Raw genomic sequence first — 520,082 nt, forward strand, 5'->3', positions numbered from 1 at the left:
TATTTTATTCATTTAGTAAAGATTCATATTTCGGTTGCCTTTATATTTTTTTTTGGTTTACATCAACTCTTTCACGAGAAGACACCGCGAACGTATTAATTTATTAAGTTTTGTAAATGTTATATGTGTGAATGTATATAATGGTAAATTTTTATAATTTGAGAGCAAGTAAACAAAATATATTTCTATCGAAAAATGAATATAGGAAATTTAACTGGTTTGTTCTTCTTATATTATGAATATACTAGCTATAAATGATTGATCGTATAAAAATGTAGATCAATACTAAAAGAATCAATAAAAATAAACAAAATATAAACTAATGAAAACGAAGTAAACAAATCTAAATCCTGAAATATAAAATAAAACTTGAAATTAACAAAATTCCAATAATCAAAATAAAATGTTTATAGTAAAATATGAATACCCTAAAGAAGAGAGAGTTCCTAATATCAAGTTATGAATAGGATTTATACTAAAATTAATATGTATATTGATGTATGTAGTTATGTAAGTAACATTTAGAGTCGGTATTAAAGGTTTGTCTTCAATAGTATACGTGATTTTGTGCCGGACTGCTGGGTTACTCCGGGTCGAACTTATTAATTCGGAAGGCGAATTCTTACAATGTTTAACGCCACGCATCATGCCCCCACCACAGAATTCGCCTTCTAATTGTCAAAATGATTTTCTTTCTAACCAAGGTCTATACAACAAACCGTTCTTCGCCATGTCTACATCGGGAGTCATTCGATTATGTCGTTGGTAAGAGATGAGATAGTCTCCGTTCACCGCTCCATCCAGTCTTTTACAGTTCGGTCCTAGCAGATGATATGTTCCGTTTTTATTGACTTTGCAGACCGTCATGGGGCCAATCCAGACATCAGAAAATTTGGTCTCTTTATAATGATCATATAACAACACGTGTTCGCCGATTGTGAATAGTTTTCTATTATGTACTTTATAGTCATATCTTTTCTTCATATCTTTCTTCTTCTCATTGGAAATTAACCGGGCTTGCGTTCTTAATTCTTTCAACTTTGTGTTCATCATTTCAATTCTTTCCGATATGTACTTATCATATTCACCTTCAACGAAATCATAACGGGGAGCAGGCCATACACTGGGCGTCATTAAGTCTTGCCCATATAGTATCGTAGCGGGTGTATAACCGCTTGTGTCATTTTTCAGGCTTCGGAGGCACATTAGGGTCGCAGGTATCAGTGTATGTGATATTTGTAGTTGTTTTATGTGTAGTGAACGCGACTTATAACTTTGATATAACTGTAAGGTGAAATGAGTCTCCTTTAGTCCTTTTATTATACACTGTTGTATATGTTATACAGTGACCAGCAAAACTGTTCCAATGTTTTTGCCATTTTTACGTTTTCCTTCATAACTCAATGTAAAGTCATCGGAACAACTTGAAATTATAACCATTAGAGAGAGAAAGTCACGCTTAAAAAGTACAAATAAAAAATTGGTGAAAATTTTTTTTAATTTAGTAGGCTTTCATGCGTTAAAATTAAGATGTTTATTGGAACAGTTTTGCATGCATCGATCAGAAATCCAAAATAGCTCTTTATCTCCGTTTTAATACTTCGTCCAATAACCTTTGGCCTTAATGCAAGCCTCAATACGTTGTGGCATTGAATCAATTACCTTTTGGCATTCCTTGATATCGATTACCTTATACCAAACGTCACTTACACGTTCGTATAGCTCTTGCATACCTTTTGGTGACGTTTCGTACTCATTGAGGCGGATTTTCAACAACCGCCACATATTTTCAATTGGGTTGAGGTCTGGTGACTGTGGTGGCCAATCGATTACCTTATAATCCTGGTTTTTAAGGTAATCCTTGACCAAATTACTAGTGTGCTTCGGATCGTTATCTTGCTGAAAGACTATTTGGAGCTCTGAAGGTATATCACCGGCAAAAATCCAACTGCCTAATAAGGAAATTGGTACAATTTCGGTGCTCATATATTATTTGGTAAAAATATGTTTTTTAGCACAGCGTTTATAGCGCAAGCGGTAGAGCGCGAGCTTCTCATACTGCAGGTCAGGGGATCGAATCCCCTTGGGCGCACTTTTTATTGTTTGATTTTATGATCCCCTGTCTTTTTTTTTGTTTTTTCTTTCAAGTCTTTTTGTATTTTACTTTAACTACTTTTTTAAAGCTTGTCTAAAATGTCTGACTTTATCAATTTACAACAAGAAAACTTCGAACATCGCCGTGGTGTCGACCGTCAACGCCCTGGCAGATCTGCGGCGAGATCTGCACTTAACGATGTCAGTAATCGAGTGGAGATTCCTTACAAATCTGTTGCGATCAGGAGAGATTCAGCTTTAACACCAGCGGATTTTTCCCAAGCAGGAAGAATACATCGTCAAAGACGTCGACAGATTACAAATAGCCAGTCTGCCATCGCTTTGGAAGATGTCAATGAAGTGATCGTCATTAGTGACGATGAGGTCAATGAGGTTGGTAATGAGGAGCGAAATGGAAGAAACACCAGCACACACCTTTCTGGGGATGAGAATGAAGAGCTGGAGGGTTTAAGTAGTGACATTGACGACGAAGCAAACTTGGAAAATACAGGATCCAACGATAGTATAGATGAAGAAAACATTGTACCGATGTGGAGCCGTGTTATAGTTGTTGATAACTTAACAACGAGACAGTTTTGGCAAATATTTGGTACTGAGGACAAATGTATAAGGTACAATTGGTTTTTTTTTAAAAATTATATTATAGGATAAGAGATACAGTATACACAGTAATGTTTTCAACTCTCTGTGTGTTTACACATATAGATACCTTTTCAATACAGGGATATTTTATGGTCCTGAAGCAGAGATTCGTTGCGGCGAGAATTCTGGAAATCGTATGTACCTTGAGTACTTAAACGACCTTCCATACAGATGGCGTTGTAATGGCGTTGTGTCTAATAGAGGTGGACAGAAGTGTTGTGCAGGAACAACTTTAACAATTCGTCATGGCTCTTTCTTTTTCAATAAAAAGATGGATTTAAGTGATGTTATGCATATCTTACATCTTTGGTCACATAAAGCCAAGAAGTCAACTATGGTTGGGCTAGTCGGTTGCTCTTTCCAGGCTATACGGGAAACGATAAATGACTGGTACCAAGTTTTGCAGGAAGACATTACGGCAGAAAACTGTCGCATTGGTAGTGTTAAGTCGAATGGCGAGCCTATTATTGTTGAGATCGATGAATCCAAGTTTGGAAAGAGGAAATACCACCGTGGACATCGTGTTGAGGGTGTTTGGGTAATCGGAGGCGTTGAGAAAACTCCAGAAAGGCGTTGTTTTATGGTCGTTGTCAAGAATCGTAATAGACAAACCATTGAAGCTGTGATTGCAAGATATGTTCTGCCTGGATCGCATATTTATACTGACTGTTGGGCAGCATATAATTCAATTATGGAAACTGGTGATTATTTACATAGTACCGTTAACCACAGCATACAGTTTGTCAACGGAACTGTCCATACGAATACCATTGAAGGTACTAACATAATACTTTTTAAAAAAAAAGCAAATATTATTAGAGTATGTAAGTTTCAGCATTAATTATTCTTTTCTGTATCATTATCATTAAGGTACCTGGTGTGGCATCAAATGTAACATTCCTGCACGTCTGCGAACAAAGCAATTGGTTCCCTGGGCGTTAATTGAGTTTATTTGGCGTAGAAAGCATTATGGAGATATATTCAACGGTATAATGAAGTGATTGAAAGAAATTTCTTTCGATAGAGCTAGCAGGAATCCAGCATTTTTGACGGATTTTACATATACGTCAAGTAATCCGGATGATAGCAATAGTTTTATTGATTTGGATGACGTCGATAATCTTGATGATCTCGAAGAAATTTGATATTTGACTATTGAATACATGTATACTATCGTTCAACTTATTGAATTCCAAAAAATTTAATAAATTATGACCTTATAAAAGAAACATGCTTTACATCAAACCAAAATAAGATATTGGTAAGGAGATAAATTTAATCACAATTATGATTTAGTTTTTATCTATAAACCAGGTAAAAACATACAAAAATTGCCTGTTCTTTCTATTATCACATAGTATTGCACAAAAAAAGCAACACAAAGTCAATTCAACAATTAAAAAAGTGATAAAAAAAAAACAATTTCTACGCTGCTAACTAAATTAGGACTGCACGCACCATATTGATACATGAAAAAAAAGTTGCCACCAGGCGTCGAACCCACACCTTCAGGTTGTGCGTCAAACGCTCTACCTACTGCGCTACGTGCATAGTCCTACTTTGTATATTCTATTAGTTCTCTAAGTACCTCCCAATTGCCTAATTAGGCAATTGGATTTTTGCCGGTGATATACCTTCAATTAGCCGACTATTTGATCCCTTCGGAACCCCAATTTTTGGCATGCGAACTCAATTGTTTGCTCCTGTTCGTCTTTGAGGATCTCCTGGTAGAGCGTCTTGTCCATGTTACCAATTATTTGGCACATCCAACCGGTCCCAGCATAGGTAATGGTGTTGTATTTGCTTATTTAAAAAATTGATAACAGTTGTAAGTCGATGACTATGAACTTAGGTGTCTTTATTATTCTTCAGATGAAGTAGAAGGATTATTTACTTTGTGAGGTTTAATGGGAATTATATTATTTGAGGACGCGTATGCTAGTCACTAATTTCAGGTTCAGATGCTTATTGGGTGATTATTATACTTAGGCCTATATCTTGTTCTATGTTGTACATAACCTATATTAGATGCAATATAGATAGACCGTGGTAGAATGTATTCTCTACCTGGTTGTACGTACTCGAGTATTGTAGTTATTATCTCACCAAACACGTCATTACCCCCCTCCAGATGGAACATCGTCTGTTAAAAGTGGAGGTGAGGATACATATTTTGATTGTAGTTGCGTAATGTTTGTAGAAGTTATAATAAGGAATTGAGCGTGCACTCTCAAAGCCTAATATTTGATTCAATTTTGACGCATTTCTGTGAGCTTGCCATGATCAACCTGTATTCGTTAATTTGAGGACAGTGAATGAAGTGATTTGACATACATGTATGGTATGTTATCAATTGAGTAGTGTGCATACTATAGTTTAAAGTCAAACCAGATCCATTCAAGTTCATCTTGATGGGGATGAATGCCGTTAAAAACCCAGTGGGAAAAAAGGTACAACTTGAATGTCCCAATGATCTAATCACTTTATAGTTTACTGCGTTTGCTACGACGCATAACACGACTCTCTGATGTTGAGGTGTGCTTATTATTACATCTCCTGCGTTTTCCATTTCCTGATGTGGAATCTGTACGCATTTTTACTGTGTGCATGTCTTTTTCAAGATCATCTGCATCCATAATTCTCTTAAGCATCTGTGATTTCTTGTAATTTTTTGGAGGTGTATATCGTTCTTTTTCCTGATTCATATCTTCATGGGAGAGTTTAATTCCCAATCGTCTCCAGTATTCGTTGATTACTTCAGGATCAGTGAAGTTTTCAGGTGGAATCCAAGAGTCATCATCCTTGGTGTAATTTTTCCAGCGCACAAGATATTCCCTATTGCCTGGTTCTCCACGGTGATCTATAATTGCTTCAATTACATATAATTCTTCTGCAGGTATGATTTCCTCTTGTGATATTAACTTTAGTTCTTCAGGTGAATAGTTTCGAGACATTAATATGCCTTCTTCATCTTTTAACACATATGATCCACCTCGTGTTTTCCTGACTACAGTGTATGGTCCTTGATATGCAGGTGACAAATTATTGTACCTGTCTCTTACCCTAACCATAACATGTCCTCCTTCAGGGTAGTCTATTATTTTATGCTTACCATCAGCAATGCTCTTCTGCTTGTCAGTATACAGTTTAGTTCGTTGAGCAATGGCTGGAAATATAATGCTAGACATGTAGTCAATTCTTTCCATCAATTCTTCATGAGTCATATATGACTTTTCTGTAGTTTCACCATTATTATTAGCGGATAAAGTCATTCATCTTACGTGCAAACATAAGTGAGAATGGGGTAGAGTTCAATCTCTTGGACACTTTGTTATTAAGCATCAGTTGCACTGAAGGGACATAATAGTGCCAATCTTCACCGTTTCCTTCCATTATTTTCGCTAATACCTTTTTTGTGCTTTGCACAAACCTTTCACTTAAATTACTAGCTGGATGATAAGCGGTGATATAACGCTTGTCAATTGCCATAAGCTTGAACATGCTGTTGATTAATTCATTCTTGAATTCAGTGCCATTGTCAGAAATAGTGAAATGACGTGGGTATCCTAATAAAGAGAAGATCTTGATGAGAGCTTGAGCAACCACTTTGGCAGTTTTATCAACTAGTGGTTCCAGTATAACAAATCGTGTACAAATGTCTACTACAATGAGTAGGTAGGTATATTGCCCTTGATTGGATTTAAATGGGCCAGCCAGATCCATGGCATATGAATCACCAGGCATATAACTATACACTGGCTTCTGAGGGTTATATCCCTTTTTGTGTACATTGTACTTTTGGCATGTAGGACATTGGCTAACATACTTTACTGCATCTGCTAATAAGTTAGGCCAATGCATATCTTGGTTATGAATGTGCTTGACAATGTGATCAGCACCAAAATGCCCGAATTTGTGAGCATCATCTAAAATATCCTGTCTGTCTTTTTCATCGGGTGTAACATAATTTTTGTCTGAGAATTTTGACGGGTTCTGAACATAGAAGACTTTTACTTTTCCATCTTTTCTGACTGCTTTGTTCTTGCTTACTCTTTGCTTTTTGTCGAGATTGTGAGTTGTAAATGTCTCATCACCCCCCTCCAGTTCCAAGGTAGTCTGAAAAATTCGAGAGAGCTTGTCGCTGAGAATGTTCAGTATGCCAGGAACGTAAACGACATCAAAATCATAATCGAGAATCGTTCCCATCCAATTAATCATCATAGGATTGATGTTATCCTGTGTGAATAAGTATGTCAAACTGCGATGATCAGTGTGAACAGTGAAACGTCGGCCCCATAGAAATTTGTGAAACTTCTTCAACGCAAAAACGATCGCTAGCAATTCACGCTTGGTGACCGGATAGTTACGTTCTGAAGTGGAGAGCGAACGAGCCATGAAGCCATTGTAGACTATACGTTTAGTCGTGATGCCATTGGCATCAGTAGTAACATCTTCTTGATACAGCGCAGCACCAATACCAAAATTAGAAGCATCAGTAACTACATGCATGGTTTTGGTTGTGTCAACAGGTTTAAGTACAATGTTGGACATCAGAATGGCTTTAATGGCATCGAAGTGAGCATCTAGTTTTGGAGTCCAAGTGATGTGCTTAGAGCTTTCCAAATGGCGTAAACCATCCAATGGTGCAGTTAAGTGTGCAGCCAAAGGTAAATGTTCCCTGAAATAGTTAATTAAACCAAGGAATCGTTGCATTTGTTTGCCCGTAGTAGGCTTGGGGTATTCATGTAAATTGCTTAGCTTTCTGGGATCAAGAGATCGACCTTGTTCTGAAATACAGAAACCAAGAAGATATACGGATTTCATGCCTATATGACATTTTTCAGGATTGAGTATAAGATTACTCCGGGTGAGAGCTTGAATGGCCTGCTTAACGTGACTAAAGTGCTCTTCAACAGAACGACTAAAGATACAGACATCATCTACAAAGTGGTGAGTAAATTGTTTCATATCCTTGAATATGATATCCATTACACGGGAGAATTTGCTAGTGAGTGTTTTGATGCCAAATGGTGCACCAACATGGTGATAATGAACATTTCTGTGTGTGAATGTAGTTTTGTGTTGATCAGGTTCATAGATCTTGAAACGATTGAAGGCACTTTTTAAATCAAGTGTAGTGAATACAGTTGCACCTTGCATATCATGAAAGATATCGTTGATGAGTGGAAGTGGATATTTATCTTCCTCTATGAGAATTTTATTGAGTTCTCGAGGATCAAGGCATACACGATGAGCGGTGAGGTTGCCTTGAGCATCTTTTTTCTTGCTGATAGTTAAAGGGTTGTTAAAGCCTGTTGGTGTGTTAGACTGCACAATAGTGCCTTCTGATAACCATTTTTCTATATTGTCATCCACTACGGACATGAGTGTATCTGCAATAGGATACTGTTTCCTATAGGCTACTTTACCTTCAGGTGTAGACAAATGTACCACACTTTCAGGTAAATTACAAAATGAATTCTTGTCAATTTTCTGGTTTTCATCAATATACTTTTGCAATGCAGATAGTAAAGTTTTATGTTGCAATTCAGTGCCTGCATAAGAGATGTTGGGTTGGTATTCACGATCATCTATAGAATCATCATGGATAATCTTGTTGTCATCCCAATTAACAGCCACACCTGTTAAGGTTACGCCAATGTGTGGCATAAGATCTTTGCCAATTATGGCATCCATGCTATCATCATGTAATTCAAATACGTCAAAGGCATGCTGACAGACATGGCCATTGTACGAAATATTAAGCTTATTGGTTTGGCCTAATCTTTTAATAGTATTGTGCTTTTGTGCAAAGACAATATCGCCCTCAATCTCATTCAATTTAAGTTTTTGAAATGTTTTATTTGACTTCAGAAGACTTTTATTTAGGATTGATATATCCGAACCAGTATCCAGAAGAGCCATCAGTCTTTGACCTTCTATAAGGATGGGTGAAAGAGGTGTCAACGGGCTTTGTTTCATAATGGCTTTTGAGGATTTATGATCCATTATAGCTGCTATTATGTACTTACAATCATCAGATTTTTGGTTTTTGAGTCGATTCAATTCATCCTTGAATTCATCAATGTCGTCTTCATGGAATGATTTGACAGGATGATGGTCCATGTCAATCATGTCAACGTCGTATTCCTGTAGATTAATTCGCTATTTTGTTTATCATATGAAGGAGTATAATTCCTATGATTATTACCACGATTGTCATTTGTATGAGTCTTGAAATTGCTGTTCTGCAGCTTGATGTATGCTGCACAATTATTTCTGTGTGCCAAACTGAACGGCTCTTTGTTGCAATAGTGGCAAATATTGGTCGTAGACAACCTGTTATGAGGCGCCCAGCGAGATGCATTACTGCCATTAGGACTATGCCTGAAAGTCTTTTGCATCCGAGGATTATGATCATCAGCTGCATGCTTACGTTTTCTATCATGATGTTTGATGGCATCATGACGACTCAAAGAATTATATTTCTTATTGTCACTGCTAGCCACATCATTATCTGATGTTGGTTTCGCTTTCTTATCCCTTTTTAAACCTTGTGCGTAGCTGTCTTTGTTACCAAAAGACACATAAACCTTTTTCAGTTCATTGCTGAGCATCACCTTATGTTGGTTGAAGAGTACTGCGGTTTCTCTCCAGGTTGCGGGAAAAGGATCTGTTTCATCAGATTTGTTGCCAGTGATCATGTTGATTTTGTCATATATGACTTTCCTAAACTGCTTTGGTAAACTGTTAAAGAATAACATCACAACCAACTTATTATCATTAACTTCCGTAAGCTCGTCAAAAAGATTTGTGAATCGGTCAACATAGTCCACGAAATCTTCATCAAATGTTGGTGATATACGAAGTAACCGTAATCCCTTTTGAAAGTTGGTTGTCTGTATATCAAACCTTTCAGTGATGAGTCGCTTCACTTGCGTCCAAGTGAGCTCCTCCTTCTTTTTTTCTATATTTTTCTTGTACCAACTAAAAACTAAATCAGGACATGCTGTGAATGACATACGTAATGCACTAAACCAATTATGTTCAATAGACTCATCTGTCATAAAATGAGTGAAGACACTTTCAAAAGTATTGAAAAATGCTTCTAATGATGGATATGATGTTCCATTGTCATTTTTCTTTGGGTCACCATTCTTGTTATTATGGACAAGGGTGGCGTCAATGCTGGTAATTCTGAAGTGCGGTATAACGCCCACAGGAATTGACTTTTTCATCAGATTGGTTGGTATACCTTGCTGATGATCAGCATGGGCAGTAGGCTTAGCGCCTCCCCCGGATTGCAACATGTTATATTGTTGCAACAAGTCATTGCGTTGCTGCGTTAATATTTGCAGCTTCATGCTGGTGCTTTTTATATCAGCATCATTTATAGCATCACACAATTTTTCATTCAGTTGCATGATTTTTTTGTTGAGTACTGATATGTTACTCTGTATGTTGACAGTAACGTCTAAAACCTCTTTTTGAGGCTTAGCATTTTCTTCGACAGGGCTAGTTGCATTATCTGCATCACCCATGTCAACATCTTCCATGAGATCTTTCTCAATCTCTTCTTCCAACGTGAGTTCGAAGTCCAAAGGATTTTCGCTCCCACGCAGTTGTTGATCAATGTAGAACAACTTTGGTGAAGGTCTGCGACCAGAAGCAACGTCAACAAAGTTGGGTCTTTGATCCTCACTTAAAATGTTGTTGTTGTTGTTGTTGTTACGTTCGGTGTTCATCGAAAAAAATGTTGTATTTGCTTATTTAAAAAATTGATAACAGTTGTAAGTCGATGACTATGAACTTAGGTGTCTTTATTATTCTTCAGATGAAGTAGAAGGATTATTTACTTTGTGAGGTTTAATGGGAATTATATTATTTGAGGACGCGTATGCTAGTCACTAATTTCAGGTTCAGATGCTTATTGGTGATTATTATACTTAGGCCTATATCTTGTTCTATGTTGTACATAACCTATATTAGATGCAATATAGATAGACCGTGGTAGAATGTATTCTCTACCTGGTTGTACGTACTCGAGTATTGTAGTTATTATCTCACCAAACACGTCAATAATCGACATGGGCATTCAATGGTTACCATAATCGTAATGAAGATTATAAATTTACAATAAAGTGATCACCGAATCTAGTGTACCTCCTCTACGACCTTTAATAGGTGGAGTCTGGAATAGAATAATGTCTGCGGAATAGCAAATAAAGACCTCTCACTCTATAAGGTAATAGTTATAGAGGCTAATAGAAACTGGATAAGTCACCTCAATCAACAATGTAAATTCTAGACTGAAGTACCAATAGATCATGTACGTGAAGTAACCTGCCATTTAATTATAACTATCAATAACGAAGCGTACTTCGGTTTTATTATGTAATATTCAGCAGTGATCTCTTCATCGATACAACACGCGGCTACATAATGCTTGCTGTTGCTGATGCAGCTGGACTGCTCTCGGGTTGAAGCCATCAGCAGACAATAATCGCTCCAAGTGCTGTATTATTAAAGCCTTTGTAGCCGCTACAGAATGTTTGGCAGTTGCTACAGCTAACAGAGAAGAATCCTCTTAATTAGCTAATGAAATCGAAGGACAACTACAGTACCACTGTATGTACTACCTGCGAGTGAACCACTTGACATATAGGATTTGGCAACCATTGAAGGGCTTGCAGTCTTTGCGCGTTTTACTGATCGCCTACCAGGTCGTCCATGTCTCTTTATTGAAGCAACGCTACCGACATCTGTTTCTTGAGAGACAGTTGGCTCACCACTAACCGCTTCTTCATTTGTTTTAGTAAACAAACCGTGCAAGTTGGCCACGACAAATTTGGCAGTTTCTAATATAACTCGAAAGTTATTATACATCCATATAATTCACAGTTAATCCTAACATTAATTGATGACTTACCCACAGAAACAGACATCAACTGGTCCAAGGACTTGAGAATTTCATTCTTCTTCTCTGGGAGGAGACCTTCATCCCGCTCGACCTTCATCTTAAGAAGGTTGATTGACAAAGCACAGCTGTCATCGTGATTATATGCACTGTATAACAAATATTTCGTTATTCTTCCAAAATTCTAATGGCTTCATACGGTATACTGCTCCACAAATAATACATTACCTAGTATTGGCTTCCATTTTAATTATAATTCTCTATCAAATTAACATATGTTGGTCGTTTATTCATGTAGATAAATACTTTGTAAATAGTTACAGCAACTTACTTGAATAGATAGATGGTTAGATGGATAGATGGATAGATGGATGGATGGATGGATGGATTGAAGATTGAAAAAGAGAAAGAGAAAGACTAGAAGAAAAAAAGTTTTCACAAATAGGCCACATAAATTCCCCAACTGCTGCGCCCCACTTTTCAAAAAGTCCGGCGCCGGACAAGGCCACATTGCACCCAAGATCCACATTGTCAAAATGGTTAACAATGGCAATGAGTGGTTAACACCTCTGCCAAAATGACGGGAATGACTCAAGGTTTTTATACCATCAGAAAGAGTAAAAAACAAGCTTTAATACAAGGTCAAAAAAGTTGAAAAAAGTTCATTATTGCATGAGTTATTCCTTGAGCGACGCGTGTCGCTGGAGCATGGTTAACACCTCTGACAAAATAACGGGAATGACTCAAGTTTTTTATACCACCAGGAAGAGTAAAAAACAAGCTTTAATATAAAGTTAAAAAAGTTGAAAAAAGTCCAATATTGGATGAGTTATTCCTTGAGCGACGCGTGTCGCTGGAGCATGGTTAACAATTGCAATGCATGGTTAACACCTATGACAAAGTGACGGGAATGACTCAAGGTTTTTATACCATCAGAAAGAGTAAAAAACAAGCTTTAATACAAGGTCAAAAAAGTTGAAAAAAGTTCATTATTGCATGAGTTATTCCTTGAGCGACGCGTGTCGCTGAAGGTCCATAATTGTTGTATACGATCAGATAAAAGTATAAAGGAAAAGAAAACAAAAAGGAAATCAGTGAAGACCAAGTTATCTTCTTTTATTAGGTAGAATATTCTGATAAAGAATTCAATTAAGCATGAAGACAAAAACCATGTAGGAAAAAAGTACTTCTATTTATATTTGTGGATATTGTAAAAAACTTTTTCTATCGAGACTCTTAGGTACAAGATGCCTTGATGATAAAAGGAAAGACATACCCAATTGTTACTGCACGGTTCATCATGCTATAGCGGTGCCTTGACCGATTGGATCGGTGACAGGGGGTAAGTGGGTTGATCTAACTAAAGGTTCCTTTGACCCGTACTTCAGCAGTTTCATTATAACTAACGTGACGGACAGGATAAACTATTCCTTAATTCTGCCGACGTCTACGTTTCAGTCTTATTGAATTCTGTCAGAATGTAAAGGGTTAAAGTAAGGATCAACAAGTTAGAAGATAATAGCTTAAATAGATTAGATTTATGTATTGTGGTTTGATGTGCTAAATGAAGTTATCTGATTTAATCAAATCCAAATACTATAATATCTTACTTCTAAATGAAGTCAATTACTAATACAATGTTGTCTCGGATATACAGATGAAATATTCTTCCGTAAAAGAAAAGAATTGTTCTAACAAATCTATCACTCACGGTTATTCTAACCTTCATAAGGATCCGCAATCTCTTATTTCAGTATTATGTAATAATCCAAGAGTAATATGCTGTTGGATACAACACTAAGTGATATTTAACTCTCAAGTCGTCAAATACCACAATTTTTTTAACGAAGACCCTTACTGTAACTAAAATGTCTACTGCAAGCAACTACGAACCTTCTTCTCCTTCTCCTGCCGACCTCTTTGGTAACGACAGCTCTCTGTCCGAAGACACAGAGATGCATGACGCTGCTGTTCTTTCTGCCCCTTCTGCTTCTGGTGTTGGATCGTCCCAACAGACGGTTCATAAAACCATGGGACATGCAGAAAGCATGCATCCTTCCACTTCTGCAAATAATTTTGCATATAATGATGTTGGCAATGAAACTAATTCGCATCATAAAAACAATAGCATTAACATTAATGCCCCTGAGTTGGATGGTCATAACTTGACTATCATTTCAAACGATGTCTTGATCGCACGGTATAAGACTCAAATCAACCAGTTGCACCTAAAATGTTCAACGACTTCTGATGCTTCCGAAGTTCAGAACATGCGCAACACCATTGTTGTATCCAAGATACAACTATACGTCTTAAACTACAGAACGACTTCAGTACCTGCTTGACAATCTGATACACATCTACTTTGACACCCGCTTGCGGCTAAGATCTTATCATTCTCATGATAGTTTTAGTTCAGTTGTATTAATAGTTGAATACCCGTTAATAACCCCGTTTCTCATATAAAAGTATCATTCTCAACAAACTTGAATAAAGAGTATCTTTGTTGTGTCTGGTCATTTTACTGTCTTATTTTATTTTATTTTTATAAGTCTTTTAAAGTAACTGGATATATCATTTTTTTTTGACCTTATCGAAACAAGAAACTCTATAATATTCGATATCAAGAATACTATCAATCTGCACTTACCGAAATGTCTGATAATAGTCATAATAACCATTCTGGCGCTGCTACTGGAGAACCTTTCTCTTCTGTTGACGTTGTCATCACGTCTACGAGCTTTCCGGATGTTGTACCTGTCAACATTACTACTGCTGCTACCCCGTCATTTCAGGAATCCAGTTCTGCTGCTATTCAACATGAGGATGATTCCATGGTAGTTGATCCGACTCCCGTTGTTGAAGGTGAAGCTTCTTTTGAGGCTTTCATTCCTTCTGACACAACTGGGATGGTTAACTTGCCCTCTGCTGAGTCGTCTTCGATAGTAGCCCTCAAAGAAGGCCTACATCAAATGGTTATGGAAAACCGTAACTTGTCTTTGCAGTTGCTTGCTAAACGCAACTTGCCGGAAGAACAACTGTTACCTCTCCGTAATCGTTTGGCACAAAACCTAAGGGACATGGAGCAATTAGAAGCAATTTTGGCTCAGGATGCAAAGTGTATTGCTTTGTTGTCTAGCATTGGTTCGTCTTCTCCCTCTGTTTCTTCAGGAAATAGTACGTCTTCTGTCAGTGGTCAATCGTCTGCTGATATATCCTTGTCTTCGACTAACAGTAAGCCTGCTGTTCAAAAGGCGGTAGTTCCTAATGATCTACCTCTTTTTCAGTGGAGTGCTCGCGTCTATGACAATAAACTTTTTGTTTATGAGGATATTGAGGATTGTCTTCAAAAATTTGAAGATATTCTGGATACATGGCAACTTCCCCTTGAAGATCACTGGTATCGTCTTGTCCGCAAATGCCTTACCAAGGAAATGCGCGACTGGCTTCGTTCGTTTGTCAAACAACATTCCAAAGAATCTTCCTGGTCTATTTTTGTTGACGAATTTAAGAAGGAGTTTGGTCCTGCTGCTGAGGTTGAACGTACCAAGGCGACATCCGAATTGATGGATCTAAAAAAACACGCATCTGAAACTATGCGAGATTTTTGCAACCGTTTCAAGAATCTTCGTAAGAAATCAGGTGTCACTGATAAATCTGTGCTGTTGAATAGCTTCAACCGTGGCTTGGATTCCCAGTTTTTCCAAGGACTCTCCTTTTCGCTCAACTTGGCCAATGAACGCCAACGCAAGGATATCGACTTCGTTCTTGCTGCGGCTAAAACGTTAGCCATTCAACTCAATCAATGGGATGCGACTGATTTTGCTACTTCCGCTAGTACTCGAAATTCAGCTGGTGACAAGCGTTCTTCTTCTTCTCTGGAAGACTATGAGCGTAAGTTCAAGAAATCTAAGGGTCGTTCGAGTCTCAGCTCGTCCAATGAACGTTACCATTATGATCATTCTCCCGTCGTCCGTTCTCCTAACGGTACCAATGCTAGCAAGTATGCTAATGGAGCTAAAATTAAAAAACAAGGTGTCTATTGTACCTTCCATGAGGTCGATACACACAGTACGGCTGATTGCAAAGCCCTGAAGAAGCAGGCCCGTCAGGAAAATCAGCAACCACGTCGCCAACCTTGTTCCGTCTGTCGTGCTCCTGGCTCCTTTGAAGGCCATAATTGCCAATATGCCAAACGCTCTTCAAGTCATCGTCAGAGCTATGGTAATGGTGGTCCAGCCAAGGATTTAAAAGCGCGCGAGATGATCTTGAGTGCCATGTCTGATCCTGCTTTCCCCCGATCTCACCACGGTGCTTCTTCTGCTTGGACCAGCGTTAAGCAAACTGGTTTATCTTTGGATGCCATGGAAGTAGATTCTTCTGAATCTGCTTCTGCATCTGATAATGAATCTTTGCAAGAGCGTGCTCAAGCCCAAGAATGTAAGTACCATGAGCAATTCTCTGCTTTTCCGAGTAATAAGTCTAACTCACTTATTGTTCCTCTTGTTATAGAGAACATCGTAACATATGCTTTGGTTGACACTGGTGCTACTTTCTCATGCATTAGTCTTGCTTTCTTTGACTTCCTAAAATGCCCACTGTCTAGTTCAGGTGGTCGTGTTCAATTAGGATCTAGAAATGTAACAACCACATCAATTGGCTCATGTTTACTCAATGTTTTTTATAATAAAAAAGTTTTAAAAAACCATCCTTTTGAAGTCCTCGACTTTCATGTTGCTGAAGATGTACCTGTATTGATCGGCTTAGATCTTTTACCTAAGTTGAACATTGGCATCATTGGGTTGATCAGTACTCATTTCGATACTGCTGGTCCTAAACTCCCTGATCCTATCGATCCTGACATTATTAAACCTAATGAAGATCCTTTTGGGTCTACAGCAGAACGCTTACCTATGGTTCAAATAATTAATGATTTGCTACAGCTGAATTCTCGTATTGACATGAAGAACACTTACTGTGACCTTCCTGGTGCTATCATTTATTTGACTACTAAGCCTGGGTTAACTGCGTATCGTAAGCCTTATGATCTACCTGAATATTATCGCGAACCTATTGCTAATCAAATTGACATTTGGTTAAAAGAAGGTGTTATTGACAAAGCTCCCGCTAACACAGCTTCCAATAATCCTCTCCTTGTTGTTCGAAAAAAGGATGATAAAGGTCGCTATACTATGGATAAACCTCGAGTTGTACTTGATGTCCGTTCTCTTAATCAAATCTTAACTGTCGATAATCGCCATCCTTTACCCTTGATTAGTGACATCCATGAACGCATCGGCTTTGCCAAAATTCATACAATTCTTGACATCCATTCCTGTTTTACTAGTTTTAAGGTTGCACCTGAAGATTGCCACAAACTAGCCTTTACTTGCCCATTCACTCACGTGCAATACGTTCATCTTAAAGCTGCCTTTGGTATACGTCATGTTGGCTCTGTCTGTCAACGTGTTCTCACCAATCTATTTGCTGATCTTCCTCACGTGAACGTTTACATTGATGATATCGTTATCTCTACTGACTTATCTCTTACTCATCATACTGAATGTGTTGCTGAGGTAATTCGTCGTCTTACAAAGGCCAATCTCGTTCTTAATCCTAAGAAAGTTGTCTTTGCACAAAAAAGTATCAATATACTTGGTTGGACTATCGTCAATGGGCAACGCTTACCTGATCCTCGTAAGGTGAGTACTATCCATAATTGGAGTTCCATTACCACTGGTAAACAGCTTGCCTCGTTTCTGGGATTTATGTCTTTCTTCCGAAGTTCCATCCCGAATTACTCTAAACTTGCTGGTAATCTTGATGAACTTAAGCAATATAAATCTCTCAAGGATATCTGGACTCCTGCGCATTCACGTTCTGTTGAACGACTTAAATCCGCCCTGGTAAATGCTCCTGTCATTTCTCCAGTTACGCCTGGTGTTCCTTTGCATGTGGCTACTGATGCTTCTCTCACTGGAATTGGGGGTATCTTATATCAAGTCATTGACAACAAGGTTCACTATCTCAACATGGTCTCTCGCAAACTGACTGTGTCTGAATGTAACTATAGTACTACTAAGCGTGAACTGCTTGCTGTGGTCTATGCATTCTCGAAATTCCACAAATGGATTTTTATGAATCCGTTCACTCTGCACACTGATCATAAAAGTCTCATTTATCTGAATACACAAGAACGACCTAACGCTCTCATGCTTGGTTGGTGGGATTCCATTTTCTCTTATTACTTTTCAGTTGTTCATCTGCCTGGACTTGAAAACAAAATTCCTGATTATCTTTCTCGCCTCTACGAAGATGACCCTGATGTCACTTCTCGTCGTCTGGTGGGGGGTAAATCATCGTCTAACAAGAATTTTGGTAAAGGACAATTGAAGGTAACTAAGCAAAATAAAAAAGTGCGTTTCCCTGGAAATGTGTTGCGGTCGTCATCGACAAGTCTTGTTGCTGCCAATTCGAACTCCAACAAAAAGACCGTTACCCCACCATATCTTAACGAGGTCGATCACCTTGTGTCACCTCCTAATCAGAATGTTTCGCATTCAACGATTTTACAGCATACCATCGCTTCCATGTCAACTAATTCATCACGAATTTCTGATATCGCTGATCCTGTAGCTAAAGAATTGGTATTACGTTCCTTGAAGTTTAGTGATTATATCACTCCACCTCCTGAGGCTCGTGATAATCTGATTGTTGAAGCTCATTTGTTAGGACATTTTGGCCTTAAAAGCGCTGAAGACGCTCTTCATCACAATGGCTACCATTGGACTAATATGAGACAGGATATTGAGCGTATTCTTGGTAATTGCTACGAATGCAATCGATTCGTTATTGGTAAAGTTGGATATCATCCTCCTCGCTCTGTGCATCCTGATCAACCACTTGATCATTGGTGTATGGACCTTGGATCTTTTGATGTTACGTCTCAAAGAGGCAACAACTTTCTACTCGTAATGGTGGATTATTATACTCGATTTACTATTCTAAAATCCATCCCTAACAAGAAAGCCTCTACTATCGCAGAGCAATTGATTGATGTTTTCAGTACGTTTGGTTTTCCTAAAGCTCTCAATTCTGACTGGGGAAAGGAATTCACTGCTGAAATCGTTGAAGAACTTATTAAGAGTTGTGGTATTGATCGTCGTCTCAGTCTACCCTACAATCCTTTGGGCAACTCTGTTAATGAAGCTTACGTTGGCATTGCTAAACGTACTATTTGTGGTATTTGACGACTTGTGGAGTTAAATATCACTTAGTTAAAACAATAAAAAGTTAACGAGATCAAACTAGTACGTTTTATTTTGAATCAAGTCAAGTTCAAAAAGAAGAAAAATATCTACTGCAAAAATTTAAATATCTTCTTCATATTGCGGAACCTAGAAACTGGCAGCTGAGTTATTCTACTCAAAGAAGACGTACGTCTTCTGAACCGTAAAAGAATAGAATTCTCCCTTGAGGAGATTACGCATCTACCCGGAGCGGGTGGACTTGTAAACGTATCCATGGCTTGATCTAGTGATCATGCAACTAACCTATTTTCCCGTGCTAACCATTATGTAGCACTGCTTGCAGGAAAATAGTATTAATTAGGAAAATAGTATTCGTGCGTGGTGTTTGAGTTGAGTGAACAGTTATTGTAAAGGATGATCACAACCTATTATCTTGTAGTCATTCTTTATGCCGAAGGCAGAGAATAGTACTTATAACCTATTATACCTTGGTGTTGAATCAATACATCCTGCATGTCCATATATTAATTCTACTATATATCCTATGTCATATAGTAACGTATTATAGCAAAATAAGTAAACTATATATCCTAAATGACAACCTGTTCAGCCTTATACGAGGTAGCTAATCTCGTATAAGAATCATCACTTATTCTATATTCGTTTCCTACTCTACTTTATATTATTTCAGCAGTAATGAGGTGTGAGGATCTTGTATAATTTGTATACGAGTTCTCCACATCTCATATGATGCTGTCAACTAAACACAACACTTAATTCACGGTACTCATATATTAGAGTTTATGTAGTTTCTAATTATTTCTGGTTTGCAATATTGTATAATTCATCTTTATCCTTCATAAAGTGAATTATATCTTTAATATTTGTATATCATCTACCCTCAAATACGACATTGCCCCCCCCTAGACGGGTGTTGGCGGATTTAGGTACAACAACGTCGATCATAAGGAGTTGAGGTAGATGGTATGGTTTGTCTGATTTGTGTCGTCATCAACAAATGCAAAGTGTCATTCGTGTGACAAGTGCAAATGAGGATACCAAAAAAAAAAAAAAAAATTGTGTATTTGATTTTCTTTTCCTTTTCCAAAAGAAACGGAAAGAAAATAATCGAAATGCAATAGACGATTTGTCAACATCTACTTGCGAAATCTAGTTTTGTCCGTAGCAGGAGTATAATTATGGTTCGAGTTACCCTTAGATTTACGATTAAACGCTTTATGACCTGGACTACTTTGTACCGCCTTAGTTCGTGGTGAAGTCCTTTGCGAAGTACGTTTCGGTTTGGAATTTGGAGATGAGGAACTGGAGATGTCAGTAGAATCAGCAATCTCTTCGATCTGCGTCAACATATGACCTTTGTCCATCACATCGAAGGGAATTTCAGATTCCTCAGTCGTGAGTTTGTTCAATTGAGCAGCATCCTGTTTAGGCACACTACCCTTCAAACGTCGCCAATAGTTGATAATGGCTTGAGGATCTGTGAACATATCTGCAGTAATCCAACTGTCGTCGGCAGCAGTGTAGTTTTTCCAACGTACTTTATATTCTCTTTTACCGGGTGCACCACGATGACCAACAATGGCATCGAATTCATACACTTCCTCTGATGAGACAACTGCATCTTGAGATACCAATTTTAACTCGGATGGTGTAAATTCGCGTGGCAATAACAGGCCAATTTCATCACGAAGGGTGTAATTACCATGGTCTGTCTTACGAACGACTTCATATGGACCTTCGTAGACAGGAGCGAGTGATTTTTGAATACCCTTCTTGCGGACAACCACAAAGCTACCCACAGGAAAGTCAACCAGACGATGTTTCTTATCGAACTGCTCTTTCATCATTTTGTTATAGACCTCAGTGCGTTCCTTGATGGCAGGAAAGACAATGTCAGACATATATTCGATGCGTTTGAGTAATTCGTCAATACTCATCGGCTCAATGTCATCTTTGGGGTCATTATAAGAGGATATTCATTTGTCATTTTACGCGCAAACATCAGACAAAATGGACTGGTTTGTAAACGCTTGGAATTTTACAATTGAGCATCAATTGTACGGAATTGATTAACATATCCCAATTATCCTCAGAGTTACCTAGGATCAATTTGGATAACAATTTCTTTGTATTTTGGACAGCACGTTCAGCGCCACCATTACTTTGAGCATAATAAGCCGTGCTTAGACGCTTATCAATTTTCATGGCTTCACAAAGTAGGTCCAAAATTTGGTTTTTCCATTCAGCACCACGATCAGAATTGATGATACGAGGATAACCGATAAGGGAAAAGATTGATACGAGTTCACTCGCAACCGTTTTAGCAGACTTGTCAATAATAGGACGAAGAATCACAAAACGAGTAGCTACATCAAGTAAAACCAAGATGTATGTATTATTTTTGGAAGTGCAGGGGAAAGGTCCACACAAATCCATTTGATAATGCCAACCTGGAGTATAACAGTATAATGGTTTCAAAGGGTTATATCCACGCTTGGAAATGACGAATTTTTGACACGTAGAACATTGTTTGACAATTTCAAGTGCGTCTTTCATGATATTGGGCCAGTGCATACCTTCATCTTGTCGTATACGCTTAACAATGGCTTCAGCACCAAAGTGACCGAATTCATGTGCTCTTTTCAAAATATCAGAGCGATCTTCCTCAGGAGGAATGATGTAACTGTCATCCATATTTTGGGCGTAGTTGATTTGAATGTTTTCATCCACATCACACAGGTAATTGAGTTGTTCATCCAATGTATCATGGATGGTGCGGATTGACCATTGTTTGATGCGAACGCTATTATTCGCGAGAGGTAAGTCATCATCAACTAATTCGTTAGATTCGACTTCGTTATCATTATTGCCGATATGACAATAAAAGTTTTGAAAGTTGGGAATTCTTTCAATGTTGATTAGTTCATTTTCTTCAATGAACTTGTCTTTGTTTGTCTTTATGATTTTATTGCCACTCTTCTTTTCTTGAGAGCTTTGGCCTTTTGATTACGGTTTTGCTGAAATAATTCAGGAAACAAAGCTTTCTCATCTTTTTCGAAGAGAACACGATCCTGTTCCTGGGGAAACATACCAGGCAATTTATCGCTCATTACATTTTCAACGCCAGGAATCCAGACAACTCTTATATTTGGAAAGGAGAGGATAATTTCCATGTAACGTATCATCATCATGGACAGATGTTTGGTAGTAAAAAGATATGATAAACTTCTGTGATCCGTATAACATGTGAATGGTTTCGATCCATCCTGTATCCAACAGCATATTACTCTTGGATTATTACATAATACTGAAATAAGAGACTACGGATCCTTATGAAGGTTAGAATAACCGTGGGTGATAGATTTGTTACAACAATTCTTTTCTTTTGCGGAAGAATATTTCATCTGTATATCCGAGACAACATTGGATGAGTAATTGACTTCATTTAGAAATAAGATATTATAGTATTTGGATTTGATTAAATCAGATAATTTTATCTAGCACATCAAACCACAATACATAAATCTAATCTATGTAAGCTATTATTTAACTTGTTGATCCTTTGCTTTAACTCTTTACATTCTGACAGAATTCAATAGGACTGAAACGTAGACGTCAGCAGAATCCAGGAATAGTTTATCTTGTCCGTCACTTTAGTTATAATGAATCTGCCAAGGTGCGGGTCAAATGAACTTTTACTCAGATCAACTCACTTACCTCCTGTCACCGATCCAATCGGTCAAGGCATCGCTATAGCATGATGAACCGTGCAGTAATAATTGGGTATGTCTTTTCTTTTATCATCAGGTCATCTTATACCTAAGAGTCTCGGTAGAAAAAGTTTTTAACAATATCCACGAATATAAATAGAAGTACTTTTTTCCTACATGGGTTTTGTCTTCATTATTTATCAGAATATTCAATTAATCGTATACTACAATAGTCCACACCTACAATCATAGTATTTATCAGTGTTTTTATCTGTTCTTCTCGGTATTACATCTTCCTGTCGCGCTTTATCTTCAGTATAGTGATCTGATAGTCAGCTAACAGATTACTGCCTTTATGACATACATACATGCACACATTCATACATATAATAGTTTCAGTATAAATTCTATTCCAAACGTAATACTGGAGGAGGCCTTTCTTCCGGGCAATCTGTCATTTTTCACAAATGTATTCATCTGGATGATAGGAATCCTATTAAATAATATTCGAGTTTTTTTGGTTTTTTTTTTTTTGGTATGAATTGGGTTTTGGAGTGGAATGAGATTGTGATTTGGTTAGTTTGATTTATTAGTTATCTTATCATTATATTTTTGTTATGATTCAGAAATTTGCACGATCAATCATTTAGATATAGTATAATCACAGTAAAAGAGGAACTTCGTATTTATTTATCTTTTTCTTGTATTCACGTCACCGTAGAACTCATTTCGTTTATTTTTCCACATAATCATTTATTTATCTGAGGTATTTGCTTAGTTGAGACTGTTAACTGTTATAACGTCCTTCTGATCACTATCTATCTTCTGATAGGGCTCAAAACTTCACATCCATCTTTATATCAGTCAGATCTCATCAACCTAATGCATTTAGGACGATCTCAAGTAATAAACTCTCTATGCTCAAGACACTTTCTGGAAACTAACACATAAAGCAACGCAATACTACATGCTAAAAACATAGCATTTACTTTCATAAATTAATAAGCCTTCTATTTTTGTTCTTAAATCGAACTTAGATTCTGAGTGTTTGTTTTTACCATAGGGCGTAACTTCAAATTACTGACCAATTGTAAGTAGCTCGTTATTTTTGCTCACCACATTTTTGTTTTTTCACCTTTGGCGTAAATTCAGGGACGAATTTACAGTTGCTTTTCTCCCTCCTTTTTCGCACATTCTGATTCCGGTTGTTATCATGTAGTCTATTCTAACGATGATCTTAATAATTTTACATTTTATGTGAGGGTGAAAATGGAAAAAGGAAGGGAACGCTATCCAAAAAGGGAGAAGCATCATGAGAAGAGTGTGCTCAATGGTTAGTTACACACAGCTACGATAACGTGGTGTTGTACCTTTATTCCTTATTGCAACACTTTCTCTCTCTTTAATTCAGCAATATATGATTCAAAGCCAACATTCAAGACACTTCCCATCCTTTGATCGCCATTCGTTTGATTCATCTCCATCCACCGCTTTTAATAAAGACACCAACCCATTGCGACAACCACCGATCCAAAGACAATGGAGTATACGACAAGCTAATAGCAGACTAGCCCCTCATGGACTAGAAGCAGCATTAGAACATGATCTCAGCAAAAAGCTGGAAATTGACGAGAAAATAGTTCAAGGTTTAGCGATTCCATTAGATGAGCTAAATTCTCCATCTGACAACTTTTATCAATATGTATCAGCTAATAACGATGATCAAAGCAACAGTCAATTCTATCTTTCTGGAACACCCATGATCCAACAACCAAGTCGTACACATATTTTCAGAAATTCACGCCAAAAGGTATATGGTTATTCAGATCCATTTGCAGTGGCGCCAAAAGAAGCATGGCAAGAAATACGAGATTATAATTTACGAGTCAACGGAATACCAACACTAGATCAAATGATGAGGTTACATACTTTTACACCATTAACGCAGTCTAATTTTGCCACATTTCTTCGACGACGAAATGTTCATCAGAACTTGAACTTTCTAATGGAACTGGAAACTCACAACAAATTATGGAAAGCATATATTCAAAGCGTTGATAGGCAAAATCGACAGAGACTCTCTCGATTTCTGGAATCGGCGGCAGAAAAAGAAAACTTTACCAATTCAGAGAAAGATCAGCACCACTATTTACCACAGTCAGTGACAGTCATGTCATCTGGAGCGTCTTACGTGGAAACACCAGAAACAGACGATCTTTTAACACCACTACCACCACATCCATTAACATCTCGCACATCTTCAGATGATACATATGCCTCCCGAGGAAACAAGTCTTTGACTCATCATGATCTTGTACAAAATGCTACTCGAATATATCGTACATATTGCTCCCCGCTGATGGATGCAGCACAAACAATTCATCTTCCCGATGATCATAGAAGAGCACTGGAAGAGTTAATTGAGATTAATGAAAGGCCAGAACCAGCTGTATTCAAATCAGCAAAAACACATGTGTACGAAGTGTTAAATGTATTTTATTATCCGTTATTTGTTGATGCTATTTTACATAAAAATATCTCGCCTGGATGTACTCGTCTATGTTTGATGCTTGGTATTCTTACTTTGACAGTGGCCCTATCATTGGAGTTATCTTTCATATTTTTGGATGTAGGCAGCAGATACGCAATCCGATGGATTCCTATAGTATCCTTTCTTGCAGGTTGGTCGTTTTTACTGAGTAGTCTGACAGAATTTGCCTGGTGGTTGGGAATTTTTTGTATACGGTAAGTTGTGTCTGCCATTTGCGGTTGATTTTCTCATAATCATATACTGATCAAATTCCTACTCTTTGTGTCCATAATATGCAGCGAAAGTCAGCTCTTTGTAATTTCTGAGATCCAAGATATAACCGTTAAAAAACTACACCGTAAACGTGGATGGATTTGGTTGGGATTTACAATAGCTCTATCCCTAATTTCAACACTTATTTTTGTCTTTATTCCTTCACATCATCTCTAATTCAATCTCTACCTTGCAACGAATTCCTATAGTTGTATCGACTATTATGTTCATATAATTTAATAACTAATTCCCAAACAATATCTTCATAATAATTTGCTGCCATGTAGACAGGTACATATGAGGAAATAACGCCTTGACAGATGTAAGTAAAATATTGAATTGCAATCTTTCTCCTTAAATCATTATTAATCCAAAGGTGTTTCGTCCTTTTTTTCATGATCCTAAGCATATGGCTCAAGTTAGATCAGTTGCTCTTTTCTTGAAGTTTCCTAAACGCTTACGTAGTACGCTTTCATTTTGTAATAAAATCTTTTGCAAGTATACAGTGATTCGTTTTTAATCAATATCATACTGCCGTCCATACGATAATCACATGAATTCATGCTTTCGTTAAAAGCGTGGCAAACAACTTAGTTAAAGGTCTGTGCTTTCTGTAGCCACCCATTTGTGGTCAATTCAATATAAAGGAGCACTACCATCATAGTCTCCTAGGCTATCTATTGGTACATATAGTCTGAATGAAGCATTTTAATGTAAATTATTCAAATTAGTCATTTTAGCAAAAAAATATACGGAGAGGGGGAACAAATTAGGCTATAAATCCAAATAAAAAAATATTATAAAATACAAAAACAGAAAACATGAGTATAATGATAGCAAGAGGTGGGGGGGGAGAAGAGAAACAACAAAATGATTAAATTATAGTTTACAGTCTTCATATGTAGGAGTCCACATGCGAGATTGAACGTAATCGACGTATTCGTTAGGTTTGACTGACAAAACCTCATTGGCAGTAGCAAGTTTGTCTTTGACAGCCTGATCCACGACAGCAGCAGCAACGGAAGCGGAAACTTCACGAATACGGGAGAGTTCAGGATACAAAAGACCTTGCTCATGCTCTTCGGATGTGAGAGAATCAGCAAGAGCCTTGGAAGCACGGAGAACGATATCATCTGTGATATGCTTGGGACGAGCAAGAATAGCACCCATACCAAGGCCAGGGAAAATGTACATATTATTGCCTTGACCTGGTTTGTGAAGTTCCTTGGTTTCAGAATCTTCAATAGCGGGGAAAGCAGTACCAGAAGCAAAAATAACTTTGTTGCCTGCATATTTCAAAGCGTCTTCATAAGTACACTCCGACTTTGTAGCAGGGTTAGAGAGAGGGAAGATGATTGGTTGATTGTTGATATCCTTCATACGTTTCAAGACACCTTCATTAAATGCATTATGTACTGTCGAGAGGCCAATCAAAGCAGTGGGTTTGATATAGTCAACAACATCCTCTAGAGATTTGAATTGTTTACCCTCATTGTCATGACGAGCATAGTATACTTTATGTTTAGGAAGTTTATCACCACGGTCCGAAGTCACCAAACCTTTAGAGTCGCATAAATAGAAAATCTTCTTTGCTTCTTCTTCAGACAATCCGTGCTCCTTTTCCATATAATCTTGAATCTGCTTTGCAACACCTACAGCAGCAGAACCCGCACCATGGAAGACGATACGGTGGTCACGGATAGATACCTTTGATTCCTTTTCTACTCTTCTAAAAGCATTGATCATACCCGATAAAATGACAGCGCCTGTGCCTTGTATATCGTCGTTGAAACAGCGGATGTTATTCTTGTACTTGGCCAAAATTCCAAAAGCGTGATCACTTGAAAAGTCTTCAAATTGAATGACAATATCAGGATAGTGACGAATTAAAGCTGCTAATACTTGGTCAATGGCATTGTAAAATGTGTTATCATCCGGTCTTTTTTCTCTAACACCAAGGTAGAACTCATTCTTTAAATTGTCCTCATTGTCTGTACCGAAATCCAATACAATCGGTAATGTCTTACGGGGCTTGATTCCCGCACCAGCTACGTACAGCTGTAATTTGCCCATACTGATAGGCATACCATTGAGACCGAGGTCACCAAGGCCTAGGATACGTGAGCCGTCTGTGATCACAGTAATGTCAGCATGATCACCCACTCTATGCTTATATGTTTCGATTATTTCATCTAAATTTGGTAAATCCGCAAGTCGAATATATAATCCATCAGGTGTGCCTAAAATGTAACAACGATCGGCAGTCAGACTAGACCAGTTTCCTGCTGTTTGACATCATTGCTATCCTCTATCTTACCTGGTGGAGCGAGGAAAGGATAAAGCTCGGAATATTTTTGGCAAGCTTCACCCACAGTTGGAGTGTAAATAATAGGTGCAAATTCCTGTTTAAAATTCAATTACAATAAGTCTTTAGGTAGGCTTGCTAATCACTTGTTTGCCGTAAAAAAACGTCAGCTCACCTCTATATTCTCATTGACAATCTTGTAAAAGAGACGGGTATTGTTGTTACGCAATTGAGCCATGAGTGTATATTTCTCCAGTTGTGTCTCCTTTGACCTCAACAATTTTAAAGCTCTATCGGTTTGCTGCTCAAAGGTTTCCACGCGGGATGGTATCTGGCCAACTAATCTCCATTCTTGTCGTAAGTTTGTCGGTAATGCGGTACCTTATTGATTTATAATCAATTGTATAAGGAGGTTAATGACCCCGCTATTAGCATACCTTAAAAATAGATTATTACTTACCTATATTTTGATATGCGCAATGTAGAGCTTCACTAGGTTGAATATGTTTTGAAGTTTCAGTTTGAGGAAGCTTTTTCTCGATTTTGAACATAGTGGCAGCAGCAGTAGAATATCGCTTTTGAGTAGTAAGAGAAGAAGAAGCGGTTTTGCGAAAAGATCCGATAAAAGTTCGACTGCTACTTGACCTTGAAAATAAATACTGAGGTCGCGTCGTCGACATTACGACAGATTTATGCAAAGTTGAACTAACGGACTTTCCAATACCCATGTTCTACTGGTTCTTTTTTTTTTTTTCTTTCTTAGAAGTGGGCAGGTTGTCAAATACAAAAAGGAAAAAAAAAAAAAAAAAAAAAAGTTAAAAAAAAGGACGCAAACTGTTCGTAATGCCACCGATCAGATAAATAAAAAAAAAGTTAGATAAGGGGGAGGACAAAAATTTAAGACATTTGTAAGCTTTGACAGCAAATGAAATAATAAGGCTGAGAATGATCCAAAGCTGTGCTGGAGTCATCATGATAATTTTTATTTCATTGCCTTTCAGTCGGTCAGTCATAACCTGAGTTTGGAAATTGATGACAAATATAATTGATTTCTTTCGTTCGGTGGACTGTATAGTTGTATATAGTGTGAAAAGGAATTGATTTTAATCTACAAGACCTTTCAAAAGCCATTTTAATGATAAATACGCATCTATAATTTCGATCTGCTTTGTTGATTTGGTAGACGAACTGAAGGATGTAAATGCATGTCTATTACACCTACTGCGTTCAGTACAAAAACTACAATTGAATTCTTGAGCTGCAGAAGATACCGAACATCTGTAGCAAATACACAAATCTTCAGTAATTTGCTTAATTTGATCGCCCACACGCCAAGCTAACTTTATCTGCTCGTTATCACCATCCTGAGCTGGAATATTGATCCATCGTGAGCAATATATCTTCATAGATTGAAATTCAAATTCATTCTCTTCAGTCAATTGCAATGGAAGATAGCAGCGTGTAATAGTTGGGGATGCTTCTTCGAACCTTAAATATTCTGCTTGACTGCAATATCCTTTACAATTTAGACTAGCTACCGGTGTTAATGAAAGAGCGGTTTCTCGGTTACCAAGAATTTCTAAGTAGGCTGACGGGGTATAGAATGAAATATTCCATCTTTCTCTTTTAGCACGAGATATGATTTCTTGTTTGCACAGTGATTCTAGGTAGTGGTTCGTTAATTTATTTGGAAGAGGAATTTCGTTTGTATGGCTGGCGGCATTTAAAACTTTACAAATAGTGCAAAGAGACGTGAATGACAATATGTGTAATATCACATCTGTAGGTAGGGCAGACATTAGAATGTTGGTGTTTAATGAATATGAAAAGGGAATTGTAAAGAGAAATGTGTTCAAATTTTGGTTTTTAGTTTATTATAATTGTTATTATGTCATTTGCATTGATTTCTATGGTTTTGTATCAGATAAATCGCAATTGTAAATGATCAAATCGATAAATTTTAGGCATCGAGCTATTAGACTCAAACAGACTACAAAAAGGAACTACTGCATTTCTAATTGGCTCATTTCTCAAACAATATTCTGTTCATCACGATGAAGCTACCAATATTTTAATTGCGCTTGAAGACTTTACGTTATACAGTATGCCCTTCAGCACTAATTTTGATTGAAGTAACGTCGAACTGTCTCATGGTATTTTTTGGACCACGGTTTGAGAAAAAGACATGGCATTGTCATCAATATATCGAGAGTTAAGATTGACTGGTAAATACATTAAAAGCACTCTATTACCAATTTTTTCACGGCATTTACAGAAGACAAATGTATCACAATTTCTTCTAAGCAAAAGAGCTTACTCTCAGATGGCAGTAGTTGGTGCATTGATGCCACTCATTGTACCACTAAAAATCGAGAAAGAATTTTTGTATTATATTGTCATAAGATATCCTATTTCAGGATCAGGTTATTCAGTCGCTTTTCTCTTCACTGCCAATGATTCTTTAAGCCCCTTGCGTCGCTTCTTGACCTTCCTGAAAACGAGTATCCTGATAACGGCCCCTCAGAAAGTAACCATTGATGTTAGACTCAACTGGTTGATGCTTTGTCGAGTATTTATCCTTGAGGTTAGATACAATGGTATTGCTTCCATGTGGCGAGGGCTTGAACGAGTAAGCTTCGTCAGTATATTAAAGTAGGCAGCACAAGCGAAATCAAGCTCTCCGTAGAAGGATGATGGCAGTCTTAAAAAGTATGAAGTGGGAAGGAAGCTCAAGTAACTTTCGTATCAAGTTATCCGCATTTATCGCCAACAATGAGTATAATGCAATTACAGCATCCTTCACGTATGTCAAACAATACTATCTTGAAACGATGCTTTGATGCGTTGGTCCACCGCCTTTCAGCATCAAATGTTTACTAACCTAGAGACCAACGATTCCATTGAGAGTTGGCATAATCAACTCGAGACAATGTAATTTAAAAGAAAAAGAAATAGACGAGTCGATAGAATCTTATATATTCTTGTCAACGATGTCGAGTTTGATTATATTAACAATATTTCTCGAATCTCATTGAATGTTGGGCGCATGAGACCCGAAGAACGAAGTAGACGACAAAGAAAACTGATGATAATGATACAGTTTTCTAACTCTTTACAGCAACGGATGTCTCATGAAAGCTCGCTTTCAAAACGATGTCACTGCCGGTTATACCTGCCAGGTCTGTTATAAACAAATTCCTTGTAAGCACATGCATTTGGTAAAACGTGCAGGGTCAGAGTTAACGATCACGACCCCAGATAATATCAACTCCTATTCTCAAACGAAAACGTAGACGAGATTGCTGCTGGTGACAAGGTTGAAATAACCTCTGCTATCAATGTTTTGAATCTCATCAATAAAGTACAACACAGCTTATCTTTGATAAAAAAAAAAAAGAAACAAATATCTCAGCGAAACATCGCTTTTTGCAGTGACAAACGACGAACTTTAGATATACTGATATAGTATAAGAACTATTGAGACCCAATTTCGAGACAGACCAATGAAATATGATAAATGTATATGGTATTCGTACGTGAAGAGGCACAAACAAAAAAAAAATAAATAAATAAAGAAATGCTGTAATACTTACATATGAGATGTAAAGTCAAAAGTTAGAGCTGAGCAGACTGACACATTTGACAAAAAAAGTAGTGTTATTGAGGGGTTTTGACAGTCCCTGTTCAATTCTTTATATATCTTACCTAAAAGGTATTACAGCCATCGGCTGTGAGCGCATGTACCGTTTCTGATTAGGAAGGTACGGCATATACATCTGGTAGTAGCAAGTTCGAACAACCCGGCCAGCAGAAGAAACCATGAGTTAGAACAAAAAGAGGCGAACCATGACACTAAAACACAATTGTATGATAGCCAGCATAAGCAATGTCCAGAAAAGACATAAGAACGAATAACAAGTTACCGGTTCCCTTTTTTTGAGAAAGGTGAAGGAAAGAGCAATGCAACCATTTCTATCTCTGCTTTATATAGACTTTATCTACTCATTGGTTGTAATTTGCCCCTTTAGGTCACCAGAAGAAAAAGAGAATATACTAGTATCAATCAAGCTCAAGTTCTAGTCATAACTTATGTATCACCCAATAAGCAGAATGGACAATTTATGCAACAATGAATACAAAAAGTGTTAAAAGAGCTCTGATTAATCAGCCTTATACATAATCTCGAGAGCACTCTTTTTTTTTTTTATATCTATCTCATCTAATTCTACAGCATAATGCGTAGTAGAAGAAAACAAGCACAGTTTTACGAATCTGATACACCAAATAATATTGTTCTGTTATTGAATTGTACAACGCTACTGCGATGAATCTAGATTACCAGTAAGGTTGAAGTGTGCCTAAAATCTTATTTGTTCCAGTGCACCATAATTCGGTTTAGACTGTACAGTAAATCTGAGTATTTTAGAAAGATTTCATGAATTAGATGTCAGAACATGACAATCGTCCCAGTTCTTGTTCATTACTAAATTTAAGATGTATTATCTGATGTCGTTGATAGAGAGTCAATGTTTATATCACGGATACAACAGCTTACAAGTGTTTTATCCTTCATAGAAGAACCTAGTTGTCATATTAAATAATCGTATCATCGGCATTGACCCGAATTGAGCAAGCAGCAAAATTGATTCGTATCAAAATGTTAACCTAATTACTTGCTTTTCTACGTGTCGCGACATTATCTGTGCTGTATATTGTAGCGAGGGGAAGCTAAGGAAGAACCTTACAGTCGATTAGCACTCGTTTATTTTAAGTAATGCATTGTATAGGCATATGACCAAACATTCTTTTTCATTGACAAAGACAGCCAACCAATGCCGTATACCAAAAAAGAAATCGCCTATCAATAATAGCGAGCGCTTAAAGGTGTAGATCAACAGTTGTGAATCACGCTATCGCGTTAATTCAGGCTCACAGGACTCCTACTTCGTTTAAAAAGCCGTAAAGTATGCACTATCCAGGAGACTACAGATTTGATTCTCAATTACAGCCAAGTATAACATGTGAATTACCATATAATCTATACCTGTACTAAATATAGCTCTACTGACTATTGAAAAGAATTTCATCTTCATGAAGTATTAGCATTGTGGTCATAAAGGTTATGTATTCTAGCATATAGTTGGCCTACAACTTTGGTGCCTGTGTGCTGGCCCATACTGATATCAACGAATTATATAAACCGCTCGCAGCTCAACGATTACATCTAGGATTAGTCATATAGAAGAAGGTTAAGGCGACAACAAAAACAAAATCCACAACAGACACATGGCCACTTCGAGCGTTTGACGATAATCGACAAACTGTAGTGGCATACGACGATGCTAGCATTGAGAACGTACAAGAGGCACACTCCTATACTCGTCAAAATAAAATCACAATTTTTGAAAGTGAAAGAAAATTTTATTTTGCTCTTACAAATAGATTACAGATCCTTATAATGATTAAGTTAACCTTAAAGTGATAGATTTGTTAGAACAATACTCTTTCTTTTCCGGAATCATATGCTACCGGAGACAACGTAATATTAGTATTTGACTTGGATTGGGTATGAAATTGAATTTGAGTACTTTATGTTGCAGAACAAAACATAAACTCTGCTTTAAGCTATCGACTAACTTGTTGATCACTCTAACTCTTAACACTCTGACAGAATGCATATAATTTGAAAGGGAGGGATATTATGACTATGCTGCAAGAATCAAGGAATAAACTATTCTATCCATCCAATTAAACATAATAGATCCGCCGAGAGTACTGGTCAAAAGGACCGTTAGCTAGATTAGCTCACTTAACGTTCTTATACCGATCCAATCAGTCAAGGCACCGCTCTAGCACGATCAACCGTGCAGTAACAATTAGGTATGTCTTTTCTTCTATCATCAGGTCATGTAGTACCTAGAAGTATCGAAAGATTTAAGTTTTAACAGTACCCCCAAATATAAATAGAGGTATTTCTTCCTAATGGGTTTTTGTCTTCATCTGAATTTGATATCAGAATATACCAATACTAAAGGAAGATAACGGAGCCTTCACGAAATCCTTTTTGTTTTCTTTGCACTTTGATATTTTGTCTTTCTATATCTACATATACAAAACGATCGGATGATCTCAACTATGAAGGTGTTTTAATTATAGTGTCTCATCAACATCGATCCATCGCTCAGATTATTCTTAACGAGCCTGTAAATTTCCATAGTATAAAGAGCGTAAGTCTCGCAGGCGACAGACCCATTTTGGGATCGTTAACGTTCAAGATGCTTTGACAGCAACTTTACGCGCTCGGCCTCACAAGCTTGTGGCCTCATACGCAGCCTCGTAAAAATCAATCGATAACATAGATTCCTCGATTTGATGCTAATCAAGTATTAGCATTTCAGTTACTTTACAGTTACTCATCGCCTCTTCTACCCGCGGAAAGCAAAAGTTTTGTCAACAGTGTTCAGTTGATGGACGATGAGTAAAGACATTCAGTATTTTAATACAAATCGTCCTAGATAGCTTAATGCTATACTGTATATCCATTTAGGACTAAATGGATATGAATGCTGTTTGTAACGTAAAATTCATCCCGACAAGATATCTAGACAGCAATTTTAATTTGCCCTTAAGACCAGAAGAGCTATCCAAAGGTCGATATGATAGAGAAAAAAATCAGGATGTCTGGAAGTACGTTTACAGTGACTTTGCTATACCGGTCGATGTAAGTACAAAAAAACCTGTCGCAAGCATAATTTCTTCTTGACCTTTTCAGTTTCTGCGATTTTCGTAACTATTTCAATCTTTGAATATTCTATTGTCCACACTTCAGTCAGGAAATATTCCAGGCCTATTCTACCGTTGGATCACTATTCTCGGACAAAGAGCTTTATAACAATCTCTCCTTACTTCAATACGTGAGAGTAACCTGCGAACTTAACATTCTTAAACTTGAGACACACTTTGCCTTGCAACTCTGACTTAATATCTCAAACAATTCGAGTATATGTTGATGGCAGCTTAGTTTTTAACAACTTAATTGTATACCTATTTTAGCTGATTAGACATAAAAAACCTAGTTCTCTGACTAGCAAAAGATTATTTGATCTCTTAATTGACCTTTTCAAACTCCTTAAACCTTTACCCCGCGTTTTGACTCAGAAACCCAATTATTTTACTTTTTTACAACGTCGCTTATATGCATGCGATTTACGTACTGCGTTCGTGCCTGAATTTAAAAGAAAATTGGTTCCTGAATTTTTGAAAAAGTAGTTTCTTTCGCAACCAACAAAAATTAAATATTTAAACCTTCCAATACACTGTCGAGCAAAAAATACATCAACATGGCTAACTTCCGTAAACCTAAATGTCCTTCAACCCTTAAAGGAAAAACCATTAGCAATGATTTACGCGTGATGCTTGAGCTCCCAGAATTTTTATTGCTGTCAGACTATTCTAATTGGGATATTTCAGCAATAGTGGACGATTATTTTTTATTCAATCACTCACCAGACGAAACTGGTCATAATCTGTTTCAATTGACAGTTCGATCCCTTCAAAGTTTTATTGATAATGAAAACAGTACAAATTCTGAAAAAAGTTTCGCTAAAAAATTCTTGGAATATATTAAGCAGCCGAATAGCAAGAAACAGTTTTTGTACTATTACAAAGATTGTGAAAGGAAATCACGCTTGCATAATTCAATTGTTCGATTAGAAGAAGAGGTAGAAATTGCCGGTAACGAACTTGTTGGTGACCATCTGCGTGATGAAGTTGAAAAGAGAAAGGTAAAAATATCACGATGCAAATGGAACGCCTTTCTCACTATTTTCACCTTAGTTCTCTGATTTAGCCGCTGATTCTGATACAAGACCTATGAAGATTCAGATAAAATCCAAAACTTATACCATTCAGTCGCCACAAAACGCTGCTGTATTGGATTCTCCATTAATTGAAGAAGCCAATATGAGTACACTGAGTAGGAGGGTTGACATCTGCTTGCGGAACAGCAATAAATTCGCTTCCCCAGAATTACTTGAGGAGTACAAAGTACCTCAAAATGATCATAGACAAGATTTGAACCTTTCGAGAATGAATCATTCTTTGAACCTTTTCAACAAATTCCAAAAATTTGAAGAAGACAAGCTCCTGGACAGTTTAGCGGAAATGACTTACGAAGGGTCATTTAACAGATTTATGAAATTCTCGTTAATTGACTTTGCTGTCAATATAAAAAGAATAAATCCCATGCCTATCATGGATGAACGAACCATTTTTGTTGAGACAGTGTCTCAAATGTTTAAATACTTTGGCAATACTACTGGATTATTATCATTTAAATGGTAAGTATACAACTGTAGAGAGAAAGCTATATTATTAAAATCATTTCTAGGTGCGAAAAAAAGAATAGTGTGGTATTTCCATACCTCCTATAATATATAAAGACGAATTAGACACACCTTCAAGCATTTGACTCGTTATTATGATCATAGAATCATAATAACACTTGTACACGTCATCTTGTATTTCTAAAGACGCGCATATGTAATGCTGCATTATTACTGGTTGAGAAATTCAGGTACAAGTATTTAACTCCTTTTTTTTAATGTTTCTCTTTCCTTTCCTTCTTTCTTTTGTTGTCAATACAACATCCAATTCGCTATGAACGCTCCCCTCTCTGATTTTCAGTGTATGATAAAAGGACTAAAGGAGACTCATTTCACCTTACAGTTTATATCAATTATAAGTCGCGTTCACAACTACATATAACCACAAATATCACAAATAGGCAATCAGCAGTAGCGATCTTTTTCATGCAACAAGAAAAACCTGGTACTTCCACGCTGCTGGATGGAATTGGAAGCAGTGAGAATGATAATACTGTCATTGTAATCGAATCATCCGGGTATAGTTTATATTGGTGTAATAATAGAAGAATACTTTTTAATGTATCTTCACTTTAGGTTAAATTTAACCACCAACTTCGACCACACTCTTGAAGATTCGATTAAGAATGTTAAAAGTGGAACAGACGCAATGAAAGGGATAATGTGTAGGTATCCCAATGCGTCAAGGACTACAATGGAGAAAGTACACGTGTATTCCATACACGTTATACAAAAATCCATAACTTTGGTCAGGTATTCGCTAAAGAATGAAAAATCTTGGAAAGCTGTTGAATGTGGTTCCGTCACATTGCCGCTGGTTTACAAAGACAGAAAACAGCTCATTCAGGTGTATGATCTTTTTGCGTTGTTATATGTAAGCCTTTTTTATTGCTTAAAGATCTTTCAAAATACTTACAACGTACGGACTTTGTATAGTCTCATAAGTTAATTATGCTAAATCATTTTGAATTATACAGGCTGACCTTGAAGAACAACGAACAGTTTTTAGAACACTTGAAGATGAACAGTTGGGGCTCCTCAAAGTTGAGGAGAAAGATATGATATGCTCCTGTACTTCATTATAAATAAATGTTGTAACTATAACCTTACTCTTAAAGTGATTAAAGATTATGCAATTATTACTTTTCATGTGTGCAAAATGAGTTCGGTTAGTGTACAATCAAACAATTACATACTTTTGGGTGGGCAAGTCTTTTTCAGGTAGTGTATCTTCCAATGCAATTCTTACGGCGGCAGGTACCAGTTTTTAAAATGTAAACCAATTGGAAAGGTCGAATATGGTTCGTCGATCAGACTTCATTGAACGATGTTCTGATGGTGCTTTGGGACAGTACGGAATCCCATTCTCAGCAGGCGTAAGGAAATATTCCAAAGGGCTGAAGATAATACCTTGCACATCGCGCGAAGAAGCTGCCTGAAGATTGGACAAAGAAAGATCATCATTGAATGTGCCGATTGATAAATTCGAAAGAGTCGAAAGAAACCTTTATCAGCAATATCAATTCAACGAACATTCTATTTTATACTCCAGTCATCTAATCCAAATGTTGATTATGTTGGTTGTATAATGCTTAATTATTCTTCTTCTGTCTGCCTTTAGCTAAACAGATTTCGCCCTAAAATACACTCTCTCCGCAGCTCTAATAGAGATTATATCTTCTAATGTAATCACGAGTTTCAAGTTTGAGATTCGCTCCAGTTAAAGAAAAAATACCCTCTCATTTTTTTTTTTTTGTTTAAATTCATGTGACATTTATTCAATAAAAACGGACGTTAGAAGTAAAAGATTAGGAAGGATATATAGGTTAAAAAGGGATGAAAGGCCTTGTTGATAAGTAAAACCTGATTATAGACGTGCCTCAGCTAGGTGGGTTAGCCTGTGCCCTCCTGAGACAATGAATCGACGCTCCTAACAGTAATCTGTAAGGTAACCGATGATAACAGCCGTTGGTAAGCATTTTCAATGGACCAAGTGTCTTGACTAATAACGGTAGTCCAATGATACTTCCATAGATTTTCCAAAAGGAAACCTAACAACTCTAGCGAGTAGGGTTCAATATATTCATCAGTATTTGGCAGTCGTAAATTAAGCAGGGTATGCATAACATCTGCTGGTGTTCTTAGTACATTGGAAAGAGAAACGTGATCCAGGGCTTTTACCCAGTATGACCATTTATCATGGCGGCCAGCAATAAAGTGGTAGTCATCTTCGATGGGTGCTGAACACAGCTTACACGCTGCCGAAGGCCATCGTCGTGGCCGTACACGGTGCAACGAAGCTAAGTACTTAAAGAGTTGCGAAGCAAAAGCCACCAACAGGTGGTAACTTTATGTGGTAGTCTCAACGACCAAAACACCTTCCAAATCCGAGGATAGCAAAAGCCCGGCGGATATATATAAGGAATTTGTGGGATGCCTAGCAATGATAATGGACCTGGTAACTTCTCCTGAAGATAGCGCTGCGACCAGAACTGTCTCAATATACCAGGAGATAATTTTTCAAAGAAAACGGTTAGATTGTCACCGAGTTTGATAGTCCAATGAGTAAATGAAGGAGTCCACACAGATGTATCAATGGTAACTATTTGTTGGAACGCTGATTAGCATTCTGAAAACGTTTATCAGACGGTGGAACATCGTTACGAGCATCCGGAGCCATGAACTTCTTGATGCTATATCTCCATTGAATGGGAGGAATGTCAGATGTTATTAAATCTAGTATCTCGGCTGCCTTAGTAAATTTCGGACTATCTATCCGCAAAAAATTGGTGAACATATTATACGGATATGACCAAGACACTGCGTTTGCTAAAGTATAACACAAAGGTATTTGAGTGAGATTGTATTGCTCATCAACTGATAACGAGGTGACAGGAGCAATAGCAAATCGTAAAGGGGTATCCGCATACCAACGGCCTGGCCTAGTAGCATGAGACGGGAGTGCCGGAAGTTCGGTAAGAAGCCTTGTGAGGAGAAATAAAGTAGGAGTTTTCTTGAACAGTGGCAAAAAAAATTCGTGCATGCTGTAACCATGGGGCAAAGGAATGATGACCAGTACATAGATGGATACAGTAACCGATCAGTGGGGTAACGAATCACTGTTGCTTTTCGGGCGAAGAATCCGTTGAATGTATATAAGCTGGAGGGCCAAATGCTGGTGATGTATATCAATGACTCCTAGGCCACCAAGAGACTTGCGCAGACAGATGGATTGCCAAGAAGGAGCCGGCCGAAAAGGTAAAACAAACTTACAGATGACCGTACGAACTTCATTCAACCATATCTTAGGCACTGGCAAGTCCCGCAACAAGTGCCATATCTTGCTGAAAATTTGTGAGTTGGCCAACAAAGATAATCAGCGGACGAAAAGACCTCTATCTTTCAGCTGACTGCAGTGAATTTTGAGGACATTCGTTATACGATAGATGTAAACATTCAATTGCCTGGCCGTTGAGTAGAGAGGATAGCCCAAGTAACGAACAATCGTTGCGTTATGCTTGGTATAGTATCTGATACTCTCAGAATCAGCAATAGCAACCCAAGATGGCCTACTTTCACCTGATAAGGATACAATGTTGGTCTTGTGAAGGTTAACTTTGGCATTACTGGCTGAGCCATACAAGGATAAGATCTGGCATCAGACGGGCCATTCGTCGGGCAATGCCAAAAAAGCTTCAAGATCGTCAGCATAACTTAGAAGATGGAAGACAGGTTGCTCTGACCATTTAATAATACTGTCGGCCTTTCCAGTATACGGATGTCGGATAATGGGCATTTTAGCCATGGAATAGACTGGTGTGGATAAAGGTAACATTGTAATTCCCTTTAGTGAAGAAGCCAGAATGGTACGCAGTAACGGCTCATACATCAGATTGAATAACAAAGGTGAGAGACGGTCCCCTTGTCGTAATCCACGACCTTGTAGCAAAGGCTGTCACAAATACCCATTGATCGACAGAGAAACGGCGGTTGAGAAGAATAAAGATATCATAGCTGAAATAAGATGACCCTAGAAGCCGAAACGCTGCAGCACTAAACGGAAATATTGTGGATTAGACTCGATCATACGCCTTTTTTTAATCCAACAGAACGGCTACGGCTGTAGAAGTCCGTATGTCTTTACAACGTCGGTAATTTTTCATTAGTGTCATATTAACCCATCCATTATCAGATACCAAACGATGGGGGCATAAAACCCTTCTGGTAAGGGTTGATCAGGTTCGGTAGGGTAGTATTAAAGCGGTTCGCAAACAATTTAGTGAAAATTTTCGCATCGGTATTAATGAGTGACAGAGGTCTCCAATTGCTTAATAATGTCGGGTCACCTTTTTTGAACAGGAGGACCATTCTAGTCTGCTTCCATGATCTTGTCGTGTAATGTCTCATTTAGGACTGCCAAGAATAAGAATTTTGCGTTGGGAAATTGGTTGAATAAGAATGTGTACACTTCGAAAGGCAGACCGTCTAATCCAGGAGATTTTTGAGTGGGAGCATGATTCACAACGTCGATAAGGTAAGTTACAATTAAATCTTTCCCCACCGCACTAGCAGAATGGTCCGATAACCCAACATCGTCTGGCGCATTGGTTAAAAGAGTGTGAATGGCTTCTACATCTATACCCTCTGAAGTATAGAGCTGGCTGTAAAATTTATGTACTTCTTGTAAAATCTCTGGAGTAGTCTCCAAAAGTCTACCAGTGTCGCTGCATCGTAAAGCATGAATAGTCTACTGATTCTGCCGTGACTTGATAACTCGATAAAGATACTTGGTATTTCTTTCCCCTGGTTCATGCCATCGTGTAGCAGAGTGAAGATAGAGTTTGTTCATTGTTGTCTTGGTTTCTTTTTCCAATATCTCATTCATTTGCTGGATAAGTTCCTGTTGTCGTACCGCAGCAGGAGTACCACTTGAAGCAATATTGCCAGTAAGTAATGTTGAAGCTCTTGCTGTATGCGTTGAGTTTCACTTCGCCTGAATTTATGGAAACCCGCTGTAAAGCGTTCACAAGTCTCGGAGAGCCCGCTTGAGGCTTTCTCAGGTTGATTGAGCAGTAGAGACGACTAACGAATCAACAAAGACAAAGAAAGTGTTTATCACGTCCGTCAGTATACTGATAAAAGTGTCTTTGTGCAATAGGGACGTGTTGAAACGCCAGAATCCCGGTCCAAGATCATCCCTGTCCGCATTGAGATCAAATCTGGAGCAGTTGGTGATCAGTCCATGAGGAAGGTATGTACGTTTGCTGATTGTTAGGCTTGTGGATGATAAAATTTGCTGCAAAAAATATAATCGATGAGGGAAATTTGGGTACCCCTCCTAAAAGGTAGGTTGTCCGTTGGGTAAAACAATTTTCAAAGTGCTCTTCAAGCCACTAATGCCAAGCGATGAATTGACTAGCATCGCATGTCTCTACGAGTTTGACAAACATAAGTTAAAGTCGCCTAATAAAATAGTTGGTGTTTCTGGAGAGATAGTATAGTGGAAAGGTGAGGACATGAATTTGTTTAAAGAAGGTAAATTGTGCTCAGACTGAGCAGGACCATAAATGTTAATGATAGAACATTCCACTTTTTTGAAGATCTTGATTATAAACTGTAGCACGAATACACCGTTCATCAAGGGAGACGGTAGCATCATAGAGTGTCGGATTCTTGTTTAAACATATAATGGCGCAATATTTAGTGAAAAGCACGGAACATTGAGGATATAGGTATGACTGAAAGTAGTGGCATTGGTCGTGAATTAAGTAAGCTTGCAGATGAAAAGCTGAAACTTCCTGTAAACATAAAATATCTAAAGAGAGAGAAGGTGATTTGAGGTATGATAAAAACACCCTTTGAGTGCTTTTATCAGCATCCTTGAAAATGCTACGAGCATTTAAGGATGCAATACGTATGAATTTGTTACTCATTACCCTTACGGGCGGGAGCAGCAGAAGTGGAGCTGGAACTAGCTAACTTTGATTTTGATTCAACAAATTGTTCATCGGGAGGTAAAGGTGCGGTGGTGCGCTTCAAGATCTTTTTGGGGATGAGTAAGGGAGAATCAACATCCATGGTTAAGCGGTCTGCCATGGGGGCATATTTTGAGTATAAAGTGCCCGAGCGAGGGAGGGCCGATGTGATCTCGTTGTCAGCCGTAGACAAGGTTGTTTTAACGCTGGGGATTGACGCAGAAATGAACTCCTCATCATATTCATTCATTTCTTAATCGGGGTTACCATCCTTGCCGATATAACTGCTATCGGTGGTGGGCTTGAGCTCAATGTCGGAAGATGGGATAGGCGTCAAAACGTGCGATTCAGCAACGGGCTGTTGAGACGTAAGAATCTCATATCTATCTAACTCCTTGGCGAAAGTTGTTTCGTTCGCCTCAGTTACTTCATCAATAGTCTCAAAAGGGACACGGTAGCGTCGCTGAGTATGGCCATGGCCACCACAGCGGAAACAAACAACTTTTTGGAGGGTGGGGTAGTCCTTCTTTACATGCCCTTCTTGACGGAAATAATAGCATATGGGCTTCGCTCCCTTATAACTAATGGGAACAGTTATATCCCAAGCTTCTAAATACAACATTCGCTGTAATTCTTGATAAGGCGCTATGCCGTCCGCTGACTGTCGGTCCAGCAAGACGGACACATCTCCTTCCAAAAAACCGTGGTTCAGGCGTTGTTTAATTTGCAGAACCCTGCCGTAATGGGACATGGATTCTTGCAATTTAAATTGCAACTCGTTTTGTTCGGCACGGATAGGCAAAGTTAATGTCTCTAACATGATCATTCGCTTCGCAGTTATCCTTATATGGAACAGCTTTATACTGCACCTATTGTGAATAATGCCCTCTTCAATAGCGACTCGAGTGAGGCTATCGTCACGAAAGCGGGTGTAAAAAATCAAATCCCCTCTAGAGCGGTTACCCCGAAGAGAAATTGAATTAAAGTAGTTGCCTACTACAGGACCAATTTGGTCAACTACCAATCTAAATGCTCAGATTGATGTAAAAATAGACGACTAGGAAGAGAAAAATGATAGCCCCAGGCTGAATTGCCGTTTGGACAATCGAGTGGACACGTTGTGACCTGAGGTATTGGGCCACTTCAGGTTCTTCAAATATCGTTTCCACACTGTACGATTCTTTATTGCCAGAAATGTCAAAACGGCTTCTTGGAAGAGGAAATTTGGTCTTCAGACCATTAGTAACAATGGTCGACCAGTTAATCCCATGTTTAGTTAAAATTCGATCGTTATGGGCTGATCGATGACTAGAGATCTTATTGTGGAGATGTAGTTGTTGTTCGTAAATGTTGCAATCTGATTGGTCTGTTCAATAAAAGTAATGAATAGACGAGAAGAAAGGCCCACCTTCTCAGTAATTCCTCTGAGCTATTCCATCAACTCTTGGAAGCTTCATACACCTTATTCGAAAGTTGATTTATAAGTCTGCAGTTGTATATCGAGAACTGTAGACTCCCAGAAACCATCGTGTGGCTGATAAGAAAGCAAAATCTATCGCTTGCTTATGGTCTTTTTTTTTTTTGGGCAGTTACAAATTGGTTATTAACCTTTTCTGGAGTTACTTTGCTTTAAGAAAAATATTGCTTAAGATTTCACAGTGGTAATTCGGTTGCGCCATCCAGATATGTTTATGTGGGCAAAGATCTTTGTGGGGTTTATTTCCAGAAACAGTGCACAGTGCAAATGATGAATAAAGCAGTTGCGGTAGCTTTAAATCAGATGAATCACACGGAAAAAAAATGTCTCATTGATTTTTTTCTTTTTTTCGGGCGCGAATAAGAGAAAGCTTACACCTAATGTTTGCTAAATTATCATGAAACCAGTAACAAACAAGCTTTGAAGGACAATCAAGGGTTTATGAAGTTTATAAACAAGGATGAATAGAAGTACAGATCAATACGTTAAAATGTCAATTTTTCTGGGTACCATGAAGGTTAGTGTTTTTTTCTTCGCTGAAGAGATGCAATTAAAGACTCCAAAGAATAAAGTGTAATAGATTGTATAATGAATGCTGCTGTATGAGTAATTTTGAGAAAGAAAGGTTGTCCACATTTTTTTCCTTTTTTTATGGGTATATATGCTTTTTTGATTTTTTTTTTTTTTGCACAAGATTGTCCAACTGAAAGTAGACCCATGCATACTTAAATGAGCTGAATACTTGTAATACTGGATGGACTGGGGTATATGGCAATGTCGTTGTTATACTGTATAGACCTGCTGATAGTAACTGAGGCTCTCCTTTCATGGTTAAAAGAAGATAGGAAGGGGTCTAATAATGGAGAGGAAACAAGAGAGGTGGAGGGACTTTGGTCGAACATAAACGGCGAAACGTAAGCCTTTTTCTGCTTGATGTCTTGCGTGCGGCACGTTTCAGAGCAATATAACTATGCAGAAAGATGCTGATGAGTGAGTTGATCCATGGTACGAAAATATTATATATATATATATCTTAGGATACTTACATTGTCTCCAGTACAATGACGATCGCAAATGATACACCAAGAGAGGTCCATGTTAGAAGTTGGTCGAAAATATGATGGCGTTGATCAATTTAATGATGATAATATAGATGAATGAAATAGAGAAAGAAAATCGAAATCAGTTACTATTTATATATCCCACACAGCGCTAGCATAAAACCTAAATAAAGAAGGGTTTCGGTCAAATAACAGATCCACGAGAAACGGGGATTTCCCGCATGAGCAAATGCCCATCTCGCGGAGATTACAGATGCTGCCTGAATAAACAACCCATCCAATCAAGACCAGCAAAAACCCAACCGTTGGTATCTTTGTAAATCACCAATCGATGCATTTGAGAACGATTAGAAGCTTATCATCAACCATATAAAGTACTTTAAGGTGATTTTTAAAAACGAATGGAGCTCTTTGAAGAATATTAATCTTTTCATTGAGCATCTTCGCACATGGCTGATGATCTCAGAACCAAAAATTGTACCAACTTTAATACAGTGTATTAGGAAAGTTTTCCATTGGCTTATTTACGAATTTAATAGAAAAGTCTGCAAACAGTCTAAGAATAATCCTTGGTTATTCAGCCCTAGCTCGAAAATTGTCGGTATGATTGAGCTTTTTACCTACTTGAGTAAACAATTCTCAATACACTAGTTTGCTACAGTTTTTTTGCAGTGGAAAGTGTAGAATAGTATGTGAGATTACCATACATGTATGCGAATATACTTTGAATTGTTCTCGTACAACAAAATGGGCATGAATTTTGAGACTGAATACAAAACAAGGGGTTAGAAGAAATGTGGCGGACATTTAAAAGGACAGATCACCATCATTCAATCTCCAATGGAGAGAGACATAAAGAAATGACTCTACAACAAATTAAAAAGATTTAATTGAACTTTAACCTTCTGTTCAAAATGAGTATAATAATGCTAAGTTGCGAAGATTTCGGATATCTGGTAATTGTAGTATTCTATGCCTATGGAATTGAGCGCACTTCTTCTATGCTGGGTATAATTTTTGTATCGGAAAATTGTTACTGCACGAGCCACCTTCAAGTAACAATAGACCCTGTAAAAAAGCAAACAGTATTATATGGATATTATCTTGTTTCATATCACTTACTTAGAACTGGGCATCAGCTCCCAAAATATTTATTCTTTTTGGTTTTTTTTTTTTTTAAACCCATGATTTTTCACTACAATCTATATGTCTAGTAATCAACGGAATTGCTTATAACCGCATGAAAATGGAGTTTTCGATGTGCCTAGCCAAGCATGTGCCTAGCATTCTGATTCCGACAATATTATGTAGGTCTCATTGTGTATTACAATCATGTCTTTCAGTTCTTTCCTTCCCCATGTGCAGTTTCTGACATTTTACAAACTAGTATAAACTTGGTAACTGCTGTGAGTTTGATTCGTATGAATGAGTATCATGAGATATTTTCAAATTTTAATATATTTTGCTGGCATGCATCATTTGGATGTTATTGATAACACAAGCTTTACAAAAGCTGCATTTGCAAATAATACCACGCCTAGCCATGTAAAGAAGAAATTCAAAGGGAACATCCTAAAATCTATAATCAATATTCAAAGACGTAAAAACGTGCATTACATTATAGACTTTCCAACACTCGCTAAGAGACTGCCCATATTCAAGAAACCGACTTACATTTGTCGATTATGACACCAAGCGGAAGTACAATCCAATGCAACTTTCCAATTATGCTAGGTAGTTCATATAACCATTATATTTGATACTAGAGCATGTTTGAATGACTGAAGGACACCATCAAAAAACGACCAGAGTCAGTCAGGTAATCCAAAATTTCTTGCTTGTATTCGGATGATTAAGCCCTTCTTTCTTTGCTTTCACAAAACATTCAAGCAGGAAGTAATTGATTCTGATATACTTCTTAATCTCCTCTGCAATGTCACAATTGTCTATCGAGTGGCTTACACTTATAACCTTTTAACTGTTTGTGGGAATGTATTTGCAACCGAAACTAAATAAAGATGGAAGTGTTTGCACTGCGAAAGAGAAAAGTTGTTATATTAAGTCAAACCACTACATCTAAAGTAGCCTATCCTTAAGGATAAGAATGTATGAATTACCAAATGGGGGCATAATAGCGGCCACTTATCAATAGTAAGCTCTATTTTTTTGCTCGATGTACAATGTATCAGCTGCTCACATCATGTTCGTTTGAACTTTTAAGAAACCCCTCGTATATTAGCTTTCATCCAGAATTTTCTTTAATGCAGGGCTTAAAGATATAGACTTAATAAGATCCCAGGCATAGTAGAGAAACCTATGCAGATATGTGGCCTTGATACATGTGAAGAATTATGTGAAAACATTTTATTCGTACGTGTGTGATGCTTGCAGAAGCTCAAAATCAGGATAGCGAAACCACAGCGGAATGCTTATTATGTACTTATACCCTAGAGAAACACCCTATTTCTGGGTTTTCTGAAGGATTAGTAGCCGAGATAAATAGAAATGATAAATAGTGCAAGCGCATAGAGTATAAAGCCTCACGCAAAGCCATTATCTATTATGGATTGGCGGCTCTCTGTTGGATTTCAATTCACAACTGTCGTGGCCTTTATTGATAGAAATGGTTGCCAAAGTGCAATAGACAAGCTAAATTGATTATTGCTGGGTAACATATTTTTGCTAACGCTGTTAAAGACTGTTTTTGGAACATCTAGGGATCAAATGTCCATGGAATAAAATAAATAAGACACGTCAAATGTGATTCGTATATCAAAGGTCTTGTCAAAATAAAGACGCGAAGAATAGGTTCCTTTGTTTACAAAGCTTTTTCTAGCAAATCGGAAGTCATGAAGTAATTAGCTTACTTAAGAAAGAGTGTTAGAAGCGAATATCTATAAGTAACAACGTCCATTATTAGTCAAGTTTGTTTATAATGTAATTCAAAATTCATTTAAACAAACTTCAAAACCTCAATAAAACACTACAGTTTTTCCTATTATTCCGTTGTTGCTGGGTGATTTTAGTCGTACCTTGAAAAGTTCAAATAACCCCGGATTGACTAAAAGCAGCTCTTCTTTGTTCATTTTATACGAAAACCAAAAGCGATAAATGGAGTCAGAAAACAGAGTTGAATCTTGCGATTATGTTCCTCTGAAAGAATGTCTTGAAAAAAATAACAATGACCGATCGAAATGTTTGAAGGAATGGGAAGAATTTCAAAGAGCATGTCGGGAAAGAAAGTAAGTTCTTTTCATGTAGTAATCGATATCAATTTATACTAAGCATGATAATCGCCTATCATTGGATTAGATTAAAGTCAAAAGACACAAGCGATTGTATACCTTGCAAGGAAGGAAATAATTAATCTGTGCCTTACTATTGCCTTTTATTACAATAATACCTCCATCCGTGAACAAAACTACTATTTGTGACAGCTTATCATCGATACAATAAAGATATGCCTAATGTGATCTTCGTTGGAAGAGACGCTTAGTGTCCTTCTTTTTGTTGAAATTATCATCTGGTCGTACAATAATAACGGTGCATGGACTATGATGACTGCAATAGTCACTAACGCTGCCTAAAAAGGCTCTTTTGACAGACCCCAGTTGACGTGAGCCCATTATCAACACATTGGCTTCTAGCTCGGTAACTTTGCGAATGACTTCTTCTCTAGGATCACCCGTTAAAGCAATGGCCCTGACAGCAATCTATTTGAATATGAGTTAAATCTGACAGTAATTTGCTAACAGATCACTAAATTACATTAAAGGGCTTCAATCGTCTAGCGTATCCATCCAGTAACTCATGACTTTTCCTCTTTTTGGTTTCGTCAACTGCGCTTGTACTTGCTGTTGTATTTATGTAAGGCGCTACGGGAAGTTCAACTGGACGACAGTTTAAGAACACTACCTGTTAACAATTATATCGACTCTTATATTTGAATATATACTGTCAATGATTTTCAGTTATATTGTGAGAAAGTTACCAAATCAGAAGTAGGGTTGATGAAGTTGTTAACAGCCCAATCATACACATATTCAGCGGAGCCTTCGTCAATGCTTATGGCAACTACACGATGATGTGCTTGCTGTTGAAGCTCTGAATATTGCGGTGGGTTATCAAAGTGAATTGTCTCGTCAATTGTAGGAATATCTGTCATATTCTTTTTGCGAACTAAGAACAATTTGAAGAAAATGAATACCCTGGGCTTTCTTAATAGAGCGAAATTGAATAAATTGGATTTCTAAATTTATCAGGAATGCTTAAACAGTCCAATTGATCAGTGGTTTGAATTCCAACGGGAAAAGTCTTACTGTTTTGCAAACAGGAAAAAACTGAATAAAAATTTGGTAACAGTAGATCAGAACGAGTCAATAAATAGCTACTCGATAGTTTGGACTGAATATACGTCTAATTAAATCAGTTATTTACTTCATTATCGTACTTCCAGCATCTTAGCTGAACGCGTAGCTATCTATTAAGCCCTTGCCTCTTGCGAAACTTCGACACCATATTCCTAGAGTCAACTTCAAGAAAAGATGACTGTGCAGTGTACGCTTTTCTTCACAGAACTTGCTTTTGGTAATTCCATGAGTATGCTTCTACAGTTCTTCCATATTTACGTCTGAGTAATCAGCGCAAAGGAACATACATGCGTAAAAATTTAATCTCACCTACGGAACTTGTCAATGTTCACAATAGCTACCGAGAAGCATACTCTGTCTTTATACAGTAAAAGGTTCTTATACAACTTACTTCTTACATTTGCTGTGTAACTATCGAACTTTGTGACATCCTTCCCTTCATACCATCATCATTATGAAATTAATTTTTGGAAGAAATGTTGTTATTTCTACCATAATTGATAGCGTCGAAGTTTAACGCAAGTACTACTTCCATTGCTGACTGCTAACGTTTTGCTTTGTATTTTATTCAAGCTTGAATAATCCCCTTAATTTCGTCTTTTCAAGATTATAGAGACTTGCAATTCTCCGCCGAAGCCTCCAATATCAAGACAGTTTATCAAGATAAGATCATATCGACGTTTTAGAAAGGTAGAACCTGCTAGTTGGACATGTAGCTCTAGATATACTCACAAAGGTGTTAAGAAAAAAAATGTAACAAAGACAGTTAAAGACCGGAAAAAGGCAAAAAAAGAGATAAGAAATAGAGTTGCAATGCAAATCACAGAGTCGATTCAAGGCCTATCTGCGAATTTAAAAGATGAGTTATTATTGCTGTGTAATGCTGAAAAGCAATCTGATGCTTGAACCGCAACAGCGTTTTTTTAACTATCGTGCTGTTATGTCAGCACGAAGTAGCCAATAAAAGCTACCTACCATTTGGAGATTGAAGAAACGCAAGTCCTGAATTATAGACTATTACAGAACCTTAAGCGCGATATTATAGCAGTAATTTCTTTCCATTAACACTAACTAATTATATATTCATTCTTTTGGACGTGTAGCGTTTGTAATCCAACAGAGGGTCCAATGATCAGTTTACGACAGCTGCAATACTTTGGAAAACGTGATCATGCGACTGCAAAGAATAAGATGTATATTTTATCAATATTCAGAAGGAACTTGACGATTCGCTAAAGTCTTTCGTCTATAACAACAGGATGCCACAAAGAACCGTGATTTACTCTTTCTCAAAAAGGACGCGAAAGTTTTGCATGTAAAATAGTATTCGATTTATTTTACAAAAGCTGTCAAAATATGCATTCTTACCTAAAGCCTTTATTTTCTTTCTAAACTATGAACGTCTTATCTTGAACTAAAAAGACTCTGTTTCTCCATCCAATCAAAATCAACTAATGGGTCTAGATTTTCATGCAGGTTTGTCAAGCTCAAAACGCGCTTTCAGAATTGTTATTTATAGTGTATAATGTGTATGGTTTAAGCTCATATTTCAAAAGACATTAAAAAGGTTGATGAAAATATCATGTATATATACGTAAGGATATCAACAAGAAATATTTTCATATGTACAGAGCCTTATATACTTCTCTACATTACGTCAGTTTGTTTTGTAAACTAAATGGCTGACGGGGAGATTTTCATTTGCTCAAGTGGAATAGGGTCAAAATTATGAATGTCAATACCCCTCGACAGAAGTTCTTGTTCACAGTGTGGAGGCACTAATCTCGTAATCAAATCGGGTCTTATGGATAACTCTATTAACGTTCAGAAGAATAGTGTTAGCTCCAAGATTCACAACTTGATCAAATAGATGCTGTGTTCCTACCTTCTCTTGTAAAGTTCAATACTGGCGGCAAAGGTTGTCCACCAGGTAATCTTGTGTTAGAATCACGAATCGGATCAAAGAATGAATGAGATAACGCTTCAATTGCGCTAATTCTTTGTTGTGGATGATATTGCAACATGCGTGATAGTAAATCGACCGCTTCGGGAGTTGCATGTGTAAAGATCTAATTGGAATCCGTTAATATAGAACCCTTTGAGCGCACTTTGCATGTTTATAAAGACACTTACAGTTGATAATGGATGAGGCTTGATCATTGGGAATCTATGTTCAACATAGCTTGCATTCATTGCAGCAATTTGTTCTTTTGAAGGCGTACCCAAAATCTTTATAATTTCCACTAACTGATCGATCCCACTCTCTCCAGGGAAGAAAGGCTGACCTAAGATCAACTCTGCCATAACACAACCCGTTGACCAAACATCAATATTAAGAGTATAATTTGTTGCACCAAAAATTAACTCTGGAGCACGATAATAACGAGAACAGATATACGATACGTTAGGTTCGCCAGGAACAAGAATCTTTGCACTATTTATAGATTACAGTTGGGTTGTTGAGCCATCCCATATCCTGTTATTTTGAAGGCTTTAAGTTTTTAAACACATCATCGTTATTACCTGCCAAAATCACACATTTTACAAATACCACGAATTGGATCTAATAATACATTTTGCGGCTTGATATCGCGGTGACAGATACCCAAAGAATGGATATAGGCCAAGGATCGTAAGACTTGATACATGTACAATTGAACCAATATCATAGGCATGTGTTGTTTTGCTTTAGCGTAATGTCTCGTTGCCCTGTATAATGTATCCGGTACATATTCCATCACCAAATTTAGATATACTTCGTCTTCCTTGTTTTCCACTTGATTATAAAAATATGACTTGAGTTGACACACATTAGGATGACTAACAAGACGCATAATTTGTAGTTCACGATTCTATAAAGCCCAGTATTTAAATAATTAAGATCCTGTAAAATTCAATTTTTATTTGGATTTTTACCTCACCCCCCACGACTTCCAACAACAACCCCACCTTCCACCTTTTTACAGCCTTCAAAAGTATATCTTATGCTTACCTTAAATCTACGGTCTTGCAGCACTTTTTTGATAGCAGCTTCCTCATTTGTACCAATCAGCCGCGTTTGATAGACGACACCAAAGGACCCATTCCCGGTGATCTTTTTATTTACATATTCCAATTTGATTTGTTTACCGGATTTTGCATCCTTGGCAATCACTTTTATTGTTTTATCGTGATGAGCTAGAGATTGAATACTTTAGTATATGCTGCTTTTTCTTTTCTGAATTGCCCTTTCTTATATACCTGTCATGACGATTAATTATGTATAGTTGTTGCGTGATTCAATAGAAATTACTACACGAAAAAAGAAAAAAGTAAAAAAGGGAAAACAGAAAAATGGGAAGAAAAAATGGGTGGGATCTTCGGGAAGAGATGAGTCTAAAATTAGTTTCTTTTCTTTTTTCAAATTGGCATGGAAAGCAAGCAAATAACAAACACCAAGAATGAATTGCACGCTAAAGAATATTTTTATGCTTGTTGAGCAGTGTTTGTCTTTTGATGCCACTCGCTCTATTTTTACAAGTATCATCTTACCGAAAACGCCAGCGCATTGTTGTTGGTTCTTAGGCTACGTCAGTTCCAATGAAGCCATTGGTTTGTAGTGTTTTTGTTTTCGACTATACAAATGCCTAAAAATTCAGTTCAAACATTTTAAACCAGATATGGTCTTTTGGCATGGATAATAAGCCCTTGATCACTACTCATATTACTTTGACTGGCGCAAGGAATGATCTATTGTTTGAGGGGCAAAGAAGCGAGAGTGAAGTTTTGAGTTGGTGTATTTTTACTTCTATGCGAGATAATTTCCAATTTTTTAGTGAACAATCTGAGTTTTTATTTGGGGGACGTTTCTAGGTAAAACAGGACACGCATGGAAATACTGTACGATCTTTAACACTTTAATTGGAGACATTGCTTTGAAGGTTATTAGATACTTTTTAATTAATAGTGGCACTACGTCTAAAGCACTACGAGAAGTATTGAAACTTTCAGCGCGCGACACAGATCTTATAAGTAATAGACACAGGGTTGTGGTTTACGAGACGTTATTTTTTGGATCAGATAATTGATCTACGCGTTCTTCCGCCATATACGTAAATAACGGTTGTTGTCAATCGTTATATATAAAAATAGATGTTGTCAAACTCGAAGCATTTAGATGTCTTTTCTTTAACTTTTCATCATCATCTTCTTCTTCTATACTTTCTTTCCTCATCCTGCAAGCCATTACTCACCATGTACAAAGCCAAAATCTTGCAAAAAATCAAATCGGTGGCAGAAGCCCATAAGAATAAAGTCAAAGATGAGTCCTTCCGTAAGTAACACATGAGCGCGCTGCCACAAATAGGTTATAGTGGTAATCCTCAATTCATGTTTCGTATGACTAGTAAGCATCGAGTGCAAGGATTGCAAAACACGCGGACATTTCAACAAGGCATACCATGAATGCAAGTTTTGCAAAGCAGTTTCTGCGCGTGATGGTAAATATCATGATCTCACTGCAAGACAAGTTTATGTTTGCTTAACGGAAATTTAGTTGGAAGTAGCGGCAAGAAACGTAAGCAATCAGCTAAAACCAAGGAAGGAAAGAAGCAAACAACTGGAGATATTAAGTGCATCAGTTGTGACTTAAAGGGTCATTCTACTTCTCGTTCCCTCGAATGGAAAAGTTGCCAAGTGTTATACAGCTCAACTCGAACAATTCCGTAAGGTCTTCGACTTCAAAAAGTTAGGCTTCAGAAGGTAAAGTTGATAACATCCTGCTAAAAGATTCTGTTCTCAAGATTATTCTTTCACTTTTATCGTAGTGTTGCTGAGCTTAAGACAAACACAAGTGTGCTCTTCCGGAACCTGATTCGATCTGATGGCTTCACTGTAGACTTTTTATTTAATCGTAAGAAGAAACCAAAAGAAGACGAAATCATTGATCATCATGACTTGAAGTTGGAAGACTTTTTATATGAAGAGATAACGGCAAACTACAGACCCGCAGTTGTTGATCCTGGTCGAAAGACCGTATTTACAGCAGCAATCGGGTTAGAAACAGAAAGACACGAGATACGACGCTGCTCAACAAAAGAATATTACCACATGACGGGTAGTACTCGTATCAATACAGAATAAGAAAGGAAAAATGCTAGTTGTACGATAAAAGATATAGAAATTGATATACCGAGTTGGAAAATAGGCTCGCCTGAACAGTATGAAATATATACTACTTATATACTGCAAGATTTAGAGACTCTGTTCTCATTCTACGGGTCTGGTATGGGTGAAACAAGATTCCGTCTGTATCAAGGGCAGCAAGCGTGCTGCAGATACGATGGTGAATATGCTTGTTGATGGAGGTATCAAATATGACAAAGAATTATGAAAAAAAAGAAGGGAAGAACAGATGAAATGGCCAAAGAAAGGGCAAACCTAAGCGTAATAAAAGAAAAAAGAAGAAGAAACAGAAAGAGAAAGAAGAAGAGAAGCAGAAAAAAGAAAAGAAAGAGGAAGAGAGCCACGTTCGGTAAGTCCTGTAGCGATTAACTGCCAGCTGAATTTGTGTATATTCACTCTACTATCTTGTTTCAACAAGACGATGGACCCCTGAGAAATTCAGGTTGAGTGATAGCAAAAAAGTTCCTCTGATTGTATTTGGTGAGGGCATGTTTAACAAATCCGCCGTTCATCTAAAAAGCCTTAGAACTGGTGTCGCTGGTGTTCTTTGGTGTGCCTTGAAGCGAAGAGAGGCTGCTGGTGATTTACTAGTGATAACCATTGATGAGTATCTAAACTCTCGAACATGTAACAATTGCCGCTCCAACACCGTTGAAGCATTGAAGACTGTTCAAGGCCAAAGTATCCATGCCTGTAAAACCTGTTCAATACTTTGGAACCGGGACGTCAACGCTGCAAAAAACAGGTTGGCAATTAGCGTGTCGATTTGGAAGTCAACTGGAAGACCTACTGACTTTTGTAGAAAACCAAGGAAGACACCTGCATCAACCGCTTAACAGCATCCTCTAATCGCCAGAACGAGACTGGCTCGATTTTTACAGGTAAACCTAAGTCTAGAAAATTGTAGTGACGGCTCGTAAATTTGCTGTGGAATTGTAAACATCAATCTTACTTCGTCTGTAGTGATGTGTTGACCCGTATCCACCACGAGTAAAAACATCGTAGTCCTTCATACCGCCTACGACTCCCCCATCAGTCTGTGACCCAATATCGCATGTTCTCAGCCGTCTTCCTACGCATCCGATTAAAAGCCCATCCCAAAGACAAGCCTGGCATTTTCGATGGCCAGTATGTTGTCACATTTTGTTTGAATTCGACTACTTACACCACTCTCAAGAGCCGCCCACAAATCCTTGGTTAAGGCATCTATTGCTCGACTGGTTACCCTTTTCCCCTCCCCCAACTCTTTAGTACATAATCCTTTTTACCCTTGAGCCCTAAGGGGTTTTTAGATTCTACTCAGCCTTTGGAGCTGCCAGGGCAATTTAGATAAGTTTCATATCTCGTGTCCATTGGGCTTTAAAAATTAATGTTATGTTATAAAATTCTTGTTTAAACGTAGTCCTTCAAGTAAAGCTGGTCTTCAGCTCTAATTAAGTCTCAGATGATCAAGTTAACTTTAACAGTGTTCTCCTGCTGAAATACAAATACTGCTGTTTCACTCCGCTAGTTTTGCCCGAGATTTTTGATCTCTTTCTGACAGGAGGGGTGAAACCCCTTTTCTTTCCTTGTTTGTTTGCCCAAGTCGATAAAAATCATCTTATATAGCAATGAATAATTATGATACTGTCATCCTTGATATTGAAGGAACAATAACTCCAATAACGTTTGTCAAAGCTACATTGGTTAGATATATTGTATTTTTTTGAGGCAGTCTTGTCAGAGATTTAAAGTCTTTAACGCCCATTGTGTATTTCAGTTTCCTTATGTTATTTCAGGGCTTGAGTCTTTCTTAAATAGAATGTGGGGGTCAGCTGAATTGCAAGAATATATTGCATTGTTACGAGAACAGGTAAATCAGAACATGGCATATAAACTGATATAAGCTGGTTACAAGGTATCTGCTTTTACCTACCATTAATACGCTGCATCTTCCGCATATTATCAGGCAAAAAAAGATGTAGAGGGAAAAGCCTCTTTAGAAGCAGTCTTGATACCTACTGAATCAGAGGCGTAAGTTTTAATTTCCAGGGCAAACCGTTTTTATGTGCTAATTATCCATGACTCTGCATTAATGATTTTTTGCTTTTGCCCGCTGTCAACGTATAGCTCCGCGGATGAGATAAAAAATGCAATCAAAAGGAATATAAGATGGCAAATGGAAGCCGATCGTAAGATAGGGGCTCTCAAATCTTTCCAAGGATACATGTGGAAGGAAGGCTATGAGGCCGGTATTCTGCGGGGAGAGTAACATCAGCCTTTTTGATATATAGAATTCTAATGTCGCTTTAATGCCCTTCTTACATTGTTTTATCTTGTCGTTATGCTGTAGGATTTATGATGATGTTATACCTGCATTAGATAAATGGAAGGCTACAGGAAAGAAAATCTATATATATTCTTCCGGAAGTGTTTCTGCTCAGAAATTATTACTCACTTTCTCGAACAAAGGAGATTTATCCAATGTAAGCTTATCAGTCTTATTAGAATTCCTACGAAAGTTATAATATGTACAAAATATTAACGCAGGAAAACAGTATTTCGACGGCTATTTTGACACAGCTGTAGGTTTAAAATCCGACACAAACTCTTATAAGAATATCGCCAAGAGCATTGGAAAGGAGAACGATACCAAAAATATTCTATTTGTTACAGATAATATTCAAGGTAGAGCTTTGATATAAGCGGCAGATGGGGTCTGAATGGGATTCAGTGTAATCCGTTTTCACTGAACGCACTATTTGTTTATTGTAGAGATATTTGCTGCAGAAAAAGCTGGATACCAGGTCGTTATTTCTGATCGTCCTAATAATGCACCATTGTTGCCTGAAAGTAAAAATTACAAAATTGTTTCTTGTTTTGATCAAATCTAGATGAAATCCGTTCGATATTCGATAATAAAGTGATTGCATGTTTTAATTACTTATTGTGTAGTTGTTTTAATAAGACGTGAAGTAGCTAAGGAAAATGAATCTGTCTTTTTGGTTGTCTTTTCTAATTAAAGAGTAAGCAGCCAATAGGTTAAGTCACAATGTTGCCTTTATGTAATAGAGCAACGAAGTATATTCTAAGTTTTCAAAATAACATGTAATGTAAAAAGTAGTAGCAACAGTACATCGATGAATTATTGACATTTCGTTTCAATGATAGATGGACCAACTTCTTCATACTCTTTCTTAGAAATCCATAATTGATTGAAAGTGCCTAGTGATGCCAAAATAGATCCACCCAACCAGCTACTACTCTTTCTTTCAACTTGTGTATTGAAGCCATGAACCTTTACTTTACTCTAAATAAAGATTATAAATGCAGGTTAGTTCATCTGTTCTCTTCGTGTACTCTGTACTACCAAACTTACTCCTGGTGCCATTGCTGGTAAATCGTTACTGAGTCTTTCGGTGAAGCCAGGGAATAATGTGTTCCCGCCAGCCACAATAACGTTATTGAACAGTAAAGGACGCAGATCGATATCACATGCATTTATACTATTGAACACAAGCTGAGATACACCTGCAGAGTGTTGTATCTGACTTCTGGTAACATTTAATCCGGGAATAGGTTCAGTTTCCTTTCCAGGCTCTACGGGTGGCTAGTAATCGTAATAAGAAAAATCAAGTGAGTACAAAACCCTTCAGTAAATCCGGCTATGCTTCTCTGTTATTTGGTAATGCAATCGGGTTCTTACCAATCGAACATGTTGTGGATTGAACATGATTTCTGGCACTCGGTATCGTTCAGCACCAAAAGTATTATTATAGCCATCAGGGAATTCAAATGGTTTTTGTGGGCGTTGTGACATTATATTTTCGTCGTAAGGGATCTCGGATATCTGAGAAACTGATTCTTTATACTCATGTATGATTTTCTATTGGCGTGTGTCAAATGTAAGGTGATGGATCAGTATCTATGCAAAAGAAGGTGGCAATCTTTCATCCCGAATACTTTTTCTTTTTTTCAACGGTCTTACAGAAATTTGAAAATCATCAAAGCTTTTTGTTGTATTAGGCCGATCGCGTAGTTGAATTTGAGGAGACTGGCCCGACGAAACTGTCTTTTTACTCGCAATTTTATATAGCGGTGTCACTTCATAGTTTAGGTCGGTCTTCAAGTGATCTTTGATCTGCTGTGTCAGTAGATTGCCGCCAATAGGTTGGTGAAGTATACCCTTCTTCAATACGTAACCATCATAAACAGGTACCGCACTTGTTACATCTCCTCCAGAATCTAACACTAAACCTGTTGCTCTACCCACTGAAAAACTACGAATTAGACATCAAAGCAAAAAGAATTTAGTTTGCACGCTCTAATTGAAGCACTGTCAGCAAAGATATCTGTGCTCGTCGAACATACGCTGTAAGAACTGCATCTTTGGAAACATAAAATGCAGGTACATCGAACTTTTCGAAAGCTAATTGCATCATCTTTTCTCGGTTCTCTGGAGTATTCCAAGCGGGCTCAGTACATAATAAAGGATGTTGTGAAGAATCGACACGTAACATATCATTGTAAGCTGCTTTCCATAAGTATTCTACTGCATCCCAATCTTTAACGAGGCCATCTTCCATTGGATTTTTTATTTCCATATCAGGCCTCCATGTATTGATTTTATTCTCGCCAATATAGTAGTTGTTGTCTTTATCGATACCGTATGAAGTGGGAAAAGTTGCTTTAGGGACGTCTTCACCTGCGAAGCCAACCCGGAATGAGGTTGATCCCATATCAAACACAAGCGCGTTTACTTCGTCTATTGTACGAAATTCATTTTATTCTGTCAGTTGGTTTGATCTTTCTGTAGTATGCGATTTATACTTAATGTCGAAGAGGAAAAGAAAATTTACCTCCTCCATAGGTGACCATCGTTAAATCTATATATGTATTGGTTGTTCTGAGTGTAAGAGGATAAGGAAAGTGTAAATTGTTAAAAAGGGTTTCCAGCGAGAAATTGGAAAAATCAAGACTAAACGAAAAAGAAATGAAAAAGAATAAGTCCTGTTTACTCGCAATAAATTTATTTTGTTATCTGCAAAAAAATTTCTCAAAATTGCTCTGAAGCATAAAAATGAAATACATTAAAACAGATTAGAAAAAACTATGAATTGCTTCTCTTTTTACCACTGTACGCGAATGGAAAAGTGATATAATCAAAATAAACACAACCAAAAGAAATGCTTTATCTTGCAAGAGTCGCGGGAAAATGGAAATTTATTCATAATTTATATAGTTATAGAATTGTAGGTAATGACACGTATTCGAGCGAGTGTGCTACGTGTATAAAAATAATTGTTCTTAAATTGATGCAGCCTGTCAAGTACAAAAATACTGCTCGCCTTTGCAATAAATGGAAATGTCTGCTTTGTTAAAGCATTATGACCTTTGCTAGAGATATTCAAGGGCAACATTTCTTTGATTGAGCGCTATGCTCCTTGTTTTGACAAGTTCTTTGCGTGCATTTATGACGATAATTCTTGGTTTGAATGCGAATGCCGCTTGGCCTACCAGAGGAATAGCTGGCAGAGTTTGTGCAGTTGACATTAATTGTAGAAGTTGAGTTACCAGCAGTAACATTGGTATTGGAGACAGTATTAAAGGCCATCGCAGAGTTCGTGGCAGAACTAATGACAGATTTAGTGGCAGAGGCAGTTTTGGAGACAATAGTAGAGGTAGAAACAGATGGTACCATAGGTAGCACGGAAGAAGTAATGTTTTTTGGTGAATGGTCATGGTGCGAAAAAGGGAAGACACAATGGAACCGTCGTGTAGTACTTCCAGAGTTGATGGCAGAACCTTTCAAAGTACAGGGTATGGTAGTATTCATGATGTTCAAAGAAGGAGAAGCCGAACCATTAACCAAGTCGAAAGTATCAGAGAAAAATTGAGCAACGAGGCCATTGCAGCCCGTAGAGTTTCTTTTGATAAGAGTTAGGGGCAATGTGGAGAGTGATTCACATCCATAGTCGCAACCACCAACCATAGCACAGATGGTATTGCTTTGATTTTTTAATTCAATCATGGAGAGTTTAATATTGATCGCTGATGCATAAGCGATAGTAGCAGCAAGGAGAACAACTAGTCTAATATTTCTGAATGTCATGGATACAGTATGCAACAATGAAGAAAAAAATTGAGGTATATGAAGAGAAGTCAGTTGAAATAAAATAACACCTTTTATACAAATCTAATGTTGGCTTTGGAGTATGCTGTGATAAATAATTTTGACAGGTTGATTTGTGTAATGACTCCTCCTTCAAAAAAAATAAAAAAGCCATATTGCATTCTTTTTGTGATGGTTCACACAATTTACATTATTCAATTGCGTCCACACAATATTGTTCGGTCTAACATCAAGCGGAAATACCTATATCTTTCAAATCTAGAAGTACTATATAAAAAAAGTAAAAAGAAAAGAGCAATATTGTACTACGACTCTTACTTTAACAAATCTGGACATCATACAAGATTTATTGCAGACACTTCTACTTCATAAAAAAAGAGCTATTGCGCAATTAATATTTTATTAATGGCTCGATGCTTAGACCTGAAGTTTGGATTGCCCAAATTTAAGAAATTGCGACTTAAAACTAATTCTCTGCTAGCTATTTTGGTTGAAGGTGCATTCTATTTCCTTTGTGAATCACCATTATGATCGTTTGCGTCTCCTTTAAAAAGATGGTTATGTCTAACTAAATTAGATTTCTATGTTTGCAGCATTAAGTTGCACAATAATTCATCTCTGTTGATGAATAGGCCGCCCTGAGTTGCTCTACAAAAAAATCGTGCAAAGAATAGCGTAATTAATTGACTTTAATGTGCCCTAAGAAATGGCTAACGGTTTGTGCTTTCTAACTCTAGACAAAAATCAAATGTAACATTTTCTATTGAACAAAAGACCAGCAGCAGAAAGGAGACTTTTTCTTTTCCTTTTGCTGAATAAAAAAGTAGGTGTAGACTGCAAATCTTAATTTGTAGAAGAAAAAAAGCCAATGTTAAGCGCAACCTTACACGCGCAAACTCTTTGTTGTTTTATAGATGGTGTAATCACTAGCTTTACTTCTATATACACCTGGTTACTCAATTGATTTTCAACCTGCAAAACAATTCGAACAACAGTGTTTAGTCAAGATTTTTGGCCAATTTGGTTTTAATACTGATGTCTGGTAAATATAAATGTTGAAAGCCTGTGATGATGCAGACTAACTCTTCTTTTGACGGCAGAGCTAATCCGTGATAGCAGACAATAGAACCCTCAAGACCTAGGGAATCTCCTTAGGTTTGCGCCTAAAGAATGGAGGTACTTTGACAAAAGACTGTTGGAAGTCAACCACAACAGTTGGCCAGCTCCAAGGGAGACACGTCCTTTTTCTGTAATATCCGTAATATATACTTTACAAGAGGGCGTTTGATTTCCTGCAGCTTAATGGATACACTTGTCAATTTGACTTCCTTATGGAAGCCGAAAGGTAGTGGAAAAAAAAAAAAGAAAAAATAACAGTTTAAGGCAGTGATATTTGTGAGTTACTTGAATTGATGACTTTTTAATTAATAAAAACCCTACTGTAACCAATGCAATACAATTTGTGCGAACAAAGATTCGGCTTATGGAATAATTCTATCTCCTTAAAATGAGCATAATAAAGACAGTTTTTTGAGCTCTCAACGTGCAACTGAAACTGCTGCAAATATACTTAAAGCTACCCTCTTCATTTCCGCATAAGCAAAACAAGGATCCAATTCAGAAACGTAATAATCCTTATGTCTACTTAAACAATGTATCGCCTCATTCACAGATTTGAAAGCGGATGTTTTTTCAGTTATATGGTATAGAACAAAACATTTTAATTCTTTTGTTTAGAGTATAAAGGCGATAATAAATTAATGCTTAAAATCATCAAACGTAAGCATCGTAGACAGATATATACATCAATACATTAGTTAATGTATTTCAGTGGCACTAAGCAAATTCCTGCATATCAAAAATGACGATAGTTCCCAATTCAGTACCAAAGACTAAAAGCTCCTCCTGTGGAGAAATAGCTGAACAAATCACCGGACTATCAAAGCCTCCTACTTTAAATCTCGTTTTCGGTGACTTCAAATCCCATACAATAGCTGTTTTATCTCCTGAAGTACTGACCAACTTTGAATGAATAGGTGCCGCTGATATAGACCAGATGGTATTAGAATGCACATTAAGTGAAGCGACCTGTGCATCTTCTAGACTAGGCACCGCAAAGATCGATACTGCTCGATCTGATAGCGCAGCGTAGGCCAGAAAAGGAGGTACATGAATGGGTCTTTTTGCATACACGTAACAGTCGAGGGAACCATATCCCAATTTTCTTCTCATTCTCAGGTGCTTATCCTCATTAACATCCTCATTAACATCTTCTGTATAAAGAAATTCATTGTATACGGCCATTGCTGAGATAGGACCGTGTGTTTTCATTATAGAGCTTAGAACCTCTGGCTGATCTTTGACGATGGTTTTCTTCAAATCCCATAAGAAAATATTTTGATCGCTGGAACCCGAGATCAAATAGCCGGCTTTGTTACCTTGAATAGCATTTGATTCTGTTTTAGACCTGCAGAAGTTGGGAGGAAGGTAGGGTATATAAATGATGGAATTGATAGTGTTGCTTTGTCCATTAAGTATGCGCAAACATACCCCTGCCTTAGTATCCCAAATACGTATGGTTTTATCAACAGATCCGCTGATGAGTGGTGCAAAATAGTCCTTCTTTCTCGTGATTGAATCTATTGTTGGGTTGCGTTGGGTGCTGAAAGCAAGTGCTGTTACTGGTTTTTTATGTCCGCGTAAACACATCTTATACTGAAAAGTGACCAAGTCGTGAATGACAATAGTATGATCAACCGAACCCGATGCTAGCAATTTTTCGTGCCTAGTGGAGGCAGCAAGACATGATACATGTCCTTTATGGGCTTGGATACAGGTGATATACTTTTGGTTTTGTGAATCAAAGACGTGTATTTTTCCATTGATGTCACCTGTAATGACACGTGTAGGATGGACTATTAACAGAGAGAGAACCGGTCCTGTATGATAATGCAACTCTATCCGTCTGCATGCTAGATTCTTCCATGTTTTACATGCAGTCATGGCTCTGCGAAAGATGTCGTGGTAGATAGGTACTGTTGTGTTAAAGTTGCCCGCTAGGCTTTTTGATGGTGGGATGACACTATATTCCTGACATTTCCTTCTCCAAACGGAGTCATGTGTTACTTTTCTATTCCAAGTTCTTGATACTAAATATACGGATGTAGTAATGGTTCGTATAACGGCACGATTGACAATGGCATTATACTTAGAATATATATGTTTACAAACCTAGCCTTAAAATAGTCAACTCTTCCGGTTTAAAATAGCCGAAAATAAGAGTAGTGATATCCAACGGTAATTTCTCGATGAGATCAACTGTAATGGAGCAATTTTGTAAGAATTGCAGGAATTCAGCACGTTCTTTCAAACTTAGATTAGAGATTACTGTCCTCTTTAACACCGAAAGAGTTTCCTTAGGGTCTCGAAGCTCTGGTAACAAAGAGTGTTGCATGACTTTCAGTTGTGAATACAATAAGAAATGCTGTAAAGAATAAGTATAGCAAGATGTATCAGAGGTGGCCTCAGTTTAAGGTAAGTGGGCCTGAACAGACAACATTCTGTGTTTCGTATCTCGTGATTTTGATTTGATCGTAAAGCTCTGTGTCCCTGAGTTTTTCTTATCAATTATCATTTAGCAAACAGCATTCTAGAACTCACATTTTGCCCATGACTAGACTTCCGCCATGAAGTTTGTCGAGAGCTAATAGACTACATGTCTAATTGCAGTATGTTATATGTGAGATTTTTTTATAGTCTATGATAGTAGTAAGCAGATAAGTGCCAGCAACGCGCCAGTTTTAGGACCTGTGAGACAAAGTAAGCAAATGTGCGGTGTTTTGATGAGTGAAACCTTCCCCTTTTGTACCTATCCTCCTCGCAACTGCTGCTTCCAACTTTAAAATATTCATTTAAAAGATATAAATTAGAATGATATAAGTTTTGCACGCTGTTTTCTTCGTTTCCCTTTCCTTTTTGCTCTGCTTAGTTTTTGCTTCAACTTTGAACGCAGTAAATTGAAAGAAGCTGTTGCTGCTCTCCTTCTACGCTTTTCATTCAGCTTTTAGCCAGTTGTACCCCTTTCAATAGACCTCTATTTATTTGTATTTATTTCCTCTCCTCAATTTTTTTTTTCTCTGGTTAATTTATTGATGCTATTTTAAATTAATTCCAAGGCTTTTTTTTTTTCCCTTCATCCTTTTCAGAAAGAAACTCTCTTTTCCTTCTTTGACTGCAGACAGATCGATAATCTCTTGAAAAAAAAAAAAAAGATACAGCAGCACAAGCATTAAGACTGTTTCAAGAAAACAAGAACTTCTTGGCTTAAAAACCGAAAAATTATACAACAGAATGTGGATCATATCTCGAGTTGTAAAAATATAATTGAAGTGGAATCGTTATTGGAAGAAAATATCTATTGTAACTCTAATTGTTTTAAAATAAAAATAGTTTGGAGAATCACGGTGGACAAGAGCAATATTCTGTGCAATCATCTTTCAAGCGATATTGGCTATTGTTTTTGAGGCTGTGATATTTGCATTCCATGCCAATGAAGTAAACCAAATTGAGAGTCTTGGTCTATCACAAAAAGAACTATCGGCTGTATATACAGCTTACGCAAATGCCAGATCACTCTTAGTTTATTTCATCCTATTTATATTAGCACAGATCTTCACTGTTATACTCGTCGTAGATGCTGTAAGTGTAATTTGAAAAAGAAAGGGAAGGAAAAAGACAAACTAATAGCTTCACGTGCCAACAGATATATCAGCGAAATACTATTCAGCTCATTGCGCTGGTCGCTTTTGAGTTGGGAATGAGCGCTTATTCCATTATACAATTTCATCAATCCTCGACCTTAATAGACGATAATACAACAGGCAAATCGACCATTGTTTTAGAATACTTGATGAATGCTTATCACTCAGCGAAATGGGCCGAAATCACACAGATATGCATCATGTTTGTTAGCACAATCATCTTTATATTTTTAGCCTACAAACTGTATTTAGAATTCGGTTGGCATATTTATAAAAAGATCGGCGCAGACTTGGCTATGCGAGGTAATTGTAGATCATTAAAAGGCAGTCCTTCTCAAAAACGAACGACGCTCAAATCTGTATTGTCATTTACCCCTAATAGATCGCTACAAAATGTATCAAATCTTCATGATGCTGCTGAAGTTTGATTTTTTCTTTTTCTTGGGATTTTCGATACAGTACTTGGCATTATTGATCGTAGCATGGTGGCCCGATGCTGAATCCCAGGGGACACAATCACAAATTGTAAAAGAGCTAATAGAGCATATAATATTAAGTTGTATTATCTCAGTAACCATGTTGATATCAGCTTACTGGGGTGTAGGTTCATTTATTTTGAGAAATTGAGTCAATTGGCAAGAATCTTGATTGATATTTTACATTTGGTAGTTACGGCGCGAGAAAAAAGTGCATATGTATATTTTTTTGATTTCATGTGCTGTGAGCATGGGCTATTATATTTACATGCTGATACAGATTTCAAAAGATCCGCAGAGGTTTTTAGGCTCAAAAGCATTTTTAACATTCTTCTGTAAGTTGCTAACCCAGACAACAAACTTTTTGTAATTGCTGTTACAGATTTTGAACTAAAAACGAATTCTTACACAAATTAGTATGCGTGGATATGGTTTTGATTTTGGTAGGTCACAATAAAGCATCACGCCAACCCGCCCATACAAGATGCCATTGTTAACCCTTCCTTCTTTTTTTAAGGCATCTGTACCTACTGCAATCATATGCTTGAGAAATTTCAATCTTGGTTTAATGAATCATAGTAAGTTGTAGATCAAAAACTACAAATCGTCTTCGTTACACGGGTATTTCTTGTGCGTTATCAACAGAGACTAAAATTGATTTCCTTTATAGTCTCACATGCTACTGCATCAGCTACTTCGGCACACTCCATGACTCATTTGGGTATAGAAAAATCGAATACTTCAAGGCGTTGGTCAATTGAGTAAATTCGTATATGGTATTTTATCACTTTCTGAAACCGTTTGTTCGTGCACTGACGAAGGACTCTACTTTCTTCTGCGACTATTGTTTATTCTTTACACTTCAAAGATATAGCTAGCGATCTACACCTTACTAATCTCCCTAATTTTATGGATTTCCTTTAGCCACCTACCCCCCCCCCTCCATTATTGTAATATTAATAACTATCACTTAATAATTGTTCTACTGTAATGAATCAATCCAAAATATGCTGTCGTATTTTCATAATACTACCTTTTTATTGACAAATCCGATTATAACTCAAAATTACAAATCTTTGTTATGCCTTATACAGCAAAATAGTAGTACGTGGATCGTAGTGGAGCTGAGTATATTGGATTTATTGAGACAGCGATAAATAAAAGTTATCATTCGGTAGTAATATTGCTTGAATTCCACATTGCAAATAAAGACTAAACGTGCAGATAAGAATGGACAGGTTTACGTTAAGAATCATGGGATTCTCCCATCTTGAGACTTGTTTTAAAGGCACTCACGTAGAATCGCGCGTGGTACAATTCCGCTAGTAAGCGATCCATGGAGTCAATAAGACATTTACTCGGGAACAAGTTAAGGGCATTTCCGTAACAGGTAGGATATTGCGTCCAAGGATATCGTTTTCGCCCGTAATGAGCTGCTTTTTAACCTCAGGCAAGGCCCAAATAATCCCTTGCTGCTTTTATCGATACATACCGTTTTCGTATCGTTACTGCTCAAGCTAATACAGGGGACAATCTTTTCTTGTGTAATCCTTACATACGAAGACTTTTCAAAATAAGTAACAATAGACACAGCAATGATGGAAAGAACAACCATCTGATATGCCCACAATGATGTTGCCCTGCAAGCAGAGAACAAAAAAAAAATGTATTTCGTGGATCACACATGGCATCACCGTACCTGAAATGGAACGAATTTCCCACGTTCTTTAATGCACTAGCAGAATAAAATCATCAAGATTGCTTGAGCTGTAATGAACTTCTCCCTAGTCAAGATCGTCCCTCTACTGTAAATAGATGTGCAAAAAGTTACCGCGTGGGTTTTGTTGCTTTAAAGTCCTTTGATCTCTACGCAGCTAACGAGTAATAGTTTAATGGACTAATTTTCGGGCCAATAAAATTCGAAAGAACTCTAAAGACGACGCATAATAAAATGCATCGTTTAAGAAGGTCATATTATCTTTTCAGAAAACGATAGTTTTCTTTCTTCTTTTCTATCTTTTTTGCACAGCTTCAATTTCTCTACAGAAAACTATGTCAGCTAAAAAGCAACTCGATTACAGCAACGACCCTAACAGAGAGAATTTAGACCTTATTGTTCGAAAAAAAGCACCGTTTAATGCCGAGCCAAGACCAAATGATCTGGTGAAAAGTTATATAACAACCGAAAAGTACTTTTTCTGTCGAAATCATGGCCCAATACCAGACCTTGATGAAACAAAACATACCGTCAGTATACAAGGTATTGGCTGTAAAGAGCAGACGATAGAGTTAACTATGCAGGATTTGAAAATGAATTATGAAAAGATATCTGTAATGATGGTTATGCAGGTATAAACAGAGCATATACATGTTTCTATCGCTACATAGTATTCTTACTTGCAATTTCACCAACAACTAAATGGAATTTTATTCTCAAACAGTGTGCAGTAAGTGTGAGAATAGCGAAAACCTAAATGTAGTTCAGTCAAAAGGATCCTTACAAACAAAGAAATTCATTAGGGAAACAGAAGAGATGGCCTTCATAAAGTGAAACATACCAAAGGTGTAAGTTATGCATTCTAAATGACATATATCACTCTCTAAATGGGCTGCTCGTTTCTGATAATGTGTTATAACACATCATTGCAGGTGATTTGGGGACCGGCTGCTTTAGGGAATGCAATTTATAGTGGCTGTAGGTTACGGGATGTACTTGCCACGATTGGTGTCACCACAGAGATACCTAACATGTCAAAATTACATGTTGCATTCGAGTCTGTGGAACAGGTAACACACGCTGCGATATTGTTTTTGCCTATCCAATACTGAGTGACTTCATTTTCATCACTGCTGCTATTAGTGTGAAGAAGATAAGTGTTACGGATCTTCTATACCGTTAGCAAAAGCTCTGTAAGTTTCGCTACCTCATTCATAGGGTACATTGTGGTGCTTTGAACTGCCTAACTGAGTACCTCATTCTATAGCGATCCATTTGGAGATGTTTTGCTAGCCTACGAAGTAAATCAAAGTACTTCTGAATTCTAAACATTATGCGTTTACTGAAGTCTACTCGTCTCATTTTTCCTTCTAGATGAACTATAAGCCTCTATCGCGTGATCATGGTTTTCCCTTGAGAGTCGTAGTTCCTGGTAATTGCTTTATATTCCAAGGGCTATATCGAGGATGAACACATTTACAAATCTACTTTATCATTTATTACAGGCTATATTGGTGCAAGATCAGTCAAGTATCTGAAAACAATTACTATTCAAGATTATGAATCTATGTCTTTCTTTCAACGCAGAGACTACAAAATCTTGCCAGAACAGGTAACATTGTTACAATCGACTGTTCTACCCATGTTGAGAAGATAAATTCTAAATTGTTTTGCAATTAACCCTATTTTACACAAGGTTACTGATGAAAAACAAGCAGAAACGTACTGGTGTAAAATACCATCTATTGGGGAATATAACGTACAATCATACGTTTGTGACCCTGCAGATGGAATACATACTAAAAAAGATAAAGAAGCTCAGATAGCTGTGCAAGGTTATGCCCTGTCTGGAGGAGGGAGAAGTATACAGCGCGTAGGTTAGTAGCTAAGATTAGCCGTGTAAGTGACTCACTCATCAATCCAAGGCAATAATTATTTCTGCGTTTGATTTTTGAATAGATGTATCTGGTAATGATGGAAAATCTTGGGTAGTGGCAGAACTCTACCAACCTGGGTCAGACGGTGGTAATTGTAGATTTTATGGATGGTGTTTATGGTATGCAAAAGTCAACGTGAAGCCGGGTGTACGAATTGTAAGCCGTGCAGGTAAACAAATACTCTCTACTAATTATAAGGGAAATATCAGCACGTGTGATTCATAGTTTTGTATTCTTACTACAGTTGACTCCTCGGGAAATGTGCAGCAGGAATATCCAGTGTGGAATTTCAGAGGAGTGATGAACAACTCTTGGAGAACGGTGGAGCCCAACGCTGCAGCAGAGCAAGCTCACATTTAATTTGACTCTTGCTTTGGAATTATTCATATCCCGCAATAAAACTTGAAACTGAACGTTAAAGCAGACTTCTCTTTTCTTATTCTGTGCACATTGCATAATCTTTGACGCATTTGTAATAAGCTGTCGCCACTATGACACTAAGTGCTCGTAAAGACCATTTAAATAGCCTACGTGAGAGATTGGAAAAATATAGACAAAAGAGTGAGCTGATCGTAAGTTTCTTTTCTAACTTTTTCACTCTTTTCCACCTGCATAAAGTCTAAGCCTTTTCATTCATTTACAACAGAGTCAACAGGAAAAAGAAGAAGAAACCAGAGCAAGTGAATTAAACAAAGTTCGAAAAGAGAAGAGAAAGCACAAAAAAATAGCTACACCTGCGTCTGACATAATAGCAGCAATGCCACTGACACAGGCATCAGTAACCTCACCAGCATCCGTAATCGCAGAATCACCCATAATAAGTAAATACTAATTACTTGTCGATTGCATATTTCTATTTCATTGATGTTTATAATTATTTCTTTATACCTTTTTAGAAGAAGAAACAAACAATCAGCAATTACAAGAGCAATTAGCACAGCAACAAATATCAGAGAAACAACAGCAAGAATATGTTCTTCTACAACAAGAACTGCAGCATCAACTATTACAACAACAACAACAACAACAACAACAACAACAACAACAGCAGCAGCAACAGCAGCAGCAGCAGCAGCAAGCTTCACAATCATTACAACCGCAAATGAAAAAAACGCAAACTCAATCCTTCTTCTCGCCTGCTCATTTTGGCTATTCAAACATTACAGAGAAAGACGCTATTGATTGGCTAAAACATGGTCTTTAAGGCTTCTCCTCTGCTATTTATTGTTCGACCGAATAAATAAAAACCTACTATACCCTTGTGTCGTTCGATCAGGTCGATGATTGCTTGTAAGAACTGGTATCTAAAATTTGCTTTCCACACATGGCGCAGATCCCCTTTTTGTAAGCACAATCTAGGTCCAATTTTTACGATTTAGTTTCCAATGAACAACCTTTTTCACCCAAATACATTTTTGAAGGTGGTGCTTTCCTTACCTTGACAGTAGTGTGCTTTTTCCTGATGAACTCTGGTTTTGCATAATCTACATTTTGTCTCAATCGGGTTGAATCTATAGAAAACTAGCCTCGTCAGACACTTCCGATGTTTTAGCACTCAACAGAAATCACATACCTCGTCTTTGAGCTTTTTGATAATAGTTTGTTTTGATTTAACTTTCTGCCGCTTGAACCCGCTAATGTTAATAGGTCACAAAATCGTCAAGTTTAAAATGCTCATTACAGACGTCTAGATGTGCTATATTCGTACCCACTGCATTTTTCGAGCCTTCTTTCCATTTATCAGGCGCTGCTAAAGCCGTTAATTTCTTCTCGCATTTTTTACAAACCATGTGTATAGATGTTCAATGTTGAAGTATAATTTATTGATAAAAAAGAAAAAAAGAGGAATGAACAATTCTAGAGCAGCTCCCCCTTTTTTCTTTTTCTACAATTACTTTTTATGGCAAAAATTTATGCGTAGCTGTCAAGGCGTTTCAAAAATGTCTCTACAACTTGACAGAATTGAGTTTGAGATTCTTTAAGGGTAATAGAGTGATCTCCTTTAGCGATAATATGAGTTTCCTTGATGGCTGGGCAGACGTCTTGGTATCTTTTCATCACATCAGATTGACTTGCCTCGCTTGTTGGTACGTAATATTCATCGTTTTCAGAATAGACCCAGCAAATAGGTCTCTTCACATTTTCATACAATTGAGCTATGCGCTCCTTAGTGAAATCAGTGGAAAAGACGTCATCATCACCACTATTTGCTCAAAATTAATGTTATGTTCTTTGGGATATCGATCGAATTAAGTACGTGCACAAGCTTACCCAACAGCAGTAAGTGAAAAAAATCGGTTGGCGGTGATTGGAACGCCATCCAATGCCTTACGAGGCATTAATTCTTCCCCCTTATTTTCCTTTTGGCTTAGCTGTGTGGCCATTTCAACGTATGCTCTAAAGTTTTCAAGGTTCGCTTCGAAATATTGTCGGTCTGATACAGGTGCTTGTAATATATACCCATTTACATGCTGATTGTGTTTGCCATTCTTGTTATGCCAATAACAGTCTTGGCTACCTAAAAGATAAAGTGGAAATGAACATTTTTATGATTTTATCCTGTCTTTTGCCTATCCTTTTTTACCTGTAGAATGACCCAAAAATACAATACTGTCTTTATGTCGTTGGTTTTTCAAATGGCTTACAAGACTGTCCAACTCTTCACTATCTGTTTGCAAATTGCTTGTGCCAAAGCCTTGATAACTCGAGCTTAATTGAGCCTGAACTAAGCCCCACTGATTTTTGAACAGCATTTCTGAAAGTGGTTCAAGGAAAGGAACTGCGTTAAATCCGTCTCCTAATCCACTAATAAACACGACTACTTTGTTGAAGAAGCCAGAAGAAGAACAACGGCCGCTTTCAAAGGCTGTCAACCTTTTCTCGTCATTGTAAGTAAACAGTTCTCCAGAAAATATCATCTTTGAAAAAGCGAATAACAACAACAACAGAGAAAAGGGAAACTCATCAAAGGATCAACTCCGGTTTTATAGGCTTTTGAAAAAGTTCGGACAGCAATTGGCGCTAAAGCCACACTTTTCTTCTGTACCACAATCGGGAAGCTTATTCATTGGGTGTCAGGGCAGAAAACATACACGTAAGTAGGCACCATCAAACATAATTATGGCAACAGATAGAGACGCTACTGAGAAAACGACTGACGCGAGATTGGCAAGAGACATCAGATAGCACAATAGTAAACAACTACAAGGTATGTCAATGATAGAAAGCGTACTATCTGTCGCCTATTGAAGCTATCTGTTCTTATCGTCCAAGTACTTTCTCTTCAACTTAGCAACGTTTGATTGAGGAGCGTACAATTTGCAATGATGCAGCGGTTGCACACACTATGTATTGTATAGTTCACAGCACCCTCGTGCCGCTACTTTAGGGGTCTTTTAAAAGCATATCAAATAATTAACATTTCCTGTCCGTCGTAGTAAGAAAGCATTAATTTTGCTTTGCTTGGAGTACATAAAAAAATAGTACACTTTTAAGCACGTCAGATATTCAAAGTTGTGTAGTCCTTTTAAGGCAGTATCTTTCCTCCTCTGTGAAGATTCCAAATTGCTATAAACAATTGCCGTCTACAATGGTCATGGTAGCAAATAAGCAATTCATTTGATCAGAAACTGCTTCTAATGCTTAAAGAACTTTTAATATGTAAACAAACTATGCAATAATTACAAGATAACATTTGGCTATGATATAATATTGTCAGCACATTAAAGTTACTACAACGTATACGAAATTTATAGACAATGCCCATTGAGCTACAACTGACATTTTTAATACTACTCAGATGCTCACTCGTCATTTGCATACGGTATCTTTTCAGCGTGAAAATGTACTCTTTATGGCATTAGTAAGGCTCTGTCCCTTAAACATCGAGCGCCTACTTCGTCCCATTCCTTTTGTCCTATCCACATATCTTTTGCTGAATCCAATTTGGCCATGACTGATGCCCCTTTCCAAACAAGCACCTCAGGATCTAATTCTCTTGGAGCGGGTAATACCTCGACAATAGTAATACCAGCTCTTTGAGCAGTAACAGTGGATAGAACACTAGATACACAATGGACTTGCCGTTAGAATTGGAAACTAAGTTGAATGGTTTCTGAGATGTAAAACTTACCGATCTTCAAGCACTTTGCTGAAATTTACAATCTTGCCACCTCCACCGACGAGTATAATGCTTTGGAAGTATCTTTTCATCTTTTCTTCGGAGCCATTTGCACCACTTTGAATTGATTGGGCAATTGCTACATCGATGGGATATGTATCATATTCACGGGTCTAAATGAAGAGAACATCAGTAACAGAAGTGAGGACACTGCAACATTCATTTTGTCACATTACATTATCCATATCATCCTTTGGAGCATCCTCTACTACTTCGTCTGTAACGTCCTTTTGTTCCCAAGCATATTCTTTTTTCTTCTTTTTTAGCACATTGGGATACATTAAACAAAGCGGTGCCAAGAACACCTCATCATAGACTTTGCATTGATATTTTAGAGTGGGTTTGAAGGGTGTACGTGCAAAGAAATCATACACCTGCACACTTATATCCGCTTCATTCATAGTGCACCATTTCTCCTTCAATGTCTCTGCTAGCTTCCAATCATACGAGGTGTTCAGATTCATAGCGGCATATGGAAATTTGTTTTCCATCAGAAAGTATGCAAACGTCTCAGTAATGTCGTCACCACCCATATTAATGGCTATTCGTGAATTCACTTGGCATACGCCTTCCTCAATACAGGTAATCTTTGTTGTTTGAGCGCCAATATCGACCACGACTGCACTAGATATGCCTGCACCATAAGTAGCACACACAGACTCTTGTTGAAGAATAACGCCTTTAAAATTCATATAGCGCAACATCATTGTAGTAAGATCACAAATATAACTGTGATCCAAAAGATCGGGTATCACTAAAACTGCATTGCAATTCTATGTAAGGAACAATAGATCGATGATGTTATGTCGACCTGCTTGCTTGAACTTGTCCATCCTTTGTTTGGCATCCTATGTCCTTACCTTAAAGTCACTTCTTTTTACTTCCAGTTCGTTTACAATTGTCTCTGTCCAAATCGCTTCTAAATCATTCAAAACTGCTTGTACGCTGTCATAATTTTGATTATTCAAAGTTCCATCTTTCCAAGGGTAAAATAAGCGCCAATTCGACCCCTTTTGTGAAATGGGCACCTTCAACGCTTTTTCTCCCACATAATAGTCCTCGGCTGCATTATTAATATCTGTCCATTCCACCTTATATGGATCATTATGATCGGGTATCATTTCTTTGTAAGCACTGGCGTTGAAGCCAATCACTTGTTGTTCAGCATTAGGTACGGCACGACGTTTGGCACTTTTCATACGCCATTTTAGTTCGCCTCTGATTTCTTGAAGTGCTATTTCGTATTCCTCTTTCTCATGTTGGTCTTTTTCTTCTGAATTATCAATATTTTTGCTACTGTTACTCATATTTGTGTCTTTATCGTTCTTATCGGTTTCTGTCGTATCGCTTACGGCAGACGAATTCACTTTAAGCTTTCGGGCAATAGCATGTGGTATAGAGACTGGAAAAGCTTCTGAAGCAAGTCCAATTCTCAAATTTCGTGAACCAGGATGAATAATAATTGTATCTCTCCACTCTTCTTCTGGCTAGAATGTAAATAAAATGTAAGAAGAGTGTTCATCTATCTCACACAGGATGTCCTTCGTGTTAAAACTGTATTTCAAATTATTCTTACATTTGGTGATATTTCTTCTGCGCCTGATTTATTTCCAGGTAAATAAGATTGCTCGCTCTTCGCAAAGGTACTCGTAATATTACGTGTCGGTAAAATGTTATACCCTTTCACTGGAAAGATGGTATATTTGAATGACGGTTGTGGATGTTGTGGTCGCTTTGCTGGTTCCTCCGCTGGTTGTGTCTGCGTTGGCCGTTGTTCCTGTTTCTCTAACTCTTCATTCTGATTATTGCTCGTTTTTCCTGCCTTTTTATCAGCGTCTCTCGAAACCATATTATCTGTTGCTGTGGTCATTCGGGATGCATTCTTTACTGAGGATGGGGAATCGTTACTACGGGCTGATGAAGTCGATGTAGCTGGAGTAGATGCGTTTGGAGATTTATTGTGTTGTACGTTTAGTCTTTGCTTCTTAAACAATTCTCTATCCGGCGAAGCGGGTCTTGGCTTTTTGTGTCCTTTTTTGGGCGATGCGCTGCTACTTGGCTGGCTCTCTTTCTTAGGAACATTGTTAGAAGTCGTCGATGAGGTTGAGAGAGGTGGAGACGGCGATGCTATCGCTTGTTCCATCCATGCATACTTTTTTTGTGAGAGGTTTTTGAGAAAGCTATTTGCTGTACGATTAGAAGAATTACCGTTATTATTGCTGTTATTACTAGGTGAGGTGTTAACGGTAGAATTATTTGTCATTATGGAACGATTGTTAAAAAGAAACGTGTCTTAAATTAGTCAAAAAACGAAGAAAATACAAAAAAAAAAAGCCAGATCGGCACTTAAAAAAAATTGAGAATGATTTGTTTTAAAACGACTTCCATAAACCGACAATCGGGGGGAAATGGCATTAAAAATGTTTGGATGGAAAACGAGCCTTATTGTAAACAGTCAGGAAGGATCATCCGTGCAAAACGAGATTTGCTTTATCAGACGAGTTATCTGCAGACAAGAAGCTTTATTTAACTGTTTGTTGAATACATCAATTAAAGCATCAGTCATACGAATTATATGCTTGAAATTGAAATGCTGTGGAAAGGTTGCTGCGCGCTTATTTGGAAATTTGGGCCCGTCCCTCTTTACATACCTCTTTTTTTGGCTCTTGTCTTCACCTTCTTTTTTTTTTTCATTCTTTCTCGCATTTGCGGTTTTATAGGTCGGCTTTTTGGATTGCTATTTGATATCTTACCTCTTTTCTCGACCAATTTTAAATGGAAATCAACTATATCTCAATTTATGACAATACGGCACAGGCAAAATTCTTATTCGTATCAGAGAGTGTGACGGAGGTATTAGGGTTCCGTCCACAGGAACTCATCGGTGAAGATGGCTACGATCTAACGCATCCAGACGAAAGAGATGCTCTCAGCCTCATTCACAGCGTTAATGTAAAATACGAACGCATGTCCACTATCACTTCTTATCGGTCGCGACATAAAGATGGACATTATGTGCAATTAGAAACAGTAGTCCATTATTGTTACGACGTCTTGATTTGCACCAACTTTGCCATAGTCTCTCCCGATTGTGTCAAACATAAAATGCGACAACATTCAGCCGATGAAGCATTCATCATACATCCTGACGGCACACTACAAATTGATGGTGTGGCATGGAATGATACTCAAGATCGTATAAAGAAAATTCTCATAGAAAAATACCCATGGGATACCACCAACAATAAAGTAACACACATTAAACAAGAACCACGATTCTGTTTGTTCATTAACCGATATACCATAAAATCCACCATCGTTTTTGCTACAGAGATGATCGAAAGCATGGTGGGTGGCAGCCAAGTCGATTGCATCGGTGAATCACTGTATAACTATATCGCGCCTAAAGATAGAGAGAATGTTATGAAACTAATTGAGGTGTCAAAGTCAACAGATATGATTAATAGAATCCGATTCGATTGGCTGAAATCTGACGGAACATCTGTGCCACTGGAAGCAGTGGTGAGTTGCACTTATGATGGCTTGGTCATGGTGGCTCGTGTTAGTACATCATTTATTACAATTAATACATCAACATAACCAGCGCGATCATGCAAGGTAATATGTTTATTACAGAAAACAAAAAAAGAAAAAAAGCAAAAAATAGTAAATAAAGCTGTTGATATCCTACAGTTGTACTGGATAAACCCACTTATCAACGCTTGGTTTAAAAACTTGATTCACTGTATGCCTTGTCAACTACACCGTTTTCAGTGTTTAAGAGCTCGTGAATTTTGCTACTCCAAATTCAGACGATGTTAGTTTTTTCTTTAACATGTCAAAAGTATTTTTCAGATTCTTAGCTTACATTTTGTGGATAAATTAAAAAATTCAGATTAGACAAAAAAACTTTAGTTGGAGACGAATAGTAATTTATGTTCAGACTTTCTACCTGTAATGATCTGCGACGTTCTCACCACTTACCAAATGATGCTCTACTAACCTTACTGCACCCCTACATCCAATCCATCCAGCAAATCAACCTATTTTCGTCTAAGCCGCTCTCCTATTTGGAACCGAGCTCAACAACAACAGTCTATTGATCATAAAGTCCTTAACGAATGCATTCGTGAGTTTCGAACAGAAACCCTACATGAACTGCAACAACCACACCAGAACTCAAAGCTACTCTCTGCGTGTCGGACATCCATCAGCTTAGACCCTATACTCTGGCTTCCGATGACTAGCGAAGAGCGTAACCGCTGCCTCCGATGGCGTCTCGGATGGCTACCTGGTGGTCATTCCAACTCCGGCCATTTGCCACATTCTTTATGGACTCGACCATTTGTTTTATGGATTGGATCAACCTCTACCAGACCCCTCTCTAGGCTACGCCCTATTACAATGGTTGAACCAGCCCTCATACACAACAACAACTGCTTAAATCCTTTTTTACCCTTGTTCCCGAAGAGGTTTTTAGAAATACATAGTCTATACTATAGAAACTTTAGGATCTGCCCGGGCAATTTTTGGTGCTCATTGGGTTTTTAATATTGTAATAAAAGATTTCTTTAAACGTACTGCAAAAAGCTACAGCAATGTTTACAAGTTGTGCTACAGGTTTTGAATTTCCGGTTGATTGTCATTGGGTAATATTCTCACGATGGCTGCTTTGAGAGAGCGCAAAAAAAAAAAAAAAAAAAAAAAAAACGAAGAGTGTCTTTTTTCTTTTTTCTAATCTTACATAAGAAATTGGCATAGAAATCACTGTGACACCAGACAGTAAACTATCTTGGTTTTTTACTTTTCCTCTATCCTTATTGTCACTACTCTTGGTATCGTGTATTAAACAATAATGTCCGTCTATCAGCATTCCAGGCGGACATTTGGTAGTAAAAGTGTCCTACCAACAGCACATGTTCGCCAAAACAATAATAGTAAACTCCTAGGTAATCTCATCAAATCTTTTGATCTTCATCCTTTTTCTTCATTTCACTTAAAATCATTATGATGCAACTTGTAAACCTATTTTTACTGTACCTTTGTCATTGAATCAACCCAAACTTCCGACATTAAACATCATTATCGTTTTTGGTCGACATCTTTCCTCAGCCCAGCCTATTCTATTTGGGTTAACTCGAAGACAACTATCACTCATCACTCTCGTTGTTCAAAATAGTACACTTGTTCTCATGATGCGGTACTCACGAGTAATTCAAAAACCTGGACAAACGATGTATATCGCCTCTACTGCTGTATTTTTAGCTGAAGTCCTCAAAATTATTGCCTGCCTTCTCGTAATGCGGTATCAGCAAGGCACCAACGAGCGGTTTTTGTATCTGATCAAGAAAGAAATCTTGGAACGACCTACAGAGACCTTAAAAATGTTGATCCCTTCAGGTTTATACGCTTTACAAAACAATCTGCTGTATGTAGCACTGAGTAATTTAGAAGCTGCAACATTTCAAGTCACTTACCAATTGAAAATCATGTCGACAGCTGTATTCAGTGTCGTTCTATTGGGGAAGAGTCTCAGTCGCGATAAATGGTTTGCGTTATGTTTGTTGATGATTGGTGTGACATTAGTACAATCACAAAGTATGACTACAGCATCAACTTCAACAACCTCTACAACAGCATCAGAAGCAGGAGCACTGGAAGCGGATGTTACAGGGACATCACCAACAACATCAGCTTCGACAGCAGTCATGATGGCTACCCAGAATCCATTTATTGGCTTTATTGCAGTGATGACCAGTTGTGTTTCATCTGGATTTGCTGGTTGTTATTTTGAAAAGATCTTGAAAACATCGGAAACGTCAATGTGGGTTCGTAACATCCAGTTAGCCATTTCAGGATCCTTCTTTTCTTTAATTGGAATGTTGATGTATGACATGCAAGCCATTCGAACGGGCGGGTTATTACAAGGATATAATTGGCTCACATGGATTGTGGTTGCCAACCAAGCGTTAGGAGGTTTACTAGTAGCTATTGTTGTTAAATATGCTGACAATATCTTGAAAGGCTTTGCAACTAGTCTCTCAATTATTGTATCAGGAATTATCAGCATATATCTGTTTAACTTTCAGCCGACGATAGTCTTCATCACCGGTGCATTTATTGTCATGGCATCCTCGTACCTGTATGGTTCGCAATTGAATATCTTCAGCAGCAGTCGAAAAGATCGAATCAAACCACTTTAAAAATATTTCATTTTTCTATTGTTTAATATTATAATATTAGTTTACTTAATTACAAAAACCTGTATATAAACCGTTAAGTTATTTCTTATATGAATAAAATTTTTTAGACTGTATATTTTTTTTTGATCTCTTTACTTTTTTTTTTTTTTTTTTTTTTTGGTAGCCAATAATGTACCTAATTCATGCGATAGTAAAGTCGGGTTGAAATTTTTCGCCTCGTATGCAATCTGCGAATCTCTTCTAAACCTTTTTTGAACAGTTTAGCTATTTGAAGCAAAATGAGTCATTGTCACGACGAGCATTGCGATCATGATCATGATGATCTGCCCGAATCCGGAGAACAATTTTTGCTATATTCAAAGATTGATTTAGATAACGTACGTTGTCTAAATGAAGCTGAACCTGAAAGCATCAAAAAAGTAATTCGTCCTTGGAATGAACGCTTTGACGACGGAAAGGTAGAAACCACCGCCTCTCATATACGTGTATTAAGGGAAAAGAATTTTTGAAAGAACATTTTTATGGTTTGTAGTATACAGAGAGTGATGCCGATGAACAATTGATCGTCTTTGTTCCGTAAGTTGCATTGCTGTTCCCTCTGATTACTGCCTTGTTTGAAACTAACAAATTGCTATACTGCATTTTTTAGTTTCACTGGAAGTGTCAAATTACGTTCCATCTGTTTACGTACAGATAGAACAGAGTCTGCCCCCTCTAAAATGAAAATGTAACCTAAGCAAAAATGAAAGGCTTGAGTGAGCTGTTTACTCATTGCTAGCACAAATTACTATTAGCTTTATCAACCATGATGCGATTGATTTCGATGCAGCCGAAAGTCAAAAACCTGTTCAGGAATTTGAGTTAGTACAAGGATCGAATGATGTTATTGAATATGGTGTTAAAATAGCAAAGTTCTCCAATGTCAAAAATATTACTTTATTCTTTCCTGAGAACTTTGGTGAGGACACAAGTATCATTCGATATCTAGCATTTAAAGGCGAATGGACAGAGGTAAGTTATTTGAATTAATGAACCGATTGGCAATAGATAAGGTTGCGAAATTAAAGGGTTCTTTATAGGTTAAGCGCGATCCGATCATAACTGGTAAAGTGAGACACCAAAGTGCCACAACGACAACCTAATTGTAATTATTGTTTACTTTTTTTTTTCTAGTTTATGAGGCAAATGCAAATCCAGCAGATCATAAAAAGGTTCCAGGTACAGAAAATCAAATGGGCCACTCAATTCAATAAAAATTTACATTTGGATAGCTTTATAAATGTTTATTCAATCAAAAAATAATCAAAGAAAGAAACTAAACAATTTGAATATGTATAAAATTGGGAGATAAGAGATATATGTATGATTAAACGAATAAATTCAGATATAATAAATATGATAAAGAACTAGTACATTACTCAAAGGAGTTTAGAATAAAGCATAACCTGCTGCTGTCGCTGTGAAGATGAAACCTAAGCTTGCTAAATTCCATGTAACTGAAGTGGCAGAATTCATCGTTTGAGCAGCTTGATGAGCATTCATACTGCCACTGATCATGGCTCCACTATTAGAAGCTGTAGGTGCAGGATTCATACTGTTGAGACTATTATTGGGAGGAGTAGTGGGTGTTATAGGTTGATTACTAGCAGCAGGACCAGAGGGTTGTGCGATAGGATTATCCAATGGAGAAGTAGGAACACCAGAAGGAGCAGCAGATGGAGCAGCAGATGGAGCAGCAGATGGAGCAGCAGATGGAGCAGCAGATGGAGCAGCAGATGGAGCAGCAGAAGGAGCAGCAGATGGAGCAGGAGCTGCAGTCATTGAGGGCATCATCGGATCGGAATTTGTTGAGTTGTTCGGAACGTTGGAAGCAGACTACACATAACCGCACGGGAAAGGATGCGTTAGATGATTCGGCAGATTGAAAAATCCTCAGACTCATAATACAAGTTTATAAACTTACGCAAGGCTCGGTCATACAGACGCAATATTGTTTTCCGATATCTAAATTATCACAATCCTATATCGTGGAAAGTTGATCGTTTACTTGATTAGTAAAAGTTGAACAGCTTAATAAACTTCCTTGCATTAGGTAAACTCGATTACATACATGTTTGGCGCTGTGATGAAGTCCAGGATTCTGTTATAACGAAAAGATGTAAGCGTGAGTCACCCGTCATCAATCCTAATTGTTGGTGCTTCTGACGTGATATTTACCATATTATAAAATTCCTTCTCGTTAATTCCATATCTTTCAGAGACTGCAACACATGTATCAGCCTCAACAACTATATATTCAATTGAGTAGCGTTACTAACTGTTTCTGCACCAAAAGCAATTTGTCATTTCTTGTACTTATATTTACCTGTATACGTTTGAAGACAACCTTCTGCAGGCTTCGCTAATGTACCGCACAAGGTTGAGAGAGCAATGGCAGAGTAGAGAATAAAAAACTTCATATTTGAATAGATATATATTTGACTGTCTGCTTTTTTGATATGTAGAATTTAGTTGAATAAGATTGATAGAAGAAAAGAGCAAACCTTCAAGGAGATTTGACAGTACCCTTATATACCCAAGTTTTGATGAAAAAGAACCTACCATTAACCCGCTTTAGTGGTCATAAATCGTCACGCACATAGTCAGTGAACATGCATATTACAATAATGCCTACCAATTACGGAGAACATCAGTTAGGTTGTGTATTTAGTATCGAAACGCAAAAAAAGAAAAAAAAAAAAAAAAGAAAAAAAAATTGCAGGGAGAGTAGAAGAAAACTGTCAAATAACAGCAGATAAGGAGTAATACAACAGTCTGCTGCCTTACGTTTAGAGCTACTTCTTTGCTATTTGACGAATATTAATGGAGGACTTCTTAACATTTTTTCATTGAGAAATTTTGAGGAGAAAATCATGTGAATGGATTAAATATCGGTTAGTTACTAAAATTAAAATCATTGTTGACTCGGAAACTCGGTATTTGTCTTCCATGAAAAGATCCTATTGTAGTTTCGCTCAAGCAGCTTGTTTAATACTACCTTCACGCGAGTGAATGGACCCTAAGACCCTGAAACCATAACTATAACAGTCTGACGAACATATTGGTTTACTCATGTCACTGAAACTGCAAGCTTGACTGGTTAAATACAAAAAGGCAGCTTAATATATCCTCCCTTACATTGATTGGAGAATTTAAGTTATCCTAGATCACAACGATATTCAGTGATAAGCATACGCTGCTGACTAGACAACAGTTTTCTTGATGTAATGGTCAGACTCTGATATAATGCTTACATTTGTGCGCAGCTCTCAGAAAAAAAAATATATAATAAAATAAAAGCTACTACAATTAATTGCAATCATCCTTGTCGATGAGGTCAGTTAGCCGAATTGCTTGAATTTTGCATACAGCACATACATACTATATAATCTGAGCTTTCAACCATCATGCCGACTTAGTGATAATTCCGGGGCAAATGGCTAAATATGATGTATTATCGACTCATTCACGGGTACAAATCTGACGTATAGTGCTATCGAACTCTGCTCATGAGTCTCATAGGCGTAACTTCGTCAAATTTCTCTCAAATGCAGAAAAATTCGAAGAGGACACTAACGTTTTCTGTATTCCAACTATATACTCTTTAACATTTCCCCCACTTTTTCTTCCATTTTTCATACATCCGAGAAGGTTTTCTCAATGCACATAATATCAACTTTGCATCAAACCAACGAGCCGCGGAGTAGGAAAAGAGATGACGACTTTGCTTCTACAGCTTCCAGCAGATGGTTATTAACATATGACATATCAATTCATATCCATTCAGAAATTCGAAGCGCATAAATCATGATAAAAAAATTACATACGGCACAAAATTATTACATAAAGTCTTAACATCATTTTAACACGTGTTTGCACCAATCTTTGATATTGGAGGGGATCAAAACGGTCTGTCTAAAAGAAGACGTAAACAGAATATTTAAAGAACGAGGGACAGCTCAGAAAGAGTTGAGAGTGAGAAAAGAGCCTGAAACCCGCTTTTAGTCTGGTTTTTTTTTTTTTTTTCCTTTTACATCTACGACGACAAAGTCGTTGTTTGACCCTCAATGAGGAGAAAAGGAAAATGTTTGAGTGAGGCACTTTTTACAACACGACGAAAATCGCATATAAAAAGAGTACGGCATTGTTTGTATTCGGATTCTGTAAATTTCAAAGAAACATAGAGTAAAAATATGGATGTTAAACCTTCTCTTACAACTCTACCATCAATAAAGCGTCTTTTAAGTGAAGCGCCAGGTATTGCAAAATTGAAATATACTTCCTTTCATTTTCACTTAAACTAAAAAATATAGCCTGAATTGTCTTGGCCATAGTGAGGGAAGCCCCTCAAATTGTAAAGGATGAAACGATTCAAAATATCTGGCAGGATACCCCTTATACAGAGCAAAAAAGACTCATGAGCCTCCGTACCCTTATTCACCCAATACCCCTTGAACCCTCCATTCCCGATTTTAACAACACTATTGCTGCAGCTGGTCTGGCAATGAAACACAACTATCATATGAGAACTCAATCCGATGTGACATCAAAAAGAATGTCTAGTAATAAGCGAAATAAGCACAATGCATTATATCAAAGTGACCAACACATGAGTCAGTTTTATCACAGAAGGTCCTTGTCCGAACAAACATTTGAATTCGTGCAAAAACAAAAACAACATCAACAGCAGCAGCAGATATATATTTCATCTGGACAAAGTCCTTTAACTTCAACCAGCGCAAATATTACCACTAAAAATATACCCTACTTTTACCACGAGGAAGTCGAGGAGACCGGAAGCGATTCAACCAGCTCGTCTAATAGCTCATCGACAAGTTCACCAATAATTCCATCATACTCAGATACGTGTAAACGTCTACCTGGTCAGCTTTCGAGCAAATACGTATGCCCTCAATGCAACAAAAGGTTCTCGAGGCCATCCTCATTGAAAACGCATACATATTCACACACGGGAGAAAAGCCGTACGTTTGTGGATTTCCTACCTGTAACAAAAAATTCAGCGTACAAAGCAATATGCGAAGACATATGAAAGTTCATCCGTCGATTACACATCACTAAAAAATATTGAATGCGATATATTCATTACATATACGTAGTTTTCAATCCATAAAACTATATACCACTGAGGTCTTTTATCACTCTAAGCCTTGCTATTTTTAGGCTTCATCTTTTCATAACAGGAATAAATCAACAAAAAAATTATTTGGCTGTTATTGGCCAAAATAACTTTATTACACAGATAAATGGTATGAGATCAGGTATATCGCGGTGAGATTTATATTTTACTTTGCATTCTTCTAAGGACCATTTTTTCGACTTCAATAAATAATATAAAGAAGATCACGCTAACTACAGTCATTGTCCAACATTCCCAACCGACAGGAACAAGTTGAAGCCAACTTGAGATACCTGTAGATCGAACGATGTAATGTAAGTTAAACAGCAGTTTGAGATACAATTTGAACAATTTGTAATACCTGGCGCGTAGACACCGAGGATCATCAAACTAAAGGATAGAAAGAATGCACCAATCATCCAGCGGTTACTGAGTATACCAGTTCTGATAATTGATTGGTGGACACTTTTCGCGTTAAATGAATGCATTAATTGCAAAGTCGTAAGTGTCGTAAATGTCTTTTCATTGTTGAATCAAACAGGATCGTTCGAACGGCAATCAGTTTTTTTTCTCTTAAGTTTGAAAAGAAAAAGAGACTTACCATTGATCTTGCTGATTGTAAGTCAACCTTCAAGACATACAAGCTGATAGTATAAGCTGCAATCGATAAAGCAGCAATGAGCATAGAGTTGATAAATATCACGAGCCAAGTAATTTTTGTTATGACATTCATTTGTGGATCCCGCGGTTTTCTTTTCATTAAATCCATTTCTTTCGATTCTACACCTAGAGCCATGGCAGGCGGAATATCGGCTATGAAGCACCATCAGAAGATTAAAATATATGTTAATCATCAGTAAAAGGTAGGTATAACATAAAGTCGGACTTTTGAAACCATCCTTTTAGCGTCGATTTTTAGATTCTAAACGGAAATAACCATACGCTATACTTTACCGATAATATTTGCCCACAAGATCATCATTACTGATAACGGCGCCTCAATATTTGCTATGGTGCAGATCAGCATTAAAAATATTTCAGCGCCGTTGCAGCTTAAAAGGTACACGATGAATTTTAGAATGTTATCGAAAACGTGTCTTCCTTCTTCTACTGCTTTGACAATGCTGGTGAAATTATCATCGACGAGTACAATATCAGCTGCTTGCTTAGTAATTTCGGTACCCGCTTTTCCCATCGCTACACCGACATTTGCTTGTTTGATAGCAGGTGCATCTAGAATAATCAGAGTGATAACGGAGTACAATGCTTTAGTCATGTTTCACCTTTGCAAAGAAAAAAAACAACAACCAGGGAACTCACCATTGACACCATCGCCAGTCATCGCTACTAATTCTCCTCTACTTTGAAGTGCTTTTACAATAGATAATTTGTTTTCAGGGCTGACACGTGCAAACACAGTAGGACATGGATTCAATTCCATTATAGCATCATCCGATAGCAGATCAAGTTCACGACCTAAAATTGCCCGGTTCTAGAATAGATAGAGGTGATTAAAAACAGGCTTTTGGTATCATTGTGCTGTTTGTGTGGGGCGGGGGGGGGTTGATCATAAAGATGGAAGGCAATTGGAAGGCAAATGTGTTCGTCTGGCTCTTAAGCAATATCATCGAAAATGAAGGTCTTATTAAATCTTACCTTTTTTGAATCGCTGCGTTGGAAGATGCCAAGCTGAGTTGCGATGGCTGTAGCTGTTTCAATATGGTCTCCTGTGATCATTATGACCTGGATTCCCGCCATTTGACAAATATCAACTGCTTCTTTCACGCCCTTTTTGGGCGGGTCGATCAAACCAATTAAGCCGACAAAAATTAGATTGGATTCAGCAAAAAATTGATCTTTTGATAAATCATTTTCATCTAACACTTCGTTTTTGTCGCTATTGTTGCTGTTATCGATAGAGCCATGAGTTCCTTCGTTAGCAAGATTATCAAAGGCACCTGGCGGAATTAGCTTGTAGGCTAAACCAAGAACACGTAAGCCTTGCGAAGCCATACGAGTATTCTCATCATAAACTTGGGCCACAAAATCATCGGTTAATTTAGCATAACAATCTGGAACCAACAGTGACTTTTCATCTGCATGAATTTGTTGAGTAGCTGATGAAGATGACAATGGATTTGTCATAAAATGTGTACATCTTCGTAAGAGTTCCTCTGGGGCGCCTTTGCAAACCATAACTACTTGAGAACAATTACTGTCCATGTCGGGCATCGCTGAAGTTGATGTAGTATTAATAGTATTCAAAGCAGCTTGGACACTCGTATCAGTCATTCTATAAACTGAGCTCATCAATTTACGTTCACTATCAAATGCGTGTTCAAAGATTTTTCGGCTATTTCGATTACGGATCCAATGCGAACGGCCCAGACCAGCCTTTTGAGAGGATACTAATAGGGCAATTTCAGTAGGATCGCCGATAGTCTTAATCTCACCAGTATTTTCATCCTGATGAATGGATGAATTATTGCAAAGGCTAGAAATCATCATAGCATAATAAAATTGCGAGCTATATGAGTCCGGACAAGTAGTATCGACTGTTTTCAATTTTAGAGCTGCGTAGTCGATCGGCTTATAACGATCTTTTCCTGTTGAGCAATTATCCTTATCAGTCGAGATTGTAGTAGTAGTGCGTCTGTTATGAACCATCCGTCGCCGCAAATCAGAATGTTCTAGGATTATTTGGCCGTCATTAGGATCGACCGAAGAAGGCTCCGTAAACTTGTATAAACAATTATCAGTAGTCCATAATTCAGAAGTACCCATTTTACCTTCAGTCAAGGTACCTGTCTATATTGTAAGCAATTATTAGCAACAATGGCAACAGCCCAAAACAATATTAGCATACCGATGTCATATTCAAGATTAAATAAGTCTTATGGATACCTTATCTGAACAGATCACAGTAACACTACCTAAAGATTCTACTGCAGGAAGAGTTCTGACAATGCACTTACTATATGAAGGAAAATCTATGTCAGATATATTGTATTGATAAGTGCAGACATGTAATAGACAAATTCTACTTTGCTGTCATTCGTCTCACTCCTATAGCCATTGTAACAGTGGTAACAGCTACCAAACCTTCGGGAATAACTGAGACTGCCAAACTGACAAATATTGAAGTCAGTGTATTAGAGCGTCACGTCTATGATAAAATGCTTTTATTCCTATCCTTACCTTAAACCTATATTAACCATTGTACGTGCGTCATGCTTCCAAATAATACCAATAACAACAACAAGAATACAAAGGAAAATTGCTATTGCCACCAAGTATATTCCCAACTTTTGAAGCTTTTTCTGAATGGGTGTCTTGCCTTTGTGCTGACTCCCACTCTGAATTGCTGCACTAATTTTACCAATCTAAAACAAGAAGAAATTAACACGAGGTATCTCTTTACTCCCAAGAAAAAAACCATACAATATTACTTCAGTTTTAGAACCTGTTCTAACTACAATTCCTCTTCCTCGACCCCGTGCAACAGTAGTCGACATAAATGCATTCCCTTTACAGTCAGCAAGAGGGATTCGGCGCGTCTGATCCATGAAAGAGTGTTCCTGATTAGAATATCAAAAAAGCTTCAACTATATAATATTATGAATGCGTACCTTTGCTTTTATAGCTTTTGTTGTTTTATGTACAGGAAGACTTTCACCTGTTAATACACTTTCGATGACGCCTAATTGAGATACATCGATCAATCTAACGTCTGCTGGAACTGCATCACCCTCCTCCAGAACGATTAGATCTCCTGGTACGAGCTCCGCAGATTCGATGAGCTTTTGTTGTCCATCACGAATCACTGCCGCGTTCGGAACGGACAGATTCATGAGTGCATTCAAGGTTTTACTTGCTTTCCATTCTTGAGTAAAACCGATAACTGTATTCAATACAACAACAATCAAAAGAACAATCATACTATCGAATTCTTTCTCTGCCGCCTCAACAACAGCCGCTGCAATTAAAATAAGGACAATAAAATCAGTCAGTTGTTGCCAAATCATTTTGAGTGCATTCTGCTTTGGAGGTTTTGGGAGCTGATTCCAACCATAATGCTCACGAAGAGCAGGAATAAGAGCATTGGGTAAACCATTGTCCTTGTCAGTTTGATGGAACATAGCCAGGAGTTTTTCTACAGATCGATCAAAATGAAGCGCTTGCGGTGGAGGAAGTACCAAAGCATTGACTAATTGCGGGGCTGTTGGCATCTTACTGGAACTATTTTGGTCTCCTAGTTTGATCTCTTCTGCAAGTGGAGAGTTTAACAAACGCTCCAGATCGTCTTGTTCACTTTCCTTGATCAAATCACGCCAATCTCCAAACTGGCTCGGAAAGAATCGCGCAAGTTGCATAACAATAGCTAATGCCCCACGCTTTTGTTTCATCGTTGATGAAGGCTGGCAACGATAATGAATCTTTAACTGTTGGCGCAAGTCAGATATATCCATTTCGCTGATAATTGAACGGAATTCTTCTACTTCCTCGAGAAAATCACCGAAAAGATAGAAGGCAGTATCAGCAGCATCCGTTGTCTTTTTCTTTAAGAAACTACCCTCTGTATGACCCATATTTAAGAAAAGTCCTTCGGATAGGCGTTTCATCAATTGCTTATCAAGTCGAGGTTGATAGCCGCCTTTAATTCTGAAGTCCATGAGGTAACGAAGTCCTTCTAAAATATCGTTAAGAGTCACTGATTTGTTGTCTTGAATATTGAACATATCATTGACTGCCATTGCAATGAGTTAATATGTTGCCATTAGGTAGCAAAAGCATTTATGTCACAAAACGTACCATAAACCTCAATCTGTTGCTCTATTGAGAGCTTGCCATCGTTGGTTGAAAATACATCTATAACAGCATGTTGATTTTCATCTGCTAGAGGTGCTTTCGGTTCCATAAATTTAGATAAACGTTTTGTTGAAAAAAATAAAAGAAAAGAAAGAAGAAGAAGAAGAAGCAACTTAAAGAGGGAAAGATTTAACTTTTTTCGATCTGAAAAATCCTGTATGAGAATCTCTGAGTACTTACCAAACTGATGCTGATATATGTCATGCTATACTATTTTAATCAAGATTCAATTGTACACTCTCGACTGAGCGTATTGATAGTAATTATGAAACTTTTTTGGATCAGTGCTTAGCTGTAACACAATTAACTTCTTGTTCGCATGAACAAATCAATCTGGAGACTACTCGTTCATGCATTTAAAAATGTTCACTTGAAAAAAAGTATTTACGGAAATATAAGGTACTGCATCTAGAGTAATGCTATAGGGATAATTTGTAATCTGTCTGTACATAATCATCCGCGAAAGAAAAGCTTGATTCAATCCGGACTTAAAACGTTCATTTGTAACACAATATTGCTGGCATTTTAGATTGCTATGAGTTCTTTTATTTACTGTACTTCTGAATTTCATTTTACTTTTCGAATAAAGGAAAACATCCATCTCTATCAGACAAATATTGTAGAATATCAACGTATCAACGGTAGCATTTATCTGATCTAGAAAGCTGACCATGTACATCGTAAAGGAGAGAAGTATCACATCTGTTGCATTGTCTAACCTATTGCTATTTTTATTATATTTTGTTTTTTGTTTAATGCATCGCATCCTTTTGTTCATTTTGCCCCGCATAAATCTGTCTTTGCTGCTGCGGATTTTCAAAAGCCATAATCAGTTGTAGAAAAAATGCGCCGTAGTTCGAATACTTGGATAATGCACCTTCCTCTGTTGCCTTTCTTTTTTTGATTAGATTATGAGTAAAAGGAGGTTTGATGGTAACGATAGCCGCGTGATGGTGCTTTTTTATAACAATGCTGTGATTATGTAAACTGAACGTTTTGAACAAGATACTGTTAGTGACGATGAGGACGATGTTCAATTAGATGCTGACCTTCAGTCAAAATTATATGGTGAATTACGATTGTTTGTTGTTTATGCTTGGCATCAAAGCCATAGTTCTAATAAAAATATATTGAATAATTTTCAGTACCCAAAAACGCAAACCTCGAAGTGAAAGCATTAAAACCAGCCAATGAAACCATCGATGAATCACTTAAGTCAGATTATCTTTCACACATTTTCGGTCGTGAAGATTATACCTACCTTCCATTGAAACAAGATCATGCTTCACGACCATTGTGGATCAGTCCCGAAGATGGTCATATTATTTTAGAGGGCTTCTCGCCTATTGCTGAACAAGCACAAGATTTTTTAGTGGCTATCAGTGAACCTGTCAGTCGGTAAATAACTATTTGGGTTATTATAGCGCAACGTTTTGCTTTTTGGAAAAAAAATTGTAGTCTCTGACATAGAATCTGTCTATTCATAACATGATAGTCCTGCGCACATTCACGAATATAAATTAACACCGTACTCATTATACGCCGCTGTATCTGTGGGTTTGGAAACCGAGGATATTATTGAAGTACTAAATCGTTTGAGCAAAGTGCCTGTTCCTGATTCCATCATTCAGTTTATTCGTCAATGTACTCTATCATACGGCAAAGTCAAGTTGGTGTTGAAACACAATCGATATTTTGTTGAATCTTCTCATCCAGAAACTCTGCAAATGCTTTTAAAGGATCCTGTCATTAGTGTAGGTCGAATTGTTAGAGATGAAAATGATCAAGTCATTAGTGCTCCTCCTGGGTCTGCGGCACTTTTGGTCAATCAGAAACCAACAGGAAAGGATTTGATGATTCCAGGAGTGAAGCCACCAGCAAAACCAAATGAAGGCGAGAACATAGACAAGCCAAAGGAACTCACTGCAGAAGAAATAGAACGTAAAAAGGAGGAGGAGAAATATTTTGGAGCCGTTGTCGGCATTGATAAAGAGGATGAAGAAGACGATATCGGCGGCGAACAGGTGCATGCATTCGAAATTGCTGCTGAACATGTGGAGAATATTAAGAAGAGATGTAATGATATTGATTATCCAATGTTGGAGGAATATGATTTCCGTAATGATACAGTAAATGCCAATCTTGAAATCGACTTGAAACCTACTACTACCATTCGTCCTTATCAAGAAAAGAGTTTGTCAAAGATGTTTGGTAATGGGTAAATAATCCTTTATACTTTTTCACTTTCTTTGGAAAAAAAAATACCTCAATAGATTTTTATATTAACCTTCGTTCTGTATAAATACTTGTAGACGCGCACGTTCCGGTATCATTGTGCTGCCTTGTGGTGCTGGTAAGACACTTGTTGGTATTACTGCTGCTTGTACAATCAAAAAGAGTTGTCTTGTCTTATGTACTTCATCGTATGTAATCAAAAGTATTTTGGTTTTACCCCTATAAACTAACATATTCTTATGTATCAACACTTAGTGTATCTGTTATGCAGTGGAAGCAGCAATTTCTGCAGTGGAGTAGTATTAAGGAAAACCAAGTTGCTGTGTTTACATCTGATTGCAAAGAAAAGTTTCTTGGCGCATCTGGTATTGTCATTTCAACATATTCAATGGTAGCCAACAAGCGTAAGCGTTCATATGACGCTCAAAAGATGATGGATTTTCTTGAATCAAGAGAGTGGGGCTTTTTGCTTTTAGATGAAGTGCACGTTGTGCCTGCCAATATGTTCCGTACTGTTGTTACTACTATTGCCGCTCACGCCAAATTAGGATTGACAGCTACTCTAGTTCGCGAAGATGAAAAGATTGATGATTTGAATTTCTTAATTGGTCCCAAACTTTATGAAGCTAATTGGATGGATCTAGCGAGCCGTGGACATATTGCTAATGTACAGTGTGCAGAAGTATGGTGTCCTATGACTCCCGAATTTTATAAGGAATATTTGTACGAAAATTCTCGAAAACGTGCACTACTTTATGTCATGAATCCAAAAAAGTTTCAAGCTTGTCAATACCTCATCGGTTATCATGAAAGACGAGGTGACAAAATCATTGTTTTCTCGGACAATGTTTACGCACTTATTGTAAGGAATTACCATTATTTCTTTCTATAGAAAGAGCTATTTTGTTCGTATTTGCTCATATTTACTTTGTTTAGGAATATGCGAAAAAATTGGGGAAACCGTACATTTACGGTGGTACTGGTCAGCAAGAAAGAATGCGTATTTTACAGAATTTCCAATATAACCCTCTCGTGAATACAATTTTCTTATCGAAAGTCGGTGATACCAGTATTGATTTACCGGAGGCTACCTGCCTGATTCAAATATCATCTCATTATGGTTCGAGACGTCAAGAGGCACAGAGACTTGGTCGTATTTTGAGAGCCAAAAGACGTAATGATGAAGGCTTCAATGCATTCTTCTACTCATTAGTGTCTCGTGACACTCAAGAAATGTACTACTCTACAAAGCGTCAACAATTCTTGATTGATCAAGGCTATGCTTTCAAAGTTATCACTAACCTCGAAGGGATGGAGAGTGATCCAAACCTTGTATTTAGAACCCATCAAGAACAGATGGATCTGTTGAAGGCTGTATTGCTAACGAACGATGTGAGTATTTCTTGTGTTCTCCATGATATTGCAATCGTTTAAATTAACAGAGTATTTCTGCTTCACTATTATTAGAACGACTTGAGAGATGAAGAGCTAGTAAATGTTGATGACGTTACTAAGATTACTGATAAAAAGATTGCTGCGAAAAACCGCGCTACAGGGCTCGTTAAAAGACAGACTACTACCTCCAAAACTTTGGCTGGTGGTGATAATATGGCTTATATCGAATATAATCGTAATGCAGAAGGACAGTTCACTGGTCGCAGTCGGAAAAATGCTGCTCCCGCTAAAGAACACCATGCTCTTTTCAAGAAATATATGGGTAGAAAATAGATATCATATTGTTCTTTACTTCACTATGTATGCAAAAATGCTGGATTTACGTTCCAGGCAATTTATTTTCTTTTATTTTTTTTTTTTATTTTTTGCACAATATCTCGCTTTTGTTTAGAAATTAATCTGCATATATAATGGTGATCTAGTGAACAAGTATTATAAAAGATATTGTCAAACAGTTTTATTTTGAATGGATGCTTTATTGCATCATTTTTGAACAACAAGGCTTTAGAATAAGATGAATTGTTAAAGGGGGCATATGAATTTCTAATTGTCTCTGCTAACTATTTATTATCAGATGTTGGTTTCGCTTTTTTTATACTTTTTTAATCCTTGTGTGTAGCTGTCTTTGTTATTAAAAGACTCATAAACCTTTTTGAGTTCCTTGCTGAGCATCACCTTATGTTGGTTGAAGAGTTCAGCAGTTTCTTTCCAGGTCGCGGGAAAAAGATCTGTTTTATCAGATTTTTTGCCAGTGATAAAATCAATGTAACTTTCCTAAACTGTTTAGATAAAGTGTTAAAGAATAATGCTACAACCAACTTATTATCATTGACTTCCGTAAGCTTGTCAAAGAGATAGGATAATCAATCAAAGTCACTAATTTCAGGTCCTGATGAATTATAAACTCTTAGGCCACTATCTTGGTATACACTTGTATATAACCTTTATTAAATGCAATATAGATACACCGTGGTAAATTTTATTCTCTACCTGAGTATATGTACTCGAGTATTGTAGTTGTTATCTCCTCGAACGCCTCACCAAAAACACATACCGATAAACGCGCACAATTTATAAATACCTATACTGAATGACGGTGGACCCTTGACGCATCTTCTTTGTCACACCAAATTGTGAAAGACTGGCCTTGCTTATTTGCTAGCCAGAGCAATTGTGTTCTCCAAAGAGAACATGCTGCCGAAAAAAATATCAAAAGATCTTTGCTTGTATTGCGTTGATTGTAATAACTTTCATCATTCGCCGTTGGCAGTTACGCGGCCATGACGCATGAAAAAAAAATAAAAATGAGTGAACGCCGCCTTGCCTAAGGTTATGACTATACAAATAGATCAGTTTCTCACCCCCTATACGAGTAATTAGTTTTGTTATCAAGCTCCTCCTCGTCTCCTTCCATTGTTGACTGTGACGCCTCTTCCTGGGTTTCTTCTATTGTCAACTGCAGCATCGAATCCACGGTTTCAATTCCAGTTTCTGCTGATGGAGTCTCTGTGTACTCGGGAGGCGCTTCTAAAATTACAGCACCAGAACATTCAATCCAGAAATCCATGTGTGAGAAGGAACTTTCCTTCCCTCCCCCAATCTATCAGTGTCCAGAAGTATGAACTATCTTTTCGTAAAATGTTCTGGTACTGCGGTTTTAGAACGACCTCCTCAATATAGGATAACGGATTACAGGCTGCGGCATCTTTGCCAATTCAAAACGGCGTTTGTTGTCTTGTGTCAGGGGCAAACACACCTTGGATATAGGTTAGGCGAAGGAGCAGTGTAGCATGTACAAACCCTTTCCGCGTCTTACCTCTTGCAATGACAATGAAAAGGAGCAAAAATATCTAACACATAGTTTAGATACATATTAGTAACAGAACGATGGCTGTATGTCAATAAAATGGCTAATGCAGCAATCTACTTCTGGTATGATCGACCGAAAAGGAAGTATTGCAAAACGCAGTAAAACGGGGATGTTTGGGATTATTTTTATGAAAACAATACAAAACAGTAATACACATTTCTCAAACAGCAACCGCTATATTGATGTCTACATCCAGGACTGTCGGGAAGTATTCTTTCCATGTTGTAGCTGAACGGACGAAACCAATTTATAGACGAATACATAGCACTAAGTATAAATTAAATGCCGTCGAGAAGTAGTAAAACTATAGCTTTTTATAGGCTACTAATATAATTAAAAGCAGTGCCTTGGTATAATATCATTCGATCGAAGGATACTATCTACCGATGTTATATGCTATGAAACATAAAAACCTAAGAATTTACTCATTCTTTATGCCGATATAGCTTATCGTATAGCTTGTGTGCGATGAATATCAAACCTATTAGAGTTGCTACACCTTGAAAGATTGCAAATATACAGATATAACACCTAATGAAAAAGGTGTCTGCATCCTACTGAAACTTATTTTTACTGGCTTGCCACATTCCAGAGTACGAGAACAGCTTAAAAGTTTGATATTTGGTAAGCTATCAATTTTATTTCTTCGAAAGCGCCGCTCTTCTACTATATGGAGAGAGAGATCGTTCCTTTATTGGAGAAGGTGAACGCAAAGGCGATCGGCTGCGGCTGTATGAATGGCGTCGTCGTTGTCTCTCTCGATCGGTTTGATGTGGACTGGGGGATCTGTTGTATCTATTTCGTTTACTATGATATCTATCATGTTTGCTACTATATCTGTCTTCCCTTGTACTATGACTAAAATGATGATGTCGTGAATCGTAGTCATCATATCTATCAGGATTTCTTTCCCTTCGATGGCCGTCACTGGTCTCCCTACTATGGCTTCTATCCCTTTCATGATGGCGATGATAGGATCTTCTCCTGCTATTACTGTCAGTTTTCCCATCAACGTCACTGTCATCACTATCTTTATGGTGACGATGACTACGGTGTTTTTTTGATTTCCTTTTTGCACTTTTGTCTTTATGATGCTTCTTTGATTTTCTATCTTTCTCTTTCTTTGAAGACTCCATATTTTCTTCGCTATTGGCTCTAAAAGAAGGTTGTTCTACTCTGTCTGCTGCATAGGAAGGGTGTTGATGATAGCTGTTGTCGCCAGAAGAGCGACTCATCACTTCCACATCTCCTGCCATTGCTTGTTGTGTCATAGGTACTCTTTTACCATAGCCAAGACCTTTTTCAGTCGTATCTACTCGTCGTTCATCATCATCGGATTCATCATCGTTTTTATTGAGAGCATGCTTTAAATCGTCCTCTGTTACATTACTTTCCAACTTTTTTTTCTTTCGCACACCACTAGTGTATGATGCTTGGGTTAATCAACGGTGCTTCATAAGGGATACTCGTGTTAGCAAACTTACAGTGCAATAGCCATTGCTTCAGCTTCAGCTTCTTTTATTTTGGCAATTTCCGATTTCTGTGCCTTTGTTTGAGTGTCGTCTTTTTTATCCTTTGCATACCAAGTAAGATCCTTGCCTAATTCCACCATTCATTCATAACGCATTATTTAGGTTTAAAGAAAAAAGAAAAAAAAAGCTCCTATATAACCTTTCAAACTTTTTCTTCATACCTTGCTGCCAACGACCCACTGGAGCCATAAGTGAGTGACCAAGATAATATTCTCGGTATTTATCATCTTTTACATCTTCCCATTTAAACTGAGTGAAGCCGAAAAGTAACGAGTAAGTGATCGAGCTTTTTTCCCTCATGTCGACTTTAATTAGAATAGTCGTTTTCTTTATACCTGATCTCTACCTCCACGGGTGCCTTTAAAATTCAGCGTAAAAAAAGATACGAATTAGCTACCCATGACCCAGCTGGGTACTCAAAGACTTGTGCAATCCACTTTACCTCCTCTCGTTGGGTGGAACATACTGTTACGATATTAAACAAATAAAAGAAAGGAAAACGGAGATAATTGAAAACAGAAAAGTGAAGATGGACTTGTACAAATTGAAAGGCAATGATCCCGCCAATCAAATCTATTTATTCTGGGTTTTGTCAATAATTCATGACGTTTTTAATAGCATCAAAACATCTTATCATACTAGGTATGTAGAATTTTTCATAAACCAGCGGGAAGGGTGTATCCCAACCACACACTCTTTGTATCGGCGCCTCCAAATTCAAAAAACAATGCTCCATTACTGTAGAAGCAATTTCTGCTCCTACACCGCCTGATTTGGGTGCTTCATGTGATATCACCAGTCTTCCTGTCTTCTTTACAGATTCAACAACTGTATCCACATCCCATGGTAAGATGGTGCGTAAGTCGATCAGTTCACAGCTAAGCCCGGGCATCTTTTTCTCTGCAAGCTGAATCGCGTTTTCCAAAGTATATATCTGGGATCCGTAGCCAACGATGGTTACATCCGTTCCCTTTTTTATAACCTCAGCTTTTCCTAAAGGAAGCTCGTAGTCTGCTACAGGCACTTCTTCCACAGCAGCACGGTAAAGTATTTTGGGTTCGAAAAAGATGACAGGATTGCGATCTCGAATAGAAGCTAATAAGAGGCCTTTTGCTTGAATCGGGCCTCGTGGTGTCACTAACTAAAGAAGAATGAAATCGGGGGCATCGTGAGAAAAATAAACAAAAAATGGGATGTTTGGGTAGGTTTGACAGAAACCATGATACCTTTAATCCGGGACAATGACTGAAGAAAGCTTCAGGGCTTTGTGAATGATAGAGAGCGCCATGACCCACTGCAGAGCAAGGTGTACGAATGGTTAATCCTCCAACGTTGAATAAGTTCCCTGATCTATATCTGTATTTAGCTGCTTCGTTGACGATCTACAGCGAACAGGGTCAGATAGGCTATGTACAATAAGGAAAAGCACATGTATAAACTGCCCATACCTGGTCAAAAGCTGGGAATATATAATCTGCAAATTGTATTTCGGCGATGGCAGTGTGTCCTACTGATGCCATACCTATTGCAAATCCTGCGATGCCTTGCTCTGTGAGAGGTGCATTGAATACGCGTTCTCGACCAAATTTCTCCGCCAAACCAGTCGTTGTTCTGAACACACCGCCAAAGGAGACATCCTCGCCAAAGACCACAGCTTTATCGTCCGTAGTCAAAGCAATGGACATGGCGTCATTGACAGCTTGGAATAAGTTCATCTTTTTCGTCTCACCTTAAAAGTTAGATACTTTACTTTTTAATATGCACACACGTTCCTACTTTTTAAAAATAGAAAATTGAATGAAAACCTATTTACTTACTGCTGAAAGTACTCAGTTGCGCTAGTTCAGGTGATCGAAAGACTTCTTCAGAATTCTTTTTGAGCAAAAATGAATGTGCTACACCTTGTTGGATACCATCATTTACAGAAGGAGTTGCAGCAGCATACGTTCTTTTCAACTATAAAATGGAGTAGAGTGTTCTTTGAGCAATCCGTAGTTCAATTTCCGATTGCCATCCTAGTTGTTTCATTCTTACAATCAATGGTAGTGCTTTACGTGTTGTATGTTTGAAGGAAAGCATGTGTTGTGTGCGAGTAAGGAACAGTAGGAAAAGAAAGGCAAAAGAAAAAAGTAAGGGAATAGAAGACTTTTTGGTTTAAAATGAGAGAGACAATGACAGGTTTTGATCGTGGGAACAAATTATCGCTACTGCTGATGCTGTTGCTGTTGCTGATGCTGCTACTGCTGCTGCTGCTGCTGTTGTATATGACGTTTCTACCCCAAAAAAAAAAAAAGATAAAATCATCCCAAAAGGACAAAGACCCTTTTTTCTTTTTTTTTTTTTTCTTTTTTATTTTACACTGTTAAATCGTTGAATTCAAGCTTATCCACAGATTTACAAACTAGTAAAACTGCTCCAAATTGAATGTCTTTTTCCCAAAACTGTTTTTCTGTATACGTTTTACGTCTTTGAGCATTCCTGGCCGCTTTCCATTTCTTATCGGTCATTTCAAAATTGGCAATCATGGCTGCTTCTTCTGTATTTAGTCTTCTTAATTGTTTATTAAGCGCTTCAGTAGAAATCGGTAACTGCTGGTGATCAGAATGAGTATTATTTTTATCTGTCATGGTATCTGTAGTATGCTTGGTAGTGGTGGTGGTGGTGGTGGTGTTGTTTTTGTGAATGTTCGGCTTATATACATGGTAAAATCGCCACATTTCAGGTGCCGATATACTTTTTCTATGGTGTGGTGAAGGGTCGCTTGTAGAGGCATCCAGCTGTTCTTTGTCTTTCACGCTCTTCTCCCTTTCTATCTCCTTTTTTCGTGCAGTCTGTAATCTTTTACTCTGCTTCTCATACCTCATCGACTCAAAGAGCGACAAAAGCGTCATGTTGGCTTCACATTTTGCCTTGGGTCCACCCGGGTTAAGATGTAACTGACTTAATTTAATATGTTTAAATCGATGCTCCGGCATACGTATCACTATAAACGATGTTTTACGTGCTTTTTCTTGCACACAGTTCGTGATCCACAACTCGTTTAGTTTTGAGCAATCGTGCGCCAAGTAATCGATTAATCGGTCGCCTAAATAGACATGCTTCATCTTTAAACTCTTGAGTGGATTGCTGCTGCCCTGTGGAGGAGGGTTGCCTGCTATGTCTATGCTACTATGACGGTCACTTATCGTTACCAACGCATTGGACAAGCTCACGTTTTGTAAAACTTTACAGTTATCTAATAAAAGGTCTAGTCGCAATCCATGCCGTAAGGGTATATCACACTCCAAATTCAATTCAGTAAGATTCTGACAGAATCTCAAACTTTTAAACAAATGTGTATCGGTTTTTTTGCCTGTCCATGAGAATTGGATGTGTGTTTTGGATAAAAGTCCAGTCACTGTCGTAGCTGTTTTAAATGAAGAAGCAGGGTCGATCGTAGCCCACCACGCTGCATCAATCATTTCAATAGCAACACACTTTTGACATGGATGTTGCTGGTAATGCACATGATCGCACTTGCGTAACTCTGAAATTTCATGAAAGAACGCATCATAAGCAAAGGGAAATACAGATGTATTCATCCTTCGAAAACGTACTGTTTTCAAATGAGTGCATAGTTGAGCAAATCCCATGAAGGCATCCATACACGTTTCATACACTTCCACTGTCACGTCGTCTTGATAAAACCAATCCAATGTCAAATGTAAATCGAGTACTTCGATGCGGTAGAATGCTAAACTGAGTAACGTGATCATTCGCCAATCTTTGACATGCACGTCCGACAAGGTGAGGGACAAAGTCGATGTGAATAACGGCAGCATGGTAATGGAGTTGATATCGTCGTCTTCTAAAGGAAGAGTCACGTTGACCAAGGTGAAATCCTTCAACGAATTGAGTTGTGCTCCGATCGACATGATTGTTTTTACATTGAGCTCACACGCACTGTTATTACCTGTGATGACGAGTTTCTCTACACGAGGCACGCGATGCCAAAAGGATGTTGTCAGATTCTCTTTGATCAAAAATTCGGTGACTTGACCGCTCAACGATAAATAAGTCAATTGAGATAGGAATGCCCTGTCTGCGCTCATGGATTTGGTGGTCAACATTGTACTGTTGCTTTGGTCTTGTTCCACGTCCTGTTGTTGAGTACTACAATAAAATAAAGGCTGAAAGATGGCTTTTCTATTGAGTTCTGGTAATTGCTGAAGAGATGAAAGCCGTGACAAGCCAACAGGGTAGCGCATATACTTCCATAGTTGTGGATCAAAATCCAATATGCGCAAGTTGTGAAAATAAGTCGCAAAGCTCTCTAATTCATGACGACTGAATCCTACTCGATGTTTCGTAGTTTTATTGTATGAAAACCGTAACTCTTTAACAAGCGTACCTAATGAATCGTCCATTTCTGAAGAAGCCTTAATGGTTTGATAAAATAAGCGAAATTGATGGCGAGAGTGGATTTCGACGGTGGTGTACAACAGATCTAAGAAAATGGAGTACCACTCATAACATACAAGAGCACACGCTGCTTGGTCGGCTTTACTTAGATAACCCCCCACATCTTTGAGCAATTCCGGTGAAAAGTACATTGTCGGGTTGTGATGGTTGTTGATGTGTCTTTCAGAAGGCGTGGATCGAGTGTAAGAGAGAAAGAGAGAGAAAAGAGGTTTGGTATATAGGAGGGTTTGAAACTCTTTTGTTATCTCTATGGAACTGTAGGACGAGTATCTAAAGAGTCGGAAGGGGATGAGGACTATACAGGTAAAGGGAGCGGGGTTGGGTGGTGGGTTAAAGAAAAGCTATGATACAAAAGTTGAATGGAGAAAAAAAAAAAAAGTTTTGTTACGCTCACCCTCCTTTCATGATAAGAGTCTAGCAAAATGAAAAAATTTTGACTCAGCTTTAAAAGTAGAGAGAATTAGCTACAGGGATTTATGCATTTGTTGGAACTGAGATATAGTACTGTATATGTTAAGCATTCCAATAACCCGTTCACTGAGACACCCTATGCAAATCAATACAAAGTTGAAAGGCTGCTATCTCAGTCATATAATCTCAATCTATGCATACAATTTCTATTCGTGTTTTTTACTCTACAAAAAGGATCCGCAATAGGATCATCCTACATAAAGTTATCATCAGAAAACTACACAAAATCTCTATTATCCACGGTTTTTCTGTGCCATCAATCGCCCTCCAATGGCTCCTCCAGTTGCTGCGCCATAAAAAACGATGCCTGCTCTGGCTAACAATTCAAACCCTAATTTCAAGGTTACTATACGTATATTGCTGTTGGCGGGTGCTTTCGCGAAAAACAATCTATGTCGAGTAGCTTGTGGAAAGGTTAATTTGCCCAAAAGACCTGCTGACAACAGTGAACATCCTAAGGCAAATACTGTAGATGTTGGGAGCTTTTCATTCGATTGCACTATGTAAATTATTGATGAAAGAGCCGATAAGTTGTCAATGCTTTCAGTACTGTTGTAGACATTCCGTACCCTCTGATTTATGTTGTATATCACCACCAGCTGTTGTTGTTGTTGTTGTTGTTGTTGTTGTTATACGAGGTAGACTTGGGGCGGCGTTGTTGCTATTGGCTGATTGTGTGATTCGATAGACACGATCGTCAACTGCATCAAACACTTTTGACCAGGTGAAATAACCAATAGGAGCACCTAAAAGAATAGGAAGGAATAAAGCCATTGTTTACAATAATTGATAAAGAAAAAGTGTAAAAAGAAGGCTTTTGGCATTTACCCCACAATTACGTAATTTGAAATTATTTTTAATTTTTTTTTTTTTGTTAGAAGCATGATAGAACTTTTTTATTGCCAATTAAGGTATCTACAAATTGCAAGAAAGACGTCAAATTCTTCAAATAAATAGAACTACAAGAAATTATATGTATGTAAATAGAGATACAGTGGAAATGATATCAAAAAGGGATATGTTATATGAATTGATGATGAACGGTAAAGAGCATGTAAAGAAGTATGAAAAACATTATGTCAATAACTGGATGGGGGGCGAGCTTCTTTAAGCTGCGGGTGCAGCAAAACCGCTAACCCAGTTCATTGAAGTTGTGTTTGACCAGCAACTATCTTCATTACCCACACGTTGGACTATATCAGAAGCAGAAGCATTTTCGAGGCAGTAACGTAATAGAAGTTGGCGAAGACGTTGGTAAGAGTTACTACAGCCAGCCTATACGTGAACAGATGGATACCAATGTCATGAATTGTGTTTATCCAGATAATAGCACTTTGAAAATAATAAATAACACTTACAGATGCCGCCCGCTCATACCAATGAATAGCTTCCTGTAAATCTATATCTGTGCCCAAGCCTCTTTCAAAACATAAGCCCAAATGATATTGAGCAGATACCTGTCCTTGATTGGCAGCACGAATGAATAACTGGAAAGCCATTTCGAGATTTTGTCGACATCCAAGACCAGCCTGAAGATGAACGCCTAGTTTATCTTGAGCACGAGCATGATTTTGCTGTGCTGCCTTACGATACCAATAAATCGCTTTGGCAGGGTTTTTAGCGATGCCAATACCGTTTGCATAGCAGAAACCAAGGTTACATTGTGCCCATGGATTCCCTTGTTTTGCTGCTTTCAAATACCAATAGACTGCAAAATTAGGGTCTTTCTTAATTCCAAGGCCCTCTTCATAGCAGAAGCCAAGAGAATTTTGCGCCAAAGGATTGCCTTGAAGAGCTGCTAAACGGAACCATTTCACAGCCTCGGCTTCGTTCTTCTGTACACCTAAACCGTTGCGGAAACAGAATCCCAGCGAGAGTTGAGCTGGTGCATGGTTATATTCAGCACTACGGAAGTACCAGTACACTGATTCACAAAGATCGACTTCGACACCTAAACCGTTCTGATAGCAGTAACCTAGGGAGTGATAGGCAAAGATGTTTCCTTGCTGTGCGGATTTCTTATACCATGCAACCGCCATTTCTAAATTCTTACTGACTCCGATTCCGTTCTGATAGCAAAAACCGAGGTTATGTTGCGCACGAGCATGTCCTTGACGAGCCGCTTGACCATACCAGTAAGCACCCTCCATCGCATCCTTTTCAGTGCCAATGCCATTCTGGTAGCAGTAGCCCAGATTGCACTGAGCCCACGGATAGCCTTGCTCGGCTGATCGTCTATACCACAGTACGGCCATCTGTTTGTCTTGAGGTACACCAATCCCATCTTCGTAACAGTAACCTAACGAATTCTGAGCAAATGCATTTCCCTTTTCAGCTGCCAGTCGATACCATCTCACCGCTTCGACAGGGTCTTTGGGACATCCGATGCCATCTTCGTAGCAATAGCCTATGTTATAAATAGCCACCGTCTCACCTTGCGCAGCTGCCAATCTGTACCAGGCCATGGCCGTCTTTTCACACTTTTTGTCCACTCCGAAGCCTTCACCGTAGCAATAACCGAGTATACCTTGTCCGCGAGCATTTCCTTGTTCAGCACTGAGCTTGTACCAATGGAAAGCTTGATGTTCGTCTTTCTCCACAGCAATGCCATCGTGGTAACAGACACCAAGGCAATACTGACTAGAAGAACAATGATCCACTTCGGCAGCCCGACGCATCCAGCACAGCGCAGCGGTAGGACCAATGCGACGTAATTTAGATTCCCAGTAATCAGCTTCCACACGGTCGATTTGCACACCAGGTCGACCGTATTTGCGTAAAAAGCCAAGTCGTGCCATAGCCATTAAAGTGGCCTCATGAAACTCAATCCCTTCCATTTCTTTGTCGTTATCGTCTTCATCGAGATCGCTGTCGTAGTGTTTAAAAAGGTCTGGACTCTCTTTTAAGGCCGTGCGAATGGATAATGTATAATATTTTTCGGCAGCTGGAAAATCAATTTCGACTCCTAACCCAAACTCGTAACAAAAGCCAAGCACTGCCTGAGAAGGCGAATGATGACGTTTATCAGCGGCTTCTTGAAGGCATAATACAGCAAATGGCTCATCTTTGGCATAATTGCTTCTTCCATACAAATAGTTCAAGGCTGTCGTGTAAAGCTCATGGCCCGTTGGGTGCCGACGACCTCGTTGCTTTCCAAGTTGCGAATAAGAACAGCTTTGTTGATGACTACTGTGCCGACACTTATGGAGCTTGAGCGAGAATAATGGATTACTACCGTTACTGTTGTGTTTATTGTCATGATTCGTTATTGTAGAAGTGGGTAGGGGTAAGGTGACTGTGCAATATTGCGACGGCTGTTGACTACTATCATCGGGAGGGAATGTTGAAGAACTGCTAGAAGAGGAGGAGGAGGAGGAAGACAAAGAAGCTCTAGTAGCATATTGGGTGGATGGTATCTTTTCATTGCTGTTGCTTTTACTGGGTTTGCTTCGTGCATTTTGATGTGAAAACTTTCGATTAATTTTGGTGAAGATTCGTCGTGAAGCTACTATAAAATGTGACATGTTAGTTGCTGCCATTGTCATCTCTTACACAGAACTGAACAAAGGGAGAGAAAAAGAGATGATGACTAAAGAAAGGAAGAGGAAGAAGAAGACTTCAATAAGAGAAAGGAGCGTAATAGAATGGAAGGTTGCAGTAAGAAAGACTAAGTGAAGAAAGAAAGATACTAACTTCAAAAAAAAAAAAAAGAAAAAAATATTTATAAGCACGAAAAGGCAATGAATAAACAGATTGGCATTTAACCCAAAAATCCCAAATGTGGGGTTTCATTAATCTTTTATCGTTCAATCCTTTCCTTTGCGCACTTGTTGGTTCTCTGCTTCATCTGATTCACTTATTCTCGCGTGTAATTTCTGCCACCATTCCACAGCATTAACATCGAATTCAATCTCCGACAACCATCCATGTGCAGTAGCACACGATCATGCAAACTTACAGCAAGTGTTGAAGCTATCCGTTATATTACAGCTTGCTCAAGCCAGTAGTTTCTTACAGCTCTTGATACAACATTTTTGTTTTGTCATAAGAGAATTTTCCTTTTTATTTACATATTCCTACTTATAAACCGTTCATTTCAACTTTTCCCTTTTTTTCCTTTTTTTTTTGTTGTTGTTTAGAAAGGCCCTTTGACTAAATTTGGAAAGGCAATTTTTCTATTTCCGCGGTTTTATGCTCTGCAGAGAAAAAAAAAAGGGGAAAAAGGGAGCACCAAAGGTCTGAGACCAACCGTGCGCACGAGCCTCCTTATTGTCGGATACGGACCGAAGACGGGTCAGTTGATAAAACTCGATTCTGTGTAATTGTAACAACCAGGCTACGTTTTACTATAACAGCAGAAAGTCTTGGAAAAGAAGAAGCTCAGTCTGTTGGTGGCATCCATGATGGCGTATTCTTCTAAAATGGAAAAGAGCCTATTACTCATTGAGCGGACTTCTTTTGAAGTGAGTATCATTTCAGATGGTCTAACGTCATCACATTTATCAGATTAGATTATGTGCTTTTTTTTTTTTGGTTTTTGGTCTTATAGAATAGATTTGCTTTACGAAGCGAATTGCTGCAATGAACCCACTTTCTTTATTCATCATCGGATTGCACTTCCATGACAAGCATTTATCCACGTTCCATTAATACTCTCTCCGCTGTCAATGACTCACAATTCAAAGACTTGTTATCAATATGGATATATCTTTCAGTTGGTCTAGTTCTGCTTAAATCTCTTAGACAGACAATAGGGAAATGTGACTTTTAGCCAACGTTGCTAAGCAATAAGATAATCATATAGTATTTGACAAGTGAATATACATGTCATTGAGGTTGAACATCCTTATAAAACCACACCTTCTTAATGCAATATTATTATATTCGGTTTTATTGGGTCTATACACTCATTACATGAATGAGAAATCTTAAAATGACTGACACTAATGCTGTTTACTACATAACATCTACTAATTGATGTTTTCGTCTAGCTAGTGCGATCAGCGTATCATACTCTCCACTAGTTTCACACATATTGTTGAAAATGGAGCCTGGGGTATTGAGGAGCTCTAAAGGATTTGCAAATTCAGCAATCTCTCCTTGATCCAGGACTAAAATCTTGTCATATTCTATCACTGTTCGGAGTCTGTGGGCGATACACAATATGGTACAGTCTGCAAACTCGCAAGCGATCGTCTTCTGAATTGCTTCATCCGTCTCAAAGTCTACACTAGCTGTTGCTTCGTCCATAAGAACAACACGACTTCTCTTTAATAGGGCTCGCGCCAAACAAATCAATTGTCTTTGGCCTTGCGAGAAGTTCAACCCGCCTTCACTCACAGGCGTTTCCAAGTCTGTAAAAACATTAGAGTTCAAGTCTTCGTATCCGTCACCTTCTTCTGGAACATCAACGTCTAGATCATCTGGTGGTAACAATTCAACCCGCCTCAAAGCTGCCTTTATACTTTCTTCATCAAACTCGTCAAATGGATCGAGATTCGACCGGAGCGTACCAGAAAACAGGACAGGGTCTATAAAAAAGATGTAAACAATCATCTTTCTTATGTACACCATAGGCTTGAAAAATGATAATTTCTGCTTAACTTACCTTGGGGTATAATGGTTAGACTACTACGAAGATCGCTTGTACCGATTTTACAAATATCAACTCCATCAATAAAAATTGTGCCCTCGGACGGCTCCACAAACCTAAAGAAAGAAAGGGCCAATGTAGATTTACCACTACCCGTTCTACCGACGATGCCAACTTTTTCCTTTGCTTTGATAGTAAAGCTTAAGCTTTTCAGCACTGGATCAAGCTCTGGTGCATAGCGAACCTCGAGCTCTTTTACTTCAATATGCCCCTCGGTTGGCCACTACAATGAATAAAATTCGCAAAGTTCTAGATAAGTATGACTGGCGGGACTCAACTACAGCAGTTGTCTTTCTTTACCTCTGAAGGAGGTCGAATACTGGTAATCGCAGGTGCTTCCTGCTCTATTTCCATAAACTCTGCTACTCTTTCAACAGCATTGAAACTCATTTCAAGCCTTGTATACCGCTTGATAGCCATTGTCATCTATGTTCCAGTTGTTAAATAAACAATTCATAAGTTTTGGAGATTTTCAAGTGCAGTAATTTTCATAATGTACCTGACTTGTGTATGATAGCACGAAACTCATACAGAAACCAGCGAGTGATGCGTCCATGTAACCAAGGCTTAGCAGAATAAAGATACCAGTACAAAAATTAACTGCAGCCCCAAGGAATGAGAAACGGACGCCCACCCAACGATTAGCCAACCAAACAAAATAAAAGGGTCGAGAATTCTCATCGATTTTTCTAAGCATTTCGTTCATGAATTGACGAGTAACTCCGTAAGCACGAATGGTAGCTACACCAACAATCGTTTCACCAAAATGAGTGAATAAGGGCGAGCGAGTAACTGAATCCATTCTTCTAAGTTCGCGTGAGGCAGTACTGAACCGTTTACCAATTGCTATATTCAAAATTGTCACAAGTATCATTGGTAAGATGAATACTGGAAGTACAAAGCAGACGGTCAATATAGCCGAGACAATCACCAACCATTGAATGAAGAAATACATTAAATCGTTGGGAACACCTGAGTCAACGAATTCAAAGTCTTTGGAGAAACGATTGAGTATACGGCCGATGGGTGTAACATCAAAGAAACGCATAGGTGCATGCAATATTCTCTTTAACAGGCGTAGATACAGCTTCCTACTTGCTCGTAAAGTGCCATAATATAAAGCGGCAAATCGACATGCCCCCACAAAAATATTAGTAGTTGTGATAAGTATATAAATAGATAGATACATGTCTAATTGACTCTTTCCATTCGCACTTCCAAATGCAAATAACTTGAAACTATTGCTACCAGTGTTGGCCACATCGAAAAGCGCTTCCGACGAAGGCTGTGAGTTGAGAATATTCAGCTGTTGATCCATAAGCATATACTGTGCTTTCGGTGTAGAAGCTATCGTACTATTGACAATGTCGTTTGCTTCATTAGAGTGAACCCATTTCTTTATCCACCAGCTTTCGGCAACATCCAGTCCTCTAGAACCGAAAACAAAAGCGAATACGACTGCCCAATAAAAAGGATTGCCTAAGGCTCGGAAATACCTCATGTACAAACTAAATTTCACGTGTCCCACCTCTCGACCTAGGATCAAAACAAAAAATAGACAATATTCAATATTCGGTAAGAAGACAGACGCCTTATCTCATGCACTTACTTTCTTCCTGGACAAGTGACTTGGGCGCAATGTTGCTGATTTTTGACAAATCTACCAAAGCGTCAATATCTTCAAGCGTATCAGTTTCATTTTCAACAGTTTCGTCATGCTTGTCGTCACCATGACTTGTTGTATCATCCAATATTGTCTCCAGAATCCCGTCTGCTTCAAGCTCTGTTGGAGAACCACTGAAATGGATATGACCATTATCAAGATGAATCACATAAGCGGCCCCTTGAATACACAATCCAACATGGTGGGTGATCAAAATACGAGTGCGACCCTGCATCAATGGTCCAATAACACATTTATTGTATAGATGTTTCGCAGTATGAGCTATATTTGATGTTACGAAATACGAATGAGTATGGGATTTTACTCACAGTTTGGATCGTGTGTTTAACTTTACCATCAACAGCACTCAGCACATCGTCCATGAAAACATTCCTTGCTCTCGAATACACAGCGCGCGCTAATGCTACACGAGCTTTCTGGCCTCCAGATAGAGTAATTCCTTTTTCGCCTACCTCGGTTGCGTCTCCATCTTCCAAATAGGCCAAGTCCTTATGCAATGCACAGGCGTAAAGCGTTTGTTTATAACGACTTTCTACAAATGGTAGTCCAAACAGAATATTATCACGAATACTGGCATTTCTTAACCAGGCTGTTTGTGACACGTAGGCTACTGCATGATCCAAAATCCAATCCTTCTGAGAAATCCTAGCCGTTGACGTAGAATCAAAGTCTGGCTCCAGAGTATCTGCAACTGGTGTTCTGGGGCAAAAGCTTTCCCCCTCCAATAATACAGTCTCGCCAAGTAAACTCAACATCATTAACGATTTACCTGAACCAGTTGCACCACAAATAATACTTAATTCGCCGTTTGGGAATCGAGCATTGAGATCATGTAGTATAAATGTATCGGCGTCTTCAAAATTACTGGAGTGAATAGTCGAGGATGAGGCAGTCAAAGGTGTAGCAGAAGTGGGAAGTGCCAACAAATTATTGTCGACGTTACTGCTGGGCGTTGGTTCTAATACGTCTTCCTCATCTTCATAGAAATGCGGTACATCTACCCATGAGACTGTTGCGTTTCTAAATCCTATATTTACACGGCAATTGGGATTGAGGTTTGTTGTAGGAGGTGAAATTTCCTTTTCTTCCAAATAGGACTCGATACGTCTTACACTATAATATACTTTATGAATGCACTGTACCATCCGTTACTCTAGAATATCGAAACCATTTACCTAATGAGAGCTTGCAATACGTCAACAACCGTTTCAGGTAAACTGTTTAAAGCCGATCTAAGCTCTGTGAAAACAGTAATGGCTGTAAAAGCAATGGGGGCTGTTAATACTTGACCTTGCAGTTTTGTGAAAGCAAAAAATGAAACAATAGTAACTAGCAAAGGTGTTCTATCAATTGAAGTTAATGAGCATTTGCAGGAAGTGATCATGTAAAGTTGTTCCTTTCTTAGGTAGGTTACCCTTGCCACAAAAAGTTGAAAAGTACTTCGGTTTGAAAGGTGGTACGTAAATGCTTCATTTCCTCGTCTCTTGCCTTAAGCACACGCTTCTCCCATTCAGCTTCCCAGGCAAAAAATTTGATCTGACGAATGCCTTGCAATACTTCGTTCATTAATGATACACGCTTATCTCTAGCTTCCATCAATTTTTCTTGAGTTTTAGCAAACAAAACTGAATTGAAGTGGTTCAGCGGAAGTGTGATAATCATTACTGACAAGCCCAATAGACAAGAGGATCCGAGTAATGAATATAAGAATGAAATGCCAACGGACAATTCAATAGGTGCTTCAATAATGACAAACCATGATGTGGTGAAATCAGATATACGCTGTGAATCTGTACTCATAAGATTGACGATGGTACCAAGTGAATTATGGCTGTCCTCATGTGCTGTCTCAGTTTTGTCTATACTTTTGTTATCGTCTTTCGCAGCATTTACATCTGTTCTTTCTTCTTCTTCATCTTCTTCGTCCTTGTCTCTGTTCATCGCCAAGACGCCTAGTCTTCGAAGTGTTTTGCGGTAAAGTTCAATATTTAGCATAGCCTTGATGCGAATACGCAAAGATGAAGAGCCTAAAATAACGCAAAGATCCTAAGTTCCTTTTTCCTAATTTGAGTTGGCACAGTCTTAAGTTTATTACCCCAATAATATAATTGACCGACAACAAGACTCAATATCATCAATGACAATGCTAGACCAGAGACGTACACAAGACCTTCCATAAGGTAGTATTCATCTTGTTTCCCGGTATCAATGTCTTGTATGAGGGATAAAAATTTGTTTAAAAAAAATGCTGGTGCATAATACAAAGCGGCTGAGATTGCTGTTGTTATAGATTGTAATATAATGGCTGTTGAATTAGCATGGAGAAGACGGTAAATAAGCGGTCTATCACGTTCTGCGCCGAACATATAGAAAAGATTGTAGCCTCTATAAACTGGTGGCAAGCTAGGTAGATGTATCTCTTTTGGATTTTTGTAGACAGCATTCACAACGGATGTTCCCCAGCTGAAATACAAAAAACTAAAAATAGATGCGACCGTAGCTTCTGCTACTACTACTGGTTCGTCTATCTTCTCTCCATCGTTGTCCCCATAAATATCCAAATAAGGTGGTCCTTGTTCAGCAGAACCAGTGGTATAAAAGAGATCGGCAGAGAACAGTATGTCCAAAATTAATGGTAAGCCTTGCGCCAAGGTAAGTTGACTGTCGTAATGGAGCTTTAGACCTTCCCAAAGTGAATAAAGTGCCGTAATAAGTGATATTGTATAAAAGGCGAATAAATGAATGTTGAGTATAAATCCCCATTTATTAGGTAATTTATATCGTTTTGATATAAATGCTAGGGTGAGTGCGTATAACCATGCTATGCATATCAATGATTTGGATATAACGTCGTATACTGTGACAGTATCTGGATTTTGTTTTGTTTCAGAGATGCGAATAACAGTAACATACAAATTGTAAAAAGCCAAAGCTGTCATAAATAATGTCTCAAAAGATATTCTTACTAAGCGATTGACATCAGAGAAGGGAACGGTATAGTCGCGTACATAATCAAATTTTAGTGGAGATGCATCTTGCGCTTGCTGCTCTTTGTCGTGCTGTAAACGACGTTGAACTGTCAATGCGACTGAGCTAATACAAGCTATCCCGGCTAGGCCTCCTGCTGACCATACTGATGCAGGTAGTTGCTGGTCCATTTAACTTGCTTCTTGTCAATCAAGATTGCTGTAAAGAAGTGAACGCTGTCAATTCACAAATGATGAAAATGTAGAAATTTGTGTGATACAAAGAAATAAAAGAAAGCTGCATTGCATCCTGGATAGAAAAGTAGCTATGCTGCTGCTGCTGGCTACAAATTCAAGCCGCGAAATGAAACTTACTGAAAAATGAAACCCACCTTTGCACTGTACATTCTTTTTTCTATTAAAAAAAAATTATTGTGTAATGTTTGTAAAATACAATAAACTAGCGTGTAGTTTGATAGGTACTTTTTTTGCAGTTCTAAGCTCAATCTTGGCTTTTGTTCCTAAGTCTGAAAATCTCGTACTGTGATCGGTAAAGAGAGTGCTATATCGTCATTTGTCCGTATAATGTTTGTTTGCATAGGCATAGAGATGCTTGAGTCCTAATGGTAGATAAACTCGCAAGCTTTTCTAATTAACTACTGTAGTCGACGAACATTTACCGTGATATACAATGCTGTTGACAGTTATTTGAAACAAAAATTCTACGAAAAAAGTGGTATGATTTTAATTGTATGTTCGAAAAGGACAGTCAATCTATACAATCATTGCAATGATAAGCGATGGTATACTTGAAAACCAGAGAAAGAACTGAAAGCTATTCTTACATTTGCGAGTGTAGTAAGCAACTCAATAGACCAGTAGAGGCATTTTAGCAACAATACGGAGGCACAAATGTTCAGGAGCTCCGTAGCAGTTTCTTAAAAGAATGTGTATATCATTTATACATCACTTTCAGAGAGCGTACAATGTTCTATATCTCCATTACATAGTCGACTTAATGGTACCATCCGGCTTTAAAAGATTAGGGTCAAGATTTGAAAAGAGAGCATTGTAATGCCGCTTGTTAATCTAAGTTAATAATAAAGGCAAGACGCAATAGAGCACACCAAACTTTCATTCATGAACAATATGGCAAATTGAAACGGTAACTATCACAGCTTATTTTGACTAATTTTCTCATTGTTTGAATACGAAAACTTCCTGCTGAACCGCTTCAATGAGACTGATTGAGCAGTACATATTTCAAAGATAATCAGCAAAGAATTAGTGCTCACTTACATTAGACTTTTATGGCTTAATTGTCCCACATTACGGAGACGATAGCATTAATAAGCTTGCAGATATTTCGCATCAAAATAGAGGGCCAAAGTTTACATTTAATGGATTAAGGAGTATATTTAAAGCGTTGTACTCGGTTTGATTTGAAAAAAACGCGAGTAAAATTTCTGAATGATGGTCAAGTTGTTTCGAAGAGGAACAGCATCAAGAGGTGCATATCTGCAGCTCATCAGGATTGTGCAACAAATTATTCAACTTACTTAAGAATCGCAATAGTTCAATTTTCTGCTTTTCGTAACCGACTGTAGATTAATCTTGGTATTGGTCTGAACAAGCATAGATCTCCAATAATTGCGAAACTGATAAGACGGGATAGAAGATTTGCGAAAGACTGAATCTACTCATGGAGATAGGCGCATTAAATTCTTCGAATTGAAAAGCGTTTAAAATGCTGCAGTGTCAAGTGAAGGATTCTTATACAAAGGAAAGCTAGTAATCGAAAGAGATGTGCTTCGTCCATTTGGCTGAGAAATTCCTGAATACCTTCAGTTCCTAAACTTTTATATAAAAAAGGCAAAAAAAAAACCAAAAAAAAGAAAGAGGACAGATGTGTGCTTGTTGAGTCAACATTCAAAACTCACTGCTAATTTCGCAACGCAGAAGCTACCTGCAGACAGTTAGCACTGCAAGATTTAGTAGAAACTCTTCCGAATCCATCAGTTGAAATAAGTGTGAGAAGATAAGCAACTTATGCCAAGCATAAACAAAAAATGAAGATTTCTAATACGTTAATACTTTTTGTTAGTTTTATTTGTATCTGCGGCGTTCCATTACGGTGTCTATTGCTTGAATCAATGAAAGCATTACCAATACAATGTTATTCAGTTATCGATTGCTGTTAGCGGAGAGCTGCATGCCTTCTTTGGAAAAGTCTTGCTTCCATATAAACTCTTCGGCAAAAACATCGTCTCCAACTGGACAATTCTGCTTACAGGAAAAGATATACAACGATCCCCAATCCAACGAATCAAGCGCCACATGATCAATACCAATATAATTTAACAACGTGGATAGAATTTGAAATTCAAAGGTCCTGGGTCCATGACAGCGATCGCAATTGGGTATAGTCGCTGGTTTTTGATGTGCTTGAACCCATAAGGGTTCTAATGCTGGCATATCATATTCAACGCGTTCATAACGAAGAACTTGGTCTGGATTAGCTTCTATCTTCAGCTGAAAATTCAAAAAGGCTTCATCTACAGCCTGTGTGTCTTCTTCTGCTTCGTCTCCTGCCAGCACTAAGGCTTTAGAATCAGAACTCTTTTCTTCAGGATTGTTGGCTTTGAAGAACTCGGCTTGTTTCTCCTCCTCTTCTTCATCTTTGTCTTTTCCTTCAGGCTCGCTAACAATTTCTTTTTCTGTGAATATTCTTAGCGATCGTAAATGATTTACTGTCTTCTGTTCTGTTTCGGTTAATGTTGGCTTTTGACAAAATTGCTTATGTTGACACAAATTCCAATCGACCATCTGATGCTCTTTACAGCAGTAAGCTGCATTGCCACATTGGCCGCACAGTTTTGCGCCTCCTAACCCACATATACTGCATTGAATTGGAGGTTTGAATGACTTTGGCGTGAAAGATTCCAACACTTTTTCATCGGCAATGCTTTCGTCATCGTCATCCGCGTTTGGTGTTGCTGGATAATAAGGGTTTTCACGGGGAAGTTGCGATCGGTAAACTTTAAAACTATTGACCGTTTTTAATGAATTGACAATTTCTAAACCAAGAACCAAACGAGAGCGATGTTTTACCTGTTCTTCCAATCTTGCTTGACACAGGAACCATTTCTACAACAGTAGACGTAAACTGTTCTGTGGAATGCTTCTTCTGGTTCATCCTCAGGTGTATATAACTACTTTTGAGACGTTCAATGTTAATACTAGACGATTGTGTAGGTAATCTAACTGAGCGATCTAACCTGTAACAATAAACTCATAGGTTGACTGCAATTACCGCAAGTTACGTCCTTAACAGTAAGGAATTTTTCAGGGTTGAGCCAAGCCTAAAGACAAAACATGAATATACAATGTGCAGTTTTTTCGTTGGGCTTATAGTCTATGCTTTACCGGCTTGCCACCCGATTTGCTTGGAAAAGTATCGGCTGTCAAAGGGCTTTCAGGATCTTCCACGTAGCCAAGTTGAGCAGTATATTCCTTGGAAATTTGAGATTGACTCAACTCAGGGTTGAGGTCAGATACATCGCTATTACTATCAGCTCTTTTGGACATACTTCAATTAAAAAAGAGAATAGGTATTGAAGAATAAAAAAAAAGTTAAATTAATTGGAGGTAAATTTTGGGTGGCTTTTTATGTAATCGTAAGTAGCAACCCATTGCTTGCATTTTTATTAAGGTCATTCCCAACGCCAAAGGGCTGTGGTTTTTTCTAAAAATCTCTAAGCTGCAGAATGTAAACCGTACTGCATACAACTGGTACAAGAAGGTGTCAAGCGATTATAAGGAACCAAACTAACAGACACTCTAGTCAGCAAAAAAAAAGAGAAGAAGAAAGTTGGTCGCCCTAAGATTTGCACGATGAACATGAACAATTTTTATTGCAAAAGCACGGTGAAGGCTCTTGAGCTATAGTCAAAGAAGTAGTAGAGAGTCTCCTTACACAGTTTATTTGAGTTTTTTATTGTGAGCAACGTTTTACATACTGATTCAAAAGACGCTTGGTACAAATGAACTCTGATGCAAGAGCAGGTACTTTGATACATGTGATAGTGTTCTTAATTTGAACTTGTCCATTGAAGATCCTAAAAATGGGGTAATTGACCCATACCTGTGAATATATCCAGCAACAACCAACAATTCGTATTGACCAGCAAATATTGAGATTTGCATAAAGTGTTTTTCTGTGTATGTTTTGCGAGATACCTTAGCTGTGGCTACTCGGTCAATTCTGCTCATGGAATGGGCACAATCGTCATAAAACCTGTGATTATGGTAGAACACATCAAAGCTGCTGATTAATAATGAGAATCCATTAAGATTAATGATACAATTGAGGAATTGCTGGATTTGAGAAAATGCTTCATCAAAACCACAGTAAAGAATCTTGAAACATTTATAGTATCTGTGTACGTAATGACATGGCTGATGGTAGCGAAGGGTTTTCAACATAGCTGTTTGCGATTGACGGGCCTCAATTTGACATATGTAGGTGCTCTAATAGAAACTTCTGGCTTAATCTGCGTATTGTCTGAGGAGAAATATCATACCCTTGAGCACGTAGGCTTCGGGCAGCCTCTACAGCTGTCAGAAAATGCCCAGTGTAGGAATATCTCATTATTTTCCTACCGAGCAATTTGCTGATTTTAGATGGTCTACCACCTTTGTTGTCAGAAGCCGATTGATGATCTTTAGCAATGCGGTCGACTGTTCTGGTTGAGACTCCAAAAGATTTGGCAATACATCTGTTGGACTCAGTACCATTAAGTCTAGGAAGAATATCCATCATTTTATCATAAGGAATCAAACTCACCGCTTGAATTAAAGGTAATCAGTTGTAAATGTGAAGTACTGACTATGAGGTTGGAGCAGATGTCTAAGTTGTACGAAACAAAAACGGATAAATGCATTTAAAGCATTAAATGAATGGTACGAATATTAATTGACACTCAAAAATCCCTTCGCTTTTCCACAGGCAAGTGATCTTTCGACATCACCCATTTTATGCGTGATGTCCAAAATTCGCCCATCGGCCAAATTTTCTAATTGATGGGAGATCGTTTCATGCAAATGCCCAAAGTATATATGAAATAAGAGCTTGAAGGCTCCTCATTCTATTACTCGTTTTCATTTTGTATGCTTACTAAGGAAAATTGATGGTAGACTTGCGATTTATAGAAAATTTGAAAGCATTGTCGCAGTTTTGTGAGTCATTGAACCAAAAAAAATCTTACATTTTGCGTTCTTTTCAAACCTTCATGGTCTAAACTGTGTTGAAATAAATGAAACTTATGAATTCGGACTTTCATACTTTTTTTTTTTTGTATTTAATTCACGTACTTTATTAAAAGCGACTATACGGACAATAAATTATATTTTGATAAGTGGCAATAAAAGAAGTGAAGAAAAGGCATACATAAAAACTACGACAAAGAAACCATTAAATATACTACGAGCTCGTATTGAGTGTTCTGAATCGAACCTCGTCTTGGTAGACGGTACGAACTCCTGCTAGGGACCAAGAGATGCAATCAAAATGGCAGCGCCAATGATATTTCCAGATACTTAAAAGTATCAAACTAACCTGAACGATTGTGTGGTCAGGCAGAGGAGAATTATCTAACGGGGAACAAAGTGTTAACAATATATGCCAAATGCCAGTAGGTGTGGCAGGAAAAGAGATAATTCTATTTTCCTCCAGTGCCGTGATCCAAAATTGCCATTTAGGTGGACAACCAACGAAAAAATGAAAACCATCCTCAGGGGAGTCTCTGCAATGGCGGCAAAGAGGGGAGTCAGCTATGACAGGATTGATGGAAAACAGCCAAGCTCTGTACCCAATGCAATTATGCCATAAACGCCACCATGGAGTTAGCACTGCATGAGGGATTGAGAGTGACCAGAACCGTTTCCATTGAGCCGGAGGCCGATACCATAAAGGAAACACTTGAGGAATCCGAGGAGGGTCACTAAAAACGGAATAATCAGGATGCCAGTATAGCCGTAGCATACCAAGCGAAAGCTTTAAAATGGTGGTATTGTTCTGAGAACCAGAAGGTACACGCCACTGGGACATATCAGGCAACCATAAGGTGCTGTAAGATACATTAGGCCATCGTGAAGTGGGCGTAGGAGCAGCAGCCGTAGGAGGGGCCCGGACATCAATCAATCGGTTTTGAATAAAAGGAAGCCATTGTATTACACCTTGGGAAAGCAAACTAGGTATCCTTTTCAGTTTCGGATAGTCCTGAAAATACGTATACCCTAGCGTGTAGAAGCAGTTAGTTATCGAAGACCAAAGGAGAACAGTAGAGACGATTAAATGCCGTGGGTGGCTATTGAGATCCACGGGTAAGGGGCCTACAAACGAAGGGGAACGCTGTAAGGCACTACGAAGGGGCAAATCAGCAATCCAGCGGCCATGCCATGAGGAGGAAAGAGATGATGAAGGAAGTTTCATCAGCAGAGAACATAGGTGGAGCATATTCGGAAGGAAGCGAAATGATGAACGATAAGTGGCAGTCGATAAAATCCATGGTAGTAAGGACAACTGACCGGTGTACACTTGGATACAATGTGCCAGTAATGGGGAGACAAAATCGGTTGATGAAGGGGGCTGTAGAAGGCGCTCAACATACACAAGATGAAGAGCTAATTGTTGTCGGTGCAGATCCACTAAGCCTAGACCACCAAAACGTTTAGGTGAGCACAAGCGCTCCCACGATGGAGCAGGCCAGAAAGGAACCACAAAAGACCGGACAATGCTACGAAGCTTATCAAGCCAGTCCACCGGAACAACTACAACACGCAGGAGATGCCATAACTTACTAAGTATCAAGGAATTAGCAACTAGTGAGGCACCTCGGACAGACAATCCCCGTTGTTTCAGGAGGTTACAGTGACGGACTATTTTCAGTTCAAGGGAAGCTAGATAGTGTTTTAGTTGAGCATTGGTTGAGAAAAGAGGATAGCCAAGATATTTGGCAGCAGATGGACTTTCAGCTGTATGAAAGGTTACAGACTCCTGATTAGCAATATGGAGCCATGCCGTATGCGGATGACCAGAGAGGGAAACAATTTCTGTTTTTGTCAAATTGACACGGGCATTACTAGCGTTACCATAAACTGTAAGGAGGTCTTTCAAGACACGCCATTCCGTAGGTATGGTCAAGAAAACCTCTAAATCATCTGCATAGCTCAATAATTTGAAACGAGGGGTGTCTTGCCAGTCAAACAAAGGCTGTGGTTCAAAACGGACACTCAGACTGCGAGCTAGAAGTTGTCCATATCGACTAGAGGAGGCGGAGGTTGAGAGCAGTGAAACGCAGAGCTCGACAAAATGGTACGTAGTAAGGGTTCGAAAGCTAAATTGAACAACAGTGGTGATAAGGGGTCTCCCTGCCGAAGGCCACGTTGTTGGCGAACGGGAGCACTTAACCATCCATTGATGTGAAGGGATATTTCTGTGTCAAGAAATAGGCTAGATAAACAAGATACGAGGGAAGCAGGAAAGCCGAAATGCTTCATAACCATCTGAAGGTAGGTAGGATGTACTCGGTCATATGCTTTTTCTTGATCAAGGAGGACAGCAACAGCAGGGTAAGACATACCACAATGGCTATAATGTGACATTAGTATTTGGTTAACCCACCCATTATCCGAGATTAGTCGGTGCGGTAAAAGGCCAGTCTGATAGCGATTAATCAGCTGTGGTAAAACGACATTGAACCTATTAGCTAATAGTTTTGTGAAAATCTTCGCATCAGTGTTGATCATCGATAGAGGCCGCCAGTTCTGTAAGAGTTCAGGATCTCCCTTTTTGTACAGTAAGACCATCCGAGTTTGTTTCCAGGTGGCTGGGAAAATATTTTCAAAGGCGTCAGCATACACTTGAAGGAAGAGTTGCTTAAAGCTCGGAATGTTCCAGGAAAGCAGATGGCGGTAAACCTCATACGGTATGCCATCTAACCCAGGACTTTTTTGTGAGGGCAAGTGGTTAACTATAGAAATAAGTTCTTCTGACGTGGGCGGTGCTGTAAGATCATTCTGTTGAGCGTTTGTAAGACCAATCGCCTGCGGAACATTATCGAGTAACGTTTGAACTGCCAACAGGTCGATAGGATCAGGGCGATAAAGGTTGCTATAGAACATATGAGCTTCCTCAAGGATAGCATTAGTACTAGTTAAGACAGGGCCATCTTGACCACTTTTTAAAGAGTGAATCGTTCGTTGTGCTTGTCTTTCTTTGATAACCCTGTAAAAGTATCTATTATTGCGCTCTCCTTTCTCATGCCATCGAGTGGCTGACCGTAAAAGATGTTGCTGCGCGGATTCTTCCTGCAATTTGTCTAGTTTCTGTTCAATAAGCGACACTTGTCTGTTGGTTATATTGAATGCTGGCTTATTTAAGGAAAGCAGGGCTTCCCGTTGGTGTTGAAGTTCGGCAATGGTTGTCTGCCTTTTAGCAGTAGATCCATGGGAGAATAGGCCTGCAATGTGTTTTAATAATTGTTTTAGAGCCTCCCAGGTACTTTGTGGGTTGGAGGTGATATTATTACGGACTTCAAAGAACTCAATGAGGGCAGTCTTTAATAAATCCACAAATATATCGTTAGACAGCAGCAAATGGTTGAAGCGCCATACCCCGGGTCCTACGTCCAAACGATCGGGTGACAGGTCAGCCATCATGAGGACATGGTCTGTCCAAGCGCTAGGTAGGTACCGTTGAGTTCTGTTAAGGACTCGTGGGGTAATACTTCGGTGACAGAAGAAATAATCGATGGTACTGCGAGTGACACCACGCTGGAAAGTAGGAATGCTTGCAGAGAAGCAGTTATCATAATAATGAGTGAGGTGACGATACCATTCATGAAAACTAGGATTGGTTGAAGTGGTTGATAGAGAAGCTAGCGACATATTAAAATCGCCAACAATAAAACTGACATATGGAGCCTCCTTTGTAAAAAACGGTTGTGACATCAAGGAGGCGAGGAAAGGCATTCTATCATGGGTAGTTGCTGGAACGTAAATATTAGTTATAGAGCATATAAAATTACGGGTAACTGTATCGATGATGGTCGCTTGTAAACAGCGTTCATCGAAAGTGACAATTTCATCTGTTAACAATAACGTCGGGTTTAAACAGATAATGGCACAATACTTAGAGAGTAGGATTGCACACTGGGGAAAGAGGAAGGAATGGAAATATTTGATTTGATCGATTGTGAGGTGGTCTTGTGAATGATATGCGGATACTTCTTGGAGACATAAAATGTCAACAGACAAAGCAGGGGAACGTAAATGGGATATATATTGTTTCTGGGTATATTTGTTAGCATCCTTGAAAATGCTGCGAGCATTTAAGGATGCGACGCGTATTGGTCGATTATTCATTGCCCTCCTGGGCGGTCATGACTATATTGGGAGGAGTGGTATCCGCATCTATTATCAGATCCATATCATCGGTGTGAGCAGGAGTTAAACGACTATGAAGGGGTGTAGTTGCCGAACTAGTGTTGGCATCGGAAGGCGCAGGTGTTGCAGGCTCGTCTAGAGCCATACTGGCAGCAACAGTGATACTGGCATATTTTGAGCCGGCAGTACCAGTGGGTGTATTGAATGGAGACAAAGTATGATCTACAGAAGCCTTAGCGGTCGTTGATCGGGTAGCATATCGTTTTGCCTTTTTCGGGATGATAAGGCCAGACTCATCATTGATGGTAGAGGAATGTGTAGGGCTATCGGTGGGGCGTTCTTTATGGGTGAGTTCACTCAGGACTTCATATTCGGCAATGGCGTCAGTATCACTTTGCTCATTAACGTTTAAAACAGGAACGGGGACGTCTGCCATGCGGCAATTTCGGCGAATATGACCCTTGCGATGACATTTATAGCAGGTCAAATTTTGCAAAGCAGGACAGTCTTTACGAACGTGCCCGGCTTGGCGACAGTAGTAGCAGACAGGAGGTGCGCCTTTCCAGCTGGCAGGGGCTAACGTATCCCATTCAGACAAGAACAGTTTACGGTCCAATGGTTGTACGGGGGAAGGGTCATCGTCATCTCTACCGCTGGTGTCAAGCAAGATGGAAAGTTCGCCCTCAAAGAAACCTCGATTGGTAAGCATCTTGATCTGGCACACCTTGCCATAAATGGCCATAGATTTCTTAAGCTTACTTATCAAGGTTGCTTCATCCTCAAATTGAAAGAGGGTGAGGTTGACACGCGTGAAAGTGGTATCAACCTTATCTACGAAGCGGCTGGCTTTGTAGGTGACATGCTCAACAGTTACGCCATGCGAAATGGCTTTGGTGTTGGCATCATCGGACTTGAACTTTGTTGCAATAATTAAATCGGAAAGGGGACGTGTACTACGTAAAGAGATAGGATTAAATCCCCCAAGGACAGGGCCAAGCTGATCAGTGATCAATCTATACGCGTCGGTATAATGATCAAAAATTTTAGAAGGAAACTTGAAGATAACCGACCCACTCGTAAGAGTTGAGTGGACGATCGACGTGATTTGTTGTGAACGCAAATAAGCAGCCACGTCAGGTGCCTCGTAAAGCAGCTTAGCAACGAAACGTTCACGTTGGCCATCATGAACCTTTTTTAATGGCGCCGGGATACGGCTGGCGCTTTTCCGAGCAGTTACAGTTGCCCAGGTAGCCTCAGAAGATGAGGATGCAACACTCATTGTCAAATGGGTTGAGATGGTGTTGGCAAAAGTGGTTACGGGTTAGGAGGGGTATGTCGCGATTTGATTGGTGGATTTAGTTGAAAAACAAAATACACGGAAGAGAGCTTTTGGGGACTTTCATACTGTTTGCTTCAGACGAACAGAAATAATTAGATTTTGGAAATACCATAAATACTTTTTAGATTTTGATAATTTTAGTTTGATATGAATTTTTTAGAATCTGAACTCAGGGCCAAAAACATCTTTTTAACAAGACCTACATGTCTGATTGATATCACTCCTTTACACATCCCTACAGTGTAAGTTGTAATATATTCATAGAGTAACGAAAAGGCCGAATGCTTACTGTTTCGTCCTTATTTACTCAACTCACAATTCGATAACAATTTAGGTAATTTCTGGTAAGTGCGTCTGAATCCATGATAAAATTTATCTAAAATATGTAAATAGTTTTTCTCATAAATATACTCCATTTTTCCAAAGTTGCATTTCCGATTTTAATCGAAAAAAAACTGGGTCAAAAAACTTGTATGAATACTTTTAAACAAGGATTTTTATTCTGACATTTTTTAAAGCCCAATGGACACGAGATACTAAAGCTTATCTAAATTGCCCGGGGCAGTTCGATTTTTTGAGAATAGGGCGATACATAGTGTCGGTCAGGGTGCCGTGGTGGGCGAAAAAGCATACTATCTAAATGGGGTAGGGGGAAGGGGCTAAACTAATCATTATAATTGTAATTGGTAGGCTAAGACTTTGGGCGCGGTTCGGGATCTTGCTTAATTAAGTCTGGGCGGGCACCGCAATTATTCATAACTTGTTTAAACACCAACACCGACCGAGAACCACCTTGATAGCGGCATTAAAAAACGCTAGGAAGCAGAGAGAAAGGGATCAAAGCTGAAAAAATATCAGCGGCGTACAGGAATCGAACCAACAATCATTGGTTTGGAAAGCCAAGGTGCTAACTACCTCCACCGGGGGTCTGTATGAATACGATTAAAATAGATTTTATTGACAAAATATTTTTAAACCCAATGGGCACACAGATAAACTACATATCAAAATTGCCCTGGGCAGAACAAAAAATGGAATAAGAATTAAAAAACCCTTAAAGGTGCAAGGGGAAAAAAGGCAGTGGTTCTTGAAGCAGACTAGGAGATAATGGGATCCTCAAGTATTGGTGGTTGTGGGCGCATAGAGCCAATCTAGGAAAAGCTGTCCTAATGTTTCTGACGGGGTGGGAGGCATTTTCTCATGTTGAAGGTAATCGACTTCAAAAAGTAGCAGTTGGACAATTGGCCAGACTATGCTCCAGTTGACGAGAGCATTGGCGCGCTGTTTTATTGGTCGGGTTGGAAGCTGGTTCAACAGGTGAGAAATGGGATCAGAGATGTCGTGTGGCAGCTGTAGACGGTTGTGCATATTGAGGCATTCGATGGCATGGTCTTTCGTGAGAGTGCGTGATGGGTGATGCAGGCAATGGGCGGAATAGTTGTTTGGAAGCCAGCCCAGCCTATATCTAAGGCAGCGACTACGTTCAATAAAAGGCATGGGAAGCCAAAGAATAGGGTCAAGAGAGATGGTTGGACGGCAGCATTTAATCAGTTTCGAGTGAGGCGCGGAGCGTGCTGCATTGAGATTATCTTGACGGTATGCATCGATGGCCTGTCGTAGCGTTCGGCTATCGTTGATCGACGGGTTGCACTTCCAGATTGGATTCGCCATTGACAGTTGGTACCATAGGGAGCGACTATCAGCTCGGGTGATATGGGGTAGAAGACAGTGAAGTAGAGCATTTTCAGGCAGTCGGTACGATCGTAGCAGAAATTTTGCCTGAAGAATGTGCAGTCTTTCTCGTATCGTCGGGAACTTCAATAGGTGGAGCATAATAGTCACTGAGGAGGTGGAGGAACCACCAAAGAGTCGACGGATGCAGGTTTTCTGGGCCTTTTCCATGTGGTCGATAACTGACTTTTTGTACTTGACGAGAGCAAGGCCGTATTCCAGTTGAGGGCGGACAATTTGAGCATAGAAACGAGCAGCGAGCAGTCGACTAAAACCATTGGGGTTGACACCTATCGCAGTCAGTTGATTCAGAGTTTGGAGAGCCTTCAGTGCGTTCTGGGTTGCTAATTGCTTATCATCGATAAGACCACCAGGCTTAAAGGGGACACCCAAATACGGAAAAGTGGAGGCGTGCGGTATCACTTGATCATAGAGTTTGTAAGTCGCTTCACCAATAGTGCTGTCCAAGATCACACATTTTTGGGGGTTCCATCTGAATCCCAGCTCAAAGCTGTAACGTTCACATTGGCTAAGTAGGTTGCACATTTCGTCTTGAGAGGCTATCAGGACAACATCATCGGCATATAGGAGGCAGTTAAGTGCAGAGGCAAGCTGTAGAGGACTAGAGTTGTCGGAAATTTCCTTTGTTCTCAATGTTCGTGGTAATCCATTGATGTACTGCGAGTACAGAAACGGGGAGAGAATGGAACCTTGCAATACACCAGTAGCTGGATGGAAACGGAAGGAAGTTGCATTTTGGAGTAAGACTTCGATCTGCACTTCATCAAACAAATTCCGAAGAAGAGCTACTAATGGTCGAGGCGTGACGGGGTCCAACATATTCCATATTACATTGCGGTCTACGGTATCGTATGCAGATTTTATATCTAAGAAGGCGAGGACTGGCTGGGTGCGGTACTCCCGGCGAAAGATGTTACAGATTTCAGCAAGACATAATGCTTGGTCTAAAGATCCACGTGCTTCTCGGAAGCCGCCTTGAGCAATATCAATGGGTGGACTATTTTCTTGGAGAGGATCCTTAAGACAGCGCTCTAAGATCTTACGGAAGGTAGACGTCAAACTAATTGGCCGGTAGTTGGTAGGGTCCGTAGTGTTGCCTTTCTTGTAGATAGGGACCACTTGAGCAATACGCCAGGACGATGGGGGTATACGCCCAGGTCCAGCAAAGAGTAAACAGTGCTGTGAGAATTGGTGCTAAGTCCGTAATCAAGGGTGTCAGCATTTCGCGTCGGACATGATCGATTCCAGGAGCTTTGCGGTTGGGCAGAGACTTGATGGCTACTGTGACATCTTCGATGGTGATTGGGCATTCCTCGACAAAGCCTGCCGGTGGAATTGGGATCTGTGAGGAAGTAGTTGTTGAAGGAGGGGGCAAAAAGCGGCCTGAATAGGTTGTTTCCAAAGAGGCGGCCATAATGTCAGCTGCATGCTTCGGCCCTTCCGCTGTCGTGAACGTAGGTTTCAAAGCTCTACTTTTCCGTATTTTGCTAAATCGAGATATAGCTTTGCTGTATTCACACGTGTCCATTTGGTGGCAGAATTGCTGCCAGGTTTCACGGTCTGTATGAATACAGTGTTTTAACTGCTTTTTCAGACTTTTCACAAATTTATTGGACACTATTAAATCTTAATTTAGACAACTTTCATTTATTTTACGATGAAGCGGTATATCATTCTTGGACGATTTCGCTGATAATCAATTATCCAATATCATCCAAGCAGCATTAAGGATGGCGTACAAGCTAGTCCTAAAAATGAGTCTTCATAGTAAGGAAGTCGCTAAGAAAACTCTTATTGGCGTGACTTTGCAATAGGACGAGCTACAAAAAGCTTGACAACTTTTTCGTCAAATGACGATGTGTTATAAGACCCAACCAGATGTTCGTCAGTGCCTTTTCCGGAACTTTGCCCAATGATAAAGACGTGTCTTTCTTTTCTCGCGTTTTGTTGTCAAAGTTAAATTATAATGAAGAGGTTCTTTTAAACGAGAATAAGATCCCTTCTTTTCCGTATTTCGCTTTTTTTGTAACTTACAGCTCTATTCATGTACAAAAGTTTCATTATACAGAAGATTAGATCTATTAAAGAAAAGCATAAGAAACAGGTTAAAAGGAACCCATTTGGTAAAATGCTTGATAATTGTAGGAGAACCGTCAGATCAAGATATAAGGATTCTGATATTTGTTGCAACTTTTTAGAACATACCAAGTGTCGAGACTGCTATGAACCAGGTCATTTTGACAAGCGTTATTACAAATGCAAGTATTACAAAGCCGTAAAAGCTGATGATGGTAAGCAATAAACCTAAATCTATCTTACACACAGCACTTAATTGCTTGTGAGTAACCTCCTTAAAGTTGGTAGCAGTGGCAAAAAGAGAAAACAGAGTGACCAAGTGAAAGAGAAGAAGAAAGCAGTTAAACGGAAAAAGACCACCGCACAAGCTGCAAAGTGCCTCAGCTGTGGACAAGATGGCCATACCACTGCTCGTTCGCCGCAATGCCTCAAACACACGCCTTCGAAAGAAGAACTCATTTCATCTGTTCTTAGTGATGATGCTACTGTATTCACAAGAAAGCTTCCCATCGACAGTGCGGTGTTACCAACCTTCCGCGAGAAATTCAGAGAAAGAGTCATTTCGTGCTGCAATGACATTAGGGCTATTGTGTTTCGTTCGCAACTATTTGTTAACGCTTATCTCATCCATAATAAGAAAGACACACCAAAAGAAATTTTCACCCAACAGTTCTGGTATTCGGTTGGACAACTTGTAACAGGTAAAACAGTAACCAACAAGAAAGCAATAAATGATTCCATGAAAAACTTCTATAAGCAGTTCAAAGAGAAGCATCCAGCTGTCGAAGTAAGTTATAGCTTCACCAAAGGCTATAGCCAATGCTTGACAGAAGCTTGTAAAGAGCTCAGCATCACATATACAAACAGCATTGTTGAGCTTTTTGAGCAGCGAATGCTCAAATATCTATACTATACCTTGCAGAATATGTTCCCGGTAAGGATTAACTTTACATTAAACCAAACAGCAGCAAACTCAATATTCTTTTCTCTTTAGAGCATGGTAAAGCGCGATGTTGACGAAATCGCAACAAAATACTGCTATCAAGTGATTTGCAAAGGCGAACCCGAATGGCCTGGTAAAGTCAAGTTAAGCAGTGATGACAAATTAAGAATAGATAATTTGTGCAAGAACTTTGCAGACCTTGTGGAGGAAAAGGTTACGCTTTTATCATTGGCGGCCGATCCGGTCAAATTTGTCAAGCCCTTGTGGTTTATCCAAGACTACTACGAAGAAGAGCATTCTAATTATCTTGCCTACGATGTTCGTAGATTACCACTACCTCATCGCTTCTTCCCTTTTCCAACTCCCTCAGTATCATGGCGCTTCATTACCATCAGCATAAACGCCCTTACTCCTTTTTTATTTCCTGGAAGACTTGTGAAGGGTTATTAGAATCAACTTGAACAATTTTGTAAAGTGTTCAACTTCAAAAAGTTAGGCTTCAGAAGGTAAAGTAAATAGCACTCTGCTAAAATACTCTGTTCTCAAGATTATTCTTTCACTTATATCATAGTATTGCTGAGTTAAAGACAAACACAAGTATGCTCTTCAGGAATCTCATTCGATCTGATGGCTTCACTGTAGACTTCCTATTTAGTCGTAAGAAGAAACCAAAAGAAGACGCCATCATTGATCATCATGACTTGACGTTGGAAGACTTCTCCTATGAAGAAATCACGACAAACTACAGACCCACATTTGTTGATCCTGGCCGAAAGACCGTATTTACAGCAGCAATCGGGTTAGAAACAAACAGACATGAGATACGGCGCTGCTCGACAAAAGAATATTATCACATGACGGGTAGTACTCGTGTCAATGCAGAATTAGAAAGGAAAAAGGCCGGTTGTACGATAAAAGCGATAGAAAGCAATATACCGAGTAGTAAAACAGGCTCGCCTGAAAAGTATAAGAGATATACTATTTACATACTACAACATTTAGAGATCCTGTTCTCATTCTATGGGCCACGTATGGGTGAAACAAGGTTCCGTCTGCATCAAGGCAGACAGCGTGCTGCAGACATGATGGTGAACATGCTCGTCGATGGAGGGATCAAATACGACAAAGAATTACGGAAGAAAAGAAAGGAGGAACAGATGAAATGGCCAAAGAAGAAGGGCAAAATTAAGCATAAAAAAAGAAGAAAGAAGACGAAACAGAAAGTGAAAGTAGAACAGGAAGAAGAGAAGGTGAAGGAGAGCCGGGAAGAAGAAGAGAGAGAGAGCGATAACCACGTTCGGTAAGTCTTGTAGCGATTAACTGTCCACTGAGTTTGTGTATACTCACTCTATTGTCTTCCTTCAACAGACGATGGGCCCCTGAGAAATTCAGGCTGAGTGATCGCAAAAAAGTTCCTCTGGTTGTATTTGGTGACGGCATGTTCAATAAATCCGCCGTTCATCTAAAAGGCCTTAGAACTGGTATCGTTGGTGTTCTGTGGCGTGCATTGAAGCGAAGAGAGACTGCTGGTGATCTCCTTGCCGTTACAATTGATGAATACTTGACATCACGCATATGCAATTGTTGTCGCTCAGACACATTGAAAGCATTAGACACCGTGCGTGGCTGTAGTATCCTTGTTTGCAAAACCTGTAAGATACTATGGAACCGCGATGTCAATGCAGCAAAAAACATGATGGCCATCAGCATTTCGGTATGGAAAGACAAGGAACGTCCTATGGAGTTCAGCCGGAAGACAACTTCTTAGTCTTTTGATATTTATTATCGCCAGAACGAAACTGGCTTGATATTTACAGGTAAATGTCTCCATTTTAGTGTAGTTCGATCTTCAAACTCTAACTCAATCGTCTCAAAATTTGGTCATTCCAGTTATTTTTAACCTGTGTCTAAACCCGCAGTTAAAAAAACTGTAAGTTTCATTACATTTCGTTCGTTTTAATTTTTTTTATTCTTCAAATTTTACAGTCTTCTTACAAACTCGACATGAGCGTAAAGCAGATGAACGCTGACGATGTACTTAACCTAGAAACAATAGTCGATCATGAAATAGGGCCAGAAAATGAAATACAATTACTGAAAAAGTTCAAAAGATTTCAGCAAATGTATCTGATAGTCTACCTTACAGTGATGGGTATATACATTGATATAGTTCTCTGTGTTATCGATAGCATGATTAGATGTGCTGAGTTGTACAATTCAAACTGAATATGACATAACCATAAAAACGACGATAATGTTGTTAATAGGTGCCGACTGGCTTCAAGGACCTTACTTGTATAAATTATATAATGATTATGGTCTCAGTTTGACAGAAATAGCCATGTTGTTTCTGACAGGATTTGTAAGCGGCGCATTTGCTGGTACAGCAGTTGGCGGACTAGCAGATACATGGTTAGTTACAATTACTGGACGCACATAATGGCTTGAATTACTTATATACCTTAACTATGCTGGTGATTTAGGGGCCGTAAACGTGTTTGCATTGTCTTCTGTTTTACGATGATTATTGCACTTCTGCTACGTTTAATTAATATTTACCCGCTACTGTTCATATCACATTTACTATCTGGTTTAGCTACCGCGCTCATGTATAGTGTATTTGAGTCCTGGTATGTTTCTGAGCATACCAGCCGTGGATTTCCTGCTGATTGGAGAGCTCGTACATTTGCTCTCAGTACTTTGCTCAACAGTATCGTTGCGATTTTCGCAGGCGTAATTGCTAATGAATTAGTAGGCCTTTGGGGTTTTCGTGCTCCGTACATCGGATCAATACTCATGGTCTCAACTGTGGCAGTTATGGTGCTTTCGACGTGGACAGAAAATTATGGCAGAAATGTTCAATCGAATGTAATTTAATAAGAAGAAAACGGCTAAAGAATACAAAATCAAATCTCTGACAACCGCTTTCTTCTCTCGTTATGCGATATATAGATGCAAAATGACAACCTTTTGAAAACTTTGAAGACGGGACTACGAACGATGCTGAGCAGCAAAAATATCGTTGTTCTTGGATTAGCACAAACCTTATTCGAATGCTCCATGTACATATTCGTGCTTCTCTATACGCCAGCTTTCGAAAACGTGATATTTAACAACATTGGCCAAATACCCGCAGATGGATTGAATCTAGGCTATCTATTTTCCACAATGATGATGGCTGTCATGGTTGGCTCTTTGCTTTTTCAAATTGTTGAACTGGAGATAAAAAAAGGACCCAACAGAACATTTGCAAAATTTTCGGAAGAGAAATTACTGATAGTGGCACTTGCAGCAGCGTCTATTTCATTTATATTGATGGCACGCTACGGTGAGACTTCGGTAATATATAGAGAATACTATGAGCTGTAACGAGAAGTGTTCAACCATATTGATATATGAAATTTATAGATCACAACTTTGCTGATTGCATATCATGTATTTGAATGTACAACTGGTTTGTACTACCCATCTATTGCCTCCCTAAAAGCGGAAGCTATTCCAGAAGAAACAAGAGCAGCCGTGATGACATTAATAAGAATTCCTATGAATCTTGGTGTAGGCTTTATCTTGTATCATGTAGGTAGTAATAATAATAGAAGGTAACAGCAATGTTTGGTTTTTTTTTATACAGTGTATGACCTTTTCAATGTTAGGTGGACGACGTTTCAAATTCAATGCTATTCGCTATTTGTGGTATGATGACCTCCATTGGTGCCCTATTTGTCATCATTTTCTATCAGCGATAATGGTAAAATTGAATGACAGTATAGCCCAATCAAATACCACCAGCATACTATAATTCTTGATGATTTTTATTTCTCGCTTCAAAGGGGCTTTTAAAATTGTATGTTCATACAATCACCACGACGCGAGCTATTTCTCTAACTTTTCAATTGTATATTAGAGTTTGATGTATCAGTCTGCTAGCTTTACTTAAAACTGTCAAAGTTCCTAAATGAAATGGATTGGTATTTATTACAAGATAATTTTTTTTCGGGTCGCCCAGAATGTACATCATCGAGAAATTTGAAAAATAGAAAAACTATGCTGCAAATAAATAGATATCCTTTCGCGAAATTTGTATTATACCCAGAAGTAAAATAGCAGTTGTTCATATTGAGTTGAATCGGAAAAGAGTAGAAACCTACTATCAACTGCATTTTTAACTCCATTTGGCTTTTGTTGGAAAATTGTCCGTATTTGCTACTTTCAGGAAGCTCACTTTCCGGATGTAATGGATTGTGCGCCTTCAAAAACCATTGATTTTGCAGGCCCTCCCATCCTAACATCTGCAAGTTCAGTTTCCAAATGGCAATCGAGGTATGTAGATAGTTAGAATATCTGGTAAAAGTGAAAGAATTCAAGATTTATAATAACATAATGATAAAGTAAGAAAGGGAGTGGTATAAAACAATATGAATGGTATCAATTAGTCAATAAACTGCTATCGTTTGTTTAGACCGGCACACAAATAAGTTGAAGGACCTCTTCTACAATTTCAGACGGTACCTTAGAACTCATATCCTCTTGTTCCATTTCATCGTCTGTAGCACTGATTGCTAGAATATGTAGACGATGGCTGAATACTTTCCCTGCAGCAATTGAAACAAGATCAGGTGTGAGAAAGCTGCTTTCGAATAACGTAGCCAAAGATCTAGTGGGAGGAGGGGGGGGGTAAAGAATGAGAAAATGTTAGTTTTGCAATAAAGAGATTGCATACACTCCTGGTCTCTGGGAGGATATGTATTAAATATTTAAATACGTTACTTCAAAACTATAACAAGGTCCTGGCTGCATCGAGCAGTAAGTCCACCTTTCACAAGAGGATGAGTGCGTATGCCGACAACAATATCCCTAATGTAGCGATTAATATCAATACTGACGTGCACTCTATTGGCCTTTTCTGAGAGAGCCTTGATTTCCTATTCATAGAAAAAAAATGGACGAAGGATGTATGGGCTACTACTTGCAATACTGATCATCCAACTTCTAATTTGATGTAAATAGTACTGAAAAAGGTTTTACCTCATACTTCATCAATGCAAATCTTCTGTTGTTGATGGATTTTGAAATAGTGCTCGACTGGGGCGGATAAGAAAACATATTCTCTTCAAAGCTGTAACTGACAAAGAATCTATCCATCTATTTATGCATATAGAGGAAATTGTCAGGCTATGGGATACAGTATGGCTCACATTTGCAATCATGACAACGTACCAACTGTGATGATATTGCTAATCGATTGTATCCATGAGGCAATACTGCAATAATCAGGAAAAAAGGTTTTGGAATATTGTATCTCACGTTTGCTATTCTTAGTTCCTTTGCAACAATCAATTCCAGTAATAATGCTTGCACAGATTCATGAGAATTATTTAATTCTTGAACAATGACAGCTGAAGCTATTCTTGTGGGCAATGTATTTGATATTGTCCAGTAACCTTTTTCTTTTCTACTATGGCTCAATAATTCTTTTTGCGAGATAGAATTAGCGTAAATAGAGGGCGTGGATGGATGGCCACGGTTCACGTGAAAGGGTGGCCTACTATCTCTCTTTTTCAAATTGAAGTCTATAGGATTGACAAGTGGGCTATAAGAAGAGCTGTACTCATCATTGTTATTACCAGAAGAAAACTACATTAAAAAAAGAGATATTTTTAAATTCTGCACTTCTACGCTGATTGTAATGAAATGATGGCCACTCATGGTTACTTTAACACTTGTTTTTTTGCTATATAGTCTATGTGAACTGTCTGGTTGTGATTTATCGGAGCCATTTGAGTTAATTGTATGCAATGAATGGCTAGGTATTTGTATAGATGAACTCTGTGCTGGAGTGTAAGTTTTATTATTCTGGTTATTAGCAGCAGTATCAACGTTTTCTTTTAAATTGAATAGTGTATCAATCAAATCTGCTCTTGTTTGCTCAGGTGTGCAAGTTGTTGTTACTGTAGTAAGCCCAAATATACAACGACTGATCTATTCAAATAACTATTGTTATGATATAATTCAACGCCTTCTTCAAGATTATGAAAGCTTTTACTTGAGTCGCCATCTGTGAAATCTCGTTTACACGATTGGGGGGTGCTGTCAAAACTAAGTGTTTATTTCGTCCAGAAATGAGACACAATAAAATAGAGATAAACAAATCATGATTGAAAGCAAAGCCAGCTTGCTTTTTAAGAATCGCCATTCGATTCCTAATCCACACTCTGTTCCCTTCTGACATATCAACAAAGCGAAGAATTAAGCTGCAACAAAAGGTAAAATCCCTTTTTTTTTGATTTCATATTCTGTATTAAAAGAAAATTAACACAAGGTCCGCACACCCAATATCTAAATATATAATCGAACAAACACAACACGTCCTCATTGATTCTCAGTTGTTTACGCCCCTTTATCTCAATGTAGTCATCACAGCTATGAGATGGCCCAAACGACTGGTGTAAAGACCCTTAGATTTCTGGAACTTCAACACTTGAATCATAAATACAAAACAAAAGAACATTCTTTGAGGCGGCAATTTCTTTGACCTCTCAAATTTATACATTTTACGCGAGAGCTTTCCAGAATCCCTTTAATACACCTTCAGACAGGTTTAAAAAAACAAAACATCTAAAGATATGCCAACAACAGGCTTATCTCGCAGGTACAACGGATGCAATCCTTAATAGAATCAGCATTTTACAACAGCTCATCAATTAACTGGAATCACAGTATTAATGTTGTGCCTTCTTCTGGAAACTTTATCTCATGGTTGTTTCTCTACTAGCTGTTTTTTCATCTTTTCCTAATTCAATGTATAAAAGAAAAACCATGAATAAGAACAACCAGATATAAAATTGCTTTCCTCTCTCATTGACTATTTAAGTGTTGATCTGCATTCACTGTACAAAATTCATGAGCAAATGGATCTGGTAACAACAACAAACATAATAATTAAGCATTGCATTTTATTGATAACTATTTAAAAGAAAATACATTGGAGGAGCACGAGATTTCAATCTTATTTAAGCTACACAACGAAAGTCTCAATGTTCAAGACCAACGAAGCCCTTTCGGTTAAACTGAAAAAGAGGAAGGGAAGTGAAGACCGTATTGATAGGGGTTATGGAAGCTACTTACGACATTATTGACGGCGAATGGCGGACATAGGCATTTTGGTGGCGTTGAAGGTAGCCGGATTACGATAAAATATGATAAAAGGCGAGCCAAAGGTGTTATCAGGTTGGCTCAATAATTGAAATGAAACGAGTGGATGAAAAGACAATGAATGATATAAAATAAGGGGAATGGAGAATGACAGGCATTGATGTTTGTGTATGCTATGTATGTGATTGCAATGAACCGGAGAGGGTTGACTCAAGGAACAGAAGGAGATAAAACTCATCGAAACACATACACCTTTCATCAAAACGGCCATACCACTAATATTCTGTCATTACTTATCCTACATCTGCCGAAATCAAGACAAGCTCCTTATGTCCACACTTTAAAAACGGCGCAGATCAAATGGAAGATTTCTAATAGAGGACAGATTGCGTTAGGCGTTGAATATTACTATTTGAGTTAAGATAATGAGTATCATAATATTATGGTAAGATGCCGCACATCTTTAGTCCTTGGTATTGCTCTGCCCGTGTTTTATGCATGGATATACCCTATCACAAACTTATGTACATGAATTTTGGCAAACAGACCTGATAGATATGGGCTGTTAAATAAGGAATATGAAGGTAGATTTTCGGTAAGTATCAAGTTAAAATAAGTTGCCCAAACTTGAAGCTAGTTGATCATTACTCCTCCTTTATCAGACTAACGAGTAACTTCAATAGTCATACCTCTGTACCATTTGAACTCTGCTTCAAATCCATAAGGAAAGATACACCTGTTAACTCCAAACACCCGTCTATATTCTCTATACGAGTAAATACTTCTCATGAGATCAGCATTAATGCAAATTTGTATGTATGGATGACACTAACAACGAGCAAATCTGAAATAATTGAACAAACTCTTGTTGTAGTCTGCAAATAGTCAATAACACTAAGTAGCTTAATCTTGGTCACTACAGACTTAATTGTGAAAGCTCATTACGATTATCATTTGCATTATTGAGGGATATAATGGTAGCCATAGGCTTAAAAGTCTCGTTACTGGTAAAAAAATTCTTTTAGTATTTGCTCAAGTATCTAATTGGTAACTATAAATGAGTCTATGACCATGAAGTTAGCGTCAATTATTCTTTGGAAAGAGGAATAGAACGTATAAACATGGTGATGGTGAAACAGAATATTAATATTGACATGGCAGATAGGCGAAATTGAAACTCGAACAATTAAGTAAGAATCCATAATAGGGCTTTTGCAATTTTCTCTTTGCTGTGCCATAGTTTATCACATAGCGCATTAACGATATTGTTATCGCTTGCTAGTAGATGATAGTATAGCCTGATACCAATAATGCGTGATTTTGAAAATTATTCTACAAAAGCGACATAAGTATTGCTGTAAGATTCTGCTGAAGGGTGAACTATGCCCCATTGAGTCAAAGATTCCATTTAAATTCATAGAACAAAGAATCCGCAGCTTTTTAAATGATATATGAATTTATTGTATATATAATGTACAAATTACATGGAACAAGTATTAAGTTAAAATAAAGTTAGGATGATCTATTTACAAACAAATTATACATATGCAGGATATTGTGCATTAAACAATATAAACAAAAGAATAAATAGTGAAAAAAAACCAGTATAATATTGAAATCTAAATCATGTCTTCATCTTCATCACGATCACTATGGCTACTGGAACTGGCACGTTCCCATTCCTTTTGCTTAAAGTCATCTAATCTTTCCAGCATGGTTTCTGCTCGCTTCACCAGAGCCTTACGTTCGTTTCTGATACTCTCATCTCCCTCTGAATCAATAGCATCCAACTTCAACAATATCTTCATGATTTGGTCTTCATAACCCAAAAATTGACGATTCTCAGCAGACGAAGCACTAAGAGTATCAGGCAAAGTCGTACGAGTATAATCTACCACATTTGAAAAATCTAGAGTTGTATGGTGAAGAATATGGTCCTCATGTTTCTGACGAATTTCATTGAGCTCTTCTTCAATTTGATTCAAGGCTTCGTATTTAGCAAGCTTAGCAGGATCTTCTTCAGGAAATTGTGTAAAGCCACGTTCCTCATTAGAGCTATTTAAATCATCGCTCATATCAGTATTACCGAGGTATTCTTGTTGTGATGACTCAATACTGCTTTCTTCATGATCATCAATATGATCTATAGCCATTTCTATGATGCCATCGTCTTCAGCATGTACTTCCTTGTCATCATCCTGTTCTTGAGAATGGGTGGACTGACTATCATCATCTAACTGTCTGGCTTTTTCGCGAATATGATCAATAAAATCATCAAATAAAATTGTATCTTTATCGGTGACTTCCTCAGATGCTCGATCATCCTCGCGGGTGTCAGTGCTTTCTTGCTCTTTCTGCAGTTGTGTGTTTGGGTACTGTTGCTTGACAGAATTCATACCAAACAGGAGGTTCAAAAGCGGATCAGTCTTTTTTTCTTCTTGCTGCTCTAGTTCTTTTTGACGTTGTTGACAGAGAGCAGCATAATAGGCTTCCTCTTGCTGTTGTCTTCTTCTTATTGCTTCTTGTTCACGCTTAATGGCAGTATAATAAGCTTGAAGCTCTTGTTCTTGACGACGGCGTAGCAGCAAAATATTCCTAATGCGTTCTTCTTCTTGTTGCTGTTGCAGTCTTCTTCGTCTTTCTTTTTCTTGACGTACGGCAGCTTGAAGAATGGCTTGTTGTTGTTGCTCATTTAGTATGGCGGATAGATAGTTGTCCATCATTGAGTATGGACGACGTTGATGATAGCAGGAGGGAATTTGTTGTTCAAAGTAGATAGGGTACATGATTGTTTTAAAGTAATAATACCGTTCAAAATGGGAAAAGTTAATGTGATTTAACGAATTCAAAACGTAAGTTAAAAAGACAAAGGTATTTCCTTGAAACTGCTGTCAATGGAGGCATATTTAATCTAATTTAACAGAAGGTTCGCGCATTTGCTCGATTTCTCTAATTGCTCAGCTCTGGCTTAGAAATTCGACCTTCGGTTAGCCAACCAATCAGATTTCCTATGATTACGGTAGCTTTTCTGGAATTTGCTCAAGCCTACTGGAATAAAAAAGATTTCCCAAGGCTTTACAAAAAAAAAGATCTACACTTTTCAAATTGATTGGCAGCCAGTAAGTATAGCGAACAATGCAGTCAAAAAAAAAACCTAGAATAAAAATTACCTGCATTCCTTAGGTTTAGCAAAATAGTTAACCACTGTTCGCTTTGAGGTAAATACGAGAAACTTTAGCGGGTCTTTATGCCCTCTTATATAAAGATTGATGATTTTAGCGGCCATGTGGTGCTACGATGAAAAATATCGCAGTTGTTATAAACTAACACTTGATTGATTGTTCGATATCTAACAGGCCATGAATAAGAGCACGTAGTGCCAGTATGCTATTATTCCTTGGATATTTACTCTTGAGGCTCGAAACTCGATAATCATGAGCAAACTTAACTGGCTTTGCTTTTCTTAAAATTCAAGTGCTTTCTAAATTTGTTTCCCTAATTTTACAAAGACCTTTGAGTTCGGTATTATTCTTTGCTCATTGAACCATCACAAAAAACTATTGCAGACATTTTATCTTTATCAGCATACTGATGTATTATATTGCTTTTCAAGATTGTAAAGTTATAGCAGTTTACTATAATTGGATGATTACTTTAGCTCTATATGGTGATCAACATTATAACTTCGTCTGCTGACCATTCATCTCGTTTATTCTTGTTATACTTACGGAACCATTTACCATAACGACATACAGTTATCCAAATAAGACAAAAGGCTACAGTATGTCGGTTGACAACCATAAATATCTATTGTCTGGATATTCTCGGCTTGCTACGACTGCGTTTCATATCACAGCTCACTTACGAGGATCGATTTGCTTTTACACTAAAAGTAAAGTTGACATTGAAGTGAATCAGAAAGCAGGTAATAGTGCTTGGACGCTTATAAAAAAGACACTAAATATATACAATGTTACAGTTAAAGAATGTAGCTGTCAAATGTTGGCTTTCAGCTAAAGGGAAAAGCTTGCATTTTTTAAGATGATGGGTCAGTTTGTCGTCATCTGCAATACCAGCCAGGGCTTTCAACAGCCTTTGTTATTTCTCTTATTGTGGTTGTGGTACTGCTTCCATTTGTAAATTTTTTAAGGAAAAGAATCTACCCTTCACGACAATTGTTGTAGTTGGCACTAAAAAAATCGGGTTGAAAAATTGTCACTACTACTGTATACTATTATTGAAGTTCTTTGTCTATGAGACATACAGAGGTTTTATAATTGAAGCACTTGAAGTGTTCTTCATAAATTTAGTGATGCAGCGTAAATTGATCTGTAAATGCTACTCAGGCTTAACTGCTGAGCTATAACACCCATTAAGGCCGTAGACCGATGGATAACATCGTATCCGTTTGCATTTCATGCCTACGACCTTCGAACTCTACATCTTGATGGAAGCTTATTGGGCAGTTACAACTGCCCTCCGGAAACGCATTATCCTTGCTTTCCTGAATCGAAGCTGACAGATACTTTCTAAACGAATTATTTAATTCCATGACAACCAACACCGTTCCGGAAAGGTTGGGTTACATTGTTATCTATCTATGAGAACATTATTGGCATAATGCCGAACCAAAATAAGGTATAAATAGCAAGGCATCATGAAGTTTGGCAAATTACCAAGTATAACCTATCCAGATAATTTACCCACAACAATTTAAAAGGCTTTAACACAAGGCATTTTCAGTGGCTCATGCAGAGAGAATATATCTTTTATTACAAACTATTTGCAATAGTTTAACAAACTAGAATCTAATTTGAAAATGTAATTATAAATGAAAAGGGATATGAATGCTAGAAAGGATTAAAACACTGGATAAATACATATATGAAGATAAATAAAAAAGTGATATATACAGAAGGAAGAAATTAAATCAGCTGGTTTAATCAACCTCTTCCATCTTGGAGGTTTCAGAAACTTCCTCGGCAGGGGCTTCAGTACTTTCAGCAGGAGCTTCTTCAAGTTCTTCCTCGTCGATACTGAGACCAAGAGAAACCATACGATTAATACGAGTAGCGAAAGAGCTGGGGTCGTCCAAAGAGAAACCAGATGTCAAGAGAGAGGTCTCGAATAATAAGGTAACAAGATCCTTGACAGTGCGGTCGTTGGCGTCAGCACTAGCCTTCTCCTTAAGAGCCTTGATGATGGGATGAGTAGGATTGAGTTCGAAAGTCTTTTTAGAAGCCATGTAGCTGGACATTGAAGAATCACGAAGAGCTTGGGCCTTCATGATACGTTCCATGTTAGCGGACCAACCGAATTGACCAGTAGTCAAGACGCAAGGGGAGTCAGTTAAGATTTGAGAAAGAACGACCTTCTCAATCTTGTCACCGAGAATGTCTTTTACAGTCTTACAGAGACCTTCGTATTCCTTTTTCTCTTCTTCACGAGCTTTCTTTTCTTCTTCATCTTCTTCAATTTCGGCACCTTCCTTGGTAATGCATACTAACTTCTTGTCCTCATATTCTCTTAACTGAGTGATAGCATATTCGTCAATAGGATCGGTCATCAAAAGAACTTCAATACCCTTCTTCTTAAAACCTTCGAGGAATGGAGAGTTTTCAACAGCAGTACGGGATTCACCAGTGATATAATAAATGTTCTTTTGCTTTTCACCCATACGTGTGACATAATCCTTGAAAGAGGTCATTTCATCACCAGACTTGGTGGAATAGAAGCGCAACAATTCAGCAAGCTTGGCACGGTTCTGAGAATCTTCATGGATACCAAGTTTGAGATTCTTGCTGAAGGCTTCATAGAACTTGTCAAATTGTTCTTTGTCTTCAGCAATTTCTTGGAACATTTCAAGGCATTTCTTGACAAGATTCTTACGAATGACCTTCAATATCTTATTTTGTTGAAGCATCTCACGAGAAATATTGAGAGGAAGATCTTCAGAATCCACAACACCCTTAACGAAACCGAGCCATTCAGGGATCAACTCTTCACAGTCATCCATGATGAAGACACGACGGACATAAAGCTTGATGTTGTTTCTCTTCTTCTTGCTCTCGAACAAATCAAAGGGAGCACGTTTAGGAACAAAGAGGATAGCACGGAATTCTAATTGACCTTCAACGGAGAAGTGTTTGACAGCTAAATGATCTTCCCAATCGTTGGTAAGGGCTTTGTAGAATTCAGCATATTCTTCTGGCTTGACATCTTCAGGATTACGAGTCCAAAGAGGCTTGGTCTTGTTGAGCTCTTCGTTTTCAGTGACCTTTTCCTTGATGGTCTTCTTCTTTTGTTCCTTCTTTTCATCTTCATCGGTAACTTCTTCAATCTTGGCACCTTCAGTGGTAACTTCTTCAGCTTCGTCATCAGAAACTTCCTTTTCAATTTCCTTTTCAACAACCAATTGGATAGGATAAGAGATGAATTCAGAGTGCTTCTTAACAATATCCTTAATTCTGCGTTCTTCGAGGTATTCCAATTGATCTTCCTTCAAGAAAAGACGCATTTCAGTACCACGACCCAAAGAAGGATTTACTGTATCTCGGGTAATAGTGAAAGAGCCACCAGCAGCAGATTCCCAGATATATTGTTCATCATCATTATGCTTGGTGATAACCTGAACCTTGTCAGCAACAAGGTAAGCAGAGTAAAAACCAACACCGAATTGACCAATCATTGAGATATCGGCACCAGAGGAAAGGGCTTCCATGAAGGCCTTAGTGCCAGACTTGGCAATAGTACCCAAATTGTTAACCAAATCGGCCTTGGTCATACCAACACCTGTATCACGAATAGACAGAATGTTATGTTCTTTATCGGGAATGACGCGGATATAAAGATCCTTGCCAGATTCGAGAACGGATGGGTCAGTCAAAGATTGATAACGAATCTTGTCCAAGGCATCAGAGGCATTAGAGATCAATTCACGCAAAAAGATTTCCTATTAAAATGGGTGATAAGAAAAGTAGTATTAGCAACATCCTTCTTTGCATGGCTAATGGCAAGTTGTAAATACCTTATTGGAATAGAAAGTGTTAATGATCAAGCTCATTAACTGAGAGATTTCAGCTTGGAATGAGAAAGTTTCAGTTTCGGCGCTCATGCTGGTCTATTGCTTTTCCTTAGCTTGATAGTATAAGAAGAAACTAACAAAGAGTTTGATACTTCAGTACTTATTACATATTTATACATATCATATGAACTCCGCTGTTGAAATTCAGATTTCGAGCAATTTCCAGTACCTAAAAGAAACTGTGCCTTTATTTGTTCAAAAGAAGGTTGGAGAAAAAAAAATCATTGTAAATGTTTCTCGGAAATAGAGAAATGGTACATACCCACTCTTCTAGTAAGTTCTACACAAAGTATCCGCAACTCTGCCGGTTTCGAACTCTTGAACATGGTACCGATAGAACAGTGTGTAAGAGCAATATTCCGGGGAAAGCAGTGATAAAGAGAAAAAGGCCCATGATTTGATATTGATGTTGTTCACAGAAAATCCCTCTCAAAGAGCACACATATGAATCATTCTTAGTAAATGCATCATTTTGTTATAAACAAGCAAATGAATTCCTTCCCTTTATTCCTTTAAATCACTTCTCTTTGAGAAATAAGAAAAATACATCTATAATATGGACAAGAGAATTTTTGGATGATAGATACATTTTGGTTTATTCCCTTTACGTTTTTGTTGCTTCAAATATAGAAAAATAAAACGGTGTTATATTTATGCCTTGACAGCATACTTGCGAAGAGGGAAGTGAGCCAACTTCTTTTGTTCACGAACAGTCTTTTTGGACTTTTCGAAAGGAGTCAAAGCTCTACGCATAGCACGAGTCTTCTTGACACGAAGATCAAGAGGAACGAACTTCTTCTTGTGATAGAAGAGACGGAGTTGTTCACGTTGAGTTTGGTTGATGACGGTTAAAACACGGGCAACGTTCTTACGAGCTTCACCACTGTATTTTATAGTAGCAAAATGAAGATGTACAATAATAATCTTAGTGAACAGTCCTTCTATGCCGATAGTTCAACTCTCATTGCATATATTCCAACTTACATTTCTTGAAGTCTACCACCGGCAACCTTTTGAACACGAAGGTTAGCAAGTTGTTGCTTTTGTTCGTCAAGGATCTTGAGGAGTTCAGCCTTGTTCTTGTTGCGAAGTTCGTGGGCTTTAACGTGGGTAACCTAGAAATACAAACGTTTTAATATCTTAATTCTTCCTTTTCAAAATGCTGGCACTTCCAAAGGATCAAAATCAATGAATCTATAAGTGGAAAATTGAAAAGTAGCGCCATATCGATGCAATGAGTCGCTTTAAAGATGAGCAATTAACGTCTACAGTTGTAGCAAAACATAACTTTGGCTGATCTACATCATCTGGAAAAAAGCGGGCAATCCATATGACATCCTTTGCTGAATCCATTACGTACTGGCATTGCTGATGGCTCATCCATTCACATCTTTATAAAAAATTCATTGATTTTGTTTCCTCTCTTATCAAGTTAGTGTACTAACCATTTTATATGGATGTGTATTAAGAGGAGGATTCCTCACTATTGCCCTTTTCCACTCCTCTAGTCATTTTCCACCCTTTTGAAAACAGTACAAAAAAAATCCCTTAGTAGGTGAGCATCATACAAAAGCCCGGTACATTTCCGGTCCGGAGTATTTTATTTTTTCTTGGTATACAGTTTTGCATGAATTGTGTGATAATTACTATTCAAGCATATCCTCATCATCTCCAAAGTCTCTATCGTTTAAAGCATTCCGCTGGTAAGGCTGGTACACAATTGCGGCGTTATTAGGGGTATCATTCCATATTTGCAACAAAATTGATTGTGGCAGCTGACGAAAAGTAGTCGTTTGAACAACTGCGCCAAAATGCTCGAAAATGAAATGTAAAGAAGCCTGTAGCAATCCTCTTTGTTCTGACAAACTAGCAGCATGATATATCTTGCCAACATTGTCAACATTCATTTTTTTGAAAAGATGCCGAGTACATAAGGCCAGCAATCTACGTAACATGTATTTGTGCGCCATTACCATTACATCAGCTATTGTCTCAGTTGTAAAATCCGGGTGCTCCAATGTATCTGTATATAGAAATCGAACAAAGCAGCCAACAGTGAAGATGGGTTCTTCCATTGTTAGCGTATTAGAGACAGACTCTGCCATGCCTGAGTTTATCATATGCTCAAAATAAGGCCAGCGCGCCAACAGCACTAAGCGATGAACGTGTATTGGGGTTGCATCTGGTTCTGCTGAAGAACAAATTGTGAAATCGGTTCCTTGTTGTAGTTGTTGATTCAATAGTAGTGCAACAAGATCTTTCCCTAGCTGTGGTGGGGGGACTGGTACAATGCCTAATTCCTCCAACTCAACTTTTAACACCGTTCCATAAAATTCGTCAGGATCATCATCTGTTGTGCCAAATAAGAAGAAAGTTGTACTGTGTTCTGCCATAGAAAAGCAATGCCAACTGCAACTTTCATATCTTGTGCCCAATTCCTTACAATGCCATTGCATGGAGGGTATATCTAAGGTCCAAAGCCCTGTCACCGGTGCTTCCATTAATGCTTCTCTAAATGGTAAGGTGACTAAAACGATTAACTGATCCCCACATATCTGCGCAAATCGTTGCCCTAATAAAGACGGTGCGGCTGGTGAGCTGATATCTAGCTGAGTTATATCTTCCGTTTTATTCAGGTCGATAAATGCCAAGTGATTAGATCTACTCATATCTTCCCTTAATCCACCAAACACATAGAGCCTAGAATTGTATATAAAACTCATATGTTGCACCCTTTTAACAAACGGTATTGGTGGCTCCCATTCCCAAGTTTCTAAATCAAGAATTAACAGTGTATCTGCAAATTCTGACATAGTTGCACCACGTCGAACACCTCCTGCAATATATAATTTGTTTCCGCATATAGATGCTGAATGCCGGATACGTCCTTCTGGTATAAATCCGTGCACTACTGGATGCAGCCAACTCATAGTTGAAAAATCTAGTACAACAATATCATCAAGATATATATCCTCTTCTTCTGAACTACCTCCAAATATTATCAGTTTGTCTTCATTCCATAACGTCGCTGTATGATCGGTTCGTTTTGCAGGCGGATCACCTTTTATGTAAATGATCTGCTTCCACTGACAGTCATCTTTATTATACTCTAATTTGTACAGTTTATTATAAATTTCGTCTGTATACTGATCGAATCCACCAAACACATAAACAGTTTCGTTAATGTTTGTAATGGACGCACCAACGAGCGAGGCAAGACGTTCACCTGTAGTGCGAATGGGTTTTGTATAATTTTTGACTGGCACACCGTTTGATGATGGCGTTCTGTCTCTTGTAGGTGTATTAGCAGTAGTGCGAGGTGATTGTGGGTATGAGTTCATGACCAAGCACGTACAATTTCGTGAAGCGTTAAAGAAAAGAATATTCAGAGAAAAGAAGAAGAATAAGCTTTATTCATTTGTTTCTATGTATAATTGGTGTACTGAAGAGAGAAAAAAAGCGAACTGACAATGAATTTGCTTAATGCGTGCTGTCAGCCGAACCATTCATTGTTAAGTTTCATCACCAATGAACTGAAATTCAAAGTCAGAAATGAGAAGCGTAAAACTGTATCGATCTTGAGTACTAGAGGGTAGAGAAAAGGAGAGATAAAAAGGCACAAACTCAATATTTCAAACAACGGTACAACGGAGCCCTTCATAATAAACTGTTCGTCGTGAAATTATGTTAACTTCTGTCGAACAGATAGAACAGAGCATAACTCCAAGCTCTAAGTGATACCTTCTATGTATCATAAACACTCCTTTCACTTTTTAATAACTAAAATCACTCGTAAATGCATTCGTATGGAAATACATCGCTCCTGCTGCACTCATTTAGCTGTGCCCCAATGACTTATAAGTTTCGTCCAACACAGCAAAAAGTTTTACAATAAAGGACAAAAACTCTAATACAAAATTGACGTTTAGGCAGATGACTCGTTAACACTTGAGAAAGCAAGATGATACCCGGCCACTCACAGAATTTGCTTGGAATTCTTCCTACTTCACATTTTATTGACAATCAATTCTTTCACCCTTGAAAACAATTTAATGATGACCCTATAACATTAAATTCGTATAGGCCATTGTGAGTTCGTATGTAGTTGTAATGGCAAAGATCGATAAACCTTAAACGAAGTGTTAAGAAGCACATATAAAAACAAATGAAGGCAACAGCACAGCGATCCAGGTATGACCTCCTCTCGTCTATTCAGACTTACTTTTACAGAAATGTAAGTGTTGATCTCCAACAACTTACCTACTGTTTTCAATTCAATTCTTTTTTTTTTTTTTATTTTGTTGGCTCTCTTTCAGACAATGACTAATATGCACGATTTGAATGTAGTAGAAAGCACTCGAAGTTAATCTACTATTACAGATGAGCTTAATTTTTCCTTTACATGTCATCTAATTGTTTGTTAATTTCCTCTAATTGCTCGCTTAATTCTTTATTCTTCTGTACAAGCTCTTCATTCTTCTTTTCCTCTTCGGCGAGTTGAGTTGTTAACTGTTCGACCTTCTTTTCAAGTTGTTCAGCCTTGACATCAGCTTCACGGAAGCTTTTGTATAGAAAAAGTGTTGTTAACTTTCATTCTATAGCCGTTATTATTTCTTCTTAATACTTACTTGGACGTAGTTTCCTTCAAAGCCTTGTCGGATTCTTCCAACTCCTCTTCGAGCATGGCAATCTTACGCATGGCGTTTTCGTATTCCTTCTTATAATCGTTATCTTCGGCCTCATTACCCTTTAACTCTTTAATGGTATCTTGGGCGGCTTCTAACTCACTTTCAAGTTGTTGGTTTCTAGTATTTAAGGAAACAATTTCACGTTCTTGTTGAGTATGTTCCTGGGTAATTTCCTTGAGCTTGGCTTCTAAATCATCAGCTCTGGCATTAGCAGCTTCGGCTTCGGCACGAACAGCAGCAATTTTCTAGATAGTATAAAAGAAGGACTCTGAGTTTTCCGTATATCTTTCTGTACCAAGTGTAACGATCCACGAGCCCTTTGTTTATTCATTGCTACCTCACGAATTTTATCCATCTTACAGCTCTCTTAAAATAGGCGGAAAAAAGAAAAAGAAATTGTATAATATGAGAAAAGTATTCTTTGTATACTATATTGTACTCAGCTGTTTCTTTGGGGTGACGTGTCGCGTGATAATTAAAATTATGCCTTAATAGTAATTTAAAGATATTCATGCGCACAGACCTTTGATAGCTAAAATGGCTTTTCATATTGCTATTTTAGTTTATAAATTAAAACTTCAGTGAGTGAGTTGAAGGTTCTAACTTGTATATTGTAAGGGTATTGAATAAATAAGGTATCGTAATCAAAGCAAAGGCTTAGACGAAAGAGAATTTTTCAGTTTGTAAATGATGATCTGTTTAAAACTTTTTCAATCTGCCAATAGTTTTAATAAAGCTTTCGTTGTTTGGAGCCGCTGATGAATTGATATTTGACGTTGATGTGTTCGGATTGGAATGGAACTTGGCAAATGGAGAGGCTACGAGTGTTTCTTCAAACAGTTGTAACAATAAGCGCTGTTCATTTGTCAAATGACGAATTGCTTCGCGTTTCGTCCAAGGCTTCATAAATTGCTTTTTGGCAGCCATCCATGGTAAGGCAGGTTTGATGCCCATTGATAGTTGAATTTGCACTATAGAGGTCATACTTTCGGCGTGTAGCACATGTAGAACGGTGGACGAAAAGGCACCGTCTGCATTCGAAGTGTTCAACGACTTTTGTGCAGGTACAGATTTTGAAGAAGAGTAGGTTGTTTCAAAAGAATGTTTGTATTTGACAGGTGATGGTGGTAAGGTGATATGACTGCCACTACTTGTGCGCTCTGTTGCCGCTACACCAGTAACACCATCAGTGTGACTATTAGATGCATCATTATTAACAGATGATGAAAAGGACGTGGCAGGATGAAGCCCTGGAGAGAGTTGAGCCTTTGATGAATTGTTTGAGCTTTTCAAGCCTAATCCATCAAGTTCGGTTTCTTCAGCGTCAATATGTTCGATGTTCAGCTGCGGAATGATACCGAATGGTGATGACTGTAAAGAGGATTGGTTGCTTGAGGTTAAATCATTTTCAGAGCTTCTTCCCCATTGTTTACTACTTCCTTGAGCTCCTCTCTGTATATTGGCGGACGTTGGAGGGTTCATGCTGGTACGAGGGCTTGGACTGGGTGTATAGATTGTTTGATTGTTATTCATGACTTTTAGTTGAGTAGCCTTCTCATAAATGAATCCTTTGAGATATATATATAACGGGCAACGATAGTATAGAATAAACTCCATAAAGCGCCAAGTAGTGAAGTCATATATCGTGCTTACACCAAATGACGCATCAATTGAAAAGGCGTTACGATTTTCCGTTGAAGGTGTGGCTGCTGTCCAGTTTCCCATCAAGGGAGATGCACCGCCAGCAAAAGCAGGAATAGCTGGAGATAAAGCACCTGCTAAAGGCGTGGTTGGTATTATAGGTGATGAACGACCAGATTTCGGCTTCAAGAATTTTAAGCTTTGGCCGAATATCAAAGCATTCTTTATAAAGTAAGCGATACTAGCCCATGCTCCTTTCAGTCTGACTAAATCAGCATCAGCTCGCACCAAAATAATCTTCAACGCAACGAAACTAAGAGAAAACAATAGTGCGATGGATAGTGGCGTTTGTTTTGGATCCTTTATATCCGAATAGTCGTTTGAATTAGCATCCATTTGTGTGGCTCCATGGCTCATATTTGCTGCGAAATGAGAAAGTGAAAAACCATTGGATTTCATTTTTAGTAACGATGCCTGACTGCAAGCAGCCGTTACGTAATTTAATAAGCGCATCCAGTTACTGAGTGAATCATGCTTGCCTCTTGAAGTTTTTGAAATGTTTGCGTAACCTTCGTTCCTATTGTACTTCAGGCAAATAGGTATCAGTATGTCAATCATCAAACACGGTGTTGCTACTTGTTGTTCTATAGTGCTCAGCATGTCTAAAGATGAATGCTCGGTAACTGCTAATATAACACGGACAAGAGAATTGCAAAATCTATTGTGCTCTTCCTTATCGACTCTATTTGTAACTGATCGAGCTGCTATACTTAAGCCAAATGTTACAAATTTCTCGTTGACAACAGCTGCTACATCGTACATGTTCATCGACTTCTCTTGGCCAAGCTCTATCATAATTGCTATTCCATCATATAGATCAGATGCATCCACAGTTTTATATTGAGAGCGGTATTGTAAAAATATTTGACTAAGAAGTTTTTTCAAAGGTTTCGCAAAATTTCGTAACGCAGCCATCGAAGGTACCGTATTGACGAGATATTCTTTTATCCAGTCAGTTTTTAAAGTAAGATTTTTGAAGTTGCCGTAGTCGCGCATGATATTGCGAATGATGGAAGCCATCTTTTCATGGCATACTTCGTTCAGAGATCCATCAAGTTTTAAGTACGTTTGCACCAGCCGTACAAATTCAAGTCTAATCGTAAGTCTATCATTTTGTTGCCACTGCTTACCGTAAGCGTGTTGTGCCGCCTCAGCTCGTGGAGTATCAGTTTCAGGCATTACGCCTTGATACCCCCCACTACTAGACTGGTGTGTAGCAGTTGAAGCATTGCTTAATGTCACTTTTGCATGCTTACCGAACTTGTTAAAAACGTCTACGAGAGCTGCGACACCTTCATCTAACAGACTCCTTAAACCTGCTACTTCTTGAAACTGAGGAAGCAAACGGCGGAAAATTATGACAAATTGTTCGGCACGCAGAGAACCAGGGTCATAGGCAATAATGGTCAAGAACAGCTTGATAAAATTTCGTAAATCAAAAGAGAAATTTCCAAAATTAGCTACGTAGTTGGCGACTATAGGCATCGTCATACTTCTAGCCAAAGGTTTTAAAATGCCTGTAGATAAGGGCATTACCATAGGATTGCTAGCAGCATCAATCCGTTCCTGTACGCTTCTTTCATGGTCATCCAATTCTACTTGAAGCTGTAACCCTATCACGTCTGATGTTGAGCCAGGATAAGGAGGGTCATGCAAGGCTTGCATTAATCCGAAAAAATTATCAGACATCCAAGACCCCAACTCTTCCGATTTATGATACGCATTTAAAATTAAGGGCACAAGTGCTCCTAACATTTGAAATACAAATGATTCTCCGTGAACAGCATAAAATCGACACCACGCAAAGATGATAGCAGACCGAATTTGTGGGAAGCGTATGACTTCACAATAAACTTTAAATAAAGCAGGTAAAAACGTGGGATAGCCTCGATTGGAAATGAACAATCGCTTGAAACGAGTAACAACTCGTGTATAAAGAATTAATGCTTGGCCAACGATATTAAAGTCGTAACTGTGGTTTGCTATAATCGTATTGATACCTTTTAGAATTTGCTCTAGTTCTTCGCGATCATTGTAGTTTTTATTCAAGCCGGTCAGTAAGATATCAATGAAGCGAAGCCAGACACGAGCGCGAACACCTGACAACATTTCGATATCAATTGTTGACTGACTTGACTGTCGTTTTGCTGTTTCCACACAGATTTTGTCAGCCGCAGTATTCTGATTACTGCGCTGTGCGATATCAGGGAAATAATCTTCTTGTGTGGCCCATCTTGTAGATTCTTTGACGCTTGGTATCGGTAAAGGTTCATAATCTTGTAGCATTTTTTTAACGGCATAAACTTCCCTTGGATACCGAATCAGATAGTTAGTCAGAAATTGTATATGACTGATACGCAAAACAGCCACAGAGAATATTTCTTGAGGTATATCTAAGATAGTGAATGGTGTACGAACATCAGATAAATACCGAGGGAAAATTCCAGCGGGTTGTTCATGAGTGAACCAAAAGCGGCCCGTACTAATCAACAAGTGTTCGATTTTGTTTTTCCTCAAGTCGCGAATCGATAGATCATTAGTCGAGAGAATGAGTTCCGCCAATATAGGATGAATGAGAGTCATGAGGATAAGCCCGTCTTTCGATCTGTTCTCTCGTACCAACCATTTCAGCATACCAGCCAAGTAATTGAACAATATATGTGTGAATTCAGGCGGTAATTTGCTTTGTATGCTTACTAAAAACCTTACACGGGTCAGAATGTCCTTATGACGCTCGAGTTTGAACTTGCCTAGGTTGTTTAAAAAGGTGCGCAGAAAGTGTGAAGGATCATCACGTAAAAAATACTCTAAAAGCTCGTGTAAGCTGTTGAAAGTGCCACCATAATCATCATTTAGCAGATCCACCATACTTAAAAAGGATACTGTCAAAGCTTGGACAGTACTTGCTCGTTTTCGGCGGTTAATAAGTTTACTGATATCCGCTGACTTTCCATTTCTTCGAATAAGACCAGGATTATCGTCCTCATTCATACGCTCTTCTTCTTTTTCTAGAAACAGAGAAGGCAAGAGAGCCAAGGGTGTCAAAACCTTTTTTAAAGCTTCTTGTTCTTCACCGTTATCCTCATCATCCCAACCCAGCTCTTGGATCTGCCGTTTCAATTCAACAGGAAAGTTGCTAGCGTTTTTCAATTTAGCCATCCAGCGAGGTTCATCTAAAGTGAAACGGTTGCTGCCCAAATCTGTGGGAACGAATGGAGTGGAGAATGCTCCGCCATCTCCTCGAAAGGGTCTCCGACGACTAGAGATGGGAATATACTCCTGGCCCAAAACATTAAATCTGAAAGCATTGAGAGCAGCATGTCTGTGAATGACTGATAAGCGTTGTAGTGGATCATCACTATGTTATAAAGAAGATATTAGTGAATCTTTCTCAACTCTTCCTACGGTAGATATAATTCTACCTGTAAAAATCATGAGTACAGGTCTCAATCATCAATTTTGGAATTTTTTCTCCACACTGCATCAGTAAAAATGCGGCGGGAACCAAAGCCTTGGGATCTTTGTCATCCATAAATCTGTCCCAGAGAGGCTTAACAAGGCGTGCAAATTCTTGGGATGACAGTGTTGAAAAAACAGCACATAACAATGAGAATATGGAGCCAAATGGGTGTTGGTTGATTTCACTTATATGTTCAAATCGATATTTGACCAGCTTTAAAGCTGTGTCCTCCGACTTGCTAGAATCCTCGCTTTCATTATTGAGAACATTTTGAACGCTCGCAGGCGGATCTAATGTAAGCGCAGTCAATACTGCACGACTCATTGGGTACATAGTGTAGATATATTTCTGTCGTTTATGACGAGGAGCTTCAACTGATTGTGCGTCAGACTCATCTATTATTTCAAGATTTCTCGAACCCACATTGAACATATCATCAACTTCAAACTGGAATTCCCCTGTGAGGGCGCCATAGATAGCCTGTATCTTCCGATACATTAGAGAAATTTGTTCCAATGAAGGCAGATCAAGAACAGCCATCCTATTTTCATGATGATGTGTGGTTGACTGTAATGATATATCAATTTCCGAGGCAGCTGAAGTTGCTTGTAGATCTACAGGTTGGGTTGCCCAATCAATAACCCTAGTTAGCCATCCAGGACGATGAGTTGTATTGCAAAAAAATCGTATGTCAATGAAAATATTGCACAGAATATTCCTCAATGGCATAGGAATCAGTGTTTTCATTTCTTTTGCCGTCAAAAAGACTGCTAGTCGTTTCTCCAGATCAATGAGAAATTTTTTAGCGATCTCATCTTCCTCCATATTACGAGTAACATCGTCTTGTTTATGTCTTAATTCTTTTACTGCCCACATGAATTCAGTCGCTATTATGCACTGGCCCAGGGTCGTACTGCCCCATTGTTTTATCTGTTCGTGCTCGGTAAAGTGCTTTGTTTGAGAATCGCTCGATTGAACAGTGTTCGCATTAATGGAAGGAGCAGACAAGGTGATAGTACTGTGTTGTTGTTTACGGTTTTGACCCGTATTGCTTAATAAAATAACATTGATCATCTCAGAATCGTGCATCCAAAATTGTACGCCAGAGAGATATCGCCGTAAGCAGAATATAAGTTTCATCATATGGGTAACCTTACTCTCGTCATCAGATGCTGCGCAAGCAATGACAGGTTTATAAAAGGTAGTTGGGAATTGTCTTGATAAATTATACAATAGGTCACATAAAGGTTGAATTGCCGGTGGATGTGTGTCTAATAATCTCTTGAATAAACTTGGTAACGTTTTCTTCGAGATCTCCTGTCCCATACTTTGATTGACATTGAAAACAAGGTTTTGATAAGCGCACGCTACTCTTTCACTTGTTGCATCTTGTAGCATAGATTCTGTGGCTTCTAGTATAAATTCTTTATACCCTGTATTCCAATATATTTGGACGAATTGCTTTATTGCGAGCGCAACCTTATGTTGAAAAGTTGTATCTGTGAAGTTTATATTTTTATCGTCAACGGTAAAATGTTCCTCTTCATTTAAATTGTAATTATAAGTGTTTGGCGTTGAGGGCTGTTCAGTGAAATTTACAGACGAAGCAGAATTATGCCTCTCTTGCTGATCGTCATTCATATTCCAGATTGTCAATAATGCTAGCAGCGCATTGGTCATACTTAGAGCTACTTTTCTTTGTGTTTCTTCTGTATGTATTTCAGTCAGAAGCTTTTGAAGTTTTCTCGGTGACAGTTTTTCAAGTACCAAATGAAACAATAGAGATACCGTAGAGTTTTCGGCTTTAAGATCCCTAGCTGTCGCTCCCAAAAAGGTTTCGCAGGCAAGCTCTGATAGTAGAAATATAATCTGCAAATAAGCCGGATTTGTAGTGATTTCAGGCTCTATCCAGAAGCGTTGCAGTAACTCCTGAAAAATAACCTTATCTTTTCGTCGTTCAACAGAGTTAGCGCTAGCCTGCTTTTCTTCGCCTTGATAAGGGTCGTTTTGACAACAGTCGCCTACCATGGCTGACTTTAGCAATGATTCAACAACGCAAAATTGTGCTACAGATATAGGTATATTGCTTCCTGTATGATACGTTGTCCACACAGCGCCTACTGGTGGTATAAGTGTACCATCAGCTAACTTGTCAAGTAGTTTAAGCAAACCGTATCTGACCTTGTTTTCATCGTTTTCTTCATTTGATCCTTTAACATAGTTGTCACTTGTCAATTTATCATCAAAGGTGAGCTGGGCAATTGCAGTTGTTATGGTATACACAAGCGATTGATACGCTTTTGGTGAAGATGGCAAATCCATTGCCGAGTCTCTGCAGGCTTGTATTTGAGCTTCTATCGATTCTAACAGACGTATCTGTTACCAAAGATTTATTAGAGTTTTATACAACTTACTATGTTGTGATGTTAGTACCTTAGTGTTAATGCTACCAGCGCTCATTAGATGACATGAAAACAAAAGTTGTTCAAAGGATTCCTAGCACAAAGTATGAAAAGAAAAATGAATAACAAGCCAGAATTCGTCACCTTGTTCTATCCTTACTGCCGCATCAAGTTGCGTGAACCTGTATCTGATGTAATCAAAAATATCCAAAGCTTGGTCACATTCTGACTCTACCAAAAAGTGGATAAGTAAAGCTTTCAATTAAAGAAAGTTGATATGTTGATATACCTAATAGTGGGATTCGATCAAAAGCAGAGGCTAGAATAGCAAAAATTTCTTTTCTTAGTGGCAATCGACTGGCTGATTTATGCTTTTTAAGAGACTCCATTATCAAATTCATGATGTGGGATGTTCTTGTTACTCCCGAACGTATATTTTCCTTCAAAGGAGGCAGATCATTGACAAAATTTGTACTTGTATGGAAAATATCAGCTATGGATGATCGTCTAAATACAGATCGCTTGGTATAAGTGTTCCCTAAAGGATGAGTTGATATTAGGCCGCTTTCAGCATTTGTACTAGTTGAGACGAGGGTGGATGCAGACTCTGCAAAGCTCGCAAGCCGTGATCGAGAGTTCAACTGTGATATAATTTTCTCTAGCTCTCTCTCTAATTTATATATATCCTGCTGCACAGCGGTAGAGGTGGCATAAATAGCACCATTATGGTGTTTAATACCTCGAAAATTACGAGCAAAGTTGGTCATACCAGCAGCTTGAGCAGCGACTAGTGTCGTGTCTGCCAAACTCATATTTTGTCGACAGCCCTTCATATCGCCTCCATGATTGTTTATGAGGTCTCCAGCAAATGACCGTAGGAACGGATTGCTTTGATGCTTTTTTGAGTGTGGACTGAATGAAGTGGCGATGCTGGAATGTGAGGAGGCAGGAGAGGAGACATTCGAGGAAGACGGCGAGCCTTTGAATGCACCGTAGTTGTTGACATTTCCACGAATTTTATCCCAATTGGAAAATGGATTCTTTTTCTTATTGTCGTTAAATTGCTTATTTATCACTATTTGTCTAAGATTATCATCTTTTTGATTCATGGTTTTATTATTGCTGAAGTCGTCATTATACATGTTCCAGTACGAGGTCAGATAGACTGCATTCAGCGGTACATTATTGAACAGCTCCTCGATTCTGCTTAATTTTTTTTTGGGTTTTTTTTTTTATTGTCAAAAAGTTTAATTATTGTGGATATGTTTGGCCAATCATCTTTTGAAAAATCAAGAGAACGCGACCAGAAAATTTATCCAGAGACCGTGCCTTTTGACTGATATAAAGCTAGAAATGATCAACTTTTCTAAGGTCGATATTGAAATTTGGTCGAAGCCCAAAGTACACAATTATATGACTTTGACCATTGATATTTTCATATTTTATCATTTTATTGTTGATGATGTATAATGTGAAGAATGTTTACATATAATGATGCCGCTATAATTTTAAACACCTCCTCGCTTAACAGTAAAGAAGTTCTTGATAACGAAGACTTGCAAACAGGCCATTGTAACAATTGCAGCACTTTCTAACAAGGCGAACCAGAAAATTCTGCTTTCAGTGGAGTTAACGGTGGCAGCATTCCGGTTTTCTCGGGTACGGAAGTATTTTTGTGTACGATAAATATTGGTGACAGAGCCTGAAATACGCATTAATGATTCTTCAATGGCAGTGACTTTGGCAGGTTGTTCATTGCTGTTCTCTTTGTATTCTGGACGTTGTTCATATTCAAGCACAATTTCGAAGTCAATCAACTTTTCAGCCCAACTTGACTTTTGATTAAAGAAACAGAAAGAATATTCTCCCATCTGATTTGCTGTGAAGACATAATCGCCCTGCTTTTCTTGCTCGCCCTGCAATACAGTTTTGGAATTAGGTGCGGTGATGTCGAAATCTACGTCAAAAGAGCCACCTTGTTGGACCTAGGTTAACAAATTAGAGATTATGTATTTTTGGACATAGTTCTGTTCTATAAGGTAGCTTATATTTCGCAACATACGGCAAAATAAAATCCAGCTTTCTTTCCTGGTTTGTCATTCCAGATGTAAAAGCAGGCGTTTTCGTTGCTGCCCAAACGATATGTTAAGGCAGTAGCTTTCACATAGGTTGGCCAACCTAAGAATACAAAAAAGAAGCTCAATAAAACTGATAAGAGTGGTGTTGAGGCGATTCTCATTGTTCAACACGTAGAGCTACAGAAAACAGTGTTTAGCACAACTATGAAGAAGGAGGAAAATGACTTTGGAAATAGAAATTTCAATTAAGCCAATCCTTGTTGTTTGCGTTCGGATGTCGGATCCAATAAGACCTTCCAAACCGCGCTTTTTTATTAGAATTGTACATATCCCCGAAGCTACTACAACACATTGAATGAGCGAGCAAACAGGGTTTAAATGTAGCACTCTGCGTTACAATACTAATAGTGAAAAGTTTCTATAGGAGGCATCTTAACTATCCATTATCGAATACGAGCTGACATACTCTTCTTAAGGGTTTTATTGGAAGTGAGCCATTAATTAGTCTTTTTACCATCAATATTTTGCTTAATTTTCACAGCAAAATCTGAAATATCTTTAAGAAGTAACTCTGGCGCTTCTAATGCAGGGAAATGGCCGCCCTAAAATTTACAACGGTAAAAATGAGGATAGCACCTGTAAGCCTTCAGTGGGATAATTACCTTTTTATGGGTTCTGTATTGCACTAATTTGAAAGTAACATCCAGCCAATCTTTGGGCATCTATAATATAAAATTTGCTGTTTCAGGATCCTGTGGTAGGCATATATCAGAGAGTGTACAAACGCGAACCTTGAATGCCTCGTTTTCGAAGTAAGACACAGCAACAGGAACTTTTATGGAAGATTTACCCAGATCGATTACTGATTTTAAATCGTTCTTTTTAGTCTCGTAGTAAAGACGATAAGAAGAAGACATTGTATTGGTAATCCAGTAGATGGTAACTTGAGTTAGGAATTCATCAACTGTAATAGTTGATGGCAAAGCACGTGTCTCATATTGCTCTTCGGAGTCGAAATAACTCCAAGCATGGTAAGGTTCTAGCATCCATCCAAGCAGTCCTACTGGGCTATCGGTTAGCCCATACGCCAAAGTATAAGGCCTCGTAGACTGAATAGCTCTGTAGCCTGCACTATCATCCTTATCGCAATTAGCAAAAGCCCTTTTGCTTAAATTTTTTGACTCATCCTTGCCATAAATTGCTTCAACACCCATGAAGATAGACAAGATGAATAAGAAAACTCTGTAAGGACGTGTGATCAGATTTCTAAAGTTAGGCAGTGGAGGCATTGCAGAGGGCATATTGGTTAGAAATCCCATACAATGCTCAGGATAGGCATTGGCCATCTGCGTTCCTATCATAGCTCCCCAATCGGTTCCGTATACCACTATCATATATTAGATTACCATCAAAATTGTACGTATAAGGTAAATATCTTACTGTATTTTTCATAGCCTAATCGTTGCATTAATTCATGAAACATAGCAGCCATTTCAAACAAGCTGCAGCTACCATCCAAACGCGGAGCCTCCGAAAAGCCATAACCCGGCAAACTGGGCAAAACAACGTGAAAGGCCTAAGAGGTGTAATTCAGCGTGACGAATGAGATAGATAGAGTGAAGTTTTGATAGACATCTTACTTGAGTTTCACTACTTTTCAAGGGCTCTACCAATTTGTGAAATTCATAAAACGTGGAAGGCCAGCCGTGAATAAGAATAATTGGGATTGCCTCACTTCTTAGAGATGGCTCATGGACAAAGTGAAGGTTTAAATTTTGAATCTCGGTAACGTAATGTTGTAGTTTGCTTAAATCTTGTCTCTTCCTTTCCCAGTCAAAGTTATGACGCCAAGCAGAAATGAGTTCCTTGACAGCCCAACTGGGTGTACCACATCGCCAACCTACCTGTTCACTATCTGCGAACTCATTAGGAAATCTCACACTGGCTAATTTGCTTTTCAACTCTTGTTCATCGAGTTGTGGTATTTCGAAGACTTTTATCAAACCGCACATTAAAAGATTATAGTAGATAAAGGTGCAGTAAAGCAAGCTTTAAGCACCGGAAAACGTTGAATAACAGATCTTCGTCTTCTCGTAAATTTTTAAGTGTATGTCTGAGCCTGTGTGAATATATTCCTTTATGACTGATTGCCTAAGGTTGCTTACTTTTACTTTAATGCATAGCTTGTGAAACGATGAATGAGAACAACCAAAAAAATCATTGTTATGACGAGAATGCATACACTGTATATCTGCAGCTTGCACGATAGTTATCATCCTTATCAGCAATAGTACTTGTAAGCAGCTTCATTATACGAGTTGCACGCTTTTATTGTATGACAACTGTATTTTACGCACTCGCTTATAAGGATGAAACTTTGCCATGTTTTTTTGTTCCTTGACGTTATATTTCGGCCGCTTCTATTTCGGACTTGTGTCTCCCCACTTTTATTTTTATCTCGTCTGAGCGATATTATAATCTGCAGTTTCCCTGCCATTGTCCCCGTACCTCTTCTACATTTCAATCGAGCAGTTCAACAGAAGAATAACAGCACCTGGGATGACATCGTCTAATTTAGCCTTTGAGCTATTTACTCTTCCAGTTCATGTCGAAATCAATACTTTTTGGACGACCTTAAAAGAAAATAGTTACTTCCTACTTCAGCAAACGAAAACGCAGAAGAATGGGCTAATGAGGAGTGTTTTGGGTACTTTACAGAATGTGTAAGTTGTGATATTATTATAATGAGGCCGTTTTGATGTATTGTAAAATTTTAAGTAATAATTAAACTGATATTTCAGCCTAGATACGAAACAATCTCCTTATCGTATACTATTTCGACGCCTCGATGGTACCTTTTTACAGGTTGCTGTAGCGGAAACAGAGAAGAAAATTGATGTAGCTTGGCTATGGATTGAAAGTAGGAGATTTTTTATTGTACCATATCTAAAAACATTAGCTGTAAATTGATCAGATAAGCGTCTTTAGCCAATTTGAATCCTTTACTTGGTAATCTGGAGGAAGAGGAAAGAGAACCTTTCGTTACCACGAAGATAAATTCTATTGTTACACGCAGAGGTATAAACGTGCTTTGTTGAGGAATCAGAACGCTATATTGTTCTAACTACTATACTTTTCCTAGGTGCTATCACTGATGAAATATCAGAAGATGAGAAGGTTAGAAAAGTTTCTAGAAGCTTTAGACAAACTTTTGAAGTCGCTCCAACAGAGCGTCTTGTGAGCTGTAAAGTTTATAAGCATCATATATAGATATTGTCCTTTGACTTACTCTACCTGAAAATTGCGTGTAGATTATTCAGGCGCTTATCATACCAATAGATTCACCAGCCAAGGGTGGCTTTATATCAGTGAGAATTACTTAGGATTCTATTCCTTTTTGCTGGGTTATGAGACCAAATTATTGTTAGAATTGAAGGATATCCAGGATATAAAGAAAGAACGTTCGAAGCGTGGTGTTTTTTCTGACGCGATTAAAATCACAATGAAAGATAAGGTTGAGGTAAGTACAGCTTCATAAATCAGAGCTTCTGTGCTTGGAATGGCTGATCTCTTTGCAATAGCATTTTTTCTCCAATTTATTTAAAAGAGATGAAGTGTATGATACTTTAGTGCAACTTACAGGGCTTGCAATGCAAAGGGTGCTTAAAAATACAGCTTTGGAACATGCACCTGGAGGAGATCTTTCTATTGATATCAAAGATAGTGATATTGAAGCTGCAAAAGACGGTAACAAAGCTTTGGTGGCTGTAGATTTGAAGAAGCTGATGCAACCTTTAAAGTCAAATCTTGATGCGCAAAAAAGGGACGAAAGATTCAGAGCAAAATTCAGACTGCCGCCTTCTGAGCATCTACTGTATTCCATAAGCACTGCCTACCCTGCAGAAGAGGAGATGATGGTTGACTCCAAGCCAATGAGGATAACAAATAATTACACTGGTTTATTGAACCTTTCCGAAGCATACATTACTTTCGATTCGACAAAGCAGGGACATTACTACGAAGTTGTTATGCCTTTATACACCATTCGAAGAGTTGAGCGCATCACTAATCAACCGACAGAGTACTCGATAAAACTTGTTAATTGGCACCAAACTGAGTTCATCTTTAATCTAAATGCGTAAGATTTTTCTTCATCAAGTACCTTTCTATACAATTATTTACAATGCTCCTTAATTTCCTATAATTTAGCTCTAAGAAAGAGTATGAGCAGTTTTCGACTTTATTAACAGCAAACTTGAGGAATCAGATAAAATTCATGAAGACGATGAAACAATTTTTAGCAACTTGTGCATCAGAATGGCTGGTTGCTGATAAACCAATTGAAGGCCTGAGTTCTATTCCAGGAGGCCTGGGATTACAATATGAATTTCCTGGAGACCCAAGGAAATTAAAGGAAAAAAGTAAAATGAAGCTTTGGAAGAAGTACTTTAATGGTAACGGCCATACAGTAACATTCTCTAGCGATTATAATGTGCGTAATTGTTGACATCTATTTTGTTGGGTAGAGTATGGTAGAAACTTGGCTATTCCAAAGACATCTCGTTTTTCCAAATTGATTCGTGTTGGTTTACCTAACTGCTTACGAGGTGAAATATGGGAAGTTTGCTCTGGTGCTATTTACGAAAGATTTATGAACCAAGGCTTGTACGAGCGCATTTTGAACGAAAACAAAGATAAAACATCGCTCAGCTTAGAGGAGATTGAGAAAGATCTAAACAGGTCTTTGCCCGAATATAAAGCATACCAGCAATCCGAGGGTATAAATCGTCTAAGAAGAGTTCTAAGCGCTTACTCTTGGAAAAATCCAGAATTAGGTTATTGTCAGGCTATGAATATTGTTACATCAGCTATTCTCATGTAATTTGCTTGTTCCTTCCTACAACAAATGGCCTGGAATCTAATCAATGATTTATTTATAGTTATATGAGTGAAGAACAGGCCTTTTACACACTAGGTGTACTATGCGATGATATGCTGCCAGGTTATTATAGTACATCAATGTACGGCGCTCTTCTGGATCAAATAATCTTTGAAAACTTGCTTGAAAAGATGATGCCAAAACTGTACAACCATTTCAAATATACAGATATACAGCTTTCGGTTGCTTGTCTACCTTGGTTTTTGAGTTTATATATAAACTCTATGCCTTTGTTATATGCGTTTCGAGTATTAGACTGCTTTTTCTTGGAAGGACCCAAAATTTTATTTCAGATTGGGTAAGTAAGCTGCTGTCAAATATCTGATACTTGGTTGAAAATTACTAACCAGTTGTAATAGTCTAGGTAAATAATACTTCACTTACGACTCATGAAGCTGTAAGGATATTTCACTAACGGTCATTTAGCTATACTAAAAATTAATGGTGACGAGCTTATGGAGGCTGCGGATGATGGCACTTTCATGAACATATTAAAGCATTATTTTAGCAACTTAAATCAGCCACTTTACCCCAATTCAGATAATACGAAAGCAAAAAATTTGACGGTAAGGCTTCTTAAAAGCATGAGAACACGTAAGTCAATTAGGCATATTAAATTGGTTGGTTTTTTTTTACTCTTAAAAGAAATTCAATGAGCTACTGCTGGTCGCTTATCGAGAATTCGGTGGCGTATCCGATGAGCTCGTTCGTGAATTGCGACAAACTCATCAACTTAAAGTGGTGGCAGGAATCGAATCGTTCACAAAACGCTCAACAGTTCGTAATATTGAAGATTCTGCTGGGTTGGACAAAACAGAGCTGGGCATCTTATATGATAAATTCTATAACGTTCTCTACTACAAATCGAAATCAGACTCTTCAAAAATGGATTTGCAACTATTTGAAAAGTTTATTGGAAGCGTAGCAACTTGGGCAAAGATTGATACTGAGGAGTATGACGGCGATGAGCGACGACTTAAAGTAGCGAAAGGATTCATATATCGACTATTCAAAGCATTTGACCGGCAAAATCACCAGAAGTTGAATTTCCAGGTTAGGAAATACCATCATATCATCGCTTAGAATATTTCCCTACTCACTATGCAAGACTTTATTATCTATAGGACGCCGTCATTGGAATTGGTAATATATGTAAAGGCGATCTAAATTCACAAATTAAGTTATTCTTCGACCTTCATGATATAGACCAGGATGGTTTCTTAAACAAGGAGGAAGTTGTCCAACTTTCAGAAACATTATTGTGGATTTTTAGACACTCGCAGGCTGAAGATTATCTAAATTCCGTATCAACATTTTTGCATAATGCATTTGAATATTCAGAGAAGAAAGGGGACGAAAAACTGCTCTCTCTGGCTTCTTTAAGGTAACGATCATCCAAGTTTCGTAAGCTTAAGATTTTGACGACTTGTCTGCGACCTAACTGACGAATTGCAATAAATTAGGATGATCATTTTAGCAGACGAAAATTTCGAAAAATTCTTCAATTATGGATTTGCAGAATCCTTCCAACTCACTGAGAAAGCTGTTGAGCAACAACGAAGCCTTGGTAGAGAAATCTTCAATAACTTGTTAGCGACAGGCTCTAAATTAGCCTCGACAACCCGTCCACAATTTAGATCCAAAAACTCTGACAGCGACCAAAATTCCTCAGAGATTCAAGATACTATCAGCACACTAAGAAACATAAACTTAGATGAAGCCGTGACAAAGATACCCCCAGATCACAAAGAGGTCAAAGAAACCATTGAGAATGCTAGCTTGAACGGCAAATCAGAAACGGAAGTGACTGAGAATGAATTTAAAGAAAAGGTGGAGAAACATGTTCTGGGTGACGATAGTGACATTTCTGATCAAGAAGTTGAGGACGAAGAGGAGGAACTGAGTCCCGATGTTTTGGAGGAAGTTGATCGACTATTGAAAGAGTACGATGATGAAGATGAAGAAAATGAAAATGAGAAATAAATGCAAATTGCTGTAGCGTAAAGGAAACGATATTGTGTACATATTGGAATTTTCATAGTATTATTCAAGGATGATTTTAAAAGGTGTCAGCTTGTATGAGATTGCATACTATGCTTCTCTTTCCTCAATTTTCTTTTCTCTTTCTTTCGTCAACAACTTTTTTTGAGAAACATTTAGTATCATTCGTTAGAAGTGCAATAGTAAAAGTTTTTCCCTGATGGATTACTGGTGGGTCTACCGAATCATATCTTATCGCAGTACCCTCTTGATACTGTATTAAATGCTCGAACAGACGGATATGTGCAACATTTACTAAAACATCCGGATGAATGCCCCCTTTTTCCATGTCGATGTTTGTCTTGATCATAAGCTCATATGTATACCTACACCTTCACTCCGAGGACAGGAATCAAAACGAGATCTCTCTATTCAAGAGTTTTTTTTTAGAATCAACCTCTGTTTCACTGGTACACAAATAACAGTATTTAAGCCTATCTATTTATCCTCAGAAGTGCAGGATATAGCCAGTACAAAATTAATGTTACTGAGTTCAAATGATTTTACTAGCTCGCATAATTATCCATCTACGACCATTGCATTCAATGGATAAGCATTTCGAGCTCGCAAAAAAAATTATTGAAATAAGAGATGGACGGATAAAGATCACGAAAACTGTCAAGCACATTACTATTTCGCCTATTCCTAATAGCAAATCTCAACTGCTTTGATAATAGGTCCTCATTGTAATTAGATACAAGAAAGTGTATTCAGTTTCCTGCTTGCCTATTTAGGATTTACTTTGTATATTGATAAGAAAGGCAGTAGAACATAGCATGACTTCGATTGAATGGAGGGGGTCAACTGTATTTGCATCGGGGACAGGTCCCATACGGCCACCACGACGGATATGGATACGGTAGATGACATAAACTTGCTTGGTCTTTTCACTACCCCTATGTTCTAGCGTTCGAAAACTATTTTGATAAAATACGAGATATAAATGTTGAACGTGCTCAACACTCTTAACGAGTTGATAATAGTTTAAAAGACAAAAAGTTGGTTATGGGGACGGTTACAACAACTGATGTATGGTATAAACTTCTTATGCTTGCAAAATGGGCACAAATCAGAAGATCCATACATCTCAAGGTACAATGCTGATTCTACAAATCCAGCCTATCAATTTGTATGTAACAGTACTTCGCTTTGGTTTATCTTACATCCATCGTATAATCTTCCCTTTTCCCAACGCTACACTTCAATTTTTGTTACAGTTTTTTGTCTTATGTTCCTAATTCATCCAGACAAACCTTCTAACTTTTCAGTCACATTACTTGAAACCATCCCTACTCGACTTTGCACAATATTAACTGCAAAATGACGTGTACGCTGCTGCATAAACTCTGTCTGCTTTAATGGTACGAAGCAAACATACCTGTTCTGGTAAGCCTACTGCTTTACTAATGCGTATTATACACGACTCAGCGAGTGTTATGTAGAGGTCTATGTGTCTAAACGGCTTGTTATTACCAAAGAGTACCTTTATGTATAGAAGCAAATAGCCTTGATCTTTTGAAATAAAGTGCATGAATTGTTTGACTTTGCAATTTTAAAAATTCTAAATTGATCCGTTCCACATCTTTATTATACCTGAAATATTGGGAAGATCCTAATATTTAGTATATCAAGTCAGCAAATCAAAATTGATACCAAGGGTTTTTTTTTATGACTTCAAAAACACAGATTAAGCGAAACATCGACTATCATAGCGACGTTACAAGTATGTCATGGGTTTACATCAAAGATCAGAGGGTGAATATAAAAGGAGCAGAAAGTTTAACAATCTCGTATATAACTTTTTATCTGAAATACAATAATTTCAATACATCAAAATGGATAGAATTTCTGGAACTTTTAAGAAGGCTGCCGGTACTGTTATGGGTGATGAGCGTATGAAGGCTGAAGGCGACGCTCAAGCCGCCAAGGGCCAAAATGCTAACCAACAATACGGTGAACATGTTCCTCAGACTCAGGCTTCAAGTGGTCCTCAAGCAGCTAACAACCAAAGTGTTGATACTAATCAATGTCAGAACAACACTGCTGGTAATAACACTACTGGTAGAAACACTGGTCGTACTCAAAATGACTGGGGTACTTTATAAATTCCAATATCACTCTAGCTTTGTGAATTTGTTGTAAATTTGTTATGTACATATATTTTTTCCGTTTGTAATTACACATTGTTTCCATTTTACTTTGAAATGAAACCAACCTTATCAAAAATCCATCAATAAAAGAAATGCAATTTGAGCGACTCTATCAACAAACAGTATCTGTCTGTGATGGCTATCATAATGTCTGAGAGCAATGACCATGCAAAAAAACTGCGCCCGAACGGAAGCTTTCCTAGGCAAAGTAAAATAAACAGCGGGCATAAACACAAGAATGAGATTGTTGATAAATCCACAATGAAATAATACTCATATCGCTGTTAATTTTCACAGTAGGCATGTTATATTAATGAATGACGGCATTAACTCTGATTTATTGCTGATAAATATTACGTTGATCAAAGTGTAGGATTGTAGATAGAAAGTTCAAACAGACGTTAGTCTGTTTCCTCTGTGTGGTAACCGCTACGTCTACAAATACAAGAGGGGATTGTCAAATTTTCTATGCAAATAAAGTTTAGCAGAAACAGTAGTCTTACCTCATTTCAGCCAATATGCGACGAGCATTAGTTAATTCAGCATCCAGTTTCAAAATTTTGACTTGTTGTTCCATTTCTCTACATTTGAATTCATGGACAGATAACTTGTTAAAGTCGATTTCATCGGTTTCATCCTTATTTTGTTGAGCCACAAGACTCTTGATTTGTTTCACTAATTCAGCAGCGGCATCCTTTACGCCCTTGGCAGCCAGTTCCAGACGTTCTTGAGTACGCGACATAAAGCTAGATTTCACACGAGAAGCGGACACCAACTGAGCGGTAGCAGCTGACACTTCGTTGGAGGCAACAATAAGCTGCTCAAGAGAATGTGTCTTACTTATCACACCGTCTGCAGCTTCTACTAACATATTTGTGGCGACAGCGACAGCTTTCGCAGCCGAAATCAAACCTTCTGTCCATCTGTTATGTTTTTTATAGAATGCAGCTTTGGAAGCAGAACCTCGACCTTGAGCGACAATTTCTTGCTGAGAGGCAGTGGCGCATTTAATCAAATTAGCAATAGCATTGGTAAGAGCTAATACAGAGTTTAAAATCAGCTGATGGACTTGAATATCAGTAGCAGAAAAGGCAGGATTAGCGGGTCGTTGAAGTAGTTGTTGGATTTTAGCAGAAGCTTCCTCAATGGTGCGAGCAGCACGGCTCATTTCTTGCTCAACAAGATCGCCTACTTCTCCTTCTGCCATCTTATTAACATCAGCGGCTCCAGTCAAAATCAAATCTTCCGTCTTTTGGGATAATTTCGTCAAAGCTTCTTGAACACGCATATCCCCTTGAATGACCACCTCCGGTCTTTGAGCATGTGGCAGCATTTTAAGGTAGGTAGACATGACACTGCTAAAGTAGTGAATACAGGCTTCAGCTGTATTTTTACCAAGTTTAATAAGCTCTTCTCCGTCTTCATCTTTAGTAGCATATTGAGTTAAACCTTGTGCATGTTGAAGCACATCCACAATAGTATCTGAAAATTCAAGAGTACGAGTGATGGTGCTTGTATGATCGCCTGTATTACTTCCATCCAAAAATTTGCTGAATGCCGACATGAATTCAACTGATGTAATACTAGCCCTTTCAATCATGGATAATGCTAATTCTGGCGTTGCATTTTCGTTACCGTGCGATCCAGGAGCATCCAATGCGTAAATACTGTCATTGATTTTCTGAATGCAAGTACTCAGAATGGAATCTTAAACAAAAGCCGGTTAGTCATCCTCACCACTAACTTCTATACCTGAAAAATCTAAAGTTTACCCAAAATTTGGTTCAGTTTGTCATTTTGTTCAGATTCCAAACGATCAAGTTGACTTTGAAGTTCTTGCTGTCTATCATTCTGTAAAGTGCGCAAATAGTCAAGTTTTTAGCATGTAAAAAGACCCAAAAACTCTCTCGCTTACCTGTTGAAGTTCAGCAAGTTGTTGAAGGCATTCATCCATACCAGCTTGTAAAACAGCAATTTCTTCATCTTTTTCCTAATAACTATACGTGTGAGTAAACGTTCTTATTCAAAAATATGGACATGTGAATTTACTTGGCGGATATGATCGGTTTCGCCTTGTTGCTCTTCAATTTGCTTCAAGAATTCATCAATTAAGGCTTGTTTTTCCATTAAACTAGCTTCAAGTTCTTGCTTTTCCTTATTGAATTTTGTTAAGAGAGCACTAACTTCATCACCTTTTGATCTGCCCATATTTGAGATTTGTTCACGGGCACTGTCCAATTCGCGACGCAAACGATCCATATCATCACGCTGATTCTATACCGTGCATAGAATGTTGGAAAACAACTCTTTTTTTTTTTCATAATGGCTCTTCACATTTGTCTACTTACCCCTTGTATACGCGCTAACTCGTTACGGGCTCTATCGCGCTCACGGATTAAATCAGCAAGCTCGACATTCTTTGCACGCATATCAGCTTGAATTCGTTCTAGCTTTTCCGTAGTTTCTTGTGCTGAATTGGCCTTTACTTGTAGTGCCTTGAACTTATTCAATAAATCAATATGCTCCTTTCTCAACTGACTGTAAAGTTTAGCCAATGCCTCATATTTGTTCTTCCACATTTGAATTTCACCTTTTCAATTAAATTATATGCGTGAGTTTTTTTTATAGCTAACATACCCTTTTACTGAAATGGAACCTACTCTGTAAAGAGCGAATCAACTCATCCTTTGACTGATCTCTCTGCTGAGCATTAGCCGTGACAGAAGTCAATTCTTGTTCAAGAGCCTTGACTCTTCTATCATACTGCTCTAGCATCAACTGATTTCGCTCCAATTGGTTGCGACTATTCAACAACTGCATTTCTAAATCATTGATTCGGCCATTTTGCTGCATTTGCATTTGTTGTCTCAATAACTCTTCTTGTCTTTGTCGTTCGAGATCGGCCATACGACGCTGCTGTTCTTCGTACTCTCTTTGTTGTTGCAATTGCATTTGTCTGATTTTTTCTTGTTCTTCGGCTCTTTGCTGAGCTAAGCGCTGCTGCTGTTCGTCATATTCACGTTGTTGTTGAGCTTGTTTCTGGGACCAAAAATCAATGACAGGCTCGGGAGAAGCTTGAGCAGGTGGAGCTTCGATGGCACGGGTCACCTCGGGTCGTTTAGGAAGTTGAGGTGTGCTCGAATCGGTGAGAGATGGTGGATCGGGTGAAAGTTTTGGAACATTGATAAGACTGGTCAAATATTTGAGGTTAGAGCATTCATAATAGAACTTTAAAAGAGCATAATGTTGCGCATTGAACTTTTGCTTCAATGGAGTAAGAGCCTCTGACGAGTCAGTCCCTATAATAAAACCCCCCTCCCCTTTTAATCAGTCTTTTCCTTTCCATTTTGTTGCTCGCTTCATTGTAGCTCTTCATAACTTACTCTGATACATAGCTCTCAACATGCTGGTGATGAACTTGTAAATACCATAACTTTCTTCAACAAGAGGTACAAGAGCAGCAATACGACATTCGTTGTTCGAGTGGTGTCGGAAACTGTGGAATACAACTTTCTGAAATCTGTCGATATGATCTTGCAGAGTCATCAAATCGCTGATAGTTTCAAAACTGTCATTAAGCAACATGGTATTAGTATTTAGAGAAAAACGAGTTTTTCATTCAAGCGAAGGCTGTATATGTTACCCTTCATTGGGATCATCAATATTTTTCAAACTGATATATTCCTCATAATCAAATGAACCATTGAATTCAGGGTGGGTACGGTGATATTGAAGTTTATGTAATAAGAAATCGACGTAGGAACGAATCAAAGTACCATAACCCCGCATGCCGTCGCCATTGACGCTGCGAGCACAGGTTTCTAACCAATTCGTTTCGCGAATGGCATCTTTAATTACCTACATAAAGTCAAATGGTTCCATGAGTTAAAGCTTTCTATCTGGGAGCAAGCAGTAAAAGAGGTGAAAAACCAAGTGCATGCGCCTTACGTTAGGATGTCCATCCTTAATGATTTTGTGAACCAAGATAAGTGCTTTAAAGGCTTGAATTTCGTCAGAAAGCAGAGGCTGAACTTTCAAAATATTCCATATAATAGCCGAAGTTCTATGATCCCAGGTATACACAATGCATTCTATGTAAACAATTAAATGGTTATTCATAAGTAGGACGTCATTCAGTTACCCGACATTGCTCTCTTACTTCTAACGTGTTTTTGCTTTGGTGCGGTTTCTTCTATGCTACAAGCTTTTCTAATACTTTGAGCAAGCTCTGATTCTGCCTTTTCAGCAGAAAGGTAGGACATAGTTTAGCTGTTTCGTAACCCAACAAAAGAGAGTAAGGAATATTGAACTTTTCTCTTTGTCTTTTTTCCCTGTCTGTTAATGTGTGTGCTTTTATGCCCGTTTAAGTACTGTTATTAAATCCCCGCATATTTTTGCTCCAAAATCCCATTCCATCACCAAGACGGTTTAAGGACTTTATATGAAACTGCAGCACAGCCTCTCATACAAAACAAAAAAAGATGCTACAGCCTTGAATCAACTACAGTACTAATTAAGAATTTGAACAATTCACAGATTTCTGCATGTGCATGCTAACTCTTCGCTCAGTCAGTGAAAAACAATCGTCTTATTCTTGAACATCCGAAGCTTATTTTATCCCGAGACCCATTTTTTGAGTTATGTGTTCAGTGGTTTGAGGGCATGGTGTTTCTTTGAGCTATATAATGCTTACTGAGGTTATATTTAATTGTAACGGACTGCTTAACGACAGCTTTTGACTACATAAATTGCTCAGTGTGATGATCAGCTTTTGAGAGCTTTCTGAATATAGCATAATCGCTGTAGGTTATAGAATGTTTAACCGTCCCGCCCAGCTCAGATGATAGAGGAAGGTTCGTTGTTCAAATGAATGTACACCAATTATATATGTAATCGTACCAAAAATAGAGAAATGCTTGCATATTCGACCACGGACTTGTTACACAGATGATGGCATTTCTGTTTGCATTAAACGCGTTACAGTATATGTAGATAAAGCTTTCTTTTTTTTAAAATACAATAATATATCTTAAACTTCAATGATTTTATTCGAATGCTTCTTTAATGCTACATGTGGTAGCATAGCAATTTAGTTAGTTTGGATTTTTCGTATAGGATATTTTGTTGCTGAGTTGGGTTATACACTAATTTTGCGGCAAGTTGGTGCACAAATTTCATGTCGCTGCAATTATGATTACTTGGTTTGTTGGTGTTTTTTCTCCAAAGCTTCAAGATCTTTCTTGATAGCCTCTGTATTCTTCTCTTGCTTGGCTAAAGCTTCACGCAACATTTTGATTTTATCAGCGTCCTATATGATAGAGCATTCAGTTTGAATTCAAAATTTCCTTCCCCACATTTTTAATAAAAATTACAGATCAACTTATGTATAGCTTACATGCGAACGGGCCCACTGATTTTCGATCGCCCTTTCCTTTTGACCGAATTGACCAGAAGATGCCGTGGCACCTTCAGAGCCAGACTGATAAGTGGTGTATCTTTTCGATGTTAAACGAAAGCTTCTGAATGGAGCTCTTGAGACGGATTTTGTAAGCATAATAGTTTGTTTTAAATTTTGAAGGAAAAACAGAAGGAAAAAGACAAAAGAAAAAAAATTTGAAACCCCCTGCCTTTTTGTAATTCAAGTTATAGACAATTAATTCATTATTTGCTTGTGTGTGTGTGTGGTTTTTTTTGTTTTGGTTGTTTTTTTTTTTTGGTTGGCGTCATCCGTTTTTAATTGAGTTAGAGTTTTTAGATCGTTTAGTCAGAATTTGAAGTGATAATTTGAGACTCTACTTCCATACGCAAGTCAGTCGTACAATAATCATTTACTTTGGCTGTTTTGCTTTAAGTATTTCCTAGCTAATTATTACCAGCCCAACGTTAGAGAACTATGAATAGCTAGAAGCGTTTACAACTTGTCATCCACTTCAGGAGATACGTAAAACGGCGCTATTTATTACTTAATAAACATTTGAATTCCTCTTGTGAAGATACCAAGAGGTTTCCGGAAAAAGCAAAAAGCTTATGATGTAGGGTTATCAGGCTTGCAAATGAAATGAACAGCTTTATGTCGTTTCAGCAACATGAGAAAACAGTTGTTAATATCCTATTGTTGTGGCTCTCTCTGATGAATTGCGTATTGAGGAGCTAGCCTAATTCCAAGCTGCTTTCTGAATGTATCCATTGGGGTATGGAAATGTTCTTCATAATAAACGTTCATTAACGGTCCACATGTACTTCCGCACTGGATGGCCCATGGAACATAACCGCCGTATAATCTTCGACGTTCCGGCCATGTCAATCTCAGAGGGCCAAATAGAGATGCCAGCATGGTCATTGGGAGACCTGTTTGAGCCCACTCGAACCATTTGAGGGCCACCTCTTCCTCTACCGTCACTCCTAATCCAGTCAATACATGGAAGAAATCATGAATTTCGCGATAACGCTTCATCACGTAAGCTAGCTCTTCATCATCGACGTAGTGTACGTCACGCCTTGTATCGGGCGTAACTCCTTGCGCTTCCAGCCAAGTGATGTACTCGTGGCCAAAAGTGCCCGGTGCACATGTCTGCTTCAATTTGTCAAAGTGAATGGTTTTGGTATTAATGATGGGTCTTTCACGTAGAATACGTCTGCCGGTAGGTGATTGTAGCATCTGGTCTCGTAAGCGCCTCAAGAATAGCTGACCGGTTGTTTCACCTAATGTAGCTACCATATCTATCATTTCCATGAGCGCATACACACACACACACACACGGAAAGTTCGTTAATGCTTCCGTTCTAGGTTTTTGCTTTTCTGAATGTCGGTTTCATTTACCTCCACGTAGAGGGTTATTCAAAGCAGTAAAGGCAGAAGCAACTGTCAAAACTGCTCTCTCTATTTTTGAGATGGGTCTATGTGTATCATACAACTTCTTCTTCGTCGCTGGCATGAAGTCTAAGTTTATAGTTTTGAATTGGGTATCAGTTGAAACATTATCCCGTTGCTCTTCTTTTTTCGAAAAAGACAAGTCCATCATTTAACCTTGTGGGTCGACTGTTTCAATAGTTGAAAGTCCACGAGTGAACACTTGCACATGGCAACTTGCAATGACTTGTCGTTTTAAGTGTTGTTGGACGGGTCGGTACGCGTGCTTAAGCATAAGAAAGAAAGAAATGGGAAATGCACAAAAGGGAAAAATGAAAAGAGCGCTCATCCCCGGGGATTATGCAATTTTATCAGGTTCAAATTTTCTCTTCTCCAAATAAGTTGCTGCCTCATTGGCCGATAGGCAAATAGGTCTCCTCACATCTTTTAGAAAACGATGCATCTTTGAGGCTGTGCTCTTTACAGGCGAGAGACGTGTATTTCCAGCACACAAGGATGCCCCCGATTTTAAAAGGCAGTGGTAAAAGGGCCGTTCCATTATGCATGAAGCAGGCGTTCCACACTTTAAAAGAGGACTTCTCAACAGTCACGATGCGATTTCGCTCTGGATATAAATACGCAGTAGAAGTTTCATTCCATTGATCCTTATTTACATTTATCTTACTACAGTATACCTTTGAATAAAAAAGCATGAGTGGACCAGCAACAACACCAGCACCAACCATGCAAAAAAAGCCTATGGCCACTTCCACACCAGGAGCTACTTCACAGAAAGATGCACAGCAACTCTCTCCAGCAAAAAGAGTGCCTCGTCGCCGAAAAAAGAAACCACTAACGCCTAGGCAAAAACTTGTACAAGACAGTGCACAACAACGATTTAAGATAGAAAAATTAGTGTTTGTATGGCAAGAGAAACTCTTTTCGCAACCCAAAGTGACGATGGATACGTTACAGAGAGCAGCGACTTATCTACAACCTAAAACGTACGAAGAAGTCGTTGAAGAGCGTGTAGTGCAAGAATGGTGTGGTTATCCCATTTGCGATGATACAGCAAGAACAGGTGTACTCAACAAGTTCAAGATATCTTTATCCGAACGCAAAATAGTCGACCAGACTGAGCAAGCTAATTACTGTTCGGAGGAATGTTATCGAAAGTCAAAGTATTATATATTGCAATTGTCTACGGAACCTGTATGGTTTCGCGATCTGAACGTTCCGTCAGACGTTCATATTATAAAAAAAGAAGAAGATTTCAGGTAAAGAAAGGGAACAGTTATATTTGTTATTGAAAGTTGTACTTGGTTTACTTACTGATGTTGTTTATTCCATTCCACCCATCGGCAGATCGGCCATCGATCGACAAAGAAAGCGATTAAAAGCCAAGAAGTCAAAAGAGGAGATCAGAAAAGATTACTTGCAGAAATTATTGGGCCGCCTTCCAAATGATACAGACAATCAATTTCAAATTGTTGAGAAATCGGGCATTCCAATAGCAGTTGATACGCAACAGGCTGGGTTACATGATTGTATTGAGGGATATCGGATAGAATTGAAAAATGACAGTAATAAACCAACTACCATCATTTTAAAGAAAGAAAAGAAGAGCGAAAAAACAGAGGCCAGTAAGGATGAAGCGTATAAAGTAGATGGAGAGAAAAAGATGCAGGAAATCGATTCAGTGGATCCAGAAGATCCAGAGGCTCTTTTTGAGACAATGATGATGTTAAAGAGCATGGATTTGGATAAAGAAGATCAGACGGCCGAAAAGATGGGTCAGCAGCCTGTCAAAAAGAGGCCAGCTGCTGAGGAAAAGATGCCCAAGGAAAATAGCATTATCAGTAAGCCTCTTCAATGCTTAGACACTGGTCATGGTGAGCCGCAACAAAACTTAAAGTCACAATCGCCTGCTAACAAGGTACCCACAAAGGATACGTCAAGCAATAAAACCACCCATGCGAAAACGGCAAAACCCAGAAAAGCGAGTAAAAAGAAGCAACATCGCAATGTTCCAGAACTGTCTTTGTTCGGTACCATTTGGACCTTGTTAGATAGGCTAACTACAAAGGCGACTCGAGTATATTTGAATGAATTGGAGTCAACAAAACAACGCCTAGATATACCCGCATTATTGAAAGAGCATGATTTAATAGATGAAGAAGCAGCTCTTTTAAGAGCACAAGTATTTAGTGAGCAAATCATTGAATCGTAAGTAACATGATGTATATGTTCTTCACTTTCATAGCTGAGCTCTCACAATAGGGTGAATTTAATAATTAGTTACCAGATGATTCAAATACAACTGGGTATCAAAGAAAATCTACAAGACGACATATTGAATGTCATTCGAACGTTCCGTTTTTCAGACGCAACCATGGCCTCGCTGAATGCTGCCCAATGTTATATGATGACGTTAGTTATCATGAAGCCAATAGCGGATAGCTTATTGGATGATGATCGCTGGATAGAAGGATTCAAGGATTGTTGTAAAGTGGTTGATCAGTCTGTTGATATGGTAGATGCTTGTGTGCGGGTTCTGAAAGTTGCTAGTACATAGAAACATCAATAAAAAATGGATTTGTAATAGAGTCCAACAGATGCGATGACAAATCGGTCAAGAGTTTCATGTATATTTTCGTTATGAAATCAAATGGTTCCCCATCTGTACATATCTAAAGATGGACCATGTCATTTAAATGATTAGCCTATTCATATTGGGCACAATTTTGAAAGAAGGGCTATGGAGAATCACCTATTGCCTTGTATGTGTTTCAGATCGAGAGGGTTGTTGCAGATGAAATAGGAGCAGCATCCCGAGGCTTGGAAAATTTTTAATGAAAGCTTAAAGCAGTCTGAATTAAGAAGTTATTCATTCTATTTGTAAACGAGCCATTGTATATACAGTAGGCTTCTATTAGACTGGATGGGGGAAGAACAAAATTTTTCTGCTGAACCCGAAAAGAGAGCCAGTAGGTGCAATATGAAATGAGTGTAGGCTACAGCTGAAAAAGGGCACTCTGTACAAGGCAATGATCGTAGAGACTCACATGGGTGCAAACCAGAAATCAAGATCTGAATTGCCGAGTATTTGTTATTTATAGGAGGAGCAACAAACTGTTCATATGCAAGCTGATACAACTTTGTATTTTGTATAATAAGAGGGGCTGGCCTTCCCATCATTTTGCTCTTTGCGTATTTCTATTTCCTTTCTATCCTATTGTTTTATTATTCTTTTCTGTGTATTATGCTAGAGCCATTTTCGGATGGAGTCAATAACCACAGTACAACTGCTGTCATCAGCACCGCTACGTATACCTCTATCATGACAACCTATCAAAGTGACAGCCTTATGCTTGGTCCGACTCCGTTACTAGCAGCGAACAAGCTCTACAACAGTTATCTGCTTATTGTCACCGTTGGGCTTTCGGTTACCTATGGACTCACTATCTGTCTGCGACTTTTTATTCATTGCTGTCGACGATATCATGACAGGCTACAGCAACAAGAAAAGCGAAGATTACGGTCAGCCTGGGCTAGCAAAATAAAGAGAATGAAAGTACAGCAAAAGATACAGAAACAACTGCCATCCACATTATGTCGATACCCTTCAAAAACGCTTCAACCTATTCCCTTTTCTGGGCAACAGCAACGCATTCAACTACCTCTGTCTCATCATTCGTCCATATCGTCCTTGACACTGAAAAACACAACCGCTTCGTCATCATCGTTCGACCATGCCCATAAACCCCTCCTTCGTATCGATTTTATCAAGGATCTTATTCATATGAATAGTCATAGCAGCAGATTAGAGAAACTGGAAGAAGGGGAAGACTGCGAAGAAGAAGAAGCAGAGGGTCATAAAAGTTATTGTTCGTTAAAGCTAGAGACCCTCAGACACACGAACAGCAGTAGCGGTAGTCAACAGCAATACAATGTGATGAAAGTCCCGCTGGACTCGTTGGAAATTGCAGATTTTTCACAGCAGGACAACAGATCTGCCAAAGCGGATTTTACACGCAAATTCAGTTTGAAGAATAAGATTCATAGAATTTCCAAGACGAAGAAGTTAGATTTATTATGGCAGTGGAGTATATCCATGGGCTACTGTGAATATACTCATGCAGTGGCTATGAATGAAATGGCTCAACAATTGATACAACACCATCGAACAACAGCACACGAATAAAAGTAAGCTTATACATAGATAGGATGTGCATTGTCTCCTCCTCCTCTACAGAGGATGTCTTAATAAATAGAATAGAAAACCAATGATCAGCATTATTCGAAGGGGTTACCTTCTAAGACAGTGATATATCTTCAGCCGAACCCAAGCCATCCAGTTTCGTAATGCATAGTTTGCTGTGCATCCAATTGTCATCATTCTTATGCACTCAACTGAACTTTTTTAGAAGAGAGTTGAGGGTGATGTTTTGATAGCGGACAACCCGATTAGTTCAGATAGTTGGGGAGGGTTTCCTTTTTCATCATAGAAAGTAATGACAAAACAGCTCTTCTTTAACTATTTTTGATGATGTGCAGTTTTATCAAACGGCAAAAACAGTCCTTTTTATTCTTCTTTAGAAAGGGGATCGAAAATCCTTTTTTTCCTTCAATGATAACCTTATCTATCAACAATGGAGAGAAAAAGGGTTTATCGACGATTTCTGCATGACGTTTTTGATGGAATAATAGTGATATTACGCTTTTTTACGAAATGACAGATTTTCCAAAATTAATTTTGTTCAGTGATCATACGCGTGTACATGCAACTTAAAGAAAAAAAAAAAAAAAGTAAAAAAATTTTACTCCTTAGTGATGTTGTAAATTCAAGGGTTATTTCGTCATAACGTATAATGCACCTGCATATATTCTACGCTTGATCATCCTCCAATAGAGGAAAAGTTTAAAGAATTGAATTTTGTTGGTTTTTCAAATTAGACAACATTACTTCAAAACGATGCCCTTCTTTTTGGGACAATGGCACGTAGATAAATGGAAAAAAAACAATAGCATTCAATGAAGTCATCGCACTTATTGCTAGCTTCGCACATAGGCATCACATCGTTCTTCCACTTACGGCCGCAGCAATGTGCGAAATGGATGCTTGATAGATTGAATGCAGTTTGTAATTATTTGAGGAGTACAGGGAGTGAGGGGGGCGGGGGAAGAGAAGATAAAATGATCATAGTAATAGTAAGGTTACGTCAAAATAGAGCGGGCTATTTAGATATAGGGTTTAGTACAGTAATACACGCTTTTTTACATTGAACAAAAAAAAAAAAAAGGGTCAGAAAAATCTTCGTAACAAGTTATTAATGCTTGTATTTTTAACGCTCCATCCTGTGATGGGGAAACTCATGTGTCCGGGTTCTTCCTGCTGTTGACCTCGCGTCGCCTAACAATAGAATAGCGCGCTCAATGAGCAGATGAATAAAACTCTTCGCCCTGTAGTAAACACTCATGCTCTACCTCATTCTCGTTGAGCCTCTGCTCCCGGTCGTCCTCGTCGTTGTTCTCCCTATTATATTCATCCACATCGACCTCCATCGACTCATAGGGTACCATGCGTAACCATTGCATCTTGGGCGCTGCGGGAGACAATTCATTAATTCTAAATCCATAAATACGTGGTTGGTATATACGAGGGTTAGGCTTGGTGACAAGCTCAGGGTATGTTTGAAATAAGAGATGAGCATAAGTAGTTCCAAAATGGGCTCCGTCCACATTCTGATAAATTGAGCTGGGACATGCATAAAGATCCATACAGCATGGGCAATATAAGCGGACACTTTCGCGGGCTACCTGATCAAAACGCCCGCATGGAATGACAGGGCATTCAAAGCAGTAATACCGAGGACAGACGCCAAATTCCTCGAGGGAGTAACGCTCTGCCATCATCCTTAAGCCATTGCGAGTCAGCAAATATCGTTGATGGATCAAACCGTAGAGCATGATCGCATAAGGTTCGATGACATCGGGATCTACCCACGTCGTTGGATGATCCGTTTGAGCTTGTATTAGGCGAGAAGAAGACGATGAAGAAGGATCGTGTGTGATTCTATTTTGCTGCTGCTGCTGCTGCTGCTGCTGTTGCTGCTGTTCGCCATGAACCTCCACTTCGGTGGGTATCACCAACACTCCTCCTTGGCCTTGCCCATGGTGTACGTCTGCACGCTTTCCTACACCTGCACTCGTACTATCTTCAGGATCGATATCCAGCAGCATTTCCAGCGCTTCATTATAAAAAGGAACCATACTTGACAGTCCTGTCAAGTTGAATTCGTCTTCAATGAATTCTTCCGGCACTTCCAAATAAAATTCATGTCCTGACAAGGAACAAAACCAGTTGATCCAGCTTTGCAGTGAGCCTTCTTCGTCACTGTTGGATGGAGAATCATTGTCGTTTGCTATATTTCGCATAACACCGGTATATATATTTTAGATCCAAAAGAACTGAGTTTAGAAAAGAACGACTGATACATACATATTATGCAAAAGGAGTAAAAATTGGCATCTTCATTTTACCAAGGTAAGTCATTTGTACATTTTCCAATCTTGTTGGCTTGAATAATCTACTCATCAAGGATGTCAAAAGTCCAGAGTTGTTGATTTTGTTTTTAGCTTGAAGGTGATGTGAAGATGAGATGAGAGGTTGAGGGAAGGGGAAATAAACAAATGGGTCTGTGTGTGATTTAAAAAAAAAGTTGTTCAATTGGAGTAAAGTTGCTTAACTCGACTCTGATTGGCTAAAGAAGGATTCAGTTACCCATTCCTTATTGTTCTTGACTTGGCCGTGGCGTCTGGAGTTGGAAAAGAAAAAAAAAGGGGCGTCTTTTTAACGTGTGCAATTTTTTTTTTTCAAAAACTTCACTGTACAAGGAAAATAAGCAATTCTATTGTTTGCTCATTTCACGACACTTATAAAGGAGATCGGCATAAAATAGCAATGGTATCTCAAACGAGCATAGTAGAAACGACTGATGTTTGGGACGATGCACGCAAACTCAAATACAGAAAGATGAAAAGAAAGTTGATTGATTTTATAGCTGTATGCCACATAAGCTTTGAATACAAAAAAGCCTGAAGCTCGAATGCTAATCCCTTCCTGATGACGATAGCGACAAAAAGAAGCACAAGCGGCATTGGATAGGGCCAATCGTAGAATACAAACATTGGAGAAGAAGCTACGGTAAGCAACACTTTGATTGTGTTTTATGTATCTGTTGGCTTCAAGATAACATTGAACGGTAAAAATAAATAGTCAAAAGCAAAAGGCAGCCCCAAGTATACCTGCAGCAGTGACAAGAACAGCCTCTTCATTATCGTTGACAAAAGAGGATCTTATGGAAACAAGCCAAGCTGAAGAAGAAGAAGGCGGGGAAGCGCATGCTACTGATATGAAAAGTGATAAAGAATTGGAACCAGAGGATGAAGATGATGAGTTGGACGAAGAGGATGAAGACGAAGAAGAAGACGAAGAGGATGAATTGGAAGAGGATGATTCAGGTAAAAGAAAAAGAGTATCTACACATTTTCTTTGTGCTCCTTCGTGCTATAGAAAGTAATAGCAAATCAAACTTTTCGATAGAACCTATGCCAAAAAGACAACGCGTATCACGAAGGAAACGAGTGGTTGTACCCAGGGATGAGAACGGGAATATCCAATTGCCTTTCCAAATAGCTTCTTTAAATGTACTTGATCTTGGTAAGATCGAATGGAAAAGACCTGCTTATCATAACGACCGATATATATTTCCTATCGGATATACAGTAGAAAGGTAACCCAGGACAGAGTAGAGTGAGTATACTTGAGGGGTGCAGGCTAAACCATTGTCTATAATGATAGAACCTATATGAGTATGGTAGATCCCGATAATCAAACAACATACACGTGTAAAGTTGAAGACGGGGGCGATGGACCACTGGTAAAGTATTGCTTATAAATGAAAGCTTCTGTTCCTTTAGCTTGAGAGCTAATTTTTTTTTTTTTAATTTAACCCAGTTTACGCTTAAGGCAGCAGATGCTCCGGATATTGAACTATCCGCTCGTACAGCAACAGGAGCATGGGCGTTAGTTATTAAAAGGGCCAATGAAGTCAGGCAAAAGGAGTCAGCAAATGCAATTTCAGGCCCTGAATACTATGGATTTGCGCATCCTTTAGTACTTGAAATGATTGAGAGCTTGGATGGTGTAGACAAATGCGAAAGATATACCCGTAGACATCATGACTAAATGTTTGTATACTTGCAGCTTCTCCTTTTACATTTAATTGTTAACCATATTTAGTTAGGAAAGAAGAATCGCCTTTGTGTCATTCTTTTTCTTGAATTGTGAAAGTTGGTGTTTCCTATTCCTTTTTTTGCACAAAAAAAATAAAAAAAATAAAAAAATTTAGCGATCTCCCCTTTATCCCAAAAAAAAAGAAAAAAAATGGTGATCAAATATGGTAAACCATGATGTCAATGTCGTTTATGCATAAAAGTTTAAATCATTAATCGCCTCCCTTCTGAGTTTTAACTCTTTTTTTTTTTTTTTTTTTTGTTAATGGTTACGCGAGAAAGGAAAACCTTGGAATATATATAAAGGGTCTTGACTTCTGCCCATTTTGCTCTTCTTCACATCTTCTGCTTGTCCGAATTCATTTTTATCTTATTTATTCGTAATTTTTTTTTTTCTTATTCTTTGTACATAATTCTATTATTTACCCTTAAAAGCAACATGAATAACGCAAGGAATTGCATGTCTATTAATGCACTTGTAGACCATAATGATACCACTACTATGAGTAGTAGTAGTAGTGCTACTGCTGCTACTGCTGCTGCTGCTGCTGCTGCTACCACAATCAATGACTTACCTCTCACACCACCAAGTTCGTGTAAAAGCCGTTCTCCTACGCCTAGCTCAACCGAAAGAGACGATATACAGTACGATACTAGAGAAAGAAGAAGTAGTCTGCAACTCCCAATGTCAGTGGAAGAGAGACGTTACCGAAATAAGTTAGCCTCCGCCAAATATCGCGCAAAGAAGCAAGCCAGCATGAAATCCATGGCTAACAAAGTATCTCAGTTGATGAACAGTAATACGACACTGCAAAAAGAACTTAGTCGAGTAAAGCAAGAAAACGAGATATTACGTGCTATGCTCTTGACTCAACAAACCGCCACCAATATTGCCTCGGGTACTGTTCGCTCTTCTTCCGCATCTACACCCTTACATTATCACAGACCCACTGCAGCATTCTTTTAAGTTTCTTTTTCTAAAGAACGTTTTTTTTTTTTTTTTTTTTTTTTTTGCCTTACAATGATTACTCTTACCTATCAGCCACATAATGAACCCCTTTTGTACAAAGTTCCTCCCTTTTCCAGCGCGCTCACATCATTTTTGTAAAGAGAACAGGATGCTCTTGTTTCCCTGCATTTCTTTTTTTTTTTCTTTTCATGTAAATTTCTTTGGTTTTTTTGTTATATAGTTTATTTCTTCTCGTTATACCTTTCTCTATACATAGTGAGAGATATATATATATAGATATGTGTATATATCCTCTACGTTTTTTTTTTCTTTTCTTTTTCAAAAAAAATAAACGTCCTTCTTTTTTCTTTGGCAAACCGTTGTTTGAGTAACAGTCCTGTCTATTGGAGTCTTTTTTAAACATAGAGTTTCACTAAAGTTCAGAAATGATATAATAGAGTACAACCTTTTTGTTGTGTGCCTCACATCGCAAGCAAGCCGTGCATCCTACGAAGAAAAAAAAGTCTAATTCTCAAAGCCGAATAGTCGCTTTTTGGATAAAACTCGATTTGAATCGAAAGAATTATTCGAACGTTGTGTAACTTGCAACATGTTCTGGATCTGACCATTTTTCCCTTTTGTTTGGAACGGACATAGACACTGTCAGGGAAGAAGGGTCATTTATTGTACTGAGACATTGACAGACATTGATCAATGGAAAGACGTTGCACCGCAGGCAATTTTGATAGACAAGCGAGCCGACAAAAAAGAAACTCCTCAATGTCAGCTATTTCCGTACAACGGGAGCTCAAGGGGATGAGAAAACTGTTTTGCTATCATTGTATATATCCAGAAAAGATTCATTTGCTCTATCTGACAATAAAATCACGATGACGCCACTCTATTGTCCCCTAGTGCATTGGTCGTTTTTCCCTACGATTGTCTTTCTTTAACCTGGAAACTGAGAATGGTTGTGAGATTACTAGATGTTTCTTACCATCCCTTTTTTTTGTTTTTTTCTTTTACAGACTAGAAAAAGAGCTTGAAACTGGAATGTGACACTGTTTTTTTTGCACAACTCAGTACGATAGAACAACTTGAATGAACCAAACATCGAAGTAACAATGATTTAAGATCTAATTTTAATCCTAAACAAGTAAGGCTTACTCTCCCCATAAAACGCAGCAGAGAAACAAAAAAAAATCGTACAGGGCTGATCATTGTTTCATGCAGCGCACACATGGAAAAATTAAAAAAGAAAACCATTATCAAACAAAAATTACTCTTTTCTAGAACAAATGCATACCAAATATGCTTTTTGGCGTTCAAATTGAGATCCGAGCCGCCCCGCAGGCTCGGACAGGGCTTTTTGGTTTCTCATTCTTCAGTTTGATGTTGGTTGCTAGATAGGGCTTTCGTTCAACATGTCATTACGCTTCTCTGATCTTTTCCAAGAACATGAAAATAGCATAGTATTGACGCAAACTGTGATTAGGATATATCGTCACTTTTAAGAAAGGCGTTTTTTTGTTGGATCACTTCCTTTCCCTTTTATAGATATCAACCTTTTCTGTCATTGGACGGTTTTTGTCAATAAGTTAATGCCGCCCGATGAGCACTTACAATGTACAACGAGGGAAATATCCATAGATTTTATACATCATTTGCAAAAAAAGTAACGTCGATAAGCTAATCAGTAAAACTGAGAACATAAGAAATTCTAACATTCCACAGATCCTGTCTGGCCTTTAAAATTCTGCAAAAGACGATGGAATAAGCTCTTTTCGTACGCATACATTTCTTACGTGAACGCGTTGAGCACAATTCGGTAAGAATGATGAATATCGTTTCTTTTGCTGTTATGCGCTTTTCACCTTCTTAAAGCTTCATGCTCTCGTCAGTGTTATGATGAAACGCATCGTTATTACATAATCATTGTTATCTCATAGAGGGTGACTTTTTTTTTTTTTATTTCACCTCTTGAAAGCTGTTCTCATCACTTTAGTGCAGCACTAAGTACAAGTCGCATTTTCCATGAGAGAGCCGACCAAACCCCTAAATCTATACAGAAGATGAAGCCTCATGAACAAAAAACAAAGACAGTAAATAGTCGAGGAGAACGGCATCTATTTTTTTTTTTTTTTTTTTTTTTTTCCTTTATTTTCTCGAAAATGAGTGAGTCATGGGATGATGAAGTAGATCATAGAACAATGGGTAAACTGAATAGGGAAAGTCAAATAAATAATGTTTGGCAGAGGAGTATAGCTCTAACGATGAGGGAATGATGGAATGTATTATTAACAGGAGGAACGAGCACCATTTGTCCATATATATGTCCCCAATATAACAAACATAAAGCATTGTCCAACGACTACCGATAGGATACCGTATATATAGCTGTGTCTTCTTGGAAGCGTTGTCAACTCCACCATAAATGTTGAAATGGTGGTTAAGCATCCACAAAATCCATCTCCTAAGGCTTCCACAACATTACATGAAATGGGTGTCAGCTGAGGACCTGATCTTGACAGTATCAAAGCAGCCAATACCGCCGTACCAAAGATGTTGGCAATATACGTCCCTAAAGGAAAAGTCACATTTTTCTTGTTGACAAACGACAACATCCACCGTAACAGTGCACCCACAGGAGCAAAAACACAGGCCAATGCTAGCTCTTTCTGATTCTCCGTAAAAATAGCGGCTAGAATCACGCCGATCCAACATGCAATCCCAAATAAAATTGTACAGTAATCTTTTCGTGTCAGAGATCGAACGGACCAGCCCTTGGGTACAATTTTTTCTTCTGACATCATCTTATTCTCTTCTTGTCTGCCAAAACACCGTGTAGGATGACTGTTAAGAATGCCTGTTAGCCATTCACCTACATGCTGTCCGAATTTAAGACCGTTGAGAGACATAGCCAAAGTGACTACAAACTCAGATATCGCTGCCAAAATGTTTTTGCCTCGTGTATGTGGATAAGCATTAAAGTTGGCAAATTCCTGGAATATCCCTAATTGCCATGATGAAAATGTCGTGATTGAACCACATAAACCAGTTGTAATACCCGGATGACATGGTTGGTACCTGAAAAAAAAAAAAAAAAAAAAATCGCCGTGTCAGATCGACATAAAACGATCATTTCCTAATCTATATAAATTAAATTTCCAGATCGTTGGAAGGAAAAATGATTACCATAAGCTGATAGGGCTCTTTAGCTTGCCAGCCATTCCCATGATAAAGCAGCCAATCCATTGTGCATAGACAAGTGCAAAGACAGGCGCCCCAGGAAAAGTTTCAAGTCGTTGGAGAGCAAGACGTATCAGAACCCCCGCTATTGAAAACGGGATGATCGCTGCAGCTATTGCAATTCTGTTTTCGTTGACTTCAATCGCCTTTAATGTTGTGCTACTCATTTATTTGATTCACAATCTGAAGAATCTGTTTAAAGAATCGCTTTTGAATAAACTGCACTGCACTATGGTAATACGTTATCAAGCTTGCGGAGCAAATAAGCTTTCATACAATAAAAGAATATAGAGTCAAAAAGATGAAATAAAAAATAAAATAAAAAAGGAAGCGTTTTTTGTATACAATTACTATAAATGTGGATTATGTAAAGAAAAGTGACTTTCTTGACAGAAACCAAAACAAAAGAAAAAAAAAAAAATTGGTACTCCTTATCACAGCAAAATCTGTTCCTCTTTTTGTCCTTCCTTACCAATTTTTTTTTTTTTTTTTTGTTTTTTTAATAGCTTTTCAACTTTATTCTCATCTTGTCAAAGATGACTAATTCCAACGATCTATATACAGTTCGTGCAGCTAGAGAAACCGATATACCACAAATCCTCGATATTTATAATGAACGCATTCTCAATTCTACCTGTCTATTCATGTACAATCAAGTATCCCTTGACAATCGTTTGACATGGTTTGTGGAAACAAAGGCAAAAGGCTATCCAATTATTGTGGCCACAGAAAAGGAAACAGATAAAGCAATTGCATATGCCTGTCTTGGCGGTTTCAGACCTCATACTGCTTATGTACTGTAAGTCATCCTTTAGTACCTTTTTTCTTTCACGAGGACATGTTCATGTTGAAAGCATTCTGACTACGGCATGACTAATGTTTGGTTTTTTTTTTGGGGGGTTCTCTATAGTACAACAGAAATTTCGATTTATGTCCATCAGGACCATCAGCGTAAAGGATTAGGAGTACGCTTATTGAAGGAATTATTACGTATCGGCACAGAAATGAAATTCAAGAATATACAAGCATGTATAACATCCGAAAACGAAGGGTCAGTCGCTCTCTTTTCTAAATATGGATTTAAACATGCGGGTCATTTACGTGATGTTGGATATAAGTTTGGTCGATTTTTGGATGTGGTGTTCCTGGAATATATAACAGATGTGCAAGTCGAAAAAGATAAAGCTGTACCAGCCTTCAAGCCTTTTCCTTGGAAGACTTATGTATATACCGAAAAATTGTACGATAATTGAATGGACAAGATATCTCCCCCATATTATTTAATGAGAATCATTTAACCCATGTAATTTATTCGATTCATTGTTTCTGCCTGCAACTCCATCACTTTTTCTTTTTGTATAAAATTTGTTTCCTATTTGACTGCTTGTACTCGTTTTCTATTTTTTGGCTATTCATCGGCAAACAGTGGACAGTAAGGTAACGCTGCAGTTAGCCCGCCATCGACTTTGATATCCTGTCCAGTGATGAAAGATGCTTCGCGACTCGCTAGATAAGCTACTATAGATGCAATCTGTTGACAAAATTTCGTCTTGTTTTAACGAAAATGACATGATGAAGGGGAGTACATATGAGCCGTACGTTTCATTACCTCGTCTGGTTCACCATATCTTTCAAGAGCACTATTGCGCTTCATTAAATTCACTAATAACTCATTACTGCTGACAGCTTCCAACACTTTCTTGGTCATTTCAGTTTTAATCAAGCCCTGACATCCGAATAGAAAAGACATTGTACCATTCACATATTGGGAAAGAAATGTTAGATTCTATTGTACACTTCAAGCAAAAATATCTTTATATATACTCACACGACAGATGGCATTCACCCGTATGTTTTTCCCATGAAGCCTCCAAGCGGCAGACTGACATATATTGATCACTCTATAGTATACAATGTCAATCCATACCATCTCATCTTTCGTTTTACTTTAATGTTTGTACAAATTGGATTCTATACTAACGCAGCCTTTGAAGCAGAATACGACATGGGACCAGCACCGGAGCGTACACCAGCAACTACTCGATAGGGTAGCAAATCCCTCAGTGAAATAATAAGATATTGTCATGTGGTCCAAGGGGGCCATTTACCTGATGCAGTTGCTATAATCGATCCACCACTCTTTGTTTTCTCAGTCGACGTCTTTTCCATTGCCACTGAAGCATACTTAATAGCAGCATACACACTGTAGCGTATAATAGCAATAGAGTGTTATGATTTATCACAACGATAAATAAAACTAAAAAAGCTCATCGTATACAGCATAATACAGATGCTCCCTCACCCCCCTATACAATAGTGGATTACCTCCAAGCATTCACTCGCATCATGTTTAAAAACGCCTCCGATGTTTCAGTAGCCATAGGATGCCGGCCGGCCACGCCAGCATTGGCAAAAAATACATCCAACCTACCAAAAGTACCCAAGGCATCTGCAATGACATTCTGAATATCTTTGTCAGCTGCTGCATCCATGCATTTAGGTATACACTCGACACCTGTTGTGCTTGTTATTTCTTCAGCGAGCGGAACAAGATGGTCACCATTGATATCTGTAACATAAATGGCACGGGCCTTCTTTTTAGCAAACGCGAACGCTGTAGCTCGTCTAAGTGTCGTTAACGTGCAATACAAAGAATCAAATTTAACACAAAGCTGAGTTGCCATGAACCATAGGGTAAATAGATCGAGAATGGCTGCTTACCCAATACCACTCAGCGAATTTGCGCCTGTTATAATGCAAACGAGTCCGTCCATAATTGATAATGTTAGATAACTTATATAACACAGAAAATAAAAAAGTGAAGAAAGGATAGGAGAAGAAAAAGTGCTCAACCATAACTTTAGCAATATCTTGCTGAAGATTTATAGTGTGGGAATATAAATATGGATACACCGTGTACGAACTCTTTCATATTGTATAATTGTAATATTCGTTGAATGTTACTCTTCAGAATAAATGCAAAGAGCAACACATTTAGTCAACTGCTGAACAAAACACTGGCATCTACGAAAAATAGACCTATGGCTACCCAATACTAGACAGATATTTTGAGATGTAATTGAAATCTCTCTTATTACGCTTGTATAAGTCTTATCCTGATTCCATAATTTGCACTATAAAGTCTCACCTGAACTTTATATAACCTATTCACGATAATTAACACATCATCATAATACGTTCGCGGTGTCTTTGCGTGAAGGTTCTATATAATCTCAAAATATAAAAAAGAATTAAAGGCGAATGAATTTTCCAACTTTACTGACTATAAAATAATAAACAATAATGAACAACAAAAAAAATCCTAAACTTGATTTTGAAGATGATTTGGTTCCTGCTTGATATTTATACTATAATTATGGAGAGGGTGTGCATTAACATTATTAAAGTCCGAACCTGATCTATCGCCGGTTAAACTTCCGGCATCGGAAAAACGTTTAACCTACAAGTCGAATTATATCCATTTTCACCACGTATAAATCTGTTATGTATATAACTTAGAATGGAACTCAAGAGTCCAGGTTCAACTTAATATTAAGTATTGTAAATATGGAGAAGGGTCCTGTTTATTCTTTCGATCAAAGTGACATTTAAATACAGTTAACTATTATACATTCAATTTCCGCTTCACAACCTGATATCACATCTGAGCAATTATGAGTTCCACGCCCCAGTCTATCATATCCGTTTCTGAGTTCGAATTATCTCTTCCTACTCATCCTTTAATTAAATCATTACAAATCAACTAAGTGTCTCTGTGGCTCAGTTGGCAGAGCGTCAGTCTCATAATCTGAAGGTCGCGAGTTCGAGCCTCGCCGGAGGCATTTCTTTTTATGTGTTTTAAAATGTGGTGTGCGTAAGGTTTTTGTGATTTTACAGTTGCTGCGTACATGTCCTTTTTTAACACCACCACCACCCCACCCCCATACCTGAGGTGCGTCTATAGTATCAGCTTTTACCCATTAACAAGACCTTTCTTCCCTATTTAATTTATATATTCTTCCTAATCTTTTACTTCTGACGTCCGTTTTTATTGAATAAATGTCACATGAATTTAATCAGAAAAAAAAAACCCCTTTTTTAAAGTCTTTAGTCTCTATGACTATTGCAAATGTTCATGTGCGTTGGTTCTGTTTACTCAAGAGCTTATTACTCACTCAGCATTCTATTAAAAAAAATCACTTATTTGGGGTCTCTGTTTTGTCAGATGTTTTCGGTTGCTGACGACGATCTCTTTCACTTCACTGTTGGTTGCTCTATTAAGTAGGCATACTGGATTGTTGCTCTCAGTACGTATTCCTTCTACTATTATTGGCATCTCTTGTGGAGGGAAGACATACTCTCAATAATCTCCTTTACCAGAACACCCCTCATTAGAATTACTTGAAAACAGTTTCGAAACTTTGGAAAGACCATTGACACTGTATCACTTTCAAGACATCAATGCCATTCAGCGGTTTAAACCTTTTTGTGCTCCATGACCCACGCTTGGTTTCTTATGTATTGATATCTGTTGATGAGTAAAGTTATTTGGCTGATGCTGCAATACGTCGGACAATATTGAGTTGTTGACACTTCGGGGCACTATAACCATACTCTCCTATTCTTCATGATTTTTGCACAATTATAAGTCAACAGTAACTTTATTATAGACCATAAACAAACAAACAAAACATTCTGATGTGTATAGGTGTTCTGCTCGTTGCTTGTATTATAGCTTAAATATAAATATTGTGATGAACAACCGAGGATCAGCTCCAGGGTTATCTTTTTATTGTAGAACATACGCAAGGTTTCAAGTTACAATGAAATTTGAAGCCTTAATACTGCATGTGACATACAGCTTGATTGTTGTAATACACTAACTTATTATGAACATCTTTTTTACTACAATCTCTGAGCATGCTAGAGCCAAAGGTGCTAGATCACTACAATGCTATTATATTTTTTGTTGTTGAATTTATACTGCTTTGCTTCTATAGGGGGGTTTTTAAAAAGAAGCATATTTATTTGTTAAAGGCTGTTCGGCATGTCATGTAATATCTTCTATTAATTATTCTTCTTGAGGTTCGTTATCTTTTCTGTATCCTCCAGTAGCTCTCACTCATCCAGTGGAAAAAACCACAAACCACGAAGAAATGCATAATCATCCAAAGCACCACGGTTAGATCTCGCTTTTATAACCAGATCGGACGCGGTAATTTTATATACTTTTACGGTGCTTTAACAGCGGCCACTGACTCTTCTCGTCGTTTTTATCAGACACGCTTGAGCACTTTCTTTCCTCCAGTTAGCCGCAATCACGATGCCCTATTCTCTTCATAGCCACTCCGGTCAGTTTTGCAAACATGGTTACGGGCTTTTAGAAGATGTCGTCAAAGAAGCGATCCGTAAGGGATTTTATGTTTACGGTTTAACTGAACATATGCCTCGATTTGCCGATTCAGAACTTTATCCTGAAGAAATCGAAGTAAGTACATTAGAAACTAACGGGCTCAATCTTTTTTTTTTTTTTTTTTTTACGACGGCTCAAAGTACCCGTTGACTTTGAGTGTTTTGTGAAAGAAAGATAAAAGAAAGGATGGAAGCAATGCAAAACGAACAAAATCATTGACGCCTCACCTTAGGCTAAATGCACTCCTTCCTCATTAGCGACAACGTATAATGATTTTTTAAAGGAAGCTAAACGATTACAAGAGGTTTACAACGGTCAAATACAATTAATTATCGGCTCCGAGATCGAGTTTATCAACGAGGAGTACGCAAAGTATGTTCATCAATTAAGAAAAGACACGATTGACTATGTCGTAGGATCGCTTCACCACGTTCAAAGTATACCTGTTGATTTTTCACCTGAACTGTATCAAAAGGCACTCCAAATAGCAGGAAATGGAGATTTGAAAACACTATTTGTAAAGTATTTCAATGAGCAGTACGAAATGCTAAGGTCTGTCCGACCTGAAGTAGTGGGCCACTTTGATCTGATACGCATATTTTCTGACCCGGTAAAAGCTGAACAGCTTCTCACTCCATCATCTACGGAAGCAGCAGAGGACAAGGAAGAGCATAACGATGTTTGGGATTGCATCATTCGTAATATAAAATACGTTATTGAGTATGGCGGCTTATTTGAAATCAACTCCAGAGCTTGGAAGAAGGGTTTACGCGACGCATATCCTCATCGCAATATTATCAAAGCAATTTTGGTTGAAGGTGGAAGACTCACGTTGTCGGATGACTGTCATGGACCAAACGATGTTGGGCTATTTTACGAAAAGTTGCCTGATTATTTGAAGGAGAATCAAATCAATAGTATCTATTATTTGAAACGCGATCAAAACATTGATGCATTATCAGTAAAAGAGCATAGCAATATATTAGACGATAAATTTTGGCAAAGCATGAGCAAGTAAATAAAAAAAAAGCATTGACAGTTTATATTAATACAGAATATGATGTTAAATGATGATGGAATGGCTGAGCCACGGAGATTACGAGGATATAGGGATATACTAAGGTAAATGAGATTGCAAGTCTTGGACGAATACATAATTCGTTGTATAAGATATTAAAGAGAGTTAGCTGGACAGAAAGTGACTTAGGCGACAGAGTCCAAAGCCGCTATCCTTCTTCTTTTACGAGCAGCGTGTATCGAATCAAACACTGAAAGACCGTCTTCGTCATCGTCTTCTCTAGATGTTTTATTGCTACTTGAATCGCACAGCAACTCCTCATTCTTCATCAATTTTCGAGCCAGCATTCCTCTCTGCAGCTTGTCTGAGCGCTGTATCTTCTTTGTCGATAACAATTCTCCCTGCAAGCCTAAATTTTCCTTTCCGATCAACAATTCATGTACATGCTCAATTGACTTGAAGTATTTTACAGTCTACAAATGACGACATATAAGCAACAAAATACTAATTCATTGTCTCTGAAAACTATGAAATGAACGAAATACCTTAACATGAAGCTCTAGTGTCGCGTCTTCATCACACACTATTAATCCTTTCGGATGCATTTGTATAGCTGATACTGTCCACATATGGTTGATACCTTCCTCAACCGCTTTAGCCAAAGCAATACTACAGTTGTAAAGTATTTAGTTTATCTTATAAGTAGCTCTTCTTTCCATATCTAAGAAAGAGCATGAAGCTTGAAATATATTTTTCTTTTCTTTTTTTTTTCCTTTTTTGTTTGTTTACCTTCTGTGCGCTCCTGTTATGATAACGCATACTTCTCTGGCATCCATTACGGTGCTAGAATGAATCAAACAGAATTGAATTGAGTATCTATTTTGGAATTGTCCTTACGTTGCTCATATTTGAATAGCCAAAAAAAAACTTTGCTTAGAATCTGATGCTTACGCTACTCCCACAGTCAATGCTAGTTTGGGCACTTTAGTAATATCTCCTTCAAAAAACCGTGTATTGGCAATGATAGTTTCATAAGCTAAAGTCTTTACTCTCGTTCTGGATGTCAACGAAGAGCCAGGTTCGTTGAAGGCAATATGTCCATCTGGTCCAATTCCTCCAATAAAGAGCTCAATGCCCCCTACCCGTGCGATCTCAGCCTCGTAACGTCTACATTCGGCCTCTAAATCGGGAGCATTACCATCTAGAAAATTGATATTTTCTGCTGGGATATCAATATATTGGAATAAATGTTTCCACATGAACGAATAGTAAGACTGCTTATGCGACCTAGCAGACAGTTGAAGGAATATATTGAATGGGAGCAAATCTATGATGTAAGAAACGTTACTGAATTTTCGACAAAACGAGTAAAAGCAGGGCTTTACCGATTCAGACCAACATATTCATCCATATTGAATGTTATTACATTAACGAAAGAAAGCTTTCCCTCTCTAACAAATTCTGCAAGTCTTTTATAAACATTCATGGGTGAGGATCCTGTGGGTAAACCAAGGACGAAAGGTCTTTCTTTGGTTGGTGCAAATTGGTTTATGCGTTCCTTAATATAATGCGCTGTTTGACAATAAGCAAGAATATCAGTACAGTGGTAATATCATATTCAGTGTCTAGTGAATCTTACCAACCCAGTCAGACACCTCATCATAATCATTTCGTATGATAAGTCTCATAATTGCTCGTTGTATGAAAGATAGATTAGTTGATTTTTCACTCAAAAATGAAGAAGAGAAAGAAGAAGCAGAAAAATTCATGTAAATTTCTTCTATTTTTCCGTAAGCTTGCTGAGAGATCCGTACTTTTCATGATCCCGCGGAAAGGGAATAAGGACCTATACGAAAGAACCTTGTTTCTTCGAAACATTGTGCCTTGGAAATGAAAGCTTGTTTTTATTAAGAGTTACACAATAAGCACGACAGTAAGGACACTTACGTGTAGATACGCTTGATTCTAGTAAGTTGCCTAAGTTGCCTGAAGAAAACACCACATTGTTAACAAGTCAGAGATGTGAATCAAAAGATTTCTTGGTTGCCAGAAGTGTAACTGTTAGTACAACAAACTACTAGCTACTTTAGGACTGAAAATAGCCTTTATGGTATTTGAAATGGGATATTGAAGACTAATAGCGACATTTACGCACTTGGTCGGTTACTATAGTACTTTGTACAGAGCAAACTTTCCACTCCATTCGTTTCAAAAGTTAAAAAATCGTCCTGAGTATGTCTTCTTTCCCTGAAAAATTAGATTGATCTTTGTGACATAAGCATGTTGTGAAGACATACTTTTTGCATTAAGAAAGGAATTCCAATTTTTTTCTTTTTAGGGTGATTCTGAAAAAGAAATTGACAAATGAAATGCCCAGGATTTTTTTTTGGGACATGGGCCTATGCAAAAAGGTTAAAAATAAGCTACTGATGAAGCTTTTCTCTTTTTCTTTACATTTTCTTGTATTTATATTAATCACATACGGTATGGTCAAACTTGAAGAAGTCTCTGCTGAACAATTCGAAGAAGTTGATGTTACCAGTGAATCTGATAATGACTATTCCGACTTTTCTGACGACGACGATTATGAAGACGATGAAGACGAATCTGTGTTGGATAGATTAGTGGCTTTAAAAGATATTATTCCCTTGAAACATAGAACAAAGATCTCCAACAGTGTATCGTCTTTGACCTCGTGGGGTAAAACAGGAATCACATTTGTCGGTAAAAGCGCTTGGGTGATTACTACATCCATGTTCTTGTTGGTTTTACCTTTGGCTTTGGAAATTGAAAAAGAGCAAGCTTTGGTTGCTTACGAAAAAGAAGCTATGCAACAACAAGGCACACAACAGGTTGGAATTCTTTAACCGTTGTGCAAACTTGCAAAAGAATGATCGTATGTTGACTTGTTTTTTGTTCGCGTTCTTATAGATGCTAAATAGCGGCAATCCTTACGGACAAGCTTTACTTCCCGGCGGACAGCCACAACAACAACAACAACAGCAACAAGTAAAGGCGCCTGGTTTTTAATCATCATTAAACGGATATACCACGGCAATTGTCAACTGTTATTGTTAATCGGGTAGAAAAAGAGAAATGCAACACCACTCATGTACACTACTATATATACACAACTCACGCTCAGTCACCCTCTATATGTATTTCATGTCTATAATAATGAGCGAGCTATCTGAAAATGTTACCACCATAAAAACTGTTTTATTAGCTCTGATAAAACATAGTATGATTTTGTTTTTGGACTGCTATTTGAAGAATCTTACAAGTAAATTTGCAACAAACCGAGGGATGAGGATGTCACTTCTACTTTGAAAATGATAGTTTCTGTTTGAACTGAGAAGTCTGTATAGGGTTACTTAATTATCGAAGAATGGTCATCTTTGTGTAATTATGTTGGTTAGAATAATCTTGCAACAAATTGTACAATTAGAAAACCACTCAATAATCACTTACAGTTGATGGTTAAGAATGAGCTATTATTAAGCACCTAATCTTTCTTCCATGGGTTTCAGGAGCATAATGCAAAATCCTCTTTCTCATAGAATCGGTTAGAGATCCAAGATGAATCTTTAAGGTGTCAGTGACTTATAACAGCAACCAGACCGTTAATGTGCTCATATTATACTGACAAGATTTTTTTCGATGGTGTATTATACTGAAGAATTCGACTAAATCAAAGAAGCTACAACAAGGAGATTTGAAAGTAGCCAAAGATTTACTTTATCTTGAGGCATATTAACTGATTTGCAAGTCCAAAGTACGAATACTTTATTCAATATTCTTTAGATGGTATTACAGGACCACTGCGCTACCACATACGAAGTGCCATTACTGCAATCATGATGATTAGCTGATATGAAACAAACAAGTGTCCATTTACCAGTTTCTGATATGGTTATGTTTCCATCGTAAGTTTGGTCTTGAGGATAGTACATCAGTTTACGCAGTTTTCCAGTCGGGCTTTTCAACGCTAACTTGTGGTGAGAGGGATGAATAGTAGTATGCCTAATTGTACTGTGATTGCACTTTATACTGAACTGGTAAGTCTGGAGTGGGTACAAGTAGTAACATTGAGGCTGCTGAATATAATATTCCTGGCTTAAATGCTTTAAAGGAAGGTGGTAGAGTTGAACAAATTCAAATGATGATGATATTGTTTGGTCTGCTTGTGCGGAAGAATTAATATCCTGCTGTTGCTGTTGATAAACAGGTATACACATGGTTAAAGCGTACCGCCATTTTTGAAAAGGCTTATTTTCTTCAGTCATTATATCTGCTGTTGACGCGAAGTAGACCTTCAGCCAGCCTTTTTCTTGATGTGCTGGTAGAACGGCTTTAACATCATATATATTCTCTTGCTGCCCAGTTGCTGTCGAGCGTTGAGTTAGGCAGCGAGAATATCTTTTCCCATTATCAAATTCAAGTTCTGTATAGCAGTGAGCATCTGGCTCTGATGACTTTAGACGCAGGAACAAAAGATTGCCCGAATGGCTTTTCTCTCTGCCATCCTTGTTGTAGAAATTGACAATGCGTACAGAGTATTTGAAAAAGCTGGGCCTAACATACGGCAGCTGAAGGAAGTCTGGAAGAGTTATGTGCGCACTAAGAAACTGCTCATGGTAATCCCTTGGATAGTGTGTCAGTATCATGTCGGACGGCTTCGTTAAAAACCAATGTGTCTGTATTTGGCTACTGTTATGAGGATGAAAGAGCGACGCCAGCCAGCAATCTACTAATCGATATTCCCCTTCTACTTTCACTATTGTTTTAAATCATCTCAAAAAAATTGTTAGTATGCACTGACCAAGTTGATTCTTCTTCTTTTTCACAAAAGATATACCTGCACACCATGCATGATTGATTGGCCATAACTTCTTCTTTGACAGCGTAACAGTGTCTGTAGGACCTATATATTAGAAGGATTTGACAAATTAGAAAACAGTTGTGTCCGTACCTCGGTTTTACAAACCCTCTTTACAAAGCTAACGCCTTCATATAATAATAATAACCTTTCAAATAACCATAAATAACACGCACCTCCTGTAGACCTGCTGCTAAAGCCATTGCATAAAAGAGATGCGCCATTTCAAAAGCTGTCTTACACAACCTACTGTTGATCAGTTCTTGATCTACCATTTTTTGCTCTTCTTCTTCAAGCTTCAATTCTTCCAATGAACTGAACGATGGTGGCAATAAGCTGAGATGTTCTTCTTCCAAGAGATGCATGGCGTCCAACGTAATAGCCAAAGAATTGTTCGGGTGTTGATTACTACTGAATTGCTCAAAACTGTCATTACTCGTATCAGCATAGCGGTTATCACCGTAAAAGATTTGCTTAAATTTGTTCTTCTTTTTAATGTAGTTACTATCTTCTATTGGAGAATCTGGTAAGGATTGCTGCTGTTGACGCTCGAGTTGTAATTGCCGTTGTCTCTGTAACAGTTTAAGGTCATATCTTTTTTGGTGGTATTCGGGACGAAGATTTTTCACTATCCATATAAATATCGCACGTAACTTGTATATGTCATTGTTTGGAAAAGGTCTCGCTAAGAATTTCCGGGACAAGAGACTTGGAGTTAACAGTGGTCCTTTCTGCTGTATAGAGGATGCATATTGATCCACAGAAATAAAAACATCATCTTGATGGTGGATATTCGCATTACGTTGACTATTGTAGGTATCTTGACTATAAGATGATTCAACAATGACGAGATCGTATCAATACTAGTATAATATCTCAAATTAATAACAGGGTTACAAGGGAGGTTTTACCGATAGATCACATCAAACGGATTAATTTCGTCAATGTCAGAGGCTATAGGTGTTTGACATTTTTCCAAAGCATCTCTACAAAGCGTTTCATATTGCTCGTTCAATGCTTTTGTTTCAATATGAGTTCGATGGGGTTGCAGTAATCCTCGAATTTTTTTGGTTAAGTTTTCCTTTAATGGCAACAAAGATTGGTGATGTATATCCGTTTTTCGTGGATACCAAAAGTTAGTATTGGCCCTCGTTTGGACAGTTGCTGATGAGTCGGTAATCAAGGACGGGTAAGTTGTAGCAGTCGCTGTGGTTAGAATAGAACGTCTGTTATCCTTAAGTATTATGGGCGAGGATTTGCCTTGAACGTCGTGTTCCTCTGCTTGCTCTTCTGCCACAAGCGATTTCCTCTGTATTATAGTTGGAGCAATGCACTCAAACAGGATGTGGTCATTGTTCGTGGATGGTGCAACAATAGTCGAATGATATCGATTTCTTCTAGTTGCTTCTCTCTCATAAGCAGACATAAAAGGAGTAGCGACTGTAGTTGTTGTAGTACTGGTTGGAGGAGGGGATTGAGTTTGTTCTTTTTGCCTATGGATCCTGTTGGGATGAACGGTATCAGCAGCTGCATAATTTCTATTTTTGAGCTGTTGTAAGTGCTGCTGACATCCAGATTGCTGTCTTGGAGCACAGTCGTTACTCTGTACTGTTGGATGGGAAGCTACAGGTTTTCTTGTTACTTTCTGATACTTGTTTGCCGTTTGTTGTTGAGCTCGTGGATTTACAATTTGAGGATATTGAACTCGGTTTACAGATGATTGGTAAATGGACACAGTATCCAGGCTTCCCCCACCACTTGTAGTGGTAGTAGCGCTGCTGCTACTATGAGGGCTTCGACTAGTATGCCGTTCATTATGATAATAAAGATCGTCTACAGTAAGGTAGTAGCCATTCTTTTGGTTGAATGTGTAACAAGGTGCGTGATAATAAAAAAGGTTACTGTCGTCCATGAGTTTGAAAAATAGCAGAGATGAGAAAAGAAAGAAAAAGTAAGAATAATGCCATGGCTTAAAGTCAAGAGACTGTTTCATTGAACATGAGTTCTATGATGCAGACATAACCGAAAAGTGCAAGAATGTTTACTTTATTGTTTCCTTTTTAATCACCATTATTTATTATAACCTTTATAGAAAGGGAATCCATATTGTTACACCAGTAAGGGGAAAAGGTAGCGGGTTTACTGAGTTTTCTTTCACAGACGTTTCTTGTTTATTCAAATGCATGAACGGCATCTTCCATTGCTTCATCCTCTCCATTCACAGCCGTTCGTATTCTACTATCTATCTCCTCTTTTAGCAATTGATCCTTTGCTTCACGCGTAGGTGGCAGACGTTCGTTTTCCAAATCAGAGCGTTTAGCTTCTTCGAATGTTGTAATTGCTAAATTCAGAACAAAAGTTAGCTTATTCCTTACTGAAATGTATACGAGCTACATGGACTTTACCTGACTTCAATCCTTCTACACCTAATGCTAATGTGCCTAGCGGTAATTTACCAGTAGGGGATAGCGATTTTAGCTCCATCACACGCTCTGAATTTTCACGTAAGACAGAGAAGACACGCGATATCTTGCCGACTGCCATAATTTTATTTCGGATCACTGTTCTACGCTGCTCTGCATCATCCATTATATTACTTGACATGCCGCTGCCTGATTCTAATAACATATCCTCGTCTTGCAATTCTTCCTTGCTACAAACATTCAACACTGCAATCAACATGTCTGTGACTGTATAAATGTGTTGAATCAATACCGATATCCATCATTTACGTTAGTCCTGAATCTAATGTATAACTTACTCTTCTCTCCAACAAACGGTAAACTCCAAGAGAAGACATCCATAAAATTAGGAAGCCAATAAGGATGGGGTGAGCAATTGAACTGTCGAATGTTCATGACGTTATTTTCGTACTTCAATACAGCAGCTTTGTTGTTGTATACATCCAAATAATTGGGTGCTGAGAAGATAGTCATAACAGAAGGGAACGACGTTGTCTTACTTTTGCGATACATTCTATATCCAGCATCTTGTGCTTCATGTGCTCGAATAATAGATAGTAAATTATTACGTTCCAAAAATTGACATGCTGCGTGGTAGCTGAAGAAATAAGAGCATCCTCTCACATGATTATGTACAAATGTTTCATTCGTCTTTTCCTGTCCAAATTCTTCCAAAGGATCTGCCCATAGTAGGTCGCACATTAATCCATGGGTGGGTGGTTCTCTGAAACGATCAATCTAGTAAATATCAGAAAAAGGTCATGTCAATAACACTTTTAGCTAATAATTCCTTTTACACATATTTATAGATATACCCTCTTCAAATCTTCCAATGTCTGTAATTCGGGTGAAAGTCCACCGTGAATACATAAGAATTGTCTATTCATAATGGCAGCTAAAGGCAACGCACAAAAGGAATTCATGCATGCTTCATATACCTCTTCTGTATACTTATGTCGACCTAAAGTGATTATAAAAAAAACAAAATGAGTATTTTGATCTAATTGATTGTTTCCTTTTTCATTGTTTATCAGCTTACATTCAATTTTGAACGTGAAATAATCTGTCAAGTGCCTGCACTCATGATTACCGCGTAGTAAAAAGAAAGTATTCGGATACCACATCTTTAAGGACCATAAATATAGCACGCACTATAAAGTATAGTCGACGAAAACTATTAGCTGCAGAGTAATCATTTAGGATAGTAATCCTTACACTTTACTTCGATTGAGAAATACCCTCTGTCGACGTAATCACCTAGAAATAGATAAGTTGTATTTGCTGGGTCGCCACCCACTTCAAATAATTTCATCAAATCATAGTATTGACCATGTATATCTCCACTGACTATTTGATTTGGATGAGTAAAGGTAACGTCATTTCATTACTGCGATAGATGCGTACCTGTAATAGGCGCTATAACCTCTAGTAAATTCGGTTCGTTTCTCAATAACTCTGTTCCCTTCTCCAGAATAAATAATGCTTGTTCTTCGGTCAGCCTTCCTTCTCTGTAAAAATGATCTTTTAAGAATTTGATGTCAGGTAATCCAGGTCTGTCTTTGCTCCAAAACTCTTCGTCTGTAGGCAAACTAACAGCAGGTGCTGGGACATCTAATAGAGTATCGAATAATAGTAAAACGGGCCAACGAGTGAGTAACAAAACACTCATTTCTCTATTCTCCTTCGTCATTCTACCTTTGATAACGCGATCTTTTGTACTAACTACTGTTCCATCGTCTTGTGTGAACACGCTGAAGTCAATACGTGGTGCTTCTGGTTTATTACGGAGCCTCATTAAAGCTGGACTGACGGATTCTTCCAAATGACTGCTATGACTACTAGTACTACTACTCATTATTGCTGCTGATCAGTTGATGTATGGATTAGAGAGACACTATACGAAATTCGTTACTGATGATTAAATGACGATGCAATTTATAAAATAGGAAAAAGAATAAAAAAATTAAAAAAAAGAGGGGATGGTTAATGAGGGCAAAAAAGCTCTTCTGCATCTGTAACACCATTTAGTTCTGGGTAACAAATCAGAATTGGGTTTACTAAGGAAGGCTCCTATTCGCTATCTCTACCAAATTACTATCTGTGTGTAGTATGCAAACATACAATACTAGCATTAACATCTTATTCTGTTATTGTTATTTTCGGGGTCTTTCAAGTTGTCTCAGCAGAATGATTCAATTTCCCAAAAAGAACCGAGGCTGGCGGAAAACATCATGAAACCTTAACAACTTTATTACCACTTTCAGCAGCTAAAGGAGGCAGCTAAAGGAGGCAGCGAGTGTCAAGCACAATCAACAAAATGAAGCTTTACATCACTGTGCCTATTGATTGGAACTTTACTAAAACAACACGGGCTAACTCATAGCTCCGTAAGATGATTTTCTCGACTGTATCTCGAGGGATAATGCATCTTGATGGCTTTTAATGCGTGATGTATGTTATCTGTGAGGATTCTAATATAGGAACACTATTACTGATATATTCAAGTCGGCTGTTGGTGATCAATATTACATCCATGCAAAGTGTCACTGATGTTTCGTGGTGATGGCTGCATTAAGAGGAATAAGTTCTTATCAGATTCCCGCCCAGCAATTTAAAACGCGCCATAAATCAATTTATTCCTTTTGTGTAACCAATCACCATACAAACATGGTGTTGCCTTTTTTTTTTCCTTCCCTCCCCTTTTTTGAAGAAGCTGAAAATCGTGAAAATGACAAAGCTTTTAGTATTTGTTTGATATATTTTAATTTTTTTCCTTCGCTTTTTTATCGTTTCTATCTCTTAATTTTTTGCATATTATGAACACTTCATCTTTTCAAGCTTATGATGGCATCAAATTTATCTATAAACTGATCACTACTGTCTTCTTTCGAGAAATTAAAGTCAGGTAATAACAGTGTACAATCCTACAAATATAGAATGAAGCGTATCTTGAATACCAATTTTATCCGATAGTGGAGCTCAATATATACCTCAAAACGATCCATGCATCTTCATTGTTGCGCCCCATGCCAATCAGTAAGTTCTCGGAACGTATAAGAAACCAACTTTGCGAATTGACAGCTTAAGCAATGCTATTATTTGACATAATTGCAGGTTTGTGGATCCGGGAATGGTGATGATATCATCCCCACGCTATGCCTCGCCTTTAATGGCAGAATCTTCTTTTAAGCGTAAAATAATAGGATGGGGCGCCAGGGCTCTGAAAGCCAGTAAGTTATACTGAATGTTTTGATAGGATGCGTAAGATGTCAAAGAATTAATCGCCGCTATATTGATCATTCTAATAATGACTAGTACCCGTTATCCGTCCACAAGATCTAGCTTCAGAAGGCGTTGGTAAATTGATTGTCAAAGCAGATGATAAATTTACTTTATATGGAGAAGGCACACAATTCAAACGGCAAGTCGCACCACGAGATACCATTGTTATATCAAAATCCAGATCCATTTCTTACCAAATAGAGCAAGTTATATCAGATACTGAGATCAAATTGAAACAAGAGTTAAGCCAAGAAGCCATTAACTTTATCACCCACGCCAACAGTAGTAGCCCCTCAAAGCAGATTAAACCTTATAAAATCATACCTCATGTGGATCAGAGTGTTTTATATGAAAAAGTGACTGAAAGACTGACGAAAGGTGAATCCATAGTTATTTTCCCAGAAGGTGGTAGCCATGACAGATTAGAAATGTTACCGTTAAAAGCCGGATTTGCCATCATGGCCCTAAATGCTGTGGCCAAGAACGAACATTTGAATGTTAAAATTGTACCCGTGGGGCTGAATTACTTCCACCCTCATCGCTTCCGGTCTCGAGCTGTCGTCTCCTACGGTGCGCCCATTTCTGTTTCTCCCAACCTTGTCGAGGCTTACCAACGAGGAGGAGCAGACAAACGGGCAGCCATTGCTAGCTTGTTGGATGAAGGTTATGAGGCACTTAAAAGTGTTACAGTGAATGCCCCAGATTATGACAGACTGATGATCATTGCTACGGCTCGCCGATTATACAAACCTGCAGATGAACATAAATTAACTATCGATCAAGTTGTAGAACTGAACCGCCGATTTTTATTGGGATATACGTTTTTCGAAAAGGATCCTCGCCTCGTTGAACTAGCACGATGCATTCAGGCCTACAATAATACACTCAAATATTTTGGATTGCGTGATTATCAGATAGCTAAAAGCACCTCAATTGCATATAATGATGATATGACAGTTTATTCAGCCTCACTTATATTGCTATCGCGCGTTATGAAGCTGCTATTTTTGGCTATTTTTGGCTTTCCTGCGTAATGTATTCACACTTCACTCAGGTCAAAATATAGTAAAAGTACCTCATCGCTAACAGATGGTCTTTTACTTTTCGGCATGTGTCGTTATAGCTTATTGATCAACTCCCCTATCATCATACTGTCTTTGATAATCAGTCAGAAAAAGCAGAAAGAAGCACTTGCCGGGTCTTCTGTCAAAATTGCCGCACGTGACGTATTAGCCACCTGGAAGATATTAGTGGCTGTCGTTGGTATACCTTCTCTCTATGGCTTCTATTCCGTTTTATTATTTGCCTATCTCTATGTACACGAATACAGCCATGCCTTCTCTTTATCCTTGTTAGTCTGGGTCCTATTACCGTTTGTCCAATATATGTGCGTATTACTTTTAGAGAACAGCATTGATATATACAAGTAAGTGTCTTCATTCCAATATGCACGCTCATCATTTTACCTTATGTAATATTTGTTGCAGCACTCGAGATTTTATATATATGAAGAATGACCCAGGAAAAAAAGACTAACATCATTATTCTGACTGTCTATAGGTCATTGTACCCTCTGTTCCTATCCTTATTTAACCCTGATGGGTTAAATACAGTACGTAAAATGAGAGAAAACCTCTCGGAAACGATTACTAAATTTATAGATGAGAATGGATCGATTGCTTTAAAGGATTTCGACAAGAACAAATTTGATAAGCTTGAATTACATGAGAAGGTCAAATCCAGGAAATTGATGAAGGATATGGAAGAGCCTGCGACCAAAGGATTACTACGAAGATGGTTTGATGACAAATATCTTTTCTTCAGTTCTAAAAGAAGAAGATATAGCTATGAAGATAATGGCAGCAGCAGCAGCGATATTAATAGTGGCAGTAGTAGTAGTGATAGTGAAACTAATTTTTGAATTGTAACACAAAACTGAGGCACTTTTTTTTTTTTTTTCATTTGTTCTTTGTACTTTTTTGCCCCTTAGAACACAATAAAGCACACCGAAAATATAAAAATGAAATCTTTGATTCTGTATCGCTTCTCTTTTCTCTCTCTTTTCTTTTTGCTTTGGACTGTTTGCTGGTAGTCCTTTCTGTTACATCTATCTTGATCTATTTTTGTATTTAACACCTATAAAGAATTCCAACAAAGATTGGCCTATAACAACAGCAACATAGAAACGAATTAATATAATTCTGGGATAAAGTTATTGTTTCATCCCGATCGACGACTTGCCATATCATTCTGAACAGCTATTATTGAATCCGACATCGACATTTCTTTGTCTTGTAATTGTACATTAATACCTTCTTTAAAAGATATGGGGGGCGGCAACATAAAGGTAGTCGTTCGATGTCGACCGTTAAACTCAAGAGGTAAGACTATCACAGTGATCCCGACATAGTACGTTGAATAAGACCACTCACAGAGTATCAAAACAAAATCAACAATCCTACTTAGAGCTTGCTCGTGGCGCAACTTGCCTGATTCGAATGGAAGGCGACCAAACTATTATCAGCAAGCCAGCAACATCCGACCAACAGCAGCAACAAAAAGAGGATATCAAATCCTTCACATTTGATAAATCTTATTGGTCTTTCGACAAAAATGATCCAAATTATGCAGATCAGCAATGTGTTTACAATGATTTGGGTGTCGATTTACTCAATCATGCATTTGATGGATACAATTGTTGTATATTTGCCTACGGGCAAACTGGCGCTGGTAAATCGTATTCAATGATGGGCTATGGCGAGGATAAGGGTATTATTCCTCGCACTTGCTCTGAATTGTTCACTCGCATCGCTGACAATACTGACACCGCTTTGACTTATCGAGTCGAAGTATCCTACATTGAAATTTATAACGAGAAAGTACGTGATTTACTAAATCCAAAAAACAAAGGCAATTTAAAAGTACGTGAACACCCATCTTTGGGTCCTTATGTCGAAGATTTATCTCGACTAGTAGTGAGATCGTTTGATGACATCAATCATCTAATGGATGAAGGAAATAAAGCAAGAACAGTTGCTGCTACAAACATGAATGAAACGTCTTCCCGGTCACATGCTGTTTTCACCTTGTTCTTGACGCAGACGAGGTTAGATGAAATGACCAAGCTGGAAACAGAAAAAGTGGCTAGAATTAGGTAAGACTTGAAAGTTAATTCATCCCAAGGAATACATTGTAAATAGTCCATAAAAGAAACTAAAGAGGCTTCCTTGCAATTGCTTTATCGTTTATAGTCTTGTAGATTTGGCAGGTAGTGAACGCGCCAATAGCACCGGTGCAACAGGTGCTAGGCTAAAAGAAGGCGCCAACATCAACAAATCGCTCACAACGCTCGGTAAAGTCATTTCCAGTTTAGCAGACCAATCATTGGCTTCATCAGGAAACGGAAAGAACAGCAAAAAGAAAGATGTTTTCATACCTTATCGTGATTCCGTCCTGACGTGGTTACTCAAAGATTCATTGGGCGGTAACTCTAAAACAGCCATGATTGCTGCTATTTCACCTGCAGATTACGATGAAACACTCAGTACATTGCGTTATGCCGATCAAGCAAAAAAGATCCAAAACAAGGCAGTTGTTAATGAAGACCCTAATGCTAAAATGATACGCGAATTAAAAGAGGAACTGACACTTTTAAGAGATCGATTGCGTGTATACGCGCCTGAAGTAGTAGAAGAATTATCGGGATCAAAAACATTGCTGCAACAGTGCTCGACGTCCAATGAAGGAGGACGTAGTGGTAGTAGTAACAATGGCAACGTACCCAATCCTGTACCTTCTCAATCCTCAGCATCCAGTCAAGTACTACTCATCGACGATGGCAAGGGTAATAAGAAAAAAATGACGAAACAAGAAGTCGTCGAACAACTTCAATCTTCTGAGAAGCTGCTAGCCAATTTAAACGAAACTTGGGAAGAGAAATTAAAAAAGACGCAACAGATACAACTTGAACGCGAGCAGGCATTAAAGGAGCTCGGTATTACCATTGATAAGAATGATATGGGTATCTACACACCCAAGAGTATACCCTACATTGTCAACTTGAATGAAGACCCACTCATGTCAGAATGTTTGATGTACCAAATTAAACCTGGAAAAAAGACTATTGTAGGTCAAAAAGAGAGCAGTTGCGATATACGACTGAGTGGCGCAACAATCTTTGACGAACATTGTTGGTTCGAGATAGAAGAAGAACGACGGCTATCACCAAACTCTGAAGATGGCGCAGACGGAGATGTCGAAAAACAGCAGCAAGAGAGTATTGACATAGTCACACTTTACCCTACTGATAATAAGGATGCTCTTACCATGGTGAACGGTATACGTATTCATGAACCTACAAGGTTGAAAAATGGGTACAGGATTATTTTAGGCCACCACCATATATTCCGATTCAATCATCCGGAAGAGGTGCGACGCGAAAGAAGTAATGATGCGCTGAGAATGACTGCTGCCAGTGCATACAGTACGGACGGTTCTCTACCTTCATTGGATATAGCCGCTGCGAATAATGCAGGCACCTTTACTGGGCTAGATACATCAGTTGTGTCGTCACCATCTCCTTTGCCTCCACTTACTCCTACAACAGAAGTCATTGATTGGAACTTTGCTCGTTCAGAGGCCATGAGAAATAGCAGTAGTTACTATAATGTCGCTATTTCTTCAGAGAAGAACGATTTTAGCGGACTGAAAGATGAAGACATCGAAAAGCTGTATGATGATATTGGTCGGATTCGTAATAGTAGAGGACGTTCCTCGAGAACCAACAGCCGCATATTTGCTGGCAGTGTCACTGACAGTGACGATATTACATCCTTATCCACTATGAATACAAACTCGCTTCATAGGTTGTCAACAGCTGCTACCACAGTTGTGGATGATGCAGGAAGTATTTTTACTGATTCAACGCTGCGTTACAACGGAAGCTTAGTAAGCTCGCCTCTTCACCAACAGACTTTCAAAATTCATGAGGAAAAATTGATCAAGGATGTTCAAGAGAAACATCAAAGAGAACTCAATCAGCAGCGTGAATTCTATGAAGCTAAGCTACACCGTATGTCTTCCATGCTTGTTCATAGTCCTACCAACATTGGCAGCAGCATAACATCCGATATGAATGCAATGGATCAACTACTCAAAGATAGTAACGTTTACACCTACTCAACTCGCGAAAAAGAGCTGATCCAAAAGACAATATATTGCTGGAAGCGGATACGCAACGTCAGCATGGCAGAAACAGTTCTAATGAATGCTGCCTTACTGAAAGAAGCTAATATTATCTCTTGCGAGTTTAAAAAGAATGTTACATATCAGTTTACCATCATAGAGGAAGGATTTTCCAATTTGAAGTCTTATTGGGAGCAGAAAAAAACCGGGCTTTTGCATCAATTCGAACAGGAGGATGAATATGCATTCTTTGGTCAACCGCAGCAAGAGCAGACGAGTAATAATGTTGAACAGCACAAGTTGAAATCATCCCCACCAAAGCCATGTATCGGCGTCAAAGTTATTGATCACAAACACCAATGTGTATACACATGGTCACTGGAGAAAATGAAAGAACGCTTGGAAAAGATGCGTAATCTACGCCAATTTAGTGATAGACCTCATTATCGTCAACATTTAAATTTTGAAGACCCTTTCTATGAAACACCGTGCCCGACTTATTCGTTTATAGGAAGTGCAGCTGTTTCTATGCGCAATTTAGCTTTTTCTCATCAACCACAAGTTTACGAAAGTGAAGTAAGTATTGTATGCCGTCAAACAGGCCAAGTAAAAGGCAAGCTGGTGTTGCTCGTGTCACCTATTGCTCAAAGTGGTTTCCTATCCGAGGAAAGCAGTAGTAATAGCTTAGCAGAATATCTGACAGAAGAACCTTTATGCCTGCGAACAGAACCAGGCATACATGGTGATCATGAAGAAAAAAACAAAGAAAATAGCAACTCTCCACGAACAGCTATCAGTTCCAGTCGCAATAATGAAACAAGCATTATACAAATCGGCCAACAGTTACTATTTGAAGTACGACTATTAGAAATAAAAGGCATGAATGAACAGGAGTTTACAGATATTCATGTCCAATATCGACTTTCTTCCTTTGGCGTGTCTTCATCTCAACAGCAGCAGACTGAAAGATTGTTCGCTTCCAAGCCTGCAAGCGGATTTGGTACGAGTTCTATCCTGCTGAATTCAAGTCAAACATTATCCATCATGGTGACTGAATCAACCCAAGATGTATTCCTTAACAAAATGATTAATTTTGAGGTGTATGGCAAAGTAGCTGCTGCCACCTTAAAATACATGGAAAGATGGGATAACCAACGAGAGATAGAAAGGCTACCACTATCGTCTGTAAATCCGGACAACAATAGAGCTGAGCAGCAGCAATCTCACACTGCGTTCGAGCGTAGGCCTGAAAACGAATTATTAGGAACAGAAAGACACGATGTTCTTGCTTGGATTCAAATTTGCGAACTTATGCCAAACGGAAATTACAAACCCGTACTTGTTCGTTCACAGAATTCTTTAGATAGAGGGTATTTCATACTCAAACAAGGGTTGCAGCGGCGCATTGTAATCACGCTCTCGCATACATCAGGCCGGCAATTTTCATGGACAAAAATGTCGAATGTTAGACTGGGTCATATACGTCTATTGGATGCCAAAGGGCGTATCATTCATCATAAAAGCAAATATCCGATTTCGAGTGCATCAGTGTCAGCCAATAATCATTACAATGGCGATAGCGAAACATATAAACATAATGATGATCATATCGCTATCAGCTTACTACCTCAGCAATCCATAGTATACAACAACGATGGTACGAGCACTTTAGTAGCCCAGGGTGCTTGGGATTCATCGCAACATGATTGCTTATTCTTGAATCGACCCACAGCTTCCCAGACTCGAGTTCTCATGAGCCTGTCATGGGAAGTTGAAGTACCCGGTAAAACTTCCAAACCTATTGAATGCCAGATGGATATATCTGTGTACATCCAGAGCCGCGACACTTCTTCCTTGTCCCTTTCGGCTTCAGCTTCGTCTTATCAATTTGCATTACGTAAATTATTATCTTCTGTAAGTACCAGCACTTCGTCGTCTTCTCCCTCGTCATCATCTGGAAGAAAGAAAAGTAATGGCTACTGCAGTAGATACATGACAAAGTGTAGCGGCCTCTTTCTAATCCAACTTCGACCTCCTATGACACGGCGTGTAAGCCAATTGTGGAGACTGAATACTACTTCCAAATACATACCGGGCGAAGAAATACTAAAACAGGATAATGATTGTTGGAAACCTCGCGGTGTTAGCTTGATCAGCGATTTCCAAAAAATTCAGGAAAGCATCATAAAAAAAGAGAAAGTAACAGCTACTTTACAAGCTCTTATGCTTCATACAGCAAGATCCCAGACAAGCTTAAATGCAACAACGTCCAGTGCGTCATCAACAGCTATCAACTCGTCGGTTGATAATAAATTGACCGCACGACAAGCGGAGTTGCTACGAAAAGTGCTTGGACTGTGGACCAGCCGATGGGGTACGAATAAAGAGGTAATGAACAAATGGTTAAGAACATGAGACATTGATACTAGATATTTTTCAAAAGACTGAAATGTATTTGGTAAATGTAGATAACGCTTAGCCAAAGCCCTCCTATTTCTGCTACTGAGTCCTATCACGAAAGAATGACAACACATAACAATCAACATAAAAATATGAGTCTTGCTACTCAGAAGTTAATAGCAGAAGTCAAACTTGTTACTGAATTGTGAGTTTCTGGGGGGTTTTTTTTTAGTATTATGCAAAAAAAGGAGGAGCTACTAATATCAGTTTTGCACCTTTATAGTGATAATATAACGAAGAAAGGTTATTTAACCTATCAAGAAAATGCCTTGGACGACCGATGGACAAAAAGATGGTTTGTCCTACGCAGGTAATTTCAGTGGGCTTTAATATCTTTGCATAAGCTTTGGCTATTATTTTGTGTCACTAAAAGAACGTATCCGCATTTTAAGACCTTACATCTATATTTACAAGAATCAACGTGAGACTGAAGAAGAAGGAATTATTAACGTCTCCAATGTTAGAATTGACTATAATAAAGCGCTTGAAGAAATGATCAAGGTAATGGAATGAGGGAAGGCCATCATCACTCAAAACATAAAGTTAATCATCCGTTTTTTCGACTTTTACTCGTATAGCGTGATAACGTGTTCTCGTTATACACGAACAATAATGCTTACATTTTACAAGCAAATACGAAAGCTGACATGATTGATTGGATGAAGAATATTGACAAGCTTTTTAGCATTGACAAAGTGCATTGAAAGAAAGCTGATAATGCACTAGTATACAGAAACAACTATAAACCTATGCCATCATCACTTAGCAAACGTTATTTTGTTTGTATATGCTCTGACTACGGACAACATGAACTATGCCGAAAAACGAAACAAGGACATTTATGCTTATTCAAACTCTTCCAATCTTTTCGATACCCCTTTCCTTATACACATACTCTTCGTTATACCCAAAATTTTCATCACTCATTTTATTTATTTTGATTTTTGTTTACCACAGTCCTTATCTATTTTGTAACCTCCTACTTTAGTCGTTTGTACATTCCTTTCATCAAAAATCAGCCTATTAACCAAACTATACCATTCATTTTCCCTTTATGAAAACATGCAAACTATACCGTTGAAATTCCAAACGTCTTCTTCTTTCTTTAACAATTACAGCTTAATAAGATTAGAAAAAGGACAAGCAAATGTCCACTAGAATTCTTGGAAGAGTGCATAAAACGACATGTTTTTTGTCACATGCAAAACAAAAGGAACAAAGTGTACAGATTTACAGTTTTCCGAGTGTGAGAGAGGCACATGAATTCTATTATCAAATCAGATCAAACAAAGTTTTGTGGCTTAATGCCCTATCAAATTTGTCCGTTAGTGGGAAAAGATTGAAATTAATGCTTATGTGTGTATATATCCACCTGATTCCATTCAATGCCCTTTTCTGGCCTTCTCCTTGTTTAACCGTCACTCTACACTGTGTGCCGAGTACGAGTGTGTGCGTGAGTACAGACTTGCAAATCATAAATAATTATAATATTAAGTTTGACTTTTGAAGGGCCAAAAAAAAAAGGAACTACTGATAATTTTTCCCTTTTCTTTTTTCTTTCTCTTTTCTCTTTTCAAACCAATTTCCTTATATTATCTTTAACCAAAAAGGCATTTTTACTAGTCTTTTACACTTGATTTCGAAGCATGTCCCTTAATAATCAGATCATCGTGGTTGGTGGTGGCCTTTCAGGTCTTTCTGCTGCTCATACAGTACTTGAACATGGTGGTAATGTCTTATTGCTCGATAAGAATCCTTTCTTTGGGTAAAGTCATCTTATTATTTTCTATTAAAAATTTCAATTTTTGAATTTATTCTCAACCAACCCTGTTTCCACCAGTGGCAACTCCACCAAAGCAACTTCTGGTATCAATGGAGCCCTCACACGCACGCAAATTGCACAGGGCATTCAAGACTCTGTTGAACAATTCTATCAAGATACTCTTAAATCTGCACGTGATTTAGCTCGTCCTGAACTCATCAAGGTTTTGACTGGTCGTTCAGCATCGGCTGTTGAATGGCTTCAGGACAAATTTGAGCTCGATTTGTCGCTTGTCGCTCGTTTAGGTGGCCATTCATTCCCACGTACTCATCGTGGTAAAGAACAGTTCCCGGGTATGACCATCACTTACGCCCTCATGGAGGGTCTTGAAGACTTCGCCGCTAGTCAACCTACTCGTGCCAAGATTATAAAAAAAGCTAAAGTCACTAATCTCATCAAAGATAACGACAACAACGTTATCGGTGTTGAATATGTGATGGTCAATAACGGTAAAGAAGACGGCCCCGTGAAGAAGGAGTATGGTCCCGTCATTTTGGCTACTGGTGGTTACGCTGCTGATTTCACTGACAACTCGCTCTTGAAGAAGCATCGTCCTGAGCTATTCAATTTGTCCACCACCAACGGAGACCATTGTACAGGTGATGGTATTAAAATGGCCGCTATTGCTGGAGCCAGTACAATCGACATGGAAAAAGTCCAGGTTCACCCTACTGGTCTGGTGGATCCCAAAGAGCCTGATGCTAAAGTCAAGTTTTTAGCTGCTGAAGCTCTTCGTGGATGCGGTGGTATTCTTTTAGATGCTGATGGTAACCGTTTCTGTGACGAGTTAGGACATCGTGATTATGTCACTGGTATGATGAATAAGAACAAGTTCCCTATTCGTCTTATCTTGAACACAGCTGCATCCAAAGAAATTGAGTGGCATTGTTTGCATTATGCTGGTCGTGGTTTGATGAAGAAATTCGCAGATGGTAAAGCATTAGCTAAAGAAATGGGTATCTCACCTCAACACCTTGAACAAACTTTCGAAACCTACAACCGTATTGCTGAGGGTAAAGAGAAGGATCCTTGGGGAAAGCGATTCTTCCATAATGTTCCTATCAAAATGACTGATTACTTTTATGTTGCCCTCATGCAGCCTGTCCTTCACTACACTATGGTAAGTAGTTTATTGTCACACACTTTCACAAAGCTTGTCTATGAGAGCGGGTTCCTTAACAGATTTGTACTTACTTTTAGGGTGGTGTCGAAATTACCCCTGATGCTGAAATCAAATCTACCCAAGGCCAACCTATTCCTGGTCTCTTTGCAACCGGTGAAATGTGCGGCGGTGTTCACGGTGCCAACCGTCTTGGTGGCTCTTCACTTTTGGGTTGTGTTGTATTTGGTCGTGTCGCTGGTCAAACTGCTTCCCGTTACTTATTCTCTAACTTGGTGAATAACAGCAACCCAACACAAGTTGCTCGACAGCGTTTGGGTGCCATTGGTCAGCATTTGAACGGTGGTATTGGTCTCAATATTGTCGTCCATCCTAATAATGTCATCAGTTTGGATATCGCTTTACCTCAGCAACAGCAACAAGGTGGTAACCAAAGCATCGAGGCAGCTCCCAGTGCTATTGCTGCTGCCGAAGCACAACAGCCAAAGGATGAGGAAAAGAAAGCAGATGAACCCAAGAAAATGGGCGAATATACACTCGAGGATGTCGCTAAACATAATAAGCCTGACGATTGCTGGGTTGTAGTAAACGGCCAAGTTTTAGATGTTACCAACTTCCTTCCTGATCATCCCGGTGGAAAGAAGGCTATCTTGATTTATGCTGGTCGTGATGCTACTGCCGAATTCAATATGATGCACAAGCCTGATGTTGTTCAAAAGTATGCCCCTTCTGCTATCATTGGCACCCTTAAAAAGTAGAATAATCTCGTCCACATATAAGTATATTATGATAAAACCATTGCTCCATATCGGTATCCTGTCTAAGCTTTATTCTATTCCCCTCTACTCAAAAGAATGACCATCAATAAAAAATATTATTCCCCTTTCTATTGCATGCAAATCACACATGGATCAAAGTATTGATTTATACAGTCACTCTTTTTAACACTTGATACTGTTTGTAAATGTAACGTACAAAACAAAGATGAGTTGAAGATGGCTATGGTCGTAGCGAAACGAATATTGATCATATAATTCAAAACTAACTTGAAGACGATTGTGGCTGAAGCTATAAGAAACAACTGTTGTATACAAAGTGCTACATCAAACTGAAAAAACCTCAGTATAAGTTTTATAATATGGCACATATCTTACATTGCTGCCTTCTAATTATCTCGATCTTGTTTCGTCAGTTGAAATGCTATAGCTCAATCAAGGAAATAGTTGGCATCACTCTTAAACATTCTTTAAACGTTAATTTCTTTCTTCTATCTGGTCCATTTTATTATTTTAATTCTTTATTTATAGGGTGTATGTCAGCAGATATTCAAAGGAGCATTTTAATCAAAAGCGAGAGGGTGGCAATGTTTCTCAATGCTGTAGCAAAGATATTTTAGATATAGGTATTGCCAACTTGTTTTACGTAGTTTGATTAAATCGAATCATATGTTTTTTCAACCGAAAACGATTGGAATGTTTGTAAATATGATCAAATTGACTTGAAAAAAAAAAAAAATTAAAATAAAAAGTAAAAAGACAGTAAGACTAAACAACACTTCAAAAGTTAATCATTGGAAGTACGAGTTTCTTTCAATACTTTTTCGAAGGTAAGCTGAGCTGGTAGAGGATCATAAAAAGATGTGGCTATATCCAGCAAGTGCCGCTAGTATAAAAGAGAGGTTTTCATTGCGAGATGGCTATTATGTGAATGTGAGCCATTTTCACGTACGTATAAATATAATTAAAAAACCGTATGTATTCATAGTTAGTTTGGTTCTATGTTCAACGCTTCAAATATGACAAGGTTACATGAAATGCTCCTTTTTTCAAGTATTGCACTTTTGTTACTAAATCCATACATCTCTTTACGAAAGGACTAGGGGGAACCATTTCACATAACTTCTTAAACACCTTATTTGTTAAAGCAAATCTATAGAAGCACAAATCTCATAGTGTCCGTTACAATACAATTATTAAAGGAACTGAAGTTGAGCCAGTGACGTTGTCTACTTATGTTTTTGAATTTCGCCATGCTCATAATAAAGCACCCTTTATCATTGCGGATACTGTTTCGAACACTTTATAGTATTGCTCTCGTTATCCATGATGATGCTGGCTTCATCGACGTGACAACGAGATATATGACAGTAGAACAGAAAAATTTTTTAATCGATGTATCCATCATGCTTACCTACTGCTATTCACATATTTGTAGTTGGTGTTCGATGAACTCCCGGGACAAGCATAGCAATAAATCCATGCTCGAAAGGATACTAGCAACTTATACGATCAGCTGGAATTACTGTGGTTGCTAGTGTCGAACTTGCACTCCAATTAGTACCCTTTTACGAATTTGAATTGTACTCATCTCATTCCTGTTGTGAATCAGTTGTACCTTCCAAATAATTGTGTACAGAGCTTGGATGGTTCGAAAGAGAGTTCTATGTAATGTAATTAAAGCAAATTCGATGGTGTTTTATTCAAGGCTAGAAAAAAGGATAGTCTCAGTACTTGTACAATTCACAAAAAGTATCAACGACAAGCTTCGCCATGTAAAGATTCCAACGATATCAGAAAAGTTATAACGCCATATGACTTATGTCAAGAAAGATATTGGTAACGATAAAAGGTCTTGTATGCGATGCTATGATAATACTTTGTCATTTCTTTTTAATGGCTAAACATCAAACTTTATCTTTTTATACTTTAAGAAAGGGCTTTATGGATATTTCGAAATACTCATAAAAACGATCGTGCTATGCATAAAAGCATAAGTGTAACTGAGGTACTATATATGCGAAGAAAAACTGAGAGCATTTACTGAAGAAGTCCCCAAGAATACTCGCATGGTGTTACTCTATCATTGACCATGGCAGCTCTTGGAACTTGCCCTGATTTAAAAATTATCATCGTACTTATTTTACGTTCGTTTTATAGTGTGCGCTTTTTTGCAACTTTAGACCATTTATTGCATATGGTGCATTGAAATATTAAATGTAGGGTTATATCGATTTTACATTGAGAAACATGTGAACCGGAATTTGATCAAATGATGGCTTGCAAAATTAAGCAAGTAGCTTCTAATTGAACCAATGGCTAAAGTACTGTATTAAGAATGTCAGGCGTATATGGTATTCAGCATACTGAAAATCATCCGATCTGTATTCACCTGCACCTTGGAGCTAAAATTGAAAGGACCATAATACCTCGCGAAGAAAGATCCACGATAACACCTTTGCCATATTAATAAGCACTCTGGATTGAAATTACATTATTGTTCCAAAAAAGCGCGACTAACCAATTGTTAGTTTTCACTATTTGATCAAGCAAAGTGTGCATGTGCTCAAAACGGTTCGATGACACGGTTAAATTACTATAGTTTGCCATAGATTTCGGTGAAGGGCCCTTGACATGCGGCTCTCGCAAAAAAAGATTAGCCTTGAGAAAGTTGACGCGATTTAAAAACAATTGCTTAATATTCGGATTTAACCGTCCGCAAAAATTCAATACTGATAAAGAGTCTACGATTGATTGCTGTGACATTCGCCCAACTCTGACCATGACAGTAAGTTTGAAACCTACTGAATAGCTTTGATACTTCATAATGCATCATAAGTTTCACTAAACGATGCTTTTTGTTTTCTATAAAGAAGATGGCCTGTAGCACAAAAATCTAGTTTTTTCGTTTAAACCTTTTCTGTATCTTCGAGCCAAAATGCACTTAATATTGCTCTAAGCGTTCTGTCAGATGAGCGTCTATTGTTCACAAAAACACAATGTCAGTATTCATTCAGGATTTTTATTCCAAGATTTGCAAGTCAATTTAAAACTATATTGAACAATGTCTAGTTGACAATAATCCTAATACTTGGACCTGATTGTTACTGTCCTTTCGATTGGATATTTTTACCATAGCCTTTTTTTTGTCTAATATTTTGCTCCCAGACCCCGGAGAGAGAAAACTGCTGACCGCTCTTATGGAACAAAGACTAAAATTCACCAAGCAAAATCGAATGTGCACTTTAGAAATATACATCTGAGGACTGAATTCACACATCGCTATGAATTAAAGTAGGACGAAAATGTTGATAAAAAGGGCACTATGTATGTGATCGGTCTGTTTATGACTATAAATGTATATGTGTGCATGTGCGTGTGATTGTAATAGTGCTTATTAGAAATCAGAGTTGATCTTACACTTTAAAGCTGTTTCAACCTGCACGCTTTTGTTTGTAAATTATTTTAAAACGTGTAACATCCCTTCAGTGAAATATCCTGGAAAATGTCTTGGCACTAAAAGTGTAAACCTTAGAAAACAGGACAAGGAAATAATTTCACCAAATAAGGCAATTGCCATTAATAAGGTTGACTCTCCCCTTTATTGCTAAATTAAGAACATGGTAACCTTTTGTAATCAACTGTAAATCTTCAAATCATAACTCCAGCAGTCCATCCTTCATAGATATGTTTAGTCTTACTATTTACTGTTCTGTTCTTTCCTTTTTTTTTTCTTTTTGCATCTTTTCTTTTACATTACTCTCTTGCTTATTAAGTTTTAACATTTCCCATTCCTTCATTTTGCACCTACTCAGAAAAGAACCTACTGCTTAATTGAACGTTGATTCTAATCATGAACCAACAGTCAACAGTAAACCACAGCAACAATCATAACAGTAGTAGTGGCTGTACCTATCGCTTTATCGATAGCTCCCTTGCAAATCTTTCCCCAGAAATGTAAAAAGAGATATATGTCTACTTAAAAGAATGAAAAAAACCAAAAAACTAATCTATGTACCCAATAAACCTATCACTCTATCTATCTTATAGCAAGCGTGACCTTGAAATTAGACAGCAACCGAGGCAAGCCAAAGTCAGCATTATCAATGAGAGAGGTACGATAAGCAGCTCGGTTTAATGGTGTGAATCGCTAGTTCTAAAGATTTAAAATTGATAGACCGCAGACCTATCGAGCCTCCACCTATACTTCAAATTCACTGGAGTGGATGCTCAGAAGAGGAGTTAAAGTATGTGTGCATTTCATAGACACACAAAAAGTATATATCAGCCTGTACTGATATTATTGTAATTATTAGAAAATGTCTACAAAGTCCTTTTTATTACGTTGTGGCAAATCTTGTTACCGAGGATAAACCCGACATTCCTCTTTTACCTGCAGAGAAGTACCTCTCGGGCTCACCCGTGTCATCTCTCCATAGACTCCGCGACATCGATAATTCAGGTAACCTTTTTTTTTTTTTTTTTTTTTTTTTTTTTTTTTTTTTGCAATTGTCTCACATATTGACATCATGTTGAATTCTCGGTAATTGTTTCTAACTCCAATCAATCAATATAGAGGGCGGATACTTTGTCTTTGGTGACCTTGCTGTTAAAAAAGAAGGCAAATTCAAGTTACGTTTCTCTCTTTTTGAGATGATAGAGTACGTAGTGTCTTTAATAGAGACGTAATTATGATTAGTGCATACACACTGACGCAAATTCATTTTAGAGGCGAGGTCCGTAACTGTAGAACACTATTATCAGATACGTTTACCGTGTACATTCCAAAGCATTATCCGGGGTCTGTTGAGGCAACTTTTTTATCGAGAACATTTTCCGATCAAGGCGTAAAAATGAGAATACGTAAAGAACATAGACTCCAGAGGTAGGCAAGCAAATGCTTTCAAGCATCAATCAGTTGTAGAGGTGTCTAACGCATTATCCCACAATAATCGCTCTTGAACGTAGTAGAAAACGCAAACACGATATTAGTAATGATGCTTCCTCTATAACTTCATTGAGCAGCGACAATAATTCGCAGCAGCCAATCAAAAGAGTCTCTCCAAAACCGAGCAGAAGATCAACCGTATCATCCTCGATACCAACAACCAGCTCGACTGGTCATTTTGGCAGATGGCAGGCAACGGCGCCTCCCTCTACCCTTTCGAAGGTAAAGCAGCAAGATCAGCGTTCTACAACCGCCATCCAAAGTCGACAAAATACTGTTACACCTTCACCCCAGCAGCAGCATCATCAAACCACGTTTGCGTACATTAATACGCCGACCAGCAACTTCATTCATGACCATCGTTTTGAGAACGCCAAAATACAACAGTTACAGCATACCTCTTTCCCAAGCCCTGAAAGCACTATTTATAATACTACTACTACCAGTGTCGCGTCAAGAACTTCGACCCCTCAATTCTTATCTCCGCGACATACAGTCAATGAAGCGGGCACTAACCTTACACAGACATTATATCATCACGATCCTTACTTAATAACGCCAACAAAAGTCTCAGCAGATCAATTACCAAAAGATCGATCTCTGGCACAATACCATACTTGCAATGATAGACATACCACATCCACAAGAAATAGATTACCATCACCGCCTATGCCCATAACAAATCTTCATCTACACGCGACAGGGACACAGAATTGGGGTACGCGCTTACCACCCTTGAAGACCATTATGAACGATGACAGTAATACCCACAGTTTCTCAACACCTACTACTACTGCTACTCCTTTAATACTACCGCCTCCACCAGCTCTTATGGCAAAACAAACTTATTACTTCCAATAATATGATCACTGTTTATCCTTAGCATATTGACTTATTCAGTTCATCTGTTGTACATTGTATATTTATTCACGCTTTTACTGCTTTGATTGTATATCCCTTTTCCTTCCTTGTCTATTTCATATATATACTTCCATTGATGTATTCATCTGATTTTTCTGCTTTTAAACCAAATCAAAAAGACAACGTATATCAAGCCTGTATTTCATAGGTCATCGGTAATATTCACACTTGTTTTTTGGTGTAACACCAAAACACAATAATGATAAAAATCTACCAAAATAGTTTATAATACTACAAAAGTACTTTAAAATAAAATACTGTACTACGAGGTTCTTGTTTCACAAAGAAGGGAACATGTTGCATCGCCTGTGTTAAAATTGGCATATTCCTCGGTTTAGGGATTTCCTTTACCCTTTTTTCTCGGGTTAAGAATTAGTCGGTTTACACAAGCGTATAAACTGGAAATGTGTTTAAAAAAGTGGCTTGTGTTTTACGTATGGTTAGTGACTCTAATTAATCGAGCACAAAAAAATCAAAGATGTATCGATACAAAAGAAAAGTTGCAGCCCAAAATAACAAACAGAATTACAATTACAAAATAAGTTAAAGTGTTTATAAATGCTGTTGTAAATATGAATGAATATGTCACAGAGAAAGGCGAGGGTATGAATGGGGGCTCTCGTGAGTATAGTTTTGAAACACCTATCTAGTTGTTATTCCATCACTGTCAATTGGGGTAAGTTCAAGAGGGTAACACCTTTTCTACTGTCGCAATCGAAACCCCAGTCTTTCCAGTGATTGGCCTTGCCATGGCAAGGATAGCACATAGCGCAAACAGTCGTTTTGAATCCATGACACATTTTCCGTCCCTGTCGCAAATTATCCAGCATATCATACATCGTACCGCCTATAGCATCCGGCTCTTCAAAGTCTCCGAAATGCTTAGCGATCATATCGTTCTCGCATACATCAATCTGTTGGATACGACGGTCATGAATGGGCAGGATATTGAACGGGAACAACCATAGTCCTAAGTTTTGATCTTCATTTTTCACAAATAAGCGTTGCCCCTTTACACCTGCGACTAAGTGAACAATATCTCTTGATAAAATATAGAGTGCACCTGCTGTAAATGGAGGGAAGATAGGTAGTGGATAAACCATTTCACTATTTTTATTACCCGTATCGCGAATTGGAGGTATATTCCTACATTCATTTCTCCGTTAGTAATTCAACGATGACCTTTGCTACTCTGTATCAAATCTAACATTTTTACCAGTAAGCCAACCCTCTCCAATATCGGTTTGTCCTTCCAGCTAACTCTAATTCTTGACTGATAGTATCCCATCTAACAAAGATATCATCATCCGTCTTTATAAAGTAGTCGAAATCATACTGATTCGCCCATTCAAATGCCGAGTACACTTTTCTACTAAGGTCTTCATAGCGATCCGAGCAATCCAATATCAAAAGATCCCCAAATTCTTCCATTTCTTTCTCAACAATAGGCATGACGTTCTTTTTGACGAGTTCATTGTCTTTCGGAGGTTGACCCAAAATGAATTTGTAAATGTAGGATATTTTCGTGTTATCATCCTTTGGCATCAGTTGGAGTGTTGTCTCACGAAACTCTTTTCTTTTGACAACTCCTTTTGCCGTCCAGGCAGATAGAACAAATACCATCACACGTACTTCGGCGTCATTGTTGAGCCCAGGATGAGGTTCAGCCACAGGAACCACCATACGCTTTTCTGCTAGTACAACCGATTCCTTTCTTAATTGCCCCACTTGATAAAGTAATGCAAACATGGTGATAAAGACAACAATCGTCAAGGGCAAAATTAGAATACGGACCATCGTGGATCGTTGATGAGTGGTTCCACGTTTTTTACTATCTTCGAAATCCATGGTAATCAAACTACCAGTAGCAGTAGTACTCGTAGTATTTTCCATTCTTAACGGTGTTGTCGTAGCAGCAAATTTCTTTTTTAACAGATTGGATACCAAAAAGATAAGGCATATGGTCATCCACTTCCAAATAGGCTGATCGATGCCATAATGAGAGCCAAGAAATGCTGATACAGACCAATTGATCACAATGAGGGTGATGAGACGAACGATGACACTACTGATCTCATAGTGAAGAAGCCATCGATTCAACATGCTTGTGGTGAAGATCCAACTCCAATAACCTGCTAGTAAGCACTGGATAAGTAGACAGAATTTGTTTATTTTAACCCTTTGTTAAAGTCATACAGCTATAGCTTTTGTCTACTCGTTTTCAAGGACTCACTTACCCATAGTAAAGCTACTTTATGAATGAGTGGTGTACTTTTGTGCTCAAATATGCTAGCTGAATGTTCATTAGGGGCGATGGTACTTGCGAATGCTTTTGATAGATTATCAATCACGCCAATAATAGCAGGTATCAAACACAATAACTTCAGTATGAACAAAGGTAGTTGAAGACGTCGAGGAACAATAAACGAAAAGGTTCCTCTCTTTTTAAAAGAGGTGTGACCCTATGATAGGTATTTGTTATGCCGGAAAGCTTGTAAGGATAAGAGATTTTTATGCGTGCTTACAGATGCCATACTGATTAATTGCGTATATAAGTATGAAAGTGTTCTTCCTACTATCAGATCTACTTATTAATACAGATACAACTGCAAACTGAACAACCAAGAAACGGTTCATGTCAAGTGTCTTACAATTTGAAATTATTCGGCAAATTTGAAATGGCGCTATTATTTTTATTTTTCCCTTTTGAAACGGGCTCGGTCAGGGCAATCAATTTATTGACCAAACTGTCTTTTGCAACCGATTACACAAGAAATTGTGATCAAAAATAACATGCCTTCTTTTTCAATGATCAATGATTATGTAAATGTTCGTCGATATCGTATCGTGTTTACTATGTCCTATTCTCAGCAGCTTGTTGACGCACTCTTCTTTCATATTCTTTCTTATCCTTTCTAAACAACATATAAGCTTCCTGTTGGGCGGGGCTTTCAGGGTTGGGATCATTTAATAAATCTTGCACGCCAAGAAGAATCTTCATATTTATAAAAGAAAGAGGGTGTTAAAATGGACGCGTTCTTATAAGTAAAAATGAAAACGTGTGTCGTACCTGCTTCACTGTGATAGCGGGTTTCCATCCTTCGTCTTCATTTAAAATCGATAGGCAAACGGTGCCTGAAGGATAAACGTTAGGATGGAAGAGTGGTGGTGAAAACCTGCCTATAAAATTATGGAACTATCAGTTAAGAAGCTGTTTTTCCTTTATTGCAAACGGATGCTGAACTGCGCGCAAAGAAATTGGTCTTACATTTTGGTGGTTTACTGGGATAATCTATTTAAAATTGATGATTAGTCCGGTTCCCACCAAGCAAATAGTAATATGCTGTTGAATGGTTGTGTTCTGTTACCTTCAGGAAATGACATGGTGAGTTTATAGGTTGCTTTCTCCCAAGGAGTCTACCAATACGAAATAGAACAAAGGCATCAATATGTCGAATTCTACAATTCTATAGCACTGGATGAAACCAAAAAAAGAAGGCTTACTCCATCTTTTCCTGGAATACCGCAAGTCCAATTCATTAAATCGAGCGAGTTATCTGGATTCTTGCCCGGTCGAGCCCAAAAACCCTACAACAACAAAAAAGAATCTTGTCGATGAGCGAGATTCTGATTTCTAACTGAGCCTCGTCGCGCGAATTCTACACTTGTCGAAAGAGTGGTGAAATTACATGAGGATGATCTTTTCTCCATTGTTTTCTTTCTTCCATTAAACGGCTTCGTGATATGCCTGTACTCATTTTGTAGTATCAATAAATAGCTGGTATTTTATTAGAAGAAAAGAAAAAAATAATAGCAGAAAAGAGCGGAAAACAATTTAATCTTTCTAAACCAGAACAATATTGTCTCGCATAGTCACGACACTACAGCCTTTCCTTTGTTACTGGGTTTTGAAATACGTCCAAATGTTTAATTCAAAATCCAATATTGTAAAAGCGTCAGTTATTGTTGCTTGGTAGCTCCATAACGTCGATAACTGTAAGAAGGACAACAGTTAATTATAGCTTCAGTGCGATTACCTCTTTATATCACTTACTGATAAATTCGGCCAACTTGTACCATACCCGTAAGGAACACACTGAAATTTACTGCTGCCACCATATAATTCTTGGGTATGATAACGAACCCATACCTTGTCCAGATCAAGCCAGTCAGCGCTAATGCTACTCATATAAACAGCTTAGCCCTCATCTCATACTAGAAGGAAATACTTATTATGAAACACTTAGTATGCTTACAAAAGTTTTGTCGTACGCTTAACTGATCTGCTGGCTTTTTTAGGTCACTTAATCCAGCGATCACCAGTCCCTGATATAAATATAGGAAATATATCAGCTCATGACGAGAGCAGAGAGTTTCCATGTTTTGTCATTCATAATAAAACTGTACCCACTTCATAGTAGGCGCCCAAAAATGGATTGTTTTAGGTCCTGCAGGTGAATTCAAGAATCTTGTGAAAATGGATGGTGAAGTGGTGACAGCTGCAGCAGTAATTGACATATTTGTAAAACGGAAAGTTGGTAGAAAAGACAAGGAGAAAAAAAAAATAGAAAGAACGTACGGACTAGTTTAAAAATAAGAGAGACAGGATTGTATGTGTGTGTGTGAATTCAATGTTTCGTCAGACTTGAAAACAATAATAATAATAATAGTTGTAACTGGTTTTCTTTATTTCTGGTTGCTCAACAGTACAATTTTATAGTGTCAACTCTGTAAAAAATTTTTATTGTAATTTTCTGAGCAAGGTGCTGGCGGTGAGGAAGGCCTTCCAAACATATTACTCGCTCTATTCTTTAACTGTAAACTGGCACGATTTAATCTTGCTGACAGCCGTTTATTTCGATAAGGGGTGCTCAAGTCATAGACGCCATCATGATATATTTGTTTGTAATACGCAGAGTCTACAAAATTCGTATAAATCATGAAATATCAGACTTTGACTTACGGACTGGGAAAATGATGCATTCAAGCTTCTTGATTTACCTTTGGAATCAAATTCAGGTAAAAAGGATCTTCGTTTAGTATATTTCTCTAACCTCCACAACTCAATTCTGTTCTTTAGTTTTTCTGTAATGTGCATTGTAATTATTAAAGATAGTGAGGAACAGCAATAGACAGGAATGGTATGATATTCAAAGTAGTGTTGTTGAGGACTCTACTTGTCACTAAAGCAATAAGTAAAAAAAGAAGGAAAAGTATAGCAGATGAACAAAGGTACTAATAATATATATCATTGTTTACGCGGAGTTCATGCAAACAACATAATACCATTACTGTATACCTACTTACCGTGAATTGCCAGCACTGAAAAAGAGTAATGGTTTCTTCTGTTTGAATCTTTTTTGATTTGAAACTGTTTTACCAGCGGGCAACACGTGCATTTTTATTTAATTTTGGTACTATCTGCCTGCTTCATAGACACTATGTTGAATCTATCTAAAGGACAAAAGTAATCATCCTTCCTGAGCAATTTGTTGTCCATATGGTTACTTAGCCTATTATGGTAACTGGGCGTATTTGAAAAGAGCGGAAAGCAGTTGAAAAACTTCAATAATAGAAGGGCTATTTGTACAATATAATGCTTAGCATAGATAACAGCAGCTTTCTTAATTGAGGATATGCAATATTAAGTACAGTATAATTGACTTTCAAGTTTTTGCTTTTTTGCAATTGTGCTAGTTTAGTGGAAGATAATCATTCCGATATTCCTTTGACCTATCCATTATGCCAAAAAAGTCGGAAATGGAGCATTTTAAAAATACAAAAGATAAGCATGTATGATGTTGATCAATTTAGTGGCTACGCCTCAAGCCCTATAGGAAACTGTAATATGGTCCACACAGAGGCCAATTTGTCGGAACTAAAATTAATGTTTGGGCAAACTTCTCCGACCGATTCGTGGTAGATAGCTTTGATCTTCACTGACCTTTTGGTCAAGGCCCAGCTCTTCGAACAGGGTCGGTCTTTGCGTTAGTGTCGGGACTTTGAGTCAAGGCCAACTTGAATGATTATCGAAATTATATATCAAAAGTCAAAAGCATGGGTCAAGATAGCAGCATCGAAATTTGATGTTATTATACTATCGTACTGTGTATTTTTCCTTAATGTGAAGTTGACTGCTTGATAAAAGGGATGTTCGAAAGCACAATAGACAATTGCTGTTCCATATAACCAGATGGAAGTGGAGATTCAAGTTTCTTTATTAAGTATTATTTGAATATAACGTGACGATAAAGAAATGGAGGAACAAACGAGAAACTAGTCTTCTACCAATACACAGCTTTGTTTTTGATGTCCAATGCAACAAGTTGAACTTTGGTGATGCATTAATGCCCGTTAATATATCAGCTTTCGGAATAATATCGAACAAACAGACCACATCTATAGTACGCTCCACGGATCTGCTTAGATTTTATAACAGAGTTGTAGGCATCTTCAAATTTCGTGGAGGTACCAGCGTAACCTTTCTGACTGACTTCAGATTGCTTGAAGGTTGTTTGGAAATATACTCTGAAATGAGTGGTAAATATTACCAAAACTAAATATTGGCAAGAAAACAGACAAACGTCAACTTGAGCGGTAGCAGGTGAACACGTGTTCTACGGCTTCATTTTCATACGACTTTCGAATACAACTAATGGTTACTACAACTGCTTCTTTTTTGAGATGTCTATTAATGGTTTAAATGTTTATGATAGCATTGTAATGTTCGAGAAAGCGGTAAAAACTTAAAACCGTAGTAAATGATAACTGACTTTGAACATTTATCTGCGAACAACACAATGGCATGATTCGTAGCAAGGATAGCCAATATTGAAGGGCTGTTTTTGACGACATATGAACAATCTCAACCTTTACGTAACAGTTTTCTGTCCAATATTCATCTTTATTTCAAGTTCAACTCATCAGACTTACGAACCTTTGCCTATAACGAAGGGAAGATTTGCACGTCTTTAAATAACAAACTTCTTACAAGTACATAATTCTGCAACAACAAAATACGTGGAAATACATCTATAGATCAAACAGATCTTGAAATAATTCTTATCATAGTACTTCCGTCAAAGAATGATCTTCAAAAATTGTTTTGAATCATACGTTCAAATAAGCCCATATTCATGAAAATCTCACAGTAGGACGCTAGAAAAATCATTAGAAAAGATCAAAGAAAAAAGAAAAGATGCAGCGGTTGACATCATATCATTAACGCCAACACCAGCGCCATGGACAATCTTTGAAAAGACTGCAGCACAGTTGAGGCCAAAAGGTGGATGATTCAGTTTCAATGGCCGCTAAAAAATAAGGTATGAGCGTTGTTGCGTCATTAAAATTTCGTGGTGGACAAATTGGGGACTCCTCCTCCCTCCCCCTCCTGCAAATCTGGATATTTCAAAACCCCACATTTATTATAACTTTCCAAGTTCCCTTTTTAACGCTTTTTCCAGAAAACTCGAAACAATAAATATGTCAATCGCTCGCATGGCCCTTCGCTCAGTTGCTGTCAAAGTATATATTTCCTCAGAAGGATTGATGCGAACATTCATCAAATGGTCGAAAACTTACAACCATTTTACTTAACGCCATTTAGTCTACTCTTCCTTCCATTGCTGCTCGTTCATATAGCGCTGCTGTTATGCAGAAAGGTAATTTCGTGACCTTTTTCAATTGAGTTTATTCATCGACTCACTCTTTCCTTGTGCTTTGGATTCAAATTTAATTCACTCAGACGTGCTTCAAGATTTGTTCATTAAAGAATTGAAGGCTTACAAGCCTCAACCTGTTGTAAGCTATGCAAAAGTTTAAATCCACTTTCCGACGAAATAAGCATGAGATGATAACCCAATGTTATTACTGTTGTAGACTGCTGCTGATGAAGCTCCTGCCAAGGATTTCAAATTTCCCCTTGCTCCTGCTGTAAGTTGTACACAGATTTGATGCTTGGACACAGTGGATAAGAGAAGAATGTTGATAAGTCTAATCAATAAAACATAGGTTCCTGAAATCGATGCTGATTTAGCTCAACAATTGGCTGCTTACGACGCTGAACCCGAGGAAACCTCTCAATAAAGCAATAGAGAAAATCACAGCTCTCATCTTCGACCCTCACCCACAGACACATTATAGTAATATGCTATAATATATATCTTTCAGCCCAAAGACCAGACTTGAATCATGACAGGAAAAAAAAAAAGAAAAAAAAAAAAGAAACAGATTTAAAGTAGACTTGATTCTTTTTTTCATATATAAAAAAAAAGATGATAACAGCTCAAAGGCAACATCGTGTATAAATAAAACTTGATTTTTGCTGCTAAGTTTGAATGCAATATCAAAGACGGCATCCAGATATTTTTAATTCATCATAGATGTTTGCATTTTCTTCCCCCGCTCTTTGTTTCCTGTTCCTCTTTTATCTTTTTTATTTTTTTTTTTAGAAAATTGCTGTAAATAATTACTCTATGTCCATGTTTCCTTTCCCCAAAGTAAAAAATATAATATACTTTATTGTATTGACGCCTGTCATCGTCATATTATTAACCATTGGTTGGTACCAACAGGCCATTCATCATAATGACATTCCACAGAAGATGTTGCCGCCGAGACCAGATGACTCTTATGTCATTGCAGGCTATTTTGTCAACTGGTAGTAAAAAACTGTCTTTTTTATTTTTTTTTTTGGATCGCTGCATTAATTTTGTTAGAAACCTAAAATTATCATTGATTAGGGGCATTTACCAAAGGAATTTCAACGTTGTTGACTTGAAAGCAGACAAATTATCTCATATCTTGTATGCTTTTGCTAATGTGAATGCCGATGGCAGCATTCTACTCGGGGTAGAGAAACAGATAAAATGTCAACTATGGATCCGCTTAAAACTTCTCTTCAGGATTTTAATCTCTTCGGTTGTGTAATTATATTAGGATGCCTGGGCGGATACAGATATTCGATTCACACAAGGTAAATCGACTTTTTTGCCTGTGAAAGCGGAATCATCGTCAATAAACTAAGCAGATTTTTTTCTTTTTTAACAGAGAAAACAGTGGATGGTGTAGTCGATGGTTGGAAAGAAGTAGATGAAGATTTGCATGGTAACTTTAAGCAACTTGCTCTGTTGAAGCAACGCAATAGACATTTGAAAGTGTCACTCAGTGTGGGTGGCTATACTTGGAGCGCCAACTTTTCAGCTGTGGCCGCCTCACCGAAGGCAAGGGCTACCTTTGCGAATTCAGCCGTGACTCTTTTGAAGGATCTTGGTTTGGACGGTATTGATATTGATTGGGAATATCCTGCCACGAGCGCTGATGCTGACAATTATGTCCTGCTTTTGAGAGAGGTGAGAGCAGCATTGGATGAATATCAACTGAAGTTTGACCCCACCGATGAAAAGTTCCTACTGTCTGTAGCCGTGCCCTGTGGACCTGAACACTATCGTTTGCTGAAATTAGAAAGAATGGCAAAGTATGTGGATTTATTTTATTTGATGGCTTATGATTTTGCTGGTAGTTGGGATAAGGTGACAGGGCATCAATCGAACCTGTACGGTGGCGACTTCAGTGTCGACCAAGCTGTAAATCACTATGCAAAGTCAGGCGTACCCACCAAAAAGATAGTGATGGGCATGCCTTTATACGGTAGAGGATTTTTGAACACCGGACTGACACCTGGTTCAGCTTATCAAGGTGTTCCCAAAGGAAGTTGGGAACCAGGTAACTACGACTACAAAGACTTGCCTCCTGAAGGATCTAAAGAATATTATGATGAAAAAAGGGTAGCTTCGTGGTCCTACAATGAAAGAACGCGAGAATTTGTCACATATGATTCACCCACGGTAACAAAGGTGAAATGTGACTATATTAAGCAACGTATGTTGGGTGGCGCGATGTTTTGGGAGTTAAGTGGTGATGTGCCAGACAATAGCCAATATAGAAGTCTGCTAAGCGCGGCTTATGACTTTTTGGAACGAAAATTAAATAGGAAACCCAACCATATCCTATTTCCACAGAGTAAATTCAAAAACATCCCCCATTCCCTATAAATAGAGCCGCTCCATTTGTATAGTACTCCATCTTTGAAACGAAAGATATTGTTATTGTTATTGTCTAAAACGCATAACTACTGCTTTTTACATCATTATCAGCAACGATTTACTCTTTCTTTTTTCTTTCTTTCCCAGGTTTCTAACTGAAAAGAAAGAAAAGGAGTAGTACATACAACGTACTCATATCCAATAACTGATGACACTGGAGTGTGAATTAAACCATATATGAATTGCTGTAAGGGGCGAATCGATAGGCTGACAGATGGATTTGCCAGTTCTTGACTTTTCTTATTCTCTCCATAATTTTACTGATACTGCAGAGTATAAGCACTGCATGAATCGAATAGTAAATATTTTTTTTTATCGGATAAAGAATAAACAAAAAAGAGTTTGGATCATTTATCATCCATCGTAATGAAGAAAGCAGCTGAACGCCGTTATCAAAAACTGTAAAATAACAATAATGGACGTAGAATGATAAAAAAATAAGACACAGCATCGTTTCCCAGCATTTAAGCTATGCGATCAAAGTGGAAGTAAAAGCTATGTTGCCTTCGGATATAAAGACATGCCATGCTATCTGTTTTATTTTCCTATGCTTTTATTGGTATCAGACACCCAAGATTTTAATCTTTTCTTGAGTTGGCACTTGATTGATGACAATTCTACCAGCATATGAAATAGAAGCAAATGTCCATGTATCTATTGCACTCCATGCAACGCTATAGACACTATCTTCATGTTGATCATACGTACACACTAAACCATCCGTTGGTTTCATTCTGTAAGAAAATAAAATAAACATTAGAACATGTGACCTAGTTTTTTCGAGTGGACCGTTGTTTTGCTACACTATGCTATGTGTTCAGACTTATTTACCTCTCCTTTGTGAGAGCCCTGCTGTCCCCCTCTTCATCTGTTTCATCGTCATCCGCACTTAGATAATCTTCAAAATAAGCAGCTGACGAAACGGATACTACGTTATGCAAATTCACAACGGTATCTGAACTGGATGTCAATAATAACTGGTCTTGTAAAGAGTTGAAAGCAACAGACCAGACCCAATGAGTATGGCCCTCAAGTGTCATGACTGGATCCTTTAGTTGCCGTGTATCCCAGATTTTGACGAACGCATCATCACCACCCGTCGCCATATGGTAAGGTTTATTCGGATTGTAGTCGATAGCTCTCATCGTACTCTCATGCGCTTTTCTACGAGTAAATGTGTTACTGCCTGATCTGAGGTCCCATCCAGCGAAGGTGTTATCAGCAACAGCAATGAGTTCAGGCTGATGTGGGTTCCATACGGCGTTTTGCAAGAGTTCAAGAGAGGGCAATTCTGTTTCGTCTGTGAATAATGAGGATGCGTCGATGGAAAGTATACTCTACGATTCGATGGATGTTCAATAACATAGCGCCTACATTTTGGGTACAACGCTCATCCTGCGTCAACATGTGAGATTTTTTTTACCTCGGAGGTATCGCTTTCTATCGATGATAGATAGAGATGGGTTCTCCCCATGGCTATGATTTGGTGGTTTTGTTCTTGAGGACACCAAAGAACTCTGGAGTGAACAAAAATTTTGGATGAGGGATCACCTTCTATCGACTTTGTTATCATAGACATACACCCATTTTATTCCGTTCCTTTCTCTGTTGTACCTTACTTTTTCACTCCCTCATATTCTAGCTGCAAAAGATGGTTTAGCTCTTGGCGCTGGTCGTTGTTGTTGTAGTTTGAGGTATCTGTGGTCTCCTTTCTCTGCCACAACGTCGCTTTCCTACTCAATGGGTTCTGGGATGCTACTGTTTGTTAGTTTCAAGTAGAAGCCAAGGTGATATTTAGAGAGTCTTCTTTTACCGGAACTATGACAAGTGAAAAATAGTTGTTCATCGTATGGACAAGAAGCAATGTCCCACACTTCATCGGGATGGTTATACAATGTGGAAGCAATAGTATTGTTATCATCGTCATATGCCAACAAGCATACGATATTGTCCTTGGCGCCAATGGAGCCGGCCATAAATTGACTCTTGTCTGAATTGCTCTTGACGGCTGTCAAACATCTTGCCTTTTGTCCGCGAGGAAACAACACGGTCAGTATTTTTCACATCGTTTCGTTCCATAGACAGACAGATAGGGTGTATGGAATGAACTTACTTGATGACGAAGACCAAACACGGTTGAATTGTCTGCCATTGGGGACCCAAATCAAGAATGTATCCAGAATAGAAATGATAGATTCATACACGACCCTCCTCCAAGTGTGTGAACCTGTCCTTCATCTCCCCGACCTTCAGCATTGATTACACTTTTGACAACCCGATCCCGTCCTCCTTTTTTTAATTTACTTTGTTTGGTTATTCTCCCAGTCACAAGCGGCAACCACCAAGCATGAAAGGCCAACGCGTATTTAGATTTCTGCCCCCCCCCTTCTTCATAACAAAAAACATTTCTAAAAAATGGCTGATATATTGGCCTATTTGGATACATTAAACTATAAACAATTTGTTATAGGTTTTCAATGTATTGTCTATGTATTTGAACAATATCTCAAGTAAAAAAAAAAAAAAAAAAGAAAAAAGAAAAGCCTTTGTTTTTGTCTATGAACGCTTCAAGCTTCTTTAGGGAAACTAACAAGATGAGTTGATCGTTTACTAGTCTTCGTCAGCATCGTCGCTACTTACTGCGGGATCGTCCAACGGAACTAGCAGATATTGTCACAGCAGAAGACTTCAAAAAGGCGCAGGCCTATAATTTGGATAAATCTCGTTTTGGATTCATTGTAGGACTTTACAAGCAGATTGAAACAGTTTTGATCATTTATTATGATGTGCTTCCTACTCTCTGGAATATATCAGGTTTTGCCATGTACAAGGTGTCAGGTTATGGTCCTGAGCATGAGGTAACTACTAGGAAATAATGGCTATTTGCGTGCGAGACGAGCGTCCACGAATGGGGAGCGAGGGCTGCTTCTAATCTTTAGAGATCTATGTATCATTTTCCATGGATAGATTATTCAATCTCTCGTTTTCCTTACCCTCTTCAATATCATTTCGACTATTACCAACTTGCCATTCAGTCTTTACTCGACTTTTGTTATTGAAGAGCGTCATGGTTTCAATAAGCAAACGATTGGCTTGTACTTTACCGATTTGATAAAGCAACAAATTCTCATGGCAGTTTTGATGTATCCATTCATGTCTCTCTTTATATGGATCATCAAGTCTACTGGTGATAAATTCTATTTCTATGTTTGGTTAATTGCGTAAGTGAAAGGGCACAGTAGGAAGGAAGGAGGATGATAAAAGCCAAAAAAGTACGTCATTAACCAAGAGGAAACCCCCATTTTCTATCGATATAGCGTTGTTTTCCAACTCTTTATCATTACCATCTATCCTACGTTTATTCAACCCTTGTTCAACAAATTGACACCTCTCGAAGAAGGGGATTTAAAGAGCCGTATTGAAGCGTTGGCGGACCGTATCCAATTCCCTCTCAAGAAATTATATGTGATTGACGGATCCAAGCGCTCATCTCACTCTAACGCTTATTTCTACGGTTTTGGCAAAAACAAGCATATCGTTCTTTTCGATACGCTCCTCGAACACTGCAACACGGATGAAATTTGCGCCGTGTTGGCTCATGAGTTGGGTCACTGGCAAATGGGCCACACGATGAAGCTTTTGGTGGTCAATCAAGTCTATTTGTTGACCATCTTTTGGCTGTTTTCCTACTTTATCCACAATCCCAAGCTGTATCAAGACTTTGGTTTCGAGCAAACGATGCCTATCTTGATTGGTTTCATGTTGTTTTCGTTCATTTATGCTCCTGTGGAGAGTGTGATTGGATTCTTGCAACATGTCTACCAACGCAAGAACGAATACGAGGCGGACGCGTATGCTTTGAAGTTGGGTTATGCTTCTACTTTACGTAGCTCTCTGATCAAATTGAGCGTGAAGAATTTGGGTGGTTTCAATATTGATCCTTGGTACTCGGCTTGGAACCATTCTCATCCTAGTCTGGTGGAAAGATTAAAGGCATTGAACGTCAAGCCTACATCCGATCAGCCGATCGTAGCAGAGGAGAAGAAGAACGCATCCGAGGACAAAAAGGATTTGTAAAGAAAAAAAAAAAAAAAAAAAAAAAACCCAACCAAATATCAAAACCATAATGGAATAAACCCTTTGTTGTTTTCTCTAAAAAAAGTTGAAAGCCCATGTGGTTTCCTTTCCATTTGAAAAAGAAAGGCCTCTTCTCTTTTTCATGATTTACCATCAAATAAGTTCGAGATCAAACATTCATGCAAACCGACTTGTATAGCGAAATGGCATAAGCCCCGAGCCGTATTCATTCGACCCCAATGAGGCACGAATAGAAAAAAATAAAAATTAAAAAAAAAGGGGTCTACTGCTGTGGGTAACTGTCCGAAAATCAAAAGGCAAAAACGACTACTATCCTGGGTGCAAACTTTCCCCTCTGGTTTGATTCAAATGCAGCTTAAGACTTCCACAGGTTTTGAACAGAAAAGAAAGCGAGCAAATTCTTCAGAAATTATGAACAGAGGAACTGTCACTGGTCACTTATCTTAATTTTCTTAAGGTTCTAATGGATGAGATGATAAGTATAAGCACGTCCTTTATTTGGGTCATGAAGAATGCCCCTCTTCATGAAGCTGAAGATATTTCTCGGTATATTGAATCTAGAGGATATCGATGTCCTTATCTTCCATCCTATTCGCCTGAACTCAATCCTTTTGAACAGTTTTGGTCTGTTCTCGAAAGTAAATTCAAGCGTAACAGGCTGTCGGAAAGCGAGACGTTGATGCCATGATTCAGCGACGCATCAAAGTGCTTGGAGTTGAGTGATTTTGAAGGATTCAATTCCAAATGGATGACTGGTCAAAAACACGACTTCTCTTTTTGTCAGTCACTGGCTATTTTCGGCAGAGCAAGACCTTTTTCATTTCGGAAAAGAGTGTATAAAAAGCAGGCTGGAAACAAAAAAAGAAAAAAAGGGAAAATGTTGATTCTGTAGCCGGAAACGAGTGTCTTCCGGAATGAGCCCAAAAGGGGCAAACAGCAAATGAAAAATTGAGCCTATTGTTTTTTGCCGTTGTCGTCTTTTTAAAAAAGAAAGTAGGGAAAAACTAGGGCCATTCATTAGAACCGTTAACAAAAAAAACAAAAACAAAAAAAAAACGTGCCCCTCTCTCGCACCCTATTGGCTTTTTGAATGATATCCTATGTAGATGCATGTTGTGTATTTTCATGAAGCCATCATCCCATTTTTGAAAAGACTGTAGTTAGCAAGTGAAGAGAATGAAATATGTCCCGAAATGGAGATAGTCGGGTTGGTTCATCTGTTTGTTACAGAACAGTGGTGTCATATTTGTCAATTTTAGTGGCATTTACCGTAAGACAAAAAAGAAAACCAGAAAAGCTTGGGCCGTTCTTTTTTTTTTTTTTCATTTATGAGATACAGGAATGGGCATACAAGGGAAAAAATCATGCGATGGAGGGTGCCATCCAAACCTTACGGGATACACACACACCTTTTCAAAAAAAGTATCGAACCACATTGAATAGAGTCTTTTACAACCGGGAAAAAAAATTGGGCTGAGCGTGAGTGAACATAGGGTCCCCCTTGGGTTAATACAATACGTTTCGTATAGAACATTTTGGGACATTCCACAAAACGAAAATTGTCGGGTAAAATGCCGAAAATAAGAAATGGCATATTGACTCAAAATAGCATTCCCAATTTTGCTAAGCGCTAAATAAGAAGCTCAATCGAGCGTTTATTTACTTTGGAGGAGCGATGGACGAATGCAAGTAAAGAAGGGTCATCAAAATTACGATTATCTGTTTTTGATGGGATTGGAAGGAGACTGGCGCGATCATTAATCAGACTCACGATGAAGATTCAATGATTCATCAAAGATGGATTATCAATCGACGAGCCAATGAGCGTCTCTCAATGGACCTCGTCGAATGGGGGTGAACGTTCGAACGGGAGGCTGCGTTTCAAATCCCTTTTTTATGACTAATTTTGACCATCCTAAAAAGCCAAGTATAAATAGAAGGGGCAATTTGCATGAATGCTGTTTCTTTTACTATCAATAGAACAAACCAGACAACCACACAATCAATCTAAACATACATACACACTTCTATTTTACTAATGGATCTCTCTTGGTGTATCATTTGCGATCGTCACTGTGCTGACAACGACCTTTATTGTTCCGAAGTCTGTCGCTTTCAAGACACGGATGGCCAAAAGCCCATGCTGGAAAACACGACAAGTATGTTTGACAAGGCACCATCACTTGTTTCGCCACCTGCCTCTCCCATCATGTCACCTTTACTCTATTCTTTCCAACCCGTCTACCACGCTGGTCGTCGTTCAGCAGCCACAGCAGGCAACATGATGCATGCATCTTATTCCACTTCATCCGCGTCTACCTCCACGATGGCCACCAACTATCATTACATTCCTTATCAACTCTCTCCAAGCAGTTCTCTTTCTTCTTTGCCTTCCTTTTCATTGTATGATGAAGACACCTAGGGGAGTCGGCTTCCTGAAGACTTTTCTTATCACTTTTAATTGCAATGATTTCATCTGTATTTCAAGAAAATGATCAATGACCACCTCCAGCACACACCCCCCAGTTCTTTATGACAAGGAGACGGAAAACAAGAGATGCTCCCGGCTGGGTGTCCTTCCGATGTCGCTTCAGAACAGCAAACCTATGTAGTATAGAAAGACATAACTTAGATGTAGATACATTACTATAGTTTTTTTTTTTTTTTTTCTGGTTTAAAAAAAAAAAGCAATGTAGTCTCTCTGACTGCGATGATCCATGGTCCGTCTTTTTTTCCGAAAAAAAGTTTCAAATTGTTTAATTTACATACATTAGACTTTTTCATATCAATGATTATCCATGAAAAGGCTATACATAATGCCTTTTCGACTCGTATCGTTGGATAAAAGTTTTTATTCAATAAAATAAATAGAGTCTTGCCATTTTAAAAATGTCTTTTTTCTGTTTCCAGTATAAATTTTCGAAAATTTTTTGATGTCTTTCTGCCTTCTACCCAACCTACTGAATCCAAAACCTATTTTTTTTGTCGTTCAGGAATTAGTTTAAACGCTCTTTTTTCCCTTTCTCTTTTCTTTTTTTTTTTTCAAATATAAAAAAAAGAAAATTTACATGTATCTGTTCCCTTTCTCTCTTTTATATATTTGATCCTATTGATGCAAGACGATACGATCGTTTTACATTATCATGATGTTGTTATACGTCAATCTGTAAAGTAGTCGTCGACATGTGGGGGCTTGGGGGATCGAAAGAGAAAAAAAAAAAAAAACCAAAAAGAAAAACGTCACTCATAAGGATACCTACGGTTTTATAGGATTTAGAGACACTGACACCAGGACAATGGCTGAATGATACGATGATTGAATTTTATATGGAGTTTTTAGAGCGAACGTTTGTACCAAAAGATGCCAATTATCTATTCCTTCGACCTGGGATGGTCCATTTAGTGACCTATGCTGAAGGTAAACGGGAAAGGAAAAAAAAAACCCAAAAGTTCAATGCCTACGAAACTTATCAACTCAACCCTATAGGAGATGTACAACAGCTGTTACCGGCTTTACCACCCAAGTTGCATGACTATGAAGCGATTTTCATGCCCATCAATGACGGGAGACCTGATGAAGCCTACAGTGGGACTCATTGGTCCATCATGGTGTATATTAAAGCAGCCAATGCATTTTATTACTACGACACACTCAAGTTTAACAATTTACGACACGGCGATTTAGCTTGCAAACGTTTCAAGTCTTTATTGAGACTACGAAAGCCAGCACAGTTTATACCCAGTAGTACACCACAGCAAGAGAATAATTCAGATTGTGGAGGTATTGTAGACGAGATGGAGGAGGGGGGGAGTGGGGCCGAGAAGGGCGTTTCTTCTAAGAGTGACTATTAACACATACACATCTACTAGTATGCATTATTGCCATTCTAGAACACACACTACATCAACTACTTAAAAGCAGGGGAAAGAAACAAGAAGATATTCAATACAACAAAATCATGATGCTCAAAGAAAAGAATCTGTCAACACCAAAACAAGTACGCGATAACATTAACGGCATGATCAAGCGACTACAGCAACGGTTAACGCCAAAGGTTGCACTGTCCTCCTCTTCTTCGCTGTCCTCTATGTCCACCTTACCTTCGTCCTCTTCCAATGTCACTTCCTCTTCTTCCGCATCCTCATAAAATTTGTCATTAAAAAAAAACTCTTGTCATATAAAACACTGCTTTTTGGTCTTTTTCTCATTTTTTAACCCAATAAGAATGAGTTGTTTACGTAAATTTTTTTTTCTTTTTTGGCGGGCATCTAACAAAAACTTTTTTTTAGACGCACGAGATTTTCCTCTCCTTTTTTTTTTTTTTTTTTTTTTTTTTTTTTTTTTCTCCTCTTTCTCCCTCTCTTTTTTATTGGAATAGGTGCGTATCAAACTTTCATCTCAAAGTGAATGTCCAAAACACATTCTTTTTCGTCACTTGCTGCTTTTCTTTTTCCTACTCTCTCGCAACACTTTGGAAACGACGACATGAGTCGATTCTTTTACATTAAAAGGAAGCCTTGGGTTTTTTAAGAAAAAAAAATAAAATATAAGCCACCCATTTCCCCAATGGGGCCATGGGCAACATGCACGGAAATGGCTGGAGATCGACGTCGACCACTTCAGCACTCAGTAGACTATGGCAACCCTCACCACCACAACGTGTTGGATACAAGTCTGAACGTCACCTGATTCGTTAGAGGAAGCAAAGAAGCATAAAAAAAAAGCCATTTTGTCCCGTTTTTCACGTCGATTGGCAAACGAGATGTGTAGGAATAAGGATGGCACAACGCGAGCGACAGAAATAGAGTTGGTTTTTTTTTTTTTTTCTGCTCTCTGTATTAACCACTCTTCTTTTTCCCTTTCTTGTCTCTCATGGACTACCCCCTAGCCAGAAATAAAAAATGAACGCCGAAAAACTCGCCAAGCTCCAAGCTCAAGTCCGTATTGGTGGTAAGGGTACTCCCCGTCGTAAGGCCAAGAAGGTCTCTGGAAAGTCCTCTGGTGATGACCGTAAGCTCTCTGCTGCTCTCCAAAAGTTGAATGTTCAACCTATTCCTGGTGTTGATGAAGTCAACATGTTCAAGGATGACGGTAAGGTTATCCACTTCAGTCACCCTCGCGGTAAGTATCTTAGTAGGAATGAATGCATGGGAAATCGGGGTGGGGAGAGGCATCGAAAAGATCGATCACTCATATTTGTTTTTCTCTCTCTCTCTTCATTAGTTTCTGCTGCTCCTAGTGCCAACACTTTTGCTATTCACGGTCGTTCTGCCGAAAAGGAATTGGCTGAACTTATTCCCAACATCATCAACCAATTGGGTCCTGACTCCATGGCTGCCCTCAAGAAGCTTGCTGAATCTTTCCAAGCCGCTCAAGGTGAAAACGCTGGTGCCGCTGCCGGTGCTGATGATGATGAAATCCCTGACTTGGTCGAAAGCTTTGAAAAGGCTGATGTTGAAGACAAGGCTGAAGAAAAGAAGGAAGAATCTGCTTAAAAAAGAAGGAAAAAAAAAAACCATCAAAAACCAAAGGGGGGAGGGTTGTCGTGTTTTGACATGGACACCTCTCTCTTTTTTTTAAATCCTTTTTGTTTGTCATGAACGAAATAATATAAGGGCTCTTTTTTTTTCCGCTTTTCGTATTCATTAAATCTGTATATCACTTTTTATACTTTTATTTTTTATTTTTTTTGATGTTGTTGGTTTTTGACATGATGATGAAAAAACGAGTTTCTTTCAACACAATCTTTCCTGTGGGTGCATCGCGCCATGGAGTAGGCTGTCCTGCAGAATGAAGAAAGTCTTTTTTACCGACTTTTCGACGTGATCAAGCTAGATGAAGGCGGCCTTATTGAACGACCTTAAAAGTTTACCTCCAAGTGACGCGTACAACAGTGGCAGAAAAGAAATAAAACAAGGCATTCTTTGTGACCTGCCTTCAAGGGGGACAAGGTCAATACACAGTGTTTTAAAAACGACGACGTTTTCAAGAAAAAAAGAACCAAAGTAAAAAAGAAAGACGATAGTAGGACCATATGTTGAGTGCAAAACAGATATTTTATTTTAAAAAAACAAAAAATGGACTAGATATTTCGAAAGATACACGAGGAAAGACCAGGAGTAGAATCTAGAGTCAAAAAAAGCAAAACGAGAATGAGGTGTTTGTTCAAAGAGAAATGGATATATTCTTCTCTTTTCTAGTCTTTTCTGAATTTTTCTTTTTTTTTTTTTTTTTTTTTTTCTTTTTCAGCGGTTTATATTAGGTAGCTAGGGTTTTTTCGTCAATGTCTAGCGACTAAAGTCAAATGCCTGAGTCATCCTTACAGAGAAAAAAAAAAAAAAAAAGGGCAAGCAAATCACCCACGAAAAACCGAGAAAAGAAAAGAAAAGAAAAGCACATTTGCCTATAGCTGTCATAAACACTTACCGAAAATCTAGTTCATGTGGATAGTAAGAATAAAAAAATAAAGTAAAAAGTGGTAAGGAAAAAAGAAAGCACTAGCATTTTTCTTGTAGGAAGCGTTTTTTATAGCTAGTGGCGGGCTAAAAAAAAAAATTTTTTTTTCTCGAGATGAAAAAAAAAAAAATTTATTTTGTTCCTGCTTTATCAAAAATGAACAGTCAACTTCATTCATGATCTTGTAAGTTCCCGACTTTCCCCCCAGCAAGAGTAGACACTTGGCCTTTGACATGTCACTTGAGATAAGGGTCGTCGGGTTAAACGAGACGAGCCAGAGCATAAAAATATATCCTACTTTTTTTTTTTTTTTTTGTTTTTCCTGAAAGTGGGTTATTTCGTCATGATTGTATCTATTGGCTGAGACAGATACCATAAGTAGAAATGAAGAGCTGATCTATTTTTTTGACAGACGAGGAAGAGTAGAGTGTCCTTTTGTCGCGCTGTTGGATGTTGTTGCCATAAAGACGACTACTAAGAGGAAATATATCTTTGGAGTACGACACAGCATCCAACGGACACATGATGATGCTTGATCAAGCCTTGTTTATTTGCTCACTCTCTGGCTCGCTCCAACGTCATTATGAGGTGGGTTTCGGATATTAAGACACTCAAACGAGCTTCTTTTTTCTTTTTCTTTTTTTTTCCTCCATCAAACAATCGATGGCTCTGTTCTTTTCTTTTCTTTTTTCCTGTTGACATTTGCTTACAAAATGATGGAAAATAATCTCAATAAAGTGCCGCCGCCTATTTATCAACAAGGCGTAGGTGAATATGGTAACGCCGGTGCAACAACAGCAGAGGCAACCGCAGGACAAACGTATTATCAACCACCCCCTCCGCCTGAAGGAGGCTTCTCTGAACCTCCTCCCGTACCCGCGGCTCCCAACACTGTAGGACAGCGATTTACACAATTCTATGCACCACCCAATAATCGAAAGCTAGGCTTGATGCGCCGATGTTGTTCCATCATTTGCTGTTGTATTGTGATTGGTTTGGTCGTTGGATTAGCAGCAGGTTTAACTACTCGAAACAGATACCGCTATAGTACCATGGGGTCATCATGTAACTGGTAATGTAGTTTTTCTCTTTCACTTGTCTCTACATGCCCCCCAAGTGTGTGATCGCGGGGTTCTAAAAAAAAAGACAAAATACCACACCCTTTCGAGAGAAAAAGGAAAGTTTAGCTCAATAAGGAAAAATTAATTTTTTCAATTTGTCTCTATTTTTTAGTCGCGTCAATGCGGATTGCACTCGAAGATATGGTAAAAAAAAAAAAAAAAAAAAAAAAGAAAAGACGTCTGTTGAATCGATAACGGGTTGTTGACTCATCTTATTTCCATTGTGTCAAATAGGCTTCAACACCTTTTGCTATAACGGCTGTCAATGTGCGCGTCGCGGCTAAACAAAAGACGCTTCGTATTTTCTCCACTCTACGTTGTCACTTATTACTACTTATTATTACTACTACTACTCATCTATTTTTACTTTATTCATTTTTGCATTGTACTCACAAAAAAGCTCAAGATAAAGATCAAAAGACTCCATGACCTTTTTCTCATGCTATCCTGGCTAGTTTTGTAAGGTTTCTTTTTTCTTTCTTTTTGACCTTCATTGAAAGACCGTATAAATTAAAAAAGAATTCTTTCAAAAAGATCATTCGCTCCCCTTTTTTGCATATCTATTTTGATGTTCAGTCAATTCTAAAAAGATGTCTTTCTCCCGCTGTGTTTTAGAAATAATTTTTTTGTGGGGGTTTCTGTTTAATGAGATGCATATCCTCCTATCCGACCTATGAGGACTCGATACTACGCCACTTGTTTCTTTTCAGTAGATGCTATATTTTTAACATTCATGCAGATACAGGTTACAAAAATAAGTCTTTTTTTTTTATAATAGCTTGTGTCGAAAACGCGGAAAATGCGACGTTTTGTTTCTTTTCTTTTAAAGTAGGGTTACAGTTCTGTTTTACATTATCCATGCCATGGAGAGGATCCGGCAGCGGTCATCCTCTTTATTCGTTCTGTGAAAAAAAAAAAAAAAAAAAGTAGGGACAATGAGGATGGGAAGGGAAGGAAAGCGTGGTGGTGGTGGTGGAATAACAGAACATGGCATGTTAAATTTCGTCCCAAAAACTCACACTACAATATTAGGATTGTCTACGCTTTTTTTTTTTTTGAAACCTACAAAAATTTTCATGCGCTTAGGTCAAGTTGATCTTTTCTTCACCCGGCCGAGTGGATTTTTGATGGCCCAGAACTCATCCACCACTCAACGGCATGCTTTTTGCTTTGTCATCATCCAACGGTCGGTTAAACAACCCTGATTGTCTTTGTCACACTTACATTGGGGGTTTTCTATAGCAGTAATAGAGAAAAATCGAAAGATACTCTATTGCGAAAATGACATGACAAACAGTATAGATGATGCTTCTGTAGTCGATCTAAAAGTTTCAAACTTTTTTGTTACAAAACTTTCTTGCATTTAAGGAAAGGGCCCAGAAAGCTAAGAAAGCCAGTTTTGTTGAGGAAAAAACGCCACTCACATCATCATTTGCCAAGCGAGCCAATTTAGAGTTCTTTCCTTGGCTCCTTTGTATGTTGGTTTCATCAACAAGCACAACTCTCGTTTTTTATTTTAAAAAAAACATCATTTCTTTCAAGCAACGTTCTGGTCCATAAGAGAAACAACAGGCAACACTTGATTCTTCTTTTTTGTTTAAAGAAGCGCTTTCTAGAAGCGTTCGGACAATGGAGCAAAAGCTATCGAAAAGACAGAGCAATACATTTCAAAGACCTTAGTAAGAACAAGATAGAAACGTCTATTTTCTAATGTTAATCAAATTAACCTTTTTCCTTAAGGAGCTTTTCATGCTTAAAACACAAAACAGCCGTGTCAGCCGTGTGTCAAAAAAAAAAAAAAAAAACGTCTGTTCTTTTTTTCTTTATTGGCACAATGACCGTGTCAGTCAAGATGAGATGAATGCATGTCTGGTCAAACATAAAAATAAACGGTATTTTTATGACAATTAAGGAAGCGGGTTTTACAAGCGCCGAAAGAGGGTCAAGGTGTTTCCAGTTATATGGATGTCGTTTGGCAGTAGATCGATTTGTACTTCCTTTATGCATTTGATTGTGTGTAACCTGTTTTCTTCTCAAAAATGACAACATACTGCTGTAACAATGAAGGCCACTTGCACTATCCCTTACACAAAAAGTAAAAAAAGCTCTGACGGCTGCTAATAAAGGGAGCGATTTTTATTTGATAGCATTTTTCGTAAAAACGTTCGCTTGTTCAAGCGCTTGTTCAAGGGGGGGGGGGTGCAGAAAAGTCCCCCATTTAATCAACCTGGTTTTTTTTGCGGTTTTGGAAAAAAAGATAAAAAAGAAAAAAAAAAAAAAAAAACCTTTCTTCACTACCGCTAAACCTTAATTCACACGTATCTGATGCGTCATGTTGAAATTTTTCAAAGAGATATAAAAAGGCGAATCATTTTTTTTTTGCCCATTTCCCCCCCTATTTTATAGCACACCCATTCTTACTACTTGACTATTGTTATTTCTTTTTTAATTGCATACACACACACATTCTCATACACACATACACACAATGACTACACATGAAGTACATATTCCTTACTTGAGTGAAGACGAAAAGTTATTCCTAAATACAGCAGCCACTTACAGCCAAGCAAGAAGATTATCTAATACCATTGAAACAGTCAGACCCACTATGGAAGATAATTCGTCACATCACAGAAATAGTCGCCGCCATCAAATTGTATCGGTGTCTTCCCTATCCAACCTTTGGAAACGACGAGGTTCTTCTGCATCCTCTTCCACTACCTCTTCTGCTGGTTCAGTCGAGTCTCATCACTATTACAGTGGCATGTCCTATGTTGAAGAACAAGATCACCACCACCACCACCACCACCACCACCACCACCACCACCAATTGCACTCACCCAAAGCAAGAGAATTAGAATCGTTGATATTTGATCAACCTCAAAGAACTGTCAGATTAAGCTTAACACCTCGTTGTGCAATTTAGGCTCCCATCTCCTTTTTCTCCATTATTATGTACATAATATCCCACTGCTACGATAACCACAACTATTTAATATCTGGGGCTTTCTCCTTTTATCTGCACCCTCCCTTTTTTTTTCAATTGCTTTTTCTCCGCATCTTAATCGCCCCTTTCTATATACCTTCTCGTATCTTATTTATTTGATCCTTTACTTGGATCACTTGCTTGTTGCTTGTTTACCATTAGCATAATCATAGTCTCCCTATCTCTCTTTTCTCTTTTATTATGGATATCATCTCTATTATGAAAGATATCTCCTTTTTGTAAATAAATTGTCTTTTTTTCCATTGCAACTTTACAATCTTTGTCCTATGTATGCGACCTGTGTATGGATGTACGTTAGTAGTGCGTTATCTATAAGCTCAAAATGAAAACAGTATATGCAATGGAAAAGGGTTTAGAAGCAGCAATAATTTAACCTTAATCTTGAAAGGACTATCGTTTCAATCTTAATATATGCACAGGTACATGTAAAATACATAATATAGGATTCTAAAAGGACTCCTATACTTTCATGTCTTTCTCTAGAAAATCGACATGTTCAATGCCCCTCACGCACATACTCATACTCACTTACTTACACACACACACACACACACACACACATTGATATGGAACAGGGAGATTTAAAAAAAGATGGCGTGTGCATATTTCCTACCATCTGGCATTTCCAAACATCTTCAGCATCCCTACATACAAAATTCTGCATCCAATTTCTATAAGAACGGTATTAGAAATGAAGGGGGTGCGAGGGAATATCGTATCATTCTGTATCCTAATTTGATAGAAAGGGGATCATCATCCGATTCTTTTTTATTTTTCAAATTTTTTTTTTTTTTTTTTTTTTTTTTTTTTTTTGTTTCGTTTGGTTGGCAGATTGTCTATCATGACTAATATCAAACGAGAGGGGGAAGAAGGAACAGCAAATAAGCGGGAGGTGGGGGAGGGAAGAAAAATCCAAGAGCATGAAACAACGAGCATGAATCGATGGGATGTCGTACCCGCTATCATTGATGTCATGGTTCAATTGAAACAGACGAACGAGGATGAGGGGCGATGGCGATGGCGGCGGCGGCGGCGGCGGCGACGACCACAGCAACTACGGCAGCAACAGCGGCAACGGGGTGGTGGGCGCAAATGGGGGTGAGTGGGAGTGGGAAAACACGAAAAAAGGGTAGCAGCGCCTAAATGTCATACCGAAAAAAACCAGAAACATATGGATAAAAAAAAAAGTGGGCTAGTTCATTCAAACGCCAAGCGTCTTGGATGTAATCCGCGCGAACGAACCCTCACATCGGTCAAGTTTTTGTTGCTGACCCACACTTATTTCCGATGGGGTCAGTGACTGAGGCTTTACAGCAGCAGTAAGGTAACGCAATGGGGGGGGGGAGAAAACAGCAGCCACCTCTTTCTCACACTTTGGACGAGATCTCCATGAGCCCTCTCCTGTAAATACTGAATGCTTTCTATCCATACCAGACGTATTCCGTGTCGTCCTGGGTGCTTCCCCACAGATTCGCAATGCAAAAAACAAACTCCTTATGTCTGTTGTATTCCCTTTTTGATAGCAAACCAACACCTGTTAGCAGTCCTTCATTTTATTGAGCAACTGAACATCCCCACTCTTATCAAAAAGCAGGACGAGCGTCAACAGTGTTCTCTCATTCCTCATGGAAATTCATGTCCATCTTCAGATTCCCTTCTTGGACAACAGTACGTACATACTATTATTCAAAAGAATGGAAACAGCGTACTCCATACAGTGCATGGGGATAGCCATCATGGTGAACAGCAGGAGCGTTGAGTAGGCTGATCCGTTTTTAGTAATGAGAAATACACATGGGTGGATCGGGGTTGTGGCTAACCCTTCCATCCTCTGATCCTATTTGAACTTGTTCAATACTATGGTGATGGCTGTCATAACAACAACAGAAAAACGCAATCTTTCCGTTCTCTGATGATGCATAAAAATGGGATACAGTAGGATGAAGCCTCCCCATTCAATAAATGCCTGTTTATCTTTTATTGTAAATACCAAACAACACATCCTCCTATGTGGAATAATGAATAAAAAACCTGTACGAGTCGAAAAAAATAAAAAAAAGACCAGCATTCAAATCGACGCGTTCATTGACCGAAAGCACTATAGAACAATGCACGAAAGAAAAAAACTAGCTTGTAAGGGGCCCAATGAGTGGACGACAAAGATCCATTTGAATATCAGGAATGACATAAGAAAAAGTGGGGCTACAGGGAAAGAAGGGAGCAATCTTGAGTCAGTGACCGTTATTTTTAAAGGAAAAAGCCCAAATGATATCTCTTGAATGAGGGAAACATTGACACTTTTTTTTTTTTTTGTTTACCTTTGTCACTGGACCCGTATTTTTTTTTTTTTATTTCGGTTTAATTTTTGCTTTTTCAAAAAAGAAAAAAAAACCAGCACAGCGTACAGCTTTTTCAACTTTTGTGTGCTGTATTTTCAAACTAACACCTCGTTGAACAATCTATTTTTGACTACAAGTACTTACAATGTCACAAAGCGATGAGGAGCTTTCCAACTTGTATAACGACGAAGAAAACAGCATAAATCACTCTGATGAGGAAGGAGAAGACATTGCGTATCATCGTAGAGGGAATCAAATAGACGAGGACGACGACGACGACGACGACGATGATGATGGCGAAGACGAGGAAGAAGAAGAGGAAGACGAAGAGGAAGCACGAAAAGTAAGACTTTCGATGACCCCCTTGTTATCATTCTCTTACCGTTTTGGAATAACCATTGAAAACGGACTTTTTGCATAGATTGCTGAAGGATTCATCGTAGAAGACGATGAAGAATCGGACGCTTCTGAAGTTGCTGTTCGTAAAAAGAAGAGAAAGAAAGTGGAAGACTGTAAGTGTTTGGCTCCATGCATCGCTTTTTTCTTTTTTTTTGTTTTGCTTTCACATTGGACAAAGTAAAATACTAAATAATACCTACATCAGTCGACGAAGATTTGGATGAAGAAGATTTGGAATTACTAGAAGAAAATACCGGTATCAAAATTGCCCGGTCCTCTGGTGTATGTATAAAGTATTCTCCTTTTATTATTCTGTTGGGACAATGTCATTAACGGTTATAACGTGACATTGATGACAAAAAAAATCAAATTAGCCCAAATTGAAGCGTCTCAAACGTGGACGTGAGGAACAAACCTATGAAAAAGCAAAGCATCAAAGTATCTTTTCAGATGAAGAAGAAGATGAGGAAGCTGTAGGAGGAGAGGGTGCAGACATGCGCGGCGACAGACATCAAAACAATTATGCTGATACTTACAATGAAAGAGCCAGATATAGACGTCGTGATGCCTATGATGACATGGGTGACTTTATTGCTGATGAGGATGAAGACGAAGATGACATTGGTCAAAATATCCATGACAGAGGTCGTGCTCGTGATGAAGGTCGAAGTAGACGTGGAAAGCCTAATAAAGAGATGATGGAGATTCTACCCGAAGGCATGAGTGAAGAGTAAGTTTACCCTTGTTTCTTTTCTTTCTTTTTTTGCTACATTTACAGATAGACCAGCTCGTTTGCTTATACTGTCCTTACAACAGTGTACTAGCCGATATGTTTGACATTTTTGGTGATGGTGGAGACTATGAATGGGCTCTGTATGATGAAGAGGTAAAATGAGGAGCAAAATGCCACCTATCGAAAGAACCTTATTCATACGATATTCTTTTTTAAAGGAAAATGAAGAAGCCAAGGACCATGAACCTCAATTGGAGGACATTTTCGAACCGAGTGAATTAGCCGAACGTATGATGACGGAACGAGATGAAGCAATCCGTCTACTTGATGTTCCTGAGCGTTTACAAGTGCGTTATGAAGGTGTCAAAGTCTTCCCCAAAGCTAGCAATGACGCAGTTCAGGAGGAAGGTGTATGGATTGCTCGTATGATGGCTCGTCAGCGAGGAGAAGAACAACCAGCGGAGGAGTATATATCGGCTGTAGCCTATGTTGTGAATTTCTTGCGCAGAGAATTCCTCGAAGTGCCTTACATCAAAGACCATCGCCGCGATTTCTTCACGGAGGTCAATAAGGAGACGGGTCTTACAACTGAGATCTTGACCGAAAAAGATCTGTGGGAGATTTATGATTTGGACTACAAATATCACAGTTTTGGCGAGCGTCGCATGGCCTTGAGGGACTTTATCACCAAGTGTGACATCGAGGACGACTATGTCAATCATATGCTGGATCGTGCAGAGAAGGTAGAGGAAGTAACGGATATAACAGATTATGTCAACATGAAGTACTCGGAGCACATCAACAGACTACAGCAGCAGACGCGTGGGTCGAAACGACCCACGAATAAATCACTCAGAGACCTCACGCAAGGTGCAAGACTTCAAGAACTTTTGCCCATCGTCAGTATATCCCCTCGAGAATTCGGCACCAACTATTTAGAAGGCAATCGTCGCTATGTGCCTGATGATCCCACCGTAGATCCACTCGTCCATGCCGATCTTTACACTGACACCCACTTTCCTGACACCACGAGAGTACTCAAAGCGGTACGATCTATTTTAGCTCAGGAAGTGGCATTGGATCCTCAAGTGAGAAAAGCAATGCGCAGAGATTGGGAAATATACGCCACCATTACTGTCAGGCCGACGGAACAGGGATTTACAGTGATAGACGAGCTGCATCCTATGTATCCATTCAAATTCATCACAGAAAAACCCATCACCGCCTTCACCGACGGTCAATTCTTGCATATTTTGAAAGGTGAAGCCGATAAGCTTTTAACAGTCCATGTGGGGATGACAGACTACGACGTGTGGTCCTCCAAAATTGCCGACTATTATCTATCAGACGGTTTCAGTGACACCATCGTCCAATGGAATGACCAAAGAAGAGAAGTGATTCAGCAGGCCCTCAACGAGCATTTGATACCCCTCATCACCAAGTATATTCGTGAAAAGTTGCGTATGGAAGCACAAGAAGCCATTTGCCAAGCTGCTTTCCATAGTCTTTACAACAAAATCAATGTTGGCCCGTATAAACACCCCGAAGCACACTACAAGAGCCCCTTACCTCGTGTCATTACCTTGTCTTCTGGAAACGGAGGCATGAAAGACCCCATTGTCGCTGTCTGTCTTAACCCTCGCGGTCGAGTTGTCGATCAAATAGAGGTGCCCACGCTCAAAGAAGAACGTTATTGGACGGAATTAAGCGAGTTTATCAAAGCGAAAAAGGCCCATGTGGTCGGCGTAGCGGGTTATAACGCAGAGACGCGCCGCGTCATCAAGCATATGCAAACCATGTTGAGCGAAATCAACCAGTCCAATGAACAAAACAGTATTCCCAAGTTGGATATGGTCGTGGTCAATGATGAAGCGGCTCGTTTGTATAAGAATTCGCGCCGTGCTCAAGAGGAATTTCCCGAATACTCTGAAGCAACACGTTACTGCATTGCCTTGGCCCGTCGTCTGCAGAACCCCGTGCTTGAATACGCTGGTTTGGGCCGTGATTTATTAGCCATCCACCATCACGACCTTCAACATCTCGTTCCCGAAGAGACGCTGCTCTTCTATCTGGAGCGGGCTCTTATTAGCGTTGTGAATGACCTTGGCTTTGATGTCAACGCAGCTATCCAAAATCCTTACGTTGCCAATGCACTTCAATATGTGTGTGGTTTTGGCCCGCGTAAAGCACAAACCATGATGAAGAAGGTCGAAGCGACCGGTCGTCTCGAAAGTCGCACTGCCCTGGTGATGCGTAAATTAACGGCAGCCAATACCTTTATGAATTGTGCGAGCTATATTCGTATCCGTGATATGGAGGGTGCTGACATTTTGGACGATACCCGTATTCATCCTGAGAACTACGACTTGGCTCGTAAAATGGCTGCGGATGCATTGGAGATTGATGAAGATGAAATGGACGACTATGACTCCAAAGTGGCTGTCGTCACGCGTGTGATCAAAGAATACCCAGATAAGTTGAACGATTTGATCTTGGACGATTATGCCGTTGTTCTGCGAAAGCAATACAATGCACCCAAACGTCAAATCCTTGAGCATATCAAGCTAGAACTACAAGGCCCCTATCATGATCGCCGCAACCGATACTCCCGTCCTACGCCTGAAGAAGCCTTCACCATGGTGACGGGTGAAACGCGACAATCGCTCAGCGAAGGGTTCATCATTCCCGCCAAGATTGTGGCGATACGTAATCGATACGCCAGCTGTGTCCTTGATTCGGGCCTGGACGGCACCATTTTCATTGACAATGCTTCCGACGACCGTGTCATGAGCATCAGCGATGTGCTTCAGGTGGGCCAAACCGTTACTTGTAAGGTGCTTCGCATCGACAGAGAGCGATTCATGGTGGAGTTGTCCTGCAAACCATCGGACACCAAGCCAGGATCGGATATCCCCCTTCGTCAATGGCCGCAAGACAGTTATTTTGACCGCCTTGAGGAAACCAAAGTGCGCGAACAACTCCATACGAGCCGTCGTAAACAAGCACGATCTACGCGTGTCATCAAACATCCTTTCTTCAGACCCTTCAATCACATCGAAGCCGAAGACTACCTTACCTCCCGCCAGCGTGGCGAATATGTCATTCGACCTTCCTCTCACGGACGCGACCATATTGCTATTACTTGGAAAGTGGCAGAAGATGCGTTTCAACACGTTGATGTGGTGGAAGTGCGAGATAAAAATGACATCCATGCACCTGCTCAATACAGAATTGGAAAATATGTGTTTGAAGATTTAGATGAATTGATTGTCAATTACGTCGAAGCGATCGCACGGAAAGTGGAAGAATTAATGGGACACAAAAAATTTGTCGATGGTGGTTCGCGTGCATTGAACAATCATCTCACGGCTCTCACACAGGCGAATCCAAAGATGTCAGCCTATGGCTTTTGTTTGAGTGAAAAGCCTGGATATTTTGATTTGGGATTCAAATTGAATGCACGAGGTCCTCCGATGCGTTGGGTAAAAGCAGTTACAACTTTCTTACTTTTGGATGCTAAGGTGAAAAAAAAAAAAAGATATTAACGCGTTTCCATCCCACCCTTCTTTTCTATCATAGATTGTCAAAGTGTTGCCCGACGGCTATCGCCTACGAGATGTATTCTATACTCAAGTCGATCAACTCATCAATGGTTTCAAACAACTTCAAGTGACAGAAGCACAGAAACATAAACAAAGAAGTAATCATCATCATCACCGTTAGATAAATTTGTATAATAATAAGATAATCAAATAGCATCTGCTTTTCTATTTTTCAATTACAAAAAAACAAAAAGGACCCTTGCTTTCAAAATGAATATGGTTTCGAGAGAGACGTAAAGAAAACCAAGAGCTAAGCTATAGAAAATGTGAAAATACTACAACTACGAACATAAACTTTGTGTTGCACAGTTGTCCTCTCGTAGTAGATCTTTTATTGCTTGGTCATTATCATTCTTGAGAAGCGCATTGTGTAGGATGATGTAAAATTTCCAATGGCCTTCTCACTCAAATGATACGTCATGTTGCCCAAAGAAAAATAATAATTTATCGATAGATGTAGATATTCGAAACACTGTAAAAAAAAGGGCTCCATCCGTTTTCAATTGGATACGAATAATAGTGCATGGTATCTGTGGAAAAAGTTCATATGTGATGGTTTTTTTTTTTTTTCTTTCGTTAATCAGTCCAACGATGTCCACACCTTTTATCTCCACAAACATAAAACAAAGTCATCTTTGCATCAGCTCGTCTTGAAGAGGACTGAAAGAAGACTGCTTCTGGATGTCCACAGTTAGGACAAGTAACGTTTGCACGAGGCTATATGAGAATTATATAGTTTAGAATAAGAAAGGAAAAGGTGGAAAGGAGAGGGGGATGAGTGGCAGCAATAAAAATGCTGCGAGATCTGTCAACTTACAAGTGTTGGATCTGTGCTCAAATCAGCTAACATCATGGTTTGTTCTCTTTAGAAAGAATAAAGTCAGGTCATCCAAATACTGCAACTACCCAGAATGTAATGTTGACATATACATACGATGGTGCATGCACAATCTCATGGCGATAAACGCAAAGGTTCTCTGCAGCTTCTTCATATTCACAATTACGACAAGCAAACATTAGTTTTCGATTTTCTTTATCTTCTCTGGGGTATAATAAATTGTTGCTAAGACGAACAGTTAAAACATCAAGTCATAAGTAGAAAAAACAACAAGCCATCATGTTACCATTCTGAACAGTATCTGAAAGTAGCCATGTCAAGAAGAAAAAAAAAAAAAAAAAGAACACAAAGAGAAATCTAGAAAATTTGAAAGTTTGGATGTATTATGTAAAAAAAAAAACAAAAAAAAAAACGGCTCAAAGTCACATCGTTTCTGTGCCTTCTTTACGGCATATGACAATGATGGGAATAAAGATGGAGCTCTTAGCCAGCACATCAAAGATAAAACGTGAGGCTTTCAGAAATAGCTTGTTTGAAAGACTAACACCAATGCCATACTGTTTTGTTGTGACATCTAACTGAGCAAGTGTATTGGCTAGACCTCCAAAAACGACTCTTCTGTCCAACGGTTGAACTTGCACGTTTAAATAAGCAAGATCACTGACGATCCTTTTATACTCTGTCACTGTGACCAGATTTCGAATGGGCACATGCATAGCCTTACAGATGCATTTCAGGAAAAGTGTGGCAAATGGGCTTCTGGTTCCATTAGCAAAGCTGTCATCGAGGGCTAGATCGTAAAGGCCGACCACTCCGCCTATGTTGAGTTTGTCACGAGCGTCTTTTAAAAAGCTCCAGCGTGTATTGTAATGATACGCAGAATCGATGCTTAGGATATAATCAAAGCTTGTGGTGGGAGGCAACCATTGATGAATATTATCAGCAGAGCCGTGTATGAGCTGGATTTTGTTGCGCAAATGCTCTTGACTGGAAACTCGCTTTTCAGCTATCTTCCATTGAGATAATTCATTGGTTAAACCCTAAGTCGTAATATCATCCACAGAAAAAAAGCGAAACATGAGTTGGAATGCATCTATTGTGTATGAAAAAATAGTTCACTCTATTTGCGTAATTACAGTAACCTGGCAATGATAGGTCTCTATGTCAAAGGAGAAATAATCTCACTTTTCAGCGAGGGGACTGAAAAAAAGAAAAAATCATTGCATGAAAGGGGCTCAACATACCTGCTAAAAGTATACAAGAATCCCCGCATCCAAAGCCAACATCTACATCAAATCAACGTTAGTATAGAGCAGCAAAAGGTATCTATCCATGCAGGGTGTTGACTTGGTTCATCTCTCCTAACCGCCCCCCCCACTTTACCCAGTACACTTGAACCAGCCTTCATATCCATTTTACTGACGACTGCGTGAACAAGATTTTCGCAGGCGGTAGGAAAGCGGATGCCTTTTTTATCCCATAAACCCATATTGAACCACATTGTCTTTGGAGGAAGCTCCACGTTGAATAAGATATGTCGTAATCCGTAGAGATCATTTGTCTTTTGCTCAGCTAGGGTAGCAGATGCGAAGAACAGAACGTACAGTAAAATACAGACGCCGACAGCATGAAGGTAGGTCAGCATCATATTGAGCGAGCCATCTGTCGACCAAGCTATCCATGGGAGACAGCTGAGGTATCCTATCAGCACACTAAATTTAACAAGCATTCAGAGTACACAGAAAAAAAAAAAAGGAAAGGTGTATTAAAAATAAAGCAGCAGGGCATGATCCATTTAAGTGACACAAATTCTGGGCTAAAATATTTTGATTATCAGAATTAGAAAATACTTTAATTACAAGATAGTTTGAAACGAATGAATAAAAAGAGTGGAAGAAAGTAATAATAAATGCTACAAAGGGTATCTAATGTTTTGTTTCAGCATGCTGAGATGGCAAAGACGGCTCATGTACGCTTGAATGCAATTCCTGTGTTGTGCCACGGGTTTGCTCCTCGTCGTGAAAGGACGATTGCCTATATTTATGAGAATAAGGTGGAGGTGGCGGCAAGGGTCTATCGTATTCATAATACTGATAGGTCGATCCACTGGCATTATCATATCGTGAGACAATGGCTGGCGGCGGTGGTGGTGCTGCTGGTGAAAGCGGTGGTAATTCTTTGCCAAGTTTTGGTGGTTTGTCCTGGAGTTGTTGGCTTCGCCTTCGCAGGATGCTTTGAGCAAATTGGCGACTCTTTTCTTCGTAATTGGGTATCTTGGCTACAGCCGCAAATAAGTCTGGACGTGGCTGATGCTGGTTCTCTTCTTCTTCCTCTCCCTCTCCCTCTTCCTCTTCCTCCTGGTCAGTATCATATGCAAATTTCCTTCGTCGAATACGGAACTCGGGAGAGGTAGAGCTGTGTTGCTGCAATATGTTTGTTTTAGGCGTTTCCGGTGAGGTATTGGAAGGTGAGTACGAGCGAGAGGCGCCCAACATCAAAATAGTTCTCGCTGCATCCTCTTCTTCTTCCAACAAGTCGGTGCTTTCTTCTTGTATTTGTTGTTGATGTCGCACTCTTTTCTTTCGTCTCCATGAATTCTGGCTGGGTGTCATTGCTGAGAGTAACATTCTCTTCACTTTACGTGATTGTGGGGTCGACGACTGCGGTGTGGGAGGGTATTCTGATGGAAGGGGTCTGCGGGGTTGTCGGGGTGATGTGATAAAGGAACGCTCGATCTGTTGTAAATTCTCCGTTGATAATCCCGTCTCTAACTTGATCTGTGCATATTGTAATCTAGCTTGCAGTAATCTAAAAAGCTATAAAAAAAAAGAACATGATAAGCTGCCTCTCCATTACAATAGGGTTATTGATGGGGGGGGGTTTGTCGATTGTACGTTACATCTGCTGCATTATTGTAATTTATCGAAAGCGATGACGATTCCTGTTCTTCACCTATCTTCCGGTCATGATCCTCACTAAACTCATCGTCGTCATATTCCCTGGGTGGTGTCAATTCGTCGACAGGACCAGGCGTTTGTGAAGCTGACATAAGGTCCAAAAACAAAGTACGATGGATACGAAAAACACAATAAAAGATATAAATATTAAAAAAGAAGACAAATCTGATTGACTAAAAGCGAGACGTTTGGCTATATTAGAATCTGATAATAAAACTTTTTTTAATTTTAAATAGACTTATTGGATAAGTTTTCCGAAAGGTATTAGCCCTTTAACAAATAAATGGCTGGGTTTTGGGTGGGTATAAACGCCTGATGACAACACGGTTCATACGGGCCAATTTTCTGCTGCGCGGAAACAAATATGTCTAAAGGTGGCCCGACGGTTGCATAGCACAGAATGATTTCAGTTCAAAAATGTGGTATATTGTTCTATCAGAATGAGGAATATAGGGCGTGATGTTTTCTTTTGCACACTCATCGATAGATAGTGGAAGTGATAATGACGTTCACAACCTGTCTCGTCTGAAGGCATAAATGATTTTGTCGTCTTATGAACATAAAATATTTATGACTATGTTGCATATGCAAAAACGAATCAATATATTCAAACTGACAAAACAAAATTTTATACAGAAACAATTTTATTTACAGAGAAAAGCTTAACTTTGTTAAGCAAACAAAAAGAAAATACACAAAACTTATTTACATAAGGCCCAAAAGAAAAGAAACGAAGAGGCTATTCATTATATACAGAAACTGATTTGATTCAATTATTCTTGGTAATCAGCGTCATCAAGGTCTTCATCGAGGCCTTCATCAACCTCTTGTTCTTGTTGGTTAGATTGAGTACGACCTGAGCGTCTACCACCCTTTTGGCCTGCTTGTTTAGCACGTTGGCTACCCTTTTCGAATTGTCCAGAGTTTTGTCCGCTCTGGGTAGTACTTCTACCACCACTCTAAAAAAGAGAGACGAAAGAAAATATCGTTTGATACGAGAGCTACACAAGAGGAATTTTGAGAATAATAACTTACTTGTTGGCTGGAGTTCGTGTTTGAGCCACCACTACCACTGTGGCTAGCTCTACCACCCATAGAAGCAATCTCACGTTGCTTATCGGGATCCATGGAAGCAAAGCCTTGGTTACCAGTGTTGGGGTTGGAGTTGGGGTTCTTAGGCATGTTGGCAAATAATTAACAATGTATGTAGAATTTACACAGCAAATTTGTTATTAAAAATGGGATTTGAATGATAGTTTGATGAGAGTATTTATAGACAAAAAGTAGAATGATGGTGTCATGGTTAGAGAATATTGATCTCAAATTTTCTTGCACCAGACGCCTATGATTTTACAGGTTTGATTAACATAGGGATCATGATGATGGGAGTGCGTCTCCCGATCGTGATCGTTCCATTCGCATTGGGCTGTTTTATGCAGCCATTTTCCATGGAATGTCAATCGAACGTACTAGACCCATTTCACTCAAACCCGTAAAGGCTCTCTCGGGTTCGATGTCACGGAGGAACTGTGCTAATAGAATGCTCATTCATGGGACATTGCCCGCAGGATACTCTAGATGATATAGAGTAAAGCACGTTCTTTTTTTTTATTTATTTTTTACGTAACTATTAACAAGTTGCGGATTAAAACAAAAGCAGAAAAAAGTTTGACCAAAGTATGATTCGAGACTGGTGAAAAAAAAAAACTGAGCCATTATTACTGGCGGTGCGTGCGTTATTTGATTTTAGTCTATTCGTTAAGCACGCAGAGTGAAAGATGGGCTTTTATTTATGTGTAACAGCATAGCAAGAAGACAGATCAAACTTTAAACCAAGTAGCGCACACAATGGAAGATTGCACAGAAATGGACGCGAAATGGTCAAAGCTTCTTTAGCATGCGTGAGGATCCACCCTGTACAATAGACTCACTTTTTGTTGCTTGACAACATTATAAGCTGAATGATTTGCTCCATGCGTTCTGATCTGCATGAAAGCGGAATCCTTCTATTTGAAAGGCCTTTCCTATGCAAAACCATTATCGGGGGTGAAAATGCTTTTAAAGCAGCCCACCTACCCTTTTAGCTTACATTTCAGACATCAACTTGTCTAAAATGAAAATATGAATCGTCCAAAATAAAAAAACTTCATCTAAAATATTGGTCAAAATACTGTAAGTCTATACGTTCCAAATACAGAATAAAGCCTAAAAAAAAAAAAGTCGCCCGCATAATCGGGGGGAGGGGTGGATACGCGCTTTGTCAAAATAAACTTTACGGTTCTTTTTTCTTTCTCTAAATGTTTTTTTTTTTTCCCTTCTCTAAATGAAATATAATGATGCAACAAAAATGACATTTAATTGAATGCAATTTAAGCGATCTGATGCGCGCGACTGCTTATCCAGTCTTCTTTTGAAATTAAAAAAAAAATAGACTAAATTTGACCCAATGATGAATGATTTATATTGAATTCTTAGTCCTTGCATGAGGTAGCTATGGAGTTGTGAAAAAAAAAAAAGGTTATCATAATGAACAATTCTGATCGCATCTTGCATTAACACGGTTAAATTTGATCTGGTCAACCAACGGATTATAAAATACAAATCGGATGATCGATCGATTTGAAGGAAAATTGAAAATGCAGTTAATAAGCTTTTTCATTTTCCTCTTTCGGAGGTGGACATTTTTTCCCACTTGCATTACTAGACCTCATGATCGAGTGCGTGCATCGACAAGCAGCACGCCACTGTATGATTGAAACCCAGCAACTGCCAATTTATTTGTAAAAGCTACAAGGCCTCTTCGATAAGCAAGTGATTCATAATGAAAAGATATCCTACTTTTTTCCAAAATCAACTTTCTCACATGAAACGCGAACGCGTCTACTCTTGCGATAAGCAATGACTTGGAAAAGTTGCTTTATCCTGCTTTTATAAAAGAATAAAAAAAAAAAGGCTCAAGAGAAGAAAAGTAGCAAATTCGACGTAGATAGACGAATCGCGCTAAATACACACATACAATTCATTTATCTACTCTTTGTCTATATTTACGCACAGGCTTATTTAGAATTCTTATAGACAGGGAGATTACATATCATGGCCGGACGTATTTTTAGACTGTTAACAAATAAACATAAAACTTTTTTTTTTTTCCCCACTTTTATCTCAAACATGATTTTTTCTTAAACATGGAAAAGAAGCGTCGAAAGATGTCAGTTTCAATATCATCTGTTTGAGACCCTTTATTTGTTTGTTCTTTTTTGCTTTTGTGATCTTGCTCTCATTCTCTTTTTTATGTCTACGCAATCAATGACATGGAAAATCATACCAACAAATCGTCTATGTCATGTTCCCATTTCCCAACTTTTTTTTTTTTCTGCCTGATTTTGTAACTTTATCCAGCTCATCTATTGGTAAGGAACTGTCCAGACTTCCTATTTGGAAGATAACAAAAAAAGGAATGCCTTGGAAGTGGGGGGAGGTTGAATAGCCCCCATTATTTTAAAAGGGCGAAAGAAGTTACTTTTTATAGCTATGAAACTTTTTTTTTTTTTTTTCTTTTTGGTCTCTGATCAATAATACGAAAAAATAGAGACCTTTTAGAATTGGAAAAAGAAAAGAAAGAGATTCTTTCTATACACATAACTTTCCTTTGTTGATCTTTATTTTAAAAAAAATTAAAATCAATCTATCAAGTAGATGTCTATTCACATTTTAAAAAAAAATTTGTTACGTACAAATAGGGAAATAAAAAAGAACCGGCGAACATTATGCTGATGATGTAAAGATAACCATTTTTCTTTTATATTACTAACTAAAAATGGCGCGGTAGTTTAAATGGTTTTCCCCCTCCTCTTTGATTGTTGGCTGTTTTTCTATTGGGAAACCGAGTACGAACTCTACTGTAATTTTTTTTTTTTTTCGTTACATGCTTGTTTATCAAAATTGAAACGTTTACACCATTTTATAGAGAAAGGGGAAGGAGACCCACAGGATTGAACCAGTGACAGATGAAAGTGGAACAAAGGGACGAGAAACCCTTTTCGCATGCATTTTTATTCTTTTGTTTAAGGCACAATGTTTCAACCCACGAAGGTGGAGAAGAGAAGGTAGTCGCTTGAAGAAAAGCTAGATAGAACAGAGTGCAACGTTGAGAACAAAAAAAAAAAAAAAAAAGAAAAAAAAAATCTGGCAGAGGAGATTATCGGGATATCTTTGGAAAAAGCCCCAACTCTTTCATTATTTCCGTTGGATTTTGTAAGCAAATCCTTCGATCTGATACAAATAATCATCAACGCGTTATGTGGTTGACAGTATCAAGGGTTCTCTTTTTTTTTTTAAAATGATGGGTGTGCGTCTGCTATCCGTTTTTTTCGTTGGATTGAAAAGTGGTAAGTTGATTGTGCAGTTTGAAGGGCTCTTTCGGATGTCTCAGCAAGTAGAAAGAAATTTGGATTCGTCTGGCAAAGGTTCATTCAATTCACGATTAAGTTGCCGCCAAATCATCCACAAACATGTGGCTAATAGCCTGAAACTTTGTACACAAAAGCGGCATAATGCCTTTTCTTTTTTTTTTTTTTTTTTTTTTTTTTTTTTGCACGATTCCTCAGGAAAGAATGGATTTCCCGCTATTATTATGGAAATTCTTATAAATACTTTACATTTGGGTTTCTTTTATTTTTCGTATTTTTTATTTTTCTCAATAGAAAGTAATTTCAAATATATCGTTTTTATTTATTTCCTTTCCCTGCCTTTTCTTATATTTTGGTTTTTTATTTCTTTTTTTTATTTTTTATTCTCTATTTATTTATTTTTTCAACTTTCAATCAAGCATATTACAATTAGATGGACTCAACTCAACTTTCTGACAGTAAGTTAACAGAAATGACTATTTTTATTTCATTTTTTTGTGTTCAAGTTGCACCAGTTTTGACAGTTTTTTGTTTCCATTTTTATCCAGTTCCGTCTGTGCGTCTTGCCTCTGGCATCGAGATGCAACAAAGATGGCCCTCCACATTAGCCAATAATCAACAGCAGCAGCAAGCACAAAAAGAAGGACAAGCGCCGCGTTTGATCGAATTGACACCCACGAAGGGTTCGCAGGGAATCGTCGTCACTGTTGTGGTACAATCATTACCGCATCCTATGGTCCCTGTGAAGTTAGCATTCAACAGTTTAGTGGTCGATACTAAGCAAATGCAAGCACAAGGCATTACCTCTCTTGCTGCTACTGTACCTCCTTTTCAACATACACACTCTACTTCAGTGAATGTTCCCATCTCTATCTGTATGCTTGATGGAGATACTGTCACCGAGACATGGCCAGTAGCTCAATTTATCTATGAATTCGAACCCAAAGAATCAACCGTGTCCACTGCGACCACTCCTTTACTTACAAGTGCGCCTACCACAGCCTCTACCCTCACAGCGAACACCGATCAAAGCGCTTTTCCACTGACTAAATTGGAGCATCCTCCCACCCCTTATCAACCTACACCCTCCAAGGAGGAAAACTTTCTCGGTGGCACCACTTCCACAGCCACTTCTTGTTACAACAACTTTTATGAGCAACCTGTGAATGACTTTAACACTGTTCAAAATCAGTCTTACAACTATTCGTATCAAAACAGAGATATTTTCAACAGTAACAGTATGTATTTTTTGAGCTTTTTTGTCTTTTTTCTATTCCTTCTTTTCCCTGACGCTCATTCAAAACCTTCTTTTTTCTTTCTTTGAAACTCAGAGTTCAATTCATATAACCCCAACAATGACACGAGCCGCTCCAATAACCAACAACAACAACAACAACAACAACAACCACCACCATCCTCCTTGAATTTTGATAACGGCACTACACCCTTCAGTCTCTTTCAGTCGGGTCATGCTGGCTTTACCAACGTTTTAACTGGCTATGATCAGCCTGATGCTACTCAAATTTTACCTGCTCCCACTGCTCATTATTCTTCGATGGTGCAGCACGAGTCCACACAGCAGCAGCAGCGATCATCTGCTCCTGTCACACCGTCCATCTATAGCTATAACAAGTCTTATAGTCTTCCCTCTACTTCTGTCGCCAATTATCAGCCTTATCCTGGCCTGATCAGCCGTGCCAACCTGAAAATCATGGGTGATCTCGATTCGATGGCGAAAAGCTGGTCCAACGAAGAGTGGGAGCATCGTCGTCGCCTCGTTCAGTTTTGGCGCGAACAAAACGGCAACGAAATCCGCTGCACATTTGAACCTGTGGCTCAAGGCGACCGAATCTCTACAAGCAACGGTAATATTATTGTGTCATGCATCTACTGGGCCGAGCGCAACGATTGCTTCATCACCTCGGTCGACTGTATCCATCTCTTGGAAAGTTTGATGGACATTCGCTTCAGCGTCGAAGAAAAGAACCGTGTGCGTCGTAATCTCGAAGGCTTCCGTCCCTTGACCGTGAGCAAATGCAAACCTGATTCTGCTGAATTTTTCAAATTGATCATGAGTTTCCCCAACCCCAAGCCAAGGAATATTGAAAAGGATGTCAAGGTCTTCCCTTGGAAAACCTTGCCTTATGCCTTGAAAAAGATTGTCACGAAATATACCGCCTCTTCTTACAACGCCATCGGTAGCCATACACAACAACAGCAACAACAACAACAACGTCGAACCCAACTCAAGAACGCGCTGATCACTCCTACCCCTGCCCCTACCCCTACTCCTCCCGTCACTACCACCACCACCACCACCACACATACGAACCCTGCTTTTACCGCTACCTCTTGTTTGGGCCAACCTACTCCTTCGCAAGACAATACTCCGTCTTACAATTTTTATCCGCAACAGACATACCCCTCTACCACAGAAGCTTATCATTCTTCTCCTCCTTATAACCCTTATGCAAATTCTACGCCATCGGGTCAACCACAGCAAAACAGTTATGAACCAACCACCACCACCACCACCACCACCACCGCCGCCACCACGACTACTACCATGAGCGCTCCCACTACCATGTCCTCTCTATATCAATCAACATCTATTCCTGCATTTTCTTCTGCTGCTTACAATACAACAACGGATGCTTATTCGCTACAACCATTGCCATCATTGCAACCACAACAACAGCAACAAGATCCATACACATTATCCCCATCGGCGTCTTATGCTCCTACTACTACTACCACCACCACCACCACCCCCTCTCCAGGAAATATTTAAATTCTTTATAAACCATTAAAAAACCATACCATTTTTCTTGTTTGTGTTCAATAGTCATTTTGCTTTCTTTTTTATTATTTTCTTTTTTTTTTTTTTTTTAATTTATCGTCTCTATCATCAATAAACTTTTTCTGTACATATTTTTGGGTAAAAAAAAAAAAATAATCTATCCACTGAATTTTAAAAAAACATCGAGGCATCATTGTTCTGCTTTGTTGTGTGCTACAATGGTTTTATGCCCTCAGATTGCCCTCTAACAGAGATTACGTCTATGCTTTATCCTTTCCCAATGATCATGGACCCGGTGGAGTGGTAGTAAACTCAACAGAGCATTGTGGATGGTTCATCCAAGATGACAGAAAAAAAAACAGAAAAAAGAAAAATAGAAAAAAACCTTGTTGAATAGAAACAAATGTTGTTTCTAGGTCGCGACCTCTCATAAGAGTTTATTGTATTCTGCCTTTTTGGTACAAAAAAGAATTCTGTAAAATACGTCATTTTAGCATTTCTTACATAAAGTGGTGTTATCATCAACCTAACCTTAACGCTTGTCTGGACACTCCCCCTCCCCCCCCCCATTTTTTCCTTGAAAGTAGAGACATCTTTGTGATCAACACACAAAACTTTCTGTTGGTGACAGTGAGTGTGTTCTAGGCTCCATCTCATCCTATAGGCCATTACGATCACAGTGAAAAGCTTTCTGTTGATAGACCAACCATTTATTCAGAGTTGCAATTGTAAACCTTTTTCATTGAGCGTAGAGCGTTCCAACATGGCGAACAAAAAAAATAAATAAAGAGGGATGATACTGCACACTACTCTACGCTCAACTTGAAAGTCCCGTCGCTCTCAAATGTATACAATAAAGATAAAGGCGGGAGGAGATTCACGGACATTCCATAAGAAAAAAAAAAAGTAAATTCAAAGAGGTTGGTATGCAACACTCTCGCTTCAGTATCGTCTGTGAGATGACTGTGGATGATAGATGGGCGATCGTTGTCTTGATCCTCTTTGTGATCCATACATGGATTCGCGTGTCGAACCCTCCTGATGCGAAGGTGCTCTATCCGATGCAATCACTGTTCGAGAAGAATATCTTGGCTTGACAGGTAAAGTAGCCTGATCTTGAAGCTTCACATGAAGCACGCGTCCTATCATTTAGTTTTAACATGTTAGATGGATGAATAGAAAACGCGTTTCTTTTTAGTTTGGTTTTTTTTTTTTTTTACCATCAGCAATATTCTTATCCAACTTGGCTACACAGTCTCTCGCTGATTCTGCATAGAGAAATTCAACTTCGGCCTCGTTCAGAGGTCTACCCATCGTATCCACTAATATATCACAACTAAGTATAGGTCCAAATAGGCTGCACGCCTCCTGATAATAAAATAAAAAAGAAGAATGGCTCTTTTTAAGAAAAAAAGGCCGTGCTACACAACGAAAAAAACCAACCATCTTACCCCCACATCCTCTGCTGTTGCCCTTGGATCCAAATTACATATTAAAACTATATTTCGCGTTGCAAACGCAGCATTTGAAGTAGTCCCTCCTCGATCCGTATCGTTCACATCATCCTCTCGTACGGGCTTTTCGTCAACGGGACCCCTTCGTTTCTGCACATGATGGCTTCGTGGCAACTTGGAGTTGATAATAATGTCTTGCGCTCGAGGAGAATGCATGGACGGCTCACTTGTCGCTGTAGCTGAACGTGATGGCCGAATGGATGCTGTAATCACAAGTTGTGTTGGGTCTATCTTGATCTTTTCTGCTTTGAGCACGCTCGTATTGGCTACAGGGCGATCGTTACTCATAACCAATCCACTTTCACTTTTCTAAAAAAAAAAGCGAGCATAGAAAAGAAACAATGGCTCTAGCACTTTCTGCTCACTACTTCTTTTGTTCAACCTATTGAACCCTATTACCTTTCCTGCTGCCCTTGCTCCTCTAAGCGTTTTTAACGAAATACGCTCAGGTTTAGAAACGCCTTGGTAAGAACGAGCGTTTTTATTCACTTTGCCAAGTCGATCATGAATAGCATTCCCTCTACGATCGCTCGTGCTTTCTCGATGTCTGTTTTTTTGTACGGAGGCTCTGTTGTTGTTACTGTTACTGTTACGGTTGGTTTTATTTCTGTCCGATCGCTGTCGATTTCCTCCACTCGCTTGGCCCTCTTTTCTCAAACTACTCGACATCCCCGCACGTCCTTTTTGAAGTTTGGACTTTTTTTGCTTTATAATATCTTCCAGTGGTTTATCGAGATCTGTAAAGGCCATGTTTTGAGGTTGAATTTTCGAAACAATCAAAAAATAAAAGAAAAAGGGTGTGTTGGCATAATGAAAAAGGAAAACAATTTTACCGAGCACACGTTAAGAGACGAGTCACAGAAGGTAAACCAAAAAAGCTCATTTTCCTCCTCACTCGCTCCCCCCCCTTTTTTTTCTTTGTTGACAAGCCAACACCATGTCGAACGATGGCAAAGACATTACTTATACGGTCGACGGGTTGACCTGTCACCTATTAGCAGGCGGCCAGGTGTGCGAATATATCGTGCACTCATCACAGAGTGCCTCCAGTGTCATCGACCTCTGCATCTGGGGTATCTTGATTTTTCTATTTCAGAAACATTTGTATCTATACGTTGGCTTGCTTTTGATAGCTTGGATTTTCATAAAGAAAAAATCGGTACGACAAGGTAACTGCTGCAGCACGAGATGCCTTTTATTGCTAGCAACTGTGAATGAAACACAATTTTTGGATAGAAAGTATTTTAGCCATCAAAGACGTTGGTATTCAAGTGCGTACCATCTATTGGGGCGGATCAAGCGTCTCAAGGTTCATTAGTAAGAATAGAATTGAGGATATCATTATCAATGAAGGAATCAGTTTTTGGCAAATCAAATCTTACATGGCCATCTTGGTGAACGATGAAGATAAAATGATTGTTGTTTTCGAGGTAAACGATCAATAGACTTTCTAGACTATAAACTGTGGCCAGAAAAGAGCTCATCATGGCCACCTTGATTTGCCGTCTATAGCATTTATTGCCTCGTTTACGACCTATTTTATTGGAAGCATATAAAGGAACACGTAAAATCATATTTTCACAGTAAAGGCAACAGCAGCAGCAGCAGCAGCAGCAGCAGCAACAGCAGCAATAGCAGCAGGAGTAGGTTGCGTATTGGTATATAATGGCACATGGAGAAAGTCACTCCATTTACTTTAGAAATATTCAACAGACAAGTCATTCAACGCAACACAAACAGCAGCTTTATGATGACCACTATACTGTCTTATCGCCTCACCGTTCTGCAGCTCCCAGAGCTTGGCCAAGTGGTCTGAAGAGGCTGTCACTAAATAGGCCGAATCTGCCGAAAAGGCACAATCCCACACCCATCGTTGATGTCCTTGTAATGTTAGTAATAGCTCGAATTTCTTTTCCGTGCTCCATATTTTGACCGTTGTATCAGCCGAACACGTTGCTAGTAGTCTACATAGGATGTTAAACACTTGGAACAGAAAGAAAGAGCCCCTTTTTGAATAATAAAAAACTTACTTTGTATCAGGGCTCAGCATGACTTTGAGTATATACGTGTTGTGTGCCTGAAATTGATGAATAGGCTTCACTTCATTTGATTCAGGGTCTGTAGAGAGTTTCCAAACATAACAATTCCCCTACGATAGAACAAAACACCCGTCAATGCCGCCATTCCAAAACAGATGCCGAGACACAAAAAGCAAAGAACAAACCTTATTATTGACAGCTACCAACATGGAACCATCCGAAGCAACGGTTACTGATCGCATAGGCACATCTTCTTCAGGAACCAACTCGTGTGTACAAGCATGCGCTGTCAAATCCCAAATTTTTACTGCCCCATTTTGATCGCATGTAATCAACTCGCCCTGATTGGCATGCATCACTGCATCAGTAATCGGTGCTCCATTATCAAAATTTCTGGTTAAAACTGGATTACGACCTGAGCGTGTGTCCCAGATTTTTAAATGGCCGTCATCACTTGCTGTAAACATCCAACGTCCTTCTCCATGAAATCCAAGGGCAATAATATTGCCTGTATGCTCACCAAAAACAACAAACTAAAAAAATGTCATGATGAGTGCCTTTTCTTTCTTCTACAAAAGTTTCTTGAGATATTTACAGGACTATCATTATTGCTTCCAATGTCGTATAATCGTACAGAATGATTGCCTACGCCGAACCATCCGAGAATTGAAAAAGTGAGTTACAGCAAAAGCCTATACCGCCTTCCCCTCACTCTTACCTGCAGCAGCAAGGAGTGTTTTGTCAGGTGAAATACAAAGACGATTTACTTGCTAGCACACAAAGGTAAATTCCACTGAGTTAAATTCAGAACCCCACTCTTTCCCCTCCTACTTGTCCGTTTGTTTTCAACTTTATAAAAAGGACTTACTGAATCTGGATGTTTTATAGTCCTCGAACAGATACCACTGAGAGCTTCCCAAAAACGAATGGTATTATCATAGCCAGCAGTAACTAAAATGACGGAATGACTATCGTTTTGTAGAGGCTCTTGTTGTTGTTGCTGTTGATAAGATTGCATATGGGCAAAAGAGGCGTCGTCTTGTGGTGGTTGCTGAGAGTCTGTCTGTGCCTGTTGCTGCTGTTGTTCCTGTTTTTGACGTTGTCGTTCGGCTGCCATTGTAATGTGTTTACGATAAAGAAAGGAAAGCGTAAAAGTTGGTCCTAAACCTCTTTTCTTTCAAGCGTTGTCGCACTTTTAAATTCTCAAAACGTCGCATACTGCTTTTTTTGTCACACATCAAAGAAAATTATGTCAGCATTCTAGAAAGCTTTATGTGGATTGTAGGCTTAAACCATCATTACTTTGTGTTTATTGAATACTTAGTAGAGCCCTTCATCGATAGCTCTTGAATAACACGTTCACATAGCGTTAAACGACATGGCATATTCTAAAAGCTTCTGATATACTTTTGTAGGCGAAACGTTGAATATTTAATTGGAGACAAACACGTACACACATACATATATACACAAGAATTTATCCGCTTTTCTTTTTTTTCTCAAAAAAAAAGAAGCGAAGCGAATAAAAATGGCTAACACACACCTTACCCACCCACAAAAAGCAGGTAATTCAAAAAAAGCCTATGAAAATGACCATCCACAAAAATTAAAAAGTTGAAGAGTCCTTCAATTAGAAAATATAGTGGCAAGTGTGGCATAATGGAAAATAAAGTGGAAATCAGCAGATGGTAGGTGGTTAATGATAGCTAGAAGACAGAAAATGGTTTGTAAAAAGTGGTAAGGGTCTTTTTCTGGTGGCAAGTGGAAAATAAAGTGGAAATCAGCAGATGGTAGGTGGTTAATGATAGCTAGAAGACAGAAAATGGTTTGTAAAAAGTGGCAAGGGTCCTTTTCTGGTGGCAAGTGGAAAATAAAGTGGAAATCAGCAGATGGTAGGTGGTTAATGATAGCTAGAAGACAGAAAATGGTTTGTAAAAAGTGGTAAGGGTCTTTTTCTGGTGGCAAGTGGAAAATAAAGTGGAAATCAGCAGATGGTAGGTGGTTAATGATAGCTAGAAGACAGAAAATGGTTTGTAAAAAGTGGTAAGGGTCTTTTTCTGGTGGCAAGTGGAAAATAAAGTGGAAATCAGCAGATGGTAGGTGGTTAATGATAGCTAGAAGACAGAAAATGGTTTGTAAAAAGTGGCAAGGGTCCTTTTCTGGTGGCAAGTGGAAAATAAAGTGGAAATCAGCAGATGGTAGGTGGTTAATGATAGCTAGAAGACAGAAAATGGTTTGTAAAAAGTGGCAAGGGTCCTTTTCTGGTGGCAAGTGGAAATGGCAAGTGGAAATCAGCAGATGGTAGGTGGTTAATGATAGCTAGAAGACAGAAAATGGTTTGTAAAAAGTGGTAAGGGTCTTTTTCTGGTGGCAAGTGGAAAATAAAGTGGAAATCAGCAGATGGTAGGTGGTTAATGATAGCTAGAAGACAGAAAGTGGTTTGTAAAAAGTGGCAAGGGTCCTTTTCTGGTGGCAAGTGGAAATGGCAAGTGGAAATCAGCAGATGGTAGGTGGTTAATGATAGCTAGAAGACAGAAAGTGGTTTGTAAAAAGTGGCAAGGGTCCTTTTCTGATGGCAAGTGGAAATGGCAAGTGGAAATCAGCAGATGGTAGGTGGTTAATGATAGCTAGAAGACAGAAAGTGGTTTGTAAAAAGTGGCAAGGGTCCTTTTCTGGTGGCAAGTGGAAATGGCAAGTGGAAATCAGCAGATGTAGATGGTTAATGATAGCTAGAAGACAGAAAGTGGTTTGTAAAAAGTGGCAAGGGTCCTTTTCTGGTGGCAAGTGGAAATGGCAAGTGGAAATCAGCAGATGGTAGATGGTTAATGATAGCTAGAAGACAGAAAATGGTTTGTAAAAAGTGGCAAGGGTCCTTTTCTGGTGGCAAGTGGAAAATAAAGTGGAAATCAGCAGATGGTAGGTGGTTAATGATAGCTAGAAGACAGAAAATGGTTTGTAAAAAGTGGCAAGGGTCCTTTTCTGGTGGCAAGTGGAAATGGCAAGTGGAAATCAGCAGATGGTAGGTGGTTAATGATAGCTAGAAGACAGAAAGTGGTTTGTAAAAAGGTTATTTTGTCTTATGGCTTGTGAAGGCAGTGAAAATGTTAGCAATATTTTTATTTATTTTTTTTGAGTATGATGTTGTACATGTGCGAAGGGTATGAAGGGACTTGAACAGAACATTGGTCGAGTGGTATAGGTTTAGGTCTATTTGGATCTCTTTACGTGGCCCTGGCGACAGTTGAATTTGCGAATTATTTCATCGCTGTGTAGAAGTTCGTGTCGTGTAAATACACTTACTTTGTGGCCCTCATCCACTGTGACTTCAAGAATGCGTTTGTTGGTTTTGACAAAATGTCGCAAATCATCCATGTCGGTAGAGAGACCGGCAAAATCAATAATGACCAATCGTACTTTACGATTTGTTTCTGTCATAAAATCAATCATGGTCTGCATGTCACCACTGTACCCTACAAATTGCTGATGCAAATGCTCTTTTTGTTTGCAATCCCGCGACAAAATTGGGGAATTTGCATTGGAGTCAATAGACGCGAATACTTTTTCACACAAAAGCTTCTTTTTCAATTTATAAATCTGAAGATTAACAGATTTTTATCTTGGCAGCCATTGGTTCCTTCGTATTACTTTTTCTTGCATAACCAATGGTACAAATAGTTGACGCGGTTGCTTTTACAGTTGAACGAAACTGTTGCACATTAGTAATGTGCTTCCAAGTGAAATCTCGGAATGGTTCTTTGATGACATTATACCAACGGCCACTCTTCCGTTGTTTGTTGATTTGCTTGCGTTTGGTGGGCCCCCAGGCACCATCTTTTGCCATCCATTGAACTAAATCAGCAGCCTTTAGGTCACCGTCAGGCAGATATGATTTTATCATCATGAAGATTTCGTCTTCCGTTAAAAATAGTTGTTGTGTCAGAGTAGGAACAGGATTCAGAGGCATGATGTGCTTGCATAAATCTATTACGCTAGATCGCGATGGTGCAATCGAAGCACTACTTTGGCTAATATTACTACTGCTGTCACTGGATTCTTCAAAATCATCAGTAGCAACAGTTGAAGCTTGAGGGTTGTTGTGGGATGTTTCAGTATTTTCTAAAGTTTGATGGGTGGACACCAAACGTTTAAACTTCCAAGGCTCCATATTTATTCTTTTTGTTGACATAGCAATAGCAAAGGCTGGATCGCCACTCACGATCGTAACTGGTTCAAGACTAGCAGACCTTAATAATTTCATTGCTAATGTGCAATTGTCAGGGGATACTTCAAGACCATATATTGAACACGCTGCTTGCTCTGCTGTTATATGCATTTTACGCGAAATAGCACGAAATAAATGAAAATAAACATAGATATTTAGTGTTCCCTTGCCGATTATTCTTTCATACTATGGAACTAGGGAGTACTTAACAAAACTTATAACTATTAGGTAAGCTCGAAGTAAGCCACGTCACTATATGCACAACCTTTCACAAACTCAAACATCTCAAAGCTTTAGGACTCAACAATAACACTCTTGTCTATGATAGACAATTATTAACAAAAATATAGAATACGATCTAAATGAGTTAGTGCTAAATGAAAATGACACTAAATGAAACTGAATTTCCCACTTCTCAATCTATTCTCCACCCATTACTTACCACCTACCATCTGCTGATTTCCACTTTATTTTCCACTTGCCACCAGAAAAAGACCCTTACCACTTTTTACAAACCATTTTCTGTCTTCTAGCTATCATTAACCACCTACCATCTGCTGATTTCCACTTTATTTTCCACTTGCCACCAGAAAAGGACCCTTGCCACTTTTTACAAACCACTTTCTGTCTTCTAGCTATCATTAACCACCTACCATCTGCTGATTTCCACTTGCCATTTCCACTTGCCACCAGAAAAGGACCCTTACCACTTTTTACAAACCATTTTCTGTCTTCTAGCTATCATTAACCACCTACCATCTGCTGATTTCCACTTTATTTTCCACTTGCCACCAGAAAAGGACCCTTGCCACTTTTTACAAACCACTTTCTGTCTTCTAGCTATCATTAACCACCTACCATCTGCTGATTTCCACTTGCCATTTCCACTTGCCACCAGAAAAGGACCCTTACCACTTTTTACAAACCACTTTCTGTCTTCTAGCTATCATTAACCACCTACCATCTGCTGATTTCCACTTTATTTTCCACTTGCCACCAGAAAAAGACCCTTACCACTTTTTACAAACCATTTTCTGTCTTCTAGCTATCATTAACCACCTACCATCTGCTGATTTCCACTTTATTTTCCACTTGCCACCAGAAAAGGACCCTTGCCACTTTTTACAAACCACTTTCTGTCTTCTAGCTATCATTAACCACCTACCATCTGCTGATTTCCACTTGCCATTTCCACTTGCCACCAGAAAAGGACCCTTACCACTTTTTACAAACCATTTTCTGTCTTCTAGCTATCATTAACCACCTACCATCTGCTGATTTCCACTTTATTTTCCACTTGCCACCAGAAAAGGACCCTTGCCACTTTTTACAAACCACTTTCTGTCTTCTAGCTATCATTAACCACCTACCATCTGCTGATTTCCACTTGCCATTTCCACTTGCCACCAGAAAAGGACCCTTACCACTTTTTACAAACCACTTTCTGTCTTCTAGCTATCATTAACCACCTACCATCTGCTGATTTCCACTTTATTTTCCACTTGCCACCAGAAAAGGACCCTTGCCACTTTTTACAAACCACTTTCTGTCTTCTAGCTATCATTAACCACCTACCATCTGCTGATTTCCACTTGCCATTTCCACTTGCCATCAGAAAAGGACCCTTGCCACTTTTTACAAACCACTTTCTGTCTTCTAGCTATCATTAACCATCTACATCTGCTGATTTCCACTTGCCATTTCCACTTGCCACCAGAAAAGGACCCTTGCCACTTTTTACAAACCACTTTCTGTCTTCTAGCTATCATTAACCACCTACCATCTGCTGATTTCCACTTGCCATTTCCACTTGCCACCAGAAAAGGACCCTTGCCACTTTTTACAAACCACTTTCTGTCTTCTAGCTATCATTAACCACCTACCATCTGCTGATTTCCACTTGCCATTTCCACTTGCCACCAGAAAAGGACCCTTGCCACTTTTTACAAACCACTTTCTGTCTTCTAGCTATCATTAACCACCTACCATCTGCTGATTTCCACTTGCCATTTCCACTTGCCATCAGAAAAGGACCCTTGCCACTTTTTACAAACCACTTTCTGTCTTCTAGCTATCATTAACCACCTACCATCTGCTGATTTCCACTTGCCATTTCCACTTGCCATCAGAAAAGGACCCTTGCCACTTTTTACAAACCACTTTCTGTCTTCTAGCTATCATTAACCATCTACATCTGCTGATTTCCACTTGCCATTTCCACTTGCTACTATATTTTCTACTTGAAGGACGACATCGACATCGACATCGATATTGGGCGCTGCTAAATATTCAGTAAACGCGATGGAATGATAAGCCTATAAATGTATTAAAAAGTAAAGCTTTCCTCAGAAGGCTGACATGACTTTATTTGATGAGTGATATATTTTCTCCTAAAAGTGCGACCACATTTTGAGAAAAAAGGCATCTCATTTAAGCGTTCTCATAAAAATATAAGATGATACATACATACAAGTGCATGCATATGAAAAGGTTTCATTATTATGCAAAGACTCTATTGCATTTTAGTTTATTAATTGATTTACGTGCTGCATGGGTTGTATTATGCGCTTTACGAATGAGCCAGCCTTTTTAAGACTCAGGAGCAAGTATCTTGACGTAAATACTGGCGTAACTAACACTACTGTCTTCGTATCTTTTACAACGACTACTTTGTTCATATCTCATACACTTCAGGGTTTGATTCGAAAATTCATCCTTTACACGGAGCTTTTCAAGGGCTGCCAGTAAGACAGAAATAGGATGCCGTCCACAAATGGTATTGTCTGTTGCCTTTAAATATTCTTGAAACTTGGAGAAGCTTACATCCTCCAAAACATCAATTGCTTGGTGATCTAGCTCTTCGATCGACTGATAAATAGGGCGTTCGATTTCGCTCTTATTGGCTGAAGTAAGGAAAAGAGGACGATTATCCTCGCTTGATTTGGTATAATAGGTATATCTGAAGCGTGCACCCCTAAATGACGAAAGTGTTTGATGAACGGATCCTCTTGAGGGTTTTTCATTTCTTCATGTATATTTATAGATCTCTTTTAGAGCCTTACCAGTGACAAAAGTCTGATGAAATGATGAAAAAGTTTTCAGGATTCTCCAAGTATTTAGCAAGTAATTCACCATACCTCTTTTCTGTGGCTTGAGAGGTAGCACCAACAAGAATAGGAACGACCTTCAAATTGGCTGTACTATTGGAGAGGATTTCCTTCAGTCAATAAGGTAACTTGTGAACAATGATGATTCTATCTGTTGGCTTCACTCACTTTTCAAAGATTTTATACACAAACGGTAGATGCATTTCAATACTGTGTTCATCTTCGTCCACCGTTTGTCTCATGTATTTGAATTCTCCTGTCTCTTCCAATTCCTTGATGACTGCCCAAGAGGGTGGCAATAAAGATAGAAATAACAAGTTTGAGTAGGACTGTCTCCACATATTTTAAGGATTTTAGACTTGTTGATGGCTAATCATACCCGCTTTATCCAGATGTAAATCACCCAAAGGCGTTTGATAGACATCGCACATGGATAGTGCACATCCAGGGAGATAAGCATGATGAGAAGGGCCCAATATAAAGACACGTTTTCTTTTACGCACACAATGAAGCAATAAGAATAAGCTTTCACTACGTTTAATAATTGAAATTATCTGCTTACATGTTCGTAGTATCAATTGATTTATAGGCGAAAGCTGCAGTTGGTCCACTGTATCTGAATCCTGCATGCCTAGATAAAGATAAAGTAAGTGCAGAGGGAGATTTATTATATCAGCCTTATATCATTTAAATTTTTAAACTCGTAGAGATAAATATATTACGGTCCAATAATAGCTCTGACTCCTTTGATAGGTAAGCCTTCTTGAGCCTCTTGAGCTGCATTTTTCAAATAATCATCCAGTTCTTCATCTAATTGCTGGGCTTCATTTGGTTCATTTTTTGTATTCATAGAAAGGTACAAGGAAAGTGAGTCGACCTAAATAAACTCAACTGCCATCTTGAGTATTAGCTATAAGAACTTACCATCAGCAGTGTACCAACTGCCTGCATGAGAAGCGTCTCGTCTCATTGGTAATAGTCGCGAAATGTAAAAAAAGAGAAAAAAACTGTTGAGAAAAAGAAAGAACTCAAACAGAATTTAGTAGGATTTAAGCAATTTTTTTATTTCTGGCTGCTGCATGAAATTGATTTTGGTTTGAGTTTCCGATAGTCGCTGCAAGTGACTTGAACGGGGACTACTTAATCTTCCTACTTCATTTAAGGAATGATAAAGACACCAAGCTCAAGGCCATTGCCTTCCAACAGTTACAGTGACAAACATCTCAAACTCTTTAGCGTTGAGTGGACTGTATATGGGTTTTTTTTTAAAAAAATCATACTTTTGGTATTGATATGATATCATGAGAAATAGTTAAACATAGATAAGTAATAAAAGTATACTAAAAATACAGTGGGTGCGTTATTTACATTAAAAGAATAAATACTGAAAAGAAAAATAATGTATATATATATATAAGAGTGGTTTTAACAAAAGGAAAGCTTCTTATAAACTTTGATAGGGTACAAAATAGAGAAAGGCCTTTTTTGGGTCTGTCTATGTAAGGAGATTTTACAATTCTTCTCTCTCATGCGAAAGGGTTGTCTTTTTTTGATCAAATTCTTCATCGGTAATGCGTTGAGGAGCTTTAGGAACCAAAATACCCTTCACTTGTAAATAGTAAGCGGCAATACACATAAAAACCATAGCAGCAGTCATAGCCATGGTGACGATTTTACCGAGTCTGAATTCAGGAGCGTCTACAATGGACCATACTTCTACATTGATGAAGTTGGGGGCAAGATTGCCAATAGAATTGATAATAGCGATGGCCAAGGCACGCGACTCTCTGTCACAAGAGTATATTTCGTTGGCCCAAGACATCATAATGGGAGAGATGCCGTAGACGGGAGGCACCATGTAAGCACAGACAAGTAAAAGTCCCACAGGCACGTTTCCTCCATTCACAGCCACAAGAACAATATACCATACCAAAGTGAAAAGAGCACCCGCGATAATGTGGTAAGCACGATGACCGAACTTATCGGACAGCTTACCTTGTGTAATGATCACAATACCAACCCAACACCAGATAGGAACCATCATGTAGTTTGCAAATGAAGCTTGGTATCCAAGTGCCTTGAGAATAATAGGAAGATTTTGCAAAATACCCATACCCATTTGCATACAAATAAACATACAAGTAAACAAGTAAATGAAAGGTGTTGTGAACAAGTTGCGGAATGTCGCCATGTTTAAGCCGGTCAATGCCGTACTTTTGCCTTGACGCTCCAGACGCTTGAGAGCCAATTCACGAGCTTCACCTTGAATGAAACGAGTATTGTGGGGGAAATCTGGAAGAGTAAAATAGCCAGCGGTGCCAATGACAACAGCAATAAGACCTTCAATAATGAAAAGCCACTTCCAACCACGGATACCATGAGCACCATCTAAGCTTTGGGAAATAGCACCTGAAATCAAACCACTAAAGGCACCAGAAATTTGTGAACCAGCAACAAATACAGCGGTACGCGTACCTAATTCTTCTTTCGTATACCAAGAGCCAAGCAAGAAAACGATACCAGGATAGAAGCCAGCTTCAGTAAGACCCAGACAAAAACGCAGACCGTACAAACCTTGGTAATCCTTAACGAGAGCCATGAAGCACACAACAGCACCCCAGCCAAATACAATGGTAGGTAACATGATACTAGGGCGGACCTTGGTAATAATGTAATTTGCGGGAATTTGTAATCTGTAGAGTCACACAAAGGAAATTCATTAGTTTCTCGTCCTAACTGCTTATGTGGTAGCTGGCTGAATAAAACCGTGACTTTTTAAACATACACAATATAACCAATGAAAAACATAGTGAGCGCCCAATTGTATTGGTTGCTGACAAGATGTAAATCCTCGCTTAAGCCTGTTGTTTCAGCGTTAGGCATATTATTTCTATCCAAACCATTTGCAAAATAGCCCCAGAAAGCCCAGATCATTAAACGATAGTCCAGTGTGCGCACTAATTTCTTTTGCACTGCTAATTCATGTTCTGTGAAATCTTTGTTACTGTTATCTTCTATGCTAATGACCTCGACATTGTCTTTATGATTTGGATCGAAGTGAACGTTCGATACCTCTTGCTGTTCCTGCAGCGTTTTCTCGTGCATTCAAGCGAAAGTAGAGTTGCAATGTATAAAAGTAAAAAAAAAAAAAGAAAAGGTGAAGATCAATATAGTGACCCTTTTATATGCAAATTATGTCTGACAAATTGATTGGCCTCTTTCCCCACATTTTCCCGTCTACCATGATACTAAAAATGATTGGAGTGAAATTTGCGGGGTAAAATCTTTCATTTCCCAGTTTTGAAATGGTTTACATTGGTTTCCGAATTTTTTCTTTTGCATCCGCAAATGAAGCCCAAAGACTTTTTCGTTGCTTTCCGCTGGCAATCAATTGCGATACCCAGTATTTGAGTTGTTTTTGGCTGTTAAGAAAGTTTATAGAAATTAGACAAATCCAACTTTACTAAGTGCATTCCCGAGTGATAAGATGAGGTAGGTACTATGGAGAAAGAAGCGTAATACAATAGCTGAATTTTTTCCCGACGGTGCTACGACAATAGCCAACTGTTACCGTGAGAAGATACAAGATTCTTTAGCCACTCGTATTGAAGCTGCCAAACGTCCAATTTACTGCGATCGTCTATGAACCAGAGAGATCACTAACAGGTACTATAACAGAGCAGTTTGCATGACGTCTTGTCCTTTGCTACCGTATACTACTCTATCTAAGCAATAGCGTAGCGTAGTAACGCATAAACTACTCGTCCCCGGCGATCCATTTTGCTATTCATCTTATTTTCTGTTTGTTTCACATATTTTTTCTCATTCTTTCTATTCAGAAATATGGATATACATGATAATGAAAGCGCTTAAAACGTTCTTAAAAAGCATCCAATACACTCAGCCCGTAATGGAATCAAAGAAAACCAACTCGAATTTGTCCTGTACATTGTGGCGACGATACAGATGCTGCTGCACTCCATCAATCAAACTCTGATCATCAAAAATCAAAAAAATAAAGATCCTACGCTTGCCACTCCAAGAACAGTTGAACATTCATTTGCAGATCCGTTGGCTAATTCCTGGATAAACTACGACCTGAATCATTTGTAGAATCAATAAAGCAATTGCATGAAATATTATTGAGAGTTTCTGTGATTGTGCATCTATTTCTGTAAAGATTTGTTTCCCAAGGCATTTAAACGGTAGGGATATCGATTATAATAGAACCAAACGAATAACAGAACGAATAATTTGACAATGTAGTATAATATGGACCTAGACTGACAAATTTGCTTGTATGGTGCTTTTTGATCCCATCTCGAATGGCCTATTTGTTATTGTTTGCTTGAGGTCATAACATGTACCTCCAATGTATATTTGCTCTGTCGCCTTGAATCAGACAAATTATCACCTTCAGCTGAATATCAATAATTGTGGTTAATAGGATGGTATGTTTATGCTGCTTACTCATTTTAGGCTCATCTGCGTCACGCTTGACTAATATTGACACTTGGGGTCTCGATCTTGCCATATATGCTGTTCTCCTTGAATGTTAAAGAATGAGCATAGTGGACTGTATAATCTATCTACTCGTATACACCCGGTTATTGTCGTTGCTAGCTTATGAAACACTTACGTTGAATTCGTGTTCTACCATCACAAGAATTCACAGACATTCGTTGATTGGTTGAACGGAAATGTTGCATTCTAAACGCTGTGGTAGCCTCAAATGGAAAGTTTCTTTCGTCCAACGCTTTCCCTCATTTTTCTTCTTGATAATAAGGGTCCCTGTTTGAAAAACTACTGAGCCTTGTCATCCCTAAGCTCCTTTTATTCAGGGTTCTGCATCGTTTGCACTACTTTCTTCTCTTGTGTTTTTTTTTTGTTGCAGCATTCGCTCTATGAAATCGTGCATTTCAAATTAGTGTTAAAAACAAAATGCGGGGTAAGCTGATTTTTAAACCACTCAAGGAATACAGGGGCTATCCTTTTTATATTCTTTGGCTTTCAGAAGACTGCTGAATTTTTGAACAAATGTCATACAGCTTCCGTAGAACTTTTTACGAATTGTTTCAATATTTGAGGTATTTAAATCTTTTGGTTCTCTATGACGATAAAAATCTCGTTAGACCGTCGTGAATTCGGCAAGGGAGTCTGCTGTCATACAATCCGTTCTACGTGCAAAAGTGATTTAGAAAAAACCAACTCTTCGGTAAAAATAACTCTGTCTTTGGTATAGTCTGCTGGCATAAATACTCTTTACATAAAGTACAAGGTCGCAGATTTTCTATAAGAGCCCAGAAAGACATTTAGAAATATTGTCTTTTACTTATTGACCCATATAGAAGGCCCCTAAGGCTTATAATACAGTCACAGTCTCCTATCATATGCTTTGAAAAGTCAGTCATACAAGATATAACTTTATCGTGATAGCAATTCATGTCAATTAGCATATGGTGGTTGAAATCAAATACAACAATATATTTACATTGTTTTAGCCCATTACACATTTTTTTGGACATGTGGGTTATCAGGGATATAATGTGGAGTACACACGAATGCAAAAAGGACGTCAAAATTTTGAAAGGGAATAGGGTCGAGTGTTGGGGATTGATAAAAGTGTGTTGACAATGATAGACAAGAAATAAAAAAACAATTTATACAATTTAGGATTTTCGTCTTGTGGATTACTCCCATGGCTTCGTCACTGTAGCGGCCCATGTTCCTTCCTCTTCTTTTCCCCATGCATCTCTAGCATTTTTACTCGTGTCTTCGCCCCATCCTGCGTTTGGGTCATCTTCACCCCATGAAGCGTAGGTGATGTTGATATCGGGATTATCAGGTCGTTCCCAGTCTGTTGCTGGCTGCCAAGGTACTTCATCATGCTTATGCGAATTCCATCCAATTCGTCTGTGGCGCTTTCTATTTCTGGCAAGCAATTTTTGGAAAGAGGAGGGTCCTACCAATGTCTCATCAGTTGCAGTATGGTTAATATTATTATTGTTATTATTCATATTGTTATTTTTGCTGTTGATGTTGACGCCAATGGATTTCCCGAAATCACGACTTGGGCGTTTATTGAGTCTATAGCCATTGTTGTTGTTATTGTTGTTGCTATTATTATTGGTATTGTTATTGTTGTAAGTTCCTCTATTGAACTGAGACGTTCTTTGAGAAATTTTGGAGCCAACGTCGTCGGGTAAATTGTTCGTTAGGTCGTCCATAGCAAATACATCTGCATCATCATTATTCTGCTGCTGCTGTTGAGCAAATTGGTGCTTCGGTCTGGAAAAGGGTTGATGAGATGCTCTTCTTTGACGCGGTACTTGTTCCTGAGCTGCTGGTGCAGAGGTTATGTTTTGGAAGGGTGCAAGTTCGTAATAATGTTTGCCCAAAGGGTTCACTTTTGAATTGGGTCGTCCCATTTCTGCTCGAGTGACAGGAAACGTCTCCTTTTCGATGTCCTGTACCCATTTACGTTCTGTATGGCCTCCAAAGGGAGATTTTACAACCTCTGCATATTTGCCATCATGAATGGACCCTGATAAAAAGCGTCTCAACAAGTCGTAATTTGGCTCTTCTGCAAATTTTAATCGTCGCGAGTACTCTATGAATTTCAAAAATCCTTGCGGTAAACCAGCACATAAATCATCCAGAAAAGTATCCTGCTTGATTTGACGCATTCTATCCCAACCCATGCGCGAGTTACGTGCCTGGATACCAGTCCATGGCAATGTACCAAACATCAAATCCAACAACAAATAACCTATACTTTCAATATCATCCCTGCGTGAATGCGTTTTGCCTCGATGTACATTTAAAGACGCATATCTTGCTGTGCCTGTCTTATTCTTAATCGTCTTTTTCGCCTCTGGATAAGGCTTATCCGTATCAGGGTCGCGCCACCATGTCGTTAAACCAAAGTCAACGATGTGTAATTTGGGTTTCAGTTCTCCCCACTTTGCAAATACCTCCTGGCATTTTGGATAGACGTATTTGATATGTGGCATACCATGATCATCAGGCATTTCAACCATTTCCGGCTCGGGTAAATAACATTTGGATGAAAACAAGAAATTGTCTGGCTTGATGTCTCTATAGATGAGCCCTCTTTTATGGATGTGTTCCACAATAGAGATCTGAAGCGAGTAAAAAAAAAAAAAAATGGCCGATTGCTTAGCGTTCAAATAACATATATCAGTAGAGACCTTATCATCATCACTCACCATTTGGCATCCAAAATCAACCACGACTTCCAGGGGAAATTCATGAACTACTTCTTTTAGTTGATTTAGGTTTGGCCCTAGTAAATCAATAATAATGCAATCAAAATTATCATGATGACCATGCCAATGGCATTGAGGGATACCGGCTATTCAATGAAGCATGTCAATAAACACCAAAGATCTCTAAAGACTTGTTTTGAAATCTAAATGACTTACGTCCTCCCGCCAACACATCATAAATGATACTTTCATGTCTTAGTTGTGGGTGACGCATTTTCAAAGGCTCTCTCTTGATAGCATAGCGTCTAAACGTGTTTATATCCTCAACTGATGATTGAAAATTAAATACATTGAAAAAGTAGGGTGAATACTAGTTGTCACTGTCCGTTATTTTTTGATAGCGTACCTTCGAAAACTTCACCGAATGACCCTTCGCCAATTCTTCCTAGTACCACCCACTGATCTGCAATAATGACATCTCTACTGTTGATACTCAAGTCTGTACGAATACTGTCATAAGAAGCATATTCTAAACCAAGATTATTCAAACCACAGGAGGCGCTCATAGGTTGTGCTGGTATAGAAGAGCTGAGATGGCTGTAAGCTATTGACCGCGGATAAGAGCAACCCTGCTGTTGTTGGTGTTGTTGGTGTTTTGATCTCGAGATTGACTGTTTAATATAATGAGGGTTGGCCATTCAACGATAGCGTTCAAAAAACAGTGGGAGGCTTTGATTTTTTATATAAACAGTTAATCAGAGAAGGAATTGGTAAGGAAGGGTAGTTTATTCAGTAGGGCTTTTCGATGTTTGAGCTTAGGAATAACGTTCTTTCATTCACTGAGATAAAGGGAAAAGGAAAATTGGTAATGAAATCAATGCAAGAAAAAAAGTAAAGACCTAAAAAAAGCACGAAAAATTGTAATTCAGCAGCAAACTCGAAATTTGACTGGCGAAATGCACAACATGATGAATGTTATTTACCTGATCCAATAGGTTATTCTATGGCATCGCTATTGGTTAAAAGCTATTCTCAAACAGACAAGTTATTCTAAATGTGGGAGTGATTTCCCTTAAATTTTAACGACGCGCTTTAGTGTTTAAGTGTGAGGGTGAGCAATAAGTGATATACCGTTCGAATAAAATCACATTTTTTGGTAAACCTGATGCGTCAGGACGTTATGATTCAGGCAGTCATTTTTTGAATGCAATCTCATGCATTCACAATGGCTTTGAAATCGATAGTTAGTAAAATAACCGATTATAATTTTTAGTTTAACAACCAAAAAAAGGACTTTATCGATAAAGCAACGGATTGCTTGGAATTCAGAGGAATAATCAACACAAAGAGAAATTCAGTTGACTGTGCTTCTCCATTATGCAAAGGCTAAAGCACTATGAGGATTCATCTTTGGTTATCACAGTGAATGCTTATCTCAACATCCATAAATATTATTGCAGATTACTGTTTTCTTGAAAGCTTTTGCTGAGGCTACAATGTGCCTTTCAGGGCACAGTAGAGCGAACCATGTAGCTTTAACCTTCAAGTGTATTCGATTCCGCACGCTAACACTCCAAAGGGTCCCTCAACTGAGGAAATAAGGCCGAACAAATACTCCAATTTTGACATTGTACAATTTAGTTTTTCCTTATCTGTAATAGTGTTGAGAATGAAGGTTGACTTGTTGCTGCATCGTGTATTGTTAGGGTGAAGCTTGCCAAGGGCTGAAAACCTACAGAAGCTACAAGTGAATATTCGTTACTTATTCATTCTTTCCTTTTAAATTGCACTCCCTTCCTCTTTAACTCCACTCCTATTTCAGCATAATTTGTAATTACATACCTTTTTATCTTTTCTTCCCTTAACCAGTTGTTTTTCTTTTGCTTCCCTATTGATTTTCGATCAAAAAAACCAGAAATCAGACAACTTCATCAAATAAAATGTTGCATGTTCAGGAGTCCTTCTCTCATAGTCCAAGCTTATTAATGTCAACACCAGTATCTGTCATTATACCGCAACCGAGTACATCTTCAAGATCGACAAAGGTTATTGAGCATCTTAGTGACAAGTATGAATTTATTCAGAAAGAGATCGCATCCACCAAATCTCAGGTATTATTTACAATAGTGTCAAGATGGGCTTTTGTGTCTGTGCCATAATGAAACTTTAACTTACTCTTCTCCTCTCTCTCTCTTCTTGCCTTATACACATATCAAAATACTGTTCCCGTCTTACAGCTAGATTTAATGCGTCAAGCTAAATTACAATTTGATACAGAGGCAATCAATCATGCCAACTCAAATAAAATTTATAGGGTTAAAATCAAAGAGGTCATGCAGGTTCTAGAGTCCAAACAAAAGCTGTTAGATGGCACTAAGGGCACTTCAGTTCAATTAGAATCCCGAGTCAAGCAGTTAAAAGATGAAGCCCTCGCTTCTCGTAGACAACTGGAAGACCTTCGAAAGAGAGAGCTTGTCCTGGAGCATGATCGAGATATGGCTATCAAGGAAAGAAATCAGACCAAGCAGAAGCAGCAAAGCATGCAGGATTCAGTGGAGCAACTCCGTATCCGCCATGAGCGAGAAGTCACCGCTTTGCAAAACGATCAGACACTATTATCTGATCATGCTCGATACCTAACAGAAAGAAACGAACGCCTGGTTAAGTTGGTCACTATGAAGATGAACACTCGTCAACAATCTATAGAACATTTAACAAAGCTGAAAGTCCAACTTCAAACAAACACAGCTGCATTTGTCAAAGAGATTGATGTAGCTTTACAAACACTGAAGTTCATTGCAGAACAGTCCATATCAGAATCTAGAAACTATACAGTGGCAGCTTATCAATGTCGAAGTGAAGTCAATGCTTTATTTGCAAGAATCAAAGCAATTGCGGCTGAAATTACCGCTTCTCAAAATTATTGATGATGAACAAGAAAGTATATTGATACCTCTCCTTGTCTTGGGTTTTCCCCTTCAAACATAATTTTAAAGCCTTAAAAGCAATAATAGCCCATGTAGTAGCTTTCTCCAGTTCTCTTTTCGTACTGCCAATCATTTGAGCCTTTCTTCTTTGCCCCTCTTACCCATTCAATGCGTACGTTTGCTTTTGCTTTTTGTAATCGATTTCTGCTTTCTGTTTCTTCTTGTTAATAACTACCATAATTTATAGCCGATATAATAAACATTCTCTTTGATTCAAGCTGGCTTGCCCCTCAAGCGAACACCTTAAAGTTTAACTTTCTTTTTCTGGGTTTTCAGTGTGATGTTACCTAGAAATTCAAAGACCCTGCTGTCTCCTGTGTGTGTGCATAAAGAGAGTGATGTAAGGGTCGGTTTTGTTTTCTTTTGTTGTTTAGAAATAGATAAAAAACAAATGCTGCGACAAGCAAACAGTTATGTTTACAAACACTTTACGTTACTATTACTTTTAGCTATATTAAAGAAGCCTGTCTCTGCTAGTCCTTTTTTTTTTGAAGAAAAAGAAATAACTCTATCAAAAAGGAGATCAATTGTATGCTCACTGTTATTTGAATGGTTAGTGTCAACTTTTCATTGTCTCCTGTAAAACGCTACAGTAACTTTATGCGAATGTTTGGATGTGTTGCGCAAATAATGAGTTTGCATCGTCACATATATCTTAGCCGTTGTAAATAGATCAGCAGGGTCTTTCGTGCAAATTGCTCAATACAAGCCTTTCTCAAATGGAAGATGTCATATTACTTATATCCTGTGCTTGAACCCTGAAAAAGATTATCTTCATAATCTAACAGTGCTGAAATTTGATTACATAAGGTTAGCTTTTATGAACAAATGCCTCGAGTCAGTTCGATTCCGCTTCCGTTTTAAAGATTTGTTTATTGTTTTCTCTTATTCAAAAAAAAAAGATGGGTTGAAATTTCACTGTGCACAGAAAAGGTATTGTTGAGAGATAGGCTGACTTAACTGACTTTAAATCGATAAACTGTGTACCTGACTTCAACCAATAAGTAACTTTTCTAAGCTAAGACTTAAATTTTTTCAAGATCAGTTAAGAAAAAAAAAAAAAAAAAGTTCTTATAAAAAAAACAGTTACGACCTTGCCATTTATCTGACGTATCTTTCAGCTTTTTTCCTCAGTTTAAACGTTCGTATATTATCACCTACACTTATCCCTTTTTCCTTGAGTCATTTGCTTTTATACCCTGGACTGGAGAATCTGAAAGGTTAATAACGCAGAAAATGGACGATATTCCACAAGCGAATCTGACTTGGTGGAATGTCCTTCAAGCTTCAACAGCAGTATTCATAGCAGGTACTCGAGAACAGATGATTGTTCGGCATAAGTCAGAGCAAGCATTCTTACACCTACGCATACATCATTCTATTTTTTATAGCTGGCATCAGCATATGTCTAGGCACAAAATTAGAAATATCCTTGATTATATCCGCCATTAGATGCGTTGTACAACTTTCACTTATAGTACGCTATCTTTTATCAGATCTATGAATTTCCAAACCTTATTTTTCTCACCAGAAAGCCTTAACCCTTTCATCTTACTTTCGTTTTTTACTTCAATAATCAGGGTTTGGTTTTGGATGACGTCCTTAAAACACAGCATATGAGCGTAGTCATAGCAATGTCTGGTAAGGTTATCTTTATTCAATATATTATGCAACATAATTACATATGTTTGTACTGCAAAACACATATCTGATCTTAGAATACTTCTTCTTTTTCCTTTTTTCTGCCACTCAAAAACAATATATAGTTTTACTGGTGTTCTTAGGTGCTTTTGAAACTGTATTCAATAGGACAAAAAAGTCATTCAAAGGATTGGTAAATAATATTAATTAGAATGGAAACTTCAATATTAGATACTTATTCCTTTCTTTTTTTGCATGGATGTGTAGTTTCCGCTTATGTTGATAATTTTGTTTTTGAGCAATTTCGTGATAGCTTACCTTGGATCAGCCTTTGTACTGAAAGCAGACCCTTTCTGGGACCCACCGACATTTGTCCCTATCATAGGCATGTTACTGGGTAACTCAATGAGTAGTGTGGCTATGGCTACAGAGCGTTGTTTAGATCAATTCAGGTAAAATGCGGATTCATACAAAATAGCTAAGGATAATATTTCGCTAATCCACTGAACATGGACTACAGAATTCACACACCTGCACTCGAAACGCGTTTATCATTTGGCGCCTCTCGATATGAAGCGACTTTGCCGCTGGCGGTAGAGACAATTCGTATGTCACTTCTTCCTATCATTACTCAACTCAGTGTGATGGGTATGATCAATATTCCTGGCATGATGACTGGTCAAATCATGGCAGGAACGCCCATGAAAGATGCTGTGATTTATCAGCAATGTATTATGTTTATGGTAGCAGCAAGCAGTACTTTAGGAGCTGTCATGTCTGTTGCAGTAAGTATTTTTCAAAGTTTTAATTATTTCTTTTACTCAGCACTCATCATCAACTATGAATAATAGGTCTGTTTGTCTGTACTTATTGATAAGGAACAGACTATGAGACAGGATAGAATTCTGAATAATAAGCCTTTGCTGGAGTATTTCCCTTTCAATAGACTCAAGTATAAGATTCGATGTTCTTGTAAGTGTGTAAAATGGTACATAAAGAAAAGAGGAAGGAAGTCCATGTCTGATGAGGCCTAGAATTATATCAAAACCACCGTCAAAATTCTGCTGATCGCTGTCATGCCTTCTTTGACAATCCTTTATGTAAAGAAAAATATTATACCATCGTTTTATCGTAAACTTTGTTTTTCACACTTCTATATACTTTATTGTAAAATACCACTACATACTTTTACGCATACACTCTCCTTTTATTTATTGTTTAATATATAGATCCAGAATATATTTTGTAATGGCTATAATGGCAGATGTTCCTATCTCAACACCGTGCAGAAAATGCTCCAGTCTTTCGTGGTCGTTACACAATGAGATAAGCGTCAAGGAATTAAGGGTTTTGCAGAAATTATATACAAATGCGCTTCAGTCTATGAAAGCGTCGAAGACGGCCAATGAATGGGTCGCGACATGGTCAGTGATTGCGAGTGTCCGGCTCTTGGAGATAGCTGCTATTTAGTCTTCGCCAAAAGGCTATAGGCATATTGGCGTTACTAATTAAATTCTCCCACAGTGCTACTAAAAAAAATGCGATAGTTTCCATCTAATTGCTAATCTTAAATCAAAATTGTGTGAGTGCTTGCTTTAATTTTCGTTTCTTCCCCTTTTTTCAATTCTTCATACCCTCTTTGCATTCAACAACAACTGACAAAGAACTCAAAATGACTGGTGTTACGTCTTTACCAGCTGATGAAGGGGGTGATGTTTCAGTAAATCCAGTCCAAAAACAATTACGTAAGGCACGTCAATGGTTCGCACATAATTTGGGCGTAGGAGGAGTTAGAAGCGAAGCCGAACCTCTCTTGCCACTCGAAGAAAGAGCTTTGGCTGACAAGAACAGGAAACAAAGAATTGGCAAACTAGCTGCTGCCAGTACCGTCATTTTGGCATTGTTTGCTTTAGGCGCTGGGATTGGCATTTGGCATTATTGTTCCGAGCACAAACATGATCCTATTGATAATGGTAAGTTTTAAGTGGAAACCTTCAGGCTCGTAAAAATCGTGCTTGTAAATTCTATATCTCATACTCATATTACCCTCCTCCACAATCTTCACCCGCAAGTACCTGAATCTCCGTCTCCTGCATTCCCCTCTCTCACTGACCAAGAAAAGTTCGCTTTAAATTTCCCGTCCAATGACAGTATTCGAGATTATCTAAAGATCTACACTTCAGAAAGTCACTTAGCAGGCACTGCTAATGACAAAAAGCAAGCATTGTGGACACGCGATCAATTCGAAAGCTTTGGTTTGAAAACGCAAATAGAAACCTACTGGCCATTATTGAATTATCCTATCTCACGTCGACTCGCACTTGTGTCCGGACCTAAACACTTACAATTTGAGGCCAAGCTAACTGAAGATCCCGTGGACGACGATGAAACCAGCAAAAACCCAAATGAGGTCCCTCTTTTCCATGGTTATTCTAAAAATGGGACAGTGAAGGGTCGCGTCGTTTACGCTAACTACGGACGAGTAGAAGACTTTCAATACTTGAAGGACCAAGGCATTGAACTAAAGGGAACCATTGCTTTAGTACGGTACGGTGGCGCTTTTCGAGGGCTCAAGGTGAGAGCAGCCGAGTTATTCGGATGTGCCGGAGCTCTTATTTACTCTGACCCGATAGATGATGGGCCCTTGAATAAAGACAACTCTTCCAACCCAGCTAAATCTTATCCTGATGGCCCTTGGCGATCCAAGAGTTCTGCTCAGAGAGGCTCGGTGCAATATTTCTCTTTGATTGCCGGCGATCCATTGACACCCGGTTACCCTGCCACAGAAAATGCTACCAGAATTAGGCCTGAGGATTCCAAGGGTTTAGCTAAAATTCCTTCCCTACCTTTGTCCTGGGAAGATGCTTTGCCGCTTTTGAAAGCCACACAAGGTTTAGGTGTCCGCGGAAAGAAAGAAGAATGGGTTGGTGGTTTGACTGAAGTTGATTATTATAGCGGACCTACTGAAGGTGAAGCGATCTTAGTCAATCATATTGAGAACAAGATTACGCCCATTTGGAATGTGATTGCTTGTATTGAAGGTAAAGAGGAACCTGAAAAAGCAATCGTATTGGGTAATCATCGTGACGCATGGAGTTACGGTGCTGTCGATCCTTCCTCTGGCTCTGCTGCTTTCTTGGAGCTTGCAAAGATGTTTGGTAAATTGCTTGACACTGGCTGGCAACCTAGAAGGACTATCATCCTCGCTTCTTGGGATGCTGAAGAATATGGACTGGTTGGATCCACTGAATGGGTGGAAGACCATAAGGAAAGGCTCGGTAAGGAAGGCGTTGTATACATCAATGTGGACACAGGCGTATCAGGCTCTCACTTTCGCGCTCAAGCCTCGCCTAGCCTTAACCAACTTTTATACTTTGTAACAGCCCATATTGAAGATCCACGTACAGGAAAATCTGTTTTTGATGCTTGGAAATTGGATAATAAGGTCTCCAACGGCGGAAACCCACCTGTTTATTTATTGGGCTCTGGCTCTGACTTTGTGCCTTTCTTGGATCATATTGGAATAGCCAGTATTAACTTAGCCTTCGTAGGTGATTATGGTGTTTATCACAGCAATTATGACAGTTTCCGTTGGATGGAGAAATTCGGTGACCCGCAATTCCTCTATCACGAAGCACTCGTCAAACTCTGGGGTCTCTTGACTCTTCAGCTTGCGGATCCACCCCTTCTTCCTCTCTACCCCAAAGATTATGCTACAGAACTGCAAAAGTACACTGATAGTTTAACGGCATCTGCTGCCCCTCATTCCTTCCCGCAATTGCAGAACGCGATTAAGATGCTGGAAAAAGCCACAAGAAGATTTGAACGTCGGAGACAACGCCTTCAGGACAGACTCTCGGAATACGCTTCTCTGGAGGACATTCCTGAAGTTTTATTAAAGCGCTTAGAAAAAGTCAATAACTGTTTAACTTATTTTGAGCGAAGCTTTATTGATGCAGCTGGGATTAAAGGCCGAGAATGGTTCAAACACGTTGTTTACGCACCGGGCCTTTGGACAGGCTATCAATCTCAAATATTCCCTGCTATCTATGATAGTATCAATGATAATGACTTTGAAGAAGCTTTACTTGCTGAAACGAGAGCTGCTGAAGCTATACAAAATGCTAGTGAACGATTAAAAGCTGCTTAGAGGTTCCATTCGAAAGCTTACCTTTTCATTCAGAATACATATAACTTATGAGAATTCATAATTTTTAGTTTCACGTAATAAAGACTTACTCTACAATCGTTAAGATTAATGTATGGTATCAAAAAAAAAAGAGGTGGTATTTAAATAAATGGATTAGTGGGAGGACCCGACTGATAGTTAGAGTAGCTGTTAGGATTGTAAAAGTTTAGAAAGAATGGACACTGTTCCTGGATTACGGCTAGAGTCACGGACGTGTTGCTGATATTTGTTCACCGTTCATTTCCATCTCACATACAATCTGCTCATAGCCCTTGTCAGGAAGAACCATTGTGCAGAAAATCCTCTGCGCTTGAGTCTTGTGACCATTGTTTACGCATTTGATTTGTTTGCCTTGGATAATTTGCTCTATTGCTCCCTAAAAAAAAAATTTATCATCAGACCATAATCTTACTAGCCAAAAGATGAATTTCTTAATAGATACTGACTGTATGTACATTGCGAACTTCAATAAAATTTGGATCGAAACCCAAAACAAAAGGATAAACGAACGCGAAGGCTTCCGGACATCCTTCCCAGGCAATTAAGAAATGATTAAACAAGCGATCTCCTTTGCTATTGATATAAAACGCATATTCTAAGTTTTTATGCAATGTCAGTAACAATGTTATTTCCAAACGAGGCATATGTTGCCCATTTTGTAATACATACCATCATAGCAGAGAATATAATGACTTTGTTGGGTTTTGAATATAGCCATTCGTTTTATCGGCTGCTTTAAATTTATTGTAGGAGATACTTGTCTTTCTCGTTCCAAAATAAAAGCCAAATTCTCATCCTTAGGGTTGAGTAACTCTGATAAAAGAGGGATGGAAAAAATGAATAATTTATGGATATATCCGCGTCATTCGACCTGGCCTGTACCAGAAACTTACGTTGGGGATGATCTGTTTTCATATCTATCATGATCATCCCTCTTGAAGAAGTAATCAACATCATTGTTGGAGTCAACTCAATCGCATATGCTTCACACGGCACATAAGTATCTTTTATCTTTTTTAAATACGTCTCGCTAAATGGCTGCTGCTTTGAATTCTGAAAGATTGAAAGTAGTAGGATGCTTCTTCTTTTAGAGGTACTCGTGGAAAAAGGCACGGAGCTTATAGTAGTAGCAGAGGCTGAAGTGGTGGAAGTAGCCGCATGCTTATTCTCCGTTCGTTTTACGGCTTCGTAAACGCTGATAACAGATTTCAAAGAAGAAACTTTGGGAACACATACCATAGTTTTCCTCATACAAGTGCCTACATGGAAGAATGGTACATTGGATTGAAGGAGTCGTCCTTCAGACTGCGTTTCAGGCTTATTGTTAACCACAGTCAAGGGGTATTCCCATAGCATCCTATCTGCTAATACTAGTAACCTTTCTGTACTTTCTATAACCTGTACCTGCGAAGCTCGAGGGAGCGAAAGTACTTTTTGGGGAGTTGTATCTGTATTTTTGGATTGACAATGTCCCACATAGACACCATCGTCTGCAGCCAATAGGTATTTCTGCCCATTTCCTATATCCATGTGATAGAGTCAGGAGCATAAAAATGTTCATTATCATAGATAATTTCTGTTTAATTTTAATATAACCTACCAAACGTTGTAAAATGTTGGATTCTATTATATATTGAAAAATTACCATCAACAAAAGCTGGAGCAAGCCGAAACAAAGGGCGTCGTGTATTTTTTTTATCTTGTTGCTGTTTGATCTTCGTTATCCAGGCGTTTCTGGCAGCGGATGAAGGCGCGTAAAGTATACACTGCCTCAAAGCAGTATCTCGACCAAGGTGTTGAAATGTGATGGGAAATGCATGTAAACTATCATTATTGTCCTGATTAGTCGTTGATTCCTGTTGACGGCGATAGACTTCCATATCTGTTGCTGCCCTGAGTGGTGGAATTAATGATGTATTGGAGTTGTTTGTTTTTATGTAAGGTAAAGTTAATGTATTCGATCTTTTATGATGTTGCGTGATAGCAGCATCGTCTTTTATGAAGGCTGATAAAAGCTCTATAGGAATTGGCTAAAAAGTGAACTGTAAGCTCGAGGTTAGGCTAATTACGAGTGGTACAATAAATCCTTCTTACTCTTTGCTGGATGACATAAGTCTCTACACCGTTATTAAACTTTGCTTTTGCAATGACAAGATAATGGTCGAATAAGAATACTTGGTACTCCGTGGAGTTGGGTTGAACAGATTTTCGTAGTACTGCTTGCTTTATAAGGATTCTGTTTTTGTTGAGAAGATCAAGGTTCTATGACATTAAACAATTATAAGTTTCAGAAAAAACCAAAGAATGAGCCAAAGAATAGCAGCTGCATGGATAAATTTGAGGATTACTATCATGTCAGCCTTGTATTTGAATCGTAAGCTGTGGTGAATTCTTTCCAAGTCAAACCGATTTTTGGCTTTCCCCGTTTCCTCGTTGATTTTGATCAAGAATCGTTTCACAACTGCCATCGCTTTCGGTAAGTCTTCAGCGTCTACATTGTCCGGCGGTGTATGTTTAAGTATTTCATTTATGAGCAGAGTATATCGTCCAAGCCTGGTTGTTGGCTTGGTTAAATAGCCATTAATTTCAAGCTTCTTTGAAGTTGAATGTCTCTCCACTCGCTGAATATGTATAAGAGGAGTACTTAAGAGCTGTTTGTTTCTCAATTTTTCTTTGTTTTCACTACGTACCTCAACAAAAGCATTAAAGTGGGGGTTGATATATCTCTCGTTTTCCAACACAAATTTGGCTTCGTATTGCTTTGTTCCATAACTAATGTAAGGTTCAAAATTAACCACAAAGTCTAATAAAATATCGCCTATTTGAGGAATAATGGCATGCTGACTCTGTCGTATCTGTAGAGCATTCAAAAGTTGAAGGTTGACATTGTGTATTTCATTTAGACCACCAAATACTTTTTGAATAAAAGGTGCTCGTCTAGACATTGGTATGACCATTTGTTCAGATAAAGGCTTGATCCACATCTGTATAAAGATTTGTTCAATAGAAGTATTCATGCACTTTTTCAAGTTGTATTATAGTGCACTTACTTCTCGTAAATAGTTAAGGCTTTGAACATAATCTTCTTCTGTGTAAATCAGCTCATGAATATTCTCCTGTCTTTGTCTTTCTATTTTCGGGATAGACTCGTAAAGCGTTTTATCGATACTTTCCTTCCAGTAACTATGCTGAGCCGTTGAAAGTTGTCGTGGTACTGTACCTATCGGAACTTCAAAGGCAAGCAAGTTAGATACAGAAGATATATCTTTGCGAGCATCACCTATCTGTAATGTCTTTATAAGTATGAAGTAAGTGTACGATGTTTGATAGATATTTTTGTTACAGACAGACCTTCAATAACCGCTTTGGACAGATAGGACTGTAGCAAGGTTTCATGTCAAAGCAAGTCGGTGAGTAGCAACGGGTCAATTCAGTGACAATTCCGTTTGGTAAACTATTGCCATTACAAACTGCAACTGCTGTGGTTTTCACGTGTGACGATCCAATAAACCCAATCTCATGTCGTGGCTGCCGTAGATCCGTAATATAAGACACAAAGTTGGTAAACTCGTATAGATAAGCGGTAGAATAAACTAATTGGCATTCATAGCTGACATCATGAAAGAAACGCTGTGCGCTTAACGATCTACCGATTCTTATTGCTAGGTCTTTATCTGAGGTTTTGATAATCGCTTTCAATTTATCCTTTACTCATTAAAAAAAGAATAACTATCACATAATTATGAAAGACATGGTAAACATAACAGATATCACTTACCACAATCTCTTTTCCATTAAAAGAGTTTTTGTATTCAATATCATCCTTGACATTATCAGACAAAGTAATTCGTCGCTTCAATTCGTCTGCAATTTGAGATAAAAATGCAGGATATATAGTGGGTGTTTTGGAGGAAATATCACTGTTTTGGTGATTATGTTGAATGCTACATTCTAGCCTTCGTGTTGGCATTGCTGCAATTGAAGGCGGGGATGAAAGTGCAGTATCTTTTTTTTTCAACAAAAAATTAAGACAGGTACAGATCAATAAGTATACATTTGTTTTGATAGAATTGCAGGTTTTACTTTTACTTTTAGAAGATGATGAGGTATAAATATCAATAACATTACTACGTTTTGGCTTTTTCCTTTTGAATGGAATCTGAGTAATATGCGATTGTTGCATAGTTTCTTAATTTCAGATACAGGAAATTTCTGAAAGAATATGAATAGAAAAGGTAGACTATGTACAGGAAAAGACTCAATTTTGTTTTTAGTTGTTCGTTTCCTGGTCTTCAAATTATCGTTGGTGTAACTTTCTCCCCTGATTGAGCTTCATTTTATTTATGGTATTATAAATTGACCTGGGCCGCATAAGAAAGAATTACAACGAAGGTACTGCATTCTTCGAAAAAGAGATTAGACGTCAATCTTTTTGCAGTAGAGTGAAAGACATTACGTGCAAAATCGAGAAATTTTGCAGATAGTAGCACGTATTAATGGCTATAGCCTTCATTTTTCGTCCTTTTCCACACGTCGAGCTACTTTCAGTCACAATTTTCCGCAAACCTTCGTCTTCTTTTATTTTGACAAACAAAAAGCCAGTCGATCTAACTTTGGACGAATAAGCAAAGTAATTGCATGTATAAATCGTCCTGGCTTTTTTTTTTTTTTTGGTTAAGTCTCCATCAACCTCTACAGTAGCACTAAGACCAATGCAGAGGCAAGCTCTTCGACGAAAACTTCTACAATCGTCAAGAGAGTTTTTTATATATGCTTTGACCTTCATGCCTAGCGATTAAACAATCTCTTTTAGCCTTAATTGATTAAAGACGGAGGCATTCATTTGAACAAGCAACCGTTTAGTTTTATTATAGTTTTGGTAGTTGCGTTTTTATTCGTGAGTGATATCATTGTATAAAACCCATATTAGCGGCCTTTGAGTAAATGTGCGTCTATTATGCCTTGTAAACCATAAAAGATCACAATATCTTACCAAGGTGCAGACAAATCTGTATATTGTAAAGGAGTAATAGGCAAATACCACATGATATTGTTTTCCGATCAAACTAAACAATATCTTTTGAGGCACCGTAATATTCACGTTTGACTGCGTAATAGACTTTGATAAGCACAGGTATACTTTGACATTTTAGAAATAGATGCTTATCGAAACAGCCCAGTGAGAAATGAAAACGATGAATTGAAGGCAGGGAAATGGTGAATTTAACTTGCGAAAACGGTGATTTGTGGGGGGGGGGGGCGCGGAAGAACTGGGCTCTTTTTTTTAACTATTTGCTTTTGGGTAATAATCAAAGAGCGATCTATGACGAGTAGACTACTGCTAACTATTTTCTCCTATGTAAGTGTTAAACAGTGCGGCTGTTTTTGTCAGACAAAATATTACTCACACTAAAGAATTTGGCGGAATTACATTGCCCTCAGACGAGAGAAATTGTCATTTCTTGCACATTCTTTGCCATTATCTATTCACGATCTCTTCATGTCGTCTATTTCACCATTTGTGCTATTCTAGCAACAGTTGTAGCAAAGATTCTCAAGTCTATCATCCGACAGCCACGCCCCATACCAAAGTTACTGAAACATAATGGAAAAGTGATAAAAGCTAAGGTCAAAAAAAGTTATGGCATGCCCTCATCTCATTCTACGGCCATCAGCTTTTTCGCCGCTTACATTCATTGTCTCATAATCTATGAGTTACATCGAAATAAAACTGCAACACTATCGTCGCGAGCGAGTGAATACTGTGCATTGACTTTGTTTCACTGCTTTGCATGTGGTGTCATATGGTCCAGAGTTAGACTAGAACATCATACAAGAGCGCAAGTGATAGCAGGAACCTTACTAGGCATGTCACTAGCTATATTATCTTATATACTGTGGAAAGACCTTTTTGCTGCAAAACTTGAAAATGTTCATTTTGCAAATTGGTTCTAGAATTATTTCAGCTAAAGAATAAAGTGTTGAAGCAAGCATTTATTGCAATTAGCTTGAATTTTATTTGCTCATAGACTCCTTCACGGTGGCGACGAAATAATAATCTATATACGTCCTTTCCTCCTTTTATCAACCCATTCTAAATTCAATGCTTCAATAGAAGTGTCACAACAATGGTTGTATTGGACTTTATTGATGGTTTAAAAAATAGAAATAAAAATACAGCATAATTTGGTGATGGAATGCGACCTTGTCTCGTTGCCGCCGATAGGCTAAAATTACACATATTGCTTTCTGCATGCAAGCAAAAAGATTTTATAACAATTAATGCTTCGGACAAACAGGCTTGCCTAAAAGCGGACAGCATGGATCCGGCGAATCTGACGATAAATGTAAAGTTGGTCAACGGATAGCTTAATTAAAATGTTTGTTCATTTCAATGTAGATTACCGATATATCCGCAAGATAGAGGGCAGGCTTTGGGACAAGGTTTAAGCTTAAGAGCGCAAACGACTTGACTGCAATCTTTCTTTCTGGTTGTTGTCTTCTTTTTAACATTTTTCCTTCTCTCCGATGTTTTTCGCTTATCCAAATGGCTAACAAATACCAATGATTAGTTGTTTTCGGTGACGAGTCGAATAGCTAATGTGAGCCTTTTTTTTTATTTTTCTTTTTGGCAAACAGCTTACTTGACTAAAAAATCATGTTCGTACAAATTTGGCTGGTATATATTGATTTTGTCAGTATGAGAAAGCGCTTGTGTGAGTGAACAACCTATGACGAGAAGTAATGTGCAAATAATAAATGTAGCGAAAGTCGTGCTAGAGAAAACTCTCATGATGAAAGCTAGGAAATATAGATAAAAAGAAGAAGGAGTGAAAGCATGTATAGGATGGATTGTCTCTTTAAATAAGAAGTTTACGGCTGACAGAAACAGTGGAAAACTAAGAAGACTTACAGGTGTTAGGCTGTAGTTGTAAGTCGTGAGGTACCCATTGTATTTACATGATTGAAGAAAATAAAGGGGAAGGGGTGCTTACCTTTTGATCACACTGCTGTTGTGACAATATCAATGATTTCCTCCATAATTTGGTTGTTTCACTCACAATTCGAAGAAGATTCAGGAGTAGAAATAACGGCCAAGCAAGGATGAAACGCAGTCATGAAGAAATCTCGTCGTTGTAGGCTGTACGTACGATTATCACCATTGTTATTTGAAGATTCCCGCTTATTCACTGCTGAATTCTGATAATTTATGTAACTCCTGTGAAGAAAAAGAAGGTTTCAGAAATGGTTCACGTTTAAGCGAACTGTAACCAACATAGTACGCGCATTGACGGTAGCCATTCGTGATTATCTGCAACTTATTTGCGTTGACTTGAAAAACAATGAAGCACCGTTTACGGTTACAATGAACAGAAGAGTATTAAGGAGATGCTATAATTTCCAAATTTCATTTTCTTCTTTTTCAGCCACCACATTTAAAGTCATTCTTCTTACGGACAGTATAAATACGTAAAATGGTATCGAATGAAAGATTTTGTTCTCCCTCTCCTTCCATTTACCTTTAAAATTAAATCTTAACTTAGTCTTCTCCTGACCTACTTTCGTATTTCCTATTGTGTTTCGCTGATGTTGGCGTGCCTGCTGTCTTTGAAATGAGGTTTTTTTTTCTGTCATTGTCTGGTTTGTATGCTAGGAGTAAAACGGAATACGCTTATTTGAAAAGCCGGAGAAAGGAAGAGATCATAGACAATTGCCACGATAAAAATATGATTGTTCTGGAAAATTTTATCGTATACTGCAATGTTTACATAATGAAATAAGGAGCTAAAAAGCTTAAGCGAAAAAAAAAAATTAAACGCACGATAGGATGTAGGCAAGGGTCTCCCGTATTTTGTTCTAAATGTGTCGCCTTTTGAAGGGTATTTATTTGTTTGGACAAACAATGGGTTTTTCGAAACGCTAGGTTGACTACCAAATTACATATTCTGCCAAGTTGGCAATATGACAATACTTATTTATTCGAATACAAAGGAAGTGGAAAATGTCTATAATTAAAAGTGATATCTACAAGAAAATGAAAATAAAATAGAGTTGGGAGGCAATAAAAAATCTATGTTCTGTTCGTCAATAAAGTAACAAACAAATTATATGACTAAGTTTTGGATATCACCATATAGCACTTGCTTGTGCTTGTTGTTGCGCTGCTTCTGAGGAGGGTTGCGATGATGGATTCATAACCATTTGAATTGAATCTGTAGGTACGACGCTACTATTACCGCCTCCCTGTCGTTGCTGCTGCTGCTGCTGCTGTTGCTGTTGCAGCGTGTTTTGATTACTAAAGTAACTGTTCCATTCATCAATATCAAACGACATAGGCACACCCCAGAAAGCTGTCCCAATGGGGTCAAAGTTAATGTTGGGTGTGGATGTAGTGGTATTAGTTGCAGAGGGTGGGGTTGAATAGGCGTTATTGAGGGGTGAAGTATTGGCTGTATTAGTGGTATTATTATTGTTTGTAGTAGTAGTATTAGAAGTAGTAGTGTAGCGTCCGGGTGTTGATTGTGCGCTTGTCGATGCTGTAAAGGAAGGTGACTCTGTCACACTGGTTGTGTCTTTATTGAAACTGACAGGAACATTGTTTACGTATTGAGTCAAGTATTCAGGGAATCTTTGTTCGGTACCGCGTCGCGTATCGATGGGATTTCTGTTGAACTCAAGCGGTGAAAGTGGTATAGTCTGCGCAGGGATACTGTTTGTATCTGCTGATGCAGAAGACATGATGGGAGAATTGGGTACAGCAATGGATAAGGGTTCAGAAGGACGTATTGATTCATTGATTTGCGTTGGGCGGGAATGATGTTCATCGATATTTTCCAAATTGATGTCTCTCAGGCCTGCTAACTCTGCCAAAATATTGCAATGACGGGCCGATGTGATCCAGGTCTTTTCCACCTCATCCATGGCTCGAATAATCTTGTTGATGCTAATTTTCGCTTCAAAAGCAAACATGGAGTCTGACGAGAGAGCATCGTTGATAAAAATGATGCCGGCTGTAAACATGAAATACAGTGCATAGTTGTTGACATTTTTTAATCGTCCTTCTGCCATCAAGCAAACGACAATATCTAAAATTTTGTTGGCTGCAAACGTACAAATCGATGCTGATGGGAATACAGAAGGTGTACCTTCTTGAGTAGGCCCAGGAATGAAAGGACGATGCAGTAGAATAAGTGAAGTGTAAAAAAGCATGTGAATTTGACAAATAGCTAAAGTAGGTGCAGGTGCAGTTTCTGCCATGCGGGTATTTGGTGGTCTGTATTGTAAACAAGGTGGTAGCTTGGCCATCCATTTGTTGAGTGCTCGATCAAGCATCGATATAATCGAATCGGGTGATGACATTTGATGAATATGTTTTCGGCCTTTCACCATGTACAATTGACATAGAATATCACCCAATATTTCGCATAGTTTGATAAGTTGATGAAAGTCTTCCATGATTGTTTTACTTTCTTTATCGTCTCCATCGAGCTGTGACGGATACGGCGCATCCAAGTCACGGTCATCAATCATAGGTGCTCTACCATGCATGGCGCATGTTAGTCTGTCTACTACAAACGAGCAATAAAATACGCGTTTTCGTTCTTCTTTTTCATCATCAGACAAATTCCAAGAATCACAATTTCTGTTTAAGCCTAGATTTTGACCCATTCGGAATGCCTGTCAAAAGATAAAAGCCCAAGGATCGATCAATGTGTGATCGGCCAATCAGACAGTTAGTTTCAAGTTTGATCGGGCGGACCTTATCTCTCTCTCTCTTTTATCCACCTTCATTACGTATTCTTCCATGCTTTTTTCTTCAAAATAAGGAAAAAGCACGTAGTAACAAAAAGTTGAACTGAACTTACCAAACCACTATATAACCAGCCACGAATATTCTTTAGAGCACCATTTTGATGACTACTCATCAACAATAAAGACTGGACGGTAGATACTTTGAAGTCATCCCATTCGTAGTCCAATAAGATTCTTGCCCTTTCGAAGAAAATATCGCCAGCGGTGTCCCTTGAATTCGGATCCGATCTCACTCGAATATCGGGTGATATACGGGAAGCTACAGCGTAGATAGCATTCAACAACAAAGGCGGAGGAGCGTTTTCCCTGGACTGTAGGGATTTCAAAAATGACTTTTTGTGAATCAGGGGCAGCAAAGGGTAAAAATGTGTAAAGTAAAGATCTAATAGATGTTGAGATAAATCTGGGGGAGGCAAAGCGTAAGGGTCAACGACCATCGAGGCAAGGCTTCCGTTGAGATTAGGCGACGACGCTGCAGAAGAAGAACCACAGGGTGATCCGGCAGCGCCACCATGATAGTGATGGTTTTGGTGATGTTTGCCGGTCAAGTTGAAATGGAAGGCACCATTTTGAAAATTCTTACTGCCTCGCAACATGTAAAATCCAGAGGATTTACCATAATAACGTAATTGCCCACTCTCGTCAATGGATAAGTTGCCGAGATTGTCGTTGGCAGATTCATCGCCGTCAGATTTCGAGGCATATGAATCCCTGTCTCGTTTCGTTGAACCACTATGGTTGTGATATTCGTCAGGCGTAGCTGTATCGCTCACGTTAGCTTCAGTATTTCTGCTAGTAGGTGTGACGCGAAATTGTTGATCTTCTGGAGAATCCTTCTTATGTGCTGGACGGGGTCGAACAAGTTCACCGTAAGCTGTTTCAAGAGGTGCATTCAGTTCTGCAATAATCGCTTGAGAGCGTGGGTCATCTTCCTGTATTATACTGCCTAATAAGGCTTCTAATCGATGTAGTCTGCCTTCAATAGCTTCTATATAACCCTTGGGAGGTCCTCTCTAAAATTGATTTAATCGATCAGGATTAGAGGGGGAAAAAAAGTAACAAGTGCACTATGAATATCAGCATACCTTTTTCGTTGACTCTTTATAGGTACAAGCCAATCCTAGAGCAGCACAATTACTACAAACAGATTGAGCACCATCGCATTTCACCTTCTTTCTTCGACATTGTTCACTAAGCCGAGGAACAAAAATTTAGAGTTACAAAATAAAGAGCGTGAGTTTCAAACCCGTTGTGAAGCAGGATAAACGAAACAAAAGATTGCATAAAATTCGCTTAATCAAATTACCATGCTTTACTGACTCTTTGCCGTTTGTGTGTTTCCTCTGACATATTCGTTTAAACTGAGGTTTTCGTAAAAGTAGATGATAGGAAATGAATGTAAGCTTTTTTGCTGATTTGAAAAAAAAAAAAAAGAAAAAATAGATGAAAAAACAAAACAAAACAAAAAAAAAAAACCAAAAAATTAAAAAAGAGAAACACAAGCAGACAGCTTTTTTTTTTAACTTTTTTGGCCCCTCAATAGGATGCGTTAATGCTATCAACGAAAGACGATCTTGATCAATCAAATTTTCGAATGAGTTTGAAGTGTCAGGCTCTATATTGTATATCCGATTATCGTGTCTTTTTAAACAACAGCGCGCCGTCTGGTGACAATTTTCAACGCAGAAAAGATTAGCAGCTTCGTTTACAATGGTATCTTAGTAACTGTCAGAACCTACTAAACACAAAGCAAACTGATATTGTAGATCATTTTACATAAACAAAGTTTCAGAAGTCTCCATTGATAAATTTAAGCCTAAAAGACCCTGTTTAACTTGGGCCCTGAATTTATAATAAAACACTATACAAGAACATCTATCGGACGCGTTCATCAAAGCAAAAAAGGTCTAGAGCGCATCCTTCATGGGTGTTTTCAACTGATTCGGATGTACAGTTATTGGTGGCCCCATTTTCATACAGCCATGGCAGAATTAGTACTGTCAGCCTCAGTCTCGATGTAAGTTCTTATGTTGGAATATTTGTCGATGAAATGGCTAAAAGTGATGTTTTCGGATACTGGCTGGTCACCCTGCCATTTGCCTTACTTTTTCGTTTGTCAGGATGATGCAACAATGGAGGATCACGGTCCGAGTTATTGATCTGCCTACTGCTTCCGGAATTAATTTTTTGCCCTTTCCACGGGTTTATGTTTCACGATTCAATTCCTTTCACAATCCTGATTCGTTCCTTCAAAAAGAATTCGGAATGGCGAGCACATCATTTATCAGCAAATGATGACAAAGAATGATAAACTTTTAATCGAGACGCTTCCCTTTTATGTAGAAAACCTTTGGAGAACATTTTGGGGATTGGGGATAAATATATATATATACGTTTGGTCACAGTGTGCATTTCACGAGACGAAAAAAGCCCAAATTTGTCATTCTTTTTATTTTCTATGGTTTCATATCCTCACCAGAGTACTTATCTCTTCTTATCATCAAAAAGAGCTTCAGTTTGTTCTGTAAATGCTTAAATTTACATTGACTCTTACTGTAAAGAATTGAGAACGTTAATAAAAAGTAGTTGGTACAGCACAAGAAACCTGATGGTAGGAATAAGTCAGGGGTTAGCAACGTATATGTATTAAAGGTCAGTAGAGCATATTGCTCTTTAAATGCTCATAGACAACCTGCCAAGACGATGAAACTGAGCAACTTTATGTTGAGCTCAGCTTATCCTCGATATAGTGCTCTTAAGCACGAATACCACAAACATTCTCAAATAATAAAGATTTGCCAAGAGATTGACGTTTGTAAAAAGCGACGAGGTGCTTGTAGGTCTATCATTATGACAGTTTCTCTGTGTAGCCTATCATCGTTCAAAGTACCCCTCTGTTCCATTCATTCAAAAAATAAAGACGTTAGAGCGTTTAACGACAATTCAAACGCCAATCCTTGTTATAAGGGCTAGCCAAAAGGGAAAAGTTGATTGCTACGTATCAGCAACTGCACCGTGTAGTTCTTGCCAATAGCATTCAAATTACCCCTAACGTTAGCAGAGCCTTTTTAAAGGAAACCATCCTACAACAACAAGAAAACTAAAGCGTCCGATAATGAAAACAAGGCTACCATAGTATGAGTAAAGTTATTAATGATTCTAAATATCTCAACCACGCGTAATGATTTGCAAACAGGAAAAACCACTGTGTGTCAACTCATCATCTATCTCTGTCTCGAACTTAGAGTAATCTTTTCCGACGTGACAGTACTATTCCATCAGAAGGCGGCCGCTCATGATGGATACCTTAAGAAAAAAGATAGCTCAAAACAGCCCGACCCAATCGTGAAGCAGCCGATTGGAATACAACCAACCCGTTCCTCAGTTTGACAAAGGTATGCTCATTGTTTATCACAAACTTCCTATAAATAAGCCCTTTGCTACAAAGTCATACAACTGGGCACTAGAAAAGCTTTTGTTGATTTTATTGTGCGTTTTAAGAAATAAATAATATACAATAGCCAGATGCTTCCTTTTTGACATTGGCGAATATTACTTTGAATAGCCAGCGCAGGTCCACATAATAATTTTCCAAAGAATAGCTATTGCTGCTAATCCGGCCACAACAATACCACCATAAAACATTCCCTCATGTAAGACTTTACTGCATATGGTACCACAGGCACTTTGTACCTGTTCGAAATTTGCCGCTATCTGTGTTCCCAAGCATTGACTATTGCATTTATCTGTCACTACCTTCGATGCAATAATGAGCGCAATGCCTGCAGCTAGAAATGCGATGCTCACCAATAACCAAAAGAAGGAGCAACAGGTAATAGCAGGATTATAGCAACAGCAAAATGCTCGACAACAACTTCGGTGCTGTTTAAACTCAGCAGGTCGATAACGATATGACTCTGCTTCATTTTCTGGAGGCGGAGTAGGCCGTACATAGTGAGGTCTGACCATGGGTCTCTTTTCTTCTTCTTTTACTGGTAACGGAACTTCTTCATAGGACGTCATGTTCATGGCTGCGGCCATTGGCTTAGTGTTATTGTTCGACTCATCGTGTCTGAGGTATTCTTCCCTTTCTCGTCGTAAATAACTATCAAGTGAGGAGGTATCTTTTTCATCGTCATAAGTTGTAGTAGCATTATTTTGATACAGCATAGGTTGATGATGTGGTTGTGTAGGATTGTGGTAATACTGCTGAGGAGGGGATGAATATTGTAATGAATAGTCATTCAACACTGGAGGAGGGGCTGTTAAAGGAAGGTATATTTCTGAATGTGGCTGAGGAAGTACTGGTTGTTGTTGTTGTTGTTGTTGTTGTTGTTGGATTGGAGGTGTAGATGCAGTCGCATAATTTGAATAACTTGGGTATGAATTGTTATTAGGTAGATGACTATTTGAATAATTTATAGATGACATTCTGTTATTATGAATGTTTTCATAATGATCAGCATGAGCGGTATTAGTTCCAACGTTCGTATAACTGTTTACATTCGGCATATTACTAAAATCTGTTGCTACGGGATAGTCTGCTACTGTGGTATTTAAATGGTATGGCGGGTGTTGTTCCGTCGCTGTCACTGTGGTTGTATTGACTGACTGAGGCTGATTGCGTTGTGCTTGTTGATCAGTATGAATATCGTTGGTACTCGCTGATATGGACGGAGGCTCAGCTACTGGTGATCTAAGCGGAGGAGGAGGAGGATATTGTCCAGCGAATTTATCTGGATGACTAGCATTATTTTGGCCATACATTGCCATTCAAGTTAAAAATAGAACAAAGAAGATGAATAAGTGACTTTAAAGGGTTAGGAAAGCCAGTGTCTCTTTCTAGGAGATGATAAAAAGAAGAAAGAAACGGAGAACTCAGCAGCTATTAAAACTGAATGAATTAAATGAAAAATTTAGGCCCTTTTAAATTCTTGGCCAAAAGGAAACAGAAGGCAAAACTAAACAATTGGATATTTGTGGAGGTGACTTTTTTCCTGCGAATGTTTTTTCGAAAATTGCTAAATTAAGCTCCACCCAGCTTCTTTTTATATTTTACATCAGCAAAGACCAAAAGCCTTTCCAAGATTGTAATGCTGGTACAGTCATTTCAGAAAGAAAAGTCGTTAGTTTTACTTGTCGCTTAGTCATTATCAATAAAACTCGGCATTTGTTTTTATTTTATAAACACGTTATTTCTTTGTTCTTTTTTTTTTTTTTCTTTTCAATTTATTTTACGAGCATTAAAATGAGTATGCAATTTTTTTATGAGGATGAACAAGGACGTGTCGTTGATGAGAATGGAGTTGAGCCTATGGACCTTATTGTAGACGAAGAGCTATTTGCTATTGAAACGATAAGTTCTCGTACTCAATTTCTAATGGATAAACCTCCAGAAAGACCACTTCATGCGATGGTTCCAGCTACAGCTGAAAGGCATAATGAAGATGTTGCAATGGAGTTATTCAATAAGCGACGATATACATATTACTCGGATGACGAAAAAACTAGAATTTTTTCATTTATTTTTTAACAAATGCCTGAGTGCTTCTGCTGCTGCAAGATAATTAGGTATTCATATCCGAGCAGCACAGAGATGGGTCAAACGTTATCGTGAAGATCCCGAAAGTATTTTCGAAAAAAAGAAAAAATCAGGTCGACATCGTATTCTAGGAGAAGAGCATAAGCATTTTCTTTGAAACTACATTGATGAGAATCCTTCAGCTGGTTTAACTGAAGTAGTGGAGCATTTATTGCAGAATTTTGTAGGTCTTAATGTATCTCGTAGTACAGTTTACAACTTCATGACAACTCAGTATAATCTTTCCATTAAGCAGGCGCAATTCCAACCAGTGGAAAGGAATAGTGAGGAAAGTTCAACAACGGTACGACTGGGTCCAAAAGTGGCAGCAAACTGACCTGGATTTCACAACAAATTGCATCTTTCTTGATGAATCAGCCTTTCACATTAATTTAAAACGAGGTATGGCAGTTACAGTGCCCACAACTAAAGCGACTGCAACGTCAATTTTAGGCGCCATATCCGCCAAGGGTCTGATGAATGTTAGTTTGAGAGTTCCAAAGCGCCTAAAAAAAGAGAAAGCTTGGGAGTGAGACGAATACTTACAGCACAGGAACTGTGACAGGGCATTATTTGAGCTTTTTGAAGGCTACTCTTGATGAAATGGGTAAGTATCCAGAAATGAGGGGGCATTATCTTGTTATGGATAATGCTCCTATCCATAGATATCGGTAAGTATACCAACTCTCGAGGATATCGATACGCTTATCTTCCTCCATATTCTCCGGAATTAAATTCAATTGAACAATTCTGGTCGGTTGTCAAGAGTAAAGTAAAACGAAATAAGTTCCTTGAAAAGGAGACACTGATGACTAGAATTGGCGAGGCATGCAATAGTTTATATTTAAGTGACTTTGAAGGTTTTGTCTCTCATTCTGCGAGATGCTTTATTAAGTGTCTCAACAAGGAAAAGCTATAAGACGGCTAAAAAAAAAGGGATATACTTGGCGCAGACCCTTATTGCAGACCGTCTGCCCGTTGTTTCCCCTTTTGCGGAAATACCTACAAATTCATTAATAACCGATTTGAAATGCTTAAGGAGATCACCAATTCAACCTTTGAAATGCAACAAGAGTTCCAAAACACGTTTCAAAAAGGCCGTACTTTCGAGTCCTCAATGACACTAAGGAAGTTCGTGGTGGTTGCAAGGGGTGGTGGCAGGCGCTTGATGTTGAATATTCGCTGGATGTGATCATTGACTGCACGCCAGTCATCCTGGCCGAAAAATGGCTTTATCTCGTTCGAATATTTATGAGGATCCAGGAGTAATACTGATGTCGATGCGAGGGCCAGAATCAAATTGTCCTCTAAAGATTGCTTCCATTCGTTATCTACTATAACGGGTGGATTCCGGTGGTTTGACGTCCTGTAATATCAGGAAGGTCCTTGTGGCGGGCTGGTGTAAGCAAGGAAACATGAAAGACTGGGTGTATTTTCATTGCTGTAGGCAATGCTAGTTTAAAGGCTCTACTGCCGATCTTTTCTAGGACGACGAATTCCCTGTACATGGGATGAAGTGAGCCATCTTAGTTAAACGATCAACTACTACCTGTGATATTTGTAGTTGTTTTATGTTTAGTGAACGCGACTTATAACTTTGATATAAACTGTAAGGTGAAATGAGTCCCCTTTCGTCCTTTTATTATACACTGAAAATCAGAGAAGGGAGCGTTCACAGCAAACTGAATGTTTGTATTTAGAAAAAAAGTCCTCGTTCCTTAATTCCTCAGCCGGTAATAATGCAGCATTATATATGCGCATCTTTAGAAATACAAGATGACGTGTACAAGTGTTATTATGATTCTATGATCATAATAACGAGTCAGATGCTTGAAAGTGTGTCTAATTCGTCTTTATATATTGTAGGAGGTATGGAAATACCACAGAAGCAAGAGGCGATGATCCGACGGGAGGTTGGTGTTGCTTATAACTCTGAACGGAAATTACAACAAGATAAGCTAGACTACACTTTTATTAGAACAAGAGAAAAGTATAGTATGCAGGAAGAACAGATAAAAATCACTGAAATGCCAACGGTTTTTTTTTTTCTAAGCGACAGTAAAATTAAACAAAGCTCATGACATGTGATCACGACGTTATTGGTAGTTTTTGCACGACTTCAAACTTTAAAATCCAGCGACTTTTCATTCTGAAATGACTGTACTGTACACGTCCAGAAAAATGACTCAGCCATCCCTTTTTTTGCATATTTTTTTTTTTTTTTTTTCTGTTTTCCAAATTTCCAAAAGTGGCGAGTTCCGAAAATAGCGCATGCCTTCTGGGGATTCACTCCAATAAACCAAAGAGATAGAGAGCCTCGAAAACAATAAAAGACAGAAAAAAAAGAAAGGCCTGTTTGTTGTTAAAGCCATCAACGACTTTTAACGATCAGCATAGAGACTACCGGGTTACGTTAAGAAAGTACGCAAAACAGTGCTAGTGTGAATTGCAGAATTTAATTGGCCGAATCAATTGCTGTGAAGCCAAGAACAAAAAAAAAAAAATTTGTTCTGACCTGGCTTTTTTTTTTTTTTTTTTTTTTTTTTTTTTTTTTTTTATCATACAGGAACAAATAAGAAAAAGAAAAATAAAAAATATGGTAAGTTTTTAAACTTTCCTGTTCTCTTCTCAATAGTTTTAGTTTGCTTTTCTCACTACACTTGGCATCAGTTTAAACGATGTTTAAATCTTCCCTTTTGGACGATTTTGGCTAAATTCACACTTTCTTATAAATTCTCCTCAATTTTAGCATCAGCAATTGTATGGCGGGTATGGCCAAACCTCACAATCACGGCAACAACCACAACAGCAAAGTCAGCCAAACCAGCAACAGTCACCTCACTTCCAAGCCAAGCAACAACAACAACAACAGCAGCAGCAGCAGCAGCAACAACAACCTATTTCATATCCGTATAGTACTACTACTACTTATTCGCCAGTCCCCGACAATCGTAATTTGCCTAATTTTAATTCCTACATGTCGGGTCAGTCCGTCAATAGCCCCAACAACTCTTCTTCCTCACAATTGACGCCTCAACAACAACGACTAAGCGCTTTGGATAGCAGAAGTGGTAATAGCCGTAACAATGTCAGTGCTGGTTCTCCTCAATTACCACTAAAGTCGAAATCATCTGATCCGTCACCCTCACAACCACAAAGCACCGATAATAAAGCCAATGTCAGGTCGCCCGTTCAATCTCAAAACCAAGCGAACAGTGCTCACAATAATTATCGCAGCTCTACTTCTCAGCAACAAAAGCAACAGCAAGCTTATAATGATAAACTCAGTTCTGTAAGTACCTATTTATCATTTAGAGGCCTTCTTCCTTGCATCTAAACGCAGCACTTTCACGTCTCATTTGGATTTTTAGCAAAGCATCGTTGCTGGTTTGACCCAACCTGTTACCTCAAATCAAAGCAGTGAAAAGAATAGTATCAATCATTCCAAAGACATTGGAAGGATAACGAATAGTAGTATCGGCAACAATCCTAATTTACCCACTCTTCCACCACTAAATGCTCCTACGCAACAAAATAGAGTGAATGCGGGTGTCACTAATAATAGTAATACTATGAATGGAGATCCCGCTGAAAGGTGGATAATGGAAGAAGCAAGGTACAATCGACTACCGCAGTTGCTAAATGAAAAACTCGTGTTCAGGATCATTCAGGTTGACGTTCCCTAACTTTGCCTTATATCATGTACTAGGAATACTAACCCAAGGCTATCACAGCTTCAACAGCCGCCATTACCGTCACAGTCCCCACAGCATCCAATGCAACCTCTTCATCACAATCAATCATCCCCACAACAGCCTGATAATTCCGTGCTGATTCAGTATCAACACATCGCTAGAGGGGATAGTCATAGATATTCACCCTATCCGCAGACTCCTGAACAACGTCATCAACTACAACATATGCAACAACAAATGCAACAGGTACAGAGCACGAACAATATGGCGATGATGACTCAACAACCTCCCCAAGCTCATCCGCCATCACAAACACCGCAAGGAGCCCCACTCAATCCAAACACAGCAGTACCACCACCAAGTAGCAACAACAACAATAATACCAACTCTCTTGGCGAAACGGGTGGAGCTTATGGATGTGGTATGACGAATTGTTTTGCTACTTTCCAACAATCCAATGGATTGTTTTACCATATGAAAAATGCTCATCCCAACATAGAAGAAGTACCCAAGCCTTATAAATGTGCTATGCCAGGTTGCCCCAAGAGGTATAAAAATATCAACGGATTGCAATATCATCTAAGAGAAGCGAAAGGATCTTCAGGTCATGCGCATTTGCTAGGCGATGGTGAGCAGAATTCAAAACCGTATCAGTGTCAATTTGCAGGTTGTAAAAAGGCCTATAAAACTCTCAATGGATTACGCTACCACCAACAGCATAACCATAATATGCCACCGCCTCCCGATTCCCCGTCCCAGCAGCAGCAGCAGCAGCAAGCTCAAGTACAGGCACAACAAGCGCAAGCTCAACAATTACAACAACAACAGCAGCAACCATTGGCTGCTCATACGCAACAGCAAATGATTGAAGCGATACAACAACATCAGCATCAGCAACAGCTGCAACAACAACAACAACAACAACAACAACAGCAGCAGGCTCACCAACAACAACAGACGCAACAACATTTACAACAACAAACTGCGTCTCCTCATCTTTTGTTACAACAACAAAGACAGCCTCCACCACCACAACAACATATGATGACCCCCGCTCAAGCTCATGCTCATCAAGTTCAACAACAACAACAACAACAACAACAGCAAGCTCAGGCTCAAGCCCATGCACAGCAAGTGGCAGCGGCACAAGCTGCTGCAGCACAACATGCTCAAGTTCAAGCGGTTCAACACGTCCCGCAACAACAACAAGTCCCACAGGGGCAAGCACAACCACAACAATCATCCACTTTATCTGATTATAGGTACATATATAAATAGAATATGTATGCTTCGAATAAAATGCATGTATTATCTATATCATTTTTTTATTTCACAATCGATATAACCCCCCTCCCCCCTTTCTAGCTTGATATGTATGCGAAATCGTTCTTTTTATGATACAAACTTTTTAAATATACTCTTTTTTTTTTCCCATTCGCATCACAATACAGACAATAAAACTTTCTTCAATGAATAGACGCAAATACCCATCGAAAGTCCATCGAGCAAATCACATTATACAGAGAATGTTTGTACAGAAACCGAAGAAATTTATTGCATTTTAAATACATTGAGAGAAATACATATACAATTTCTTAGCGATCAGTCTGTGTTGAATCAAAGGTGAGAAAAGTTGTTCCAATGGAAATGACTTGATGTGTTCAAAATAGAGACTTCTTAATCGAAGAGACCGAAACCCATATCATCATCAGATTCTTCCTTTTCTTCAACCTTTTCTTCGGCAGCAGGGGCATCACCACCGGCAGCAGCAGCACCAGCGGCACCGGAAGCGGCAACAGCACCACCAGTAGGGACGGAAGCCATCTTCTCCTTACCCTCTTCGATGAGCTAAAAGTTCAAAAGAGGAAATGACTTTTTAATAACCACATCTCTAAAAGATCAAAATGATCGATTAACTAAATTTACCTCTTCAATGTTCTTTTCAGCGAGAGAAGAGACCAAAGAAGAAACACGTTCTTCTTCGGCTTCAATACCGACAGAGCTCAAAAGAGACTTGATGTCTTCGGCAGCAGGGTTGGCCTTACCACCAGCGTTGAGAAGAAGATAAGCAGCGAGATACTTCATGACTAATATAATAAAACAATGATAGCATATTAGGTCAAGCTCGTTTTGTATGTGTAAACTTAGTATGTTGACGTATGGAAAGACTTGAATCCTTTCGCCCTTTATTTCAATTTTGAAAGATTGAGGGTACAATGCTGTACACTGCAGCATAATCCATCCATCCATCCATCCATCTATTTTTCTCATCCATCCATCCTCATTGAACCGAAAGGGGGATACAAGATTCTAACAACCATACTTTTGTTTTTGTATATTTACCTAATATTTATGCGTAAGTAACGATTTAACTCCTATGAGATACGAAACGCTTAAAGAGAAAGTTATACTTGAGCCTTTTGCTCAATTTTTTAAATAATCCCAAATTTCTGATTTTTTTTTTCTTTTTAGAACTCCCGCACCATTTGGAGTAAATTCAATTGCCGCAAATACCTTAGCATGTCTGCTAAGTTATCGATGGACATGCATTCATATCGTTGATGAATGCCTTGAGAATAGCATACACTTTTAACAAAAGTAAAGAGATTTTATGCATATGGAAGGCTTGTTTGTACGGCAGATACCATGCTTTTGGTAAAATGATTTGTTTTGGTTTGAAAATTCGGATGGTGGCTAATTAACTATTCAGATACTTCGTGTGGAGCTAAACCTACGAGATATTCGATTTCTTCGCTCCTTGCTTTGTAAAAATAATCCATGTATGCTATTAAATATTCTGATCCATAGTGATATTTGTTGAGTTTAAAAATGGGTATGAGGTGCAATTATCATTTTCTGGCAATCTACACTTTTATTGCATTATTTTTCCCTTTTATCGACAGGTTCTGGATGGAAAGCCTTAGTACGCAACAGAGAAGGATATTAAGTGAATATCAAGTGAGTTAAACATTCATTGAACTATAACGCAGTAAACGTTCACTTTATATAAACTGAAACGTTTGATACGTGCTTTACTTTTATAGTCTATAACACATTCTGAAGATGTTCCTAATTCAATACGCATCCTTGATGAAAACGATTGGGATCTAGAGGTAAACATAAGCAACGACACATTCTGTAAATAGAGGCATACATGATGTTGATAAACAGTCTTCAATTGTGCTTATTAACTGATTCGTGTCTACGCAAGACTTCTGTGCAAAATAGATATATACCAAGTGGTTATAAGAGACAACGTTATAAAAGAGATGCGACTGAAGATTATGACGAAGACAACGACTCTCCCTCTTCCACTTCAGCTTTGTTGGGGCACAGTGGGTCTTCTACTGCTTCTTCGTCAACAGCTCAAAGAAAGCCTAAATGGCGTATTTTAACAGCTTTCATGTGGCCTTTTAATTTTGTAGGCAAAATTACTTGGCATATATTCCACTATTCAGGTGCGTGAGCGACATTATTCTTTCCTTTTCAAGCCTAGTTCATAAGTGAATATTCATCGTTCCCCTTGTATGTTGCTTTTTAGTCCGCTTAATTTATAGACCAACCATTACACCACCCCGCCGAAGAGACCCTAGATCAGAAGCAGACCGGTTTTTACAAAACTTTGAATCGACGTATGGCACGATACACCCAGATTTTTTCAGCGACGGTGGTTATATGCAAGCACTAAAAACAGCTAAGGATGAGCTGAAGTATATGATGGCTATTTTATGTAGTGAAGAGCATGATGACAATGATACGTTCTGCAGGTACAAAAGAAGAGACAAGAGATCCCCCACCTTTGATCATTTAAGAGAAAGCGATTAATTGAAATTACCTCCCCATCTTACTTTGCGTTCGTATGGCAGGCAAGTTTTGGCAGATACAGAGTTGTTGGAATTTCTACGCCAACATGAAGTAGTCGTATGGGCAGGAAATGTCCGTTATGCAGAAGCATATCAAGTCAGCAATATATTACAGGCTACGACATACCCCTTCGTGGGTATCATTGCTCTACAGCCTCCAACAAGTAACAGTACTAGCAGCAGCATGAACTGTCAGCGAAAGATGGTTTTGATGGATCGCATAGAGGGGCTCACCAGTGCTTCCAGTATTGTTCGTCGAATGGAAACTGTGATGCAATTAGTTGATGCTTCACTCCAAAGTTTGCGTGAGGAACAGGAGCAAAGAGAGACAGAACGTAGATTAAGACAGCAACAAGACGAAGCTTACCTTGAGAGCTTGAGAGCTGACCAAGAAAAGCAGAAACAAAAAGAGGCAGCAGAAAAGGCGCAAGTGAAACGTGAGTTGCGTGCGCGTCTTCGTGAACAATATATCAAGTACTTGTGTCAAACTATACCGGAAGAGCCTACAACGGCGCCATCATCATCAAATTCTATCAAATCTGTAACCAAAATCAACTTTAGAATGGCGAATGGCGAACGAGTGCTACGCAAATTTAAAGCTGATGACACATTAAAGGATATATATAATTTTGTCGAAGCTTATCCATACCTAAAAGAAATGGAAGAGGGGCGAACGGTTAATTATCCATCAGAAGCAAGTACTAGCAGCAGTGCACGTAAAAACATATCTCCTATTGGTAGACCGGAGAGTTATGTACATCGGTTCAACTTCTCCATACATACATCATTTCCAAGAAAGGTATATGAAGCTGACGATAACAGGAAGCTGGCGGATGAAGAGGGACTTTGGCCAAGCGCGACATTAATAGTTGATACCATTGATAATGAAGAGGAAGACAAAGATGATTTTTGATTTATAACATTAGATATCCCTTTACATTGTATAATAATAAAAGCGTTATTATTTATTTATTTTTTTTTGTTTTATCTGCTGAGAAATGAATACTTTTGAGGGGAGCAATGTGTTTATACACAAGCTAGTCTGTTTAAAGTAAACTTGACTCGAACTACTTATGAAATAATATCATATGGCAAAGTAATAGAAAAAAACAAACAAAGAAGAAAAAAAATACTATTTTGTTAATGTTACTCTCTACAGCAGATGATTATTGTTCATTATACTAATCGCGCAAAAATCCGTACCAAATAACTTCAAATAGCTAGAACACAGTAAAAAATATCTTTGATATTCATACAACCAGTTTATTATGTTTTCGAGTTAAACCATGAATTAATATATATACGTGATGAGGAATTCATATAGAGGGGAAGAGGAAGTTTTGGGGATTGACAATACGTAAAGAAAAAAGGATATATCTATGAAAAAAGAAAAAAAAAATAAAAAGAAAAAGTAAAGAAGAGAAGAGAAAAAAGAAAGAAGAAAAAAACTACTCCAGGAGCAGCTCCTCCAAACGCTGCTTTCTCTCCAGCAGCTTTTCGATCTCTTCTCGATAGGCAAGCACCATGCCATCAATCTCTTGGAGATTTTTTCTTATCATGCCGTTGAAGGCATGGTGCTGCTGCTGCTGGAGAGAAGACAGCTGTTGTTGTTGTTGTTGTTGTTGTTGTCGCGAAGAAGGGGGAAGAGAAGGAGGAGGGGAAACTGCGGAAGGTGGTGGTGATGGTGAAGGTGAAAAATCCTCGAAGAGGTCGACCTCATGGCCTTCGTGTTGTTGCTGTTGCTCTTGCTGTTGCAGTTGTTGCGGTGGAGGGGTGGAGCGGCGGCAAGGAAAAAGCAGAGGACGTTGTGCATAGTGCACAGGCCGGCCATTTTCGAACGATGGCGAAATAGTCGCCCTTTGTCCGTCAATTTGGGCGTTACCACGGGTGTGGTAACGCACCGAAGCGAACACATCGTTCCTGAAGTGCACGAATGTACAGCTAAGTAATGGGCAATTAGCAGTAATCATTAAAAAAGGAAGTTGTTTTGACTTACTCATGCTCCAGTTTCTTACAAACATGGAGAACTCCGTTCCATTGATTTGTGAGCTTTGACTCAAGAACGGAAGCATCAATATTTCTAAGGTAAGCGCTTCGAACGCAAACCTAGTTTTTTGGTACTCGGCAAGATTTACAGTTGTACGGCATTTAAGTGAATTAAAAAATTTAAAAAAGAAACGAATTGCTTTAGTCTTCTTTCCTCTTTTTATAATTAAGCCTTCAAAAGAAAACGCTCTGTTTATTCCTTCGTATGCTTAACGTATAGACGGACAAACCATGTCTGCTCACTCATGTGACAGGAAGGTCGCTTTTTATGTAAACTTTGCCAAAAAAGTTTCTAGTAACTCGCTGATTAAGGGGCCTACCAACTTTAAAATAAAGAACTAGGATTTCTATATTGAAGTATTTCATATGAGTAGAGCAAAACTCGATTAAGTTAGGAGGAACTGACATACGCCTTAGACAGCACTAACAATGATGTACCTTTTGTGTCAGTATATAAATACTGCATGATCTACATCCTATAAGCTGAGTCATTTGTCGTATTTGAGGGTAGATGATATACAAATATTAAAGATATAATTCACTTTATGAAGGATAAAGATGAATTATACAATATTGCAAACCAGAAAAATTAGAAAGTGCATAAACTCTAATATATGAGTACCGTGAATTAAGTGTTGTGTTTAGTTGACAGCATCATATGAGATGTGGAGAACTCGTATACAAATTTTACAAGATCCTCACACCTCATTACTGCTGAAATTATACAAAGTAGAGTAGGAAACGAATATAGAATAAATGATGATTCCTATACGAGATTAGCTACCTCGTATAAGGCTGAACAGGTTGTCATTTAGGATATATAATTTACTTATTTTGCTATAATACGTTACTATATGACATAGGATATATAGTAGAATTAATATATGGACATGCAGGATATATTGATTCAACACCAAGGTGTAATAGGTTATAAGTACTATTCTCTGCCTTTGGCATAGAGAATGATTACAAGATATTAGGCTGTGATCATCCTTTACATAACTGTTCATTCAACTCAAACACCACGCACGAATACCATTTTCCTAACTAATACTATTTTTCCTGTAAGCAGTGCTACATAATGGTTAGCACGGGAAAATAGGTTAGTTGCATGATCACTAGATCAAGCCATGGATACGTTTACAAGTCCACCCGCTCCGGGTAGATGCGTAATCTCCTCAAGGGAGAATTCTATTCTTTTACGGTTCAGAAGACGTACGTCTTCTTTGAGTAGAATAACTCAGCTGTCAGTTTCTAGGTTCCGCAATATGTAGAAGATATTTAAATTTTTGCAGTAGATATTTTTCTTCTCTTTGAACTTTTAACTTGATTCAAAATAAAAACCTACTAGTTTGACCTCGTTAAGCTTTTTATTGTTTTAACTAAGTGATATTTTACTCCACAAGTTGTCAATTCCACATGTACAAATCACCGAACTTCGTGACGTGATTTAAAGTACGCAGCGGCTTGAGATGTATTTCTTGTGAACTATTTGATGATCCTGGTCCAGACCCAAGGAACCTTGCGAGATTAAATTCAGTCGTAAATTCATGGCTGCAGTTGCTATTTCTTTAATGATGCTTTCAATATAATATGCATGTCGGTATAAGCTTAGTTTCGGACATTCTTTCCATCTTTCAATATACACTAAACAGTTCGCTGAATAATGGAGAGATGTCCCGTTGTCACAAGCGAAAAAATTTGGTTCTTGTTGTCGACAAAAGGTGTGATGACGTTGCTCACACCAATAATGCGCAAAACCAGTGGACAACATGACCATGGGATTTTGAAGGTGTAGTACACGTTTGAGAATAAACCTATCACACTTTTCCGAACGCATTGCAGCTCCACTATATAAGATAAAAAACTTGAAGGCTCTCTGGAACATACAGTAAATCACGACTCGTACTTACTGAAAATGAAAATGCAATTTTGTATGTGTATACGTTTAGCAGAATTTAAACATTAAGATCGATCCCTGGCTGCCTAATTTGCTAATAATATCAGTTCATGGTACGAACGCAAAAGGTACCTGAAAGTAGAAAACAATGCAATTTTCTTCAGGTATAATAAATTTCACCAAATATACTGATAGATTGTGGATCTCTCATGCTGCAATTCCACATAAAAATATTTGACATTTCTATTGATTGAGAAACGATTCAATTCTTTTTTTTTAAAAGAAAAAAAAAACCAAAAAAACGGTGGTTATAAAGTCGTGTCTAAAGGTTTACTGCACTGTTTTTTCCCTTTACATTTCACTTATTTTCGTCATGATTTTACATTATATATTACAGCTTCATTTCGAAGCCCATGCGTATTTGTATAAATCAATCTTGCTGAAGAAAAAACCGTTGAAATCTTTAATGATTGTGTATTTGTTGCTTTACAAAGTACTTAGAGAAATGTTACCATGTTTTATCTCAGTATAGCGTCAGATTAGTATAGCTTTTTCAAAAGCATTATTTAGCATGCATTCTCTATTTATGCTATCTGTATTGCAAACTTTTGTTGAAAGTGGTATTTGCAAATCATTCATTTACTTATAGTATATTAAAGCTTTGGGAACAATAGATTTTGCGATCAAAAGCTGCCCTTCAAGTATTTCGAAAACGAAATAGGACAAACTGCGGAAAAGATTTCCACCAATATAAAAGTTTATGTAATTAGTATCTTTTGTCTCATAACGTAAGTAGAACAAAGGTGACAAGGGATCAAACCACTGATCCAGAATGAAAGACATAACCTTCATAGTAGCAAGCAACTCCTGCCCTTTGTAAAAATCGAACTAAATCATGCGTGCTCAGACTTGTTGAAATCAAAGAAAAAAAGAAAAAATACCACTCGTAACACAAAGCTGGTTTTCTTCTTCTTACTAAAGGCATCCCTCTCTTTCTTGTTCTTCTTTCTTCATTATAAGTTTCTTTATTTGGTTCGACTGCGCTACAAAGCACTCCCCTATTCCAATCTCTTTTCCCTAAATTATCATTCTCTTGGTTTGTTACGGTCAAAATCTACAAATATATTTAAATATAGATTTGACACAAGGGTAGCTAAAAGGACAACTTTCAATGTCATCTTCTTTCTTCCCTTCTCATCATCGCCATCAGTACTACCAAGCACATTCTTCTTCTATCTCTGCTGAAAACACTTCCTCTGTCAATACTGACCACAGTAGGTACTATTCACATCAGCAGCAATACTACAATCAACGAACTAAGTTATATCCACCACCAGTCATAATGGAGGGAGCTATTGATTATCAATGTCAGGAGGACTTTTTACAAGAGAAATTGTCAATGAAAGCTCATCTATCATCAACTTTGACAGCAGATAATACTACGACTCATCGACTAGAATTTTTGATATCGAAGATCGAAGATAAATCTTTGATGGATATGTTACAACATGAATTGCAATTACTAAATTTTGAACAACATCGCCTCGTAACAGCTCTGGAGCAACGGATGGGTATAATTTCATCTGAAAATGAAGAGCTAAAGATAATGATAAATGAAAGTCAAAAACGATATGAGAAAGCCGTGAGAGAAATGCAGTTTTTCAAAAAGAAGTATGACAAATTTATAACCATTCAACAACAACAGCAACAATTGCCACCGCCACCGCCAACCCCACCCGCTACAACGAGCTCTGCCACTTCTGCAAGCGCATCACCTATGACGAACGAAATGCTAATTAATTGGCCGACTTCACCTACTTCTTTGATAACGTCTTCAACTACGACTGATACTACTACTGTCTCATCAAGAAGAAGAAAAAATTCAAACACAACAGGAAGTGTCTTCAGCGCGTTCTCCAGCACCACAGCAGATTCAGCTTCTGAAATAATACCAAATATGATAAACTGTTCTATATCCTCAGCATCTACAACCACTTCAAAAAAAATGACCGTAGCAATGAGCGGGTTTTCACGTAATAACTCAATGATGTCTTCTTCTTCTATACCTTCATCGAGTGCTGGATACTCAAATAATGGTAGTAATAACAGTTGTGCATCTTCTATTTATTCGTCCTCTGCTTATCAGTACCATTATCAACAACCACTACCGATGATGACTGCACCATCTATACGCTCGACGCATACAGGTCATACAGTAGCAACCACTGCCACCAGTAGTAATATTACTAGTAGTAGCATGATTCAACAGAGGAGAACTGACCCGCTCGTTTTTGGAGGTTCAGATGCTCTATGGGATACAATTAGCAAAGGACAAGGGGGAGATGCTACAGTAGAGAAAATAATCAGGTATAGTTACATGTCTGTTTACATGTATAGCATGAATGGAGTTGTTTTGATATAGGAGGCAGCTAACAAAAATACCATTTTGTCAAATTTAGTAACTTCTTACGTCGTGGAGGATCGCCTAATACAGCTAAGCAATCACCTACCTCGAGCACTTATCCCGCTGTCAAATATGGTTATGGTATGATTCATGCTCTTATTGTCACTAAAGCCCCTATTTCATTGGAACTGCTCCTACAACAAGGAGCAAATCCCGACGTTGTCAGCCTTGGACAAAGTGAAGAGGATAAGGTATACAGCGGACTAACTCTTCAAAGGCAGAGAATACAGACGGTATGTTAACAAAACTTACATTATTCTTAAATAGGTATCACCGTGTTATCTTGCTGCTAGTGTAGGGTGGTTGACAGGACTTCAAAAACTAATTGCTTTCGGTGGCGACTTAATATCTGCACGCGGAGCTGGCAGTCTAAAAAAGACAGCGCTTCATGTCGCCGCTGAACATGGACATGCTGCTGTTACAGAATATATTATCAATATGACGCAAGGTGTTCTCAATTTGGAGACGGATAGTTTAGGAGCAACAGTTTTACATTATGCTTGTGTATCAGGACATACTGATTTAGTATCTTTCATTATCAACGTTTGTGAAGTGCCTCTAGATCGAGCAGATTGCAAAGGCGACTGGCCTATTCATTATGCAGCACGACATGGTAGATTTGAAGTAGTCATTCTATTGGTAGAAAAATACAGATGTGATATTAATGCTTATACACCGTCTGCGCTCAAAAACAGTAGCAGTAAAAAGTTGCACAGTACAAGCACAGGTACACCCTACGATATAGCTAAATCATGTGGACATAAACGACTTGTAGAATATATAAAATCAAACGGTGGAGTAACAGCAAAGAAAATGGAGAAACGAAGAGAGGAGGAAATGTCACAGAAAATACCCGCTCATTTACAGTCAGCACTTGCAAAAAACGGCTTGATGAGCAGCTTTTGAATTTGAGTAACCTTCACTATCCTTCAATTTATTATAGCAGCAATTCTAGATGAAATGCTGTTGTATTCGAACCACACCATCACTCTCCTTTTGAATTCCCTTATGTAAAAATTGCAATTGAACTGCCCTCTATGTATTTTTGAATATTGTTTCACCTTTGTCATTCTTTTAAATCAATAAAAATGCTACCCTTTCTCTTTTGTACACAAGAAAATATCTTGTGAGGAGTTCAAATGCTTACATTAAGTATCTTATTACTCCAAACAATTGTCTACTCTAAATTTTGCTATCAATGAGTGAAGTACACACTCTTTTACTTTTAAATAAAGAAGGCAATGATACAAAAATTGCTGACAGAAGAACGCAAAGGAAAACAAATTGTGACTAGCAATAGTTGTTGAATCTCTAATGAAGCAGCCATGCGCTACTGTGGTCCATTACTTGTCTATATGAAAACATTTTCAAAAACAATATGATCGGTTAAGAGAGAGACGCTCTTCTTACGTATCAACAACTCAAACACATGCAAACTATAGGCTTCTGTCGTTATACATGGACCTCTGGGCATTTGTATACGACGACCGATAGAGGTGCTTTCCTTATTAATAGGACAGCGAAGAGCAGTCCATAGATCAATCACTCTAACGTTACCTTTTTTTTTTTTTTTTCTTTTTTGTACATCAAAAGAGTATTTCAACAACTTCACATAGGCTTCTTTGTCGAATATGTCATCATCATCATATTCAGGAGCATTGGAATCCTCCAAAAAGTTCTCAGTGTCTTCAGGCAATTCATGATGTGCTCTTGTAACTGGTCGATTTCCGTTAACAGGAAGAAACGTATCCTTCTGAAGACAGCAGTAAACTTTTCTTCAGCTGGTTTTTGATGTGTATTTGCTACTACAATGCTTTTTTGAATAGTCTAAAAGTCATGGCGATATATGTAAGATTGATTGAGAAATAGAGGGAAAACAGCAAGAAAAGAAACACAAAACTAGATACAGAAGAGGCAAGTGAACGTGCTGTTTCCGTATTTTTATATTTTTCAAAAACTCATCATTACTAAGGACAACCCTTTTATTGACTCTTTATTGATACATTCTCTTCAAAGTAAATGATGGTGCATGAGTTGTAATTTCTATCATTTTTGGCACAGCATTTACAATTTAGAATCACGCATTTTCAATACACTATCAAGAAACAAAACTGGTAGAGATACAAGAACATTTGGTTTTTTTTAATAGCAGAAGACGCATTTATTAAGCAGTTGGCTGTGGGTTTGCACAGTATCGTACATATTGACATATGTACTTGTATTTTGTATGTTTTCAAACAGGATGACTCTGCTACAATTAATGACGGTCAGGAGGAGTTCGACTGTAATACTTTGAAAAGTCAAACCATAGTTTTAGGATTGAATATAGTATATCAGAAAACAAAATTGCCTTTTGTATTATAGTGCTCTGTTCGGTTCCTCTGTTCTCGATTTTTAATCACGAACATTCGAACTCGATATGTATAATACAGTTGGGCCATCTAGGGTCGGTAGAGAAACACGATTTAAGACAGCCGTAACAAAAAAAAAAAAAAAAAAAAAAAAAAAAGCAAAACAAGGAATTGAAAAAGCATATCTGTATATAACGTTTCTTTTACTATCCTTAAAATTAAAAAAGTATGTAACTAATAAAAATGCCGGGTTCATGCAGTCTTCTCTTTTAATATCTCACTATTTCCTCATACAAAAATCAGGGAAAGGCGATCATGGTCAGAGCCCAGTGGACTTGACAAGAGAAAAACCAAAATTATTTTTGTGCATCGAGCCCACTTTTAATTCTGGAAATTTTGAGAATTTTTCTTCAGCGGGGCAAGCAATCAAAAGACCTTTGCTCTCTCACAAAAACACTTTAATTTCTAATAATTTCATATGCATACAACCGGCGGTCCAAGTTATAACATTTAGGCTCTCACCATACACTGATTACTATTTATTTATAGAATAAAAATGCACAGTTGCAATAAATGCCCTTTGGCCCCGACAGATCAAATAATTAAAATTATAAACATAACATAACACTGTGGAATTTTGCATTTTCCACCTTTTCTTTGTCACATTTGCCATTCAAAAGAGATGAAGGAACATTACAGAAAAATATGTGAGTAATTGGTTATATCTTTTGCCCCTTTCATTTTTATGGAAACTAATTATAATGTGTTTGGTGATTCCACAAGTACTATTAAGGCTTTCGCACAAGGTAAATTGACCAGATAAACAAAGCCATATCTGTGAGTCAAAGCCAAAGGTACTTATTAAAGTCGATAAATAGATGATACATTGAAAGTTATCGTTTAGATACAGTACTTAGATATAGTTCGAATAGCCTTACGAATATAATTGTATTATTATACGAAAATTAAAGGATGTATAGTGTAAGTTTATTGCGCAATTAAGTGAGTCATGATTCCTATAACGAAGCATATGAACAGTCTAAGGCGAAGTAATTAATTTGCACGCTTCCACGCAAAATGCGTTTCTTTATACCACAGATTGGCATCCTTCCACGTCGTTCTATCTATTTGCAACGTTTCTCGGAAAATTGCATGAATTTCAATCAATCGCGTCTAATGCAGGTTATGAAATGAACGATGTTACTATTACAGATAACTGACCTTTACCAAGCACTATGGACCTACTAAAACTTTATAAAATGTTACTTATAGCAGCGCATTTGGCATGCTCAAGAGATATGTCAGGTGAAGATACACAAGGACTGTGTATTTAAACTTATTCTTGCCCTTCATTTTATATGGACTGAGGAATGCGGTAAGTCAAACACTGAAAGGGGCTACTTCTTGATGCATTGGCCTTAGGTTTCCCTGATCCTTGTACGCTTTTTAGATAGTACACACACGCCTTTGACATTAGTGTCGGCGTTCGATCATCCTAACTCAACAACGACGGAGAAGAAAGACCATTAAAAAGGAGCTACTATTTGTAATCTATGCTTTCAAGACTTAGAAAGTACCTGCTTGGTAAAACGTTTACTCTGCTTTACAAATAACTCTGCAGTAACCTATTTATTCACAAAGCATTTACAACGCTGGATCTTAGCAGTCCAAGAATTTTCTCTCACTGTCAAATATATCTATTTGGAAAGAATAATACCATAAGTCATGCTCTATGAAGCTTTCCGGCTGCAGAGCTTGACGCTAACGATACCACCATAAGTAACTGGGATTGAGGACAGCAAATATTATGAGCTACGGCTTCAAGATTGATCACTACAATGTCATGCTCACACCATCAGTTACGCAAAAGGTTCAAACATAATTCAAGGTTCTAAAGCTCCCTCAAGAGAAAAGTAATCTTTACAGTTAAATCGGTTAACATTTTTGTACTGCTCGCACCTATCAAAGATAAGATAGCGAGTTCTGACTGAAGCACACGATGAATATGAACACTTGGGGCACATACATTTCATGACGTGACTCTATTTAAGCTATTGATGGTCCTATGCAATTAATGATCTTCCGAGCACCTCATCACTTGTGGGCCGTGTCAATGTTTTGCTACTATTTTCCGAAAGGTCTGCTATCTCATCCATCTCTGTTTAAGATTGCCGGAAACAATTTTTCACCCTTCATTAGTCTCTTCTGTCACGTTCTGACATCTAATTTATTTTAACAATTTGAGAAACAATCCAAATTTACTGCCTTTACCAGTTATGGTGTACTGGAACAAATAAGATTTCAGGCACACTGGGAAAAATAAGATTTCAACAGGCACACTTCAACCTTACTGGTAATCTAGATATCTCGCAGTGGCGTTGTACAATTCAATAACAGGAACAATATTACTCGGTTGTCACTACTACTTTCTTATTTCCACTATAAGATCAGTGTTTTATTCGCTAGTTTTAGCTAAAGGATTAAAATAAAGAACTGAACAAGAGAAAGTAAACACGAAAGCTTAACGAAATCAAACCACTTTATTTCTCTTTCAAAAACAAACTAAATAGAAAGAAAAGAAAAGTAAGATTACTGCTATTAATAAAGACTTATACTGTTTGCTGTCTACGAAATGATTATATCGGGATCTATAGCTGACACTGATGTATTATGGTCAAATAATACTCAGTGAATCAAAGGATTCCGTAAAAGAATAGGTCTTTCCTTTAAGTGGATAATTACTCGTCCATCCCAGAGCGGATTGATTTGTAATGCGCTATCCTGACAGATCCAGGGTGATCATGCAGCTACATATATAATCCAATATCGATCGGCCACCAGTTGTGTAGCTCAGATACTGTGGGAATGATTATAGATGTTGGCTAGGAAGAGATATTCGTGTGTGGTGTTCTTTTGATTGCGTGAACAGTTGTTGTATTAATAAAGAGTGATTGAGCCTTTTTTATCTCCAACCATACTTTATTTCCAGAACAGGGAGCAGTACCGCGACCTACTATATTCTGGTTGTTGAATCAATATACCCTACGAGTGCATATACCAATCCTGCTATATACCTAAACGTCATATAGCCATAGATAAATAAGTAGAATATATTTCATAAAGATAACCTGTTCTATCTTATGTAAGATTGGCTATCTCACATAAGAATTATCCTTAATCTATCTTTTCATATTTTATCTTTATTTGTTAAGACATTTGATCTAAGTATAATGACCGTCTACCTAGTTGGCTACGTTTCGGACGTTGCCCATATAAATATTAAGTCAAATCCATTTATCTGTTCTGCCGTGTTTTGATCTGCTTTACCTGTTCTTTAACACTATCTGAACTCTACCTGTAATAAATCTTATCATAAGTGTTGATTCTTTTGTAACTTCTCTGTTCAGAATATTTTTAACACCACATCTAGTCTCGTTCTGGGCAAAGATCTTTCAGTTTAAATACTAGATCACTGCCATTACACTAAGGTTCAAATGTATGCAATCGAACACACCGCTTATCAAACGGGAATGAAGATATGAGCAGTACTCATATTTGAGATAAAGTTATATTTTTTACATTTCGTTAGACGTTTTGAGTGATTTACTCTTATATTATATTGCCATCGCGCCTCAAATACGACAAGGTCTAATAGGAATTATATTATTTGAGGACGCGTATGCTAGTCACTAATTTCAGGTTCAGATTCTTGATGTGTGATTATTATACTTAGGCCTGTATCTCTTAATATGTTGTACCTAACCTCTTAGATTTAATATAGATAGACCGTGGTGGAATGTATTTCCACCAAGTTGTACGTACTCGAGTATTGTAGTTGTTATTTCACCAAACACGTCACTGCCACTAAGTTGAACGATCCGAATAAACAAAAACAATAACAAATCAGGAGTACATGCATGACATGTATCCATCTTACTTCTTTGTTTCCTTTTTTCAAACGAGTATGAAGGGACAGTCCTCTTTCATTTTTTATATTTTTACGCCGTTAAATCAAACTACCTTAGTTTATTCCTCCTGCAGCATCGTTACACCAATTCCTTTACATCGTTCTTGGTTATTAAAGCTAATGTACGGGTCTGCGTTGCTATCTTCTAATAAATACTAAAGTTGGTTTAATTACACAAGAACGACCTTAGTGACTCCTGATTAAACCTTTTGGCCGTAACACTAACGTCACCGAAGGGATGATAGCACCCAATTTTACACTTTCTTATTTCCTTCTTTTTTTTCCCCATTCGTCTTTTTCTCATTTCTTTTTCTTATTCTTCATTTTCTGTAACTGTTTCATTGTATTTGCTCCTTTGTCATGTCTTCCAGTTTTATTTACCCTCATTTGTCACAGATGCCTTTATTGACATTTACTTCATTTGTTGTACTTTCCAGTTTTTGTTCGCCTTCATTGGTGTTAGCTGCTTTCACGGGTGGTTAGCGTCTTTGGTGGTATTTGTAATTGCCATTTTTGATGTATCTTAGCTTCTGCCCCTTGGATGCTGGCTTCCTTTTCAGGTGGTTAGCGTCTTAGGATCTCTTAACTTCTGCCTCATTAGTTGGCTGCCTTTACGGGTGGTTAGCGTCGTTGGTAGATGCCAATTTTTTGTTCGCCTTCATTGGTGTTAGCTTCCTTTTCAGGTGGTTAGCGTCTTTGTTCGTTTTGCTCCTTGGGTGCCGGCTTCCTTTTCAGGTGGTTAGCGTCTTTGTTCGTTTTGCTCCTTGGGTGCCGGCTTCCTTTTCAGGTGGTTAGCGTCTTGGGTGGTATTCACAAATTGCCCCTTTGGTGTTGGCTGCCTTCACGAGTGGTTAACGTCTTGGGTGGTATTCACAAATTGCCCCTTTGGTGTTGGCTTCCTTTTCAGGTGGTTAGCGTCTTGGGTGGTATTTATAACTGCCTTTCTTCGTGTCTCTAAACTGTCTTCCTTGACGTCTCTGAAAAGCCCTTCTTGGTGTTTCTTAACTGCCTTTGTTGATGTCGTTCATCTATTGGTGCTAATGTCTCTTAATTACCTTTGTTGGTACAATATAATCTGCCAACTCTGTGCATTTTGAATGAACAAAGCGTAATTTCTGGGATACCTTCGTCTTAGGCCATGCTCTTTTAACAATAATCCCGTAACCTAGGCACCTTCCTTAACGACAATATCCTTACTTCCCTTTCCATCCTCGTTCAAAACATACTCTGCTCATAAACCTACTCACATTTAAATAGAAACTCTATAGTTGTAGTTGATGCTGGAGAAAGTGTAGTGTCAGTTTGGCAAATGGATCTTCTATGAAGAGCTTAAAGGAGCAGTTTGGTACTATATGGCGCAAAGATCGGAAGGAGTCCCGTTTTTCAGTAGAAGGAAAGAAGAATTTGAGAAGAAAGCAGCTGAAGAGCGTATATCTTGCGAAGAAGCCGCTAAAAGATTGGAAGAACGAAAAGTATACCTAAAAGTATCAATTGATACACTTTCAAAATTAATAAAGGAAGAATTGACAAATCAAATATTTCCATCCTATTTTCTTACGCTTATTGTATTCCTTTTGATACTGTGCAAAAATGTTGCTTATCTTTCTCGGCAGTCTTATGACCTGAATAAGAACAATTTTCAAACAACTGTTGCTATAATCAAATCTAAACGCTTTTCGCCTTTACTTATATAATATGACCAGTCTAACAATTGCTGAATTGGTCTAACGAGTGGGCGAAAACTCTCAAGCAATGAAGGTCATTGCAGTTGTTGTCATTCGATTAAAGTATCAAATATGAAAGTATACATAAACTAACTGTACACTTCTTGAATAAGAAATGTAGATGATATAGAAAAAGGCAAATGCACACGCATACACATATTCATTGGCACCGTTAAACAAAAGTAAAAGTTATACTGGTTTTTTTTCGATTCAAGGGCACCTTTTCTTTGTAACTTGCACTATCCGAAATCCAAATTTTTGTATTATCCTATTGAGTCTCGATCGGCTTTAAAGAGACAAAGACTCCAGGCCAATAAAGAACTTTTTTTTGGCAGATCCAGGTTTCAGATTTTCTTTTCCTTACTCTTCCTTTACAGTACTACAGTACTATGTGCTATTCTATAATTGATAACGAATTATTGAAAACAAAAGAATATTCCATACTGATATAATCGTCCTGTTAACTTTATTGGGAATAATGAGCTTTATACCGTCAGTGCCAACGATTCAAACAATGAATCTGCAAGGTCGTCTGGCAAAAAAGTTAACTATATTAACAACGTAGAGTGACTATTTAACTGTACAGCTTTGAGTTCATCGAAGCAGCATCTTTACCGTTGTCTGTTTGAGTTAAACTGGTCGCTAGCAATTGGATGGGACTTGTTAAAATTTGCCTGCTAGAGCAAAGTGAAGAAGGATGATTTTGCTATAAAAATTGATCTAAGCAAAGAAAGAAACGCTGTGCACACGACTGATAGACAGAATGAACTTACCAAAAAAGCAGAAAAAGCAATTTTTTGTAATTGTCATTGTTTACCGTCTACTCTACCCATTTTTATATGTAGATGCGGAAATAGCAAAAAAATGTTGAAAGTAAAGAATCGTTAATATAATGGATAGAAAAATTGCCTCGAAATGTGAAAACCAAACAGACAGTTAGAATTGACACACTGAAACCTTGCTTTTCTAGAGTACAGTCAGTAACTTGATACCATTTGCAACCTTGTCGATGAGCAGTTTATACTATTGTAACTTCGTAAAAGCTTGTTTCGAGTCTCGCAGCCTGTTTGTATGAATTCATCATTACATTAGAACTCTAGTACAGCAGTCTTAAAGACAGTGTTCTAACAAATTTACACCAGCTGTGATACATTGTCTAGCTTTCTGTTCGCTAACATTTATAATTTTCTGCACTGATTACATATACAACTACACTTCTTCCCATGTAAGGGGTTCATAACAGAGGAAGATGAAGTCGTAAAGGTATCAAATTATAGTAGAGCCTCCATGAAGACTAATTCGTACTTGTACTTGACAAAGTAGAAATTAGATCCTATTAGATAAACTTTTAGGGTTTCTTTTTTTTTTGTTTGTATACTTTCAAGTTTTTTTAGGGCAAAGAGTGTGGACGAGGTGTTGGACATAAAATGTGATTGAGCGACCAAAAGGCAGTTTTTTTTTTTTTTTTTTTTTTTTCAAAAACTTACTTGCAAAAAAGCTCATTACTTCAAGAAAAAATTATGGATAACGTTGCCATTAATGGTTGCCCACCGAAGTTACGTGCGGGCTGCACTCTCAAAGGAATCTCAGTCTGGTATTAAGGAGGGAGTCTTCTACTTTTTAATAGAATATGTGTAGCTTAGACACTGAAATAAAGTGCATTGAGTTTATCACTTTTTATGGGTATTCCTTAGATTTCTTTATTGCAACTGTATGTTTTATGCTGACTGAAACAATAAAAGCAACAGTTTGCTCTCAAAGGCAGGAAAATGTAAACGGAGTTGAAGAAGCAGCTGTAACATTGTCTTGAAATTTACCTTTCTTCGGGTTGTCCTTTACTCTTTTTCTCCCCAACAGCAACATATAAGCAATCAGCCTCTTGACTTCATTACTGAGTCTAGCAAATAATATTCTTTTAAATATGGCTATGAAATAATGAAAGACATTATATTAACCATAATCGCTTTACTCACCGGCGGTCACATTCAGCGGCTTCATTCTACTGGGGAGATTCGAATTTTGCTTAAATGGCAGAACTGTATTGTCTCCATCATGATTGTAGTTATCAGTACTTATTTGATAATAAGCAATATCTCAACATTTTTTAGATGGCACAATAGAACCAAAGATTCCTATAATGAAGAGAACATTTTTTTACCTTTCACTTCCCGTAAAGTGCCTACAAAATGGAAAAAGTACATCAAGACTTATACACCATCAGCTACACTCGCTTCACCTTTCTCTTCGAGCTATTGGACACAACAGCATACTCCTCAATGTATAGTCTTTTTAAACAGTATTATTGCGTTATTAGACTCACATGACTTGCTTACTTTTCCACTTCTGTATAGTATATTATCCTCGTTATTGTCCATATGTCTTCAAGCCGCATTATTCGCAAAAATCCTGTGCCAAACCTATTCCTTCTTTCATTTTCGCAGGAAGTGAATTCTCTGGCTCAGATATAGTATTCGATCTTTTAAGAAATTATCATCCTCAAATATCCACGAGATCAGTTGACAACAGTTTCTCGCGTAAACAGCAGCAACAACAACAACAACAACAACAGCACTACAACAGCAGTATCAATAAAAGCAGCAATAAAAACACGTACCGCAGTAGCAATCGTGGGCTATTTATTAATGAAAACAATGACGATAATATCTTCACTGAAGCCAATGACTTTGATTTGTACATGTCACAATTTCCGTTTCTACAGCAGTTGTCGACTGCAGCAACAGTATTTGATCACGAGGAAGAAGAAGAAATCGGAGAGGTTAAAGAGTCAACAAAGACCGAAACAGGCGATAATGTAGGCAAAACGCCAAGAGAAGTTAAAACCACTGATGGCGGAAATGATGAAGAAAAGAAACTTATCGGGGAACATGCGCCGCAATATCTATACCACAGTTACTTGACTGCTAAAAGAATTAAAGATACTCTACCCCACATTAAGCTTGTCTTCATTTTGCGCGACCCAATATCACGAGCATATGAGCAATATCTATTCGATAAAAGGACCATGGAAGATAATGGTCATACTACCCTACTAAAATCACTAGCTTTTGAAAACTTGATCGATTTAGAAATACCTATTTTACGACGATGTGGCCACACTAGTACACAAACGGGTTGGGAAGGATTTGTACGTTGCCATCAAGGAAGTGAAATTAGAGCCTCGTGGAAAGTACTTGCGGCTTCCTCTTCAACAACGCTCAGTAATAACAACGAGAATAATAACAATAATGGCGACACTTATGCTTTTAATATGTTGGCAAAAGGAATGTATTACCCTTCTTTGATCCCCTTTTTGCAACATTTCCCATCATCTCAGCTTTTCATCATGACAATAGAAGACATTGCTCAACAACCTATGCTGTCGTTACAGAAACTAGCAAATTTCTTAAACATCGACTTTAGTCATTTTCTGAAGCATGAACATACTATCCGGTCACAATTGCAACTTTATTTATTGCAGCAGCAAGAAAAAGAACTAGAAGGCTTGAGTTTATCGACCAGATACAGATTGCAAAAGGTTTATAGACATCTGAATGATCAGTTATTCGAAATATTCAGTTGTGCTAGTGCTGCTGACAACAGTTTCTCAAATAACAAAGGTTGGGTTTATGACGTTGACCGGGGCTAATTAGTAGTGATAGTTTATAGTAGGCGAGTACTGCTTGCTACAGGTGCAGTTCTCGTAGAATCTGGTGTTGAAGTACTCTCATTTCTATTTGCTGTGTCTATAACACTGGCTGGCGAAACCGCTGCTGGAATAGTGATCGTGGCTGTTCTTGGTTCAGCTGCAAAGGAAGATGTAGTCTTTGCAATGTATTCTCGAATCCAACTAGAACTTATCTTCAATATGTCCATATCTTCATTTTGAGCAATGGAAGCATCATTGGTTGAAATCACATCAATAATCCTCAATTTCAGTGGCGATAAACCTCGCATGTCTCTTTCATTGTTTACTACATTATAATCCTTCATTAGTTTACCTATCAATAAAAGATAATAGACAGATTCATTTTTCTCAAGCATTTTATCATTACCCAAATCACCGCCTTTCAATGTTTCTTTAGATACAACCAACGCGTCTATAGTCGAATCTGTCACAGTGGGACCAAAGGGGTCTTTAATAGGTACTACATCATATTGAATATTTCTTTTCACAATCGTCCGAAGGTAGTGCTTCACTTGATGGACACGATCCATAGTGGGTGCAATCAATTCTCGGTGCTTTTTTTTGAGTAACATACAATCATCTGTAACGCCTACTACCATACTTTGTTGTGCTAAAATAGCTGTCATGGTTAAAAGAATTTTATGACCAGCATGAAGGTGATCAAAAGTGCCGCCTACTGCAATGCGCTTAAAAGAACAAGGTTTATTGTTAATCTCATCCTCATGAAGGAAGTGTTGTTGCAGCGGCTGTTGTTGGGTATCCTTTCTTTCGTCTTCTTCATTTCCTGCTAGTGATAATTCGATTCTTTCAAAATTCTGCTGTTGAGATTCAGGTATCTCCCGTATTTGTTGGGCATTTTCAGCTGAGGAGCAAACAATAGCCGTAATGTAGGGTTCCTTTTCGACTTTATATCCACAGAGATCTTCAAATATGATATGGCAATCGAAGAGTGGTTCCTCGAGGGCATACGCTGTTTGCAGTTGCCTGACATAAAGGCGGCCTAACACTGACTGTATTCTGGCCCATATTTTATCAATGCAATCTTTATTTTGCTGTATTTCATCGCAGGACACACTGACGATAAGGTTCTTTATATTGTTGTGTTCATCCTTGTTGGATTCTGTTTGACGCTGTCTTCTAATGACAAACTTGACAGCTTGCTCAATGTAATTAAGGTAGATGTGTTGCTCGGTACCTAATTGGTGAAGCGTTTCGGAATAAAGAGGTAAAAGCAAAGACATTTATCGCGGTGATATTCTGCCAGCTCGATAAACCAACTTATAAGCAAGAAAAAGGATGAGATAAGACGCAACCAGACTGACGTGCTTGTCCGGGATAGACGTGATGGCGGAAAATGAACCTTACGAAATTGTACAAACAAAAGCTACGGCATTCCCATTACTACAGAAATAAGCGGGGTTGCCCTTTTGATCAATTGTTTATTTTGGTTGCCTCTTCTCTTCCCTTTTGCACTTTCTATTTTTGCAGTTCTGCCCACTTTTTTCTTTCTTTTTAATTATTAATGGATGCTGTGTCTCGAAGACTTTTGAAAGAATTGCGTGAGATAGATAAGGAAGCTGAAGCTCATCCTGAAATTGTAGAATTAGCACCTGAATCTGACGACGATCTATTACGTTGGAGAGCAATTTTAGCTGGTCTGCCAGACACACCTTATGAAGGTAAGCTATTCTCGAAACTCAATTTTAGCAAACACTCTCCATTCATTGACGATTAACTCTACACAACAGGAGGACAATTCGAACTTGGCATTGAAGTTCCTTCTAACTATCCCATTCAGCCGCCCATCATCAAGTTCATCACTCCCATTTGTCACCCCAACGTGCATTTTAAAACAGGGGAGATCTGCCTCGACATTCTGAAAACAGCTTGGTCACCTGCTTGGACCTTAAAATCAACCATTCTAGCCATTTCTGTCCTTCTCAATAACCCCGAACCTAGCTCACCACTAAACTGCGATGCAGCCAACTTATTGAGATGCAAAGACAAATTAGGTTATGAAAGCTTAATCCGCATGTATACCCAACTCTTTGCGGTCAAACAATAAGATTAAGCTCTAATGCTTACAACAAACCGTAAAAATGTTATTTAAGAATTCTCATTATTCTACTTATTTATTTGATTTTAACTTGTGATAAACCAACCACGAGGAAATAAAAAACCAATAAACACTGTAGCCTGTTCCTGTCCATATAGCCGCATCTTTTCCGGATAAAGTAGCATTTGATAGAGAGGGCTCATCATTAGTAAAGAGAATACTCCAAATTTGGCTAAGCAATTAAAAAAAAAGTTAGATCAGGTACCCATATATTGGAAGAGCAGCTTACCGGTATTCCCAATACGGTATCCTCTTGAACTCATCTACTTACCTTAATAAACTCCAGGACTGTTGCTGAGATTGTCTAATTGTATGAACTAAGCTTTGAGCCAACTCAGGCTTTGCAACAAAAAGCTTTCGAGAATAATCAAAGATCTTGGATAATTGAATAGCGCTGGTGAAATGAATAATCATCAGGGAAATGATTTGTTGGGAATACCTTGTGGCATAACGTTTTAAAATAGTAAACATCAGCAAGACATAAAGAGCTGCGATACAATAAAGACAAAGGGTTACTGAAATGTAAAAGCTGGACTGACTCGAGATCAGTCTCTGTTGAAGAAACAGTTAATAGCTTTTTCAACAGAAGCATGCATATCCATAAACAATACGCCTTACCTGACGTTTTATGATATAGCATTGAATCTTCGATAGCTTGGTAGAAAATGAAAAAGGATGGTACCAACAATTTCAAGAACTGTACCGATTTCCAGGTCAATGCTGAAGGTTCACGAGTCACCCGGTATATTGTCTGCATATGCTTTATATTACTACTACTAGTGCTGCCACTGTTGGGGTATACAAAAGGTTTTTCTTCTTCTTCAAAATCAACTTGTTGTATTTGCTGCTGTGCTAATTTTTCGTTATTATTGCTATTGCGCCTTACTATACTTAAGCCAAGCCATGTTAGACCAATAAATAGTATGCTGGAATTGATCAGTTGTAGGATAGATTTATTTCGCATCAGCCATTTTGCAAACAAATTCGATCCAAGTAAGAGAGCGGTTGTAAACTGTAGTCCAAAACCAATCAAGATACCAATCGTGATCAGATGATGCTGCTGCCATCGTAAATAGCTCCTTTTCTGTCGTTGTACCAGATACAAACTGGTGAATAGGATGGATGTATTGTAGAGCTTTGGGAGAAGAAATGCCAAATAAGCTTTCTGAATATAGTTGACGACCATTTTATTAAAGTTCGTGCTGACCAGGTTATTGCTCAGAAACGAAAAGAAACAACTATATAAAGACAACGGCTCGCTGAAAGATCCCAAAAAAAAGGTCAAGGGTGCCGACGGTTTCATATTCGTGTTTTAATAATAAATCAAGCCATTCACGACTACAAACAAATAAATATTATCAGATCGTCTGGTTGAATCGTGAAACGACCGCGAGCCCCCGAAAAAGTTGTGCTAGGTTGCTGCTAACAAATGAGGTTGGTAGAAATCTTTTTTTTTTTTTTTTTTTTTTTTTTTTGGTTTTATTTTATCTGATCCACATAGGAAAGGTCAGAATTTTTAATTTGTTAAATTTACGCTTTCAATAACCGTCTTCAGCCCCGAAACAGTGAACGAGAAGTATTGATTTTTTTAACTTTTGTTCTTTCTTTTTTTTTTTTTATTATATTAGCTCGCTTCTTGCAATCCTTACATTATTAATTTATCAAATCACCACAGACCTACCGACCCATTAGATGAAGCAGAGCCACATCTTTTTATGGGCCTTATTTTTTGGCTCTTCAACAATTTGCCAAGCTAGAAGAGTAGAACTCGATTGGAATTTAGGATATGAAATTATCAATCCTGATGGACTGCATGAAAGAAGGGCGATCACCATTAATAATCAATGGCCGTAATTTTCAGTTCACACTTTCCCAGCGTATCTTTTAATCTGTTCCATACCTAACCTAATTTTTGCGTTTGAACAATTAGACCTGAGCCTGTCAAATTAACCATCAACGATACACTTGTTATTCATGTTCAAAATGACCTTAATGAACCAACAACACTTCACGCACACGGCTTATTACAAAACCATGGTACTAATACGCACGACGGTGCAGCTATGGTGACTCAATGGTAGATTAATGATCCGAAAAATGGACAGAATTGATAACTAAAAATGCTTGTCTTTTTCTTTTGATGATATAATATAGTCCCATTCCTCCCCATTACAACTTTACTTATGAATATCCTGTGACACAAGCTGGGACTTTTTGGATCCATAGCCATTTCAAAGTGCAGTATATGGATGGTCTACGGGTACCTTTAATAGTAACGGACCCTAACGATCCTTATAGCTATGACGAAGAAGAGATTATTACAGTGTCAGGTACTTTTTTTTTTACTTGATTGAGTTTTTGTGAAAAAATTTTCAACAATACATAACGTTCTGTCTTCACAGACTGGTACCATGAGGACTCCTATACAAATCTTGAACAATATATGAACGAGGAAAATATTGAAGGTGTTGAACCAGTGCCGCGTAAGCGTCTAATATTCATCAGGTTATCTTTGTTATTATCATGCATTCTCATACTATTTTCTTTTTTGGATAGAATCCGGCTTAATCAACGACCACATCAACTCAACATTCCACTTTAAACCTGGAAAGACCTACCGAATTCGCTTGATTAATATGTCTGGCCTTGCTGTATTTAAAGTGGCAATAGATGATCATGAAATGACTGTTATTGAAGTCGACGGTGTGAGTAAAGCATGAGTTATATGTTGACATGTATAGCTTCACACTGAAACAAATGATAATTTCTTTGACTGTTTTTCGCCAGGTCCTCACAGAACCTGTCGAAACAGCCATGGTTTATATGGCTCCCGGTCAGCGTATTTCCGTTTTATTAAAGACAAAGGATACGACTGATGTTAATTATCATTTACGTGCTTCCATGGCTCCTGTTATGTTTGACTATATTCCCGAGGATCTGGATTTAACTGTAGTTGCACCTGTTTACTATGACGATTCCCACAGTAACTTTGCTCCAAAAGATGACTCCAAGCCTACCCGTTATGACGATGGTGCGATTTTCCCCTTGAAAAAAGCACCCTTGTTGTCTCCTGTCAATCGTCAGATCAACATGACTATCGCTTTTATGAAACATACTGACGGTTTGAATCACGGATTAATTAACGATCGTCCTTATTTACCACCGTTAGTCCCCACATTGCATACTGTCTTTACCGTGGAACCTAAATCTCTCGTCAATAATACTGACATTTATGGTCCTCAGACCCAAGTCTCCCTCTTGGAGCTGAATGATATTGTAGAAGTGGTTATCAACAATTTAGATGATAGTCCCCATCCTTGTAAGTCATTATTTTGTCTGAACTGTGGTTCAAGTGAACCGAGGAACTTGTTACTAATAGAAAGATTGTTTGTTATTTCTTCCCTGGTAAAAGTCCATTTGCATGATCACATGTTTCAAGTGGTCGCTCGTGGCTCCGACGGTGTTTATGATCCAAATCGCCATAAAGCCATTTATCCCGAAAATCCCACGTTTCGTGACACCATTGGTGTTCCCAGTAACGGATTTGCCGTCTTACGGTTCCGTGCCGATAATCCAGGCGCTTGGATTTTCCATTGTCATGTAGATTGGCATGTACCGGCTGGTCTGGCTGCGGTCTTCATTACCGCTCCACAGACAGTGCGGGAGAAAATGACTTTTCCTCACGAGTTAATCGAACTATGCAAAGTAGGTGGACAACCGGCCAAAGGCAATGCAGCGGGCAAGCAAGGTCTGGACTTGGAAGGCGCACCTGATGGTGTCCGACCTATCGATGAATTAGTGAACAATAGTAAGAGGGATTGGATGATCACAGGTCTAATAGCTACGCTGATTGGTGTTAGCACGATTGTCTGGCATACTTGGGTAGACCCAGGCCCAGTTGATGAAGATAGTGAGAGAGAAGACGAACGCAAACCCTTGATGGCAGAAAAAAGAAAAGACGATCAAGTATCTTCTCTTTAACACAGTAACATGAAGCCGTATCTTCTTTCATTACTATATAGCCCAATTAGAATCCGTAATACAAGTACATTATCTGTTACTACAATTTGTAATAACGCAATTTCCTTTAGTATTTAATATAAGCGCAAAAACTACCTGATTATTTTTCTGCTGTTAAGATTAGTATAGACAAGAATGAGAGGTGAAATACGCGGATTAATTTGAGACAGAGGCGTCAAATTAAATAAGGGAGTGGTGATTCATATATAATATATATAACGCATAGCAGGAGACATTTAAAGACGAACAGAGTAAAGGGGCACAAAGGACGAGACAAGCGAAAACGAGGATCATATGCGGGGTATATTTATTACACTGCAAATTTGTGGTCACTAACATTCACTACCTTCGACACTACTGCTGGATTAATTTTGGTCGTGCACTGCTTCGCCCCATTTCGTAGCAAAAAAGGTTACGGGGCTGAAGATGAGGTTCTTATATCCGTTGTTTCTACCATGGATTGCCTCCTACTGTAATGTCTGGATTGATCGAAGTGCTGTCTCCGTTATTCAGTGTTACTCAGCAATAATGCCTTTTAGAAACGCTTTCTTAACGAGGCAAACAGTTTACACTCCTCATTATTATATGACCGTGGACGATCCATTATGAACCGCATTATTGTCGGTCATATCCCTTATCTGTAAATGTTGGTCGAATAATACTAATCATAGCTATACATAGTAGACTGACTCAAATGGAAAAACAAAACCCTGAGAAGAATGGATGCTAACGAACTTTTCTTTTATTCAAACATTAGCGATATAAGTATTCAAGCCTACAATTACTTTGCGGGAATGCGGCAAAATAAAATACTAGAAAGGGGTATCCAAGGTATAATGATGAAAATCATAAATGAAAAGAAAAAACTTACTGTCCATCAACCACGTACAAAATCGTTTATAATGTCTCAAGATCCTCCAATATGTTGGACAATTCAGTATGAAGAAAGCTGGTGTCAAAAGCTTCTGAAACAATTTGGTTAAAGGATATCTGTTGTTGTTGATGTTCAGGAGATTCAGTAGTAAGAACATTGCTATTTTTCGAACTTGACATAGAAGTCTTTAATATTTTCGTCTTCGGAGAGTCAGTTGGAGATGCTTTTCTTTTAAAAATCGTGTTATACTCGGTATAAACAGTCGATACATCGTTCATGTCTTTAGAAAATGTACCCTTTGCTGATTGAGAGTGAGAGGTGACATTCTGTATTGGCTTTACGGCTGCTGCTTGCTGCTCCTTCGAAGTATGAGTAGAAGGTCTGTCAGTATCGCTACTGCTACTACTATTCACGGTACTGATGGCGGAAGCAGAAATGACCTGCTGTTGAGAAATGTCAAGTGAAGAAGAAGGAGAGGCATTAAAACCTGACCGTGCTTCTGCTGCAATGGCTGGTGTGACTATACTAGCATTAGACACGTTTTTCGATAATTCAATAGGTTGTTTATTCGATACATCTGCTTGCTGGTGATTTTCCATTGTTGGTTTCTTTAAAGAAGTTATAAATTTTTTGCTGCTACCACCGTTAGAACTTCTTGAAGGAGAGAGCGTCCTTCTGCATTCAGGGTTAGCAGCGGCAGTAAGATGAGATGCGATGTTAAAATTAGAGGACGTTGAGACGGGCGGTGTTGGTGATGATCTGCTATTTGTAGATGATGCAGACTGAGTACCGGGAGGAGTGCGGATTTGCAACTCTCTTACCAAGCACTGCTGCTGCTTTTGTTTTGCTTCATCTTGTTTATGAGCCATTATCTTTTGACTGTGCTGCTCTCCTTTTTTGCTCTGACGTAAAACCTCTGCTTGTTTGCGTTGTCGTTCAGCTTGCTCCATTCTATTTAACATTTGTTGCTTCTCTTTTGCTTCTTCTCTTTTTTTACGCTGGATTTCGGCGTCTATCCGCTTTCTCTCTTCTTCCAGAACTTGCTGTGCCCTTTTCTTCTGCTCTAATTCAGTTTTCTTACGTAGTCGTTCCTGTTCTTCTACTCTTCTTTCTCTTTCTTCCTTTTCCCTCAACATGCGACGCTTGAAAGCACGCAGTTCCTCAAGATGTATCTTTTTGGTTATGTTGCGAGGGAGTTTCAAACAATCGTCTGGTGATTCTTCTGCTTCTTTTTGTAATAACCGACAAATAAACGAATCTTGCGTAGGAAAGTTGAATTTATAGGGTATATTAATGAATTCTTGAGCCCAATCTGCAAGATCAGCAGCTACCCAGCGACTCCATCTCCAACATTCATTGGACGATCTAGGATGATAGTTTGGCAAATGGAAGATAAACGCACGCGCGCCGTTCGTCATACGCCTGTACTGGGTGTGCCATAGAGTTTTCCGGTTCTTAATTTGCTGGGCTTGATTCAGCAAATAGCAACGCATATCTGGCGTGAACATGGCTGACAGGTACACTTTTTGTGGCGGATTATATGTAATACCTTCAAAGACCATGTCCAATTCTGACTCAAAGCCTCCTCTAAGAGCAGCTGAATCAGAAACAATGATAAAGTCTACTTCAAGTTTGCGTACATAACTTGCCTATGAAAAGAGAAGCGAGGGCAAGTCAATATATTTTGTTAAGGGCGAGGGTTTGCTTATGGTTGTATAGACAATCGGGCCATCGAATTTGAAGAAGAAAAAAGAAAAGGAAAGAAAAGGTTGGTGCTGTCGCAGAACTTTTTAAAAACTTAGAGAAGTTTTATATGAAGCTAGCAAGGATGAGGTTCTAACATATCTCTTGCGTCACTGTCCCCATTTTTTAAATGTGCTATTCGCTTCAAAGATCTAGAACAGTAAAATACATCATACTCGCTCTACTTTCCAAATCTATTTGGTAATAACTTACCCTTTTCCCTGATTTTCGTATTTTCATAATCACTCCATAAAACCTACGGTCTTCTAATGATTGCCTTACGACCCTGCCAAGTGGTGCGAACCTCACTCTGTTCTGACAAAACCCCCAGAAATCCAAAGCACTGATTATGGCCTTTTCTGACGTTGCATTTGTACACACAATGGCGAAATCTAAGTCCTGAAGAATGCGCGTATAAATGGTTTTTTTGTTGTTGCCAGTCGCGATTTGTAATAAAAAAAAAGGAGTAAGTTAAATCCCAAAAACGAAACACTGAACAAAGAAAAAACATTCATACGCTACAAAAAATGTTGTATTTTATTACTTACGATTTCATATTTCAATACCACTTTTATAAAGTCTGCTATAAATACATCCTTGCTATTTTCTTCTAACGTGATATCATTTGATTGAGAGAAAGGCTTTAACAGTTGCTCTACTGTCGAGTTCTCTAATTCAGCAAGTGTTTTTGACTGAATGTCTTTTTCATACTGAAGAACTTCGAGTTGACTTGGTATAATGGGCACGAATTTTTGTTCAGGAATGAAGGTTAGATCGAATTGCCGAATACGTTGAAGCTCATTGTCAGTTGAATCAGTAGTGGTTGTAAGAGCACTTTTAGTAGAGGAGCTTTCTGATTGCGTAGATGCATCAGTATCTCCTTTTTCGCTCTTACTAGCCATGCTATGACCGCTGACAATGTCACTGCAGCTATTATCCAGACAATTATCATGATTTTGAAGCTTGACCATAGTATTTCGTTGAAAGACTTGTTTCACAAGTGCTTGGTCGATGGTTTTGACTTGAGTGGAACCATCTATTGGATCGAACATCCTCAGACCGAGTTCGCTCGACATTGAGTTTGATAAAAGCACTAAGTTATAGAGATATGTTATATATGTAACAAGAAAGAAAGAAGCAACTTTCCTATTGATCTGATTTTTTGTATTATATATTGTAATTTTTTTTTTTTTTTTTCTTTTTTGCTCATTGTAAAAAAAAATTTGAAGCAAAAAGATTCCCCCGCTCACACCCTGCTCTGTAACTGGGAGAGCGGAGGTTGGAAAAGGAAGTGCCTGTGTTACAAGATTTGCTTCTGCTGCAAACAAAAGGTTAAAGTATACATGTATCATCAGTTACATCAGGTCTCTTTTTCGCTTTTTCTTTGTTAAGGTTTGCATTTTTATTCAGAAAGAGATTCTAAGTTCTAATTGAAAAACAAGTGCAATTTCCCAAAATATGTTTAATTCAACCCGTCTTAAAGTTCAACTCAAACTATGCATTAACCGTCTGAAGATGTTACAGGCGAAAAAGACATCGCTCAATCAACATAATCGTCGAGAAATTGGACAATTGTTGGAAAAAGGAAAGGAAGAAAGTGCCCGTATTCGAGTAGAGCATATTATCCGTGATGACATGTTAATAGAAGCAATGGAAAATATTGAACTCTATTGTGATTTACTGTTGGCAAGATTTGGATTATTAGAGACTTACAAGTAAGTGAATGTTACTATTTCTGTTGTTGCTAGGAGAGGATTAACAAATCCCATCCTATTGGCTATAAGGAACTGCGAGAAAAGTATTGCTGAAGCAGTGAACACAATTATATGGGCAGCACCAAGATTGGATGAAGTGAAGGAATTAGCTCTTGTACAGTTTACTGAATGTTATTCAATTGAAAGCGAGGTATTCATACTGCATATTCCTTACATAGGTCAGAGATCAGTTAGCCTCCAAATTTGGAAAAGAATTTATGATGCAAGCTTTAGAAAACGAAGACGACAGAGTGAACCCAAAGGTAACCTTAAGCACTAAAGAAGACGCCTGGATGAGACTCTGATGTAATTGTACTTTAGATTGTCATGAAACTGCAACCAGATGCACCAGATCCTTTCCTTGTTGAGCGATATCTGGAAGAAATCGCTCGGATATTGAATATTGACTGGAAATCTGATAAAATTGATCATGATGAAGATAATGACAACGGATCAGAGGGTAGTGGCGGTGGATTGGAAGAGTTACTTGAGGAAGAAGGAAAGACAGAAGCAGAGGTAATAAGCATCACACTCACCTTTAGAAATACCAAGCAGCGTGAACTGAACGTGAAAATATCCTTTACTTGCAGTTATTGCCGCCTTTACAAAACCCACCCAGCAGTAACATTTATATACAACCAGAAACTACTGCATTTGATTTGCCTGAAATACCAACGAACACGCTGCTGAATAAAAAGTCAACACCATCGTCTTCTAACACAGGCATAAAGCCAACTAACGATAATAACGATGATTTTGATGCGTTGGCAGCGCGCTTAGATGCTTTAAAACGGAAATAAAAAACCAAAAATGCAATTCCAAGCAACAAATTTGCTTTTTTTCTGTAGTGGTACTTGTCAAATCCGGGGACAGCGGGGACGGAACTGCTGCTGCTGCTGCTTGAATGAACTCTACTCCGAATATTCCAAAAATATCAAAATCACCAGATTGTTTTATCAATGATAACATAATAAGCTTTACTTTTTTTTTTTTTCTCAATGAACCAGGATATAATAAACAACAACAACAAAAACAATGTTGAGGATTTAACAGATATAGCTACAAGCACCACAGCGATCATTTCACTTAGTCAAAACGACGACCTAGAAGGAGAGGCGACTGAGCCAGAAGCCAGTCAACCAGAAATACAACAACACCAAAATTTAGCAGTTGATGATGCCACATTTCAATCGACATCGGTTGCATTGATTGAGAAACTCCTGCAGTTCAGCTCACCAAGGCTCGACTCGAAGATAGTAAATGTTCTATTTCTTGAAGGTAAAATTGTGAAAGGGTTTCTAACAAAAAAAAAAGTGAATTGACAAGTTACGCAACGAACCAACTTCTTGTTTATACCTATCTTTATTTTTGTTTTCGTGTATGAAAATATCAGGCATGATGGATATATTCATGTCCCATATCACTCAACTCCATCCAAATGATATAATTCCTGGTACAATGATTCAACCTCCCATCGAGGAATCCAAAGTTGTTCACCTACTTGAAAACAGCGATTTCAAGACTAAATTACAACTGTCACTCCACCCACGCGACCGCCACGACCATGAAGCGATGAAGCGATCCTATTTTGCCATGGAACTACTTTCAGGAACGACCGCCAATCACTTATGGGTGCAAAATGCGAAATTAGACACAATTGTACATCATCTCTTTCGAGTTTTCTATCCACACTCACATGGCAATTTGCACCATTTTCATCGCATTTTTAGCCATTTAGTACGCCGACACCCTTGTGAGTTGTTGGATTTTGTCATATTACAAAACAAAGCATCGGTTCTTTTCAGTTACTTGCTACCTTATTTGCACCACAGTGTTGTGATGGATTCCATCCTCAGCCTGATTTTTGTGAGAGATATTAACAAAGAAACAAAGAAAGAACGGCTAAAGAGTTATCGAGTGTTGAATGAAGTAGGATTAGTGGACTGGTTAGTGCAGACAATGATAGCGCTACAACAAAACAATGGAGGGAACGATACTACAGCAGAGGGCCCGTATGATTTTTATGTGGACAGTATTCAAGAGTTTCTGATAAGATTGATAGAAGAAGCAAGCCAAGTGGAGTTTGGCGATGTCTTATTCAGCAAATGCTTTTCAGAGAAGGAGGAGAACAATATCATGAAATTATTAGTAGATCAAATAGCTTTCAACGCCAAAAGAAAGAGATACAAACGTGATACAGCCCTAACTGCGAGACGACAGAGAACAATTTCTATACTTAAACTTTTTGTAAAAAGTGGAACGTTAACTGCGAAAGCATCTACCATGTCACAGCCTGTGCAGGGGCCTCTTTACACGGTCTCCTTGAAAGCACAAAAATTACTCATTGACCATGTCCCGGCTATCTGTTCTATGCTTGTTCAAGAGCGCGACACCAAACAGTATCCGTTGACAGCTACGGATATAAATCTGTTAGATATTGTTTACACCATACTTGTTGATGCCACCCATACCAGTTTTAGTGACGAATATATTGCCACTCCAGAACAAATTCACATTTTATCTTCGATACCCAGTGGATTCTGGAAACTGCTCGTTCAGTCTTTCTTTGAAAAATCCAGTAGCAGCATTTACCATACCTTATTTTATAAATTTACCTATCTCGTCTTGAAGATTGGACATGAACCTACTGTCTTAAAATTGGTTCAAGAGCAATGCTTGATTCCAAGAATGATAGACGCATATGAAGCATTGATTCCGTCGGAAAATGGGGGGTTCATACTTCTCATACTGAATCAATTACGGCTGTTAGCAGATTATCAACAACAAGTAGTTAGCGATGGTAACTTTGCACTCAGATTGCTGACAAATCACAAATATCAGAATTTTGTTCCAACGTTGAGGAAGGATACCCTTTTGCAAGTGCAGGGATCAGAAAAAGCAATGAAATCATGGAAATTGAATGCCTGCCCAAAACCGCCACCGCATTTGGGTCCTTCGCCTCCCATTCAACAACCTCTGACAGCTCAATACTTTTCGCCTTACTCGATAGCAAGCTCAACCATACCATTAATGTTAAACGACGATGATCCTAGTGAGAACGATGTGAAGAACGGAATAGATTTAGGCAGTGATTGTAAGTCTCCCATTGTTAGCTTAAAAAGTAATTTAGTACACGAAGCATTCTAAAAAGTACACATGTAGTCGCCTATTGCTTGGGGTTCAAATATGCACCAACAATATCCAGTAATAGCAACTCTTGTACAACAGCGTCTTCTACAAAGAACGATAACAACATCTTGGTACCTTCACTAACAGCAGATGATGATGCTAATAATGCAGAAGATGAAGAGCAAGGCTTCCCAATGGATATAATATGGAGTAATGATATCAACGATGACAATAGAAAAGAAGACTTCATCTCTACACCCTCTAATACAATTATTGCAGATACATCTATATCTAAAAATACTTTAACTGATACGCCACAGGAAAAAATCGAGAACACTAACAATATAGCAGCACCGAAATCTACATAATATGTTAATGTAGAAAAAGCAAAGAAGGCGATGCCCTTAGAGCAATTATTAAATGTACAGTTGACTATTTAGAAGAGATACGAAAATAAGGAATATGATTGCATTATCTACTATATAAACCCAAAAGAAAATCGTTTAAGAAACATTTCAACACATATCATGTACCTTTTGATCTGTACGAAATCAAAAGGGAGGGAATCATTGTTTTGACGGGATATCATTAGTATCACTGTAAGAGAGATACCATGGTGTAAGTACCAATATTTTTTCAGAGTACGATAAATTTTGAATACTTTCTAAAATCGTTGTTTGCGTAAAACTGGTGCACTGATCATTTTTTTAGCTACATCGGCCTTATAATTTTCCCTGGATCAAAGAATTTTTGTCCGAGTTTTAAATTTTTGAGGAACCAAAAAACGAGACGATAACTTGTTTTCCTCCTTCTCTGAACTTTTATATGATAAATTGAGTAGCTTAATACTCTTTAATATTTTAAACAGCTCTCTATTATTTATAAACTCCATTATCACTGAAGGATATTAATAAAATACACCAGTCATGTATATCCATTCGGAAGAATATGACGATTACGACTGCCCCCTTTGTATGGAAGAGTTGGATATCGCCGATAAGAATTTTAAGCCATGTCCTTGTGGTTACAAAGCAAGTATTTCAGATAGTTACTATTATCGTAAATCCACGGTTCTAAAATTACGAACGAATGTAGATATGCCGTTTCTGTTGGCATCATATTCGTGAAAATTTAAATGGTCTTTGTCCCGCTTGGTAGATTCCAATATAGACAGTGCATTCCCTGCTCTTCACGACTTTGTAATGTTGTTCTTTAACACCTTTCATTAAAATAGTCGCAGAGAATATTCTGAAAAGATTGCAGAGTTTGAACCTATTAGTACAGATGAGTAAATATCCTCCTTTTTTTTTAATATACACATAAAAACAATAATACTGTGACACTGTGCTACAGTTATTTATGCAACTAATTTGTTTATACTATCGTCATTAATTAGAATTGCTAGGATCAAGCGAGAAAAGAAAGAAAAAGAAAGACAGCAAAGAGATATGGATTTGGCAAACAGACGCCATCTAGCTAACATGCGGGTGGTGCAAAAAAATCTGATCTACGTCATTGGTCTTCATCCAAAATTAGCTACAGAGGAGGTACTATCATGAGCAAGAACAGGAAAAGAAGAAAGGAACTGTAGTGGCTCATAACTGACTAACATCATTATGATAGATCGTTCGCTCTCAAGATTACTTTGGTCACTTTGGGAAAATTGCCAAGATTGTTATCAACAAACGTCAAACTGCTCCTACTTCCAATGCTAATGGCACTACGACATTGCAAGCAAGTGCAGCAGTTTACATTACTTATGTAAGGAAGGAAGATGCCACTAAAGCCCTTCATGCCGTAGATGGCAGCGTTGTAGCCGGTCGTATTCTGAAGGCTTCTTATGGCACAACCAAATACTGTACTTTCTATTTACGAAACATGGCATGTCCAAATCCTATTTGTTTATATTTACATCAACCAGGAGAAGATGCAGATACAATGTCGAAAGAAGAATTCTTGACTGTCAAACACCGAGATCAAATGCATTCCCATCAGTACAGTGACAGTGAAAAGCGATTATCAAGTTCAGCACAGCAATCTGTCAGTAATAATCGTAGTAGTAACGTTGTTCCCAATACTCACTCTTTTCAGTATCATCATGAACACCAACAACGCAGCCCTACAACTACTACTACTACTACTGGTAGTCGTACTAATTCCTTTTCAAGCTCTGACTTTTCACCTTGGACACAACAACAACCCTCATCCTCTTGTAGCCCCACCACGCAGCACAATAGTGGCGCTAATGGCAATAACAATAGCTCCGCTTTACCAACTACTGCATCTTGGGGAAGCGGCTCACCTTTGATGGTAAAGAAACTATCAACAGACGGATGTGGTGCTGATGCTATCTATATTACATCTGATACATTTGGACCACCTTTATCAGTAGCAGTAGCTACTCAGCAGCAGCAATCATCAGTAGCTGTCCAGCAAAAACCATCAAAACGAAAATCCGAAAAGAAAAAACGCAAAGACCAACAAAAATTAAGCCAGAAAGATAAAGAACAATTCGAAAAGGAGCTGCGGCAGACAAAGCATTTGACAGCCACTTTGATGAAGAAGCAGCAACAGTATTGTCCGCAATTTCCTGGATTGTCTTATGATTTGTTTCGAGCAAGTACGACTGGAATTGCGCGATTTGTTTTGGGTGATGCTTCCAAACAGATCTACTCAACAACCACTTCACCAACCTTAACTGCGGATAATTTGGGTGATGATGAAGAGGACGATATAGAGTTGGATATAGACATAGACAGACTATTCGATTATTGCAGTCGTGACTATTATTATGATGAAATGGCTACAGGCAGCACAGCCAAAGACAGTAGCGGGCAACCGGTTGGTGTAAAGGCTCTGTATGAGGAATCAGATTATCCATTGTCACCAACAGAAGAAATTAAAAAAGAACCTCGATTGCTGGATCAGACAAGTATTGCTACTGACGCTACAGAAAAGAATGAGCCATCGCCAATCTTGCAATTATCACTTTTGGACTACTTAACCAAAGCCTACCCAGCCGCCATTATTCATTCGGATTCATTCAACCCTTTCGCCAATCAATGGAAAACAGCCTCTTCCGATAGTAGAGGTATGACTTCGGCATTCGCACAAACATCACATTTTAGTACACTAGGCTCAGAAGCTCTCACTACGAACACCTCCAATAATGGCATAAATGGCCATAGCATGTTGATGAATTCATTCTTCATATCTAAGCATTTGCCAAGTATTTTTAATACTACCCCATCCAACTCTGTATCTACTATTGCCACAATACAAGCTACATTCTCAAACATAGCTGCATCACCAGAATTACCTTTGACCCCTATTCCATCTCTTTGTGAGAGAAAAACCTCTCGATTTGGTTTTGCTCAGTTTTAATACTCCCTAAACCACTGTTTATGCAGCAAGTAAAGGATTAATCATCTTATTACCTCAAAACAGACAATCGTAGATATTTAGTGGAGAATCTGAAACTACTTAGTTTAATTGTTTGCTCGCTACAGGATGCATTTATACAGCCTCAATTGTTTGGATTTGCTCTTGAGACTATCGAAATGTCCTTTGGTGCACTTTTCAATGATAACCATAATTCAGACTAGACATTGTTTACAACCAGTGTCTGGAGCCGTATATTGTTGTATCCTGTATATACGTGGTGTAAAGCCACAAAATAGTAGCATTTTGTATAATCTTCAATAATTGTAGCCAATTGCTGACTTATTGATTTGAGTGATATATTGATAAAAGCAACTTCTACGCTTTTTCCATTTTCAAAACTTGCACCGATTAAAGGCTATAAAGAATGGTGGAATTCCTGATGAAACAGCCAAAGTTTTAATGTAGGCTGCTTCAAATTGTACTCTTCAACCAGAGGTTTTGCTCACAAACATTGAGATATGCTTAAATTGGCTGATTGGAAGAGAAAAGAATACTACAGAAAAAAAAAAAAAACAACACAAGATAAAGGCTAAACAAAGACGTCAACAGCCGTCTAACCAAACCATTAATCTGTGCACATCTTGTTATCACTTAGGCAAAAGTGTGCAACATTTGCAATAACTTTGAAACCATGACTCAATGGCTGCAAAAAAAAAAGATATGAAATATCAATGACTACTTGGAATGAGCATGGAAGGCCCTCTGCATCTATTGACTATACAAAGCGCCACAGCGAACCGTGGTCGGATCTGCTCAAAGAGACGCTACATAAATAAGTATTCTCCTTTTCAGTGAAGTTTCTCTCACCAGTCATTTTAATTTTATCTTTCAATTTTTGTAACTGTCTCTCAACTCGGATTTAAAAGACTCTGGTACCTTATTCCCTTTTATAAACAAATATCCTATTCAGCTCCCCACTTCTTTCTCTTGTAGCATCTTTTCTAGCCAAGCATCTATGAGTAGTTACAACAATAGTTATGATTCTTTCTTTAATAAAAATAGCAACGGCAAAAAAAGTATCTTCATTCTATGCTTTTCACTCACTGAAAGAATGAAACAAGCAAGTGGTTATATCGCTGGCATGTTGGTAATGTATCCTGAAGCCCCTTTAAATTGTTTTATATGGCTTTGTCATGCGCGAAAAAAGAGCGTTCTGCACACACAGGGTTGGGAAGTGATGGAGTAATTCGACTGTTTACAAATGAGTTGTCTTGATGCACAAATGTTCATTATTGACGCACATACCTTTTCTGTTGTTTGAAAGTTCGCTTTAGCTTGGTGGATATTTATTGATGGTCTAGTAACCAATATCAATTTACCTGATCGTCAAGTTATTCCTGGCATAGAAGATTGGGTTCCTGGTCTCATTACCACTATTGGCTTGATCCTGTAAGGAATTCCTTCACCCTTCCATTTCAAAAAGAGGCAATACCAGCCACAATGTTCAGTGTACACTATTTCCCTTTTTCGGGATTATTCTGACATAGAACGAATATCAAATCGTGTAGGGTCAGTGTGATTGATAAAAATAGTTTGTCAGGCACCAATGCTGGGGACTATTTTGATGAAGATTTTGTTTGGAAAGTGAGATTATTTTTATTCTTTGGATTCGCCATGTTAGCAGGAGGATTCTCAGGCTCCGTTGTAAGATTACTTTTTCATATTTGTCAGGGTTAATGGCTTTCCTGACAGTCCAATTATTATTTGTTAGGCCGTGCTAACGACAAAGTACAATGATTCAGCAAATATCTGGGAGCAGTATTTGGGTATTGCTCTAGTCATTCAGTCCTCATTGATTCTTATTAGGTAACTTTGAATGCCATAAATGATGTTTATATAAAAGAAGCCCGAGAAGAATAACCTTTTTTTTTCGTGATCTAGTACGGCTATATTATGGCTGAAGCAAACCTCGCATCATGACGGATATACCGCCTTATAGGAAACAATTTGAGCGCAATATATATGCTCTTTCTCAATATTCATCTCATTCGGTACCTGCACCTCATAAAGAAAACCAACTCTTATGATTTTTATCTGGTTTAAAATCATACATCACCATAAGAATACAATTTTGAAGGCATTTCCATATTTAAGTTCAGCTGACAGCTACTGATTTTTTTTTTTTTTGTAAGAGAGACACAGACAGAGAGGAAGCTTGACAGGGTCCCTATTGATTTTTTTTTCCTTCTCCACTTTATTTTTTTCTGGTTCCCAAAAAGATAAAATATCAAAAGGAAAGGGAACAGCAGAAAGCGATTTTTACCCTCGTTATGTCTTCCCTCGGGCACGTGTTTCACTCTAAGTATATTGCCATTGCTGAAATTCTACGTGCTATTATAACACGGCCTATTTATCCAAACAGCAAACCTAATATCTACAACAATTTACTCAGTTTGTCAGTCAAGCCGTTATTCGTTAAAAACCACGATCTTCTCTTCGCATGGAGACATTCAGCATATACCAGACCATATACAATTCAAACAATATCACCAACTTCGACATCTGTTAACCTACTCACGCATTCACAACCGTCATTAAGGAAAACACCCAAACATTCTCCTGCGTTATTGCCTGAAAGTCAATTTTCGAAGCGACGTTTTACCACAGCGAGCATTACTTCTTCGCTTAATAACCAAGACCAAAACAATACCCCACCCGCATCACCACCCCTAGTTAATGAAGTAAAGAAGAAAGGCCGATATGTGCTTGTTCATGACAGTAAAGGGAATGCCCATTGGGCTCGTAAAAATATTCTAAAAAAACCCAAGCGTAAACCTTCCACCGTTGCCGAATACAACAAAAACATCATGAATATCACTCTTAACCACCAACTCAATAAGGCCATCAAACTTTTTCGCGAAATGCAACAACGCCATCTCTATCCTGACGTTCAGACTTACACCATTATCATCAACGGTTTTGCCAGGCAGGCCGATATGACACGCGCGTACAAGTGGTATCAAAAACTACTTAACAATTACCGTACGCACCATTATGCTCCTACCCTAAAACCCAATGTTTATGTCTACACCACATTAATTGACGGGTATATGCGAGAGTCTAACGTCGACCAAGCTGAAGCTATGTTCCGTGTCATGTTACAGAAAGGCATTTCGCCAAATATCACTACTTACAACGTTCTCATGCACCATTCTGTCGTGCAATTTAACACAGAGGCCGCTTTGAAGTTTTGGGACAGGCTACTAAAGGCAGGCCTAAGGTCGGACGTATATACCTTTGCCATCATGATTCATGGGCTTGGGAACGAATCCAGGGTGGACGAAGCTTGGCGTCTGTTTGAATTGATGCAAAAAGAAAAAATTAGCTTGAATACGGTGCTGGCAACCACTTTAATGAATATGCACACGGACCATAAGGATTATCAATATGCAATTGAACTGTTTTATCGCTTTTTCAGTAATAATGGTGCTCTCAAGCCTTCGGAAAGCACGAAAACAGTGTTATTGAAGGCAGTTTTGCATAGCTCGCCGCTGGCTAAAGTGTATGATTATTACAGCCAGTATAGGGAAAGTCTGAAACAACAGCAACGACAAAAGCAAAAGATGAAAAAGAAGGCGAAGAGACAGGCAACCAGACAGCTTAACGATAAGGAAGGTAACAATGCAGAAGCAACAGCACCCCCACCAGCATCGAAGGTTGAAAGCCCGTCACATGCCCTGTTTGTAGGCGCCAGCGTTTATACTTTTACAACGTTTATGCGAGCTTTCATCAAGTACCGTGATTTCCGTATGGTCAGTACTGTCTATGCTGATATGCTGGCACATAATGTTCAGCCTAATTTAGTCACTTATTCTGTCATGATGTATTCGTTCTCTTGTTTATGTGAACCAGAAACGTGTTACCGTATATTGGAAGATCTAAGAAGGATGTGCTACCATCAACAGCAACAAAAAGAAGAGGGGGCTACAGCTCCTCATCCATCATCTTTGAAATTGAACGCTGTTCACTACAATATCGTCATCTCCGCATTTGGCAAAGCGGGCAAATGGCAGAATGCAAAGTATATCTATGATTTAATGAAGCAAGATGGCATCAAACCTGACAAATATACCATGGAAGCATTCAGACACGCTCGAAATGCTGGATTCTCGAGTTTAGACGAAGAACAGGATAGCAGTGACGAAAGCAGTGAGTTTGGAAACGATCAGCAGAAAACCGATCTTAAGGATGACTATTTAAATGATGCTGTTTTTGCTCTGGAGGAAGACGACGAGCCGCATCAAGGCGATCGATACACTAAGAATTAGAGTCGAATATTTTATAAATAGACCTTGTAAACCTACTTTTATACCCAAACGAAATTGAATAAAGCTAATAATCTGACAACAATCTATTCTGGCGTGTGAATGACGTTCAATTGTAGTACATTGCCTGGCTTTTTTTTTTTGGTTTTTTTTACGCTTACAGTCGCTACTGCTTGTCTATTTTATTGATGCATGTTCCTGCTCAAATACACTTGGTAAACCTTCTCTCTCTTTCTTTGCAAGGATAATATTATACATCAACTTTGTAATTATTCTATTTCCCGTGCTCAAAGAATATGTATAAAATATTTGGCAGAAAGAAGAATAGAGAGCCTCATCAGAAGGCAAAATCCAACACTGTTTTTAGAAGCAAGAAGAAACTGGACGCTTCAACTGTGGGCAATTTGAAAATACCTATTCCGATGTTACTCTACGATATAAAATGTGCCGATATGACAGAATCTGAAATTTTGGCAGCATTAACCAGCAGTGGTTACTACAAGGCTAAAAGTACAGGACTGGAAACAGCGAGGGATAGCAATCATGTATTTGATCATTCTATGCGAGTCAAGGATATTCTGGCACGTACGCCAAGAGATACCGAGCAGATTCGTAATTTCAGTATGCAGCATCCTAATATTACAGTCTCGAATGAAAAAGAAGAATTGGAAGAAAATACAGCAGAAAGAGCTGCTTTGAAAGAAGAGAAGATCATTGTAAATGAACTATCACAATTGGCACAGAGTAAAGGTAACGTCCTTTTAAGAGCCTACTATCTTTAAAGCCTGAAAATAAAATACGGCAACTCCTTTATTAACCTTTTCTTATAAGGTGGACAGGAAGCAGTCGAGAAAGTAAACCAGCAATTCACAATAGCAGCAATTCCTAGCAATTACTATGTCGATGAAAGCTTAACACAAACTGTACCCATGCAGCCTCTAACTGAAACAGTTGAGGAAGGTATCCTCACAAGTATCAGGGATGCTCTATATACTTTACATCAACAATATATTCAAGATAGGCGTGATAAATCGACAAGGCTTCTGGAGGAGACTATGAAGGAATTGGAAATGATGATAGAGATCCAAGAAACACAGCAACTGCTCAGACAGTTGCTTAACAGGTGCAGCATGAGTAGCAACGAAGTGAGATGATAGCAGATATTAATTGAAAAAAACGCCATGTTGTGCTCAAAAGGGCAAATCACATGATTGACTTCTATAACATACTTGTTATGGCTTCCGTTAATTACTTCACCTCTTGGGGGATTTGCTCATTACCAAGATTCAACCTCCAGCATCCTTTTGTAAATCACACTTTCTTTCAGCCTTCCTAATCACATGATCCTATAAAGCGGCTGTTCATTTTTAGAAGTAGGGGCTCTGTGTGACTTTTTATTGCTGTTTTTGAAATTTTTGATTTTTTTTTTCCTATAAAAAAAGATATAAAAAGGAGGAGTCTCAGGACAAGTCCTTCAATTTTTATCTCTCGATTGCATTTTCTTTCTCTCTATTATCTTTTCTTTATCAATAAATCAAATCGCATTCACTTTTTCCAACATGACGACTTTTCTGGGAATGACTGACGATGCGGCAAAGGCATGGCTTCTAAATGATCTGAATACAGATGACTGGAACAGCGTCACCATTGCTGGAAGTCTCAGTGAAGACATCCTAACTATAGCTGTCGATTTGTATGCTCAACTTCCCTTCACCGTCAAGAAAGGTCTATTGTTTTCCATCTTATCTATCAAACCAGGGGATGAGTATCAATTTGGAACGAGTATCCAGCAGGTATGAAATCAAAAATGGTTTAGGTTTCCCAGACACTCCTCTTTATCAACGCGTATGTGAGAACGTGCGTATTGAAGTATGTCCAGCAATGAAAAAAGGGACCCAGAACGAACTAGTTGCCAGCTTTTTTTTTTTAATGAAAACTTAAAACCAGTGGAGGGGCCGTTTATCGAAAAGATTCATTTGGGTCGTTTCTGTTTTCATATTTTGGACATAAATATCCTAAGGGTAAGAAAAGCCGAAGATGAAACAGAAAAGCCATTAGAAGGCAAAACTTCCGTGCTTACTATATGTTGTAATCACTAAGGAGCCTTTGAACTTCGCTATGGCTTGTTCTAAACAATCTTCCCTTTTTTCATGCTTATTTGTCTATTCATATGTTCTTAGTAAAATAACATGTTTATTTCAAATGTACACCGATATCAATAATAATGCATGTTAAACAGAACTTGTTTGTTTTTATTATTATTGCTCACTTTGTGTTATTGTGATGAGTTTTGACGTGACGTGCACCTAGCGCAACAAACAAGAGAAAAGCATAAAGAATTGAGATTAATTAACGAATTTATGCAGGAATTAAGGTTAAACTCATACACACCATACAAGTTGAAAGAAAGAGGAGGAGCAGAGGGACTGATTGATAATGAGAAGAGTACTGACTCATTTAACTTTATTCATTTTTAAATAGTTTGTCCAAAAGGCACTGAATGACTCTAATGACTTTATACGGTGTATGGCCAAGGTCATTGAGCCCTTCCCGAATTCATTAAATTTAGATATTGATATCTGGTGTGAAGATTTCAAATCGTCCCTGCAAATGATCGATGAAACCAGTAAGTAAAGAAAGAAACCAACCAACCCAAGTCCTCTAATTTAAATATTTAGTTGACTAACATTCCCCTTTATTGGCACAGTTAGATTGAGAGGATTGTCATTTCATAGTAAAGAAGATATGCTAATGCATCCACAAGCACGCATAGTACCTGCCCACGCTGGCTCAAATTATGTCAATTATAGTCCATCAGCAAATGAGCCTTACTTTAGCTTATTACAAAATGTAGACGATGAGTTTTCTGCCAAGACAAGACACTCTCGCTTTGCTGAATTGATTGATTTGGAAGCTAGATTGGAAGCTAGGAATCCCTTGCAACATCGATCTAGTTTTGGTAACGCATTATCTGCTGTCCCCAATGCGTCCACAGGTGGTCCACCTGGTATCCGTCCACATGATCGTATCAGTCCACCAGCTACTATGCCTTCTGTTCAAAGGGCGCCCACAATGCCCGGTCAAAGACCCCCTATGCAGCGAAGAATGCCATCTAACAGTAATCCTGCTAGTCAGTCTGCTCTGTACAATAAGCGCGCTGCAAAGCCCATCGCTGGCAACCTATTCACCCCAAAAAGGCCTACTGTTCCACATAGACAAAACTCATGTAAGCTAAGCCTTTCTTTTTTCATTAGAATCGCTTTAGAAGACAAACAATTTACTTATTTTTCTTTTCTTTTGTTTTCTTTCACAGTAATCCACGGAAATAATTTGCCTAGAGGTTTACAGCGTGAAAAGCGAGTTCAAATGATTGATTTCGACGACGCGACAGCTATGCAACAAAATGCTGCAGATGCACTCCGTAAAGCGAAAGAAGACGAAAAAATGGAAAAACTTGCTAAAAGACAAGCAGCGCTGGAAAGGAAAAGACAACGCGATGAAGAAGAAAAACGAGCTATGGACGAAGCCAAAGAGAAAAAAGCTGCTGCCAAGAAAAAGGCAAAGACAACAGCTTCAAAACGAAAGCAATCTGTAACAGAAATCAAAACAGACACCACTACCCGATCACCGACAGCATCTGCACCAGCTTCTCCTCAGACTCCAACCTCACCATCACCAAAAACACCAAAGCTTCAAAAGTTCTAACATAATCACTATTTTTTCGACTATTTATTTGCTCTCTCTGTTTTACTACTACAACTTTTTCTTTGCTCTTTCTTGTCCCATATTATCTTTCTTTTTTCGCTTTTGTTCTTAATGTGCATAATAGTTATAGCTTTTAATTTGGCAGATTCCCTCTCTTTTAAGATAAATAAAATCACCATCCTTTCGAATTCAACAATTACATGAGCACTTGCAACGAATAAGTAAATAGTAAGATTGTATTAATTATATAAAATTAAGGAGATACATAAAGTATAACGAGATATATACATAAATGAGTACATAAAGAAATGGATTTTACGATGAATACTCAAACAATTATCGCTTTGGTTTTCTAAACAAGAAGACAAAGAACATAAATGCCAACACGTTAAACACGTAGTAGGCGCACAAAATGCCGAAATCACGCCAACGATTGGAAAATCTCCATCCGATACGCTCTTCATAATATTGATTACCAATTGCGTAAGGACAATATTGACACATATCAGTTGAGCTGTTATCGCCAATATAGCCACTACCGCCTTGGGCAAAGAACTGTTGCATGTAGTCACCGCATGTTTGACCGGGGGGTGGTCTGAATGGTATATAATCGCTATCACTACAGACAACTTTCACACCATCCATAACATTTACCACTAAACCTTCTATCAAATAGTGATAAGGGTCTAGCCAATACATCCACGAACTCCAGAAACGGGGCATGGAAGAAGGAGGTTGCACAATACCGGCAAACAAGATCAAGATTGAAGTAAAGAAGGGATTAATGACAGCAGCCATAGGTGGCGTGCTTGAGAATGCAGCAATCACGAAACCGAGAGATACAGAATAGAACAGGAACATCGTGAAATGAATATAGAAGAACCCGATACGATCCGAGGCAGTTTGAAGACCTGCAGTCCAGTAAAAGCAGAATAAGAAGATAGCTGAGAAGACAATCAAATAGGGTATCTCTACCAGAACGCAAGACAAAGCAAATGGAGCCCAACCGTAGTAGCGAGAAGCATATTCGCGACGGAACCATTGACGTTCTTGCATAAATCGAGGCTGTGCCAAAATGATCAACGAGTTCGACATCAACAGAGTAGTAAACACAGAGAACATACGATCCTGCATATCGGCTGGTGTATTGCCTAATTTCCAGAAAGAGAAACCTGAAATAAGACCAATAAAGCAGACATTAAAAAGACGACCCATGTTGTAGGTAGGTACGCGCCACCACGATACATTCATACGTTTGTAAACAAGCCAAAATTGCTGCCAGAAAGAAAGAGAATAAGTAGTACTCTTATTTTTGTAATTAGGATCAATGCCTTGATGGATTTGCTCCAATTCTTGTTCAAGAGCTTCTGCTTCAGGCGATGACCTCCAAACTTCTGACCAGTCTTTACTAGCTTTACCAGCCGTGCCAGCACCCACGCATTCTAGAATGTATTCAGCCGGGTTTGCATTTGGCGAGCATTTAGGACCACCATTACGTTCAAAGTAGTCAATCATGATACTAGCATTCTCACCGATTTCACCAAAGTAGGCAGTTTTACCACCACGTACTAATAAAACCAAGTGATCAAAATGTTCGAAAAGTGTAGCAGAAGGTTGATGAATGGTACAGAGTACTGGCCAACCAGCATCAGCCAATTTACGGATGAATCGAACAATATTAAAGGAACTCTGAGCATCCAAACCTGAAGTAGGCTCATCAAGGAATAAAAGCTTGGGCTTGCCAACGAGTTCAGTAGCAATGGTCAAACGTTTACGTTCTTCTACAGAAATACCAATGCCGGCTTCAAGGTCACCTACCAAGGCATCAGCAATGCGCTCCATTTCCATTAAACGAATGATTTGCTCCACATACTCGTCCTTTTCTTCTTTGGGTACATCAGCAGGTTGACGTAAATAAGCAGAAAACTTCAAGGCTTCACGGACAGTAGCAGCAGGATTATGTACATCCATTTGTTCACAATAACCAGTGGTACGCTCAAAATTAGAGCCTAAAGGCTCACCATTCAAATAGACACGGCCTTCCACCTTACCAATTGTTTTACGTTTAGCCAGGACATCCAATAGAGTAGTTTTACCGGCACCAGAAGACCCCATGAGAGCAGTGAGATGACCAGGCTTCACAATACCAGCCACATCATTTAACAACTTCAGCTTACCACCTTTGACAGGTACAGTGTAATCAATATGATGCCAAGAGAAAGTAGTACCCTCTGCTACTGCTTCCATCTTATCAGTGTCTTCTTGTGCTGTTTCTTCCATAGCTTGAGCCTCATCAATTTCTTTTGGAGCTTTTCCTTCTTTAAACACTTTGGTAATGGACCCTTCTTTTTGCAAATCAACGTACTCCATACATATGGCCGTTAAGATAGTGAAAAGGAGAAAGAATAAAATGACTGCGACAAAGTTAATCCAACGCTGCCAAGTCTCATAACCGTAGGCTGCGTCTAAGTAGTCATCACCGAGAACAAAGTCAGCGCCTGGTTTGGCACCAGGCAAATTGCAGGTTTTGTATGCTTGATCTGTATATGATGGGCCGTAAGGAATAGAGCCGGCACCTTCACAAGTAAAATGCATACCGGTAAGCTCGTTTGAAATCAATGCTTTATAGCCGTAGGCAAGAGGGTTTATCCAGTAGATCCACATGAGCCACGGGTGCATCTGATTATAAGGGATTTGATAACCACAGTAAACAAGGGCAGCGATCAAAAAGACAGATGAGACTTGTGAAGCAGTAAAGAAATTTGGAGATACCGAACCGAAGAAACGGAAGAAACCATTCATACAAAGATTGGTGACAACCAAAATAATAAAGAAAGTGAAAAACTACAAAATAATGCTAAAAAGCTCAGAACATGTAGCAACATTACAATTATTCAAACGACGGATAGTTTACCTTTCCAGCATCCATTACAAGACCCATCATAAAGTAGACACATATTTCAAATACAAGCACTTGAATAATGGCCAAAGGTACATCAGAAATGACTTGAGCAATATAGAAAGCAGAGGGATGGTATAAAGCAAAGTGCTTATGCTTCTCCAAAACACGGCGCCCTTGCATAAAGGCTGAAAGTTCTGACTGAGCAATTAAGGCGTTAAAAAGTAAAGAGAACAAGAAAGCACCACCACGTGAGAAAGCGCCAGCAACATCCCTCGGCATTTTATAGAAAACAGACGCCATGATAAGGCCCTTTACGATAACACCACCGTAACGAGATACAAGTGAGCCTTTATCACCAAAAATAAGCTCAAACTGACGTACTGTAAGAGCCTTGACTTGCTGATAATAGGTAGCAACAAACGGTGATCTTTTAGGAGCATGCTTTTGATGAGCTTCAATGAAGGCTTGTCGAAACTTTTCATCAGGGCGATCTCTATTGATGTGTTCTTCATACGCATCACGGTCAGCCATCATAGTTTTGAAGAGATCAGAATCTTGATATACCTTTTCAAATTGCACGGCATTGACAGGCACCTTATCTTTGAATCCTTCACGGTATTGGCGTTCGTTCATATTACAGAGACCAGTTAAAAAGTCTGGGGTAGACTTTCGGTCAGGGCACTTGAATCCCATGTCTTCAAAGTATTGCTTGGCACCTGAGGTAGGACCAAAATAGATACAGCGGCCTTCGTCAAGTACCATGACTTTATCAAACAGTTGAAAAATACTATCGGAAGCCTGATATAAGGTAGCAATAGTTGTCTTTTGCAAAATATCTGTCATGATACGGAGTGAACGCACATAATCAAGAGCTGATGAAGCATCTAAACCACGAGTAGAGCAATCCCAGCAATTTATAGAGCTTCTGGTTGTCATTTGTTCGGCAATAGACAAACGTTTACGTTCACCACCAGATAAGCCGCGAACAAAAGCATTACCAACCATTGTATTCATCTGTTTCGTTAATCCTAGCATATTACCTAGCATATAAAGAATCTTGTTGATGAATTCTCCCTTTGATTCACCTTCCAATCGCTTGCCTGGTGTCTTATTCTTTAGAGCAAACTTCAACGTCTGTTTTGTCGTCAATGTAGGGTAATGTAAGTCTTCTTCTTCATTATAACAGACTTCACCACGGTAGTGTTTTGCAAATTCACGAGCTTCAATACCGCCATAATGTACAGTACCATCTATTTGAGTATAGGAGGCACGCATATTCGCTAGCACACGTAAGAGAGTTGTGCAGCCACTTCCTGGACGACCCAATACCAAAAGCATTTCGCCAGGCTTGCAAAATCCATCATTACCCTTCAAAATTGTAAAGTCATGACCCTCATGCTTGCCCCATTTCCAAACCTTGAAAATATCACGTAACCACGTATAATTTGTGGGAATACTTTTGGCATCCGCACCCAAACCTTGCACGACTAGATTTTTCCAAACAACACCTAATTCTCGAGGGTTGAAACCTTGCGCCTGCCCTACTTCGTGCTGTTCACGTAAAAAATCTGTCAAGTCAAACTCTTTTGCGTCACCTCTCTCGGCTTGATCCGGCGTGGTCGATTGATGGCGACTCCGACGAGATTGTTCAGTGAGTTCTCTTCGTAGGTCCTCATAATTGGACATAGCGTCTTCAATATTGACAGCATTACCGCTGCGTTCACCAAATGCACCGTGATCAGTTGATTGGCGTCGATTTGGATAAGGTCGTTTGTAATAGTCACCGCTATAACTCGACGCATCTGTTGAATTGTGATTTGGTATGCTATTGTTGTTATCGTAATACTGTTCGTCGCTGTTGTTATTGACATAATTCTGATCAGGCGTAATCTGGTCCGAGAGTGATTCACCGTAGTGCTCATTATGATATTCTTCATCCCGGTTATGCCTGATTTGCGGCACATGTTCTAGAGAATGCATCTCCATTTTATGGAACAAAATTTTAAATATCTATAAATCAGTCAGACAAAAATTCAATTATAAAGTTTCTAAAATTTAATGATCAAGGAAACAGAGTAGGTTGAAATTAATGAAAAGAAAAAGAGCGAAAAGGGCATCAGGTCCCAATTTAATGACGATGCGGCTTTATACGATTTGTTACAATTGTATATATTTGTTCTAGTTTGACTTTCTATTTTCAAAAATTTGTCGGGTAAAGGAATTCTATTCGAAAACTACAATGGAATTCAAAACGAATCTGTTATATACTTTTCCCGAAATCAAACAAAATGACAACTGCATTAAAACAGAGTAACCATACACGACAGTAGTTACACAATAAAATCACTACGTCCGCCAAGGCTCTTCATAACATTAATGTGTTCTGTGACATTTGACAGTCAAGCAACTGTAATCAATATTGAAGTCTAGAATCGATACAGTAAACGTTATAGCAACAAAAGAGAAAACACTATGTTGTCCTTAGAAGCAATTGAAAGAAGAAATGGCTAAATAAGGAAACAGGAGCAGAAAACAGAAGATTCATCGTTCTAATGTTTTTTATGCAGTTTCAATGGCTACCCTATTGGATACCTTCTTTTGAGAATAACCGATTTTGCGAATACTATGAGATTATCGTTATGACTAGATGCTTAATTTTACTACTACTACTGTCCTTTAACGTTTCGTCATAGTCTCTCATTTCAACGACGGTCGTTATACTGCTCCGTTGGAATACCTTTGGTGCGTTTGTAAGTCAATATGAAAGGCTGTTCTACTTCTTTATTTAGAAGTAAAACTCTCCTCCCATTTGCAATTTAAGTTTTGTACACTTTTCAACAGCAAGCCTTGATCCATAGCTTTAGGTAAGTCGCGACATACACGCAGAGGCCTATACTGTATCTCATTTTATTGACTAAATACGTAGTCGTACAATAAAGACAAGGCAAACTTATGATTTTTTGACCGGCTGAAATGTATAGCCCCTAAGTTACACGAAAAGCAAAACTTCAGATAAATGATTGTAACACGTCCACAATCAAGGCTTCCAAATAAAATTTCAGACCCTTGTTCTCTGTAACATTTTACTTCTATGATGATAAAAATGAGTATACAGTTCTTGCTGTTGATAATTTCTAGACGTTTTTCAGAAATATTTGATAATAAAATCAAATACCAAAGGCTTTTAGTTTCTATTTCTACTGTACCAAACAGTCAGAGCAGGTACATAAATCAATAGATCTGTTTATTCAGCTATGAATGTACCTGCTGTACTGTACTCAGATTGGGATAAACCTTTCTGCCTGTTGTTCAGTGACATCATATTGAAGTAGATATATTACCCAGCAAGTGGGATCAGACAGAACGGTCCCGAAATGACGGGCCGACCTAAAAAGCAACAATGAAATTCCCATAAATTCAATAAATTAAGATAACAATATGATAAACCCCTAATCAGTATGGTTTCGTCATGAGTATTGTATATTTTAAACATATATGGGAGAAACACAGAACATCCATTACAGAGAGGAAAGTGCTCTTCAATACGTAGAATTTTCTCCAGATCGCGGGATTAACTGATCTGAAACAAAATGAATCAGATTGCAAAGGAAAAAAAATGGTAATAATTGATCTCTGATATGAATAGACTCAAAAGAGGAACGTATAGATGTCTAAAAGTTGATTTTTTATTAGAAACTTCCACGTTGCTGGCTGGAAGAGTGTTAACGCGACTTGATGAAAGTAGCTAAATTGGCGGACATCTGAAGTGGTGTACGTTTATTCACCACTTTTAGGCAAAGTTTTCTGTTGAATAGTTGGTAATAATTCTTAACTTCTTGCACGCGTCTATTAAAGAGACGTAAACGATTCTGCGTTAGAAGCAAAGGAGTAATAGAGGCCTAATGGCATTGTGGCTACAATAGGTATAATTTCGACGAAGACAGTGTTATCCTGTAGTAAACAACGCTTGTACCCAGTAGTTTAAAGGCACATTTACCAGCATTGAATTTTAGTGATATTGATGCAAAAACTTTCTATTACACTCGCATAAATTCAGTCTTGATACTAGTTATCAATAAAAGAAACGAGGTGAAAAAATTACCATATAGATTATAACGGCATTCAATAATAACAATAAGAACATAAAGGAGTATTCAGATAGCTTATTATTGAGGTTTAGAGTTACTCTGTTATCGTTTGTAAAAGAATGTTCATCTGTTATATTATACAGTATCTTACTATATAAATGTTCAAAAACGCTGGAAGAATGATATGGACTGTATACAATTTTGTTAATATGAAATATCACTTTTTTTACCTTAATTGGTAAAAAAATACAGTGCTATATTATCCATGGTAGTATTACGAGTTGAACGATTCCAAAAACAAACTCATATCTAACGTTTTATTACATTTTATTATTCTCAAAAAGAAGACTTGATATGCATCAAAGCTACTATAAATGCTCATCAGTTCAATATTACAATAGATAACAGATAGTAAATTACGAAACAAAATGACATTTTTCAGTTTGACAGCCATTGATGAGATGTTCCCTACAGTTACGAAGCTATCAGTGACCTTAAGCGATGGTCAAAAAATTGAATAGAGAAAAGCATAGCTGCTAGGTTAAATCTGGATAATCGTTAACTTTGCATTGTTATCGTTTTGTATTAGTGCATACACTGGGCTCAGTATTTTCAGTTTTAAAAAGGTTCCACAATTCTTCGAAGGCATATATACAATTCTTAGCAAATTCCTGTAGTCGGTCTTTCGGTTTTAAGGTCGCTCTCAAATTTTCAGTAGCAGCAGCTCTTCGTCAACGATGTACCATGCAAATTTTTGCTCACTTTTTTATAAAAACATATCAGCATATGTTTGTGGCAACACATCTCTTAGGGTATTTTCAATAACTAAGAAAGGATTTATGGAATTCTTTGAAGAAAAACACCCCAGTTGGACTAATGAAGGACGATGTCAACACAAATCCTCTCGTTCGAACGTTTACTTGCCAATGCTCTTAGTGATCCTTCGACACATTTTCACAAGTGCTCTTTAAACGAGAATATCGATGCTTTAGTAGTACGAAATTTCAAGTTAAAGAATTGCTGGAAGTAATTAGGGCGGTGAAGCATCTTTGGGCCTTGACAGTGACTACGAGGCTGTGACCACTGTAGATATTGAGCGGAATGGTATACTAGCTTCAAGCAAAGGAATGCTGCTACAAGTAAAATAGTAAATTGTTCGACCGATAGAAATGTGATACTCCTTTAAAATTTTAACTCTTAAAATTTGTTTGTTTGTGTGCGGAAAGGGAAGAAGAAGAATGGGCCTCTCCTGAAGACATCTTGCGATGCGGAGTTTAGCTAATCCCATATATGGTCGTGTTTGAGATACGCGCTTCGTGACACATCACGTACCTTTTTTCCAACCATCTTCAATTATTCCTTTTTTTTCATTTTTGTAGAAAAAGACTAATTCCTTGACACAAATGACAGTTGATCACGAAGAAAAGCAATACCTTGATCTTATTAAACGTATTATGGATGAAGGCGAACATCGTGCCGATCGCACTGGCACTGGCACTTTAGCTATTTTTGCTCCACCTCAACTTCGCTTTTCACTCAAAGACGATATTTTCCCTCTTTTGACAACCAAGCGAGTATTTTTCAGAGGTGTCCTCGAGGAACTATTATGGTTTATCCGAGGCGACACAAATTCCAAGCATTTGAGTGATCGCAATGTTAAGATTTGGGATGGCAACGGTTCACGAGAATATTTGGACAAGATCGGGTTGAGTCATCGTCGTGAAGGCGATCTTGGTCCTGTGTACGGTTTCCAATGGAGACATTTCGGTGCCAAGTACGTGGATTGTGATACAGACTATACAGGCCAGGGTATAGATCAATTACAGCAAGTTATAGATAAGATTAAACATAACCCTACAGATCGTCGAATCATTTTAAGTGCATGGAATCCTGCCGATATTCCCATTATGGCATTACCACCTTGCCATGCTTTCTGTCAATTTTATGTATCAAATGCGCCCACTGATGGAAAAGGACGTGCAAGACTATCATGTGTTCTATACCAGCGGTCCTGCGATATGGGTTTGGGAGTCCCTTTCAACATTGCCTCATACGCTTTATTGACAAGAATGATTGCTCATGTTACAGACTTGGAACCAGGAGAGTTTATCCATACTATGGGTGACACACATATTTATGTGGATCATATCGATGCGCTTAAACAACAACTCGAACGAGAACCTAGACCTTTCCCTACATTGAAAATCAACCGTAAAGTGACAAATATTGACGATTTCAAATTCGAAGATTTTGAACTTGAAAACTATAAGCCTCATGGCAAGCTTGATATGAAGATGTCCGTATAGAAATTGCATTTTTTGTTATTGGTTTTTTTTTTGTTTTCTGTTTATCCATATCCTCTTTCCTGACATAGAACACACGAAATTATACATTCATTTTTACATGGAAAATAAAAATTTAATTTGTCCTTTTCTTTTATCGATCGTAATAACAAAATCAACGGTCCCATGGCTCAGAAGAAAGCGGTTAGTTTCTTGATGGGTACATTGGTATTTGCTCTCCTGAGCTATACATGCTACCAATTTATATTCACAATTCAAGGTATAGAATCTTGTTCGTGTTAGCAGCTAGTATAAGGACTTACCCAAAGACATTCTTTTCAGCATCGCAGACATCCGATCTTGTGAAATGGTATAAGGACTCCAAGTCAGGTAACGAATGCACTTTTCGTATTCCACGAAAAGGCTTCTGCTTACTGATTGCATACATTAAGTAATTGCATTGATTTTGTGCATATCAAGCTTAATTTGTTATTCAAGCATAATGCTGACACCTGCAAGCCCGCTGCCTGAGAACAATGTAAAGTTGGACAGAAGGGCCTCAACCTACGCTTTTCAGTTCCCGAAAGTATATCACAAGCCGAGGCAGCAAGAACAGCATACAGATTTACAGCCAGTCGCATTATCTATGTCAAATGAATTTGGCCAACCTTTATTTTGTTACAAGTGTAACTCAATCAAACCTGAAAGGACTCATCACTGTAAAGTCTGTCAAAAATGTGCGGCCAAAATGGACCAGTAAGTGAATTAAAAAGATTAGCGGTTGTCCCGCCGTCTTCCTACGATTAACATGAGCTTTCAACTGCAACGTAGCCATTGTTTATGGTAAGACTTCAAACATTAGAAATGCTTCTGTTTCGGTTGCTCCTGTCATAATAACATTTGTCTGTTGAAGGATCAATGGGTGCGTGGAGGATACCAATTATAAGTTCTTCAGCTTATTTATCTTTTATGTTGCTTGTTATGCTGTTTGGGTTTTTATCAGTACAGCACCATTACTTTTGAACATTGTTCGTGAGCGAGCAGGAGGTGTCACTTTACAATTTTGTTGGAAGGTGTATAAAATTTACTTGGCATCCATTTTCTTCGTATGGAAGAATATCTATATCATGATCAAAAACAGGAAATGGATGTCCTTGTTCGAAGGAGTACCATCTTTGGGACTACAATTAAGCTTCCATTGGTATTCTGTGCTAATACTGTAAGTCCTAATTAGCCTCATATGCTTACTCTGCTACTGACCTTCCAGTACTAATGTATAATATCGATCTGTTATAAAAGGGGATTCCTCTTCGGATTTTTACTGACAGGATTTACCATGGTGCATTTTATGTACATTTTCAAAAATCTGACTAGCATAGAATATATTGCGACAAAACCATTGCATTTACGTGTCGATTTCGATAACAGTGGAAGCAACTTTGAAATTGTTTCTGTTCTCGGTTACAACATATATGACCAAGGATTTTACAAAAACTGGTGTGCAGTAATGGGATTAAATCCACTCTTTTGGTTCGGTTCGTTGATTGCCAAACTGATATTGTTTCCATAGAATACTCGATAGTTTAACCTTAATCATTTTATAGTTCCACTAAGAAATAGTGAAAGCCGACGAGGATTTGATAAGCTTTATCCTTACAGCGAAAACTTTGAAAAGGAAGTCAGCCGCTTAGCAAGAGTACAACGACATAGAAGGTTGCAAGATTGTAGTCCGGTGAAAGAAAACTAAGACAGTAACAGTTTATTATTCACCTTTCATAAATGCCTAAGGAACAAAAATTAAATCTACGCTTCAGGAAGATCATCCATCTCTAATACTCTGCACTTCTCTAGCAAATACATCTTCTATTTTTTGACGCAATCCAAATTTGTCGCCTCTTTCCTTCGTAAAGAACGAAACAGCTTCTTCCGCAGATTTATATTTTTCTGCATGATAAGCTTGAAGAATATCTCTTGCAGTCGGCAATGCATATCTTTGATATGGATGTTCAATATAGTCATCCTGTTCATTGGTGAATATCAGTTTTCGCTTAACATTAGCGTGGAAGTATTTCACTTTAATATCACTGTCCAAGTCAAGGTCTTCCAGCTTCTTGGGCTTCCAATCAGGCGTTCGCTTATGGATGACATGAGAAGTGACTCCCTCCACAAAGTCATGAGAATACTAACAACATCAAATAATACAATGCATTATTTCTTCAATGTGTGAATGTGTGGTTTACTTGGAAAAGAAAATTTTTTGGTTACTTACAGGTACTGTTTGCCATAGTACATGTTCCATCCTCAAGCAATTTTTTAATGACAAGTTGATACCACGACGCAAATGTTCTAAGGTTACTTTCAAACTTGTGGGCGAACGCTTCAAAATAGTATCTACAGTTTGTAAAGCAAACTGTGAACCATCCTCATTGAGTGCATCAATGATTTGCTCTACAGTATCATATTTAAAGCATTTATCAATAATGACCCTGTTTTGCCCATACAAAGTGTAAACAGTGGGTTCATGATTTTTTGAAACCGAGTATTTTCCTATCAATTCATCAATTTCATCTAATTGTGGTGATTGCAATGCATCCAATTTTGATTCAAGTTCCTCCAGCCTATCAGAAAATACGAAATGAGTAGCAATACCAGAAAACCTATTGTGTTTATGAAAGTTTAGTCTGCAAATTAAAAGCACGGACGTTTCATATGTTTGGATCTTTTTACAATGCATCTTCTGCTTTTAAGATTTTGCTGGTCAGTGCCATATATCTGCCTAAATAACCGTCTAGTCTGGACAAAAAAAAGCTTGCTCCTACATCACAAAAAAGACCTATGGCTGTCTCAGGCATAGCAAATTGCGTATTTTCTGTAGCAATTCTAAAAGGAGCATGGCAGGCTAAACCACCTCCAGCACCCACTATACATTATATGTTCAAAAAAAGAAATGCTTAGTTTCGTCTATAGAAACTGGGCACGATGATACCGTCAAATACATTACTAGTGATTCCATCCATAACAGCAATATAGGGTGTCTTCATTGTCCCAATGAAATGCACCATATCATACTCAGTGTCGAGTTGGTGATTTAGCTTACTTTGCATAGCAGGATCTTTGATCATACTGATAACGTCCTTAACATCTCCGCCTGCACAGAAAGCTCGGCCTCGGCCCTTCATGAGAATAATTTTCGCTGTCTCATCCACTTCCCACGCCTAAAATACACATGTGGAGATGACAGACTCAGAATAACACTCTTTATGTTGTGACCAAGAAATTGTATGGTTACTTTGAGATGTGGGTATATAATATCCACCATTTCCATATCCAAAGCGTTCAATCTGCGTGGTCTGTTCATTAACAATTGCCGGCAGGAGAGGTTCCCCTTCTTCAAGAGTACAGAAGGCTATATGTAATGCATACAAGTGTTAATAAAGTTTTGCTACGCAACGGTAACAGCATACGAAACCTCTTCTGCAACAATGCTTCTTAATTGTGGTTGTGAAGCGAACTGTCATGCATAATAATTATAAAAATGTCTGTCAAAGATTGGTCTTCATTTTAATAGGATAGATGATTTACACATTCCATACGCCACGTTGATAAACGCCACGCTTGAGTATCGTTGACAGTATCCGGGATGTCATTCTTGCTTGTTAGGAACGAAAAAAAAACTGAAAGAAATTGCCGTGCAGAAAGCGCTGAAGGATAATGGTTAAGCTTTAAAGTTCAGAATTCTTTTTTGCTTTTTTCTGTTCCTGTATTTTTTTCGTTGAGTAAGAGTCATTCATTCACACTATAACTGTAAAAATTACTATGACTTATAATATCAAAGGGTGGCATTTACTCTAGGAAAAAAATGACACCCTTCCATGTTCGGGCCCATATGAATACAAGTTACTTTATTCCACTGACTGGATTTACTTTTGCCCAGGTGGTAGGATCTTTGGCGTTTCGAAAGCAGCAGCAGTAAGGCAAAATTGAATTCGCCTGTCACAGGAAATCGGTAATGCAACAGAACCATGAAAAGAATCTTTATTTGCAGTTCATCTCTGCTCCATCGTTATACCCCCTCCCACTTACCCGCATCGAAACGTTCCATTCCGATAGATACATAATTTTCAATGGATATCTCCAACAGAAATATTGATAGTACTGGACCACGACGAAGATTAACTCAAGATCTCAACAAACGTCCGCCTATCAGTCTTGCTACCCACCGACGATCAGGAACAATACGAACTATTGCTGATCATGCAGGTAGTAGTCAGAATGCAGTTTACGATGACGACTTTATCGCTCAAAAATATGATACGCAGCCTTCAACAGGAAGAAGAAGAACTGTGCAACTGAATGACTTTATCAATACGCAGACGTCAGCTGGATCCAGCAGCAATATTGATCTCCTTTATTCAAGTAACAGAGATTTTGCAAAAACAGAAGAACAGCAACTATTATCATCGCAGTCAAGAAACAACAACCTTTCAATACCCATAAAGCCATCGACCTCTATGTATGACCCTATATACAATATGAGTCTTGCCTCAACAGGCGATTTAGATAAAGCTCGACTTATGGAAGAGAATAGAGAGCTACGACAGAGAGAAAAGCAGTACATGGATAAGCTTGACAGAGTAAACTTTATTTCCATAAAATGAATACCATTCGCGTAATGAGTTACAGAGTCGTAACACGTCTGTTTATATTAGTATGAAAGACAATTGGAAGAACTGGCCATCAAATTTCAACAGTACAAGGATTTACGTACTACGAAACAAGAGGAAGTACTAGCTGAGCACATGACAATATCGCAAATGAAAGATGACGGTAAAAGCAATAGTTTGAAATAGGATGCAGATGAGGTACCAGGAATTCATTTACGTTTTGAATATGATGATAGCCTATGTGCAATTAAGAGATCATGTTGAGGCTCTTATAGAAAAGGATACTGCTCAGGCCGTTGATACTGCGTATAATCAACAACGGGCGCCACAAAAGAAGTTGAAGCAGGAAGCAGAACCTCAGATAGCACAACTTCCAGGAGAAACAGATTCAAAATTGAAGGAATTCGTGATGCTTTATGAAGAACTGACGAGTGTTATTACGATTGATGTCAAGAATACCAAAGAAGGGCGCTGTCACACATGCATTATGGCAGGCCAAAAAGGATGTAAGTTTTGTCATAGTTTCAGTTTTATTGTCAGAAAAGTATCTTTAACCAAGTGCATGTGCATTATATATATAGCCTTTCACTTCACTATTACTTTCCTCGGTAACAAAGAAGGTGACCTCGTTTATTATTCACCCTCATTTGATAGTAGAGATAAGGCATTTCAGTCATCGTTGCCGGAACTTTATCAGGAAAATGCGGCCGTCCCAAAAGAGTATCTGCCCATCTTTTTTGCGAATTTATCTGCAGTTGTGAACGTTGTTGAAGAAAATCGTTAGCAAAAGAATCAAAGATGGTTAAAAATGAGAAAAATTTCTAAATGCTTTGCACCACCATGCAAATGTATATACCAACATCTTTATTTTTCATAGCTTCCGTTTGAATGTGTATATATTACAATACATCAATTTAATACAAATTACACGGAGGAATAGCCCTTTTATTCTACATTTTATCAAAGACAAAACATATCACTGTCTTTTTGCTCGTCGCATGTAATCATTTCGCTCATTTTCTCATAGTTGCGGCTGTTGTTTTCGTTATCTGCCAGGTTTCAATTTGGAATTGAATCTGCGTACTCTTGTGTGTACTTCCAAGATCATCTTTTGCGTATTGTTGGCATCAGAATAGTAAAGGGGGGGGTAAGTAGAATAAACTTTTCGTTGTGCTAACTTAGCTCTGGTGCACAATTTCGGACGAAGTGAAGTACAGATAGTGGATTGATGACGATTGATGAAAAAAAAAAAGAAAAAAAGTTTTTCAGTGTCTATAAACAGCAATGCTTCTGTGGCTGTACAAGTGTAGATGCATAGTATCGTTGCACATCAACTTACTATAAACTTCTATCAATGACGAAATAATGTTCCAGAAACGAGCACTATTTTTGACATAGAAACAAACCGCCCTTTTTTTTTGAAACACTATGCTGCAAAATTGTTTGCACAGAAAAAGTGCAAGTCAAATAGACAGGTTAAGTTTAACTTTTTCAACTTTTTTAGTACTATAGTTATGAAAATTAGGATACATGCATCATTATTTTACCTGTAACACACCTTTGCCTCTAAGGAAAGTAGAAATATGCTTTGTGAAAAGGTATGAAAGTTGTTTGATTTGTATTTTATTTGAGTTCCGCAAATGTATAGAAGAAGCAGTTACAGATTGTGTGCACTCGTTGAAACGCACACCATTCACAGTTGCACTATGAAAGGTGTCCATTTTTTTTCTTATTTTTTTTTTTTTTTTTTTCAGCAAAGCTAGGTTTTTCTTGTTTTATTTTTCACTTGGCATGCGTTGTTTCTTTCGTCTATTGTCAGGTACGACATCCAAAAAATACGTGTTATGGATCCTTTTATATTTCTTTTGCTCAATACATTCAACCGTGCATTTGACAAGGATAAGGATTTTCAAAATAGTGTATCGTAACAGAGTCACTTTTGGTAAACGAAAAATTTTATGGGAAGTACAGAGTCATTTTGTGCAAGCGGTGTACTACTTTTCGCAACGCCAAATTGTAAAGCGATGTGCAAAAGAAATTAAGGTTTTTCCAATGTCCTACAAAAAAAATGAAAACAGGGCGTAGGTACAAACGCGTTAAAGTTAAGCTTATGTCTTCTTTCCCGTTATTCCAGACTAAAGAAGCAAAAAAAGGTAACAATGATTCCCTTCCAATGACGTAGTTTTGGATCTATTGCGTAATTGAGGAACGCTGATCTGATGTAGGGTTCCTGAAAAAGGAAAGCTTATATAGCCATTCTTTGTTTTGATCTGGAATTTGTTAGAATAGGAGGAATATTTTGTTACCTTTTTCATATGTAGTAATAGATCAAGATACAAATCTCGATAGTAGAAAAGAACTGGTGATGGTTTGTACAGAAATGTTTTGAAGGGGGTAGAGCAATCTTGATTCTATTTCAAGGACTCAGATGAGATAACGTTGTACAAACGATGTCATAAAAAGAAGTTTGGAATTGAACCCTATTTCTCTTTTTTTTTTTCTTTTTTATATGGCGCCATTAAGTAGAACAAAGATTTCCATGTCTGTATGGCCATCATTTCGTCATAGAAAAGTAACCTTATGATTTTTTTAGGAAATAAGAAACTATACTTTTCATATAGTTGCTGTAGCCATAATTAAAAGAAAATATAGCCCAATCGAAGTGATAATGTACGCATAGTGAAATGTGGAATGGAAACATTTCGAGAGACAACTCATAAAGTGGATTTGTGATCTGTTGAATCAGAACCTGGGCATTTGGTGTCATGAGTTTTTTTTAGTGTGAATTTAGGCTTAGCGTCGATGACCTCAAGGGAAACAATGGTGCCATCGAAAGGTGACTGTTCGAAGAAGGGGTACATAAAAGATATAAAATATCCCAAGATGTGCTGACACTCTCCCTTTACTCCTTTTTTATTTCTTTTTTTCTTTTCTTATAAATATTCTAAATCTTTGCCTTTTTTCCCTTTTCTATTTCTTTCTCTCTTCTTCTTTTCATATTATGTCAATCATAATCTTTATATTTTTTCTCTTGATACAACATTTCTTTCTTCCTTTACCATTAAACGTTACTTGCATTTATATACATTCAATCGTCTGAATAAGTTGACTCATAACCAACGTATCGTCATTCATACGACACACATGTTGATTGTTGGACTTGGTATTGACATAATCGATTTCGTCAGGGAGTTGGGTAAACGCTAAGCATTACTGTGATACATATGGATAACATCAATATGCATGAACTGGGTTTGTAAATCTTTAGTTTGTATTTTGAAAGCACACTATGGACATGTATCGTTTCCAATCAGCACTTGCAAGCTTTCACTGAAAAGTGAATAAAGCGATTCTGGCTGATCCTAAATGCTTCAATCTTCCGACGTTACGTTGAATGTTACACGGTTTTTAATGGTTGTAAAATGACGTAGAGAATAAGCGGGCAATTTAAATAATGCTGCAAAGAGAGAGAGTGTGTAAGGAAGGACAGGCATTGAATAAGTTTAAACTTTTTTCTTTTTTTTTCTTTTTTTTGGTTTTATTAACGGAAAAGGTTTGCCATCATAGTTGAGTTCATATTAAGCTTCAGGAATAATAAAGTGCAAATCGAGTTTTCAATTTTACCAGTTTATGACAGAGTAAAGATTGGGCATTCTGTTCCCTTCTTTGCACAACTTTTATTATATAATGTCAACTGTACGCTTACCGTTGTCAGTCTGAAAACGGTGCACTTTTCCATTATGACAATCCTTAATGAAAACGCGTCGATAACAGTGACCTAAGCGCGATTTCTCAATAACTACTGCTCAATTGCATTGTTGTACTACCATGACAGAGTTTATAGATACGTCATTTATGACGTTTCAGGGTTTTTTGCCACCCAAAACTCATAAGGAGGTTTGGTAAATCATTACACAATGACAGCATTGAGCTGTCAGCCCCTATTATTCGTTGGCTCCCGACTCGTCGGAAGATGTCCCTGAATTTGGAAGTATGCCATGCATCATTTCGCTACACATGATTGCCCTTTAAAAATATCCTTGGTGACTTTTTCTTTCTCTCTTCCTGTCTCTCTCTTTCTTTCTCTCTCTCTCTCTCTCTTTTCCCGTATTTATCCTTTCAGTTAACTTTGCTTGATTCGATAAAGATCGGGAATCTTGTAACAAATTGCCGATAATCGTTTCCAACGTAATTACTTAATTCAGACAAAACATCAGAACTCAACACAAAGTAGCGACACCATCCATTCAGCAACGACATCAGAACCAGCGCCTACAACATAAGAAGTATAGCTTCTATCACGCTAAACGTTAACATATTTGACGTGCTTTTCAAGGATAAATTAAAATTCTTCAGCTCTTTTTATTTCTTTTTTCTTCTCTTCTCTCTCTCTCCTCCTCTTTTTTTTTTTTTATTTTTTTAATGAATGATTATTACCTCGTCTAATAGTGACTTTGACTTCTCCTCACCCACAGTACTCATAACGGATACAGTCGACTTTAGTAACACGCCTATTTATGATAACCCTTCAATTATCCAAATGCAAAATAATCCTAAACACCTTCAGATGAATTTAAACGCCAATGTTAATTTTCTCAAAACTGACCCTTTTTTCCGTACCACCAACGTCAATGCTGCTGCTGCTGCTGCTCATAGTACGACTACCACAAATCTAAACGATTTGACTCCGCACACGATGAATAACGACAATTATTTCTACCAGCCTTTCCCGCATCAACAGCAACACCATCACCAGCAACCACCACCACCACCACCACAACAACAACAACAACAACAACAACAACAGCAGCAGCAGCATACTTTTAATAACTACAGTATCCAGCCAATGTCCACGTATAATGCTTTTAAGGATTGGTCTCAACGTGTACTACAAGATATTGTAGGTCTACTACATGTTTTATCACCAACCGGTATCATCCTCTACTGCTCAGAATCATGCATTGATTTGATTGGATATCAACCTCATGAGTTGATTGGAAGATTCCTAACAGACTTCCTTCATGTTGATGATCTGGACATGTTTACAAAGAATTTTCATTTATCCTTCGTATCCATGTCTCGCATCAAAATACATTATCGCATCAGATGCAGTGACAACACGTACATATTGTTAGAATCTATAGGTCAGCCTAAACAAGATTCACCAGATCAACCAGCCCAATCGTTCTTTGGCTTTGCCCAACCTTACTTGTCAAAAACCAATGGTTTATTAGATTCCTTTCTGGAAGTCAAAATGGAAAACGAATGGTTGAAAAAGAGATTAAATGATGTGTTGGCGTTGCAACAACAACAACAACAACAACAACAACAACAACAACAGCAACAGCAACATCATAATTCTCCTACATTAAAGCAGCAACACTATTATTTGCAACAACAGCAACAACAGCAATCTGGTGCAGCTCGAAATGCAGCAACACAAGCAGCAGCACAGGTAGCAGCAGCACAAGCAGCCGTAGCTCGTTATCAAAACCCATCCTCCTACTTATCCAACACGACGGCTACACCACCACAACAACAAACAACACCCAATAACAATCATAACAGTAGTAAAAAGTTATCTATAGACAATACATTTGATAATCTCTCATTAATATCTGCCTCTAGCGACCATTTGGCCCATCAACAACAACAGCAGCCACAGCTAGGTCAGCAAACTTACAGTAGCCCACAGCTATCGTCACGTAGACCTTCCACTGGAAGCAATTCAACCATGTTTCCGATCAGTATGAATACTACTACTACTACAAATAATACCAATAGTATGTCAACTAACAATAGTCATAATAACAACAATACCACCACTACGATTACTACAGCTAATAATACCAATCCTACGGCTACTAATACCATTCATACGGCTAATACCAATTTGAACGATGACAGAACAACACGTAGTACGCAAAATAACAGTTTGTGGAGGCCTTCTTCAGCAGTCTCTTCCAACGATATGTTATCTCAAATGCAGCAGCAACATCAGCAACATGTGGATGAAGCCAAAATGGCCCACTTGACTAACTCACCCCCATTATCTGTTGATGGCGTACGGAAAGAAAAATGGAAACGAAGAGTAAATGTTCAAAAAGACCGAATGCAACTTTTTCTAATGGTTGAAAAAGCTAACTTTTCTGTTCCCTTGTCTTTCTACTTAGAAGAAACATAAAAAAGTAGAGGACTACATTTGCACTGATTGTGGAACAACTTCGTCACCAGAATGGCGTAAAGGACCTAATGGTCCTAAAACGTAAGTTAACAAAAGTATTGAGTCTTATAAAAAGGAAAAAAAAACCCCCCTCTAATATCTTCTGTATTCTGTGAATTCTTTATTAGTTTATGCAATGCGTGTGGTTTACGCTGGGCAAAAAGAAATAAACAAATTGAAAAATAAGCCGGTCCATATAAACCTTTCATAGGAGAAGGTTCAACTCTCCTCGCACCCATTTTTTATGATATTCGCCGATTTTTTTCTTTTCTCTTATTATATGATACTCAGTTTTTCATTACCTTTAAATCTAAAACTCATGATATGTACACGCATCATATACCCACATCCTCAGCTTTTTCTTTTTCAGCCACAAAGTTCGTATGCCCCGCTTCTTTTTTATTATAAAACTTTGCCATTTCTAGTTTCGCCTCGTAGCAAAAAAAAAAAAAAAAAAAAAAAAAGAAAAGAAAAGAAAAAGCTACAAAAGACTAAAACGAGGATCGCGTTTCAAAAAAGAGACATACTAACAGTTTCTCCTCGTTTTATACTTCATTGATATTATGCCTTGAAAAAAAAAATGACAATAAAAAGAACACATGAATTTCTTCACACTTATTATACTCTTCATTTTTTTCTCTTATCCGCAAAAGCAAGAACCACATTTAAGAAGCAAGCAACAAACACACTGTTTCTTTGGTGAAAGAAGACAAAATTATTCAAGTAATACCCTTGAGAGAAAGAAAGAAAGAAAGAAAAGAAAAAGAGATGGTTCCAGAAGGTACAGCCACAGCACTTTTAAGTGAATTTCATAAGGATACTGTTAGCAACAGTAATAACATGGCTATCAGCAGCGAGGATGAACAGACCTTATTGAATGATATTCAACAATATATTGAAAAGCCCACGATGTCAATCCCTGAGTTATTGACCCATGTGGTAAATGAAGCTCTCGCTATCATTCCTTACTCTCAAAATGAACAATGCTCCGAATTCACCATAGCAACAGCTTTAACGACAACTGTAACTCGACATCAGCATGTTCTTTTACCCTCCCTGGCCTCCTTCATCGGTTACATCATACATCGATCGCATACCCGTAGTAGCACAGTCTTGGGCCTACTTGTCTTTTTACAAAGATTGCAAGGGTCTCTGCGGGATACAGCCAAAGATATGCCAGGTGCTTCCCATCGTATCTTTTTGGCCACATTAATTGTTGCTTCCAAAGCTCTTCATGATACTTCGCCAAAGAATAAGCACTGGGCCCGTTATGTCAAATACTTTACTCTAGAAGATATCAACTCAATGGAACGACAAATTTTAGAAATTCTGGTATATATCATCCCCCACAATGAAGAGAGAAATGTTTGAACCTTTTTTAATCCTATAGATGCCTTATTCTAGGACTATCGTCTTATTATCAGTCCTAAAGAGCTCATCAAAGTCTACCATGATTTCAAGTTGGCAGCCCTTATGTCACCACGGATACAGGAAGGGGAAAAGACAAAGTTTGCTTCACTACAACCACTTCATGCTGAATTTGATGGAGTCTCGCCAACCACAACTTATCAGCAAACATCTTATATGCGCCATCAACAGCAACAGCAGCAACAAAAACAGAAGGAAATTGTTAAGCAGGAGGAATTGCAACAATATAGAAAAGGAAAGTTCATCATTCAAAAACCGTTTGTGTCAACTATGACTACGACCTCACAACAGCAACAGCAACAGCAACAACGGCAAAAAATTGCCACTTCGTCTGCACCTGCCACTATCCTTCCATTGCTTTCTGGTACAGCCATAAAAATGGACTTCGAAAACTCGTTCCCATCTTTTTTACCAGTTATGATCAGCACCTATTCTGCCAACATTGACTTGAATTCTTCACTTTCTTCGTCATCATTGTCGTCAGCTATATCCGATGAAACTGTGAATACTCTGAGCGATGAAGAATTATTGATAGAAGGGCCAAACGTATATCTCCCTGCAGGAACGCTATCACAACAAAACGAACTATTCCCAGCAAAGGAGTTACAATGTAATTATGTTGCTAGCGGGCACTTCGATACACTTAAACATAATTATAATTAGCGCTCTTTGTCATGAAATTTTCGGAAAGACAGTGCTTAGAAACAATCTGTTGAATTACTACATGATTACTAACAGTAACCAGATCATCTCTACATATTTTCCTCGTTTTTTGTTGATCAAAAACCGTATAAACAATAAAGGTTTGCTATGTAGCATTTGATGTTAGACAAAAGCCCCATAATAACTTGTCAGAGTAATAAACATATGATTGTGTGTACAGATACAGAAAGTGCACGAACAGCTGGTCTATCAAATGCTGGTATAGAAATTACTGCCGCAACTAATTATCGTTTATTAAGTGCAGTTATGAATTCAGGTTCTCCAGGTATCCATTTCCTTAAAACTTTCGGAATCTGTACTGAACCGTCCTCTTGCACAAATGTTTCCAGTATAGCGATTATCACTCGAGGGACTGCAATGGCTGTACCGTTCAATGTATGACAAAAGTCTGTATTGCCTTTTTTAGTCTGCGAAAATCTTGGCTTATATCGAATGGATAGACGTCGTGCTTGGTAATCGGTACAGTTAGACGTGGACGATATCTAACCAAAAAAGAACAGAAAAAAAAAACAACCCGGTCTAGTACAGTTTCAAATGTATAATCTATGAGTCAGAAATAGCTTTTTACCTCTCCCCATTGTTGTCTCCCTGGCATCCACGCTTCCATGTCATATTTTCGATAAGCGCTTGCGCCTAATTCCTCAGTCGGCATATCCATGACCCGGAAACATAGTCCCAATTCTGTAAACATCTCCTCTTGCAAGCTTCGAATTTCCTCCATCATGGGTTCGCTCTGCTCAGGTGTAGTGACAGCAAACAGCTCCACTTTCGAGAACTGATGTACGCGATAAAGACCGCGAGGTTCACTGCCATGTCCACCTGCCTCCCTTCGAAAAGCATGTCCAAAGCCCACCAAACGCTGAGGTAATTCTCGTTCTTGCAATAATTTAGATGCAAATTTACCGGCAAGAGGAATCTCTGCTGTTCCCACCAAGCACAGCCCTTCTTCTTCACCTTTGTCGTCTTCATCTCTCTTCAAATGGTAAATGTGTGAACTCTCTTCTTTCCTGGGTTGAAAACCGCATCGATAAGCCAATGGAGTTCTCACAATATCTGGTGTCATGACCGAAAAAAATCCTTTACAATATGCCTTCTGCATTGCATACTGAATTAAGGCTAATTCCAAAAAGGCGCCCATGCCTTGTAAATAATAAAAACTTGATCCACTTGAACTAGCCGCCTGTTCTAAATCTAGAATGCCCAACGTCTTGGCTATATCAACGTGATCTGTTCTCTCCTCATTCATCCTTGGTGAGCCAACTATTTTCATGACATGGGCATTTTTTTCTGGACCTATCGGAGAACTAGGGTGGCTATCATTGGGTATCATGAGTGCCTGGTTTAGCAGCTCTCTTTCACGCTGGTAATAACTTTGTTCCAACGTTTTGATTTTGTTTTTGAGCTCCCTCGATTTAGCTTTCTGTGCTTCTTGTTCGTTACTGTTATTTGAATCGCTTTTGAGAGACCGTAATAGTGCAGATTGTTTGTTATGTTGAGCGCGAAGATCAAGGAGCAATCTGTGATCCCGCTTAAGATCGTGGCGTAACTGACATAATCGATCGAGATCAACATCACCTGCTGATTTTCTGTTGAACATGTTAGTTTGTATGTAATCTTTATTCTGAACGATTTTCTCATAGTCTAATTTCGCTTCAATATGAGCCACAGAGTAAGATCGTTTCAGTATTCTAGTGAAGCATCGCTTTAGCATAGTTCTAAAATGTTATCTAAGCTTATTGGGTATAGGAGTAGCAGGGGTAGATATTCCCAAAACTACTTTTGTTTTCTCCCAACGCCAATAGCACGCATCACAGGAACAATTTTTATGCCGACGGAAAATTTGCGGGGTCGTCAGATATCATGCCTACTTGAAAGAAATTGCATATCATTATATAGATTAGCTCAAAAAAAGTCCATAATATTAACCCATGAAGTTCCTATTTGTACACAGTCCAAAATAGAAGGGCAATTATAAAACTCTGCTCTTCAGTTTGAATGACCAATTGACAAAGCAAAATGATTCGTGATTTTATAGAGACATTGTTGTATCACCATCAAAGTTTGATTAACCAATTTTTGTAAGTACTGACAGTCGCAAATACCTGTATAGTTGACTATTCTGCCTCTACTGATTCAACAATAAGTCTTTAACGTCACTTATTATTGTTTATTTACTGTAACTTGGACTCAAGCGTTATCATATAATAAATTGTCCCTAATAAGAGATCTCATATAGCGACGAAACCTTCAAGAACATTTTACAGAAACAGTAAGAATAACGGAAGTGGTATCCTTCTATTGAAGAATAAATATAATGAAATTGAATATAGCACTGTTAGAAAGGATTGTTTGTACATTTGATTATTGACAGAAAGGTATGACCATTCTCTGAAATTGATGAATTGACTCTATCCTTATCTCTAGCAGTCATTATCACTTGAGTTATTGTTGAAACGAGCAGAAACTAATGAATTTAATTGATAAGTTTCAAAATATTATGTTCTATCCTCGTTGTAGCAATATTTTCTTGGTAATTCACTCGTAGAACGTATAGAATACACTTCCTTACAGCGTGTAACTCTGTCCTCGCATTTCGTTCCTTACTTTCTAAGGGGTTCAAGTAAAAACTGTTGACAAACTATAGCTGAGTTGTCTTTGTAATCTTATTATTACTACCCGCTTGAACATGCTTTTCATCAATTTAACATTCGCTTTCATATTTTTCGTATTATGAAGCAATTGAAGGCCGTAGTCGCAGTCGTGGGTCAAAGCGTCGACAGATTAAGATGTAACGATCAGGAGGAATACTATGACAACCGAAAGAATGGCTGTCTCCAATCCATCTAACATGTACCTCCGGCTAGCTATTACAATACTACACTTACGAACGTTTATTCTGAATTAAAACTACATGCTATTTTTAAATGGTGTGGCAGGAATTTTAATTTGTAATGCGACAATTTTTAGAAGAAAAGTGAACTACAGAGAACATGATGAAAAATCGATACTTATAAAATCATACTGCTCACCACAGGCCATGCGCTCAGTAACGACTAGATTATTACATTATAAAGCCAACATCCCAACGAAGCATTACAATAATATGTACTAACTAGTAATAATCGGTTATTTTCGCCAAACCTGTGATATGAATACAAACAGTCCAATATATATACAGCTTGACACGTCTTTTTCATGTCAACATATAAAGATTAAATATAACGAAGTCTTGGATAACACCTACCACATTGTTGCCTATAGCCCTCTAATTAGGCTTTACTATGTATATTTCCCCTTAAATAACTTTGGAAACATTTATTCGTGCGCTTAATAGCCCCTTCTGTAGTACTGCTGAAAAAGAGTGCATCGAACTCTGAAAGAAAGTAATTTCGAAAGATAATGAAGATTAAAAACAGGCCATGCTCATCATCATAGTAATACTCAGTTGGTGCGCCGTCTGCCATCTTGTTCGTGAGAAATAGCAACATTTTTAAAGCGCTTCTGTACCAGCAAAATATCTACATGGAGTGCTGGACGTATCCCTGGCAGACTATATAAGGCATTCATTACTCGCAGGCCACTTCTCATTTACAGTATTCCTTAGATTGGCAATCTGAGGGTATTTGAAATCCTTCCTAACGTTGGCCATCTTGGAAAGTTCTGCTTCTTTGTATGATGTTATTGCTAACAAAGGAGCGAGTTGACGCAAGACAGAACTCGAAAGTCTATATAATAACGCCCTCTTGGAAGAGCATATCACTGCTGAGCTCGAAACAAAACAATCTTTCGCATCTCCTTCGAGTCGTATATATTCTTCCGAAATGACTGACATATTTCATTGTTCTTTCCGCATATTCAACATATCTACTACTATAATGACTACTGTCACTCAGGAATATGTTGCTCCACATGTTAGAGCCAATCTTTGCCAGTGTCTGGTTACTTATGACCTTTTGATTTTCAATTAGTTGTCATGTACATTCTCTCTCTCTACCTCTTACTATTTTAAAATCTCATGTTACTACGGTTTAATAGAGCACATAATTTTAATGGAGAAAAAGGTCAAAAAGTTTTTATATTTATCCGATATAAACGCACTAATAACAGTTGGTAATATAGGTCAGCAACAGTTTCACAAATTATTTGAACACTGTTGCTCTCTGTTAGAAAGGATCTTTGGGATTGAAGAATATTACATCCAGTATTTAAATTAAGCAATCTTTTCCAAAATAGCATTCAGTTATTGTGTCCAAAATATACGTATAATGTTCTGCAATAATGACCATTTCCTTGGTTTCCGTAAGATTGCTGCATACGGACTTATTGCTCCTGTTGGGGATTATGATAATGTGGGATGATTTTGTTAGTGTCGAAGATAACAAAGCAGCCAATGAAGTGATGGTGAGTCGAGCTGAATGCACGAGGTTTATGTAGGTAAAACAACAAACTGAAGATATGATAAGTAGGCAGTGACACCGAAAATTAACGCTAAAGAGGAATCTAACTATTATTTACAAAATTTATGACAAATGACTACTTTATGAGGGGAAAGTAGCCACTTAATTTTAACAATTACTGCCGGATATTCATTGTACGTCTTTCAAGAATGGATGTTCAAGAGCTTCATCAGCAGTAATTCTTTTATCTGCATCCAGATCAAGACATTTCTCTAAGAAATCAATGGCCGTTGTTACATCATCACCCCACTCGGCTATCTGATCACCATTCAAGAGTTGGCAAATCTGACCCCAGCTTTTTCTATCCGTGGGGAGTATCACGTTCGTGTCAAATGTTCGACCTAAGAGATGTAAATTTCAGGTTAGTTTTTTGATAGAAGAATACATAAATCTAGAAAGAGAACCTACCATATTTTGCAGCCATCTCGTCCATTGCTGTTTTTCCATAAACTTGAGCTATTTCAATCAACGCATCCGACTCTTCCCCGGCTATGAAGAAAGGATATTTGCCTGTAAGGATGCTTGCCAATATGACACCTGCTGACCAGACATCAATGGCTAATTCAAAAGAGGTAAGTATGGAAAACTCATCCATTATATGAAGCAATCAAAAATTTGACTTTACCACATGTTTGGTGCTTGGTTCTGAGTAATGTCTCTGGTGCTCGAAATCCTCTTGTGCCAGCTCTGTTTGCCTTAAAAATAGGTCGTGGATCATCTGAAAAGTATCCTATCTCAGTCTGTTCGTTCAATTGTTTTTTAACCCACTCGATAAGAGCAGCTCCTGCACGAGATAATCGAATCCGTGGTTGGTCTTTAAGAACCACTTCCGCTAATCCAAAATCAATTAGATATCCACGTTTCTTTTCCGAATCATATAAGAAATTGTTGGGTTTCAGATCACGGTGAATAATGTTGTTATGCCTTAGCGTTTTCAATGCATAGAACAATGCCTTCATATAAAATCTGACTTCAGTCATTGATACATTGCAAAAGAACTGTGTGAAACTGTCAGCTTTATGATGCGGCATCACGAAAAATACATTGCCTTTTTCCCTAAACGATGTAATCAGAGAGGTGATTCCCGGTTTGCCTTTCAATTTCTTCAGTATTTGGAGTTCGTTTAGTATGCGTTCTGGAGAGCTGATCTCATAGATGCACTTTATTGCAACATAATGTTTGCCGTCTTCAGTGATAGGTTTCCCCTCCATTTCTTTATCGGTATTCAAAGGAGTAGAAGTGGAGGTGGATTCTGTGATGGATTCTGTTGCAGAGGCTGAAGACTCGACGGACGTAATGGTCGGATTATGGTTACTCTGTTCCATACTTTCCACAGCGGATTTCCAGTCATCATTTGTATATTCTTCATATCGCAAGTCTTCTGCTAAGAAGACCATACTGAATGAACCCTCGCCGATTTTGTCAATTATTTTGTAATCGTTTTGAAATACTGGAAATTCATTTTCTAGATATTCTATAACTTTGGTGATTCTTTCCTCGTCACTGCTGGAGTTCGTGGTAGATGTTGAACCTGTACTCGTTTGTTCATGTTCTTGTTTAAGGTGAAGTATTTGGGCATGCTGTATTTCTGTTGCTTTCTGGGTTGCTGTGGATCTACCAGTCGGTTTAGGCTTTTGATGTGCTATTGTTGACGCTGCTGTCTCTGCTATTGCATTTTCCGATGCTTTCATGAAAGGCTGAGTGATATCGGTATTAAATTTCTTCTCAATTCTTCGCTTCACACGTCTTTCTGTATCTTTTACTGTCTTGTGTTCTTCATCATCATCATCTTCAACAACAAGGTGACGCTTCTTTGAGGATGTCATGGCTATGTCATTCCCATGATGTGCAGCTTGAATGCTAGTGGTATGCTGCCTTTCTGCTTCTATTGCTGTAGATGAATTTGGTTTAGGTGGTGAGCGAACTTGTGAAGCATTCATCTCAACCGGCTGTTGATTTGCTGTCTCTGCTACTGCATTTGCTGATGCTTTCATGATAGGCTGAGTGTTATTAGTGTCAAACTTCTGCTCAATTCTTCGCTTCACACGTCTTTCTGTATCTTTCACAGTACTGTGTTCTTCATCATCATCTTCAACAACAAAGTGACGCTTTTTTGAGGGTATCATCGCTATGTCATGCTCGTGTTGTGCAACTTGAATTTTAGTGGTATGCTGATTTTCGGCTTCCGTTGGTGTGGATATTGTCACTTGAGCTTTACTGGTATGCTGTCTTTCTGCTTCCATTACTATAGATGAATTTGGTTTGGATGGTGAGCGAACTTGTAATGCATCTATTTCAGCCGGCTGTTGAATTGCTGTCTCTGCTACTGCATTTGCTGTCTCTGGCATTGCATTTGCTGTCTCTGACATTGCATTTGCTGTCTCTGGTATTGCATTTGCTAATGCTTTCATGATAGGTTGGGTAGTATCGGTGGTAGACTTGTTCTCAATTCTTCGCTTTACGCGTCTTCCCGTAAAAAGCTCATCTCTTGGTAGATTTGATTGGTCGTGTTGTTCTTGCTCCACTTCTGTAAAGTGTCTTTTCTGAGTAGATGGTTGAACTGGACTTTCAACTGATATTGCTGGCATTTCTTGTTCTATAGCATTAGTTGTAGTATTTGATTCTTCTTTGATCCATCGTATGTTATCTTTTACATCAACCGTGCGGCTGTCCTGAGCTACCTTTTGTAGGGGTAATGATGGTTTTTTATGAGGTGTTTGACTTTCCAATTTTTCTGCTTGATGTTGTTGAGGTAGCTGATGTCGAGGTTCAGGTTGCTGATGTTGAGGTTGAGGTAGCTGGTGTTGAGGTTGAGGTAGCTGGTGTTGAGGTTGAGGTAGCTGATGTCGAGGTTCAAGTTGCTGCTGTTGAGATTGAGACTGCTGGAATTGAGATTGAGGTTGCTGAAGAAGAACTTCTTCTTCTTCAAGATCCTCTTCGTCATCAATTTCATGAATTACAGAAACGGAAGTCGAAGCAGATCCGCGACGCTTCCCATAACTGAAAGACGATGAAGGCAAGGATGTCACCGCAAGTGGCGACAATCTGGCAAGAGAGCTCATTTCCGAAGCCCGATTTCTTTCAAGCTGCTCTGCTAATTGTCGCAAGATTGGATTAGGAGAGGTTGTTGAGATGACAATAGGACGTGTAGGACGTGGTGGACTTTTTATTGGTTTGACCATCTCAAACTGAACAGATAGAAGAATATAACTTAGGTAACTTTGACACGGATATGGGTAGGTTGGGCTCAAGCAATAAAGGGGTAACTTAGGGTTCAAGCAAAAAGGGGTAAATTAAAAATCAGATAAGCAGAAAAAAAAAAGTAATAACTGAAAAGATGCGCGTTAGAATCACGTGTTTTTCCTAAAATCGTCAACGCAAGTGTTTACATGATTACACCGTTTAGGTCGACTTGTGGGATGCTGATCCTCGTGTATCACCCCTGCCCACATCTTTATAAATGTGATAAGAGTTCACATCGAATGAAATAAGAAAAGTTATGTCTTTCATTATTATATTTTAAAGTTTTTAGGAAAGTTTTGAGAGCGGTATCTTGTAGTCAACCGTTTTTAGAACATAAGGCTCCAGGTACTCCGGAAGAGCTTCTACAACATATTATGCAAATATCAAGTTCGCAAAAACCCAATCCATGTCTGAAGAGAGCACATTCATTCCAGTGCTTTAAAAATGTGCGCTCTCCAAAAATCATTACTGTAGCTTAGCTAACTATGTCTAACTCCACAAAAGTTTGGCCTGTTGCGGCTGTTATGCTAAGGTGGCATATTTGTGATACTTATTGTGTATGGTACTAAAGGCTAAAGAGCGTAAAATGTTGATACTGTTGTTGAAATGAAAGTTTAATGCCAGTTATAGTATTGGCACAATAATTGTTGACACTTATAATGGCACTTCTCGCAGGGTACATTCGCCATTTGTTTCAAGACAGGATATGCTGCTCCTTCAAACTATTTAAAAGAATCTATGCTTTATCACTACCATATTCAACACACAAGTCAGTTTTTAAATGGTCGCTTTCGACGCTGTACCGTAATGCACCGTCTATCCGCTTCAGTTTATTGGATCTAACTTACTTTCATAAATAGAGGCACGTACGGAACACACTGTATGCTTCATCAGAAACCACCTGGATGGATACGCTTATCGAGATCGGTTGCTAAAAGCTTGGCGTTGCCATATGCGAACCATATTACGCTAAGCTAGTGTTTTGCCGCTTGCTTGAGTTAGTTTTTTCTTATCATTTACTTGTATATAATCTTGAACTCTAAGAGCTAATTCAACTCCCCTTTTTTTTGTTTGTATGCATTTGAGATGGTTGGTTCCATTAATTTAGATCGTCTAATAATTTCTCTATTGCGGTATTTTTACAATAATGGAGAACGTATAGGTTGACTTCCTTCATCTGACACCTTAAATCCTTGTTGGAGAAAACTGTGGCATGTTTGTACCGATTTTAGGGCTTGTAGTTTCTCTTCTGTAGCCCTTATTTGAGTTGGGCAAAATTTGAGGCCGGATATAGCTCAACATGTGTTTTAGTCAAAGTTACTGCTTTATTCTTAGACATCCAAAAATATTATTATTCATGCCAGTGTGTCGCACGTGTCCAACCCATTATTTATAGGAGGTCGTTACTGCTATTTTCCTTATTCCTTTGATGACTTTCTTACATGCATCTGCACACCCGTCTGTTTCCAAGAAGAATTATTTTGAGAGTAGAGACGTTATGATTGAAGCTTTTAATATACTATCTACATAAAGGAAGTTTATTGATTTCGGAAATCAACTGTGAAGTTATGTTTTGGTTACAGAGTGAGGGGGGAAAGCAGGATGAAAGAGATGAGAGTTGACTGTGAAGTGTAAGAACTGATATCTTTTTTCTTCTTTTTTTTTTAGTAATGTTTTTAGAGGCTATAATTTAAAAACAAGGGGGGTTTCTTTACTTAATTCTTGTAGAAAACGACATCACCTTCATCTTCGACGAATTTACAAGCGTTATAGGTTCTCCATAAAGCGACAGGAATAGGCGTATCATCCTTCTGATAATGTTTACCCAAAGCCTTCTTGATATGTTTGGTGGCTTCCTCAGCGTGATAATGAGGCATAGTAGAGAAGAAATGGTGGGCAACGTGGGTATCAGAAATGTGATGATGGAAATAGTTCAAAATAGCACCGTAAGATCTGTCGACGGTCAAAGCAGCTCCTCTTTGGAAATTCCATACATTTTCACGATAATGAGGCAACTTTGGATCGGTGTGTTGTAAATAAGTGATGAGGATAAGCCAGAAGTTGACGTTCAAATAAGGAATGACATAGTATTTGATCATAGCCAACGAACCGAACACTTGGCCGCAGTAGGTAAGGAGACCAATCATACCGACAACACCAGCTGTAGAATTCATCACATCCCAGAATTGATGTTCTTCATAGATAGCACAGCGAGGATTAAAATGAGAGGCCCAACCAGGATAAGGCTGACCAGAAGCATTGACGAACAAGTAAAGAGGCCAGCCTACAGTGAACATGAGAAACATGCGCCATAAAGCATAAATGGGTGATTCTTCAAACGCATCATGTGGGCCGTCAGGAATGGGGTCTTGGTCACGAGTAGCAGGGATTTTATGTGCGAACTCGGATCGAGTGTGAGGAAGAAAGACCTGCAGAGCATGTAGAAAGGGACTGAGTTAGTATACCGTACATAGAAAAGGATATGCATTTATCACATGTAAGCACCTCTGACAGCCCCCCTCCCCCCGCACATCCCAAACACTTCTCAGCTTTGCCGATAGAAGTGAGAAAAGAAAAAAAATTTTTTTTAAAGTGCATCCTTTCAACTTTACCTGATCCTTTGACATGTGTCCTGTGGCTTTATGATGTCTTGAATGCGAGAAACGCCATGAATGATAAGGAACTAAAAGAAGTGAATGCAACACAAATCCAACTGTATTGTTGATGGTTTTGGAAGGACTGAAAGCTTGATGACCGCATTCATGGCCCAATACCCAAACACCGGTACCAACAATACCTTGACAAACCCAATAGACAGGCCATAGTAAAATGCGAGCCCATACATTGGGTAAAGTGTCGATGTAAGTGGCTAAATAGCCCAATAAACTAATAATGGCAAAATCATGAATCACATAAGTAAAGGAACGGAAAGTATCACGGCGGAAACAATGGGCGGGTATAGCTTCACGAATTTCTTTGATGGTAAAGTTAGGAATTTCCCAGTTTCTTGCGATGGCTTCGTCGATACAGGGTTGCTTTTCGGTTACGGTAGCAGTAGCCGTAGTTTGATTCAATGGGCCATCAGTCTCCTCTGTGGTGGCTGCTGAAGAAACGTTTCTCCTTGTTGCCATATTAGCTAAGCGTGATGTTTTATAGAGTATAGAAAGCGATGAAAGGGTATGTGTATATCTTTCCTTAATCCGAAGTGGACGAGAGGGAGGGCGTATATATAGATATATACTATAAGAAAAGTGTAAGGAAGAAGGATAAAACGACCTTTTTCAGGCACGAAGGATTTTATAAGAAAATATCAGAAAAAAAAAAACTAAAAACAACGATTCAAGTAACTCCTTTTTATAATAAACGTTTTTTTTTTTTTTACTGCTCTAGACAAATGATTTGATGATAAAGCTTGGATCAGCAAGGAAATAAAAAAAAAAAAAAAAAAAGGTTTTAAATGGGCATTTTCGCGTACTATTGGTATTTTAACTATTATAACAGCTGAAAGTGCATGTTCCTATTTGACAATAAGAACCCACTGTCCAATCAATCTCACTTATTTTTTGGGATCCCCAATTGTTGTAGTGAACCAACCAATGAAAATAGTTCGAAACAGTTTTGATCGAAATGACCCTGGATCTCGTTGTTGAAAGGTTTTTTATTTACGCTTTGTGGTTGTTCTTTTCCGATTACTACTTGACGATTGGGACCTTCCTGATGTTGCTGCTGCTGCCGCTGCTGCTGCTGCTGATCGACTACTTCTTGAGGGACGACCAGATGTTGCTGTGGTATCATCTGCTTTTCTAGCTCTGGAGGCTCTTCTTGTAACACTCGATTTCCCTGTGTGGAATTTGCAAATAGAACAGAAAAACGGTTTGAGTTCCAAAGAGTTATAGGTCAGCAAACTCAAAAAAATGCGGGGTGCCGTTGTTCTCTTTTCGATCCCCGTGTTGGGGACGCATTTCTTATTAACCAGTTACATTACCTTCTTCCGGTTCTGGAGTTGAAGTAACGGAGTCGTATGCTGGAGACGTATCACGTTTGTTGAATCGTGTTCGTTTAGCAGGTGGAGGAGACAAAGCAGACGAATTAGGTGTGGCTGATGTACTCGTGCTTTGGATATCCTCCTCCTCCTCTTCCTCCTCCTCCTGCTGCTGCTGCTGCTGCTGCTGCTGCTCTTCCTCTTCCCTTCCTCCTCCTCCTCCTCCTTCTTCCTCTTCTTCTAAATCGTCGTGATTTTGTCGATGTTCTGAAATCAATTGTTCATAGTCTTCTAAAGGCAAAGAAAATTCATTTTCAGCCTCTTCCCGTCTTTTATCTTGTTCTTCGCGTTCCTCTTCTTCTTGTTCCTCGTCTTCTTCCTCCTGCCAAAATCATGATTTCGAACGAATTTGAATGTCAGTGATTCTGAGGCTTTTTCCATTTTCAAATCATGGGGCATTCCGTAGCATCTAATTAACCTACCAATTCATCCAAAGCTATCATTCCGTAAAATTCGCTCAACTTATCCCATATTTCGTTCAAAGAACAAGATATCGGACTGACTTTGTTGAATTGCTTTTGTATGCTAATCATTCTAAAGTGTTTATGAATCCCTAAAAGATCAATATGTGTTAAAACAACAGTCTGCCATTGTATACATGCTCCATTCTGGGCTTTTCAGCAGTAAAAACGTTTTGCGGTATACCAACTGGTTTGCAACGTGCGATGGCATTCAGTAAAGCTAATTCCATATCCGCATCCCATTCTTTTGGTTCATGTTTAAATGGCACAGGTGGATTATTGGGGTCGACTTCACTTTCAGCTAATTGTTGATGTGACAGTTGTGTTTGTTGCAATTCATTGATCGTCTCCATACTACTGTTTTCTAAGTTGACTTTAACAGATGAGTTTTATTTTGAGAATGGCGTGAGGAGGAGAGATCATTACTGTAACAAGAGAAAATGGTTCCTGCCAACCTAGGACGGTTTTGTTGAAACTCAGTCCGTCCTGCCCTCTTTTTATTTCCCTCCTTATAATTCCAATTTGTTGTAGCTTCAAAAGCGATCAATAGCGCGAATGCCACACTCTATACCAAAGGAGCTTCAGATCGGCTCACGTGTCCGCATCGGAGAAGACAGAGCAACCATTAAATACATTGGATCAGTTGGCAATACGAAAGGTGAATGGTTAGGCGTAGAATGGGACGATGCAGCACGAGGCAAGAATGACGGCACTCACGAGGGCAAAAGTTATTTTACGTGCCAGTAAACTATGTTTCTAATGATGGCGGTTGAGTCAAAATACAAATGTTCATTATTGTACTGATGCATTATGTCGTAGATATCCTACTTCTGGTTCTTTCATTCGGTATCATCCTGATAAAGTTCAAATAGGGAGATCATTTCTGGAAGCATTGAGAGAAAAATACCTGACCGAAGACGATACCATGCCTTATGATAAAGAAGCTGACAGAGGCGAAATCTATGTGGGGAACATCAAATTCGAAACAGTTGGATTTCAAAAGATACAGCAATCACAAAGGTAGTATGGCTTGATTCCGGCCTATGCGCTCTTCATTTTTGTTAATTTTTCTTCTTTAGTAATTTGGGTAACTTAAAAGTGGTTGGATTAGCAGAACAGGATATTGCCTACTGTAACCCATCGGATGAGCTCCTTGACCTACGTAAGAGATATTTATGTGCCGTGAAATGGCATGGCATGATTGCTAACGTACAATGGCCAAAAATCTAATTCTGGGCCGTTACTCTTTTATTTCCATAATTAGGTATAGAAGACCTTGATTTATCGAGGAACTTGATTTCGAATTGGAAGACAATAGTGGACATTGTTTCAAAGCTGACAAATCTCAAGATATTGCGACTCAAGTAAAAAATATTTTTATAAAAAAAAAAAAAAGAAAAGAAAGAGAGCAACGCATGGGGCTGTACTGATCATATATATGTCTAACAATCATCTTCCTTCAAGTCAATTACGCTTTTCTAAGTCGCTTGACGTTGATTTACAAACTCTTAGTTTTCCAAATATTCATACTCTGACTTTGAATCAAACCTTGATTGAATGGAACGACATCGAACCTATATTACACTTATTTCCCAACCTTCAAGATCTTCAGTTGGGCTGCAATAAAATCAAAGATTTGAAGCCGTTTAACAATCAATATCAGGTTCAACTAACATGTCTCAATTTGGAAAATAATTTGATATCTGATTGGCAACAAATCCTTCGATTGAGTGACATTTTTCCAAAGTAAGTTTAGAGCAGGACCTAATTAAAAAATCAATCGAAAAATGGGGAAAGCGTTCTACCTATTAATTTATTCTCGTTTAGCTTAGATACTCTATTTTTAAACGATAATCGAATAAGTACAATCACTGCAACCACTGCAACATCAACTGCCGCGCCTGCCTTGATTTCCAATTTAAAATACCTACGTATTGAACAAAACCGTATCAATGACTGGAAAAGTATTGATGCCTTCAATGCATATACTAATCTTCGCAGACTCAAATGCAAAGGCAACCCTATTTTTGCCGATTTAGATACTGATACACAACTAGCTCATATTGTCGGCAGAATTAAGCATGTCGATACAGTGAATGGCACCACAATTACCAAACGGGAACGTATAGACTTTGAAAGATACTTTCTGAAGAAAGCAGCAACTGATCAAGATAGACTCCATAATAAACGCTTTCAAGAACTCTGTCTATTACACGGAAACCCTAGTGCGGCATACATTCAACAAAACCAGCCCACTCCATCTTTATTGAAAAACAGGCTCACTGAACTTACTTTGTCCCTTTACCGAGCTGATGATCACGAAATGAACGAGTTCATCCAATCTCATTTGGACCAACCTATTTCAATATACCAGTTACCGCCTACCATGCGTACACATACCGAATCAATGCAAAAAAAATGCTTGCCCACAATGACGATTCGAAATTTGAAGAGCTTGATTCAACGTTTATTCAAGATATCATTTATGAAACAACAATTATATTTAATACAAAAGCAAGAAAAAGAGCAGCACGAGGATCGTAATGTGGAAAAGGAAATGACAATAATGATAACGGCGTTGGATGATGATTTGCGGGATTTACGTTTCTATGGTATAGATACTAGTAATAATGATAATAACAATAGTGGTAGTAATAGTATTAGTAATAGTGGTGATAATGATAAACATGGAATCAATTATAGTAATGAGATTTTAATTTTAATAAAGTGATAAAGGAGTGGAAGCAACTGCTGCAGGAGGAGCGGCAGTTGTTGTAGCTACTGTTGCAGCCGTTACGGTCACTGTTGTAGCTGCTGTACTGGCTGCTGTACTGGCTGCTCTTGAGGTGACATTATAAATAGTGGATGTTGGCGATAATAAATGATGATGATGATGATGGTGATTGCTACTACTGCTGTTATGATTGGCATAATATTCGTTCCACTCTGATACAAAAGATTCTATATTCTTTGCTGCTATTTCTCCACCATTATGCGTTACTCTTAATTCAGGATTCTGACAGGTACCTGATAATTGCGAAGCCGAGATGATAGCATGTGCCCAATTGCCCTGTTCAAAATCTTCTCGTGTCAATTCGACTGCACTGCCTTGATCTGACATTAATTTCAACAGTCCTCGTTCTTCAATGAACTGTGGTCGAGGCACATACACAAAAGGTTTGCTATGACCTATGGCTTCTGAACAAGTACCATACCCCAACTTTCCCAAAATGACATCACAAGCGTTGGTTAAATCGGGAACATAAGCATCTTTAGCGGCACGGTAAAAGTTGGGCGGCAGAGTGATACCATCAGGTGCAGCACACACGATACAGATCCAGCCTTTTGGCAGACAGTTTTTGAAGATATGGCTGCTGCTATCGTCACTGAGGAGTTGACCGCCGAAAGAAAGGAGCAAAATTTTGTGCGTGCTGTAGATATCTCGAGGAATACCCACTTGGTCTAGTACTGTCTCGCGAGACTGACGATATTCACGGAACACAAGTGGTACATCAATAATTCGACGAAGAAATCCTCTATCCTGCTGTGACTCAGATGAAGGTTGAATGGGTTTGGTAATATTGGATATACTGCTGCAAGGTAAGCTGGTTTTACCGTTGACAACGCCCTTCTTGTGAGGAAACTGTTTACTGTGAGGCGTGCGAGGAACCAAATTGACCGCATCATCAAACGAAGGAATACGAATAGCTCCAGGTAGTCGAACCAGTAAATCTGCAAATCTATAATCGGAAATCACCTGCTCTACCATGCTTTCGATTTCCTTATCCAACGCATCGCCTTTTCTAAGGCCATAATAGATTTCGTCAAAGGTGAAATTACTGGAAATGACAGCTGGGATACCGGCTTGATGAGCAGCAACACAAGGTACAAAGGGCGCATCACAAATAACACAGTCAGCTTTCACTTGTTTGAGCCAACGCAACTCGTTCTCAATGATCTCCGTTCGACGGTTTAGAAAAGCTCTGAGGTCAGCGATGGTTTGCTCTCTATCGACAATGTAAGGTAAAGGTTGGACAACACCTGCATCAATGTGAGCTCGTCTATACAAGGCACCTAATTCGATCACGCCTTGAAAGATAAAACTACTGGCGGTAGAGATAACATATACTTTATGTTTGGCTGGTAGTTTTAGTAAATCGATGATAATTTGGTTAGCTCTCGTTGCATGTCCCCATCCTAAAGACGGAATATTGTTTAGTATTCTTCGAGGCTTTTTATTGGTTTGTTTTATTGCCAAGTCACTCAAGCAGCTTACCATGACCGGAAACATAGAAACAGAAAGTGAGAGGCTTCACAGTACGTGATGTAAAGAAGGTTGTATTAATTGTTAAACCAGTCATATCTTCGAATGAGTTGGTGTCTGTAGGTGGTTCCTGATCTTTGCTTTGTAATTGTTTGTTAAATCCAAAGAGTAAAAAAAGAGATCAAGTCGATTAAAAAAAAAAAAGGAAAAAAAAAGAAAGGAAAGGAAAGCTTTATGAAGTAGAAACTCCCTAAAGATGGTACAGATATAACTAGCTTTTTTTTTTTTTTTTTTTTCTTTAATTTACTTGAAACAAAAATCAATCTGACTTTGAATTTGACTAGGCTTGACCGCCAAATTTTCACCTATTTGTTGGTGCAAACCCCCCAAAGTCTCGAATTTTATTCGCTCAAGCTAATAAGTTGCCTGTGGAACTGTAAGTCTTTTCCTTGGTTAATATAAAATCTCAACAATGACTGTCCATAGAAGAATACCTATCTTCCTTTTCTTGGCATTCAAATAGACCAACTCATAATAAGAGATTATTAATAAAGCATGTCTATAATTGCTACAACTCGACAAATGTAAAGAAGGGAGACAGTACTTTTGAACCAACAAACATTTCGCTAGCATACTTAGAGAATTCTGCCAAGCATGACATTAAAAAAGAATTTTGGTTCCGATAGGCAAGCGAAAAAAAGATAAGAGACAAACCACTGCAGCATGATCGAACCCAGGTTTCACTATGTATCATTTTTGTGACCCAATTTTTTCTTTGTCTTTTCGCTATAGCTGTCATCTGCTGGGCGCGGTTTTTTTTTTTTTTTGCACATGTTTCCCTTTACTGTCTCTGTACTAGATTAGGTTAAGGGTTCGGATGACTAATATCACTTCCATTAACCTAGGGTCTCGAAGTATACAATCAATAGTTAGATTGGCCAATCCTGCGATTAAATGTATCTTTTTTCTTTTTTTTTTTTTTTTTTTTTTTTTTTTTGTCGATGAAACAAAAGAATTGAAGCTTATTTTGATAGACATGAGCATAGGAGCATCAAACATACGATCTGATCATCATACCATGTGGCGTAAGGTATCATCATCCTAAACTTAATCTTAAATGTTGACATAATGTCGCTTTTTGGTCGTATACACGTATGTGCTCGATGTACATTTAGATAAATGAACGTGTATTTCGAATTTATATGCTTCTTCCTTTTTGCACTTGAGTTTCCTCATCGCAACTGAGGCGACGTATCACTTTATTAATTGTCCGCCCTTGTGAATACCAGACAGCACATTGGCTGAGTTTCAGAAAAGAGATGAAGGCATGAAATGTAGATGGCTTGAAAGAGTCAGTTGGTCTTTTTTCCCCGCAATCATTTATCTTTTTACAAGTAGCGGCCTTAAAATTTAGTAGACTGCTTTAACCAGTGAAATGATCCGTACCTGGCTGGCATCATCCACTCGTAAACTTCCATCATTATCATCAAAACAATCTCTCTCTATTGTTTCATCTTCTTCTTCTCTTTCTTCGTCTTCTTTTGTGAAGTATCAACGACATATGTCTAATATCCCACATTTCAAAGCAGCTGATCGTGTCTCACATTTCACTCGAGATGGTAAAAAGTGAAATCATTCCTGGGGCTAACAATAAAACCAAGCCCCAATGGTTTTTCGGAAGTAGGGTCGATACTAACCATAGTCATCATAACTAGTATGGTCTATTTTTACGCCTCTTGCTTTAGAAACCAAAGCGATCAATTTGGGTCAAGGCTATATGAATTTTGAGCCACCTAAAATTGTTCAAGACGCTGCTAAGGAAGCATTGACTGTTGTAGAAGCTAATCAATATAGTCATCCTCGTGGACGTGCTCGTTTAAGAAATGCTTTGAAAGCGTCTTATAGCAAATTGTTCAATCGTGATTTGGATCCAGAAACAGAAATCTTGATAACAGCAGGAGCAAATGAAGGTATGGTTTAAGAGAACGCTCTCGTAAGGCGAGATATGAGTTCTCATTCTTTAGCTTTTCTTTCTTTTTTTTCCTTTTTAATAATAATGATATATTGGACATTTTCCAGGTATGTTTGCTACATTTGCGGCCTTTTTAGACAAAGATGATGAGGTCATATGTATGGAACCGTTCTTTGATCAGTATATTGTAAGAAGGATTGATTGAACAGTGGTTGAAAAAAGCAAAGGATGAAGCTAACATGTAAAATATGTATTGCCGTAATAGGCCAATATCACAATGAATGGCGGCAAGCCAGTTTATGTACCTCTTCGACCTCCTGCCGATGCTTCAGACCGGGTCATATCATCTGCTGAATGGAAACTGGATATCGAAGAGTTAAAATCAAAAATCACCTCCAAAACAAAAATGATTGTATTAAATACACCGCATAATCCTATTGGAAAAGTATTCAATGAAGACGAACTAAAAGCAATTGGACAGGTCGCAAAGGAGCACAATTTGATTATCTTATCGGATGAAGTGGTAATATTTGCATCTTAAGAAAGGCACGTAACCCTCGTCCACTAACTAATGTAATGCTATATCCATCAATTTAGTATGACCGTCTCTACTATCCTCCTCTGAGTAAATTTCCACGTATCGCTACTCTCAGCGACGATCTGTGGCAACGCACTATCACCGTTGGTTCCGGCGGTAAGTCCTTTGCTGCCACAGGTTGGCGAGTAGGGTGGCTGATCGGTCCCGACCATCTCATACAGCACGCTTTCGCTGCTCAAACACGCGTTGTATTTTGTGTGAATTCACCATGTCAAGAAGCTATTGCTGCCGGTCTCGAAGAGTCCGCTAATGAAGGTTCCACACTTTTTCCAGATCAGATCAACAGTTATTTACGTAAGCGTAGTATTCTGGCTGATCTTTTTGATGAGCTGAATTTACCCTATACCATGCCCGAGGGAGCCTATTATATATTGGTCAACACGGCAAAGATTCAGATACCCAAAGAGTTTGAATTCCCTGCTATTTTGGATGAACGTGGTGACGATTTTAAAATGTGTTACTGGTTGACAAAACAAATAGGCGTCTGCGCTATTCCCCCTTCCGAATTTTATGAAAAGCAGCACTGGCCATTAGCCGCCAATTTTGCTCGATTCGCATTTTGTAAAACAGATGACGTATTGGAACAAGCTGTGGAAAGATTAAAAGGTTTGAAGGCGTATATTAAATAACTTAATAGGAGAACGATGAAGACTTGGTAACAGAGAGTATTCTTAATCTTTGTCAATGAATAAAGTTTATTGTAAGAATAGATGGGTTTATGCGTCTTAAGAAGCGAAACAAAGTATAATGATAATGATATAAGTAGCTATAATGACTTTTGTGTCACGACTAACTCGTACAAGGAGAAGTAATAGTACGAAAAGCTCTAGATAATCATTTCACCTGTGGAGAATATTAGTTCATATTGCTAACATAGACATTCTTACAATTTGTTATAATAAAGCTCAAGGAACTGAAGATAGACCTTTGTTAAACTCGTAAGCTGATCTTCCAATTTGTCTAATTTTTGCCTTAGTTCCGTCAATAACCTTTTACTATCAAGAAGGAGTTGAATTACATCACTTGCATCACGATCGAGTACATAAATAAATTTATTGTAGATCTCTGTCTGTTGCTCTGTTTGTGTCCTTTTCAAAACATCAAAATTGAGTATAGCATTACGAAGACCGTGCCAAGTTGCTTCGGCCTCATGTAATACATTTGCAGTGCTTGCCATTACTGTTTGTGGCTCCTCGTGAGCAATCAATGAATGGGCCATAAAAAGTTCTGCAGATAAACAAAATTTGGAAGCGTTAATAGATGGTGTCTCTTTTCCAGATTGTTCTACATGAGAGCGTTGCATCTCATATATTCTTTTTCCTTTTCTATAACTCTTCGAAAGTGAAGACGAAGTACGGTAGAAAACCAGCAAATGTTACAGCAGAAAAGAAGGATAAAAGTGTTTTTGACTTGAAGAGTTAGAGATACATTTTTTTACTGTGATAAATTCATTGTTACTCTTCTACTAAGGAGATCATATGAAAGGCACACAAGCCAAAGGCGACTATATGGCGAATTGTTCGAAAATCAATTTTGCAGTAATAGCGCATATGACGCTAGCATCATTTCGGAAGATGTAGTAATTTAAGAATTGAGATTCTGAATGCTACAACGTCTAACAATACTTGCATGTAACAATATACATCGCAACATTGCTGAACATCTATAATAGCAATTGCTACTAGACTTATTATAGAAGTTAGCTATTCTCCATACGTAACACGGAAAGACTATACACACTAACGTTGTCGTACTCTAAGCGTCCATCTGGCCATATATTTGGGATGGGTTTTATTGTAGTGTTTGGAACAACATTCTGCATTTTTAAAACATTTTTGATGCATGCTTAAACCATGTAGATTAAATTGAAAGACAATAAACCACGCTTTTTGTTTATCATATAATCTCTACCTGCCGCTAAAATAATATAATATGATAGCCCTAACCTTCTGGTGAGTTCAATTAGAAAGGGAAGGTAGATTATGATATTATACTCTATAGCTTAAACGATCTCTAAACGAAGAAAGGCATCTTCTTGTCAAGCAATTATAATATTATTGTGAAAAGACATTGTTTCGTTAACGCCAAAGTTACTTGAACAGCTTGTACGCTTCATAAAAGCAATTGTCTTCATACTGATTACCCTTCTCTACGATTGAAAACTAATTTTTTTGGTGTCAGCACTATTGTTTGAACTGCTATATTATGAATTCAGGCGTTCTTATTTAGTGATGAAATCTTCGAAAATATTCAGAAAACAGTAAGAGTAACATACAGTATTAACAACCCTTTGATAAAGTATGTGAACAAAGGAAAATATGCTACTCAAATTGCATATAGCAATGTTACCAAGGGGTTGTTTTTCACTTTAATCACTGATTATAGTGTAAAGTGTCTGGTGAACTCGCTATCAATCCATTTTTCTCCATTACATTAAATTTAATATTTGACAGAATATATTGTTGAAAAGGACAGGCTATAATGTGTCCTTAATAGCGAACTTTAAACAAGTATGTTTTGTATTTAAATGCTGCAATACTTTCTTGATATTTACTGACAGAGCATATAGAATTACGCTCTTAGACGGTACTGATCCATCCTCCCGTATTGAGTTCCAATCTTAAAAGGTGTACAAATCATAATTGGCGACAGGCGAAGATTGAAACAGTATGGAGAACAACGGCGTCTCTGTAATCTTGGTATTACTACCAGCCCAAGCATATTTTTCATCATCTCCATTGATCTAATCTCATTTTCACATTTATTGCTGTAGTGAAGCAGCTGAAAACTGTAATTGAGTCGTGAACAAAATATAATTTAATGATGGCAATTAGATAATATGATTGAAAATCAACTACGACTTCGCCTACATCTTGAAATTAAAAAGCACGAATTCGGAGAGGTCACAACAAGCAGGACAAATCAACTCGGCCAAGTGAATCGCTGTACACAATTCAAGTCAACTTTTACTGCTGCCTAATTATGGCAATGCCATTATATCTCTACATTGGCGGTTTATTTATCCTGATTTTTAAATGGACCTTTTTTTGTTGAAAAAAACGTCTCAAAAATTTTCGTAACAGTTACAATTTTTGAAATACAGCGTTTTAACTGCTATTTCAGACTGTTCACAAATTTTATTGGGACATTGTTAGATCTTAATTTAGACAACTTTCAATTATTTTACGATGAAGCGGTATATTATTCTTGGACGATTTCGCTGATAATCAATTATCCAGTATCATTCAAGCAGCATTACGGATGGCGTACAAGCTAGTCTAAAAATGAGTCTTCATTAGTAAGGAAGTCGCTGAGAAAGCTCTTATTGGCGTTTGCAATAGGACGAGCTACAAAAAGCTTGACAACTTTTCGTCAAACGACGATGTGTTATAAGACCAACCAGATGTTCGTCAGTGCCTTTTTTGGAACTTTGGCCAATGATAAAGACGTGTCTTTCTTTTCTCGCGTTTTTGTTGTCAAAGTTAAATTATAATGAAGAGGTTCTTTTAAACGAGAATAAGATCCCTTCTTTTCCGTATTTCGCAATTTTTTGTAACTTACAGCTCTATTCATGTACAAAAGTTTCATTATACAGAAGATTAGATCTATTAAAGAAAAACATAAGAACCAGGTTAAAACGAGCCCATTTGGTACAATGCTTGATAACTGTAGGAGATCCGTCAGATCAAGATATAAGGATTCTGATATTTGTTGCAACTTTTTAGAACATACCAAGTGTCGAGACTGCTATGAATCAGGTCGTTTTGACAAGCGTTACTACAAATGCAAGTATTACAAAGCCGTGAATGCTGATAATGATAAGTAATAAACCTAGATCTATCTTACACACAGCACTTAATTGCTTATGAGTAACCTCCTTAAAGTTGGTAGCAGCGGTAAAAAGAGAAAACAGAGTGATCAAGTGAAAAAGAAGAAGAAAGCAGTTAAACGGAAAAAGACCACCCCACAAGCTGTAAAGTGCCTCAGCTGTGGACAAGATGGCCATACCACTGCTAGTTCGCAAGAACTTTGCAGACCTTGTGGAAGAAAAGGTCACGCTTCTGATTGGCGGCCGATCCGGTCAAATTTGTCAAGCCCTTGTGGTTTATCCAAGACTACTACGAAGAAGAACATTCTAAACATCTTCCCTACGTTGCTCGTAGGTTACCATTACCTCATCGCTTCTTCCCTTTTCCAACTCCCTTGGTATCATGGCGCTTCATTACCATCAGCATAAACGCCCTTACTCCTTTTTTTATTTCCTGGAAGACTTGTAAAGGGTTATTGGAATCAACTTGAACAATTTTGTAAAGTGTTCAACTTCAAAAAGTTAGGCTTCAGAAGGTAAAGTAAATAGCACTCTGCTAAAAGACTCTGTTCTCAAGATTATTCTTTCACTTATATCATAGTATTGCTGAGCTAAAAACAAACACAAGTATGCTCTTCAGAAGTCTCATTCGATCTGATGGCTTCACTGTAGACTTTCATTTAGTCGTAAGAAGAAATCAAAAGAAGACGCCATCATTGATCATCATGGCTTGACGTTGGAAAACTTCTCCTATGAAGAGACCACGGCAAACTACAGACCCACATTTGTTGATCCTGGCCGAAAGACAGTATTTACAGCAGCAATCGGGTTAGAAACAAACAGACATGAGATACGGCGCTGCTCGACAAAAGAATATTATCACATGACGGGTAGTACTCGTGTCAATGCAGAATTAGAAAGGAAAAAGGCCGATTGTACGATAAAAGCGATAGAAAGCAATATACCGAGTAGTAAAACAGGCTCGCTTGAACAGTATAAGAGATATACCATTTATATACTACAACATTTAGAGATCCTATTCTCATTCTATGGGCCTGGTATGGGTGAATTAAGGTTCCGTCTGCATCAAGGCAGACAGCGTGCTGCAGACATGATGGTGAACATGCTTGTTGATGGAGGTGTCAAATTCGACAAAGAATTATGGAAAAAAAGAAGGGAATTAGACACCGTGCGTGGCTGTAGTTATCCTTGTTTGCAAAACCTGTAAAATACTATGGAACCGCGATGTCAATGCAGCAAAAAACATGATGGCCATCAGCATTTCGGTATGGAAAGACAAGGAACGTCCTACGGAGTTCAGCCGGAAGACAACTTCTTAGTCTTTTGATATTTATTATCGCCAGAACGAAACTGGCTTGATATTTACAGGTAAACGTCTCCATTTTAGTGTAGTTCGATCTTCAAACTCTATCTCAATCGTCTCAAAAATTTCGGTCATTCCATCCAGTTATTTTTAAGTTGCGTCTAAACCCGCAGTCAAAAAAACTGTAGCGACGTTATTCGAACAAAATTGCAAATGAAAGACCGATTCTCAGAAACAACGAGACGATAGGTCTGGGGTAACTGTTTTCATCCAATCACAATATTTTCAGTTCGTGTTGTAGCACTAATGCTAATGCCCGCTGAATCGACGAATTTCAAAAAAGGCAATTGAGTTAGCAAGCAGCAGTAAAAGAAAAAAAAGATGGTGAATAAAGAACGCTTTATATAGTCTGGTCAAGAATTTTGTGATCCTTTCAATCATTTTCCATCTTATTTTTCATCTTTTTTTCTTTGACTTTTTTTTTTGGAGTAAAAGATATCTCTCATTAATTATTCGGTTTTTTTCTTTTGAATACCTCTTTCATATTGTGTATAAACTCATTTGTTGCGGGCAATAAACAACATACCAGCTTAGAGGCATCTTGAAGTATCTGTAATTATCATGAAGGTGGCTATTCTAAGTGAATTGCTCGCTTTAATAGTATTCACCAATGCATTACCATTATTTGAGATTCGTAAGAAATTTAGCTTTGAACTCTATTCCTTATGTCAAACTTTTAACGAAGCTAACGCACAAGTTACTCTACTCGCAATTTTCAGCTAATGATTATGATAAATACGGGCAAGCATGTCCTTTGTTTCCTCACTACAACGTTGCGTGCCCAGTGCTGTGCGTGACGGATCAAAAACTTTGCCCAATCTCATTAGCAGCCACTTGTCCTCCAGGACTTTCTTTTTGCGGGGACGGTACTTGTCAAACTTCATGTGATAACATACCTAATGCTTGTGAATGTGGGGGTGATGTCGATCCAAATGCCCCTCCATACTATCCATGTGCAGCTGGCCAACTCGTCAATATTACTCATTTCGATCCTGATAACCAAATCAATCAAATTCAAAATACTTGTGCAGCCAATGCGCAAATTAATGACCGTATGATCACTGGTATCTGGGGAGAGTTCAATTCTTCTACAGCCGTTTGGTTATCCTGCCCAGTAGTGGAGCCTTTTTTCACATTTAAAGAGCCAATGTGGATTGCTGTCTGGTCTTTGATGGGTGCTGAAGCAGCTATTTTATTATTATGGGCCCTTTACAAATATCTGCTTGAAGCCAGATTCCATCATAATGTGCGATCAACGGTCACTATAGCAGCAGGAACAGCAGCAGGAGTAGATGAAAAAATTGACAAAAATAACATGATGGAAAATGAAGATATTGATGAAGCGGACTACAAAGACAATCTGAAAGAGAAGGGTTCCGCTGACAATATCACAGATACATCTACTTTCACTACTAGCTCCTCCGATGATGACTCATCTATCAAAGAGTCTGAGCGTTTGAAATTTAGAGGTTTTCTGAACGATTATTTTGGTACACTTGCATTTGGATCTGTTATCATTACGACTCTATTGTTTTTCGTGTTTCTGGGCTGCATTGTTGGTGATTATTGTAAGTAATTTTCACGTTCATTTTTTTTTTTTTTTTTTTTTTTTTTTTGCGTGCGACGTTTATTTCAGAAAAAAAAAATTAATGTTTGCATCGTGTTACGAACACATGAATTGACATTTTACTAGATGGAACAATTACTGGTTTACAATTGGATGTATTTTTGTCGAGCGACGTTTCATCCAAAGTTTTTGCTGCTGTTTGGCATATTGCTGGTGCATGGTTCTGCGTCATTGTCTTTGCTCGTAAGCGCATTCGTAATTACTTTAGAATTGAATCCTATCCACATGAATGTCCTTATGTGCAAGTGGAACGTAAACAAGAACAAATGATCTTCTTGGCTGACAACAATAAGTGGATTTCAAAGCTTCGACAGATTGAAGCACGTATCAATCAACGACTTGGGTAAAGAAACGAATTGCAAACTACGTACTATTGCTACAAAAAGGGAGAGGTTGGAATGGTAGATTAACAGCTTCCATTTTTTCTTATAATACAGATCCGATATATTAGTATGCACATGCCCTGTCAAAATTATTGAAAATAACCTTCGCTACTTCGAATACCAATGTATGCGATATGTTTACAACAACAAGAATAAGAAATTTGAACCATATGAATTCGATCTCGGTTCAAACAATAAAGATCTGCAAGCATGGGCTGGAGGAATTACATCCAAAGATGCTAAACTTAGAGCTGATATGTTGGGTCCTAATATCATCAAAGTGGATGTTCCCTCAGCTCCACGTGCCATCATCCAAGAGTAAGTACTATTAAGGTCTTCTAATGAGAAGGTTACGATAAATTTAGTTAATTATTATAAATCTACGCTGAATATTGGTTAGATTTGCTTCCTTGTTGTACCTTTATCAGATGATGTGTATGTGGGTATGGTACTACTTCCAATACTACATTTTGGGTTTGATTCAAACCGGTATTATTCTCGTTTCTGCATTCATCCGTGTCTTTTTACGACTCCGTGGTGAAAATCGTATTAGAAGGTTGGCTGAACACGTTGTCGATATCAAATTACTTCGTGACGGCCAATGGATAACTGCTTCTAGTGCAGAGATTGTACCTGGTGATGTGTTTGAAGTTGAGGAAAATACTTTAGTTCCCTGTGATGGTGTTATCCTATCTGGAACTGTCGTCGTTAATGAGTCGTCTTTGACCGGCGAAGCTATGCCCATCCGTAAATTTGCCATTCCTTACGACAATAATACCTACGACATGAACGGATCAGGCAAAAATAATACTTTATTTGCTGGCACCATCGTATCTCAAGTGACACCCTCTGTGGGTACAACCACTACAACTGTGAGCAATGCAACTGCAACCGTTACTGCCATAGGTAATGTCGACAGTCCAGAAAAAGCTGATGCTGGCTCGAACAGACGTGTGTACGCCTTAGCTTTGCGTACAGGTATTGCCTCTGAAAAGGGTATGTTGATCCACAAAATACTCTTTCCCTCCCCAGTGTCTTTCATTTTCAACGAGCATTTAAAGGTGGCTATTTCCATTCTTCTTGTCTGGGGTTTGATTGCCTTCTGTTTATCCTTGTATCTTATGGGTCGTGGTAACATTACCAGCTGGTTTTACGGTGTCTTCGTTATCTCTCAGATTTTCTCCCCTCTTTTACCAGCCGCTTTCACCATTAACCAATCTGTATGTGCAGCACGTCTGCGTCGTAAAGGGATATTGTGCATTGACTTGCCTCGTATCAATCTGTCGGGCAAAGTCCGTATCTTCTGTTTCGATAAGACCGGTACACTTACGAAGGAAGGTCTCGAGTTTTACGGTGCTGTTGCAGCTCCAACTGCTGTCATTGGGCCTTTTAGTCACCGCGAAGAAGATCCCCTCAAAATCGAGCCTACTTTGGCCATGGGTATTGCCACTTGTCATGCTGTTACCAAAGTCAAAGACCAATATATAGGCAATCCTGTAGACATAGAATCTTTCCACGCAATGAAATGGGAATTATCTGAACCTACAGTAAATGATTATCTGGACACTCTAACCGCACCTGGGGCTTCACCTGGCGATACTGAAAGAAAAATAGTTCATGTACTTCGTCGTTTTGAATTCGTCCATGCGCGTGCTTCTCAATCCGTAGCTGTATTAGACCCTGTTAGTCAACATGTCCATGTATTTTTGAAAGGTTCCTTTGAACGTGTCAAATATCTATCGGATCCTGATTCTATTCCAGCGGATTATGATCAACAAGCCGCAAAATATGCACAAGAAGGCTGTTATGTATTGGCCATGGCTCATCGCGATCTGGGTATTCTCGGAAAAGATATACAGATGGAGAATATCAAATCGCTTATGACGCGTGATGATCTGGAGCAGGATTGCCAGTTTATCGGCTTCTTACTTTTCCGTAATATGCTAAAGCCTGATACCGCCGATGCGATTGCTGAATTAAAGGGAGGTGATACTCGAACTGTTATGATTACTGGTGATACTGCTTTGACAGGTATTTACATCGCTCGCCAATGTGGTATGATTGAGCAAGGCAATCGTGTACTTTTGGGCGATGTTGTTACTGTTACACGTACTATTGATGAAAATAAGAATGAACGAAATGAAACCGTTGTGAATGAGGTCAAATTAGTATGGCATGATGTGGAGACTGGAGATCAGGTTAATGCCGATCAAATCATTCAAATGGATCCTCGTGAAGAACATGAAAAACGCGTTGAGCTGGCTTTGACAGGACGCGCTTTTGACTTCCTTGTCAAAGAGGATCAAATTCGAAAATATCTGTTAATGACTCGGGTATTTGCTCGTATGACACCTACGGATAAGGTAACATGCGTTCAGTTACATATTGAAAAGGGCGTTACTGCAATGTGTGGAGATGGTGGTAATGATTGTGGCGCACTTCGTGCTGCCCACGTTGGCTTGGCTCTCTCTGAAGCTGAAGCTTCCATTGTGTCTCCGTTCAGTACCAACAACCGGTCCATCATGCAGTGTGTCGAATTGATGAGACAAGGTCGTTCTGCAATAGCTACTAGCTTTGCAAATTATAAATTCTTGATTTTGTATGGTGAATGCATGGCTTTCTGGGAGTTACTAATGTTTTACTTTACAGTCATCGCGCCCCAATCTATCTGGATCACTATTGATGGCTTTATTACGACCACTATGACGTTTGCAATCACTCAAGCGCAACCTGCTGCTAAGTTAAGTCCTTCGAGACCTACTGCCAAACCCTTGGGTATCTATACATTAGCCTCACTCTGGGGTGTTATTTTTATAAATTTTTGGTTCCTCATTTGCAGGTAAAGAAAAGGGAAAAAGAAAACCGGATTAACAAATTAACTCACAAATATTATTTGCTTTGCTTTATTTATAAGTGTTATCTGGCTTTTCCAACAAGATTGGTTCATCTGTAAAGAATTTGACAGCAGGTCGGTTGATTCCGCCAAATGGTGGCTGATAGGTGACAACTATGAATCCGAGGTTATTTCTCTTGTTATTTTGTTTCAATTCTTTAACAATGGTGCTATAGTCAATTTTGGTTCTCAATTCCGTCAATCCTGGTGGCGTAACTATATCTTGGTCTTTGTCTGGTGTTGTTTCTTCGTTAGCACCAGTTTCCTGACTTTGGCTGATCCCAACCCTTATAGCTGTATTTTCCGTTTAAATTGCGGCTCCAAACAAACACTTGTAGAATTAGGCTATCCTGAGCCATATTGGGATATTCCTGATTATAACTCGCCAGTAGGTCACAATGTGATGCCCAAAGACTTCCGTTGGAAATTATGGGGTTTCATATTAGCCAATTGCGCTTGCAACCTTATCTGGGAGCGTATTTGTATGCTTTGGATTGCTCGTGATTGGGCCATTAAGCGATATAAAGCAAATACTCAAAATAATCGGGCTATCTTCAAGCTTTAAAAAGTGACCGATACGACTTTTCGTAAATACTCATTATATCTTTTTAGAATATCCAAACGGGATACTTTTGTATAGACTTTCGTTTTCTTTTTTTCTTTTTTTTTGTGTGTGTATTCCATAATAATTCCCGTATAAAATAATAATCTACTTCTTTAAACGAGACGATAATAATATCCACTTCTTTATACACTAATAAAGCTCAATGTGAGGGTAGTTGCTAATTATCCTTAATAAAAACGCTTTTTGCGAAAATAATGGTAAAATTCTCTGCCCCTTTCTCAATGAGGCTTATTTCGATGTACAGCCTTTACTTAAGGATTGATACAAGTAAAATAGATCCTTGCGTTTAGAGTTCAAGTAACAAAGATAGGTACATCTTTAGAACGTAACATATTTACTTGCCTTCTGTAGTAAGTCCATAACTGTCTTTATACTTTCTTTGCTAAACGATGTCTGGTTGGTTGAGAAAGTTGAGTGAGGATGGGGCCGGGAAGGACAAAATCAACCGCTCAGTATAGAATTGTAGAGACCATAACAGCAAAATTAATCACAGTTAGAAGGGCATTGCTTGCATATGAGCTTCAAATACAGCTGATTGGTGCACCCTACATATTTTTGGTAAAAATCAAGCTTTAACAATTTTCGGAGGAATGCGCGTTACGATTCAATTTATATAGAACAGTATTGTTTGCTCTTCTCATTAACTTAGCATTCTTTCTGTTATTGTGATGATGTATAGTACGTCTTTTTAAGGAGTTTTTTGTCAAGGTTTTACTAGAAAGTGCTTTTCATGAAATAATATCATTTACAACGAGTAATAAAACGCACTTCAACAAAGCTTTTAAACTGTTTTTAATTCTTTTCCAGTCGTATCAGTTTTAATTATATTTCTGCTTCTATTCGCTAGGACGCTTGTTACTACTCCCTATCCAACATTTTGTTCAAAAAACTAAACATCTTTAAATTCCCTACTAATAGTCAAGCTCATATTAACTTCCTGAGTTGTGAATTCTTTCAAAGGCTTAGTACGGCCATAAACGTTGTCGATTATAACTCTGAGGAAGAAAAGAATAATACTTCGATGGCCAAAGGGCGTTCAGAAAACATTTGAAAAAAACTGTTCCTGACGTGATTTGCTGTACTCTGTGTTTGAAACTGAAGTACCGGATTTGGGGAACAAATGCTTCTTAGCTGACATAATCAATGCGTCTGTACATTCATTGTTCTTTGCTCACTTTCAGGAATGCCTTCAGCTGCAACAAGAAGATTCAGTGTACAAAATACCGACAAATATATAGGTAATGAATGATTACCAACTTTCTGATCTCAGTACCTCTGATCTGTCTCAGTTTTTTCCATCAGATTATGATACCTTCCTGGCCGATGACTTCGACGCAAACGACTATGCAAGCTCTATTTTGCAAGATTCGGAAGATGCAGCAACTGATGTAGCCGATATCGGAATGGAATTGTCAAAGTTAGCATTTAGCATTGACATTGTGAATAAACAAATCCAAGAGCATGTAAATTTGTGGATTGATTGTGTATTGACTATGGAAAGTATATGTTAAACACTTCGCTAAAAAAAATTCATGGTACACTTTGGTTCAGGTTATTGCAAATTATGATACGCTTGTAAAGCAAGTTACTGGCATCAAGGAGTTAGAAGATGAACTCAATACGGTCGAGACAAATATTATGGACTTGAAAAACTCATTACAGTCGTAACTATCTTGTGTCTTTCAATTTCACAGGCTATGTCTGTTTTGAATACCTGTAAACTTACGGTGCTTATTTATATGTAGTCTCTCCTACAAAATAAAGGAACCCTATAAACAACTTGTCACTTTCGCAACACAGCTTAGCAACCTGCAAATTACTTGTGAACTATTACGAAAAATCCATCGTTTTGTTGTGTTAAAGAAGAGACTTGAAGCTCAACTGTCATCAAAAAGTAATACTGGAGATCGGGATATTATCACAGCAGCACTGACGCTTTCAAAATTGAGTAATGTAATGGAAGAAACTGATTTCGAAGGGATAGATATTGTTTCGTGCGAACTAGATTTTATAAAACAATCACGAAAACATGTAGAAGAAGAAGCAGCTACTTTATTAAAAGAAGGCATAGAAACTCAAAACCAAACGAAAATGGCGATTGGATTACAAGTGTTTTATAATATGAAGCAGATGAGCGCCCATATAGAAGCAATTGTGCATAGGATGTTGGATTCTTTGTTGCAAAATATTAAAAAGGTGGTTGATTTACAATCCATACAAAATGAGGCAAGATCAGCCAGCCGCGGTGATAATGCCGCCTCACCTTCTGTAGGACGAAAATCTGTCAACGAACCAGTTACAGGCGGCGGACTAAATCATAAGCAACTAGCAGCTGCTCTTTGGAAACGTATGGAATTGTTAATGAAAACTATGAGTGATGAGTGTATAAAGGTTTACAGTCTAGAAAAGGTGTTGGAACTTAAAAAAGATCCAATGACGCACATATCATTTTTAGAAGAGATATCAAAGGTAAACCAGCTTTCGAATAGTTACCTATAAATATTCTGTCTAGGCACTCAACATCAAACATCTTATTCCTATCTTTCTATATTAGACACTCGACGCAACCAGTTTAGTGAACTATTTTTGGAGAATATTATCGCAGAATTTTGAAAGAGAATTGAAGAATGCTACTAGATCATCTAGTTTCTTGCAAAATATTTTTGTTGATGACTATCCCAAACTTTTGAAACTGTTGCAAGAATTCTTCTCCAGAGTTGCGTTACATAATGGTACTTTATTGACAGATTATTCTCAGACACCTGAGTATGTGATTATGCTTCGAAGTTTTTCAACCTTTCAAAACAGCTTTTTGGCAAAATCATTACAGCGTATGCAAGAATCAGTTAATTCTGCATTTTCAACTTTTGGTGGTCTAACACGATCGCCACCAGATAAAAGCCATATGCTGAATATTATAAGGATTATTGGAAGGTAGCAGTAATTCTTTTTGTACATTGCCTATGATATTGTATTCAAAACATCTTCCTTATTCAAAAGCGAATTAGAGACTTCCTCATTTGAGCCCAATCTTGTTCAAACTGTAGCCAAAAATAGCGTCAAAAGTATCACTTTGTTTTGCAATAAATGCGAAAAAAGGGTATAGTATCCATTATATAATCTGCAGCTTTTAATGATTTTTAATCAATTTGATTATATATAGATCCCAACGAACCAACAATCAATATATACAGCAAATCCATCAAATTCATCCGTAATTAACTTCCTGAACATGCATTTAGAAATTGTAAATAGCTTATATTACATGCATCAGTCAATTTGGAAAATTTTGGAAGAATATCCTGATAAGATTATCAGTATTATGAAGCCAGGAGCTGATAATTGTCACGATTTAATGATGAAAATAGGGAACAAACTTATTGAATTGATAAAAAAAGATTCAACAAGTATAATTATGAAAATTCATCAAGAAAACTTTGCGAAACTATCGGGAACATCAGATTCGAGTAGTAATTATATCAAAGAACTAACAAAGCATGTCCGCTATTACCATTCTACCATAATCCAAAATTTCTCCTGCGGCGCACAACCGAAAGTTTGGTAAGAGTACGATAAGCTGATTCTGGAAGCATTATAATTCACAGTGTTTCTTTTCTGTAGGGTTAAGCAAATAAGTAAACATATCCTAATCACATTCATATCTGAGGCAACGAAGCTTACTAGTTCATTGAAAGATTCCGGGAAGTTGAAGCTCTCAGAAGACATGGCAGAGTTGGAATTTACAATTAGTCAGTTCTTGAGTGAGTATGGCTCAAGAATTGAAGAAGTGGGTGACGAGTATAAAGCTCTGAGGGCTGATCTATTCAACAAAATTTTTGATACATCGAGTCAATAAACAAATAGATTGTATATAGCCCATAATGTATTGATACAATACATTAAAGAAACTCCTCATTAAAGATGCCTTACAAGCATTTTTGCAAATGATACATCATTGAAAGTTTGCATTTTGTCCCACCAATTGATGGCTCATCCTCCTGTGCCTGAGCTAGTCTGACTTCGAAATTTTTTATCTTACATTTGCTTTGAAGTGAGCTTTTTCCTTCTTTGCATTTTTGTTACTCTTCTTGAACGTAACAGTCAGTTTTATTTGAGAAATGGAAAGCAGCAACAAAGTACATTTTTACCAACAACGGCGATTTGGCTTATTAGAAAAATACCAGCTGTCAAAGCATCTTACTCATGCATATGGTAATATCACCCTTACCGCACATTTGAAGCATCGCAACATGCTATCTGACCAAGGAGAGCCAACTTACGAGAGATATAAGGAGCATTATTTAAACTATTTACAAACGGGTCTGGCTCAGTTAATCGGAAAACATCCCATGCTTTCCCTTGTTGTCCGAGAAAAAGACAGAGATACGGTTCATTTTGCACAGCTTTCACAAATTAACTTAGAAGAAGTAATTACTATCGATTTGCAACACAGGAATCTGCAAGATAACATACAACAGGTTATTCAGCAAGAGACAGACAGAGAGTTTGATCTCGATAGCATGCAGTTACCTTTATGGAGGCTTCGTATTGTTGTTGGGCTTGATATAACAACAACAACTGAAGAATGTTTGTTGGTTTTAACCATGCATCATGTGATCGGCGACGGTATGAGCCTAACTATCTTCATGAAAGAGCTACTCTCCTGTATCTCAACTTCTAGATCATTTGATGATAACAACAACAGTAGCAGAATAGTCAATATAAACAAAATAGATCATGTCCCTCCACCTTATGAATTAGCAGGTGCGCCTTCGCTCTCCATATTGTGGGATATCATGCCTGTCTTGTACCAAAACTTAATGCCCAAAGTGCTGCCTACCAACCTTGCTCGTTATTTAAACCCTCTCTCTTATGAAAGTTGGAAAGGTGATTTTCCTGCCGTTAAAGAGGAGCCCCATCATACTGTAGTTCAACTCTTTAACGTACCTGCTGAAGTTTGGAAACCAACCATACAGGAAGCTAAAAAGCGAGGTATTTCCGCACACGCTATTTTGTATACTTGTTACTTGAAAACTTGGTCTGCCATATATGCCGACGATGACAACTGCAACATAACTGAAGTCTGTACGCCTATCAACTGCCGTTCTATCTGCAAACCATCTGTTCCTAAAGATTGGATTGGTAATTATGTCAGTTCATATACTAGCATATGGAAGAAGAAAGAAGACAATAAAGCGGATATTTGGGAACGGGCAAAGCAATATTACCAAGATTTACATAAGAATATGCATTCCTCAGCGAAACAAACATTATTTCTCAAGTTTCTACCGGAATTTCCTGATTCCTATTGTGAATTTTGGTATGATAAACGCAGAAACTCTTCATTTGGCAGAACAGGTGGATTAGAATTATCAGATCTTGGGAAGTTAGTTTTGCTAACAGATCAACGCAGAGATGAAGATAATGAGGATGAAGCATCAAATGCATTGGAGACAGTTGAAGTCAAACACGTGTATTTTTGCCAAAGTGCACAAATATTCACTAATGTAATTTCTCTGAACAGTATTTCCTTAAACGATCAATTGTATTGTACATTGAGTTATCAAAAGGGGTCTGTTAAACAAGATAAGATAAACCACTTCAATTCTGTTTTTGTTGACATTCTGAAGAGCCTGAAATTGTAATAAGGAATAACTTGCAATAATAAATGTAATTTTGAATGTTTTATATTGCACTATTTTACAAGAAAAGCAATTTAATTAAGTGAAAAGGGAAGAAAAAAAAAAAAGCTGAGATGTACAGAGTATAAGAAAAAAAAAAATATTCTGCTCTTTGTTGGGTTAAAATTTATTGCACTGAGTTGAGTAGCTTTCCCTCTTTTCTTTTTCTACTTTCCCTTTTTACAGTTTTTAAATCTCTTCATTAAGCATAAAAGCAGCACGATAACCGTACAACTACGTTCCTCTCACAACAAGTATTAAAGAATAATGCAAACAATTAAATGTGTTGTTGTAGGTGATGGTGCTGTTGGTAAAGTAAGTAACACGATAAGCATGGAGACAACTCATTTGTTGGCTCTTTTTGACGTGAAATTTAACCGACCCTCTCATCTTGATTCCTTTCTTGCAGACATGTCTCTTGATTTCATATACAACAAACAAGTTTCCATCTGAATATGTGCCTACCGTAAATATTGGGAACAATAATATAATAGGAGACAAATAACAAAAACATAAGCATGAGCCAGATATTGATATTAGGGGTTACTGTTTATAGGTCTTCGATAATTATGCTGTAACTGTAATGATTGGAGAGGAACCCTACACATTAGGCTTATTTGATACTGCAGGTATTGTCAGCAATTGATGAAAGATTTAAAGGGAAAAGAAGGGTCGCTTCTTATTATATGGGGAACTTAAATGCTGCATTATGTGATTCTATAGGTCAAGAGGATTATGATAGACTTAGACCTTTGTCTTATCCTCAGACAGATGTCTTCTTAGTTTGTTTCTCGGTTACTTCACCTGCCAGTTTTGAAAATGTGAAAGAGAAATGGTTCCCTGAAGTCCATCATCATTGTCCTGGTGTTCCTTGTTTGATTGTCGGTACACAGATCGATTTACGTCAAGATCCTGCTGTATTAGAAAAATTAACAAGACAAAAGCAACGCCCTATCAGTTTCGATCAAGGCGAAAGATTAGCTCGTGAATTAGGTGCTGTAAAATACGTTGAGTGTTCTGCACTAACACAGAAGGGTTTAAAGAATGTGTTTGACGAAGCTATCGTTGCTGCTTTAGAGCCTCCCGTGAAGAAGAAATCCAAGAAGTGTACTATTTTGTAGCTTTTTACTGTTATTCTAAAATTGAGAAAAGAAGCACATTGTCTCGAACAGTAGCGGCTAGAAGTAAAAATGACAAACATGCTATGATTATATCTTTTTATACTTAAAATCATATTAATTATGTGTAAGAAGAACTCAATTCAAACGAGTACCCACATAAACATTTTTATACAATACAACCCTTATTAATAAATATTGTCAAACAAAACCTCATAGTGACCAATTTCAGCACAGCAAGCCTTATTTGTGTCTTTCGTGGTTTTACCAACGCATTACAGGTTATCAGTTGAGAGTTCAAAACTGAGTATGGGGGCAAATTTTTGAACAATAAACCAGCCAATTAAAGTCGTTTTTGTAGAAGTACACATGGCAGATGAGGGCGAGTTTGATGACAGCTGTAAAAAGACCACATTGTTCTATTTCTCGGTAAGCAGCGTAATAATATCACTTCCTGATTCAAAAATGAGTGAGCTTTCCAAAATCTGCGCTTATTTGTAAGATCAATGTGTTTGTTTGAGGCATAAGTACCTCATCGTGAAAGTAGTCAAGATATGAAATTGAGCAACTGCTTCTATCGGAAGGTGTTATTCTAGGATGATGACCTGGTCAGAGTCACTAAGCATTCGTTTGAATAGCTCTTTCATAGCGTTTAAAATTGTATGGAGCTGTTCTCTCGATGGACACATACACACGTCTGGATTTTCTTGTTTTCGACTAGTTTTTTTTTTTCCCAATGAATACAATGCATATAGCTCCAAATATTCTTGTACTTATCACTGTACAGCAAATAAATGACATACTAGAATAAGTATGCCTCACAAATGGCTTCCGATCATGCTATCATTGCTCGTATAAAAGTAAAATAAAACAATTTATGTTGCTTCGTTGACATTCACTGTACATCAATAGTAGCTTTGCTAACAATGAAGATATCCACTTCAATTGTTACATTCAGCAACAGAGTTATTTCTATTGATGGGCTATTTGGAAACGCTTGCAATCTTGTTCATATAAGGTTTACTTTTCACTTTTAGGTCAAATGTAAGAGCAACCTTTGTCTGTTGTCACTAAGCCGTAATATAGCATGACTGTATAATCTTTTGCTCATAAATGACTCAAAATATCCGCCAGTTTGCAAACAAAAGTGTTGCTATTTGGATCTCAACGATTATACCACGTTAGGGAAGTGTTTCAACACACAATATAGAGATTATATTCCGTCTTTTCATCAGAAACTATGCAAGCATCATTTCTAGCCGCAAGCGTATGATTAGTTAAAGTCTTCGCTTTTGACACAATAATGCAATAAACATTGTTACATGGTTACAAACACTGCAATTGGTGAATAGTAACTTCGGTGTAGGGATGGACAGTTCGGTGTGGGACGGGCAGTCCGGTGATTGTTTAATGTCCAAAAAAACTGCCCCCAATTAAAATTTTAGGCTTGAATTTTGAACAACAACACACAAAATAAAGATTTGATAACTTTTTTTTTTGTAGACTTTCTTCTTTCTTTGTTTTACCCAAAGTTATTCAATCAACCAGTCATGACTACTAGAGTTTATATTGGTCGTCTTGCTCGTGATGCCACTCGTCGTGATCTCGAACGTTTATTCAAGGGTTATGGTGATATTCGTGAGGTGAACATCAAGCAAGGCTTCGGTTTTGTGGAGTTCAGTTCTGAAAGAGATGCCAAGGACGCTGTTTACGATTTTCATGGCAAAAACTTCCTTGGTGAACGGTAAGATCGTAAAGCAATCTAAAGTGAAAAATATGCATTACAATCTAATAAAAATTATTTTTGTATCGATATATGTAGCTTAATCGTTGAACTTGCTCGTGGTCCTCGTCGTACTGATGATAGACGTAGTAATGGCAACGATCGGTAATTATAAGGCTTAGATGGAATCTGTCTCCTTTCTGTTCACACTCACACCTCTTCACTTTCATTTATTATAGTCGTCGTTCTCATTACCGTTTAATCGTTGAGAACATTGCTCCTGGAACTAACTGGCAGGTACGCTTTTTTGCCCTTTTTATCCTTTTCCCGCCTTAAAAAAATACCATATCCAAATCTCTCTCTCTCTCTCTCCAATCTGGCCTGTGTGCTTTGTAACTATGTGCTATTCTGCTTTGGATTCTCATCAATTGTCTCTCCCCGCCTTTTTCTCGGTGGCTGTTTCTTTCCCTTATGCTATTGGGATATACTCTCTACCATAAAAAAATAGGATCTCAAGGATATGATGCGTAAAGCCGGTGAAGTTACTTTTGCTGATATTTCTCGTGACCGTCCATCCGAAGGGTATGTGCTACTTTTCAATCAGCTGTAGCGGTAAAACGATGGAGATAAGGTTTTGAACTGTTTTTTATTGTAGCATCGTCGAATTTGCTGTTCGTGAAGATATGGAATATGCTCTTAAAAAGTTGGATGACCGTGAATTGAACGGTCAACGTGTCAGTCTTCGCGAGGTAAGGAATCTGCTTTTATGGATGCTGAGACAAATAGGGTTATTGTATACAATTGTGGATAGAATAGAATGAGGACTTAATGGTTGTTCCCATCTGTTAATGTACGAATAGGATACTGGTCGTCGTTCCAACGCTAGCGCTCGTCGTTCCTCTAGATCTCGTTCCCGTTCCCGTTCTCGCTCTCGTTCTCGTTCTCGTTCTCGTAGCCCTCCTCGCCGCAGCCCTCCTCGCCGCAGTCGTAAGCGTTCTCCCTCCGAATCCCGTTCTCGTTCCCCTCCACGTCGTCGTAGAAGAGTCGCAACTCCTTCCATGGATTCTCCCTCCCCCTCGCGTTCAGCTTCTCGCTCTCGCTCTCCTCCTCGTAAGAGACATGATTATTCTGATGATGAAAATGAGGATCGTGGCAGAAAGAGTAGCAGCAGCAATAGACGTGACAATGACAACTCTAGATCCAGATCTCGTTCACCCGATGCTAGAATGGATGAAAATGACAGCTTTAAACAAGACGATAACAACGAACAACCCTCTGCTCCATCACCCGCTCGTAGTGAAGGAAGGTAAAGTGTGGCTGTTGTTTTTTCTTTTAATTATTCATCTTTTTGTGCCTTTGCGTATGAAATTGTAAACCGTATTGACGTATTTCTCTACCTATGTAGTGCCAGAGATGACTAAAAAGGATATAGTTTGATTTGATATTAAGAAATGAGATAGTGGGCACAAAACTTTTTTTTTTTTTACAATTTTTTTGTTTAAAATGGAATTCATGTAAAAGAAAAAATCAGCCTTAAGAAGAATGCTCTAATGCAACAATAATATAGTATATATGAATATGGATATTAACCACCTATCTGAATAAACATTTTCAAAAAAGGTTCTTTGAAATATTTCTTAACGCAGTACGATTCATTTACTTGTATGGGTAACAAGAACTGTATGAGATGTATCCACTCTATCTGCTAAAGCTTATAAAGCCGGCCAACTTTATGAATAACGAAGCATACGAGTATCTCTTATGTAATTTTGCAGTAATGGGATTATCATCGATAATAAAATGCAAGGAAATCTATATTCTGCGTTGCTTTCTTCGATCTTTGTATTTCTGCTACAATGTCAAACTACTTTAATCGTTTGTAAGTCAATGAGGGTTAATCTCGATAGTTAACACTTAGTTTACTAACGAACACATGGTGACATTTGAAATGATTACCAACTCAAGCTATCCTTTACAAGCAGCAAAGCTGTTCGTCAAGTCCCTTAAAAACAATAATAACACCTCAGCTTTAAATAGCCCGACGAAAGTGCTCAAACTCACCAAAGACCTCACACAAAACCAGAGTAATGCAGCCTTAGTGGACGCTGTCAAATCAATCTTTATTAAATTTGATACTCTGCCTGATCAGAAGCAGCTCGATTTTACAGTCTCTCGTAGAGTATCTACTATACTTGATGCAGGTAGAGTGAATAAAAGTTGAATTGTAGCGCTTTTTTCTTCGCCTCGATTATTGAACCAGGTGGTTTTATATAATCCATACGAAAAAAAACCCCCTCCCCCAAAAAAACGATTGGTTATGCCGCTACATTACTATTGAAAAGGATATGGCGTTTTTTTGAATGGAAATACACAAAAGGCTGGTTCTATCCTGTGCTTCTACCCAGGCACTATTTACATGTCTTCGGACCCTATCTTCTTTGTTAGTCTATCCAATCAATATATTCTAAAATGCGCCGATGGTATTTATATTGACGGTAAATCGAATGGCTTATCAGGCAGGGTATACTCATCTCTTTATAAGAGGGAAAACTGGCCAGGCGCAATTTTAGTGAGTGATAATACTTGGATGACAGCAACGAACGATATAAAGAACCTAAGGTAACCATTTTTACGTATTTCTTTTGAACGTCATCACACTTTCATCAGAGGTTAACTTACCCGTTATCATTTAGAAACCCTTTGGCAATAGGTCAATTTGTGAATAACCACACAGATGAATGCAAAGCAAATGGTTGTATCTTGAGATTTGTAAGCGTACATTTTTAATATCAACTAACTTTGGTTTGAAATAGTCTACTACCAAGAGATAGACGTATGCATGCCTGAATTTCCGAATCACTTGAAGAAGTACTTGCCTAATATGTACTTCAATCCAGCTGTTGGAACTGACAAATTGCGTATAGTGGCTCTCATAGCTATCGATGATATACACGATGGACAAGAACTGTTTTCTACCTACATGGATTTGGTATAAATGAAATATGAAAAAGACAATTGAGCCGCCTAAAGAAGCCTTCATTGTTGTAATAATAGAAGTTTCCCTAATAACAATCTTAAGGTTCGAAGTGAAATAAAGGTTGCACGCCAGCGTTATTGGGAGGTGTTCCTTCTTCTTTCCCAAACCATAACCATTTTGCTACAACGAATCTCAAAACATAATCTCATAGTAAAACTCGCAATCTATAAAGAGAAACAGTACGTATAGAGTTACCAGCACTTATGATCATTGACGCATGGACAAGAATGACTAAAGTCGGCTCACTAGATTGGACTCAACTATTTCTATTATTTACTGAGAACCGCAGCTTTTGGTACTTTTTCATCCAACTCGTGGCAACTGGGCTGTTTACATTATGTCATTTCTACTGTGGGATACAAAGGCTTTAGTAACCCTATATTGCTAGAGTTTGTTACAGACATTTTAATAATCTGATGATTTTGTGCTGAGGTAGAAATCTGTTAGAACTCGACGTTAACTATGTAATGCCAACGACATAAGATCTTCCATTCAACCTAACGTTGAGCTATCATTTCATTATTAGTCAAGGCAATTAAAACGGAACGAGAGGGTTCACAAATGAAAATGTAACATACTTCAGATAGTCTTTTTGTTCCGTTTATAGGAATGGCGATGAACCCACAAGGACCCCATTACCTTGCAACACGTAGGACAAAATTACATAGGTATTACAATGGCTACCTATCTGATAAGAGTTTGCTGATACACCAATTGGATTTTGACGGAAAATGAATAGGAATCAAGTATCTCATTGATAGGAGTATGGAGAGCTATGAGACATTTCGTCAGAAACCAGAGTTTGATCTGCTTTTTTTTTTTTTTGGATAAGATGTTTCAATCCGAAAGCACTTTTATTGTAAATGAGAAAATGAAAAGATGGTTTATTATGTACAGAATGAGACTATCACAACAAAGTGTAAAGTATGATGAAGAGATTCTCTTTCTTTCCATAAAAAAGTGGCTTATTCTTTTGTTGTTTTAGTGCAGGGATGTGATGTTGAGTGTGTATAAAAAAATTGTAGCGAGAGAAGAAAATTTAAATAATTGTATAGTTACAACGACTCTGAGGAGAAATAGTGACTGATAATAACTACTAGAATTGGTATATTGTATTATCTACGCCTTGTCTGATCGCATATAAATATATACACTTGTTGCTTTCCGTGTTGTCTGTACGAATAATTGTAATTGTACTACGGGTAACTCTATTCGAACCATGGGGTTGTATAATTGATCAGTGTGGATGTAGTTTCGAAAGCTGTGTATTTGCAAAATGTAATGTCGTGAAAAAAATGATATCAAAAGATTTATAAGCTGAGGATATCTCTGTTAGAAGCAACATGATCATGACCGTTATTCCTACTGATAAACCACTTGAAGTATTCGTACACACTCCAACTAATAGCAGCACTAGGCATATTTGTCAACACTCTAGGCTTGAATCCTCTGAAGAAACCTGCATAACCGTATCTTTCCTTGATGATTTTTCCAGCTTCAACTAATCCAGAGCAATTACGAATTCGAGGATCATTATTGGTACCACGAGTCTGCAATAACGTTTTGACGACATCCAATGGCGTTGTAACGGAAGCAGCAATAGCACCTGCCAAACCACCCGCCATGGCGTGAGTCGTGGGATCGTAATGACCGTTAGGATTGATGACTTTACGGAAGAATTCATACGTGGCAAATTGAATGGATTGGAACGGAATAGACATGGTTAAGGTGGTGGGCAAGGAAATGTAGAAGGCAACAATTCCTTCCTTGGCAAACACTTGACGAGCACAATCTCTGACATTGCGATAAAGAGCTGTGGTTTCTCCTCCCATTTGCATACGCTGTTTGACGACATCGAAAGGATTCATCATGGAGTCATGAACAAGGGTGGCGATGGCACCAGCAGCAGCATTTGTCAGGACATGGTGGCCACTCGTATTACCACCAAAGGCTTCTTTGCAGGCTTCGTAAGTGGCATAATGAAGAGCATGAGCAGGACCAGCGCCAATAACGACAGAATTGACACCTCGCCATAGATGACGGGATTTGGATTTAAAGCTTTTCAATTCATTCACGACGCTACTACCAGCACCATCTAGAATAGCCGAGGAGTGGACGTGGCGGGGATGTACGGTTGCTTTTGCAGCAGAAGTTTTATGATGTGACGCACCAAAAGCGGACGATTGTGCCTTGGCAGCGGCTGCAACTGTATTCATGACATTGCTGCCAGTAGTAGCAGTAGCTGACTGAATGACTTGCATACGAGTTTTGATACTATCTACAGGATACATAGCACTGTGTTCAGCAATTCCGGCAAGTGCACCGGCCATGGCGTCTTGAGTGAGGGTTGCGTTGGCCCCAAGAGATTCATAATCGTAGTCGTCTGCCATTTTATATTATTACTAATCGTACGTGTGTTTAATCTAAATAGTATGTAATAAGGTATATGTAGTTGTAATTGTTACAAATATTCAGAAAAAATAATAAACTACTAAAGTTGAGCGGGGTGGGTGATGAATTAAAAATTATGGAAAAAAAGAAAAAAAAGGTGTGGGGGTCAAACGTAAACAAAAGAAGAAAAAAGAAATGAAAATAGAAAAAAGGACTTTTTCTTTTATACTCGCATGCAAAATCTGATTACGAAAAAATGAAAAAAAAAGAGAAAAAGGCCTTTTTCTTTAAGGTTTTGTCATGAATTTAAGCCAATCAAAGTTTATCTGATAACAAAAAAAAAAAAATGTTTATTTGTTCGTTTGCCCAGGTTTTTTAATCCCACAGGCCCGCACAGCCCCGCATCGTGGTACAAATTTTTGATAATCAAAAAGAACAATGTGCTTTTTGCATCATAAACTTTGGGTTCCCTGCTTGATCAATTTTGACCAATCATATTGAAACAATCAATCTGATTATAATCGTGATGCCTTAATCTACAACAGAGAAAAGCATCAAAGTTTATTCTCAAAAAGTATGATTTAAATCAGAAAAGATCTTTGCCTGCTATTTAGATCCTACTACAGACGTACATCAGAAAAGACGTAGACAAAGGAGCCAATAAACATGCTGTTTACAGCTTCGGAAGGATCATGACAAGGAGTAGCTCCTTGCCCCTTACTTGTTTCTTGATCTATATTTTCTAGGCTAATCTCGTGCAACAATACTATCTGATCAACGAACCTCTTTGTCCCTTATTGCTAACCAGAACAAAGACACTGAGAATAAGGGAAAGCTTTTTACCCCCCACTTTTTCACTTTATGGCACCTATGGAACTGATAGTTTTCCCATCATCAATACAGAAGAAGATCACGGGGTAAGGCAATGGACATCCTTCCTTTATCAAGTAAATCAACTGTCTCTTCACCATCTCACACAGGTGAAAGAAAACAGAAAACCAGCTCGATGAACGCATACACAACCAATGACTGCCGTGCGTTTTGTGTTTGTCTCATACTTCCTATTGTCAATCTTTGTTTATTATTGTTACTCCGCAAAAAAGAAGGGTCAAAAAGGTCGAAACATCCTGGAAAGAAGCTTATCAGATTTCAAGGTTTGACCATTGTATAATAATCAATTGATCTTTTAGCGTTCGCCTTTCTCTCTGTGCTTATCATTTCCACTTGACTTGGCTGAAGACGTCAACGCTGTAGCACCATTCAATAAAATAGTGATTCATATATATTCCCCCCCACTCCTTTGTTATCAATAAACTTATGACAGGTGGATTACCGTATTTGGTACGCACACATGTCTAGTGGTGATACTATTCTTTTTCGTCTTATTTTTTCTTACAATTCCGAACGATGATGACAAGAAAAGCCAGCATTTCTTGTCCAACGTTTCTGAGAAAAGAAAATTTAATTCTTATTCAGCCAATCAAATCAATACAATTTTAAATTTTCATTCCGTTTTCAATTGATGGGTAGCACTTATCAGATCATACGCAAGTAGGAGAGAATAGAAAGTACATTATCTGATTCTGTTTGTTGATTATAGAAATGTCTCTCTTTCTTCCAAAAATGATTTGTATCACGTTGTAAATTTAGACCAGAGGAATTTCTCGCTATGAGTGTATTTCTACAATTCTTTCATACATATTAGTCAGCAATTCTCATTGTACCGAAAGTCAAAGTTGACATATTTTCAGCTGCTAACACAGCCAAGTCGGAATGGGAATTGGGGGATTTTCGGCAAGTTTCTTTATTCACTCAAAGTTGCACGAAACCAACGAAGGGAATAGCACCAACCATAGTGTACGCATATTACACAACTGTAATCGTTTTTTTGCTGTGAATTTTGATAAATATTGCTACCGAACTTTCAATTTGCAATCCATAAGCCTATTTTATGAGTTTACCTGAAATAACGGTTGGATATCGTATTCTAAAATCACATCAAACTGTTGTGGCGTTACTGATGGTGCTCCTATTGAGGGGCCCTTTATTTGAATCACATCATTTTGAACTGTTCTGTTCGCTTAGCTTTTTTTTTTTTTTCTGATTAAATTCATGTGACATTTTATTCAATAAGAAATGAACGTTAAAAGTCAAAAGATTAGGAAAGCTATATAGGTTAAATAGGGAAGAAAGGCCTTGTTGATAGGTAAAGGCTGAGACGATAGACGTGCCTCAGCTAGGGGGGTCAGCCTGTGCCCTCCTGAGACCTTAGCATTAGTCATCAGTTACCCAGAGGTGTAAATAAAATACTCCTTTACGCACCACAATGGATTTTTCGAGCAGTATGCTCTGCTATTATTCTACGGACTAATATAATAAAGGTGAGTTTTGCCATTCCTCACATTCTAATGATCCCAAAAGCTTCACGAGTTGTCTGTATTGCGTTGAAGGTGTTCCTGAACAGATCTCTAAAAAAAAAAAACAAAAAAAAAAAAAAGTCCCTTCTTGCCAAGCGGAATGCATTTGAGCAAATATTATCGGAATTTGAAAAAAAAACCATTGTTCACAATGGGTTTGTGTCTCTGTCGCCTGGAAAAGCTGTTTTTTTTGAAAAAAAAAGTGAAAGTTTGCTTTTTCCGTTACATTCATACATAAATTAATAAGCGTCTGTTAAAAAATGTCTGGTCAATTATATACACATGCTGATGTTGCTCAACATAATAAGAGAGACGATCTCTGGATGATCGTTGATAAAAAAGTATATAATGTGACCAAGTTTATAGATGAGGTAAGCAGTAGAGAGTGGAAGAAAAAAGGGCAGAACAACGGAAGAGTGACATCAACTCACCGATCCTGTCAATTATACACATTAGCATCCTGGTGGTGATGAACTCTTACTTGATGAAGGTGCCAAAGATGCTACCCAAGCATTTGAAGATGTTGGTCATACTAATGATGCCCGAGAGATTCTTGAACGTTATTATATTGGCGATCTTGATCCTACAGTAGAGTATTTTTTTTTTTTAAACTATAGCTGAAACATGGCTGATGATATGCTTAACCGACTAACGAACTTGTACTTGCTTTTTGTAACAGTCCACACCTGTTGCTGTGCAGTCACCCAACGGATCACCTGCCAAACAAGCTAAGGGCAAGTAAGTAGTCTCTTTTTCATCTTTACAAATAGAAGCATCTTTATAGCTAACCTCTTTCTCCTGTTCATTCTCTGTTAGTCCTCTCCGTGTCATTATTCCCGTCGTTTTCTTTATTGGTTACTTCTACTGGCGTTTCTTTATTCTTAATGCTAATGCCACCAAGCAATAGTCGCTTTCATTTTGTTCGATTTTTTATTTCTGTAGATTATGTTATTACGCAAACAATGTTTGATTTTTGTATTGTTCATTTCAAGGAAGGGCGAGATAGTGATCAAGAGATCTATTATCAAATGTTTTGCAATTTGATGAGCGATACATGGGAGATGGTAAGGCGTAATGAGTGAAGATCGGGTCCTCATAGTGAGTGAGTGAGTGAGTGAGTGAGTGAGTGCGAGTGGTGTTGCTGAACAAAGAGGAATGCGCATGATGCTATTTGATATTGAATCCGACATAACAATAGACTGGATACAGGTCAGAATATAAGGATGAGAACCTTAGTAAGCGTAAAGTGCTAGAAATGATATTGACTGCGTAAGAGAGAATGCATTTTGAGCAGGCTTGATCATCGCTGGGCACAAAATTTCGTATGCTGAAAAAAATATGAGTATATACCGTTATTGTGAGTCTTGGGCTTTATTTTCCTCTTTGTCCCCAACAAAAGTAAATGCAAGGCGTTGATAGCATCATAAATTCAGTCCCAGCCTTAGCTGTAGTCAACAGTACAGTATAGGTGTACTGGACGATAGCAGATGTTGTAGTCATCTTTCTTTGCGTTTTTAATGCAATAATGTTTCGTCATTATCAAAAAACAACATTGTGTTCATAGACAAAAAGTCAATTATAGCAGAGTTACAACGACAACCATCATGTTTAATCATAATGAAGAAACCAGTGACAATAGAAAAAAAAAATCAGGGCGTTTGTTTGTAACCGTTGAGAGTTTATCACAATCCTAATAGCGCCATTAATGCAAAAAGTGAGGTGTGCCGAATTCTGGCAATTAAAAAAAAAAATCTACGATTTTTTGTTGTATTTGGTGCCCATATCTGCCAGTTTTACATTTCATAATGTGGGTTTCGTTTTTAACCCGTGTTTCAATTTTAAGAACTCTGTCTTTCTCTTTTTTTTTTTTCGCACACCAGCTATTTTCTCCTCCCCCACCAACGACGACCCGCCTTAAAGAACTATCTGTTATCTCTATGCGACCTACCTCAACACTGTCGTTAGAGTCTTCGTCAGACTCGAGTCTGTCATCAGCATTCTCCTCTTCTTCAGCTTCTTCTTCACTTTTCGGAAATCAATCTCATCAGGCCACTGGTACAAGTGATGAATCTCGCTTTAGTCACAATAAACAACTATTTGCCAAGTTCGTAAGAGAAACTCGTACAAAAATGGAACAAAAGACATTAGAAATAAACGCTACTATGCAAGAAAAACTACCGGAATGGAAGCAAAGAGGAGCTATGTATTCCAATAAAGCAAAGGAAACAAGTATAGAGTGGGGACGTAAAAGTAAAGGAGCAGTTGACAGATGGAAGAAAGAAAGGGCAGAGCAACAACAACAACAACAACAACAACAACAACAACAACAACAACAACAACAACAGCAGCAGCAGCAGCAGCAGCCTTATTCACCCAGTAGTGGCCTATCCATAACGCCGTCTCAGTCATCAACAGCAGTATTCGGCATGCCATTAGAACTAGCAGTGGCTTTTACGAAAATAGATTCAGATGATTTAATACCTGCAGTGTTTAGAAGATGTATAGAATACTTAGATGATGCTGGCATACACGAAGTTGGTATATACAGAATTCCTGGAAGTACCACTACCGTAAACAAGTTGCGAGCTATTTTCGATGAAGGAGATGATGTCAATTTTGATGATACTAAACCAGACCCGCATGCAGTTGGCACGCTGCTGAAAATGTATTTAAGAGAATGTAAGTCGGTTTGCAGAGAACAGTTATGAAGTTACAGAAAGATCTAATGTTATCTGCATCGTACATGGTAGTACCTGAACCCATTATTCCAACAGATCTGATCAATGAATATTATGATCAATTATCGATAGTGGAGAAAGAACAATGTAGCGACAGTAATACACCCGCTTTATCAGTTCAAGTGATTACAATAGTTAGAAATATCACATCTAAATTACCAGTCTGTAACCATCGATTGCTGCAATTGTTATGCAAGCATTTAAGAATGGTAGCAAACAATGAGTCCGAGAATCGCATGTCCATATCCAACCTGGCATTGATCTTTATACCAACACTGAACCTAAGTAAGGTTTTGTTTCATTGCATGATTGAACATTATGATGACATATTCAGTAAAATACCTCCACCATTACCGCAAAAGCCATCCAAAATTGTCACCCATCTGCGAAAATCTTCAACAACATCTTCTGACACAACTTCGCCAGTCTCTTCTCCTCTCAACAGCAAGCCATCCATACCACCCAAACCCAATGTAAATACCAATACAATGCCATCTGCAGTGAAACCTACACCTTCTACATCCACACCCTCGTCCTTAAAGAAAAAGATTGTTCATTCCAAACAGATGTCTGACACAACTGCAATATTAAAAAAGATGCCACCACCGAAACCAATCCGATCTCCCTCCAGTAATAGCAATCATAGCCATACCACAGGCAAATCGACCCCTTGTCCCAAAATGCCACCGAGAACACCACCACCACCACCGCCACCACAAAAACAGCAAAGACCCCGTAACCATAGCATGTGCAAAACAGTGACTTCACCGCCTACAACAGCATTTACATCCCCTCTCTCCGGAAATAGGAGTACTACCAAACCAAGATCAAAGTCAGTTTCTAATACGACACCTATGCGGTTTTCCCCTCTACCCCCTCCTCCTGCACAATCAGAGCCATTACTATTTCAACCCAAAGTGACTGAAGAATTGATTTGGAAGCAAAGTAAACATAACAACCATGGTCGAGTAGGAATTATTGGAAGACAATTTGAACTATTAATGAGTAGCAGTAACAGTAGTACTAAGTCTAGTAATGGTAGCGATAATGATATCATACCGTCTTCTTTTTCACGGAAATAAAAGAAACAGGTCTTTAGAAGAAAACGGGCATCCGTTGATTTGTGTTTGTAGAGGACGGGATTTTTGAAGTCCGACATCAGCGCTCAGGAAGAATGTAATGAGCCTTTTCCCCACTTGTTCCGTTGTAGAATCCTCCTCTTTATATTAATTTAGGTTCGAAGCCCATCATGAAGGTATAAACAATCCATCCATTGTAATCAATGCAATGAAAGAGGAACAGAATATGAAAATAGCGATGTGGATGATCAAGTTTCGAATGGCAGATCAGTATCAGTGTTGGATAAGGATGGATGTATTATTGTGTAGTCAGAACTTTTCTACATTTTAAAATTCAAGCCATTTCAAAATGTCGGCAAGTCGATTCAGCAACACTATAACACGCATCAGGCCCACCACTGCTAAACTCTGTATGTTCGAACCACCCACTTCGCTCTGCAACATTTTTGGCCACAGTTCAATGAGAGCTTCTTGCTTGTTCGATGTCAACTTTGTTGATCGCTCTCGTCCAAGTCCATTCGGTTCCTATTTCTATAATGGGTCAAACATCACATTGCTACTTTCATATTCTTGACCTCCTGTTCATAAAGTTGAGCATCTCGTCGAACAAACAAGATCTCTAATAGTAACTTATTCAATTTAGCTTAACATTGCGAACCCAGCCACCGGCTGTCAAAAGTTGATTGAAATCGAAGATGAACGTCGTCTGTAAGTTTTTCGACATGGATCGTACATCTGAGTACCCGGCGATGAATGTAGCCTGTTTTACTTACCTTTATGTTTTTTCTATAGCCGTGGTTTCTACGATAAGCGTATGGCTCAAGAAGTTTCTGGTGATTCCCTCGGTGACGAATTCAAGGGTTACGTTTTCCGTATCACCGGTGGTAACGACAAGCAAGGTTTCCCCATGAAGCAAGGTGTTCTCTTACCTCACCGTGTCAAGCTCTTGATGTCTAAGGGTCACTCTTGTTACCGTCCCCGTCGTACCGGTGAACGTAAGAGAAAGTCCGTCCGTGGTTGTATCGTCGGTTCTGACCTCTCTGTCTTGTCTCTCGTTGTTGTTAAGCAAGGTGAACAAGACATTCCCGGCCTCACTGATACCACCGTTCCCAAGCGTCTTGGTCCCAAGCGTGCTTCCAAGATCAGAAAGTTCTTTGTAAGTACCAATTTTTTCTGTCGTCATTTTTGGATATGTTCATGTGTGTTTGCGCAGTTGTGTGGAGATGAGCGAGATAGGAGGGGTTGTTTTCAAGAAAAGAAGTTTTACAACGGGAATGGATATAGAACGAACGATTAATCCTTATGTTTTGTTTTATTACGTGTAAATTTAGAACTTGAGCAAGGAAGATGATGTCCGTAAGTACGTTATCCGTCGTGAAGTTCAACCCAAGACCGAGGGTAAGAAGGCCTACACCAAGGCTCCTAAGATCCAACGTCTTGTCACCCCTCTTACTCTCCAACGTAAGAGACATAGACAAGCTATTAAGCGCAGAAGAGCCGAAGCTTCTCGTGAAGCCGAAGCTGAATACAAGCAATTGTTGGCCAAGCGTGTCAAGGAACAAAAGCAAGAAAAGGCCGAACGTCGTCGTACCTCTTCTATGCAAAAGTCTGCTTCTGCTTAGATAAGATTTCAATCTATTACAACCCAAGTCTATCAAGATGTAACATCTGTTGTTGTGTAATAAATATCAGAAATAAAGAAAGTCATACGTCTCATTCAGTTTTTCTGTTACTTTTGAATTGTATAATTGGAATTAGTCTCGTTCGCGCGTATACGTGAAATTATAGCCTATTTTTTGTCCCAAAACTTGAAAATTCTTCAGAATTTTTTTGAACACGCTAACGGTCACGAGGATCAAATTATGGTTTACTAGATTTTACCAAAATTAAGCGACCGGTGTCATCCTAACAACTCTTCAATTGAATCATTTTACATTTTACACTTTTTCGACAGGTTTAGTCAACGTTGATACCGTACATTTCTTTTATCTCTTTCTTCAATAAAAAGCGTAGTCTTCAAAAAGCGAGGGGTTTTTTTTTTACATCAAAGTAGGAAACTTCATGTTCCTGAAATCTTTTGAAACCCTAATCGATTCATCATTTATACCATGAGTCTCTCTTCCCACCGTTCTCGTATAAAAAGTTTGAATACGCGAATGGGATCGCAAGGAAAGCAACAACAACAACAACTTATTGATAAACTAGAAGTAGTCATTCCACAGTCTGTCACTTCACCTTCACTGTCAAAATCCTCAGTAGCAAGGAAAAGAGGTGAGCCGCTGAAAGTCATCTCCAATATAAACACCAACGCCATAGAACAGCCCAACAACAAGAGCAATGATCTAAAAACAGCTCAAAAGATGAAGAGTAGTGCCTCTACTACTGAAAGTATTCATAACAATAAAAACAACGTCAAATTGAACCATCTTGGACCCAACAACAACAACCACTATCATCCAATTCAACGAAACGTTGATTATGCTAAGCCTCCACTACAACAACAGCAACAACTGCGACAACAGCCACAAGAAAAGCCAAAATATAAACTGGTCGAAGATAAAGACGTACCCAGCATTATCAAAGATTATAAACAACGAAAACAATACAAAAAACTGGAGTATTTAGGCAATGTAAGTTTGAGTGAACTTACAGTAACACTCCTATCGTCCCCCGCTTCTTTCTAACATGAAAGGATAAACTTTATCCATAGGGTGCTTTTGCAAGAGTGTATAAAGTTGTGACAAAGGAGAATGAATACTATGCTGCCAAAGTCATCGCAAAGTCTTCGATCAACAACGATAAAATCAAGAGCAAATTATTGGCTGAAATCAACATTCATCGAACATTGAAGCATGATAATATTGTGAAATTCCACCGATGTATTGAGGATAAGCATAATATTTATCTTGTACTGGAGCTATGTGAAAATAAAGTAAGAAAATGATGAACGAAACGGTTTATAATCGAACCTCTTTGTTATCAACTCTCTAACTTCTTCTTCCTCTTGCGATCCATTAGACGCTTAGTGTCATGCTGAAAAATAGAGGGGGTTTTCTTACTGAATTAGAAGTACGTTATTACATGGCGCAAATCCTTACAGCATTACGATACATGGCAGATAACAGAGTGTTGCATCGCGATTTGAAGATGAGTAATATCTTATTAGATGCCAACATGGACTGTAAGATTGGTGATTTTGGTTTAGCAGCATTACTCTTGAGCAAAGAAGACAGAAAAAGGACAATCTGTGGCACACCCCATTATATTGCACCAGAGATTCTGTTCAGTCGAAACCGTGGACATAATCATAAAGTAGATATGTGGTCTGCTGGCGTCATTATGTTCAATATGCTTTTTGGCAAACAGCCTTTCGATGTGAATGGCAAACTTAATTTCAAGCAAGTATTACAAAATCAATACCTACCTCAGTACATCTATCCGAAAGAGACTGCAGGCAATGTTTCGAAGGAAGCAAAGCATATGATAAATCACTTGTTGGTGAATGATCCTGATGAGCGTTTATCGGTGGTTGAGGCACTATCGCATGCTTTTTTCCAGAGCGCCATTCCGGACCATATACCCAAAACAGCCTTATTTGAAACTCCTAGTTACGATTCATTGTTCAAGGATACAACATTTAGCAATCATAGCAAAGCAAATGGTGATGGTACGAATAAGCAAACCATTCAAAATAGTCAATCTAAAGTAGCTTTAGCGGTACAACAAGCCAAAAATGCGGATCATTGTTTCTATGATAGTGATATTAGACCGCCGTTGAATATTTTAGAGGAAACTATTTACGATCACCGTTCACAATTCCCAATGCCTTCCTCTCAACCGACGAACTCTCAGAAACACTCGGAAGAACAAAACCAACTTTTAACAATCCCTAGAAAGAAACCTTCGCATTCATCCAGCATATCCATATTATCAAAAAAACGATCAGCTACACCTATTCAAGATACCCATCAACAGCTTAATAAAAGAGTACGTAGCAGCGGTCTCAGTGATAGTAACAACCATGAAGAAAAGCAAGCTGACAATGTCAATATACAGAGCATCGGAGAGAGTTCTTCGTCTCTACAACAGAAGTTAGAAAAGACGACCCTTGCCAGCCAATCTAAAAGCACAAGTATTGCAAGTAGCAAGGATAGTGTCAGTAGTAACAATCGTCCCTTTGCTATTCCCAATCCATTGCCTCACCGTCGCCCCATGATGGAGGAGATGGCTGGCAACTTAAAGACGATGATGCACCGTGTAGAGTCTCTCATTTCGATCAATCAACATAAACCAACAAGTAGCTTGAAAGAAGATGTGGAAGATTTTCACTGGGGGCTACATAATTGCTTCATTGAAACGTGGGTCGACTGCTCGAAACATTATGGTTTTGCTTACGGACTATCTGATGGCACACTGGGCTTCCTCTATAACGACGGATCGACCATGACTTCTTACAATAAAGACCAATACTACTACATCTATCACGAAGACAATCGGTATTTAGAGCAAGAATATCGTATCGACACCGTGCCAGCTGATTTGAAGAAAAAAGTAGCCGTCTTAAATAAGTTCCGAGAATATGAAGGACCTGAGCTAAGAAAAAATCAACAGCACTTTATCCATATACCCAAGGCCACGGAGTTAACACGGATTCATCTGTTTAAATACTTTGTTTGTGAAAAAGCTATCGCATTTAGACTTAATAATGGTGTGGTACAGCTGAACTTCTTTCATAACCATCAAAAGATAGTTCTGTATGACAAAGGCATGAAGATGCTGTACATAGATGGCAGTTCCAGATTATCCCATTTCAATACACTTGATGTATTCAAATCGGATAAAAAGGAAATGACTGACGCACTGAAATATACTTATTCAATCTTAGAAGAGCAAAATTTGTTAAGACAAAATGCGTTGAGGAAAGAGAGATGGAAACGGTACGAGCAAAATCAACCACAGCCATAGCAACAATGACAGTTCAGATGAACACTTGTTGGTAACTTTTGAGGTCTGCTTTTTTCTCTTCATTTATATGCGTCATTTACTTATAGAAAATACTTACTACATTATTATATTATTGCACAATATATTTTCAAATATACTTAACTTGAATAAAATTGAATAATAAGCACAATTATGATGGACTCCTTAATTGACAATAAATACAAGTTTAAACGTAGAACTTAAACAGGTGCAATTGAAGCAGTTATCAGTGAAAGACACTATATAATGAACGTCGTGCAGATGCAAAATTAACTGATAACGTACTTACTTATCCGCGTAGCTTACAGACCCGCCCTCTGCGAATGAAATTACAAGAAAAGCACTGCAAGCGTCTCAAAATATAAGTCGGGCCTGCTTGACACAAAAGTCAATAAGTTACTCGTTTTCTAAAATAAGTAGAAGCATGAAAGTATATAAAGTGTTTTTTTTGGTTTTTTTTTTTTTTTTTTTTTTTTGTAGGGTTTATTACTTGAACTCATATTGAAAGTGACAAATCCCGGAAAACTTCTCCAAAAATAATTCTTGCTATTTATAGTTTTGAGTATGTTCTTGGCATGTAGATGATCAACAGAGAGTGGAGTCTTGCGCAAAGTTACTCGTATTACGTCTGTGACGAGGGTAGATGATGGTGCGCTGGTCGTAGGATGATGTCAGCCTGAATTGGCTGATACAGTCATCCTAAAACTATGGTAACAAAATTTTCATCCAAGAATAGCAACAAGCGCACGAGTGGCAACCAGACCTCCATTACTTTCTTTTGTATATGTAATGGACAAGAGAAACTGGGAGAAGGAAAGCCTAAAAGAGAGCAATGATACATCAGCTTTCATTCATGCCTTTTCACGCATATACATAAAAGATGACACATGCCCACTTAGAGGTAGCAACGTGTTATTGAGTCAAAGAATATATTTTAAAGGCATTGTTAAGTGGATACAAGAAGATTTGAATATCTCACCCTGTGCAAGTCAATGCTTTTAATACATATGTTAAAAGCATGCATTGCGAATAACAATATTTCCGCTGTTAGATTAAAACAACAATAACGATATATTGCTAACTCTTCTACCGTTAAATTTTTGTATTTGGTTATACTGGTGGTCATTATCTGCAACAATAAAATGTGGGAATCTATTAATGAGTAGAGATATATGATGTGTTCAAACAGATGAAAAAAAAAAAAAAAAAAAAAAAAAAAAAATGCAATAGAAGGCGTTTAATTGAAAATAACTTGATTCTAATGACAGCACAATTTTCCTAAGCTGCCTGTACAGGTTAACGCAATGAATATATTAGTCTCAGAGCCATGACTCATTTTTTATCCAGCTGTGTCAAAAATGAACCTAGTTGTAAAAGCACAATAACTATACAGAAGAAAGCCACAACTAGATTCAAAAGTATACTACATATCTCTGGAGATATGTCAGCATTGCTTAAAACAGTGCAACTCAATTATGCCATCATCACGATTGTCCCTCAATTACACCCGCTCCTTCTAATAATATTCGCTGTCGACACTTAAATTTATGTTTTTAATTGAAAAGAGTTGTTGCTTTATTGATTTATCCAGTGGATATGTATGTGATAGGTATAATAAGCATAATAGACAGATAAATCTTAAGCCTTCCTTCCTTTATTGTTTCCATTATATCCATATTTTCCTCTCTTTTCAGCTGGTTTCAGAATCTAAAGGATAATGTAAAGTTAACAAATGCAGAACATCCTGATTTACAATTTCTCCAACGGGCTTACCTGAAAAGAACACATTAATGATTCATCGACGCTCATCATAGCTCCTGCGTTATCAAACTCTCCACAGTAGTTAGGCGCAGAGAACAATGTCACTAATTGCCTCTTTGCAAAAAACTCATAACCGTCCTCGACGACCTGATGCGCTCGACAGATCAAATCCAAATCATGTTTTTGTAAGAATTTCGATACTATATCTGCACCAAAAGTGAATGATACACCACGGTCATTTTCGCTCCAACCCATAATATCTTTATCAGGATCGGCCCATAACAAATCACATAACAAGCCAGTGTCGGGTACATCTGTTGGACGCATTACTCGACGAATCTGTTCCATTGTTTGTAGATCGGGTGAAAGACCACCGTGCATACACATAATCTTTTCATCGATGACAGCTGCAATAGGTAAACAGTTGAAACAATCAGTGAATGTTTTCCAAAGTTTGATATTGTATCTTCGTTTGCCTATAGTGAGATAATGAATATCGACGCTCTTCTATTTTTTGCTCTTTGTTTGTTTTCGTAGATCGATCAGACTTACATTCATCATAAAAGCCATAGATACGATTAATACTCGCGCATTCATGATTACCACGTAATATAAAGAAATTTTCAGGGTATTTAATTTTATAGGCCAGTAATAAACAGATGGTTTCCAAAGATTGTTTTCCTCTGTCCACGTAATCACCCATGAAAAGATAATTGGCTTCAGGGGGGAATCCACCATATTCAAACAGTCTTAATAAATCGTAATATTGACCATGAATATCGCCACAAATCTTAATAGGTGCTTCCAAGTCGAGAAGAATAGGTTGATTCATGAATATATCACGTGCTTTATGACACAGATATTTGATTTCATGTTCTCCTAGTTGCACTTGCTTGCCAGGACGACTTCCTCGGACTGGTATAATGTTGAAGGAATCGGTTTGCATTAACGTCCCTAGAGACAAGTCATGTAGAGTCTTTTTGCTATACGTAGATATGAATGATACCTTCTAAAAGACGGGAAATGATAGAATCAACATCAGCCTCTACAGTGTCAGCCATTCTTCTATTTCTTATGGTAATCTTCTTTTACAAACAAAACAGAAAAAAATAAAATAAAATATATGTACAAAATGAAAAACTGAGCTAATGGTTGTAAAGAGCAGATAAGATACACACAAACAGACGCTCGCTCACACACTCACAAAAAAAGAAGTTTTACAAAGAAAGAAATTTTATGGAAGGAAAAGGGAAAAAAGAACGACTGAAAAAAAATTGTTGCTTTACTAAACACAACGCGTTTAAAGAAAGGACCACACACAGACACACATTCATTTTAATTGAAGCTCCGTCTTTGCGTTGCCGTCCATAGCTTTCAGACAAACTAACAAATTGTTTTAAGAAATTTTCTAAAAATATTCAAGACAATATGAATCTCGACTTTATATATCTCACCTTGTGAATAGCAAGAATTTGTTGGAGGTACATGAGTTTGATCCATCCGTATATATAAATGAAGGAATCCTTTCTTTCTAATGGGTTCTAAAGGGTGCATGTGCAAGGAGATTGATCACAGGTTTTTATCCAGTAATTTTATACTGTCATACCAGCTGTGAGACAGGATGCCATGGTAACGCTCAAAAACTAAAGCCGGCATTCTTTCATTGCATTTGTAGCATATCTGTCAATATGATTTATCAAATAGCCTAACTCTAAAATTACAATTAGTACTATCGGAAACTCATCATATTCATTGGCATATGCCACTAGGTTTTCATCCTTCTTTTTCCTTTTTTCGAACATTCTTTACAGATTACATGGACAACCAACAGTATTATTCTAATGCTCTAATACATTCTTCATGTTCTATGCCATTACCAGACGCGCTATTATGTGATTTGTTGCGATCATAAGTAAGATGATAAAACGAAGAGCTGCAGAAAAAAAGAAAAAAAGAAAAAAAAAAGGATAACTACACTTCAGTTAATTCTTTTTTACAGGTCTCAAGCTTTACTATTGCTTCGTGACATTCTCATTTTGTTAAATGGAGTAATATCTCAACCGTCATTTTATCCCTTCGGGCAACAACCATTTCTTATCTTTTCCGATGATTTTTCTGCGTTCTATAATTATTCAACTACCTTTCTAATCAAAATCGTTTGCAGCATGTAGGTTTAATATCTCAATATATTGTATATTTTCAATACCATAGACGAGTACCTTTTGAAAAAAAATGGACTGAAGAGCACCCTTTTAGACTTCATGCTCAAAATTGGTATACTTGGTAAGCAGTGTCCGAGTTAGAGGAAATGGGCTTTCAATTCATCGAAAACATTTCGTAAATTGAGAAAAAAGACGTCTGCTTTTTGGAAGCATTAATGTGATTATCCCAAAAATGAAATTTCTTCACATTTAAAATAGCTAAACCTTTCTTTTTCCGAAAATGATCCAAAATTTGGCAGGAGGATTAGCTCATATCGTTTCAAGGATGAACAGTGTTATGAAAAGGCCGCTCTCCAAATTGTTAACGGAATGCATGGAAAGGTATACTATACAAATGAAAGAGCAGATTTGCGATGTTCTGTCTAGTATATCTTTGTATCACTTTTTCGAACTATATATGAAATGCACGGTTGTTAATTCTTTCGAACAGCCACTTGCCTAGTTCAGCTAATCATAATGTGCTGTAGCGGCTATTCGATTCATATACCAGACGTGGCAAAACACTTTTCAAACAAGGCACGACAGGATGCCACTCTCCCGTTCTTTGAGCTGTAGGATACAGAGGCGACTACTCCCTCATGATTTTTTTCATTGACAATAAGCGTTGGGAAAAGAAGTAGATACATTCATGTAGGTTGATTGAAGAGCAGGTAAATAGTATCTTTTTACCTTTCTTTGCATGTCTGCTGTCCCTGAAATTTATGAAACCATCATACATATTAGCAACCAATCAGAGTTGCAAGCTACATCCGGTTGTCTTTGATTTGCCTACAATTACTTTTGGAACTTTTGTGAAGGCGTGCCGACAAATTTCTAAAATGAAATACTGCTCAAGAAATCTGTCCCAATTGTCATCAACATACAAGTCAAATGGAAGTAGAAGATCGTCTTTTTTTTTTTCGAAAAGGCAGTGCCTTTTTTGTGAAAAAATGTCACGTTGTTTAATCAATTGTTCATTAATTTTTTCAAGTCAAAAAGAGAAAGAAGACTTATTGCGTTCCATTTCCGAAACTTGCAATTCTCAAATGTCAAAAAATGATAATTCACTGACGTTATTGCTTGATTTATCAGATCAGACACGTTTGAACAAGGCAAGCCCAAAAACAAAAACAAAAAAAAGGAACAGCATTTTTAAGTTAGTTTTTTTTTTCTTTTTTTTTTGGATTAGATTGGAAACGATTATAAAACTTCTACAGAACCCCTTTTTTGAGCTTTTGTTTTCTTCTCTTTTTTTTTTTCCCGTTTCTTTCAAAGACACACAGTTTTTTAATCACATACAATGGATATAAACTCTAGAGGGAATACTACTGATAATACCACTGGCAATGTTCCACGTATTCGTAACCTTCACCCTTCTCAATTGTCACCTGCTGATTACTCTTACGGCGCCATTCCAACCGGTGAAGAGATTCCTATTGAACGCACCACCAGCACCTTCTCTGAAAGAATAAACGATTTTGTTGGCTCTTATTCACGTACTTCCATGATGTTTATGGCCGAGAATCTGGCTGTCCCAAATGGTCCCTTGGTAAGAAACGGAAGGAAAAGAGAAGATGCCGTAATTTAAGCGTAAGAATTTAGAATTGTGTATTCATTTAATTTTGGAAAATTATCCCACTCTTTCCATTTGGGTTTCATATGAACAATCATAGTTGGATGATGAGGATGATAAAATCTCTGCCATTTCCTCGAGTTATAATGTTTCAAGGATCCCTTCAAAAACCTCTGTATCACGGCTTTCAAGAATAGAATCAGGACACGGTGCTGGAGATACCAGTGAGCATGCTTCTTTACTATTTTCACACTTGGATAAAGTGCTATCAACAAGGAGTGTTGGAACTGTGGCAGAAGATCACCGATATGACACACATCCTATCGTGGTCAAAAAATCCTCTTTTACCCAATCCATTTTCAACTCTATCAATATTTTGATCGGTATTGGTATTTTGGCACTGCCACTTGGGTTCAAGGTAAATAGTACATTTGATCTGCCTCAGTCAGAGACGGGAGGAAAGACAGAGTGTGTACATGTAAGTTACTTATATGATTTTTCTACTTTGTACGTAGTGTGCGGGCTGGGCAATTGGTCTCTCTGTCTTTGTATTTTGTTGTGGGTTGACAAATTATACTGCAAAATTACTACAGAAATGTCTTGACATTGATCCTGAATCGAAAACATATGGTGATATGGGTGCTTTAGCTTTTGGATTGAAAGGAAGGATATGGGTCACAGCTTTATTCATTACAGAATTGATCACTAGCAGGTAAATAAGTTTAACAAAAAAGTAATGGGAAAAACCAAAGAGCTTAATTCTCGGAAGAACGTCGCGTTAACAGTTTGGGACATTTAGTGTTGCTTTGGTTGTCTTGTTAGGTGATGGTATAGATGCCCTATTTCCAGGTTTCAATTTGGTGCAAATTCGTATCATGTCTTTTGTTATTCTGACACCCATGCTATTTTTCCCTGTCCGTCATTTATCTTATACAAGCTTATTGGGTATTTTGAGCGCTTTCAGTATCATCACCGTGATGATTATAGACGGATTATCAAAGCCTGATGCTCCTGGTAGTTTGATCGAACCTGCTGTAAGTAGTCAAAACATCTGAGAGTATCCATATAGGGTGTGTGTGTGTGTGTGTGTGTGTATTTGTGTATGTGTGGCAGTAATAGAGAGGAATGAAGAGCTTCTCTCCGTTATTGACAAACAATAACTTTAACCACAATGTTTGCGCAAGCATCAATGGAATCGAGATGAAACTGTTTCAAGGAATATCACAAGACTCACGACTCGAACGTGTTTTTACTATATTAGGATACAGAAATTTGGCCCTCAAATTGGATGACGGTACCCTTAAGTTTTGGTTTGATCATGGCAGGTTTTGCAGGACATGCAGTATTCCCCACTGTTTACAGAGATATGGAAAATCCCAAACAATATACAAAGATGGTGAACTGGACCTACGTAGCTACTACCATCGTTTACTTCGGAGTTGCCGCTTGTGGTTATTTGATGTTTGGCTCTAGTACAATGCAAGAGGTAAGAATTTGTCAAAGTGTAAAGGATAGGATGACTCAATGACATACGCTTACCTTTCAACTTACTATTCTAGATTACTCAAAATATTGTTTCTATTCCTGAGTATAACCAAGCATTAAATCGGTTTGCTGTATGGTTAATCGCTATGAATCCAATTGCCAAATATGGTTTGACCGTAAATCCTGTCAATCTCAGTTGGCAGATTTGGTTGTTCAAAGGTACCAAAGTACAGGATTGGTGCGACAGAGGAACTTGGCGCGAACCTATCCTAACAGCCATCGGTAAAGTCTGTGTCAGTGCATTCATTGTCACACTGGCCTACATCATCCCTGGCTTTGATAAGGTGATGTCCTTGTTAGGTGCCTTCTTTTCGTTCATGATCTCTGGTATCTTCCCATTGATCTGTCATGTCATTTTGTTTAGGGATAATATGCCTGCAAGCCAAAAATTGTTGGATCACATTTTGATTTTGATTGCCTCTGTCATGGCCATCAGTGGTACCGCTTGGAGTTTTCTTTAGAATACAACCCCCCTATCTCCTGCTCCTCCTTCCACTGATTGCTATCTGTATTCCCATAATCAATATTCCTCTCCTCGGATCATTTTTGTTGTTCGATCTTATCTCCTGTACCTTAAGTCTTATGTTTTTGTACTTTCAACATTGTACATTACTCTTAATAAAAGTATCTACATTTAATTAGTCGTATTAACCAAGGCTTAGATTACATTATCAATGAAACCTCCCTCCAATCTGCATTTTATATGTTGAGAGAACTAACCACAGGTGCCTCGATGCAGATCGATGAGAAAACCACTATCAGTCCTTTGGTCAGTAAAGGATTGCTGTGCTTCAAAGTGTATGTTATCTGGGGAACCCTCCCCTGCCCACAACCCCTTCAAACAGCAGGTCATTTTAATTTTGCATTTACTGCCTGTATGGCATCCATAACTTGTCCTCTTTCACTCATAACCCTCTCAAACTGAATCATGAAATGCTGAACGACGGTTGTTGAATTTATTTGTTTGTAAGGTTGCTGGTTTATATAAAATGCCTTTTTTGGTTAACAGGCCAAGCTAAAGTTTTTGTGTCCTGTCAAAGAGAAAAGGAAGCTTGGACATTCGAGAGATGAATTCAAGTAAATGAGTTTGCTTCTGTTTCTACTGCTTTAGAAACCTAAATTTGAGGTTGAACGATGAAAAAGCTAACACAAACGACAATAACTGCTTAGTCAAAATTCCTTCAGGGATCAAAGTCTTTAACAAAATCGCTGATTTCAGACAATGGCGTCGAAGTATTCTAATGGACAATAAAACACTTGGCTACGTGCCTACCATGGGTGCACTTCATCAAGGTCATCTTGCTTTAGGTAAAAGAGAAAGAACGGAACAAAGGCAGCTTTCATCGTGAACTGACCCATGCAAGTTGTATTCACCATCATTGACTATAGTGTCAAGCGCCAAGAAGCAATGCGATCATGTTGCGCTTTCTATTTTCGTTAACCCTGCTCAATTCGCACCTACTGAGGATCTTCACACTTACCCTCGTACATTACAAGAGGACCTTGATAAATTGTCCGGTTTAGGCGAGGGTGTCGCTTCTGCAGTGCTTGTTCCTCAAGTGGAGGAAATGTATCCTGCTGGTATAAACCTGGATGTATCAAAGCAAAAGGGCACTTTCGTGGAGGTCCTTGGTCTATCTCATCAGTTAGAGGGAATTACTCGTCCTAACTTCTTTAGAGGTGTAGCCACTGTCGTTTCCAAGTTTATCAATATCGTAAGTTCCTTTGCATCAAAAAGAATAAAAACCCAAAAGTTAACTTGAAAAAATTGTTGTTGATAGGTGCAACCCGAGCATATCTATTTTGGCCAAAAAGATAGTAAGTCATCCAACTATTAGAATTAAGTTTAAGAATAGACCACGAGCTCACTGACATACTGCTGATTATAGTTCAACAATGTTTTGTGATCCGTGATATGATCCGTGATCTCCATTTTCCAACCCAAATGCATATCTGTCCAACGGTGCGTGATAGCAATGGGTTGGCACTCTCTTCCAGAAACGCTTACCTAATCCCCAGCCAGAAGAAATATGCGCTTGCCCTGTCTCAGTCACTACGACATATGGAAAAACTGTACAAAGCTGGCGAGAACAATGCTACTGAACTTGTGAAGACCGGCACCGACATTATTGAAAAAGCGAAAAAAGAAGTAGAGCAATTGAATGAAGGATGGAGCATGCGCATAGACTACATCTCTATCAATTCTGGAAACGGACTGAAAGAATTGAAGGATAACATTCCTCGTGAAGATGGTTGTGTCATCAGCATGGCCGTTTTTGTAGGAACTACTAGACTCATTGATAACATATGTTTGGATGTGAAAGAGTTAGAGCAATAATAATATGTTTTAAATTATTGATGTTTTTGGCAATTCTAGCTGCAGTACATTTTGCTTTCCTTCGCAGAGTACCTTATTAGTTACTATTCATGAAGGGTTTATTAACAATGTGTGTTCTATTAAACATAATTGGTATTCGATTTTTGTGTGTTTTCATGAATTATGATGTTAGTATTATCCTGCACTTTCTCTGTAGCGTCTGGAGATGTAACGACATCTATTTTACCGGTCTTCAAAGCAATATAGTCACGTATTGAATGGACTATTTTCATAATAAAGAAAGACACAACAACAACAATGGCTACCACAAAGTACCAAATCGCCGCTTTAGGTCCTTGTTGCCAATCCAAGAAAGGGTATACCCAAAATCCAGCACTATTGTATGTATATCAGAAAGGTTTATACTGAGATGGGCTGGTTTGTTGTCGATGTAAGGACGAGTATAGTTGACTTACGTGGCATGAATGATGAACGTTAGAAACATGTAAAATAATACAGTCAAAAGAACAAATACGATCAAGCGTATCGGTAATTTCATCCGATTAAATATAACATCAAACAACATCAAGAAAAATGATACACCGTGTACTGACACATTCAACCAAGTGCTCATTCTACCTGTATGTGAACCATGTACTTTAGCTATGATCCATAATATGCAATAAAAATTATTTCTCCTCATGTACCAGCAGTTGTTGCACCCCTTGCCAACAATGACCAGAATACAACTGGTGTTACTATGCTGAGCATAAAAGAAGGAAAAAAGAAATAGTGAGCAACGCATGTCTGTCGATCTTCATTGCTTCTATCATATTTTCGTACTTGTTTGTCACTACGGTACTATAGAGATATATATACATATAGTTCAAAAAGGATGGTTGGCTTAATAAAAAATTGACATTTTTCGACAATAAAAATCGTGCATGAAGAACAGTAGCTGTCTGTGCGTTTGTCATCATTACATTCAGAGGTTCGTCAGTAACTTCATTATCGGCAGTGTTTGTTAAGATACCTTAAATTGAACAATCTAATTCATTACCACAAGATAAGAATGAAGTCCTACAAAGGTCAAATTTGTGAATGCTGTGAAGAATTTTTGACCTTCACCGTTACTGATAGAATTTCCCAAAGACGTCCAAAAGACAATCGTTGAATAAAGGGCACACACAAAACGAATTGTAAAAAATACTTTTGCAGATACCCAGTAGGAAGTAACTGCTTGCTCTGGAATAAACTGATCAAACCCAAACCAACGAATGAATGCATATCGAGAAGGCTTTAAAGGCTCATCTTGATAATTCGACATTTGGTAATTGTAAGATAAATTGAAGGAAAAAAAAAGGATTAATAGTACACAAATTGATGAAATTCGTTTGATTTATTTTTCTTTTCTTTTTTAGAATCTGGTGTATAGTTTTGCTTGCTCTGTACTCAATCACTTAATGTTGTGTACAATAGATAAATTGCGTTCCTTGAAGTAAAAAATGTGGACTTGCAAAACCCCCCAAAAAAATATCAACCTTTGCTCTTTGTAAACGGCTTACTGGTTTTCAAACCGGCACAACCAGCATACCATGAGCTCGTGTGACCTACTGATTATGTCCAAATCATGTACGCTTTCTAGAATAACTGAGCTGTAGCGCGTTATGTAAGACGTACACATTTTAACAGCCGTTCGATATCTGCGTACATATGACTTGCATACATATGGCATTGTTAATAAAAGGCATGTTTTCACTTTGCCAAATACCCCTATTGTGAAATTCCAACGCCTTCTGTCATTTCAGCAATAGTATTTTACATACCATACTACTATTTGGATTATAATTTTGCCCATTTAGGAATTTATTTCATTAACATGTATGTTTGTGTAGCATATAGTATTACAGTGTGAAATTCTTTTTTCTTAAACTTTCCATTTGCATATGTTTTTTCTCTTCATGGAGCTATGCTTTTTGATAATGATGTGAATATAGTAAGACTGGACATATATAATTCAAAGCATGAATATCTAAAGCACAGGATACTGTATGGGCTTTATTATTGAGCCAGTTTTTCCTTATCGCTGGACTATGTTGAAGTAATAAGAGTTCATATAGCGTAAGAATTGGGCATACCGGTGTTGGGGTATAATATTACTGCCTCCCACACTGGTGGAACTATTCACCACCATCTGAGCGAGAGTATGAGTAAGATTATCGGTACCAGATGCACCACCGTTAGCAGTCAGCATTCCAGAAGCACTTTGGTCATGCGTAGTGTCCCTACATTGTTAATGGAGGCTACCACAGGTTGCATCGACTCTTTAATAGCTAATAGTTGCTTAGCACGAAAAGCTTCATAAATATATCTTTGTGCTGTTGTTTCAACTTAATCTAGAAGATATGTACGCATCAAAAAATGGCAAAGGTATATAACTTCATAAAGATTTTCATTTTCAACTATTAGATAGTGCTTACATAGTAAGCATACATGATACGTTTCTTTTTCAAACAACTGGAAAAGAGCTTTGTTATTTTTCAAATATTCCACCATTGATAGTTCCATATCTATTTCTCCTTCCTCATAAGGCACATCGTCAATCACAACAACACACTCGAAGCCAAAGATAGCAGAAGGTAGTAAATCCGAAAATGGAAAATGACTATGGGACGTTTAACTTTTTTATACCGGTCAGCCTAAATGAGAAGATGTTTATCCGCATATTCTCGTTTAAAGCTTGGGTTTTTTTGGTTTTTTTTTGAATTGTATCGCTCTTCGACAGTTGGACAATTGGACTTGGCAATGGCAGATACAACATTCACCACGTCGGAGAGCTTCTCAAGTACAACAATATCAGTAGGTTTCCATGATGTAATTGATGCATTTAATGGTTAGCGCGTGTAGTGCACCATCTAATAACTCTAAGTACATGCTAATACTTACGCATAACCATTAGGGCTTATGAAGCATTAGCGATTATGAGTAGCTTCCAATTTTTTATCTAAGTAGGCTGAGTGGTGATCTGATGTAATTTAATGTTAGGCTCCCAACTATACAGGAAAATTCAGTTCAAAACGTTATATTAAAATTTCTCTCAGCATAAAGACATCTTGTTAAGTTTATTAACTCTCATTCCTAACCTGATTGCCATAGCCAGAAAATCTACAATATTAAGGCGAAAACGAACTCTGCTCTTCTCAATTACTTCAATGTTATTTTTCTTTTTTTAAAAAGACTACGGTTTCGACTGGGTTGATAGAATACTAAAGCCATAGACCAAAAGCAATGAAAATTGTCTATAGTGCGATAATGTTTCTATTTCAATAGTCTGTCTTGGTGGTTCTTCCATTAAAAGGACTGTTTTGCTTTCAATTAACTGCGAGGCAACGATAGTATTGACCAAATTCGATTTCTCCAAGCTTGATGGCTTTGTTCTCTAACCAATTTGAATCGGCATGCTTACCTTAATTCATTTTTTATCAAGACATGTAAGGTACTGTTCTTACCAGCAATCATAACGTTAAAATGAAAACCTTTTCTCAGTAGTGTTTTTCCATCTGCTGCGGAATTGTATCAAAAACGAACATAATCATATAACTTTGTCAACTTTCTTCCTACCGAGACAGTTTGAACAATAAGTGATGAAGCTGACGAATTTTTCTGGTGAGAAAAGGAACGAAGAGAAAATACAGTAGGATGTGCTTGATATCTTTAACCGAAGAAAAGAGAATGCGGGGAAGTAGAACAGCTCAAAAGTTGGTCGCAAAATGGATTTACAAGTCGTTGTCCATCTATTCCTCTCTATTAACTCTGTACTCATGCACAAAATTTGCAAAATAAACGAAGTCATCTTTTTATTGTCTAATTGTTACAGGTTTGTCGCATTCAGTTTATAGATAAGGCTTGAGACATGGTATATTCTGAGATCCAAACTTCAAGGCGTAAGGAAATTTAATGCCTTTTGTTGCGGCTTCCCTTGTTTTCCTTTCATTGTAATGGTGGCCGATACAGAAAATATCAGAAAGTTGAATTCATACTTGAATTTTAAATCACGTATCGAAATAAGCGATGGACGAACTTTTATTGGAACATTTGTGTGCATCGATAAAGAAAAAAATATGATACTGGCGAATACAGAAGAATATAGAGGAGGTAATATTTTTCCAACAGAAAGAGTTCATTCAATGGCTATCTGGCACACTTTAACCCAAATTTCCATTAGATGAGAAAAGACTTGTAGGCTTAGTGATGATACCTGGAAAACATTTAGTCAAAGTAGAGACCGAAGACTTTGCGTTACCAAACGATTCAAGCTTATATACATGATAAACAAGGAAACGATCGATTGAGCCATCATTACATCTTTTACTCCTCCGTTCAACAGATCCAACATGCATTTTATGTTGAAATAAATACGTTAAGCTATTTTTTTTCCAAATTCATCTTTCTTCACCAAATCTTTCCATGGATCTTGAGTCATCTCAGGGCAGATGTACGATGCATACCGTCTTTCAATAACTTCTGGTGTGTAATCGACATCTGGTTTTGGCACACCATTATGGTGGAAACCGCCTCTTCCTCGTGATCCTCTACCACGCGAACCACGACCACCTCTAAAGCCGCCTCTGAATTCACCACGGCCACGACCTCTTATTCTTTTATTATTTTGATGAAAACCTTGGTTGAAATGCAGTGACATGAGAAAACGCAGAGAGTCGCAGAGCGTTACTACAGCATTTTAAATGGTTGAGCGGGTCATGCTACAGCAGCCAATTCTGAAATTGAAAATGATTCTCTCGCGGCCGCTGTAATTTGTCAGCATCGTAAACAAATTGATAGCATTTTGATACGGTGGATATGGTTGAAGAAGGAACATAGCTAAAGAGGGAATAACTAACAATGAAAGCATCCATTCGCAATTACAGAGTTACATAATGTCAAGGTATCATGTATTCTATTATTTTTTTTTACCCGGCTATGATGTGAATGATTGTTAGCGACTCTTTTATACATGAGGCTCAGCTGGTTGATACTTACAGCTAGCGATATTGCAAGCGTTACAACGGCCGAGCTGCAATCGTGTATCGCACACGTATCGATTGAATGAACATGTTGAAACAAATTTTACAATCTGGGTATGTAAAAATCGTCCACATATTTAACAAGGAGCTTTTTTGCCGAAACTTTAAACTACTTCTAAAAATAACACTTAACAGTTTTAATAGCGCTTTTTTCTTTGTTCTTCTTTTCTTTCCACGATATTCTCGAGCTTTGTACCGCATAGAAAAATGAGAGGATCTGTAGAGTCAGCATATCAACGATGGAGGAGCAAGTAAATTGAACAAAGTGATATACCGTATACATGGAGTTTATTTACTCAAGGCATTCCTTTCTTCTCCCTTACATTTTAATGCAGGTACCTGCGAGCGTACGGTGATGGCTATTATGTATATTATAAAGAACCCAGTGAGAACCTCCCAGAGATGACATGCTCTGAAGCCCATGGTAAATTGAAGATAACAATTTTAGCCTACGTTCAGAGAAGAAAGAGGTTATGAAATACTTACAATTTCAACCAAACAATTTTGACTAAATTTTAGGCTACGGCATGTTAATTTCAGTTCTTCACCGAAACCAGCAAGATTTTGATGGACTATATCGATACTTTTTACAATGGAGAAATCAAAAAGGACTTATGCAATGGCAACAAAAATCGACTTCTGGCGGTCAATTTGTACCTGGTGACGAAGGAGGACAAAATTGCGCTACTGACGGCGATGTAGATATTGCCACTGCTCTGTTTGTGGCGGCCAAAATCTGGGGAAGAGGCGGTGCTCAAGGAGAATACGATTATAGAATGGCTGCAACTCAACTTACTGCAGCTATTTGGCAACATTGTTTTAATCACAATACATATATGCCTTTAGTAGGCGATTGGGCAGATCCAGGCGATGAGGCGTATGCATTAACTAGACCTAGTGATTTTATCTTGAGTGGATATCTGATGTTTTACTATGTAAGGTCTCTTAATTGACAAAAGTGCAATATAGAATTGCGTAAGAAGTTTCTAATAATGCTTATTGTGATGTATAGGAAGATAGAGAACGACAAGAGATATGGGGCAAAGTTATCAATGCTATTGTCAATACATGCCAAGCACAATTATCTTACAATCCACAAACAGGACTCATTGCGGATTTCCTATCGTTAGATCAGAGATCAAATACATATGTACCAGTTCATAAAGAAGTATTAGAGAGCAAACATGATGGCGACTATAATTGGAATTCATGTCGTGTACCATGGAGATTGGGCCATTATTATATGTTGACAAGGGATGAAAGGATTCGACCTATTCTAGAAACACAGGCTCAATTTTTCGCAAGTCAGTTAGCGAGAGGTTGTGGAGATGGGGATTGTCCAATTCGAGCAGGCTATAAATTGAACGGCGCATGTATAGCTGATTACAGTGACATGGCTTTTACAGCGCCTGTCAGTTTCTTATTTTGGGTGCTCAATTGGCCACAACAACTAGATGAAGTTTTGAAGTATATTGATGAAGACCATCAATGCACTTATTTTGGGGAGTCAATTGCATTACTCGGGTTCTTGCAAGCACATGTTCCCTATTAGCAGACAGCATCAAATTATTTTGCCCTTTATTTATTATCCATAAAATGCATCTCAGTAAAAATTCCACAGCCATGTATTGCCCATCTTTTGTCTAGTTCGGTTTATTCATCTTATTTTTTTCTTGATCTTTGCACAACAGATTGAGTTTTATTGCCTGGTTGTTTCTTAAGCATGAATGGACACGATAACCGGACAAAATATTTGAATATGGTACAAAATCTCTATACAAAATCTCTTTTTCAAGTATTATCTTATGTTCTTTTTTTTTAAAAAAAAAAAGTTGTCTCGCGATGTCTACGACGCTTATCCAGCTTAATTCCAATTTAATACTTATGTATGTCTTCGACGTAGAGAACTTGGTATTTCCTTTTTGATATAATTTTGTATTTTAGCTCTCCGAACCTTCAGTGTCTTTTATAAAGACTTAACAAAGCTTATGTTTTTCGACCATTTTTCAATTTAGCAACTTGGTCCGTGCTGACCCAAACCAAGACAATTATTCAACCGTAAATTCGCCGTTTTTATGAGAAGCATCATCACTACTAAGAACAATTATAAATTTCTCTTTTTTGATTGAGATGCGATGGAAGATGTCTATATGTAGCATTGATAAAAATCACAATGATAGTGTAAAGCTTATCAAAATAAGTTCACAGCATTAGATTGTTCTGTATTAACAAATAATTCTAGAAGTATAACGTTATGGAGGGGATCATTCTTTGCGCTGCAATTGACGTGACATATATATATTTTTTTTTTTGGTTTCGTCTGTATTATAGCAACTTTCATACTGTAAGTCCAAGCTTTATGGCTAAAGCGCTGGTGTCACTGTTCGCGCTAATCCTGGAACATCCTACAGGGCATGGAACGCGAATCATGGGAAATTGGCTAAACTACAATTGCATTATCATAGTAGGATTGACGAAGTCTGGTAGGGAAGGAAGCGTACGTTATGGGCATATTTTTTCAACTCTATGAACCAGCATTTATAGGCTATTATAGTGCTGCTCGCTTTGCTAGTGCTTATGTTAGCAATACTTATAACCAAACAAGTAAATGTAAGCCTTTCGGAAATCATGGAAAAGAGAAAGACAATTACACTATACGCAATGACTACAAGCCAAAACCATCCCTGTATAGGAAGGCGAAACTGAAGATCATTATCTACACTACTCGCACAGAAGCAGGTCAAGCAGAATAGCCTGCCAAACAGTGAGTGTACTACATCCGAAAGAACGGAAATATTATTAATAACAATCGTGAGAAAGAACAGTTTCCTTTCATGTCTTTAATGTTCATAAGCATTATTCCGGTTGAAGGGAACGTCATAACATTACGCAACATGATCAGTCTTACAAAAACCAAAGAATTTATGCTACACAGAATATTACCCGTTGCTTAAAAGACTTAGATGGATGATACAAGATGAGCTATATGAACCACTCGCAGAGCTTGCTTAACATAAAAATTGCTTGTTTTTTTCTGTTTCAGATCGAAAATATGAAAATGAAAAAGTACAATTTTTACTTTTCAGGAACTCTAAAGATAAATGAATAATCAATAGAGCGTGTTAATTTCTACATATTGATGTTTTTTTCAGTGAGTCTCATACATTAGAAGTTTTAATCGCCACCTAACCAAGAAGGTAAAAATTCTGTTTAAAGCCAGTGATACTGCTTTTTCGAGGTTACTCGGACGGCTATCACTCGCGAAACCAGGAAAATGTGTCGATATAACTGGCTATAATCAGGTCATTTGCATTCACGAAGAAGTATATTTTTATATAGTCCTTTATCAGACACTCATGATTTCGTGAAGGGTTTATAAAGGCCCATATGAAGCATTCAGTTGGGAAATAACAGCAGCGAGAATAATAAAGTAATTTACTTCAAAATGATTGCTGGAAGGGTTATTATTTTCTTTTAACCAAGAGGATGGCAGTTTCTTCACGGAAATTCATGGCTTTCTTTCATCTCAATTCATCATCTATGCTGAACTCGATCTTCACAAACCATAGTATAACTGCTTTCTGTCTTGATGACAGTCAATTTCCATCAATAACTAACGTGTTTTTACTATATTCTACTACCGATGGAAAAAATTTTTGCTGTCGAACTAGGGACGTGCCATGTTGTTTGCTTGCTCATATAAAATCTCAGATTGAAAACAGAGCATTGAACAGTCAAATGACAGTTTGTGAAGCACAAAACAAGGTTAGATCCGGATCATTTTTTAAAGCATAAATGTCCTTGATCTCCCCTTTCACTTCTTCTCAGTTATCAGGAAGATCCATCGTTCTTTCTTCTTTACTCATATTAATAATAGTGTTTCATCTACTTACTGAACTTACTACCATCCAAATATACCAAATAGAAAAGTGTTCTACAATTTTCAAACGCCAAACAATTCACAAAATCAGTATAATCACATAGATAAATGTCGTCCATCGCATCTATACATACCAACGCAACGACAGCAGAACAACAAGAACAACAAAAAGCTGACGTAAAATCAACATTCAATGAAGTCACTAAGCCTGTATTGAGCTCAAAGCTCAACAATAAATGGGTTCAATCGCCCATCATCTCGTGTATAGCAGGCTGTATCATTTTGTGGGCATCGTTTGGCGTGCGGCAATCCATCGGCGTCTTTTTAGTGCCCGTTACGCAGGATACAGGCTGGGATAGGTCTACATTTTCAATAGCAGCTGCGGTTCTCCAGCTTCTTTGGGGCTTCTCCCAACCTTTTTTGGTATTTCTTGCCGAGCGTAAATTTGGTTTTGGGAAAACAATCTTCATCAGCAATATTCTATATGGCGTAGGTTGCTTTATTTTGTATGCCTCTAGAAATTCTGCTGGGTTATATATCTTTGCAATAGGCGTTGTAGTTGGTATCAGTGCAGGCGGTAATTCCTTTCCCAATGTTTTGGCGTCTGTAGGCCGACGATTCCCTCAGAATTCGAAGCAGCAGAGCATGGCTTTTGGTATAGTATCCAGTTTTGGTAGTTTTGGCCAATTTTGTTACTTGCCAATGACCAGAGCTTTGATTGCTTCCATAGGATGGCGAATGACTTTTGTTGTTCTAGGTAAATTACATAACAGACATCACCTTAGTATGGCGTGAAATTGTAAAGGCTCACTTATTTTACTTGAAACATATTGATGGACAGGCGTTATAATGGTAGCGACTGCTTCATTCGCAATTTTTTTGCAAACTGTTCCGCCGACACCATCATTACCAGCACCGACTGATGAAGAACAAAAGCAGGACAGCAATGATATCAGCGAAAAACCGGCAGAAATGCTAACTACTGGACTCGAAACAGAAAATAAAACTTACCATAAAGAAGAGATAAGTACGGCATATGATGAAGATGATAATAGACCTTTTGAAGACAAAGCAGCTCCTGATATTAAGTCGGCCCTGAAAGAAGCTCTGACAGATCCTACGTTTTTGTTCATTACATTTGGCTTCTCAGTTTGTGGATTTCATGTAACGTTCCTCGCGACTCACTTCCCAGCTTACTTGGTACAGTACTTCCGCTTTATTCATTCTTGAACCCTTCAATTATAATAACATAGTTACTTTTTGTTCTTTCATTTAAAGCAAGATAATAATATTAACCCTGATTTTGCAGGTAAAGGGTCTTTTGATTCAATTACTAATACTTTGTTCTTACTAAAAATTATTATATACAACACGTAGCCTGGACAATATCCATCCTTGGATTCTGTTCTATGGTCGGCACAATCATTACAGGTTACTTATCATCAATCGTGAGCCCACGTTATGTGCTTATGGGTATCTATAGTCTTCGTGCAGTCTTCCTCATCATCATTGTTTTCATACCGATTTCAGTCACCACAGTAGTTATATTTTCTGTTTTCTTTGGGGTAAGTCAAAAGCTATCATATTTATTTGATGAAGAGAGGAAGGTTTCGGTACTAACAAATCTCTATGTTTTGTTTTTAGTTCTTATGGCTTTCTACTGTACCTCCTACTACCAAATTTGTCAATGATGTCTATGGTCAAAAATATCTAGGTACCTTGACTTCAATTACTTTTGTCGGTCATCAAGTAGGTGCATTTTTAGGTGCATATATCGGAGGTTACATCTACGATCAGAAGCATTCCTATAGAGATATGTGGTATGGATCCATTGCAGTTGCTGTATTTGCTGTAGTAATGAATTTCCTTGCAGGTTATGAACCTTTACAAAGAATCAGAATTAAGAAGAGTAATCAGAAAATCTTGGGAAAACAGTAGTTGAAAGCTTGCTGAACGGATTGATTAGAAACATCAACAAAAAAAGAAAAAACCGCTTTGCTGGGAGTATACCCTAAAATATTGCTGCAAATGAAAAAGATCTACGCTTTTAAATCAGATTATGCTTGTTTACTATAGTTTGATTAAATACAATTTGTTTCATTCATGATGACAGCTTTGGTTTAGAAACCCAGTTTTGTTCCTGAAAATTGACTTTCGTCCAGTGTCACCATCATTGCAAAGGTTCAATGTCTGAATATAAAGGATAGCCAATAAGAGGGCGTCATTTTTTAAGATCATAACAATTTACCATGTGTTCCACCTATTTAGGATTCAGGCAGCTTTCTCCTTTCCTTTTCTTTTTCATTATTTATTCTTCCTCGTCTTCACAAATAAAATCCTCCATCTATTGCTCTTGTTCATCTTTTTTAAGTATTGAGTATTCTTTTTTATCATTCAAATACATTCCTTTCCTTTACGTACTGTAGTATATGTAGAAGAATAACATCTACGAAACCTTTCATATCCATACAAGATACATCCTTTAAGAATATCCACCAAAATTACCATTATAAGTTATACCATTCATCAGACGGATAAATGAGTTCAACTTCTCCTCAACATTCCTTATCGTCTCCCGCTACTACAATTAATGATAACAATGCAGTATTACCAACACCGACCTCCTCAACTTCAGTTAACCTTCGACCCTTCAATGGCAATTCAAATGCTAATGGAAACAACAACAACAACACCAATCTGCTTCAAAAAAAGAAAGAACTAGAGCAACAAATTAGTGAGAAGCAAAAATTACTGGAAGAATCTAGCAGTGGCATAGGTAAAAATGTGTTAGCACGACAAATCACACAGTTACAAAATAAGATACAAGAAATAGAAGATAAAATAAACAATGGCGAAAATGTAAACGATACGCTATCTGAGCCCCTTTCAGCCTCTTCCTCTTCCTCTTCAATGGAAAAGTTGAGGTCCTTAGAAAGAGACGTGGCAAATTACAAAGCACACCCTTTATCACCTGGAATATCCTCTATTCGCAACAAGGAGAAGGTAACATTTTTATCATATTTTATTTCTTTTTTTCTATGCATTATGGATAGGCCTTTCCCTTTCTCCTATCTTCGATGGGTCCTTCCCCCCTTTTTTTTCTCAAGAAAAATGAAACCTCTAACGTTATATGTGCTTACTGATCTTTACTTTACTTCATCCTCCCCCTTTTAGTTGCTAAACCAACGTTCTTCACCATCCACATCAACAGATAATAGCGGTGACCCATTGCCCAGTCCCAGCGCTTCGACTTTATTACCACCACATATTGCAGCACACCAGCATAATCTTCATCACTATGATTCTCCATCATCATTACTACCATTACCCCCTCCACCTACAGGCTCAACTCCTACAAAACGTCGATCTAAAGTGCCTACGTCTGACCGTAGAAATACAGATATAGAGTTCGCCACTGAAATTGGCCAGGGGTTACTATTGGAAGTAAGGAAAATGCAAGCTTTATTACAGGAGAAAGAAGAGAAACTACGAACCTTGGAAATCCAAAAAGCAGATTTAGAAAGGGCTGCAGAAGCCATGGCAAAGCAAATGAGGCAGAGAGAGGAGAATGAAGGTAATACATACAAAAATAATGAGAGACAGGATAAGGGGAGCAGATAATCGATGAATAGGGGAAACATTAAAGAAAAAGCTTCTACATCGATCTTTAACCGGACTATTCTTACTTTAATAGAGAAATTGAAAGAAGAGACATGGAATTTAGAACTTGCGAAACAAGAGCTCGTGATAAGTGTAACGGAATTGCAATCCAATCTTACAAAAGCAACTGCAGAGCAAACTAAACTAGCAAAACAAGTAAACGACCTTAGAGCAGAAATTGAGCAGCTGCGCGATAGAGAAGAAAAGTTGACAGCCACTATTGAGGACATGAAACAACGTCATGAACAGGACATGACTTCCATACGTAGACATACCGCTGCAATTCAACGAGAAAAAGCTGATCAAACAAAGCAAATCGAAACCCTCACATCTGAATTAGCTATTGCTAAAGCACAATCTCGTATCGGCAAACATGCATCGATCGAAAGTGAGTTGAATAGTCGAGCTGGTCAAACTGGAAATCAAACCGATTCAGATCAAACAAAAAGTACGGCTGCTGTGAAGGACGATAGGTCACCCACTTCTTCGCCGCCTTCTTCGCCCAAGTTATCACCTGCGCGCAATCAAGCCATGGAAGTAGAAACTTTAAAGACATCGCTTGCTCATGCTCATCGTATGGTCTCCAATTTAAGGTCCAATCTGCATAAAGAAAAGACAGAAAAGTTCGAGCTGAAAAAATTATTAGCAGAATCACAAGAGACGATAGAACAGCTACAAAACGATCCCCGTATGTGGGTGGATGCTGGTCCCATTCGGAATGGTGGATCATCATCCAATGGCTACGGGCGTAACAATGAAGACACGGGACGCCGTTCACATAAAGCATCTACCACGGCTTCATCCAGACGACGTGCCAAGAAAATGAGTATGACGACAGCAACAGCTCGTAATGCTCGTATGTTCAAAGGCCAAAAAAGCAATAGCAACAATATCAGCGATACAGATTCTGTATATTCTTACTCTTCAGTTTCATCAGAAAATAGTGAGGAAAACGAATTCTACGACGAAAGCGATGCAGCCATTGATGTTACGACGAATACTAGTAAACGTAGGCCCCGCTCTTCTTCAATTGTAAGCAATGTCAAAAAGCAGCGTCAATGCCAGCAACAACAACAGCAACAATTTACACCTTTGTCATCAGAATTATCTCAAAGCTTAAGTAAACCGGTGTTGGTTGATGCGGAAGTCATGACAGACCCAATCGATCTTTATAACACAGCTTCTTTCAAGGATATATCACGCGAGAAATCCTACAACCAAGAGCAATCCTCAAATCAATACCAAAAAGTACGAACATTGGAAGATGAATTGGGTATGGCAACTCAAAATGCGCAACAATCGCCTCCTTTTATACCTATAGCTGAAAAAAATGGAAATACATCAGAGCAATCTGATTCTGCTGTCGCTGGCGCAGTCACCATGGGCATGGGTAATTTGTTGGAAGAACTCACAAAGTCAAGCATCAAAGAAGTGAAAACAGGTGTGGAAATGGCGATACAAACTGATATTCAACCTGGTTCAGAAATGTCTACCCAAACTGATCTTTTCGAGGAAAAGGGTTCCGAAACAGTTGACGTGCTTATCCAAACAGACGAAATTGAAGAGGAACCTAAGCCGCCAAAGGCAGAAATAGCAATACAAACACAAGCCCCAGATACCGCTGAGATTTCTGTACAAACCGGCGATGAGCTTACGCCTGCAGTCTTTGATGTGTGTATGCAGACTGACGCTGAGATCCCACTGATAACAAATGAAATCTCCACGCAAACGGATGAAGAGGAGAAACCTACAACAGCTGATGTGTCAATGCAAACTGAAACAGCTGAGATATCAGAAACTTTCATCCAAACAGATCCTGAACTTCGAGCTAAAACAGCTGAAATTTCTATTCAAACAGATGTACAAGTTAAGTCTTGTATGCTTGAAGCATCAATGCAAACAGATCCAGAGTTCAAGCCTGAGATTGTCGAAGTATCTATTCAAACTGATAGCGAACTGAAGCCAGAGACTATGGATATAGTCACCCAAACAGATGCAGAAAGCAAACCCAGTACTGCCGATAACTCTACACAAACTGAGCAAGAAGAGAGCATCATTCCGAACATAACTGCAACTGCTGCTTCAATTGCCGCGGTAGCCACAACGGTAAATGGCAACAAAATTACAACACCAAACTATCTTGAAGCCTCTGTTCAAACAGATACGAGATACATAGTAGAAAGTACAGTTGAATTTGTCGAAATGGCTATTCAAACCGATGATGAGCCGTTTGTCGAAACTTTCGAAACCTTTGCACAAATTGAGAAACTTGAGCAGAAAGCTGAAAGTGTTAACTCTCGTCTGGATGCCACTGAAATAGCTGAACGAGATGAAACTCTTCAAAGACAACAATTCTTAAACACTTCCAGCTCAAATGCAGCTCGTCAAGCTGCTGAGGATCCTAGCGCAACCACTGCCGCTCTCACCACTAGCATTTCGACATCTTCATCAAGCGTTGCAGGTGCCGTTGATGAAGAAACACAATGCGACCTAGCTGAGTTCAAACCATTAATCGTGGATCAGGCAACACAGTCAGAGGAAGTTTCTGTGGTAGACCGAGAAACTCAGTATGTTTCTGTTGACAGTATGAATTCTGATGTTGGAAATGATGCGAAGAAAGCAGTGGATGCTCTGATTCAATGTGACACTGCCCAAACTAGAGACTTTGACGTACAATGCGAAAATGTAGAGACGAAGGATGCAGGAGTTCAATATGTCGTGGTGGAGGAGCAAACTCATGATAAGCTCAACACGAAAACAGGTAAAAGCAACAGATTTACATTCAAATACTTAAAGGCTCTATTTTATAAAACGAATATTCACCTATTGCTTTCATTAGCTCTTGGAAGCGATTTATTAGCCTATAGTCCCGTAATTAAAAAAGATGTGCGTGATCCAACCGACATTGCACCTGGGATGGGTATTACTAACACTCGCTTTAAGAAAGAGATTGCTGATAAAGATGCTGATAACAATTCAGATGTGTTCTACGAAGCAGAAGAGAACTACGGTAATGTCATTGTACATCTTCCAGCGGAAACAGTTAATTCTGCATTCGATGACTATTATAAAAGTAGCAAGCATCTACCTGTTGAGTTATCTGACGGCCCAACCGTCATTCATCAATCAGCACCAAAGGGTGACGAAGTCAGAAGCAGAGATACCCTTATGCCTGTCATATCCCGCATCAACGATTTACCAGCTACTATTGAAGTAAAGACACCATATTTATCATTTGACGCAAAAGATTCCACTATATCATCGGATATCTCTGAATCAGACATACCACCCCGTCCTTCGAATCCCCCACCTGCTGCTTTGCTTGAAAAAGCAGGTCGCTTATCCATACTGGGTAGTGATGCTCAATCTTCGGTAGCTACTTTACCTTCGGCGAAGGGCAATAGGTCGCTTTATCACCCTAACTTATCAACGGAAATACTAGATCAGCAACAGCAACTACAAGTGGCACCAGCTAGTCCAGATTCACCCCTGCCGCATCAACAACTTGTTTTAGAAAAGGGCAATACTATTACTAGTGTTCTTAGTTCCTCTACTGAGAATACTAATGAACAACTTCAGTCAGTTACATCATCTAATGACGAGCCCAATGGCAATCGCGGTAACATAATCGGAAATGAAATAGAAACAACAATTCCGCAGTCTTTGACTTCAAGCTCAACAGATCCAAGAATTATCAATATGATTACTCAGACCATGATCGGCGACTGGTTATGGAAATACACAAGAAAAACCATGGGCAGCGGTATATCAGAAAACCGACACCAACGCTATTTCTGGATTCATCCCTATAGTCTTACATTATATTGGTCTACGAATGCGCCTGGTGTAGATTTGAATGAAGCCAAAGCAAAGAGTGGTAAGCTATATTAGTCGAATAGCATATACGTTGCCTTCTGTCTTACCTCCTGCATTTTTAAAAATATAGCCTTAATTGAAAATATCAAAACTGTTTCTGATCATAACTTGAATCATAATGATCTTCCTAATGTCAGTTTGTTGATTCAAACAAGCTATCGTCAGTTAAAAATAACTGCTCCCACTATCGAAAAGCATGAACTCTGGCTTGCCTCTATTTCTTATCTTTTGGATCGTGTCGAACAAGGTTCTACTGCAGGATTAACATTATTGAGAAACGCCAATAGGAAAATAGATACCATGGGCGGCAGTTATACAACAAAATCAATTTCAAGCAGCTTAAATAACGGTGGTGGTAGCAGCACCTCTGGATCTTTGTTTACTCGACCCAACTTCCGAAGAATACAAGAGATATTTCACTATCCTTCAATCTCGACCACATCAAATGCTACTGCGCGGTCCTCCTTCGTCGCAAACAGAGCCTCTGCTAGTGCTGACCATATTGGTTTAGGCAGTGGTCGTATAGAAGCTATTCAAGATGATGATGAGGCTATAGAAGATGTTCGTATGTGCTGTAACGGCAAGCATCACGTGTCTAAGCTGGAAAAGACTCATAATCACCAGCATCATAACCTCCATCACAATTATCGTAAACGTAAAAGCCTTAGACGTGGCCGAAGTACAGTGAAAACTATAGGATAGGTCACCAATTTTTATAGAAAAAGAACAGCTCTCATAGTACCTTCCTTAACTCAACAATCTCATTTTTGCACTTTTAACAATGTCTTTCTCCTGTCTTTCATATACTCTACATACTTATTTGTTTGTTACAATTTATTACTGCCACTACTTTCCAAACTAGTTTATCCTTTCCTTTTTAATAATGTAATTAAGTACTACTACTAATACTTTCCTTTTCCTTTATTCTCATTTCACGAAAATCTCAACAAAATAAATATTAATATAAGCTCATTCTTCTAAACTCATCTGCTTTGTTTCTTGCAAATTTGAAGCAATCAATCTACTTCTCTTTTCCAGATATATATTCTACAGATGGGCATTCGATGATTTATTTATTTTATGATACTAACGAGTGTCCGTCAACTTAAAACTACTCATTTTTGGTGGTGGTTGCATATTTTGAAAGATCGACACCATGATTGCTGTGATTACTGAAGTTAAACCATGGCATAATACCTATCGAAATATACATTTAAGTTTAGCGACACACCGATACATGTGTAATAACTCAAAAAGAAGATGCCCTTACCAAATTTCAATTGTGAAAATCTCGAAACTCTTGCAGCAGTGTCCTGAATATGTTCAGGCATATAACTCTCACCATAAATACGTTTTCCTTCTGCAATCAGTTGAGACATTTCAGCCTTATCTTTCTCAACTTCGACGGCATTTTCTTTCCAACCCCAGAAACGGACTGAGAACAACAAAATAAGTTAAAAGGGGGCATCTTTCCCACAAAAACCAAAAGCGTTTGCAACTTACGACTACTATTTTGATAAGCTAACAAGAAACCACCAAATGCACCAATGACGGTGGCAATTTTAAGAGGGACACGTAAGTTACGAATGGGCCCAGCAGGATCCATTTTCTCTACAGTAAAAGAAGGATATATTTATCTGTTGGTATGATTGAATACACACACACCCTTCTTCTAGAAAAATAGCTAGTTTCGTTCGAATTATACAGTACCCATTCCATATAATAAAGCAGGAGCTGCTGCAGTACCAGCCGCCCATGCTGCATAGTCAGTTGGTCTCATGTATCGAACAACACGACGGAAATGAGGATCTGTATCAATAACTGGATAAGGTGTATCGAGCTCTTTAATAGGCATGTTGATTTATATATAACAGATACTGTTTCATAAAATTTGTCTGCGTTAGATTTTCGCTCTAAATGATCTTGCGATGTTAGGGCTAATTAGCACAACTTACGAGTAGGATGTTTGTGATTCAAAGAAAGGGTATTTTTTTAAAAAGTATTATAATAAAAGGAACGCAGTCTGACTTTCCTCTGTGCCTTAACGAATTTTTGTTTAGGAAGTCTGTGGAGTAGAAACCGGGCTTTAAGCAAATCAGCGTTGAGAAGGCTGTGACGTCGACATACGAATGAAAATGCGGGGAAGAGTAATTTATAAGTGGCAGATTTTGAGTGACATCGTTTTATTCTTCTTCATCAATTGATTACGAATATTATGTATGTAAGATTATCCATTTCAAAATTAACAGAAACTCAATTTATGACGATTTTAGACCATGTAAGATGTTGGTTGATACATTTTCATGAAATGTTCAAAATAACTCTTTTCCATTTTTACAGTTTCATTCAAAGAGGCAACCTTATTGGCCAATGATAAGAAAGCTTGGTTTTGTGCACGCATAATATCGGCAATATCTATTTAAAACAAAAAAAATGTATGTGAGTACTTATCAATCGAGCAGAATGAATGCATACTACCTTGAGGTGATTGCGGTTTATTTTGTGCCCAAGATTCAGCTGTTCTTTCAATTTCCCATATGCACTTTTTATACTCTTCCATTTGCTGACTTAGCTGTTTAGCCAACTGTACAAAATAATCATCATCATTGGAAGAATACAACCAGCGATTGTTGCCAGGATGTTTACATGTTTCAATAACAGCACTAGCTTCGTTAGCATATCGCAACTGCTCTTTTACAGCATCATACAATCTATCAATGGACTCCTTTTCAGTTTGAATGGAGCTTGAAAGCGCATCGAATTGTTGTGTAAGCATTTCTGTGTTGTTTTTCGTTTCTGTCATAACATCAGCATAGTGAGGCATCTTGTTGTTCTTCAAATATTGACTACGTTGAACTTCACTACGGATATATCTTTCTACATCTTCCAACTCTTTACGTGCTTGTTCAGGAAGTTCGGAAAGACGGGTGGTAGACATGATATTATCAATTCTAAAACTAGTATGATGCACAGTTTGCTGTTGTCTGATAACAGAAGTTGAATTCATTGAGAATAAGAGATAGGATAGAGTAAAAATATGGATAAAAAAAGAACAATTGGTATAAACCAAATCATGTCTCTTATATCGCAAAAAAAAAAAAACAAAAAAAATTAATCACTTACTGTAAAGCAGCTATGGCTGGGGTAATCAAAGTAGCATGGAACTGATTAGGTGGTTGTGTGGCGGTTTTTTGCATTTCTTCCAACAACTTGGCAAAAGAGAAAGGGTTGGGTTTTGGTGGTTCCGTACTAACGGCCGAGGCAGTCGTTGCAGCAGCTGGAGTGGTGCTTGTTTGGAAAGTGAAAGGCTTGCTAGTAACAGTGCTATCCTTTTTTTCTTTATCTTTACTCTTTTCTCCTTCTTTACCGTCGGTTGCTGCTGGGGCTCCAAACGAAAACGTGGCAGAGGAGCTGGATATTGTTGTAGCAGTACTAACGCTGCTATTGAAAGAAAAGGGAGATGTTGTATTAGTAGTGGTAGTTTTATCTTTCTCCTTCTCTTTGTCAGTCGGTGTTGTTGCTGAACTAAATGTAAATACAGGCCCCTGACTAGACTTAGAAGATGATTCTTTGGACTTCTCGCCTTCATTAGCAGCTGCAGGCTTCCCGAAAATGAACCCCGTAGTACTTGGGCCTGAACTAGGTCCCTCATTGCTCTCAACAGTGCTAGCTGCTGGAGTAGTTGCAGCTGATGTACCGAAGGTAAATTTAGGAACACTACCCGTTGCTGCTTTATTAGTAGACAAATCGGTTATGGCAGGTTGACTCGTAGTTTTTGAGGCTGCTGTTGAGGCTTGAGTACCAAAAGTAAAAACAGGTGCTGTAGAAGTTGCTGCAGCTGTAGAAGAGGTAGTAGTAGTAGTACTATCAGTAGCAGATGACTTTGCACCCAAATTACCGAAAGTGAATGAGGAAAACGCGGGAGAGGTTGCATTTGCTGCTGTAGTAGATGGGCTGCTAAATGAGAATGCAGGTGTTGTAGATGAAGTTCCACCTGATGTTGTTGCAGCGCTTGTGGTAGTGGGTTTTCCAAACGTAAAAGGTGATGAAGTTGTAGTTAAAGGGGCACTAGTACTGCTAGTAGTGCCAGATGTAGTAGTAGGCTTCGTAGCTGGGGTAGCAAAGGTAAACGGTGGTTTCGATACGGCCGAAGTTACAGACGTCGTAGGCGTTGTTGTAATAGCAGGAGCTCCAACGCTGAATGCTGAGGTGGCTGTAGATGTTGACGTACTGGTAGCTGCAGTAGCAGGAGAAGATGTAGTTGCTGCCCCAAAACCAAAAGTGGGTTTTACGGTGTTAGATGGTGATCCAAAACTGAAAGCTTGAGCAGGTTTTGAACTGTCAGTGACAGAGGAAGATGGCCCTGTATTCTTAGAAGTACCAAATGTGAAAGCTGTGGCAGGAGCAGCATTATTGGATGTGCTGGTATCAGTGGAGGGTTTTGAAAATGCTGTGAAGTTAGTGGTATTGGTTGCTGTGGTAGGTGTCGTACCAAAAGTGAAAGCAGGTGCTGCTGTTGTTCCAGAAACTGTGGAAGAAGTCGTTGCAGTATTACCAGTATCATTCCCGCCAAAAGTAAATGAAGACGGAGCTGTGTTAGCTTGCTGTGGAGTGCCGGGCTGAACTGAAGTAGATCCCGGAGATGATGTAGAAACATTGGCGCTTGTTGTACCAATGGAGAAACTTCCTGTACTAAGATTAGAGTTTTGCTGTTGGAACGCTGGTGGTGAAGCAACAGGTGAGTTGATTTGAGAGCCAAAAGCATTTTCTGAGGTAGTGCGACGAAGTGTCTCCTGATGAGCATCGGGTTTACTAACCATGGTATGCAGGTCCGAATGGCCACGCTGAAGGCCGCCAAATGAAGAAGAGCCGCTGAGGGTGGTGTTTGTGGGAGCTGGAAAAGTGAACCCAGTATTAGCTACTGGAGATCCTGGCGCGGCAGTGTTACCAAAAGTAAAACTTGTTTGCCCGGTTACAGAAGCAGGCGAACCAGGTGCATTAGCGCCTAGGTTAAATGAGGTAGATGCCGGGCTATTAGGCACACTACCAAAACTACCCCTTTGAGCGCCAAAACCAGTAGAAGGGCTGCCAGGAGCACTTCCGAAGCCGCCTACAGAAGGCGAAGTAGCCCCATCCAGTTTAAAAACAAAATTAGGAACGTTCCCATCTCCACCTTTTCTTGATCTAGAGAATTTCTTACTATTTTTTTTCATTACAGATTGAATTGTTAATGTGAGACGATAAAGGTAATATGTTTCGTTTACTAAACAAGCAAAATATTATTACCTCATTTTTAAAATTCTTTATTAGGAACTATTAATTGATAAACTACGCCAACTGTAGTAGTCTCTTATAAGGGAACTTTGTGTATATTTGCGAAAAAGACAATGAATGCTAAAAACGATTCTAATACGCGCTCCCACTTTCACTCCCACTTTTAAAAATGTTTCTGACAGTCACTACTCCAATTAAATAAAGCAACTGCTATCATAATTTCTTTAATGTATCAATTGTAATCAATTTATTATTACTGTAGTAACCATTCTCTAGCTTTTCTAGACTTTTTCTCTTTTTTCATTTTTTTAAAATGCTCTATCTCTTTGCGCGTTAATTGCTTCTTTTTTGACACTCTTCCCTCTGCTATCATTTGTCTCTGAGCATTGACTTGCTCAGTATACTGATCTACATCAAAATAATGCTGCATTTGCCGTTTTGCTCGATTTTCTATACTGAGATTCTCCGGGTTATGCCGAGTGACATCTATTTCGCTTTTGAATCGTCCTGTTCTTGGATCAAAATGAGCTTGTATTGTATATGGATCTGCAGATGATGTATTATAGTATGAATCATAAGATGAGGAAGGGTTTTGTGAATAATAGTATTGAGAATAATCAGAAGTTGATAGAGAGGGTGTGGATGCAGTAATATCATCTATAGCAGAAGCAGAAGAATCTTTGTCCTGTGTTCCATCTAACTTTTTCTTCACAACATTGTCAATTCTATCTAGTAAAAAGTCTAATGGGTTATGAGCGTCGTTTGACTGTGGTTGCTCTGGTATTGCTTCTGCTTCTTCAGTAGTTTGCCTCTCTGTAGCTGCTGCTGTTGTGTCTGGTGTTTCGGTAGATGTAGTTACTGCCATTTCTTCTTCTGGATTTATCCATGTAGTTTGATTTGTTTCCATATTCCACCAGTAATAAGCCTGTGCATTTGGATCCCATACTGGCGCCCATAATTTTTTCCCTTTTTGTGTTTCATCTTCACTAATGTCCTTCTGAGATGGACATTCATCGCTATCCTTCTGAGATTCTTCTTCCACTGACGTCGTGATTTCAGTTCCCAGCGATGGTACTTCGTTCTTCAACTCTTTTTGTTCAATATTATCAGGTTCAGCCGGCTCAGCTTCTTTCGCTGAAAACGAATCATTTTCATTTTTTATTGTTATTTTGTCCATGTTTTCTCCAGACGGAATTTTCGTCGTATTACGACAGTTGATATCATCTAAAGAGCTCATTTTTCATCTGCTGAATCTTTAAGAGAAATTCATGGAAAAAGAATTTAAACTTTTGACAAAATGATTAGAATGTGATTGAGACGCCGATTGACGTGACGTTGACACATATACTCTGCAACATCACTGAAACTTGGATCATTTCCTCTCTATATTTGATACACTCAATTGCTCAACTTTTAGACCATGTCACTTCGAATTCTAACAGAAATAAACTACTATACAAACAATGCTCTTAATATTGCTTGTTTGCTGACCCTTTCAACATTAGTGGGTGCGTTTTCTTTATTAATCTGTATGAGTTCCAACATAAACAGTGAGGTTGAGCTACTGCAGATATATCATTTTGATAATATACAAACTGTGATTCTGCCTCTTTAGATTGGACATAGAGCATATATAAACTTGCACTTTGTTTTAACAACATTCAGAGTGACAGTTGTCTGCTATCGACAGGATGTATCCCCGAACGGTTGTGATTATTGAGCAAAAGGGTTTTCAATTTCTTCCATACCATCCAATGGTGAAATCAATATGACTGCAGTACCCCGTAGTACGGATAGACCCAATTCTCTTGTCTTGTCTGTTATGTAACCAGTTTCTAAGTCTTTAATATCCACATTGTGAGCAATCGCAGTTTTTTTTTTTTGTTTCTCATCGTCTTTACGTCCAGATCGATAGTAAAAATTTACCTCTCACGTATTCGACAGAATGATCCAATACTAAATTCAACAAAGGATCATAGCCCATCAATGTGCCGACGACTAACGAAGACGTGATTGAATGTTAATTTTTACCAGCCAGAAATGTGCCAACTAAATGATTAATCGGTTACCTTCCCGACCACCATTGAAACGAACTCGAACTTTCTTCTCCATATACTTGCTCAGATCCAAAATGGATTCTTTCTTGGGTTTTTCCTGTTGTTGTTGGTTACTATAATTATGGTGATAACCTCCTCTTCCACCTCGATTACCACCGCGTCCACCGCCACGTCCACCACGATCGCCTCTGTTATTATATTGGCCACGGCCTCCCTAAATAATTTAATTTTGTTGAGATGGTTGAGATGAAAGCAAGTTTACAGCTAAGCTAACTGTGAAAGACAAACTCACTCTTTCAGACATTGCGATTTCTTTAATTTTGTGAAGGAGAAACTGTTAGTGAAGAAGAGTTAACGAGCATAAGCAAGCAGCAACATCGGCGAGATTTGGCTTGCCGCCGATTTTGTCCAATGAAATGCAAGATACCTGCCTTTCTTTTCCCGTTTCTGTCAAAAAGTATATAGTATAGCAAAGCTTCAGATACTCCCTGCCTACATGCACTCAATTCATTAAAGTAAGAACTAGCTAATCGAAAGCATACTTCTTCCGACCGTTATTTGCACAAATGAGTATGAATATGAAAGAAGCATAGAGGCTGTCTCGTCTGTTATAAATATATCAATCGCTGAAACAGGAAATTTGACTTTCCACGTGAGCTCCATTGGGAAGGGAAAGAGAAGTTTGGGCCACAACAACATAATAAACATAAAAAATGCGCGCCTTTCAGTCTGGTTTTCATAGTTCCTTTTTTTTCCCTTTTCAACTTATTTACTTATATTTCAACGTCCCCTTTCTTTTCCCATCCATATTCACGCTGATTTTCTGGTTCATAGAAAAGACATAAGTATTAATTAATAAGAAAATATGACAACAGCTAAAAGTGCATCCTATGACTACTTAATTAAGCTTTTGCTCATTGGCGATTCCGGTAAATAATGGAAAACTTCATCTTAAACTAGGACGTAATTCAGTTCAACTAACATCTATAAACAGGCGTCGGCAAAAGCTGTTTATTACTTCGTTTTTCAGATGACTCTTTCACCCCATCTTTCATTACAACTATTGGTATTGATTTTAAAATTCGTACTATTGAACTGGATGGCAAACGTATCAAGTTGCAAATTTGGGATACGGCAGGACAAGAGAGATTCCGTACTATTACTACAGCTTATTATCGTGGTGCAATGGGTATTCTGTTAGTTTACGATACGACTGATGAAAGATCATTTGGAAGTAGGTTCGAGCATTATTGCTAGTTCCAGGAGGATACGCCTTATTAACTAAATGCAAATACATAGATGTCAGAAATTGGTTTTCGAATATTGAACAGCATGCAAGTGAAGGCGTCAATAAGATCCTAATTGGTAATAAATGTGACATGGAAGACAAAAGAGTAAGTATTTTTACTCGTACTGTAGACATAGTTCAGATGTGTTTCTGCGTGTCTATGTGTAACTAAATTATGCGATGTAGGTTATCACTAAGGAACAAGGTCAAGCTCTAGCTAATGAACTGGGCATTCGATTCATGGAAACGAGTGCAAAAGCAAACATTGGTGTAGAAGAAGCATTCTTTGATTTAGCAAGGTAATATTCGATTTGCGATGAACATATGTATTTATGCCATCCGCTACTGACGTTGAACACTTAACTTTCTCACAGAGACATCAAAAAGCGATTAATTGATACTCAACAAGCTCAACAAACTCGTCAAAGAGAAGAAGTTAGATTGGATCAATCTTCACCCTCAAAGACCAATTCCTCCGGTGGATGTTGTTGAGTTATACTTTCCTTTCTTCGAGCCATTATTTTTTCGTTTTCAGCCATTTGAGATATACAATATCATCAGAATAATCTCATATACTACTTAATAATAGTAATAAAAAGGGAATGCTTTGACAAAGTATGAGATATTTAATTGAATAACAACTATCTTTTTATGGATGTCTAGATAGGTTGAAACGACTTTACAACCTTGGCAAGAAAGCCAAGTTAATGTTCTGAACATTATGCTATTGGAGATAGACTACCAGTAGATTTAAAAAAAAAAAAGGAAACAAAAGAAAAAAAAAAAAAAGAAAAACTACTGTAATGAAAGTGCTATTCTTTGCTATTATGCATTTGCTAGAAAGAGTAAAAACTTTTGATAGATAACATCGGGCATGCTTTTACAGCTTCTTTTAGAACATGCTGAGTAATATGTGGGCAGTCTACTACTTCGAGATATACGCCTGAATTTCGATCTGTTTTTAAGGTTACCACCAATGTCTTTATTAATTCATCCGTTATTTCGAAGCAACCATTAAGTTCCAAATGTTGTAAGTTTTGGCAACGCTGGAATAAGTATATAATATTCTGATTGGTCGTTTGAGAGCAACTAGATAGCGAAAGACAATGCAAATCGGGCTGATATTGACCGATTGCATGGATAGTTGATGAGCTTAAGCCGGTTATGCCTTCTAAATTCAAATGTGTCAGTGTGTTGACATCTTGAAAAAATCGGTATAATCCAGTACCATCAGCCATTAAGCTGTTATTTGATATGTCCAGAATTTGTAGACGGTCAAAAGTTGTACTGGCTAAAAGGTGTAAAGTGACTTCAGTAAGTCTTTGACAGCTAGATAGTATTAGAGTTCTCAGTTTTGTTGGTGGCAGTTGTCGTATCGCCGATGGTCTTTGATTCAATGGGAATATTGGTTCTTCTATTTCTAACTGTTGCCAATTATGAGGCGCATACTGGTTATCTTTTTTTTGTAGAAACATGCATAGTCCTTGATCAGTTATGCCATGACAATATGCAAGGCTCAAATATTCTAAATGGTGGTTCAGATAATTCCCGATTATTTTCAGAGTTTCATCATTGACATGATTTGCAGGGACGCCATCTAAACTTAGGTGAGTTAAGGTTGTTGAACAAGCTTGTACGATGGCTTTGATCCCTTCAAATTGTAGAAATTGACAGTAACTCAAATTGAGCTGCTCAATGGGAGGTTTTTTTTTTCTAATATCAATTCTTTCTGGCTGTAACCATTGAGTGAATGCAGTATTCCTGACTGTGTGGAGGCCAGATAAATCAAGAATTTTCAAATGCTGTAAATGAAGTTGAGGATCTCGAAAAAATTGATTCAGACTGAAGACAGATATGTTACGACAATCTTTCAAGATCAGTGTATGTATATTTGGGCAGTCCAAAGCTATTTGCCTTAAAGTTCGACCAGACAACTGATAGCAACCCCTTTACACATTATAGGTAAGAGATAATATTCTAAAGATGATACAGATGCGATAGAGCTACTGATATCGCTGATTCTATGTGTATGTAAATACCTTAAATTTGCTATTTTCAGATATTTTGATGATGATTGAATGAATTTCATAATTGCTTCATTGGGTACACACGTATAATGGCTATTTTTCGATAAATCGATATTGGTCCATAAAGTTCCTTCGTAAATGACATTGTACCATGACTTGGAAACCTGCATACAGATGTAGACATACAGAAAACTTAAAGAGCTTATCATCAAGGTTGATTCACTTCTCTTTTTGTATTGTACGTACTCTAGTGCATTTCATCAAATCAGCTATACACAAATTCTGAAAGATACGAAACCAAAGCTCTATAGGTAGCTGATTTACAATATCCACTGTGAAGGACAAGCGAGCTTCAAAAGGCTCATAATGCAAATTCGACTGGGTTAGAACACCTTGCATAATCTCTTCTAGCGCTAAAAAATGGCGAGAGAGCTACGAATGTATTATGTGCAAGTAAAAAAATAAAAAAAGAGATAGGCATTTAAGCAAATCTTGTAAAGTTTTAAGTTTCATTATGCATCCTCAGGGACTCCTTGGGAATTAAAGAAAATGGCTAACTTCTATTTTGAAATGAAAGCATGCTCGGCATACATTTTGAATCATTAACTGCAGTCAAAGTTTATCTTTTCTCTTGGATCATTACTTCACACTATGGAAATAGATAGACGGCTTATCCCATTAAGATCGCGGAATACATTTGAATGCCTGTTTGTTTTCATCAATCACAACCTTTACAGCGGAACTTAATAAAGCTTGTCTCCGATTCATCAAGTGCAAATTGTATAATCAGTAAGCATCCTTAACAGTAGCTCTTTTACGTGTTACTTCTCTTCAAAGATAGGCTTTCTTTGTGGCATTCACGAGCTTTAGATTTAATTGTCCTTAGATCTCCTGCAAATGTTGGATGAGAATGCAAGAATATAAAATACACGTGCTGTTTGTATTTTACAGTAGAACGAAGCCCTCGTAAATGACTATTCGTTGAACAGAATTTAGCACTTTTATACTTACAAAGCTGCTGTTTCACAAGAACTGGGCAGTAAGTAAAAAGATAAAAGAAAAAAACCTGATTCAACTTTCGCATATCTGAAACAGAATTGGACACTACTACTTCTTCGGTAGTTGCCATAGCTCAATAAACTCTGTCATCAATATCATCAATATCATACAATATAAAGGTCTGTATGGATGAGAAGGCATCTATGCACTTTTATAAATATCAGCTCAGTTATCTGGTGTATAGGTATTGAACTATACTCTGTTTCTTTTCCCTTAGTTCTCGACCAGTTTTCCCACCAAAAGATATTTTGAAGCAAAGTGATTCTAATCATTTGCGGGTAAAGCAACTGTCAATTTAATAAAATGCATCGATTTGAGTATAAGTTCTACTTCTAGTTACCTCCCATTCTCTTAAGCTCTCCCATTCGTCCGCAGTTAAGTCTTCCAGCTTATCGATCAATCCGTTAGGATCAGACATCATTTCGATATCAAAAGAGTTCTTCGCTAGTCCACGAGAAGCATCATGTCCAGCAAAATTGGCATAGGGACCGCCTTTAGCAGGAAAAACATTAAGAAATAAGTAAGCAATATTTAAATTGTTATCCTCTGATAACTATCGCTTGAATCTGCATTTCAATGTACCAGGTCCATAAAAATTTTTGCCCTTCGTCACATCGTAAACTGATCCATTGACAGCTATTAATACACGTCCTTGCTCATTTTTAGGACTAACATGACCGTCAAATGGTACTAGTTCCAACGGTGTGTAGTTCTTGAAAACCAGCACTTCAGGATGTTTGGCTTTTTGAATGTTCTTGATATTTTTGGGTGGGCTGATATAAGATTTTAACACTAAGGCGAGGACCTAAATATACCATTTGTTTTAGTTTTGCAGAAACAATATTTGTAAGAAAGAGATATTTACAGCAACAAGTGCCCAGTTCAAAGGATTTTCTGGAAGATAAAATTATATATGTGATCAATTCAAATTTTGTAGCATAAAGAAAACGAATGTATGCTTAACGCAATCTCTAGTACCTTTGAATTGCTTTGTCAATGTGGTAACTGTCGTTGACATTGTACGCTGTTTGAGCATTTTATACGTCTATGTAATACTATATTCAGATATCAGCTTGGGCTTGCCTTGTTTTCGTTAATAGGAAGTCAACAATGGAAAAAGAAAGAGAAAAGACAGCTGCCTCACCCCGCAAATCTCGATTTGGGAGGAACTAAAGGCACTTTTGACTTCAAGCATGAAATTTAACACGGCAAAACTATTTCGCCGCCATTTTTTCTGAGATTTCAGTTACTTCACTAACTTTATACCCTGTTCAATCAAAAAAAAAAAAAAAAAATAGAAAAATAAAATAAAATAAAAAATGAAAGGCTTCTTTCTTGTAATTGTAAACTAAAAATAACATGTTTCGTTTATTACATACTTCAACAGCTTTTTTACCTAAAAGTTGCACCTTGAAGATACCAATTTCTGTCACTGTCTCGAAATTCTTATTTCACTCTAATGCAGGCAACCTACAGTTAAGTACTGTTAGCAACACTGTTCCGTCGACGGCCAAGCTAAACCCAGAGAAGGGACAATTCACAGCAGAGGAACTACTACGATTGGAAGCAACTAAAATTGAAAGGATGAGCTGTTTACGTTCTCGAACAAGGTGGTTGCCGGAGGAGGATAGACGGTTATTGGACCTAGCTGAACGATATCAGAGAAAGTGGACATACCTTACAAGATTCTTCGTAGATCGGCCAGCCGCAAATTTATGTAATCGTTATAAAATGCTCATAAATGAAATCAAATTAGGCGGTTGGTCGAAAGAGGAATTAGAGGAATTGCAAAATTTCGGCAATGGGCGCTCGTACGACGAAATCGACGATTGGGAAAAGCTTAAAGAGTCGCCGCTTTTTCATAATCGTCCGTTATCTATGGTTAAGGCAACGTATAAGCATTCCTTTGATCCCCGAATTCATAAGGGCCGTTGGACTCGGGAAGAGTCTGATAAATTAGAGAAATATGTCGCTATGTTTGGAGAAGACGAAATGGATAAGATTGCTCAGTTTATTGGTACACGTACAAAACGACAATGTCTAGAACGTTGGCGTTGGCAAATGTCTGGGAAGAAAAAGGGACGATTTACAGCCGAAGAGGATCAGAAAATAATGGAAGCAGTGAAGTTGTATGGAGAGAATTTTGCAGCTATCTGTAAAGTCACGGGAATTAATCGCACCCCTCGTCACGTATCCCAGCATTATCATCATAGATTGAATCCAGCCACAGATAGATCGCCGTGGACAACCGAAGAAATGAAGCAAGTGTATGAAACTTGCCTAGCAAATGACAATAACATGTTGAAAACGAAAGAAATTCTAGGATCACAACGCTCTGTTAGGGATATGTGGAATCGATTCAAGACGTACAAGCGATACTTAACGAAAATGCGGATGACTGAAGCCACGTCAAGAGCAAGTATATCAAAACCAACTGATGAATAGTGATTTATCTTTATCCCGTTCCCTAGTTGTACCATCTACGTTTGTACTTATACAGGGACAGATGCATTTATTTAAAGGATGAATGGAAGCACAGCCTTTCTCTCAGGTGGGTAATCATCAAACTTCTCCTTATACCAAGCATTTGTACGCCACGCCCGAGGAAATAAGTTGGCCATTGTTGAAAGAGTGAAAATGATAGCAGGCGTACTTTGCATTTGAGTAGCTAGTGTAAAGCCTAACCATTCCATTGCTTCGCTGAAATAGTTGGCACAACTGACATATTCAAATAATCCACCATAAGGAATAAAGTAGTGTTTCTTGACAGGTCTCTCTTTTGCATCATTGAAACCTTGTTGTTTCTCATCATTTTTTTCTTTTTCCTTCTTCTTTGTCCTCAACTTGAAGAGAATATTGTCATGATATATATTTGAGACGAAGCCAGTGAACCATAGCGTAATTCCAAACCAGAATGAGATACTATAAATGCTATTGCTGTGCCGACCTACCCACATGCCATTGGTATAACCGTTGATTAAATTGAATCCGACTGAAGATACAAACGCCAAAATATGAACTGGTGCCAAAGATGTTGCTCGGAAAGGATGAATTATACTTCTGTTGATATAGTGAGCCATCCAAGCAGATATTAATATTATTTGAAAAGGTGTACCCGTTGGCCGTGTCAAATAAATAGACATGCCGAAAGCAATGGGTGATACAGCTTCCATAATGCACCAGCTCCATTTCCCTGGTAAACTACATTCTATGCCTAGTTTTCCAGCAAACCTACCTTCATCATATATATATATATATATATATATTAGATAATTGTCACGCGTGAAAGTAAATTTAGTGTAAACTGGTCTGAAGTATGGTGAGTGAAAAAACTTTCCGTACCATAAGGCGCATTGACTACAAATAATGCAGGTATCATAAGGACTGGAAATGTGGCATATATACCGACTACTGTATTATAAGTAGAAGGTTTCAATAAAAATTGTTTAATACTTTCCATAACTATCAAAGAAATGTAAAGCAAAAGGGAATGCTTGTTTATAAAATGTTTTTTTAAGCAAGCTGTGATGTTTAAATCGAAGAATTTGGTATTTAAACTCAGAATAAAATACTTTTCTTGGAAGTAATCGAGGGCTGTGTAGCTTTATTTGCAGTATATAAAAACTCTATAAAACAAATACTGCCGAATGATTGATTGAACAAAGCAATCTGCGCCGAAACTGCTCAGCACACAAATACGTTCAGTCATGGCGTTGAAATATTGAATGATCTTTCATTCGTCCTATAAAGTAAGAAGTTGCAGTAGCTATATTACTAATGTGATTATTTCATAATCGATTGCTTCTTCGTCAACGTCTTAAATTTATCCCTTTAGATATTCAAAGTTGCCCTTCTTTCTTCCAATCTACTTGGGCATTTTTCGCAACTACGTTTTTCTGCTGCTGCTTTTGCTTCAATACACCGATATAGTTCTACACTGAAAGAACGATACTAATTTTGGCTCTCTGTTGAGTACCGGACGTAATCTTCAGATACTTAACAGCTGGTTCATTTGCTATACCAGTCTTGTATTCTCTTTAGAGATCAGTTATAGCTCTATGCTTCTGTTAAAGTATAAAGAGGAGCAAAGGACGGCGGTAATGGTGGGGACGAGCACATAAGAACATTGTTTCTACTGCTTGCTGAAGGCTGTTGTGGTTCCAATAATTAATGATGGCCAACAAGTCTATCAGCCGCATTATTACAGCGGCTGTCATTATTAGATACATTATTTCCTATAGTGAACACTCCTTTTGAGTAATTCATTGGCAAGTTTTGTCACAAACACATCTGATGTTTAGAATTGAACAGTTTGTAAAGAAGACATTAATTCAGAGATTGCAACCTCTACAAATAATCCAAATGACAATAACTTTCCATGCTCTTATACAGCTGGCAGAACTCTTAGATCCAAGTTTACGATATTCTGGAAGCACAAATAACTCGCTAATCCAGGTGGTAAACAGCTAATAAGTGTGTGTATAAAGTAAACGAAAACATAAAAGATAAAAAGAATCGCTTTTTAAGATTGTGATTCGCTTTACTAAAGTCAAAATAAGAATGAGAATTTATAACCGGTAAAGAAGTCAAAGTTGGAAAGCCAGAGGTCTCATATCTGTACGAGTGTTATATTGACACGGAGGATTATATTAGGAGCAACAATCCACTGAGTCTATCTATTACTTAAATATTGACATATTCACTTATCAGATGATGTGGTATTCAACGCAATTATATAAAGGCGTGCAATAGATGTTTATTCAACTAGAACACACGTCGTTACACATTTACGACAATCTACAAATAGTAGTTGGGAGAGTTCTTTGACAAAATACAATCTTGAAATCAAAAAGTGAAATGTAGCATTTTAGAGAATATCAAGCTGTTGCAATGAAGCTGTTCATTATCTATGGGAAGATTACTCTTACTTTCCAGAAAAGAGAGAGAAAAACTGGACCAATAATATATGTTCTACATCTTTCATGCTATAAACTTATGCTGTCAATAATTGATTTGGCAGTCTAAAGAATAAACAACGGCAGAATGCGGTAAAATGTAATAGATCGTAGATGAACAGAACTAGTTAAACTTTACAAAACGCTAACAGGGGAGCTTGATCAATGACAAACTGACCATTCTTTGTTCATGTTCGAGTCCTTTATCTTATCAGTATTCTTTAAGGCCTTTTCTCTGATTATTGAATCAACTTGTAATAGATCTGATAGTGACTCTATAGTTAGTTGCAGTATTTCTATCCTCTTGCTTAAACATTGCGGTACTGAATCAATTACTCCTCGACCATTTGTTCAGCCGAGAGAAATGGTAGCTACTAGAGGAATCGCATTCAGAAATACTTTTTGGGGTCTGATATCCATCTTCGAACAAATCAATCAAAGAAGCAGTTCGAGACCTGCTAATAGAATGGCCTTCTTTGTTTAAGTGCATATGATTAGTATTGGCTAACTTTTAGGCGTTGATAGATTAATTGTTGACTTCTGCAGGTATTCAGTTAGCTAACTAACGCTGTAAACCTTGTACAAAACATTGAATTGAAGTTCTATATGATAAAGAATCAAAAAAGACCAGAAGTATAAAAATAACTGGCAGTACCTGCTAGAATTAAGGCCCGATCGTGACTTCGGTGGCCTGATTTCCTGGTCTCCATTTAGGGAATCAATGACTGATTTAAAAGACAGAAAGTTGCTTTTTTTCAGTTCTTTTTTATTAAATTACTCCACTACCGTTTTTCTGGATATGCAAATACTTGGCGTTCATAAAAGTAGACTGTTACAGGCAGTGGCTGTAAATCGGCAATATCAACAACACCATTTCGCTAATGTCTTCTTCTACGATAGAAGTTTCTTGTGCAAACGTATGTTTAGTCAGAAACTTCACCCTAAACACCTTGATTGTCATTCTTCAACTACTTCTACCTTGTACAAAAGTCTGGGGCAGAGGCCTCAGTTGATGAAAAAGCAAGCACTATCTCCATCAATTGCTCTTGGTGGAGTCAGACTACATGGAGGTCATCATCATGACGGAGATATTGTATCTAGCCTTCAGTCCTCAAGTAAGGAATAGCGGACGAGAAATTAGAAAATTGATTAGTAATGTGCAAGAATGAATTCTAACACTCCAAAAAAATGTTGTTCATTCAGGTAAACGAGGTACTCGTATTACTATCATTGGCTTAGCATCAAATGTAGGCTTAACTGTGACGAAGGGTATAGCAGGATGGTAACAATCAAGCAAATTGAAGAGTTTCAGGAACAAAACACGTTCAATTCTGTTAATGCATGCTTGTCCTTAGGGTGATGAATTCGGCTTCATTATTAGCTGAGGCGCTCCACTCATTCAGCGGTAAGGATACACTTTACATTCATTTCTATTGTATTGCATGTTCTTAATACTAACAATACATCTTCTATTTTCTGCTTTAAAGATTTACTCAGCGATTTTGTTACTCTTTATACTTTCAAAATGTCAAGAAAGCCAGCTGACGATATATATCCTTACGGCTATGGTAATGAATGATGACAACATGGAGAAAAAAATCAAAGTGCTCATTAAGTTAATTATCTTTTCCTTACGCTATGTAGGCAAATTTGAGACAGTTGGATCGGTGACAGTGTCCTCATTATTATTAGCAGGTGCTGTAACCATTGGCTGGCATTCATTTGATCTTTTGATAACAGCACTTCAAACTTCAGGGTTTTTACTTTCAGACACCTCTGCAGCAGCTACAGCGGCCATTGAAAGTGTAGCTTCAACCTCAACCCCGAATATTGAACACGCACAACATGGACATGGAGGTGTATTGGATCCAAATGCAGCCTGGTTTGCATTGGCTAGTGTGATTGTTAAAGAATGGTTATACCGTGCGAGTACAGTATCATTGAATAACTGAAAATTCTTTGCGTTTAGATTGACGCTATAGTGATAAAAGTAATACTGGAGACAAACATCTAACGAATTTTATTGTAAATCTTGATAATAGCTGTTAAGGTCGGTAGAGCGGAAAGGAGCGAAGTGCTAATGGCGAACGCATGGCACCATCGATCAGACGCGTATTCTAGTGGCGTTGCCTTAGTTGCTATTGTAGGCAGTTATGCTGGTTTACCTGTATTGGACCCCATTGGTGGTCTTGTTGTCTCAGGCATGCTCATGAAAAGTAGCGTGGGCCTGTTATGCTCGTCTATGAAGGAGTTGATGGATAAAGGAATACCTGCTGAACAAATAACATCTATCAAGTCATCTATTGCACAAATTAAGGAAAAAGAAGCGGACCTTATCGATTTCCATTCGGTCAGAGGCCGTAAGCAAGGCCGTTTCAACCATGTGGATCTCGTTCTGAGATTAAATCCGAACATATCTATGCAATCGGCAGATCAGATCAGAGAAAAAGTACGTGCAAATGTGAGGAATAGTTGTGATAGCATTCAGGACGTTATGATCTATTTGGAAGATGCGACGGCAGTAAAGCAACAGAACGATTTTGAACATAATCACCATCACGACCACGAACATGATGATCACGAGCACACGACAACAGTGACGACACATCATAACCACCAACATTAGAGAAAGCTATATTTTAGCAAACATTCAGTAAATTTATCGCTACTGAATTTAGATAGATTACACTGTTTCATTTTACAAACTCCGTCGCCTGTTTCGTCAGGAGGAGCTTGGTTGCTTCCTCTGTAAAGTATATTTATTGACTTATACATAGTATATGCATATATATATTATTACGTGTATAATTAACTCTTATCCTACAATGACTACAACAAAAGTTCCTTACATTGCTCTCAAAATAATATCAGCAAGCTGTTTATTCCCATCTCTTCTATCCGGATGAGTATTTACGTACCTTCAATCAAGCTTCATCAAAAAATAACTACCAATGAGACTTGTTTCATCGAGTACTCTTCGGACCATGCAAGATAAGTTTGTGGTATATGTATATATTTTGCTATTTCAGATCAACGAATTGCTGTCCGACAATATAACTGATAATGCCTGCTCTTGCGTAATATTAGTGATTGCCTTTACGACTGAAGGGTATACCACGCTTCCAACTTTATTCCGGTCACTGCAATTGAAAGAGAATGCTGGCTCATATCCGCTTCAAACTGCAGACTGACCATCGACATTCTTTTCTGTTTCTGCAGCTTCCCAACCGTTTTTGGCCGCCACTTCCATATTGTAAACTTTCACTGAATGATTTTAATTCTAGTATATTCTTTTTATTTTGGTGATATAAAGGGGCAAATTACAGTCAATCAATAGACAAAGACTAAATAAGGTAGAGGTAGAAATGGTTGCATTACCCTTTCCTTCTCTCTTTTTAAAAAAAAGGGGCGCCGGTAACTTCAACACTTGTTGTTATTTGCTCTCATGTTCTTTTTGAATATATGCCTATGCTGGCTATTTAACCTGTTCTTTAGTGTCACGGTTCACTTCTATTTGTTCTAACTCCTAGTTTCTTCTGCTTGCCAAGTTGTTTGGACGTCCTACTACCATATGTACATGCCGTGCCTTTCCTCGCCAGAAACAGTATGCGTCCTTATTTTTATGCCTTTTCACGTACTAATAGTATATACATTTATCACATTTCATTGGTCTGTCTCGAAATTGGGTATCGTAGTTCATATACTCTATCAGTAATGCAAGACTAATTTGATATGCACCCTATTACCTCCATATTCAAACTATAAAGAGCTTGAACCATGATTTCATCATTCATTTTTTGCTAGTCAGTTTTTTTCTTATCGTTGCCTGTTTGAGATTTATGCTAAGTAGTGTTGATCTGAAATACAAAAAGTCGAACACTCATGATAATAACAGAACAATTTACTCTCATTCTTAAACCTCGACTGACGTGTATGTTAAAAGACCCACGTTTTGCACTCCTCATAGAAACTGTACTTATATGTTTAATACAAGTTCCCACCTATATTTCTTAACCCAAAGCATTGAGTATATTTTGCAGTTGAGATTGAAGAATAAACGATAAGAGAAATACTCGCTTGAACAGTTTCTATAGAAAAAAAAAAGCAATAGATACATTCATCTCACTATACGTTATTATACATAGAAAAGTTTCAAGATCTGATACATTCATAACTGTGTTCATAGTAGTACTTAATTGTTATAGAGGAGATATACAAAAAAAAAAAAAAAAAAAAAAAAAAAAAAACGATGAATATATCACATTTCATTTATTTAAATGGACTTTCTCTTGGTTTCCATCAACATATCAACTCTATTTAAACGGATGATAATATCCTTGGGTATATGGAACTGGATCATACCCGCAAAGGTCAAAACGGCGCGTGCTTTCTTTTCCAACGAGTCAATCTGTGATACGGGCACGGATTTAATCAATAAATGGGCAGACCATGTCTTGTACAAGATATCCATTGCATTCAGCAATAATTCTGGCACGGTCTTACGAATGCTGCTGTCCAAAGTATTGAATTGATTCACCAGCATTTGTATTTTCTCAAAGTTGTTGACCAAGGGGATCACATCGGCCTCTTCTAATACATGCATAGCAGGTTCATAAAGCTCCTTTTCATAGAAGTCACGGAAGCGCAAAAGCTGTATCAATTTACTAATAGTATGACGACGTTGATTGTCAATGGTGGAGACAAAAGCTTCGAGATTTTCGTGATAAGTAAGAGTTTCCGTGGCAAATTTAATAGTCTCTTCATTTGAAGCGGTAGACAGCGAAGGATCGGCAGTTCTATAAAATTGAGGTTGCTGGAGTGCATCGCTTAGTTTTTTAATCAATACATCAACCATTTTTTTGAAATCCTATATTGGAAGAGTATATTGTTGATAAGTATTGAACGTATAAAAATATTGGGCATGCCAAAGTGAATACTACTTACGCCTGATAAGCTACAGATATAAACTGCGTCAAAGCAACGACCCGTTTTCACACATAGTTCGGCTATGGGGTGCAGAATTTGATCAGCGTATTCCTTGGCAGTATTTATATGTAATAACTTTGCTTGAAGCTCAATTAGGCCAGGCTTTTTTTTTTTCAAAAAAAAAAAAGACACTATTCAGTTCTTCAGCTCGTGCTTTAATTTCGATCTATTTCCACAACTTACTGATCGCTGAGTATCGTCAATATCTCCAAGGAGTACTCTGAATTTTCCTTTCGTCATGACAAATTTATAAATGTAATGCTTCGCCGTTTGTATCATACTGTCGTCAAAATAACCATGTTGTGGTGAGTAAACAGATAGAAGAAGTAGATATTGAAGTGCATTTTTGAGATCATTTTGAATGTAGACTGTGACATATTGGTAAATAATTTGAGCGACATCCAAATACCATACAGTCTTTACTCGGGAGTCTGCAACAAGCAATTCCTCTTTCTGCGTCCTTTCTGAAGATGGCTGACTGATTTGGGGAGGGATCCTTATCAATCCGTAATAGTATAAAGCAATAGCAAAATGAACAGCTTCTAAGCGAAGATGCTTGTGTTTATAAAGGAAGTCGATTGATTTTTCAAACTGCAACGTCAATAAGAGAATTTTGAAATAAATCCATGGATTGGCACCTTCTGAACCGTACTCTCTACTGTTTTGTGTAATTTGATCTTGGAAGTCACTCAATCTGTAGCGTTCAGCTTCGTTAGGTTCAATGTCCGTGACCTCTCTTATCAACATCATTTGAAGCCAAATATAATCCTCGGTTGTCTTAATAATATCGGTTGAACTCTTTATAAGTAATTCACATCGTCCCATGATCTTGTAAATTAACTTTTTATAAGGGTCTGTCCGTTCTCCACCATTTTCCAATTGAATATAATCGGCTAAAATATTTTCTTTAGTCGTTCTTGACACGCAGTGGTCATCAGATGTCATAAATTCGCTAAAGTAAAGAGGGAAATCTCTCTCGGTTGTAAAAAGCTCGCGATTATGATTGACATATTTCATAGCTAATTCATATTGTCCGCTGCGTAATAGATGGTATATGAATACCCACACAGGCTTGCCCTCCTTTAATTCCAAATGCTTGTTGATCCATCCTGGGGACGAAGAGCTTTTGTATACATGTTCGATGTATGCCCATAAACGATACGAATAACAGGGAATACCGCCTATCTGAATCTTTGCTGCGTTTCTATTCAAATACTCATTCAACGATCGCATATAATCCTCCTCTAACCATTTCTTAGAAGACTGAATAAGCTGGCGACGAACACGAACAGCTTCTGCACTTTGACTATCCTTTGCAATATAGCTTTTAACATATCGTCCTTCTAAGCGTTGTTCTTCGTCCGTTTGATCTGTTACTGTATGATGAACCAAATGATCGACTATATTCCATGCTTCTGTAGCACTATCCTGAAACTTTTGTAGTTCGGACATATTACGTTGTTTAGATAAAGGATCGATCAGATTAAAATCCATATCAGATAACCTCTGCTCGTTGAGCTGTGTTATAACATTGGCGTAATCATTAATTCTCTATAGTGATCAATAAAAAACTGTTTGAGCGACTAGTAATATAATCAGTAACAGTATTCAAAGGAATCTTACAACAATGCCCATTGAATTGTTATATTGCTCAAATTCTCTATAGTCATTCGCGTTTATTTCTTCTTCCATACGTTCTGTGTCGATTGCACTTGTGTAATCCGCATATTGCTTTTCATAGAAAGATTCAAAATCCTCATAATTCTAAGAGTATATCATAGTCAATGATTGGATTTAAAAAGCCAGATTGACTGAAGAGTCGAGTTTACGAAGATACTCTACCACTTTGCGTTGCTCCTCAATTATATCAATTAAGATCATTTCATGCTCTTCCTGCAAAAATTTCTATCAACAAATGAAGCATAGTATTAGTTTTTAGCTCGCTGCTGGAAGGCTTTTGTTAATGAAGGCAAAACTGTTGGCCTACTTTGAGATCGGTATTATGTTGTATCTCAACTTCTTGGAAAAAATTGTCATAATTATTCGGTGTTGATAAACGCGTTGTGTTTATACCACTGCTATTCAAAAAATAGTGACTATAGTAAAGCATTATTAGTAAATAGAAGGACTGAAGTTTGTGCATTAACTCCATACGCCTCTGCTTGCCGCTCAGGTGTGGTTTTTAGCGATGTCGTTAATTGTGTTGTCCTGTCTTCAAGTGATTTTAAATCCTTGTGAAATAGCGGGTAATTTTTACGATCCTCTAAAGGAATGAGAATTTCTGCTCTTTCACGAAGTGTTTGAAAAACCTTGGACGACATAGTATCTATGGTCGTGATCGGTGGAATATTATTGTTAAAGTATGGATGAAAGATTCGTACTTTGAAGCACTCAAAACACGTTTAACGGAAAAAGGGAGAAATAAGGCATAGTTCACAGTCACATCACTCAGTAACTTTCACTGCGTATGTTATTCAATTCATTATGCAAATTGGGTTTTTTATTTTTGATCTAGAGTACAAGAAATAATTGACATCGTTTACAAAACTTTATACAAATGAACTTGCTTAATCTCTTCTAGTTCATCTTCATGAATTTCCTGAAACCAGCCGGCATCATAAGTTAGCTTGACTTCTTTAACCCAGCCACGTAGTAACTTTGATGCTGATAATCCTGCTTCTCTCAATTGTTCCTGCAACGAAGGTAGTGTCACAATCAACAACCCAGGTTTCTTCTTAGTTTCATTACGAATAAACTTCCAAATTTGTTGCTGAACAGGTAATTCGTTAAAAAATTGAAAGACGTTGTTCATAATGATGATATCGGCCTCCTGAGATATAAGTTCAGGAATAGTTTGAATATCTTTGCACAAAACGGAGACACGATCATCCATTTTGAATTTCTTAATAATGTCTTGCTGTAATTTACAGAACCATTCATTGATTTCAACGCCAATTAGTTTACGTGCACGAGTAAATAGATGACCCTGCGAAAAATAGATGCCAGAGTGAAAATCAATCCACCCCATCCTTTACCATGTGTAATGCCCAGAACTTACTGTGTAAAGAACGGCACCTAATCTCGATCCAATATCAACAATCACTTTATCTTTAGCTTTATCAGCTAAAGCTACTTGGTAAAGGAACTGCAATTGTATCACCGAGGCTGAATGTGAAATGAAGTCTAGAAAGCATTATGAAAGGTGTTGCTCGTCAATATTCAAATATGGATAGACTGTAATAAAATAAAATAAAATAGAAAGCAGTATGTACTTAATGGAGCAGTATTCTTTGAATTACAATCCAAACAATAGTTGCGAGACATTTTGCCTTCAGCACATAATTCATCCACATCTTCTTCAGAAAATAAGAACCCATCAACATGCACAGTATTTTGATCGGTATAACCTTCAAACTAGCAAGTGAAAAATGCTTCTTTAAAACGAAATCGACAATTTCGTAAGATAGAAACAACATTGTTTTTTGGTTTTTTTTTTTACTTCTGGTGTCTGAGGAATAGCTGTCTTTTCTCCAGGAGCTTCCGCTGAAAGAGGTACTTTTGTACGTAAATCTTTGATGATACGGCCCAGACGCATCATTTTCGCATCACTGACAGGTTGGAAACTTCCATCATGTTGCTCAACATCCATATCCTCTGCAGTATCAATATCATCGCTATGTTGCTGACCGTGAATTTCTTCATGATATTTTTCTATTCATTATAAGTGTCAGTGTAGGCAAAAGTGCATAATTGCAATCGATCGATCAAGAACATTTTTTACCGATCGCTTCTTGTACAAATTCTTGAAAAGCATGCAGCTGTGTATCATTCAATTCAGAAAGAAGATTAATAAAATTTTCTTTGGCAGTTTCAAGCTTATCAAGCTGAGGAGCTTCTTGATTCATTCTATGCTATTATGCTTTTTTTATGAGAGAAAAGTTAAATTGTATGCAGATTTGACAGAAATAAAAAAGCAGTGGCTTCATCAAAATTGCCAAAAGGCGGATAACGAAATGTATTGGGCATTTTTTCATTACGGTTGAATAAGACTTTTATTTATAATCCAATAAAGACGATATATTTCAAGCTTATCTAAATTGCCCAGGAAAGATTCAGATGCTTTACAGAGCCAAAGACCCCTTTGGGCTTCAGGTAAAATAGATGGGAGCTATGACGCTAAATTTAGGGAAGCAGGTAATCAATCAATAAACTGTTGACCGAGAAGCGGTAGGAGAGGTTCTTGGTCATGTTGGAAGTAATCGAGTTTAAATAAGACGTGTCATAAGGTGGGCCAACGTTAATATCATATGTGAGTTCGTTGAGGGATTTGAAGGATTACAGTTTATACCTCTTTTTCGCATGTGATTTCAACTTTTTCGTATAAAAGATTGGATACTTCTAATGATTAAATTTAGATAATCAGTGATTGTTTCGACTAACAAAGAAAGCAGCAATAACAGTTGACTATATAACCGATCTTGGAAATGTTCTCCTGAACTTGTCAGTAACCTATGGTGTTTCAATTGTTATCAAAACTTGTTTGTTCTCGAATAGTATCTCCCTTCATCATTTTGGGCTTTAGAGCGCTTTGTAATGCAGTCTTTTGGGTTGCAACAAAAAGTTAGTAAGTTAAGCATAAAGGCACGCATTAAAGTGTAAAATTGAAAAACCGCTGATTTATTTCTTCAAACAATGTCCATTGCATTGCAATTTTCAAGGAAAAATACAGTATCTCGTCAACTATCATATCAACAAATTGATCGATATTTAAATCTTCCAGGTGCTTTATTTTCTTCTTGAAGCTAAAAACGCACCCAAAGGCGTCCTTTCAAAATCTGTAGTTCTTAGAAAAGCATTGACTTCGTCTAATTTAGTGGGGGTATAATCAACGTTTGATCTTTTCTGCTCTATAAAATTTTTATGCTGGTCCATCTTTTCCACTAACGTACGCATTGACTTAGCGAAACGTGTTCCTTTTATTTTGTTCAGGAATTCCTTCAACTAACGACAAGGATTATACTTTAGCATTAAAAATAAAATATCATTATAATCGCAATGGTTGTCTTACCTTATGAACTGCAGGAATGGCCAGCTCAGGAAAAGCAATGGATAAACCTTGACAAGCGTAATAATCCAATATCAGATCGTAGGCCGTCTCAAACACTATGTCTTGATAATTTTTTGTCTGTATATATACTTTAGGTGTCTTTAAATGTAATTCCCAGTTCAACTTGGGCAGATCGTCTACGGCTGGGTAATTGTGACCGGATTTGAACAAATCACTGTTCAAAATTTCAAACATATGAGAAGCTAGAGGTACATAAATACCTGTTGCATCAAGAAGTGAAATCAGAGTTCGAAGAAGATGAATACGTAAGGGTAAAAATTGTGCTGTAGGATTCAGACGGATGGTAAGCAGAATGAGATCAACTAAAGGCTGGACAACCGCTTGCATGGGTGATTCTGCTCCTGCTTTGGCCATAACCATAACTGTGGGGTCACACGTCACTGAAATTACGTTCGTCCAAAAATCAAGACAACTGATATACTGCCATGTGTAAATCTGCTTGAAGCTTTCTACTGTTTGTCGCTTTTTGGCAATTTTCAAATGATCTGCCAACTGAGTGATATAGACATGAGCATGTTCGTGACTGAGACGAAAATCGATGCTATAAATATCGGCTGCTTCTTCCAACATTTGTTGCAATACCGGTAAACTAGTTTCCGTAATCTTGTTTGTGGCACGGTGGGCGAATACTAAATATACACCTTTCAGTACATTAGGCATGTAGTTTCTACGGTTGCTGTCAACAGCGGCTGTACCGAGATATTTCATGGCTTTATAACAGGCAGATCTGGTTTCCTCTAAAAGAGCAATATCCGACCAACAATCCAATAAAACGCGGAGATACTCGCGGGCCAATGTAGGGAAATGCCCAAAGTATTTTGTATAAGATTCTACGGTGGCCAAAATGTGCTGAATTGTATCGTCTTCCGGAAATTCGTGAAGATATCGAACAGATTTGGTTAGAAATTTCTTGATCAACGGCTCTTTCTCTTCTTTCGTCTTTCCCGTTAGAATGTCTTCTTTTAATTGAACTACTTCTTCTGTAGGGTCGACATCTTCTTCCATATCATCTTCGTCATCGCTTAATTCTAAGGATTCGTCTGTATCAATTACAAAGTTGCAAAAGTAGTCTTCTGTATTGATTTGTGGCTTTCTATAGTTGATTGTAAAACATCGGAACGGTCAGTAATGACTCAACGATAGGGCGAAGTAATCTATACACAAAGCACATACTCTTCGGCGACTTCTTCAGTCTCTCCAACCTTCTCTTCATTAGTATCTCCACCTTGAGAGAAAACAGCATTAATTAATGACTCAGAACTAATAAGACGAATTTTCAACGCGTGATCTAAGATACCATTGTCTTCAACTTTTTTCCCTTTACGGCGTAATTGCCTGTTCTGAATTTGTCGCTTAAACTTATTTACTTCTTTTCTTCGTTTTAAGACACCTTTTAACTTAGTTTTCTGAAATTTGATGGTTGACTTCTTCTCTTTTCCCATTTTTGAAATTGTAATGTACTCCTGGTTTTACGAGAATGTCCTGGATGAGGTATGATCTGTGAGATTGTCAAAGCAAGTTTACCTTTTCTGAACCATGAATTTCCACATTTGCAGATTTGGAAATTGTGACCATTAATTTGTTCAGACTGAATAGAGGCTTAGCAGACTGCATGAATTACCAATGTTGTGTGTATCATTTATGCACATAGCCGAAAATATCCTCTATATCTTTAAGCGTATGCTGTTTATAACAGTTAACATTTAGCTTTGATCAAGCAAATACGTATCAGCCACCATCTAATATTATCTGCGCTTAGTTAGAATACATTTGCGGGAGCTTGATTTACGTACATTATAACTACCTCTTGCTGAGTGAATAATAGTAGAGTCGTCTCATTTGATCTTGTTCAAAATCTTATTGGACAAAGCTATCTTTAGATCTTTCCGCTTAATGAAAGCAATGCCTTTTCTCAGTGTAACATTGCTTGCTTGGGGAGCACGCAATTGCAATTTATATAAATATCATGCCACCATTGAAAACCGAGCTCCTTTTTCCATCGTACGATAACAATAACCATTCTTTCTCTAGCAAATATTAATTGTATAAGTTAAAGATGACGCTCGCTCTCTTTGACATCGATCCCATCTACCTCCGTGCGAGATATAGTAGAAGAATCGCCTCGGATAATACAGATACAACTAGCAAAAGCGAAATTAACCTAACCACCGAAACCCAATTTGTACAGACGAAAAGCAAGCAATCTACCTCCAGCAGCATAATCTATCCATTTCAACCTAAAAGTAAAACTCTAAAAAGTGAATCGAGAAGTAGAATTATAAATGCAACAATAACAACAAATCCCATCGATAGACTTATGTGCTTCTATCTATGATCCTATTATGGGCTCGACTCGTCCCGTATAAAATATTCTAGTACTATCTACCAAGTTTTTATACTATTTAACAGCAACGTTAGTGTTTAATCTCATTCTGTAGCTGCCGTCTCTTGCTTTCCTTTTTTGTTTCTAATTTTGCCTTCTAACCTCGCAATAAACTCTTATACCTTTCCAACCGTGTGTCAACTAGGAATCTAGGTGATTATGTATAAGAAAGAATTTCTTGCTGCAGTACTGCTGTTCTATAACAATTGTGAACACTCTATTCAGTTCAAAAGCAATTGTAAATTTCTCGGATACTCTATTTCATGAATATCGAATATTGGGTCAGTTAAACAAGAGATCTCTGTGAATTCACGAAAAAAGCGTTTCAAAAAGGGGATCAGAACGATGCCCCAAAAAAAACAGCCCCTGATTTATGGATGTAATAAGTTGAGAAGTTGAAGTAATTCAATGTAGTTATAGCAGTTGTCAAGAATTAAACATGTCCGTCGTTTGCAGAGATAGAAGTCCTTTAGTGATGACAGACTTTGTAAAGAATATAACATTATATACCAATGGAAGTATTAACGTATCTGTATAAAACGAAACACCTTACTATGTACGAAGGAGGAAAGGCAGACTTTGGGCTAAACATTCCCAAGCTGTTGTACATTTTTTAATAGCATTACGCATGGTTAATAATGCTGATGGAGCCATCAGGTACAGGTCCCTTTTTCAATTTTGAGATCCTAAATGATGGTTAAGTATTGTTTAATCAAGAATTCGCGAGGGAAGCGCTCCATTATTTTACTTTTATTCAAATGTTTTCAGTGCTCTTTCTATTCAGTAATTACTAACATACGAGTGCCAATTATTGGCTTCATATTGGAAGTGCTCCATTTTGACACTCGACAATCAATAAATCAACTCTTTTTTGCCATTACCTCAGACGATTATAATTATAATACACATGTTACTGCTGTTCAAGTTGAGTTTAATAAAGGGTAAGAAAACGCATGCTTAGAATAAGTAGACAGCATTTCAACGAATCGATTACATAATAATGATGATTTTGTAATGATGATTTTGAATGTCCATAATATGAAGCAAATTCAACACGCCAACCACTCTCAGACGCCACGTTTGAAAGCATTATGGTAATGTTTAAAGGCATTCCAAAAAAAAAAAAAAAAAAACAACGTTACTCTGAGTCAAAAAGCATAGAAGGGGAATAGCCCTTCATGAATCTAAATCGTCTTTTGCCTTTTTATTCGTGTTGGATATACATGTTGACAAGGTATCAGTTAATTTTTGTATATTTTTGGCTAAGCTTGTTGTTGTTATCTAAAAAGATAGTACATCTATAAACAGTAAAATTTGCTGCGTAATTAATATAATGTTTATTTGTTTTTCTTTCATAATGATCATCAACAATTCATGGCCTGCCATAGGGTTTCAAGCCATTTAACAATAGTGCTGTAGATCCATCTTTTTCACTGCTATAGAAAAAGCTGTGGTATGCCATACCGCATTTGCAGAGACTGACTTATCATTTGATATAAGGAAAATAGTAATTTTTTGATATGGTGCCAGTTCTAAAAGCTTTATAAAATTCTTGCTGTTGAACCATATAGTTTATTCATATAGAATTATTAATATACTCATGTTGTTAATACACAAGGTCGATTAATACATTACATAACGTCCTTATCAACGTATCATGTAATTTCGAACGAACAATTTTGTACTCTTGAACTATCATGGAGAGCGAGAGTCTTTGACATTATATTGTTCAGATCACATAATAAACTTAAAAGCCGTTGCAACTCTAAAACGCCAAAGCTGAGTGCTTTGGACTTTATCTTCAAACCAAACTGAGTGGTCTATGTATTTCAACCAAGTATCGCCAAATGCTGCTCCTCAAAGGCAAGGTAAATAGCTTTACATTCAATTAGCAATCAATTAGGAAGCAGTGCCATAGATTACACATTTGCACTTTTCGAACCCTAAAGGAATCTTGGATAATTGTTGCATTCGGAGCTGCCCTGGGAAATCTAGATGAGTTTATGCGTCTCGTGTCCATTGGGCTTTGAATTTTTGAGATAATCTGTGTAATAAAAGATTCTCTTTAAACGGATCAGCTTTCATGTTTTTTCTTTTTAGTTACCACCAACTGTAAATGACTGAAGCTCTAGCGCACTTGCCAAACTTTTCTCAATTATCTCAACGAGTGTGGCGAGTATTAGGTCTAAATCCCGGCAAATTTACTCTACAAGGTAACAGTTCTTAATAATAATAAGGATTATTAAAGCCATAAAATGCTTACTTATAAGTATGTTTATATATCAGGTACCAACACATATTTGTTGGGAACGGGTGCACAAAAAATTTTGCTGGACTGTGGCGAAGGAAAGCCAGAATATCTGGATCATTTAGAAACATCACTACAGCAGATTCGTCCAGATGCCTTCATTTCTGATATAATCATCAGCCATGGGCATAGGGATCACTGGGGCGGTTTAAGAGATATTCTCAAGTCCGAAAAGCTTAACCCTCAGAACAACCTCCAAATTCATAAGTTTCCAGTACCAGATGGATGCAAGGTACCTCATATGGATCAATTTCCTAAGGATATACAAGTCCATGCTTTGGTAGATAACCAAATTTTCAATACTGATGAAGTTACTTTGAAAGTAATCTATACACCTGGTCATTCGAAGGATCATTGCGCATTTTGGTTGGAAGAAGAACAGAGTTTATTCACAGCAGACTGCGTCTTGGGACATGGTACGGCTGTATTTGATGATCTTTCGGAATATCTCAATGGATTACAGCGATTGAAATCACTCCATCCTAAGCAACTATACCCTGGGCATGGCCCAGTCATTGAGAATGGAGAGGATAAAATACAGAAGTACATCGACCATAGATTATATCGGGAAAAGCAAGTGACAGGCTTACTGAAAGAAGAAAATGCTCGACAAAATGGGTTAACGCCTTTGGAAATTGTACAATTGCTATATAAGGGGTATCCAGGGTCTCTACACTTACCAGCCGCACATAGTATTGTAATGCATTTAGTGAAACTTCAAAGGGATGGCCATGTTATTGCAGCGGAGGAGCATGAGCTAGTGACAGAGAATATCCATAAGATAGTCGAAACAAAGTGGAAATATATTTTGCAGTAGTGCACGACAGTTAAATGATACTAAAACATTATTCATGGAGGGTAAGCAATCGGAAAGCTGTCATTTATTAAGATAAAACAATCTAAAGTGGAATATAATTTGCGAGTGCTGTAAACTTTACTATCACCGGCTATTATTCTGATTATATTGTTGTGGTGGGGGATATGACCCCAAGCCTGACTTTTGCATTTTTACAGAATCAAAACTTGTATTTGATGATGAAGAGTCTAATAAAGGATATCAATATCTTATAACAATACTTAGTGAAGAAAGACCTCAATCGTAATGCTTACCTCTACCAAAACCTAAACCACCCCTATTACCGCGGAAACCTCGACCGCGGCCACGACCTCCTCGGCCACCTCTTCTATTATTCCTTGAGTCGTTGAACCAAGAATTTTTCATTGCTAAAGCCGTCAACTCTTGTGGAACAAATTGCCCTGAAGCTTCCAAATGTCGAACCAATTCTCCCGCAAAACGATCTTCTTTTTGAGTGATTAAAGTAAAAGCTGTACCTTTTTCACCTGCACGACCAGTTCTTCCCACTCTATGTGTATGGGAATCAATATCTCGCGCAATGTCATAATTAATGACAGTTTTAACTGATTTGATGTCCAAGCCTCTAGCTGCTACGTCCGTAGACACTAGTATTCTAGATCTGTTGTTTTTAAAATCTCGGAGAACCTGCTCTCTCTCAAACTGCTGTAAATCACCATGCAATGCAACACCTATCCCATTCATTTAAAGGTCAGTAACAGTTCTTCGTCTGCAACTTTCTGCAACATAACAATTTACATTCAAATCCGCAATTTTTAAGATTTCCTGATAGAACTTCCACTGCATCTTTCCTACTCACGAATATAATGACGCTACCGTCTTTTCACAGATTAGTACCATCCTCCCATTTGTGTCGGCTTTCCAATAAATATGAATTTTACCGACGCAAAAGCTTGTCAAATTCCTCATCAACCAGTCCCATTTCATTTCATCTTGCTCCAGAACTTGAATAATTTGTCTAATATCTTCGTTTGCTTGTCCTCTTGTTCCTACATTTATACGCACAGGATCATTGGTGACTGTACGCGCTAGTGCTTCGACCCTTTTCTGAAATGTTGCACTAAATAGAAGAGCTATCATTTGATCAATATAATGTTCATCTTACATCGTTTTTAACGAAGTACATCCCACTTACTTTGACGGTCTGGTCGGACGTTGTCGCAGATGGATCTGACTTGTGGTTCTAATTTGCCATATGTTGGATTCTATGAGGTCTCTCCAGGGAGTAATGCAATTGCAATTGATTTACATAACCTTACCGAAACCAAGATCAAACATACGGTCTGCCTCATCGAGAACAAGGTAGCTAACTCTTGTCAAATTGGTTGCTTTCATTTTAATCATATCAATTAAACGGCCGGGTGTTGCTACTAGAATTTCAACTGTACCGCTACGTAGGTCTTTGAATTGTTCTAATTTGGATGCACCACCATAGACAGCAGCAACTCTAATATCAGATATACCATTATTTTAAAAAATTCGGGTTATGCTGTTAAGGAAAAAAAGAGAGTAACGCCTACTTTAAACCATATGCTTTTGCGAATCTTCTTGTTTCTTGATAGATTTGTATGGCCAATTCACGCGTTGGAGCCAAAATCAACCCAATAGGCCCATCCCCTTTTACTAATTCTTCTTGGTCCATGATGTGTATGAGCATTGGTAAGAGAAATGCTGCTGTTTTACCAGAACCGGTCTTTGCAATACCAATAATATCACGGCCTTCTAATGCTACTGGAATAGCTTGCTTTTGAATAGCAGAAGGCTCGATATATCCAGCTTTTATAATTGTCGTCATTAAATCCTCATCAAATCCAAAATGTGCAAATGATATACAAGGTTTGGCAACCGCATGTCCTAATACATTCAAACCTAGTTCATGGCGAAGTTTTTGCACTTGTGCAGCAGTTAAAGCTGCAATTTCAGGATGTTCCTCATAAAAATTCTTTTCAATCTTCCTATAGTCGATTTTACTATGATCAACACGAGATAGTGGCTCGATCTCTTTCTTAGTGTTCGAATTGTTCGAATATTCTTCATCAGAATCAAATCCTTCTTGGTCGAGTCGAGCATCCACTGCTGCTGCAGTTGCATAAACTTCATCATCGGAATTAGCGTTCTACAAATCGCACAGTTAGATATGAATGTAGAATACAGTATGGAATTCAAATGTCATCTTAATTACTTCATCATATTCTGGCATTGGTTGGTTTGAAGTCCCCACAGTTATGCCTTTCTTTTTCATGTGACGCATATAACTTTCAAGCTCATCCTCTTCTTCAATATCATCTCTACGAATCTATGCTTTATTGGTTAGTCGACAGGCAGAGAAAAATTAGAGTAGATGCGCTGAATACCTTAGGCTCATTTTTATCTGCTTTCGCCTGCTCGCTCATATCAGCCATGAAGGCGTCTAAAGGATCCTCTTCATCAGCACTTTCTGCTTTGCTTCCTGGAGTCTCTTCTTCGGCTTTCACAGGTTGTGTCTCGACTATATATCATCCATGAAGTGAGTTTTGCTTTGTCAAAACTCTATTAATGCATCCGCTGTTTAAGGTTTACCAATTCCAGCAATAGCTAATAGGTCATCGTCATCATTAGCTTCAAAAGCAGACGATCTAGGTTTCTTATTGGATTCTTCCTGAAGCGATTCAGGAGCTTTTCGTTTGGCGTCTGTTGCTATTGTTTGTTCTGTAGCTTTCGTTGTCGCTGCTGTTACTTTCTTGCTGGGAAATCCGAATTGGAATTTCTTTGGACCGCCTTTATTCATACTTTTTGTTTAATTGTTGGAAAAGATGGAGGATAGCCAGCATAATGGAAATGCTCTTTCAAAACAGTTGTGACCGCAAAAACCGTTTTTTAACTATACTAGACTTTGAGGCTCTTCGTACAAAAATTGGCAAAACTTTTCATTGAATATGGCACATGTAATGAATTTGATTTGGCATGAACGGAGAGACTCTTTACTCTTGTGGCTGTAACGCAATGAGCATCGATGTCCATAGGAAAGATTTAAGCTTACAGGATGAACTTGAAGAGTCCACTGGTAAAATGTATATTAGCTTCATGACTATAATTAAAGCTGATGAAAATCTTATATCAGGCAGCTACCAAGGAGATCGAGGATGAGTTGCAGAACGGCCGGTAAAAGGCGGCACTATCCTTCAGTTCGTTTGCAGATGAGAATAACGCACTACCAGTTGATGAAGAGCTTGTGATCAATATATTTGCCCCGATGATGTGTATGAAGGAGGAGAAGAGGAGCAAAAGCTATACAAAGTTTACAGCAGAGTAGACAATAGCTTTCATAAGCTTTATCATAGACAATATGTACCCAGTATTGAAGGCAGCAGCTATAATGGATATAGCTGAGCATACATTTTAACATTATAGGAGGCAAAGGCAGAAATTCGATTTTATGACGGAAAAGCAAAGGGGAAGAGAAGCAGGAACCGTTTCTCAGTTGAGTAATGAATATGGCTTGTATCTGATTATCTTCGTTGATGCAAATCCAACAAAAAGCATTGCAGTAATGCATGGTATGCTGTTAAAGAAGTACCCTGTCCTTACTGTAAAAAAATGGGCCGTATATACGTGCAAGGGATAGACTTGCTTCGAGCTTCAAAAATTGAAAAAACTCACAAAACAATGTAACGCTGAAAAAAACTGTCAAAGAACGGAAACAGAAAGCAGAAAAATGGCTTGCAAACCTGAATTATAAGTAAAGTTGCATTATTTTTGGGTGAGGCAGGGTTCAACTTGCCCTTTACTCGTAATCTGAAATGGTCGAAAGAAAAGCATAGCAGCAAAAAAATGCCAGTAGCAAGGGGTATTAGCGTAACAATTGTTGATGCTATTCGTTCTCAAGGAGTCATCAATATACCATTGAACAATCTGGTTGCAGTAGTTGGAAGCAAGAAGAGTAGACCCTGACTGCAAGGCAGTTGAAGCAACTGCTCGGTTAGTTTCAAGAATGGACGCTACGTCCTTTGTCTCAACAATTTGGTGGATGCGTTGGATAGAGAGGAGTTGCGTGAGTTCCATATTGTCATGGATGAAATAATATGTAGTAAATGCGGCAAAAGTTCGTACACAACCACCTCTTTGCTTATAGCAACGCACTCATACATAAGCACAGTAAATTAGAGAAACAATTGAGAATTGGGGTTTCCGATCAATAAAGCTCTGCCATGAATAATAAAAAAAATAAAAAAATAATCCCGTTGTACGTAACATGGCTGAAACACTGGCAGCGTACCCATTTTCTATAAATGTTTACTGCCACAGTTCGAACCAAGTAATGCATCGACCGTATGGTACTTAGTTTTACATCTTTAAAACTGAATCTGAAAATAAAGTAGCATCGTGATCTACAAAAGGTAAAGGTTCTTATAGGCTAACATACCTGAGGACATTTTTCTGCATGTCCAGTGGTGTTTGGTTCACTTTGTTCTGTCGTGGAGTCTTGTGAGACTTTGTCGCTGCTCTCTTTATTAAGGTGCGGCTGAGGAACCATTATAGTTCAGCTTTCCAAAATATTCTATGTTGCAAAGGTTCTTCGTCTATCACTACCGTTGAATCCAGTTTCGTCCATGTTAATGCCGTGCTACATCGGATGTCCTTAACAATTTCGTCAATGAAGAAGAGTACAATCCTATTATTCATGGCTTTGCTAAAAGCTAAATATTTGCCACAATTTTTTTGGCTGATTCGAAAAACGGTCAAAGCATTTGTATATGGACTCTATACTGAACAATTGATTTGAAGCTTTAACAAGCTACTCTTGCTTTGAGTTCCTCGTTATATCACCGGCAGCAATCATGAGAGTTCAAAATGCCGGTATTATTGGTAACTTTATTGATTGAGGTTTAGTAAATAAATATGTTGCAAGAGAAAAGGTTCAAACTTCTGTCATAATCACTTTGAAAATCGCAAAGCTATCAATCAAACACATGATGTAGAATTCAAAGAAACTTGCACTGATAACTTTGCTTCCAGTAACAATTCCCGTACCATTCCACTATCATTCAATATTCTAATAGCAAGGTGCTCTTTATATTTCGAGCATTAAGCATTGATGATAAGGCTTTCAGATATGTTAACCTCAACTCTGTAAAGTTAGTTAAGATTTACGGGTTATCCAATTTCGCCACACAAGAAAAGCTTGTTTCTACCTGCCCATTTTTTTGACAAAAGCGTTAAAGAAAGAAGCTGCCATGGTATGCTTTGTTCTTAAGGGGCTTACTTCTGTTGTTATTTGGAAAATCAGCAGAATCAAGTAAAGTATCTAAGATGGCAGATACGACGTTGCTAGGGCTTTCTTCGAAGCAAACACCTGAATTGGTCATGACAAGCAGTGAGTCTATGTTTTTCTTGAGGAGAGCATATTTGATACGGTCATGCTAAATGTGTGCTTCTGATGTTTAGGTAAAACGTAATGAAGGTTGTTAATCCAGTAAGATACAATAGGAGCGTACGCTAAATCCTGATGAACCATTGCAATGCGTTAGGCTGGCTGTTTTTCAATTAAATTATAGTTATCGTGTACTATTAACATGCCCTTGAATCAGTTAAACCATCATTATGTAAAAAGTATGTGTCTTGAGATTTTATAGTCGTTATAAATATCAGAATAGGATGGCTACGTTTTATCGTATAAAAAGGGAAAAGATCAATAAGAAAACAATAGCCAAAGCGGTAATGCTTATACACAATATAACTCTTTCCATTCCCCTAAAGTACTCGCTTTTTGAAAACAGAATTATGCGTAGTTTAGCATAATAAGTACATTACTCACATTTTGCTATCAAAAATATTCACAGCGCCTGAAAGACCAAAGCTTGTTATAATGATTGGTGACCCATTAATTCGCGATAATTTAAGTACAAATATATGAGGGGATGCTAGTCAATATAAATATATATGTATATGTAAAGAAAGGATATTATTAGGTGTAATACAGAATGCATTTGCGGAACGTTGTGTATGTTATAGGTGGATATTTGCGAAGAAAAAGGAAAACAAATTGAAAACAGGTTCTTTACAATTCATCTTTGACAGGCTTCTTGGTTTCTGCTTCGGCATCAGCCTTTTGACTTTCCTTTTCCTTTTCCTTTGACTTTTCTTCTTCTGTGGCCTTTTCAAGAGCTTCCTTAGCTTTTTCAGGTATATCGTCATTGAAGTTGATGACCGGCTCAACCTTTTCAAGATCAAGATCATCGTCGATGTCTTCAACAACGGGTTCCTTACCTTCGGATTCTGCTTTAGCCTTGGCTTCTTCATCAACCTTTTCGTTGTACTTGGCTTGAGCAGCTTCTTCGAAGGACCTGAGGGATTTGGTTTCCGCTTGAAGTTTTTCGGCTTCTTTTATATCGTCAGTAATTAAGATGTTGTCGAAAATAGTACCAGACTTAACCTGCCAGACGTCAATACCAACATTGCCGAATTCGTAAGCATAGATGTCATTGTCAACCTTGTACTCGGGATTATCAATTTCGGGATGAACCCATTCACCCTTATAGGCAGGGTTAGGGATCATTCTAGGAGTCCAAGGGCCCTTATATTCAGGATTGGCAATAGAGGGAGCTTCCCATTCGCCGTCCATATCATCATCCCAGTCTTCAGGCTTCTTGGCATCGGGATCAGGAATGTATTCAGGAATATCATCATAGCCTTCAGGCTTGACATCAGTTTCATCAACAATCTCAGCTTCGTCAACCCAATCTTCAGGCTTTTTGGCATTAGGGTCCAAAATTTTCTTAGGGGGAAGGAAGTCCCAGTCTTCAATAAGATTACCGTCAGCCTTCTTCTTACCATCAATCAAAATTTTATAGGTTTGGTCGGGTTTGACAATGAGAGTGTATGTGTGAGTCAACTCGTCCTTAGGAGCATCAACGGTCTTCTTCAGGTTATGGTTGGTGCCGTTGTAGTTGAAAATAGCGTGAACCATAGCCTTGGGGCCACAAATATCGGGACCGAACATGATGTTGTAGTCAGTTTCTCCATTGAAAGTCTTAGCATCGAACTCTTTGCCAAAGAACTATTGTCACAAAATTGTATGAGTATTTTGATGACTAATTTATCGCGTCTTTAAGCAATCTAATCCTTACCTTTAAATAGCTACCACCACAATCAATTTTTTGTTCATTCTTGACATCAAATTGAAGAACGAGATCTTTATCCTTGTTGCTGAAAGGCTTGGATAACTTTGAGGAAACAGCATAAAAACGATAGTCTTCGGCAGTTCTAAGACCAACATTCTTTTCTTCGTCGGCATACCATTTACCAGGAGACACTTCTAATTTACCCAAATCTTCACGGTATTCGGAAACATCCCAACGGTTCTTCCAACCTTCACCGTCAGAGAAAGTTTCATGGAAGAAGATTTCAGCAGAGGCAAAAGTAGCAAGACCCAAAATAGCAGCAATGGTAGGAACCTTCATTTTTAGCGTTTTTATTTAGTCGTTGACTGTAAGAAAGTAGACGAGAAGTTTCAAAAGTGCAGAGGAATAAAAAAGAAGGAACCGTTACCGTTCTGAGTTTGCGCAATTTTATAAGGAATCTCTGTGTTTCAATTGCTTATTATCTGCTAATTTTACGTGGCAAATGAACATTCTACAGTTCAAATTTGGGCCAATAATAATTTATGTTTGCTTTACATGATGGCAATCTCTTATTGGCTGCTTTCGAAAACGTGTAAATAAAATTCCAGAATCGTGGGTATGAAGTGTATTGAGAGTCCTTCTGTTAAAATGGGCATTCATTCGGGTTATTACAGTCTTCCGATATGTCTTCTTCTTGTACACTATGTAGATGATAATCAGGAAGATTTCATGATTTGAGAGACTCGGATCTTAGTACAGACTGCTTCTTTTTATTTAGTGCGGAATCCAAATAAATCTATTCATGAATTAAGAAAAAAACGCATAATTTTACAGGTTGATGCAAAGGAGCATTGCCTTTTAGACGTTGGACCAGCTATACAAATGATAGGGTTTATATGTTTTCTTCCCGCTTATTTGTAGACAATCTAGTTAATCAAGCTATGTACGTATAGCATTTTAATCGGGTAAAAGACTTTAATACTGTCTCATGTTCGTATATGCTGCCCTGAGCTTCTTGATTGGTTTAAGTTCATAGATGTTGCTTTCAGTTAAATTTATACAAATGTAACTGTAGAAACATCTAGAAACATCGCAAATTGGGACAAGTTAGAATACTGATCGATATTATTCTGAGGTGAGTTTGCCTTTCTTCGATGAGAAGCTGCCATCAAGCGATACAGGTATCCCCCCCCAATTAACGATCGACCTCCATACAGCTACCATTTTGTACAAAGGAAAGGAAGAATGCATAAATGAGCATCTGTTCTATCCATGAATATAGATACCTTGACAGTAATCAATCCCTGACAATATAATACATTATATGCTCCTGTGAATACCTGCTTCAACAATCGTATCGTCAATACCATAATCTTTACAAGGCAAATTGAATGATTCTCCTCTCCATCTCTGTCTGTTAGGCTCGTTTATAAAAGATCAAAAGTGATCAGTTCTTTATCACTCTCTGCTTTTGACATAGAACATACGTTGCATTTATCATTAGAATTGCTCTGAATGCACCCATCTATAAGTAAGCTTTCTAATTTCTGATTAGTGTAATACTTTGACTATTGTATAGCTTTCCTTTTATGCTTTTGTAACAAACAACAAAGCCCTATACTGATACAAGACATAATCTTATCAAACACAACTGTTATGTAAGATTAAAAAGTGGACTAATTTGAAGGATATCGATATTGTTTGAGTTAATTAGGCTTATTTTAACAGGGTTTGCGTGTTTGCATCCTCATTCAATGGTAAATATTCATAGTGTTCGTAGAACATACTTTTCTTGTTAACACTTTTGGACTACGTTGTTTGTACTGTATTTTCTTATCTCTCTGAACTACGAATTAACATTTGCCAAACGACAATAGTATTGATTGAACATCAATTTTATTTACTGCATTCCAGTTAAATAACAACAGTCAGCAAACCATATTAGCTTCTGTTCTCATGATAGTTACCTCTTTCGCCTTTAATAACATTAAATTGAAGTGATCGTTCACCCTAACAGTGTCAAACTAGCTGTATCGTTTCGATTTATTCTTAGCAAACCAGCAAGAATTGATTTCATATTATTTTACGTTATACGAACCTTTGGCTATATATCTCACAGTATATAGTAATATTGTAAGAGCCAACGAAAAGGAGACAATATTGCTCACCATCGAGACAATTCAAACATTGAGATTGAAATACAATAATATGATATAACATGTACTTCTGCATCGCTACACGTATTGTAGTCAGCAATGCTTATAAATTTAATAGGCAATCAAACTTTGATTTGAAGGGAATTTTGAGAAACACTTGTCATCACAGCAGTACAGAGTGAAGTGAATAATACCTCAAGAAGACGGCTCTGTTATTTCAGCAGAGCTTGTTTCCAATGTCTACCTATCAACGAGAAACCGCTAGTGGCGAGGAAAAATTATAGTTGTACGATCTGGCAACAATGCCTTCAAAACAACTGTGGTTGCCATTATTCAAGCGAGAAAACTATGATAATCTTTGTTTTGAGAATAACAAAAAGTAATAAGTAAAAAAAAATGTAGGAATTGACAGAGAAAAAACGAGTCATTACGCTCCTGCCTTTGCATTGAGCATCGTTATGAAAACTATAAAATCTGTACGGTCATGACGATTATACTTCGTAGTATCCCGATTAACTCATTATTAGCACATACCAACTATATTTGGTGGTTTTTACCTTGAGATTAAACGCGCAATTGGTTTTCATCTGCGCAATCGATCCTGAAAAAATAGCCTTGCTGTTTACATGGTTTTTACTACGACAACTTGCAACGACTGGCTAGTTTGAAACATCGTGAAAACTCAGTAAAAGCTAAGCATAAACTCTATTGATTGTAGCTAGACAATCCAACAATCCAACAATCCAACTTACACTTTTCAAAGTTAAACTGCAGGTAAAAAAGAAAATCTAAAATGTCAGTTAAAAAACGTTGTATAATATCAGTACTTGACGACCATACGAGAGTTGATCAAATTACTTAAACGGTGTCAAATCTTGTGGCGATTTACCAACCAACAGATATTTTATTTCTGAGCTGATCCTCTAGCTGTTGTAATCGATCAAAGCAACCGTTACATGAACTTATAAATTACTCTCAGACTTGGCAAATGACTATGAAAGCTTGCCACTGCCCTTCCCCTGAGACTTAATTTGGGGGTACCTTTATATCAATTCAACTTCAATATCATTTTGAATACATTACAATTGTATTTGAGCGTATTCTAGAAAATAGCTAATACTTAATTAGCTGAGCATTTTTAACTACATCATTCTTATCAGAGAAAATTCAGTCTTCATGCGAGCAAGGGAATGATGCTCTTCATTTTCGCCACTTTTAAATGTCAAAAAAGACACTTTGGTTTCAGATTCGCTCAGTGAAACAACAGCACACAACATTTTAGATAAAATCAATTCTACAAATTCTTAAAGAAGGGACACGTATCCTTTTCTTGTTCTGATTCTCTATAGCTCTCAAAAGCCTTTTATATAATAACTTTTAACCATTCAATCTCTCGAAGAAGAATGTCGGTTGTTAGTTTAAGCTCTCAACAGCCACATGCAGCTACCGCTGCATCCATACCGCAAGAAAATGTCGATGGTTTTTTGGATAGACTTTCCAGCTACATTCAGGACTTTAGAATGCTTGACAAGAACTCCAGCGGTTCTCTGGATGGTATGTGATCTCTTGTCTCTATAACGGTTTTTAAGCAATAATGGGTATTGAGTCATTCTTTCCGTATTATTATTTATTGATGAATAGTAAACCAAGTCAAAGACTATTTCAGATCGAAAGGATTGCCTGAAGACTGCTTCCTTGAACTTTTATCGCGTCAAAAAATGGATCGCTTCAATGCAGAGCAGTTTGCCGCTGCAGTAGAGTTCACTCAGATGAACAGAAAGACTACCAGTAATGGTAAGACCCTCCAACTACTTCAACTGCAGTTTCTTTTGAATCAAAAACTTAGCTTTTTTTTTCTTATTTTGTTGGGGAACCATTGTAGACACGAATAATACTTCAGATTTCAACGAGGTTTTACGTCATTGTGAGCAAGCCACGAAACAGCTACAAGGCAATAACAAAGTTAAAACTGCACACGCAGGACTTTTAAACAATATACTCAAGGAACTGCAGAATATAATCAAGCTATTTTTCCCTTTAGCTTATCAAAACTATACTGGAGGTAAATATGTCGACGACTAATTTAACTGAAATGGACTATAACTGATACTATTGACTCTTTCAGATGAGATTTCACGCGGAATCATGCCTTGTACCTTTCATTCCGACAACGTTCCGGAAGCAACAGATGGTTTAGATCCCCGTGGAATGCAAGGTGCTCCCAAAATGAAGTATACTCCGCCTATGAATGATTCTTTTTCTGATAGTAAGGATCCCCATATGACCACTACAGATAATGTTACACCTTCTCTTCAAAGCAAAGGAGGCAGACCTTCAATGAAGGATGAAACTACGCCATTTGATGACAATATTGACAAAGTGAGAAATCAGGACAGTTCTTATCGTTCAGAAGTGCTTAAATCTCTGCATAATGCTGGCCAACCTAAAAATGATATTGATTGTTTGGATGACCAGAAAAAGAGAGATATGGAAACATTAGCGGAGGAAAGTCCTACTATTGCATTCAGTCCATCGTCACACTATGCTAGTGCTGCTGCTATAGATGGCGGGCTTGGAACTGCCGCTGCTCTCAATCACAAATGTGTCGATCAAGTTGACAACAACACTGTAAATGCAAACGCTGAGTCTGTAGTCGATAAAAACCGTACTCCTGATGCAATTCATACAGCTAACGACAGCACTGACGATAACATGAAACCTTTGAAATCTAAGAAATCTGTTTTCCCAAAAATCTTTGGTAAACCAAAGGATTCAAAAGAAGATGATATTAAGGATACAACCAAATCGCCTTCTATGAGAGAATCTTCTTTGAAGCGCTCTCCTGAAAACAAAAAAACAAATGCATTTGATCCAATGACAGCCACACCACTTGTTAGTGTTGACGATACACTCAATCCAATCGGTATTGCTGTTGGTAAACATGAAAATGATCGCAGTATTCCTGTTGCACCTCCTAGAAAGACCACAACAAATGCCGATAGGAACCTGGAACTTGCTAATGATGACAATCAAAAACATAATTGGCGCAAAGTGAGGGCTTCAAATAGCGCACCTGTAGCGCCCCCGCGTAAGATACCTCCCACTAAAAATAATAATGCTGCAATGCCCGATGACAAAATCTATTCTCCCAAGCTATCTGATCTTTCGGGAACAGCTAATAATAAGGCCAAAGATAGAAGGCCTTTAGATGATGATGAATCATTCCGCAAGACAACCAATAACACCTTTAAATCATCAAATGTACCGGCTGCTATTAATACTGCTATTGAAAATTTGAAGGATGATTTGAACTGCAGCCCTGATCAATCTGCTCGTGCGATGAATGATAATGAGCCTCCGACAACCGCTCGTGATATGAGAAGTGATCCATATAACGCTAAACTTCCCGAATCTAACGATTCTGCACCCGGGATGATGACTGTTCCTCCTGGAACTGGAAATACATATGCATCATCTACCTCACAGAATGCTCCCAATAAAGGCTTGGATATAGTTGATATGAATCAAAGTAACCGTATCATGAATGACAGTGTTCCTAATTTTGCAGCTGATAATAACAACCTCCCTGATGCCAAGAGTAAGCTTGCAATGCTCGACGCATCTATGAAGAACGATCCTTTCATGGCAAGTGCTCACCATAATGTGTCTTCGGACAAGAATAAACATGATGTAGAAAACCCTGCTACTACCAAAATCAATGCTCAAAATTCCGATATCGAAAAGGACACCGCACGCCCCGGCATTGTAGGAATGATTTCTGCCGGTGTTTTAAGTATGTTCAGTTCTTCTTCAAAGGACAACAATGTCGACGCAACAAGAAATATTGATAACGAGCCTATGGCAGAAGATTCTGCTCAGGACACTAATGACATATCTAATGCAGTAAATGATACTAATGGAAATTTTACTACTATTGACAATGATATTGAACACAAGGATGCAGAGCCCAGAAGCAAGCTCGCCAAGATTGATGCTTCGTCAAGAAGTTCTATGCTCTCATCTCCAGCCGCCAAGGATAAAAACCACCGTAGCTCCTCCAATAGAGACATAAAAGACCGTGGTAATGATGCAGCCTCCCGTACTACTTCTCCTGCATTCAATGACAACCCAGGCAATACTAAAGGTTTCAACGATGAACCTGTTCAAGTCGAAAGAGAGATTGCTGACAAGAATAACAAAACTGCCTGTGGCATTGATAGCCCAGCTGCTGATGATAAAAAGACGTCTGCTCGTCCTGGTCTTGCTAATATGATCTCCTCCAGTTTATTTAGTATGTTTAGCTCATCCAATAATCTTGATGAACCTGGGAAGCACAAACCTGCAACCAACGGTCCAGATTTAACAGAAAAGACCCCTGAAATCAATGCTGAACCCTCTGCCGATAATATCAGGGAAGGCGAGAAGACAGGTGACAAGGCTAATATGGACGACCATCTGTCCAAGGATTATAATCCCGTCAACAAACTCAATAAGCTTGATGCTAGTATAAACAATACGATGCTGCCTTCTACTAATGCTAGAGAAGACACCGTATTACAAAAAAATTCCATTTTTAATGCTGATAAGCCTAGTCTTACCGGTGAATTACCTGAAGCTTCTACTGATGCTAAAACGCCCGATGGCTCACCTACCTCCCTGGATAAACGTACTGGTCTTTTCGGTTTCTTCGGTTCTCAAATTAAAGGCGATAAAAACGATCATTCAATTGATGACAATTCCAGCAATCCTCGTGACATCAACGAGAAAACTACTTCGCATATTGATGATACTAATGATAAGACAAATAACAATCTTCTTACTCTTCAAGATAATGTAAATCGACATTTACATGAACCTCAGTCTGAAATCTATGATGTTCCAGGATTTAAGAATCCTACGGTTATTGCTGAAGAAATATCTATTCCAAATAGGCCTAGCGATTCCAGTGGTGGACTTGAAAATGATATTGGTAACGGTCAATTGGAAAAACCTATTAATGATACTTCAAGCAAGCCAAATGATCTTTCTATTGATGAACTTGACGTCACTGGCAAGCTACCTACTACTCCAGAACAATCGAAATCTGCTGATATCAACACACCTAGCACAACTAGTTCCCTTGGAAAATTTGCTGCTGGTATTCTGGGCGTCTTTGGTTCCACTCCAAAGACTGAAGAACTCAAAACGCTCGATAATGATACCACTGGAAATCGTGATATCAGTGAAAAGATCAATTGCAATTCTGCTGATGTTGCTGGTACCAATTCTCTGCTTAGCGAAACGCACAAGGTCAATAGTGCAAATCCTAATTCTATTGATGGAGATTGCCAACTTTGCTCACGTTTCAATAAGGCCTGCAAGACTCAGGATGAATACAGAGCACAAGCTGCTCAAACACCAAGTGACGACAATGCTGATCAAAAGCAGCCTGTAAATGCAATGGATCCTACTGGTGAAATGAGTGGCGCTAATCGCGGTATCTCTACCGATGCTCAGCCATCCGAGCGCTCTGTTAACAATTCTAACCTTTCTGCAAAACTGCCCAAGAATAACCTTGTCGATGTAGATAACACCAATGATGTCGATGGTGCAACATCAGGCTCCTCAAGTTTGCTGGGAGGACTTGCTGCAGGTATTATGGGTGCGTCCAGCTCGTCCTTCCTCAATGATGAGTCTAAAACTCCTGTTGTTGATAATGATGATACACCTTCCTCTCTGGTCGACGTTCAAAATAGTACTCGTGATATGGATACACTAAATCCCTTTACTAATGATACTGCTCAAGGTGATCTACGCTGTATGAAAACTGATTCTGCTACAGAGGTGACTGACGCTGATACGCCCATATTCACTTCCAGCGCTGATATAAATGCATATACGTCACCTTATAATTTATCCGCCAAACCTACAACTGACATTAGAGATTCAAAGGCAATAACTAAGAACAAAGGGAACTCTCCAAATAATTATGAGGATATTATAATGCCTACAATCGATAATTCACGTCTTGATTTTTCAACCGATATGAAGGATATGAAGACCAGTATCGAGGATAGGTTACCGCCTTCAGGGGCTCCCTATGAGACACCTTTTATGGATGTTTCTACCGATTCTAGTCCAAGAGAACTCCGGCCTAGCGTGTCATCAAAGGTTACTTCCCCCTTTGAAAACTTGAAATCCAGCATTAAGGATGAGACAAACTCACCTCAATTTGACGATGATTTCGCCAACAAGGTCGACAAGGCACCATGCATAGATGATGATAATGCAATCATGATCGCACCTGTAACCACTAACAACAACTTGTTAGCGGAAACACCTAAAGATAATGAACCTGAGGGCACCAATCTTGGCCGTTCTGTCAACAAACCCACTCTAGAGGGTCAACTTCCCGCTGGCACAAATGCCTTCGAATCTGATAATGTCAATACACCTGCCTCAACTAGCTCTCTAAGTAAACTTACTGCTAGTATTATAGGTGTATTCGGACCCTCCAATTCCAAGGATGAAACCGAAGAACCTGCTATGACCGATAATAATAAAGCTTCCTCTAGCAATCGTGGTTTGGCCAATCAGCCCTCAATTATGGGCGGTGACGACAGTAATCCTAGTGGTAATGGCGATCTTTTTGATGAAAAGCTCCATAATACGCCAGAACAACGAAAATCCGATATTCAACCTCTTAGTTTTGCTGATAATACAAATGCCAACGCAATTCAATCTGCAATGAGTCCATTAAGAACTGAAAGCAGAAGTGCTCCTGACGCTATTGATAAATCCAACAGTCTCAATTTGAACAATGCAATTAAGCTTGATGCTCCTAGCTCTGAGTATACCAATAACATTGAACCCTTCAATGAACGCACCGGAAGCGTCAACAATAAGCTGAACCGTGACTTACCAGAAAACGAAGCTGATTTAAAGGCAAAAGAAATGATTTCCCCTAAATCTACTGATGTACCTTCTAGGTCTGATGTTGATAGTACTATTCTTAATGATAATCCAGCTGCTGCTCATAAGCTCTCTTTTAATGCTGCAGACAGCAACCCTGATGTACATGGCTCGCAATTCGATGGAAGTAACACAGATGATGTCAAGCCTAACCATATTCCATCTGCTGTTGCTAGTTCGTTCGGTGTCCTTACCACTGGAGATATGGGTAATCTATACTCAAAGGCAGATACCTGTGGGCCTGATACAACTTCAAACAACCTTCCTCATTGCAGCAGTCGTGGTAGTAGCAATAATTCTCCTGCTGAGGATCTTATTTTTGACAATACACGAAGTCATAACTCTGTCATTGGCAAGGATAACGTCCATGATGACGAAAAACTTGCTAAGCTTGATGATCGTGTAAGTGATATGCTTCATGATACTGCTGGTAATTCGAACGATTTGCGCAAGAATGAGCCCTTCGTTGGTCAAGTTCAAGACAACAATTCATTCAAGAATGTTGATCTCAGCAATAATGGAAACCCTCATACAACTGGCGATGCAGTTGCAGATGATACTGATATGGATAATAAGAGGCCCAAGGAATTAGGTATGCTTGCTGCTATCAAGGGTATTTTTAGCTCGTCAAAGGATCTTTCAGATCAACCCAGTGATAATGTTGACATCAATCCTGCTACTCGTGATGTAGATTCCAAACCTTTTAAAGCTAATAATACCTCTTCTATGAGCCACGATGAAAAAGCTACTGATACAGGCTCGTCCAATAATGGCATATTTGGCAAGCCTGAAGTGTATGACAGCAAGAACCCTTTCGCCATTGAAGAAAACAATAATCGTTATCCATGCGACTACGCTTCTTCAGCTGAAAAGTCATCTCATGACAGCGCCCTTCCTACTAAAACTGATGCTAATGCTGACAATACTTTCCTTGCTGCCCCTGGCACTGATAATAAAGGCTCTAAAGCCGGCGCTAGCTTTGACAATAATGCTCCTGTAACCTTGAATCCGGACTTCAATGAAAAGTCAACCACTGAAACTAATATTACGAAGACCAATGATTTGGCAAAATCAAACCCTGCCGTGGACAATGCTGAACCTGTCAAAACTTCTGGCGAAAGAAAGACAGCCGAAGATAAATCTCATAGTGATATGTCTGGTTCATCAAGCTCCCTTACCGCTCTTGCTACTGGTATTAAAAATTTTTTCGGATCCAGTTCATTCGAAGCCGATGCCGTGAAGCCTTCTGAAACCGTTGAGTCATCAGAATTGAACGATACGGACGATAGTCGCAATATCAGTAATCAACCTTCTCAGTTTGATCTTGATTTTGATAACATCAGATCCGATGATTCTGTAGCACCATCTCGTAAAATCGACGGTAATACTTTTAATGCACCTGCTGCTTCCCAAGACTCTGGTAGTTATGCTAGTGTGAACGCCTCCAGCAGAGACCAAGATTCGTCGCAGCATTCAGCTAACGTAAGTACGAATTGTGTGAAGTTTATTTCGTCAATATTGGTAACCTAACGTACACAATCTAATCGTTCTCATTTCAAGGATGACGACTTTGATTCTATAATGAACAACGTAGGGTCTGGTATGCTGACTGCTTCCACTGCTGCTACTATGGCCAAGCATGCTGATACTCCTGCTAAGGACCATTCAGCAAGTGAAAAACTTCCCAAGCGTGATGAGTCACTTAATGCAACCATTGTTGATTCTAGGTTTACTGAGCTTGATAATAGCAACGATGTCTCTATGTCTAATAGAGGAACTGAACACAGCACTACCAATGTGTCTCGACAGCCTAGAGATCTGACAGTCAATGCTAACTCACCTCCTGCAGTACCTGCTCATAGAGATTCTGCCAGCTTAAAGTCACTTTCCTACCATGATCGTTCTGCTGCAGATGCCATCAGAGCAGTCTACGAGAATATGACCTCAAGATTGATGTCTGGTCCCAACTCATCAGCTGGTGTTGACGAAGAACGTGTCCTTAAGGTTCGTCCAGGTTTTGGCAATTTTGCTGGTTTTGGTGTGAAGTGTGTAGCTGATGGTTGTTAAATTAAGACATTCGGTCTGCAACAATAAATATGAGCATTCCATTATGAGTTATTTGTATTATTCCTTCTTGTACGATGCATAATATATCATTTATACTTCCAATTTTCTTTTGTTTGTACATTTACTATAACATATCCATTTGAAACAACTCTGTCCCCTTTTCTATTTTTCCTTTGTTCATAGACGCGATTCGCAAAGGTCGAAGAATAATCTCGCGCTAGTCAGTATGTCAAGCCGTTGTTACAGAAGGGTTGTAATGTAAATGACGCAACGACATATGTGCAAGATTTTGAGCGCATAAACGAGTTTAACTTACACTAACGCAATCATTTCTTATGTTCAAAGAGGATTTATAGCCGACAGAGAGAATCCAATGTAGAGCAGATTGCACTGCTATTCTATTCTTTGCTTCTGACGATTGTTTTGGCATGCTGAGTTGAGAGGACTACTACTGAAGTCTTCAAGTAGGGTGTATAAATTACAAAAACTTGAATCTGCCCATTGCTTCGGGAGTTGTCTAAAAGATTGTACTACAATTCAATATTAATAAATGATGGATTGTCTCGTATTAATGCTACGGCACGATTGGAAGGTAGATTATTGAATTCTATATCAGTTGTTGTTCCGATTATCACAATACTGTTTTATTCTGTTTTTTATTTATTTTTGTTTTCGCTTCAAAAAAAAACTATATAGGGTAAACAAGGTGATGACTTATTTGATGCTATACATATTCATCCGGTAGCGCTTATTCAACAGACATCAGTTTAGTAGGTCTTTTTTTTAATCTTGGGCTGACAGTGCTCTCATTTTCAGGCGGTATACACTACATTTTCCCTATAAGTAGAACGGCTAACTGTTCCTCAAAGCGAATCTGAAAAGATCTTCGTACAATCAGAGAAAGTTTGAGCAACTCTAGTGCACCTTAAGACTATACAATGGCTATTTGTACATAAAATCTTTCCATTGATGTTATTACTGCCGTTTGTCTTGGAAAAAGCCCTTTGGATATAGCAAGTTATTTGCTTCCAATGAGTACTGTTTATGTAATATGCCTATTTGGCCTTGAAGCCCCTTAATGCATCAAGAATGCCTCCTTGGACAACTCAAACAATTTTAATTTTATTGCTGTGTATGGTACAATAATATAGGCACCTTGCTGTACAAAGTTTGCGAATCTAATACTTGAGTCAAGCATACATCTATCGGAAGTTTTATGTCCATCAGTGACTTTTGAATCTATTGCTTAAAATAGCAGAAGAGCGGTAATACTCGGTTGTTGAACCAACGATTTGAGGACCCAAGAGGGTTGTGTTATTCCACCTGAGTATTCCTCAATCCGAAATAAAATATCAAGACTACAAATTGAAGAATAATAATGAGCCTTCTGCATTGATTATATTAAATTTCTAGTTAAGGAACGCCATAGATATTGACAACTGAACGGCAATCATGCACTTGAACACTTCCAAGAGGATATCTTAAACACCGAAAACGAGGATGAAATATGGAACGGTTAAAATTGAACGCCTAATTCATTGAGACGCACTACAGTCTTCTTGTCTTTAAAACATCAACAACGGTGCATGTCGATTTATATATTTGTATTACAGTTATTTTGATAGAAATGATGATGACTATAGTCAACTATATACACATGATATATCAATCTACGGCCTTTAACGGTAATTTTGAGCCTACCATTGAAAAGAAGAGCCTTGCGAGCTTTTCAAATATCAATAGTGTATGGTTGAATTACTCATCCATTATCACTGTGGATGACCACCCTTGTTATTCAATTTAAGTGAATTTGTTTCTCATAAAATGATTTGGCTTTGCCTCACTATTTGGAAGAAGAGCTTATGGTTTTTTTTATTGTATAAGTCTACTACATAGTTTTTTTTTCTTTTATTAGATTACTTTTCTAGGCAGATATAGTCTCTATGTCGTCGCTGATACAGCTTTAATATCATTACTTTTTCTTATCCTTGTTGGCATAAATCATAGCAGTGAAGGGTCTAAAAAATATTAAAAATTAGAATCTGTGTGATTCAAAGTATAAGAACAACAAGCCACTACTTACTCTTCAAACGTTAGAGCAACCTTATAAAGAAGGTAAACTAAACAAGTCAGTGCAATGCCCGCCGGGCTCTTGTACCTGTTTCGCACAAAATAAATAGGTCAGTAAGTCCCGCTTGTTACTAACAATGGCGAACTTAATTCTTACCATAGAGCGGTGGCTAAAAATGTGCAGGTTGAACCTACATACATTGGGTTATCGCACACATTGAAGGGGAATCCTGTAACGCGTTGTTTCATCAAAATACCGAAGTAATCGCCTGGGAGTTATGTTTAAAAGATAATAAGCAAATTGTAGTGCATTCTATTACTGTGAATTGAACCATTATTTTACCCAGATAAGTGCCAGTAACACCAAGTGCCCACATAGAGGACAATACGAGTACATTGCCTGTTACGAATAAGAGGCCTGCTGAAATTTGTACAATATATTCATCAAAGATAGGATGTGTTGGCTGATATGCTAACGCCTTGTGATATCTAAACCAGGAATCATTAATAAGTGTCCCCTTATTATCTTCACGAACCTTAACCATTTAATTACTCATACTCACAGGTAGTCTCTAGTCAAACCTAATGTAAAGATTGTAGCCGCCAGGAAATAAGTACCTTTGTATGGATCACCTCCTGCCAACTTTGTCAATATTTTCGTTTTATACTCTACAGGTATTTATCGGTCAATGTTTTTGTCTGTAATGGTCAAAGCCTTTTCAATATACCTGCTCTGGCAACAATATTCCAAAATACAGGATTAAACAATATATGAGCAATAGCAAAATACAACGTTGGTTGAGAGAGGTCAATAAGCTGTGAGCTCATATTTGTTGTGGTTTTTTTTTCAAATGAAAAAGGGAAAAGTGTACAAAATGTCTAGCCCTAAGAAATATAAAAGGAACGCTGAGATTCAAGCGGTTGAGCCGTTTGCTCTCATGCAAATTTCAACACCATCATTCGTTTTGCCACGTAGAACTACGTCGTACAAAAATAACCTAGGGATGGCAATTTGTAAACAAATATACCTTTGACATGAGCATACTTATAAACAAGACTTAAGATAACAGCTTAATCGCCACTTTCTTTTAAGTAATAAAATTATCTTATTTTTATTGTACAAAATATTTGAAAAATATAGTAAGGCATATTTATAGTTCTTCATCAGTGGTCCAAACTTCTTCACCACGTTTACGACGTTCCATACGTTCCTTCTTCTTCTTTCTGAGTTCCTTCGATGTCAATTTCTTTTTCTTTTGGGTTGCCTTAACAGTATTACCTTGCGCATCCACCATATCCTCTTGTTCTTCTTCCTTGACGGCTGTTGTACCATTACCAGTAACCCAATTATGACCAGAGGGAGTCAATTGGCCGTTATCAACCTTCCATACTTCAGTACAAAGAGCTTCAGAGAATTCACGGTTGTGAGTAACGATAACCACTCCACCGCCATATTCACGAATAGCAGTAGCAAGGGCACCTAAAGATTCACGATCCAAGTAATTGGTAGGTTCGTCAAGAACTAACATATGAGGCTTATTCCACATGGCAGCGCCGATAACTAGTTTGACCTTTTGGCCACCTGAAAGACCACGAATTCGAGAATGAGTGGCAAATTCAGGCTCAAGACCAATTTCAGCCAAATGCTTTTCGATTTCCTTAGAGGTCAAAGGACGATTGAGACCCATCTTAGCAGCTTCAGCAGCATCCACCTCAGCAATCTTCTTACCAAAACCCATTTCTTCAAGACGTTGACGAGATATCCAAGTGTTGTCAACAGAGGATCTACCAACCCATGAGACTTCATATTCATAAGATTGCTTGAGTTTACGGCGACCCACAATGTCTTCGAGGACACGCTTTTCACCATCAATGACGAAAGTTTGCTCCATAATCTTCTTTTGAGATTCGGTATTAGCCATACGATCATTCTTGTCAAGTTCTTCACGGTCTTCACCAGTAGCATAACGCCATTGAATGTATTCGTTAGGAGTTTTATCTAAATGTTTTTCAATGTGATGGAAAGCATGCTGGGCGACATAAGCGATACGAAGATTAGGATGCTTCCAAACAGTGCCAGCTGTAGGCTCCATTTCTCCCGTCAACAATTTGATCAAAGTAGATTTACCAGCACCGTTAGGGCCAATAACTGCAACACGAGAAGCAAGAGAACATTGCATGGTAATGTCAACAAGTTGCTTTCTGTTCGATCCAGGGTACTGGAAATCGACATTCTTCATTTTTAAAATGGCACGTTCCTTGGTCTTGATACCTTCAAGGTAACCAGGTTCGGGGAAGCGGAAAACGGTTTGAGCAGCCCCCAAGGAATAATAAGCAGCAGCACGGGGAACTTTTTTTACGAACTCTGAAAGGTTTCCTCTGTAACGTTTTAATTTGTAATTACCTACATAACGGCCAATTGATTAGAGGAAACTCTGTGAGCATCTTGTCAAGTTTTTGAGCTCATACTTTACCTTCGTAATGAATAATATCAGTGCAAACATGGTCAAGGAAGCCAGAGTCATGAGAGACAATGATGGAGGTGACAGTCTTTAATCCTAACAAATAGTTTTCCAACCAAGCAACATTAACCACGTCCAAATGATTGGTAGGTTCGTCCAACAAAAGGATATCAGCATTCATCAACATAGCACGAGCAAGAGCAAGCTTCATCTTCCAACCGCCAGATAAAGAGCCAATTGCCTGGTGATTAACCATCTCTTCACTAAAACCGTAGTTCTTCAAGATACGAGCGACTTCATTTCTGTCTTGACACTCGACACCTTCAGAGTTGACAATGAAGTCAACTAAACCAGTATCTGCTTCAGAACCATCGATATCATGCTCAACGTAAACAGTTTTCAAAACGGAACGAGGAGGGAAACCTTCTACCTGCTCGTTGGCGATAGCACGCATCAAAGTGGACTTACCACAGCCATTAGCGCCGCACAAACCATATCGACGACCACGCATCAAACGTAAATGGGTACGATTCAACAAGATCTTAGCACCGTAAGCCAATGAGAATTCACAATTACACAATTCTTCACCTTCTTCTTCTTCCTCTTCTTCGCCTGATTTGGGAGCAATCGCTTCTTCACAAGAGGACAATGCAGCCAAAGCCAATTTCTCAGATGAAGCATCTAATTCTTCACTTCCGTCTTCATGCTCACGGCCGGTTACCAAAAGCCAAGTAGCAGCATGTGGTGCCATCGATGATACCCAAGCGTTACGATCAAAGTTATGGCCCAATACCAATGCTAAGGCTAATTTAGCCATATACTTACGAACAGGAGCGAAGAAACCCTCGAGCTTGGTAGGCATAAGCTTATCTAAGGTTGAATAAACCTTTTCGCGCTTTTGGTCATCACTCATTACGGGTGTAGCACCATTACCACCAATGCGTTTCAAAGTGTCAAGAGCCTTCTTGACAACACCACGACATTCGGGATCAGCAACAGTTTCGTGAACCTGCTCGAGAGCAGGTAGCAAAACAGGCAGGAAAGGAGCAGCAACCTCGGGATCATCCACCAATTTACACATATTATCAATAATCAACGCAGATTTACGCTTAATAGGAGTTTGACGTTCACGCAGACCACGGCCCAATAATGGTACCATAAGAGCCAAAGTACCAGCATCTACTTCTTGCACAAAAGTAGTGGCACCCAATTGATGGATTGTCTCAGGTACATTTTCGGGATGGTTGATACATTCAATAACAGCTGGAATAAAACGTTCGACATCTTTATTGTCCAAAAGAGCAGTAGTAGTCGTCATACATTTTGTGGCAGCGGCTTTGACATCGGGCTTTGTATCCCACATACAATCCGAAACAACAGGGATAATGATAGGCATACATACCAGAACCTGCATAGGATTCAATTGACTTTCCAATTCAATCAACTCGAGAGACAACATCTTCGTTTGCCATTTCTTTGAGTTCTCAAGGCCTTCTAGACAGTAAGTAATGACATGGCGAGTAGAAATAGGATTGAAAGCTTTGACCAAATTACGTGCCAACTCAGCGGATTCTTGAGCAATAGCTTTATCTTTATGAGCTTGCAACTCCAAAAGAGGGGTCAGCAAAGTGATCAAATGAGGTTCAAGTTGTCCTCTTAACAAAGCATTGGAATTAATCAAGGCTTTACTCAGTACAAGAGCACCCAAAACTTGAGGAGTACGGATTTTCTTAGCGAAGAGCTCATGGGATACAGCGGGGAAGATATGACATGCCTTGAGAGCACGGACGCCATGAACACTCATAAAACCGGCTGCTTCCTCGGCTGCAGCTTTTCTTTCACTTTCTTCTGTCGCTTCTAAAAGTTTGTTCAGCACCTGCTTGGCAGCCTCAGATTCCTTTTCGCCGATACGGATACGCTTAGGCTTTTGAAGAGCGGCCAAAGAACGACGCTTGCTACGATCAGCGGATCGGGCTGCACCAGCAGCAGTACTTGTATCACCGTAATAGGACATTTTTAACCGCCTTTCAATCTATATACGCTTCTAAAGCTCTAAGATAATCTAAGAATTTTAAAGTGGAAGAAAAGAAAAAAAGAGTGGAAAACAGTTTTTTTAGTTTTTTTTTGAGAAATGGAAATGGATGGTAATTTTCAACGATAAAGTTTCCTATCAAAGGAATAGGTGCAAGGAAACTGGGAAGCAATTAAGTTTAAACTCAATCAGATATGTTTCATGCCGACACGAATGGGGAGCCAAATCTGGCCAACCATACAACTGATTAGCTCTGTTTTGCATTAACCCCATGTTCTATGAGAAGGGCGCTATCAGAAATAGGTTTATGAGCTAATAATCACAGTGCCACCGAATTACCTTTCTTTCAGTGTCTAGTGCCTTTATTAAAGAGCTACATATTGGTCATCTAGCAAGAGGGAACGAAAAAGACATATTCATGCTAAATAGTGAGAGCCTAACACCGCTTTTTTTTTTATTGATTTCAACAAAGTTTCAAAGCTTTTTGTACGGTTTTTTCAAAAAAGATTAAAATGAAAGAGCTGGTTATTTGAGACTTTTGACAATAAAAAATTGGACTAGAATTTTTTAATTTCTGTGATGCTTGGAACTTTCAATTTATCTTTCTGTTCCGTATTGCAATTGTCAAAAAGTGCGAACTATTCTTACTCGGTAAGGTATATTTATTTGCCTTGGTCGAGTATAATGAAAACTCAAGCAGCAGTTAGCAGAACTGCAACAACGTACAGTGGTAATTTATACAAAATTACCTCACCTAAAATATATACTATATTTCTAAGCCGCCTGTTCCAATTAGCTGACAGCACCATCTTCATTCCGGCGATCTCTTTGGAAGGGTTAGATCTTTCCTGGAAAGCCATAACGGCCTTGGCAATAGTAATGATGTTCTTTGGAGCATTAACATCGCGTTGCCACAATATCTGGCAAGTTTTACACACTTTACTAAACACAAATAACGTTTAATAAATAGGATCATAGAAAATTAGACAACAAGTCATAATTCTATATATCTTGATGAGTTCTCAAATATATCTCTTGAAGAAAATACATACGGTAATGTTATTGCTAGAGATTATCGGATGTTTAAACATGTATTAGATCACTATGAATACCCTCATACCATCCAAGATGCGTAAATTTAAGCAAATAAAATCTGAATTTCAGACTTTTGAATGATTTACAAAATAATAATAATTAAAGTGTCTCAATTCGAAGCGAAAATACAGAGTAGTAAGGCTCTATATTTTGCTCTTGAGACGATATTCACTTAATCGGGCGAACGTAAATCTACACAGATTATTCTTCCCAGAATACGCGGGGCATTTCTTATGTGAATATTTTTTGGTAAGAAACAAAGAAGAACCAGACCTTGCAGTCAACATTTCCCGCTGAGATTGTAAGTTACGTTATAAATACGTACAATTTCGTCGGTTCATCCAATAGAGATTTATAGCACAGCTAATGCATTCCGCGATAGCTACAGTGCATCTGTTGACGAAGTGAGTACAAAAGATATGGCAAACTTCACCTCCGTCTTCCCTTGGTATCAAAAACCATCACTCATTTCAAATAGCCTATAAGATTTGGTTATAGATAGTAAAATTACACATATGGTTTTTGCTATAAATTAATGCTTGCTCAGAAAGTTATGTGTAGTATAGGAAAAGTTTAAATAGTTAGTTTTTCAAAAAAAAGCGCGGCTCGGAGAGTCCTTTACCATATCTTCCATTCGCATTTCGTTAACAGACATACATGGTATGAGAGGATGAAAAGATGGATCAATGGTGGATGAAAAGCGCTATAGCGAGAGTTAATTTTTTATTAAAGTAAAGATGGAAGATTGGTGAAAAGCTGATTTTTAGCGGGCACGGAAAACGCAAGCGACCAAATTTCGTGAACTATTACCATTCGGGCTTTCTCCAGGTTGTCTCAATGACTACAAATATCTGATCTGACGAGATTACCGTTATCATGAAGCTTATCAGAAATTTACAAGTTTGTTTATAAGGAAAGACTAAAACTAACAAAAAAAAGGAGGGGGGGGGGTGGAAAGAGGGTATGTAAGCACAAAATTTTGAGTCTGTCAAAGACTATATGGATATAGTATGCGAAATGGTTAAAAAAAGGTGTACAAAAATTTGATCTATAATCTACAGGAATAGGGTGCTGCAAAACCATAAGGCTTACTTAGCGCTGAGATGAAGATCTTTAAAGTAGGTGTATTGTTTTTTAGGAGTCTTCCAAGAGCTATCAGAACCACCAAAGAAGGTATGGAATACTATAGATAAACATTTAAGTAATAAATAAGGGCTTCATTAGACTAACTATTTTCAATTTTTATCAGGAACTATTAATGAAAACACTTACAGATACCAGCAACACGGCCAGCCTTATTTTCACGGAAAATAAGCTTTTCGACAGTGATAGCTTTTTTACCATTCACTTGTAGTTCGATTTTACCGTCCTGCTTGCCTGCGTTGTTTAAGGTGATTGTTTGACGAACCGTATTCCATTGACCGGTTTCAAATTTGAACTCGCCTCGGCCCAGGCTATAGCCATAGTCGTCGTTACAAATGTTGTTGTCTTCGTCACAAATATCCTTACGTTGATTGTGCGGTAAGTAGGCATAGATTTCACCATTACCGTCTTTGCGCCACATAATTCTACGTAGAACATGAAATGATTTAGTAACCATAAATGCAATGATGAGTATGAATTATCATTTTGTGTTTTACCTAGTAGTAAAGCAGGAGTCTGATTCTTCACCGCCTGTACAATCACCATGACCGCCATAAAGACCAGGGAGCTTACCACCTTTGGTATTGACGGAATAACATGAAAGAAAAGGTTATCTTCCTACGTACTACTTTTCTCGCTCCCGATCATGATTCATTTTGGTATTACCTTGAATAAATTTGAAGCCTTTAGGAAAGTATACACTATATTGAAAGTCCACAGTCTTTACATTTTCATTGATTTCAATGGGTTGAGCTCTGAAACCAATACCACCTCTGGGACGAGTATCAGGATTTCTGGAGCCGGCAGGGTAAGTAACACGAAGAACAAGATCATCCTTACCAGCAGGATCTTTGACAGCGACATTCTTCAACTTTTCGGCACCATTCCAAAACCAAGCCCAACCGCTTTGAGACGGGATACCCCACGCTTTATCCCAAGAGCTTCCTCTACCAACAGTTACTTCTTTACCGTAATGGTTCCAGTTGTTAAAATTCCAGGAACTTGACTTTGCATCGATACTTGCAATCAGATATAAAACAGTGATAAGGAATATAAAGGAATAACGGAAATTGCCCATTATATTAGTGAAATCAATATTAAGAAAAAAATCCGAAGCGTTTTGTAGACAAAAGCAAGAAATAATTTTGTTCGAGCGCGATACAAGTGGAAAGTTGATACCTTTTTATATCACTTCTTCTTCTTCTACACTTAGTTGATACCAACATCCCGTTATAGGTGGTTGTTCATTTTTGGAAATAATCAACAAGCAAGAACTCCGTTAACAATACGTTGCACTAATGCTGTTAGTGGCGGGTGACCTCGTTCAGGACACTTTTTCTGTTAACAAGAAAACCAGAGACATATTGAATAGTTTCGGTTTAATTATGCTACATGTGAATTATAGTACATTCTTTTACAAAATTCTTTATTCAGGTTGAATGTAATAAGTAACGACAATACTCAAAGGACACTTCATTTAAAGACATAAATTTTTGCTAATTATCCAAATCGAAGGATCTGTGGCACAAGCTCATTTGTGCACTCGTACCTAGCGTACAAAGTCATTTTGTAACCAATGCAAATGTTAATTCACTTTAGTGTTTGAAAATACGATACGTTTAAACAAAAGACTTTATTACATAATATTAATTTTTTAAAGCCCAATGGACACGAGATATTAAACTTTCTCTAAATTGCCCGGGGCAGCTCCAAAGGCTGGGTAGAATCTAAAAACCCCTTAGGGCTCAAGGGTTGGCGGAGGGGAAGAGGGTAACCTTTAGTACATTACAAATCAATCCGCTCTAGGATGGACGAGTACTTATCCACTTAAAGGGAAGACCTATTCTTTTACGGAAACCTCTGATTCACTGAGTATTTTTTGACCATAATAAATCAGTGTCAGCTATAGATCCTGATATAATCATTTCGTAGACACCAAACAGTACAAGTTTTTATAAATAGCAGTAATCTTAATTTTCTTTTCTTTTTCTTTAGTTTACTTTTAAAAGAGAAATAAAGACGGTGGTCTAATTTCGTTAAGCTTTCGTGTTTTCTTTTGTGTCATTCTTTACCTTTTATCTCATAGTTAAAACTAGCGAATACCACAGCTGCCTTGAATTAGAGTCTGTTTACAACAGTTTGGGAAATTTGTATGATACTGATCTTTCGTTGATATAAAAATTTTCCCAAAAACAATTTCGCTAGCTTGAGTGCCCTTCAAGAGTCCAAGAGTCCCAAGAGTCCAGAGTCCAAGAGTTCAAGAGTCCAAGAGTCCAAGAATCGGGCTTTCTGATTGGCTATGGGCTCTTCAATTTACTTTTGTGGTGGACTCTTGTGTGGTATTTCCATACCTCCTATAATATATAAAGACGAATTAGACACACTTTCAAGCATTTGACTCGTTATTATGATCATAGAATCATAATAACACTTGTACACGTCATCTTGTATTTCTGAAGATGCGCATATAAAATGCTGCATTATTACTGGCTGAGAAATTAAGGAACGAGGACTTTTTTTATTTTTTCTTTTTTAAATACAAACATTCAGTTTGCTGTGAACGCTCCCCTCTCTGATTTTCAGTGTATAATAAAAGGACTAAAGGAGACTCATTTCACCTTACAGTTTATATCAAAGTTATAAGTCGCGTTCACTAAACATAAAACAACTACAAATATCACATTTTTTTAAATGAAGTCTATTCAATCCAAAGTTCAAAACAACTCTGCCGATGTCAACGTTGAAATCAACATTGTCATCAGCAACCCCG

General features: G+C 38.2%; 204 protein-coding genes, 1 non-coding gene and 1 pseudogene across 206 annotated transcripts in view; 101 read left to right on the forward strand and 105 right to left on the reverse strand.

The window, feature by feature from the left end:
• Positions 1-678: 678 nt before the first annotated feature.
• On the reverse strand, positions 679-1,206 carry BDF20DRAFT_826298 (uncharacterized protein; the record flags this gene model as incomplete). Its single annotated transcript, XM_053078057.1, has 1 exon — positions 679-1,206. One exon carries the CDS (start codon positions 1,204-1,206, stop codon positions 679-681), a length of 528 nt encoding a protein of 175 aa, XP_052932580.1.
• An 813-nt stretch (positions 1,207-2,019) lies between these two features.
• BDF20DRAFT_t134 lies at positions 2,020-2,092 on the forward strand (annotated as a pseudogene). Its single transcript has one exon. The product of its transcript is annotated as a tRNA-OTHER (tRNA).
• Positions 2,093-11,038: 8,946 nt separating this feature from the next.
• Positions 11,039-12,035, reverse strand: BDF20DRAFT_93897 (uncharacterized protein). The gene is made up of 5 exons (XM_053084777.1): positions 12,006-12,035; positions 11,903-11,934; positions 11,687-11,823; positions 11,397-11,615; positions 11,039-11,325 (listed from the first exon to the last, which is right to left on the reverse strand). The coding sequence occupies exons 2-5, from the start codon at positions 11,917-11,919 to the stop codon at positions 11,174-11,176; spliced, it is 525 nt and encodes a 174-aa protein (XP_052932581.1). The 5' UTR covers positions 11,920-11,934; positions 12,006-12,035; the 3' UTR covers positions 11,039-11,173.
• Positions 12,036-23,796: 11,761 nt separating this feature from the next.
• On the forward strand, positions 23,797-25,966 carry BDF20DRAFT_888374 (uncharacterized protein). Its single transcript, XM_053082066.1, has 3 exons — positions 23,797-25,400; positions 25,485-25,780; positions 25,865-25,966. The coding sequence occupies exons 1-2, from the start codon at positions 24,073-24,075 to the stop codon at positions 25,633-25,635; spliced, it is 1,479 nt and encodes a 492-aa protein (XP_052932582.1). The 5' UTR covers positions 23,797-24,072; the 3' UTR covers positions 25,636-25,780; positions 25,865-25,966.
• Positions 25,967-26,337: 371 nt separating this feature from the next.
• BDF20DRAFT_907514 (uncharacterized protein) lies at positions 26,338-28,314 on the reverse strand (the record flags this gene model as incomplete). The annotated part of the gene is made up of 4 exons (XM_053083393.1): positions 26,338-27,698; positions 27,776-27,860; positions 27,939-28,144; positions 28,224-28,314. The coding sequence occupies 4 exons, from the start codon at positions 28,312-28,314 to the stop codon at positions 26,338-26,340; spliced, it is 1,743 nt and encodes a 580-aa protein (XP_052932583.1).
• A 552-nt stretch (positions 28,315-28,866) lies between these two features.
• On the reverse strand, positions 28,867-29,607 carry BDF20DRAFT_922148 (uncharacterized protein; the record flags this gene model as incomplete). The annotated part of the gene is made up of 1 exon (XM_053084670.1): positions 28,867-29,607. Exon 1 carries the CDS (start codon positions 29,560-29,562, stop codon positions 28,867-28,869), a length of 696 nt encoding a protein of 231 aa, XP_052932584.1. The 5' UTR covers positions 29,563-29,607.
• A 341-nt stretch (positions 29,608-29,948) lies between these two features.
• On the forward strand, positions 29,949-30,953 carry BDF20DRAFT_838332 (uncharacterized protein; the record flags this gene model as incomplete). The annotated part of the gene is made up of 3 exons (XM_053079148.1): positions 29,949-30,392; positions 30,424-30,566; positions 30,713-30,953. 3 exons carry the CDS (start codon positions 29,949-29,951, stop codon positions 30,951-30,953), a joined length of 828 nt encoding a protein of 275 aa, XP_052932585.1.
• A 4,775-nt stretch (positions 30,954-35,728) lies between these two features.
• Positions 35,729-36,206, forward strand: BDF20DRAFT_888377 (uncharacterized protein). Its single transcript, XM_053082067.1, has one exon. It carries the CDS (start codon positions 35,852-35,854, stop codon positions 36,104-36,106), a length of 255 nt encoding a protein of 84 aa, XP_052932586.1. The 5' UTR covers positions 35,729-35,851; the 3' UTR covers positions 36,107-36,206.
• Positions 36,207-36,404: 198 nt separating this feature from the next.
• Positions 36,405-37,264, forward strand: BDF20DRAFT_888378 (uncharacterized protein). The gene is made up of 3 exons (XM_053082068.1): positions 36,405-36,665; positions 36,724-37,021; positions 37,125-37,264. Exons 1-3 carry the CDS (start codon positions 36,574-36,576, stop codon positions 37,230-37,232), a joined length of 498 nt encoding a protein of 165 aa, XP_052932587.1. The 5' UTR covers positions 36,405-36,573; the 3' UTR covers positions 37,233-37,264.
• Positions 37,265-44,324: 7,060 nt separating this feature from the next.
• BDF20DRAFT_825912 (uncharacterized protein) lies at positions 44,325-44,696 on the reverse strand (the record flags this gene model as incomplete). Its single annotated transcript, XM_053078015.1, has 2 exons — positions 44,325-44,567; positions 44,646-44,696. The coding sequence occupies 2 exons, from the start codon at positions 44,694-44,696 to the stop codon at positions 44,325-44,327; spliced, it is 294 nt and encodes a 97-aa protein (XP_052932588.1).
• A 762-nt stretch (positions 44,697-45,458) lies between these two features.
• On the forward strand, positions 45,459-46,674 carry BDF20DRAFT_990261 (uncharacterized protein). Its single transcript, XM_053085317.1, has 4 exons — positions 45,459-45,715; positions 46,004-46,066; positions 46,285-46,470; positions 46,554-46,674. Exons 1-3 carry the CDS (start codon positions 45,575-45,577, stop codon positions 46,396-46,398), a joined length of 318 nt encoding a protein of 105 aa, XP_052932589.1. The 5' UTR covers positions 45,459-45,574; the 3' UTR covers positions 46,399-46,470; positions 46,554-46,674.
• A 1,450-nt stretch (positions 46,675-48,124) lies between these two features.
• BDF20DRAFT_838336 (uncharacterized protein) lies at positions 48,125-49,565 on the reverse strand (the record flags this gene model as incomplete). The annotated part of the gene is made up of 7 exons (XM_053079149.1): positions 48,125-48,373; positions 48,429-48,575; positions 48,652-48,877; positions 48,980-49,000; positions 49,340-49,388; positions 49,422-49,466; positions 49,523-49,565. 7 exons carry the CDS (start codon positions 49,563-49,565, stop codon positions 48,125-48,127), a joined length of 780 nt encoding a protein of 259 aa, XP_052932590.1.
• A 761-nt stretch (positions 49,566-50,326) lies between these two features.
• BDF20DRAFT_888409 (kinase-like domain-containing protein) lies at positions 50,327-52,348 on the reverse strand. Its single transcript, XM_053082069.1, has 6 exons — positions 52,271-52,348; positions 52,023-52,207; positions 51,554-51,882; positions 51,164-51,464; positions 50,916-51,099; positions 50,327-50,844 (listed from the first exon to the last, which is right to left on the reverse strand). Exons 1-6 carry the CDS (start codon positions 52,275-52,277, stop codon positions 50,705-50,707), a joined length of 1,146 nt encoding a protein of 381 aa, XP_052932591.1. The 5' UTR covers positions 52,278-52,348; the 3' UTR covers positions 50,327-50,704.
• An 816-nt stretch (positions 52,349-53,164) lies between these two features.
• On the forward strand, positions 53,165-53,713 carry BDF20DRAFT_888411 (uncharacterized protein; the record flags this gene model as incomplete). The annotated part of the gene is made up of 3 exons (XM_053082070.1): positions 53,165-53,342; positions 53,416-53,508; positions 53,565-53,713. Coding segments are annotated over exons 1-3 (268 nt in total), but the record flags the coding sequence as incomplete, so codon positions are not given.
• A 141-nt stretch (positions 53,714-53,854) lies between these two features.
• BDF20DRAFT_826467 (uncharacterized protein) lies at positions 53,855-54,562 on the forward strand (the record flags this gene model as incomplete). Its single annotated transcript, XM_053078080.1, is given in 3 exon segments — positions 53,855-54,134; positions 54,153-54,336; positions 54,418-54,562. Coding segments are annotated over 3 exon segments (609 nt in total), but the record flags the coding sequence as incomplete, so codon positions are not given.
• A 1,241-nt stretch (positions 54,563-55,803) lies between these two features.
• On the forward strand, positions 55,804-57,066 carry BDF20DRAFT_825621 (2,3-diketo-5-methylthio-1-phosphopentane phosphatase; the record flags this gene model as incomplete). Its single annotated transcript, XM_053077992.1, has 7 exons — positions 55,804-55,878; positions 55,953-56,045; positions 56,142-56,206; positions 56,303-56,440; positions 56,526-56,658; positions 56,731-56,860; positions 56,948-57,066. 7 exons carry the CDS (start codon positions 55,804-55,806, stop codon positions 57,064-57,066), a joined length of 753 nt encoding a protein of 250 aa, XP_052932594.1.
• A 251-nt stretch (positions 57,067-57,317) lies between these two features.
• On the reverse strand, positions 57,318-59,050 carry BDF20DRAFT_915816 (actin family; the record flags this gene model as incomplete). Its single annotated transcript, XM_053084370.1, has 6 exons — positions 57,318-57,482; positions 57,552-57,782; positions 57,879-58,058; positions 58,161-58,452; positions 58,544-58,937; positions 59,032-59,050. 6 exons carry the CDS (start codon positions 59,048-59,050, stop codon positions 57,318-57,320), a joined length of 1,281 nt encoding a protein of 426 aa, XP_052932595.1.
• A 529-nt stretch (positions 59,051-59,579) lies between these two features.
• Positions 59,580-60,284, reverse strand: BDF20DRAFT_922191 (uncharacterized protein; the record flags this gene model as incomplete). The annotated part of the gene is made up of 1 exon (XM_053084671.1): positions 59,580-60,284. One exon carries the CDS (start codon positions 60,282-60,284, stop codon positions 59,580-59,582), a length of 705 nt encoding a protein of 234 aa, XP_052932596.1.
• A 1,724-nt stretch (positions 60,285-62,008) lies between these two features.
• Positions 62,009-64,208, reverse strand: BDF20DRAFT_888430 (WD40-repeat-containing domain protein). Its single transcript, XM_053082071.1, has 2 exons — positions 63,537-64,208; positions 62,009-63,454 (listed from the first exon to the last, which is right to left on the reverse strand). Exons 1-2 carry the CDS (start codon positions 63,757-63,759, stop codon positions 62,142-62,144), a joined length of 1,536 nt encoding a protein of 511 aa, XP_052932597.1. The 5' UTR covers positions 63,760-64,208; the 3' UTR covers positions 62,009-62,141.
• A 63-nt stretch (positions 64,209-64,271) lies between these two features.
• On the forward strand, positions 64,272-66,753 carry BDF20DRAFT_962386 (uncharacterized protein). The gene is made up of 8 exons (XM_053084952.1): positions 64,272-64,676; positions 64,755-65,003; positions 65,068-65,368; positions 65,448-65,665; positions 65,735-65,876; positions 65,959-65,984; positions 66,059-66,119; positions 66,212-66,753. The coding sequence occupies exons 1-8, from the start codon at positions 64,656-64,658 to the stop codon at positions 66,304-66,306; spliced, it is 1,113 nt and encodes a 370-aa protein (XP_052932598.1). The 5' UTR covers positions 64,272-64,655; the 3' UTR covers positions 66,307-66,753.
• A 778-nt stretch (positions 66,754-67,531) lies between these two features.
• BDF20DRAFT_94424 (sulfite oxidase-like protein) lies at positions 67,532-69,702 on the forward strand. Its single transcript, XM_053084829.1, has 11 exons — positions 67,532-67,890; positions 67,983-67,988; positions 68,062-68,106; positions 68,191-68,328; positions 68,402-68,451; positions 68,526-68,559; positions 68,633-68,690; positions 68,764-68,870; positions 68,955-69,135; positions 69,218-69,364; positions 69,440-69,702. The coding sequence occupies exons 1-11, from the start codon at positions 67,594-67,596 to the stop codon at positions 69,553-69,555; spliced, it is 1,179 nt and encodes a 392-aa protein (XP_052932599.1). The 5' UTR covers positions 67,532-67,593; the 3' UTR covers positions 69,556-69,702.
• On the forward strand, positions 69,687-70,399 carry BDF20DRAFT_915821 (uncharacterized protein; the record flags this gene model as incomplete). The annotated part of the gene is made up of 3 exons (XM_053084371.1): positions 69,687-69,767; positions 69,842-70,016; positions 70,092-70,399. 3 exons carry the CDS (start codon positions 69,687-69,689, stop codon positions 70,397-70,399), a joined length of 564 nt encoding a protein of 187 aa, XP_052932600.1.
• Positions 70,226-71,037, reverse strand: BDF20DRAFT_888451 (CRIPT protein). Its single transcript, XM_053082072.1, has 4 exons — positions 70,904-71,037; positions 70,769-70,829; positions 70,633-70,706; positions 70,226-70,550 (listed from the first exon to the last, which is right to left on the reverse strand). Exons 1-4 carry the CDS (start codon positions 70,983-70,985, stop codon positions 70,468-70,470), a joined length of 300 nt encoding a protein of 99 aa, XP_052932601.1. The 5' UTR covers positions 70,986-71,037; the 3' UTR covers positions 70,226-70,467.
• On the reverse strand, positions 71,038-72,154 carry BDF20DRAFT_888456 (uncharacterized protein). Its single transcript, XM_053082073.1, has 3 exons — positions 71,780-72,154; positions 71,467-71,713; positions 71,038-71,398 (listed from the first exon to the last, which is right to left on the reverse strand). The coding sequence occupies exons 1-3, from the start codon at positions 72,111-72,113 to the stop codon at positions 71,107-71,109; spliced, it is 873 nt and encodes a 290-aa protein (XP_052932602.1). The 5' UTR covers positions 72,114-72,154; the 3' UTR covers positions 71,038-71,106.
• Positions 72,155-73,046: 892 nt separating this feature from the next.
• BDF20DRAFT_907521 (uncharacterized protein) lies at positions 73,047-75,224 on the reverse strand (the record flags this gene model as incomplete). Its single annotated transcript, XM_053083394.1, has 5 exons — positions 73,047-73,257; positions 73,328-73,488; positions 73,552-74,148; positions 74,236-74,862; positions 74,952-75,224. The coding sequence occupies 5 exons, from the start codon at positions 75,222-75,224 to the stop codon at positions 73,047-73,049; spliced, it is 1,869 nt and encodes a 622-aa protein (XP_052932603.1).
• A 579-nt stretch (positions 75,225-75,803) lies between these two features.
• BDF20DRAFT_94665 (uncharacterized protein) lies at positions 75,804-77,295 on the forward strand. The gene has a single exon (XM_053084848.1). It carries the CDS (start codon positions 76,151-76,153, stop codon positions 76,973-76,975), a length of 825 nt encoding a protein of 274 aa, XP_052932604.1. The 5' UTR covers positions 75,804-76,150; the 3' UTR covers positions 76,976-77,295.
• A 256-nt stretch (positions 77,296-77,551) lies between these two features.
• Positions 77,552-77,719, forward strand: BDF20DRAFT_802430 (uncharacterized protein; the record flags this gene model as incomplete). Its single annotated transcript, XM_053076416.1, has 1 exon — positions 77,552-77,719. A coding segment is annotated over one exon (168 nt), but the record flags the coding sequence as incomplete, so codon positions are not given.
• Positions 77,720-78,095: 376 nt separating this feature from the next.
• On the forward strand, positions 78,096-79,689 carry BDF20DRAFT_888464 (nucleotide-sugar transporter-domain-containing protein). The gene has a single exon (XM_053082074.1). It carries the CDS (start codon positions 78,568-78,570, stop codon positions 79,576-79,578), a length of 1,011 nt encoding a protein of 336 aa, XP_052932606.1. The 5' UTR covers positions 78,096-78,567; the 3' UTR covers positions 79,579-79,689.
• A 51-nt stretch (positions 79,690-79,740) lies between these two features.
• Positions 79,741-80,956, forward strand: BDF20DRAFT_888466 (galactose-binding domain-like protein). Its single transcript, XM_053082075.1, has 6 exons — positions 79,741-80,036; positions 80,111-80,154; positions 80,228-80,305; positions 80,373-80,589; positions 80,658-80,682; positions 80,752-80,956. The coding sequence occupies exons 1-6, from the start codon at positions 79,857-79,859 to the stop codon at positions 80,829-80,831; spliced, it is 624 nt and encodes a 207-aa protein (XP_052932607.1). The 5' UTR covers positions 79,741-79,856; the 3' UTR covers positions 80,832-80,956.
• Positions 80,957-82,101, reverse strand: BDF20DRAFT_1003247 (uncharacterized protein). Its single transcript, XM_053074647.1, has 5 exons — positions 81,944-82,101; positions 81,796-81,866; positions 81,689-81,718; positions 81,542-81,598; positions 80,957-81,453 (listed from the first exon to the last, which is right to left on the reverse strand). Exons 1-5 carry the CDS (start codon positions 82,035-82,037, stop codon positions 81,007-81,009), a joined length of 699 nt encoding a protein of 232 aa, XP_052932608.1. The 5' UTR covers positions 82,038-82,101; the 3' UTR covers positions 80,957-81,006.
• A 2,413-nt stretch (positions 82,102-84,514) lies between these two features.
• On the forward strand, positions 84,515-84,676 carry BDF20DRAFT_791682 (uncharacterized protein; the record flags this gene model as incomplete). Its single annotated transcript, XM_053076200.1, has 1 exon — positions 84,515-84,676. A coding segment is annotated over one exon (162 nt), but the record flags the coding sequence as incomplete, so codon positions are not given.
• Positions 84,677-84,836: 160 nt separating this feature from the next.
• Positions 84,837-89,692, reverse strand: BDF20DRAFT_888480 (uncharacterized protein). Its single transcript, XM_053082076.1, has 11 exons — positions 89,568-89,692; positions 88,385-89,502; positions 88,205-88,312; positions 87,954-88,138; positions 87,800-87,883; positions 87,660-87,729; positions 86,412-87,563; positions 86,076-86,247; positions 85,710-85,988; positions 85,117-85,568; positions 84,837-85,048 (listed from the first exon to the last, which is right to left on the reverse strand). Exons 1-10 carry the CDS (start codon positions 89,671-89,673, stop codon positions 85,243-85,245), a joined length of 3,600 nt encoding a protein of 1,199 aa, XP_052932610.1. The 5' UTR covers positions 89,674-89,692; the 3' UTR covers positions 84,837-85,048; positions 85,117-85,242.
• An 816-nt stretch (positions 89,693-90,508) lies between these two features.
• On the forward strand, positions 90,509-93,860 carry BDF20DRAFT_888488 (P-loop containing nucleoside triphosphate hydrolase protein). Its single transcript, XM_053082077.1, has 8 exons — positions 90,509-90,557; positions 90,630-90,692; positions 90,770-91,022; positions 91,120-91,842; positions 91,937-92,047; positions 92,115-92,721; positions 92,796-93,251; positions 93,327-93,860. The coding sequence occupies exons 1-8, from the start codon at positions 90,536-90,538 to the stop codon at positions 93,585-93,587; spliced, it is 2,496 nt and encodes an 831-aa protein (XP_052932611.1). The 5' UTR covers positions 90,509-90,535; the 3' UTR covers positions 93,588-93,860.
• Positions 93,861-95,875: 2,015 nt separating this feature from the next.
• BDF20DRAFT_838356 (kinase phosphorylation protein-domain-containing protein) lies at positions 95,876-97,016 on the reverse strand (the record flags this gene model as incomplete). The annotated part of the gene is made up of 4 exons (XM_053079150.1): positions 95,876-95,979; positions 96,038-96,603; positions 96,669-96,783; positions 96,878-97,016. 4 exons carry the CDS (start codon positions 97,014-97,016, stop codon positions 95,876-95,878), a joined length of 924 nt encoding a protein of 307 aa, XP_052932612.1.
• Positions 97,017-97,247: 231 nt separating this feature from the next.
• Positions 97,248-98,949, reverse strand: BDF20DRAFT_979523 (thiamine diphosphate-binding protein). The gene is made up of 5 exons (XM_053085107.1): positions 98,751-98,949; positions 98,534-98,672; positions 98,165-98,445; positions 97,943-98,098; positions 97,248-97,857 (listed from the first exon to the last, which is right to left on the reverse strand). The coding sequence occupies exons 1-5, from the start codon at positions 98,793-98,795 to the stop codon at positions 97,309-97,311; spliced, it is 1,170 nt and encodes a 389-aa protein (XP_052932613.1). The 5' UTR covers positions 98,796-98,949; the 3' UTR covers positions 97,248-97,308.
• Positions 98,950-99,016: 67 nt separating this feature from the next.
• Positions 99,017-101,480, reverse strand: BDF20DRAFT_94937 (uncharacterized protein). Its single transcript, XM_053084864.1, has one exon. It carries the CDS (start codon positions 101,306-101,308, stop codon positions 99,071-99,073), a length of 2,238 nt encoding a protein of 745 aa, XP_052932614.1. The 5' UTR covers positions 101,309-101,480; the 3' UTR covers positions 99,017-99,070.
• Positions 101,481-101,881: 401 nt separating this feature from the next.
• On the reverse strand, positions 101,882-102,422 carry BDF20DRAFT_826411 (uncharacterized protein; the record flags this gene model as incomplete). Its single annotated transcript, XM_053078072.1, has 2 exons — positions 101,882-102,114; positions 102,293-102,422. The coding sequence occupies 2 exons, from the start codon at positions 102,420-102,422 to the stop codon at positions 101,882-101,884; spliced, it is 363 nt and encodes a 120-aa protein (XP_052932615.1).
• Positions 102,423-102,755: 333 nt separating this feature from the next.
• BDF20DRAFT_826105 (uncharacterized protein) lies at positions 102,756-105,172 on the reverse strand (the record flags this gene model as incomplete). Its single annotated transcript, XM_053078035.1, has 2 exons — positions 102,756-102,923; positions 103,007-105,172. 2 exons carry the CDS (start codon positions 105,170-105,172, stop codon positions 102,756-102,758), a joined length of 2,334 nt encoding a protein of 777 aa, XP_052932616.1.
• Positions 105,173-106,604: 1,432 nt separating this feature from the next.
• Positions 106,605-112,143, reverse strand: BDF20DRAFT_915834 (uncharacterized protein; the record flags this gene model as incomplete). Its single annotated transcript, XM_053084372.1, has 9 exons — positions 106,605-107,179; positions 107,257-107,524; positions 107,602-107,727; positions 107,801-108,837; positions 108,911-109,246; positions 109,320-110,098; positions 110,161-110,328; positions 110,400-111,012; positions 111,081-112,143. 9 exons carry the CDS (start codon positions 112,141-112,143, stop codon positions 106,605-106,607), a joined length of 4,965 nt encoding a protein of 1,654 aa, XP_052932617.1.
• Positions 112,144-114,135: 1,992 nt separating this feature from the next.
• BDF20DRAFT_825897 (programmed cell death protein 2) lies at positions 114,136-115,539 on the reverse strand (the record flags this gene model as incomplete). The annotated part of the gene is made up of 4 exons (XM_053078014.1): positions 114,136-114,997; positions 115,063-115,163; positions 115,230-115,313; positions 115,378-115,539. 4 exons carry the CDS (start codon positions 115,537-115,539, stop codon positions 114,136-114,138), a joined length of 1,209 nt encoding a protein of 402 aa, XP_052932618.1.
• A 35-nt stretch (positions 115,540-115,574) lies between these two features.
• Positions 115,575-116,568, reverse strand: BDF20DRAFT_888520 (uncharacterized protein). The gene has a single exon (XM_053082078.1). The coding sequence runs from the start codon at positions 116,434-116,436 to the stop codon at positions 115,975-115,977; it is 462 nt and encodes a 153-aa protein (XP_052932619.1). The 5' UTR covers positions 116,437-116,568; the 3' UTR covers positions 115,575-115,974.
• A 9,672-nt stretch (positions 116,569-126,240) lies between these two features.
• On the reverse strand, positions 126,241-126,790 carry BDF20DRAFT_888559 (uncharacterized protein; the record flags this gene model as incomplete). The annotated part of the gene is made up of 3 exons (XM_053082079.1): positions 126,241-126,420; positions 126,520-126,619; positions 126,695-126,790. Coding segments are annotated over 2 exons (240 nt in total), but the record flags the coding sequence as incomplete, so codon positions are not given.
• A 271-nt stretch (positions 126,791-127,061) lies between these two features.
• BDF20DRAFT_922302 (uncharacterized protein) lies at positions 127,062-128,155 on the forward strand (the record flags this gene model as incomplete). The annotated part of the gene is made up of 2 exons (XM_053084672.1): positions 127,062-127,499; positions 127,560-128,155. Coding segments are annotated over 2 exons (837 nt in total), but the record flags the coding sequence as incomplete, so codon positions are not given.
• BDF20DRAFT_825922 (uncharacterized protein) lies at positions 128,099-128,812 on the forward strand (the record flags this gene model as incomplete). The annotated part of the gene is made up of 1 exon (XM_053078017.1): positions 128,099-128,812. A coding segment is annotated over one exon (714 nt), but the record flags the coding sequence as incomplete, so codon positions are not given.
• A 77-nt stretch (positions 128,813-128,889) lies between these two features.
• Positions 128,890-129,388, reverse strand: BDF20DRAFT_95387 (uncharacterized protein). Its single transcript, XM_053084900.1, has one exon. The coding sequence runs from the start codon at positions 129,216-129,218 to the stop codon at positions 128,967-128,969; it is 252 nt and encodes an 83-aa protein (XP_052932623.1). The 5' UTR covers positions 129,219-129,388; the 3' UTR covers positions 128,890-128,966.
• Positions 129,389-129,762: 374 nt separating this feature from the next.
• Positions 129,763-131,111, forward strand: BDF20DRAFT_825754 (transporter; the record flags this gene model as incomplete). The annotated part of the gene is made up of 4 exons (XM_053077998.1): positions 129,763-129,920; positions 129,992-130,376; positions 130,461-130,847; positions 130,917-131,111. 4 exons carry the CDS (start codon positions 129,763-129,765, stop codon positions 131,109-131,111), a joined length of 1,125 nt encoding a protein of 374 aa, XP_052932624.1.
• A 1,160-nt stretch (positions 131,112-132,271) lies between these two features.
• On the reverse strand, positions 132,272-132,920 carry BDF20DRAFT_826413 (uncharacterized protein; the record flags this gene model as incomplete). The annotated part of the gene is made up of 2 exons (XM_053078073.1): positions 132,272-132,430; positions 132,726-132,920. Coding segments are annotated over 2 exons (354 nt in total), but the record flags the coding sequence as incomplete, so codon positions are not given.
• A 1,915-nt stretch (positions 132,921-134,835) lies between these two features.
• BDF20DRAFT_838365 (uncharacterized protein) lies at positions 134,836-135,807 on the forward strand (the record flags this gene model as incomplete). The annotated part of the gene is made up of 5 exons (XM_053079151.1): positions 134,836-135,050; positions 135,207-135,255; positions 135,294-135,472; positions 135,583-135,667; positions 135,742-135,807. The coding sequence occupies 5 exons, from the start codon at positions 134,836-134,838 to the stop codon at positions 135,805-135,807; spliced, it is 594 nt and encodes a 197-aa protein (XP_052932626.1).
• Positions 135,808-136,279: 472 nt separating this feature from the next.
• On the reverse strand, positions 136,280-137,446 carry BDF20DRAFT_838366 (uncharacterized protein; the record flags this gene model as incomplete). The annotated part of the gene is made up of 1 exon (XM_053079152.1): positions 136,280-137,446. One exon carries the CDS (start codon positions 137,444-137,446, stop codon positions 136,280-136,282), a length of 1,167 nt encoding a protein of 388 aa, XP_052932627.1.
• A 1,662-nt stretch (positions 137,447-139,108) lies between these two features.
• BDF20DRAFT_888616 (heat shock protein 90-1) lies at positions 139,109-141,774 on the reverse strand (the record flags this gene model as incomplete). Its single annotated transcript, XM_053082080.1, has 3 exons — positions 139,109-139,298; positions 139,381-141,612; positions 141,688-141,774. 2 exons carry the CDS (start codon positions 141,772-141,774, stop codon positions 139,600-139,602), a joined length of 2,100 nt encoding a protein of 699 aa, XP_052932628.1. The 3' UTR covers positions 139,109-139,298; positions 139,381-139,599.
• A 496-nt stretch (positions 141,775-142,270) lies between these two features.
• On the reverse strand, positions 142,271-143,291 carry BDF20DRAFT_95617 (uncharacterized protein). The gene is made up of 3 exons (XM_053084915.1): positions 143,190-143,291; positions 142,729-142,859; positions 142,271-142,627 (listed from the first exon to the last, which is right to left on the reverse strand). The coding sequence occupies exons 1-3, from the start codon at positions 143,190-143,192 to the stop codon at positions 142,396-142,398; spliced, it is 366 nt and encodes a 121-aa protein (XP_052932629.1). The 5' UTR covers positions 143,193-143,291; the 3' UTR covers positions 142,271-142,395.
• On the reverse strand, positions 143,212-145,207 carry BDF20DRAFT_979547 (uncharacterized protein). The gene is made up of 2 exons (XM_053085108.1): positions 143,392-145,207; positions 143,212-143,264 (listed from the first exon to the last, which is right to left on the reverse strand). Coding segments are annotated over exons 1-2 (1,695 nt in total). The 5' UTR covers positions 145,086-145,207; the 3' UTR covers positions 143,212-143,263.
• Positions 145,208-146,142: 935 nt separating this feature from the next.
• BDF20DRAFT_915846 (tropomyosin) lies at positions 146,143-146,787 on the reverse strand (the record flags this gene model as incomplete). Its single annotated transcript, XM_053084373.1, has 3 exons — positions 146,143-146,305; positions 146,373-146,677; positions 146,770-146,787. 3 exons carry the CDS (start codon positions 146,785-146,787, stop codon positions 146,143-146,145), a joined length of 486 nt encoding a protein of 161 aa, XP_052932631.1.
• Positions 146,788-147,131: 344 nt separating this feature from the next.
• BDF20DRAFT_915847 (uncharacterized protein) lies at positions 147,132-155,104 on the reverse strand (the record flags this gene model as incomplete). The annotated part of the gene is made up of 5 exons (XM_053084374.1): positions 147,132-151,491; positions 151,556-153,969; positions 154,027-154,089; positions 154,156-154,226; positions 154,285-155,104. 5 exons carry the CDS (start codon positions 155,102-155,104, stop codon positions 147,132-147,134), a joined length of 7,728 nt encoding a protein of 2,575 aa, XP_052932632.1.
• Positions 155,105-155,287: 183 nt separating this feature from the next.
• BDF20DRAFT_888634 (emp24/gp25L/p24 family/GOLD-domain-containing protein) lies at positions 155,288-156,333 on the reverse strand. The gene is made up of 2 exons (XM_053082081.1): positions 156,058-156,333; positions 155,288-155,980 (listed from the first exon to the last, which is right to left on the reverse strand). Exons 1-2 carry the CDS (start codon positions 156,232-156,234, stop codon positions 155,504-155,506), a joined length of 654 nt encoding a protein of 217 aa, XP_052932633.1. The 5' UTR covers positions 156,235-156,333; the 3' UTR covers positions 155,288-155,503.
• Positions 156,334-156,570: 237 nt separating this feature from the next.
• On the reverse strand, positions 156,571-158,085 carry BDF20DRAFT_826199 (Alpha/Beta hydrolase protein; the record flags this gene model as incomplete). The annotated part of the gene is made up of 5 exons (XM_053078045.1): positions 156,571-156,675; positions 156,736-156,795; positions 156,865-157,460; positions 157,514-157,649; positions 157,714-158,085. 5 exons carry the CDS (start codon positions 158,083-158,085, stop codon positions 156,571-156,573), a joined length of 1,269 nt encoding a protein of 422 aa, XP_052932634.1.
• Positions 158,086-158,491: 406 nt separating this feature from the next.
• On the forward strand, positions 158,492-159,459 carry BDF20DRAFT_95867 (uncharacterized protein). Its single transcript, XM_053084926.1, has 4 exons — positions 158,492-158,796; positions 158,875-158,993; positions 159,062-159,151; positions 159,216-159,459. Exons 1-4 carry the CDS (start codon positions 158,633-158,635, stop codon positions 159,341-159,343), a joined length of 501 nt encoding a protein of 166 aa, XP_052932635.1. The 5' UTR covers positions 158,492-158,632; the 3' UTR covers positions 159,344-159,459.
• A 546-nt stretch (positions 159,460-160,005) lies between these two features.
• Positions 160,006-162,995, forward strand: BDF20DRAFT_826171 (rab-GTPase-TBC domain-containing protein; the record flags this gene model as incomplete). Its single annotated transcript, XM_053078043.1, has 9 exons — positions 160,006-160,211; positions 160,283-160,527; positions 160,600-160,951; positions 161,014-161,310; positions 161,372-161,376; positions 161,439-161,578; positions 161,658-162,065; positions 162,137-162,396; positions 162,476-162,995. The coding sequence occupies 9 exons, from the start codon at positions 160,006-160,008 to the stop codon at positions 162,993-162,995; spliced, it is 2,433 nt and encodes an 810-aa protein (XP_052932636.1).
• Positions 162,996-163,545: 550 nt separating this feature from the next.
• BDF20DRAFT_838375 (uncharacterized protein) lies at positions 163,546-164,583 on the reverse strand (the record flags this gene model as incomplete). Its single annotated transcript, XM_053079153.1, has 3 exons — positions 163,546-163,697; positions 163,794-164,016; positions 164,431-164,583. The coding sequence occupies 3 exons, from the start codon at positions 164,581-164,583 to the stop codon at positions 163,546-163,548; spliced, it is 528 nt and encodes a 175-aa protein (XP_052932637.1).
• Positions 164,584-165,277: 694 nt separating this feature from the next.
• BDF20DRAFT_922368 (I/LWEQ domain-containing protein) lies at positions 165,278-169,464 on the reverse strand (the record flags this gene model as incomplete). The annotated part of the gene is made up of 11 exons (XM_053084673.1): positions 165,278-165,637; positions 165,706-166,909; positions 166,975-167,053; positions 167,118-167,192; positions 167,252-167,476; positions 167,551-167,697; positions 167,840-168,501; positions 168,586-168,770; positions 168,846-169,060; positions 169,151-169,194; positions 169,362-169,464. The coding sequence occupies 11 exons, from the start codon at positions 169,462-169,464 to the stop codon at positions 165,604-165,606; spliced, it is 2,973 nt and encodes a 990-aa protein (XP_052932638.1). The 3' UTR covers positions 165,278-165,603.
• Positions 169,465-170,396: 932 nt separating this feature from the next.
• BDF20DRAFT_826233 (uncharacterized protein) lies at positions 170,397-170,756 on the reverse strand (the record flags this gene model as incomplete). Its single annotated transcript, XM_053078049.1, has 2 exons — positions 170,397-170,510; positions 170,598-170,756. The coding sequence occupies 2 exons, from the start codon at positions 170,754-170,756 to the stop codon at positions 170,397-170,399; spliced, it is 273 nt and encodes a 90-aa protein (XP_052932639.1).
• A 555-nt stretch (positions 170,757-171,311) lies between these two features.
• Positions 171,312-172,137, reverse strand: BDF20DRAFT_826313 (ubiquinone biosynthesis protein Coq4; the record flags this gene model as incomplete). Its single annotated transcript, XM_053078058.1, has 2 exons — positions 171,312-171,922; positions 172,023-172,137. The coding sequence occupies 2 exons, from the start codon at positions 172,135-172,137 to the stop codon at positions 171,312-171,314; spliced, it is 726 nt and encodes a 241-aa protein (XP_052932640.1).
• A 674-nt stretch (positions 172,138-172,811) lies between these two features.
• Positions 172,812-174,627, forward strand: BDF20DRAFT_826036 (Rtr1/RPAP2 family-domain-containing protein; the record flags this gene model as incomplete). Its single annotated transcript, XM_053078029.1, has 4 exons — positions 172,812-173,329; positions 173,418-174,005; positions 174,057-174,278; positions 174,351-174,627. The coding sequence occupies 4 exons, from the start codon at positions 172,812-172,814 to the stop codon at positions 174,625-174,627; spliced, it is 1,605 nt and encodes a 534-aa protein (XP_052932641.1).
• Positions 174,628-175,314: 687 nt separating this feature from the next.
• BDF20DRAFT_838379 (uncharacterized protein) lies at positions 175,315-176,256 on the forward strand (the record flags this gene model as incomplete). Its single annotated transcript, XM_053079154.1, has 1 exon — positions 175,315-176,256. The coding sequence occupies one exon, from the start codon at positions 175,315-175,317 to the stop codon at positions 176,254-176,256; it is 942 nt and encodes a 313-aa protein (XP_052932642.1).
• A 1,097-nt stretch (positions 176,257-177,353) lies between these two features.
• Positions 177,354-178,946, reverse strand: BDF20DRAFT_888684 (casein kinase II regulatory subunit-domain-containing protein). The gene has a single exon (XM_053082082.1). The coding sequence runs from the start codon at positions 178,488-178,490 to the stop codon at positions 177,486-177,488; it is 1,005 nt and encodes a 334-aa protein (XP_052932643.1). The 5' UTR covers positions 178,491-178,946; the 3' UTR covers positions 177,354-177,485.
• Positions 178,947-180,514, forward strand: BDF20DRAFT_888694 (F/Y-rich N-terminus-domain-containing protein). The gene is made up of 5 exons (XM_053082083.1): positions 178,947-179,259; positions 179,332-179,576; positions 179,659-179,848; positions 179,917-179,995; positions 180,073-180,514. The coding sequence occupies exons 2-5, from the start codon at positions 179,414-179,416 to the stop codon at positions 180,301-180,303; spliced, it is 663 nt and encodes a 220-aa protein (XP_052932644.1). The 5' UTR covers positions 178,947-179,259; positions 179,332-179,413; the 3' UTR covers positions 180,304-180,514.
• A 128-nt stretch (positions 180,515-180,642) lies between these two features.
• BDF20DRAFT_888696 (uncharacterized protein) lies at positions 180,643-181,336 on the forward strand. Its single transcript, XM_053082084.1, has one exon. The coding sequence runs from the start codon at positions 180,790-180,792 to the stop codon at positions 181,315-181,317; it is 528 nt and encodes a 175-aa protein (XP_052932645.1). The 5' UTR covers positions 180,643-180,789; the 3' UTR covers positions 181,318-181,336.
• Positions 181,337-183,596: 2,260 nt separating this feature from the next.
• On the reverse strand, positions 183,597-184,715 carry BDF20DRAFT_907541 (CrcB-like protein-domain-containing protein; the record flags this gene model as incomplete). Its single annotated transcript, XM_053083395.1, has 2 exons — positions 183,597-184,386; positions 184,495-184,715. 2 exons carry the CDS (start codon positions 184,713-184,715, stop codon positions 183,597-183,599), a joined length of 1,011 nt encoding a protein of 336 aa, XP_052932646.1.
• A 369-nt stretch (positions 184,716-185,084) lies between these two features.
• Positions 185,085-185,801, forward strand: BDF20DRAFT_825950 (acyl-CoA N-acyltransferase; the record flags this gene model as incomplete). Its single annotated transcript, XM_053078020.1, has 2 exons — positions 185,085-185,347; positions 185,459-185,801. The coding sequence occupies 2 exons, from the start codon at positions 185,085-185,087 to the stop codon at positions 185,799-185,801; spliced, it is 606 nt and encodes a 201-aa protein (XP_052932647.1).
• Positions 185,802-185,956: 155 nt separating this feature from the next.
• Positions 185,957-187,322, reverse strand: BDF20DRAFT_825824 (uncharacterized protein; the record flags this gene model as incomplete). The annotated part of the gene is made up of 7 exons (XM_053078004.1): positions 185,957-186,079; positions 186,158-186,274; positions 186,377-186,449; positions 186,530-186,587; positions 186,657-186,751; positions 186,874-187,173; positions 187,270-187,322. 7 exons carry the CDS (start codon positions 187,320-187,322, stop codon positions 185,957-185,959), a joined length of 819 nt encoding a protein of 272 aa, XP_052932648.1.
• A 995-nt stretch (positions 187,323-188,317) lies between these two features.
• On the forward strand, positions 188,318-188,390 carry BDF20DRAFT_t135. The gene has a single exon. It is a non-coding gene; the product is annotated as a tRNA-Met (tRNA).
• Positions 188,391-189,547: 1,157 nt separating this feature from the next.
• Positions 189,548-190,979, forward strand: BDF20DRAFT_979587 (Polymerase/histidinol phosphatase-like protein; the record flags this gene model as incomplete). The annotated part of the gene is made up of 3 exons (XM_053085109.1): positions 189,548-189,763; positions 189,829-190,036; positions 190,194-190,979. Exons 2-3 carry the CDS (start codon positions 189,872-189,874, stop codon positions 190,977-190,979), a joined length of 951 nt encoding a protein of 316 aa, XP_052932649.1. The 5' UTR covers positions 189,548-189,763; positions 189,829-189,871.
• On the reverse strand, positions 190,979-192,721 carry BDF20DRAFT_888740 (glucosamine-6-phosphate isomerase). The gene is made up of 6 exons (XM_053082085.1): positions 192,619-192,721; positions 192,365-192,551; positions 191,931-192,266; positions 191,769-191,822; positions 191,525-191,648; positions 190,979-191,452 (listed from the first exon to the last, which is right to left on the reverse strand). Exons 1-6 carry the CDS (start codon positions 192,665-192,667, stop codon positions 191,165-191,167), a joined length of 1,038 nt encoding a protein of 345 aa, XP_052932650.1. The 5' UTR covers positions 192,668-192,721; the 3' UTR covers positions 190,979-191,164.
• Positions 192,722-193,465: 744 nt separating this feature from the next.
• Positions 193,466-194,009, forward strand: BDF20DRAFT_907546 (mitochondrial outer membrane translocase complex, subunit Tom22; the record flags this gene model as incomplete). Its single annotated transcript, XM_053083396.1, has 2 exons — positions 193,466-193,831; positions 193,911-194,009. 2 exons carry the CDS (start codon positions 193,466-193,468, stop codon positions 194,007-194,009), a joined length of 465 nt encoding a protein of 154 aa, XP_052932651.1.
• A 311-nt stretch (positions 194,010-194,320) lies between these two features.
• On the reverse strand, positions 194,321-195,808 carry BDF20DRAFT_96689 (uncharacterized protein). Its single transcript, XM_053084978.1, has 2 exons — positions 194,451-195,808; positions 194,321-194,375 (listed from the first exon to the last, which is right to left on the reverse strand). Exon 1 carries the CDS (start codon positions 195,644-195,646, stop codon positions 194,780-194,782), a length of 867 nt encoding a protein of 288 aa, XP_052932652.1. The 5' UTR covers positions 195,647-195,808; the 3' UTR covers positions 194,321-194,375; positions 194,451-194,779.
• BDF20DRAFT_96688 (uncharacterized protein) lies at positions 195,809-197,845 on the reverse strand. Its single transcript, XM_053084977.1, has 2 exons — positions 196,770-197,845; positions 195,809-196,683 (listed from the first exon to the last, which is right to left on the reverse strand). Exons 1-2 carry the CDS (start codon positions 197,768-197,770, stop codon positions 195,972-195,974), a joined length of 1,713 nt encoding a protein of 570 aa, XP_052932653.1. The 5' UTR covers positions 197,771-197,845; the 3' UTR covers positions 195,809-195,971.
• A 184-nt stretch (positions 197,846-198,029) lies between these two features.
• On the reverse strand, positions 198,030-200,115 carry BDF20DRAFT_826215 (serine/threonine-protein phosphatase 2B catalytic subunit A1; the record flags this gene model as incomplete). The annotated part of the gene is made up of 8 exons (XM_053078047.1): positions 198,030-198,199; positions 198,264-198,548; positions 198,620-199,058; positions 199,136-199,281; positions 199,360-199,471; positions 199,543-199,667; positions 199,725-199,931; positions 200,016-200,115. The coding sequence occupies 8 exons, from the start codon at positions 200,113-200,115 to the stop codon at positions 198,030-198,032; spliced, it is 1,584 nt and encodes a 527-aa protein (XP_052932654.1).
• A 904-nt stretch (positions 200,116-201,019) lies between these two features.
• Positions 201,020-203,582, forward strand: BDF20DRAFT_888755 (uncharacterized protein). The gene is made up of 4 exons (XM_053082086.1): positions 201,020-201,550; positions 201,636-202,632; positions 202,726-203,028; positions 203,163-203,582. Exons 1-4 carry the CDS (start codon positions 201,451-201,453, stop codon positions 203,521-203,523), a joined length of 1,761 nt encoding a protein of 586 aa, XP_052932655.1. The 5' UTR covers positions 201,020-201,450; the 3' UTR covers positions 203,524-203,582.
• A 518-nt stretch (positions 203,583-204,100) lies between these two features.
• BDF20DRAFT_907549 (uncharacterized protein) lies at positions 204,101-209,560 on the forward strand (the record flags this gene model as incomplete). Its single annotated transcript, XM_053083397.1, has 4 exons — positions 204,101-204,756; positions 204,854-209,174; positions 209,255-209,391; positions 209,470-209,560. The coding sequence occupies 4 exons, from the start codon at positions 204,101-204,103 to the stop codon at positions 209,558-209,560; spliced, it is 5,205 nt and encodes a 1,734-aa protein (XP_052932656.1).
• A 1,221-nt stretch (positions 209,561-210,781) lies between these two features.
• BDF20DRAFT_888758 (FAD binding domain-containing protein) lies at positions 210,782-213,125 on the forward strand. The gene is made up of 3 exons (XM_053082087.1): positions 210,782-211,011; positions 211,087-212,188; positions 212,269-213,125. Exons 1-3 carry the CDS (start codon positions 210,893-210,895, stop codon positions 212,944-212,946), a joined length of 1,899 nt encoding a protein of 632 aa, XP_052932657.1. The 5' UTR covers positions 210,782-210,892; the 3' UTR covers positions 212,947-213,125.
• A 2,236-nt stretch (positions 213,126-215,361) lies between these two features.
• Positions 215,362-215,878, reverse strand: BDF20DRAFT_97665 (uncharacterized protein). The gene has a single exon (XM_053085080.1). It carries the CDS (start codon positions 215,788-215,790, stop codon positions 215,431-215,433), a length of 360 nt encoding a protein of 119 aa, XP_052932658.1. The 5' UTR covers positions 215,791-215,878; the 3' UTR covers positions 215,362-215,430.
• Positions 215,879-216,649: 771 nt separating this feature from the next.
• BDF20DRAFT_888773 (velvet factor-domain-containing protein) lies at positions 216,650-219,111 on the forward strand. The gene is made up of 7 exons (XM_053082088.1): positions 216,650-216,921; positions 217,015-217,079; positions 217,142-217,211; positions 217,281-217,426; positions 217,541-217,625; positions 217,694-217,849; positions 217,933-219,111. The coding sequence occupies exons 1-7, from the start codon at positions 216,818-216,820 to the stop codon at positions 218,771-218,773; spliced, it is 1,467 nt and encodes a 488-aa protein (XP_052932659.1). The 5' UTR covers positions 216,650-216,817; the 3' UTR covers positions 218,774-219,111.
• Positions 219,112-220,136, reverse strand: BDF20DRAFT_888775 (uncharacterized protein). The gene is made up of 2 exons (XM_053082089.1): positions 220,114-220,136; positions 219,112-220,051 (listed from the first exon to the last, which is right to left on the reverse strand). Exon 2 carries the CDS (start codon positions 219,934-219,936, stop codon positions 219,487-219,489), a length of 450 nt encoding a protein of 149 aa, XP_052932660.1. The 5' UTR covers positions 219,937-220,051; positions 220,114-220,136; the 3' UTR covers positions 219,112-219,486.
• BDF20DRAFT_97489 (uncharacterized protein) lies at positions 219,893-221,333 on the reverse strand. Its single transcript, XM_053085067.1, has 3 exons — positions 221,071-221,333; positions 220,042-220,978; positions 219,893-219,979 (listed from the first exon to the last, which is right to left on the reverse strand). Exon 2 carries the CDS (start codon positions 220,934-220,936, stop codon positions 220,046-220,048), a length of 891 nt encoding a protein of 296 aa, XP_052932661.1. The 5' UTR covers positions 220,937-220,978; positions 221,071-221,333; the 3' UTR covers positions 219,893-219,979; positions 220,042-220,045.
• Positions 221,334-221,542: 209 nt separating this feature from the next.
• Positions 221,543-222,591, reverse strand: BDF20DRAFT_922452 (SUMO-conjugating enzyme ubc9; the record flags this gene model as incomplete). Its single annotated transcript, XM_053084674.1, has 5 exons — positions 221,543-221,828; positions 221,904-222,013; positions 222,202-222,250; positions 222,338-222,421; positions 222,523-222,591. 5 exons carry the CDS (start codon positions 222,589-222,591, stop codon positions 221,688-221,690), a joined length of 453 nt encoding a protein of 150 aa, XP_052932662.1. The 3' UTR covers positions 221,543-221,687.
• Positions 222,592-222,883: 292 nt separating this feature from the next.
• Positions 222,884-223,351, reverse strand: BDF20DRAFT_826148 (UPF0041-domain-containing protein; the record flags this gene model as incomplete). Its single annotated transcript, XM_053078040.1, has 3 exons — positions 222,884-223,014; positions 223,090-223,159; positions 223,241-223,351. The coding sequence occupies 3 exons, from the start codon at positions 223,349-223,351 to the stop codon at positions 222,884-222,886; spliced, it is 312 nt and encodes a 103-aa protein (XP_052932663.1).
• A 204-nt stretch (positions 223,352-223,555) lies between these two features.
• Positions 223,556-223,931, reverse strand: BDF20DRAFT_915873 (uncharacterized protein; the record flags this gene model as incomplete). Its single annotated transcript, XM_053084375.1, has 2 exons — positions 223,556-223,752; positions 223,835-223,931. 2 exons carry the CDS (start codon positions 223,929-223,931, stop codon positions 223,556-223,558), a joined length of 294 nt encoding a protein of 97 aa, XP_052932664.1.
• Positions 223,932-224,624: 693 nt separating this feature from the next.
• Positions 224,625-225,942, forward strand: BDF20DRAFT_838399 (uncharacterized protein; the record flags this gene model as incomplete). Its single annotated transcript, XM_053079155.1, has 4 exons — positions 224,625-224,752; positions 225,096-225,373; positions 225,650-225,826; positions 225,872-225,942. The coding sequence occupies 4 exons, from the start codon at positions 224,625-224,627 to the stop codon at positions 225,940-225,942; spliced, it is 654 nt and encodes a 217-aa protein (XP_052932665.1).
• Positions 225,943-226,188: 246 nt separating this feature from the next.
• On the forward strand, positions 226,189-227,250 carry BDF20DRAFT_888788 (ATP synthase complex subunit H-domain-containing protein). The gene is made up of 5 exons (XM_053082090.1): positions 226,189-226,357; positions 226,440-226,494; positions 226,578-226,633; positions 226,712-226,765; positions 226,844-227,250. The coding sequence occupies exons 1-5, from the start codon at positions 226,316-226,318 to the stop codon at positions 226,916-226,918; spliced, it is 282 nt and encodes a 93-aa protein (XP_052932666.1). The 5' UTR covers positions 226,189-226,315; the 3' UTR covers positions 226,919-227,250.
• Positions 227,251-227,307: 57 nt separating this feature from the next.
• On the forward strand, positions 227,308-228,885 carry BDF20DRAFT_915875 (chitinase; the record flags this gene model as incomplete). The annotated part of the gene is made up of 4 exons (XM_053084376.1): positions 227,308-227,492; positions 227,575-227,683; positions 227,771-227,807; positions 227,882-228,885. The coding sequence occupies 4 exons, from the start codon at positions 227,308-227,310 to the stop codon at positions 228,883-228,885; spliced, it is 1,335 nt and encodes a 444-aa protein (XP_052932667.1).
• Positions 228,886-228,994: 109 nt separating this feature from the next.
• Positions 228,995-229,483, reverse strand: BDF20DRAFT_97679 (uncharacterized protein). Its single transcript, XM_053085083.1, has one exon. The coding sequence runs from the start codon at positions 229,385-229,387 to the stop codon at positions 229,103-229,105; it is 285 nt and encodes a 94-aa protein (XP_052932668.1). The 5' UTR covers positions 229,388-229,483; the 3' UTR covers positions 228,995-229,102.
• A 15-nt stretch (positions 229,484-229,498) lies between these two features.
• BDF20DRAFT_838401 (WD40-repeat-containing domain protein) lies at positions 229,499-231,088 on the reverse strand (the record flags this gene model as incomplete). The annotated part of the gene is made up of 6 exons (XM_053079156.1): positions 229,499-229,670; positions 229,768-230,273; positions 230,360-230,453; positions 230,556-230,694; positions 230,750-230,960; positions 231,050-231,088. 6 exons carry the CDS (start codon positions 231,086-231,088, stop codon positions 229,499-229,501), a joined length of 1,161 nt encoding a protein of 386 aa, XP_052932669.1.
• Positions 231,089-231,351: 263 nt separating this feature from the next.
• BDF20DRAFT_838402 (peptidase family M48-domain-containing protein) lies at positions 231,352-233,013 on the forward strand (the record flags this gene model as incomplete). The annotated part of the gene is made up of 4 exons (XM_053079157.1): positions 231,352-231,446; positions 231,551-231,794; positions 231,904-232,157; positions 232,254-233,013. 4 exons carry the CDS (start codon positions 231,352-231,354, stop codon positions 233,011-233,013), a joined length of 1,353 nt encoding a protein of 450 aa, XP_052932670.1.
• Positions 233,014-234,217: 1,204 nt separating this feature from the next.
• BDF20DRAFT_838403 (uncharacterized protein) lies at positions 234,218-234,892 on the forward strand (the record flags this gene model as incomplete). The annotated part of the gene is made up of 3 exons (XM_053079158.1): positions 234,218-234,304; positions 234,478-234,600; positions 234,776-234,892. The coding sequence occupies 3 exons, from the start codon at positions 234,218-234,220 to the stop codon at positions 234,890-234,892; spliced, it is 327 nt and encodes a 108-aa protein (XP_052932671.1).
• A 180-nt stretch (positions 234,893-235,072) lies between these two features.
• BDF20DRAFT_791067 (uncharacterized protein) lies at positions 235,073-235,282 on the forward strand (the record flags this gene model as incomplete). Its single annotated transcript, XM_053076193.1, has 1 exon — positions 235,073-235,282. A coding segment is annotated over one exon (210 nt), but the record flags the coding sequence as incomplete, so codon positions are not given.
• A 783-nt stretch (positions 235,283-236,065) lies between these two features.
• Positions 236,066-237,345, forward strand: BDF20DRAFT_888804 (uncharacterized protein). Its single transcript, XM_053082091.1, has 4 exons — positions 236,066-236,200; positions 236,305-236,452; positions 236,522-236,815; positions 236,905-237,345. The coding sequence occupies exons 1-4, from the start codon at positions 236,147-236,149 to the stop codon at positions 237,180-237,182; spliced, it is 774 nt and encodes a 257-aa protein (XP_052932673.1). The 5' UTR covers positions 236,066-236,146; the 3' UTR covers positions 237,183-237,345.
• Positions 237,346-237,936: 591 nt separating this feature from the next.
• Positions 237,937-238,530, forward strand: BDF20DRAFT_825620 (NAC domain-containing protein; the record flags this gene model as incomplete). The annotated part of the gene is made up of 2 exons (XM_053077991.1): positions 237,937-238,156; positions 238,259-238,530. The coding sequence occupies 2 exons, from the start codon at positions 237,937-237,939 to the stop codon at positions 238,528-238,530; spliced, it is 492 nt and encodes a 163-aa protein (XP_052932674.1).
• Positions 238,531-239,047: 517 nt separating this feature from the next.
• On the reverse strand, positions 239,048-240,035 carry BDF20DRAFT_98171 (uncharacterized protein). The gene is made up of 2 exons (XM_053085133.1): positions 239,462-240,035; positions 239,048-239,161 (listed from the first exon to the last, which is right to left on the reverse strand). Exon 1 carries the CDS (start codon positions 239,865-239,867, stop codon positions 239,469-239,471), a length of 399 nt encoding a protein of 132 aa, XP_052932675.1. The 5' UTR covers positions 239,868-240,035; the 3' UTR covers positions 239,048-239,161; positions 239,462-239,468.
• A 1-nt stretch (position 240,036) lies between these two features.
• BDF20DRAFT_98049 (uncharacterized protein) lies at positions 240,037-241,077 on the forward strand. The gene is made up of 3 exons (XM_053085119.1): positions 240,037-240,563; positions 240,725-240,756; positions 240,847-241,077. The coding sequence occupies exons 1-3, from the start codon at positions 240,205-240,207 to the stop codon at positions 240,894-240,896; spliced, it is 441 nt and encodes a 146-aa protein (XP_052932676.1). The 5' UTR covers positions 240,037-240,204; the 3' UTR covers positions 240,897-241,077.
• Positions 241,078-243,100: 2,023 nt separating this feature from the next.
• On the forward strand, positions 243,101-243,541 carry BDF20DRAFT_915882 (uncharacterized protein; the record flags this gene model as incomplete). Its single annotated transcript, XM_053084377.1, has 1 exon — positions 243,101-243,541. The coding sequence occupies one exon, from the start codon at positions 243,101-243,103 to the stop codon at positions 243,539-243,541; it is 441 nt and encodes a 146-aa protein (XP_052932677.1).
• Positions 243,542-244,463: 922 nt separating this feature from the next.
• On the forward strand, positions 244,464-245,381 carry BDF20DRAFT_838409 (uncharacterized protein; the record flags this gene model as incomplete). The annotated part of the gene is made up of 2 exons (XM_053079159.1): positions 244,464-244,720; positions 245,057-245,381. 2 exons carry the CDS (start codon positions 244,464-244,466, stop codon positions 245,379-245,381), a joined length of 582 nt encoding a protein of 193 aa, XP_052932678.1.
• A 1,409-nt stretch (positions 245,382-246,790) lies between these two features.
• Positions 246,791-250,968, forward strand: BDF20DRAFT_98294 (SH2 domain-containing protein). Its single transcript, XM_053085147.1, has 4 exons — positions 246,791-247,090; positions 247,148-250,575; positions 250,673-250,793; positions 250,890-250,968. Exons 2-4 carry the CDS (start codon positions 247,252-247,254, stop codon positions 250,907-250,909), a joined length of 3,465 nt encoding a protein of 1,154 aa, XP_052932679.1. The 5' UTR covers positions 246,791-247,090; positions 247,148-247,251; the 3' UTR covers positions 250,910-250,968.
• A 303-nt stretch (positions 250,969-251,271) lies between these two features.
• BDF20DRAFT_979636 (DNA-directed RNA polymerase II subunit I) lies at positions 251,272-251,854 on the reverse strand (the record flags this gene model as incomplete). Its single annotated transcript, XM_053085110.1, has 4 exons — positions 251,820-251,854; positions 251,630-251,758; positions 251,513-251,558; positions 251,272-251,412 (listed from the first exon to the last, which is right to left on the reverse strand). The coding sequence occupies exons 1-4, from the start codon at positions 251,846-251,848 to the stop codon at positions 251,272-251,274; spliced, it is 345 nt and encodes a 114-aa protein (XP_052932680.1). The 5' UTR covers positions 251,849-251,854.
• A 68-nt stretch (positions 251,855-251,922) lies between these two features.
• Positions 251,923-253,314, reverse strand: BDF20DRAFT_888835 (S-adenosyl-L-methionine-dependent methyltransferase). The gene is made up of 4 exons (XM_053082092.1): positions 252,917-253,314; positions 252,778-252,819; positions 252,670-252,692; positions 251,923-252,573 (listed from the first exon to the last, which is right to left on the reverse strand). The coding sequence occupies exons 1-4, from the start codon at positions 253,260-253,262 to the stop codon at positions 251,956-251,958; spliced, it is 1,029 nt and encodes a 342-aa protein (XP_052932681.1). The 5' UTR covers positions 253,263-253,314; the 3' UTR covers positions 251,923-251,955.
• BDF20DRAFT_888838 (uncharacterized protein) lies at positions 253,315-254,674 on the reverse strand. Its single transcript, XM_053082093.1, has 2 exons — positions 254,433-254,674; positions 253,315-254,349 (listed from the first exon to the last, which is right to left on the reverse strand). The coding sequence occupies exons 1-2, from the start codon at positions 254,580-254,582 to the stop codon at positions 253,459-253,461; spliced, it is 1,041 nt and encodes a 346-aa protein (XP_052932682.1). The 5' UTR covers positions 254,583-254,674; the 3' UTR covers positions 253,315-253,458.
• A 589-nt stretch (positions 254,675-255,263) lies between these two features.
• BDF20DRAFT_915886 (uncharacterized protein) lies at positions 255,264-255,672 on the reverse strand (the record flags this gene model as incomplete). Its single annotated transcript, XM_053084378.1, has 2 exons — positions 255,264-255,449; positions 255,526-255,672. 2 exons carry the CDS (start codon positions 255,670-255,672, stop codon positions 255,264-255,266), a joined length of 333 nt encoding a protein of 110 aa, XP_052932683.1.
• A 3,157-nt stretch (positions 255,673-258,829) lies between these two features.
• BDF20DRAFT_838414 (uncharacterized protein) lies at positions 258,830-261,690 on the forward strand (the record flags this gene model as incomplete). Its single annotated transcript, XM_053079160.1, has 4 exons — positions 258,830-258,925; positions 259,333-259,357; positions 259,406-260,137; positions 260,231-261,690. 4 exons carry the CDS (start codon positions 258,830-258,832, stop codon positions 261,688-261,690), a joined length of 2,313 nt encoding a protein of 770 aa, XP_052932684.1.
• A 1,062-nt stretch (positions 261,691-262,752) lies between these two features.
• BDF20DRAFT_787926 (uncharacterized protein) lies at positions 262,753-263,201 on the reverse strand (the record flags this gene model as incomplete). Its single annotated transcript, XM_053076140.1, has 3 exons — positions 262,753-262,841; positions 262,920-263,067; positions 263,151-263,201. Coding segments are annotated over 3 exons (288 nt in total), but the record flags the coding sequence as incomplete, so codon positions are not given.
• Positions 263,202-264,116: 915 nt separating this feature from the next.
• On the forward strand, positions 264,117-264,835 carry BDF20DRAFT_888858 (GPI-GlcNAc transferase complex, PIG-H component-domain-containing protein). Its single transcript, XM_053082094.1, has 3 exons — positions 264,117-264,382; positions 264,450-264,643; positions 264,726-264,835. The coding sequence occupies exons 1-3, from the start codon at positions 264,151-264,153 to the stop codon at positions 264,798-264,800; spliced, it is 501 nt and encodes a 166-aa protein (XP_052932686.1). The 5' UTR covers positions 264,117-264,150; the 3' UTR covers positions 264,801-264,835.
• On the reverse strand, positions 264,777-266,424 carry BDF20DRAFT_888861 (WD40-repeat-containing domain protein). The gene is made up of 6 exons (XM_053082095.1): positions 266,121-266,424; positions 265,971-266,022; positions 265,848-265,897; positions 265,438-265,785; positions 265,244-265,362; positions 264,777-265,177 (listed from the first exon to the last, which is right to left on the reverse strand). Exons 1-6 carry the CDS (start codon positions 266,367-266,369, stop codon positions 264,910-264,912), a joined length of 1,086 nt encoding a protein of 361 aa, XP_052932687.1. The 5' UTR covers positions 266,370-266,424; the 3' UTR covers positions 264,777-264,909.
• A 313-nt stretch (positions 266,425-266,737) lies between these two features.
• On the reverse strand, positions 266,738-268,678 carry BDF20DRAFT_98861 (uncharacterized protein). Its single transcript, XM_053085279.1, has 3 exons — positions 268,553-268,678; positions 268,400-268,483; positions 266,738-267,571 (listed from the first exon to the last, which is right to left on the reverse strand). Exons 2-3 carry the CDS (start codon positions 268,433-268,435, stop codon positions 266,879-266,881), a joined length of 729 nt encoding a protein of 242 aa, XP_052932688.1. The 5' UTR covers positions 268,436-268,483; positions 268,553-268,678; the 3' UTR covers positions 266,738-266,878.
• BDF20DRAFT_825973 (uncharacterized protein) lies at positions 268,460-268,858 on the reverse strand (the record flags this gene model as incomplete). Its single annotated transcript, XM_053078022.1, has 1 exon — positions 268,460-268,858. A coding segment is annotated over one exon (399 nt), but the record flags the coding sequence as incomplete, so codon positions are not given.
• Positions 268,859-268,872: 14 nt separating this feature from the next.
• BDF20DRAFT_888871 (uncharacterized protein) lies at positions 268,873-269,585 on the reverse strand (the record flags this gene model as incomplete). Its single annotated transcript, XM_053082096.1, has 1 exon — positions 268,873-269,585. A coding segment is annotated over one exon (713 nt), but the record flags the coding sequence as incomplete, so codon positions are not given.
• A 452-nt stretch (positions 269,586-270,037) lies between these two features.
• Positions 270,038-270,356, reverse strand: BDF20DRAFT_888874 (uncharacterized protein; the record flags this gene model as incomplete). The annotated part of the gene is made up of 3 exons (XM_053082097.1): positions 270,038-270,156; positions 270,196-270,314; positions 270,350-270,356. The coding sequence occupies 3 exons, from the start codon at positions 270,354-270,356 to the stop codon at positions 270,124-270,126; spliced, it is 159 nt and encodes a 52-aa protein (XP_052932691.1). The 3' UTR covers positions 270,038-270,123.
• Positions 270,357-271,600: 1,244 nt separating this feature from the next.
• BDF20DRAFT_888880 (MEMO1 family) lies at positions 271,601-273,594 on the reverse strand. The gene is made up of 7 exons (XM_053082098.1): positions 273,506-273,594; positions 273,304-273,403; positions 273,144-273,212; positions 272,961-273,073; positions 272,750-272,861; positions 272,537-272,674; positions 271,601-272,448 (listed from the first exon to the last, which is right to left on the reverse strand). The coding sequence occupies exons 1-7, from the start codon at positions 273,549-273,551 to the stop codon at positions 272,064-272,066; spliced, it is 963 nt and encodes a 320-aa protein (XP_052932692.1). The 5' UTR covers positions 273,552-273,594; the 3' UTR covers positions 271,601-272,063.
• A 33-nt stretch (positions 273,595-273,627) lies between these two features.
• On the reverse strand, positions 273,628-275,710 carry BDF20DRAFT_888886 (major facilitator superfamily domain-containing protein). Its single transcript, XM_053082099.1, has 2 exons — positions 275,367-275,710; positions 273,628-275,274 (listed from the first exon to the last, which is right to left on the reverse strand). The coding sequence occupies exons 1-2, from the start codon at positions 275,684-275,686 to the stop codon at positions 274,092-274,094; spliced, it is 1,503 nt and encodes a 500-aa protein (XP_052932693.1). The 5' UTR covers positions 275,687-275,710; the 3' UTR covers positions 273,628-274,091.
• Positions 275,711-278,271: 2,561 nt separating this feature from the next.
• BDF20DRAFT_907559 (kinase-like domain-containing protein) lies at positions 278,272-280,084 on the reverse strand (the record flags this gene model as incomplete). The annotated part of the gene is made up of 3 exons (XM_053083398.1): positions 278,272-279,723; positions 279,811-279,956; positions 280,027-280,084. The coding sequence occupies 3 exons, from the start codon at positions 280,082-280,084 to the stop codon at positions 278,272-278,274; spliced, it is 1,656 nt and encodes a 551-aa protein (XP_052932694.1).
• Positions 280,085-280,116: 32 nt separating this feature from the next.
• Positions 280,117-280,685, reverse strand: BDF20DRAFT_888889 (uncharacterized protein). Its single transcript, XM_053082100.1, has one exon. It carries the CDS (start codon positions 280,506-280,508, stop codon positions 280,188-280,190), a length of 321 nt encoding a protein of 106 aa, XP_052932695.1. The 5' UTR covers positions 280,509-280,685; the 3' UTR covers positions 280,117-280,187.
• A 1,110-nt stretch (positions 280,686-281,795) lies between these two features.
• Positions 281,796-282,737, forward strand: BDF20DRAFT_915895 (uncharacterized protein; the record flags this gene model as incomplete). Its single annotated transcript, XM_053084379.1, has 2 exons — positions 281,796-281,921; positions 282,048-282,737. 2 exons carry the CDS (start codon positions 281,796-281,798, stop codon positions 282,735-282,737), a joined length of 816 nt encoding a protein of 271 aa, XP_052932696.1.
• Positions 282,738-283,907: 1,170 nt separating this feature from the next.
• On the forward strand, positions 283,908-285,690 carry BDF20DRAFT_888897 (uncharacterized protein). Its single transcript, XM_053082101.1, has 7 exons — positions 283,908-284,106; positions 284,189-284,274; positions 284,378-284,438; positions 284,564-284,631; positions 284,706-284,890; positions 284,959-285,223; positions 285,290-285,690. Exons 1-7 carry the CDS (start codon positions 284,034-284,036, stop codon positions 285,470-285,472), a joined length of 921 nt encoding a protein of 306 aa, XP_052932697.1. The 5' UTR covers positions 283,908-284,033; the 3' UTR covers positions 285,473-285,690.
• On the forward strand, positions 285,691-288,588 carry BDF20DRAFT_995811 (uncharacterized protein; the record flags this gene model as incomplete). Its single annotated transcript, XM_053085413.1, has 3 exons — positions 285,691-286,004; positions 286,073-286,411; positions 286,511-288,588. Exons 2-3 carry the CDS (start codon positions 286,111-286,113, stop codon positions 288,586-288,588), a joined length of 2,379 nt encoding a protein of 792 aa, XP_052932698.1. The 5' UTR covers positions 285,691-286,004; positions 286,073-286,110.
• A 470-nt stretch (positions 288,589-289,058) lies between these two features.
• On the reverse strand, positions 289,059-292,597 carry BDF20DRAFT_826085 (uncharacterized protein; the record flags this gene model as incomplete). Its single annotated transcript, XM_053078033.1, has 12 exons — positions 289,059-289,222; positions 289,297-289,440; positions 289,521-289,680; positions 289,810-290,147; positions 290,228-290,657; positions 290,722-290,889; positions 290,976-291,248; positions 291,318-291,611; positions 291,678-291,907; positions 291,975-292,081; positions 292,139-292,332; positions 292,406-292,597. 12 exons carry the CDS (start codon positions 292,595-292,597, stop codon positions 289,059-289,061), a joined length of 2,694 nt encoding a protein of 897 aa, XP_052932699.1.
• A 1,074-nt stretch (positions 292,598-293,671) lies between these two features.
• On the forward strand, positions 293,672-294,582 carry BDF20DRAFT_838425 (uncharacterized protein; the record flags this gene model as incomplete). Its single annotated transcript, XM_053079161.1, has 2 exons — positions 293,672-293,717; positions 294,002-294,582. 2 exons carry the CDS (start codon positions 293,672-293,674, stop codon positions 294,580-294,582), a joined length of 627 nt encoding a protein of 208 aa, XP_052932700.1.
• Positions 294,583-294,906: 324 nt separating this feature from the next.
• Positions 294,907-295,135, reverse strand: BDF20DRAFT_826333 (uncharacterized protein; the record flags this gene model as incomplete). Its single annotated transcript, XM_053078064.1, has 2 exons — positions 294,907-294,962; positions 295,033-295,135. Coding segments are annotated over 2 exons (159 nt in total), but the record flags the coding sequence as incomplete, so codon positions are not given.
• Positions 295,136-296,754: 1,619 nt separating this feature from the next.
• Positions 296,755-299,036, reverse strand: BDF20DRAFT_826422 (fungal-specific transcription factor domain-containing protein; the record flags this gene model as incomplete). The annotated part of the gene is made up of 3 exons (XM_053078074.1): positions 296,755-297,077; positions 297,213-298,305; positions 298,494-299,036. 3 exons carry the CDS (start codon positions 299,034-299,036, stop codon positions 296,755-296,757), a joined length of 1,959 nt encoding a protein of 652 aa, XP_052932702.1.
• A 357-nt stretch (positions 299,037-299,393) lies between these two features.
• Positions 299,394-299,624, reverse strand: BDF20DRAFT_792630 (uncharacterized protein; the record flags this gene model as incomplete). The annotated part of the gene is made up of 2 exons (XM_053076215.1): positions 299,394-299,453; positions 299,526-299,624. Coding segments are annotated over 2 exons (159 nt in total), but the record flags the coding sequence as incomplete, so codon positions are not given.
• A 1,193-nt stretch (positions 299,625-300,817) lies between these two features.
• BDF20DRAFT_99563 (uncharacterized protein) lies at positions 300,818-301,503 on the forward strand. Its single transcript, XM_053085409.1, has 2 exons — positions 300,818-300,964; positions 301,027-301,503. The coding sequence occupies exons 1-2, from the start codon at positions 300,899-300,901 to the stop codon at positions 301,411-301,413; spliced, it is 453 nt and encodes a 150-aa protein (XP_052932704.1). The 5' UTR covers positions 300,818-300,898; the 3' UTR covers positions 301,414-301,503.
• Positions 301,504-301,992: 489 nt separating this feature from the next.
• BDF20DRAFT_838428 (uncharacterized protein) lies at positions 301,993-303,213 on the reverse strand (the record flags this gene model as incomplete). Its single annotated transcript, XM_053079162.1, has 1 exon — positions 301,993-303,213. One exon carries the CDS (start codon positions 303,211-303,213, stop codon positions 301,993-301,995), a length of 1,221 nt encoding a protein of 406 aa, XP_052932705.1.
• Positions 303,214-303,609: 396 nt separating this feature from the next.
• BDF20DRAFT_888930 (uncharacterized protein) lies at positions 303,610-304,154 on the forward strand. Its single transcript, XM_053082102.1, has one exon. It carries the CDS (start codon positions 303,689-303,691, stop codon positions 303,971-303,973), a length of 285 nt encoding a protein of 94 aa, XP_052932706.1. The 5' UTR covers positions 303,610-303,688; the 3' UTR covers positions 303,974-304,154.
• A 956-nt stretch (positions 304,155-305,110) lies between these two features.
• On the reverse strand, positions 305,111-305,529 carry BDF20DRAFT_838429 (uncharacterized protein; the record flags this gene model as incomplete). Its single annotated transcript, XM_053079163.1, has 2 exons — positions 305,111-305,352; positions 305,385-305,529. 2 exons carry the CDS (start codon positions 305,527-305,529, stop codon positions 305,111-305,113), a joined length of 387 nt encoding a protein of 128 aa, XP_052932707.1.
• Positions 305,530-307,282: 1,753 nt separating this feature from the next.
• Positions 307,283-309,201, forward strand: BDF20DRAFT_99658 (uncharacterized protein). The gene is made up of 4 exons (XM_053085422.1): positions 307,283-307,313; positions 307,393-307,637; positions 307,731-308,520; positions 308,777-309,201. The coding sequence occupies exons 2-4, from the start codon at positions 307,594-307,596 to the stop codon at positions 309,059-309,061; spliced, it is 1,119 nt and encodes a 372-aa protein (XP_052932708.1). The 5' UTR covers positions 307,283-307,313; positions 307,393-307,593; the 3' UTR covers positions 309,062-309,201.
• Positions 309,202-309,393: 192 nt separating this feature from the next.
• Positions 309,394-309,801, reverse strand: BDF20DRAFT_915902 (60s acidic ribosomal protein-domain-containing protein; the record flags this gene model as incomplete). The annotated part of the gene is made up of 2 exons (XM_053084380.1): positions 309,394-309,564; positions 309,643-309,801. 2 exons carry the CDS (start codon positions 309,799-309,801, stop codon positions 309,394-309,396), a joined length of 330 nt encoding a protein of 109 aa, XP_052932709.1.
• A 331-nt stretch (positions 309,802-310,132) lies between these two features.
• Positions 310,133-312,551, forward strand: BDF20DRAFT_888947 (UBX domain-containing protein). The gene is made up of 5 exons (XM_053082103.1): positions 310,133-310,674; positions 310,761-310,829; positions 310,928-311,174; positions 311,258-311,483; positions 311,583-312,551. Exons 1-5 carry the CDS (start codon positions 310,546-310,548, stop codon positions 312,490-312,492), a joined length of 1,581 nt encoding a protein of 526 aa, XP_052932710.1. The 5' UTR covers positions 310,133-310,545; the 3' UTR covers positions 312,493-312,551.
• A 457-nt stretch (positions 312,552-313,008) lies between these two features.
• On the reverse strand, positions 313,009-313,651 carry BDF20DRAFT_922531 (uncharacterized protein; the record flags this gene model as incomplete). The annotated part of the gene is made up of 1 exon (XM_053084675.1): positions 313,009-313,651. One exon carries the CDS (start codon positions 313,649-313,651, stop codon positions 313,028-313,030), a length of 624 nt encoding a protein of 207 aa, XP_052932711.1. The 3' UTR covers positions 313,009-313,027.
• A 1,424-nt stretch (positions 313,652-315,075) lies between these two features.
• Positions 315,076-316,377, reverse strand: BDF20DRAFT_838434 (uncharacterized protein; the record flags this gene model as incomplete). The annotated part of the gene is made up of 2 exons (XM_053079164.1): positions 315,076-315,475; positions 316,169-316,377. The coding sequence occupies 2 exons, from the start codon at positions 316,375-316,377 to the stop codon at positions 315,076-315,078; spliced, it is 609 nt and encodes a 202-aa protein (XP_052932712.1).
• A 1,321-nt stretch (positions 316,378-317,698) lies between these two features.
• Positions 317,699-318,895, forward strand: BDF20DRAFT_826170 (ankyrin repeat-containing domain protein; the record flags this gene model as incomplete). Its single annotated transcript, XM_053078042.1, has 4 exons — positions 317,699-317,892; positions 317,985-318,180; positions 318,257-318,666; positions 318,706-318,895. The coding sequence occupies 4 exons, from the start codon at positions 317,699-317,701 to the stop codon at positions 318,893-318,895; spliced, it is 990 nt and encodes a 329-aa protein (XP_052932713.1).
• Positions 318,896-327,966: 9,071 nt separating this feature from the next.
• BDF20DRAFT_915906 (P-loop containing nucleoside triphosphate hydrolase protein) lies at positions 327,967-329,643 on the forward strand (the record flags this gene model as incomplete). The annotated part of the gene is made up of 3 exons (XM_053084381.1): positions 327,967-328,309; positions 328,383-329,566; positions 329,632-329,643. The coding sequence occupies 3 exons, from the start codon at positions 327,967-327,969 to the stop codon at positions 329,641-329,643; spliced, it is 1,539 nt and encodes a 512-aa protein (XP_052932714.1).
• Positions 329,644-329,856: 213 nt separating this feature from the next.
• Positions 329,857-330,807, reverse strand: BDF20DRAFT_804664 (uncharacterized protein; the record flags this gene model as incomplete). Its single annotated transcript, XM_053076475.1, has 2 exons — positions 329,857-330,002; positions 330,084-330,807. Coding segments are annotated over 2 exons (870 nt in total), but the record flags the coding sequence as incomplete, so codon positions are not given.
• A 431-nt stretch (positions 330,808-331,238) lies between these two features.
• Positions 331,239-331,781, forward strand: BDF20DRAFT_826556 (ubiquitin-conjugating enzyme/RWD-like protein; the record flags this gene model as incomplete). The annotated part of the gene is made up of 2 exons (XM_053078087.1): positions 331,239-331,395; positions 331,465-331,781. The coding sequence occupies 2 exons, from the start codon at positions 331,239-331,241 to the stop codon at positions 331,779-331,781; spliced, it is 474 nt and encodes a 157-aa protein (XP_052932716.1).
• Positions 331,782-331,844: 63 nt separating this feature from the next.
• On the reverse strand, positions 331,845-333,018 carry BDF20DRAFT_838439 (uncharacterized protein; the record flags this gene model as incomplete). The annotated part of the gene is made up of 3 exons (XM_053079165.1): positions 331,845-332,004; positions 332,104-332,320; positions 332,451-333,018. 3 exons carry the CDS (start codon positions 333,016-333,018, stop codon positions 331,845-331,847), a joined length of 945 nt encoding a protein of 314 aa, XP_052932717.1.
• Positions 333,019-333,390: 372 nt separating this feature from the next.
• On the forward strand, positions 333,391-336,141 carry BDF20DRAFT_888990 (Cupredoxin). The gene is made up of 8 exons (XM_053082104.1): positions 333,391-333,682; positions 333,763-333,909; positions 333,987-334,162; positions 334,235-334,315; positions 334,389-334,537; positions 334,620-335,151; positions 335,245-335,994; positions 336,079-336,141. Exons 1-7 carry the CDS (start codon positions 333,525-333,527, stop codon positions 335,811-335,813), a joined length of 1,812 nt encoding a protein of 603 aa, XP_052932718.1. The 5' UTR covers positions 333,391-333,524; the 3' UTR covers positions 335,814-335,994; positions 336,079-336,141.
• A 426-nt stretch (positions 336,142-336,567) lies between these two features.
• On the reverse strand, positions 336,568-338,604 carry BDF20DRAFT_100402 (uncharacterized protein). The gene has a single exon (XM_053074657.1). It carries the CDS (start codon positions 338,286-338,288, stop codon positions 336,750-336,752), a length of 1,539 nt encoding a protein of 512 aa, XP_052932719.1. The 5' UTR covers positions 338,289-338,604; the 3' UTR covers positions 336,568-336,749.
• BDF20DRAFT_100380 (uncharacterized protein) lies at positions 338,451-339,666 on the reverse strand. The gene is made up of 2 exons (XM_053074652.1): positions 339,018-339,666; positions 338,451-338,868 (listed from the first exon to the last, which is right to left on the reverse strand). Exons 1-2 carry the CDS (start codon positions 339,543-339,545, stop codon positions 338,614-338,616), a joined length of 783 nt encoding a protein of 260 aa, XP_052932720.1. The 5' UTR covers positions 339,546-339,666; the 3' UTR covers positions 338,451-338,613.
• Positions 339,667-339,927: 261 nt separating this feature from the next.
• On the forward strand, positions 339,928-345,872 carry BDF20DRAFT_800224 (regulator of Vps4 activity in the MVB pathway-domain-containing protein; the record flags this gene model as incomplete). The annotated part of the gene is made up of 16 exons (XM_053076357.1): positions 339,928-340,184; positions 340,254-340,338; positions 340,403-340,486; positions 340,545-340,739; positions 340,814-340,986; positions 341,314-341,501; positions 341,617-342,173; positions 342,267-342,801; positions 342,892-343,317; positions 343,386-343,562; positions 344,298-344,422; positions 344,448-344,506; positions 344,587-344,640; positions 344,749-344,899; positions 344,976-345,442; positions 345,569-345,872. Coding segments are annotated over 16 exons (3,837 nt in total), but the record flags the coding sequence as incomplete, so codon positions are not given.
• A 1,975-nt stretch (positions 345,873-347,847) lies between these two features.
• On the forward strand, positions 347,848-348,735 carry BDF20DRAFT_915915 (uncharacterized protein; the record flags this gene model as incomplete). The annotated part of the gene is made up of 5 exons (XM_053084382.1): positions 347,848-347,883; positions 348,061-348,185; positions 348,305-348,440; positions 348,508-348,602; positions 348,678-348,735. 5 exons carry the CDS (start codon positions 347,848-347,850, stop codon positions 348,733-348,735), a joined length of 450 nt encoding a protein of 149 aa, XP_052932722.1.
• Positions 348,736-348,910: 175 nt separating this feature from the next.
• On the forward strand, positions 348,911-351,156 carry BDF20DRAFT_889022 (uncharacterized protein). The gene has a single exon (XM_053082105.1). It carries the CDS (start codon positions 349,067-349,069, stop codon positions 351,062-351,064), a length of 1,998 nt encoding a protein of 665 aa, XP_052932723.1. The 5' UTR covers positions 348,911-349,066; the 3' UTR covers positions 351,065-351,156.
• Positions 351,157-351,197: 41 nt separating this feature from the next.
• Positions 351,198-352,466, forward strand: BDF20DRAFT_990367 (uncharacterized protein). Its single transcript, XM_053085318.1, has 2 exons — positions 351,198-351,811; positions 351,893-352,466. The coding sequence occupies exons 1-2, from the start codon at positions 351,358-351,360 to the stop codon at positions 352,213-352,215; spliced, it is 777 nt and encodes a 258-aa protein (XP_052932724.1). The 5' UTR covers positions 351,198-351,357; the 3' UTR covers positions 352,216-352,466.
• An 11-nt stretch (positions 352,467-352,477) lies between these two features.
• Positions 352,478-353,043, forward strand: BDF20DRAFT_889025 (uncharacterized protein). Its single transcript, XM_053082106.1, has one exon. The coding sequence runs from the start codon at positions 352,757-352,759 to the stop codon at positions 353,000-353,002; it is 246 nt and encodes an 81-aa protein (XP_052932725.1). The 5' UTR covers positions 352,478-352,756; the 3' UTR covers positions 353,003-353,043.
• Positions 353,044-353,209: 166 nt separating this feature from the next.
• Positions 353,210-354,934, forward strand: BDF20DRAFT_100756 (uncharacterized protein). Its single transcript, XM_053074678.1, has 4 exons — positions 353,210-353,435; positions 353,543-353,687; positions 353,769-354,287; positions 354,375-354,934. The coding sequence occupies exons 2-4, from the start codon at positions 353,588-353,590 to the stop codon at positions 354,764-354,766; spliced, it is 1,011 nt and encodes a 336-aa protein (XP_052932726.1). The 5' UTR covers positions 353,210-353,435; positions 353,543-353,587; the 3' UTR covers positions 354,767-354,934.
• A 168-nt stretch (positions 354,935-355,102) lies between these two features.
• BDF20DRAFT_838447 (ABC-2 type transporter-domain-containing protein) lies at positions 355,103-359,654 on the reverse strand (the record flags this gene model as incomplete). The annotated part of the gene is made up of 2 exons (XM_053079166.1): positions 355,103-357,610; positions 357,681-359,654. 2 exons carry the CDS (start codon positions 359,652-359,654, stop codon positions 355,103-355,105), a joined length of 4,482 nt encoding a protein of 1,493 aa, XP_052932727.1.
• A 3,394-nt stretch (positions 359,655-363,048) lies between these two features.
• Positions 363,049-364,147, forward strand: BDF20DRAFT_889036 (thymidylate synthase). Its single transcript, XM_053082107.1, has one exon. It carries the CDS (start codon positions 363,160-363,162, stop codon positions 364,060-364,062), a length of 903 nt encoding a protein of 300 aa, XP_052932728.1. The 5' UTR covers positions 363,049-363,159; the 3' UTR covers positions 364,063-364,147.
• A 538-nt stretch (positions 364,148-364,685) lies between these two features.
• Positions 364,686-365,886, forward strand: BDF20DRAFT_101637 (uncharacterized protein). Its single transcript, XM_053074681.1, has 4 exons — positions 364,686-364,881; positions 364,952-365,257; positions 365,338-365,573; positions 365,643-365,886. Exons 1-4 carry the CDS (start codon positions 364,847-364,849, stop codon positions 365,783-365,785), a joined length of 720 nt encoding a protein of 239 aa, XP_052932729.1. The 5' UTR covers positions 364,686-364,846; the 3' UTR covers positions 365,786-365,886.
• BDF20DRAFT_915921 (ClpP/crotonase-like domain-containing protein) lies at positions 365,858-367,396 on the reverse strand (the record flags this gene model as incomplete). The annotated part of the gene is made up of 5 exons (XM_053084383.1): positions 365,858-366,220; positions 366,308-366,695; positions 366,766-366,958; positions 367,040-367,253; positions 367,328-367,396. 5 exons carry the CDS (start codon positions 367,394-367,396, stop codon positions 365,858-365,860), a joined length of 1,227 nt encoding a protein of 408 aa, XP_052932730.1.
• A 333-nt stretch (positions 367,397-367,729) lies between these two features.
• BDF20DRAFT_101048 (uncharacterized protein) lies at positions 367,730-369,018 on the forward strand. The gene is made up of 3 exons (XM_053074679.1): positions 367,730-368,044; positions 368,149-368,672; positions 368,748-369,018. The coding sequence occupies exons 2-3, from the start codon at positions 368,163-368,165 to the stop codon at positions 368,886-368,888; spliced, it is 651 nt and encodes a 216-aa protein (XP_052932731.1). The 5' UTR covers positions 367,730-368,044; positions 368,149-368,162; the 3' UTR covers positions 368,889-369,018.
• BDF20DRAFT_101091 (uncharacterized protein) lies at positions 368,793-369,959 on the forward strand. The gene has a single exon (XM_053074680.1). It carries the CDS (start codon positions 368,890-368,892, stop codon positions 369,484-369,486), a length of 597 nt encoding a protein of 198 aa, XP_052932732.1. The 5' UTR covers positions 368,793-368,889; the 3' UTR covers positions 369,487-369,959.
• Positions 369,960-374,045: 4,086 nt separating this feature from the next.
• On the forward strand, positions 374,046-375,386 carry BDF20DRAFT_889067 (GATA zinc finger-domain-containing protein). The gene is made up of 3 exons (XM_053082108.1): positions 374,046-374,793; positions 374,876-374,967; positions 375,054-375,386. Exons 1-3 carry the CDS (start codon positions 374,437-374,439, stop codon positions 375,109-375,111), a joined length of 507 nt encoding a protein of 168 aa, XP_052932733.1. The 5' UTR covers positions 374,046-374,436; the 3' UTR covers positions 375,112-375,386.
• A 586-nt stretch (positions 375,387-375,972) lies between these two features.
• Positions 375,973-376,284, forward strand: BDF20DRAFT_791765 (uncharacterized protein; the record flags this gene model as incomplete). Its single annotated transcript, XM_053076202.1, has 1 exon — positions 375,973-376,284. A coding segment is annotated over one exon (312 nt), but the record flags the coding sequence as incomplete, so codon positions are not given.
• A 1,016-nt stretch (positions 376,285-377,300) lies between these two features.
• BDF20DRAFT_825821 (seryl-tRNA synthetase) lies at positions 377,301-378,673 on the reverse strand (the record flags this gene model as incomplete). Its single annotated transcript, XM_053078003.1, has 2 exons — positions 377,301-377,558; positions 377,645-378,673. 2 exons carry the CDS (start codon positions 378,671-378,673, stop codon positions 377,301-377,303), a joined length of 1,287 nt encoding a protein of 428 aa, XP_052932735.1.
• Positions 378,674-381,193: 2,520 nt separating this feature from the next.
• BDF20DRAFT_889079 (kinase-like domain-containing protein) lies at positions 381,194-384,379 on the reverse strand. Its single transcript, XM_053082109.1, has 3 exons — positions 382,159-384,379; positions 381,942-382,091; positions 381,194-381,874 (listed from the first exon to the last, which is right to left on the reverse strand). The coding sequence occupies exons 1-3, from the start codon at positions 384,119-384,121 to the stop codon at positions 381,663-381,665; spliced, it is 2,325 nt and encodes a 774-aa protein (XP_052932736.1). The 5' UTR covers positions 384,122-384,379; the 3' UTR covers positions 381,194-381,662.
• A 2,112-nt stretch (positions 384,380-386,491) lies between these two features.
• BDF20DRAFT_826287 (delta-12-fatty acid desaturase) lies at positions 386,492-387,907 on the reverse strand (the record flags this gene model as incomplete). Its single annotated transcript, XM_053078055.1, has 2 exons — positions 386,492-387,205; positions 387,389-387,907. The coding sequence occupies 2 exons, from the start codon at positions 387,905-387,907 to the stop codon at positions 386,492-386,494; spliced, it is 1,233 nt and encodes a 410-aa protein (XP_052932737.1).
• Positions 387,908-388,202: 295 nt separating this feature from the next.
• BDF20DRAFT_990379 (chromatin modification-related protein EAF7-domain-containing protein) lies at positions 388,203-389,632 on the reverse strand (the record flags this gene model as incomplete). The annotated part of the gene is made up of 4 exons (XM_053085319.1): positions 388,203-388,616; positions 388,757-389,140; positions 389,241-389,371; positions 389,464-389,632. 4 exons carry the CDS (start codon positions 389,630-389,632, stop codon positions 388,329-388,331), a joined length of 972 nt encoding a protein of 323 aa, XP_052932738.1. The 3' UTR covers positions 388,203-388,328.
• A 202-nt stretch (positions 389,633-389,834) lies between these two features.
• Positions 389,835-391,823, forward strand: BDF20DRAFT_838458 (uncharacterized protein; the record flags this gene model as incomplete). Its single annotated transcript, XM_053079167.1, has 7 exons — positions 389,835-390,022; positions 390,099-390,299; positions 390,359-390,441; positions 390,544-390,643; positions 390,744-391,025; positions 391,107-391,744; positions 391,795-391,823. The coding sequence occupies 7 exons, from the start codon at positions 389,835-389,837 to the stop codon at positions 391,821-391,823; spliced, it is 1,521 nt and encodes a 506-aa protein (XP_052932739.1).
• A 175-nt stretch (positions 391,824-391,998) lies between these two features.
• On the reverse strand, positions 391,999-394,670 carry BDF20DRAFT_838459 (uncharacterized protein; the record flags this gene model as incomplete). The annotated part of the gene is made up of 3 exons (XM_053079168.1): positions 391,999-393,476; positions 393,556-393,683; positions 394,621-394,670. The coding sequence occupies 3 exons, from the start codon at positions 394,668-394,670 to the stop codon at positions 391,999-392,001; spliced, it is 1,656 nt and encodes a 551-aa protein (XP_052932740.1).
• A 650-nt stretch (positions 394,671-395,320) lies between these two features.
• On the forward strand, positions 395,321-396,742 carry BDF20DRAFT_826270 (pyridoxal phosphate-dependent transferase; the record flags this gene model as incomplete). The annotated part of the gene is made up of 4 exons (XM_053078053.1): positions 395,321-395,513; positions 395,623-395,702; positions 395,781-396,038; positions 396,113-396,742. The coding sequence occupies 4 exons, from the start codon at positions 395,321-395,323 to the stop codon at positions 396,740-396,742; spliced, it is 1,161 nt and encodes a 386-aa protein (XP_052932741.1).
• A 2,875-nt stretch (positions 396,743-399,617) lies between these two features.
• On the forward strand, positions 399,618-399,935 carry BDF20DRAFT_889107 (uncharacterized protein; the record flags this gene model as incomplete). Its single annotated transcript, XM_053082110.1, has 2 exons — positions 399,618-399,763; positions 399,839-399,935. Coding segments are annotated over exons 1-2 (176 nt in total), but the record flags the coding sequence as incomplete, so codon positions are not given.
• A 34-nt stretch (positions 399,936-399,969) lies between these two features.
• On the forward strand, positions 399,970-400,811 carry BDF20DRAFT_889110 (uncharacterized protein; the record flags this gene model as incomplete). Its single annotated transcript, XM_053082111.1, has 2 exons — positions 399,970-400,319; positions 400,606-400,811. Coding segments are annotated over exons 1-2 (547 nt in total), but the record flags the coding sequence as incomplete, so codon positions are not given.
• Positions 400,542-401,412, forward strand: BDF20DRAFT_922599 (uncharacterized protein). The gene has a single exon (XM_053084676.1). The coding sequence runs from the start codon at positions 400,805-400,807 to the stop codon at positions 401,147-401,149; it is 345 nt and encodes a 114-aa protein (XP_052932744.1). The 5' UTR covers positions 400,542-400,804; the 3' UTR covers positions 401,150-401,412.
• Positions 401,413-401,695: 283 nt separating this feature from the next.
• Positions 401,696-407,273, forward strand: BDF20DRAFT_889114 (uncharacterized protein). The gene is made up of 6 exons (XM_053082112.1): positions 401,696-401,939; positions 402,025-402,873; positions 402,999-403,275; positions 403,370-403,633; positions 403,716-406,154; positions 406,230-407,273. Exons 1-6 carry the CDS (start codon positions 401,867-401,869, stop codon positions 406,771-406,773), a joined length of 4,446 nt encoding a protein of 1,481 aa, XP_052932745.1. The 5' UTR covers positions 401,696-401,866; the 3' UTR covers positions 406,774-407,273.
• Positions 407,274-408,074: 801 nt separating this feature from the next.
• On the forward strand, positions 408,075-410,689 carry BDF20DRAFT_915934 (Golgi transport complex subunit 5-domain-containing protein; the record flags this gene model as incomplete). Its single annotated transcript, XM_053084384.1, has 7 exons — positions 408,075-408,296; positions 408,385-408,497; positions 408,579-409,302; positions 409,388-409,767; positions 409,834-409,933; positions 409,997-410,394; positions 410,455-410,689. 7 exons carry the CDS (start codon positions 408,075-408,077, stop codon positions 410,687-410,689), a joined length of 2,172 nt encoding a protein of 723 aa, XP_052932746.1.
• Positions 410,690-410,918: 229 nt separating this feature from the next.
• On the forward strand, positions 410,919-412,584 carry BDF20DRAFT_889142 (uncharacterized protein). Its single transcript, XM_053082113.1, has one exon. It carries the CDS (start codon positions 410,952-410,954, stop codon positions 412,476-412,478), a length of 1,527 nt encoding a protein of 508 aa, XP_052932747.1. The 5' UTR covers positions 410,919-410,951; the 3' UTR covers positions 412,479-412,584.
• Positions 412,585-412,660: 76 nt separating this feature from the next.
• On the forward strand, positions 412,661-413,875 carry BDF20DRAFT_889144 (cell division control protein 42). Its single transcript, XM_053082114.1, has 4 exons — positions 412,661-412,829; positions 412,924-412,980; positions 413,071-413,143; positions 413,238-413,875. Exons 1-4 carry the CDS (start codon positions 412,782-412,784, stop codon positions 413,633-413,635), a joined length of 576 nt encoding a protein of 191 aa, XP_052932748.1. The 5' UTR covers positions 412,661-412,781; the 3' UTR covers positions 413,636-413,875.
• A 1,231-nt stretch (positions 413,876-415,106) lies between these two features.
• BDF20DRAFT_889153 (uncharacterized protein) lies at positions 415,107-416,999 on the forward strand. The gene is made up of 7 exons (XM_053082115.1): positions 415,107-415,376; positions 415,455-415,520; positions 415,595-415,652; positions 415,864-415,937; positions 416,011-416,104; positions 416,216-416,661; positions 416,761-416,999. Exons 1-7 carry the CDS (start codon positions 415,183-415,185, stop codon positions 416,774-416,776), a joined length of 948 nt encoding a protein of 315 aa, XP_052932749.1. The 5' UTR covers positions 415,107-415,182; the 3' UTR covers positions 416,777-416,999.
• Positions 417,000-418,190, forward strand: BDF20DRAFT_889155 (uncharacterized protein). The gene is made up of 4 exons (XM_053082116.1): positions 417,000-417,234; positions 417,321-417,556; positions 417,698-417,974; positions 418,049-418,190. The coding sequence occupies exons 1-4, from the start codon at positions 417,212-417,214 to the stop codon at positions 418,140-418,142; spliced, it is 630 nt and encodes a 209-aa protein (XP_052932750.1). The 5' UTR covers positions 417,000-417,211; the 3' UTR covers positions 418,143-418,190.
• Positions 418,191-419,539: 1,349 nt separating this feature from the next.
• On the reverse strand, positions 419,540-421,094 carry BDF20DRAFT_102301 (mitochondrial carrier domain-containing protein). The gene has a single exon (XM_053074683.1). The coding sequence runs from the start codon at positions 420,780-420,782 to the stop codon at positions 419,703-419,705; it is 1,080 nt and encodes a 359-aa protein (XP_052932751.1). The 5' UTR covers positions 420,783-421,094; the 3' UTR covers positions 419,540-419,702.
• Positions 421,095-423,330: 2,236 nt separating this feature from the next.
• Positions 423,331-424,162, forward strand: BDF20DRAFT_889165 (cytochrome b5-like heme/steroid binding domain-containing protein). Its single transcript, XM_053082117.1, has 4 exons — positions 423,331-423,571; positions 423,657-423,788; positions 423,880-423,938; positions 424,017-424,162. The coding sequence occupies exons 1-4, from the start codon at positions 423,461-423,463 to the stop codon at positions 424,105-424,107; spliced, it is 393 nt and encodes a 130-aa protein (XP_052932752.1). The 5' UTR covers positions 423,331-423,460; the 3' UTR covers positions 424,108-424,162.
• An 871-nt stretch (positions 424,163-425,033) lies between these two features.
• Positions 425,034-427,104, forward strand: BDF20DRAFT_102525 (Rho GTPase activation protein). The gene is made up of 2 exons (XM_053074684.1): positions 425,034-425,879; positions 425,951-427,104. The coding sequence occupies exons 1-2, from the start codon at positions 425,138-425,140 to the stop codon at positions 427,018-427,020; spliced, it is 1,812 nt and encodes a 603-aa protein (XP_052932753.1). The 5' UTR covers positions 425,034-425,137; the 3' UTR covers positions 427,021-427,104.
• A 53-nt stretch (positions 427,105-427,157) lies between these two features.
• BDF20DRAFT_889169 (40S ribosomal protein S6-B) lies at positions 427,158-428,737 on the forward strand. The gene is made up of 4 exons (XM_053082118.1): positions 427,158-427,193; positions 427,661-427,725; positions 427,810-428,173; positions 428,349-428,737. Exons 1-4 carry the CDS (start codon positions 427,188-427,190, stop codon positions 428,637-428,639), a joined length of 726 nt encoding a protein of 241 aa, XP_052932754.1. The 5' UTR covers positions 427,158-427,187; the 3' UTR covers positions 428,640-428,737.
• A 193-nt stretch (positions 428,738-428,930) lies between these two features.
• On the forward strand, positions 428,931-432,465 carry BDF20DRAFT_889173 (kinase-like domain-containing protein). The gene is made up of 3 exons (XM_053082119.1): positions 428,931-429,647; positions 429,728-429,949; positions 430,036-432,465. Exons 1-3 carry the CDS (start codon positions 429,126-429,128, stop codon positions 431,980-431,982), a joined length of 2,691 nt encoding a protein of 896 aa, XP_052932755.1. The 5' UTR covers positions 428,931-429,125; the 3' UTR covers positions 431,983-432,465.
• A 1,173-nt stretch (positions 432,466-433,638) lies between these two features.
• On the reverse strand, positions 433,639-434,822 carry BDF20DRAFT_915942 (Serine/threonine-protein phosphatase PP1; the record flags this gene model as incomplete). Its single annotated transcript, XM_053084385.1, has 4 exons — positions 433,639-433,707; positions 433,774-434,237; positions 434,314-434,676; positions 434,768-434,822. 4 exons carry the CDS (start codon positions 434,820-434,822, stop codon positions 433,639-433,641), a joined length of 951 nt encoding a protein of 316 aa, XP_052932756.1.
• A 2,440-nt stretch (positions 434,823-437,262) lies between these two features.
• On the forward strand, positions 437,263-439,541 carry BDF20DRAFT_915943 (transmembrane amino acid transporter protein-domain-containing protein; the record flags this gene model as incomplete). Its single annotated transcript, XM_053084386.1, has 6 exons — positions 437,263-437,511; positions 437,636-437,953; positions 438,051-438,247; positions 438,335-438,569; positions 438,797-439,021; positions 439,095-439,541. 6 exons carry the CDS (start codon positions 437,263-437,265, stop codon positions 439,539-439,541), a joined length of 1,671 nt encoding a protein of 556 aa, XP_052932757.1.
• Positions 439,542-439,737: 196 nt separating this feature from the next.
• BDF20DRAFT_102641 (Pantoate-beta-alanine ligase) lies at positions 439,738-441,520 on the forward strand. Its single transcript, XM_053074685.1, has 5 exons — positions 439,738-440,157; positions 440,251-440,388; positions 440,470-440,795; positions 440,862-440,898; positions 440,970-441,520. Exons 1-5 carry the CDS (start codon positions 440,148-440,150, stop codon positions 441,416-441,418), a joined length of 960 nt encoding a protein of 319 aa, XP_052932758.1. The 5' UTR covers positions 439,738-440,147; the 3' UTR covers positions 441,419-441,520.
• A 17-nt stretch (positions 441,521-441,537) lies between these two features.
• BDF20DRAFT_915945 (uncharacterized protein) lies at positions 441,538-442,724 on the reverse strand (the record flags this gene model as incomplete). Its single annotated transcript, XM_053084387.1, has 4 exons — positions 441,538-441,793; positions 441,874-442,036; positions 442,105-442,258; positions 442,458-442,724. The coding sequence occupies 4 exons, from the start codon at positions 442,722-442,724 to the stop codon at positions 441,538-441,540; spliced, it is 840 nt and encodes a 279-aa protein (XP_052932759.1).
• Positions 442,725-444,100: 1,376 nt separating this feature from the next.
• On the forward strand, positions 444,101-445,087 carry BDF20DRAFT_922615 (uncharacterized protein; the record flags this gene model as incomplete). The annotated part of the gene is made up of 2 exons (XM_053084677.1): positions 444,101-444,290; positions 444,728-445,087. 2 exons carry the CDS (start codon positions 444,101-444,103, stop codon positions 444,838-444,840), a joined length of 303 nt encoding a protein of 100 aa, XP_052932760.1. The 3' UTR covers positions 444,841-445,087.
• Positions 445,088-446,688: 1,601 nt separating this feature from the next.
• On the forward strand, positions 446,689-448,033 carry BDF20DRAFT_907584 (Six-hairpin glycosidase-like protein; the record flags this gene model as incomplete). Its single annotated transcript, XM_053083399.1, has 4 exons — positions 446,689-446,732; positions 446,817-446,905; positions 447,001-447,416; positions 447,494-448,033. 4 exons carry the CDS (start codon positions 446,689-446,691, stop codon positions 448,031-448,033), a joined length of 1,089 nt encoding a protein of 362 aa, XP_052932761.1.
• A 2,090-nt stretch (positions 448,034-450,123) lies between these two features.
• Positions 450,124-452,630, forward strand: BDF20DRAFT_889218 (major facilitator superfamily domain-containing protein). Its single transcript, XM_053082120.1, has 5 exons — positions 450,124-451,118; positions 451,203-451,561; positions 451,640-451,670; positions 451,739-451,926; positions 452,006-452,630. Exons 1-5 carry the CDS (start codon positions 450,470-450,472, stop codon positions 452,297-452,299), a joined length of 1,521 nt encoding a protein of 506 aa, XP_052932762.1. The 5' UTR covers positions 450,124-450,469; the 3' UTR covers positions 452,300-452,630.
• Positions 452,631-452,819: 189 nt separating this feature from the next.
• Positions 452,820-458,826, forward strand: BDF20DRAFT_102969 (uncharacterized protein). Its single transcript, XM_053074686.1, has 5 exons — positions 452,820-453,364; positions 453,536-453,935; positions 454,056-456,782; positions 456,861-457,898; positions 457,968-458,826. The coding sequence occupies exons 1-5, from the start codon at positions 452,900-452,902 to the stop codon at positions 458,597-458,599; spliced, it is 5,262 nt and encodes a 1,753-aa protein (XP_052932763.1). The 5' UTR covers positions 452,820-452,899; the 3' UTR covers positions 458,600-458,826.
• Positions 458,827-459,008: 182 nt separating this feature from the next.
• Positions 459,009-459,752, reverse strand: BDF20DRAFT_915950 (NADH-ubiquinone oxidoreductase complex I, 21 kDa subunit-domain-containing protein; the record flags this gene model as incomplete). Its single annotated transcript, XM_053084388.1, has 4 exons — positions 459,009-459,094; positions 459,168-459,332; positions 459,401-459,508; positions 459,608-459,752. 4 exons carry the CDS (start codon positions 459,750-459,752, stop codon positions 459,009-459,011), a joined length of 504 nt encoding a protein of 167 aa, XP_052932764.1.
• Positions 459,753-460,044: 292 nt separating this feature from the next.
• Positions 460,045-463,110, reverse strand: BDF20DRAFT_922625 (uncharacterized protein; the record flags this gene model as incomplete). Its single annotated transcript, XM_053084678.1, has 3 exons — positions 460,045-460,312; positions 460,376-460,881; positions 461,021-463,110. 3 exons carry the CDS (start codon positions 463,108-463,110, stop codon positions 460,167-460,169), a joined length of 2,742 nt encoding a protein of 913 aa, XP_052932765.1. The 3' UTR covers positions 460,045-460,166.
• A 268-nt stretch (positions 463,111-463,378) lies between these two features.
• BDF20DRAFT_889231 (uncharacterized protein) lies at positions 463,379-464,473 on the reverse strand. Its single transcript, XM_053082121.1, has one exon. It carries the CDS (start codon positions 464,406-464,408, stop codon positions 463,425-463,427), a length of 984 nt encoding a protein of 327 aa, XP_052932766.1. The 5' UTR covers positions 464,409-464,473; the 3' UTR covers positions 463,379-463,424.
• Positions 464,474-464,624: 151 nt separating this feature from the next.
• On the reverse strand, positions 464,625-465,542 carry BDF20DRAFT_889232 (uncharacterized protein). The gene is made up of 3 exons (XM_053082122.1): positions 465,241-465,542; positions 465,098-465,169; positions 464,625-465,012 (listed from the first exon to the last, which is right to left on the reverse strand). The coding sequence occupies exons 1-3, from the start codon at positions 465,281-465,283 to the stop codon at positions 464,885-464,887; spliced, it is 243 nt and encodes an 80-aa protein (XP_052932767.1). The 5' UTR covers positions 465,284-465,542; the 3' UTR covers positions 464,625-464,884.
• Positions 465,543-465,944: 402 nt separating this feature from the next.
• Positions 465,945-467,267, forward strand: BDF20DRAFT_889237 (ras family-domain-containing protein). Its single transcript, XM_053082123.1, has 5 exons — positions 465,945-466,157; positions 466,223-466,462; positions 466,528-466,622; positions 466,703-466,815; positions 466,891-467,267. The coding sequence occupies exons 1-5, from the start codon at positions 466,094-466,096 to the stop codon at positions 467,006-467,008; spliced, it is 630 nt and encodes a 209-aa protein (XP_052932768.1). The 5' UTR covers positions 465,945-466,093; the 3' UTR covers positions 467,009-467,267.
• An 85-nt stretch (positions 467,268-467,352) lies between these two features.
• BDF20DRAFT_825785 (uncharacterized protein) lies at positions 467,353-470,407 on the reverse strand (the record flags this gene model as incomplete). Its single annotated transcript, XM_053078002.1, has 7 exons — positions 467,353-467,863; positions 467,966-468,463; positions 468,556-468,707; positions 468,790-468,858; positions 469,828-469,866; positions 469,943-470,094; positions 470,281-470,407. Coding segments are annotated over 7 exons (1,548 nt in total), but the record flags the coding sequence as incomplete, so codon positions are not given.
• Positions 470,408-471,075: 668 nt separating this feature from the next.
• On the forward strand, positions 471,076-471,885 carry BDF20DRAFT_805681 (uncharacterized protein; the record flags this gene model as incomplete). The annotated part of the gene is made up of 1 exon (XM_053076504.1): positions 471,076-471,885. A coding segment is annotated over one exon (810 nt), but the record flags the coding sequence as incomplete, so codon positions are not given.
• A 233-nt stretch (positions 471,886-472,118) lies between these two features.
• On the reverse strand, positions 472,119-473,062 carry BDF20DRAFT_838489 (3-oxo-5-alpha-steroid 4-dehydrogenase-domain-containing protein; the record flags this gene model as incomplete). Its single annotated transcript, XM_053079169.1, has 2 exons — positions 472,119-472,837; positions 472,945-473,062. The coding sequence occupies 2 exons, from the start codon at positions 473,060-473,062 to the stop codon at positions 472,119-472,121; spliced, it is 837 nt and encodes a 278-aa protein (XP_052932771.1).
• A 2,507-nt stretch (positions 473,063-475,569) lies between these two features.
• BDF20DRAFT_826513 (uncharacterized protein) lies at positions 475,570-477,183 on the forward strand (the record flags this gene model as incomplete). Its single annotated transcript, XM_053078084.1, has 6 exons — positions 475,570-475,672; positions 475,761-475,839; positions 475,913-475,962; positions 476,202-476,486; positions 476,600-476,773; positions 476,882-477,183. The coding sequence occupies 6 exons, from the start codon at positions 475,570-475,572 to the stop codon at positions 477,181-477,183; spliced, it is 993 nt and encodes a 330-aa protein (XP_052932772.1).
• Positions 477,184-478,830: 1,647 nt separating this feature from the next.
• Positions 478,831-481,864, reverse strand: BDF20DRAFT_826447 (Nup93/Nic96-domain-containing protein; the record flags this gene model as incomplete). Its single annotated transcript, XM_053078076.1, has 8 exons — positions 478,831-479,424; positions 479,502-479,645; positions 479,727-479,911; positions 480,023-481,094; positions 481,170-481,307; positions 481,386-481,448; positions 481,531-481,639; positions 481,698-481,864. The coding sequence occupies 8 exons, from the start codon at positions 481,862-481,864 to the stop codon at positions 478,831-478,833; spliced, it is 2,472 nt and encodes an 823-aa protein (XP_052932773.1).
• A 157-nt stretch (positions 481,865-482,021) lies between these two features.
• BDF20DRAFT_889275 (uncharacterized protein) lies at positions 482,022-483,547 on the reverse strand. Its single transcript, XM_053082124.1, has 5 exons — positions 483,325-483,547; positions 483,043-483,254; positions 482,816-482,957; positions 482,602-482,726; positions 482,022-482,529 (listed from the first exon to the last, which is right to left on the reverse strand). The coding sequence occupies exons 1-5, from the start codon at positions 483,446-483,448 to the stop codon at positions 482,083-482,085; spliced, it is 1,050 nt and encodes a 349-aa protein (XP_052932774.1). The 5' UTR covers positions 483,449-483,547; the 3' UTR covers positions 482,022-482,082.
• A 607-nt stretch (positions 483,548-484,154) lies between these two features.
• Positions 484,155-486,250, reverse strand: BDF20DRAFT_889280 (Noc2p family-domain-containing protein). Its single transcript, XM_053082125.1, has 3 exons — positions 485,969-486,250; positions 485,845-485,896; positions 484,155-485,764 (listed from the first exon to the last, which is right to left on the reverse strand). Exons 1-3 carry the CDS (start codon positions 486,111-486,113, stop codon positions 484,588-484,590), a joined length of 1,374 nt encoding a protein of 457 aa, XP_052932775.1. The 5' UTR covers positions 486,114-486,250; the 3' UTR covers positions 484,155-484,587.
• A 2,920-nt stretch (positions 486,251-489,170) lies between these two features.
• Positions 489,171-490,179, forward strand: BDF20DRAFT_825691 (beta-lactamase-like protein 2-like protein; the record flags this gene model as incomplete). Its single annotated transcript, XM_053077995.1, has 2 exons — positions 489,171-489,267; positions 489,341-490,179. 2 exons carry the CDS (start codon positions 489,171-489,173, stop codon positions 490,177-490,179), a joined length of 936 nt encoding a protein of 311 aa, XP_052932776.1.
• Positions 490,180-490,302: 123 nt separating this feature from the next.
• BDF20DRAFT_915963 (P-loop containing nucleoside triphosphate hydrolase protein) lies at positions 490,303-493,003 on the reverse strand (the record flags this gene model as incomplete). Its single annotated transcript, XM_053084389.1, has 10 exons — positions 490,303-490,406; positions 490,473-490,907; positions 490,975-491,055; positions 491,118-491,309; positions 491,372-491,419; positions 491,496-491,683; positions 491,757-492,352; positions 492,419-492,532; positions 492,591-492,724; positions 492,796-493,003. The coding sequence occupies 10 exons, from the start codon at positions 493,001-493,003 to the stop codon at positions 490,303-490,305; spliced, it is 2,100 nt and encodes a 699-aa protein (XP_052932777.1).
• Positions 493,004-496,273: 3,270 nt separating this feature from the next.
• On the reverse strand, positions 496,274-497,675 carry BDF20DRAFT_907592 (Calreticulin family-domain-containing protein; the record flags this gene model as incomplete). The annotated part of the gene is made up of 2 exons (XM_053083400.1): positions 496,274-497,272; positions 497,343-497,675. 2 exons carry the CDS (start codon positions 497,673-497,675, stop codon positions 496,274-496,276), a joined length of 1,332 nt encoding a protein of 443 aa, XP_052932778.1.
• Positions 497,676-500,895: 3,220 nt separating this feature from the next.
• BDF20DRAFT_915965 (uncharacterized protein) lies at positions 500,896-508,510 on the forward strand (the record flags this gene model as incomplete). The annotated part of the gene is made up of 5 exons (XM_053084390.1): positions 500,896-501,046; positions 501,134-501,286; positions 501,375-501,554; positions 501,618-507,925; positions 508,004-508,510. The coding sequence occupies 5 exons, from the start codon at positions 500,896-500,898 to the stop codon at positions 508,508-508,510; spliced, it is 7,299 nt and encodes a 2,432-aa protein (XP_052932779.1).
• A 1,521-nt stretch (positions 508,511-510,031) lies between these two features.
• Positions 510,032-511,430, reverse strand: BDF20DRAFT_889302 (phospholipid methyltransferase-domain-containing protein). Its single transcript, XM_053082126.1, has 7 exons — positions 511,309-511,430; positions 511,144-511,249; positions 510,924-511,069; positions 510,738-510,849; positions 510,594-510,668; positions 510,431-510,528; positions 510,032-510,369 (listed from the first exon to the last, which is right to left on the reverse strand). Exons 1-6 carry the CDS (start codon positions 511,406-511,408, stop codon positions 510,483-510,485), a joined length of 585 nt encoding a protein of 194 aa, XP_052932780.1. The 5' UTR covers positions 511,409-511,430; the 3' UTR covers positions 510,032-510,369; positions 510,431-510,482.
• Positions 511,431-511,731: 301 nt separating this feature from the next.
• On the reverse strand, positions 511,732-515,056 carry BDF20DRAFT_915967 (P-loop containing nucleoside triphosphate hydrolase protein; the record flags this gene model as incomplete). The annotated part of the gene is made up of 2 exons (XM_053084391.1): positions 511,732-512,984; positions 513,055-515,056. The coding sequence occupies 2 exons, from the start codon at positions 515,054-515,056 to the stop codon at positions 511,732-511,734; spliced, it is 3,255 nt and encodes a 1,084-aa protein (XP_052932781.1).
• Positions 515,057-517,000: 1,944 nt separating this feature from the next.
• Positions 517,001-518,434, reverse strand: BDF20DRAFT_104013 (uncharacterized protein). Its single transcript, XM_053074687.1, has 4 exons — positions 517,979-518,434; positions 517,810-517,888; positions 517,442-517,737; positions 517,001-517,352 (listed from the first exon to the last, which is right to left on the reverse strand). The coding sequence occupies exons 1-4, from the start codon at positions 518,388-518,390 to the stop codon at positions 517,258-517,260; spliced, it is 882 nt and encodes a 293-aa protein (XP_052932782.1). The 5' UTR covers positions 518,391-518,434; the 3' UTR covers positions 517,001-517,257.
• A 1,399-nt stretch (positions 518,435-519,833) lies between these two features.
• Positions 519,834-520,082, forward strand: part of BDF20DRAFT_104024 (uncharacterized protein) — a 1,815-nt gene continuing 1,566 nt past the window's right edge. The window contains exon 1 of the mRNA XM_053074688.1: positions 519,834-520,082. This exon is cut by the window's right edge and continues 1,406 nt beyond it. Coding sequence (XP_052932783.1) covers positions 520,004-520,082 — 79 coding nt within the window. The 5' untranslated portion in view covers positions 519,834-520,003.

Source organism: Mycotypha africana (assembly GCF_025528875.1).
Source record: "Mycotypha africana strain NRRL 2978 chromosome Unknown BDF20scaffold_10, whole genome shotgun sequence".
NCBI lineage: Eukaryota > Fungi > Mucoromycota > Mucoromycetes > Mucorales > Mycotyphaceae > Mycotypha > Mycotypha africana.

Excerpts from the sequence above, each read along its gene's own strand:
- BDF20DRAFT_96689 (XM_053084978.1), bottom strand. The coding sequence starts at position 195,646 with ATGATACTGACACACTATCCAAGGGATTACCATGAGCAGTTTCTTAGT.
- BDF20DRAFT_100756 (XM_053074678.1), top strand. The coding sequence starts at position 353,588 with ATGGCCAAGGTCATTGAGCCCTTCCCGAATTCATTAAATTTAGATATT. Across the intron at positions 353,688-353,768 it reads GCAAATGATCGATGAAACCA|TTAGATTGAGAGGATTGTCA; the intron begins GTAAGTAAAGAA and ends TTATTGGCACAG. Across the intron at positions 354,288-354,374 it reads TCCACATAGACAAAACTCAT|TAATCCACGGAAATAATTTG; the intron begins GTAAGCTAAGCC and ends TTTCTTTCACAG.
- BDF20DRAFT_888858 (XM_053082094.1), top strand. The coding sequence starts at position 264,151 with ATGTCGAACGATGGCAAAGACATTACTTATACGGTCGACGGGTTGACC. Across the intron at positions 264,383-264,449 it reads GAAAAAATCGGTACGACAAG|AAAGTATTTTAGCCATCAAA; the intron begins GTAACTGCTGCA and ends ATTTTTGGATAG. Across the intron at positions 264,644-264,725 it reads AAATGATTGTTGTTTTCGAG|CATTTATTGCCTCGTTTACG; the intron begins GTAAACGATCAA and ends TGCCGTCTATAG.
- BDF20DRAFT_101048 (XM_053074679.1), top strand. The coding sequence starts at position 368,163 with ATGGATATCTCCAACAGAAATATTGATAGTACTGGACCACGACGAAGA. Across the intron at positions 368,673-368,747 it reads ACATGGATAAGCTTGACAGA|TATGAAAGACAATTGGAAGA; the intron begins GTAAACTTTATT and ends TGTTTATATTAG.
- BDF20DRAFT_889231 (XM_053082121.1), bottom strand. The coding sequence starts at position 464,408 with ATGAGCTCTTTAGATGATATCAACTGTCGTAATACGACGAAAATTCCG.
- BDF20DRAFT_98171 (XM_053085133.1), bottom strand. The coding sequence starts at position 239,867 with ATGGTATCTGTCTCAGCCAATAGATACAATCATGACGAAATAACCCAC.
- BDF20DRAFT_888897 (XM_053082101.1), top strand. The coding sequence starts at position 284,034 with ATGGACGATATTCCACAAGCGAATCTGACTTGGTGGAATGTCCTTCAA. Across the intron at positions 284,275-284,377 it reads TTGTACAACTTTCACTTATA|GGTTTGGTTTTGGATGACGT; the intron begins GTACGCTATCTT and ends TTCAATAATCAG. Across the intron at positions 284,632-284,705 it reads AAAAGTCATTCAAAGGATTG|TTTCCGCTTATGTTGATAAT; the intron begins GTAAATAATATT and ends ATGGATGTGTAG.
- BDF20DRAFT_100380 (XM_053074652.1), bottom strand. The coding sequence starts at position 339,545 with ATGTCGAGCGAACTCGGTCTGAGGATGTTCGATCCAATAGATGGTTCC. Across the intron at positions 338,869-339,017 it reads TGGTATTGAAATATGAAATC|GACTTAGATTTCGCCATTGT; the intron begins GTAAGTAATAAA and ends CGCATTCTTCAG.
- BDF20DRAFT_889114 (XM_053082112.1), top strand. The coding sequence starts at position 401,867 with ATGAAGGTGGCTATTCTAAGTGAATTGCTCGCTTTAATAGTATTCACC. Across the intron at positions 401,940-402,024 it reads ATTACCATTATTTGAGATTC|CTAATGATTATGATAAATAC; the intron begins GTAAGAAATTTA and ends CGCAATTTTCAG. Across the intron at positions 402,874-402,998 it reads CTGCATTGTTGGTGATTATT|ATGGAACAATTACTGGTTTA; the intron begins GTAAGTAATTTT and ends ACATTTTACTAG.
- BDF20DRAFT_888377 (XM_053082067.1), top strand. The coding sequence starts at position 35,852 with ATGAATCATTCTTTGAACCTTTTCAACAAATTCCAAAAATTTGAAGAA.
- BDF20DRAFT_888889 (XM_053082100.1), bottom strand. The coding sequence starts at position 280,508 with ATGGCCAACCCTCATTATATTAAACAGTCAATCTCGAGATCAAAACAC.
- BDF20DRAFT_889173 (XM_053082119.1), top strand. The coding sequence starts at position 429,126 with ATGAGTCTCTCTTCCCACCGTTCTCGTATAAAAAGTTTGAATACGCGA. Across the intron at positions 429,648-429,727 it reads AACTGGAGTATTTAGGCAAT|GGTGCTTTTGCAAGAGTGTA; the intron begins GTAAGTTTGAGT and ends CTTTATCCATAG. Across the intron at positions 429,950-430,035 it reads TGGAGCTATGTGAAAATAAA|ACGCTTAGTGTCATGCTGAA; the intron begins GTAAGAAAATGA and ends GCGATCCATTAG.
- BDF20DRAFT_101637 (XM_053074681.1), top strand. The coding sequence starts at position 364,847 with ATGAGCTTTCAACTGCAACGTAGCCATTGTTTATG. Across the intron at positions 364,882-364,951 it reads CAACGTAGCCATTGTTTATG|GATCAATGGGTGCGTGGAGG; the intron begins GTAAGACTTCAA and ends TGTCTGTTGAAG. Across the intron at positions 365,258-365,337 it reads TGGTATTCTGTGCTAATACT|GGGATTCCTCTTCGGATTTT; the intron begins GTAAGTCCTAAT and ends CTGTTATAAAAG.
- BDF20DRAFT_888886 (XM_053082099.1), bottom strand. The coding sequence starts at position 275,686 with ATGCACGAGAAAACGCTGCAGGAACAGCAAGAGGTATCGAACGTTCAC. Across the intron at positions 275,275-275,366 it reads TTTTTCATTGGTTATATTGT|ATTACAAATTCCCGCAAATT; the intron begins GTATGTTTAAAA and ends GTGACTCTACAG.
- BDF20DRAFT_990261 (XM_053085317.1), top strand. The coding sequence starts at position 45,575 with ATGAGTATAATAATGCTAAGTTGCGAAGATTTCGGATATCTGGTAATT. Across the intron at positions 45,716-46,003 it reads ACTGCACGAGCCACCTTCAA|TTCTTTCCTTCCCCATGTGC; the intron begins GTAACAATAGAC and ends CATGTCTTTCAG. Across the intron at positions 46,067-46,284 it reads GTATAAACTTGGTAACTGCT|ACTTTCCAACACTCGCTAAG; the intron begins GTGAGTTTGATT and ends ATTACATTATAG.
- BDF20DRAFT_889218 (XM_053082120.1), top strand. The coding sequence starts at position 450,470 with ATGTCGTCCATCGCATCTATACATACCAACGCAACGACAGCAGAACAA. Across the intron at positions 451,671-451,738 it reads TATTAACCCTGATTTTGCAG|CCTGGACAATATCCATCCTT; the intron begins GTAAAGGGTCTT and ends TACAACACGTAG. Across the intron at positions 451,927-452,005 it reads TATTTTCTGTTTTCTTTGGG|TTCTTATGGCTTTCTACTGT; the intron begins GTAAGTCAAAAG and ends TTTTGTTTTTAG.
- BDF20DRAFT_888696 (XM_053082084.1), top strand. The coding sequence starts at position 180,790 with ATGAATAACGCAAGGAATTGCATGTCTATTAATGCACTTGTAGACCAT.
- BDF20DRAFT_888456 (XM_053082073.1), bottom strand. The coding sequence starts at position 72,113 with ATGATATTTTCTGGAGAACTGTTTACTTACAATGACGAGAAAAGGTTG. Across the intron at positions 71,714-71,779 it reads ATTTTTGGGTCATTCTACAG|GTAGCCAAGACTGTTATTGG; the intron begins GTAAAAAAGGAT and ends TTTATCTTTTAG. Across the intron at positions 71,399-71,466 it reads TTTTCACTTACTGCTGTTGG|TGGTGATGATGACGTCTTTT; the intron begins GTAAGCTTGTGC and ends TTGAGCAAATAG.
- BDF20DRAFT_889280 (XM_053082125.1), bottom strand. The coding sequence starts at position 486,113 with ATGGGAAAAGAGAAGAAGTCAACCATCAAATTTCAGAAAACTAAGTTA. Across the intron at positions 485,897-485,968 it reads GAAAAAAGTTGAAGACAATG|GTGGAGATACTAATGAAGAG; the intron begins GTATCTTAGATC and ends TTTTCTCTCAAG. Across the intron at positions 485,765-485,844 it reads ACTGAAGAAGTCGCCGAAGA|AAAGCCACAAATCAATACAG; the intron begins GTATGTGCTTTG and ends AATCAACTATAG.
- BDF20DRAFT_1003247 (XM_053074647.1), bottom strand. The coding sequence starts at position 82,037 with ATGAAGTTTTTTATTCTCTACTCTGCCATTGCTCTCTCAACCTTGTGC. Across the intron at positions 81,719-81,795 it reads AGAAGGAATTTTATAATATG|AATCCTGGACTTCATCACAG; the intron begins GTAAATATCACG and ends TCGTTATAACAG. Across the intron at positions 81,454-81,541 it reads TCTGTATGACCGAGCCTTGC|TCTGCTTCCAACGTTCCGAA; the intron begins GTAAGTTTATAA and ends GGTTATGTGTAG.
- BDF20DRAFT_94424 (XM_053084829.1), top strand. The coding sequence starts at position 67,594 with ATGTCAGCTAAAAAGCAACTCGATTACAGCAACGACCCTAACAGAGAG. Across the intron at positions 68,452-68,525 it reads ATACCGTTAGCAAAAGCTCT|CGATCCATTTGGAGATGTTT; the intron begins GTAAGTTTCGCT and ends CTCATTCTATAG. Across the intron at positions 68,691-68,763 it reads CTTGAGAGTCGTAGTTCCTG|GCTATATTGGTGCAAGATCA; the intron begins GTAATTGCTTTA and ends CATTTATTACAG.
- BDF20DRAFT_888740 (XM_053082085.1), bottom strand. The coding sequence starts at position 192,667 with ATGAGACTTATCATACGAAATGATTATGATGAGGTGTCTGACTGGGTT. Across the intron at positions 192,552-192,618 it reads TGAGGTGTCTGACTGGGTTG|CGCATTATATTAAGGAACGC; the intron begins GTAAGATTCACT and ends ATTGTCAAACAG. Across the intron at positions 191,823-191,930 it reads GCATTGACTGTGGGAGTAGC|CACCGTAATGGATGCCAGAG; the intron begins GTAAGCATCAGA and ends GATTCATTCTAG.
- BDF20DRAFT_94937 (XM_053084864.1), bottom strand. The coding sequence starts at position 101,308 with ATGTACTTTTCACCGGAATTGCTCAAAGATGTGGGGGGTTATCTAAGT.
- BDF20DRAFT_888838 (XM_053082093.1), bottom strand. The coding sequence starts at position 254,582 with ATGTCAGCTTCACAAACGCCTGGTCCTGTCGACGAATTGACACCACCC. Across the intron at positions 254,350-254,432 it reads ATTACAATAATGCAGCAGAT|CTTTTTAGATTACTGCAAGC; the intron begins GTAACGTACAAT and ends TTTTTTTTATAG.
- BDF20DRAFT_100402 (XM_053074657.1), bottom strand. The coding sequence starts at position 338,288 with ATGGTCTTTGAAGGTATTACATATAATCCGCCACAAAAAGTGTACCTG.
- BDF20DRAFT_98861 (XM_053085279.1), bottom strand. The coding sequence starts at position 268,435 with ATGTTCTGTTCAAGTCCCTTCATACCCTTCGCACAT. Across the intron at positions 267,572-268,399 it reads CCTTCATACCCTTCGCACAT|CTATCATTAACCACCTACCA; the intron begins GTACAACATCAT and ends TCTGTCTTCTAG.
- BDF20DRAFT_93897 (XM_053084777.1), bottom strand. Across the intron at positions 11,616-11,686 it reads GTTGATGTCTGTTTCTGTGG|AAACTGCCAAATTTGTCGTG; the intron begins GTAAGTCATCAA and ends GAGTTATATTAG. Across the intron at positions 11,326-11,396 it reads GTCAAGTGGTTCACTCGCAG|CTGTAGCAACTGCCAAACAT; the intron begins GTAGTACATACA and ends CTTCTCTGTTAG.
- BDF20DRAFT_97665 (XM_053085080.1), bottom strand. The coding sequence starts at position 215,790 with ATGAAGTATCAAAGCTATTCAGTAGGTTTCAAACTTACTGTCATGGTC.
- BDF20DRAFT_888430 (XM_053082071.1), bottom strand. The coding sequence starts at position 63,759 with ATGCAACACTCTTTGTTACCAGAGCTTCGAGACCCTAAGGAAACTCTT. Across the intron at positions 63,455-63,536 it reads GTTGACTATTTTAAGGCTAG|TATCAAGAACTTGGAATAGA; the intron begins GTTTGTAAACAT and ends CCGTATATTTAG.
- BDF20DRAFT_922599 (XM_053084676.1), top strand. The coding sequence starts at position 400,805 with ATGACGGGTAGTACTCGTGTCAATGCAGAATTAGAAAGGAAAAAGGCC.
- BDF20DRAFT_889153 (XM_053082115.1), top strand. The coding sequence starts at position 415,183 with ATGACTACTAGAGTTTATATTGGTCGTCTTGCTCGTGATGCCACTCGT. Across the intron at positions 415,653-415,863 it reads CTCCTGGAACTAACTGGCAG|GATCTCAAGGATATGATGCG; the intron begins GTACGCTTTTTT and ends ATAAAAAAATAG. Across the intron at positions 416,105-416,215 it reads AACGTGTCAGTCTTCGCGAG|GATACTGGTCGTCGTTCCAA; the intron begins GTAAGGAATCTG and ends ATGTACGAATAG.
- BDF20DRAFT_888990 (XM_053082104.1), top strand. The coding sequence starts at position 333,525 with ATGAAGCAGAGCCACATCTTTTTATGGGCCTTATTTTTTGGCTCTTCA. Across the intron at positions 334,538-334,619 it reads CTGTTATTGAAGTCGACGGT|GTCCTCACAGAACCTGTCGA; the intron begins GTGAGTAAAGCA and ends GTTTTTCGCCAG. Across the intron at positions 335,152-335,244 it reads AGATGATAGTCCCCATCCTT|TCCATTTGCATGATCACATG; the intron begins GTAAGTCATTAT and ends CCCTGGTAAAAG.
- BDF20DRAFT_888374 (XM_053082066.1), top strand. The coding sequence starts at position 24,073 with ATGATTCAAAGCCAACATTCAAGACACTTCCCATCCTTTGATCGCCAT. Across the intron at positions 25,401-25,484 it reads TTGGGAATTTTTTGTATACG|CGAAAGTCAGCTCTTTGTAA; the intron begins GTAAGTTGTGTC and ends CATAATATGCAG.
- BDF20DRAFT_888773 (XM_053082088.1), top strand. The coding sequence starts at position 216,818 with ATGAACCAACAGTCAACAGTAAACCACAGCAACAATCATAACAGTAGT. Across the intron at positions 216,922-217,014 it reads GCAAATCTTTCCCCAGAAAT|CAAGCGTGACCTTGAAATTA; the intron begins GTAAAAAGAGAT and ends TCTATCTTATAG. Across the intron at positions 217,850-217,932 it reads AAAGAACATAGACTCCAGAG|TAGAAAACGCAAACACGATA; the intron begins GTAGGCAAGCAA and ends TCTTGAACGTAG.
- BDF20DRAFT_888947 (XM_053082103.1), top strand. The coding sequence starts at position 310,546 with ATGGGTATGAGGTGCAATTATCATTTTCTGGCAATCTACACTTTTATT. Across the intron at positions 310,675-310,760 it reads GGATATTAAGTGAATATCAA|TCTATAACACATTCTGAAGA; the intron begins GTGAGTTAAACA and ends TTACTTTTATAG. Across the intron at positions 311,175-311,257 it reads GCATATATTCCACTATTCAG|TCCGCTTAATTTATAGACCA; the intron begins GTGCGTGAGCGA and ends GTTGCTTTTTAG.
- BDF20DRAFT_102525 (XM_053074684.1), top strand. The coding sequence starts at position 425,138 with ATGCGACCTACCTCAACACTGTCGTTAGAGTCTTCGTCAGACTCGAGT. Across the intron at positions 425,880-425,950 it reads GAAAATGTATTTAAGAGAAT|TACCTGAACCCATTATTCCA; the intron begins GTAAGTCGGTTT and ends CGTACATGGTAG.
- BDF20DRAFT_94665 (XM_053084848.1), top strand. The coding sequence starts at position 76,151 with ATGGAAATCAACTATATCTCAATTTATGACAATACGGCACAGGCAAAA.
- BDF20DRAFT_888861 (XM_053082095.1), bottom strand. The coding sequence starts at position 266,369 with ATGGCAGCCGAACGACAACGTCAAAAACAGGAACAACAGCAGCAACAG. Across the intron at positions 265,786-265,847 it reads GAAGCAATAATGATAGTCCT|TTTGTTGTTTTTGGTGAGCA; the intron begins GTAAATATCTCA and ends ACATTTTTTTAG. Across the intron at positions 265,178-265,243 it reads ATGCTGAGCCCTGATACAAA|ACTACTAGCAACGTGTTCGG; the intron begins GTAAGTTTTTTA and ends CATCCTATGTAG.
- BDF20DRAFT_889079 (XM_053082109.1), bottom strand. The coding sequence starts at position 384,121 with ATGCCAGCAATATCAGTTGAAAGTCCAGTTCAACCATCTACTCAGAAA. Across the intron at positions 382,092-382,158 it reads AACCAAGCACCAAACATGTG|CCATTGATGTCTGGTCAGCA; the intron begins GTAAAGTCAAAT and ends CTTTTGAATTAG. Across the intron at positions 381,875-381,941 it reads CGAGATGGCTGCAAAATATG|GTCGAACATTTGACACGAAC; the intron begins GTAGGTTCTCTT and ends TACATCTCTTAG.
- BDF20DRAFT_97679 (XM_053085083.1), bottom strand. The coding sequence starts at position 229,387 with ATGCTGTGTCTTATTTTTTTATCATTCTACGTCCATTATTGTTATTTT.
- BDF20DRAFT_101091 (XM_053074680.1), top strand. The coding sequence starts at position 368,890 with ATGCAGATGAGGTACCAGGAATTCATTTACGTTTTGAATATGATGATA.
- BDF20DRAFT_99563 (XM_053085409.1), top strand. The coding sequence starts at position 300,899 with ATGGTTTCATATCCTCACCAGAGTACTTATCTCTTCTTATCATCAAAA. Across the intron at positions 300,965-301,026 it reads AAAGAGCTTCAGTTTGTTCT|TTGGTACAGCACAAGAAACC; the intron begins GTAAATGCTTAA and ends AATAAAAAGTAG.
- BDF20DRAFT_889022 (XM_053082105.1), top strand. The coding sequence starts at position 349,067 with ATGTCTTCCCTCGGGCACGTGTTTCACTCTAAGTATATTGCCATTGCT.
- BDF20DRAFT_97489 (XM_053085067.1), bottom strand. The coding sequence starts at position 220,936 with ATGTTGAATCGATGGCTTCTTCACTATGAGATCAGTAGTGTCATCGTT.
- BDF20DRAFT_95867 (XM_053084926.1), top strand. The coding sequence starts at position 158,633 with ATGACATCGTCTAATTTAGCCTTTGAGCTATTTACTCTTCCAGTTCAT. Across the intron at positions 158,797-158,874 it reads TTGGGTACTTTACAGAATGT|CCTAGATACGAAACAATCTC; the intron begins GTAAGTTGTGAT and ends CTGATATTTCAG. Across the intron at positions 158,994-159,061 it reads AGCTTGGCTATGGATTGAAA|CCAATTTGAATCCTTTACTT; the intron begins GTAGGAGATTTT and ends AAGCGTCTTTAG.
- BDF20DRAFT_889302 (XM_053082126.1), bottom strand. The coding sequence starts at position 511,408 with ATGAGCTCACAGCTTATTGACCTCTCTCAACCAACGTTGTATTTTGCT. Across the intron at positions 510,850-510,923 it reads TGTTACTGGCACTTATCTGG|GCGATTACTTCGGTATTTTG; the intron begins GTAAAATAATGG and ends CATAACTCCCAG. Across the intron at positions 510,669-510,737 it reads TTTTTAGCCACCGCTCTATG|GTACAAGAGCCCGGCGGGCA; the intron begins GTAAGAATTAAG and ends TGTGCGAAACAG.
- BDF20DRAFT_889237 (XM_053082123.1), top strand. The coding sequence starts at position 466,094 with ATGACAACAGCTAAAAGTGCATCCTATGACTACTTAATTAAGCTTTTG. Across the intron at positions 466,158-466,222 it reads TTTGCTCATTGGCGATTCCG|GCGTCGGCAAAAGCTGTTTA; the intron begins GTAAATAATGGA and ends ATCTATAAACAG. Across the intron at positions 466,463-466,527 it reads TGATGAAAGATCATTTGGAA|ATGTCAGAAATTGGTTTTCG; the intron begins GTAGGTTCGAGC and ends GCAAATACATAG.
- BDF20DRAFT_888788 (XM_053082090.1), top strand. The coding sequence starts at position 226,316 with ATGTCAATCGCTCGCATGGCCCTTCGCTCAGTTGCTGTCAAA. Across the intron at positions 226,358-226,439 it reads TTCGCTCAGTTGCTGTCAAA|TCTACTCTTCCTTCCATTGC; the intron begins GTATATATTTCC and ends AACGCCATTTAG. Across the intron at positions 226,495-226,577 it reads CGCTGCTGTTATGCAGAAAG|ACGTGCTTCAAGATTTGTTC; the intron begins GTAATTTCGTGA and ends TAATTCACTCAG.
- BDF20DRAFT_979523 (XM_053085107.1), bottom strand. The coding sequence starts at position 98,795 with ATGCTTTCCTTCAAACATACAACACGTAAAGCACTACCATTGATT. Across the intron at positions 98,673-98,750 it reads GTAAAGCACTACCATTGATT|TTGAAAAGAACGTATGCTGC; the intron begins GTAAGAATGAAA and ends TCCATTTTATAG. Across the intron at positions 98,446-98,533 it reads GCAACTGAGTACTTTCAGCA|GTGAGACGAAAAAGATGAAC; the intron begins GTAAGTAAATAG and ends CTAACTTTTAAG.
- BDF20DRAFT_98049 (XM_053085119.1), top strand. The coding sequence starts at position 240,205 with ATGATGGAAAATAATCTCAATAAAGTGCCGCCGCCTATTTATCAACAA. Across the intron at positions 240,564-240,724 it reads ATGGGGTCATCATGTAACTG|TCGCGTCAATGCGGATTGCA; the intron begins GTAATGTAGTTT and ends TCTATTTTTTAG. Across the intron at positions 240,757-240,846 it reads GGATTGCACTCGAAGATATG|GCTTCAACACCTTTTGCTAT; the intron begins GTAAAAAAAAAA and ends TGTGTCAAATAG.
- BDF20DRAFT_888378 (XM_053082068.1), top strand. The coding sequence starts at position 36,574 with ATGCAACAAGAAAAACCTGGTACTTCCACGCTGCTGGATGGAATTGGA. Across the intron at positions 36,666-36,723 it reads ATTGTAATCGAATCATCCGG|GTTAAATTTAACCACCAACT; the intron begins GTATAGTTTATA and ends TCTTCACTTTAG. Across the intron at positions 37,022-37,124 it reads ATCTTTTTGCGTTGTTATAT|GCTGACCTTGAAGAACAACG; the intron begins GTAAGCCTTTTT and ends TGAATTATACAG.
- BDF20DRAFT_888634 (XM_053082081.1), bottom strand. The coding sequence starts at position 156,234 with ATGAGAATCGCCTCAACACCACTCTTATCAGTTTTATTGAGCTTCTTT. Across the intron at positions 155,981-156,057 it reads AAGCTGGATTTTATTTTGCC|GTCCAACAAGGTGGCTCTTT; the intron begins GTATGTTGCGAA and ends TTGTTAACCTAG.
- BDF20DRAFT_99658 (XM_053085422.1), top strand. The coding sequence starts at position 307,594 with ATGAATGGAGATCCCGCTGAAAGGTGGATAATGGAAGAAGCAAG. Across the intron at positions 307,638-307,730 it reads TGGATAATGGAAGAAGCAAG|GAATACTAACCCAAGGCTAT; the intron begins GTACAATCGACT and ends ATCATGTACTAG. Across the intron at positions 308,521-308,776 it reads TACAGGCACAACAAGCGCAA|CTCATGCTCATCAAGTTCAA; the intron begins GCTCAACAATTA and ends CCCCCGCTCAAG.
- BDF20DRAFT_888451 (XM_053082072.1), bottom strand. The coding sequence starts at position 70,985 with ATGGTTTGTAAAAAATGCGAGAAGAAATTAACGGCTTTAGCAGCGCCT. Across the intron at positions 70,830-70,903 it reads AGGCTCGAAAAATGCAGTGG|CGGGTTCAAGCGGCAGAAAG; the intron begins GTACGAATATAG and ends TATTAACATTAG. Across the intron at positions 70,551-70,632 it reads AAAAGCACACTACTGTCAAG|ATTGTGCTTACAAAAAGGGG; the intron begins GTAAGGAAAGCA and ends AATTGGACCTAG.
- BDF20DRAFT_888755 (XM_053082086.1), top strand. The coding sequence starts at position 201,451 with ATGGTGATGATATCATCCCCACGCTATGCCTCGCCTTTAATGGCAGAA. Across the intron at positions 202,633-202,725 it reads GCTATTTTTGGCTTTCCTGC|CTTATTGATCAACTCCCCTA; the intron begins GTAATGTATTCA and ends GTGTCGTTATAG. Across the intron at positions 203,029-203,162 it reads AACAGCATTGATATATACAA|GTCATTGTACCCTCTGTTCC; the intron begins GTAAGTGTCTTC and ends GACTGTCTATAG.
- BDF20DRAFT_96688 (XM_053084977.1), bottom strand. The coding sequence starts at position 197,770 with ATGGACGACAGTAACCTTTTTTATTATCACGCACCTTGTTACACATTC. Across the intron at positions 196,684-196,769 it reads CCGTTTGATGTGATCTATCG|TCAAGATACCTACAATAGTC; the intron begins GTAAAACCTCCC and ends ATCATCTTATAG.
- BDF20DRAFT_888480 (XM_053082076.1), bottom strand. The coding sequence starts at position 89,673 with ATGGAACCGAAAGCACCTCTAGCAGATGAAAATCAACATGCTGTTATA. Across the intron at positions 87,564-87,659 it reads CTGTGATCTGTTCAGATAAG|ACAGGTACCTTGACTGAAGG; the intron begins GTATCCATAAGA and ends CTTACAATATAG. Across the intron at positions 85,569-85,709 it reads CTTGTGGGCAAATATTATCG|CCGATATTCCGCCTGCCATG; the intron begins GTAAAGTATAGC and ends GGTGCTTCATAG.
- BDF20DRAFT_102301 (XM_053074683.1), bottom strand. The coding sequence starts at position 420,782 with ATGGCAGACGACTACGATTATGAATCTCTTGGGGCCAACGCAACCCTC.
- BDF20DRAFT_888880 (XM_053082098.1), bottom strand. The coding sequence starts at position 273,551 with ATGAGACGAGACGCTTCTCATGCAGGCAGTTGGTACACTGCTGATG. Across the intron at positions 272,675-272,749 it reads GTGTATAAAATCTTTGAAAA|TACAGCCAATTTGAAGGTCG; the intron begins GTGAGTGAAGCC and ends CCTCTCCAATAG. Across the intron at positions 272,449-272,536 it reads TCATCAGACTTTTGTCACTG|GGGTGCACGCTTCAGATATA; the intron begins GTAAGGCTCTAA and ends TTCGTCATTTAG.
- BDF20DRAFT_888464 (XM_053082074.1), top strand. The coding sequence starts at position 78,568 with ATGATGCGGTACTCACGAGTAATTCAAAAACCTGGACAAACGATGTAT.
- BDF20DRAFT_98294 (XM_053085147.1), top strand. The coding sequence starts at position 247,252 with ATGAGGAGCAAAATGCCACCTATCGAAAGAACCTTATTCATACGATAT. Across the intron at positions 250,576-250,672 it reads GAGGTCCTCCGATGCGTTGG|ATTGTCAAAGTGTTGCCCGA; the intron begins GTAAAAGCAGTT and ends TTTCTATCATAG. Across the intron at positions 250,794-250,889 it reads ACAGAAACATAAACAAAGAA|GACCCTTGCTTTCAAAATGA; the intron begins GTAATCATCATC and ends AAAAACAAAAAG.
- BDF20DRAFT_102969 (XM_053074686.1), top strand. The coding sequence starts at position 452,900 with ATGAGTTCAACTTCTCCTCAACATTCCTTATCGTCTCCCGCTACTACA. Across the intron at positions 453,936-454,055 it reads GCAGAGAGAGGAGAATGAAG|AGAAATTGAAAGAAGAGACA; the intron begins GTAATACATACA and ends TTACTTTAATAG. Across the intron at positions 457,899-457,967 it reads TGAAGCCAAAGCAAAGAGTG|CCTTAATTGAAAATATCAAA; the intron begins GTAAGCTATATT and ends TTAAAAATATAG.
- BDF20DRAFT_979547 (XM_053085108.1), bottom strand. The coding sequence starts at position 145,085 with ATGAACTCATACCCACAATCACCTCGCACTACTGCTAATACACCTACA.
- BDF20DRAFT_888775 (XM_053082089.1), bottom strand. The coding sequence starts at position 219,936 with ATGGTTTATCCACTACCTATCTTCCCTCCATTTACAGCAGGTGCACTC.
- BDF20DRAFT_889067 (XM_053082108.1), top strand. The coding sequence starts at position 374,437 with ATGTTTCCGATCAGTATGAATACTACTACTACTACAAATAATACCAAT. Across the intron at positions 374,794-374,875 it reads AAGAAAAATGGAAACGAAGA|AAGAAACATAAAAAAGTAGA; the intron begins GTAAATGTTCAA and ends CTTTCTACTTAG. Across the intron at positions 374,968-375,053 it reads GGACCTAATGGTCCTAAAAC|TTTATGCAATGCGTGTGGTT; the intron begins GTAAGTTAACAA and ends ATTCTTTATTAG.
- BDF20DRAFT_962386 (XM_053084952.1), top strand. The coding sequence starts at position 64,656 with ATGTGGATCATATCTCGAGTT. Across the intron at positions 65,666-65,734 it reads TGATATCAGCTTACTGGGGT|TTACGGCGCGAGAAAAAAGT; the intron begins GTAGGTTCATTT and ends TACATTTGGTAG. Across the intron at positions 65,985-66,058 it reads TGGATATGGTTTTGATTTTG|GCATCTGTACCTACTGCAAT; the intron begins GTAGGTCACAAT and ends TCTTTTTTTAAG.
- BDF20DRAFT_889036 (XM_053082107.1), top strand. The coding sequence starts at position 363,160 with ATGACAGTTGATCACGAAGAAAAGCAATACCTTGATCTTATTAAACGT.
- BDF20DRAFT_889155 (XM_053082116.1), top strand. The coding sequence starts at position 417,212 with ATGTCAAACTACTTTAATCGTTT. Across the intron at positions 417,235-417,320 it reads TCAAACTACTTTAATCGTTT|CTATCCTTTACAAGCAGCAA; the intron begins GTAAGTCAATGA and ends TACCAACTCAAG. Across the intron at positions 417,557-417,697 it reads ATCTACTATACTTGATGCAG|GATATGGCGTTTTTTTGAAT; the intron begins GTAGAGTGAATA and ends ACTATTGAAAAG.
- BDF20DRAFT_888930 (XM_053082102.1), top strand. The coding sequence starts at position 303,689 with ATGAGTATGCAATTTTTTTATGAGGATGAACAAGGACGTGTCGTTGAT.
- BDF20DRAFT_889275 (XM_053082124.1), bottom strand. The coding sequence starts at position 483,448 with ATGAATCAAGAAGCTCCTCAGCTTGATAAGCTTGAAACTGCCAAAGAA. Across the intron at positions 483,255-483,324 it reads ATTTGTACAAGAAGCGATCG|AAAAATATCATGAAGAAATT; the intron begins GTAAAAAATGTT and ends TATAATGAATAG. Across the intron at positions 482,727-482,815 it reads AAAGAATACTGCTCCATTAA|ACTTCATTTCACATTCAGCC; the intron begins GTACATACTGCT and ends AATGCTTTCTAG.
- BDF20DRAFT_889169 (XM_053082118.1), top strand. Across the intron at positions 427,726-427,809 it reads ATCGAAGATGAACGTCGTCT|CCGTGGTTTCTACGATAAGC; the intron begins GTAAGTTTTTCG and ends TTTTTTCTATAG. Across the intron at positions 428,174-428,348 it reads CCAAGATCAGAAAGTTCTTT|AACTTGAGCAAGGAAGATGA; the intron begins GTAAGTACCAAT and ends GTGTAAATTTAG.
- BDF20DRAFT_888520 (XM_053082078.1), bottom strand. The coding sequence starts at position 116,436 with ATGTTGAAAACCCTTCGCTACCATCAGCCATGTCATTACGTACACAGA.
- BDF20DRAFT_888488 (XM_053082077.1), top strand. The coding sequence starts at position 90,536 with ATGAGTAAAAGGAGGTTTGATG. Across the intron at positions 90,558-90,629 it reads GAGTAAAAGGAGGTTTGATG|ATACTGTTAGTGACGATGAG; the intron begins GTAACGATAGCC and ends GTTTTGAACAAG. Across the intron at positions 92,048-92,114 it reads CTTGTCTTATGTACTTCATC|TGTATCTGTTATGCAGTGGA; the intron begins GTATGTAATCAA and ends ATCAACACTTAG.
- BDF20DRAFT_888684 (XM_053082082.1), bottom strand. The coding sequence starts at position 178,490 with ATGCGAAATATAGCAAACGACAATGATTCTCCATCCAACAGTGACGAA.
- BDF20DRAFT_888835 (XM_053082092.1), bottom strand. The coding sequence starts at position 253,262 with ATGCTTGTTAAATTTAGTGTGCTGATAGGATACCTCAGCTGTCTCCCA. Across the intron at positions 252,820-252,916 it reads GGCTGGTTCAAGTGTACTGG|ATGTTGGCTTTGGATGCGGG; the intron begins GTAAAGTGGGGG and ends GATTTGATGTAG. Across the intron at positions 252,693-252,777 it reads TTCTTGTATACTTTTAGCAG|AGACCTATCATTGCCAGGTT; the intron begins GTATGTTGAGCC and ends CCTTTGACATAG.
- BDF20DRAFT_888466 (XM_053082075.1), top strand. The coding sequence starts at position 79,857 with ATGAGTCATTGTCACGACGAGCATTGCGATCATGATCATGATGATCTG. Across the intron at positions 80,155-80,227 it reads CAATTGATCGTCTTTGTTCC|TTTCACTGGAAGTGTCAAAT; the intron begins GTAAGTTGCATT and ends TGCATTTTTTAG. Across the intron at positions 80,683-80,751 it reads GCGCGATCCGATCATAACTG|TTTATGAGGCAAATGCAAAT; the intron begins GTAAAGTGAGAC and ends TTTTTTTTCTAG.
- BDF20DRAFT_95617 (XM_053084915.1), bottom strand. Across the intron at positions 142,628-142,728 it reads GGTGGTAGACTTCAAGAAAT|TGGTGAAGCTCGTAAGAACG; the intron begins GTAAGTTGGAAT and ends TATAAAATACAG.
- BDF20DRAFT_889144 (XM_053082114.1), top strand. The coding sequence starts at position 412,782 with ATGCAAACAATTAAATGTGTTGTTGTAGGTGATGGTGCTGTTGGTAAA. Across the intron at positions 412,830-412,923 it reads GTGATGGTGCTGTTGGTAAA|ACATGTCTCTTGATTTCATA; the intron begins GTAAGTAACACG and ends CCTTTCTTGCAG. Across the intron at positions 413,144-413,237 it reads AGGCTTATTTGATACTGCAG|GTCAAGAGGATTATGATAGA; the intron begins GTATTGTCAGCA and ends GTGATTCTATAG.
- BDF20DRAFT_889165 (XM_053082117.1), top strand. The coding sequence starts at position 423,461 with ATGTCTGGTCAATTATATACACATGCTGATGTTGCTCAACATAATAAG. Across the intron at positions 423,572-423,656 it reads TGACCAAGTTTATAGATGAG|CATCCTGGTGGTGATGAACT; the intron begins GTAAGCAGTAGA and ends TATACACATTAG. Across the intron at positions 423,789-423,879 it reads TTGGCGATCTTGATCCTACA|TCCACACCTGTTGCTGTGCA; the intron begins GTAGAGTATTTT and ends TTTTTGTAACAG.
- BDF20DRAFT_104013 (XM_053074687.1), bottom strand. The coding sequence starts at position 518,390 with ATGGGCAATTTCCGTTATTCCTTTATATTCCTTATCACTGTTTTATAT. Across the intron at positions 517,738-517,809 it reads GACTCCTGCTTTACTACTAG|AATTATGTGGCGCAAAGACG; the intron begins GTAAAACACAAA and ends TGTTCTACGTAG. Across the intron at positions 517,353-517,441 it reads TGGCCGTGTTGCTGGTATCT|TATTCCATACCTTCTTTGGT; the intron begins GTAAGTGTTTTC and ends GTTTATCTATAG.
- BDF20DRAFT_888694 (XM_053082083.1), top strand. The coding sequence starts at position 179,414 with ATGGAAACAAGCCAAGCTGAAGAAGAAGAAGGCGGGGAAGCGCATGCT. Across the intron at positions 179,849-179,916 it reads ATCGGATATACAGTAGAAAG|AACCTATATGAGTATGGTAG; the intron begins GTAACCCAGGAC and ends CTATAATGATAG. Across the intron at positions 179,996-180,072 it reads ACGGGGGCGATGGACCACTG|TTTACGCTTAAGGCAGCAGA; the intron begins GTAAAGTATTGC and ends AATTTAACCCAG.
- BDF20DRAFT_102641 (XM_053074685.1), top strand. Across the intron at positions 440,796-440,861 it reads TTTCCAAGTTTATCAATATC|GTGCAACCCGAGCATATCTA; the intron begins GTAAGTTCCTTT and ends TGTTGTTGATAG. Across the intron at positions 440,899-440,969 it reads CTATTTTGGCCAAAAAGATA|TTCAACAATGTTTTGTGATC; the intron begins GTAAGTCATCCA and ends TGCTGATTATAG.
- BDF20DRAFT_889025 (XM_053082106.1), top strand. The coding sequence starts at position 352,757 with ATGCTCAACTTCCCTTCACCGTCAAGAAAGGTCTATTGTTTTCCATCT.
- BDF20DRAFT_888409 (XM_053082069.1), bottom strand. Across the intron at positions 51,883-52,022 it reads TGCAAGACCGTAGATTTAAG|AATCGTGAACTACAAATTAT; the intron begins GTAAGCATAAGA and ends TGGGCTTTATAG. Across the intron at positions 51,465-51,553 it reads AAAATGTGTGATTTTGGCAG|TGCAAAGATTCTTGTTCCTG; the intron begins GTAATAACGATG and ends ATCTATAAATAG.
- BDF20DRAFT_990367 (XM_053085318.1), top strand. The coding sequence starts at position 351,358 with ATGTATAAAATATTTGGCAGAAAGAAGAATAGAGAGCCTCATCAGAAG. Across the intron at positions 351,812-351,892 it reads ACAATTGGCACAGAGTAAAG|GTGGACAGGAAGCAGTCGAG; the intron begins GTAACGTCCTTT and ends TTTTCTTATAAG.
- BDF20DRAFT_95387 (XM_053084900.1), bottom strand. The coding sequence starts at position 129,218 with ATGCTGATGGCCATCATGTTTTTTGCTGCATTGACATCGCGGTTCCAT.
- BDF20DRAFT_888804 (XM_053082091.1), top strand. The coding sequence starts at position 236,147 with ATGCAAGACGATACGATCGTTTTACATTATCATGATGTTGTTATACGT. Across the intron at positions 236,201-236,304 it reads ATGTTGTTATACGTCAATCT|GATTTAGAGACACTGACACC; the intron begins GTAAAGTAGTCG and ends ACGGTTTTATAG. Across the intron at positions 236,453-236,521 it reads TTTAGTGACCTATGCTGAAG|GAGATGTACAACAGCTGTTA; the intron begins GTAAACGGGAAA and ends TCAACCCTATAG.
- BDF20DRAFT_889142 (XM_053082113.1), top strand. The coding sequence starts at position 410,952 with ATGGAAAGCAGCAACAAAGTACATTTTTACCAACAACGGCGATTTGGC.
- BDF20DRAFT_889232 (XM_053082122.1), bottom strand. The coding sequence starts at position 465,283 with ATGGAGAAGAAAGTTCGAGTTCGTTTCAATGGTGGTCGGGAAG. Across the intron at positions 465,170-465,240 it reads TTTCAATGGTGGTCGGGAAG|TCGTCGGCACATTGATGGGC; the intron begins GTAACCGATTAA and ends CGTCTTCGTTAG. Across the intron at positions 465,013-465,097 it reads TTCTGTCGAATACGTGAGAG|ACTTAGAAACTGGTTACATA; the intron begins GTAAATTTTTAC and ends TGGATATTAAAG.
- BDF20DRAFT_888758 (XM_053082087.1), top strand. The coding sequence starts at position 210,893 with ATGTCCCTTAATAATCAGATCATCGTGGTTGGTGGTGGCCTTTCAGGT. Across the intron at positions 211,012-211,086 it reads GATAAGAATCCTTTCTTTGG|TGGCAACTCCACCAAAGCAA; the intron begins GTAAAGTCATCT and ends TGTTTCCACCAG. Across the intron at positions 212,189-212,268 it reads CTGTCCTTCACTACACTATG|GGTGGTGTCGAAATTACCCC; the intron begins GTAAGTAGTTTA and ends ACTTACTTTTAG.